At 39.6% G+C, this 558,221-nt stretch overlaps 13 protein-coding genes across 21 annotated transcripts; 3 read left to right on the forward strand and 10 right to left on the reverse strand.

Moving 5' to 3' along the window:
• The first annotated feature begins 4,629 nt into the window (after positions 1 to 4,629).
• ankrd34ba (ankyrin repeat domain 34Ba) lies at positions 4,630 to 6,234 on the forward strand. Its single transcript, XM_041811821.1, has one exon. It carries the CDS (start codon positions 4,630 to 4,632, stop codon positions 6,232 to 6,234), a length of 1,605 nt encoding a protein of 534 aa, XP_041667755.1.
• Positions 6,235 to 10,063: 3,829 nt separating this feature from the next.
• Positions 10,064 to 42,509, reverse strand: marveld2a (MARVEL domain containing 2a). The gene is made up of 17 exons (XM_041811094.1): positions 39,778 to 42,509; positions 35,964 to 39,643; positions 33,133 to 33,353; positions 32,773 to 32,808; positions 32,485 to 32,648; positions 32,079 to 32,250; positions 30,030 to 30,080; positions 29,644 to 29,761; positions 27,488 to 27,499; positions 22,478 to 22,529; positions 20,161 to 20,827; positions 19,907 to 20,074; positions 14,980 to 15,110; positions 12,816 to 12,998; positions 11,195 to 11,366; positions 10,870 to 10,911; positions 10,064 to 10,709 (listed from the first exon to the last, which is right to left on the reverse strand). The coding sequence occupies exons 2-17, from the start codon at positions 36,964 to 36,966 to the stop codon at positions 10,611 to 10,613; spliced, it is 3,291 nt and encodes a 1,096-aa protein (XP_041667028.1). The 5' UTR covers positions 36,967 to 39,643; positions 39,778 to 42,509; the 3' UTR covers positions 10,064 to 10,610.
• Positions 42,510 to 49,055: 6,546 nt separating this feature from the next.
• Positions 49,056 to 56,560, forward strand: hic2 (hypermethylated in cancer 2). Its single transcript, XM_041811381.1, has 5 exons — positions 49,056 to 49,119; positions 49,210 to 49,339; positions 49,683 to 49,866; positions 53,335 to 53,579; positions 54,946 to 56,560. Exons 4-5 carry the CDS (start codon positions 53,361 to 53,363, stop codon positions 56,125 to 56,127), a joined length of 1,401 nt encoding a protein of 466 aa, XP_041667315.1. The 5' UTR covers positions 49,056 to 49,119; positions 49,210 to 49,339; positions 49,683 to 49,866; positions 53,335 to 53,360; the 3' UTR covers positions 56,128 to 56,560.
• Positions 56,561 to 61,467: 4,907 nt separating this feature from the next.
• On the reverse strand, positions 61,468 to 95,892 carry pi4kaa (phosphatidylinositol 4-kinase, catalytic, alpha a). Of its 3 annotated transcripts, none has more exons than XM_041810715.1 (54): positions 95,722 to 95,892; positions 90,924 to 91,040; positions 90,744 to 90,837; positions 90,567 to 90,655; positions 88,804 to 88,876; positions 88,458 to 88,720; positions 88,304 to 88,370; positions 87,974 to 88,122; positions 87,807 to 87,872; positions 87,623 to 87,719; positions 87,355 to 87,546; positions 85,990 to 86,090; positions 85,051 to 85,180; positions 84,830 to 84,965; positions 84,567 to 84,662; positions 84,298 to 84,481; positions 84,125 to 84,225; positions 83,853 to 84,021; positions 83,585 to 83,635; positions 83,314 to 83,422; positions 81,307 to 81,443; positions 80,414 to 80,547; positions 79,918 to 80,000; positions 79,770 to 79,840; positions 79,471 to 79,595; positions 79,294 to 79,375; positions 79,122 to 79,205; positions 78,231 to 78,320; positions 78,009 to 78,128; positions 77,290 to 77,382; positions 76,984 to 77,140; positions 76,753 to 76,880; positions 76,207 to 76,365; positions 75,964 to 76,115; positions 75,754 to 75,861; positions 75,165 to 75,292; positions 72,339 to 72,494; positions 72,162 to 72,241; positions 71,874 to 72,073; positions 71,694 to 71,781; positions 71,429 to 71,596; positions 71,297 to 71,350; positions 71,084 to 71,204; positions 69,086 to 69,215; positions 68,935 to 69,005; positions 68,778 to 68,850; positions 68,509 to 68,689; positions 68,313 to 68,417; positions 67,561 to 67,686; positions 66,512 to 66,632; positions 66,268 to 66,427; positions 66,025 to 66,114; positions 65,683 to 65,766; positions 61,468 to 63,374 (listed from the first exon to the last, which is right to left on the reverse strand). In XM_041810715.1, exons 1-54 carry the CDS (start codon positions 95,818 to 95,820, stop codon positions 63,323 to 63,325), a joined length of 6,294 nt encoding a protein of 2,097 aa, XP_041666649.1. In that variant the 5' UTR covers positions 95,821 to 95,892; the 3' UTR covers positions 61,468 to 63,322. The 3 variants fall into 3 exon arrangements, with proteins under 3 accessions (XP_041666649.1, XP_041666648.1, XP_041666650.1); XM_041810714.1 differs by having other exon boundaries at positions 75,072 to 75,292; XM_041810716.1 differs by lacking the exons at positions 90,567 to 90,655; positions 90,744 to 90,837; positions 90,924 to 91,040; positions 95,722 to 95,892 and adding an exon at positions 88,976 to 89,069 and having other exon boundaries at positions 75,072 to 75,292.
• A 2,254-nt stretch (positions 95,893 to 98,146) lies between these two features.
• On the reverse strand, positions 98,147 to 122,375 carry slc25a1b (slc25a1 solute carrier family 25 member 1b). Its single transcript, XM_041811625.1, has 9 exons — positions 122,013 to 122,375; positions 110,258 to 110,365; positions 106,511 to 106,610; positions 105,467 to 105,605; positions 102,048 to 102,132; positions 101,387 to 101,491; positions 101,186 to 101,301; positions 101,026 to 101,099; positions 98,147 to 99,984 (listed from the first exon to the last, which is right to left on the reverse strand). Exons 1-9 carry the CDS (start codon positions 122,122 to 122,124, stop codon positions 99,870 to 99,872), a joined length of 954 nt encoding a protein of 317 aa, XP_041667559.1. The 5' UTR covers positions 122,125 to 122,375; the 3' UTR covers positions 98,147 to 99,869.
• Positions 122,376 to 124,721: 2,346 nt separating this feature from the next.
• On the forward strand, positions 124,722 to 148,566 carry zgc:56235 (uncharacterized protein LOC393186 homolog). Of its 5 annotated transcripts, none has more exons than XM_041810614.1 (12): positions 124,722 to 125,005; positions 126,893 to 127,000; positions 127,405 to 127,502; positions 131,793 to 131,863; positions 134,817 to 134,866; positions 135,193 to 135,195; positions 141,261 to 141,413; positions 141,518 to 141,570; positions 141,976 to 142,197; positions 143,322 to 143,472; positions 143,556 to 143,613; positions 147,399 to 148,566. In XM_041810614.1, the coding sequence occupies exons 4-12, from the start codon at positions 131,797 to 131,799 to the stop codon at positions 147,488 to 147,490; spliced, it is 849 nt and encodes a 282-aa protein (XP_041666548.1). In that variant the 5' UTR covers positions 124,722 to 125,005; positions 126,893 to 127,000; positions 127,405 to 127,502; positions 131,793 to 131,796; the 3' UTR covers positions 147,491 to 148,566. The 5 variants fall into 5 exon arrangements, with proteins under 5 accessions (XP_041666548.1, XP_041666549.1, XP_041666550.1 ...); XM_041810615.1 differs by having other exon boundaries at positions 124,722 to 124,917; XM_041810616.1 differs by lacking the exon at positions 135,193 to 135,195 and having other exon boundaries at positions 124,725 to 125,005.
• A 750-nt stretch (positions 148,567 to 149,316) lies between these two features.
• On the reverse strand, positions 149,317 to 163,831 carry tor4aa (torsin family 4, member Aa). The gene is made up of 3 exons (XM_041810264.1): positions 163,693 to 163,831; positions 156,138 to 156,602; positions 149,317 to 150,980 (listed from the first exon to the last, which is right to left on the reverse strand). Exons 2-3 carry the CDS (start codon positions 156,600 to 156,602, stop codon positions 150,138 to 150,140), a joined length of 1,308 nt encoding a protein of 435 aa, XP_041666198.1. The 5' UTR covers positions 163,693 to 163,831; the 3' UTR covers positions 149,317 to 150,137.
• Positions 163,832 to 168,790: 4,959 nt separating this feature from the next.
• Positions 168,791 to 188,758, reverse strand: LOC121524871 (BRCA1 associated protein). 2 transcript variants are annotated; one of them, XR_005993175.1, is made up of 14 exons: positions 188,377 to 188,758; positions 187,964 to 188,125; positions 186,435 to 186,666; positions 186,165 to 186,354; positions 184,104 to 184,217; positions 183,610 to 183,758; positions 178,537 to 178,612; positions 178,312 to 178,450; positions 177,834 to 177,943; positions 177,668 to 177,757; positions 177,475 to 177,578; positions 176,647 to 176,786; positions 172,189 to 172,551; positions 168,791 to 171,792 (listed from the first exon to the last, which is right to left on the reverse strand). XR_005993175.1 is itself a non-coding variant. In XM_041810412.1 (13 exons), exons 1-13 carry the CDS (start codon positions 188,453 to 188,455, stop codon positions 172,331 to 172,333), a joined length of 1,806 nt encoding a protein of 601 aa, XP_041666346.1. In that variant the 5' UTR covers positions 188,456 to 188,758; the 3' UTR covers positions 171,822 to 172,330. The 2 variants fall into 2 exon arrangements, 1 of the variants encoding a protein (XP_041666346.1); XM_041810412.1 differs by lacking the exon at positions 168,791 to 171,792 and having other exon boundaries at positions 171,822 to 172,551.
• Positions 188,759 to 190,317: 1,559 nt separating this feature from the next.
• On the reverse strand, positions 190,318 to 225,579 carry naa25 (N-alpha-acetyltransferase 25, NatB auxiliary subunit). Its single transcript, XM_041810411.1, has 24 exons — positions 225,492 to 225,579; positions 214,734 to 214,819; positions 213,607 to 213,745; positions 213,408 to 213,526; positions 213,211 to 213,285; positions 212,986 to 213,093; positions 209,499 to 209,577; positions 209,219 to 209,330; positions 209,041 to 209,130; positions 206,851 to 207,023; positions 206,644 to 206,756; positions 206,361 to 206,568; positions 202,547 to 202,636; positions 202,290 to 202,470; positions 199,679 to 199,778; positions 199,438 to 199,589; positions 199,216 to 199,341; positions 198,634 to 198,877; positions 197,056 to 197,179; positions 196,900 to 196,965; positions 196,723 to 196,820; positions 196,525 to 196,635; positions 196,291 to 196,431; positions 190,318 to 195,498 (listed from the first exon to the last, which is right to left on the reverse strand). The coding sequence occupies exons 1-24, from the start codon at positions 225,547 to 225,549 to the stop codon at positions 195,376 to 195,378; spliced, it is 2,916 nt and encodes a 971-aa protein (XP_041666345.1). The 5' UTR covers positions 225,550 to 225,579; the 3' UTR covers positions 190,318 to 195,375.
• Positions 225,580 to 229,544: 3,965 nt separating this feature from the next.
• pitpnb (phosphatidylinositol transfer protein, beta) lies at positions 229,545 to 266,093 on the reverse strand. Its single transcript, XM_041810731.1, has 12 exons — positions 266,047 to 266,093; positions 252,917 to 252,947; positions 251,761 to 251,906; positions 249,210 to 249,301; positions 247,500 to 247,507; positions 244,203 to 244,277; positions 243,663 to 243,746; positions 237,418 to 237,495; positions 237,226 to 237,330; positions 236,782 to 236,904; positions 236,371 to 236,457; positions 229,545 to 233,389 (listed from the first exon to the last, which is right to left on the reverse strand). The coding sequence occupies exons 1-11, from the start codon at positions 266,064 to 266,066 to the stop codon at positions 236,410 to 236,412; spliced, it is 810 nt and encodes a 269-aa protein (XP_041666665.1). The 5' UTR covers positions 266,067 to 266,093; the 3' UTR covers positions 229,545 to 233,389; positions 236,371 to 236,409.
• A 4,948-nt stretch (positions 266,094 to 271,041) lies between these two features.
• Positions 271,042 to 463,933, reverse strand: ttc28 (tetratricopeptide repeat domain 28). 2 transcript variants are annotated; one of them, XM_041810875.1, is made up of 34 exons: positions 463,651 to 463,933; positions 448,675 to 449,058; positions 351,237 to 351,384; positions 342,384 to 342,656; positions 342,180 to 342,310; positions 328,889 to 329,110; positions 326,369 to 326,557; positions 326,150 to 326,246; positions 311,984 to 312,180; positions 311,753 to 311,906; positions 311,491 to 311,662; positions 308,519 to 308,687; positions 308,273 to 308,433; positions 307,703 to 308,191; positions 304,145 to 304,337; positions 302,587 to 302,667; positions 302,053 to 302,305; positions 295,150 to 295,259; positions 290,750 to 290,879; positions 290,339 to 290,566; positions 287,228 to 287,402; positions 281,474 to 281,614; positions 281,243 to 281,387; positions 280,986 to 281,165; positions 279,333 to 279,895; positions 279,006 to 279,253; positions 278,679 to 278,803; positions 277,485 to 277,562; positions 277,235 to 277,394; positions 277,037 to 277,113; positions 275,762 to 275,891; positions 273,389 to 273,496; positions 272,661 to 273,306; positions 271,042 to 272,499 (listed from the first exon to the last, which is right to left on the reverse strand). In XM_041810875.1, the coding sequence occupies exons 1-34, from the start codon at positions 463,678 to 463,680 to the stop codon at positions 271,395 to 271,397; spliced, it is 7,692 nt and encodes a 2,563-aa protein (XP_041666809.1). In that variant the 5' UTR covers positions 463,681 to 463,933; the 3' UTR covers positions 271,042 to 271,394. The 2 variants fall into 2 exon arrangements, with proteins under 2 accessions (XP_041666809.1, XP_041666810.1); XM_041810876.1 differs by lacking the exons at positions 448,675 to 449,058; positions 463,651 to 463,933 and adding an exon at positions 400,227 to 400,522.
• A 5,057-nt stretch (positions 463,934 to 468,990) lies between these two features.
• On the reverse strand, positions 468,991 to 479,036 carry pla2g3 (phospholipase A2 group III). Its single transcript, XM_041810233.1, has 7 exons — positions 478,442 to 479,036; positions 476,169 to 476,301; positions 475,907 to 476,041; positions 475,386 to 475,717; positions 475,175 to 475,304; positions 472,193 to 472,303; positions 468,991 to 469,804 (listed from the first exon to the last, which is right to left on the reverse strand). Exons 1-7 carry the CDS (start codon positions 478,962 to 478,964, stop codon positions 469,591 to 469,593), a joined length of 1,578 nt encoding a protein of 525 aa, XP_041666167.1. The 5' UTR covers positions 478,965 to 479,036; the 3' UTR covers positions 468,991 to 469,590.
• An 8,816-nt stretch (positions 479,037 to 487,852) lies between these two features.
• On the reverse strand, positions 487,853 to 546,270 carry rph3aa (rabphilin 3A homolog (mouse), a). The gene is made up of 16 exons (XM_041811369.1): positions 546,112 to 546,270; positions 510,347 to 510,475; positions 510,109 to 510,238; positions 507,200 to 507,283; positions 502,298 to 502,457; positions 497,229 to 497,411; positions 496,896 to 497,120; positions 496,584 to 496,663; positions 493,994 to 494,068; positions 493,420 to 493,529; positions 493,102 to 493,228; positions 491,439 to 491,492; positions 490,711 to 490,862; positions 489,029 to 489,110; positions 488,820 to 488,916; positions 487,853 to 488,638 (listed from the first exon to the last, which is right to left on the reverse strand). Exons 2-16 carry the CDS (start codon positions 510,460 to 510,462, stop codon positions 488,505 to 488,507), a joined length of 1,809 nt encoding a protein of 602 aa, XP_041667303.1. The 5' UTR covers positions 510,463 to 510,475; positions 546,112 to 546,270; the 3' UTR covers positions 487,853 to 488,504.
• Positions 546,271 to 558,221: the final 11,951 nt, after the last annotated feature.

Here is a 558,221-nt window from a genome sequence, read left to right on the forward strand (position 1 = left end):
AGTTTATACCTGGGTCAGGCTGGACAATTTGTGCAAATATTGCACATGCTTTTGCAAGTGCATTGCAGTTGCAGTAAAAAAAACTGGTCTTCTCTCAAACCATATGTGGTATCATAAATTATACGTATCGTATCATTGAGGCTTGTGACTTACTTTGCCTTGCAGCATGTAAATCTGGCCCAAAATCAGGCTTAAAATCATGTAGAATGTAGACTGCTGCACCTTGAATTTTGACCCAAGAGCTTCAAAGTCTTTCTTTATGCAGAGTGGACATTTGTGCAAAATCTGCAGTCCCTCAAGTGTTATGGGGAAATTGCATTCACAAGCATCATGCTCAATGACCTTGACTTTTGACCTATTTCCTCCAAAGTCAACTCACTTCACCCTTCAGTGAGAGCAGATATTTGTGCTAAGTTGGAAGGAAACCCCTCAAAGCTTCCCAGAAATACACTTTACTGCCAAAAGTATTCACTCACCTGCCTTGACTCGTCACACACTGATGTTGGACGAGAAGGCTCTAATTCATCCCAAAGGTGTTCTTTCAGGTTGAGGTCAGGACTCTGTGCAGGCCAGTCAAGTTGATCCACACCAAACTCTCTCATCCATGTCTTTATGGACCTTGCTTTGTGCACTGGTGCACAGTCATGTTGGAACAGGAAGGGGCCATCCCCAAACTGTTCCCACGAAGTTGGGAGCATGGAATTGTCCAAAATCTCTTGGTATGCTGAAGCATTCAGAGTTCTTTTCACTGGAACTAAGGGGCCAAGCCCAGCTCCTGAATAACAACCCCATACCATAATCCCCCCTCCACCAAACTTTACACTTGGCACAATGCAGTCAGACAAGTACCGTTCTCCTGGCAACCGCCAAACCCAGACTCATCCATCAGATTGCCAAATGGAGAAGCACGATTGGTCACTCCAGAGAACGCGTCTCCACTGCTCTAGAGTCCAGTGGCGGCATGCTTTACACCACTGCATCCGACACTTTGCATTGCACTTGGTGATGCATGGCTTGGATGCAGCTGCTCGGCCATCAAAATCCATTCATGAAGCTCTCTACCACTGTTTTTGAGCTAATCTGAAGGCCACATGAAGTTTGGAGGTCTGTAGCGATTGACTCTGTGGAAAGTCGGCGACCTCTGCGCACTATGTGCCTCAGCATCCACTGACCCCGCTCCGTCATTTTACGTGGCCTACCACTTGGTGGCTGAGTTGCTGTCGTTCTTAATCGCTTCCACTTTGTTATAATGCCACTGACAGTTGACTGTGGAATATTTAGGAGCGAGGAAATTTCACCACTGGACTTGTTGCACAGGTGGCATCCTATCACAGTACCACGCTGGAATTCACTGAGCTCCTGAGAGCTCAGGAGCTCAGGAGTTTGGACCCATGCTTTCACAAATGTTTGTAGAAACAGTCTTCATGCCTAGGTGCTTGATTTTATACACCTGTGGCCATGGAAGTGATTGGAACAACTGATTTCAATTATTTGGATGGGTGAGTGAATACTTTTGGCAATATAGTGTATCAAGTTCACAATGTGGCCCATGCAGGCAGATGTACAGACATATTTATGTGCAGACTTGCAATCCAAAAGCATCACACCTGTGGTCTCTGTGAGGGGGAATAAAGTTCTAGAAAAGCAGAAGATACTTTATATTCTCTGTGCACACTGGAGTACAAAGCATGGCATTGATTTGTCACAAAGTGGAGCATTGCCAATAGCAACATGTTATAAAAACACGCTGGATTATGTAGGGCGCTGATCATTATATGGCTTCAATGCACTGCAGGACCTACCAACAGCATATGAGGCAGTTATGTAGACACGGTTTCAGCCACACCTGGATTATCTGTGCAATGCCTGATGTAAAAAGCATCAATTTAAACCCTAACCCATCATTATTTACATTAAAATGTATTTTTCTGTCTGTCTGCTTGTCATACCACTGACATGTATATGATGTTTTCCCCTCCTCCATGCATGTAAATCTGCCATTTTTCCAGCCTCACCGTGTGTGACTCATGCAGGAAAATGCTATGTTACAGTCTGAGACACTGCTAACTGCCACCTTATTTGGTCTAATAAAGAGAAGCAAGGACAAACAGTACAAAGGCTGATAGAAAGTGGCTGTCTGTGCTGGTGCTGCAGAGGACGAGTGCATGAAAAGGAACGACTGAATAGAGCTTCTATGCATGCAAAACTGACAACTTCTTTATACGTGCTGCATGTCTTTACATTTAAATTCTGGTTTAACACACAAGTAAGCCTACAGGTAGAAGAAATACGAAGATAAGAACATAAACAAACACAAAAAAGGACTTTAAAAGGGTATGAAAAGCCAAGCATGCATCTCCTTCACCATTCCAGCTGAGTTACAGGGAGTTACTCACTTATATTTTTGCCCCTTTTCACCAATTTTTCTGTCAGTTTTCACCCATTTAAGCTACCTTTTGTCATTAAATACCACTTTTTAGTTTTTGCCCGTTTTAGCCACTTCTTTTTGCCAGTTTTGTCCCATTTTGCCTTTTTTTTTTTGCCATTTTTCACCCATTTTTTCCATTAAAATACTTGTTTCATCTTCTTCACCCATTTTTGCCACTTCTTTTGCCACTTTTATCCCATTTTTCCCCTTTTCACCATTTGTTTTGCCACTTTTCACCCATTAAAGCTATCTTTTGCCATTACATACCACCCTTTCCTACTTTTTGCCCATTTTGACACTTTTTTGGGCCGCTTTTATCCCATTTTTGCCACTTTTCACCATTTTTTCATCATTTTTTTCACCCATGTCAGCTACCCTTTGCTACTAAATACCATTTGTTTCCTATTTTTTGCCCATTTTTGCCACTCTTGACTGATTTTCACCCATTTTGGTCACTTTTCACTCATATTTTTGCCACATTTGGACCATTTCATCTCACCTATAACTCATTTTTTGTCACTTCTCACCCATTTTTACTACTTTCTGCCACCTTTTACACTTTTCTTCCCCATTTTCACCCCTTTTCACCCATTTTTATTGCATCATGTAAGGAGAATGAGGTGGTAACCATGGATGGGGTTCAGTTATACTGGAAACCAGTAGCAATGGCTTCTGCCTCTGTATCATTTACCTCAGATGTAGCTACAGTATGGCGACAGTTTTACCTGAACCTGACCACATGACTTCACTACTGTGAGAGCAAAGAGCAGGACTGAAAGCTTTTCATGATGGGAAAGATATGTTTGCTCTTCTGCTGGCTGGCTTTACTGTGTGGGTTAGTTGCTGTGTGACCCAATGGCTGCAGCTTGTGTAGTGATTAGCTTTAGCATAGCAGCAGTTTTATCAGAAATGGACAACATTTATTTTGTGAAAACAAGAGCCACTCATCTTTAGCTTCCAGCTTTATGTTTCTGCCTTTGCAGGTGTTTGCAGAGATTTGAAGCAGAGTTTATATGGAGGTATTATGGTTGCAAAATTCATTGCAAATGCATTCAGAGATTTGAACACAAATCTGCAAACTGGTGAACAGATCTGCAAATGTGTGTTAACAACTGAAAATGCATGCAAAGATGTGCAAATCTGTATAACTATTGCAAATTTGAGCAAAGATCAACAAATGTGTGCACAAATCTGCAAATGTGTAACCTTGCAAAGCAGATGGATATGCCTGTTTCCTTGTTTCTCACTGGTGAATCCATCTTGCAAAGCTCCCATCTGAACTGTTTGGGCCCGGTTAGAAAGTGACAGGACCAATCAGCGATGAGGGGCAGTACTTTCAGGCACAGCAGAGTCGTGACGTAAACAAGCAGCAGCAAGAGCTGGTGCAGTTATGGAGGAAGAGATTAGCGTGGATGCTGCTAAAGCGCCAGTTTTATCAGAACTTGACGACATTTCTTCGTTAAAAGAAGAACAAAGAACAGCAGTGAGTTTTTTTCTTTTGCCATTACATACCACCTTTTCGACAAAAGTCGAGTACTTACATTTTACGAGTACTTACAGTTTACACTTTGTGTTCATATCTCCACACATCTAAAGATAGCCTTACATGGGCCGCTTCCCTTAAGTTGATAAATGTTTTATTGTCTACTCCAGCACCAGGTAAGACACATGCATGGAAGCTTGTAGGCAGTTAGCGTTGCATTGTTTAAAACACAAGGGTCTATTTTCGTACATAATAGTAGCATAAATGAGCCTTAACACTCCCTCTATTTCAGTTTGCAATCAACTTTCAGTTTTGTCTTCAACTCACCCTATATCATGTATTTTATGCCACCATTTCTTTCCTTTCCTGCAGAGATTTTCTGCATCATGATGTAAGGATGTAATTAACTGTTGTAGTGTCACTGAGTGCATTGAGGTTATTGAGTGCAAAGCCAACAAGTGAATCAGGACAAGAGGCTATTTATCAAGCATGAGGATGCATAAAACAAGAGGATAAACAGATCAGAGTACAAAGACTAAAAGAAAAGAAAAGAAAAATGAGGACCAGCTTGATCTGATATTCACCAGTCTGCGGTACTAAGTTGAGCTGAAACTTCGACATGATTGCATGCATGTTGCTACCCTTTCTTAAAGTGTTTTCTTCTCTCCACAGGATCCAGCCTCTTTCATCTCCAAACCACCAGACAGGACCACGAGGGATGGAGGGAGAAGGCTGTAATCCAGGGGTACCTTTGGACTCCGGTAACCCCTTACTAAAAGCTGTCTTTCTCCGCCGTTTGCGACTTACGCGTCTGCTCCTGGAGGGAGGCGCTTACATCAACGAGAGCGACAGCCAAGGCCTGACTCCTCTCATGGTGGCCTGCAGGACCCAGCATGCTGACGCCCAGAGCGCCAGCCGAGTCAAACTGGTCCAGTTTCTTCTGGAGAAGGGAGCCGACCCAAACATCCAGGATAAGGAAGGTCGCTCTGCGCTGATGCACGCCTGTCGGGAACACGCCGGTTCTGAAGTTGTGTCTCTGCTTCTGGGCAGTGGAGCCGACATTAGTCTGGAGGATCAGTCAGGGACGTCTGCTTTAGTCCACGCAGTCATGGCTGGAGACTGGAAGGTTCTGAAGCTGTTTCTCGATACCTGCAAGGCGAAAGGGAAGGAGGTGATCATCATCACGACTGACCAGTTCCCATGTGGAGAACTCAAAGCTAAGCAGTACCTCGGCATGCCTCCTCTTGATCCTGAGGATCAGACGGACAAAACAGCATCAGCAGCTCCTGCATCCCCATCAGACATTCAGCTCATCACCTCCTCCCAGAGCTCCTCTTCCTCCTTATGTCCTCCAAAGTCTGTCTTCTCCTTTAAAGAGTCCAAGTCCTTCGGCGTCAGCTCCCATCCGTGTTCTCCTTCACGCTATCAGAGGATTAATGCAGAGGTACCAAATGGACTGCAGCAGCCTCTCCTGAGGCTGAACTCTGAGCCGTGGCTGAAGATCCCAGCAGCTCTGCTCACCCATCAGCATCATAATGAAGGCAAAGATGAAGACCTCTCATTCAGAATCCCCAAACTGGACGAGGAAGGCAGCACCAACTCAACAACCCCCTTCAGCTGGTATGAAGAACAACTGGAGCGAGACAAAGGCGTAAAACCAGACGAGAAGGACGGATGTGCCAAAAAGAAGATGTCCTTACCCGGTCTCCTATCGTCCCACTCTGCCTCCCACCCAAACCTCCACTCTGGACACCTCGGGACTGACTCCATCAGATCATCGGCCTCATTTTCTGGTGGTAGAAACCTTAGCACCCAACTCAAAGACATGGCCTCGTCAAGCCTTTATAGCATCATCCAGAGGCGCAAGCTTGGGGCGGACATCTACAGCTCTGACCCCCAGCTCGCTCTAGACATCCAAAATGTTCCTGAAGAGTCCCAGCTGAAGGCGAAGGACCTCACAGAGACTAAAAGGATGGCACCCTTGCGCTGCTCCAGCACGCTGGGCTCCAGGGAGTCTCTGTCGACCTCTGGGAGGAAACTGCTCTCTGGGTTTGAGCGCAGAGGATCAGGAGCCTTCCTGTTTGACCACAGCTCCCAATCCAGGCCGAGATCTCTGCCACCTCTTGCTCTTAACTCCACCAGCAACCCCATCTTTAATGTTTATAACCTCAGCTCCAGCAGTGGGGGTGGTTTCTGTGAGAAAGAGTCTGGATTTAAACATTTCCTCCCCTCCGCTCCTCCAGGACATCCCAAAGAGCTGACCAGGAGGATGCTGCTGAGGAGACACTCCATTCAGACTGAGCAGTTCAAAACCACAGCTTAGAGTTCATGAATGTGTTTGAATGTAACATCTGTGAGGCCTGTAGCCAGGAGGGTTTAGAGGGTCTGAAAGAACCACCTTCAATGCCACACGTCCAGAATTTAAGTCAGCTTTTCCACCTTTGAGATAACAGCCAACAATTCTAAACTAAACCAATGGAGAAAAAATCAAAACCAAACAAAACCCAGGTAAGAGTGGCGGCTGAGCTTCTATGGGCACCTGGCATACTTCTCCAGGCCTGATCCAGCTCATCATAACCTGGGTGCTCTAGGCTTGGTGGGTTAGACCAGACCTACGGGGCCGCCGCATGCATTTCAGTGGTTTATCTGAGATGCAGAATAGCTCAGAATGGAAATGCTGTAATTTGCTGGTACAGCATATCTCCAGTTTTAGATTTAAAAAAAGAAATTCAGCTTTTTTGATGAACAAAGTCGAGCAGTTACAGTCATGAAATAAGCTCAGTGCAAACATTACAGACTAAGAAACATTCCTTAAATTAAAGAGAGAGGTATATCAGAGGTTTAATCTGGGATTAAATTATGTTTACATCTGTTTTAGAAGTAGTTACACAAATATTAGCTTGCTTTAGCTTCATTAGCTTCAACTCAAGCTAACATAGCTACTGTTCATTTAATATTACTACATAAGCCAATGTAGCTAAGTTAGCTTTGCCACATTGGCTTTAGCAAACGTAGCTTAAGCTAACATAGCTACGTAGATAACATATCTACTTTGTTTACATAGCTGCTTGTGAGCTTAGCTTTGGCTACATAGCTTTGTTAGCTATGTTTATTTAGCTTAGCAACATGAGCTTTAGCAAACAATGTTTAAGCTAATTTAGCTACACAAATTAACAAATTTATTAGACCACCTGTCATAAAAATGAGAAAAATTAAATCAAGAAATCAAGAAATTAATTAATCAAGAAATATTAATGTGCTTTACTATTTTTTCAGGTTTTTTTTTTGTACATCAGTAAATTTGAAAATTTGACGATAACAATAATAATGATATTTTAGCATTAAAAATATCATTTGGGTTAAAGAGCTTCTACATATTGCTGTATTAACCATTGCAGAAACATAAAAAATGATTTTGGTAAATACCAATGCTGTTATTTTGGGCAGCTGTGGCATAAACCTTACTTTAGTTAGGGTTAAGGTGGTCTAATAAATTTGTTAAGCACTGTATATTGAAAATTAAGGGGAGAATGTGCAAAAATGTCCATATTTTGAAGAAGAAAATCTCCATCTGGCTACAGGCCTGTGGTTTATGTGTTGTGTCTGTGCTGAAACACCAAGAAGGAAACAAAAACAGTCTAACCTATGAAATGTACAAAATGCAGGAACTTTCCTTCAGTGTATTGTGTGTCATCACAGTGCTTGTGACTTCAGTGTGCAGTTTTATGTGCCACATTGCAATCAGACTTTTGACCACTGGGGGCAGTAGAGCAAGCTTGATTTGTTGTTATAAAAGAAACTGAGCGTTGCAGCTTAAAAGTCACTTTTTGCACGATTTTAAGATTGGATTTTAGTGCCTACCTAGTGAAACAATTACAAAACACTGTTCAAGATAGCAACACATTGCCGAGATTAAGAAACTATGACAGCAGCATAATATCATGATTAAATGTTTCAATGCATCATGTTCCTTTTGATTTCTGACATGCATTTTTTAAAATCAACGATGGGATTGTCCGGTGTTCTCGTTGCATCTGTTTATGTATGTTTTTGGAATTGAGGGGAAGGGTTAAAAGCTATAAAAGGGATGGAGCCTTAAAGCTGCCTGATTGCGAGTTCACACTAACAGTTGTGCATTTCTGCATGTTTATACCTCATTGCTCCGTGCAAACAAATGCACTCACTCATAATGCCAACTACAGACCTGACCTGCACCTTCAGCGTTTTTTTTAGTTATTTTTACGGAGCCCTGGAGGTGACATGAACGTTTTTTGTTTTAATATACACATGTGATTCAGTATCTCGCGCGTGCATTTTATTCGTATCTCATACGTGCGATTCTCAGTATCTCGCACGCGAGATTTGTTATAAAACGCTCACGCAAGAAAAAAAAAAACGTGCATGTGAGATACTAAATTGCACGTGCATATTAAAAAAAAAAACGTTTATGTCACCTTCTGGGTGCCGTATATTTTTGCAGATCACAAGGGTTGATATTAAAACATCGTGTGAAATAACTAGTTGTTCTGATTCCGATTCTAGTATCAGAAACATGTCGATATGACCTATGGTATCTGCGAGTACACGAGTTAATGTTCTGATCCAATACCGTTTGGCTTAACTTTATATTTTGCTTTGTTTTGCCATGCTAAAGGTTAGCTCTATAAACCGGAAATGAATTCTTCTCCGCTGCCAGAAAACATGCACAAGCTACCGTTTTTAGGGCAGCAAAGAAGAACCAAAGACTTAGGCTGTTTTCGAATTGGCCTACTGCAATACTCCTGCCAAACGCAGTATGCAGAATGTATTGCGCACTGCGTACTGCATTCGACAGTAGTATGCAGTATGACTGCCAGTCAGACGTTATTGTGTAGTATGCTTGGCCCCGTTTAGCTGGTTTCCGGTATACAGAAGTACGTCATACCCTGGCCAATTGCAGACGACTCTACAGTGTTTTTCCATCCATTTACGTACAGAAAAAAATCTGGGAGGTGTTTTTATTTGATTTTTCGAGATTTTTATAGCCATTGTTCTTAGCATGTATAGTGCGGTTAAAGGACACACTTGACAGCACCTTTCCAGCTGTTACGAGCCATAACAGCAAAACAAAAACAACAGTGACCCTATTACAACTTATCTCGCCATAGAACATGTTAAAAAGGTAAAGAGAAAAGGTAATGACGCTTCTATTTGTAACCGTCAGCCGCGCTGGTGAAAGTTTCGCTGCTCTCTGCCATTACAAACTCTGACCCAGCACTTTGCATCGTGGGTAACAGTAGGCGAAGCAGACTGGTCTGATGCATACTGTGAAATTTTCCCCAGTCAGTACGTCATCTGGGTATTTTTGGCATACTGCAACTTTCACATTTGTTTGCATACTGCATACTACATTTTGGGCAAATCAGTACGCACTGCTGGTATAGTAGGCGAATTCGAAAACAGCCTTACTGCGGCAGCAAAGAATAGTGGCTGTGTGACAGTTTTTCTCTGAATGCCTTCCAGACCTGCGCTGTCGTACACAATAAAAAACAGTGACACGGTTTATCAAAAGTTAAATCACTTTTGAACCGTAAATCGTTGCCTCTTACTTGTTTTTCCTCTTGAGGCTAGCTGTTGTGCTATCCGATTCAAGCTATTGATGCCTTTGAAACCCTTGCAGCAGTAATTTCAGCGAGCCTGACACTTGTGTGACTTGTCAGGACTTTAATGATGAAATCCACACCAGTAAACCCGATATTTAACGTCTTTTGTGTCTATTTTAATCCAGTTACAACCATTTATTAATCGTGCATAATAGAGTGCCTGTGATGCAGCCTCCTGTACTACTGGTTTTTAATATTTAGCAGTAAAACACAAAAATCAGTAGAAAAACAACTTTAAGGGTCACAGAGATGCTGCACATTATGATTCTATTTGTTGAGACATGTTCTGAGTCAATATAGGTCTAAAATAATTTGCCAGTCAGTCCAGAAAGTTCCCACTGTTATTGGACCAGTACTTGGTATCAACAGATACCCACCACCTTGGTATCAGGAAGGAAAAACATTTCTACTCATAACCTTTAAAAAATGAACATACTCAGTTTTCAGTGTTTCATTTTGGTGTAAATGTGGCCTAAATATGTGTTTGTAAAAACCCACACGTTTATAATGTAAGAGCAACAAGAAAAATGTTTAATAAAAGATTTCATTATCAAAAAAATACAACAAAAACATTGTAAAAGTTCATCACTTTGCATTAAACAAGCATAAAAGTGTCTGTTTGTTCAATAATACATACAAAAAACACCATAATCACACACAAACGTCCAAGTGAAATCACAGTGTCCCAGAATATTTACAGGTTAATAAAAATGTTAATTAAAAGACTGAAGAGTTATTAAACAGCCTGGATTATGTTTCATTGTGTTAAATCGAGCAGTGGTGACCGCTTTAGGCAGAAAATAAATACAGCTAAGAGTCTATGGCAGCTGAAACTCATCATACAAACAGCGGTATAATACAAAACAAGATTTGTTGCAGAGCATTTAAAGTATTAACAAACGTTGTTATATTCCACCAGCTAACAGCTCAAACAGACTGTATGACTGTCGTAGCCTCTCTATCTCCTGTCTGCTCGCTGTCCTTAGAAATCCTCCCCAAACAGCGGTAGATTAAATTCAAGTCCGTTCTGCCCCGTCCTGGACAGGCGTCGTGTTGTTCAGCCTCTGCGGTCGAAGTCGCTGACCATCTTCTTGATGTGATTCAGTTTGCCCTTCAGATACTTACACCTGCGCTTCTTCATCTGGTAATCTGCAGACTGGACAACAAAAATGAGACATAATGAGGATCGGTTACACAAGCGACAGCTTGTAAATCACAAATAAACAACCAGGAGATGTTATGATTGTGTTGTGACAGAAGGGCCGAGCTAATTCAGGATTTTTCTCTCACTGCAGATCAACAAAAATCCCACGTACCCTCTTCAGGCTCTTTATCCTGTTGTACTCGTCCATGGCATCCTGATAAAAGAAAACAGTTCATCAGTGACAAAAGCTGACGTGCATGTGAGGGGAAACACTTTAAAATTACAGTTTGAGATTTGACAACAAGCTGCAGTCATTGTTCATCCGATAAAATCGTCTTTTCAAAATGGCCACACTTAAAACCCTTCAGAATAAATAGACAGAAGCGGGAATAGAGGACAGTGGCTGAAGTGGTTCTAGTTTAATAAAGGGAGACAAATCAATGAATAAATGAATATGAATTAGTGAATAACAGTCCCGTCTTCCTGTCAGCTCTCACCAGGTACTGCGGGCTTCCCTCCGGCAGCTCGTCCAGCTCTCGGTCCACGTCAGAAAGCCGCTTGTTGATGTCGTCCAGCTCGGCCTGCAAGTCTTTGTACTCCTGATGGTCCCGGTCAAACTCGCGCTTGTAGTCGTTTCTCTCCTGCTCGTTCATGATCGGAGGAAACTCCCTGGAAAGAAGACAAAGAACGTGAAAAGTTGAAGAAAAGAAACACCTCTTAGTGATATCAGAAAATCACAGTTTCAGGATATTTTTGCCACTTTTCTTCAGGTTTTACAGATCGTTAGCGGATGACGTCACACAGCAGCAGAGAACTCCTCTTTGGGGGGCAAAAAAAAAAAAAGATCTCTGCATAGAGAAACTCTACCTAAAGGCCATGTTAGAGCTGATTATGACTGCCAAGATAAGATCTTCCTTTATTAGAAATTCCAAATTTACAGCAGCAAGAGTGGTGTAAACAAAGCACACCATTAGAGACACAGAACAAACTAGAAAAGCACCTGAGAGCGCAGACCACCGCCATCAGCCCTGTCTCCCAATAGTGAAGAATCCTTTAAAAAAATTCCTGGATCCATCCCCACATACTCCCCACCATGGCATTCGCCAATTACTCCTTCCCCAGTGGAGTGGAAACACGGCAAAGCAAAGCATTGGCTTCGCTACGGGTGCCAACAGATGCATCCATGGTCTCAACGGATGACTGGAAGTCATGGCAGAGGGTGAATAATCCTCTATTCCTCCCAGCATTGTGAGTATTCTCGCTACAATTCACTGTCTTTCTCTCTGTTACACTCCGACTCATCTCCTCCAGCCATTAGCCCTATCTCCCAATAGCACAGAATCTTTTAAAAAATTCCTGGATCCAGACGGTGATCCGGATCACTCCCAAAATCTTATTAGTTCTTCCTCATGCCATTTCTGACAATTCCTGAAGATTTCATCAAAATCCGTCCACAACTTTTTGAGTTATGTTGCTAACAAACAAACAAACAAACAAACAAACCCACCTGATCACATAACCTCCTTGGCGGAGGTAAAAATAGAGTAAACAGGAGCAAGCAATCAGGACAGTGAATAAATCCTTAACTCACAAAACGAAATAAAGAAAAAAAGACGCACAAGAAACAGGAATGAAAGAGGCAAAACTCCTAAAAGTCTGCAGAGCTGCTGCTCATACGGTGTCACGCATTTTAAGTGAGAAAATAAAAGTATTCTTTATTTTTAAGCTACTTCTGTGTCCGTAAGTTCGTGAAATATTCAGGAAAAATAAAATGAAATTGCAGATGGCAGCAGGCAAGAATTACAAAAGCCTCCATCTAAAGCTTGGACAAGCAGTGTCGCACAATGCTTAAGAATCATCCATTTCCACTGTGAAATTGTGTAAAAAAAATCCCTTTTTCATAAAGTGTAGGTATTCTACACACAGAACTTTTCTGATGATAACTGCAGTTGAAAAAACTGCAGACCAGAGCACAAGTACTCATTTAAAATGCTGTCCGTGTATCACTGCATGAATTTAAGTTTGAATAAATTTTACTCAGCTGCAGGACGCACAGAGCCTTTTTTAACAGAAATGGTTTAGGTTGAGGTTCAAAGGGCATTTTTAGTCCATTTCTACCTGTCAAAGTCATCGTCGTCCAGCTCGTCTCCTGAGGAGTTGTAGTCGGTGTCGTAGTCCTGTCCGTCAGCGCGGCGAGGACGACCGGCCCGTCTCTTTTTGGGCCTCCCTGCTGAGCTGGGCACCTCTGAGTTACTGCTGTAAGGAGCTCCGTTCTGCAGAGGCACATCTTCTACTGCAAGCCTGAGAGACAAGGAACAGTGAGTAAATCTTAGATTTATTACAAATAACATAAGAAGGAAAAAAAACCCTCATAATTAAGTTTAAAACTGATGACCATATATGGACAATAAATTTGAGTCTGCAAAGGTCACTGATGTCTAATAGTGCTTAGTTTAAAGAGACATAGGAGGAAGTAAGCTGCAGCCGTTCTGAATTACGATGAAACAATTCTACTCTAATGAGTCATGACACAATGACTTCCTGATTCTCATGCATGCATGCACCTCTCCTTGTTATCAGCTCAGACACGTGTCACTTAGTTTCAGTGCTGACAGAAAACCTATCGTCATGAATCCCTCTGCTGAAACTGTAAACATCAAGTGTAGAAACTGCTGATTTCTGAAGAGGATCTTTTCTGACGCTACACTTTACAGGAAAAAAAACTAACTTTAAAAACTGCTGCAAATTTTCCAGCAAGAACAAGTTTGAGCAAGTTTTTCTGTCACCAGCAATCAGAGAAAAACCAATTTAAAGCAGTGCCATGAATCCATATCACACCCCAGCTCTGCACAGCATGTACCACACACTTTTACTCTCTAAGTACATTTTAAAATACTTCAGCTGAAGCTTTCTCAGTGCTGCCATCTGCAGAGCTCATTCACAAAGCAGATAAAAACAATCAGAGAGCACTCAGAGAGTATTCAGACCCCATTCACTTTTCAAAATTCTCTCGTCACAGCCTGATGGCACAGTCATTTAAATTCATTTTTATTCTTATTAATCCATGCTTAGTTCCTCTACATGACAAGGGAAACAGAATCGTAGATTTTTTTGCAAATGTATGAAAAACCCTGAAATATCACATTGACAAAAGTATTCAGAGCCTTTGCAACAAGACTGTAAATTTAGCTCAGGTTTCTCCCATTTCTATGATCTTTGCTGAGATGTTTCTACACCTTGATTGGAGTCTACCTGTGCTAAATTAAACTGATTGGACATGACTAAGAAAGGCCTACACCTCTCTATAGAACCAGGACTCTTTCAAGACTAAGTGATTGGGGGAGAAGGGCGTTAGTAAGAGAGGAGACCAAGAACCTGATGGTCACTCTGACTGAGTTCCAAAGATCCTGTGTGGAGACGGGACAAAGTTCCAGAAGGACAACCATCACTGCAGCCCTCCACTGATCTGGGCTTTATGGCAGAGTCGCTAGACAGAAGACTCTCCTCAGTGCAAAACACATGAAAGCCCAGACTGTGAGAAACAAGATTCTCTGGTTAAGATCGAAATGTTTAGCCTCACTTCTAAATGTTACATCTAGAGGGAACCAGGAAGCCCTAATCACCTGCCCAACACCATCCCAACAGTGAAGCATGGTGGTGGCAGCATCATGCTGTGGGGGTGTTTTTCAGCAGCAGGGACTGGGAGACGAGACTAGAGAGTTGAATGGAGCAAAGTACAGAGATATCCCCAATAAAAACCTGTTCCTCAGTGCTCAGGCCCTCAGGCTGGGGCACAGGTTCACCTTCCAACATGACAACATGACTTGGGGACGACTCTGTGAATGTCCTAGAGTGGCCCAGCCAGGAACCTGACATGAACTCTATCAAACATCTCTCTGGAGAGACCTGAAAATGGCTGTCCACTCATGGTCCCCATCCAACCTGACTGAGCTTGAGAGGATTTGCAAAGAATGGCAGAAAATCGGTGTGCAATTTAAAAAAAAAAGAAAGGTTGTATTTAAGGGGCTTCAACATCTCTGGAGAGACCTGAACATGTCTGCTCATCTTGAGAGGATTTGTAAAGAAGAACGGCAGAAAATTCAAAAAGCCTCGAGGCTGTAATTGCTGCCAAAAAATATGCAAAAATGTTATAAATTCTGTTTTCACATTGTCCTGATGGGGTGCTGAGTGTAGATTCATGAGAATAAGAATGCATTTAAACTGTAGCATCAGCTGCAACACGACAGACATGAATGTACTGTATTTTTTGCTCTGTACTCACGGTGGTGTGTAGCTGTGCGGGGGTTTGTCATAGTTGGTGCTCTCGTCATCCAGGTAACTCCTGGAGCCCCTCAGCTTCTCGGGGTAGTCGGACATCGGGAGCGGTTCAGGGTTGGCCGACACATTGTTCACCTTTAGAGGAAAAAAGCGTCATACATGTTAGTGACATGCATATGTAGAAATCATGTCTGCACAGATGAGCTGGTCTTTGCTCCTTTGCATAGTTACAAACAAATGCACTGGTTTCTCTTGGTCATTTTAGCTTCCAAACCTCTGACTGCACAAGATTTAACTGATTTTCATTGCTTATAAACTGTATGGATGTTTGAGCTGATATTTAAGCTCTTATGGTGTATGGTCATTATTTCTTTTTCTTGCATTTATTAATTTATCAGCTCAGCATCATTATATATGAAGACTTTAATGGCTTTAGAGTCTAATAGACACATTTTAGTGGTTTTAAAACATGTTAAAGCTGCAAGAATTTGCAAATAAACTGAGCAACTATTCTGGAAACCAAATAATTGTTTAGATCTTGTTTAAAGTAAAAAAAATATACAGAATTTGATGTTTTAAGTCTTAAGTGAAGGGATTTGATGTTGTCTTATTGCTGCAAGGCCTTTTCTTTTTTTAACTAGTGATATGAGAGATTTATAGCAGTGGTTCTCAACTGGTGGGGCGTGATGCAAAAGTGGGTCGTGAAGCCCCTTTCAGCGGGTCACAGATGTGTGTCTGGGAAAAAATATGTGCCAAATTGTCTATGAGGCATGCATGTTTTGTCCCTTTTCATTGTTTTGTTGCATCTTTTGTACTATTTTAGGCCCAAGCTCTACTTTTTTAAACCAAATGCATCTGACTGACCAGAAATATCTCTAAAATTTTGTGCCTCCATTTCCCTTAAGGAGTTGATGGTGGGTCCTGTGACTCAACCAGTTGAGAACCACTGATTTATAGGACATGCAGGAGGTATTTTTGCCACCTCTTAAATGCACAAAACAAAACAAATGCACAGCATTATTATGTGGTGCATTGATGGCTGAATGCACTTTTATTTGCATTTTTACAGCATGTATTTATCAGGTTATAAAAATATATTTTCATGTGTATTTTCTTTTGTTATGCATGAGTATGAAGTGAAATTTTTTACTAAATAAGCGGCAAACTTAATTTTTGATTCCGGGAAATGAATATGGTCATTTTAAAATATTTTCTCACATTTTTTAGACTAAACTTTATGTATCAGTTCAAACACTTTCTAGTCAAAGTTTTAAAGTTTGTAGAATCAGTTGTGCTACAACTCAAATGAGATCAAAATCAAACTTCAGCAAACAACTTGCAACTCATCAGTGTCTTCCACAGTAACGTTCTGATGGGTGTCTCCTCTGGATCTGTACCAGCTCTGGTATGACCGACCTGCACAGACCTGTCGTCTGAAAATATGTTGCATAATGGAGCTACACCCTGCAGCAAAGGTCCAAAATAACATGTATGTGCTGCAGGTTGCTGCAGCTGCCCTGCCTCAGCACTTTCAGACAATCTGCAGGGAAATAAAGTCCTCTGGTTCCCAGTGTCGAGTTTCTCTTTTGGTGTTTTGTGTCTAAAAGTATGTAGTGAACCTCAGAGCTCCAGTCCGACCTGTTCTTCCTCTCCAGCGCTCTGCTCTGAACTCAAACTCCGCCGTGCTGAATGTCAGCATGACTTCCAACTATCATCAAAATGACTCATGCACTCATCTCCACTCCTGAAGGGGGTCAAGTGTGAGAGTCGTTACGAAACACTCCTGAAAATAGCTTCAGAAGGGATGATTCACCGTCAAAGGTAAACACTGAATTTGAATATGTGACTGTAAAAAGTCAGCTTTGTGTCGTCCCTGCTGTACGCCATGATAGAAACTGTCATCAGGACACACCTTGAAACCAAAGGCAGCAGGTAGACGGAGCACCACACGTCCCCTCCCCCGTTGATAAACAAGTGACAGCCACCGAGCCGGTCCAACCACTTCAGCTCATACAGGCTACATCTGTGTGGCTGTTAGAGAACTTTTACTCACTTCACCTGAAATCAGCTGTGAGATTCTCTTAGATTTACCCTCTTAAAGTCTTATCTGCTGAAGCCTTAAGCACCCAAGTTATTTATCTCATATCCCAAGAGTTGGAAATTTTTATTGGCAGCATGGCATGACATAGCCTGACCTATCACATAGACAGTACATTTACATGCACAGTTAAGTCAAGCTATGCTTGTAGCTCCAGTAGACCATCTAATTGGACTACACTTGTTATGCCTGTGTACAGCAACGGCAACATCATGGAAAATTTTAAAGCTCTGTACATGTTATACATGCCCTATAATTTACTTTTCGTACAAATCCCTGCATGCTTTCCCTCTTACTTATGGTCTTATCCACAGTCAGGTAACAGAACCTCTGCTATGCTACTATCTATTTATGCTTGTTAATTTCTGGGTCAAAACCTAATGTGGAAATTCTGGAGCATGTGCGAAAAGCCAGGTCGAGTTTGGGTCTGATTGAGCTGCATTCATACAAGAGCGAATTGATCTTCAGCCTCATAAACAAACAGGAGGCTAGTCCAACTTTAAGAAATTTTGAATTACTATGATTTCAGTCAGACAAACTTGTTAACAAGCATTTAAAAAGCCCAGTTTTCGTCGGACTCATACAATAATTTGCCAATAAAATAACCTGTCATAATTTAAGAAATATCAAATAATGAAATACTGAGAAAACAAGCAGAGACCTCTGTATGAATGGAAAACTGGGTTAAAACAGTGTATGAGTGCATGTCTGCTTAGGGTTTCTGTAATTATCCCAAAGTCCATTTACATCAGAATGAATGTTTTATTTTTATTTTTTTATCTCAAGTCATTCAGGGCTACATACGGTTATTTTCTGAGGCAGCCACTACTACTGCATTAATTGCAATGCAATTAAGGTCCATAATTAATGCCTTAATTTTTTCAGTCTCATGCTTTTATGTCCTAGCACATTTTAATTAAGACTTTTTAATGCCTTCCTTCAAAATAAATCAACCACTGCCCCTTAAATGTCTTATTTCACTTTACAAAAACTCACAGAAAGCCTAGTGGACAACTCAAAAGGCATCTGCAGCTTGCAATATCAAACACTGAATTTTTTTACTGCCCTCTAATTTCTTTTCAACCCATAACAAGCTCCTTTTTCCATGTTAAAGTTGCTTACATTATTTTAAAATAAAAGCAGATCTGTATCCAAACAGGAAGTCTGTCATCCTTGGTTTACAACAGCACAAAAATCCAAAATGAAACCAAACTTTTTTAACTGCAAAGAAGTGGAATTTCAATAAATGAAATTGGAGGTTATTTTCATTAGTGAGGACAGCTGCTATTTTCAGCAGTCCTAAACTATCCACACATTTTCTACAACGCTTATCCCGTTGGGGGTCACGGGGGGGGGGGGGGGTTGGAGCCTATCCCTGCTATCATTGGGAAAGAGGCAGGGTACCCTGGACTGGTCGCCAGTCAATCACAGGGCAGTCCTACACTAGTTACTTTTTAAATGATTTTAGTGTTATCCAACCAACTGAAAAATAAAAGATAAAATAAAAGACTGAATGCACTGCAAAAAAAGCATGAAATTTTCATTAAGTTGAAGCAAATGTTAGGAATTTTCTTTAAAATTTTAAATGCTTAATCATGAAACTAGTAGTGAAGCAATCCTATCCTTCATCTCATTGATGAAATATTGGATGTTGCAAACTTCGAAACCATTTAAGCCATTCAGACATGAACAATGACAAATATTTCCTGTTATAAGCTTTAAAGGTATGACAACCTCACCTTTCCTACCTTACAACTTCCTGTTTTTGTGATACCAGTTATAGGGACACATTAAAAAGCAATATAATAACCATTAAAATGTAAAGAATCTATTTTATCACTCTCAATATAAAACAAGTAGCACAAACCTTCTTACATGGACTTTGCTTCCTTTTTCTTTGTAACATAATTTACTTTTTGTTGTTGGTCTATTAGAAAATGCCAGTTTGAGCTCCTTAGGAGCTAAAAACAACGTCACAACTTAAAATCTGATATGGTAATCGCCTTTATCACCTTCTCCTTTTAAAAACAAGTAACAAAAATAATTATTTAAGACTTTTGTGTCATTATATCTTCATATCTTTTTTTATTTTAAAAATGTTCATGAGGCTTTAAATACATTGAGGCCTATTTTTGCATATCTACCATCATTTTAAGCACTGGAAGGTTTGTTAGATTATCAGAGGAAATCAAATTCAGATGAATTAAAGGTGCAATAAATATAAACCTGTAAAGTGTCTAGAAGAAAAAACCCAGAACAGTTTTCAAATCCAAGGCTAGCCCTCAAATTTTCTGTTTTATCTTAACAATGGTTTCACCCAAATTCCCCCAGTGATTAGGAGGCAGTTTAGATACGCTTAAGGAGAATCAACTTTGGCCTCAGTGAAGCCCAGCGTTAGTTCATGCAGGACACAGAAGTCATACGTCCAGCTGTGATCAGCTTACGACCAGCTGATGCTAATTATCCCCAGCCAATCACCACTCCTTCTCTCAACACAGAGGTGTATTTAAATAGGGCATAAGTCTCTCTAATCCCTGCTGGCATTAATGCTGACACACCACATTGCTGCTGGCAAAGCTTAACCTCCTCCACCCCAGCTGCCTCCTTTATAGGATAAAGCTGGTTGCACCCTCCTTTTTAGATTCATGCTACTATGGATTTATTGCTTTTAAACCAATGTTATTGTATTCAGTATACATAGTCATAAATGTATTTATCTATATGGGGGTTTCTAACTCAAACATGCTGCTTGACTAACCAAGGGAGCATCTTTTGAGTAGAAGTGAAACTGTCACTTCTTATTAAACAACTTAATGTTTTAAGCTCTACTCACCCATGCCTCTACATCCTGGGGCGGCTCAAGCTCGTCCACAACCTTTACCTTCTTCCACAAAATGTTGCTCTTTCCAAAGTTCTGGATCTTCTGGCGAGTCTTCAGAGCGAACACAAGCATGATGATCAGAGCGATGGTGGCCAGGAAGCCGAACACCACAGCGATCGCCTGAAACGAGAGGATTGTTACAAACAAAAAACAGTTTTTTTTTTTTTTTTTTTACTAAATACATGAAAACTTTATAGCGTTTTCACCTCTTGTGGCTCAAAGACGCAGTAGTGGTAAAGATACTGGTTGACGAACACTCCTGAAGTTTGCGGTTGTTGGTACTGGGCACAAAGACCGGCGATCTGGTTCCCATAGACGGATCCAGACGACTGAGCCATGGGGTTCACCGCCACCAAGTAGACTATGGTGGCTATTAGCATTAGCAGGGCTAGGATAGCACAGATGATAATAACGGCCAAGTAGAACCGGCGACTCTCCGATAGACTCGAATGAGACACGAGGATGATGAATATGGCGAGGGCTGCGATGAAGGTGATGGCTGCCATGGCGATCATGAACCCTTTGCCTTTTCTGGGGTCATTGTAGTTCCCTCCAAGTCCACCATAGCCATAGTTGTTTCCCGGCCCGTACCCGGCGCCACCAAATGAGCCACCGTAGCCTCCACCACCGTAGCCTCCTCCGTAAGTGCCCCCAGCGTAGCCTCCTCCTCCGTACCCGATACCACCGAAGCTGCCCAGAGCTCCCTGAGTGTCCCAGGCGAGAGTGGAGGCGACACAAGCAAATATGGCCACGCAGAGCACGATGACAATGATGCCCATGATCTTGAGGATGCCCGGCGGAGACGCCCAGCGGTAGAAATGCTGGAACTCGTCATCGGGGTAGTAAGAGTACGCTGGCTGGGGAGGGATGTTACTGTGAAGAGGGAAAACAGAACATAAACGATGTAACTGCATATATATCACCAAATATACAACATCAAAATAGTTATTTTTTGTCCGTCTTTATGTACCCCATTGACTTAGTTTAAATGGGCCCCAGTTTGGCAAATATAGCAGCCCTTATCATCTGTTTTGAGGTATTTAATTTAGTATCTGTTTCCAATTCTGCACAAGGATTGTTTCTAAGGTACCCTTTTGTTGTTTTTAGGCACCCTTTTCCATCTCTTCCATAATTTCCTCTTGGCTTCTATAATTAGGTACAATTTTGCAATGTATTGTACTTAAGTGCCTTTTTGGGTACCTAACAGCATCTGTTTTAAGTCCCCCTTGGGCATCTGTTTCAAGGTACAGTACAATTGAGGGTCCATGTCAAAGTACCCCACTAGCATCAGTATGCCTTGGGTATTGGGTGCCTTTTTTATTGTCCATGTTATGATTCCCTTTTGGCATGTGTTGTTGGAGGAAGTATAAGTCATCTGCGTGCATGATAAACTATTTGGTTTAAATTTAAAGGTACAGTTCACTGAAAGTACATCTTAGGTTACCCTATAAGGATCAGTCTTTATGTACCCGTTAAGAGTCTATGTCATGGTATCTCTTGTTTTCAAGTTCTCGTTTAGTGATATCTTATAGGTGGTTATTTCATGGTGCTAGGTACCTTTTAAGTCTTCTTTGATTGTGTGTATTAAGGTACCCAATAAAACTTGTTTTAAAGCACAATTTAGGACTGATTTTGAGGTATTGTGCCTTCTAGTATTATACTACCATCTGTCACAAAGCAACTATTTTGAGCTTGTATTAAATGCATCTTTTTTGTTGATGTTGTAAGGTACCATTTCATCATCCGTTCCATAGAAGTCTGACTTTAGGGTCTGTTTAAAGACCCTGTAAAGTGAAAATAAATTTGTATTAAGGTTTGGAAGGTTTGTGGCTTGATCTGTTTTAAGATACCCTTTAGAATTTACATTAAGACATCTATTAGGAGGATGACTTTATGGCATTATGTTTCATGTTGTAATTTTAGCACCTCAGATAAGGTACCATTCCACCAACCTTTTATATTTTGTATTTGTTATGTGTTTGGAAAAAAAGTTTTAAGGCACCCTTGAGTCTTAATTTCAACGTATAGTGCCATCAGGATTCTGTTTTTAGGTACCATACCATCATCTGTTATAAGCAACCTTTATGAGTCCATTTGGTATTCATTAAAGGAATTTTTGCCTCCGTTTTAAGGTACCATTTTATCATCTGTCTTCAAGTAGTTAAACTTTCCTGTCCATTTTAAGATTTTTAGGTGTCTGTTTCATGTAACCCTGTTTAGTTTACTTTATCCCGGTTTCTCTTCCTTCTTCCTCCTTTAAGAGAGCGTGTCTAACATGTGGTTAAAGCTGTGAAACTGTCACTGTCTAGCAGTGTTTGCTAAAATAATGCTGACAACAGGATTTAATCCAAATAACCTTTAAGAACAAGCATGGCTAAATTTAAACATTTGTGGCCTTTTTCTGCCTCCGTATCAGGGGTGTTAATATGATCAGTCATTTGCTCCAGCTCTGTAAAAATTTAGAGCTAACACAACAAACCAAAAACAGGATTGTTTACTGTAAACTCATGAAGAGAGACTTACTATCCATCTGACTCATAGGGAGGCGGACTCCCGTTTGGCCTGGAGGACATTTCTGCTTAATCCACTCGGTGTTTGTCTGTGAAGAGAATCTGGAAGAAGATTTCTACAGTTAGGGCGTGTTTAAACACGGTTTAAAATAGCATACAAAGACACAAATAAGCTTCAACATATGCCAATGTTGTTATTTTTGGAAATAAATATTATTAATTAATATTTTTGGATTTTGGAAATAAAAACACAGGGAAATGCAAAAAAAGAATTTAGCATATAGTGAAGAACAAAAACTAGTGGGTTAATCATAGAGTGGCCCAAAGGAACAAATGCAAAAATAAATAAATAAATAAATCCACTGCCTTAAAAGAACTTTCCTGAATGAATAAAATGTCTCTCATATCACAAATAATAACTCAAGAAACAACAAACATTTAATCAAATTTTAAAAAGAGAGTAGAATACAAAGACAAAATTATGTAAAAATCTTTTAGGAATCGCAAAAAATCAGTCTCCAATAAAAAATTGGTGAAATGTGAAAGCCTTATTTTATGCATAATATTTTATAAATGTATTTTATATGAGATTGATGAAGCACAAAACAAACATTGCAAAAAAAGAAAAAAAAACTTAGAGAATCTTTTACTTTCTTTAAGTTTTTGGATTTGGAATACATTTTGGGGGGGCGTTTAGTTACACATTTATTGTTAAATGAATGCTAATGAATGTTAAAACATTCCACTAATAAATTAAAGAAAAAATACTGTCGCATTAAGTTTTTCTGAAAGCACAAAAATAATTAATGATACATGCATACATTTGATTTAATTAAAAAAAGAAAAGACACCATAGAAATAAAATATCCAAAAACAATTCATTGTTAAAAAAAATGTCCCCAAATAGAAATATCTGTTGAAACATAAAAGTTTTACTGAAGCATAAATATACTCTAAAATGCAACAAATATTTTACAGAATGGAAAAATACACATGCAACACAACACAAACTTTTTTCAATATTTTTCATTTTGCCTTTTTTATTTTTATTTTTCTATTTTTTTGCAATTCATGTAATCTTTTTTTCTTTTGTTTTAGTTAAACATTTTCAGGTTTATGTTTTTACATTTTAGGAGATTTTATTTGCATTTAAATGAATATTTTTCTGGTCGTGTAATATGTTTGCATTTCATTAAATAAAATAAAATAATTATTTTTTTTAAATTGGTGAAATGTTTGTATTTTACCTCCAGGGCCACCGTATAATAACGACATAAAACAAACAAAAAGAAGACTTTTGCTTACATTAACTGATCTGAGTAATTCCTTTTTTGGCATTATTGCCTTACAAACTATTTAACAGTACCAATAACATGAGCTTTTCTTTAGCGATCAACAAATCGATTATTAGTTTTATTTCGAAATCACACAATCATGACAGCTACTGAGAGATTTATAACAGCCATTAAAGCAACGCCTGACTTAGCAGCTGTGAAACTGAAACATTTCCTCTCTTCATTCACGTTAAAAAAAAAATAAATAAAATTACCACGATTGAAATGTTAAAAAATAAAGTAACCGTTAAAATATTCTAACAGTTTTAGCACTTTTAATTCATAACATGTTTAAACTTTCTGCTGAATTTGTTCCTGCTCTTTGCTCCACATCGTCAGCGATGGTATAAATGAGATAAGTGGCTCGTATCCAACCTCACCGCTGGTTTGTTGTAGCTACAGGTGAAGACTAATCCCTGATTTAAAATCAATAACTTAAACTTAACCTTAATCAATAAGCTCTGTTTAATGTTCAGTAGCTGACGTCGCCTCACTCACCTGTCTGTGTCTCTGCTCACTCCTCTCCTCTGAAATGTTTCAGCTGAAACTGCTCCAGATCATAAAAACAACCACACCTAGACAAACGAGCTCTGCTCTAGGCCCCTTTAGCCCCGCCTACTCCGCACAGGTGTCGCATTACGACACCGGAAGTCCTCATTCTCTTTATGGAAATACGTCGACATGCTCCAGTAAAGGTAAAGAACAGAGACAAAAGACTCACTCATAACGAGATGTTGTTTTATTTTGGTGAAAACATAGAAGAAGAGTTTTCATCCACCTCTAAGTTTCCTGAATATTTGAAACTTATAAAACAAGACAAGGACTATGTATTTATAGTGCAACAAAGTATTTAAAGTGATAGAAATACAAAATTTATTACAGTGTCATGAAAAAAATACATTAAAAGTCAAAATTAAAGACCAAAAGAGATAAAGATAAGGACATGAAGCAAAAATAAGAACCTAAAAATATATATACACTGTATTACAAATTATTATGCACATACTGTTTTTGTTCCTTTTTTCCTGAATAGTCTAAATAATAGGCAGTCAGTTGGATTTTTTACTTCTTAACATTAAATCTGTATTTTATTAGACAAAATTGCCAATGATGACAACAGCATTTTGTTACATACTAACTTAAAATGCAGTTTTCCAAATTATTATGCAAAACAGAGTTTTAAAACACTCAATAGTGTCTACAGGATTGATATCAGAAATCTGTTGTATATTTAGCATTAGGAGGAAATTTTTCTAAAATTAAACCAATTTAATCAAAACCATTTTTACAGAGCCGGTTCCATATTAACATAGGAGCCCTTCGCTGATATCACCTTAACAACTCTCTCATCCATTTATCTTTTAAGTCCATGTTTAGTTTCTGCTATTTGAGGATACCAGAATTGCCTCCCAGAGCTGCTGTTTTTGAGCTAAACTGCCCTCCGTCCAACCCTGATAGAGCTTTCTTTAAAACATGCTCCACAGGTTCTCAATAGGGTTAAAGGTCAGGGGATGATGGTGGCCACTCCAGGATTTTTTCTCCCTTTATGCTCATTGCAGCCAAAGGCCTCAGTGTGGTTTTTGCAACATTGGATGGTGTGTTGTCTTACCTGAAAAAGATTTTACTCCAAAAGGCACGGTTCGTCTTTTTGGACCATGGCAGGAAATCCACATTAGGCACTTAAAGGAGCCTACCAACTCACTTTCTATGATCCTAGCCCAAAACATTACTCCACCTCCCCATTGCTGACGTTGGGACACGGTGGCAATCCACGTACCACCCAGGACTCCATCCACCTGGACCACATGAGTCTTCATATATTACTGAGCCAATTGTTTCTCCTTGTGGGCACTGGTTAAGGGTGGCTGAAAACTTCGAAAAACTAAAAATCAAATGTTTAATTGGAATCATATTTGCACAGTAATTTGGAACACAGTGTGAGCAACGAAGAGAGTTAACACAGTGTAATGGTTAGATAGCACTGTTGCCTCACAGCAATAAAGTTCCTGGTAAAAAAAAATGTGTAAATAAAAGTCCCACAACTGACATAGCACACATATTACATGGTATCATTAATGTCACTCATGGGTTTGGTTCAGGGTTTTCTATACAAATGTCTTGGATTTTATGTGTGCATTTGAGCTTATTTGTTCATTTTTATATAGAAAGATTAATTGTACTTATTTCCAACCACAACTCAAATCCAGCATCCTTTTTCAACTTGTGAAAGCTCAAACCAGAGAGTTTCAGGAGTGTTTCACATCAACAATACAGATTCAGGTTGATTTTTGCCAAATATGCTTACTTTAGCTTTCATTTACCAAGTTTTGCTCATTGTGGCCTTTTGTCTTCCTTTTTCCAGTAAAAGAAACAATCTGTTTATGAATAAAAGAACAAGATTTTTAATGCAGAAGCAAAAGCACCAAACGATCACTTAAATTATGAAAGGATACGGACATTTACAGCAAAATATTTACACATACACTTGATATTATGAGACAAAGTTGGACGTTATTTCCATTCTTTCTCGAGGTCCAATGTGTTCAGTGGTATAAAGAAAATAAGTGTCTCTACGTATAAAATCTTTAATCTATGAAATGGTAGAACAGAGCGTTACATAACAAATAAAACATTTAAATCTTAACTATAAGACATGCTTAAAAAAGATAATGTGCAATTCAAACAATCCAAACAATCGTCACAGCACTTCAAGCAAACAGACAAACTTTGGATTGATCTGGATCAGGTCTGAATTCATGCAGACATTGAACAAAGATAAAGTTAATCTGTAGTGGAGATTAGGCAGAGGTAAATCTTTAGAAACATAATCCAGTATCACCTGTGAAGAGGAACTCTCCCAGTGATTTCAGGCAAACATTCACGACTGATCCCAGTGTTATTAATGAAATAAAGCAGGAGTTACAATCACAGTCACAGTATTACACGGCATTTAGACATATTTGCATATTAAGACCATTTTAAAAAGAAAATGACACAGTTTGGGAAATGCACTTGGCAGAAAGAAAACAAGAATATACCGCCCTCTCGGCTGCAGCCTGGCTTTATCCAAACTTAAGGCACCTAAATACACTTTAAAGCTCACTAATTAACACGTTTGATGTGGTTGGTTTGTTAGACTAGAAAATGAAATAACAAAAGGCTAAACCAAGCAACAGCAAAAACTGCAGTTCCTCTAGTGTCCACTAGAGGCTGGCTGCAGAAGTAGCAGAAGTTGTATTCACACCTATGTTAAAATGCTGATGTTTACAGCAGAAATAAAAATGTTTACAGCCTAGATAAAGGAACGATTCTGGTGGGAACAGTTCATCTCTTTAAGGGCACACTGCACAGGAGAGGTGTTTTTCAATAACTCATTGGTTTTGGTTTTAAGAAGGATGCAAGCTATGCAAATTTGGGGCATCGCTCAGCAGACTACAAGCCACCTCAGCTCTGCCTCTTTGCCTGTTTCAAAGATGACAGTAGGCTAGTTTGAAACAGTGTTTTCTGCCCCAGATTGGCTTCAAAACCTCTCCTTTAATAACCAAATTGCTGCCGTCACAGACTTCGTCAAATACTCTATGGCTCATTTATGCTCTAGTTTCAGAATGCATACATTTATGCCTATACATTGTGTTCTTTTCCTCTTTATTGCTGCATACTCTCTTGAAGATGAGCAAATAGTTCAGTACCACAGGTAACCACTGGGGTGGAAGAACACAGAGAAAGAGTTATTTGAAAACTTATGGGACTTTAACTTTCTGGGGAGAGAAAGAGACTACAAGTCTCTGTTAGCTCACTTAGGCATAGAGACATGCAACTACATGGTGCAGAATGGATGGAGCAGCAACCACAAAGTAGTAGAGGTCTATGTATGAGCTCTAGTGGGTTAATTTTCAAGATCCAAAGAACAAAGCAGAGTATGTGGGGGGTAATGGTTGTCTCATTTATAAGTTACAAATGTATTTTCACATGCACAGGAAGGATAAACAAGCCTTTAGAGCTTCACTCATATTTATATCTTCAACACAAGGTTCTTATTTAGCATAATTAGAAATAGGCATTAAGGGATGGATGATAAGTTGCATAGGATCAAATTCATGTAATGAAAATGTTGCAGTTTGGACCCTAGATGGAGCAAAACATGACTGAAGTAAAAGACGGCAAAATGCTGAGAGGACATGCATGCAAACTAGGCTGCAAATTCTGTTCTTATAATGCATATCTTGCTTGTTTTTATAAAGGCTCAGTGAAAAAGACATTATCATGGGACAGCCAGCTTCCTTGAGGATATTTCGACCAAAGATAACAGGATAGATCAATCAAAATCTCAGGAAGGCAACCAGAATGTACTCCTTGTCTGACAAAACCGAACCATAAAACAACATATATGGAGACTTCCATTCATCCTGGGTACTTTGCCTCATTTTTTCCAGGCTCAATTCAGCTTTGCAACCTACTTTTGGGTCAGTTGAGAACCGATGGCATAAAACGCAACAAGGTTTGCCATAATACTCGACGATTCTTTTCAGTTTCATGTTTTTTAAATTAATCCAAGTGCCAAAGTCAGAGATGAATCCATAAAGAACTACAAAAACAATCCTGTTCACGATTCAAAGAGGGCAAAAACATTAGCAATGTCTCCGTGCAGAGTTAAGAAAGACAGAAAATTGCCAAATGTGGGACGTCTAGCTGCCGTGGCATTGAGACAGGTAGGTATCTTTTGAGTTTCATAAGAATCGTACCAAGTTTAAACTTGTGCTACTACAGACTAACAGACTGTAAAATGAAACTGCAAAACTGAATGTGCCTTTAAGTGCTCTTGAACATTCCCTTTTTCTACACCATGAATATAAAAATGATGTAAAGAGGACAGGATGCTAGAAAAGATGTGCTGAAAATTAATCCTGGTGTCTCTGTGTGAATGCAACCAAAAGGTAACACCCCAAACCACATTACATGTTACATGTGAGCAGATAAGTGAGGTGCAACATTTAAATTAGTACTTTAACTTTAAGAGTTGATTTTTGGACTTTAAGGGGTGTTGACTTTAATTTTCATAAAGCTTAAGTCCCTTTTCCCTTTTTTTAAAAGACAAAAATATGTCAGGAATGTCTCGGTTTGTCATTTTTGGATCAAGAGTGAGGTGCTGCTACTGAAAGTTACCAGAAAACATGGAATGGTGTTAGAAAAGCAAATGTGGCAGCTTTTCAGGGCCATATCAGGACACAGTCAGGGCGTGAAAATGCATCACTATTCTGCAATCCAAAATCTGCATTTCTGCAAGAAAAGCTATGAATGCAAAGTCAAAAGTTCTCCTTTTCTATGGTTTAAAAAAATGCAATTATGTGCAAATATGTAGGTGTAGTAAGTTGGAAGAATTAGAGGGTCTATCATATTTAAATCAGCGAATAGTGTACATGTCTTGGTGGTAAAGGTTCTTTAAAGCTGGCTTTAAATCTCAAGCAGAGCTAGGATTGAAGATAAAACATCCTAGATGCTTTATCCCTTTAAGAGTGGTATGATTCTGTTCTCTTCCTCTGCACAAAGTAAACAAGTGCATTTCCTAAATGTAAATGTTTAAAAAATTCCACTCCTTAGTGTTTTTTTAAAGCTCACAGGCAGAAGCAGACAAACAACACAGCTAACATACGCTCCCTCATACAGACAAATGCTGCACAGATTCAAGAGAAAGGGTGGTTTTAAAATCCCAGTTGTGTTCCCGTGGTCCTGATTTTCACTGTCCAGTTAAAACGTCATTTTCACACTGGCAGTCCTCCTCTGTCTGTGATAGTTCTGTTATTTGTGGTCCCAGTGGTTCTCCAGTGTTTTAAGTCCTCAGACGCTCAGCTGTACCCGTCATTCCACTCCATGACTTTGTCGTATTCTTGGATTTTCTGTTTGATGTGTGACAGTTTGTTCTTCAGGTACTCACAGCGCTCCTTCTTCTCCAGGAAAGTCGGATCCTGATGGAACAGGGCAGGGACAAAAATGAGACAAAAATAAGCTCAAGTTGTTTAAATTTAATGCATTAATGACCAGTTTTAAAGGTTAACACCTTCACCAGGTAGATGATTGAATGAAAACAGATCAAAGTTCCTTAAGTATTGGTCTATGCGGACATAATTTTGATAATTTTATCAATGTTTGCAGATAAAATACTCTGACTACTTTGAGTCTTTGGAGCAGAAAAGACCCCACTTAGGTGATGTTTACACAAGACAACAAACTCACGTTTTTCTTCCTCTGGTACTCCTGAAGGATTCTGTTTATCCGATCCATCTCCTGCAGGATAAAAAGACATGGCATCAGTAAAATGCAACCATTTTCAATATGCAAAGTAGCTTTATTCATGCGGTAAAGCGGCTCTTTCAGAGAAGGAATTCGAGGGTGGAGGGGAAGTTCAGCAGGATCAAGAAGCACAAACAGAGGAAGTGACAACATGTGGGAAATGAAGCACATCTGAAAAACAAACAGACTGTGTGATACTCCAGATATGCAGTCAGTGTCTGTCATTAACTGGTGGAATAAACAGACATAGAAATGAAGAGATGATAACCCTTGAGTATCATAAAGACTGCAGCAAAGATGAGGAATCATTTTAATTTCTAATGCTGGATCAAAAAGCCTGATTTATTGTTCTTTTTCAGAGCTACGGTGTAGCATTGTAGGTCTGTGTACCCACCGTGCACCTCAATAAAAATGCAACTATACATCGAAATGATGCAGACTGAGACACTGATTGGGCCAAAAACTAAGGCTTAAATAAGGCGAAGATGCGTGAAGTAAGCCCGCCTGAGGAGCACTGACACAACCCTGGTTTTACTCTGGATGTCCTTACATTTCACCAGGGGCATAGGAAAATAATCTGTTGAGAAAATATCAAAGTCCAGACTGTTACGAAGGAGTTAAGGCTCTATGTACGCATGGGAATAGATCTGTGGATTCTGAACTGAAAAACAAACCCACTCCAGGTTGTCGTCTCCATTCGACCTACTTTGAAGCTGCTCAATTCGCCCCGTAGACCAAAGACAGAGCAGTCCGTTCTCTGCTCAGCTGTGCTCTTGTATCTGTCTATATGCATGGGTGAGCTAGTATTGACTTGTTTATATTTCCTAAAAAGTCACTCATTCGTTTATATTTCCTCAGAAAATTCGATTAAGTTCTTTAAAATGTGTCTTCTTCGCTGTTTGCTACTCTGGGTTGAACTGTTGGCTGCATTGCTCAACACCGCCCCCTACCTCCCCGACCGTCCATATCCATTTCAAATGTAGAGCATAAATGAGCCTTTTGGGGTAGATATGGCCGGTAAGAATGGCCAAGGATACCATCCAGGTGGGTAGGAGGGCTGCATGAGCCCATGGTTGTGCTTTGGATGTCCCAAGGGCCCACTGGAAAACTGCCCGGGGCTTTCAGGGTGAAAAGTCCCCGGACAAAAGAGATGTCATTAAGCTTGACTCTGCCCCCCTCCCCTCCTTTCCAGCCCCAGGTTGTGGCACATCGGGCCCAGTGATCCATCCTTAGCTCCCTAAATGTCTAAAACTGATGCACATGGCTGTATGTCTCTCCCAGTGTTCAAACAAGTGCAAAAAAATCCCCATCTGCCGTATTTTGCCTCCTCTCCTCTCTGCATCAAATTTAACTTCTGCTCAATATTTATCAGCTCTAACTCCAACTAAATACACTCTGTTTCAGCCATCATGATTTCCTGTACATAAACAAGCAAGAAACATAGCAGAAGGACCAGAAACTGGCATAAAAACTGCCCTGCCAAGTAGTGTTTGGGAGGAGTACTGCAGAGAAACAGCATCAAACCAACGTACAAGTATAGAAGCTGCAGTCTGTTTTTAATTCCAAAGGAAAAAAGGTTTAAATTGTCATCATGCATAACTTTCATTTTCACAACATGCAGTTTCTGTGCAGCAGCTATCTCTTTCAGTACCGTCATATTTGTGTTTTCGGTCAAACCAGCATTCCAAAATTATTTTTTACCGTGCAGAAAAGACCCTGCTTTACTCAAATGTCTAACAAGGGAGAAAAGCAGTCAAAAAGTGATGCCAAAACCTGTCGGTCTCATCATGAATTCCAGCACGCAGTTGTAATAGGTCAAATTGGTATGTAGGACGTAGCCAACTTAAATACAAAAGCAAGGATTTACAGTGCAACTTATGCAGCAGATTTTACAGTGTGGTGCTCACATAGGCCACTTTGGTAAAGCTATTTGACACAAAAGTATAAACCAGGGTTAACTCTGCATCTCTGTTATGTTTAATAAATAATCACCATCTGGCTGGATGGGTGCTGTGGCAGACTGCGCATCATGGCGTCCATCTCCTCAAACTTCTTCATCGTCGCCTGCACGTCTGCATGGATCTCTTTGTACTCTGCGTACTGGTCGTTGAACACGGCTCGGTACTGATCCCGCTGATCTACAGACCGGATCGTTGGGTATTTCCTGCAGGAGGGACGGTAGAAAGTACAAATGAACACTTTGATTTTAAAACACTGAAAGTGGCTCTTTAAACATACCATCATATTTTCTTCAAAGCTTCAGAGGCAACATTGCTACAGGTCTTCAATCAAAACAGGTCATAAAAATGACTGATTTGGCAAAAATTAAACATTTCTGGTACTTTTTTTAAGGTGTGTTGTCCGAGGAAGTATGCTAAATATTTTGATTAGCACGTACGTGATGTAGTCTGGTAGTATCACAGGTTTGGGGATGTGTCCTGATGGTATAGTTCCCTGCAGGACTTTTGGTGGAACATCTTTAGGAGCGGCATGGATGGGGACCACTGAGGAGCCCTGGACCTGTTCAGGAGCTCTGGGTGCATGATTTGAATCTGGAACCATCTGCATAGACATGAACGGCATGCAGCAACAACTAATCAAATGTTTTTTAATGGTTTTAGGGATAAAGCAACTACATTATGTACAATGGAATGATCTATATCATGATTTTAGAACGGATATTTACCAGGGTTCTTGCTGCTCTCATCTCAGAGGGATGCATCTGTGGAAACACAGCAGTTTAACTTATTATCAGATTATTACCAGATTGAGTTTTCTGCAGTTTCTCCTGACAGCACACAGGTAGGAAACACAGACCCTGCCCACTCACTACAGTCTGTTTGCAAATCATGCGGTTTGTTGTTGCACTGCACTCAAAGTGTGAAGACATGTTTGTAACAACAGCCTGTGTTTTAGTCATCACCGTGGTACAAGGTGATGGTGATCCTTTAATCTGAGGAGAAATCCCTGAATGATTTGGAGGAATTTCATAACCAAGCCCCAAAAACAAACAAAAGACAGAAAAAGTGAACCTGTGAGACCTCACCTCCTGGCCGTATCTCTCCCGGTATCTACGAGCAGATTCATGCCTCCACAGCTTAAGGCACACGATGGCTCCGATCAGATACACCACCATGGTGACAAACAGGAAGATGATGGCTGCAGTCTGGCCAGCCTCAGTCCTGCAGAACACCCCGTTGATGCCGTTGTTAAAGACCGGGTAGGAGCAGAGTCCTCCACGGGTCGTGTCCCGGACATAAACAATGCCTGGTTAACAAAAAGAAACAGTAAGATTATTATTAAAGTTTTGGTTTGGAAATATCCGGCACACAGGGAGGAGTTCATATAAAATACATTAAAGGGTTTGCCACATCTGAACACCTTTACCATATTTCAACATATCGCTGGATTTAAATGACTAATGAGCATTAAAGGTTTGGAATTTTAGTTGCTAAATCGAAACATGCAAGAAAGGCTGTGATATAATCCCTGCACGATTAATAAGCAATCATTCATTTTTTGGATTAGCTATCTGTTCTGGGCATCTAAATTTAGAAAACACATTACTGCACTTTAGTACACTATGCTTTAACAATATGTCTTCACCTACCCACCTCTCATTTATCATTTCTGTGGCTCAGTATCCCTACATGCCGTGTGCACTGAAGCTGCTGGTAAAAAGAATGAATGAGGGTGAATTAGCCACGAGCTAAGAGGCTAGCTGTGCCTCTTTAACAGCTTTTCTCCCTTCATAAACATGCTTTTAACGCTGATATACTTTTAACTAACAAACTGATCAAGTATGAGCATCCTGGAACATTGTGATATATTCATGATTGACTAATAATGTATAGATGCATCCGTTTAACACTGGTATCAACCATAACATAATAATAGAATTATGTGGCACTGTCACAACAACTTACTTTCTATAACTTTCCCTTAAAACTGACTTGAGGGGAAATGCACTAAGTGTATGTCCACTAGTACACTGGTTCCTGACCTGGGGTCTGGGCACCCCTAGGGGGAGCACCAAAGATCTCAGACCATGTCTGCTCTGACTGTTTGAATTAGATGTACAGGTACAGTGTTATTGAGCACAAAACACTTTTATCCAAAGCGACACACATCTGGGACAGATGTTCCTGGCGTTTATGATACTCATTGTGCCTGGAATAGGTTTAGAATAATCTCCTGTAGCAAAGTCACCACTGAGCTATCCAGCTGCTGGATGCACATCTGTATTTTTTAAAAACCATCATTAGAAACAGAATGTATTACAGCCAACCTAAAAGATGAACATTTGAGGAGAATCTGTTAATTCTTGTATTTAAAAAAAAAAAGTCAAGATTTTTAGGGAAAAAATGGCATTTTTTCAGATTATTCAGTATGTTTTTTTACAAGAAATCATACTCAGAATTTTAGACTTTAAAAAGGGGAATTTACAAGAAAAAAACGAAAATTTCTAAGTTTATAAAGTAGTGACATACGATATTGGATTTTTGCCTATATCTTATATGTTGATATTTACAGATTGATTCTAGCCGATATAAGCGTAAATAAAAGTTTTACATAACTAAAAGTTCAGTCCTTTGAACACAATTTAAGGTACGAGGATGAAAAAAGAAACAAACTTTTTTTCTCAAAACACACTTTAAAGTTTAAAGAATGAGGATGAATAAAGAAAAAGATCTCAACTTACACAGGTCTGTTGGTCCAGCCTAAAACTCCATTCATTTATTAAAATATATGTCCAAGTTTTACAGTTCATATATGCTGATATTTACGTCCAAAATATGGGATGTAAATATCAACAGAAATTTTGACATAAAAAGTGTTCAATTTGGACACAACAAACTTTAAAAAAGTTTTAAAAATTTTAGAATTACAACAGCATAGAGTAAAATAATTTACAGAAATCCAGACTGAAAGCAATAGTTAGGTTTTCAACTTTTTGACTTTATAATCTCAAAAATTCTATGTTTTGGTTCACATACATTTACAACTTTTAAAGTAAAAAAACAAACTTCTTTCTCATGAATTTAAAACTTTTTAATCTTTAGAATTTTGAGTTTTTTCTTGAGTAACAGATCCTCTTTATTAATGTTTGTTTCCTAGAGTGGCTCTAATACATACATACATAACAATGGATGGTTTATACACAGATCTTTTTCAAAACTAAGTGTCTGTAGACCTATTTTGTTGGTGTTTTGTCAATGACAACAATTAAAATTGATGTTTAATTTTCTTTTTAGGTGGGTCATGGAGGGGCTCAGCTTTTTCTTGGATGTGAGTAGGGGGGCCGTAAGGAAAAAAGGTTGCGAACAGCTGCACTAGAAGTTGGTGCTTTTCTCACAGACAGGCTCAGATTCTACTTAAGAGTGTTTACAACAAAACCCTAACCTTTTTTTCAAGATATACTTGTTTTTACAATTCAAACACAGATTAATTTCAAAATTCTACATATGATATATTTATAAAATACAGATCTTTAGTCAGAAGTCGACCAAAAGTTTTGCAAATGAGGAGCAGCAAATTTATAGGTTGGCAAACAATGAAATCCCGTCTTTTCTGGAGTAATTTTGTTTACTCATAAAGATGCAAAAGTTACACTTGTGTCTCTTATAAACAAACAGGAGCGAATATGGTTCAATCGTCAAAACTGCTCAAATACACTGGAAACATTCTAGCAGCCAAATGTTGCTGTTGCATTCAAGCAATTTGGACAGTTTTACAAAGTTTGTCTTAAATTTTCTATATCTGAAAAAAATAAATTACCCTAGGGCTTCCTTTGAAACAGCTATTAATATCATTCAAGTCTTTACTAAAATCTTATTAAAGTTTAGGTATCCTGTTTGGCACACAGCTGTTTCCTACCTGCCGCCATGTAGAGCACCGCCAGCGCCAGGTTTATTGTAAACTCCGTCAGCGGCCACCAGGAAGAGTCGAGCAGGATGGTGCGGTAGTACATGGTCATCCCCAGCACCAACACAATCACAGTCACCAACCAGGCGAGCCCCGCCACCACCAACACAAACGGCGTCTTTGGTCCCGTGTAGTACGTCCCTCCTGTTCCCGCTCCGTAGAACCCTCCCCCATATGCTCCTCCAGGAGACGAGTATCCGAACATGTTAAACCACTCATTATCTTTGTGGATGTACGCGCAGACGCAGGCGAACACGGCGGCTCCCAGCAGGAGCTCCACGCAGCCTAGAATCCTCAGCAGCCCCGCCCACGACTTCATGTAGCCGTAGCGCTGATGGTACTCCTCCACCCGCTCGGTGTACGTCAGACCAGTGCGATAAGTTTGTCCTGATACCGACTCGTGTGCGTCCGGTTGCTCCAGAAGCTCTTTTTGTGAGTTGTAGCTGCCGCCTGAGCCGCCATAAGGATCCCGGTACGATCCAGGGACAGACGGCGAGTGTGGCGGCGAGCAGCGGACCCCCTCGCTGGTACTGTTGTTGTTGTTGTACGAGGAGGCCGACATGGGCCAGGGCTTGTTGCTGCTGCGGTTGCTCCCTCTGAAGAAGTTCTTCCAGGAGTCTGGGATGAAGCGGTGCACGGGTTTGATGTCGAGGGCCGGGTCAGGTTCGGGGTCTGCGTCGGCGTTGGACTCGCTGCCGCTGGGGTCGAACTCGGGCCCCACAGGAGGCTGGTCGGGCAGGGGCGGGGGAGGTAAGGGGTCAGCGCTGTGGGCGAAGGGAGACGCTCTGTGCTCCCTCAGTGGCTGAAGGTTGTAGGAGTCCCGGGGTAGCGAGCCCTGAGGGACCTGGTCATAGTGCGGCGCCTGGCGGTCACGCTCAGTGCGTCCGTGAAAGCCTCCTCCATAGGACATGAGGATGGTGATGGTCCCTGAAAGAACAAACACAAATATAAACATATTAATTCATGGAGTATTTGGAAGAAATTACTTGTGCAGTTAAAATTTGAGATTGCTATTTTTATAATTTTTTAATCATTTACTACCATAACAGCTGCTAAAAATGAGGATTTGCTACTTTTTTCAGCACTTCTGCTTTTTTGTGTTTTAACTGAAGACTGCTGGATGGATAAATATCACATTTAAGTAACAAAGTGGCGCTGGCTTTGATTATTTAAGGTCAAAAGCAGAAAGCTCCCTCTGCTGGTTTAAAAAGTATTAAAATATATAAATTATTTTAGTCAAATCAATGTAAAATATCCTTTTTTTTGCATAGGATGGTATACTTATATCCCTGACTAGAACTGGGTGATATTCAGATGCCAATACCGCTAAACTTTCCTGTGCTAAATGGTCTCACTGCCACATGATTAAAAATAACATTACACAGGCAGCAGGTTGGACCAAGCACCAGCAGTGGTGCACAGCGCCTACACTCATTTCATTCAATCCTTTCACAAAATTCCTCTTTTAAGGAGTTTAAAAAACACAATAAAGACACTTGACGCTTACCAAAGTAACCAGTACTTCACTGGTTATCTGAGTTACACTATATGGACAAAAGTATTTGGCCACACCTGTTGATTATTGCATTCAGGTGTTTCAATCAGACCCATTCGGTCTCCATTTGCAAACGTTTGCAATATGGATATTCCACAGTCAACTGTTAGGGATATTATTAGAAAGTGGAAGCGTTTAGGAAATATGGCAACTTTGTAAAATCACAGAGCTTCATCAATGATTGCTATGGTGCACAAAAGTCACCAACACTGCTCATTCCATAGCTGGAGAGTTCTGAACTTCCACTGGCATTAATGTAAGCACAAAAACTGTGCAACAGGAGCTTCATTAATGGGTTTTCATGGCTGAGCAGCTGCAAGTTAACTTCACATCGCCAATGGAGTGGTGTAAAGCACACCAACACTGGAGTGTGGAGCAGTGGTAACCTGTTCTGTGGAGTGATGAAACACGGTTCTCTGTTTAGAAGTCACATGGACGAGTCTGGGTTTGGCAGATGCGAAGAGAACGTTGCCTGTCTGACTGCACTGTGCCAACTGTGGAGGTTGGTGGAAGAGAGGTAATGGTATGGGGCTGTTTATCAGAGTTTGGGCAAGGCCCCTTATCTCCAGTGAAGGTCGATTGGACATTTTGGACAATGCTAAGCTTCCAACTGTGTAGCAACAGTTTGGGGACGGCCCTTTTCTATTTCAACATGACTGTGCACAACATGACCAGTGCACAAATCAAGGACTAGAACGACATGGTTTGATGAGTTTGTTATGGACTTGTCCACACAGACCCCTGCCCTCGACCCCATCGAGCTCCTTTGGGATGAACTGGAACGGAAATTGTAAGCCAGGCCTTGTTGTCTAGGATCAGTGCCTGACCTTAAAAATGCGCTACAGAATGAATGGGCACATATTCCTACAGAAAGACTCCAGTCTTGTGGAAAGCCTTCCAAGTAGAGTGGAGGCTGTTAGAGCTGCAGAAGGGGGACAACTCCATATTAATGTATGTGTATTTGAATGCAATGTCATTACAGTCCCTGTTGGTGTAACGGTAAGAAGTCTCTCTTCTCTCCCGCCATGTGCACTTCCACAAATGTGCTCACCAGATCAGTTCTGATGATGTGAAGTTATGTTTTGTGGGCTTAAAATCATTACAGAATAGGGATGTTCCTTGGTAAATAGTTTCCATCCAATTAAAGGCCAATAATGAATGTATTTTGCAGACAAAAGTCAAGTAACTGCATTCTGCAAACCAATTTTTACCTCACCACACCACCTCAAAACAGTATTTGATTCATATAATTTTAAACGCTATTATGTTTTAGGCTTATTCATTGTATTTATTGCATGTTGAAGTCTTAAAAGTCTTGAAGTTTGAGAAATGCATGCTGTAAAATCATTAAGTAATAATCATGTTTAATAATCAGTATAAATTAAAATAATCATGATTAGGATTTTGCCATAATCAAGCGGCGCTAACCACCAAAGTTTTTGCAGAAAGCAAAGAAAATAAAAGCAGCAAATCCTCCAAAAGGACCACTAAATCTAGAGAGTTGCATTTTTACTCAAGAAATCAATCCGATTTTTTACAGAGTGATTCTGGAAATATTTTTTGAAATATCTTTCACATCATTAACAGAACTGAGTATGTAAAGTAATAGGAAATAAAAAACAGGAATAAGCCGTAATGAAGAGAAAATCCATAAAGATATTCCACAATATTCCACATGCAAACTCTACAGCCCAGCAGCAGTACCTGAAAACAAAGCAAACCCCAGCAGTACCCGAGATCCTCACAGAAAAAAGCCCTCATGAGTGCAGATGTTATCCTCCATGCAAGCCGAGTCAAGAATGCATTTTTGTGCTGCAACCAAACAAGAGGCGCAACTTCCCCCTCTTCTCCTTTACTGGTCCATGTTTAATAACTGAGAACTTACCAGGAGACAGCACAAAAATACAATCCCGACACCGAATCAGCCCTTTACAGCCCATCTGTGATCTTGAGAGGTTAAAGAATAAAATGAACTGGGCTTGAATACCTTTCACACGCAGTCACTCAACACGACTTACATTGGCTTGCAGGTCAGAATGCAAACCTGGTATGAACACGCAGCGAGCCGGGGAATCACCTGTCGACACAAATAAACATTAGAGAGGAGGTGATGGACGATATTTGGACAGCAGAGAAGGAGAATAAATAAAAACACAAAGTGACATGTTAATCTTCTCTTTAGCCTGACCCAGATAATCACAGAAAATATACCTGTGGGTGGAGCTGTTGGAGGTTTTACACTTAGGCCATGCTTAAGAGTTGACTGTAAACAAATCAGAGTTTATTGACATTTAGAGTTCTTTAAAAATAGTCATGTTCACCGTTTGCATACATGTTTGCTGAATCATTATTTTATGGTTGCAAGCTTAGGGCTGCACATTTTAGTGCATAAATGTCACCAAAAAAGGATCACCGCCAGCTTGAAACCGAGAGCAGGGGTGCACAATGACACCTGCGTGCTCATGCAAATGTATGATAACACCAACTAAAGCATGGTGACACCGCCGTGCAATTCTTTACCACATTTTTACAATTGATATCTATGTTAAACAGTTTTATTTACCTGCTTATTTCCTTTACAACTCATTGATTTGTGTATTTTTCCTAATTATGACTTCTGTTGTCAGCACAGCACTTTGTAACTTATTTTTTGTCAGTACTACACAAAACAAAGAGTGTTTTCTTTTATAAATCATGGCTCAAAAACGTTGCAAAGACAGAGAGAGTGCTGCAATACAAATAAAAAGGGCTGCAAACTCTGATGTTCAGCATCAGCTGTAGTTAAATAAAGATGCAAATGCCTGCGTCTCTTAGAAACAGCTGGCAAATCAATAAAGGAATCACACCGAGCAAAATATACAAATGCACTGGCAACTTTTGGGTACGTTTTTATAAAATGGGGAGTTTGTTTGCAGGTTTCGGTACCAATAAATAAGAAATAATCTGTTAATTGGTGCCTGGGACTTCTATTTTTCCCAAGGCGCCAAAACAGGCGTATTTATTGGTAGATCAGGACTGTTTAAAACTATCAGGGCAAGAATGGCAAAACTCTGAGCAATTAATCAAAAGTATTCAATTGCAATATGGCCTATGGCAATTTTCAGATTGCAGATAGTGCAATATTTCTTGAACCTGAAACATGCAAAAAAAACAATTTAAAACATTTTTGCAGCAGAGATGTTATGCAAACATAAAATTGCCACTGCTTTATATTACTTTGCAAAAAAGAAATCCTACTTTCCTCATGTTTTTTTTTTTAATTTACAAAGTGAGAACGGCATAAAAATAATCGTTCCTCCCAATACAACAATTCTTATTGCAATGAGTCAAAATAAGCACAGTTACATACTTTTTTATAGTCATTAGCCCTAGAAAATTGTTTCCAACCTGGGGTCCAGGACCCCCCCAGAGGGGGCACCAATGATCTCGGGGGGGACGAGGCTTTGTCTGCTCTGAGGCTGCCAAAATTAGATTTGCAGATATTGACTAAAACCATGATAAAGCAGTTGTTAACTTAAGTAGTTAATACAAAGGTCTTAAGATAAGAAATGCATGACTGTGCCTTTTTTAGGGTTTTATCAGTGAAACATTTAAAATCTATGCTGATTTTTTATGGCAGTGTGTCACTTTTTCTTCTCTCTTTGGTCCTGGGGGGGCTCCACTTTTCTTGGGTACAAGGAAAAATAGTTTGGAAACACTGCTTTAAGCGAAGAAGAATCCGATGTTGGGGAAGTTTCAGGACTGAGCGAGCAGTTTTTCATGATAATTGTGGATGTGATGGATCATCATCCACTAGTGAGCTATCTCTCTTTCTGTGGTTAATGTACTGTTCATTGTCTGTAGTTAAATTATAGCTCTTAATCAGTGCTATTACTGAAAACCAATGTACTCTAAAAATGAGTAAATTTTACCTGCTGGCTGTTTTAGGTATGTAGGGTGTATGTAGGGTATGTCTGGTGTTAAAAATAAGGGTAAACCAAAAAAATACTTCAGCTGGTGTAGGTCTGTTGGTCCTGGCTTAAAATTATCACTTATCTTCATACATATGGCCAATATTTACAGCCAACATGTAAATACTAGCAGAAATGTTAGTATCTGCCAAGCCGATTTCACACCAATAATACTGCATATCTAATCAGCAGAAAATAGCTCAAGAAGTTACTGTATTGGCAGCAAATGTCTGCTGATATTTACAGCTAAAGTATCAGCCATGCACATCAGCAGAAATGTGCAAAGGTTGCAAGTGCAAAGCAGAGCAAAGCAGAAACAATGGACCTACAACAGATGAGGTTTTTTCTTTATTTTCCTCATTCTTAAGGTGTTGTTTAGGACCTGAAATGTTAGGTCTGAACTACAGCTATTTTGACTTTTGCACTAGAGAAGAATGTGTTTTTTATTGTATTTTACAGATTTTCTTATGATATTCTTGGAGAACAACCCTGCAAACCAGCTATTTAATTAGAAAAAAAATTAATGCATGTCAATTTAAGCACAGTGATCTTTACTTTAAAAAATTAACACCAAATAGGCTGAAATGAATTTCATATAACAAGGATGTCTGCATAAATCCAGTATCATGCATCCTAGCTTCTATAGTTGGACGACAGAGATTTATTTATTGTCGTAAAGTTGAAAAATGTCAAACATTTGTCAACCTAAAACCCTAATGTTTGTCAAATATTGCAGAATTAGGACCTAACTGTGGATTAATTAGGTATTTGAGCTTATTTCAGACATCATTTATTAACTAGGACTTGATTATTGGCATGTGTTTTTTCTCCTGATGTCATAAATGTCTTGTTTCACCTTTCTAAAGCACTTTAAGCTTTCTTTCCTTTATTGTGGATAAATAGGATTTCATCATTTCAAGCTCAGCTTTGTCTTTAAGGAAAAGGAATTAGATTTGATCAAAAATCACGTCTAATATCCACACAAATGCTCTAAAATTAACAAAAAATGACCAAGAATTTTTGTTTAAAGACAACTGTGTCTGGAGAGTTCAGTTACTGGTTATTTAGTATTCCTGCTACCATTACACCATGAAGACAAAAGAACACTCCAAGCAAATCAGAGTAAAGGTTATTAAAAAGTACAAATGCTCTAAAATCAACAAAAAAATGACCTACAATTTCTGTGTGAAGTTCTTAAACAAATCTTTAAAAGTACCACAAAATTTCTTGATATATTTCTCAAATATTTCACAGCAACTTTATCATGAAGACTAAACTTTAATTCTGAAAAAATCCCCCAAAATTCCTTATCAAGTCCCTAAAAAAATCCCCAATATCTCAACACAAATTCCCCAAACTAGATTTTCCAAGATTCTATGAAAATGATGGAAAATACCCCAACATCACTGCAAATTCCCTGAAATTTTCATAAAATTCTAGGATTGCCTCCATATTCCCAAAATTCAGCGATAAATTCTCCTTGAGAATACCCAAAAATCTCACAGAAACGGTTACATAACATTTCCCAAAAATTACAAATACATTTCCCAAACTTACAAAAACACATGAGAATGTCCAAACAAAGTCCCCCTAATCATGAAAATAAATCCTTTCAAAATATAACAAATTTTGGGAAAAACTTCCAAGAAAACTAAAGACAAAATATCCCAAAATGGAAAGTCCTGAAAATCTTAATCTAGTTCAGTGGTTTTCAAACATTTTTGCCCAAGGCACACCTAAGGTTAAACCAAAATCTCAAGGCACACCATATTCATATCAATACAAAATAGACTTTTTAAATAATATAACAGCCAAGGTGGCCCATAAGGGGGGGTAAAGGGGCGAGGTTTCTGGGGCCCAGACAACTGAGGGTAGCAAAAGTGGGCAAAAGATGTCTGAAAGGTGGCAAAAAGTGTTTAAAGTGGTGATAAAAATTGGCAAAATTGGGTAAAAAGTGGCAAGACAAAGTCAAAAATGGTTAACAATTGGCATAAGGGGCCAAAGAATTAGTTAATAGTGGCAAAACCTGTTGAAAGTGTCAAAAAGGTGGCAAAATGGGTTACGAGTGGCCCAAAGGGCTAAATGTTGTAAAAAGGTGTTTAAAACGGTTAAAAAGTGATTAAAAAAGGGCCAAACAAAAGCAAAGTGAATGAAAAGTAGCAAGAAGGTGGCAAAAATGGGTTGAAAGTGTCAAAAAGGTGGCAAAATAGGTTACAAGTGGCAAAAAAGGGTTAAAGTTGCTAAAACATGGTAAAAAGTGATGAAAAAACGCAAAAATTGTCCAAATAATAACAAAAGTAGGCAAAAACCATCAAAAAGGTAGCAAAAATGGGTTAAATGTGGCAAAAAGTTCCACAAAAGTTGCAAAAACTGGGTCAAAAGTATTTTTAAAAAGTTGCAAAATTGCAAAAAAGCAGCAAAAATGGTTTAAGTTGACAAAATTAGTGGCAAAATGGGTATAAAAATTGGTTAACTTGGTTAAAAGTAGCATGAATAATGACATCAACAGCAATTTCTACTCAGTTATAGCTTGCCAAATGAGGTAACTGTTAGCCAGGATGCTAGCACCAATGCTACTGATCCAACACACATACTCATCAATAAAACACAACTGGGGAGGGCCCATGCTCTGGGGTTTTTCAGGGGTCCAGCCAGATTCCCAAGGCACACCTTGACTTGTCTCAAGACACACTAGTGTACCTTGCCGCACCATTTGAGAACCACTGTTCTAGTTTCTCCTATTTTTCAAATGATTGACTCAAACAAACGAGTAGAAATGATTACTATGTTGTTAGAAAGCCAGGATGTGCTGTCCTCATATGTGGATGCTGGGTCTTAGGATGTTAAATTACTGTATATAAGAATGGCACTAGATCAGGTTGCCTCTGCCCAGGACGTTCAATAAAGGGCTATTCCTCCTAATAAATTATGTTACATGAATATTTTAGCCCTTTCATTAAGTAACGGATCATCTTCCACTGCTGCTGTAAACTCTCTATATGATTTAATCATTAACAGGGCTCAGACAGACGCTTACAGTGTGTTTCTTTGATAAAACAGTCTTTTTTCTCCGCGTTAGTCAGAATAACATGCAGCTGTCTGAGTAACACCGATCCTCTGTAATAATAATAATGTGTGCAGTGGAGGAGGCCTGACCTAATAACGTTACCACAATCGTTCAGCTGGCACACAGCCACGGGGCTAGGTCAGGAGAAAACGTCAACTTTAACACTTTAGTACGGCTCCGTGTGAAGTTTTCAAATTGTTTAAAGTTATCTTATACATATAAAACGGTCTAATAGCTCAGAAAGCCGATCTATGAGGCCGTTTTTACTCCAGTTTAACCTGAAACCGCGAGGTAAACTTTGCACCAAGTGCACGTTAAAGCGAGCTCAACTTGTGTTAACGTCTCTTTTTTCGACATCTAGAGGCAAATTCTCCGTTAAAACTCATTTTTACCCATTAACACACAAACACACGGCTAAAAGGGTTTAATTATATGGATGTAAACAGAGTGAACAGCCCGCTGCTTACCTTCTTCGCTCTCCTTCCTCCTCTTCTTTTCTCTCTCATTCCAGTAACGCTAAACCACAGGTCTCCCTCTGACGCGACCACGTGACCTGCCCATCCCAGTGACGTCACCCACACAGAGGGGAAAATTTGGCCTAGCTACCTGTTAGTACTAAGAGCACACCTGAGATAGCGAAACAGATACTGTGAGTCATTTACTCAGGGGTCAGCATTGATGCAAAACTGATGAATTACCGCTGCAGTTACAGGCTATAATAAAAGATAGTGTAATTAGTGCTATCATCATTGTTATAGACTGTCAGAATCTACACTTTTTTATGATACTTTAAAAAACAAACAATATCCATGCATGTTTGATAACTTTGCAACAGGATTACAAACTTATAGCCCACATTACTGTGCAATTGTTTTTGGCCATCTGAAATTGCAGGCAAACCCTGTAGGCCAGGGGTCATCAAGTACATCTGCACAAGGACCAGATTTTAGTCTCAACAGAAACTCTGGGGGCCGGACTTTCAAATACACAAAAATTAAATAAGTATTTTGGTCTGACTGAAATATTATTGTAGTAGTATTTGTATTTTCTCTCAAAGCGCAGGACATTTTTAGGCATCACCAGTGAGATCTATTCCTATTATCTATAATGCAGCAGACCACAAGGACACAAGCCTGACAACAGGACTGGCTGGACCCCCCAGAAATCCCAGAGAATGGGCCCTCTACAGTTGGGATTTAGCACTGGTATTAACACATTTTTCACACTTTTAACCCCTTTTTGATAATTTTTTGCACCTTTTTGCCTCTTTAACCCAGATTTTTTGCATGATTTTAACCCCTTTTAAACCACTTGTCCTGCATATTTTATCCCCTTTGTGCCACTCCTATCCATTTTTGACACCTTTCTTCTATTTTTTTCACTTTTTAACCCCTTTTCATTACATTTTTTTTCAACAATTTTTGCAACTTAAAACCAATTTTTGCCCCTTTTAACCCATTTTTGATACTTGTTGCCTCTTTAAGCCAGTTTTTGCCCCTCTTTAACCCACTTAAACCACTTTTCCTGCATGTTTTATTCCCTTTGTGCTACTTTTATCCATTTTTGACTCTTTTCTTCTATTTTTGCCACTTCTTAACCCCTTTTCATTAATTTTTTTGCACTATTTTGGTCACTTGTAACCAATTGTTGACACCTTTCACCTCCCTTTTCCCCTTTTACCTTTTTTTGCTGCATTTTATCCTTTTTTCACAACTTTTTCTGCCAATTTCTGTCCCTTTGTGCCACAACCTATTTTGCCACTTATCGCCCATTTTTGCTTCTCTTTAACCTCTTTTCACCACTTTATCTGGTCATTTTTGCAGCACTTCTGCCAACCCTAACCCTTTTTAAATATCTACTAATTATGACAGTAAATTTCAGTAAAAACAGATCAAATGTTCAGTCATAAAACTATTTCAATGTTAATTGTCTGTGGGATGGATTTAACAGCTGCAGACATTTACAGCCAAAGGATACTCTTAAAACCACAGCATCTTTTTTTCCTCCTTTTCTGAGTTTAATGATCTTTCAGGGGCCGGACAGGAAGCTTTGGGGGGCCTGATATGGCCCCTTGGCCTCCAGTTGATGATGAGTGCTGTATGCTGTCTAAATTGCACTAAATTGACAACATTTCAAAACTTTTCCAATATATTTGTACAAAATTGACAGTGTTTAGGTGTTTCACTGCAGTTCTTTAGATGGATCTCTCTTCAACAGACCTATCTCAGGACATGAATGCAGTTTTGTTAATATTTTCTAACAGAGTCAAGATATCAGGTTCAAATTTCTGCAAAGCTACGATGACTGGCTGTTACTTCTCTTCACATTGAGATGATTAATATCATCTATTTATCAGATCTGCCTTTGTTAGAGTGATAGGACTATGGATGGAGTAGGTAAAGCCTTTGTGCAAGGAGTGCACATACAACCACCAAGCCACCAGTGCCCATTAATTTGTACAACCCCAATTCCAAAAAAAGTTGGGACGCTATGTAAAATGCATTAACAACAATGCAATGATTGTCAAATTTCATAAACCCACATTTTATTCACAACAGAACATAAACAACATATCAGATGTTGAAACTGAGACATTTTACCATTTCATGAAAAACATAAGCTCATTTTGAATTTAATGGTGGGGGGAAAAAGGCTGAAAAAGTAAACAAAAAACAGCTGGAGTAGCATTTTGCAACTATCTAGGTAAATTAGCAAAAGGCCAGTTACATGACTGGGTATAAAAGGAGCATTTTAGACAGACAGTCTCTCAGAAGTAAGTATGGGCAGAGGTTCACCAACCTGTGAAAAACTGCATCCAAAAATTTTGAAACTGTTTCAATAAAATGTTCCTCAATGTGAAATATCCCTCCATCTTAACTCCATAAGATCATCAAAAGATTCAGAGAATCTGGAGAAATCTCTGTGAGCAAGTGGCAAGGCTGAAGGTTAATATAAGGATCTTGGGGCCCTCAGGGGCCACTGCATTAAAGACAGACATAATTCTGGACTGGAAATCTGCATGGGCTCAGGAACACTTCCAGAAATCACTGTCTGTCAACACAGTTGGCTGTTCCATCCACAGATGTAAGTTAAAGCTCATGGAGAGAAGAAGCCAAATGTGAACAGGATCCAGAAATTCTGCCATCTTCTCTGGGATAAACATGGACTGAGGCAGCATGGAAAACTGTTCTGTGGTCAGATGAATCAAAATTTGAGATTCTTTTTGGAAACTAAGGACTTCACGTCCTGTGGACTAAAGAGGAGAGGGGCCATGCAGCTTGTTCTCCTGGCGCAGTTCTGCAGCCTGCATCTCTGATGGTATGGGGTTGCATTAGTGCCTATGGCGTGTGCAGCTCTGACATCTGGAAAGTAGAGAGAGGTTTAGAGCAACATATGCTCCCATCCAGATGTCTCTTATTTCAGCAAGACAATGCTAAACCACGTCCATCACAAAGAAGACCTGTTGAGCAGCTAGAATCCTACATCAGACAAGAATGGGACAACATTCCTCTCCCAGATTTCCATCAGCTGTTCTCCTCACTACCCAGACATTTACAGATTGTTGTTATAAGAAGAGGGGGTGCTACACAATGGTAGATATGTGTTAAAAAAAATCAAGTATGGGTTTATGAGATTTAACAATCACTGCATTCTGTTTTTATTTACATTTTGCACAGTGTCCCAATTTTTTCGGAACTAGGGTTACATTTTTAAAAGGAGGAAGTGTTGTGTCTTTAAAAGCAGCAGCTGGGTTCATTAGTGGCCCAGTTAAGATGTTAGACATGTGATTCATCCACCCGTTCACATTAAGACCCATCAGGATGAACCTCAGTGACCTCCTTCTTCTTAAATTACAGACAGGAATGTGCCTGAAGGCGACGCTATTTATCCTGCTGTTGACTCAGAGTTTACCTGTCTTACACCTTGTTTGTTTCCATACACCAGCTGATTTTCACTTAGTCTCATCTCTTTGTTGATGTTAGGCTTTTATTCACCCTTCTGACTGTTATAACCACTCTCAAATTGGCAAAATAACAAGTCTAAACAGCTGGAAACTTGATTTTGTGTTAAAAATCCTGTACATATGTATCATGTAGACAATTTTATATGAATTTGTTCACCTTTACTGAGTCTTTTCTTTCAATAACAGTGAATTTAAGGGCAAAATATTCACAGGGAAATCTTTTAATGGCACTTTGAGTAACTTTAGTTCATGCTATAACACTATTCAGTCCTATTTTTATACCCTACACGACTCTACTTTTACTAGGATTGGCATATTTTCATGTTCTGCTGCTATTTATAATTTTAAACAGCCTCAAACGTCATCTATCAGAGACAGTCTTTTAGTTTTTAGTCTGCTTGCCAAGCACTAGATGGCGCTCTGTCCTTCCAGTTTTAGTTTTGCTGACGTTTACAGCACAAAATCCAGAAAACACAGCGCCATCTAAATGTATGTGATCATACACCACAAATGCTTGCATGTGCAAGTATAATCGCATCATCAGGGAGAACTGAACACCTGCATTATAAACAGTGAGCATCATTTAATAATGCATGTGTTGTATTGTGTCTAAAGCTATGCTAAATGTGGTGAAGTTACCGTAATATCTTACTTTATCTCAGCTCTGCAGAAGCGTGATCTACCATCTCTTCATAGCCTGTATTTGTCCAGGGTCCTGAGGTCTGTAGGTCATAATGGGGGTCCATCCTTCTCAAGCTGGACCATCAGGAGTCAGCTAACATTGCATTAAAGGTATAGCACATAGAGTTTTCACACTGACATCTTTTAAAATGAGGATTTAGAAGTGTGTTTCTGCAGCTTTCTGTCGGCCACTTTGTCTGACCTCTGCCCCTCTGCAGAGGTGTCAGACATTAAGAATGCTAGCGTACAACTTGGCTTGGTATTTAAAGTCTTGTTTCCTACTGTAGCTCATTAAAAGCCTCACTTTTTTTTATTTCAGAATGCCTCATGACCTGCTGAAACTCTCCAAAGAGGCTTCAGAAGTTGTTTAGCGGGCAAAAGTTTGTGGTTTTATTATGAGCTGACAGTTATCAGTCACCATCTCTGCTTCATCTGCTCTCCTCTCCGTCTGCAGCCCTCACTTTCTGCACATCCGCTCCATGCAGCAGATGCTCGTTCCCCTCTGAGTTCTGTTAAAAGAAACTTCTAATAAGGCTGTAAATTATCCGTGAACATTTGATTCCTCTCAGCTGAGCAGAGGAAACGCCTGGGCTGCAGAACCGTGTGGAGGGAGCGCCATCAACACCTGTTGGAGCCTGGTAGGTTCATTTAAAGTCATCAGGTCATTTTTCTACAGAGCTGTGGCAGAGAAAGTATTCAGACAAACATAAGTACTAAAATTACACTTTAAAATACTCTGATACAAAAACAGACCTGCTCTGACTGTTTCTATGAGTTTGAGTTATTTAGAATTCTCCAAAGTACTGCACCTATCTTTATCATCCAGCTATATTCTTTTATATTTGTTGGTTTTAACAACAAATCCATGCTTCTGACTTCTTACACCCACCATTTAAACCATTCAGAACATCAAAAGTCAAAGCTGCATGCAGGTCTTCATGTCTGAGAGTGTCATATTAGCAATGCACAAAAATGACTAAGTAAATAAATAAGTTATAAATAAATTAAAAAAAATTAAAAAAAAGAAGCCATTATTTTTTTAGTTAAAAACAGTCACATTTTTGGGGAAAAAAACTAATTGGAAATTTTTGAGGATAAAAAGTTGCATATTTACAAGAAAACAAACTCATTTCAGAATTGAAATTATTAGAAATTGACAAGAAAAACTCTGTATGTCAGAGTTTACAAAGTCTTTTATTTTGAAATTCAGAACTAAGAAATTTCAAGTAAAAATCCTAAATTTACAACAAAAAAATTACAAAAAAGAAACTGAAATCAGCGGCTGGATTTTCAACTTAATTTAAAGTTTTGGTTTATATACAATGATGACTTTTAAAGTAAAAAAATTAACTTTTTTTCCAGAGTGGTCCTGATACGCTGTAGTAATCACGGGTCGTGTATGCACAGGTCTTTTGTCAGGATCGAGTGTATGTAGGCCAGTTGTGTTTGGGTTTTGTCAATGAAAACGACTGAAACTGATGAGTAAATTATTTTTCCAAGAGGGCTGTTGAAGGGGCTTAACTCTTCTTGGATGTGAGTTTAGGAGGCCATAAGTAAAAAAGGTCTGGAACCACTGCCCTGGGCTGTACTTAGCCCCCCAGGTAAGCTGCTTGGTGGTGTTTACAGGCAGCTTACCTGTCGCATCTCTGCCTCACTTCAGCCTCAGTTACCAGCCCAAATATGCATTTAAGTTCTACACAGTACTGTGTGTCCAGTAACAGTAAAAAGTGCCAAAAACATGCAGAAAAATGGCAAAAGACAGCTTAAATAGGCAACAAACATTGCAAATAGATGTTGAAGAAATTAAAAAAAAAAAAAGTGGCAAAAGGCCAAAAAAAAAGGAAAACACAGGCAAAAAAGGAATGGGATTGAAGTGGCGAAAATTGGCAAAAAAGTGGAAGAAAAACAGTTGCAAAAGAGGGGCGAAAAGTAGTTTGAAAAAGGGCAGAAAAATGTGCAAAAAACTGGCAAGAACTGGGTAAAAGGGGAAAAATGGGTGAAAAGCAGTTAAAAGTAGCAAAAAAAGAAAAAAATAACCAAAAACATGCAGAAAAATGGCAAAAGATAGCTTAGATAGGCAACAAACATTGCGAATAGATGTTGCAGAAATGGGCAAAAAAGGCTAAAAAAAAAATTGAAAATATGGGCAAAAAAAGGAATGGGATTAAAGTGGCAAAAAAGAGAGAGAGTAAAAAGGTTGCCGAAATTGGCAACAAAAAGGGGCAAAATGTAGTTCATGGAAGGGCGGAAAAATGTACAAAAAAATTGGCAAAAACTGGGTAAAAGGGGTAAAATGGGTGAAAAGCGGTTAAAAGTATCAAAAACAGAAAAAACGTGGCAAAAATAGATAGAAAATGCAAAGGTGGCTATAGTAGTTGCAAAAAAATGTTGCAGAATTCGGCAAAAAAATAGCATAAACAGGAAAAAAAATGCAAAAAAGCAGTAAAAAGGGGTAAAAATAGGCAAAAAGTTAAAAATTGCAAAAAGGGGCAAAATGTTGTTGAAAAAAAGGGCAGAAATATGTGCAAACAATTGGCAAGAACTGAGTCAAAGGGGGAAAATGAGTGCAAAGCAGTTAAAAGTGTCAAAAAACAGACAAAACATGGCAAAAATGGGTAGAAAATGGCTAAAGGCAGCTATAGAAGCCAAAAAATTGCAAAAAATGTAGCAGAAATGGGCAAAAAGAGCATAAACAGGATAAGAATAGCAAAGAAATTGAAAAAACAGGTGAAAACAGTAAGAAGTGGCAAATAAAGGCGAAAAACAGTCGGGCAAAAACTGGAAAAAAATGCAAAAGGCTGCTAAAGTAGGTTAAAAGTTGTAAATAGGCATTGTAGAAATGGACAGGAGGGGCCAATTAATAGCAAAAAAGATTAAAATTAGGGCAAACAGCTTTTAAAAAATGGCAGAAATGGGTGAAGAAGGGCAAAATTGCATAAAAATGGCAAAAAAAAATGAGATATAACATATTAGAAAAAATAGCTTTAAAAACTCAAATATTAAAAAAATTCCACAAGTACTAGCATAAAGTCCATTAAAGTGCAAAAGAGCTCATTAGGTCTCCAATAGCCAAAAAATGGTTGATGCAAAAATGGCCATGACCACTGGAACAGCAGAAATGCAGCGGCAAAAACAACGGAAAACCCCACAAATATCAGCATTGAAGAAAGGCATAAAGCCCCAAAAATATTCTCAAAAGTTTTAATTTTATGATGGATGAGGGTTAACAAAGTTATTCACTTTGGTAGTGAACAAATTCTAGTTTATTTCCTCCACTGAGATCATAAAAGGTGGTACATTTTTGTTTAAACACTTGTACTTGTGAATAAATCTAGCTCTGTTGAGTGTTTTTAATGTTGTATTTTAAATAAAGGACTTAGTCCCAGCTTCTTTCAGTAATTATTCATTGACTAGCCACCAGGACTGGATCGGCCTCTCTGATTCTTTCTAGGATTTTCTGGCTCAGAGCCAGTGAAGCGTGCAGCCATTTCTTCCTCTCCTCGTTCTAATTTAAGGCCTCTGCTGAGATAACAGTGTCGTGTATCTAAGTTTAGTCAGACAGATGTTGGCCATGGACTTATCAGCAGAAATATTCTAACTCTACCAGCGTTTAGTCGGGTCTGGTGAGATAACCTTAATCTGCTGGCAGACAGAGTTCATGCTCTACCGCCAACAATGAAAGAAACATTTAAACATTGAAAACTATAATAATCTATGATTAAAATAAAGATAGTTTCTTCTAATTAAAGATCTGGGTTTGATTAGTAGTCCTGGCTGTCTCTGTTCTCACAGTGGTGTTTGTGGATATTCACAGTGGCTGTGCCACATCAGATAAAAGTGTTCAGGGTGCGGCTCAGGCTCCTCTTGTCTATTTTTACCACCTTTTCCTGACTGATAGTGGACCGTTGGAGTATTTTTAGCTTTAATCAGGCCGGGTCTGAGGGATGGCAGACGATAACTTCACCTTGTCGTCTGAAATATAACAGCAATCACATGAAATTTAGTTCAGGACGATCAGTCCCACTGACTCTGACAGTTTATCTCTGATGTCTTCTGGTTTAACTATAATTCAGTTTTACATTAAAGGAAGTTCTCTCGTCTCCCAGGTGTGTTTAGCCGGACAGTCTCTAACATGGAGCCTCCAAACTACACCCAGCAGCTGCTACTGCAGCTGAACCAGCAGAGATCTAAAGGCTACCTGTGTGACATCATCATCGTGGTGGAAAACGCTCTCTTCAGGGCGCACAAGAACGTCCTGGCAGCCTGCAGCAGCTACTTTAAATACCTGGTTCTCCACGAGAACCTCATCACCCTCAACACAGAGATGGTGAACCCCTCCGTCTTCAACCAGGTGAGACACGATGAAATCTCTCTCGCTAAATAAGATGTTCTGGGGCGACTCAGAAAAGTAGGGACTGGGCTCTATTTACCATCATGTAGCATCCCCTCAATCAAGAGCAGTCATGTGTGGACAAGGCCGTGCAAAAGGGGGAAAAAGGGGAGAGCTTTCTGGGGCCCAGCAAAATGGAGGGCCCATGGAGATCAACAAAATCATGGTCCATTATAAAGTTAAGATGTGAAATCATAACCACTCTTATCAGTGAAACAAATCTCTGTTTTAAATCATGTGTGTAGTATATAGCCTTCTTAAAAATGTAAATAGATTTTGTAAAAAAAAAAAATGGGTCAAAAATGGAAAAAATGGTAGAAAAAGTGGAGAAATTGGATCTTAAAAGTAGCAGAAATGGGTTAGAAGTGGCAAAAAATATCCAAAAAAGGCAAAAATGTGCGTAAATAGTGGTAAAAGGGAATTAAAAAGTAGCTGAAAAGGCTTTAAATTGGCAAAAATGGTTGGAAATCTGGTGAAATGGGAAGAAAATCAAAATAAACTGGCACAATAATGCTAACTGGGAAAGAAAAAAAAAGGCAGATATTGGCAGAAATTGGTCAAACTGGCGAAAATGGGTTTATCAGATGGTGAAATGTGGTTAAAATGGGAAAAATTGGGCATTAAAGTGGTAAAATGGGGTCAATAGTGGAAATAATGGGTCAACACAGGCAACATTTGGCTTATGTGGCAAGAATTGGTTAAGAAATGGCAAAAACAGACAGAAATAATGGTGGAAAGGGTTTCAAATGGCAACAATGTGTTAAAATTTGTGGGGAAAAAACATGAAGAGTGGTTAAAATTTGGCAATGTTAGTGTAAAGTGGCAAAAGTAGAATTCTAAAAATATTCCTAGTTTTTTTTTAGGGGATCTGGCGACCCCCTCTTAGTGTCTCACAACCCCAAAGGGGGTTCTGACCCCAAAGTTGAGAACCCCTGAACTAAACAGTGATTTCTGGAAGTGTTCCTGAGCCCATGCAGTGATTTCCAGTCCAGGATCGCGCCTGTTCTTTACTGCAGCGTCCCGTGACGGCCCCAAAGATCATGAGTTGTATTGACCCTGGGCTTTGCCCCTTGCTCACTGAGATTTCTGCCGATTCTCTGAATCTTTTGATGATATTATGGACTGTAGATGGCAACTCTGCCTCTCTAAAATGCTCCTTTTATACCCAGTGATGTTACTGGTCTGTTGCATATTAACCTAATCAGTTTTAAATTGCCTCCTAATGAAACGTGTCCAACTGAATGATGCTGTACTTTGGTTGTAAGGATGCTTGATTTCTTCATATCTGCTCTGTTGGATTTATGTCCATGCTTTCCTTTTGTTTCAGGTCCTAGACTTCATCTACACGGGTCAGCTGCCTTCCTCCTCCCATTTCAGTGACCAGGTCGTGTCCGAGCTCCTCAGAGCGGCGTCCTACCTGCAGCTGTCAGACTTGGCCGCTGTCTGCCACTTGAAACTAAAAACCAGCGAGTCAAAGACCTGGACATCATCCACCACCTCTTCCTTCAGCACCAAACAACAACAACAAATCAGCAGAAACTACAACCACGAGTCCTTGGAGGATGGAAAGAGTCAGAGAAGGGGAGATGTGTCAGAGGAGGAGGTTTTCACTTCTATAGAGATCAGGAAGAGTGGTAGCACACCCAGCAGCTCCAGCTCTTCTTCTTCTGATGATTTACCTCTGAACTCCACTTCAGCTTTCAGTAACCCAACACTGGAGCAGTGGTACCCAATGATCGACTGGCAGACAGCCGCACAAAAGAGACCTGCACACAGTGGGGAGGATTGTTTGGAAGGAAGCGTGCAAACAAAGGGGAAGGAAGTCGAACACGAGGGGCTGATCCAAGCGGAGCTGGAAGACCGAGAAGAGGAAGGTTTGGTTCTGAAGAGAGAGCTGGAAAAGAGTGAAAGTGGAACTGAAGACGAGGAGGTGAAAGGGAACAAATACTCTGGCTACGTCTACCATCAGCAGCTTCAGTCTTCAGCCTATGACAGCTCTTATTTGTGCATCCCTTGTGGGAAAGGTTTCACCAGCTCAGAGCAGCTCATCGCTCATGTAGACTCACATAAAACCGAAGATCCAGAAGAGGAACAACTGCTCAGAATGCAAGATCAGTACTCAGAGAGTCTACCGTCGAGATCCTCTAAAGAGGAACCAAAAACAGAGTCTGGTTTCTCCTGTTCAGTCTGTGGTAAGATCTACGTGGACGCTGCAATGCTGAATCACCACAAGCGGAGCCACAGTCTGACCCGGTCGTTCTCCTGCGACGTCTGCGGGAAGCTCTTCACCCAGCGGGGAACCATGACCCGGCACATGCGGAGCCACCTTGGCATCAAACCGTTCGCCTGTGAGGAGTGCGGCATGCGCTTCACACGCCAGTACCGCAAGATGGAGCACATGAGGATCCACTCCAGAGAGAAACCGTACCAGTGTCAGCTGTGTGGGGTGAGGTTCACCCACCAGCGCAGCATCATCAGCCACCTGAAGATGCACGCCATGGTCTCCTGAGGATGACCCTGCATCATAAATCAGACCATTTTGATCAGTCATCTCACAATAAAAAACTGTTTTTTTGACTGCAGAATACTTGAAGTGTTGCCTGCAAAACAGTTTGTAAGATATGTGTGTGACCATAAATGTGACCATAAATCATGGAGGTTCTGTTGTGCATTATAAGCAGTAATTCAAGCCTGAGCAGCAAAACACGATGAAGAATATTTAAAAAATCATGGAAGTTTTAGAGGAGAGATTGTGAACTTGGCAAAGATCGGACAGGAACTAAATTCCAGTTGGATGGTGGCAAAGGAAAAGTGGAGGTCTGCGCCCTCCAGTGGTGATTTTAATGTCATGAATGAATCATTGCTGAGAGTCTTGGAGGATTTTGAATCCTATTATTTGATTATGTGTGAGGAAATAAAGCTCAGTGTTAAAGACTTTTGCCGTCCATTCTTTGTCACAAACATCTCACAATGATTGGATAACTGTCATGAAAATTGTCCCTTTTTTGCCACTTTTATCCCATTTGTGTCCTTTTTTTTTACCATTTTTTGCCACCTTTCATCCAAATAAGCTACCTTTTGCCAATTAAATACCACTTGTCTCCTTTTTTTCCCGAATTTTTGCCTCTTCTTCTTGCCATTTTTTTCCCCATTTTTCCACTTTTATCCCATTTTGCCCTTTTCCACCATTGTTTTGCCACTTTTTGCCTATTTAAGCTACCTTTTGCTATTAAATACCACTTTTGCTATTTTTTGCCCATTTTTTGCAACTTCTTTTTGACCTTTTTGCAATTTATTTCCACATTTCTTCCAAATAAGCTACCTTTTGCCATTAAATACCACTTTTCCTTTTTTCCCATATTCTTGCCTCTTTTCTTTGCCATTTTTTCCCCATTTTTGCACTTTTTCTCACTTTTTGCCACTTTTTGCCCATTTAAGCTTCCTTCTGTCATTACATACCACTTGTTTCCTTTTTTTTTTTGCCCTTTTTTTGACCATTTTTGTCACTTTTCATTCTTTTTTTTTTGTCACAGTCGCGCCACTTTTGGACCATTTTTTATGCCACCTGTGACTCAGTTATTAGCTCATTTTTCACCCATTATTGCTACTTTCTGACCATTTATCCACCTTTTCACTCCTTTCCACCTATTTTTCTACTTTTTGACCATTTTTGCCACCCCTAACTTATTTCTATTGCTACTTCAAGCTGTTTTTGCCACTTTTCACCACTCAGATTGTGGCTCTTGCAAAGGTATTTTTCAACATTGTGGCTCTTTGGTTGAGCAGGGTTGAGTAACACTGACTTAGAGGAGTCTTTCCACTCAGGAGCTGCTGCTTCTTTCAGTGTTGGTCTGTTGTGATTGTGGCCCCTGGGGCCCCGATCTTCTACAGCACAATGTGGGGGCTGGTTGCTCCTCTGTGGACACTCCCACCGCCGCCTTCTCCTTTGTGTTTCAGGCATCCATTTTCCTCTTTGACAGCTGGCTCTTGCAAAAGTTAAATAAAAGTGATCTAATTCTCCTATTTTCACCAGTGAACACAGTTCTAGACTTTAGACTGGATTTGTTGTTTAGTTTGCTCCAGGTTTGTCTACATTAAACTCAGTAATAAAATATAACAGATGTGTGATTTAAGGCCATGCTTTGTCAGAAGAGTCAGAAGTCAACCCAGCTGGCCGCCCTCTCTTCAGACTCCGCCCTCTTTGTCTCGGTGCCTGCCATCATGGAGGAGTTTCTAAGAGGAGCGGAGCTGCAGAGATGCTCTTTGTTTCTTCAAAATCTGGAGAAATCTGTGGACGGTCATCTTAAAGTTACAGCACTGAGACCTTTTCAGACATCATCTATCTGCATTCACCCCGGCACACTAATGTGGCCTTCAGCGAACGGTGAAATTATTGATTTGTTCCACTTTTTTGTCACTATTATTTGCCACTTTTTTAAAATCAATTTTGTGCAGTAGTCGCCCATTTTTGCAACATTAAGCCAAACACTGTCAAATTTAAACCCCTTTTCAACACTTTTTACAACCTGTTTTTTGGCACTTTTAAACCATTTTTGCTGGTTTTTACATCCTTTTTACCACCTTTTCTACCTTTTTCTGCCTATTTCTCCCTGTTGATGCCTCTGTTGACTCATTTTTTCCACTATTAACCCCTTTTATCACATTATAAGCCAATTTCTGCCCATTTAAACTTCATGTCACTGTTTGAGATGGCCATTTATGCAACTTTATGAGATGACTTTTGCCATTTCTAACCCTAATCTACTATTAAAATCCCATTCACCACCTTTTCTGTCCATTTTTTTCCATTTTTGACTAATTTTTCCGCCTCTGTTGACTCATTTTTGTTATTTCACAGTTTGACATATCTGTTTTTGCCGCTTTATACACCTTTCATCTTTTTTTCTTAGAGTTCTTTTCCAAATCTGCTACCACTACAATCCCATTTCACCACCTTTTCTGTCCATTTTTGCCACTTTCGATTATTTCTTTGTTTGATTTTAGTAGTAGCAGATATGGCTTACAAGTGGTAAAAATGGGCATATCAAACAGTGAAATGCATTTTTGCCCCTCCCCATATCTGCTCCTATTAAAATCCCATTTCACCGCAATTTTTGCCCATTTTTTTTTGCCAATTTTACCCCTTCTTATCACTCTATAAGCCAATTTCTGCCAGTTTTTACTGAGTGTGCATCATTTCACTGATGCACATTTTTTATACTTCTTCATCCCATTTTTGCCACTTTTGACTCATTCTTGCCACCTCCACCCACCATGCCTCTTAAGATATTTTTGCCACTATTAACTCCTTTTTATCATGTTATAAGCCAAATTTCACCACTTTAGCTACATTCCAGTTTGGTGTGCCCATTTTTGCCACTTCTACCCCATATGTGCTACTACTAAAATCCATTTTCACAACCTTTTCTAGCCATTTTTGCCACTTTTGACTAGTTTTTGCCATTATTACCCCTGCTTATCACATTATAAGCCAATTTTGCCCATTTTAACTGCATTTCACTGTTTAATATGCCCATTTTGCCACTTTTTCATCCCATTATACTGCATTTTCCAACTATTTCTGCCACTTTTGGCTAATTTTTGCCACTATTAACCCATTTTCATCACTTTAAAAGCCACTTTTTGCCAGTTTTAACTGCATCTCACCATTTAATATGCCAATTTTGGCCACTTTTGATTGTTTTACGCCACTATTACCACTTCTTATCACTTTATAAACCCATTTTTACCCATTTTAACTGCATTTCACTGTTTAATATGCCAATTTTTGCCACTTTTCATCCCATTATACTGCATTTTCCAACTATTTCTGCCACTTTTGGCTAATTTTTGCCACTTTTAACCCATTTTCATCACTTTATAAGCCAACTGTTGCCAGTTTTAATTGCATCTCTCTGTCTAATATGCCAATTTTTGCCACTTTTAACCTGTATCTACTGTTGTTAAAATCCTGTTTTAACAACAGCTGTTTTAAACCCAACCTTATTCTGTATTTAAGGGGTTTACATGTTTTAGAAGGTTATACACTACAGCAGAAATAAATGCTGAGCATATGTACAAAAGTATTTGGCCACTGCAGTTTTTTTCTGATAAATGAAAAACAAAAAACTCAGTCGTCTGGTATTCTGATGAAATGTACACACATTTAATCAGGAAATAAGACTTTGTCACACAGAAAAACAGACGTGATCTTAATCTGAACCGGCAACCAAGTCTCCACAAACAAACCGCAAAATACAGACAAAAAAAGTCACTCTCACACAGACGCACACTTTTATCACATATAATCCAACATTTGTGGTTTACAGACAACAATGGACTACATCATTCAAATAAAAGCAACTCAATAAAACCCACTACATTAAAAATGGCTTTTATCAAGAGTTGATCAAGTCTGCTTAAATCAGCCGTTAAAAACGATTAAATCACATCAGTAAATACTTGACCCCTCAGTGATTTAGAGACAGCAGCTGCAACATGAAAACACTTCTGACACACGCTCAGGCGTGTTTACATGGAAGGATTAACAGCAACGACACAAATACAGCATCAATATACAGGAATATATTGCATAAGGTTAGGGCTTTTTTAATCAAGTATTACTACAGCTGTGGTTCTACCGAGGGTAGGAGAAATGGCTTTTAGGTTCATCCTCTGCATCAAGTAACAGCACGATCATCCAAGCAAACCCAAACCTAACGGCTCCATACGACTCAAAGAGGAATGTTACACAGACTCTAAAGGGTGTGCAGACACGGAGAACACTTTTATTATAAGACACGACTGAAATGAAGTTTTATACTGCAGAAAGAGATTCTGGTTGACCCTGTACACTGGAAATGAGATCTGATGTTTGTTTTTCCACTACAGGAAGTTAAAAACAGACGATCAGATAGGTTCTGCTTTTATTTCAGCATTTTCTCCAGCATAAAGTGACATTTCTGCACAGCACAGGTGATGCATCATACCACAGCAGTGTCAGGTAAACGGATGAGTATTATTGCACTGCAGACAACACAGACTTCAGATTTCCTCCTGCATGATAAAGAATGAAACTTCGCTGTGCCACAGCCACCAAAACCCTGCCACAACCTGAGGGTCACAATAGACAAGATAATACTTTATTGATCCCAAAAGGAAAAATCCCCTCTTTTCTTACAAAGTAAAGAGGAAAAAATCCTTGCTTGTTCTCCTGTAGAAGGGTAAAAACACTGAATTTCTCAAATTTCACTCACAGAAATTGTTGTCTTTTTGTGTCTGCAATCCTCAGAGTGTTATCACAGCCAGGTTTAGGATAAAAATTGTAGTCAAAGGAGGAAAGTTGTTTGCTTTTTAAATCTTAAATCTGTTCTTAAAATGTGCAAAATCAGATTTTAGAGCATGTTTTTGTGCTTGGCCTCAAAAGTCCCCTTGTAAGAAAAGCTTGCATGTTAAAGGTCACATATTTTACCTGTTTAAGGCAAGTTTATATCGGTCTCAGAGGTCCCCAAAACATGCCTGTGAAATTTGTTGCTGAAAAAACACTCCTGTATTGGCCTTTTGTACGTCTAAAAAGCCCTCTGTTTCAGCCCTGCTCAGAATGAGCTGTTTCTGTGTCTGTGGCTTTAAATGTTAATGAGCTATCTGACCCCGCCCCTCTCAGGAAATGGAAGTGGCTCTCCTAATCCTCCTCTCAGCTGCTGAGTGGAGGATCAGAAAAGGAGGGTGGAACTTTCTTCCAAACGGGAGGGCCAACTGAACCTGGGGGCAGGGCTAACTCCCCACATGACATCATGAAGGGAAAATCTGAGAACGGCTTGTTTCAGCACACATTTTCTGAAAGGTGGAGAAAGAGCGGGAGGGAGGGAATGGATTTTTCTGATTCCTGGGGGGATTGTGGACAGGACATTGGGACATATTTTTGTTACCAAAGCCTGATAAAGTGATTTTTGTATAATATGTGACCTTTAAAGACTGTCCACTTTTATTTCAATGCTTACATCCAGTCTATATTAGACGTTTGTGTTTCTTATAGTTAATTGACGTGGTGTTTGCAGGGTGATTCACCAAATAGGCTTAAAAAACAGACTTCTATAGGAGTAAAGTCCATCCATTCATCCATTTTCTATACTGCTTATCCCATTGGGGGTCGCAGAGGGGCTGGAGTCGATCCAAGCTGTCACTGAGCGAGAGGCGGGGAGGTAGGAGTAAAGTATAAGAATAAAAAAGGAAGATGTGTCTGAAAAATGAGGCTCTAAAGGAGCCTCAAAACTTCAGTCTCATTGTAAAAATTGTTATTTTGCAATATTTCATGTTTTTAAATGATAAATTATTGTTTTATTATGATCTTTTATTGTATTAGTATTGAAAAGTACAAACACCTAAAAAACCTGCATATCTTCAGTCATTTTGAGCCAGCTGCTGACTGATTTGCACGAGTAGTTTTGAAATGTTTCGATGCTGACCAACATTGTTCTGCAGCTAAGATAGTGTGTAAGAGATTGGCCACACATTTTAGGAAATTAAAAACAAAAATAGCTAACTTTCTTTTGCCTAAGACTTAGATTTTTGTTGCAGCAGTGATGAAAAAGGCATCATGATTGTTGGATTTTCACTAGAATGCTATGGTCTTTTTCAACTCTAGTATGTGACAGCCCTAAACCCCAGGTTAAATATTTCCATATCAATCTAAGATCTCCAAATCTGGCTTCCTGTGAACCCACATGAGAAGAAGTTTCTAGTTCGTCTTTACTCTGAAAACTTCTGTAAACCCTTCAGCAAACATCATTAAAGGAAGCGATAAAAAATAAAACCAGTAATCCAGTATCTCATACTCGACACCTCACACACAACAAAATCTAGTTTAAAAAAAAGTAGCTGAAATAAAAGCAGAACCTTAACACCACTTTAGGTCTTCAGATTTCACATCCAGGTTTTTAAATGCATGTAGCGGAGAAAAATACCCTAAAATCCGTTTTAAAGTTGACATGAAGAGGTATGAAATGACTGTAAGCTTCAAAGCTTGGAGTTTCTGATAAATATGTTCTTCACATTTAACCCTATTATTCCTACATGAATCACAGAAACATCCTGTGATCTGAGCGAGTCTACAGTTAATATTGTACAATAAAAACTACAGCATGACTATGTTTGATACCTTTACATTCCTACAGACTACAGTTAGAGCAATGATTGATTCCTGCATTGATTTCTGATCTAAATCAAAAATACTGGTAGTTTATTGATTGAATTATTCAACTACAGATTATTTTTCTCTCTAAATGTCACGTATAATCTCTGTATAAGCTCTTCAGGTGAAGATAGTGAAATACTTTTCATCTATAAAGTGCATTAAAGTGGATAACAGCATAGTAACACAATGATGAAAACAGCTGCTCGACAAACTCTGGAATTATGGCTCCCTTCACGGCCGTCTTCAGCTCGGGGTTAGACAGCATCATGAAGGAAATACTTAAAGGGTGATTGAAATACCTCTCAGTTAATCTTCAAGTTAAACTAACGAAGCTGTACGGTATAAAATCACAACTTACAGAAAGCAGAATGAGATCAGAGCTAAAGGACCAAAGTGCCATGAGGATGTTTTTAGTGAAGTCTCTTGATTGAAATCAGCCAAAGTAGCGCGATGCATTGCTTGTGTAGAGTTGTTGATGTTCGGCGTACAGTGGAGGTCCAGCTGACGACTTCTAGTACGGGATTTGGTTCTGGTAATACTGTAGCATGTCGTACGTTTTACTCCTGTGAAAACAAGTTAGTGAAAATATATCAGAGAAAACACTGTATCAGCATTAAAACTATTTCTATCAGAGTTTTCTTAGAGGCAGAAGTTAAAAATAGGACAAAGAAACAACATTTTTGGAACTGCTCTGAGAGACTGCTTCCAAAAGGCAGCTTTTTAACTGGCTGTAAATGCTGCAATTTGAACAAAAATGTCTATTTTTGTCACTGATAGGCTCAGATTATCACTGCAAAGCCCAACACAGACCAAAGATCTGCAATGCAGTGACTGTTTTACAATGTTGCAGCTGCAGATAAGTCAGGCAAACTGATGCTGCCAGCGATTTTAGTTCACCTCTGCTCCTCTAACTATCCCAGGACAGAGGAAGTGGTACAGAGCACTCAGGGTGGTCAAACAGGAAGGAACCCTTTCTAAACTAAGATATTCCTTTACATACCATAAACAGCTGTGATAATGCGCCTTTACATCACCAGACTCCACCGCAAAAAGGCAGTAATTTTACTTTGGTGCACAGTTGAGTTACATGTCTGCCCCTACCTCTACAGTTTAGTTTAGAATATTTTGCTGTGTTAGACACAGTGCCTATAAAAATATTCAACTGCAGGTGGCCTAGTGGTTTAAGGCGCGCCCCACGTACGCAGATGGCCTGGGTTCGAATCCAGCCTGAGGCCCTTTACTGCATGTTTCTCCCCCGCTCTCGTCCCAGTTTCCGAGTATATCTACTGTCCTCCTCTATCAAATAAAGGCACAAAAATGCCCAAAATAAATCTTAGAAATACCCCCCCCCCCTTGGATTTTTTTACCCTTGTATTGAGTTTATAAATCAATATGATTTGGCTTTTATTACAAAGTCACTGGTTCATCAGTATCAGTTGTTTAAGGCATATTTGGTATTATCCAGGATTGTCTATCAACTGACGCGTTGTTTGCTGTGTCTTGAGTAGGAATGGTGATGTAGGGAGGAAAGTGTATGTATGTTTTACTTCATTTAATATTGTATGTACTATTTGTATGTAAACTATTTTATGTTCTGGACTCCAGGAAGAATAGCTGCAGCCATGTGCCAGTGCTAATGGGGATCCCAATAAACAATAAACAATAAACAATAAACAATCAGTATCCATGGCTACATTACACCATGAAGACAAAAGAACACTGCAAGCAACTCAGAGAAAAGGTTACTGAAAAGTCTAAGCCAGGAGATGGATGCAAAAACATTTCCAAGGCTCTGAACATCCCCCAGAGTTCAGTTAAATCCATCATCAAGAAATGAAGGAATATGTCACATGTGTAAATCTGCCTAGATCAGGCCGTCCTCTCAAACTGAGGCTAGTGAGAGAGGCCACCAAGACACCTATGACTACTCTGAAGGAGTTCCAAGCTTCAGCAGCTGAGATGGGAGAGACCCTGCAGACAACAACTGTTGGCTAGGTTCTTCACCAGTCAGAGCTTTATGGGAGAGTGGCAAAGAGAAAGACACTGTTGAAGAAAAATCAGATGCAATCTCGACTAGAGTTCACCAAAAGGCATGTGGGAGACTCCATGGTGAAGAAGAGGAAAGTTCTTTGGTCTGATGAGACCAGAATGGAGCTTTTCGGCCATCAGACAAGACATCACCACAAACACACCATCCCCAATGTGAAGCACAGTGGTGGCAGCATCATGCTGTGGGGATGCTTCTCACCAGGGCCCTGGAAGGCTCGTAAAGGTAGAGGGTCAAATGAAAGCAGTAAAATCCTGGAGGACAAGCTTATTCAGTTAGCAAGAGAGCTAGGGCTTGGAAGAAGATTTATTTTCCAGTAAGACAATGAGCTGAAGCATACAAAGAAAGCTATACAGAAATGGTTTAAAGACAACAAGGGGAATGTTCTGGAGTGGTCGAGTCAAAGCCAGACCAAGTCTGATTGAGACTTATCCACACAGACTCAGTGCTGTGACTGCAGCCAAGGGTGCATCTACTCAATACTGACTTGAAGGAGGTGAATATTTATGCAGTCACTTATTTTACATTACAGATTTTTGTTTAATTGACATTACTTTGAAGTAAGCTGTTTTCATTTTGACATTTAAGAGTTTTTTTGTAATTTTATTTGTCAAAAATACCTTTTAATGACACTGAATACACTAACCACTTAAAATAAGCATAGCACATAGATTTAAAACATATTGATGCATTAGCTGACACAAGAAATCCCAGGTTCTGCTAGGTAAAATTACTGCTTTTTGTTAATGGAGTTTGGTGTTGTTCAAAACTTGCGGTACTTTTTCCTTTTATTGTCATGTGAGAGGTTAACTGCAGACTCTTACCTGCTACTGAGGAAGCAGCTTTGGATGACTTTGATAATGAATGCTGCGGCTTCCTTCTCGCTCATTTGAGGATTAAACCGTCCTCTGGTTGAAAAACAAAACAAAAAATGAGTGAGTCAATTTCCATGATCTCTTTTCTGGCCACTTGGGGGAAGCAGAACTGGCTTCAAACACAAACGGACACAAAGGCAAGCACCATCTCTATTATATATTTACAATAGAGACAGAGAAATATTCATTTGCAGCAGAAAGCTCAAGGTAAACTGCAAAACTGAAAAATAAAATGTACAGTATTTGGACATAGATTGAGGTTATCCCATATTTTCAACCAGTGCCACTTACTTAAGGAGTTTGATGGTTTGTCCTCTGAAGCAGGGCAGTCCAGTATCCAGCATGAGAGTGACCAGAGAAACGACCGCATCCATGTACGGTCTTTATGTTCAGAGAAGAAGAAAACAATATCAGACAGAAGAATAACAACATATGCATGCTCAGTGTGCATAACTGGATGTTTCCCTTGGCTTTAAATCCTTTTCTAAGCTCATTTAATGCCTTTTGTTTTTTAATCTTCCTGCACTTTCTCACCGCACAGCCAGGTATCCTCTGACACACATCTCCATGAACCACTTGAACGGCGTGGCCTCCATCTTTCCTCCCATGATCATCACCATCTCATCCGTCAGCTTGATGTCCGGCTCCCAGCCCAGGTTTCCTCCAGGAGAGCTCTCGAACATGAAGCCAAAGTCTGCAGGAACCATAAGTTTCAGAAAATCTCCAGTATCCATACTAATAATTGCCCTTCTTTAACCTTTTTAAGGCTGTACCTCACCTATGTGTATGAGGTGTCCTTTGCTGTCCAGCATGATGTTTCCGTTGTGTCTATCTTTAATTTGCAGCAGGAAGAGCAGGAGGCTGTAGGCGGCCATGCTGCGGATGAAGTTATACCGAGCCTGGAGAGCAAAATTCAGTGAAACTGAAGTTTAATTGTTATTGCTCTACAGCAACTATGTAAGTACAGTATTAGGCTAAAAAAAAATATTTTTTTATGGAGCTATTATTGTTGCAAAAATCTTTGCAAACGCACACAGATATCTGAACACAATCTGCAAATGCATGAACAGACCTAAAAACCTGTTAAAAGATTTGCAAATTTGAACAAAGATCCACTAATGTGTGCACAAATCTGCAAATGTGTAGACCTATTTGTAACTGTGGACTTAGTTGATGTTGGTTCAGAAAACTCACTCTTTTGCTTTAAAATGTCAAAATACTCACAAGCCATTAGTTACAACTCAAGTCTAACTTTCAGTTGGCTGTCATACACACGCAGTTCTGCTGCACAAGGTCTGCAAATGTGTACGCATATCTGTCAGTGTAAGCATTGGGTTTTGTTGCCCTCAGTGCAGGCTCACAGGCAAAGCTGCTTTCCTCATAGCATAGGCATCACATGAAAAGCAACAGTTTAGACAGAATAAAAGCTCATCAACATGAAATGAGAAAGATTATTGTATTATACTGTTATTGTTCATATTTTCAGTGAAAGAGTGAAGAAAATAATGACTTAATTTTTCCATAATTGCACACATTTGCAGATCTGTACACACATTTACAGATCTCTGCATGCATTTGCAAAAGGTTTTCAACAATACTCGCTCCATATATTTTAATGTTTTTTTCTGTTTATCAATGCTCTTAATGCTAGGGATATTCTGTTTGTAATTCTTCAGAGCACCTTAACTTTACCTCGTCTTGCCTAAAAGAAAGACAAAAGGCCACTTGACTGTTAATTTCTACAAATTAAAATAAAAAAAATGTCCTAGCTTTAAAATGTGATAAAAATTTATTACTGGAAACCAAAATAGGGTAAAACTTCCTGACCTTCTGGAAGGCGAGGGTGGATTCGTCCCCGTACTGATTACGGAAATAATCGTACATCCCGAAGTCGGTCTGTCTGCCGAGCTGGTCTCTAGACTTACAGTCTGGGATGCACTCAATCACACCACACTGAAGAAAACAGCAACAATAAATAAACAAATAATCACGGAAATGATAAGCAATGCACACAGTCCTGTTTGAAAATCCATCAATCCTAATACTTCTACCTTTGTGATCTTTTTATATGAGAACATACAGACCTTAAACTAAATGAGGGAATATTTTATGAACATTATCCACATATTTTGATAAAAAAGACGTGTTAAAACTGTCTTAATAATCCACGTTTCGGTGTAAACATCCCCCATATTAAATGGGCATTGCATGACAGAAACTTCACATTTTTGCACATTTATGTTGGCTTGAAAACAAAAAATAATGACATTTCCAGAGACTGCAGGATATTGGAGTAAGAAAATGAATGTTTGGGTTGCTCTTTGTTTGGGATATGTGCAGAAAAACTCCTTATAACAATTTCAAACAATAAAAATTGCCTTTATTTTTCACAAAATGGTCATGTAGACCTAAAAGACAAAGGTCTACATGCAGGAAAAATAAGGGCATTTTAACCGTTGTTTTTCTTCTAATCAGCTGGATATGCCTGTCATTAAGATGTCATTAGCAGCAGTGCTAGGATTTTAAAAATCTCTATTATTTTTGAGTAAAAGGAGAAGTAAATGGACTTTTCCTCTTACCCCCGGTGCAGTTGCTACCACTCTGTAGGGGAAGACGAACAGATCGAGGCCAACCAGCTGGAAAATGTTCTTAAAGAGCCCGATGATCTGCAGAGCGAGCATATCCTGCAGACAGGGAGATGAGAAGGTTGAAGTTTCTCACCAGAAAATGTCTCAGTGAAGACTTCAGAGGACACTAAAACAGAAAAGTCTCTACCTGTCTGCAGTCGTCTCCAACTTTAAAGATGGCCGCCTGCCAGCAGACCCGGCGTGATCCATCTGGATTCTCCTCTCCATCCTCCAGAGAGTCTGAGGGGGCACGGAGACCCTCCCTCTCCAGCTCGCTCACTCCGCAACGCTTCACTTTAAACTTGGCGAGGTAGGGCGCCTTAGCAGCGCTGTAAGGACAGAGAATAAAGTCTCATCTATGAGCTGATGTTTCAGAGACAAACACAACATGAAGAATGGATTTAGATCCGTTTTTACCTCTGCATGGGCGTTCCAGACTTATAGTCAATGTCCAGCACGATGGCTTCAGGGTTACTCGGTAGGTAGCAGCCTGAAAAACACAGAAACAAAAAATAAAAATCACTCTGACAGCAGATTTTTGTGCCAGAGTGAAGAAGTTTCTCCCACACCTTACCTGACTGGACTTTGATATCTGACAGAGCTTTGAGACACGCCCGTTTCCTCTCCTCTCCCTTTGGAACCGGCCTGAAAAACACATAAAAATAGTTTGATCACACGTTTCCCTTGCTGTCTGATAACACCTACAGTTAAGCTAACGAGCTTACTTGATGATGGCAGACACGTTGGTGATCTTGTTGAAGAAGTCGAACTCTCTCTGGTAGAAATCTTTGGCCGGACCCGACAGAGAGCCGGTGATCTCCTCGACCATCTGCTCCAGCAGCTCGCCAATGTCAGCTGCACAAAGTGAGTTAATGAGGTTAATGAGGCAGAGATAAATGTTATTACATCAATTCAAATGGCTTAATTAGACCTGATAGGTCCCCTCAGAGAGACAGCATAATTACACATTAAAAGGTAGCACATTAACCTAACACAGAGGGGGCAGAAAAACACTGTGAGAGGGAAAGTATTTGATTCATTAAGTTAATATAGTTCTTTTAAATCAGAGAATAATGAGCAGAAAAAAATCAGTCAATGCTTTCAGAAACACATGTCAACAGAATATTTTAATAACAATAAATAGAGCAACTAAAATGACTAATAAGAGAGACAAGGCTTGTTTTTAATTCAGATTTACTCGAGGTGTTTTGATTTGCTCAATCAAGGATTAAAGGTTTTGGATTATTTTTTTAATATTGCTGGGTATGCATGTCTAAAGCTTGCTAAAATCCAAATTTGAGAATGTAAAACAAAGCAGAGCCTTTAAAAGTTATTTAATCAGTTAATGGGAAAGAACTAGAACCTCTGGAGGATGATTCAATGGACAGGTAAATCTAAAGAAGAAACTGGTGCATATGCACCACTTTTGGCAGTTTAATAAAGCTCAAAAGAGTAACGCTTGGATGTGCACTGCCTTTTCCCCAGAGTCAAAAAAGCTGGTTTGACTGAAATGAATCAAAACATTAGACCTAGATGTAAATATGCATGTGCAAACGTGGGTGTTTGTATTATATGTGATTTGCATTTATGTCAATAAAAATAAGAAACAAATAAATTGTTATTTGTGTTTCCTCCTCCAGTTGTGCTTCATCTAAGAATATAACTGCTATATTTAGTGTCATGGAATAAAAATCAATCATACACAGCCATCTTTTTCTGCATTGTTGAGGGAGCATGCTTAGATGAAGCTGCACTTGGAAAATAAGGCAACGCCTCCTCGCGCTGCACTCTCACTTGAGGAAAACCAGCCAGGGATGATGAGGAGGCTAGTACTCGCAGCCAATCACGGCTCAGGACAGAGGGAGCGTTCCTATTGGCCGCTGTAGGAGGTGCACTTTCGCCTCTCAGCTCAGTGGGAAGTTGATACAATCGCGGAGTTACCGGCGGTGTTCGGTCCTATGTAGAATTTGTTCATGCTGAGATGAAGTTTTTTCTTGCCTGTAATCCGGCCTTTGATTTCAGTTGAAAAGCAGAGCAAAATCACTCCACGAGAGCTTTGCCACTGTCAGTATTCGATTCAGTGGACGTGCTCATCCGAGAGGAGGTATGTGAGAAGAGGGGCGGAGCTACGGAGCTTACAAACGGAGAAGAACAGGAAGGGAGGGGGAGTAGAGTTGATTCTACACAGCTCTCATAGAATGTTATATACTCAAGCTTTAATAGTTTGTATGTTTTCTGAAACAAAGCCTACATCAAATGATGGAACTGAATCTGCAAAATCAATAATTTTTCAGATTTAAAGAGCCTCAACAAAAAGGCAATAAAACATGATAGACAACAATTGCATTCCTTTTTAAATAGGATTTGAGAATGAATGTTTGTTTCCGTAAGTGCATGCAAATCAAGTCCCTGCTGCTGTTTCACAGAGGAAATGTCATAAATATACACAGAAACAAATGCTTAACTAACTCATAAAGCATTAGACTGAGGCTAGCTTTGAGGTGGCAATAGAACATCCAAAGAAATCACGTTAAATGCCTTTACAGTGATAGCATTATGCAAACCTTTTATACACATCTATTTTGAAAGCCTGACGCTGTAACATTCTTCATATCTATCCTATGACTATGCAAACAATAAAAAAATGGAAAAGCATGCCTCAGTGAGTTGCTCTGTGATCAGTCTTAGCATTATGGTTTATATTATGTGACATGTCTACTCACGATCTTTGGTGTGTCCCTCCTCATCCATGAAGATGTTGGTCTTCATGTTCCAGATGAACTGGTGAGCGAGAAGCTGAGACTTCTGGGCCGCCCACAGGATGTACTCTCTCACATAACCCATCTGAGCGGGACAAAGTCAGAATAAATCACTACTGCTTCATAAATGACGATTAAACACATTAAGTCAAGGTATAAATTGTAATTTATGTGCACCTTATCATAACGGAGAGCCTGAACGATCTGAGGGATGTAGAACAAGATGGCATCCTATAATGAGAAAAAACAAATTTGTTAAGAGAGTTTTAACTTTGCAGAGATACAAACATTAATGCATGTGTGACTCACTGGAGGGAAGGAGCGCAGCACTTTGACCCCGTACTGAGCAGTGAGAGGATGAGGTGGGTACATGCTGCTGAAGTAGGACAGACCGGTGGGTGGGTCTGCTGGAGCCCAGCACAGGATATGACTCAGCTCAGGAGAGTCGGCGTCAATTGTGTGCCAGGTCACCAGGAACTGGGAGGTAAAAAACATGAAAGAAAAATGTTAAAAAACATGATTCACAAATATAAAATGACAGATTTCTATAGTTCACTGGCTGAGGTTATTTTACCTTGACGGCCTCAGGAACGTCACTGACAGCTCCGGGGTCTAATCTCACTAGTCGGGTCACTTCAGCCACAATGGCATCGTTTTTAAACCTGGAAACAAGGACATCAAACTTCCATTTTTGACATTTATGTTTGATTGTCTGTGTTTATTGGAAAAACTAGTCAAACTTGGAGATATGCACCTTGTAGGTAGCTGCATAGCCAGGTAGGGAGCGATGCCCCAGGCAAGGTTGACGTTATCCTTCCACTGTTTCTCAGTCAGGCTGATGTATTTGGACCTCCAGTTGGCGATGCTGGTCTCCACTGACTGCTCGGTGGAGATAGCCAGCTCCTGAGTGGACAGCGGGTTGTACCACGTTGTCAAACGTTCAATCTCACTGGCCTGGAGGATAAAAACGAGCACACAAAAGTATGAAGAACAGAAAATTTAATTTACAATAAAAAAAAGACATTTTATTCTCAGCACCCACCAGTAAGGCTAGCAGCAGAGTCCTTCGCTTCATGTAATATTTGTGGAGCTGCGTCCCTCTATTACTCTTCTTAGATTGTCCTAGGAGCAGGAAAAGTAACAAGTAACAAATAACAATGCCACTTGAGCCACTTTCACTATTTATGTATGGCTAATAAATGCTTAATGAACACCATACCTGATTTCTTAGATGCCGTGGACATGCCACTGGACAGTGGGTAAGTGTTGATCCATCCCTGACCGCTCTGCTGAGAGCGAGAGCTGGAGTCGATGCTGCTCCTAAGGTCCGCAGCGTTCATCACTGACAGACTGTTCAAGGATGGGTCCTGATTATCTGTTTAGATATGCACAGATTCAGCAGTTTCACAGAAAAGTCTTGCTAATAAACATAAAATCTGAATATTAGGACTTGTAAACAGTGAAAAACATTTATAAATGGTCAATGATGAGGGAGTTTCTTAGCGTGATGAGCGGTTTCAGTTAGTCCTCTGCTGTTCTGATGATCATGCATCTGAAAGCAAGAAAATCCAGCAGGATTTTTATGTGGGAAGAACCCGCCCTTAAAACCTGATTCTGGCTCAGATATCTAAAGTCGTGTTAGTGCACAAAAGGCTGAAGACGACTGATTCTGATCCAGGATCAGCAGTTAGAGGGCTTGTCTACCTGAATCGCCTCAATGTGTATGAGACTGAGACCGTGTTTTTTCTTTGGGTCTTTGGGATGAGGAGGAGAAGGCTTTCTGGGTTGTTTTTTGGTCTCTTCTTTGGATGCCATGTTGAGCGAGGAGAGGGGCAGATTGGTGGGCTGATGATGAAAAGTCATGCATCTTGACGCGACGGACAAATTTGCGCTTTTTCCTCACAGCTGCTGAACATGAAGGATATAAAACAGATTCTAAAAGCATAAAGAGATGCAAGAAAGAAAGGGGAGAAAGACATTTTTAAACCTTGGCCTTGTTTTTACATATTTTGGGATCTAAGCTTCAAAATTGCTGGAGTAGATCGCTTTAATGGCTTTAATGGCTGCAATGTAAAAAAGGGTTAAGTTCTCCTGATAGGTTGTTACTTAAAGCTAATGGAAATAATCCCTACAGGGGCAGGCATTTTTGTTAGGTAGTGAGATGCTTTTTTTGAGACCAGTCAAGAGTAACTAAACCCACAGACCGCCCTTATCAGACAAAAAAACCTGTTTGTGGGTACTTTGTGGGTTGTGCATCACCACTAACATCAAAATACAATGTGATACAATAGAATATGATAACATACATTACGATATAGTGTAGGATACAAAAAGATATTATATATGATACCATGCCATATGCAAAATCTGACAAGATAAGACTTCAATTTGAGAAGCCTTGAGATTAGACCATATTATGGAACCCTGCAACACAGCTAAAGGAAATAGGGCAGTGTGGGCAATTTGATTGCAGAGGAAATCCTGCAAAACCACAGGATTTCACAATATTATCAGCATATTGGTATCAGCAGATATTAGTTTTAGAAGTCAGCTGTAAATATTGGTGATAAAAAAATAAGTAAGCTTTAGGCTGAGGGGTGTAACGTTTTTGTATTCCCCCCGATCCATGACTGTTCAGTGCATGCAGTCCCAAGACAAACACGTAAGAATTAAAAAAAAAAAACAAGGGAAAAATAATACAAATATCACAGTATTTACTGCCAAACCATGTGGCAGTAGTGCCGCTTGGTGTTTGCTAAACTGCCAATGAAGAAGAGGAAGTAGCCGGCGTATGAAAACACACGAAGAAGAAAAGTCCGCTACAGCTCGGAGAGCTCCAATACAGCAAAAGCACCATGGTGTTTTGTTCCCTCAACTTTGCCTGGAAGGCAGCGGCTGCGAGACCCGCTGCCCCTTTGCTCCCTCTCTTTATCTGGCTTGAAGATATTACCGCCTCTTATATATATTAAAGACTATTCATAAACCTATAGAAGCAGAAAACACCGATTATAAATGTGTTTTTCTGTGCTCCGCTTTGATTTGTTGCAGTGTCCCTTCCTGTGATTACATGAGCTAGGCCTGCAATCCTTCATGAGTCAAAATTTTGTGAGTAACCACTAGACCAGGGTTTTTATAAAAAAACGGTGTGACAGCACACTTCATATATCAGCAGTATGATATATTACTCTAAAATGCACACATTTTCATTCCCCTTTTAATTTTTTTTTAAATCAGGAGATAATACAGTTGTTTTCTGTGTTGTTTTCAGTACTCTTTAAATCAGTCTCATTAAAGCAGTCTAACTCCACAGACAAAAATAGTTATTTAACCTTGCATAACATTAGAAAACTGGTGTACTGCTGCTCTGACTAACCTGTTTTTGTGCTATTGTGTGGCATTTATGTTTTAAATGGTTTGTTAAGATCTATTGCAAGATTTCTGAGACACACAATAACACAAAAAAACCTAAACCAAAGCAATAAAGACAGCAGATCAGCAACTCCTGTGATTTTTTATTTCTGGTTTCAAAACGGGAGTTTTACTCAAGAAATAGGGATTCATCTCCAATTAATTTGCAGCCATTAAATCCTATTTTACAGTTGAAGGAATCTACTGGAGCAACTCCAAAACGCTGCTCACATATTCTGATTTAGGCACCAAAATATGTATAAACACAACCCAGGCTTAAAAATCAAGCATATGCACTTTAGCAGGGGAAAAAAGGGAAAAGCATGAGAGGGACTGGAGGAAAAGAGGGCTACTCAAAGATGAAAAGCAGTATTTATCTATATATAGATACAGATCTATTCAAATGTAGATATATAGATCTATAGATAGATAGATTCCAGGATCTATCTGCAGCTCAGTGAGGACAAACAGCATCAAATTTGACCTGCGTGAAAAAGCATGCCCCTGCTGCAGTGCAGTCCGAGCTCCACCGCTTTAGGCTTACTTAATATCGATATTGGAGTAGTGCTGGACACGATAAGCGATCCAAATATCCCGGCAGAGAGCGTGCTCGGGGCTGGGGTTGTACCAAGCTCACCAGGTGGGACCAAGTGGCACGCTGCCAGGTACTTCTTGTCGGACAGGATGCTGGCGTAGAAGCGGATCATGATGCAGATGTCTTCGCGGAGATTCTTGTCGCCCTGGGTGGGAAACTTTGGAGCCACGCTGGTGACAAATACAATGGTTAGTTGGATTTTTCTTTTTTTCAATATGTTGAATAATTTTGTTTCCAGTGCATATCATCCATAGTAGCAGCACAGCTTGAAATTAGTAATTTTTGCAAGGAAGAATCGTGAACAATTTAAACTGGAGTTTGGAACTGAATACTGATTTCAGTGTGCTCACAACTGAATGCTCAACACATCAAACATTTGCCACATTTACCATTAAAGTTTTGCATTGTAATCTGCAAACGTTTGCATATTAGCACAACTAATATTTTTCTGTTATGTTGCCCTTGGGGTAAAAAAAATCTGCAGGAATCACGTCTTTTTCCTCAGTTATGTTGTGGAAAACATAATCATGCAATCAAATGGAAACAGGCAACACAATATAACCTTCACATGCATCAAATTTCTGTTGCACCCCTTGGTTTGGCTATGCCTGCATGCAGAGTTCAAAATTACCTGAAGTAATCAAATGCTGTAGAGTAGATCTTCTCTCGAAGCACATTTCTCACAGTTGCATTGGTGAGAACGTCTGAGTGAAGCAGAGCCAGACCCAGAGTCAGCAGCCTGAAACAAAGAGATATGAACACAGTAAATACGTCTGCATCAAAATCCTCCAGATATTCAAAGACAGCCAGCTTCCATGTTTTATCTCTGTGTTTTATTGACCTGAATCGAGGTCCAATTGCAGCCACATGTCTGTTGAGACTACTCTTAGCTCCACCGACGTTCAGGGAGAGCGAGCGTTGAAGCAAACTGCCAAAGATCTCCACCTGATCTGCACTGGAATACTTGGCTATCTCAAACCTCTGGACCAGGAACTAAAGAAATGGAAGACAACAGAGGCACTAGAAATGAAAGGATTTGTACAAACATAGAGTGATTATCAAAGCAGAGTGTTTAGAGTCTCACCTCGATCCATATTTGGTGTGGGGTAACGTCTGGAGGGCAGGGGACAGGCTGACTCTCCTCTGATGCAGCCAGAGGATCGGCCTCCACCTGAGCGTCTGAGAACAAGCCCATCTTCAGCTCCACGGTCATCTGCCATGCTCCCGCCATCTCCCGCATGAACTAGACAATCAAAGGGAAGGTTAACAACATGAAAACAGCAAAAACACACTGAAAAATAAGCAGATGATGGAATAAAAATAAAGCACTTTTGAAAAATAATAACAGGAAATAGAAGTGAGAATTAAAACAAATATCCATGAAATTTAAAGAACTGAAGAAATTCTCTACAGTAAACATTATCTGTTTTTTATTTCATGACATCTAAAAGATAGAAATTTAAATATAAATCTACTTTAGAGGAGAAATCTGATATTTTATAAATTCTGCAAATGCCACAAAACACAAATGCCCTTTAAAATTAAATACAAAGTAGAAGAAAACCAAGAGTTTAGAGCTTTCTGTAGACCTTTTCATTCCCTAATATGAGAAAAGTAAACATCCACATACCGGTACTTCAATCCCAACACGGGCTGCCAGCAGCCACTCCCAGCAGGCGATGGCGGTCTCCATGCCGTGAGCGGTGAACATCTTCAGAGGAGACCAGCAGAGGTGGTGCAGCAGCTGAGGATCACAGTCTGGAGTACAGGCAAGAGAAAGCATGCAAATATAAAAGTAAGACAACAGAGTAATAATGATGACTAGTAGCTGCAAAGAAAAGTACGGAGAAAAAGGGAAAACCTTTGGTGCTGATGAGCAGAGCGGCTAGTTTGAACATGGCCTCAGTGAAGGCTTCAGGCTGAGCAGAGTCAAGAGCTTCTCCCATCTGTTTGATCATCAGACGGCCAAGATCAGACTGTCCTCTGACTGCTTGGGCAAAGTTGATCATTCCTGACACCTGCAGACCAAAATAATTAAATAATATATCATAATTTATAAAATTGTGAATTCTTCTTTACTGAGACACATTTAAGACGATAACAAGGACCGACAGCGATGCATTCAGTAAATATTGGATGTATTGATATGTCTAATTTGTCAGTTTACCTCTCCAGCATATCTGTTCCTGAGGTTGAGAGAGGCCATGAAGTTAGAGTAATCCTTCTTCACACAGGCCGGCCGCTCAGTCAGCTGAGTGGACTAAAGGTGGAAGAATATGAAGTACACACACACACACACACAACACTTATTTTTATCTGGAAAGAACTTTAAAGCTCAGTTGATACTTTCTACTCTGCCACATCCTAAAAGCCTCCCAGTTCACACCGTTGCGAAAGGTAATAATGCAGCACAGGAGGGACCGTATTGCACTTTTCCCAGCATCTTATCATCCTGATAAAGCCAAACGTCAGGCTATATAATCATCACTAATTTAACTGTCATCAGCAGCATTGCAGCTAAATTTCCCAGCCCATATACACACAAAAATGCTTTGCTAGCTTAGTCTTGTCATAACAAGGATATCTTCTGTAAATAATCAATTTTCCACAGACAGATTTAGCTCATACACTGTTGAATTCTCATGTATTTGCTCACATAGCCACCTGCCACCTGCTTAAGTGTGCAGCTGATGGAGAGGACAGGAGTGTTTACAGGCTTCAATGTCTACCACCACCAAACACATGCTGCAATGTGAATCTACACAATGGGACACCAATATTCCTCTGCAGATGTACTGTGTATTAAGTACAAAGGCATTAGCATGGCAGGACTTTGTAATAGAGCTGCTGAGAACCCTATATCTTTAAACAGCTTCTGTGACCTACCCCCAGTGTGGTGCTCTGTCTGTTATAGCCAGCGAAGTGCAGGATGCTCTCTGTGGCCATGGCCAGACCCGTGTGCTGGGAGAGACCTGACACCCAGTTCTGATGTTTGTTTAAATACTCCTGAAAAAGGCGCCACAAAAAGCAGTTACATAAACTTTATTCATCGTGTTTACTCTTCATTTTATGATTCTAAAACTGATTTATTTAAATAAATCAGTTTACCTGCAGATGGGATTTGGTCACGGACGGTGCCCACTTCATCGCCTCTTTAAGAATCTCACCACAACGTGCTGCAAAATCCTTCACTATGCTCTGCAATAAGAGTCAGACTCAGATTCATAGGCAGGAAGTTTAAAAATAGAAAAATTGTATCTTTGTGTTTTATCAGGCATCAATAAAAATAATAATATCACAAAAACATGGAAAACAAGAAACTGGACATCTTTGTTTACATTCTTACATTTTTAACCCCCCTGATTGCTCTAAATTGGTGGCTCCCAATCGTGGAAATTTGGGGGGAAATATGAGATATTTTTGAGGTTATATAGTCTATCTATGAGAAAAAAAAACTCTGAATTTCAGGGTAAAAAAGTCATAAAATTACAGGAAATACTCAAATTATCAGAGTTTTTTAAAAAAATCGCAATTTTTGACATTAAATAAAAAGAATTTAAAGTTGAAAACAGCGGTTGAATTATTGACTTTTTAGTCTAAAAAATTCAAAGATGGGGTTGATTTACATTTAAGACTTTTGAATTGAAAAATCTTTAGTTTTTGTCTCTTAATTTATTGACTTTTAAACCTGGAAATTTGTGTTTTTCTTAGAAATGAACAGATCCTCTTTATTATTTCTTTTTCTAGAGCAACCCTAATACACTGTCATTATAATGGATTGTTTCTCTATAGATCTTTCTTCAAAAACAAGTGTCTTTGTGTGTCTGTTATGTTTGGATTTTGTCAATGAAAACTATTAAAACTGATGTTTACTTTTCTGGGTTGGTCCTGGGGGTGCTTAACTTTTCTTAGATGTGAGTAGGTGGGCCCTTAGGAAAAAGTTCGGTCTTCAAAAAACTAAAGGCAACCTAGAAAGACATACATATGTGTAAAAATTACCTCTCTGGCTTCATATGTATCTGGGACAGTGATTCTGTATGGCGTGTCTGGGATGTCGTAATAAGGCTGGTCTTTGTGAATGTCCTGGAACACATCACAACCATCACATCTATTAGAAATAAAGACAATCTGTATATTAAATACTGCACTGATGCATGTTTTCATCACTTACTGCACTGAGGGAGAGGGAGAGCGTCTGCAGGATGTCCAACATGGTCTTCAGCACTCGACCGCTCCACAGTAAGTGAGGGAAACTGAAGGGAAAGAGATTGTTTACACATCCAGCTTTTTAACAGTTTACATTAAAAGTCAGTGAAGTATATTGAATAAATGGGCCTGTGTTTCTCACGTTTCAGCTAAGCCGGACAGATATTTGTCAGCCACTCTGCGGATCCTCTTGTGGATGTGGTTGAAGTTGACCAAGAGGAACTGAGCATGCCGTTCCAGCTCCTCCTCGTGGGCTTTGGTTTTAGGCTGGAGACACAAAGTATTTTATAAATGTTGGCTCTGTAATGAATCATCTCCTTTACAACTGACAAAACACCACAGAGGAATGCAATAATTTCTTCTGCTCAGCAGAGTTGATGCAGACTTGCTCAAAACGATTTGAAACAGAAACCGAAAAAGAACACAACTTAGATTTCTCACTTTTTCAGCCATCATTTGCAGGAAGACCTCAAAAACTTTGTCGCTCACAGCAATCACACACTGCATCATGCCTGGAGAAAGAAAAAAAATGCATTGATTTATATCATGAGCAAGTAATAACAGATGTGTCTTTGTCCCTTTATCTCACCAGATTTGTCCTTCTGAATTGCTCTGTCTTCAAAGTACCGAAACATGACCTGGAAACGATCCGAGTCCAGAGAACGCAGCATCCTAAATGTAGACATGCCAAACAGAATATTAACCATCATATTAACTCACTATGATCAGGGATATAAGCTGATTTGTTCTACTCAGGCATGTTAGCATATTCCCCATTGGCTCAGTCAGTTAAGTAACTTGCTGGTAAGTCCCACAACCGGGAAGAAAATGAACTGCAGTTCAAATCTCACTACTTCCAAAAAATCCTTACAGGCATGTCAGCATACTCCCAATTGGCTCAGTCAGTTAAGCAACTGGCTGGTAAGTCCCTCAGCCGGGGAAGAAAATCAACTGTGGTTCAAATCTCACTATTACCAAGAAATCCTCAAAGACATGTTAGCATACTTCCAAATGACTCAGTCAGTTAAGAAACTGGCTGGTAACCGGGGAAGAAAATGAATCACATTTCAAATCTGACAACATACCTCATGTATTCCAGTCTGTAAACAGACAGTAAATATGTTGACATGGCAAAGTCAAGTTTGTTGATGAGAGCAGCGACTTCAGGGGGAGGGTCCAACAGGTTGATGATGGTGCTGCGGAGATCATTCAGCTCCGCCTGAAATACAACAATGAACTATTAACTAAGGCCGGAGATATATTTGCTGTTATTTATGCATTCATGCACACGTGATGGAAGCCATGCATCCTCTGAGTCTCTTTGTCCACTGTGCATTTCCTCAAACTTTAGTTTTTTTTCTAGCTCTTACCCCTACAACTTTAATTTCCAGTTACATGGGCTAGTGGTTAAATCTTGAGTTCCTAATACGTCATTGGTAATTGTGGACTACATTTATGTAAACAGACAGAACAACAACCCTGAACATTTCTATAACTACTTTAAAAATGCTTATAAAATCAGCAGGACCATAATACACTGACAAAATATTAAATTAGGACATTTGGCTTGCAAGGTTCTGGGAAATTTGTTTGGGAGTGTTCCTCTGAAAAAAGTCAATTTGAAGGGTTATGTACCCCTAGTACTTCACCCTACCCCTCCTTTCAAACAAGAAGACACCCACTCCTGGTTGTGAAAATGAAAAATGTAGGGGTAGGACCAAGTGCCTTTTTAAACTAGCCAGAAGTCAGGACAAACATTTTTGTTTTAGAAGTTGACTGAGATGCATGGAAAACTAAAATAGCAGCAAGATCTGTGACCTTTAGCTAAGAGCGTCTGTGTTTGCATTTGCAATTATTTTCTTTTTTATCATATCTGAGAAGTAGGCCATATTTTGGCATACTACGTTATATTAAACAAAGAATCATTTTGCAAAATACATCTCCGCTCTGGCATAATCATATGTACATGCTCACATACCGGGGTGACGGTGTCGTTCTTCAGAGCGGAGTTGTACTGCAGCTCTGAGCGTAAAGGTTCCCCACTGGGGAATGTAAGCAGCGGTGATTTGGTCGCAATCTCACAAACTCCCTCGTACCATTCCTCCGGCCACAAACCTGAAGATTTCAACAGAAAAATAAGAATTAATACTAAGGTAAAATACACAAGGTCACTATCAACAATGAAACAATGAAGTATTGAGGAACCAATTTCTTGTTTTCAGTGACCAACAACTGCAGGAAAACTCCTGCACGCTAATTTGTATGAAAACTGTGGCAATGCTTCATAACAATCATTGCTAATGTTTTTATGCAAGTCAGCAGACGTGCAGGAGTTTGACTGCAACTTCTGATAAGATTCCTTTGTCTTTTTTGCAACTGTGCTGTGAAATACTGCAGTTCTTTAAGTTTTGGGTACATTTTTATACTATAGATCATTAAAAAGCAAAAATAGTTCCTAAATAAGTTAATCCTAGAAGGACGACAGGAAATGGCAGAATTTCACACATTTTCCAAAACGACTGACTTCCTGTTGGAATTTCACCATGATGATATGAGACTTTTTTGTGCGTATTAAGAAGCTGAATATGTGTACCGAACTTCATTCCTGTAGGTGAAACAGTGTCTAGGGCAGGGGTCATCAAGCACATTTTAACAAGGCCAGATTTAGTCTTGACAGAAGACTTTGTGGGCCAGACTTTCAAATAAACCAAATTTTTAAAAATATATTGACCTAATTAACATATCATTGTATTAGAATTTGTATTTTCTTTCAAAATAAACAATTTTTGGCAATACAAGTGAGGTGCATCCCTATTATCTATAATGCAGAAGGCCTGCCTGCAGAATTGGCTGGACCCCTGAAATTCCCAGATAATGGGCCCTCCCCTGTTGTGATTTAGCACCAATATTAATTCATTTTTGACACTTTATATTCCCTTTTCACTACTTTGATCATTTTTGCAACCTTCAAACAAATTTTTGCTACTTTTCACCTATTTTGCCACTCTTTAACCCCTTTTCACTACTCTGCCGGGCTATTTTTGCAATATTTTTGCAAATTTTAACCTATTTTGGGTACTTCTTGCCCCTTTTTGCCTCATTAACCAAATGTTTACCATTCCTTTAACCCCTTTTTTATCAGTTTTCCTGCATGTTTTATCCCCTTTCTCCCACTTTATTATCAATTTTTGCCACTTTCCAAATATTTTGGCCAATTCTCATTACTTTTTTTTTTTTACATATTTTTTACATTTTTTTTTTAACTAATGATGGCTGACCAATCTTTTTTTGTAAAACAGATTAAATGTTAAGTAATTCTAGAACTATATATCAATATTGACTGTTTTTGGGATTAATTTAACAGCTGCAGACATTCAAAGCCAAAAGGTGTCCTCAAAACCACAACATTTTCTTTTCCTCCTTTCCTGAATGTAATGATCTTCTGGGGCTGGATAGGAAGCTTTGGAGGGGTCAGATTTGGCCCTTGGGCTGCCAGTTGATGATCAGTGATCTAGGGGCTGTATTTTTTTGTAAGTTTAGGGGGCGCTATTGAGCCAATTTCTCACACTCATAATGGGTAACCTATAAAATAACAAAATTTCCAGCAGGCCACATGTCCATACCAATTTTCATGGGTTTTCGTGCATGTTCAGACACGAAAAGTCCAGCCAAACATATAAATAATAATAATAATCCTAAAGATTTTAATAGATAAATACTTTATTAATCCCTCAGTGCTCAGGCCTTAAATACTGGTACTGAAGAAGTATCAAAGCAATAATCATGATAGGGACACAGTGTTTTTAAATTGCTTTAACAGCTTAAGAGAGAGTATCACATAGGGGTGGACCTTTTGTGCTTTGTATATCATAAACAGCTATATCACTATTTTTAGAGTTGCTGATCTACCGCTACCTCAACCAGTTGAATATGGCACGCAACAAAAAAAAAAAAAAAACACATTGTTCAACAGAACAGACTGTACCTGAGCCCTCCACTGCAAACCCCATGACAACAGAGTAGAGCCAAAAGTCTCTGAAGAGCTTCTGCAGACGTGGCTTCGCTTCCTTAATTGGTGGCAACCTTTTCGTTAACTAAGAGCAAAGGAAGCAGAGAGAAGATCCCTGAAGTCATTTAGGTTCAGCGATTTCAGCATTTAGAGAATGCCAGAGAGGATAGATGTAAATGAAGTGGACCAAATTGACCTTAAAACATAATGATGAAACTAAATGTGAATGAATAACTGTAATACTTACTACTGCAATAACAGGGATAAGGACACCAAGGTTTCCAGCACTGCTGGATGCCTGCAAAGACAGAAGAGCAGATTTAAATGTCAGAATGAGACTTTATAAACCTTTAACAGTGTCTAAATTCAGTTTTAATAGTCTCTTTCTGATGTAAGAATTGGGGACAAGCATCCTAAAAAATCCTGCCATGTGTATTTCACTCTCTGATCTGAACTTTCATACTTTTTTAAGGGCTTAAGGGCTGAGGTACAGGCTTAATGTATTTGTGTCTTACCTTCAGAGCTGGGCCTTTGTCTGACGCTCTCTCGCTGGCTCTCTTCCCCTCCAAGCCGAGCTGAACAAAAAGCTCTAGCAGGTTAACCAGAAGCTCGTCTACCATCTGCTCAGCCTGGAGGTTGGCAGCGATATTTCCCAGAGCGTTTATCACAGCCAAGGAGCAGTGTCTGCAAGGAGGAGAGGGAACATTTATTGACAAACTGAGGACAGCACGAGACGAGAAGAAGAGTCTCCTGCTTTAAGAATGGGGGTCAGAAATACGGCAGTCACCTGTATCCGTGGTCTTTGTAGTCCTTTGTGGAGTAGACCATGGAGCTGGCTTTGACGCTGATCTGCTGGAACAAATTCCACACCTCCTGGTAGATGTATTGCTGAGGAGAAAGAAGAAGAAAAGTTGTATTTTTGGATATCAACTAAAGCAGAGGTGGTGTTTAAATCCTTACATTTCCTGTGATGACCATGCAGCCGAGCTGGTCGATGATGAGCACGTCGAGCTGCGATGGAGGCTGACAGAACTTCTGCTGTAGGATCTGGAGGATGGGCTCCATCACTCTGGGGGTGTCCCGCAGAGCCACAGCGATGTGACCCAGTGCTCTGATGGTGTGGTCAGGGATCAAGTGAGCATCCCTGAGGGAGAAGAGTGGAAAAACGTGAATAAATACACACACAAAGAATATTTTCATTAAATTAGAAAATATGAAGCTCCTCTCACTTGTCATTCTCCTGATAGATGTAGAGACGGTTGGACAAACTGGCTAGAAAAGCTTCGACGATGACGTTATCCATGGTCAGTCCAGCTTTCAGACACCTGAGGATACAGATAAGAAAAGGATATGTCTACAACTCCTCTCTAGCTCCAACCTCACATTCAAAAACATCCCACTGCTCTATAAGAAAAGCCTTCATCCACTTCTTGGATTATTGGTTGACAGACGCCTGTGCAAGTGCTGTGCCACTGTATGTAGGTGAACCTACCTGCAGATGTTGTCTATAGAGATGTCCCTCAGCTGTTCGTACATGGATGGCTGGCTCTTCTTGCTTGCATTGGTGCTGAGAGTCGACTGGGAATGTTCATTGGTCACATGGATCTTTATCTCACCACCGCCTCCACCTTTAAGATTTAGTAAGAAACCATCTAAGTAGGTAAAAATAACACAGCAGCTAAATGGTGAAGCTCTAAAGTGTCCTGAAGTTACCTGGAGTGTACTGGCTGTGGTATTTGTACAGCTTCACCAGAACAGGAGAAGGAACCACTAAGAAGTCTCTGAGCGACATGGTGACGGAGTGAGCCACCACAGGGAAGCGCTCACACAGACGACCCAAACCCTGCAGATACAAACATGTATAGGTTGAAATGGATCCTTGCAACTGATTTACATGTTGATCAGCTATTTCTAAAGTTAAGTGTCTTTGGTTTAATATGGACACGGAAATTGCATTTGCATTGCATCAAACCTACAGTCAGCAAGGCAGATTTACAACTGCACATGTAAGGTTTTAATGTTGGAATTTAGGTTGAAATGGAGAAAAGACATGAAAAAAAGAAAAAGAAAATAATATGGCAGTAAAACAAAACATATACAGTTGAAAATGTACCAAAAATAATGTATACAGAAGAATTATGCAGTATGAGGTGTCCTAGATGATTAAACATCTTTATTAAATGCATATTATTTATGTTTACATAAAGCAACCTGATTTGACAAGTAAAGAATTAAACAAGCTGGTAATTAAGAACTAACAACAATCTTTTATACTGACAATTTCCTCCTTGCAAAAGCATGCACCATCACCGTTTTTGTTAAACCTAATAAGAATCGGGAATCATGGGATGGATTGCAATATAATCTAGTATCTATCGTCGCAGCTTGCATGTTCTTAGACTTTTCTTACAGAAACTTCAATAATCTTAACAAAAGATATGTTAGAGAAGCTGAAAAAAATCAGCCAAAACAAGAAATAACTAGATAAAAAATAACAACATATTGCATAGAAGAAACACACAGCAAACAGAAAAGCACAGCCTCTCTAAATCTGTCACTTTTCAGTTGACATTTCCAAGCAAACATAAGCTTTCTTCCCCTTCTTCTTTGTGTTTCCTAAAATAAGAGTAGGAGGAAGCAGCTCACTGATACCTGTAAACAGCAGATGAGGAGGGGCATGTGAGCGATGATTACTTTACTGGATGTCTTGGATTGAAGCCTCTCAGACAGTTTGGTGCAAAGATTTTCAGCTCCTGGTATAAAAAAAAAAAAGGATATTCATCTAAGTTTGAAGAAATAACTTTTTTTTCAATTTTCAATTTCAGTTTGCTTTATTGGCATGAACAGATCAGTTACTGCAAAAGCAGTGTAAAAAAATAAAACTGCATTAAATATTTACACATAATAGAAATTTGCATATGAAATAATTCCACAAATAATCAATGTATAATGAAATAAATCTGATTAATTAGATAAAACAATAAGACTAAAAAATAATAGAAATAAAAATAAAAAAAGGTTAAAATTATTTAAAATTTTCATTCATTTAAAGGTAAAATAAGTGCAACTGTTAGACTAAAATGCCACAATCAATTAAAAATGAATACTCCTTTATGCTATATTAACCCTTTGTAAACTTTCTTTTGGCAAAATAAACCACTCAGAAAATGTATACCATGCTCATGTTTGGTAAAATCTTTTTCAGCACTATCTCAACTTTAAAATAAAAAACTATCTATTTTTTAAAGTTTAATTTACTGTATTAGACATAGGGTCTCCAAAAACAACACAACATCCCACAAGAATTGATTATTTAAAACAATATATTGTCATTTAAAAAAGAAATTACAATATGCTAAAATTATGAAAAAATACCACTGCCAGTCCCATATAGCATGGTCCACTGTCCCCCATTAATTTTTATATCAAATTGATCATATTTTCTGTTTTATTTGGCCTATATATACATACTATATAAATACTGACATCAAACAAAAACTGCAAGAAAGCTTAGAGATCGTGCTTTCCAAATGAAGTAATTGCAATGCAAAATGTGGCTTTGTTTTCATACTGTTATGTGACAAAGTAGCGCATCATGAAATCTAAAGCTGAACGATTTAGGAAATTAATCTTTTTGCGATTTTTTTCCCCAATATTGCCATTGCAATTATTCCTATAATCCTCATCAGTTCTTCATCTTATGTATTTTCCAACAAACCTACCCTAAAAAAGGCCACTTTTGACAGCTTTTCTCCCTTATTATGTGAAAGACATCCATCAAACAGAAACAGTATATTGCTGTTAGTTAATAAACCTAACAGATACAAGTTTTCAATAAACAGAGTCCTGATTTTAAAAGAGAAGTACGCAACAGACGTAGGTGGAGCTGTTCAAAGTGTCTCTACTTGTCATCTTTTGTTTTCGTGTTGACTGAGAATTCCCTTGCTGTACAGTTTACATACTGTGCGTTTAAGACTGATAGCCTCTTGTTCTTTAAGAATAAATGAAGTGAATTACCCTGCTCTTCAGTCACCGCCCACACCATGAGGTCCACACAGGCAGCGCTGGCCTGACAGCGCAGTTTGAGCGGGCTCAGTTCACTCTGAAGATACTCGACGTCGTGCAGGATCCTCTGCAGCTCCGACTGACTGCTGCTGAACTGCTCCAGCACAAAGTCATGAACCTCCTTCACGTAGTCTGTCTGAAGGTCTGGGGAAAAAAGAAAGATATGGTTACTGCTTTAGCCATATGTGAGCTTTATAAAGATTTCTGTCTCATTGCTTACCTTTTAGATTGTACAGGGTGTCTCGTAGCATTTTGAAAATGGCCACATAGAGAGGATCACTGAAGGTTTTGTAGTACAGATGAAGACCAGGATTTGACTGCAAAGGAAAGAGAAGAAATAAGTCAATGAATCAGTAGTCAAAAAGCAGAGAAGATTAACTTTCTTAGCAATTTAAGAGTCTTACTTCTAAAAGTTCGGCCAAAGAATCATCCAGAGATTTTAAAAACGACACAGAGACAAACTGCTCAACCTGTTAAGAGAGAAAAAGTGGATTTAGGGTTCCATTTTCCACATCAAATATGCATCTTGGGAGAAATTCCATTAATAAAATGCATCTGTCATAATGCTGACCATGTGCAAAAGCTGTCTGAGCGTATCCAGAGGGACCTGGAACTCTCCAGAGCTGCTCCCAGTGAACAGAGGGGAGACAGAGAAGCTGGAGCTGATGGTGGAGAAGTAATAATCAGGGTCCACTGCACTGCCATCAGGGAGGTATGAACCTGACGAGGGGAAAGTGCAGACACTTAGAGTGCAACCACAATAGGCAGCATTAAAGTTAAACAGGACATGAACCAAGATTAAAATGCAGTACATAATCATCTAAATTAATAAAGGAGTTTTTTGCACCAGAGTTCATAGCAGTCAAAGAATCCCTTAATCTACTTCTGCTCTTGTACAAACCTTCAAAATACTGAGCAGAGGGGTCAGCAGGAGAGATGGGGGTCAGGCAGGCTCTCTCTGGACTGGCCTGGAAACCCAAAGCAGAGAAACGTGGGTAAGAAAAAGCCTTAACAAGTCTGCATTATTATCTTCTTCCGTCCTAAATGACCTGTACCTGCTGTGACACACTGGACAGAGAGGAGCCTTTACGTCTCAGCGTGTCTCCCTGACACACGGTGAGTAGCGAGCTCGGCAGGATGGAGCGGAAGTCATTGAAGGAGCGCCGGTGCACGACGTCGCTTTCTTCAGAAGAGGGCAGCACAGGAGCGACCGGTCGAGGGAACAGCTTGGACAGTAGCGGCTCATCTGTGTTGCTGTATCGTCCAAATGCTCGAGCAACGCCGAGCAGGGTGGGCACAGTGTACCTGCACAGGTATTCTGTAGAGGAAAAAATGTCCCAGAAGGTTAAAGGAGAGTAAACAGCATGTACAAAGAAGGCGTGAGGTTTGTTATGTTGGCACCTTTATCATGGGACTCCGGGTTCTTGCAGATATCCTGCAGGATCTGCATGATGTCCATAACCGTCTCCAGAATCTGTGGGAAATTTTACATTAATTAATACTTGACAAGATCAATTTTAGTGGGTTGGCTTCATAATTTGAATTCAGTTTTCAGTGCTGCAATTGTTCCTACTGTTTGTATGGAAACAAATCCAGAGAGAATGATGGAGGACAAAAAAATACAGTCTTTGTTTTGGGGAAAATGACCCCTGAAGCTCAGCTAGAACTAATGAAACTTTCAGGATGCCTGCATCTAATAAACTGGGAGGTTCATATTATCTTAGAGCACAGATCCTCTTTTGTGTTTCCTCTGACAGCGTGTCCTGGCTGGGCTGCAGGAAAGAGATACTGTCAGTGAATGAGGACATTTTCCAGTGAAAGACTGCATATTCAGGGCATTCCAGGAGACTGATGGTTAAGGAACAGACCTGCGATGTGTGCTGTTTAGTTTCAGTTACAGACTTCTGTTGCATAGTTGGTATGCAGATTATTATCGGCCTATCTTTTTTAGCAGGTAATAGCTAAAAAAAAGCATTGTTTCTTTTTGATGGCTCCAACTTTTTTCAATCTTTAGTCCTCTTAGACCCAGTTCAAACAAAAATTTGCCAACCAGTTCACACCACTGCAACTGGAGGAGACGATGCATCATTTCTAGAGCAACAACTCTTACAGCAACTCAGTTTAAAGCGATTCATTTCTGAAGTTACTGTACAATAAATCTATGTCTACAACAGGGACAGTACTGATGTTTCATGTGTTTTTGTCATCATGATAATGTGTGACAAACTATGTATGGGGGCACAAGAGTCTGCTATATCCCCATTGTTATCACAGCATGAATATGAATATTGTTCTTTGTACATATATGTGTTGGTGTTTTTTTAGCCTTTCAAAGCAAGACTTCCCTTTCCCATTTCACATGTATCTGCTTGTAACGCTCTACAACCAGCTGTCTACAACTTGTCGAAGTGAGTTCCAGGTAACATCATCAGACAGCCTGATTTGAGCAGCCATGACCCAGCTCGGACAGCTCAAATGTCGCCAGCAGCATTCTGAAATGCTTGTTGCGTTGCCAATCTTCATTCTGGAGTTGCCTTTAGTCTCAACTTATATAGCCTGGCTGCTGTGTTGCCCGGGTTCCTCCGATGTGTTATGATGATACAATTTATGATTTTAAACATGTGAAATTTCTCATTGTTTTATGGAAAGCATCCTGTGGCCCCCCTGAGGGTCCTGACCGCCACTTTGAGAACCACTATTGTAGCTTATACTTTCTATGTATTTTTTATTCTTTATTATTTGTAGATTTTTACACTTTTTGTAGAGTTGACTCTAGAAGCAATGTACAAAAATCCCAATGAACCTGTTCTGTACGTACCTGTGAAAATGGCAAGACATCTTTATTCTATTCTAAAATTGTGTTTAGAAATATTGGTAAATCTGCAGATATCAGAAAAATTATAGTGCAACCCCTGTCACCATACATAGCTATCATATCGCAACTATTTTACTGAAAGTTGCCCATAAGAAGCCTTAGTTTTACAGCCAGTACTTACATTTTTTAGGTGTTTCACAAGTACATATATCAAACTTTTACAACAGCTGTGAAGTCACACGATGACTCACAAATCTTTTGACATTTACAGACAAGAGAGAGGCCTTAGAGGCAGATACACCTCTAAGAATAATGATAAGTTGCAGCACCAACACATGCACCCACATACTTGTTGTCGTAGGGTTTCATCACGCTGGGCGACATCTGACAGCAGTGTGACAAGAGAAAAGCTGAAGTTCTCTGCAACAGGAAGAGTCTCTGGAAGAAGAAATTGGGCAACTATTTTAAAAAGCATTCAAAATTAGATCAGAACACAGTGATGTCTCAGTGTGAAGCGTGTATTTACCTCTTCCTTTACGTTCTGAGCTTTCTTCAATCCACTGAACTTTAGGGAGCCCTTTGAGCAGCCCGAGAAGGTAGGGGACGATTGCATCTTTGTGCTGCAACAGAAGTACGTCACAGCATGTTGTATCAACATCCTGTAATTTTGTGCTTTATAGATGAAGTGGAAAGGTGCTATATTTACCTGCAGCTCTGACTCTACTAGGAAGATGCCGAGTGCGATGACAGCATCTCTCCTCCTCTCGTCCAGCTGGAAGACGCCTCTGAAGTCCACGGGACACATGCATTGTAGTTTCTGGACCTGTGAAAGGACAGCACATGATTAAATCTGCCGCTTGTCTGATTAAAAAAATGAGCTCTGAGTATCACCTACGCAGTGGATAATAATGTCTATAAAAAGTGCAGACTTCACCTGCCCTCTGGGCTTACACAGACACATCAATCCTGTCTCGTTCCATTAGTGGTAATGATTTTTTGGCCTCTGTATGCGGCAGGAAGAGAGCCAAAGCTGCCTCTGGCATTAACAGGCTTCATAGTAAAGGAGCAGACTCAAACTGACAGACAGGAGATCATGAGTTTATATATGTTTTGCATTGTTATCAGTGCAGTATGTCTTCTGAACTGATTCTTCTGCAAAAAATGGCATAGGAGCACTGGGTTTCAAGGCATGAATCAACTTAAACATACAAGTCAGTGTCAGAAAAGTTGTAAAATTAAAACTAGATGTGTATTTGGAGCTGGATGTGTGCCAAAGTTCAACCTGCTGTGCTTGGACATCAGCTAATCCTCTTATTGAGGCAGGAAAAATGTGCTCATGGAAAATATTTCATAAAATAGCTGCAGTATATGCTCTTAAAGCCCAAGGCTCTTCTAACGCTCACTTAAAGGAGGGTATAGAACAAACAAAGAGTCAAGTGTGCATAACTGGAGTGTCCTGAAGCAAAGCCTGGGGGTTAGAAGTTTCTCAATAAGTCTGCTTCTTTAAAAGTTTGAGGCAAACAAAGAAAACATTTGAAGATTTCTGTTTTGGTTTGGCACATGTAATAACATTTTTTAGTTGTAAGCCATTTCTTGGATTCTGTGGGTTTTTTATGCCTCTGTATAGATGCAGCATCATGTTTTTTGGTTCCATTTTTGTGATATTTTAAACGGATTTTCGTCCAATTTTACTTAAATGTCACATCTGACTCAGGGATGAACTGATAAGATCTTAGACATTAAAGTTCAGGAGTCAAGGTATTTGAGCCTCATGTTCATCCTTTACTGTAAATACAATATCCCAAGAATGCTTTGAGGATTTTTCTTCATATTTGCACAAATGCACTCTGACTGAAGGACAAACCGACATATTTTGGAGTTAGAAGGTCAAGGTACCAGGTGAAAGTTTAGGTTGTTTTAATTTTTGGAGTTACTGACTGCATCCAACTACTCTGAATCTTACATTTTATTAATATAATTTGATTTTTTTGTTGTTGTGTCATAAATAAACAAATATGCCCAGCCTAAAGGGGCTTACCACAAAACATTTGTGATAGACACCAGAAAATAAAAGTAGACACCTGACAAAAGCATTACTGATGAATGAACCATCCGGAAATTTCATCCAGGCTTTTGCCTCCTGTCATCGTCAGTCCTCTAAAATACTTCAGAATTTCGTACATTTCATTCATCAGCTGTGCTCTCAACTCATCATAAAAGGGACAAGATTTTCATACATAATGAGTGTCATTCCTGACTTTCCCTGAATCACTAAGTTCACACCGTCTCTGTTCTGTGGGATGTTTTCAAATCTGCTGACTCCAAGAGCCAGGGGAAGGATTCCTGGTCGTATCAGAGAAACCACAGATCTCTGACATTTTTCTATGCTTGCTTGAAAATAACATTCAGTAACACAGCTATGCTTTAACTCAATATATGTTTGTAATTTGGGTTTTACAGTTAAACCCTTTTCTTTAAATGATTGTACTCCATGTCAAGTCATTTCAATTTTTTATCTGTGTCAGCTAGGGTATTTGCCAGGATACCAGAATGTCAAACTTTGCAACGACTTCAGTAAAAATCAATCAATAAAAATGACAAATATCAACAAAAATAAACAAACTGAGGAATAAAATTCCTTGAGGATAATTTCTGTATTTAATTACCAAAAACTGTGAGCAAACTCCTGCACAGTCAAAGTTGCACAAAACTTCAGCAGCGTATCAACATATGTGCGTAATTAAGGCAGTGCCCTGTCACTCGCTCTCACAGCAGCTTTTGGTTGAAATACGACTGCAGATATGAAGATTTATAGCTCTGGTACTTTTCAGTACTACCATCAATCAAGAAATGAATAGAGGTTTTACCATTTCATATCAAGAGTTGAAGTTTACAAGGAAAACAATTGAACTAGATTATGAAAACATCTTAAACGTAGAGTGAAAATGTAAAAAACAAAACAAAGAAAAAAAACCTAAAGTATCAGATGAGAACTGAATCTCCAGGACAGCGAGGATGACAAAGTAATAATAAACTGAAAGAGAAGAATTGTGGGCTTCTTTATGATTTAACTGTTATAAATCTTAATTGTATCCCATTAAATTAAAAGATTATCATTGAAAATTCTGAGCAGATGCATTATGATTTAAAGGATGCTTTGATGCTTTCAGCTTCTCTTCTTAAAGTAGGCTAACGCCCCTAAAAGACTATAAAGAAGCAGAAAAGACATGTATCTGGGCTAGCCGCTCCTTAGAGGCTCCACAAACTGACATAATCCACTTGCACAATAAAGCACCAAATGGGCTGACTGTTCATTATTGTAATATTGTTCTCCTAGCCCTTTCATCATTGGCTAACTTCCTGTTAGGGAGCATTTCCCTTCTTAAAATCTCAGTGGGTGGTTTGCACAATCAGTGTAAACTCGGCCATCTCTTCTTTAAAGTAGCTGAAAGACTGGAGCATGAATCCTAACCTATGGAGTAAATAGAATACTTCAGTCAACTCTGTTATTGAAATAATACAATGTGGTAACATTTGACACTGAATTTAATGTAACCGACATTTGATTTCCTTGACAGACCTGTTAGTTGCATATTCTTAGCATGCTGGTACCCATGCCTGCCATCACCTCTGCTTGCTTCATGATAAATAATACCCGTTTGAAGTTAATATGGAGATTACACTGTCTCCATGTTGAGGCCAGATCAAACAGCTCAGAGTCTGGTATTTCTAACTTCCCATAAAGCAGAGAACAATGTGTTCCCTTTTTATTCACAATAGGACATAAACAACATATCAGATGCTGAAACTGAGACATTTTCCCATTTAATGAAAAAAAATTAGCTTATTTCCCTGTTTTAACGTCTGATTTGTTCTTTACATTCTGTTGTGAATAAAAAATGTGGTTATGAGATTTACAAATTATTGGGGACTGGGAATTTTGAGATTTTCTGGGACTTCTGAGCCCCCGGGGTGGTGAGCTCTGTGTCTCACAGTTTAAACAGCTGTCATTTACTATTGATTACTGAGAGCAGTCAGCAACTCTTACTGGAAACTGCAGCAATCCTTCAATGATGCATTGATCAACTCATTACCACTGTGCAGTCAAAGTATTTAAGCACTTACGGCTTCAAGGCAGGATTATAGATCCTAGCAATTTTCTGAAAAGGCTTCAACTTCAACAAACAGTTTCTCTCACCAAGTAATAACAACAGTTAAAATTAGTGGGGGTTTGAGTTGTGTGCTACATGAAACATATATATATTTTTAAGAGATGCACAATATTGTCTGTATGGCAATGGCAGTTAGAGCTTAAAACTCCATTATCATATCAGCAGATATGAACATTTCTACAGCTGATTTTTCATCTGTATATATTAGATTTTACAAATAAGTGTTTGCAGTTCAAAGCATAACTGATGGCCAAACCTCGTCTTTGGTTTGCATCTTTTTTTCCATCCTTATTCCTGAAACTTCAAAGTCGATCTAAGGACTGAAATTTTAGGTCTTAACTACTGCTGTGCTTCACAATTTGGTTATAATGCACAATTATACCTCACAATATTGCAGTGTGAGTTTTTGATAATATCATACACATGTGGTATCATGAGTCAACTTGCTTGGTTATCAAGGAAAATGCAGAGAATCATGACAGTTTTGAAGTATTTCACACCTCAAAAATTCAAATATTAAGCAGAATAAAATTAATGTAAAAAAACAATAATAATAATTGCAGCCTTTTATGCAAATTTGTAATTGCACAGTCTGAAATCATGATGTGCACTTTGTCAGGATAGTCTTGGGGAATAACTTTGAAAACCTGCTATTTAAATAGGGGGATTAATTTCAATAACAGGTCAGTTCTACTACAGGATAGACTTGGTTGTCTTTGCAATAAAAAAGTCTTTAATAAGCCTATATACATCCCTGTATAGTCCTTTACCTCTACTAAACTCTATAAACATCAGAAATGTTAGCATTGGACTTGTAGGGCCACTGTATAATAAGTTAATTGTTTTTAGCATTAAATGTTACAAACATCCTGAGTTATGTAACTTGTAAAGAGAAAACAAGAGTAGCAGCTGTCACTGGCAGGTTAACTTCTATGAATGAATGACAGCCAATCAATAACGAGCTGCTACATAAAAAGCAGAGGAATTTTAATAGCACTGTCGTAAACATACGGCAGGTGAATGGAGCTTTCCCTTCTTTTATCTTTCACGATAATCTGAGAGATTAACTACAGGTTCAAAACAGCTCACGTTAGCTACCGTTAGCCACCTTTGATGTCACAACCAATGGACCCTGTCGCATTTAATCCCACTCTACAGGGCCATTAATTTATCTGAACGTTAACAGATATATTTATCGTATATTCAAACACAGTTCACAGACCACACAGGTAAAAAAAAGTGAAGTTAAAGACGGGCCTTAATGCCAAAGTCTCTGTGACAGGTATTAGCTTTTAGCTCTCATCACGTCATCACACCGAATTTAACGGTTACCTTTTCTATCGGCGCGTGCCGGTGAGCCGCCAACGAGCGAGCCAAAGACAGCACGGTGTTAAAATAAAATCCTCTGTGGCCGCCTCCATTCAGAGACATGTTTACAGACGTCTTAGCACTGCCACACCAACACAAACATCTTCTGTCATTTATCCTTAGGAGGAGCGGAAAGCGAAGTCCGCACTGACAACTACGGCAAGCGAGAGGCCCAAACACGGAAGAGCAAGGTCACAGAGGGAAAATTAATGAGATATTCAGTAATAACAGAGAAATATAGAGGTCACACTGGACAGAAAACGTCCAAATTATTTATAAATAAGTAAATAAAAGGATTTACCTTATCAATACTAGGGTTATAATAGAATACATAAAATAATACCGTAATATTTAACAATAAAAATGAAAAGAAGGGGCATTATGATATTATTAAAAAAAAAAAAAAACATTAAAAAGAATAAAATACAGTGTAAGAAGGTTTAAAATAGTGGGGAAGAAACAAATAGATTAATAAGTGTAAAATAGCAAGGTCAAAATATAAAAGTGTAATATTGAATAATAAGCTATGTTAATTTCCTCAACTAAACAGATTAATAAACATTTTTTTCTATAAGGGAAGCTACACCAAGACTAGCTAAAAATAGATAATTTATGATCGATTTATGATAAAAACAAAAGTAGGTTAAGTGTTAGACAAGTTCAAATTGTTAGTGCTGGGCTTTTTGACATTCAAAATTCATGGTATTTGTCCTCTGTGCAACAAAGGTGTGGCAGCATTTTCCTCAGAGTATTTAAAATCAGTGGTTCTCACCTGGTGGGTTGGGCTCCAAAAATGGGCCATGGAGCCCTTTGCAAGGGTCAGAAATTGGTTCCTGGAAACAAAATTGTGCCAAAGTCTATGTTACTCTTTAAAACATGCTTGTTTAGTTCTGCGTCTTTGATTTCTTAAATTTGTTGTGCTGCATGAGGTCCAGACTGTCCTAATTTTCACTGAATAAACCTAGATAGGTTGAAAATATCAGAAAAGGTTCAGCCAGGCAGGAACCACTGTTTTCAATCAAAGTACTTTTAGTGCATTTAACACTGAAACTGCCATCAGGTAGAATTTACCCAAGGCTGTTTTATAATCTTTTTAACTTTGTGAAGACAGAATTTTAGGGCCTGTCAGTCTGACTTTTCCTGAAAGTTTGTTTTGTAGCAGCTGGTGGCATAAAACATTGTTTTCCAAATTTTTTTCAATATCCATTTATACCCAGAACTGCCATGCAGGTTAAACTTACCTCACAAGAAGCCATCCATTCTCAACTGTTTTGTTTCACTGCAGTAAATTAACAATGATAACACCTTCTCTCAGCTGCTGCACTACCCAATGAGAAGTCAAAGATCAACCTTCAATACTGATACCACAAAAAAGAATTGATTATTGTGAAATGTCAATAGAAAAATCTGATGGGAGGTTTCAGGACTGAGCGATCAGTCCTAAGACAATACTTTATGTGACAGATCATCATCCAGCAGTGATCCAGGTCTCTTTTTGTTAATCAGCTGCTCACTGTCTGTGGTTAAACAATTGCTATTGATCAGTGCTATAAATGTAAATCAATGCACTCTAATAATGAGTAATTTTACCCACTGGCAGTTTCAGGTCTATAGATATCTACGTAGGTTTTAGAGTTGAAAGAGTGTTTACATTTATATTAGTTTAAAAATGTGGCTGATTTAATTGGTTCAAAGAGAATAAAAGATATAATAAATAATAAAGAGAATAAACTATGTGACTAAAATGTAAGCACTTTTTAATGGAAAAATGGACTGAAATGGTTTTGAGTTTTCATCCATTAAAACTAGACTAAAATATTAATGTTAAAAAAAGACTAAATGTGACTAAAATAAATATTTTAAATCTAAGAATTAATTTGAAATAATTAGTTGCCAAACACTGATAACAAAAATCAAAAACAGTGGGACTGTAACAAAGGTTCTTTTTTTTTTTAAACTGAAAAACGATTGAGAAACTCAGAAGTACCAACACATAAGCAAGAAAAACAACTGAATAAAGATTAAAAAAAAATTGCAATGACATAACTGAAGAAAAAATAGTTTAGAAAAGTTTGATCACACAATAATTAAAAGACAGAGCACAATTTCAAGAATTTTGTTAAAGGAAGAATTTCTAAAAATTGCTTGTTGATGAGAGGAAAACGTTAAAAGATTTAGATTAACTTAGTAGGCAAGGTCAAGTAGAAAATATCTAAAATGTCTTACATAATTTATTTAAAAAAGACTAATTTGTTGATTAAAAAGTTCATACAAAAAAGATGCTTTTCCAACTTTAAAAAAGGAACAAGATGCAAAGAGGAAAACCATTACTGAATAATAAGAAAATAAAAAAAACAAGACGTTAATGGTTGAAATGACCACGACAACATTAGCAGTCTGATCCCATGTTTATTTTTGAGTATACATGTTAGCTTTAATCCGACTGAAGGCACAATACTTGGTCTTAACTGCTGGAAGTTATCCGTGTTGACATGAAAAAATGCAAAGATATTTAAATAGTTATGACACACGTTAACGTTTACATGTCTGCAGGGTCAGGCTGCGGCTGAAGCAGAGAGAAGGCTCACTCATAGTAAACATTTGTCAAACAAATGACTGCATTGCATGTAAACATGCCAGACCCACGAGCTGCAAACTCCAGTCTGCTCTATCACACGGCATTATGAGCAGCAGTTGGCACATTGGGTCGTCAGTTGTCATAAACAGTAAGGGCAATTACTGTTAAAAGTTGAACACAGAGTCAGAAAATCTAAAATAAAAGCTAATCTAAACCATAAATTATCCATGGAATGAGATGGAAGGCACTGTTAAAGGCATTTCTCGAGCAGGCACGTCTATGCAATTAAGGCAATTTAAAATCAAGAATTAATAAAATAGTTAAAAACAAGAGAGGAAGATGAGAACAGCTCAGAAATACCCGCCTGGGAATAAACATCTGGCAACACTGCAGGGTGTGCAACTGAGTACAAAACTGAGAGCGTTTACATGGACGTGGGTATTCTGGTTTTGTTTTAAAGAGTTTTGTGATTTCATCTGCTGCCTTCAGCCAAAAAAAGTGGAAGAAAATGGATTCACTGAAAAGGCTCCAGGGTGGTGATTTCCCTAAAAGTACTATGGAAATAAGGTCACTTATGAAGACATTTCTAAGAGGCCAAACATCAGAACAAAAGTGCCATAAAAACTGGACTAGTATTTATCATACAAGCAGGGATACCAATGATCAGGTTTCTCTGTGTGCATGCAAACACCATCTCCTGAATTTGCTGGGATAACCAGGATACTCAAGCCCATGTAAACGCACTCCTTTAAAACAATCTGTAGTGACTAAGTACACAAAACATTCAATCACTCTTAATCTCAAAAGATCTCAAAATGAATCATACAATACATAGGCACTTCTTTATAGAATATATCTAGTCAGATCATGAATTAAAACATCTCTGAAAGCTCTTCACCTAAAACCTCTGCTCTGTGGAAATGTGCATCTCTAAATAAGCTGCAGAATATCTTCAAACCTGCACAGCCTCGATTATTATGACATTTAAGGCATTTAGTTGTTAATGTACCACTCGCCTCAGTTGCATGACATCTAAATATTTCATCAGCTAAGGAATGACATACTTAAAAGTCTCATAAAAAAAAAAAAAAAGGAATACTTGCATATAAAAGGGCTTTAAAATGTTTGTTCTCTGGTATAATTGCTCATTTCAAGTATAATTTTCGTCTACAGTGTCTAAATCACATTATAATGGGCAGGATTTACAAACAGAACTTGAAGCGCTACAGGCGAGTCACACTTTTCCTTTCTAATAATCCAATTTCTCTTTTTAATCAGATCTAAGTAAATGTTCTGTTCCTTTTCCCTGAGCTCTTAAGGAACTTCTGTAATTTAAGGAAAGACGCCAAGCCTAAGCTCTGACTCTAGAGCTTATGTCATGCAGGTAAGGCTTCGTTTGTGTTACAAATAAAATCAAGAGCATACCAAACCCTTCCCCTCTGTCTGAAAATCACTCAGAGGTAGATATTAGAACCTAGAAGCAGGGTTTGAGGAAGTCGTTATTTGGGAGTTGTGCCGCACTGCAGTATCCGTTTCAGTCCGTTTTCCAAACTATGTTCAAGACCTTCACGACTTCCTCGTAGATGATGAAGACTATGGCTACGTCCATGCACACTCGACCCAGCCGAGGAACAGTACCTTTGTAGAACCTGAATGGGACAAAAGAAAAGCCTGAGTTTGATTCAGACATGGACTGAAAATGCAACTAAAATGTTCAAATACACATCTTGTTAATAAAAAAGCATCCAAAAATTCTTAATCAAAGCAATCAGGACATATTTAAGGCAAAAGATCCCTAATACTAGTACATCCACTGGTAGTAATTGCATTTTTGAACCAATTCAGACCACAGAATCTCATATTAAGCACAAACCCACAACAAAAGCCATGTTTTGAGTGCTTTTGCATTAATTTATTAGACTTCAAAACATCTCTTTGAGTAATTTGATCAAGTGAAGGAAAAATCTGATTAACTCCAGGATGGATGGAAATTAAGCCTCTAATGCTTCTGTTTCTGCATTCTAGGAGTACGGTTGCAATACGCAACCTCATAAAGAGTAAGAATTCACAAACTTAGCTCACCTGCAATGATAACAGACTATTGAGTGAAACATTTCAACAAACAATTGAGATTATTTAAATGTCTTTATAAAAGTAAAGCTGGTAAATCATGTCAAAAAACAAGAAACATGCAGGAAGTGAACCTACAACATGAAGCAGGATAGGAAGGTTCCTTCTGCCACCTCTACAACCCAAGTATAGTATTAATCTGTGGAAACGCTGCTTTCTGTTAAAACCAAACTTTAAGATGTAGCAACCAAATAAATAGCATCCCAGTTCCTAAGAACGACAGATTCAGGTTCCCAGCCAGGCTAATGACATATTGCCCAGGCTAATGACTACTGTTTGCTACCTCTTCACTTGTCTACGTCCAAACTTAAAGTCTAAATATGGTTATTATTTGTTTTAGAAAAGCAAGGCAGCAATGCCAGAAATGTCAGACTTTAGGCTTCAAAATAAGCCAATAAAGATGCCATGCTGGCTTTTTCCATCACTTCTTATGCAGTGTATGAATGTGGGACCAATTCCAACGGTCAAAATTATTAGCAACTTATAAAAATTACCTATAAAACCAGCCTGCACAAAGTAGGTTAATTCTTTGTTCTGTTTATGAATGTCCATCAACTTACGCCATTGGTCCTTCATGCTTCATTATCTTGACAGCACAGTCCAACGTGCTTTTGTACTTGCTAGCTTCTAGACCCTGTTAAATAACAAACACACACGTCAGACACTCTGCATGGAGTTTAATCATTATATTCTCAGAGATAAACATGTTATTCCACCAACCTGCATTCTGGTTTTAATGACATCCAGAGGAGTGTTTCCAAACACACTAGCAGCACCAGCGACAGCTCCAAAACATCCAGTTATCAAGGGGTTAATAGCTTTGTTGGCATCATCACCTAAAAACAATGAGAACAGAGGATTCTTTAGCCACTGCTTTTTGGTTTTGGGTAGTGATAATGCAACAACATTTGAAGCACACACCTTTGTACCAGTTCCTCAGTGAAGTCATGACGTAGAAGCGGATGGCCTGGTTGGATCCTTGTTTTAGCACAGTGGCGGTGAGCCCTTGATAAGTCCCTTTAAGACCTGAAAGTAAAACAGTACAACCAAGACTAAGTTAAAGAAAACGTATCTCCTTTTAAATCATTTTTTGAAGACTTATTTTATCTCAAGGCCTTCTTACCTCATGCTTCATCTACATTGTTTTTATTCATTCATTGTCTTTGAAATTTCAATGCAAAATTTTACACATTGTACCTTTAATAGGAGATTTTCTGAGCATGCAAAAGCACACAGCAAAGTTTCTTGCAGTTTGCTGCAGTTGCTATGGCTTTTAAAAAAAGTCTTATTCTTGAAAGAAAGTAAGAAAAATAATAAAATGTTAAACAAAAAATCCTTTAGGAGACAAAGTTGGGATAAAAACATTAACATGCATAATTAAATTACGGAAACTCGGCTTTCATGAGGAAAAAGACGGCCTAACATTAGGTAAATCCCCCCATCCTACAGGTAAATTGCACTCAAACAGGTGCTGATTTTAATCTCAACACATGGAAAAGGACACACGGATCTGCCTGTTTTCTCCTGTGTGTAGTGGAGTTTGACCAGTAGGTGGCAGTAAAACGCAGCTCATCCTCCTTACCTTCTGTCCTGACGATCTCCCTCACCCCATGGAAAAATCCCCTGTACTTCGGGTTTGCTGACGTCTGATCATGGATGAATTTGACCTAAAAACACATAATTACAATGATTTATTAATAAATAAAAAATTCCAACGAGCACAAAGATGATCTTGACGAATGAGAAAGCATTTAAAATCTGGGGCATGTAGGGTTATATTCAGAACAGCATCAGAAATATGTGATTTTCATGAAAATACAGAGAATCTTTTCTCTTTTTAGAAGGACTGGATGACTGAAATGAAATCTTATGAAATAGAGCTGCTTGCATAACTAAGGGTGTCTGTTTCCTTGTCTGGTCTTTATTTTGTTGTATTCAGCAGTTTGAAGGGGGTAAAATCAATGTTTTTATTGTTTTATCTTAATGCATTTTGCATTTTAATGTCTCATTTTTACTGAAACATTTTTCAGTACTCTCTTGTGTAATTATGTAAAGCACAATGTGGCTGCATATTTAAAAAATCAGTCGAGGCGGGGCACGTATTCAGTATTTTTGATTGAATCCACAAAGAACCCTTTTAAGTTTGAACAGAGACACTGGTGCCTGATCCTGCTTGCCAGCGTCACTTGCGGTGATGGGAATCTGTCTCCTTTCAGAGATCCAGATCATGTGGCTCAGCTTAGTAATAACAGGGTTCCTACATACTACTAAAAAACAGATTTAAGACTTTTCTAGACCCATTTAAGACCTGATATGAGAAAAATTAACACTTCTTATGCAGCAAATGGTCAAAAATGAAGAAGATATCTTAGTACACCAGACCAGGACTACATTTTCTGATTTAATAAACTGTTTAATTAAAATGGAGCTCAGCAAAAGTCTCAGCTGATCATGGGCGTTCACTCAGCTAATCAGATTCTGCCACAACCCTGTTTGACCAATCATCTTCTACCTGTCATATTTTAAATCTGCCATTCTCTCTTTTACAGTTAGCCTTTCATTTCAGTGTGAATGCTGTCACCCTCCTCCACCCCAGCCACCTCCATTCCAGTTCATCAGCATCTAGTCCAGATCCTCACAGGTCTCCTGCTCATCTCATCCTGCATACCTCAGCCTCCTCCTCCAAGCCACCTCATTGGTTGCTGGTCCAGCTCTACTCCTCATCTGATCCTACATCCCTAATCAACAACACCAGTATCCAGACTCCATTGGGGGGGGGCATCCTATTCTTGCAGTTTCCCTCACTACCCCTTCAAGCACATGAAGTCATCACAATCAAATCTAGTCTCCAAAGACATTGCACATTTCTCTTTCATTAAAATTTGCAAAATAAATTACTGTTAACCTTGTATTAATTCTCTAAAAGTTTAAATATCAGATGCTGTGTGGCACAGAAGCTTTTTGGTCATAAGCATCCAATTTTAAAGATTGACTGTATCGTGGACAAGCAAAGATATATCTTAGCCAAGGTGCCATCTAAAATTTAAGACTAGCCACAAGCAAAACCAGACTTTTTAAGACTTTTATTGCTTTTTATTTCAAAAGCCCAATTTAAAACCTTTAAAGACTTTTCAAGGATCCACAGCTACCCTGAAAAAGTGCTGGTCTTTCAGTTCCCAAATGGCTCCTTATTTGGTACAAGTTTGACTTTTTCATCTATTAAGCAAAAACAAAAATGTGAAAAGGAAACTGGCTCTAAAACAGGAGCCAGCTCCTCTCTGTCATGTTAACGAGCCAGCTCTTAGAACCACACAATTCATAAACAACACATCACTATTCTCTCATAACTTGTCTTGAACTTAGTTCTCATTTCTATTCAACTCCTCCAGTGTGCATTTTCTAAATAGTGTATGGCATATCCTTTAAAGGCATGTTTGTGACAAAATTAGGAAGAAAAGATAAGTACAAAACATGGTGCATTTTGAATGTATTATCACTGTTGCATAGGAAGTTAAGATTCTTTCAGCTATTCAACAGGCTGCATAGAGTTGTACTCTAATTCCTAGGGTAGGAAATGTTTGCCTGGTAACCTAACATAATCGTGCAAAAACAGCAGGATGATATGGTTTGGTTATTTTGGTACCTTTCACAACTTTTGCCAGTGGAAAAAGAAACAAAAAGGCACTACCCTGAGGAGAACTGAATGAGACCGTTCTGTGGAAAAGCAGTTATAGTATCTTGTCTATATATAAATTTAAATATAAAGGTCTTTTTAATGAGAGTTCAGATGAAGACAGCAGCCATGCAAAACTTGCACATTTAATTTTCTGTGAAATTCTTTGAATTTAACTAAATTAAAAACTAAATGGTGTTGGTAATGGTGGTATTGAAAATTCTGTTGATTCATAGAGGGGGGAAAGTATAAAAATCCTTTACTTAAGTGACAGAAACTTCCCCTTATAGGTGAAATCTTGCATGCAAAATCCTTCCAGAGTAGAAGCATGTTAGCATTCCACGAAACTGTACTCATGTTACAAAAGCAAAAGTTCTTGTTTTACAGTAAAGTGCCCACTGGACTTGTATATAGTTCTTTATGACATAGTAAAATAGTTAATGCATTAATATTGATGTGCGGGTAGCATTTCCCTGCTGAGGCTGCTCAAGCTGAAGCTTAACCTTATGATATATCTGAGGGGTATGGAGATGATTAATATGACAGAGAAGATGATTTTAAGCTCTTTAAAGACGAATCTCTGCCCACAGCAGTAGCGATTTAACCACAGGCAGATCTGTTCCACATTTAAACCACTAAAAAGTCAGAAATGCTAACACACGGACCAATAGCTGTGCCTAATTTTCCCCTCTTAATACAGAATAGCATGTCACTGACTGATAAACAAGTGCTTACATGAACAAGATTTCCTTTAAGTGAAGTTTAGCTACATAAAAATAGGTTAATGTGCAACTTAAAAATGTAGACAGAAAAAAAATCACACTCTCTTTCAACACATGACTCTAATACATATTTAGACAGTGGACAGATGCAACCATGTGTCTTTGTTTGATTGTAACTGAGGTTTATTTAGAGGCAGAATAGGTCTAAAAGTAGATTTTAGGCCACTAATGTTGCATTTAAAGTATAAGACAAAGCAGTAAAATAGTTCTTAGCATATGTCAGCGGATTGTGTTGGTTTTACAGCCTGTAACTTACTGAATCATTGACTTTCATTTCTCTTATTAACCTTAGTGCCAACAGTAGAATTAGTGGTTTTAAGCACAAAATCTCTGAATAATAACGACTGAGAACTCAGCATGCAAAGTCAGCACCTAGCATGAAGACGGAGGATTCTCATCTGAGGAGGGGGCGGAGACTATAACATAGCTATGACTGGCAGCGCCAGCGTACATGTAAGCTCTACAAACTATACATCATTATTAGTGTTCCCAGCTTTTTATGTTGCCCTTTAGTGATACAAAACAATCACGCTATGCACATTTTACCTTAACTGTCTCCATAGGACAGACAACAACCACCGCTTCTGCCACTCCTGCCCCGAGCCCACAGAGGAATCCTCGTTTGCTGTCCAGCTTCCCCGATTCATCTCGCATCTTATTACTGAGGAACTCAAACACCCCGAATCTGTGGAAGTACACAAAGAAAAAATACAGATTATTAACTCAAATAAACTAAAATATTAGGCTTTCTTTTTTAAACCATTCAAAGGTTGCATGTAGCTGCAATTATCTGCAAAAAAACACATTTTAGGGTAGAAAAGTTGCAAAAAAAGATCCCCTAAATGTTTGTAGGAAATAATATTTTTATTAAAAGCTTATTAACAAGTCTGTATGCAAAATATTTGCAAAAGAGCTCTGAGCAATAATACCAGCACTCTAAATAAAAAGCACAAGCACATTTATAATCATGTGCAATGCATCACCACTATAGCACTTAACCATCTGTCTTCTGCTCTTTAACTGCAATGGTCAATGGTCTGGCATATTAACATGTCCATGTTCATTAACGTGCATCGTCCCCTCTAATAAATAGATAAATAAATAACATTTATAGCTGCAGGTTTGTTGGATTACATTCCCCTTACATTAGCAGGTGCAGAGATTCTTTGGCTTATTAGAGAGTGAGTTATTAATGGCAAAAGTCATGTTTTTAAAAGAAAATGAATTATTTTCAATAACATTTTTTGGGGATTCCTCTGTTTATATTTTCTCCTTATAAACATCAGAAATTAGTGCAAATATTTCTAAGATCCCAGGCTGATGTTAAAAAATAGAATTTTTGGTTGAATTAACAGTCTCAACCCAAAAATATTCAATTTCTAATCATAAAAAAATAGAAATGCTACAAAAATCCTCCTCATTTGATGCTGGAAGTGTGTCAAAGGATTGCAATTCATAAAAAGTCTCAGCGATAAAAAATAATGAATGCAGAATTTATTTCCAATCACCTCATCTGCTCGTAGTCACAGAGGTTAATAAAAGCTTTGTAAGTGTCTATTTGTGCATGCATATGCTGGACAGTTGCAGTACCTGACTGCTGCTTTAGGTATGGATCCGTACAGCAGAGAGCTGAGACCTCTATAAAGACCCCTCACCCCATGACCGTTCACCGTCTGCTTCACACAGTCGACTGAGAGGAGAGAAACAGGAGGAGAGAGGGAAGGAGAGGCAAAGTAAACATGTGAGGTGAAAAAGAGGGCAAGAAAAGCTTACATTATAATCGGCTGCTTTTAGAATAGATGGTATGGGATTAGAGTAAAATCTCTGATTCAATCACAACAAATTCAATTTACAATCATAAATGATTCCCTTTCAACTTAAAAAAAAAAATACAAATGAGAAAAGTTTTGGTTTTCTCTCTATTTTTGACACTTCTGTTTAAAAAATCTTTTTCAAAAGAAAAACGTCATCAACAACAAAAAAGCGTCATCACTGCAAGACGTTTATAAGTGTTCATTTTTCTGGTACAATCTGATTTCTGATTTAAACAGAGGGAACTTTTTAGCAGAGTCAAATTACATTTCATATCTGCTAGATTACGAGGCAGCTCACCAAGAATGTTTCTTAATTCATCAAATGTCCCTTTAATTTTAGGATACAAAAAATCTGACTTGAAACTTTTTCTAGACATTCTTTATAAATTTTACAACTCTATCGCATTTTCAATTTATAACCCGTTAAATTAACAGCAGTTTTGTAAATGTTTTTTTGCTGAAAGAAGGACAAAACTGTGTCAAAAAAATAAATAAAAATAAAATGCTGGAAGTATTTGTTATTACAATGTGCAAATTAGGCTTTTTGACAACTTTTAGACTATGAGAGAAAACCCTGATACCATAAGGTAGCTGACAATGGAAGGTCTAAGCTGCCTAAAAACAGCTGCACCACAATGTAGAAATACCTATTTATAAGGGTTGCATAGTAAAACAGCATACATTTACATTTTAACCACAAAATACAAAGTATATCTGCACATTTCAGGATACTTTCTTCAGATTTTAAAGCATTTTTAAGTCCACAACTTCTTTAGACTACTCTAAAAATTGAAAAACAACAAAATTCAAGACCTCTTACATGTAAGACATTTCAATATTTCTAAAAGCCTTAATTTTGGCTAAAATGACTTATCAACTTATAGTTTTTTAAGACCCCACAGGCACCCTGTACTTGTCTATCTTCTCTAATCTCAGAGTTTTTCCATCTCATGGAACTCTAATGATTTCTATCCAGTTATCTAACGCAGGGGTTCACAACCTTTTCAGCCTGCAACCCCCAAAATACAGGTGCCAGAGACCGGGGACCCCCACTGTACCTAAAGATGGTTGAACACAGCCATGAACATTCAAGAATAGTCATGTGCAGACAAGGCCGCCCATTAGGGGTGAAAATGGGAGAGCTTTCTGGGGCCCAGCCAAACTGGGGGCCAGCAAAACAACGGTCAATTGTAAAGTTAAACTGTGGTATTTTATATTTAACCTGAACAATAACCACTCTTATCAAAGAAAACAAATTTTAATTCATTTGTGTAGGAAGTAGCCCTCTTTTAAAAATGTAAATCCTTTTCTTAAAAACAGAATCAAAATACATTAAAAATAGCTTAAATGGGTTAAAATTGACAAGAAATGGTGGAAAAGGTGGTGAAATTGGATTCTAAAAGTAGCAGAAATGGCTTAGTAATGTCAAAAATTAGATAAAAGTAGAAAAATAACCCCCAAAAAGTGTCAAAAATGGGTTAAAGTGTCAAAAATGGGCATATTAAGTGGAAAATAGGAATTTCAAAAGGGGCTGAAATGGCGTTAAAGTGGCAAAAATAGGTAAAATTTGGTCAAATGGGATGAAAATTGATATAAACAGGCAAAAAGGGGTTAGCTGAGGCAGAAAAAGTCAGAAACTGGCAAAAAATGGCATATCAAATTGTGAAATGTGGCTTAAAAAGTGGTAAAAGGGGTTAATAGTGACAATAATGGATCAATAGAGCCAACAATAGGCAGAGAGTTACAAGACTGGGTTTAGAAGTGGCAAAACAGGCAGAAAAAAGTGGTACAAAGGGTTTAAAATGGACAAAAAAATCTGTTTAAGTTGCAAAAATTTATTAAAATTGATAAAATTGGTGGGGAAAAGTGATGAAAATGGGTTAAAATGTGGCAAAATTGCTGTAAGTGGCAACAGTGTAATTTAAAAAAATGTTCTTAGTGTTTTATAAGGCATCTGGAGACCCCCCCTCAGTGTCTCACGACCCCTAGTGGGGTCCCGACCCCAACGTTGAGAACCCACCATTTATCCACCATTTACCAGTGATTGTTTTTTTTGCTTGTTTGCTGCTACTGGAAATATTTTTCAAAGTTGCGTTAAAGTAGAAACTAACAAATTTCCAAAATCTGCTGCATGATTGTCAAGTTTTGCTTTTATGGATAACTGTAACTGCATGATGACTAACATAAGTGCTCTCTGTTTCTGGATCATTACAGATGCATTCATTTATGTCTATCTCAGAAAGTGAAGCATTATCTTACATTCTGCCAAAATATCTGATGATAAATGAGTTGTGAATATTAGCAGAGATGTTCATATCTTTCAGATCTGCCTATACAATAATGAGGTTTTTAAGCTTTTATCTGCCAGCGTTGATATCATAAAGAAAACATCCCATTATTAATTAATGTTAGGTCTTTGTAAATATTATGAATGAGTGTGGTCTAGACCAGCTCTTCCGTAAAATGCCTTGATATTTAATTTTTTATGAATTGGTGCTATAAAATGACAGATGCATGGACAGGATGGATGTATTGATTGTGAAGCACGCTGTATGGCCCTGTGTATGAAATGTGCAATATAAATACAGTTTCCCACCAGGGATTAAATGAATCTATCTTTGTTTTTAGGGTTAAAGTGAGGCTGAAAACTCATCTTTTAAAGAACCTTTTGTGGCTTCAAGGCAGGTTGTTTAAAGGCTTCCTTTTTGGATGATCTTTTCATAATGCTCATTAACTTCATCACGCTGTTGTTGTGTTTATCTCTGCAGGAAGTTCAAGACGGGAGGGTGTGAACTACAGACGCCCCAAGGGAGTGACAAAGGAAGTTCAGGAGAAAGTCTGGATTTTCATTTCAAAAATCACCCTGAACCAAAACTACTACAGTACTACTGCAATTTACCAATAAAATCCATGTATCTCTCCGCCTTTATTTGTGTAAATTATGTTTAACATGTCGTTTCATTAAAGAGGAGAACAGTCGAGTTTTGTGCTGCACGTGTGTCCTCTAGAGCCTGAAACAACAAACGTCACACTGAGAGACAAACATTTCAAAGTCTGTGCCAAAGTTCAGCTGCTCTGAGTGAACAGATAACAAAGATTAACTTACTACGCAAACTGTTCCTCCATGTTTATGCTCAAACCTGCAAAAACACCACGACTAAAGAAACACCTGATTGGTTCTAGAGCAAAAAGACAAAAGGAAATGTAATGTCTGTACTTATTTTTGAGACCGCTGCTTATATTAAATACAAATAATCCACCATGGAAAGGTACTTATGGATTAGTAGTCACCTTTTATAGTAAAATAAATAATTTTCCAATTGTTTTACTACACATTAAACCATGTATATCTACCCTTTAGGGCAACTACAGCGATGATATGTTTGATATGCTGTTTTAAATAAAGTTTTGTTTGATCATTTCATTTTGAGATATCTATTTACAACATCAACTTATGAACTTATTTAAGCTTGTTTAAATTTCCAGCTTATTTCAAGGATGCTACTTCACCAAAACCACTCACCGATGCCTCTGTATTTGGGAGGATTGGCCTTTTCATCGAGCTGCAGCTGTGTTTTTACGTACTCTGTGGGGAAGGTGATGCAGATCTCTATACCTCCAGCTATCCCTCCTGAAATAACATGAAGACACAGACGGGTTAATAACAGAAGGGACAATACACAGGGACAATCTTAAGATTAAGATTTAGGCTCAGAGAGGAAGATGCTTTCATTCTTAAACATGTCACAGCATAAATGATAATAAAACAACCAAATGATGACTAAAAATTTAACCTTTTTTTCCATAACAGTTCATTTTCCTATAATGTTTAACTCTGGCAGGTCATTTTAAAACATCTGTGACTATATCCTCACTGCTTCCCTGACAGAGACGTTGTCTGGATGGGAGCATCTGTTGCTCTAAAACCTCTTTCTACTTTTCAGCATTGATCGTTCCTTTCCGTTCCTGCCCACGCCATAGGCACTAATGCAACCCCATACCATCAGAGATGCAGGCTTTAGAACGGAGCCAGGATAACAAGCTGGATGGTCCCTCTCTTCTTTAGTCTGCAGGACACAGTGTTCAAAAAGAATGTCACGTTTTGATTCCTCTGACCACAGAACAGTTTTCCATTTTGGCTCAGTCCATTGAAATGAGCTTTGGCCCAAGACGGCAGCGATTCCTGTTCAAATATGTCTTCCTCTTTGCATGAATTTGTGGATGGCCCAGGCAACTGTGTTGACAGACAACGATTTATTGAAGTGTTCCTGAGCCCATGCGGGGATTTCCAGTCCAGAATCATGTCAGTTTTTAATGCAGTGGCCCCTAAGAGCCCAAAGATCACAAGCATCCTATACTGACCTTCAGTCTTGTCCTCTATGCACAGAGATTTCTCCAGATTCTCTGAATCTTTGATGATCTTATGGACTGGAGATGTTGGGATATTCAAACTCTTCATAATTTTATGTACGGGAACATTTTTCTGAAATTGTTACACAATCTTTAGATGTAGTTTCTTGCAGATTGGTGAAATCCAGGAGGCTCTGTCTCTCTAAAATGCTCCTTTTATACCCAATCGTGTTACTGACCTGTTGCCACTTAACCTCATTAGTTGCAAAACGCTCCTACAGCTGTTTTTAACTAGTACCACTTACTTTTCCAGCCTTTTGTTGCCCTGTCCTTACTTTTTTGAGATGTGTTGCTGCCATCAAATTGAAAAAAACTAGCTAATATTTTTCATAGAATGATAAAATGTCTCAGTTTCAACATCTGACATGTTGTTTATGTTCCATTGTGAATAAAAGATGGGTTTATGAGATTTTCAAATCATTGCATTCTGTATTTACATTTTACACAGCGTCCCAATTTTTCTGGAACTGGGGTTGTACCATTATAAAGTACACTGGGCTGCTTTTCTGCATGAAATGTAAGATACAAATTAAGCAAGCTTACCTTTCTTTGCCTTGCTCTACTTTTGTCACCCACATTTATGTGAATATATCACCACACTGCTCTAATAATGAGAGGCTGACGTGAGGCTTAGAATCAGCACTAACATGCATTTTTAAAACATACAAGAAAATGTATGACAATTTACAAAAAAACAGTTTGATTTACAATCAAAAAGGAGTTAAAAAAAACTGCAGTTAGTGAGAGTAAGTTTCACAGAAAAAGCAAGCTGGAGAAGATTAACCTACACGTTTTCTTTCAAAGTTGTAAGTTGCACATTAGTTATGACTAGAGGAAGTTTCAGTGGTATTTAAATGTCGTCTGCTGGTTTCACACTGAGCACACAGCTCCACCTTAACGCCCTGCCTGTCACACATCTGCCGTTGAACAGCGAACATGCAGCCTGCAGCTGATTGGCTGGTCCGATGTGGCCGTGAGTCTGCCTACAGATACTCCCTCTGGCATGACTCCAGCTGAAGGGGGTGTGTTAGCCTTCAGAGCACACACTGTTCACTGATTCACTGTACAATAACACTCATACAGGGTGGGAGCATGGCCTGACATCTCTGACGAGATGGCAAGTTTGCATAAAGTGCAAAGAAACTTGAGCTTTCTGTCATTAAAGGGGCACATTTCAGCCTGCAGATATGTGCTGTCGGAATAACTGTGCTGCATGATTTATGTGGGGGGCCTTCAAGTTCCAACAAACTTGGAGAATCTGCAAAAATTTCTTTACAAATCAAGAAGATGCCGAGCCTTGCAGAACCACAGAGGATGAAAATAACCTGTTTGGCTCATTGTGAGAGAATTTTTATTTATTTATGACTTGCACAGTTGTTGAGAACTCCTAAAAGTTTACGATTGTTGCTTGATGTCAGTGCACAGTGACATAGATTGCAGAAGTAGAGATTGCACTGCAGCTATTACAGCCTTTTTATGGCAACTGGCTGAAGCAAGCTAATGGAAAAATGTCTAAAGTCCTTATACTTTTAGTTGCACAGACCCCAAAATGTAAAGAACAGGGCTGTTATGTGGGTCTAAACCTTTAGATCGTCAATATACCTCTTTTTATGTGTCTCAGTTTGTGTTGTACCAGGTTTAAAATGTCTGAATTTCCCTTTAAAACTCATGCACATAGAGAAGTTGAAGGTGATATCTCAGTTTTACAAACTGGACCACCCATGATCATGCAAACGCAGCATTAGTCTACGTGTTAGACAAGTTATTCTGCAAACATCCGTTACTGCAACAGCCCTGCCAGTCAAAAGCTCATCTAAAAATCCTCCTTATGCAGCCTTTTGACACTGAAACGTTATAAAAACTGAAGCCTGAGTAAGAAAAAAAGTCCTGCTGTGAAGGGCAGATGGCATGGTTGAGATTTGTACAAGCTCAAATTCATCCTAAAACACAAAAGGGCCCTTTGTCGGTGCCTTTAACATGCGTTCTTCCTTCCAAAATGCCATGCAGAGAACTCACCAGCGGTTCAAGCCTGCACTCACTCACACCAGGTCGTTTGTGCACACGCAATCATAAGATTACAGTTCCACAAAACACTGCTGTTCACCAAAACAAAGTGCAAGTTACCAATTTAACGTGACACACCCAGGCATTCCTATGGTTAAAGCCAGGCTGGATCTCAACCTACAAATTAGACTCCATCCACAAACAATCCACATCGCCATTCTGCAAACAAACCTCCATGTAGTACCTGCATTCAGGCTCCATGTTCAAGCTGGAAAGAAATATAGAACCAGTTTATCAAGTCCAACATGTAAGGGCTACTTCAACTGGTATTTTAGCAATGAGTGGTAGGGGAAGTTGATTCATAACAAAATAAAACCACGCAGAGCCCTTCTACAAAGGAAATACAGCGTACAGCATGTCTACCTGCTAAAGAGCTGCATTAACCAGTCTTTTTAGCCTTAAGACACCACTGTAAATACTGTAACAATGTTACAAAAATTACCTCCTTCTGAAGCCCTGCTAATGCAGATAATTTGAATAAGAACCACTGATTTCTGACAATCTCTTCACAATAAAGTGCCTGTTTTTTTCTTACAATTAAGTGCTTTTATTGTGAAACAGCCATATCAGGAAATCGGGTGTTTCAGCAGGAGCAGCTTAACTTAAAAAATAAAGATTTTACTTCATTATATAGCCTCTTATTTGAAGACGTTATTATAATTATTTATGTCATTACATTATGCTGCCCGTTATAACAAAGTTACAAAAAAGTGACTGCTTGGCTTTTGAATCCACCAGCTCCGTGGCAGGTGGACAAAAATGTTGATTCCAAATGCTATCAAAGGTTTCCTATAATGTCTGGCATGTAACATCATGTCATGATGCACGGTATCTTATTGTACCTTACATGGTAATTGTTTTGTAGTCATCCGACTATTTAAAAACATTACACTACCCATTCTCACATTCATTCACTGATGGTTGCTATGAAAAATTGGCAATCCATATTAGCTAATCCCATCCGCATGCTTCCATACCCAGTAGCTTTGACGCTGTGTCCTGTGGCATTCTTGACTCTATTTAACCCTCTGCCGTTTTTCAGTGTAGCGACGTCTATGAAAGTGGGCTTAATTCAGATTTTTAGATTTTCTCTCCAAACACCAGCAAAGCTCCTCCTCACTGTTTGGTGAAAACCTCACGGTTCCAGGTCAGCAGCGAAGACAGACAACTTTTCAATGACAGCGATTTTCAGCTGGAGTCATCATCAAATCTCCTTACTTTGATAAAGTAGCAGGATTTTTACAAACTCTCCTCATTTCTGATGAATAGAAAGTCAAAGTCAGACTGTTAGTGTGCTTTATAAAATAAGGACGTTTATCTCTAATAAGACCTGGAGCATCACTAAACTACCACTGACCTTTCACTGAGTCTTGCCACCTTCATGATCATTGTACTTTACATTCATGAACAGTGACAACAGGCAGATCCGTAAAGAAGACCTAAAGGAAAATGCATCCAAACATCTTATTGTGGGAGCAATTTGGGGTTAAGTGCCCAAGGACACATCAACCTGTGTGACTGCAGGAGCTGGGAGTTGAACCTACAACCTTATGTTTGTGAAACGACCGACTCTGCCTACTGAGCCAGTCACCCCATCAGCCTGTGATATATCGTATCATGGTAGCCCATCACATAACACCGTAACATGGTATCCTGTCGTTTTTCGGTGCCGATACCGAGTATTAGAAGTAGCAACGGCACAGTAGCAGCAGGAAAACAGGCAGTGATGCCATAGTTGTGTCAGTATCACCCAGGCTGAAGTGTTGATTGGCTAAAACTCATGTGACATCTAGCCAATCAGACTGACTTTGGAGACTGAAAATAAAGCCAGAGGGAAAGACATAATTTGCAGTGGAAATAACTTGGCTCTCTTTTTCATTGATCAATTTTACAGATTATTGGTAAAATAAAACACAAATAGCAATAACTGGCCATCAATAATCAGCCAGGCTGATAATCTGTCCACCAATAAATCTGTGTTGTACTATAGTACCATGTCATGTTGTCATATCGTATCCTAACATGTGCCATAGTACCATACTGTAGTATTGTAAAGTAAAATAGGGTTTAGTGGTTTATTCATGCATTGGCATGTATTTATTCCCCTGTGACTCACTGAAATCTGCCTTTAAATAGATCAATAAAAGTCAGCTTGAGTCATTTTGTTTCTCTGATTATTGCTTGGTCTTACACGCCATGCTCGCCATACTTTATACCATCACAACTACGACTAAAACCGATAACACAGAGTACAGGAAATCATCTTTGCCTTTTTTGCGTAAGCTCCAGGGCAGAACCTTTGACAGTCATGAGTGAAGAGGCTGACAGAGCGATGTGCTTTGTCATCATGGCTCATGGTACACGGACACCCAGAGGGAGGAGGGGGGGGCCTCTGAGCACACAGCAGCAGGGGCAGCGGGTCAACAGAAAAACAGGTACCGAACTGCTGACAGGTGCAGAAAACTACATGAACCAACAAGCTCTTCTTCTGAACTTTTAGCCTTCAAACTTCATCAGAAGCACCGACTCAGATCCAGCTTGCCGTGACCTCTTTCTTAGATCTTTCTGATGAAGCAGTAAAACCAATAATGATTGCCTGAGCTCTGAGTGAAGTCTGAGCATCTGTCACTGATTGACTAACAAAACAAGGAGATAATCAGAGTTCATGCCTGGAAACATTTCTTTGTAGAGGATCGGCAGCTAAAGGTTAAAGGTTTCCAGACTACATACCAGTCTATCCAGGAGGAGATCTACTGTACATTAGTAGGATCAATATCCCTTTATTATGACACATTAAGTACATTTGAAGTGGTTTGTGCTCTAAATACTGTTCTAATGCATTGAAATCAACTTTGCACATCTGGTTACAGCTCTGCCATATTGTGCATATTGTAGCCTATGCCCTGAATTTTGCACTAATTGAGCAGTTCCCTCATTAAACACTGGCTTATAAGGCACATTTCTAAGGGGTGTGCGTTTGAAACAATGTTTAGCAAAGGTTAAAACATTAAATCCCTCTACCTACAGCAACTTAAGCCTTAAAAATGGTAAGTTTGAAGGAAAGAAAGTCTTCTCGATTTAAACCTCAATATCTTATCTAGTGAACATAATCTAATTTACAGGTTTATCTTACACTAGTGTGGCACATTTAGCAGCAGTGTCCAAGGGTGTATGCTCTAAGAAATGCTATTTCTGGGTCAGTATTTTGCTCTCAATGGAGCCTTTAGATTTAAATTTGCAGGACATAAAACTGTCTTGCATTCTAATATATAAATCTGCATCATTATTAATTCCTATCCAAGCTCAATATCCTCCTCCGCCTCTCTCTGGAAATGGATGTGGCTTAATGGATGTGGCTCTGTTGCTACCCAATTCATACTGCACATGTCCAAACACGCGTCTACATCTGCCCGTCAGCCTATCAAAGCATTTTACAGCAGTTACTGATCGGGCCAAAAATACCCAACTGCAGCCATGGGTACCGTACAAACCACAACTCCTACAAAACACGCTCCCTACAAAAAACGCACACTTGTGCTATTTGCTTAGTTTAAGGTAAACTTACATTAGTTTAGATAGGCCTTAATTAGCTTTAGGTTAGGTTTAGCATTTTAATTTCCACTGGTTAGATTTAGGGGTAGCTCAATGGGGTAGGTGTATATTTTAATTAATTAGCTTTCAGAGCAGATGTAGATGTGTGTTTGCACATGCGCAGTATTAATCGGGTATCTGGGACGGATCGGGTAGCGACAGCTCTCCTGATCAGGAGAGGAGGGTGTAACTTTCTTCCAAGCAAGGAGAGCCAACCAAACCTGGGGGCGGGGCTAACTCCCCACATGACATCAGCAGGGGAATATCTGAGAATGGCTTGTGTCAGCACATTTTCTGAATGGTATAGAGGGGATTGTGGACAGACCAGGGGCACATATTTTTGCTAGAAAATCCTGAAAAAGTGTTTTTTGCATATTACGTGACCTTCAAGCTTTCTAAAGATGCACTAATTGTAGCCTATGCCCTGAATTTAGCAGAAAATATACTTTCTTGACTACTAACGTTGATATCTACTGAATTGGTGAGACTTAAGCACTTTCTTGCTCCAATACTAACCATGATGACACATTTATAATATTCCATACAATGTTTTTAAAAAGGTCAGTGTGTTGAAATCACAAATCTACATCAGTATAAAGCATACAATGTAAAATTACTTCAATCTACTACCTTAAAGTAAGAAAAAAGAGCACTCTTCTTGATGCTAACATTGATATTTGTATCTGTTATTATCAGAACTGCTTGTATACATTTAATATGGCACATTGAGAAGAACTTCTAAAGGGATTTATGTTCTTCTTAGCAATAATCTGAGTCAGTATGTTAAAATCAACCACCTACGGCAGTTTACAGCCTACTGATGACGCACTCATCGCATCTGACACCCTAAATTATCAGGAAATATATTTCACTTGAATTTCAACACTGACATCTGGACCACTGTAAATTATTTCCTTCCTTAAGTTCACTATCTTCCTGATATCACACTTTAAAGAAATGTTTCAAAGAGTTTGCATTAGCAGTGAGTTTATGGGTCAGTGTGTTGACTGAACCGTGTTCAGTTCTTAAAGCGTACTGAAGTTGTTCTTATTGAAACTTTAACCCTTAGATGTGCAGGTGATTATGGCAATGGATGAATGTACAGGTCACAACTTGTCCACGAGAGCATTTTGGAGTTGTTGGATTGTGTATTTGATGAGTCTGATGAGGGAAAGCCGGAATGCTGTCTGCTTACATTGAGTTGGCACAGCAGGTCCGAACTCAGCAGCAGCCGATCTAAAAACAGCTTGCACCGACAACTGAAGGTAACGAACCTATTATTAAGACTATAGGGATTATGGCAATGGATGAATTTGCCAAAATGTTGAAGTATCCCTTTAACTGAGAAACTGTTGCAGTAAGAAGTAAATTCAACAGATCAACTTTCTCCAGATGTTAAGAAAGTTTCAGATGAGTTTATGTCCTTAGCAATGCTTTTCATTGGTCCATGTGTTAAAATCAGTCACAAGCAGATCTAACTCTCCAGTTCAGTACCTCGAAACTATAAGACTTTCAAGAAACCTTCAAAGTGGGTTAGATCTAAACAACGCTTTTGAATCAGTCATTATGGTGAAATCAAGCCCTTACAGCAGATTACAGCTTTATGATTACAACTCTTTCAAACCCATGGCCTTGAAATTGCAGACAAGAAAGTCTCCTTGACTTCAAACGTTGATATTTACACAGTCTCTGAATGGATTATAATTATACCACTGTGCTAGTGATAGCTGGGCTGGAGGGAGTCTTTTCTGGTTTCTGTCCAAGCCATGCTTATGACGGGGAAATCTCAAGAAAACGTGGAGAAATTTACTTTGAACTTTGCATGAATGTCCACTTTGACCTAAGGATAGACTAGTTAGATTTGTAAGGTAACAGGTGAAATGTCAAAGTCACTAAGCCTCATGGTCATCACTTTACTGTTAATGCTAAATCTCGAAGAGTGCTTTGAAGGATTTTTTATAACTTTTATCAAATGTCCACTCTGACTTAAAAAAAGGTTAAATTATGGAGGTCAAAGGTCACAGATTAAGGTCATAATCTTCAACTCTTTTTTTATTTTGATATCTAAAGAAGGCTTTGAGGGATTCTCTTCAAACGCTGCATAATATGTCTACTCTGACAAAAGTTTGAACTTTCTAGATTTGGAGCTCTAAGGTTAGAGATCGAGTTCATTGAGCCTCATGTTAATCCTATGCTTATCAATAAAATATCCTGAGAAAACTTAGAGAGATTTGCTTCAGGCTGTGCATAAATGTCCACGTTGACTCAAGAATACAGTAATTACATTTTGGAAGGAAAATACAAAAGGTCAAGTTCACTGGAACTCATAATTATCCCCAAATCCCTAAATTATTCCTGCTTGGAAGGATTCAAATACACTTTGAGTAAATGTCCACTCTGACTCAAAGATGAATTGGTCAGATTTTTTATGTTTGAGGTCAGAGATCGAGCTCAGTGGGCCTCATAGGCATAAATAACTGATTAGATTTAGGAGGTCAGAGGTCAAGAACACTGGGACTAGTATTTGTCCCTTGCTTGTTAATGTGATATCTTAAGACTGCCTTGAGCGATTCTCTTCAAACTTTGTATAAACGTCCACTCTGACTCAAGAAGCCTTGCTTGTGAGTGTGTTATCTCCAGAAGGCTTTCATTTACATACTATAGACTTTGCATAAATGTCCACTCTGACTCAAAGATGAACTGGTTAGATTTTTGAAGTTAGAGGTCAGAGGTCAAAGACTCAAGGACTTATGGGCAAAAATAAACTGACTAGATTTAGAGGTCACATGTAAAAGGTCGTGGACACTGGGCCAAATATTTGTCCCCTGGTTGTTATAGCGATATCTCAAGAACTCCTCGAGGGATTCCCTGCAAATTTTGAATAGATTTATATATTAGATTTGGAGCTCAAATGTATAAGGTTAAGGTCACTGGGCCTCATGTTCAATCCTTGCTTTGAACACAATGGCTCAATAACGCTGTGAAGGATATTCTCTTAATTTGCTAAAATGTCCACTCTGATTCCAGGATAAAGTAATTCAATTTCAGAGGTCAAACTCAAAAGTAAAGGTCACGGGGCCTCATGTTCATCCTTGCCTTTAAATACAATGGCTCAATAACTCTTTAAGGGATTTTCCCCTGATTTTGCACTAATGTCCACTCTGATTCCAGGATTAACTCGTTGCATTCTTGAAGAACAAGTTCAAAGATCTAAAAAACTTGTTGGTTGCCACGGTTGTCCTGGGTTTGAATCTGGCCTGTGGCCCTTTCCTGCATGTCTCTCAATACAATTCTATCTGCTGTCCTCTTCTGTCAATAAAGGCCTAAAAAAGACCCAAAAACATCAGTCTTTTAGAAAAACTTGTTGGTTTAATATTTCATGAATGCACTGAGGAATCTTTGTAAGATTTAGAGCAACCTTACACTTGGATTTGAGCCTGAACTGACATGCTTTAAGTACAGGTGTCAAACTCAAGGCTTGGGGCCCAAATCCTGCCCATAGAAAGATTATATCTGGCCCACAAGATCATATCATATTTGTATTATAACTGGCCCACCAGTAAGAGGTCTGCAGATTTCCTCTCGTATAATAATGTAAAGTTCAATTTGATTTTTAAAAAATCCTTTTTAAGCCATAAAAATCTGAAAAAGTAAAGAGTAATAAAAGTTTTCATAAAAGTCAAGAATGTTGGGAAAGAAATTAATGTGTGTTTTTGTTTCATATTTTCAATTCTGCATCTCAAGATTACGACTCAAACTTATGATTTTGACTTTTCATTTCATGCTTTGACCTTTTCAACTCATAATTTGGACTTTAGGTCACGTTTTTTATCTTTTAGATCCCCAATTTTAAATTTGAAGTCATATTTTTAAATGTTCAACTTCTTACTTTGGTTTTTAATCCCATATTTTGACTTTCAACTGTTTTTCTCATATTTTGACATTTCAAATGACTAATTTTACTTTTTATATCATATTTTGACCTTTAAACTCCAACTTTTGAATTTAAGTCATATTTGAAGTTCTTAAGTCATCATTTTGTATTCTAGCTCATATTTTTACATTTTCAACTCCTATTTTTTGGCTTTTTAATCACACATTTTGAACTGTCAGACTCACAATTTAAAATTCTAAGTCATAATTTGACTCCTAAACTAATGATTTCAAAATTTGTCTCATATTTTCACCTTTCAAACTTGTGATTCAACTTTCTCCTCATATATTTGCTCTTTAAAACATTTTTGTTCTGTTTTTCATATCGTGTTCTGATCTTTTAAAGTAATAAATTGGAATTTTTATTTCACATTTGAGCCTTTAAACTTATCATTTTTACTTTTATGAATTTCCAAATGATTTATCATCAGTGCTGTTTTTTCATATTTTATTGCTGGTGAAAATGAGGTTGACAGTTATGGTTAAATGTTGGCCCTGTTAGGCCCTCAGGTTAGACCTGAATCCCGAATCTGGCCCCTGCTGTGATTGAGTTTGACACCCCTGCTTTAAGGGGTCAAAGATCGTAGTTTTTTGAATCACCCTCACCTCTATATGCTAAACAAGCGCTCTAATTCCAAGTTTATTACAAAACATGAACATACATCACGAAAAAAAATAAGATTTCAGCAGGTCACAACAGCAAAGAATCCACTCAATCCCTCCTTCTGGATGCACTGCTGTCCTTTCACTGCACAACTGTCCACCTGACACAACATGCTCACCAGGTGGTAGTTCTACTTATACAACTGCCTTTTACACACTGATTGCCCCTGGTTGTTTTGCATTTTAGCTGCAAAGATACCTCCTCCCAGTGCCTTACAGTGTCACTGAATGTAGAACAAAAATGTGAACAATCTGCTGCCCCTTTGCCAAAAACCAATTGTTGCTGCAGTGTGGCCAGGCTGAGGTAATCTGTTCTGACAGGTTCTGTAGAAAGAAAGTTAATGAGTTTTTCCATGAATCCCTCATTGTTTCAGCTAACCGATGTTATTTTACTCTTAAATTAAGCCTGTGTCCCTTTAAGACAAGCATGCAGTCCTCCTCCCTACGGGGTACAATGCTTTCTTCCTGTGCATCAGTTTAAACACAGAGCTGCTGCCAAAACCTCTGAGTTCACATCTGCACGCTCAGCTACAACTTGTAAACAACTTTAATGGCAGCCTTTATGTGCACGAGGAGGAGGAGGAGGAGGAGCGCGTGCTGCCTCTAAACTTTCTTACCTGCCAGGATAGCCTTTCCAGGATGAGTGAGTTTGGCTTTCCCCGCCGGAGCCGCAGCAGCCAGACACTGCGGTCTGTGAAACGGGCTCACAAATCCCGGCTGTTCGGACATGACTCTGGCCTCCAAACTTTTTTCCCTTTCTGTCAGTAAAGACGAGCTGGACCAGCGCAAACAGCCTTCAAGCCCTCATGCAGACTGGGTGTTTAGTGCAGCAGGAGTCCGTGTGCAAACATGCAGAGGCCAGGCAGCAGCGGGGGTGAACATTGGACTCTGGCTGCTGGTCTGGACTTGATAAAGTCCGTGCTGGAGTTCACTCCGCGGCTCACACGGGCTGATAGCGTCGACTCAGTGCTCATTCAGGGCGGGGCAGCAGCACGATATTTCCCCTCCTCCCCAACACGGAAAAAAACGTCATGTTTGTCTCAGATATTTAAGGTGGACCGGGAGGATTTTCTGCACGGCAGAGCCTCTAGTCATCAAACTTCCGGACAAGTTTAATGACACCAATTCGCCTCAAGAGGGCGCTATTTCTCAACGCATCCCTGATGGCAAACTACTTTTGTGTTTCATCTCATATTTTCACTTTTTCATCTCACAATTATGACTTAAACTTATGATTTTGACTTTTTTTCTCATATTATAACCTTTAAGGTTCACAGCTTTAAATTCTAAGTCATATTTGGACTTTTAACTTATTATTTAGAATTTTATCTCAGGTTTTGACTTTTTGAACTCCCTAATTTGTTTTTAAATCCAACATTTTCAACTTTTATACTCACTGTTTTGAATTTGAGCTCATATTTTGACCTTTTAAACTCCCAATTTTGAGTTTTAGCTAACATTTTGACCTGTTCATGTGCTAACTTTGACTTTTAATCCCACAATTTCAAATTTTAGAATAATAATAATCTGAAATCATTACTCATATTTTGACCTTTTACATTTATTATTTTGAATTTTAGCTCATATTTTGAACTTTTAAACTCATTGTTTTAATTTTAGCTCATTTTTTTCCCTTTAAAACTCATTATTTTTCACCCATATTTTAACCATTAACACAAGACTGCAACTTTCTATTTTAAATATTTGCAATTTAAAAAACATTATTTTGATATTTAATTTTGTTTTGACTTTTGAACTAATATTTTTTAAATTTTATATCAGATTTTGACATTTTAGGTTCGTAGCTTTAAATTTTAAATCATACTTTGACTTTTAAACTGATTATTTTGAATTTTATCTCACAATTTGACCTTTTCAAAACCAAACTTTGACTTTTGAACCCACATGTTGACATTGATACTCCTTATTCAAAATTTCAACTCATATTTTGACCTTTTAAACTCATTATTTTGAATTTTAACTAAAATATTGACCTTTTATACTCATTATTTTGAATTTTATCTCATATTTTGACATTTTAAACTAATTTTGAATTTTAACTCATATTTTGACCTGTAAAACACGACTGCCACTTTTTATTTCAAATATTTCCCTTTTAATAGCATAATTTTGACATTTAATTTCATGTTTTTATCTTCTCAACTGATAAGTCTGGCTTTTAATCTCAGATCTTGAGCCTTAAAACTTCTCATTTTGACTTTTTCAAATTTCAAAATCTATTTATCTTCCATGCAAACTTCTCCCCATAATTACTTACTGGTGAAAATGAGGTTGACAGCGATATTGACCCTGTGTGACTTTCTGATTAAACCTAAATTAATATTATTTATTTGTTTTATTAATTTTGCATTGAATCTTTCAAATTTTGTCTTCTGATCCAGATAACATCAGCCCATTTCATCTACAAGTACTGATTTATGGTGTTAATTGAAATAATGATAATGATAATGATAAAACTGTATAGGGGGAAAAGAAATAAGGACAAATTGCTGTACTGAAAAGCAGTTTTGAATAGCTTCTTTTGTTGAATATTTATTGGCTTAATTTTTCAGTATATTTTAAATTCTAATGTCCTATTTTAACTTAATGCCATTCTTCAAGCTTACTCTCATATCCACTCCTTACTCCACCTTAAAGGTGTGGACTTTGTTCAGTGTTTTAACAGATTATTTTCCCATGCCCCTGGTTACATGCAAGGACATCCAGAGAACCACCGGGGCTGCGTAAATCCTCCCTGTTACCTGATGGTGCTCAGGCAGATTACTATCTATCTATCTATCTATCTATCTATCTATCTATCTATCTATCTATCTATCTATCTATCTATCTATCTATCATTTAGAGTCCTGGGTTGTAGCTTCTGGAAGCGTTGCTCTTTTCAGAGTTCAGTGGCCCTGAAAAGGACCTTTAGTTTGTGAAATAGTGTAGGGTTGGTGGCAACTCAATGCTTCCAGAAGCGCTCAGCAGCCTCAGAGTTGAAATACGAGGTGAACCTCTCCCTCTGCTGCATCAGTAACCTGGTGGACTTGTTGGATCCAAGACACCCAGCTTTTTCCACGGGGCCTGAGTTGCTTTCACACAGGCTTCTACATGTGGGGATGTTGCCCCGCAGCAGAGCTGAGTATGTGGGTTCCACCCATGAAAAATTTGCCAAATCTTCTCTTCCAATGCCAAACAGATTATTTTGCTGTTGTTATTGACTCTTGTTTTGAGCTTCTGGTACCCACAGGTGCTGCCAATCAGGCGCCTGATTGGCAGCACCTGTGAGCATGGGCCCTGCTACAGTGGTCAATAGGTGTGTGTTCCAAGAATCGGCATGCCACGTTTGACTGATCTGGATAGGTCCCGTGCAATAAGGCAATTCACTGTTGTGGCTGTGTATGGTTCTTCCACATGCTACTGAGGCTCCTGTTTGTTGAATACATAAATTGTTAAATTGCCAGTATGTCTTGTTTCTTCAAACTTCAATTATCCAATCCACCAAACACCTCACAAGATTCTGTAAGTATGGGTGATGAGCAGGGCCCAAGCTTACTTGGGGCCCTAAGCAAAGTTTGACTGGGGGCCCCCCAACCGCTGAAAAAATGAGGTAACAGAACTTGAGATTTTGTTCATTTTATTTCAAACCACATTATAGATATTGAGAGAAATTTAACATATAACGTTGCGTACATTACTTTAGTTAAATCTGATCTTTAGTTAAAATTTGTCGCAGTGTATTTTTAGAATGAGTTAAACTAGACTCGTGTATTCGACCATTGTGTATGAACTGTCTTTTTAGTCCACTGATGATCATCCCTGTACATAATGGTAGTGGCTATTAGATCCACACTTTTGGCCCACTGGCATGCATGCAGTAAGTTCAGCTGTGAGCTGGATTTTTGCGGATCTGGGAAGGACTGTGATTGTCTCTGGGAGATCAGGAAGTCCTCCACTCCTCTGTCTCTGCTGTGTGGAGTAATTTGGTAACAAACTTAAGAAAACCACGAGTTTAACAGGACTCCAGTTCATGTTTAGCAACTGTAGCACTGCTCCGATGCAGAGACACTGTTTTGACTGTTGTGTGGTGCGTTCAAGAACATTATGTTACATTCATTTTAATGAACAGACTTGAGAAACAGCCTAAAACAGCGTTATACAAATTCCCTGATGTAAAACATCGACTTAAACTATTGAATCTGAGTTGGGGCTCTGTTTCTTCCTGACTTTTACTCCCAGCATGTCATTCCCCTCCACAGCCTGGCTGATCTCACTATAGTTTGCTTCTGAACTGCCTGTGAACATTCACTTCCTCGCTCTTGGGGGCCCCCTGGTTGCGACGAGGCCCTAAGCAGCCGCTTATGTCGCTTATGCCTCAGGCCAGCCCTGGTGATGAGCGTAACAATCTGACATATTTTAATATTTTAATAGATGAATAATTGTCAAGAGTTGTCTAAAACAGCTTGTAAAAGCTAACTTGTCCTCAGCATCCTTCTATTTACAGCTAATTGGGTGAATACAGTGTATAGGAAGTGTTGAGTCATGTATCTCAAAGTACCCACATTTCCTGAAGTCACCAATTCATTGTGGTTTGCATGGCAAACTGTGGGCCTGGTGGCTGTTTGTTGGGGATATTATTCACACTTAGCAGGGTTTTCTAAGGCAGCTTGGTCCCAGGGAGGGTCCAGACTGAGAGCAATTCAGAAAACCATAAAGTGGCACATGGCAACCAAGGCACCTCACGTGAATGCCAAGCACCCTTTTAAAGCCAGAACTCTGCTGTGAGCCCTGGGCTTCTCCCTATGAAGGAGTAATATAGACCCACCACCACCCTGCTGTATGGGCATGGGGGTCCACGACTCTGTGATAAATTTACAGACCATGGCTTTGTTATATGATGCTCACATAATAAAACGAGATGTATTGTTTTCTAAATAAGATGGTTATACAGTTAGGTAGACCTCTTGTCAGAACAAGAATACTTCTTACATCTTTATAAATGGAGAATAACACTGATGCAGCAATATTTACAAGGGGAAGAGCAAACTGTAAAACAACCTGACAAAATTAACCCTTTAAGGCAGTGATTTTCAACTGTTTGGCCACCAGGACTCATCACCACCTCTTTATGAGAACCTGAGACCCAAATTTGGAAGGAAAATTCCAACCACAAAAATATGTTCAGTGAAAAATAATGCAGAATGGACCTTAGATGGAACAAGAAAAACGTCAAAACAAACATGTTTGAAAAGTACATCCTTTTAGAAAGGTGTGCATGCATTTTTTTTCTTACTCCATTTTTCTTAAATAGCATGAATATTTGTGATAATTTTCTGGATAAATTACCTCATTATCTTTGGAAAACCTGCTTTTATAAACCTTGTTCAAAAACTGAAATGCACTTATCACAGGAAAACTATGCAGAACAAAAAGTATAAATGGATATCTGCTTAGGGTTTTTCACATCAGACCCTTTGTGCTCCTCTTTTTGTTCCAGGCACACTGGAAACAGCCCTGTAACCCACCTCTTGGATCCTGACCCACCTCTTGGATCCTGACCCACCTCTTGGATCCTAACCCACCAGCTGAGAACCACTGCTTTAAGGTGCTCTGGCCCTCAGATTGGGAACTATTGCTCCTTCATGCTGAAGAACGGCCACACAAATAAAAGATTTATCTTTGCTTCTTTGCCAAAAGCCTGCCCTTCCTCAGGTCAGCTGCAAAGAATGGGGTGCAAAGGTTAAAGGTTACTGTGCACGGCCCTATAAAGGACCAGGGCTGTATTGGAAATGAAACAAAAAAACATATAATTAACATTTAAAATGTAATTTCATCAATTAAAATCAAAATACAGTCCATAAAACACTTCCCGGATGAATAAAACACACTGAAAAATGTTTTATCAGTTGGATTAATCTCTTGTTTTTTTATTGACTCTTTGTTCAGAGATAGCAGTGGCACCGCGCATGCGTCATATGTCTCCTTCATTGTGCCCTGTTCCCCTTATAGACGTCGCTAAGCTAAGCTAGCTGTCAATCCACACAGCAGCATCACGCCAGGGACGCTCTAGGCTTTGCAGGACCCCCTTCATAAACACTTTTGCAACGGTAAGGAGATGCCATATGAGTTTTAACACGGCACAGAGCTCTTATTCTGACGTTATTTATTACGCTGCTAATTGTTACCGCTCTGATAACGGTATCTTTCTCCCCAAGGTTAGCTAAATAACTAGCTAGCATGTTGAGCGATTTAGCTAACGGTAGATTTGTTATGTAATGATGTTTAGCCTTGTAATGCACAGTTTAATCCTGGCATGATAGTTGTGATAGTGCACAGATTTAGAAAGTTAACGTTTACTGCATATTTAGCGGCGTTATTAGCATTTTTTTGTGGCTAGCTAACGGCGAAAGGGGTGTGTATCTGCGTGTGGGTGTGTTAGGAGAGGACAGGGAGAGTAACGGTTCAGTGAAACCAAATTAAAACTGTTAGACTGGGATTATGTTTTATGCTTTTGCTTATTTTACATGTTAGCTTGCTTCATTATAACTACAGCTAGCACAGCAGCTAACTTAGCTAGCTGTCAAACCCCCACAGCTCTTTTCATGGCCCATCTGTTGTCTCTTTGTCCCAATAGGAGATGCAGCATGAAGCACTCACCATTAGCCCTTCAGCAGGGTTCATTTGGGAATTTATTTGAAAGCCAGCTGTTCTTACAAAAGGAAATTGATCTAGTATATATAGATGTATTATCCTTAAGTGCAGCATCTAAAGGATGAAGAGCAGGCCCACTTAGTACAACCTTAAGATGTAGAAATGTTGCACACATTCAGTTCATGACACAAATCATATCAGGGTTCAATATCTTTTATGGTTTTCTAATAATTATAAAGGCATCAAATTGAAGTGAAGTTATTTTCAAATATGATCCAGGACCCTCTTTTCTTTTTCCTTGATAATAACAAGTGTTCCCATTTAATTTTTAAGTTTTCTGCTCACTTGGGTCGTCACTCTATTAGAATTTTAAGTTTAAGAGAGGAGTAAAAATCAAACTATATTGATTATGCCAAAGCAAAATCGGTACACTGCTAGGCACCCTATATTGGGTAATGTCTTGTCTTCATTTAAACACAAGTAAGTTGATTTTTTTACATTCTCTAAACTGCAGTGCACGCTGGTAATGTGTCCATACTGAAATAGTGCCAATGTTTTAGTGCATTTAGCATTTGTGAGTGAGTTTCCCTGCAGATTTTGTATCAGGAAATGTTGCCAGTGTTTTTTATACGCTTTAGATAGCCTTGCTTGAAGTTTTTAAAGATCTTTTCCCCCCATAAATACACATATTTTGAAGTAGTTGCAGTTATTTTTAAGTTTTGTTACTTTTGATTTTAGTAACTTTTAACAAAACAGATTTAACTATTATTAAAACATGTGACATTGAAAAAGTATCAACAGTAGGGCTGTAACAGTCTCAAAATGTCACTGTATAATGAAACCACAAGAACAAGTCCACGGTATGATATTTATTGCAGTACCCAAAAAACTAGATAAAAAAAACAAACTGTGAATGCCTCCTTAAAGGTGTTTTGGCCTGGCAGGATTCTGCTCCTCGCATCTTTGGAAATCTTTTTGGGGTCATGATTTGCTAAGTGGCTCTTCATGTAACTCTCATTCCCCAACAAGTGTGTCGTCATAGTCTGGCAGTGTCTGCATATTGTTTTTTGTCAGTCCATCACCTTTTCTCATTTGTTGCTTCCAGACAACAGATTTAAAAATCACCGGAGCCTCCACACAATCTTTAAAACTATATCACTCAGTTCTCCCTCTCCACTCTTAGCATTCACCATTTTTCAAGCCATGAGATCAAGCCAGTGAGTGGAATGCAAAGCAATATGGCAGCTGTACTCCTCACTTCCCTTTGCTTTGCTCCACTTAAAAAAAAAAAAAAATCCACTTTTTTCCCTGAAGACCTCTGGTTGAAACCTCCACATGTCCACGATGACATTGAGAGGCTTCTGTCACTGCGATATTATATATAACTTATATATAATATCACAACTTAAATGTATACTACAGCTGGGCAATTAATCGCAAATGAGATTAAATCGCAGTATGGCCTGCTGTCATTGTCAAATCGCAGAAGGTGCAATATTTCTTCAACCTAAAATTTGTGACAAAATACCAGTTTAAAAGTTTTTTTGCAGCAGACACATCATGCATCATGCTATCATTTTAGTGGCATATTTTTAGAATGGTGTACAAAATTATCCTATTTTCCTCATTTTTGTATGTTTTTCTTGTTAAATATGAGAGTTATATTAAAATTATCATTCCCTTTAATACAACAGCTTATATCCAATTTGCAAAATGAGTCAAAATGATCACAATTAGATATTTTTCAAAATTGTCCAGCCCTGGTTTAATTTAATATTGTGTTGGTAATAGTATAAGATGAATTATTGCTTGTTTTTGTTGGAAAATACATAAGATGAGGAACTTAAGAAATAATTGCATATTAAATCGCAATTGCAATATTGGGCAAAAAAATCTCAATTAGATTATTTTCAAATCGTTCAGCCCTAATATACTAATAAAACAAAACATATTTTTCTTTATTTTAAAAAATGACCTTTTGTGGTCTTCTCAATTTGCTATTTCAAGGCTCCTTGTGATGTTTCCTTCCTTATGAACGCCACTGAGGCATAATGAAGGAACAAGTGATTCCAGTTTGTGCAGGCCTTACCTCCGAATTTCACATTGTCCGTCCATGTAGCATTCAGTCTCCACCGTGATTTTGTTGCTATTGACGGTGTGCTAACAACAATGTTGCTGTAAAGGGGTTGGCATCCCGTGCCTCCAGAGCCTCTGACTGCATCGCATGTAGACACCTATGATTTAAAGACCGGTGTAGGAGACTAATCCTGAAGCTGCAGCTGTTAGATGAGACCACTTCAATGACCACTTATCAGTGTTTCGACTCAACCTAAGTCAGTAAGTCCAAGTCAGTGCCTGGAACGTGACTTCTCTCTAGGAGGACTGTCGCATACCTGTGGTTAGCTAAGAAGATACCTGGAGAGATGGGGCTTAGGCCTGGTGCAAGCCTGGACGACAGCCATCAGCACTGACCTGGCATATGCTCTCATATCTGACCTAACTGTGTGCGCCCTCATCCTTGGGGTCTGGTCGTAAAGCTTAGCTCAGCTCAGCTCAGCTTAGGGCAGATAGATCACAAAATCACGCAGGATAAAGAGAAACTCCATGTTACATTTCCTGTTGGCCTGCTTTATGCCTTCTGTGTGTTTCCTCCTATGAGGGTTGAGGTGCTCTGTGTTGATTGGCACATGCTGGACACAGGCTCCACTGAGAGTAGCAATGCCACATATCTGCAACAGAGTAGAGCAGAGTGGTGCTTCTAGCTGAGACAGACTGTATTGCATGATGTGGAAACCAAAGGGGGCCATGTGCTCTGTAATGGCACAGTCTGAATACTTTGCATATGGACAGTTTAGAGGTAAGTGGGGGGCAAGCCAGGGTAGATAGAGTCAGCAGGGATGAGCAGCAAAGTCTGTATAAATGGGTGCCTGTGTGTACATGTCTGATTCTTTGTGAATATTTAGCATGGCATAAACACAATGTGAAACGATGCCAGTATTGTGCTGTTGTTGTGGAATTGATGATTGAAATGATTGAACAAAAGTCCAATGGCGCTGGAGCTTTGTTAAAGTGCTTCTGCAGAGTGCACTCACTGCTTACACCCAGCATGTCTGTTGGGTGATGTCAAATAAAGAGCCAAAAGCAGGTGGCTCCCTCTGTTGGGGAAAAAAGTATTGCAATATATATTTTGTACAAATGTATTTTTTGGACTAATCAATTGAAATTGTCCATATTTGTGTTGACTTTTTTTTATGGGAATTGCTGGTACATCTTTATTGTAATGTGATGAAAGCCTTCAGTTCAGCAGCTTGAACATGTGCCACGTACGTTTATCATGTACAGGATGTGTATCTATCCTTAAAGACAGAGTTTATTTTCCCTCTGCATGTCCATTTCCTTCCCGACTTCTAACCTGCCAACACCAGCTTCTGAATGAAGCCGGATATGGAGCACATTAATTGTTAGTTTCCCTGCTGCATCTAAAAGAACAGCTTGTTCTTTTCTGCTGGAGCAAACATGGAGACATGGTTGATGGATTATAGGACAGCCATTCAGATAATTAGGTATAGGAGGAAAACACTGTCTTAGAAATTAGTTAATGATTGATTTAGCTTTGCTAGTGAAGATCTCATATCTGCCCCTCCTTCTCCTCTAATGATGTTGATCAGAGCTTTAACTTAATGCTCCCAGACACTTTTTAAAATGTTTCATTTCAATGTGGCTTAAACTGGTGTTTTCTTTTGCAGCACAATGGCCGTCCCTCCTTCATACTCAGACTTGGGCAAGGCTGCCAAGGATATATTCAGCAAGGGCTATGGTGAGTACTCTGTTTTAGCCCAGAGAGTAAATTATTAACTGTTCCTGAAACAAATCTACAGTTTCAGTTGGTCTAGTTGTTAGATTTCTCTTTGCTGGAAAAAAAAGCAAACAAGTCTGCCTTCGAGCAACTTAAAGCAGCACACTAAGCACAGTCTAACTCCTGAATTTGACCTGTACAATACCCGATGTTTAGGGCTAGAACTCACACTTGTTTTCATTTGATCACTCTCTTGACAAGTTTGATAGATTTGGTCTTTTAAATAGGATCCAAAAACACAAAATTAAGTCTTCTGTTTCCTTGTTTTGTACCTAACACATCCATTTCAGTTTATTGTCAAAGAGTAGGAAAATGTCCACACTAATGACTCAGCCAACTATAACAGTTCTAACGTTTACAGCTAAAAATGCTAAAGTTTCTGTACCTCTTAGCCTCCTAATACCCAGCATACACAAATGAGGACGTTACATTTTGGCTTCTGCTGCCGTTAGAAATGTTGAAATAATTGTGCTGAATTTCAGCTGAAGTTTAATTAATTTGCTTGAAATGTTGGGATAATCTGCTGTTTGGGTATTTTGGAGAATTTGCTCGGAAGTTATCCAATATTTTCATACAAATTTATGAGATATATTTGTATATTTGGAGAGTTTTATTGGTGGATTTCGGGAAAGTGTTCTTTATTAATTTATTTATTGGCTTTTTTGTGGGAATTTGGACAATTTATGTGTCATTTATTTGGAAATTGGAATGAAAATTTGTGGGTATAGGTTGTCCTTTCATATGTTAAGGAATTTTCTTTAAAATTTCAGGGAATCTGTCTGGATGTTTCTGTCATTTTCATTAACTTTTGGAGAATGTATCTGTGTTCTTTTTAGCATTTGCAAAGAAATTTTAGGGGGAATTTGCCTAAAATGTTATAGAAGCTTGCATGGATTTGTGTGTGTGTGTGTGTGTGTGTGTGTGTGTGTGTGTGTGTTCTTATTCTAATATTTGGGCTTTATGATTAAGTTTCATTGAGGGATTTGAGGACAATTGGAAAGATAATTTTCACAGAAATATCTGTCAATTTCTTTGAAAATTTGAAATGATTCTTTGCGCTACTATATTCTATGTGCTACTATATTCAAACAGACATCTATCCATTCTTTATTTGTACCCCTTGTCCCATTTGGGGTTAAAGGGGTGAGAGGAGAGCTCAGCCATCATTGGGCAAGAGGCAGGGTTTACTTTGGACTGGTCACCAGTCAATCACAGGGCTGAAAGTATGCATAGGGAAGTGGAAGGCACTGTCGGAACAAGGAATCCTTCTTTAGTGAGGCAACAGCGCTCACCACTGCATCACTGTGTTACCTCTTAGAACAGAATGATCTTTTTAAAATATTTTACTGATTTTATGCCAACTGAATTTGTACAAGGCTAGGTTAAAGCCTAGTATATGGCTGACGGCAGCTATCTGGGACGCCTGTTGAAATTCCGGACAGGGGAGAGGAGTAGCTCCGCCTACTCCCCCAAACAAGGTATGCACAACCCTATAGTATGGCGTCACTGGAGTTCCACTATGCTCCATGACCAGTCATCAGATGTCACTACTCCTCCGCTGACGCAACTCTGTACAGTTCAGAAAATGTAGTCAGTCAGGCAGTCAGTCAGGCAGTCAGTTACATACAGATCCATGTGTAGGGTTGACCAGCTGGTAAGCCAGTAAAATATTGCAGTTTGTATGGAGTTAACACAGCAAGCATGTTCCTCAACTCTACCTCCTCTCTGTGTTTGAATACACAATCCCTCAACTCCCTGTGTCTGTTTCATTATACATGTATACAAACATTCCCAAATCCATAAGATCCATAACAACACTGGACAAAAATAATTTATTTTCAACAAGAAGTTTTTTTAGCCTGTCAGTAGAAAATGACAAAGTCTGCTATGTTTTCTTTCCAAATTTTCAAGGCTTTAAACTTCCTTTATGTTTCTAAAAACACGTTTTCTTGTGATGTTAATGAATCTGCAGACAGTAATATGTTCTCATATTAGGAAGCAAGAGGTGTAAATGCATGTTTAGGGTTATTGGAAAAGTAAACAAAGTTGTTAAGAGCAACACCCCCAGAACACCTGCCTGGACTCTAACAAGTTAATCCACCAGTTGAAACACCAGTTAATCTGGCACACCAGGGCACTGATAAATAAAACTTAAGCCCAAAACACACCAGCAGCACCGGTCAAACTCGCCACCAGCCACTACTGAGCCAGGCTCTTGTTGCCAGGAGCAAGACCCTGGGGCTGGCCTCCCCGCTTCACAAGGTAAGTGAATAAACAAAACAACAGGGCAGTGGTGGCAGCTGAGGCTTCCCACTTATTCTACACCTCGAATGAAAGATGGCACGAAATTTCTTCCCCTATGCACTTAAACAGAGCTGCTATTTGGTAGACGAGGTGTACAAAAAAGCTGTTCTCTCAGGAAAAGACTCTACCAGCCGCAGCCGGCCACACTGGGAATAGAGCAGTGGTTTAAAGTGCAGCAGCATGTCGCATCCAGATTCATCTAGCTGCCACTGGTGTGGGTTTAATCATAGGAAATAATGGAGGCAGTCGTTTGGATACGCAGCAGATGCCGTATGTGTGTTTTGGGCTTTAGTGTAAACATTACCTGGCCCTAATATTGATAAAGTATAAAGGGGTCTAAAAGACTAACTGATAAGGAACTTTATGTCTCTGTAAGTTATTCAGAACCAAGAACATTTAGAAATAGGTTCAAAACAGCATAAATCCTCTCCTTTTTTCTCAAGAGTATCAGAATATGCTCTTGGGTTTAATGTGTACAAAAACTGGAATGTGAAAGTTGCATTTGCTACCAAAATGAGTCTTATCTTTTGAGTCCTCTTGTGTTTGTTTCATTTGCTTTATTTTGCATGTGACTATGACTAACACGCATTTCTTTCTGTAAATCCATCAGGCTTCGGTTTGGTGAAGCTGGACCTCAAGACCAAATCACAAAGTGGAGTGGTAAGGCCTCATCTTTCTTTGTCTCTTTCTTTAATCTGTTGTTATTTGTCATGGTGCTTTCTGGCCCCATCCATCTCCCTGCTCTTTCTTCTAAATAACGACGACAAAGCTTTCACCTGCTGTGACCTGCAGCCTGAAGGTTTCTAGGTCATCATGCGACGCTGATGGCGGTGCTGCTGGCGGCCTGCTTGACAGAACTTGTTCTAGAGAAACACGACAAGCCTGAGTGTATTTATTTCGGCCTGTCTGTCTCTCTACATGCCTTTTTTCTAACCGCTGCTTTGTCTCCATGCTGCTGCCTCCTGGACGCTCATGCGCTAATGTAGATGGTAAGATCGGTGTCAGAGCTAACAGCTGTTCGTTCACATAACAACCATCATCGTGTTGTTGCTAACACCTTTTTTTCCATGCCATTTCTGTTTTCATGTCCAGAATGTTTTTTTCTTTGTGTTTTTGTCATAACCATCAATACAGCATATTTATAAATGTGTTTTTTAACTTTTATTTGCTGTTCATGTTTTGTCATATCACTGTCGATATGTGCCTTTTAATGTCATTGTTTTAGTCTAATTTCTTTGTCACTTCATGATTCATCTCTTTTATTTTTGTGTTATAAGCCTGTTAATCCAATAGCATCATCAGTCTAAGCTGTGATTTTTATAGGAGCTAATAAGCAAACGCTTGCTGCTAACTTGCTAAAACAGCACAGTAAACACAATAACATAACACCTGTTAAACATACACATGCTAGCATTTATACTGTAACGTTTCAGTTACAAAATGTCTTTGAAATATCCTCAAAACTGCAGTTAAAACTTTCTCATAAATGTAAAATCGAGGTTTATGTGTGTTAATAGTATCGAGACTATGAAATATTCGATTATCTGAGATCGATTCCTGCTGAAAGGAAGGTTTAATACTCTACTGAAAGGATGCATATTAATAGTATAAATCTATATGCATGTCTTTATTGCTTTGTGAGTGAGATTGAACAGGAAGAGAAAATGCAAAGTTCAGTTTTTCAGTTCAAATGAACCCCAAAGCCACTAGAGAGTCTCTAGATTTTGGTTTCCAGGATTCGAAACTTTCTTGCAGTGCTGATTTCATCAACGTAATGTGACCACAAGTGTTTGTTTACAACCTTTTTAAGTGAGAAAGACGAGGCTTCCGCTAGCAAGAAATTGATCTTTGATTGTACTTGAGAACCAACTTAAGAACTGGCAAAAAGTATTTTTAGTTTGTTTGTCAAGGAGACTGAACAAGACTAAAATGTCAGTGCCGGACTATATGGCATTAAAAACCATTGATATTTCTCCACTGTCTGTATAATCTGTCAAACCACAAGAAGGCATGAGCTTTTAGGTAGTTTAAACTTGTAGCTCTTGTAGCGGGGTTGTGTTTGCATCAACTAGGCCTGGGAGATACGACCTAAGATTTGTATCATGGTACTCATATGCCTGTTATGGTGACCTTATTATATCACAGTAAAGCAAAATTTAAAAAGATGAAACCTTTAATTCACAGTTTTATAAGTCTCTCTGTTCACTTCCTGTAACTCCACCTGTAGTTTTAAGTTTATTATCTTGCTCCTGCTGAGGTGTGTCAAGCACAAATTTCCTGATGGGGCCTTCACAATAAAAGCACTACAGAAAAGTAACAACGCCAGATTTTTATTGTAAATGACTTAACAGAAGTAGTAACCTGGCATGCCAGATGGATTTGTTTAACACATCCATCTGCAAAAATCTACCGAAGAATAAACTCCATAGAGAGCTGCATAACGTGAACCACGGCAATTGTTGACATGTCAGTACACAACTTTTGCTGTTTTTTAAAAGAAAACAACTCACTGCTGTTCTTTGTTCTTCTTTTAACGAAAAAATGTCAAGTTCTGATAAAACTGGCGCTTTAGCAGCATCCACGCTAATGTCTTCCGCCTTACGTCATGACTCTGCCGAGCCCAAAAGGACTGCCCCAGTCGCTGATTGGTACTGTCACTTTCTAACCGGGCCCTAACGGTTCAGATGGGAGCTTTGCAAGATGGATTTACCAGTGAGAAACAGGGAAACGGGCGTATCCTTCTGCTTTGCAAGGTTACAGAAGTAGCATGTTTATTATTAATTTAACTTCGCTTTAGCAGCAGTAACGGCAAAGTTACACAGCTGAAGAGTTAACAGCTGCTTCTCTGACTTTACCCCCCCAGCCTGCTTCTTTGACTCTTGATGAACTAAAAGCAAGAAAGTCATGAGTTAAGACACACCTTTAAATGGTTGTTTAAGCTCATGAGACCAATCGCTACAGCACTGGACAAAAATACAAACTGAGACAACCCAATGCAGCACACAATGTGACAAAGCTCCAGACAGGCTGATAGAGACACTGTGCAAAGTGAGCATACTCGCTGTATGTTGCTGTTATTACAGACATCAAACCTGGGGAGGACAGAACAGGTTTCACCTGTTTACAGTTTTGCAAGTCAAGTACAACGACACAGTTGGATGATGCTCAGTCAGTTACCTGGTTGCTTGTCACTGGACTCAGACTGAGCTGTTGTCTGTCACATATCACTCTGCTACGCTAGCGGAAGCATCAGTGAATGCCTCATGTGTGCACTGCAACACAACGTGTGCTTTTAAGCCTATGACGACGGGTTGCAATAATCCACTTCCTGGCAGAAATTAGACCAGTGACGGTGGTGACACCAGTTAACTGCCCACCACTCCCTCAAATAAAACCAGAATACATTACCTTGTTAAAACTCAGCTCTGCCATCTGCTGGCAGTAGAATTCAGACTCATGAGGCTGGCTACAGCCGTAGGAGAGCCTTCGTCATCAAAATATATATTTTTTATACTTTCTATTTATTCATTTTGAAAGGAAAATCATAAATTAGTGTTTTATCATAAGAATAAGTTTGAATACATTATATACAAAGAAAACGTGAAAAAAGGAAAAGAAAAGGAAAATAAAACGGAGTAAAACAAAAAACATTATTCATACTCCTGAGGATTTACATATTAATTCATATACATAAATACTTGTCCAAATTTATCCAGATGTAAGAAAAGAGAAAAGAAACCACACTTAAAAGTATACAGCAAATGTCAGAATATCTAGTTTAAATTCTTATCAGGTATTGATATCATCAGTAGGCGGTTTGAGGGGGAATGAGGGGGGATGGTGCCCCCTTTGTTAGCAAAATGACCTAAATGCGTCCCCTTTGTTAACCTGCCATCCCCTCTCTGTCATGGCAGAGCAGGGATGCTTAGTTGAGTATGTTCTGCCTGACTCATTGATCCTTTACAGGGTTTCCCAGTTATGTATTAAACTCCGGCGGATTGCCACTGTTTCATTAGCCCCCCCCTGTTTTCACGTCGGCATTCCCATCCAGCATAGCTTGTACTGTCCCATGGATACACAGCCTGTTCAATGCGCTGATGCTGCGCCGTTACCCTGCCTCCCTCCCTTTCTCCTCCTGGGTGTGTGGACAGTGGAGGGGGGAGGCGGAAGTACAACGGCACCGGGCACACGGGCATGCTAATAGCATCGCCAGAATTGCGTCCAAAAAAAAAAGGAGGACAGGTTGACCTTCATTTATTTTTCAAAAAGAAAAAGACAGGTGAGAAATCAGCTTGGAGTGTTTGCACATAATAACATTACTTCCTGTACAGTGAAGCTCGGAGGCTGTTTTCACATTAATCTGCTGGAAGTGGAAAGTTTCTCTGTGCTCATTAAAAACCAAAATATAAAGGGTGGGCCTACAGTGTGTGCAAGATTTGTGATATCACACATTGTTTGGAAGCCAGATTTGTCCAGTATTCAGCTTACATAACTGTGATTTGGAAACATGAAGTCTCCAGAGCACATACATTGAGAATGGACTTTAAGTAGGAGACGTCTTGTATCCAGCAGTCAGACTTGTGACATGAAATTAATAGATTATGGAATTAATGATTTTTAATGAGGTAGGTGTGGATGTGATTTTAACAATAGATTTATTTATTTTTTGTAGAAATATCGTATTAGACATAGTTTCAAAGTAGAGTGGGCCTAGCCTATGTAATATAGGCTTACATCTTAAAGCATATCTAAAGGAAAACTTTAGTAAACAAATAATTTTATACAGTCCACTAGCAGCATTATTTACACTGTAGCCCTGTTGGAAACAAAGCTTAAGGTTCATACTATTACTTCTGTGTAGAATGGACAAAGTCAGAGAACAGGGCCAGAAGGAAGAGGTGAGGGGGGGAAAAAGAGCAAGCAGTTACATAGTAGGATCAGTCAGAAAGAACACACATTTTTAAGTTAATCTTTGAGTTGAGTTTAACTAAGCATGTGGGCACAAAATCCACTGGTATTGTTCAGACAAGTGTTGTAGAAAATAAGTTATTTGTTGAGGTTCATGTCATTACTTTTGTAGAGAATGAACAAAGTCAGATAGCAGCAACAGGAGGAACACAAGGTGGAGGAGAGAGAGGTGCAGCAGGGCAACAAGATGAAGGAGAGAGAGGAGCAGCAGGCAAAACGAGGTGGAGGAGAGAGAGGAGCAGCAGGCAAAACGAGGTGGAGGAGAGAGAGGAGCAGCAGGGCAACAAGATGAAGGAGAGAGAGGAGCAGCAGGCAAAACGAGGTGGAGGAGAGAGAGGAGCAGCAGGGCAACGAGGTGGAGGAGAGAGAGGAGCAGCAGGGCAATGAGGTGGAGGAGAGAGAGATGCAGCAGGGCAACGAGGTGGAGGAGAGAGAGGAGCAGCAGGGCAACGAGGTGGAGGAGAGAGAGATGCAGCAGGGCAACGAGGTGGAGGAGAGAGTGGAGCAGCAGGGCAACGAGGTGGAGGAGAGAGAGGAGCAGCAGGGCAATGAGGTGGAGGAGAGAGAGATGCAGCAGGGCAACAAGGTGGAGGAGAGAGAGATGCAGCAGGGCAATGAGGTGGAGGAGAGAGAGGAGCAGCAGGGCAACGAGGTGGAGGAGAGAGAGGAGCAGCAGGGCAACAAGGTGAAGGACAGTGAGGAGCAGCTGGGCGATGAGGTGGATGAGAGAGAGGAGCAGATGGACGACAAGGTGGAGGAGAGAGAGGAGCAGCAGGAAAACAAGGTGAAGGAGAGAGAGGAGCAGCAGGGCAATGAGGTGGAGGAGAGAGAGGAGCAGCAGGGCAACGAGGTGGAGGAGAGAGAGAAGCAGCAGGGCAACGAGGTGGAGGAGAGAGAGAAGCAGCAGGGCAACAAGGTGGAGGAGAAGAGGAGCAGCAGGGCAACAAGGTTAGCATTTCTACAAAGGAAAATAACAAAAATATTAATTGTCCTGTTTTAAACAACCTGGCTATCATTCAAGTATAAGATAGATTTCTGACTTGCACTTGAAGGCACCATGACGTCTCACAGGCAAAGCTTTCTTATGAGATCCACCTGAGATAGCGCGACTGACCTCGATTGGTGGTGGTGCTGGGGTTAACAAGGTGCATCCCCCTTGTTTAAAAAAAGAAAACAAATTGCCTGGGGCGCAGGTGGCAGAATGGATAAGGCGAGTGCCCCATGTACACAGGCGGCCCGGGTTCGAATTCGGCCTGAGGCCCTTCCCTGTTTCTGACTCTATCCACTGTCCTCTCCTCTATCAAATAAAGGCACAAAATGCCCAAAAATAAACCTTTAAAAAAAAACAACAACAAAAAAAACCAAATCGCCTTCTGGATATTATTGATATTAGTATAAGTTAAAAAATATTTAAACTTACATAACACTAAGTTAACTAAAGGAGTTGACATGTTACGATGTGTTCAGAATGACTTTTAGAAGAAGGCAAATAAGATATCATGATGTGTTCAACAATGTAGTTTCAAGAAAAGAAAATCTGGGTTTGGGCAAAGGAACTTGAATGAATTTAACTGGTTCAAGAAAAGATGCACCTTCTTTCCCAGCTCTGTAAAACATAAAACAACTTCTCTTTCTCTTGTTTGTTTGCATCACATGCATTAATGTTGTCCTGCATGGTTTACTGTCCACAGTGTCATGTCTTTTGTATATTTTTAATTGCAGAATCATTTGTTTCATATTCTCCTTCTTAAATGTTTTTTTTATACTTTAAAGAATGTTTTTTTTCTTGAAATTACAAAAGGATGAGTAACAGAGCAACAGAATGTGTAAAAATATTGAATTTTACTACAGAAAGAAAAAAACTCTAAAAAAGAAGGAAAATTTATTTTGGGGAAAGTTTTGTATTTGAATTGTTTTTTGTATCCTGATTTTTTTGTTCACCCTAGTACTTTTTATATAGGGACACCCTATGGATTTTTACTGATTCTTACTAAGATTAAATATTCTCTAATAATCCATACTTAGACTCTCCGTCCGGTTAACTTTGGTGCATGTTAATGATTTCTCCCCCTGATGGTCCTCCCAGGAGTTCAACACATCTGGCTCCAGTAACACAGACACGGGGAAGGCCTCAGGGAGTCTGGAGACCAAATACAAGATGAAGGAGATCGGCCTGAGCGTCAACCAGAAGTGGAACACAGACAACACGCTGGGTACCGAGGTCACTGTGGAGGACCAGGTATGGGCACACCTCTCTGACCGATTAAATTACATTGTTTAAGTTTCACACAGGTATGTGGCTCTTTTAAAAAGGTGTTGACTCAAAGTTTTATCTCCACACAGCTGGCTCAAGGACTGAAGGTCGCCTTGGATACGTCTTTTGTACCGAACACGGGGTGAGAACACCTTAAAATAAAGGATCGCTGATACAGTGCATTGTGGGATTACCTAAAGTATTTCTAACTGTGGGTCAGACCTGGTATCATGGAGGGCCCAGAATCTGGAAATTTAGAATTTCTCGGGACAAATTCATTATTGAAAGCAGATTTTTTTCATTGCATTCAGAGTAGACTTGCTTTTATACATGAGAACAAGCCTGAGACATTTTGATGTCTTGCAGCCCAACAGTCACACGGCTTTGCCTTTGCCTTTTTATCTCCTCATATCTGCTTTGAGCCGTTGTTTAAAACAGCAGGCTGAAGACTCCATGACAGAGCTTAACGTGATATTCCTAAGATTTTGAATTCATTACCTTAGTATATGACCAACAAACAAAAAACTCTTAACCTGTCTTTCATCAGTAAGAAAAGCGGGAAGCTGAAGACGGGCTACAAGCGTGACTACGTGAACCTGGGCTGTGACGTGGACTTCGAGGGTCCCATCATCCACGCAGCCGCCGTGCTGGGCTACGAGGGCTGGCTGGCTGGATACCAGATGGCCTTTGACACGGCCAAGTCCAAACTGACCCAGAACAACTTCGCCCTCGGATACCGGGCTGGAGATTTCCAACTGCACACCAACGTGTGAGTACAGCACTGATACTTCAAGGTTAACTATCCTTAGCCGTGAGTTAGTTACTGTTTGTTTCGGCTCTGCAGATGACTTTGAGACAAGTGGGAAGGTAAACCTGTGGATTGTAGCAGAAAAAAAGCCTTTTAAAATTCTTGTCTTGAGGTTTAATTGTGGCAGTTTAATTGTTGTAATTGTTTAGTTGTGCTTAAAGTAGATTTTTGAATGCAGGATGACACCTCTACCTCACCTCCTCCTGCATTTCCATAAATTAAATCCTGACCATCTCGTCCCTTTGTGTTCTCACCCTCCCTTTCCACTCCCCTTACTCTTTTCTGTCCTTTCGCCTATCCAAACCCAAAAAGGGGTTTACTGTGCCTAGAAGCTATATGGATCCCCTAAGCTTCCCGAAAACTAATGTCAGCGAAACACTAAACATCTAGAGCTCCAGAATGAGCATCCAGTGCCATCAATAAATGATGCATCATGGGAAAGAATCCAAAATAGATTGAGTTTCAGGTAGGCTGCCCCTGCAGCCTGGAATGTACTGCAGGGAAATCTTTGTCTGAGGGAGCTGGTCTCTTAAATCTCTCAGGAGTAGATTACAGGTGTTGGCAGACAGTGCATCAGGCTGTAGATGATTTGACTGATGACTTTGTGCTCTGAGACTCAGGAGATGGTTGATCTGTGTTTGCAGGGATATTATATTTACTGCTTCATGTTTGTGATGTTGTTAAATGTGCTGCAGCCTTGTCTTCACTTGACTACTCTTAAATGTGAATGGCTGTGCTTGATCATCTTTGGGTACAGTGGGAATCCCCGGTCTCTGGCTCTTTTCTTTTGAGGGTCCCCCTGTGCTAGGGCGCGCTTTTAAATGAGATTCTTAATCTCAGTTGGGTTTTTCCTTGGTTAAATAAATAAATAGACCTTTATCCTGTAGCTTAGCCAAATTTCAGTGCTTTGTTGGTATTTTACACTGTTATATGAAACCATCAGTAATCACGGTATTGATTTGTGGGTCAATCTGCTCCTTGATTTAAGAAAATAATACTTTTATTCTACATGTAAAGGGTTTTTATATGTTTAACCTCTGATGATCTAGAACGGTAGAGAGTCTGACGATCTCTTTCTCTCTCAGTAACGATGGGACTGAGTTTGGCGGCTCGATCTATCAGAAGGTGAACGACGAGCTGGAGACGGCGGTCACTCTGGCCTGGACCGCTGGCAGTAACAACACTCGCTTTGGCATTGCCGCCAAATACAAGCTGGACAAAGATGCTTCTCTGTCTGTGAGTACAACTGCTCATTCATGGTGCATTTTTCTGGTTATCCTCTTCATATCTTACGTTGTGCTTCCCCGTGTTCTCTTTAGGCCAAAGTGAACAATGCCAGTCTGATCGGAGTCGGGTACACTCAGAGTCTTCGACCAGGTAGGATCTAAAACACAACAGTGTCATAACTGACAGGAAGTCTGTGCCAGTCATCTGATTCTAATATTTTCATCCCCCATCAAAATAGTCTGACTCCTCCAGACAGCTCACGTCACATTTCTGTTAGCTGTGTCAGTCAAAAACTTCCTTTAGCCTTATTTTTAGTTATAATTTTAATATGACTGATTATATTTACATTCAAGCTTTACATGCCAAGCAGCAGTCAGAGCATTGAGATGCAGTGTTTTTGAAGTGAAGGGAAACAAATGTTATGCTCAGCAAAATAACTGAATTGAAAATCCTTTATCTCAAAGATGGAAGAAAATATAATTGGTGAAATATCTCAGAGAGTTCCTACAAAAAGAAGCAGAAGCTTCGAACTGTTTTTCTGCTGCTGGAAATCACCAAAACTAAAACTGAAATCTCACTGTGGAGCGTTCATCCCAATCCAGTAAATCCAGCTCCAGTGTCCAGTTTGTGCCAGACACTCTGCTCTCCTCTAGTCTATTTCTGGGATGGCCTCCTAACAAAACGGGTCAATCCACATAGAGCAGTTCGATCCAAATAGGCATGAGAACTCACAAAGCATCCAGTCAGTTTTCAGAAATGACACGATGCACAGAATCTTGACGGTTAATCTCATCTTTGTATCAACATTGCATCAGAACCTGAGCTACAAGAGAGAGGTTATCAGTTGATTAGTGGGCTACAGAAGGAACGCAGCACCATAGAAGAAGAAAAGTTGACTTTTGAGGTGGAAAGCGACAGAAACTACACCACACATCCTTTGAGAATGAAAACCTTAAATTCAAATCCATTCAACATAATAGAAGTGGGGCGCTCAGATGGTCGAGTGGTTCAAGGTGCACCCCATGTACGCGGGTGGCCCGGGTACGAATCAGCCTGTGGCTCTTTGCTGCATGTCTTTCCCCACTCTTGTCTCTGTGTCCGAATCTATCCACTGTCCTCCTCTATCAAATAAGCGCACAAAATGCGCCCCCCCTCACAAAAAAAAAAAAAAAACATGATGGAAGCAGAAAAATCACAAAATAATACCAAAGAAAAGAGCAAATTAACCTCAGAAAGGCAAACTATGACATGCTACTTCCACGCTGGACTTTGTGATCTTGCAGTTCCCGTGTGAACTCGCCATCCTTGTGATCTCGTGGTCTCCAGCTGCTCAGGGGTGTGTTTTGCTGTGCAAACAGATCAACTGGTGCACAGCCTGTACTGTGGCTTGGAGCAAAACCTCTGTGCACATGTAACACTGCAGACACAGAGTATGTGGAACTAGAAGCAGGGGTGGATTACTGAAATTGAGCAGCTTTTTTGTTTACATTTATTGTAAGTATTGTATTTGAGAGAGCATCAGTTACTAAGAGAGTTATCAAAAACAGCTGTTCAATTCACTTTATCATAAAAGTGTTCCTTTACCTGAACAACCATGCTGGTGATCCATATTCTGATGTTATTGCACGGTAGAGAAAGATCGTGTCTTACTGTACAACCTCCTCTGGTGTCAAAAGTAGCTACTCAGAAGCTACAGAATATGTTTATTTTTACTGGAGTAGATTTATAGACCAGTACTTTTACTATTATTAAAGAACATTTCAACCAGAGTAACTGGACTTTTACTGGAGTACAGTACTTTCTACTTGCAGGCTAGACGAGCTTACTACAAAGCTAAGTAACAAAACAACATTAGTAGGTCTGATCTGAGGATTTCTGATGTTTAATCTTTTGGGACACAGACCTTTGTCAGCCACCAAGGACGGAAGTCTGACTATTGACAGAATCTCGTAAACAAGGTTTTCTCTAATAACCCATTACTGAAGCCATGTAAACACATCAAATGAGATAATTACCATGACCTGATTATTCCCAGTGATCTGGTTAATGTGATCATGTAAACGTACTCAGTGATGATGGACCACATTTGTGTCCTGAGGTGTTCTCACTCTTGTAGGTGATTTGCAGGTCTTGTAAAGTTAAGACATTTCTTTTTAAAATATCTTGGAGGGTGTTCAAAAATGGTTAACAGACTGGTGATATTCTTTTAATTATACTACAAACTGACCTATTTTACAATAAGGCTTTATACTGCTCTCATTAGATGCTGAATGAAGTAAGTTGTAAAAACTTGGAGACAGCTATCCAGCAGGTTCTTTGCAGATAACATTGTGTGACAGTAAAGCCTTCTAGATGGGGGGCAAGAGGTGATTTCTGCGTGGAGAAGTGCTCTTACAGTGCATAAGTTTTGTGCTGTTTGTGATGGTGCCGGCCATTCCCATAAAAAAAATAAACTTATCTCTTAGCTGAAAGTAGTGACACCTTAAGGGAAAAAATATTTAAAAGCTTAAGGAGAAATGATCGCAAGTACAGATTAAACGCCTTCGTCTAAAGCCTGGTTGAGTGGTGTCAAACCCCGTTCATCATAGTCTGCCATGTAAACCCTGATCTATCACGTGTTTCCACAGCCTATGTCAGCCCAGTTTTGCACATTGTCATGGAGTTTCGTCTCTTTAGGCATCTGGAGTCTACCTTTTAGCTCCCTTAATTGGTATCAATTCAACCTTTCTTTTTTCAAAGATGTAATTTCTGTATTTTCTGGCCTTTATTGAGGATGACAGTGGATAGAGTATGTGGTAAAGGAGCCACAGGCCAAATTTGAACCCGGGTCGCCCATATACTAACGGCGCGAAGGAAAGAAAACTACCAGCTCCTGTTAATCATATTAAAGAGCCGTCACATAGAACCGTATCATTTGGAAATGACCTTATTTCTTGTTTTTTTTACCCCATAAGGTTTATTTGCTTAATAGTATATCAGCGTTCCTGTTGAAAGCATTTTATGACTAAATAAGTGAGAAAAGCTGTTAAAGCAGCACAGCTAGTCTTAGTTCAGTTGAAGACTCTTGTCTCCCTCCATTTGGCTTGAGGTGTAGTTGGAGGTCTGCAGATCTAAGTAATGTAAGATATCGATTGCCTCCATACCAGGTAACTCAGTTAACTTGCAGGGAAAAAAACACTTTTTGGTAAAGTGTAGGGATCATAATTAATAACTGTTGTGTGCAGCTCCATTTGGAGCTTTAATGTACTCAAATATGGGGGGCAGATGGCCTAGGAGTTAGGTCGGCCTGTGGCATTTTTCCCATGTCCCTCCCCTCTCTCTCAAACCTTACTTTTGACTCTATCTGCTGTCCTGATGTATAAATAAGGGCATAAGAAGCCCAGAAAAGGGTGCCGGTTTAGCTCGGTGGGTAGAGCAGGCACCCGTAAGCAGAGGATATAGCATCAATGCACTTTAAATGCATCATAGTCTTGTGTCACATTTTATATTTGCATCTCTGGCTGCTCATTGTTTATCAAAAACCCTAGTATCTCTGCTGCTGCCTGTCTGAGCCCAGACACTCTTAGAGAAGACATTTTTAATCCCAGCATGCTTTTTTTCTGGGTTCACTAAAGGTTAAAAGCATGAATGTTGTTTCCAACAGCTAAAAGGCTAATCCTATTGTCTGAGGCTAGTGTGGATTATTCAAAAAACTTAACTACTTAGATTAAATTGATCCTTTTCTTAATTGACTACCTAAGGTCACTCAAATTAAATTAGTAGTATTGCTATAAATAATTTCAAAGAACAGCAGGAAAATACTGAAATAAGTGTCTGCCCTGTGGTCCCACACTCTTTGTATCATATTTTAGCTGGTTTGAGCATCATTCCAGTTTAATTTTTATTTAAACTTATAATAAAGATGCTTAAAAATGTTTTTTTCTCTTGTCTCGTAGGTGTTAAGGTGACCCTCTCAGCCCTGATCGATGGGAAGAACTTCAACGCCGGCGGACACAAAGTTGGGATGGGCTTCGAGCTGGAAGCATAGACGGGAAAAATCCGACATTCCGACAAGGAACAAAAAAGCCCTCGATCAACGCCACCACACACTCCTCTGCCCCGCCCCTTCCTTCACACAACACACCGCCTCATGTAGCCTCCTCACACACTTCATGAGCATTTCTGACAGAAAGAGTCGAGTCTCAGCATCGTGTTACAGAAACCCGAGAGGAGCCGTGAGGCCGAACCCTGAAAACTGATGGCGCATATTTAGGAATTATTCTGGTTTTTATTGATATTGAAGTATTTATTTCCCTGTAGGTCTTGAGAGAAGTAGTCGTTGTTGTAAATGTTTAGCTCTTCTGTCGTTCCTGCCTTCCTTAAAGCATGTGAGAAAGAAAACATGGCTGCAGAGCTGAAGGCGTTGGTTTAAAAATGGTGCTGAGTGTCTGTTTTTTGTTCATTTTGTGTTGGCTTGAACACGTTTTGCTGCAGTGTGGACTATTTAATCCACATAAAACACATTTCATGAAGGAGTTACCGTTGAAATGAAGGGTATATAAGCTTGCACTGCTTTCCAGGAACGCTTCGAGTCGCTGTAGATGCTCTGAAATGATCTTTTAATCCTTTGTGACTTGTTTTGGTAGGTGAAATCAATGTAGTGGAATCTTCTGGTAGCCTGTGTAGTTAGTTTGCATTTCTACGATGTTGTTTTCATCTATCCGTCTGTCTCAGCTCGGCGGTCGCAGAGAAATGGAGGATACGTCGCATCTGCTCGGACTGTGTCGTAGGTTCAGGCGTCTTTATTTGCCGTTTCCTAATGTTGCTCGGGGATTGCACTCGTTGCTGTCAGCGCTCTCGTCTTGGTAAAACAAACCTCCACTCCTCAGATCTGTACATAAAAACAGCTTGATTGTCCTCTGAGTCATCATAGGATTTTATTCCAGGTCGTCTCCCACTTGACTCTCCTGCTTTATTTATTTATGGTAATCATGACGATGTGTTTTTTTCCATCTTATTGTGTTATCATGATTACAACGCTCATTTTCTTTGTCACTTAGACACAGTACCTCATTTTTTCCAATGTCAATTAAGGGAATTATAATAATAAACATGAAAAACCTCTGAAAGTTGTAGTTCTCTTTTATTTCAAATATGGTCATGTTTGGCAGAGCGAGCAGTTTCCTCTTATTTACCAACTTTAATGCAGAGCTAAAACTCGCCTGGCATTTACAGTACAGATAAAAAGTCTTCACCCCCTTGAATGTTTTACCCTTTACTGATTTTATAAACCAATCATGGTTGGTATAATTTGGCTTTCTTGTTGTCTTTAAACCATTTCTGTGAAGGTTTCTCTGTATGCTTCAGCTCACTGTCTGACTGGAAATAAATCTCCCAAGCTGTACTTCTCTTGCAGAGTGAAGAAGATTGTCCCCAGGAATTTTCTACATTTTACTCTCTACCTTTTCAAGCTTTCCAGGGCCGGCTGCCGAGAAGCATCCCCACAGCATGGTGCTGCCCTCAAACATGGCGTCACACCAAAGAACTTTTTCCACTTGACCATGGAGTCTCCCACATACATTTTGGTCAACTCTAGCCTAGATTGAATCTGAGTTTTCTTCAACAGTGTCTTTCTCTTTGCCACTCTCCCATAAAGCTCTGACTAGTGAAGAACCTGGCCAACAGTTGTTGTCCGCAGTCCCTCCCATCTCAGCTGCTGAAGCTTGGAACTCCTTCAGAGTAGTCATAGGTGTCTTGGTGGCCTCTCTCACTAGTCTCCTTCTTGCATGCTCACTTTTAACTGAACTCTAGGGGGTTGTTAAGAGCCTTGGAAATGTTTTTGCATCCATCCCCTGACTTAGACTTGTCAATAACCTTTTCTCTGAGTTGCTTGGAGTGTTCTTTTCATGGTGTAATTGTAGCCATGGATACTGATCAACCAGTGACTGGACCCTCAACATTCACCACACCCAGGTGATCCCCATTTCACTATGATTTCACTTGATTTATAGAACCCAAAAAAGGATAAAACACCCAGCGGGGTAAATACTGATTATAGACGCTGTATGTTGATCAGGATTTTCATTGTATTCTGTATGCATTCACATTTTACACAAGTCCCAACATTTTCAGAATTGGGGTAGTACAGCTACAGGGATATGCGATAAAAAGTCAAGATCTGACAAAAACAACCAAAAATTATTCATAAAAAAATCAGAGTAAATAACTTGCATGTCTGTGTAGAGCCTCCATAGCAGACAAGGTAAAATTATAGCTTTTGTCAATGGAGTCTGAAGCTTGCATCTTTTAAAAAGGGATCTTACTTCAACAAAAAGCCTTTCTGTCAGAGTTTTTAATAAATATCTGAGCTTGCTGGTGGCAGAAATAAGCTCTTTCGCATCTGTACAGGCAGGAAAGACCCGCTGGAGCTGCTTTAAAACTTTTATTTCCCCAGTAAGAAAAGAAGATTCAGCTCCAGGGTAGAAGTTTTTGTAGTAAAAGGATGTGGACTTTGTCAAACTTCACAGGATATTCTCACCACAGCGTTCAGATTGTTTTTTGTTTAACGTTATTACATAACAGCTTATGAAAGCTTTGGCCCCCAGTTTTGTCATTCAAGTGTAGTAAGCATGTAAGCTCTCTAAGTCTTCTCTGTCTTTCTTCATGGTTCAGAGAATGTGAAACATCCAAACACTTCACAGCAGGTTGACCTTTGCCACCACTTGTTTGCAGCCAGTCTGGGAATATTCATGCTCCCCTACCGCGGGATAATATTCAATCTCCCCCGCGAGGCGCTCGATGTTGGTGTGATCCGGGTAGAAACCCTCTCGAGTTATTTCATCCAGGAAACACTCCATCACGTGGCTTTTCTCCAGGAGGCCCAGAGGTAAGATATCCGCCTCCGTCCACAGCTGGTGCAGCTTCTCCAGCGTGTTTCTGAGAATAGGAGTCAGCTCTTTGACTAAGCGGCTTTGTGCAGCCGTAGAAACGCTTGAAGAGTTGTGCAGCATGTGTTTGGTGATGTGCGTGTGCCCCAGGTTGCTCAGGAACAGGTAGACGGCGTTTAGGTACTCATTGGACTGTTTGGAGGCGACCAGCTGCCACAGAGCGTCCAGGATCTCATCATGCATGTGCTCGGCCTCGTCGAAGATGAAGAGCGGGATCTTCTCTTCCTCCTCGGCTCGCTCCACCATCTCCGAGATGACAGTGGAGAGGTCACGGGCGCACCTCGGCGCGTCAGCCTCCAGGGGGCAGTGATGCAGGACGTAGTACTGAAGCACAAGCGTCTCCCCGACCACGGAGCGGAAGTGTCCTGCCAGCAGTCGTCCCAGGTGGCTCTTTCCAACACCGCTGGGGCCGTGCAGGGATACCACTAGAGGTTTATTGTGGACATAAGTGGACAGGTAGTCCTTCAGGTGGGCTAGCAGACCCTCCACTGCCCCCTGCTGTCCAAACACCTCCCTCCTCAGAGTCTTCTCCAAACCCTCCAGGTCATACCGCAGAACGTGGTCGTCCAGGTTCTCTATGGCGTTATACACCTGCAAAGAGACAGCAGACAAACATTCAAGACTTAATGTGAAGCTTCCAGAGCCACAATTCAGACCAAAATTCCTCCTTATTTCACATTTCCTGTGCCCTGTTTCACCAGCAAGCATCACAGATTCTGAGATAATTTTAAGCAACCATACATCTTGTTTTTTCTGTTTTGTTGATTCTTTTCTTTGGTTTGGAAAGCCTATTGGCTCTTGATCACTGGCACTTTTGCACTCCTCCCTCACATGGCAGCAAAGCTAAAGGTTAAGGTCAACGCTCAGAAGGCAACCCTTACAGCGCCCAAGCATGTTTAAGCCCAGAAGTCCACCATGTTCGACTCGTGTGGGTGCTCCTTTTCCTTGCAGCCGCTATCATTGTTCACTATCGCTGGAGCCAGTTGGTGAATTAAACTCTTGTTGAAGCCTTTCAGGAGCAAAGCAAAAACATAATTTCTACCTAGAAAAGCTCTTCAGTGTGGTTCTATCTTATTTTTTGATAAAGAAATGAAAAATGCCACCATGGCTTCACCTGAACCAATTTAAAAGGGGGGTCTGGCTGCAGACTGTTCATTTCTGAGAGCTATTCTCAAAGATCGTTCATCTGAAAGGCCAACTCTTTCAGGACTGAAATGCAAGCTTAATCTTTCTAAATTAAATTGGATTAAACTTCAAATTAGTGTAAAGACTTAGGTAAGGTTTAGTGTACCAAAAGTTTAAACCTGATTGCAAATGGCTTACAGGAAAAAAACTCGTCCTCCATGAAAACATTTCAACACAGCAAGCATAGCTAATGCAGCTCCAATAGCTACATAAGCTAATGTAGCTACGTAGCTAACATGGCTCAAGATAAGCCCACAAAGCAGCTCCCTAAGCTCCATACCTAAAGCTAAGCTCACAAAGCAGCTACATAAGCTACACAGCTATGTTCTCCACATAGCTATGTTGGCTACATTTGCTAAAGCTCATGTTGCTAAATCTAACTGAGCTACATTGACTTATGAAGTAACATTAATTACATAGCTAGCATAGCTATGTCAGTTTTAGCTAAAGCTAACAAAAGCTAAAGCAAGCTACTGTACTTCTGACCTTTTTCTCTGTTTTATTTATGATATGAAAATTAATTTTGTTTCTTGTTTTTTTGAAGACCGGCACGGCGGCACAGGGGTTAGCGCTGTTGCCTCACAGCAAGAAAGTTACTGGTTCGCTTCCCGCTCAGGGCCAGGGCCTTTCTGTGTGGAGTTTGCATGTGCACACGTTGGTTCTCCCGTGGTACTCCGGCTTCCTCCCACCACCAAAAACATGCTCATTAGGTTAATTGGTGATTTTGAATTACCCACAGGTGTGAATGTAAGCGTGCCTGGTCAGCCCTGGGATTGACTGGCGACCAGTCCAGGGTGTACCCCGATGACAGGTGGGATAAGCTCCAGCCCCCCCGCGACCCAGAATGGATTAAGGGGTATAGAAGATGGAGGGATGGATTATTTATGAAATGTTGCTTACTCTGCAAGTGAATGTAACTGCCAGATTTGGTTCATGAATGAAGTTAAATTTAACAAAAAAAAAATCAAATACATTGTACCAGCAAATTACGGCACCTCGGTTCTGAAACAGACAGGGTCTAAGGAGAAGGGTTGTGAGAGTGGCTGTCAGAGATGTGCAATCTGCAGCCAGACTGTCTTGAACCAATCACCGGTCACCATTGTTGACAAGCTTGCAACAAAACCAGACCCTGCCCAAAGCTACCACCTCCTTCTCCTCAAATGACACTGATTGGTTCATCCATTCTCAGAAGGGGCACAAAAGTTTCAGACTGCAGCTTCGCAAGATGGATTTGCCTGATGACAGACATGAAATCTGGTCAATTCCATCAGCTTTGCAAAGTCAGTAGCCCTGCAGGCCCGCTTGGACCTGGAGCAAATTGAATGCATGCAGGTGGGGACTGGGGAGGGCAGACAATCATGCGTCAACACTTCTGCAATAGTTGCAATACCAGGTTTCCTCTTGCTAAAGACCAGCAACTCCAGAGTTCTGACTGTTTTTGTCAATAGAGTCTGAAGGCTTTAAGGAGGTGATATAACAAATACTTCTGGTTTCAAAACATAACACTGAACATTTTCTAGAAGCTGCTGCAGCTGTTTCACTAAATGTTACTACACTCCATGGTTTTGTTGTACTTTTCATTACAATAATAACGTGCATATGAGCAGTATAGTGGTTTTGCTTCATGCACACTTAACATTTTTCTGCTTTTCTAACTGCTTTTTCCAAATGCTAATGCTATTTTGGTTGCAATCATACAAATAAAGAATTTGGACAGTATTCTTATGAACAATCTACTTGTTAAAAACTGAAGTAACTAAAGTTACAGTTTAAAAAAGCAGTGGACTGATTAGTAAGAAGCCACAGAAAAATGCCAAGCCTGTTCTTGTTTACCCCTGCAAACCAGTTCTTATCTCTGCAGATGGCTTTTGTGGGAATGCAGGCTAAAGAAAACAGCTCATGTCTAGGTTGAAATCTGCTCAGCTGCTGCAACATGTGAACCACTAGTTTATGTTTAAATCTGCAAAATAAACCACTTTTAACACTGCCGGATCCTCGCCACAATAAAGCAGGCAGAGACAACTACGGTCATGGCTGGATGAGCTTACTGAGAGGCCCCCAGGCTGAAATGAAGTGTGGGAACGGCACCAGGAGTCTAACAGCTAAATAGATGATAAGTGATCCTCCTTTGGATCTGAATGAAATACACTTTGTATTTTTTTTATTATCAGCCTGAATGAAAACGAACATGACCGAGCATGTAGGCAGTTCAGCCTATATTTACACCTGCTGAGTCACAAAGGAGATCAAGGTGATGTACATTCCTGACACACATTTTTCAACCTCATGGAGGATGACAAAATGTTATAAGTGTCAGGAGTGTTGCTGTATAAATCCAAACTATTTAGTTCTGTTCTTGAACTTCAATAGGAGTAAAATGAAGTTAAATATTATCACACAGAATAGCCTCTCTCTTATTTCTCATTACTCCTGTGTTGTGTACAAACCTTACCTCTTAAACATTGTATTTGGTTCTCATAATCCTAAAAACAAAACCCAAGCACAGCAGCAGATATCAACAGTTTTGAGTGCTCTGATGTAAAAACTGCTGTCTTAAAAACACAAAATAAAGAAGTTACAGAAAAAGATCTGCTTGAAGTTAAATTCTGAGATAGCCCAACGCACCATGCTAACAAGAGCTTATCGCAAGCAAGGGCTCATAGGAAATGCTTTCGTTTTGTAGAAATTCCAGCATGAACCGAAATGAAGAAACTGATGCAAGATTAAGTTAGGGACAGTGAGAACCTTGTTTTTTTTCATCAAACCACATGTCTGTCCATCAAAAAGAGTACATTGGTATAATGAATAGAAAAACTGAACTGAAAAAATATGACAAGGAGGACACATCAGAGGAACAGAGAGAAGGTCAGCATCAATAGGAATGAAGATCTGGATCACAAATGTGCAAAAATAATTTCCACACATTTTCCTGCAGGAAGCATTAAATACAGGAAAAGTCAAGTGATGATCAATCATCAGGTGTTGTTACCAACAGTCCTACATTTCTATTGACACTGGGATTTTTCTTCTGGTTCATATTGCTTTTATTAAATGATTCTGCTGTGAAGCAGGGAAATCTATGCACCAGTGGAGTTCAAGACCAATAACATCATATCATATCATAATGTACCTATTGTATCTTATTAATCATATCGTATCGTATTGTTTTACATCCTGTCATATCAAATTGTATCTATAAAATTGTATCGTTTGTATCGTATCATATATCTACTGTTTTATATCTGTCTTGTCTATTGTACTGTATCATATCATAAGGTATCGTATGTCTTGTATCGTATTTATCATTTCATATCATATTGTGTCAAACTCTGACGTATCTATCACATCATATTGTATCTCATATCTATTGTATCATATCACATATATCTTTCATATCATATTTATCATATTGCATTTATCGTATCAATCATATCATATATACTATTGTAGCCATTATATTGTATTAAATACTGATGTATCATATTGTATCATATCATATTGTATCTATCATACTTTATCATAGCAACTTTTTTGTATTGTATAATTCAGTGTTAATTTTTGGCAGCTATTTTTAATTTTAGGCTTAGTCTTTCTAGTTTTAGTTGACGAAAACATTTTAGTCCACGAAAAGTCCTCACATTTTAGTCTTTATCTTTAGTTTGAGCATTAATTTTCTTGGATAAATCTGGTACATAGTCATAGTACTGTGTTCTCTGCACAGTCAAACCTGGGGTCCCTGCTTTCTACAGCTGTGAGGCAGAATAGATACAGATGCATTGTATTTTGACAGATTTACCCACAGTGGAGAATTATCATGGTTTTTGAATGTCCGACGAAAACTACGTTACATTTTAGTCTAGTTTTAGTCATCTTGACGAAAACTAAAGTTACTTTTTGTCAGTTTTAGTCATCACAGATCTATTTTTGTTTGTCTTGGTCTAGTTTTTGTCATGGAAGAAAAGGCTGTCGACGAACATTTTTAGTCATAGTTTTAGTCGACGAAATTAACACTGGTATCATAACTCTATCATATCATATTTATCATATTAGGTTCATCATATCTATCATATTGTACCATCTCATATATTTTGTATTGTATCTATAATATCATAGCATATCGTATCATATCTATCATATTGTATCTACCATAACATAGCTATAGTCTGTCATATTGCATCATATTGTATCTACTTTTGTATCCTATCTACCAACGATACAGGGTTGTTTAGTTTTAACATTGAAAAACTTGAGATTTAACTTGTTTTTAATCACTGATCAGTCAGGAATAAATGTGTTCTGTTCAAACCTTCTATGTCATTAATCAGGAGAAGTGTGCTGTCAGCATGGTGTTTAGCTTCCTGTTAACACTCACAGTAATCTTCAGTAATCTTCACCCATTTAACTCCTCTTTAGACAATGACTAACTTTACTATGAGAAAAACATCCTTATAGATTTTCTTTTATGGTGAATGTGGTTATAATAATCTGGTTAAAGTTCCTTAAATGCTTTTTTAAAAATGGAGTAATTCCTGTAAATGAAACAGCTGATATCTGGTGACCTACCTGTACAAAAACGATGGCAAACAGCAGGTAGAGGCAGTATTTGGCTCTGCTGCGCTCCTGCTTTGGTGGACTCCTGCACCCTCCTCTGTTAGGAAACAAAACCCTCTTCCTCCTCCTCTTCTTCTTCCTCTGAGGAGCTGAGGATGACAGGGAGGAGAAGGCTGCAGGGGTGACTCCGTCAAAGGTGAAGATTTTGGGGCTGGTTCTGACTGGAGCACCTGTAAACGTCCCGGCTCCGTTCAGAGCCAGAGTCATCTCCTGCCGTCTCTTCTTCATGGCCTGGTACTTCTGTTTGATCCGGATGACGGCGCGCAGAGACGAGGAGAAGCTGGACAGGCTCGGAGTCGGACTGCCTCTGTGTTTTTCATCCCTCTCTTCTTCTTTCTCCACCTCTCCGTTCGTCTCTTCATCCAACTCTCCCTCTGTCTGAGAGGAGGAGGAGCTGCTGCTGTCCTGGTCGCTCATCTGCAGAGAAACACAATGGCTTTACTCACAAATGAATACTTTTTTAATCAATGAGGGGTTACATGAAGACAGCTGGGATTCTGGGGATCACAAATCCATGGAGAAAAGAACCAGACTGAGCCGTTCCACTGAGCTATGTGGAACATTCAAGCTTCATTCAGCTCTTTGTTTTGGTTTTAGGTCTGCCAGTCCAGTTTCTTTACTCCAGTGAAACCCTCTCTGTGCCTGCCAACAAACATCAGACCAACACAGTCACACACTGAGTAGCAACAAGGCCAGATTCCTAATGACTTCCTCTGTCTGATGGTCACCTGAGTCAGCAAAATATCAGAAGAATCATCATAAAATATGTCCTGTTGTTATGAATATGCATGCCAAAAAGGATGTTTTACACCAACTTTCCACATAAAGATGCCTTTTAGGCAGCAGGATGCACAATCATTTAGTACTTCATCACTCTGTTGACTGCTTTTTTTCAAACTCATAAACTAACATTTGTGTGTTGCTACCATGGAGGTACAAGTACCAGCCAAATTCTCACATCACAAACAGATTAGGCAGCCCTTCTTTCACAATGCTTGTCTAGGGTAAAAATGTTTTTTCTTTTCAGCCAGTCAGCGGTGGACTGAAGCTCTGCATAAAAGATCTGACCACCATGGTTTCAACTTGGTGAACTTCCTGGTGTTTATTATCCTACAGCAGATTCTCTACATTCAAGAATCTCTGTTTCAACATTCATTCTCCTTTGAAAGGAGCCAGTGGTCCTTATATTTATTTACTCACTTTCTTTTATTCTATCCTTGCTTTTTCTCTTTGTCCGGCCTGCCCACAGAACAGGCTGGACCCCTGACAAACCAGAGAATGGCCCATCCCACTTCATTTATTTATTAATGATTTCATTGTATTTGGTTTTCGCCCATTTCTGCCACTTTTCCCAATTGTAGCTGCCTTGTGCCATTTTTTTGGCTATTTTCAGCTCCTTTTTTTTTTTCATTTACCCGATTTTTACAGCTTTTTGAAAATGTTTGCCAGTTCCCACTCCTCTTTTTAGACTACTTTAAAATTTTTTGCCACTTTTATCCCATTTGTGCCTTTTTTCACCCATTTCTGTCATTTTTTGAACAATTGTTTCCCCCTTTTTTTAACCATTTCCATAACATCTTTTTGTTTGCCATAACATCTTTTTGCCTACTTAAGCAGTTTTTGACCCTGTTTTGTCTATTTTCCCCAGTTTTGCTGCTTTTAAACTATTAATACAAAATTAGAAATATATCAACCCATTCTTGCCAATTTTCACCCATTTTTTCTCTTCAAATTACTAAATTATTCATTATATTTCAAAAAAGTTTCCTCACTTTTTTCTAATTCATTTTCTGACATCCTGACATTTGTGTACATCACAGCCTTGCTATAAATTCTAACCTTACTTTCCTAATAGTTTAGTGCGTCCATCTACATTGTTAACATTATGAATATAAAGGTAATTCAGTTTTAATAAAAGGGATTTACATTTTTAAAAAGATTGTACTCCAGCATAAATAAAGGAAAATTATTTGGGTAAGAGACAGCGTACACCCTGGACTGGCCACTGGTCCATCACAGTGCTGAAATACAAGGACAGCTCACACTCACACCTATGGGCAATTTAGAGTCCCTGGTTAAACTAACAAGCATGTCTTTGGTCTGTGGGAGGAAGCCAGAGTACCTGAGGAGATCCCACTCAGAACCCACTCCCGCTGAGCCAGCTTAGCTAAACCAGCACCATGATCATTTGATCAGGGCTGTCAAACACTCAACACTATTCTTCCTTTACTGGGCAGTGACTTTAATATTTTGAGTTTATTTTGCATTCAAACAGTTTTTTTTTTTCAGTTTGGATGCCTGTATTAAACTAAGGGTGTTTGACTTCCTGTTTTTATCTACACCTGATTTTATTTTGAAAGAAAAGGAGGAACTTTGTTTGGGTGGACTGTAGATTGTGACATTAAAAAGGAACAGAAAAACAAACTTGCTATGGATTGAAAAGGAAATAAAGGAACCAAAAAGAGTGAATATTTGATAACACAAGGTTCAGACAACTTTGACTTGTCCACTGAGCGGTCTGTGAGTTTTTTAAATGAGACATGAAGGAAGAGTAGTAGACTTATTTAATATATCTGTGACTGCAGGGAGACGCTGACGGGGCAATAATCACACCTGGTCTTGGTTGCATTTTTCAAAAGTTGGTAAATTTGAGTGTGGGGCTCACGAATGATGAGACAGTGCTCAGTGACTGTCCCGTTAAGATACGTTTAGGGGTGCTAGCTTAGCTTGGTTGGTGCAGAAGGGTTGGAGTCTGATCATTTCCTGATCACGCTCCCGTTGGGTGGATGTCATTCCCTACTTCCTCTCCCTGTCCTATCACAATAAAGGCAAAAATGTTAACAGAAGCTTTTAATTCTCACTCTCTTTTTATGGATTTATAGTGTAAATATGGTAATGACTAACGCACCAAAAAAAGTGCACCTCCTTCCTTCATCTTGAATATAAATGCGGGGAAAAGAAAAGGAACCAGAGTTTCAGCAGCTCAAACAGAGCTGTGTTTACACCGCCTATCAGACTTCCTCTCTGTTATCGAAACCATTTTCAACATCCACCCTAGCGGGGGAGGGCGGGCTGCTACTACAGACCACAAACTGATGAGGGATACATACAGCTTCATCATACAGCCACTTAATCTGCAATAAAATGTCCCGTACATTCAGAGCTATACTGGGACAAACATCTGCATTCAGTTTAAACGTGACTGCTGGGAAAGGACAGGGTGGGTCTGACAGTCAGAGAGGAGGGGTGTGTGAGAGAAATAGTTGAGCTAGAGGTGCCATAATACAGTCAGTCATTTCCTGTGAGTTGTAAAAGCAGAGTTAAATAACAGAAGTTCAAAGAGGGGCAGGATAAGATAGACTTAGTTCACTTTTATAACCGATGTTTGTGGTGGTCAAACTATGAAGATTGTTGAGTTTGGGTGGATTCTGAGTGTTGTTAGGATGAAGAATTTCTCACCAGAGAGCTGATAAGACCTCAGCTCACTCAGTGGTCAGCTCATGTCTCCTCTGATAGCAGCTATTATGTTAAATCTCGCTGCTTTATCAGCTCTAATTGAACTTTTTTGCTGTTTTCATGACACCCCCCCCCCCTTAATATAAATTCCTGCTACAGAGCTGTTGTTTTCTCTCTAACTCTGGATTCAAATCAAGTATTAGACTTTGGAAATGTTCCTGCAGAAAGAGGGAAGTGCAATCCCTCCAGGAACGTCCAACTGGCTGCTGCATGGTTATGATAACTCCATCTGCTTCAGTGCAAACCAGCCAGCTTTAGTATGTATGTTTAGTATGCATTATATACTTTGCAATTTATGCAAAAGCTGAACGTGCATGCGTTATGTCGGCTTTCTGATCAAGCTGTAGTTGCAAAATCACGCAATTCCTCAGGTTCACTTCACCACAACCTGATTATTAATGTTAAATTTCCAAGAAGTCATATCAGTAAGCAGAGGCTGAGATCCTCAGACCAAAATATGATGGCTGAACTATGTGATAAACAAAAACTAAACACAGCAGCTCTTATGGAGGAAGATTTTGAATTGATCTACCTCCTGAAACAGCCTGATCTGTTGGTTTTTTTTTTTCAAATAACTTTCTAAAATTCTTCTTTACAATTCATTTTCTGTGATTTTACGTAATGGTGTTATAAGGGCTGTTAAAAGATCAGATTTCATATGATGGCAGCAAAATAAGCAATCCTAAGCAGCCAATATTTCACAATTTCTTGTTTTTAATCACCCAAAGTTGCATGCAGAGACCTGTACATGGTCTAACATGCATAGGCATTAGAAACACTGCAAGATTTTGTGCAATTTCAGCAATTTCTGCAATTTCATAGGACTTTAATTTTTACTGCCATAGCACTGAGAATGCTTTTAGTATGATGACAGGGCTTTTGCTGTGCTGTTGTCTGTCAGATATCACTCTGCTATGCTAACCAGGGCCGGCCCAAGCTTACTTGGGGCCCTAAGCAAAGTTTGATTGGGGACCCCCTAACCGCTGAAAAAATGAGGTAACAGAACATGAGATTTTGTTCATTTTATTTCAAACCACATTATAGATGTTGGGAGAAATTTAACATATAACGTTGCGTACATTACTGTAGTTAAACCTGAAGTGATTTGTCTCAGTGTATTTTTTTAAATGGGTTAAACTAGACTCGTGTATTCGACCATTGTGTATGAACTGTCTTTTTAGTCCACTGATGATCATCCCTGTACATAATGGTAGTGGCTATTAGATCCACACTTTTGGCCCACTGGCATGCATGCAGTAAGTTCAGCTGTGAGCTGGATTTTTGTGGATCTGGGAAGGACTGTGATTGTCTCTGGGAGATCAGGAAGTCTTCCACTCCTCTGTCTCTGCTGTGTGGAGTAATTTGGTAACAAACTTAAGAAAACCACAAGTTTAACAGGACTCCAGTTCATGTTGAGCCACTGTAACACTGCTCCGATGCAGAGACACTGTTTTGACTGTTGCGTGGTCCGTTCAAGAACATGATGTTACATTCATTTTAATGAACAGACTTGAGAAACAGCCTAAAACAGCGTTATACAAATTCCCTGATGTAAAACATCGACTTAAACTATTGAATCTAAGGTGGGGCTCTGTTTCTTCCTGACTTTTACTCCCAGCACCCCATTCCCTTTCAGAGCCTGGCTGATCTCACTATAGTTTGCTTCTGAACTGCCTGTGAACATTCACTTCCTCGCCCTTGGGGGCCCCCTGGTTGCAACGGGGCCCTAAGCAGCCGCTTATGTCGCTTATGCTTCAAGCCTCTTGTGTGTATTTAAACATCAATGAGGGTGCTGAAGTAATCCAATCCATGGCAGAATTTTTTCTGGTGTCAGTAATTATATGGGATTACTGCTCACCATTAACTGTAAGCATTTTTGATTTAATTTTTCCAACTTTACACTGAATTTTAAAATCCTGGTATCATGACAAGCCTAGCTGCTTGCCTGCTTCCAAGAGCTGGTCACCTGGCCAAACTGAGCGATCAGGGGGGAGAAGGGCCTTAGTAAGAGAGGTCTTTGGAGGTTTTTTTTGCAAACTCCAAGCAGAATTTAAAGGGGACATATTATGCAAAAATCCCTCTCTACAGGATCTCTGTCGCTCAGTCAGAGTGACTGGCTACCTCTCTTACAAAGCCCCTTTGGTCCCATGATCGCTCATTATGGGCGACCAGCTCTTGGATGAGTCCTGGTTGTGCCAAACTTCTTCCGCTTTCAGTGCAGTAGAACTTTTTTGCCGCCTTCCCCAGATCTGTCCTGTCAACCATCCTGTCTCTGAGCTCTGCTGCAGCTCCTTTGACCTCATGGCTTGGTTTTTGCTCTGATATCATCGTCAGCTGTGAGGCCTTCTATAGAGAGGTGTGTGCCTTTCCAGATCTTGTCCAATCAATTTAATTTAGCACAGGTGGGCTCTGATCAAGGAGTAGAAACATCTCAGCAAAGATCAGAGGAATGGGAGGAACATCAGCTACATTAAAGTGTTTTTGCAAAGGGTCTGAGTACTTAAGGCAATGAGACATTTCAGTTTTTTATTTTTAATACATTTTTAAAATGTCTAAAATTATGTTTTCACTTTATCATGATGGGGCACTGAGTGTAGATTAATGAGAATAAAAATGATTTTTTTTTCTGTAGCATCAGGCTGCAACATGAAAATATGAAAAAGTGAAAGAGAAGAACGCTGTATTTTTAAATATCTAATAAATGTGAGAATGCACTTTTAACAAAGACCAATACTACTCCCTCATTTCACCACATCACCCCCATCCTACAGCAACTTCACTGGCTCAGATTCAGATTACAATTCAAAATCATTCTGCAGGCATTCATGCCATCCTCAATCTCACCCCCTTTATCTCTCTATCTCCTCCACATAGCCACCTCCTCCTGTTCCCTCAGATCCTCCTCCTCCATCCACCTCACCATGCCCTCTGTCCACCTCAGAACCACGGGGAGCAGAGCTGCTCCCCAACTCTGGAACTCACTCCCACCAGACATCCAGAACATTGACTCTCTCCCTTTTCCTCAAATCTAGACTCAAAACCCACCTGTTCAGGATAGCCTACTTAATCTGTTGTTTTATTGTACTTGTTTTTATCTGTAAAGTGACCTTGAGTGTTGAGAAAGGCGCTTATTCATAAAATATATTATTGTTATTGCTATAAAGGATATCTTAAACTGAATTTATGTTAAGAGCCTGTTTGCCTTGTTAAACAAGCCTGGATTTGTCTGCAAAAATGGTGCAATGAGCCTGCAAACTTTTCTGTGAAATCATGCTGGTCTTGGTTTATCGAGTTTTTTTTATTTTTAGCCATACAGAAAAGGAGGAACTATCAGTTACACCCAGATGAGGTCAGGCCATCAAACAAAAGTGTCACACAGATATTAACATAATCAAACTCGTGCCAATCATTGACAAGACTTGTGGGAAATGAAAGGAGGAAGAACATCCAGGTTACTAGGGAGGAAAACTAAGAGAATAGAGAGCTTTGTGTTGGTTATTAGTGTTGGCACTGACTCAGCATCGTCTCTGCTGAAGTTGTACTACTCGTGTGTCCAAGCCTTTTTTACATCAGCACATAAGAATTCAGCCCAGAGGAGAGTGTCAGTGTTTTATCTGTCTGTTCACATGCATGGACCTGAAGGGACTGGCTGCATACCAAACATTTTACAGGTCAGTGTGTGAGAAGTGTACATTTAGAACGTTTCTGTCCTCAAGTCTGCAGGTTTAGGTGCAAGAATGTGCAAATATTTAAAAGCTGAGAACATACAAAGAGAAAAAGGTTGTAGCTTTATGAAGGTGTGTCTTTTACGAGAGGGATTTCACCCTTTTTTAAATACAGATTAGAGCCAGATACTGAATTAATGCCTCCCATATAGCTGCTCTTACTCACTTCACCCTGCAGGCTTCTATGCAAAAAAGGAAAAGGGGGAAATAGTGCAAGAAAAAAATGAGGTGAAATAAAAACATGTAAAAAGCTACATTTCTCCTACCTTTAATGTGGCTCAGCTCTTCCCAAAGAGAAACCCTTCAGCGTTGAGGTTTTACTCCATATTCTGCGAGGAGGAGAAGCAGAGAAGAGTCTCAGTCACACACAGCTCAACTCAGGAAGAGACCTCCTATCTGTCTTACCTCCTGATCCTGTTCTAGACCATCTGCAGGCTCCGCCCCTTTTTATTTTCTCTCTCTCTGCTCTCTAGTTTCTGCTCTGACACCAAACACCACGCTGGCTTTATTTAACATCTGATAACACGTCTTTTTTTTTTTACAGCTCCAATACAGATGAGGAGCTTTCTTTGTCACTTTTTTTTATAAAGTTTCAATGAGGGGTCAAACTAGAAAATGCACTTCAGGAAGAAGCTGCACTGTTTGGCTGTGTGCAGAAAATGTTGATGCTTTTCTGCTAATGCTGCGTATGAAAAATATTCAATCACTTTAGTAAGCTTGGAATGAGAACCAGCTGGTGGTTATACACATCCACAAAACAAACTATGCTGGATGGTGAAAGTACAGTGGAGGGTCTAAGAGAAGGGCTGTGGTGGGGGGATAAAGGCGGGAGCTTCCAGGGGTCCAGTCAGATAGGGGGCCCATGGAGGTCAGCAAAAATATGATCCATTATAAAGTCAAGCTGTGCTAAACACATTTTATCCTTAACCTAAATGATAACCACTCTTATGAAAGACACAACAGATGAATTTAATTTCTCATGCAGGAGTACATTATATTTTTTCTTCAAAAAGAAAATCCTTTTTCTAAAACCAAAATTACCTTTTTTTTTGGGTAATGTTTATGATGAGAATGGGCACATTAAATAATCCACTTGGAAAGTAATGTCAGACTTCATAGCTAGGCCATGATGAGCACAAATGTCAGGATGCCAGAGAATAAAGTAGAAAGGACCGAGATAATATTAAGAGAAGAAATAATTGTAAAAGGGGCAAAAAAGTTAAAAATTGGCCAAATGGGTAATAAGTGGAAAAATGGGTTCAAAGAAACAAAAATGGGATAAAAGTAAGTGGCTAAAAAGGGTTGAGAAAGAAAAAAAGAGTAAAAAAAGGGGTGAAAAAAATGGCCAGAAAAATGGTGAAAAACAGTTAAAAAGTGTCAATCATAGGCAAAAATGGCTGCAAAGTGTAAAAATGGGTTCATAGAAACAAAAATGGGGCAAAAGTTAGTGGCTAAAAGGGGTTAAGAAAGTAAGAAATGGGTAGGAAAATGGCCAGAAAAATGGTGAAAAGCAGTGAAAAAGTGTCAATCAAGGGCAAAAGGTGTCAAAAATGGGTAAAAAGTGAAAAAAAAATGGTTATGAAATGAAAAAGGGTAAGAAAATGAGACGGAAAATGGTGGGAAACTGTTGAAAAGGGGAAAATGGATGCGGAAGTGGATGAAAAAAGGGAAAGTGGCAACAATGGAGTTAAAAAAGGATTAAACAAAGTAGTAAAAATATGTTAAGTTAGAAAAAATGGATGAAAGGTGGCAAAAGTGGGTTAATAAATGCAAAAAAATAATAATAATAATAAAATTTAAAAAAAAAATGGGCAGAAATGGGTTAACCATGTCAAAAACGGGTGAAATTGGCCACTGATGGCTACAGAGGATAAATAAGTTGAAAAGTGGCAAAAATTGGCAGTCAGTGTATTGAAAAGGACTTGAAAGTAGCAAAAATAGATGAAGAGTAGGAAAAATGGGTGGAAAAGAGGGAAAAAGGGGTTCAAAGAAGCAAAAATTGGTTCAGAAGTGCAAAAAAAGTAAAAAATTGGCAGAAAAAATGGAAAAAGCAGTTAAAATAATAAGTAGTGAAAAGGGGTTAAAAATAGCAAAAATAGGTCAAGTGGGGAAAAAGGGGCACATAAAGTAGTGAAAAAGCATTTTAAAAAGTTGGGGCGCTGCGTAAAATGTAAATAAAAACAGAATGCAATTATTGTCAAATCTCATAAAGCCATACTTTATTCACAACAGAACATAAACAACAAAGACAACATATCAGATGTTGAAACAGAGACGTTTTACCATTTCATAAAAATATCAGCTCATTTTGAATTTGATGAAAAAAAAAACAAATCAGAAAAGTAGGGACAGGGCCATGTTTACTACTGTGTAGCATTTCAGTCTGTAAACATCTGGGAAGCGAGGAGACCAGTTTCTGGAGTTTTGGAAGAGGAATGTTGTCCCATTCTTGTCTGATACAGGCGTCCAGCTGCTCAACAGTCCTGGTTCTTTCCTGATGTGCTTGGTGGGGTTGAGGTCAGAACTCATCAAACCATGTCTTTGTAGTCCTTGCTTTCACAGTCACGTTGGAATAGAAAAGGGCCGTCCTCAAACTGTTGCCACACAGTTGAAAGCATAGCATTGTCCAAAATGTCTTGGTACGCTGAAGCATTAAGACTGGTCTTCACTGGAGATGAGGGGGCTAGCCTAAACCCTGAAAATCAGCCCCATACCATTATCCCTCCTCCACCAAACTTCACAGTTGGCACAAAGCAGTCAGGCAGGTAATGTTCTCCCAATATCTGCCAAACCCAGACTTAACCATGTCACTGCCAGACAGAGAAGTATCACTCCACAGAAGACATTTCCACTGCTCCACATTCCAGTGTCGGTGTGCTTTACATCACTCCATCTGATACTTGCTGATGTGAGGCTTGCACGCAGTCGCTTGGCCGTGGAAACCCACTCATAAAGCTCCCGCCACAGTTTTAGTGTTAATGCCAGTGGAAGTTCACTTCCTAAAGCCAGAGGAATCCTTCACTTTAAAACTTAAATAAAGCAAGTCTTGTCTACCACGACTGACTTGTCCAGCGTATCATTTCTGCAGAAACACTGGATGTTATTAAGACCTGCCACACAAGGAAGCAGGGGATGCTACAGATGTATCTTATTTATGTTTTGTGTTGAACCATGAATATTCTTTTTCCATCAGCTGCAGCTTCTGTCGCCCAGAATCTCATTTGTTTCACTATGGTCCTTCGTTTGCTTTCGTCACAGGTGAGAGGGTGGATTCAAAGGAAATTATTCCCATGATTCCCATGGTGAGTATCAGAAGTTTCCAAAGAATGTTTGATGCTTTTAAGTTAATCCATAAAAACCACTTAAATCCACCACCTGCTGTTCTACATCATTGTTCTACCTTTCACTCGCTTTCTTTAGTCATGTGCTCTTTTCCTTTGGGTTTATGAAAGCAAACACTGATTTAGGTTTTGAGCTGTCAGGTGGAAAAACAAAGATAGTACACCGTCATCTTTAGTTCTGTAAAAACATGACCAGATTTTCCGCATGGTCACGTTGTGCAAACAAAAGGTTTTTATCAAAGGCAATTAATGACAGAGCTTTAATGTGTGGGTGTAGATTTGAAAGGCTTCACTGGAGACTGAAATATGAAACTTAGAGGCGTGGGAAGCTTTTACATTCTTATTTGTTTACTAATTAACCAGATAAAAGTCTTTACTCTCACTGGGGAGCAGTTTTGATGAAGTCCAACTCTGCATGAGCTTTTTTTACAATCTGATTTAATTGTTTTAAGGAGAGAAAACTTTAAATTTCAGTATTTGAAAACTTTAGTTACCTTCAAGAAACTAGGGCTGCAAACAGCCCTGAATAAGCGCTTACACCTCTGCACACGTCTGGGTTGGGTGCACATCAGGATCCTGGCAATGTTTTAAAAAGGGCTGCAGCACTGACCCCCATCAGACACAACAATGAACTGTTATGTCTTTTACGGAAATCATCAAGTGAGACCACATAATGTCAACACCAGGGTAAGCTACAGAATCAAGTCAGCAACACCCATTAAGTTGCATATGTCAGTCAAGCTGTGTTTTCAGTCTTATAAATAATATTTCTTTGTTTTGGATGCATTTTTTGGGAGTAGTTAATCCCAGAACAAGGCCTGGGAATGTCCATTGTTTTAACATTCTGGTGATACCTACCAACTCAACCCGTATGTTATGGTTTGAGCCCTTTAAAGCCCTTCAAAGCCCCTAAAGAAACTACTTCCTCTTTCATGGCTAATAATGGGCCACCATGGCAAACCTGTGAGCCTGGAAAGACAGAATGGGGACACTTCTCGAATGTCTCATGACAATTTAATAGCAGATTTGGTCAACATTACGAGACGTACCCCTGCTTATCTGAGAGAAAGACCATTTCTGTGCCGTTCGAGACATGAAAGTTAAACAAACCGTTAGGCCATGTCTTTGGAGTTTTTAGTAGCTTTGACTAACCGTTAATCCTAGAGGACTCTACTTACAGTACACCAAAGACAAAGTTTATCACATTGAAGTCCTTAGTGAAGATACTCCTAAAAAAACATTGTAAACTGCTACATTTTTTAACCTTTTTTTTTAAAACCAAAATTCAATATGGCCAACTTCCTGTGGATTTGGCGATATGGGTCCACTAGGCTTTCTTGCAGGCCTCGGCCTGATACACATGCCAACCAAATTTCAAAATCCTTGGTTGGAGGCGCAGATGGCCAAGCGGTTAGGTTGTGCCCCACGTACGATAAGACCCTGGTTCAAGTCTGGCTTGTGGCTCCTTTGCTGCATGTCTCTTCCACAATCTTTCACCCCTGTTTCTGACTCTATCCACTTCTCCTCTCTGAATAATAGCATGAAAAGCCCCAGAATATTAACCTGACACAGCAGATGACACATCCATCTGGAAAACCTTCCATATACAGCGTTTGGGAAAGGGCAGAGCCATTGAAAAAAAGAAAAAAAAAACTCGGAGGTCGATTGGATGAACACTCTGTCACATCTTTACAGGCCAATCAGATCAACAAAACATGTGAGGTCGTAGCCCAAAGCCAAGGTGCGTCGCTACGAACAAGTAAACTCCATAGATAGCTGCATAATGTGAACCATGGCGACTGTAGACATGTCAGTACACGACTTTTGTTGTTTTTAAAAAGAAGAACAACTCACTGCTGTTCTTTGTTCTTCTTTTAACGAAGAAATGTCATCAAGTTCTGATAAAACTGGCGCTTTAGCAGCATCCACGCTAATCTCTTCCGCCATAACTGCACCAGCCTCTTGTTGCTGCTTGCTTGCGTCACGACTCCGCTGCCCTTCGTCGCTGATTGGTCCTGTCATTTTCTAACCGGGCTCAAATGGTTCAGATGGGAGCGTCGCAAGATGGATTCACCAGTGAGAAACACAGAAACAGGCGTTTCCATCTATTTTGCAAGGTTACCAAAATCTGAAAACAAACTATCCTTGGTTGAGTGTGCAGCAATATAAAACAAAACTGCAGGGGGCACCATTTAGCCAATTAGCCCATCAAAGTCTATACCATTTTTGTTTTTACTGGGCATGTTTCTGCCAAGTTTCATGGCTGTCCAAGTATGTTAGGTACCTGAAAACCAACTTCCTGTTTCATGGCAAACAACAAAACACCTTAGCCAAGCCTTTTCAACAACTTTTGATTTGCCAAAATGTGCAAGGTCAGCGTCTTGTGACATGCCTCGGCAGATTTCAGCGTTTTGCCTCACTGGAGCCACACCCTTTGATGAAAAGTCACCAATTTTTGCACATCAACTTCTAAATTTTTACATCTGTTTAGGGAGCACTAGCGAGCCAGGCCTGATGCATATGCCAAGTGTCAAGGCCCTAAAGATAATAAAGCTATGATATATACAAATGCTGCAGTACATTAAGTCATCTACAGCAGCAGCAAAATAAAAGGAAGGGCTGCCACAATGTCAAACGCTCTACGCTGCATTGCATTATCATTTTAAATCAAAAGACTTCTAGTGTCACTCTAAAAGTGGCAGTTTTATTTAGTAAAATATTTGCCAATTTAAACTCTTTGCATGTAAAACTAAATATAAATCTGTTAACTATCCAAACGGACATCTTTGTATTTGGTACCATGAGAATGTCGCATTTATAAAATCTTCAACATCAGCCTGGTAGCTGATTGTGTTAGATCACTTGTGTGAAAAGGAAGCTCTTGGTATTTTTATAACTCGCTCTTAGCTCTGAGCTTCCGTCTGTGCAGCCTCTGTACACAGTTTACTCTAAAAGCAGCAGTGAGTAAACTGTTAATGTCTTAGTATGAAGGAAGAATTAGTCACACATGACAGCAGCAGGGGCAAAAAGTCAGACAGGCATTCACAGAAGGATTCTGATTATTAAAAAGCTGAACTTTGGCGCGACACATGACTACATGTTTGGTCATTTTAGCACAGTTCATGAAGTGTTGATGCAGGTTCTCATGGTGTAATCTGACATGGTAGTTTCATGTTGAAACACCCGAATTAACACCTCATTCTTATGAAAGTATTGTACTTAATTGATAATTCATCTCTCTTTCTGTCTCCCTCTGCTCTTTCAAATATATTACACATGACTAACGTGGTTAGATTTTAACTTTACTTAACATAAAGAATGGGAAAAGATGGAAACTGCTACCTCTGCTCTGTTCCAAACAGCATTTAGACCTGATGTCCCATTAATAAATGGACAGCATAAAATCATTAAACAACTTTTTTAATGGAGGTGAAAATGGCATTATTTACTGATCTTGTGTTGGAGAAACAAAGTAAATAAATTCTGACTGTAAACAGCTAATCAGCTAATGCTTAATCTTTGATTTTGGAGATTTTTCAGGATTTTAGGAGAGTTTTACCCAAGACCTTTAAAACCTAGAGAGTTCCTCCCTGGGTCAGAGTAAACATGTGTGCAAGGTTTGAAGGAAATCTCTCCAAGTTCACAAGAACAGCCCGAACAAATGGACACTGACGGCCTCGAGTTCATGGCGATCACCAACGCAGAAGTTTAAAAAACTCACAAAACTGTTAAATTATGGACTTTAAGGAGTTAAAATACGCTGTGGATCTCATAAACTAAAAGTAAATTTAAAAAGCAGAGGTAAGAGCAGCTCTTTGAGACTTGCATTTGTCTTGGGAAGTTTCGACCTTTTAAAGGTCACTCCATGTTTTCAAAATGTTGAATCCTGTGCACGAGTTTAAGCATACACCATAAACATGTAAATGTCAGAGAAAATGACCTGGATCTGGAGTTCATGACCTCTACAGCTGGGTTGTGGTTGATTTAAGCATTTAAAGATGACTTTGCTGAGAGAAAGTGGCAAAGACAAACTGTAAAAATACTTGAATTAAAGTCTGGCGCTTAAATTTTTATGTAAGAAAAGCAGCAAAATAAACTGAGCTTTGTAAAACTGATCTGCTGCTTTAAATGTTCTATATTAAAGATAATGTTGATTGTGTATTTCTAAAGTGTAGCTAGGGATTAAATGAAACTGATTCATCTGATGAGTTTCCAGAAAACTGTAATTACCTAGTAATACAACCTATTACTAGGTAATTAGGGCCCACTAAAACAAAGGTTTGTGTATTTCTCCACTGTGCTGACTCTGTGAAACAAAGCGTCTTGTAAACTGTGAGTGTCATATTATGATGTGCTGGCTTGTCTGGTTAGACTTAGAGCAATGCGAGTGCACTGGGGAATAAGGACCCTTCAGTACGACATGGACCGACCCTAGCGTGAGTGCACCCTTAAATCTCTTCAAAAAGGAAATCAAAATTGAAGTGCTGACACCCTGACCTAGTTGTAAACTTTAAGAAGTGGAAACTGAAGGACAAAGAAAACACTTTGATTCAAACAACAAACAAAGAGACTGTTTGAATTATTCTGTCAGTGACTTCAGGTTTTCAGGAAAGACTTGATCCGCCAGCCTGTCATAGCTGAAAATTATCTTTTAACATGGCTATAAATAAACTTTCGCCCCGCCTTGATTTGCAATCCAAATGCTGTGTTTATTTTCCTCCTCTGTGTAAATGTTTGGGTATATTTTTAACCAATTCATCACGTCTGTTTAGTGGTACACCCTGGCACATGCAGTGGTATTAACTGTGATCAAAGTATACTTGATTTATGATCACTGACCTAAAAGTTAAAGGGCAAACAAGCTTCCTGCTCCTCCCTACAGACTTCTCGTTCCTGGGTTTCTTTGGCTCCTCTCCCTCCACTCTCAAATATCAGAGAAACAACAACACGGCAGGTTAAGGCCTCTTCTTCTTCTTCTCTGTTTACCATCGTGAGCAGTTTTAGGGCGTAGGCTTTGAAAACCATCTAAGTGATGAAAAGACAGGAGTAAAAGATAAAAAAATGAGAACGCTTGGTCATAATTTTCCTTTAAATAAAAACATTCATGTACAAGCTTCATTTGCTGAGCTTTTACATGTAAAGGCAAAATAGTAAGATGTTTTAAACTTAAGAAATACAAACATATCAGACTGAACAGATGAGCTATTTTAACTGTAAATGGACATAATTGTGTTCAAATAAATACAATTATGACCAAAGTAGAAATTCTTTAAGGTTTAGAAACAGCAGAAGGATTTAAAGATGAATAACTGGACAGTTTGTGGTGTCTTTAATGGCTGAAAAATCCAACCATGTCTCTATTTGTTTCTTGTGGAGCTACATTAAGGTAAGGTGTGAAGTTGTGCAGGTAAATATAATCACTTTCTTCTTCCAGGAGTTTCTACATTCAGTCTTCCTCCTTCCTCAGTGCCTTTGATGATGCAGACGCGTTACCAGCTGTAAAAGTCCAAACTGAGAGGCAGCATGTTTCTAGCATGTTCCAGTGGATTTATCAACCCTCCGCCTACTTCCTCTTCCTGCCCCGGCCTCTCCTGCCCCTGACGGAGGAGGGGCCGGCTCCTGCCAAGCCGTCTGCTGGACTCGCTTCCATGTTGATCTGTCCCTCCTGGATTTCGCTGCGAGCCTCCGGAGGAAGATGTTCGATCTGCTGCTGCGCCTCCAGATAAAACATGACGTCTCTCAGCTGCTCCTGGAGCTCTGCTATCGTCGAGTCTTTACGGTCGCCTGCATGAAAACACCACACCATATAGGGACGTTATAAAGTGTATTCATTCTAAATAAATAACAACTATAATCAACTTTATCTATGTAGAACTTTTCTTAACAAGTTAACAAAATAAGAAGGCCATTAAAAAAGGGAAAGGATAGAAAAAATCAGTACAAAATTACTCATTTTACTCTGAGCACTCAATTGTGTGTAAGAGCACTCTTTAGTGCTCCACGATTTTGTTCTTAACAAAGAACAGAGAAAACTTGGATGAATGTCGCTGCGTTAGCAAGTTCTAAGAACAAATTTCTCTCTCGGAAGGTTTGGTGAATGAGGCCCAAAGACTGTGTTTCCTCTACTTTTACAGCAAACTCATACAGCAGAAATATTTGTTTGAACAATCCTCATCCTGTAAGCTAAACACTGGAGGAAAAATACTGGTATGTCAACTTTAAACCCAAAATTTCCACTGAAACTCTATCTTGGAGTTTAAGGTTTCCCTCAGGCGATGAAGGCATAAAGGTCAGAGTGTGTGCAGCTCACATGATGATCTCATTGTGAGTTAACTCTCTAATGCTTCAAGTCTCGACGTGTGGGCTCACTCCTATAAATATGTCCTTGGTTTCTCACTCCAAACATTCTTCACAGTGTTTGATTGTTGTCACTGAGAATTCTTCTTCTTTGGAAGAAGCTAACCCTGATCAACTGTGAGGATTTAACATATTTAAGCTGGATGCAACTTTTGCATGCCTTTCAGACCAGATAAGACCCTGGGGTGCTTTTCAATTTCAGCACATTATGAATGATCTTTGAATGAGTTTTTAAGACACTACACAGGAAAATCTGGGGAGTAATTTTTACAGAGTTAAAAAAAATATACTAAAAAACACTCAAAAATATAAAAATGTACTCTTTTGTTGAGTGTATTTATTACCAGAGCTGGAGTAAAAACACAGATGAAATTTACTTAAGTAAAACTTTAACCACACCCATTTAAGTTTAATTCAGCTCCATCACTCATGGGATGTGTCCTAAACCACTCACCCATTCCCTACTCCTGACTCCTGCAAAACATAAAAATGATTTGGGACACTAATCCAGAAGCAGGTAATGATGTCTTGCTGTCTCACAATTAAAACATTTAGCAACAACAGCTTGTAGATTTCCATGACAACGGCTGAGGATCGAAATCAACAGTAGAATTTTACTGAAAACTGATACCGAACATGTTTTCACAAAGAAATAAAAGTACTAATAGATTAAAAAAAAGATTTTGTGTCTTCAGGGTAAAATAGTGTACATTTTTGTGCATATTATCACTTATTTTTGCATAAAGACGATGGTCTCATGTCTTGTAATCCTCATAGGGATGAGGATGTCATATGCTCATCACAACTGGAAAGGCAGCAGAATTATCTATTAAGAGGAAAATGTAGCTTTATATAAAGAGGAACATCAATCTATTTAGAGTAAGATACTGCTCCACAAAAGTGCTACCCATTCTAAATGGAGAAGAGTTTGTTCTATGGTATGTAGGAAATATTTCTGAGTAAAAGCAACTGGTGTGTCGTTAAAACACACGATGGAAGGCTTAAAGGAGGAAACTATTTTGGTTTTAGCCTCTATTTGGCAAAATTGTTGCATAAAAGGTTTGACAAATAAAAATATTGACAAAAAAATGGCTGGCAATAAAGCAAAGAGAGCAAAGGGAAGGATGCTCAAATGGCCGCTCTTGAAGGATAAAGTCATCAACTTCCGTTGGAGGACTGTTCCAATCTCGAGGATCCTCAAATTTTTTCCAAGGACTGAGTCCTTCAAACAGAGAATTTCCAAGGACACACATGTGTATCCTCTTTACACAGGAATTACCCACAATCTATTGCATTCTTTTCCTTCTCTTAATAAATAAATAAATAGCGGAATATCATTTAGATTTTTGCCGCCGCCATGTACATGGGCATGACCCTTCCTATGACATAATCATGCACACTCGCTTGCCTGTTCCAAATGTGTGATCACATTTGTGGACTTTGAGACACAGCTAGAGGCTGAGAACAACAGTATTTTGGATGATGAAAGGAATAATGGTGAAGGACCCTGATTATCAGAATCAGAATCAGAATCAGAGTACTTTATTAATCCCCAGCGGGAGGAAATTCGGTTGTTACAGACTTACACTTGCTCTTGAAATTTGAAAGTACAAATACAAATACAATACAAATATTAATGGAAGGAGAATAGAATAGAAATAGGGATAAGAATAAATAAGAAATTGCAATGGTCAAGTAAAGTGCAGAATATTAGAAATAAGAAATAAAGCTATTTACAAAGTGCAGTGTTTAGGAAAAAACTATGTACAAGCATCAGTGTATAGAAAAACCAGTTATCATGCGAATCTGGACCTACTAGGTAAGACTCAGCAATGAAGGACATGGTTGTAGAGGATGTTGGTAACTTTGATTTGACTGACTGATGCTTTCAGAAAAATTTTAACAAACTTTAAGGAAAGACAAATATTTGCAATTATAGCTAAGGCTTTAAACTTCCAGTGCTTTTTGTTTCATGTCTCTTTCTGCAAATTTGCCAGGGCAAGATCTACAAGTTGGTTAAACTAGTTACCTATATTTTTTTTTATAAACATGGGCTTGAACCTGGTCTATAATGCTCTTTTAAACTGTTAAGAACCTCCCGCCACTAGAGGCCGCTCGATCTTGTCTGAGCTCTCTCCCAGCACTTCAGCAGATGTGAATATGAATAGCTTAGCAGTTAGCGTGTAGTAGGAACAGCCCAGTGTAACAGTTTTTTAATTAATAAAAGGAAATAAAGTGGTATGTAGGCTGTCAAGGGTTGAACTCATGTATAACTTCTAGACAAAGTGAAAAGAGGCCACATATCAAAGCCTGATATTAGTCTGCAAAGAGGGAAAGGGGCTGGCGAGGCTAGCTGCTAATGTTAGCAGATGTGATGTGAGCCTAATATACTCTGTACAGCGTGACTAACTCAGCGACTCTGACTGTTTTTTTTATGAACTATTTGATTCAATGCACTTTATGGGAAATTGTAAAAAAGGAAAATGAACATCCATAGTAAACACTGAAAATACATTGTAGTTTTTCAGAAAACCCTCTGGATTTTAGAGGTTGACTTTGCTTTTAGACAGTGTTTTTACGCAGCCTTGTATCATAAATGGTTAGAGAAAGGATCGAAAATATTCACCTTTTTAACCCTTTTTTCCACAAATAGTTTTACAGACAGTCTGAGAAAGATGTGAAATCAAAGAGACTCTTCCATCCATCTCTTGCACAAGCCTTTATATTTACAGCCCACAATGCAGTGGCGATTTGTTTATGATTTGCAAATATAACAGGCTAAAAAAGAGGAAGTTCGCTGTAGCTGCAGGCCAGAACAAAAATAGCTGTTTCGCTGCAAGCACGTGCCCTGTTTTTATCTGAAGTAAGAAAGAAGCCTTTAATAGACTCCTGTCTGAAATCCTAAACAAAAGTAAAACAGAAACATAGCAGTTGATTTGGAACTTTTAGTCTGACCTCAAACTTTTAAATACGGTGCTGATTTTTTTAAGCGTGGTGGAAAAACAGAACCTTACATGTCAGACATACTGGCCCACATATCCATATATTTCCATATATTTCACATCAATCTGGGCGACACCCCAGAGTCTGTGTTTGGGAGGGACAGAGACTTAGTAAATTTAAATAGCTGACTTTGTTTACAGGCTATCAGTTGCTTTAACTAAACCCTGTCCATAGTTATGACCTTTTGCTCAAAAAATGGTGCTGATTAGTCTGCTCATTTTCTGACTGGTCATGAATGTTTCAGTCAAGTAGCTGTTTAAAGAGCCTGAATACTTATATCAACGTGATATTTCAATTTTTTTAGTTTCATAAATTTGCAAACATTTCTTAAATTCTGTTTTTTCTTTGTCACAATGGAGTACTGAGCGGAGACGATGAGAATATTTTTTCCTACTGTAGCATCAGGCTAACACATAAAACTGAAAAATTATAAAGTTCTAACGATTGCCCAGAAACAAATAAATATTGATCGATTACTTCCAAATCTAAAAGGCCCTTAATCAGAACAACTCAACTCACCAGTCTCTTTTCCTTTGCGCTCCTCGTCTGCGAGCTGCGTCTGAAGCTGAGCCTGATTGGCTCTCAGACATCGATTCATCTCCTGCTCCTCTTTCAGCTCCTGACTCAACTTCACCACCCGGCTGCTCAGCTGAGTGCACCTGGACACACAGGGAGAAAGATTTATCATCTAAAACCAGATGTCCTTAAATCATTATCGTTTGTGATTCCTCCATGGAGTTCTTTAGGCGGTAATAAATCTAGGTTTTTTCTCTAATAAAAAACATTTACCGGCAGGATGTTTGACATGTCAGGACTTGGGAGGCAGAGATGAAACTAATTAAAGCTAATGATGTGAACAGCATGGATATGACACACCTGATAAACACTCTAATAATCCAAGCTTTCCCCGTTTTAATGAGTCATCACTTATCTGAGAAATAAAAGTTTACAGCTAGCATGTTTAATAATTCAGTCTGCATCAAATTGCTCTATTTCAACTCAGAAAACGTATGCTTTATAACAAAGAGAACTGCACTAGACTGCAGTCTTTAGGATGAAATACTGGGAGGCTGCATCCTGTTTTTTCAAGGAATTCTCAACTGAAAAAATCTCCAGAGAAAAATCTTGTGGGATCCAGTAAGAAAAGGGTACTTATGAATACTAAAGAAAATATGACAGATACAGAAATAAGCAGTAACCCTTCAAAAAGCAGTAGCTGCAGGGACAAAACAGGATCAGATTCTGACCTGCTGCAGCAGCTTCTCCACATAGTTTATTATGCTGGCATGAAGGTCTACAGTTCAGGTGTGAAATATAAAAAGGACTGATGTGTCACCTACTACTTACTTTTTCTCTAACCCCTGTTTCTCTTTATTTATATCTCCAAAGCGTCTCTCCAGGTTATCACAGCGCTCCAAAGTCTCCTTAAATTTAGACTTCATGTTGTTTATCTGAAAGCAAAACCAAACCAACAATCAGCAAGTGAACAAAAGAAGACTAATTATAGACTTGTGGCTTGTATTGTTTGCAGGGGTCGTACCTCCTCTGCCGTCTCCTTCTCCAGATGAACGATTTTATTCTCCCAGTAAATCCTCTGAGACTCCAGCTGGCTCGTCAGCAGGTACGAGTACTGCAGAAACAGCAGATTCATTCAGTCACTTCTGTGTCAGTTTGGCAGAAAAAGCAACAAAAGGAAGCCTTTTTACCTCCAGCTGAAGGGCGTCGATTTTCTCAGCATGGCAGGTGTCTCCCTCACATTCATACTGCACCATTTTCCCGTCAGTCTTACTGGCAACAAGCCGGTGAACATAGTTATCTATGAAAAACAGAGATTACCAATCAGTGCTACTACCATTTGAAATAGCCACAGTATCTCTTTATTTGCCTCTTAAGAGTGTGAGTTTGTTCAAGCAGCAGGACAACCACCTGTGTTTAAAGATGCTTGGAAAGTGATTACAGAACTCCTGTATATCATGCAGGTCTCATTTTTTCAAATAAAGCACACTTTGATTAAAAAAATGGCACCCTTTGAGGTTAATTCAAACTTCTGCCTCACATGATGGGCCGCCTCTTTGTTTGTTTTGGTTCTCTTCTGCACTCTAGTGGTGAAATTTGAGTAAAGCAACTTTCTTAGCAAGTAATCACTAAACTCCATGATTCATTCTTCCCACACAGATTCAGTACCTCCTGCGTAGTCCCAGACTCTGTGGTTGGTGAGCTGCATGGCATACGTGTGCTGTGTTTCCTCAAAGTGCTTGTAAGCATGCCGGCTGACGTAGCGACCACAGCCAATGTGACCACAGATCAAACAAATCCACAGGTTCTACAACATAAAGACAAAGTATTTAGCTAAAAACAGAAATGAATTAAAAGTCAGTCGAGTAGAAACAAAGATGTAGTTTCGGTTACCTCCTGTACGCCACACTCAAAGCACTTGTTCTCCTCCACTGGTTCTGGGGTTTGACAGTACCGACACACGGGACACCTGGAAACAGAGCACATGTTAGTCTGTGGTCATGTGTAGGGGGCTTTTGTGGAGCAGAAGAATACATGTAAAGAGGAGGACAAAAACAAAAAAGCAACAAAAAGCCTGCAGAAATAACCAGAGTAGGAATCAGGTGAGGGAGCATGTGACTCTGACGCTAGTGAGAAGGTTCCTGGTTTGCATGGTCGTAGTTCAGTCCTGTAGTTAAGTAGTTAACTTAACTTTAATACTGAGAAAAATTAAGGTTAACCGAGTGTTTATTCAACAATTCCTAATCACAAATATATTCACATTGAACTTGATTTCCTTCCTCAGTGTCTGCCCATCTTACTGGACCATCCTTATATGAAACATCCACTGCCATAACTACCAACTGTCAAACTAAAAGCGTTAATAAATACTCAACACTCTGTGAAACATGGTGGGAAGAGTATCATTCTTTGGGGCAATTTTTACTGTTTTTATTTTGTAGAACAGGGGATTGAGCTGAGGTGGAGGGAGTCATGGATAGTTTCAAACACCAGGAATTCTTAGCAGAAATCAAGTATCTGCTAGAAACAATTGAACTGTATTGTTTCATATCCTGCCCCATAGTGAGGGGGGCAAGACCAACAGGTTTATATAAGTTTGATTTTGAGAAGACATTAATAAAACAGATATCTAGAGAAGCAGGATTAGTGTTATGATGGAAATAATTAGCCCACCAATGTTTTAAAAATAAGACATTTGGAAACTGAAACTGTTATCTTTATAGCTTCAACAAGAAATGTGATCATTAAAAGCAACAATCATTTTTATGACTCTTTTCAGATAAAAGTTAGTTTTGCTTGCAAGAGATTAAAGACATATATAAGCTCAAATGGAATGCAACATCAATTAAATATTGTATGTAAACATTACAAAGGGAATAGATAAGCTATACAATGCAAATTATACCAAAATAAACCAAGAAATTAGGAGAGACTTGGAGAGATGGTCAGCTATTTGCTTGGACGTCAGTTAAAGGATAGAGATAATTAAGATGAATGTTCTACGAGACTTATATATCTGTTTCAATCTCTGCCAATGATAATTCCACAAAAACAGTTCATAGAATGGGATAAATGGATATCAAGATTTATATGGGGGGGAAACAGACCTAGGATCCAATACATAACCCTCCAGCTCCCTAAAGAAAAGGGCGGTCTGGCCTTGCCAAGCCCTAAAGAAGATTTTTATGCTGCACAAATCAGACCTTTGATATATTGGTGCAATGATGAGTTTGTTGCAGGATGGAAAAATATAGAACTTGGTGCGACAGACATGGAGGTACGAAACTTAATGGCACACAAAGGACTACTGAAAAAACTAGGTAGCCGGCTGGACACAATAACTAAAACCACAGTTAAAGTATGGAATACAGTAGTTGAAAGGTGTAAATTGGAGAAAGAGATAGGGATGCTTAATTGGTTTGCATTTGATTCTAGGTTTATACCAGGGACAATTGATAAAGGTTTTAAGCAATGGGCAAACAAGGGAATTACTGCAATATGCACAATGGTGGAACAGGGTGAGCTGCAGAGTTTTGAAAAGTTAAGGGACAAATTTGGATTAGATGAAAATGAACGATATCGTTACCTACAACTAAAGGATTATTTTAAGAAGGAGGTGAAAGCAGACACTAATAATGGAATTGTTGGGGTATTTCAGAGAGCCTCTGACAAGAAAAAGAGTAATCTAAATTTTATATAAAAGTTTGATGTCATCCAGGGATTGTTCTTCACTGTATATTAAAGAAAAATGGAAAAAAGAGATGAAAGAACAAATAACAGAAGAGGAATGGTTTCTCATGTGTAAATTGCAGTGCACGGCCACTAGCTCCAGAGTTTGGAGAGAGTTTAACTGGAAAAATATTGTCAGATTCTTTATCACACCAAAGATTAGGAATAAATTGGTATCTACACAACAACTGTGCTGGAGATCATGTGAATACGTTGATGCAGACCATACACACATATTCTGGTCATGCCCAAAATTAAAAGGGTACTGGGATGAAATATGGCAAAGTTTGCAAAAAATAATAGGATATCAGATACCCAAAACATTTAAGATATTGGATTTGGGAAATTTATCACATGATATAATACACAGAAAAGATGAGTACCTTGTTAAAATACTATTGACAGCAAGAAAGAAAGTAATCACCAGATTGTGGTTATAAAGCAGAACCACCGACTGGGGAGCAGTGGGTGTGCACTGTCGAGGAAATATTTTTAATGGAGAAGCTTACGCACAAATTAAGATTACAGGAAACACAATTTGTGGAAAAGTGGGAAAAATGGACTGATTTCAGGAAGACAGAAGAGGACACCACCACTTTCACTGGACAAAAAGGACATTGATATGAGAAGGATTGATGGATGAGGTGAACTTTACTATGCCCTGACAATGTAACTGCTAAAGAAAAAATACAATAAAAAATAAGTAAAAAAAAAAAAAAAAAAGTTAGTTTTGCTGAAAGACAGGTCTGTGGTAGTTTTTGGTGTGTTATCCTTGATAGTGACTTAATTACAGCCAATAACGGCATCTTTTATTTGCAGCTATCTCAGGCTAAATTAAAATTTGCAAAGACTTTGTATTTATTACCTCCGCCAAGGAGGTTATGTGATCGGCAGGGTTTGTTAGTTAGTTAGTTTGTTAGCAACATAACTAAAAAAGTTATGGACCGATTTTGATAAAATTTTCAGGACATGTCAGAAATGGCATAAGAAGGAACTGATTAGATTTTGGGAGTGATCCGGATCACCGTCTGGATCCAGGAATTTTTTAAAGGACTCTTCACTATTGGGAGATAGCGCTAATGGCAGAAGTCTGTGCTCTCCGAGTGCTTTTCTAGTTATTATTGTAATAATATGTTCAGTGAGTATCTTAGGGTGATGGTGGTTGGAGGGTAGTGTTGAGGGGCTTTTCTACTATGGCTATTGACTGCATATAGCCAAACCAAGCCGAGCTGATTTGCTTTTCTATCATCAGTTTGGCCACACCAGGCCACGCTCAAAGCAGGCCAGCCCCACCTCCAAGCGCGCCACGCTGACGTCAAAGCGCTTCGTGGGGTCTGATTTGCTGGGGGGATTTACCCCCTCTGCTACCGATAACTACTCCATGATAAATTTTCACCCTGCCTCTGCTTCAGCTGTCCATAACTCTGTTACACCAGTGTCAGCATTCACTGTATGACTTAAATATTTATGACGCAAGACCAGAACTTGAGATTTTTGTGAATACTACTGCTGGATAGTTGCGCACGGCTTCTCACACTGACGAGTGAGATCAGGAAGGACCAGGCGCAGATCCAGGAATACACCTTTTTCTGCACCTGCTAATAAAAGAAGTTTGACCCTTTCCCCTTCTTATAGACAAATAAATTTTAGACCTTTAAAAATAAAATGCCAGAGATGTTCGAAACATTACACCCATGATGGAAGTCTGTCTTTAGTTTATAAACTGGCGTTAGTAAGGCAGGCTGTTCTCACTGCCCAAACCAAAAATATGATTGTGTTTGTTTTCTGCTCTTTAGAGACTGACAAAACAATCATGAGAAGACTATTCTTTAACTTATATGCAGGAAAATCCTCTCCTTTTGGTAAGCATGAATTATTGTTTGTTTACTGATCGTGGATAGAGAGAGAGAGAGGGAGAGACAGACAGAGAGGGAGAGAAAGTAAACAGAGCAGCTTGCACCGCAGTCGGTCCACAGTTTGATCTTTGCTGTAACACAATGTAAAATCATTCAGATCACACAGTGTAGAGAAATTGAGGACGGCTCAAAACACTGCACCATCAGCTCTAGACGTGCCCTCAAACGGGTAGCTCGGTTGTGGTGGAAAAGCAAATCTCCTGCTGCGCTGGGCTGCCGTGCTGAGTCAAGCCGAGGCGCAACTATAATGGAAAAGTCTGCTTAGGGCCTCATTTTGGTCAGGGGCGGCCCTGGAATCGTATTACATTATGTTGCATCCTGTCTCATCCTGCCCCATAATATTATATTGCATGGTATCCCACACCATTGTATCATATCACACTGCATCATTTCATATTGTGTTATCGTATACTATCACATTGCACGGTATGGCACTCTGCCCCATCATATCCTATCTTATGGTGTTGTTAACCCACAGTAGTTTGACAGAAATTAGGTTTTAGGCATGTTCAGGCCGAAACAGAGGCTGAGGTAAGGGGTAGATTTGGTGAGTAAGCTGCCGGAGTAAACCATTGGGCAGGAGGGAGGATGCATACAACCCTAGTCGTGGGCCTGTTGCCCTTGCATATTACCAGGGGCATGAGAAAATCTGTTGACAAAATAAAAAGTCCACACCTTTAGGGCAGAGTAAGGGGTAGAAGTGACAATAAGCACCACCTAGGGTACTTTCCAGGTAGGTAGTAGGGCTGCCACAGGCCCCTGGTGGTCTTGTGGATGTCCAAAGGGCCCAAAAACCACTAGTGAAACACACACGTCACACACACGTCAAACTCCAACTGCCCTGCCTCTCCTCTCAAGCCCCGGATTTGGGTCCCCTGATGAATTTTTAGCACCTTACGTGCCTAAACTAATACACATGACTGTGAGTTGCAGAAAAGGTCAGATACAAGCTTTTCTCTAATGTAAGTGTGCTTCCGACATGTAGGAAAAACAGACTAAAAATCTCTTTAGTCCTGACCGCGATTATCGTTTTCAAGAGCTCACTGAGATTTTGATTTGTGATATTTATTCTGCCATCGTTCTTCCGTCTAATTTTGTATTTTATTTCCTTTTATTTCTATTTATTGTGAATGTTTTGTGTGGTACTGCTAGCTGTGAAGCAATTTGCCCTCAGGGGGACAATGAAGAAATCCTTGCTCCTCAACCAAATACATGAAGACCTATAAATGATTTTGGACAGAAGGAGCCACAGCTTTCACATAAGCTAAAACCTGCATTTTTGCAGAACCTGATTATTGAGTTATGCATCTAAATAACTCACGAGGCATCCTCCCAGCGCTGCAGACACTGGCTGTGAAAGCTGTGGTTACACAAAGTGGTGAGAATGCCGTTCACAGACTCGTCCATCCTCTCCAGGCACACGGTGCACTTTGGCAGCTCTGTCAGCTCCATCACCGGCAGACTGGCTCCCTGTGGGGGGAGGAGGAGAGGTTAGAGGCAGGAAACTGTGCGCTAAAATGCTGCAGAGGTGTTGGGTTACAACGGCCATCAGAGACAGAAACTGCAGAAAAGCACAGCAAACTAAAGAGCTGCAACTATGATTTAATTCAGGAATAGTATCCATTATTCTGCTTTAAAGAGCCATGAAACCTTAAAGAAGAAATTCATCACACAGTTTAAAAGTTTCCAAAGTGACATCTTTAAATCTTGGTTTTAATATTCAGCAGCAAACAAAAAACCTCAAATATATTCAGTTCACATTAGCATGCTAACACAACACTATTGAATCTACACAGCCCAGAAAGTTTGATTTACCTCCTCAGATTTTATGACCTCCGCTCGCTCCACGTAGACCAGCTGACAAACTGCTTCCTCTATGGAGTTGAACTGACGACCATTACAGGCTGTGTAGAAACTGTCTGCATCTGCCTGTACAGAAGACAAAGAGGGAAAAAAGCCCAAAGTCACTTAAAGTCAAATATTGACCTAAGTCCTGCAATATGCTCTACATACAGATTACAAAGACTCCAAAGTCTACAGCTGCTACCTGCAAACTAACAGAGAAACCAGACTGTGAGAGTAAAGCCATTAACACACAGACTAGGAAGTCTGTCTCCCTACAGAGCATTAGCAGAAGATTGTGGTTAGAGCGGAAACTGATGTGAGAGCTGCATACACATCAAGAACAAAACAACTGGACTGACAGCTGCAAAAAAAAATGACTGCTGTTAGGTGGAAATCATCCCACTCCCTCATTATCAGGCAATGGGTCCTGACGTTTTTGGATGTTATCTATCTGGAGTTATCTACAGCTCATTTAAATGGAGTTGGGAAGATCTGATCTGTGTAGTATACTTGCTATAACCTGGAATGCAGACATAAGTTGTCATGTCATTTCTACATTGCTACTTATCGATCATTGTACACATCAGGAACAGGTGTTTTTTTTGTTTTACTTAGTTTTTCTGGGGGGTTATTTTTGTCTCTTCATATGCTTTTATTTTCCTGTGTATTTATTACTGAGTATTATTTCTGTAAATATATTGTAAGTTTGTTAAAATCTAATAAAGATTTGATCACAAAAAAGAACAAAACAACTAACCTATTGTTAAAAAAGCGCTAAATAAATCAAATTCAGCCAGAATTTCTTTGCAAAAAACAGACAAATTGTATGCAAACTTGCAATAAGCATAATGTAAGAAATTGTGGTAATTTATGCTGCAAACTGCAGTCTGTAAGATTTTAATTTGGGTGCATATATCTGCATCAATTTTTAAAATTATCCTGACATTACTTATTATTATTATTATTACATCACTTGTCTGTGCAAAAGAATGTAACAAAATTTAAAGACACGTGTACATTTATGATCAAGATGACTAACACTTCTTGACTTTATCCTCCTTCCTGTTGTCTGTTTTAATACATATTCATACAAGGTTGGTAACAGTCTTTTATGTAAGTGACCCAATCCTATGTGACTACAAGCGACTGCAAACCTTCCCTGGCCATGACATGATTAAAAATAAGAAAACAATCAGCTGTTTGCATTCACACACGCAGCTCACCCTGAAATATCAGGGACATTTTCAAAAGGTTTGTACAAAAAGATGAATGCAGCTGACTATTATTTATCCCTGATTAACCTGTTGCCTTTATTTAGAGGACAGACAGACACAGTAAATAATGTGGGAAACTGGGGGAAAAGAGAGAAAGAGATGGGGAATGATAGGTAGAATAGAAGCCACTGGTTGGATTTAAACCTTGGTCCAGTGCTTTAAGGACAACAGTTTCTGTACATGGGGATTGCAGATATAACCACTAAGCTATTGCAATCCCAGTCTGCTCATATTTAAAAAGAAATGCATTTACAAAATCTAAGAGATGTCCAGCAAAGGGTTCTGGTTTTGTTCTTTTGCTGGACCAAGTAACCCATGAAAAGAGGCTAAAATCCTCATCTCACTGGTAGCAGGTCATCTCCCAACTCTCTCTACACATATTTCCTGTCTATCTTTAATTGTCTTGTTAAATAAAACCATAAAAGCCCCATGAATAACCATGAAAATCTTTTTAAAATATCAAGCACAATTTCCTATGCACATAATTACCTTTTCTATAGCTTCTTTCAGCCAATAAACAACCTAAATTCTTGATATTCTTCACATAAATGATTAAAAATAAACCAAACCCTCACATTTATGAAAATACAGCAATAAAATGCCTTAAGCTACGGCTGGAAAACATCACAAATAATAAGTAATTTTTTAAAACGCTGATTAATAATGTTTTTTTAAATCGGCATTTCACTGCTGTTTTGAAACATGCATTAGTCTGCATGGATAGAAATCAGTACCAGTGAAGGTGCTGACATCTTACCTGTGAACTAAACTTAATCAGAACCATGTACTGGTTTGGTGTGGAATCCCGTATGATCTTCATGTGCTCCATGACATCATTAAACGGTGCCATGAGCTTCATGAGGTCATGGCTGGTCATGGTGGCAGGGACAGTGAGGATACACACCATAGCACTGCGTCGTACATCCTCCTTCAGAGACGTCATTTTACTGCAACAAACACACACCAGTGTTAAGAAAAACACTGACTTCTGAAGCTGTAAATAATGCCTACGTCAGCCGTGACTCACTTGGTTTTGTAGAGGTGCATGATGCCATGGATAATCTCCACTGAGGGGTTCCCACTGAAGAAGGAGATCTGGTCTGGTAGCTGTTTTGATGGCGAGTCTGGAGTGGCTCCTGTCTTCTCACTGCTGTCCTTTGACTCCTCGGTGACCTCCACACTGTCTGCTTCAGTCTGTGCAATCTGAGTGTCACCGTTCTGATCTGAGGAGCCACCCGAGTCATCACCTCCGCCTGTATCTGCAGGGAATTACAAAGGTTGCATGTATGCAGATATTACTTGGCGTGTTTAAAGCACAAGTTCCCAAAACATTAGCACATAACCTTCATGTTTACAGTGCCAGAGAGTGGGGTCCCTCATGGCCCCAGGAGGTGGTTAATCTCTGCTGCATATTCCACAGTCAACTGTAGGTGATATTATTTGAAAGTGGAAGTGTTTAGAAAAAACAGCAACACAGGCATTGAGACCACATAAAATCACAGAGCCGGGTCAATGCAAATAGTGCACATGGTGCGTAAAAATCACCAATGCTCTGCTGATTCAGAAGAGTTCTGGACTTCCACTGGCACTAATGTAAACACAAAAACTGTAAGGCAGGAGCTTTGTGTAATGGCTTTCCATGGCCGAGCAGCCGCATGCAAGCCTCACATCCCCAAGTCCAATAACAAGCGTTGGATGGAGTGGCGTAAAACACACCAACACTGAACTGTGGAGCAGTGGAAATGTGTTCTGTGGAGTGACGAATCACACTTCTCTATTTGAGGCTCTGTTATCTCTTAATTTGAATTTTTCCAATTTTTTGGACACTTTTGTCCTGCTTTTTGCAATGTTTTGCCCCTTTTTTTTTGCCATTTTTCACCCATTTAAGCTGCCTTTTGCAATTAAATGCCACTTGTTTCCTATTTTTTGTCAATTTTTGCCTCCTCTTGACTGCTTTTCACCCATTTCAGACACTTTCCACTCATTTTTGCCTCGGTTTTGCCCCTTTTGGACCATTTTTGCTGCTTGTAAGTCATTTTTTTGCCACATCACCCATTTTTGCCTCTTCTCACCAATTTAGGCTGCCTTTTGCAGTCAAATTCCACTTAATTTCCATATTTCCACTTTATTCTGATTTTTTTGTCACTTTTCCCTCGTTTTTGCCACTTTAGGACCATTTCTGCCACCTGTAACTCATTTTTTTGCCACTTTTTCTCCCCATTTTCGCCTTCCAGGAAAAGCGGAGGTTGTTAGAGCTGCAAAAGTGGGGCAAACTCCATGTTAACATGCATTTATTTGAATACTGTGTCAACCCTGATGGTGTAATGATCAGGCAGCTGAATACTTTCGTCCATATAGTGTATCTGTGTGGGGTGTGGTTAGATGGGGAAGATGTTCGATGTAATGTATCTTGTATCTAAGCTGCTACTGGATGCATCTGTTTCTTTCTGGATCAAAACAGTGTCAGCCTGCATCTATTCTTCTTTCTACTTATTAAAACTTAACAACGGCATACAGGATAAAGATGGCTTATTTCTAGCATCAACGTGTACTCACCTGGGCTGGGCTCAAAAGTTTCTATAACCATGTCTCCCATCGCTCTGCTGCCAATGTGCTGGTGTAAAACAGCTGCTCTTTCTAGATCAGTCTTTCCACTCAGAGTGTGTTTGGCTAATCCCAGAGCTTTCTCCTGCAGCTCTTCCTCTGACATCCCCTCAACTGAAAACAGGAGGAACACAGAGAGAGGGGTTTCTGTGAGTTTTACCAAACTAACAACCAACATCCATGTACTAACGCCATTATATAGTATGATAATGCAATAATGCCTTCTTATGTGTCCACGTTACTCTATGGCAGTGGGTGTAGGAGTCTTCTCTCTCTGTTAGCTTTTACTTTTCACAGCTGGTTAGCTTCCAGGCTAACTCATCATAAAACAGAGACTTTTGTGGTTAAAAAACACATTAACTCACCAGCTGAGTACTCGAAACCTTGTGGAGAAGGAGACTGGTCGGCTAATTCCAGACGGATAACAACCAGAGACACACTCATGAGTTATTTGAGAAACAGACACTTTTAGAAACAACAAAACAAACCCGGTGACAGCTAGCTAAACGAGCTAGCTGGATGACTAGCAAGCTAAGTAGCTAACGGCTAAATGTAACCGTTAAGGCAGTACAATGCCCCGTTTGTTCCGGTTACGTCAAATATCGACCATAGAATAAGTCTGACCTTTTCCACCAAGCACTAACATAAAAAATACTTTTGTATTTTTTATGTTATAGTGAATACCAGTAGCTGTCAGACTCTCTAGCCAGCTACCTTGCCTGTGTATTTACAGCTGTTTCTAGCATGTAGCGCTTCTTCGTGGATTAAAAAAAAAAAAACAAGGCGTGGGTAACAAGTGTAGTACTGCTGCCACCTGCAGGTGTTATCCCGGAACTGCACGCTGGTGGTTTCCAACTACAATACAACACGAGGAAAAAGCCCCTTGTTTCCCTGTAGTTTATTTAATGAACTCCCATATTCTTATTCATTCATAACAAATAAGTTGAATACTTTTTCCTTGATCTTGATGACTAAAGCTCCCAGCAAAGATTCTAGGCTAAAATTGCTGCCAAAGTTGCTTCAACTAAGTACTGAGTAAAGGGTCTAAATCAGTGTTACACAACCCTGCTCAACCAAAGAGCCAAATGGTTGAAAAATACCTTTGCAAGAGCCACAATCTAAGAGGTGAAAAGTGGCAAAAAAAACGGTTTGAAGTAGCAACAAAAAAGCAGCAAAAAATGGATGAAAAAGGATGAAAATGGAGAGAAAAAGTGAAAAAAAAATAAGAGGCAAAAACGGGGAAAAAGGAAACGAGAGACATTCAATGGCAAAACGTAGCTTAAATGGGCGAAAAGTGGCAAAACAATTGTGAGAAAAGGCAAAAATTGGAAAAAAGTGGCAAATAAATTGGGGAAAATAGGCAAAAAGTCGTGGCAAAAATGGGCAAAAAGCAGCAAAAATTGATGAAAGATGGAAATGGGGAGAAAATGTGGAAAAAGAGTCAAAAAGTAGTAGAAATGCGTGAGAGGTTACAAAAAATGAGTTACAGGTGGCAAAAAATGGTCCAAAAGTGGCAAAAACATGGCCAAAAAGAGTGAAAAGTGTCTAAATTGGGCTAAAAGCAGTCAAGAGGAGGAAAATTGGGCAAAAAATAGGAAAAAAGTGATATTTAATGGCAGAAGGTAGCTTTATTGGGCAAAAAGTGGCAAAAAGAAGTTTCAAAAATGGGCAAAAAATGGGAAAAGGGGGTATTTAAAAGCAATAGGTATCTTAAATGGGTGAAAAGGGGCAAAAATGGGAAAAAAAAGTGGCAAAAAGAAGAGGCAAAAATTGGGAAAAAAGGAAATAAGTAATATTCAATGGCAAAACGTAGCTTAAATGGGCAAAAAGTGGCAAAACAATTGTGAGAAAAGACAAAAATTGGAAAAAAAGGGGCAAAAAATGGGGAAAAGTGGCAATAAGTAGTGGCAAAAATGGGCAAAAAGTAGGAAAAAATGTGGTATTTAATGACAAAAGTAGCTTAAATTGGTGAGAAGTGGCGAAAAATGGTAAAAAGGGGCAAAAATGTCTCCCTTTTTCAAGGTTTTCTGGGGAATAACACTTAAAATTAAGACATAAAAAAGCCACTCATTGAGTATCACTGGTCTAAATACTTCTGTCATTTTTTTTCTTTTAATAAAGTTGCAAAACATCTGTTTTCAGTTTGTCATGATGGGGTACTAAGTGTAGATTAAGATCTATTCTATTGTTTTGGTATAAATACCTTTAAAAGTAGCGCTGTTTTCTATCACATTTGTAGACAAAGGGCTCATTTTAGCTCAGAAAGTTTAAACAATAAAAACTTTAGACATTTAACAACCAAACTCTCACATTTACATTATTTTTTATTTAAAAAAGCTTTGACATTCCAGTGTTTCTGTTTTCCATTTTCTAACAAAAGAGGGTGGTGAGATGACGCTCCAGATTGTCAACCATTAATCTGAACCTCAACAACACAAACGTCTTCTCTGAGGGTCCATTCAAACAGATGGGGAAATGGAGTCTTCATAAACAAAAGAAAAGAAGAAGAAACGGCGTCGTTTATTACTAGTGGCAGATGTGCGACAGGATACAAGGCTAACAGGAAGGGAGGGGGATGCACTTTTATTCACATTTTCACATTTTGTTGCCAAATTAATAATAATAGCAAAAGAAACTGCACACAACCTGCAGGCGTCCATCAGTGCTCAGATTTGTCTGCTTTTACCTCAGATTATGAGCTTATTTATGCTGACTTCTCAAAAATTAACAATATAAAGAAGCTGGTGTCGTTAATGAGATAAGCTCTGGGTCGACATCTAAAGCAGAAATAAAAACAAAACCGAACACAGGACAGGTGTCATCGTATCTACAGCAGCTGCTTTAAAAACACACCAACTTCCTTTCACACTGTACTGCAAAAACGCTGCCTCAACTTTATTTACAGTTAGGTCCAAAGGTTGCTAAAAACAAAAAAAAGGAGGAGCTTCGTGTGCCAGGAGAGGCTGAAAACAACTGTACAATCAGGTCAAGAGCAGACGAGACAAAATCATGTAAAAGTTTCTGTCTATGGAGTATTTAACGCTGAAACATTCATTCTAGCATGTGGCAAGAGGTGGTCATTTTTGCATTTGTAGTTTTGTCTTCATATCTATTAAAAAGTAGCTGAGGCTGCATACGTCTACTTTCATTATCAAATATTAGATTCAAAGTCTTCATATTGCTTCATATGTCGAACCAAAAGACTCGTTTACAATCAAAGAAAAGCAGCACATCTTCACATTTAAGAAGCTGAAACTAGTAAACGTTTGGGATTTAAATTTCCTTTTGACCAGCTGATGGCTTGAGCTACTAATGGTTGCAGCTTTCTTACATGCAAGCACATTTTTACACTGCTTTAAAGACATTCAATGCCTTTTAGGGCCACAAAAATGATAAACTGTGAATGACTTCAGAAAGAAACTGATGTTTGTGGAATACCTTGATATTTAAAGGGGAATTTTTTAAAGCTGGACACTACTTTTGCACACCTTTTAAACAAACAAATCAGTAAATAAAGTTAAGGAACCGCTCCAGTAGATCGCCTCTGAGCAGCTGCAAAGTTGGTTGCAATGGTTTTCATGCAGTCTTTTAATGCACGTCCTCTAAAAGCGTTAATTCCTTCCACCAAATGGCTCAGATTATTCAAATTGTCTGACAGTGATACAGAAAAGATGCTCCAAATAACTGAAAAGTATACTGCACACCCCATTTTAACCAGCAGAGCACAGAAGCTTCATGTTATTATCAAACTAGGGTTGTCAGAATCTTAAATTCTTTGGTATTTTTTCACTGCCATGCATTTTAAAAAGGTATAATCTCAATATTATCAGAAAGAAGGGAAGCTTTAATAAACTATGCATGTTTTCAGTCATACTTTCAAAAAGCTGTTGCCTAAAGAAAGACAGAGAACTGTTAAGTTGCACAAAAAAGTTCTGTACTGAAATGCTGCTGATGCATTGTGTAATTTAGACTGTGTGCTGGAGTTTTCTTGCATTTTTGGAGAATTGCAAACAAGAAATTGCACAATTTCGGGTGCTTCAGACTTTTCATTTTTGGTTCTGAAACAGGCAGAACTGTGCAGTTTGGTTTAGCTAGAGTCAATGATGGTTTGAAATTCTGGAAGCGATACTTCTTTTACACGAGAAAAAAATATCGGGCTGTTACAGGAAAAAGTAGACAGATGACTCTCATACACTGCAAGGTACAATTTTGGTTTTTAAAGACAGACTATTGGGGCTTTTTTTCTTTTGAACAGGTCTTTTAGTTTTAGTCATATTTTGTCATTTTTCCCCCTTGGTTTTAGTCGACGAAAACTCAACATTTTAGTCTAGCTTTAGTCAATAAAAAGTCCTCAAATTTTAATCTTTATTTTTAGTCCAAGCACTTATTCTCTAGCCTAAATCTGGCATGGCAGTGTGTTCTTTGTATCCTACAAAACCTGGGGTCCCTGCTTCCGACTTCTAAGAGGCAGAATAGATACAGCTGCATTGTTTTTTGACAGATTTACCCACAGTGGAGAAATATCACGAGTTTTGAATGTCTGAAAAAACTGAACTACATTTTAGTCTAGTTTTAGCCATCTTGATGACATCTTGTAAGTTTTAGTCTAATTTCTGACGTGGAAATAAAGGCTGTCGAAGAACATTTTTAGTCGACAAACTTAACACTGGGCCATCTGTGCGCCATCATTTCAGATTTTGATATCAGGGTTTGGTGGCTTTGAAGAGAGTAATTTAGTAGCAGTTTCTGGCATCAAAATAGGATTTTGCTCTCATAAGGTGGTTGCATCTGGATCATTTCTGTAAAGTTGTTAAACACTTAAAAAAATGCTGAGCTCTGAGCTCCATCTTTCAGTGGATGTGCTTTTATCAGAGCCATCTTAAGCAAAGCAGATGCCAACTACTCAAGCAAGCACATTTTTTCCTCACTAGTCCAGTGGACACTAGCCATAATTTAGGACAAACATAATCTTGCTGAACTGAAGTAGTCATCTTCCTTGCAACTTTCAAGGTGCATGGAGGATGGAGAAAGTCTTGAAGGGCACAAGAGAGCTCCTGCAACACTTCAGCCAGGGTCATCCAGGATGACCTTGATGAAAGCTACAAGCTGAAATGCATCGATCTAATAAAGCTGTTCTTTAAAGTACAAGTCTTGCTGCAGCTTTCTGTGTCCTTCAAATTTAACTGGACATAATTTCATACAAAGAGTAAAATGATGTACATGTGACAGAGTATGCTCACTGTACCTATGCCTGAACTTTCCCTAATGCAACCTTAATACAAGGTCTAAGAATTCTGAATCCTTCTACCTCCCTGTCTTCTTATTCTGGTTTTAAATAATGGTAATGAAAGCATCAGTAACATCTGGAGTAACTTACGTAATTTGGCCTTTAGGATAAACTGGGGAACTGTGCATTAGTCAGTCAGTACGTTTACATGCATAGAAAGTCGAGCTGTCGATAGCTCAATGACTTGTTTAACTGGAGTAATGTCCACGCTCCAGTATGCTTACCACCATAGGCAGATGGCAAATGCTACTTCTGCTATGCCTAACATTTATGCTGCTTTATCTCTGGGAGAAATCCGGGCTTGGAAACTGTAGGCACGTGCAGAACGCCTCATCCAGACTGGGTCTGATTGAGGTGTGTACATGCAAGAGTCGATCTATCTTTAATTGCATTACCTACATGTGTTTGTCTGACTGCAAGAAATTCTTCTTTGGTATGATTTTAGATGGGTTAACATGATTGCATCTAGTTTTAGTTTTGTTAAAACAATAAGTCTGCTTTTTCTAGTTGCATGTAAACATACAGAGTGAGTGCGACAACAGCTACGACGATGCAATCTGAGCGTCCTCTTTTGCAGCCTGGATAACACAATCTACTAAAGTAATCCTTCATTTTAAACCATTTTGGTCTGTGTCCACAGCTGCCTTTTTGTTGGTGCTTTTGCCAGCGTTCATAGTGGCTAGGTTAACACTTCTGTTTTCCTCTGAAGCGTTCATAGCATTGATTTGAACAGCTCCATGCACTTAAATATTTTATTCTAAGAAATACCACCAAGAAAAGCAATGTTAATGAATCCTGTCCTTGCATTTGCAGAGTTGGAAACTTAACCTTGAAAAAGACAAATCAGGTTGATTTCTTCCACATAATTATTGCTGAAAAATTTGGTTTGTAAAGTCCTTCTCCTCCTTGATTTTGATTGGCCAAAACAGTTGCACCCGAAGGGGAGCTGAGCTCTGAAAATCAGCACCACTGCAAAAAAACAGCAGCTGTGGACACAACGCCTTAGTCATTTACGCTGAAAAATATGCAAAAATAGGACCAAACTTTAAAAATTAAAATTTCCCCTTCAACATGATCACAAACTGTCTTTTACATTAATATCTATCAGCCTGGTTTGATCTGGTTTTGTGCTGGAACAACCCGTTTCCACAACAGACATGCTTACAAGCACCACTTCTAATTGAACTTAAAGAAAAGAAGAAAAAAAACAAACATCAGCAGAAAATTCTGGTGTCTTTTTTAAAAAAACGTCCTGTTATTTTTTAAACTCATCCCACCACGTCTCTTTATAATACTGCAACTACAGAGGTGGCTCCACATTCAGTACCAAAGCAACACACGACAGACACAAAGCAAAAAAAAAGAAAAGGATGAAGAGAAGACGAAATAATCATGAGGAGAAACTTCAGTCTGCAGGTAGCCAGGCGTCCATACATCCATCACTTTGATGAAAATTGTGCCTGCTTGATTTGACGGAGAGAAACAGCTGGAAAAGATGCACATGGATCGATTTTTCCTCCTTAGTGTTAACAGTCCGAATGTCTGTGTGTGTGTGATTGTCCTCGGAGTCACAAGAAAAACAAAATCAAAGCAGAAACAGAAACAGAATAGTGGTATACTGTGTCTTATATTCTCATTTAGCTGAAGGAGTTGCTCTTTACTATGTACAATAATTTATTAGATTAGTTCATCTAAAACTGCGTATTCATTCTGCCTAATCTGCTCTAGTTATGTTTCTTTTTTAAAAAGAGGCGTGTCTTTTTTTCCCTCGTTTTGCGTATATCTGCTGTATAAATTCAGGAGTTTACTTACAAGCTTGTGTGCTATAAGAGTTGCAAATGTTCCAGAGGACATTGTTGAAGAAATAAAATTTAAAAAAAAAGAAAAACAGGCAGAGAGCTCACAAACGCTGAGTGATGCAGGAGAGGAAGGAGGTCAGAAACGACGGTGTGTCTGGGCTAGGGGGAGTCTGGGGGTTTAGCTGGTGTGCTGACAGACGGTGGAGCGGGGGCATTGGCGGGCTGATGAGGGGTGTGTAAGGGGGTATAGTCGTCTTTATTTTAGGGGGTGATGGTGATCAGATCTTGAGGTTCTTTATAGTCTCTGCTCTCTTCTTGAGCAGATCTCCCACCTCCTGTAGAGAGCGCAGGTAACTGCTCTGCACCTTGTCCATAGCAGCCTTCATAAACGACGCTTCATCCTGAAATACCAGAAAATATGGAGGAATTACGGCAAAGAATGTTGGAGAAAAACTGATATTCCAGTGTTTTTTCTTTTGCAATAAATACAGTTTGAAAAACATTTACCAGATGATTGCAGTATCTTTAAACTTAAAGTTTTTACTTTGGATCTTTCAGTCCTTATATTTTTATTTTTTAACCTTACTTGTAGCATAAATTATCAACTATTTCTAACATCTGCTTTGTTAATAGTCTATTTATGTGGCCACAGCATTAAGCAAGAAAATACTCATTTTACATCTTGGACGGAGTGTCTGCCTCAGGCATCTTGCTGATGTATCTGTGATGCAGCAGTGTTACCTGGAGTTTGGCTGTGGCACAATCTTAGGAGACAGTCACCTCTAAACCAGAAGGTAGGGGTTCAAACCCTCACGCATGCAGCTACGTGTTGTTGTGTCCTTGGGCAGGACAACCCCAAATTGCTCCCTCTGCATCAGTTGTGTATGAATAGTACTAGTTATAATGATGGCTACTCTATATAGCAACCTCCGCCATCAATGGGTGAGAAAACAGGAATACTAGCAGTTTTGGTTTTCATCAAACAAAAGAAGTAGTGGTACGACTGTCTTTGAGTCATGTGACTGTGACATTTTTGTCCTGCACACTGGAGGACATGCAGTTGCAATGGTAAACAATACATTGTTAGGCCCTCATATGCAATGCAATCAAAGATGAACTGAATTTATGTTTAATTTATTTAAATGTAAATCAGGACAAAAACGGAAGAAAGGATTTATTGTGTCTATACCAACCTGTGGGAATCCTTCCAAGCTTAAACTGGCCAGTTTAAGGGCCGTTATGCTCGTCTCCTGCCCCTTTATATGCTCCAGACTCTGAGTGAGCAGGTCCTGCAAGCTCCCCGTCAGCTCCTGGAACCCGCACACCACGGCCGGCTGCACGAGACACAAACCAGTGCGGAGTTACCATTAAAACTCTGAGGACAAATTAAGAACCCCCTGTGTACGACAGAAGAATTACAGCTGTACCATGGCTGTGTTTGCATCCTTTTTCTTCTTTTTCTTCTTCTGTAGACTCGTCTTCAGCGGTCGGAGGATCTTTGCACAGTTACTCGCCATCCACAAGGCTATGCACATCGTCTGAAAGACATTTTAATGATAAAACTTTAACGCATCACAGCCTCGGTGTAAAATATTTCTCTGATTGCTGAAGCAGCGATGTCTCACCTCGACAAAGAAGATTAGGTTTTCTAATAAGGAGGGCTGTGTTTTTAATTTGCTCTCGTTCATTTCCAATAAATCCCCTTTGCATTTATTCAGAATTTCTGCAGAGACAAAAAGACGGAAACATGAAGCTTAGCAGGAAAAATCCTTTAAGATGCAGAAAGGAAGCCAACAACTCACCTTGAAGCTGAACTACTAATGATTTGAAACCGTTACAGATCTGGTTTTGAAGCTCTGACGACTCGTCTGAGGGGATAAAAAAGGAAAGTTTTGATAGAATAAAAGCAAAAAGGTGGTGAATGTTTTCTCTGCTTAAGGTCACTGCAGTGTCCTCACCGAGCCCGGCTGTGTCGAGCTCCTGCAGGTGCACAGACAGCTGGAAAGCTGCAGCCTGACACTGACAGCTCCCGCTGGACAGAGCTGTGGCCAGGCGGGCTGAGGGGGGTCCCAGGAATGGATACTGCAGCACAACATATATTTAAAACAGGCAAGGAAACACAAGGTCTTTGTTTTTCCCGCAACAATCTATAAATCAGTGTCATTATACAGAGCAGTGTTACTCAACCCTTCGCAACCAAAGAGCCAAATCATTGAAAAATACCTTTGCAAGAGCCACAATCTAAGTGGAGAAAAGTGGCAAAAATGGATTAAAGTGGCAAAACATGTGTCAGAAAACAAATAAAAAGGGGCAAAGTAGGCTTAAGATGGCAAAAAAGAGCAAAATATGGCCAAAATAATAATATTAGTTACAGGTGGCAAAAATGGTCAGTAGGTGGCACAATTGTGGTAAAAAAAAAATGGGTGAAAAGTGACTAAAATGGGCAAAAAGCAGCAAAAAAATTGAGAGGGGTGGGAAAAAATTGGCAAAATTTGAGGCAAAAAGGTGAAATTACATGGTGAAAAGCAGCTTACATGGGCAAAAAGTGGTAAAAAAGGGCAAAAATGTGACAAAAGTGGCTAAATAATGGCAAAAATGGGCTTAAAGCAGCAAAATGGATTTAAAGTGGCAAAAAAGGAAAAAAGGCAAAGACTGCAAATAAGGGAAATGGAAATATACTGCCAAAAACAAATGTTGACAACTAATATTAACAATTAAAGTGTACTGTGTCAGTGTAGAGAAAAAAAATGACCTGCAATAGATAATTTCTGAAGTCAAAGTTCTCTTTTTTAAGGGAATTTTAGTTCAAATTAAGACAAAGTACCCACAATTCATCACAAATGAGTCACATGTGGCTCAAGAGCCACATGTGGAGTATCACTGTTATAGAGGAAATAGAGATAAATCATTTGTACAATTAGATAAGGGGTGTCATTTTTTTGCAACAAGCATTTCTCTTCTAGCATTTCTATTGATTTTTATCCAAAAATCTGAATGTTTCTGTACAATTTGATAATTATGATCTGCCATCTGAAGCGTCTTTTTGCTTGTGTATAATACAGATTAGTGCTGTTAGATTATCCTGTGAACGGTGTTAAAGATTAATTATAAATAAATATTATAAATTATAAATATAATTATAAAGATTAATGAATAAAACATGTTTGGATGGTGGCTGACCAACTGCAGCTGCAGCCGTGATTAAAAAAAGTCACCATTCATGTCAATATTCCTCCAGTTCTTACGCACAGGCAAGCAGACCAATGCAAGTGCGCCTTTGTAAGAGGACTTTTCTTATATTACCATTCCTAATTCCTCCATATATCGCTTATTCTAAAGTTTTACTCTATGGCAACGAACCTCCTTAAGTTTTTTTTTTTTCCTCAGCCAAAAAGTTTTACAAAACATTCAACCTTTATTGCCCTTGTTGCAGAATTAGACAAATCTATGGAGCGTTTCTGTTTTTCAGTTTCCTTTTTTGCTCTTTTTTATCACTGCTTAAACACCTTTACTGCATTTCTAAAATAAGCACACACCTGTATGTGTTTTTCCGCTAGCTGAGCAGCCGTCTGCAGCGTCTGGTTGAGCTGAGTGAGCAGGCTGCTGAGGATCGACGTCTTGTCTCCGACTCCGTTCTCGTTTGAAATCTCAGAGTTTTGTTGTGACGGTGTGTGACTGAGAGAGGCCAAAGAGGCGAGGAGGCGAAGTGTGAGAGAGCGTATCCTCAACCAGACCGACTCCTCTTCCAGAGACTGACGTCTGTGCTCCTCGGTTAACTGCCTATGAGGGAAAAGACACAAGAAGCACAAGAAAATTGTTTTTGAATAAAATATGGGTTTATGAGATTTGCAAATCAATGCATTCTGTTTTTATTCAAATTTTGCATAGTGTCCCAACTTATTTGGGTTTGGGGTTATGATAAAATGATCTACTGGTTGAAGTTCTGATGCCAGATGTAACCTTCCCTCTCTCTCAATCAGGACAGCTTTGTGTTGAAAATATGACTTTATATCTTTTTTTTTAGCCTCTTAAAAATAACATATTTTATCGTTTTAATCACATGTTGATGACTAAATGTGCCTTAAATTGTGCAAAAATATAATTTCAGCAATATAAACCTGTCTTTAGGGTCCCAGCAGGTAAAAACAGTCAGGTCTCTGTTGTCCCTCATGTTGTCCCAGGGGATGTCGTCCTCCTCTGCTGACAGAGACATCGCCTTCACGCTCTCCTCCAGGCTCAAAACACTGCAAGACCCACAGAAAAGTCCACATCTACATCAAGATTCAGTTCCACACATGAATTTCCCATCATCATGAGCATGTTTCCAAGTTTATTCTCACATATCGGCTTCGAGGAACAGATCCAGCAGCATCCTCTCAGTGCGGACCTGAGCAAAGTGCAGCGACTGGTTCAACCTGTTCCTGAGAGCAATGAACTCTGGGATTTTCTCAAACGCTCCATACTTGTACGCCTGGATGATGTACTCTGAGGTCTGTGAGAGGGACAGAGAACAGCATGTGAAAATGTTCAACTAGCTCTAAAAAGGTTTATAATGTAAAACTGAAAAGAGGAAACACTCACATCTTTCTGGTTGGAGTGGAAAAACCTGAGGGAGAAATTACAGGACTGGGAGGCTGCAGCAAACTGACCCAAAGACTCAGCGTAACGTGTTAACAGGAACCTGGAAATGGATTTAAAAAAATATTTAAACACCTTATTTTATCACTGGAGGTAAAACACTTTTGCATGTTTTACTGTTAGTTTTGTTTTCACTTTTGCAACATATTTTCCTGATATTCATGGACTATAATTGGGGGCGTGTCTGTCCATCTTGATTTGCACACCACACCCTTGCTCCAATTGTCCTTAATCCTCCTCAGAAGACTTCTTGCGTGTACTTTTTTTCATACTGAAGCCATAACAAAATCATAATTGTGTTCAGATTCTCAATAAAATCCAAAATTGTTGTGCCTTTCGCTTCGGTTTGCCCCGTCCCCATTCCCATCCCCGGCCCTCATTATGTCACTTCCCCATGTATAATATGCTCACAGAGCTGGAGGCCAACTGGACTTTGTTGAAACACGGCCATAGGGAAACAAAACTGGCACACCTGGATATGACGATACACCTGCTCCATGATCCCTGATTAAAGTAAGATCTCTTTAAAGCTCTTCCTCATGCTCAGATTAAACAGAATAATACAGGACATGTTACACACGTTGGTGTTGGAAAAAAAATGATTTGCTGTTATTTGTAGTTGGTGGTGCTGCAAACACAAGTTTGAATCTATTTCTTTCAATGTGCAACCAAACGGTGTGATGCACAATAAAGTGCCTGTACTTAAACATTTTAAATAAGTCAAAACACACAGCTTTAATGCTCCCCTTATTGTGCTGTTGGCCTTTCACTGCACATATGCACTGGCCGCAGAGACGCTGAGTCATTATGCTGTCATTTAGCGGGAAAAAACACCCTTTTCTATGCAAATTGCCCTTATTGCATTAAACATGTAATGACGAGGTTGGTAACAGCACTGTGTTAACAGAGTAAGGATAAGTCTGCTGTCTATGAGAGCTGATGGTGCTCCAGTTTTTATGACGCACAAACTTTTCAGAGATCAGGAAACAATTTTACCTCGGTATGACTTTGAAATAAATGATGATGAATGATGAATACTTTGCCATTGCTATGCCTAAGCCATAAGCAGGTATCAAAGCAGTCTGAGGCTCTCAGCCGCTTTTTTTTTTAATCCATGCGTGATATAATTTTGTATGACGAGGATGTGAGTGTTGTGGTTTAGACTTTTCCTTCATTCAGGGATGAAACTTCGTCAAGGTGATGCGCAATTGAACACATTAATATTACCATTCCTTTAATTCAACGCACTCTCTGTTATTCTGAAGTAGGGCTGGACAATTAGGCAGAAATCAAAATTACGATTAATTAGACTTTTTACCTCGATTACAGTCAATAAAGGATTATTCCACCCACAGCCTCCAGCTCTGTTTGTTCTGTGAATATTTGTATAATTTCAAAACCAATGACTGAAAGGAATATACACAGATTAAAAACTTATGACTATTTCTTGAAATCAAAACACACATCAGCTAAAATGAAAATGTTTTTGGAAAAAGTCAAATTTTCTAAGTAGAAAAAAAACAACTTGTATTTCTTGCTGAAAAATGATTTTTATTTTGTTGTATAAAAGCAGAAAATAACTTTGCTGCTCATGTTGCACAGTCTGCTCTGTGTTTGAATTCTAGAGGAATGGATGGGATGGTGTCACATGACCAGTAATTCTTCTTCTCTTGGGCTTCCAGCAGGGTACATGCCTTGCAACACCTGGCTGCCTATCACATGACTACACAGCCAGTAATTTGTTTTTAAGGGGGTGGTGCATTCGTAGAGAGAGAATTACAAGGGAAAAAACTTAGAAACAGCAGGTTTTTGTCAGTTAGAGGCTCTAAATATCAGTTTTGATTAATTGCCCAGTTCTATTCTGAATTTTTAACATGAATTGACAAAATCCGTGTGTGATCTGAGCAGCATTGGACAGCACACACTGCAAGAGTGGGCAGTAATGGTCATAAATCCAATGGGATTGCAATTAAGAAAAGCATCCTCTACAGCGCTCTAGCAACTATAAAAAGTATGTCACATTTGGTTTACTGTTTAGTAAACCTTTCTGATGTGCAGATTGGATATAAACAAGAAAAAAAAAAACTATAACTATAAAAATGAGTTTTGGGTGTCCTGGTGATCATTCTTGTCGTTGAATATTGAATAAGATATAAATCTATTTTTATTTTAGCTAGTATGGTGATGAAATTCTAAATTCTGGTATCGTAACAACTCTTTCCCTTATCTGAATTTCTTTTGTACTCATACTTCTTTAAAACTCCTATTTTCCCTGCAGCGTTGTGGTGTCACAGAGTTGGATAGCTCCAATTTCCCCCCGGCATAAATGAAATACTTTTGATTCTGATCTAGTTGTCTTGATTGTTTAGGGCAAGACAACTACATAATTTCATCATAGTTTATGTTAGCTTAGTAAACAGTGTCATAAAAAGGTCAAATGGTGCTGAAAATATCTTCTATAACTCTGATACCTGGACTCAGAGGGGTTTTTGTCCTTGTTTGGAACACGAGGTGCTAAATATAAACAGGGAAGTAATTGTCTTTCTGTACTGACCCTATGGTGTCGTGCTGTACATGCTTGGCGTCCAGGCTGGAGTAAAGGTCGACGACGGGCTCGAAGGCTCCCAGGTGACAGTAAAGGAGCAGCAGCAGCAGCTTGAACTGAGCGTTAGACGGGCTGTGAGAGAGACCCTCCTGCAGGACGCCCAGACACTGCCACACCATGTTCTCATCCCCTACAACAGGGCCACACATTTTAGAGACGGCACAGGAAAAACAGACAAATCTGCAACAAGAGGCAGAAATACTCACCGGTCTCCTTCCATAAGTCGATATAAACGTGAGCTGCCATGAGACAGTACATGTCGGAGAACTGCAGCTCTGTCTTCAGGGCCGTCTTCCCTGTTAGACACACGGATCAACAGGTCAGACTGGGTAAAACCGTTTTAAAATTATGTAAAGGAGAACAGAGTGATGAACTAAGTTTTTGAAATTATACAAGGCCCTGCCTTTCAACAAAGCCATTTCTGTCTTTAATTGAAATACAACCCCCAACTTCCAAAACACCTGATTTGCTGTCATGATGACGCTCAACAGTTTTATGAGAGTACATGACGTGACTGCGTGCTAACACAACACCACCAGGCAGAGTTTTAAAAGGGCATCTTTCTTCTTTAATGATCTATTTAAAACCTATCTGTTTTCTTATTGTGAATCATAATAATCCTAATCTCACAGGCTGTAAAACTAATCTGCCAATGGGTGAAAATAAAGTACACAAACTTTTTATTATGGAAAATTTTGTCATTAAAATCTGATTTTTGGCTTTGCACTTTCCTCAGTGTTTGGCCTTAAAAAACTCTTACATCAGCTCTTACGTCTCATGATTCTCCTTATTGGCGCTGTTTTTACTGGATAATTTCTGTGTGCCATCCTTTCCCCTCTTCATGCACTTGTTTTTGTATCTCTTATTTATCCATTTTCATCCTTTTTTCTTTGTTTCATTTTCTCTGGTATGATGTTCTCTTCTTATATGTGAAGATTTTACTACTTATGCCATTTGCATACCTGCCAACACTCCTGTTTTTTCTGGGTTTCTCACATATTTTTTGAGCAATCTCCTGCCCACCTCCTATTTTGTCATTTCTCCCTGGAAACTCCTGTGTTTTTTTTCATGGCTGTGCAATAATCAGACTAATCAATAAGCACAGAATCATACCTTTTGTACATTTGTCTGAAGCATAGACTGGTCTGAGGGTGCCAAAGTACTGTACTGAGTTCAAAATGTACTCACTAAACCAGTGGTTCTCAAATTGTGTGGAAGTCCTTTTTTACAAGCATGCATAATTACTGCAACTATTCAATATCTTAAGTTCAGATAGGACCACTTTGTCAAGAAACGTGTGATTTGCGGTCATAAATAGTTTGTCTTTATTAGCAGTTGTAAATTCGCACCTGTTGCTGTTGTTCATATGTGGCTGTTCTGGGAACAAGGAGCTGGGGTGGAGGATGGTTGTAAACAGTAGTTTCCAGAGAAAGCAGCAAGGCATAGCCAGGTAAGAGCAGTGTAAATATGGCAGCACAATTACCTGCAAGTAGCTGACGAGGGCAAGCCACTAAACACTACTTAATTACAATAATGTGAGTAAATGCAATTAGTTTATTTTAACCTCTGATATTAGGCGCTCTCCCTTCTTGGTAACAGCGTGTTAGTGTGTGATTAAAAACAACCACATACCAAAGAAAGTGACGGTTGTATTCACACTGTCAGGATTTCTTTTAGGTAGTGGAATTATTTAAACCATTTTCAGGGCTGCACAGCAGCACAGGGGTTAGTGCTGTTCCCTCACAGCAATAAGTCTCCTGGTTCGCTGCCCGGTCAGGGCACTTCTATGTGGAGTTTGCATGTCGTCCCTGTGCATGTGTGGTCTATCTCTGGGTGCTCTGGCTTGCTGTGCTCGTTAAGTGAACCGGTGACACTAAACTGGCCGTAGGTGTGAGTGTGCCTGGCTGTGTGCGATTGAGTGGTGACCAGTCCAGGGTGTACCCCGCCTCTCGCCAAATTGGCAGCTGGGATAGGCTCCAACCCTTTAACGGGATAAGCAGTGTAGAAAATGTATGGATGGATTTTCACCTTATATATGAACAGTTTTACAAAAAAAGAGGGAAGAACAAGGACTACAGTGTCATAATGAAAGAACTGGTAGGGGGCAAAAACATATTTTCAAGTTAACCCCCTATCATATTAAAATCCCGGTAATGAGAATGATTTTGCATAGGCATTATTAGACTGTGACTGACAACACTAGAGTTAAAAATGCATGTGGGCTGGGGAAAAGCAAACAAAGAAACAGAGTTGTTTTTTCTTCTTTTTCTACACAAAAGGAAACGATTTCATGATGAATAGGTCCAGAAAAATGCAGCTCAACACAGGAAATAAATAGTTAAATTTCAAAACTTTCTTGGAGAGGATGCCCAGACCCCTACTAAAGAAATATATGTGAAATGTATATAAAATATACATAATATACATATATAATCTAGGGGTGTCAAACTCAAGGCCTTGTGGTGGTTAAACCCAGCCCCGCCCGCCACTCCTGTATGGGGTCTGCAGATTTCCTACGCCTTTCAATTGTGCTGTCTTTTATGTTGATTTATCTGTCTGAAAAAAATAAAAATTGAAATTTAAACTAGAGACAGGTTTGATAAAACTTTCCTCTGAAAGGAATTAAAGAAAACGGGTCTGCAGATTTCCTCTAACATAACAATGTAAATTTAACTCTTTATTTAACCTAAATATACTTATAGTGATAAAAAAAGAAAAGATAAAAAGTAAAGACAGGAATGTAGAAAATAAATTAATTTGGGTTTTCTTACTATATTTACAATTTTGCATCTTACAATGATGATATGGACTTTTTTATCAAATGTTTTGCTGGTTGAAGTTATTAACTTTTAATTGCATGTCATATTTTGACCTTTCTGACTCATTATTTTGAATTTTATCTAATGTTTTGACCTTTTCAACTCCTAACCACGTCTTTTAATCCATACTTTGACATTTTTGACTGACAATTTTGGACCTAGGATTATGGTTTTGGACCATCCCATGCAAGTCTTACATCAAAAATGAGTCAGGTATTGAAACAGTTTCCCCTTCATTTTTTATGACTTAACAAGGATATTTAAGTAAAATGAAGGTTAAATTTACATTTTTGACCTGGAGGAAATCTGCAGACCTCTTACCTGTGGGAATTTAGATTTAAAATAAATGATCTTTTATCTCATATTTTTTCTTTAAAACATGATTGAAGTTGCTATTTCATATATTTGCCTTTTAAAAACATTATTTTGACTTTTAATTTTGTGCTTAGACCTTTTGAACTAAGAAGTTTGACTTTTAATCTCAGATTTTGAGCCTTTAGATTTATTATTTTGACTTTTTTTAATCTCTAATTTATTTATCATCAGTGCTGAGTTTTTCCCTCATAATTTATTACAGTTAAAAAATGATGCTGACAGTTTATGGTTAAACGTTGACCCCATTAGGCTCTGAGGTTAGACCTTAATTCAGAACCAGGCCCCTGCTGTTATTGAGTTCGACACCACTGTAATATATGAAGCTAAAGCTACACCTGTGTGACTCAACATATTCGCTGGAACATTGTGGCATCAAGAAACATCCCCTGGCTCCCCTTTGACCCCCAGACTCCCATATTTTGAAACCTAAATGTTGGCAGGTATTCATTCATTACTACTTTGTTTGCCTTCAAGATCTTCCGTCATTCCTACGCCTTTCAATTGTGCTGTCTTTTATGTTGATTTATCTGTCTGAAAAAAATAAAAATTGAAATTTAAACTAGAGACAGGTTTGATAAAACTTTCCTCTGAAAGGAATTAAAGAAAACGGATCTGCAGAGTTTTTCAAAATCATCATCATATTTTCCTGGTCACAGTTTAGTCACATTGTCTTGTCAGTCGGCTATAAATAAATTTAGAAGTATGTTCCGCTTGCAGGAGCTGACACCATAATTTTACGCCTCTGCGCTTGGCGTTCTGTCTAATCTGATTATCCTGAACAAATGTTAACACAAAATATTCTAGGAAGTTATGAAAGGCTTCTCACCAAACTTGAGTCCATGACGATAGCGAGCCTTGAGCTCTGTGATGAGCCGCAGCTTGCCGTCCACGTCGAGGGTGTGATGGAGGCCGAGCGCTCGGCTCAGCTGGCAAACACACAGATGTCTCTGGAGCGCTTTGGTGTCGTCTGGAAACGCGAAGCCGTCGTCCCCCTGCTCGCCTAGAGGAACCGCCTCACTCAGACGGTTTATGAACTAAAAAGAATAAAGTGTTAAAACAGCTAAATCTTCCCTTTTGTCAGATAAACATTAAAGCTTACTTAAACTCACCTGAACATGTTGATCAGGAGAGAGAAGGTGCAGGTATATTTTGAGGTCGGTTATGCAGCATGGTTTGTCTCCAAACTTCCCAAAGAACTGCACCATCAGGTCTAAAGGCTCACCTGTTTAAAGCCACATTAAGGACAAAAGGTAAAACAGCTAAATAGAGTAAAAAGGAAAGTTAAAAAGCAGGTGTTTTTGTACTTTTTTTTTTACCAAGCAGGTTTTCTTCCGGACATCCTCGTTCTCTCAGTCTGTGCATTAATTCAAGTTGAGCTAAAAATGGTCCTCTGAGTGAGCGAGACTCTTTGCCCTCCTCTCCTTTAATTCTCTCCTCCACAAACCTCACAACTTCAGCCACAGTGTGATGAACTGAGCCCTCCGAGCAGCTGCAGACAGAGAGAGACAAAGATGGATCAATGATGGATGAACTACAAGGGATATATCTTCTCTCTGCCCTTTAAAGTTTGTTTAAACACAAAGAACAGACGTCAGATATTCAAGTTTCAAGGGCGACTCAGCAGGTGTGACGTGATTTATACCTGCGCTGTCAGGGTGAAGGATGAGCTCTATATTAATAAGACACCCTGTTATATCAAGGCAGACAAGACGCTGTGTGCACAAAATAAAGGATTAAACAAACTCTTTGACAATGCTAAAGCCCACACAAGCTTAATGTTTGGTTCGCTGACTTTTTGCGTCTGCTGTTAAAATGTGTGGCAAAATACAGACACTGCAGCGGCTGTACGCACACATTAGAGCTGGATCAATATGTAAGTGGTAGACATTTTGGTGTCATTGCATGCAAACTGCAGCGAACAGCAGTTTGAGAGAATCAAGGCTGCAGCAGAGCATCTTGTTGGCTGAACAGCAGCCTGACTACACCCTAGATGATTTTAAGCTTGATAAGAGGCCACGTAAAAGCTAGTATTAAGTAAATATGGACACAGAGAGACAAAGATGGCTTTATTTTCGCTCTACAGTCTCACCAAATGTTCTGCATACAATCTGAATGGTTAGATGTCATGAGCACCAGCCAATCAACTCTTAAGCCTGGGCGCCACTAGCACAGTCAGCATAAGGAATCACTTACTGTTTTCCTGTTGCTACCATGTTGTTCATTTATTAATTTTTTATCATGCAATTTGACTTTTGTCGCATTTGGTACATTTTGCATGTCATAACAAATGAATACTGGTTCCAAATTTGGTTGCTAATAACCAGTATTAGCCCTAAACGACCTATATCAGTCCTCCTCTAAGTATAGCTGCCAGCCACAGATAATCAAGCCAGACTAAATAACTTGTAAGGAAAAATCTCTACCTACTCTTGAATATGTATTTTTTTTTAATAAATCCCCATTTTTAAGTAAAAACTGTAAATGCAACTTGCTAAAAAGAGTTTTAACTGCATGTTTGAAAGTGCAAACTCTAAAGACAGCAGGATTAATCACGGTACTCTTACAATGACACATTTGTTTATGACCAGCAAAATTCAGGTTTTCGCTTAAACATATTTCTCTTTTTTTACATATGCTAGCAGTGCAACCCTCTGGTCTTTCTTCTTCTCTTAAGCTACATTTGGATCTTTTTATGTCTTTATTATGGTAATAGGAAGATGATAGGGTCAGAAAAAGTAATGCGAGCACTAGGAATGACAAGTAGGATGGCACAACAGATCAACCTTGGATCAAAGTGTGCTTGAATTTAAATTCTGCAAGCTATATGCAAAGCATTCTGTGATCACTCACAGTGTAAACCGAGAAGATTTAGAATCAGCTTTATTGGCCAAGTATGCTTATTCACAAGGGATTTTACTCCAGGTAGCTTTGACCTCAGTGTACAGGAATTAAGCATTAAATACAAAAAAAAACTAGAAAAAGAGAAAAATAAATAAATAATTAAGATTTAAATATATACAAGCTGTTGTAGGGTTTGGGTATCGTTTGGGTTTTATCTAATAACAGTACTGAATTGATATTTTTAAGTGGGCTGTAGATCAATTGCTGTACTGTTTGTGATTTGCTAAAAAATCTTTATCTCTTCCTGGACTTGTTCTGTATGTCTTCCCTTGCTTTTTTCCCCCCATACTTTCTGTGAAATCATAATAAAGGCAAAAAAGCCCTTAAAATATTCAAATCAATAACAAAGGGACATCTTTTATGGATTTTTTTTGCATTAGAGAGGAACGAATCCATCAAAACTTGCACAAATACATTGGCCATGACACAGTACTGCAAAATTGCAAAACAGTGTGCAGGGTTTGGCTTCTGAAAACTACAAATTCCTACTACTGGGTCTACTAGATCTCCATTTCTACTATAAATCTTTAATGTATTTTTTCACCCTTCAAATAAAAAACAAACTCCCATCACTACCCACTTCAAATAAAAAACCTAACACCCACTGTTCTCCTTCTTCTGGCGGGCTCCACGACTGATCCATCAGGTGGAAGAGAGAGTCGAAGTAGGAGGGGTAGAACTGCCAGTCATCAGGACTGTAAACACAAACACAGGTTTGTAAAGTCTCCAATTATCTGCAGATCTTTTTACTTCCTCCTAGAGATTTAAAGATCCTCTACGCACTTTTTGAGCAGCAACTTGTGGGCTAAGGCGTTACACTCGGGCCAGCGTTGTAGTCTCTGGTAGAGCAGCATACATTTGCTTTCTCTGCTCTGCAGCTCACTGGTCAGCTTCTCTGTGGGATCATTCAGAATTATTGAAAAAATATAGAACATTTTTGTCAGAAACCAAAGAGATTCTATTTTGAAGACGGAAGAGATGTAGCAGATTACAAGCGTGGAGACTAACCTATGTTTGGTGATATTTCAGGCCTAAAGTTAGAGTAGCAGACATGTGTACATACCCCCAAGTGGGCCTCTGATCACTTCGAGAGCCTCGACACACTTCCCCAAACGCTCAAGAATCATAAAATAGAGCTGTACCTGCAGACACACAAGAAGACACAAAGAACTGTTAAGCAACAGAAACAGTTTCCGGTTTGTCTGGAGGCCAAAATAAAAGAATATCTACTGTTTAATCAGAAAATGTTCAGGAGGAGTTTGCATTGTGGTTGATGAATTTAAATGTAGGTTTTTAGCATAATTTATCATTTTGGATAGACAGCTGAGTGTTGCGTTATGAAGTTTTGTAACTGCATGTCAAATCAAAAGGCTAACAAGCTTCTTCAGTTGCATTTACAGCCTGTTTTACACTTTATCAGCAAGTTCTGCAGCATTTTAGAGAGGAAATAAATTCCTCATTAGTGAAAAGAGTTAAAATCCTCTCAATTATCTGCTTAAATAGACCTAATCATCAGGATGAGACGGCGAGAATTTCTGCTGTCAGAGATTCAGAGGAAGAGTCTGAAGAAGAAGTGAGTACTATTCAGACAGCTGCAGCTGCCTGAAAGGAAGGTATGAGGACATGTGATAACAGAGGGGGATTTCACATTTTGTAATAACTGAGGCACTTCATGTTTCACTTTTAACAGGTTTATTAAGTGAAGGCTCTCTGTACCTTCCCTCACACAGTTAAGACTTTTACTGCAGCTTTATGCCATGTCCCTTTCTTTGTGTCCAAATCTTTCTAAAACTTTGTCCTCCTGATCACACATATGGTAGCTTTGCCTATTAATCATTAAGTTTCCCATATATTTGCTGCATTTTCACAGTAATTTTAGCAGTTTTTTCATTCCTAAAGCAAGTTTCTAAAGACAGACTGCACTATTGGCTTGTGAAAATAAAATCTTGACAGGAAACAGAAGCATGCTGTCAATAAAACTAATATCAAACTTGTAAATAACGTCAAAATGCAGTTTTCATGGCTATTTAAGACTTGAAATACTTTTTTCCCAGGTTCTTTGTCAATGTCTAACGGAGTTTATAGCATTTTTAGCCACATGAAGCAATGCATGCATGTCCATCATTTCCTCAGCTCCAAACTGAATGGCTCGTTTCTGTCTTAGATCTAAATCTAGGATATGTTTTATTTGCATATAAGACACAGTTTTGGAGGGTCACCCAGAGGGAAAAGGTTTCAGCTCTCCTGCCGAATGATTTCCATTGTGTTATGCAAAGTGCACAACATGCAGATTCTGTGCAGCTGTGTCACTCTTAGGTACCATCTGTTTTACCTTTGACATGCAGGGTTGAAACTCTGCTGGATAACGGTACGGCAGGTTGATCCGCCCTGCTCTGATGTGTTGTCTTTAATTGAGGAGTCTTTTCAATTAAACCAGAACTCATAAGGTTTATTTACCCGACAGCACACTACTGTTTTATCTGAATGCAGGATAATGGTCTAATGAGGGTGAAAAGATGGTAAAAAGTGGGAACAGAGCCTGGTCCAAACTGCAAATGCTGTGTTTCCAGCAAGTGGCCTGACTCAGCCTGGCTCTATACGAAACAGTATTATTTGCATTTCTGCAGTCAAAAAATGTGAAAGGTGCCAAAATAACAGATGATTATCAATCTAAATTTTATATATACTTCTATTTAGGTATTCTGTATTCATATCTGATCCTATAAAGTGGAGCTAGGCTCACTGCAGGCGTAATAACACACAAACACAAAAGACGCCATGTTTTTTACTGAGCTGAAAGCTTTTCTGCCTCATCTTTCATAAACATGCTTTAAACCCTCAGGAGATCCTAGGAACATTCTGTGCTATTCAGTTTTTAATTTTTCTTCTAATTGTTGTCTCAGTTCCTTAAATTAACCTAAAATGGCAAAGCCACACAAAAACCAACACATTTGTTCTTTAGGACAAAAAAATGTCCCATTGAAAACCATTGAGAATGTCATTTTTGATCCCACATAAACTAATGCATCCCTTTACATTATGATTTCATTTTGGATTACTAGCTTTCAATTTTATATTTTTATATATGTCCACCAGATGGCGCTACTTTTTCCCATTCAAAGCATGCCGCAAAATTTCACACTTTTACCGTTTACTGCAAAGGTGCCTTGCCACTGAAATGATAAGTATGTGCCACTTTTTATGTTGGAAAATGTTGTGTGTGTAAAAAAAAGTGTGGGTACTTTATTTGAGTTCTTGTGATTTTGTTCTTATTAAAACAGTGGAGTTATTTAAACATACTGCCTGTAAAGGTTGAAAATCTGAAGAATATAATTTCGATTTCATATGTAAACACACGCTTAAGTAGTTGAAGAAGATCTACTTGTTTAAAGTAGAAAAAACTAATATGTATTTTTACAGCTTATTTTAGGAATTTGGCAGGTTTTTGTTGTTTGGACCACAAGTGTGAGTAAAAAAAAAAAAAACTTGACACTTCAAAAAAAAAAAATAAATAAAAAGTAATGCATTAAAATCAATGTCGCTGTTTATCATTGACCAATTTTAGGGCCTAATGATATTAATAATTATAATAGCAATAATAATAATAATAATAATAATAATAATAATAAACTTCTCAAAATGTATTTCATGGAAATTATAGTTTTTGTTTTATTTTTAGATAAAAAAATGGAACAATTATTGATATATACCACTTTTACAGCAGTTTTTGGGAAGCTGACAATTTTTATTGTTAGGACTTCATTTTTGAGGTGGGTTATTTTGTCTTTTATTATTTTGACACTGTAGAAAAAATAATGATGCATCAAAATCAATGTTTGTGCTGAAGTATTGACCCATCTCAAGGCCTGATAAAAATAATAATCAAAACTCCATGAAATTCATTTTATGGAAATTATTTTAGTTTTCGTTTTTGATTAAAAAAAAGGTCGAGTAATCAAACATACTGGTCTTTAAAGGGATAAAACCGCAAAAAATATAACTAATATTTGAAGTGTATATTTCAGGCTGAAGTAGTTTTGAAAGACTGACTAGTTTAAAGTGGAAAAAAAATATTTACATATTTTATTTTTACAGCCAATTTTGGGAATGGACATTTTTGTCCTTAGGGACAAATGTGTCGGTGCTTTTATGGGTCCAACAGATTGTTTCTGTTGTTTTTAAAGACACAAAAAAGCCAGAATGTTACAGATGAAGAGCAGCCAAAGAACAGCTCTTCTTACTGAGCTTAACCAAATCAGTTAGAGCATTAAAGCAGCTTCTTGCACTACAAAAATTGGCTGAGTTCTCAATCATGTCAGGTTGCGTGCAGCCAGTGATTTTAGCATCTGCACTAGTTAGATGTAGAAGTAGTTGTTAAAGTGTGGCTTATATACAGGATTTAAGGTCTGAAAAAAGTTAGCACCAACAACAGGTACTTCCACATGCTCCACATAACTTCCTAAATAAAAGGATCAAAACCTGTTTCTGATCCCTGAAAGTTCATGTAAAAGCAAATTAAATCCTTCAGAAACTAGAGACAACTCTCTCACCTCTGCTTCTGCTTCAATCTTCTCCTCTTTGACCATTTTCTCCACCATACGTTCAGCCAAAGGAAGGAACATTGTTTGAGCCAGTTTTTCATCTTGTGCGGAGATGGCCTGGACAAAAAAAACACAAGACAATTTCTGAATAATTACACATACACTATATATAATATATAATAAATAATATACACAGAATATCAAGTCTGAATGGTGAGAAAATCTAGCCTGTACCTGCATCACCAGACTCATGACAGACCAGAAGTAATACGGGTTCTTGGGGACGATTTTATACAACGCCATTCCAGCCTGAAACAGAGCATTCTTTTCGTTAGTCTCATGTTTTATTCATTTATACAGAGTAAAGCAGTAGCAGCTATTAGATTTGAGTTGGAATGTTTGTATAAATGAGAAGAGGTGTGCTTTCTCACCTGCTGCATCTTCTTGTACTCCCCGACGCGAGCGTACGCCATGAAGAGGTGAGAGTGATACTCCTCGCTGAGAGGAACCTTCTTCACTGCAGCCTCATAAAGCTTTGTAACCAATTCAGCTGCAAAAACAGACACAAAATGGTTTAAGATGCAGCGGTTTTAGTATTTTTGATCAGCCTTTGTATGCATGAGTACTCACGGCGGTGCATCTCTCTGTAAAGGATAGTCAGAGCCTGCAGCGAGTTGTCGTCAGTGGGCTCTAGAGTGGCCACCTCCTGTGCCAAAGTGAAAGCTTCATCCTGCTTCCCGGTCCTCTGAAGACCGATCGCTTTGAGGACCTGAGAAGAGGCAGAAAGCATGAATAAGGAGATACGGATGGAAACAGGAAAACCAAAGAGAGCAGCCTGATTTCTGAGAGGATGAACTTCACAGCGGTTGTACAGCCAAGCTGACGTCTGGAAGAGAAGATCTCACAGCTGAATCAGAGTGTGAATTTGGTTGATTTTACATCATGTAACACCCAATTATTTAAAGCATTTTTAATTATCATGTTCCTCTTTTCAAGTTGGGACAAAATCCTCATATTTCATGCTTTCTAACTTAATTTTTGAGCCGTACTGTTGAGCAGAATCTGAAACTGATTTCAGAAGTTTAAGTCAGATTTTCCCTCAATCAAATACAGCTTCGAGGAATATTTTCTGTCTTAGTTACGACCCTTTAAGGCTCTTTTTGCTCGAATAATATTATCCAAAGATCTTTTAAAACATTCTGCTTAAGAAGGAGTATTGCACCCTTGTCATCTTGTTGTACCTTGGCTGCTCAATTATGGCAAAAAAAACCCAATTATTCTGATTGAGGGCTGCATATTGACGCTGGGTTTAAAAAAATGTTGATGTTGACAATCTCTAATCAAAATGGCCCTGATTCTTCTAAGCAGATCAGGAAAGGAAACATCACTCCAACCAGACCTCACACCACAGGAAACTATCAAGATAATCTCTACAACCATCAGATAGCAGGGCCTTTGCTGACTGTTGCTGGAAGAGGAGAATGGGGCTGAAAATTGGCATGATTGTCATGTAGTGTGTGCCAGGCTTTAAACATCCATGCATGGTGTGATGTTACTAGTAAGATGGTGTGAGTGTAGTGCATGTGTTCAAGTGTGCTATAATGTAAGGCTGATGCAGGAGTAGAGAAGTTTTTCATAGAAAAAGAGCTATAACAGTGCACTTTAACTAATTTTGCATGAACCATTTCCAAAAAAAAAAAAAAAGTCCAACAACAAAGGAGGCTTCAAAAAAATCAACAGATCAGAGAGTCACCCACCTTGGCACAGTGCAGGTCCTTATGTTTCTTCAGCAGCTTGTCTGCCTGTTGTATCGCCATTTTATTGTTTCCATTGTCAAGGTAATCTGTGGAAACACAGGGGACAACATTAGTACATTAATGTGACATGACTTCATCAAAGATGACAGTACCCATTTCCACCAAACACTTCCCCCATGAGAATTAACCTCTTGGAAGAACTGAGTGTTTTTACCACAGGGAAGAAGGACTAACTTTGGCCTCATGAAAATTAACAGGCAGTACTTGGAATACTAAATGCTTACAAAAGCTCGACACTTGAGGATATTATCCTGGGACTTGAGAGGCAGAGACAAAAATCTGTCAAAGGTTTGCAATTTTTTCATACCACTTGTCTGAAGCTGGACAAAAAAACATCTTTGGTTAAACTTTATACAGAATCTGCAGCAAGCCAAAGGCAAAGCACTTTAGACCATGTGCAGGATGTTCTTGCAGTTTGGCAATAAAAAACAAGAACTTAACTGAGATGAAGTATTAAGAGCTTCTATTTAGTTGCAAAGGTTCAGAGACCGGTATCAATATTGTTTGATTTGTACGTGTATCATATGTTAAGATTAATATAAGAATAACCTTGCATCTGTCAATATGTTCTCAGTGCATGTTGTAAGCTCTGGAGACGGCACAATGACATAATTAATTAGTACACTAGCTCAAAAGGAGACTGTCATTCAATTATTTTATGTTTGATTGGGAAATCAGCTGCTTTATAGGATGATGTACTAGTCTTAACGGGAAATTCACTAGTTATGGTAGCTGGCTAGCTGCTTTCTCTTTAAAGGGGACATATTATGTTTTTCTAACAAAAATCCATGCCCCTGGCCTGTCCACAATCCCCTGAAATAGAAGGAAAATACCCTTCTCTCTCTTCAACTTTCAGAAAATGTTTGCTAAAACAAGCTGTTCTCAGATTTTCCCTTCATGATGTCATGTGGGGAGTTAGCCCCGCCCCCAGGTTCGGTTGGCCCTCCCCGCTTGGAAGAAAGTTCCACCCTCCTCTCCTGATCCTCCTCTCAGCTACCAGCTGAGGATAGCTCAGTGGGTTACCCTGCAGACTTCAGTCTGGGAGATTGATAGTTCAAATCTAGGATTGAACGATTTGGGAAAATTATTTAAATGCGATTTTTTCTTCCAATATTGCAACTGCGATATGATATGCGTTTTTTTCTTAAGATCCTGATCTTATATTTTTTTTGCAACAAACACAAGCAATACATGATTCTATATTACAACAAACAACTATGGCTGAACAATTTAGAAAAAATATCCAATTGCGAGGATTTGACTCAGACTGCAAATTGGATAAGAATTGTAGTATTGAAGTGATTCATAATTTTTATTTCGTCTCATATTAAGTAAGAAAAATGTAAAAAAAGGTAGGTCTTTTGTTGACTTTTCTAAAAAAAACTGCCACTTGGATGACTGCATGAGTAATTTATAACATCTCTGCAGCAAAAAAGTTTTGAAATTGGCATTTTAACACAAGTTTCGGCTGAAATATTGCACCTTCTGCAATTTGAAAATTGCAGCAGGCCATGTTGCGATTTAATCTAATTTTCGATTAATTGCCCAGCCCTATTCAAATTCCAGTCAGGTCCTTAACTTTGGATAAAAGTGTCTGTAACATGGTAACATCAGGAGTGCCACATACATATCCTGAAAGAAGGTCTGAAACAGAGGGGTTTGTAGACATGCAAAAATCCAATACCGGAGTGTTTTTCAGCAACAAACTTCACAGGCATGTTTTGGGGACCTCTGAGACCAACATGAACTTGTTTTAAAAGGCTAAAATATGTCTCTTTTAAGTAAATCTGACATCTGGCATGAGACAAAACACATGCTTTGTTCTACTGGATCAAAGTAGCTCTCCTTGAACAAAGAACTTCTCAGATAAACAGATAAAACAAAACACGACATGTGATGTTAGAGACATACGCTCTGCTATCAGGGTTTAAGGGAACATTCACACAAGGTCCAATCTCCCCATACCACGCTGAAGCACAATTTTCCCTCCTCCCAGTCTGACATGAGACCAATAACTAATATTTGGAACTGCTATGCATTTACAATGACAGACCATATATATTGTGACAAAAGGCAAATCCTCAAAAAAAAGCAGTGATTCACTAGATCTGTCACGAACAAATGGCACAAATCAGCACAGTAACAGCAGAAAAACAGGAAGTGATGCCATACACTCACTGTGTCATGGCACTTGGGCTTCAATGTTGATTGGCAGGTACTTATGTGATATCTAGCCAATCAGATGGTATTGTGGGCAGGGCATTAGGTGCGACTTTTAGAAAACATAAAGCGAGATGTGGAAAAACAGCACACAGCAGGACCAAAATAGAGAAACTTCTGATTAATCTATTTTCTCCATTACTAGTCAAATAAAACGCTGATACAGATACTCAGCCATGGCCTCAATAACTAGTCAGGCGGAAAATCAGTCGACCCCTATTGAGAGGAACAGTTGTATCAATTATATGTCTCGTACATGTAGTGCACTCATGTTCACAAGCATGCATGAGTGACCAAACTGTGCACACTTATTCCATCCATGCAAGGGCCAATGAAGAGCTCACTGATCAAACAAACTTGACTTTGGATGGGGGGTCAAACTTGGGCACGACACAGATTGCCTAGTGTGAGTGCACCCTAAATGTTTGTCACTTATAGGTGCAATCTAAATGCTGCAAATTTGTTTGGATACAGAGCAGGGCTGCCTCTGGCTAAAGTGGGCTCTAACAGGATTTGTAACAGAGTCCCAAGAAGTCATTTTAACTGTAAATATGCATTAAAAAGTATGAAACTTTACAGCCTAGGCCTGGGATAAATAAATATGAAAGCAATAACCCTGAGTCACAAAAGAGTCATAAATTAACACACGAAATACTACTTTAGAGCCTAGTGCAAGGGTCATCAAGTACATTTGCACAAGGGCCAGATTTAGCCTTGACAGTCTCTGGGGGCCGGACTTCCAAATAAAGAAAAATGAAAGCAATATTTTGTTCTGATTAACATTATTTTATTAGTATTTGTATTTTCTTTCAAAAGGCAGGACATGAGGCATTACCAATGAGATCTATCCCAATATACTACGCCATAAACCACAAGGAGACAGGCATGTCCACAGATTTGGCTGGGCTCCTGAAAATCCCAGAGAATTGGCCCTCAACAATTGTGATTTAGCACCAATATGAACTCCTGTTTAACACTTTTCACTACTTCACTACTTGATTCTGCCATCTCTGCAACATTTTGTGCCACTTTTTGCTTTTGTGTCACCCTTTAACCAACTTTCCCAATGGCTATTTTTGCACCATTTTGCCACTTTCAACCCACTTTCAATACTTTTTGCCCTTTTTTGCCTCTTTAACCCAATTTTTTGCCATTCTTTAACCCCCTTTAACCACTTTTCTTGTCTGTCTTATCCCTTATACTGTTTTCAATTTTTGCCCCTTTTCATAACTTTTTTCACCATTTTTGAAATAATTTTTGCCCCTTTTTTCCTTCTGTACGGATGGTTTGCCACATTTTAACCTCTTTTCACCACTTTTCCTGCAAGTGATTGTCCCTTTGTGCTACTCCACAAACCATTTGGATTTTATCACCCATTTTTGCCACTCTCTAACCCCTTTTCATCACATTATCTGGCCATTTTTGCCAGTTTTAACACATTTTTTAAATATTTACTAATAATGGTTGACAAGAGGCTTTCAGTAAAAATAATCAAATGTGAAGTCATTCTAAAACTATTAGAATAATAACCTTTTGGGGTGGATTTAACAGCTGTAGACATGTAAAGCCAAATGATACTCTTAAAACCACAACAATTTCTTGTCCTGCTTTTCTGAATTTAATGATCTTCTAGGGGCCAGACAGGAAGCTTTGGGGGGCCTGATTTAGCCCCCAGGCTGCCAGTTGATGATCAGTGGCCTCATGTCTTTCACAAATGTAATTTTAAGCTGAAATAAACAAACAAATCAAAAACTGGCTTAAAAATTACCATGCTTACTTACAGCTTACTTAGAGCAGCTGCAGAGTTGTCACATGTGCCAAATACTCAAAAAAAGTATGTTTTTTAAATAATAAGCTCTATTCATTCATTCCTTTGTTATCTACTTCATTGTCTCTTAAATCTGCTCTACTCGCCCCCCCTTCCAACACACAAACATCTCGCCACTTTTCACACACCAGCTCTACTGTCCTCTTTCTGTTTCCTCCTCTCTGTGTCTAAAGACGAGCACTTCGTTTCATTAGATCACCCTTGAGCAGAAGTCGAGTTTTAATCCACTTCCCCTGCAAACCCTATTTCCACACCAAGGTGCTCGACGAGGAAGATTCACGTTTATCACGGTGCATATCAGAACAATAAACCAAACTGAGCTAGCATCTGCACAAGTTAACATTAACCAGACAGGTCCAAAGTATGTCACAGGGAACAGGATCAGCAGGGACACAGAGAGCAGAGAGGGTTTTTACTAATTGATCGAGCATCCCATTTTAACCATCATGGAGTTTTGTTTTTCCTACAACACTAGTTCAGACTAGTTTTATACAGATGGAGGATGCTTGACTATAAAGCCCTATGAGAAACACTGGTAAAAGAATGAGCACGCAGTCACACACACTCTCTTCTGTTCAGTCTCTGCAGACAGCTGGGGGCCAAAATTAACTTTGCCAGACAGTACATTGTGGTTATGTCATGTCTATTCTCTCTGTTCAAACTGTTATCACAGATTAACCAAAAGTTGACCAACCACCACAGACAGTAGAGGGACAATTGATATAAAAATAAGATAAACCCAGTGGTTTAAAGCTCTGGTTCTAGCTGCTTAACCAAGCTGCTGTGATGCTACAATGATAGGAAATGAAAAGCATGTTAGCTCATTGTTTTATGATTTTAAAACTGTAACACCCAAGTTTTAGAAATGAAACTTTATTGTTGCTACTTCATTAAAGTAATCCTACCAAAACAATCCGTATATTCCTCTGTATATGCAAGTATAAAATAGTTAAAAATGATTTTATACCACAGGTCACACTGATATCACTCCACGTTCACACATCAATGGTAAAGGGTGTTATGAAGAGTGTATATTGTCAGCTGGCCTTGCAGTCAGGTTAATAAACTTTGTAATTACAATGATTTTTCTGTGGTGACTACAATTACTTGCCTTTTAATTATCTGTATACTGGCACGAATATTTTCTGTAGTGCAAATTTTTACAACAATTAAGTGTCTTTCTTCTGAGACATCCATTCATTTTTCTATACCGCTTATACTGTTGGGGGTCGCAGGGGGGCTGGAACATATCCCAGCTGTCATTGCGAGAGGCGGGGTACACCCTGGACTGGTCGCAGGGGCTGACATGTAGAGGCAGACAACAAGGCACGTTCGCACTCACACCTACGGCCAATTTAGAGTCACCAATTAGCCTAACGAGCATGTTTTTGGTGGTGGGAGGAAGTCAGAGAGCCTGGAGAGAAACCAGGCATGCACGAGGAGAACATGCAAACTCGGCACAGAAAGGCCCTGGCTAGGAAGCAAACCAGGGACCTTCTTGCTATGAGGCAACTGCCTTGTGCCACCATGCGGCCAGCACATGACACTAGGGCTGGACAATTAATCTAAAATGAGATTGAATCGCAATATGGCCTGCTGCAATTTTCAAATCGCAAAAGGTGCAATTTTTCTTTGACCTGAAATTTGTGTCAAACTCCCAGTTTCAAACTTTTTTTTGTAGCAGAGATGCTATGCATGACATATCATGAATGAAATCATTCAGGTGCTGTTTTTTTTTAGAATAGTCTACAAAAAGTCCTACCTTCTTCATTTTTGTACTTTTTGTCTTGTTACATATAAGAATGCCAAAAACCCTTCAATCCAATAATTCATACACAATTTGCAATACGAGTCAAAACCATCAGAGTTGAACACTTTTAAAGAATTGTTCAGCCCTTGTTTAGGAATAAAAGAAAGTTAAGGAACAATCACATATCAAATTGGTATTGCAACATTTGGGGAAAAAAAATCACAACTAGATTATTTTCCAAAATCGCTCAGCCTGACATGACACCTCTGATGTATTTTGACTGTCTATTACAGGCCTCAATGATACATAGATATTTAACTGTGATGGCGATGTGTGCACGTGCAACAGTCACATTTTAAGGACATACAATATTAGTCACGTGACCTGAGACACATCGTGCTGCCACTTCTGTGTTGTTGGATGTAAACCAAAACCACTAGTTCCCGCTTTTCTGTGACTATTTAAGTTTGACTGAAATCATCATTGGAAGCCTGAGAACTGATGATTGTGCAGACGGTGTCTGCATATCGTCCAGGCAATGGATGCTGCTGTCGTTGATAAGTTACAATGGCATGACAGTCAAGTTTGCAAGGCCGATCCTAGTTGAGAGGATTCCCCACTCGAAACCACGTCCAGGTGCTTGTTATTAAAGGGTCCATAGATGTGTTGATTGTAACAGCATTAAGGAGTGTGCTGTAGTGAGTGATGGTCACAGAGGCTCAGCACGGTGAGCTGTTCGTCTTTTCAAATGTAGCGCTCATGACATTTAAGGAACACAGTGACTTTTTCTAAAGTTCATGAATAAACGAGTTGCTCCATACCTACTCTCTCCTCTTTTCATCCTCTGTATATTTGTGTCAGAGCTGCTGTCAGAGGACTGCACAGCGTGGCATTCAAACTTGGAAAGGACATAAAGAGCCATAAAAGAAGAAATTTATCAGTCTTGCAAAATATATAGAAGAGAGAAAAACTATCACAATGTCTGTTTTTACCAGTATTGATCAGTTTTAGTTAGGGCTGGGCAATATGGTTAAAAAATTGAATTTCACATCAAGCTCAATTTACAATTCTTTGGTTTTCAAATGAATGAGAAATTACTCAAACAAGTTTCTTTTATTTTTATCCTTCATGGGTTAAAGTGTGAGCTGTAAACTTGTCTTTATTAGTGCACTATGGAGAGTTATTTACATGAAAACTCAGGCTCTGGGAGATTTTTTTATCTGCTTTAGAAAGACTGAAAGTAAAGCAAACATCTCTCTGGGATAAATGTGAATAAATAACACCATTGGAAGATTATTGCTTATTCCTGATTGCTTATCATCTCTGACAAAGAATCAGTGTCAGACAAAACGTTGGCAAGCAAATTAAAACTACTACTAATTTCAATTTCTGCTGAATGGATTCAGAGTGAACATGACTATTAAAACTGAGTAGGACGTTTTTCTTTGAGGGGGTGCTTTCCTTGAATTTGAGAACACTGGCTACACACGAGCAATATGTAAGAGAAAAATGTATTTTTTGTTTATAGGTTTGCCAGAAGCAACATAAAAATGAAGCTTCTAAAAGTAGCTTTAACTCTTGGTATTATTGCAGTAAGGTTTAACAGAAAATCTCAATTTTCCATTTTCTAAATCTCGATTTTCCAAAAACTAGGGATGCATGATACTGGATTTTTGCCGATCCAATATTTACAGGTTCATTTTAGCTGATACCAATATTTAAATATGTTTTACAATACTAAAAATTCAGTTCTTTGAACACAATTTAAGGTTTTAGAATGAGAAAAGAAACTAACTTTTTCCTACAACACACCTTAAAGAATAAGAATGAATTAAGAAAAAGATCTCTACTGACATAGGTCTGTTGGCCCAGCCTAAAACTGAACTAATTTATTAGTATATATGTCCAAATTTTACAGTTGATACATGCTGATATGAACAGCAAAAATATCGGTTGTAAATATCGGCAAAAATTTTGATATCTGCCGATAATATCATGCATCCCTACCAAAAACCCAATTTATCGATTTAATGCCCAGCCCTAGCTTTAACAGTCTATTATGTGCTCTTGAAGACCTGCTTGTGTAAGAACAAACAGACACATCCTTGTCTAATAAAGGGCTTTTATACAACATCAGAGTTCCTCTGATTGTCAGTGTTGGCTGCTATTTTTCAGCCACCTGGACGGTCATTTATTTATTTGCAGATATATTAGGATTCATCAGGTTTTATTTTTGATAAAGTCATACCACCCCATTAGGGCTTGTAGCGCCCCATTACGTAATAATGCCATATTATGTAATAATGTAATAAATTTTCAATTCATTATGTAATAATGCCGTATTTTGTAAGCCACTAAGCAGTTAGGGTTAGGGCAAGGTAGTAGGATATATCCTGGATAGTCCTAGGGTTAAGGTTAGGTGTTCAGTCTAGAGCCCTGAAGGGGGGTTAGGTTTAGGCATAAGTCACTAAGCGGTTAAAGTTAGGGCAGGGCAGTTGGGTAGGGCATACCTTGGAGCCCACACTAAGTCCTATGGTTAGGGTAGTCACATAATGTGGCGTTATTACATAATGTGGTGCTACAGGGCTGAACGATTTGGGAAAATAATCTAATTGTGATTATTTTTTCCAATATTGCGATAGCGATTTAATGTGCGATTATTTTTTCAATTCCAAATCTTATGTATTTTCCATGAAAACAAACAGTAAATATTTCTATATTTTAACCACTGCAACATTAAATAGATTAAACTAGGGCTGAATGATTTTGAAAAAATCTTTTATTGTAATTATTTTTAATCATATTGCAAATTTAGAATGAAGTGTTGCATTGAGAGGACTGATCATTTTCATGTCGTTCTTATTTTGATTTAGAAAATCTTAGAAAAATAAGGAAAGTAAGATTTTTTGCAAACTGTTCTAAAAAAAATGACAGATTGCATGATGGGTGGAACATATCGCTGCTGCATAAAAATTTTATCAAACTGGTATTTTAACACATTTTTCATTTCGAAGAAATATTGCAACTTTTGCAATTTGAAAATTGCAGTAGGACATATTGGGATTTAATCTAAATTTCTATTAATTGCCCAGCCCTACACCCCATCCTATTAGGTATCTTTATTCTTGGATTTTAGAATCTGGTAGCATTTTTAAGCACTTTTCTGTACTGATACACTGCCAAAAACAGTGCAATTTAGTCAGTGCTTTCTGAGTTTTTAAAGCCGTTTTGGGATTATGGCCAAAGATCTTTATTTTCTTCCAAGTATCTGTCCTTTTTGAACCATCCAACAGAGGTTGAATCATTTTAAAACACATGCTATCAAAAAACATTGAAGCATCAATGATTTAACAGTTTTATTACCAAAGTCCTTGGGATGCCCTCTTACCACATTTTCCCAGCCAAAGTATGAAAAAATGGATATAATACTCACCAGTACTACTAAATACAATACTTAATACCATAACTGATCTTGAAATTACTTTGTTACTAAGTTTTTTCTTTAAAACTCTCAGCAGATGTTCTTCATCCATCAATATTCAGTGCATCTCCTCTACTTTAGTCATCCTCATTTATGTTAAAATGTCAAACTGTAGACATAGCTCAAACTTTGACTACATACTCACATAATGAGAAGCTAACATCATGCTTTAAAATGATACTGAGTATTTTTAATGTTTTATGAGTATGAGCACTTAGGCCTGGTAAAGTATAAGTGCATCCAGACTAAGTCCTTAAGCTACCTGTGTGTGACATTACAGTAAACATGTACAGTACAAGATAAGCCGGGAAAGACAACATAAATGTAAATAACAGTCATAAGATCTTTGCCAGCAGATATTGTATTCCTCAAGTCTGTGAAAAGCTAGTAAGGCTAAGTATTTGTGTTATGATTTTAGCTAAAATCTGGTTTAAAGGGACACTGTATGATTGCAACTATAACCAGGATTAAAACTTTGATATGATACAAGAAAAAAAACATGTGATATCAATACCTACTTCAATGCCACAGCAACAAAATGTAATAGTCTTATGGAGGATTGTTTTTGGTCTTCAAAAATTGCAGGCAAACTCAAAAAGTTGCCGGTGTTTTAGTGCAATCTGGACAGAGAGCAGGAGTTTACCTGCATTGTAGATGGATTCATTCCTCTCTAACCCACCTATCTTATGAAAGAGATGTACTATCATCGCTAAAATAACACACTGTGTCCTTTTAAAACATGAGCTATCGATAAATATCGATCATTTTGACAAGCCCGGCAGCTATCTCGCTAGCTAGCTGCCTCTCATGTACAGAGGTTAGCATGAAGCATTGTCCTGACACTATTATGAACATGATGCTAACTGGGGGCTAACCGTGTTATATTCGCCTATCTAAAAGCAGCTCAAGATTGAAACCAGGCGGAGACAACTGTCCTACCCCGACCTTTCGACCCGAGACACACAGCAGCAGCAATTCAACAACTTTTCTTTAAAGCTTGCACTCAGCTGTAGCATGTCCATTGACTGACATGCTAACTGACGTGTTAGCATGCTAGCTAGCTGTCAAATATCGACCGTGAGCAGAGGAGAAAGCTTTCACACTTTCAGACTGAGCCACAAAAATGTCCGCAGCATTCACAGCCAAAACACCACCGAGGCTGAATAAAGGTTTAACACACCGTTTTATACAGACACTCCCTGGAGTCGTGTCGAACACTGGCTCGGTGTAAGCCCGGGTAAGGTGCACTGTCATTGGGCGCTGCAGGCAGCAGAGACCGTGGTTGAAGCTGGAGGGGCCGCATCGCTGCCCCCCGACCACCACATGAACTACTTCTAAAACATGCACCCCTATAAGTAACAGAGATGTTAACGAAACCTTCAGACAAGGTTTAACACTAAGCTTCCCATTGAGTCTTACCGTATATCGGTCTGAGTCTCCTGTCGTTGGGATCCTGCACATGGCCTCTCGCCGCCATGGTTCAGTTTACCTGCTGGGTAAATGTTCACGCATGCGCATTTCGAGCCGCTTCTCGGAGCGATTAAAGGATTTTTTTTGTCACTGTAAGCGCAGCAGGCTGTCATTATCCGTCCATGGGCTTTAAAGTGGGCTTCAGCATGTACTGTAGTCCAACAGAGAAGAAATATGAAGCTTTCAAACATTACACATTCTATTTTAACGTAAGAAAAAGTGTGATGTTTTTAAAAGTTCAACCACGAAAACAGAACGCAAGTAAAAAACGCATAAAATGCATTTTTAAATGATTAAAGGGGATAAAAAACCTCACAAACTTGCGCGACATATTTTAAAGAATAAAATAAAATATTTAGAAATAAATAAATAATTCTAAAACCCATAATACATTTAATTCGTGCAAAAATAATTCCCAAAAAATGCAAAAAATATTCAAGGAAACTGAAAAATATTTATGTCAATGCAAAATCTAAAATAAAAATGTGAATTCAATATATTTAACATCTCACTAAATGCGAATATAATAAAATAAACTACAATAATATTAACTGTAAAAAATACAAAATGTAAAATTATTTAAAGAAACAGTATATTTCTCAGAATGAAAAATACTTAAAAAATATTTCTGTGAATACAAAATACTTAGATAAACTAAAAAAAAAATCAGTGCATACAAAAATATTAAAAGAAAACAACTGAGTTAAAAATATATATTAAATAAAACCCAAAATGCAAAATTTGTAGATACAGAAATATTTCTGTAAATGCAAAAATATTTAGTAAAACCTAAAATATATTGCACAAACTGCAAAATATATATATATATTTAAAAATATTTCTGTGAATGCAAAAATATTTATAAAGCCCAAAATACATTTCATTAAAGGCAAAAATATTTCCAAAAATGAAAAAGTCTTAAAACACAAAAATATTCCTAAGTGTCGTATTTTACACACACACACAAAAAAAAAACATTTCACTGACCACAAAAAACTCTCAGAAAACAAAAAAAGGTCCTCTGTACAAAAATAATTTGTCACATGCCACAGATTTCAAAAAGACAACTTTATTCACCAAATGCATGCTGCAAAGAAAATCAAAACATTTGTGTTTCATCAGATATTTTATCAACCTTGCAAAGCAGATGGATTCCCCTGTGTCCATGTTTCTCACTGGCGAATCCATCTTGCAAAGCTTAGCGTAGATGCTGCTAAAGTGCCAGTTTTATCAGAACTTGACAACATTTCTTCATTAAAAGAACAAAGAACAGCAGTGAGTTGTTTTCAAAAACGACAAAAGTCGTGTACTGACATGTCTGCAGTCGCCGTGGTTCGCGTTATGCAGTTCTCTACAGCGTTGACTCCTCGGTTGTTGCTACGACGTCATGTGTTTTGTCGCTCTGATTGGCCAGTAAAGATGTGACAGAGCGTTCATCGAGATGGATGTGTGAAACAAATCCACCTGGTGTGTCAGGTTAATATTTCCTAAGATGCATGAAACATTTCTTTTTGTATTCAGTGAAATATCTTGGCTGTTGACCCTTCAGGGCCACCATAGAATATACAATATTTTTAAATAAAACTAGTTTTCTTTTGGAAAAATTCCCCCATGGAGAAAGTGGTGGAATATCACATATAGAAGGTCCTTATGTGATTTTTAATCCACTAAATGTATAGTAACTGTCTAATATATGTTATTTGTGTTTGTGCAGCTTGTACTATGTAAATTTCTCACTTGTATCCCAACACCCTTTTAGCAGGATTACTGAACTTATATTTTAAGTTTCTTTATTTCAATGGCAGTGATGTAGAGGGGACAAATTTACCACCAGGGTAAAACAACTTGTAAGGATGTATATATAAATTACTTTTACATTAACACCAGACATTCTCTAAAGAAAATAGGACACTGTGGGAAACTTTTCCCCCCATAATATAACTTTAATAGCATATGCTCTAAATTCATTACACATCCATATGAAATACTTCAAGCCTTTCCTTTGTTTTAGTGTTGATAATGATGGCCTACAGCACTTAAAAATTCAAAATCAATTCTCAAAATATAACAATAACACATAAGACCTAACAAAAACACTGCTTAAGATAGAGATGCTTATATCCATGATACATTTATTAACTTATTTTAGTTAAAAGCACATAAATATAGTTCAGACCTAAAACTCTAGCCCTTCAAACACACTTTAAAGTTTAATGAATAAGGATGAACAAAGATGAAGACTTCAGCTGACAAAGATCAGCTGGTCCAGCCTGAGACTCCACAAACTGACATACGGCTGATATTTACAGCAGATGCGGGTCAATCAGTTGTAAATATTGACAAAAACATTCCTATCTGCAAATGAAGACAAAAAAACTTAAGCAAATAAATCCTGATGCCTAAACCATGGAGGTAACATCATGCATCTCTAGTTTACAGTTTAGGACTGTCAACCTTGTGAAAAGTATGCTCATGTACTCAATACTTGGTCAGAGCTCTTACCCTTTCAACGTGGCATTAAGGCAATCAGTCCGTGGCACTGCTGAAGCCCAGGATGCTCAGTTAGCAGCTTTCAGCTTGTCTGTTTTGTTGGATCTTCTGTGTCTGATCTTCTGTCTTGAAAGCACTCCATCGATTTGTGATGGGCTTCAGCTCAGGCTGCCAAATCTTGCTCAGTGCCATCATGGTCGGCAAACCAGTGTCTGGTAGTTTTGGCTTCACTGTTGCAGGTGTCAAGTCCTCCATCAATGTAAAAAAGGGTCAGATAAAGGAACAATAATGCTCCAAATTCTCCTGGTAGACAGCTGTATTGAGGATATAGAGGACAATGGACCATCACCCTGAGGTCCAAAATCCTGTTTTTGGAAATGAAAGTAAATTTGGTTTTGCATTGGGAAAGCAAGCTGCTTGAAATCCAGTGTAAAGTTTCCACAGTCAGTGATGATTTGAGGCGCCATGTCAAGAGGAATGTGGTCATCCACTGCCAAAATATATCAAAGTATTTCAGAGTTTGCAGTTAAATTTTCAGGATCAATTTATGAGCGGAATCCATTTACATTCAAATAAAAAAATAAAGCCATTAATGCAAACAACCGGTCCTTTATCCCCTGCAGATCATGTTGACCATCTTAAGTGAGTGTTTTGATAGGGTTCGGAAAAACAGGTCAAATGTTCACTGTAGAGAGAAACAGTCAAACACACAACACGAATCAGCACATTGGTTCTCTTATTTGTTCAAATTTATTAGATATTCTGTTATGTTCCATTGTCTAGACCTTCTGTCACAGCGTGAAAGCCGTGAAAAGAAACCAAAAGAGGAACTAATTGTAATACATTCACTACTAATTCCCCTGAATGTTGCCTTATCAGAAAAGAGAAAATTGAATACACTGTGAATCTTTGTCTTTCAAAAACAACAAAAGAAAACATAAAAGAAAGAAACAGTAGATTTTGCAAGTGCTTATTCATGATTACAATAAAGAAAAAAAAAAAACAGTATTTTGGACTCCATCTGTTCCCTAAGCTTCTACCCCTCCCCTCACAGTCATCACTGGTAATGCTACAAAACCGAACATCACACAGTCTACTCTAGTCTACCGGCCGGCCGCTCGCCACCATCAAACTTAGACAGGCTTTTCACTCCTCGCCGCCGTGGACGCCGAGGTCAAGCTGAATTCAGTTTGATTTTGAGGAGGAGCCGCCGTTCAAAAGGAATTCCCTTCTTGTCTGATGCAGTTCAAGAATGTCTCAAAAAGCACCGATCAAACGGAGGAGAAAAAAAAATCAAGACAAAAGGAAAAGAAAAATAGAAAAGTGGTGAGCATGCAGATCAGGATTTTACAGAGACTGCTGGGACCAATCACAAGAAGAAAGGGGGAGTTATTTATCTGTATTTGAAGAATGAAGTTGAGCTTTTGGGTAGAATGACGACTAATCAGAAAAATGTTCTTTGTCTGAATTTAAGGGGCAATGTTTGACTTGATCTTTCAGTATCAGTGCTAGGCAAAAAAAAAAAAAAATAAAAAAAATAAATCAGAGGGAGAAGAATTCTTTTTTGTGAATTTTCCGCTTTATTTCTTTCTTCTTCCTCAATAATGGATCTGTTAGGCTTCCTAGGAAGCTTAACGATTAAGAATAATGTCAAGTATGGAGACATTTTTCAACATTTATTATAAATGTCAAAATTCTCTTTTTTCCTATGACCTTGCACAGGGACTAAAGTGTTGTATTTTAGTAGGATTTTCAACTTTAAAGCAATATTATGTAGTTTGGTGTGCTTTGGCATCCACTGAAGGTCTTTGAGAGCAACTACACTGGCATAAAATGCCTAGACCAATGGTCATCAACTGGAGGCCCGGGGGCCAGATCAGGCCCCCAGATTATAAATTCAGAAAATTTGAGAGGGCAGAAATATGGAATGCAATTGTTTAGATTTTTCACAGAATTTTAAATAAAACCATTAACCCAGCAGCTTATCGGACCAGAAGCACACTGGTATTTCTGTAATTTGTCATGATAAACACACACTTATCATTGTTATTTTGATTGAAGTTGCATTTTTTTGCATCAGTTTTCCACATAAGGCGCTGTGAGAGTGCAATTTCCCCTGAAACTTTGCAAAAGATCTGTTTCTTGCGTGTGTTTTTGGCCAATCAAGACACAGCATATTAGCATAAAACTCAGTGACAAACATCAAGAGGGCTCAAGAAATATGTAACTAAAATATCTCAATCGCCCCCTTGTGGCTGGCAGCAGTATAGGTGACAGGAACTGATATCACTGTTAAAGGCTTAAAGTTCCATTAATTTTGGAGAGTTATTAATGTTTCTACAAGAATATGTAATTAGACATAAATATTGATTTTATTTTAGTTTATTTCAATATCTGGCCCCTACAACGTTGGTCAAGAAAAAGCTGGCCTTATGAAAATGAAGTTGATGACCCAAGGCCTAGACCATTAGGTCCCAACCCATGGTCTTGGACCCCAGGAGGGGTGTGAGGCTTTGTCTGCTCCAAGGTTGTCAAAATTACATGTACACGCTTTTTAAAAATCATGATTAGACCCATAATGCAGTGGTCCCTAACCTTTCCTCTGAGCCTTCCTATTTGTATCTAAAAAGAGCTCAGGCACCCTGGGACGCAAGGTTTTATCGATAATACAGCCAAAATCAACGGGGATTTTCAACAGTAATGCGTCAGTTTTTTCCTATGGGTCCTTGTGGGGGCTCCAGTGAAAAATGATGGGAACTACCAATGTGCACTGATGACACAAAGAAACTGGCTACGATGCTGTGAGAAGCCACAGAACCACGTCGACAGACAAGGATGTTGAACAAATATGACTCTACTAGTGTCAATATTGTTGCTTTTTGTCCCGCTCCTTGCTTGGCCACTATTTTTCTCTTCTTAGCTTCATCTGCCCCTGCCCTCTTCCACCTCTTAGCCTCAGCAGTTCTATCAAACAGTCCTGAGACTAACTGGCTTTGTTTGAGCTGTGGGCTGGTTTATGAACTTATGCTATGAGAGAACCATGGCCCACTGCTAGTGTTAGAGTGCTGTGGTACATGATCAATGCCATTCTCCCTGCTGAATGTTTTCATACTTTTAGATCTACTTTAAAACTTTTATTCAAAGGTGTAAAAAGCTGCATATGTTGCTTTGGTAACATTTCCGCCATGTTATCATAATGCAAATAAATTTGCACTGGCAAATTCCAACTTCATTCTTCAAATACAAAACCAAAACTGTCCTTCCTTTTTGTTAATAACTGTCACTATAAAAGCTCGACTTTAACCTCCACATTCAGTTATTCTCTAAATGCAAAAATAAATCAAATATCTTCCTGCTTTTTCTCTTATTCTTGGCCCGTATCATCTCCTGTAAAATCCAGATGCGTTTAAATCTCTCCTCATGTACTGATGACTAACAGGCCCATGTCATGCTTGTACAGGTGTGAAACATGTCTGCACCGTCCTGCAAACCTCCACACATCTGTCTCTGCTCTGTACATTCATAAAGCATGGATGAGGTACAGTTGAACCGTGGTTTTAGTGACGACAGCACGTGGAAAGCTTGCTCCCATTGCTCACCGTCCACAGAGCTGACGTCTGAAAACTTCATAACTTACTTTAAGTTAGCGGTACAGTATGGATGAATGACCTGACGACGCCTTGTAGCGGTGAACATCCCCATTCAAGTCAGTGTTTGTATGTACAGTTTGTCCATTTCTAGAATGGGCCTATTATAAAGTACACTTATAACTCTCTTTAAACCACGCATAGATAGGTTACAACAAAACCTACGCACTCATTCATGACCATATAAACAAAGCTGTGTAAATGCACTAAGCTACGCCATGATCATAAAAAACACCACAAAATATTTTCACCTAAAGCCTGACAGAATCAAAATAAAGACGGCTGTGAGAGCGGACAAAAACAAAGGAAAACGCGGGGAAAAGATGCCACCAGGCTCAAACTACACCACCCAACACCAATCATGAGTCTATTTTTATCTTTACTAAAGCCATTTCATTCTAAAAAACAGTTGAGAAAAGCTCAGGCTGACTTATTTTATACTTTTTTATAGATGAAAACTTTAAAAAATACCTATAAATGGTGTAAATAAAGACTACACACCCAGAATGCTTGTTTACATCTGCCTGGACCGCTTTGCGCTGAGAGAAGCCGTAGTTTAAGAGTTATAAAAAAAACTACTTCATGCACGCAATGACGCACAGGCTCTCATCCTCATTTGTTTTACAAAAGAAAAAGCTTCCAGGTTAAGCCCTAGCAAAGGAGGAAAGACATGCAGCGGCAGCATGAGGCACGTTCGACTGGAAGCCTCTTTTCCGTCTCGGTCTCAAAAGTCCTTAAAAGAGCGAAGGCAGTTTGATCGCACAAACAAGCACACAGATGCACGCGCTAACACACAGGTGTATTGTACAGACTCTCCTAGAGGGCACCGAGGAGCACTCTTTCATCAATCCACTTGAGCAAAAGCTGCATTGCACTGACTGTACACATGCAATGACAGTTTAAAGTGAGGAGCTGTTGTTGTTCTCACATGCACTTGTGACGAAGGAGGGAGGGGGAGGAGGCCTGGTGTGCATGTTTGAAAATGTGAAACAATAGCAGAGAATTACCCATCATGCATTAAATTTGCGTCGACTTTGAAAAACAGGCATGGATCGCCTCGAAATGAAAGAAAAACATCCCGACCAACTGCCAGACAGAGGGGAGGGTGAGACAAAAGGGAAGGAGATCCAGACAAATTTACCAGGACGAGATTATAATGAGGGGAGAGACGAGGAATAAAGTAGAGACAGACAGTTATAATACAAGGAAAAGAGGGGAGATACATGGTCCAATACCTGCTAAAGTCTTACACCAATTTGAAAGGGAACCGGTTGGTCTAAAAACAACATTCTAATTATTTTAAAAGGCTTGACTTTCTGAGTCCCAGTTTACACAGCTGAATAAAAACAAAGCCCATTGTAATAATCAACTAACAATTACATATCAGGCAAGTTACGTTCTGTGCAAAGAGTTTTTTTTTCTTTTTATATGTATGCAAAACCATGTTTTTTTTTTCTTTTTTTTCTGAGTGAACGGGAGGCTTGTGATCGGGGTAAGGAGCTGTACAGTACTGTTAACCAATCGTGTCAAACCCCCCAATGAATCATGTGAGACAGACAGGAGAAGAGGGCGACGGCAGGGCCGCTTCCTCGTCATCAGCGTGGTGGTGGTGGGCGTGTCTCTGATGACATCATCATGACAGGGTTTGGTTGATTTGCCTCATTGCTCATGAGCAGCACTGGTGCCTCGAATCGGACCTGTTTTACGCAGCTGGGAGAGAAGGGAACATGGTTAGACGTGTCATCAAATAAAACGATGTCTAAATGTTCATGAGCTGGGTCAGGAGGAAGAGGTTAGTTGTCAGAAATGAGGAGGACAACAAAGCAGAGCATGCAGGATGCAACAGTAAAAAAAGTGAGATTCAGAAAGAAGGAAAATGAGTCAGACAGAACAGAATACAGACCTGTTCTTCATTTGTGGTTAACAGAGTTGCCTCGATTTGTTCAGTTTTTAAACATTATAAGACTTCCTCTCAAAAGCTGGAGTCCCCAGTGAGTATCAAATATCCTTTCTTCCTGATTTGCCAATCCCTAGTGCTTCCTTTAAGAGCAGTGAAGCCTTATTTCTAGGCTCATAAAACAGAAAATCTAAAAACAGAGGCATTACAGTTTCCAAGAAGTCACTCAATATGGACAAAAGTATTCCACCGCCTGACCATTTCACCACAATGGCCCTATTCAAATTATATACTTTAATATGGAATTGGCTCCCTTTTTGCAGCTGTAACAGCCTCCACTCATCTTGGAAATTCTTCCTTGTCAAACCACATCTTTATAGTCCTTGGTTTGTACATTGGGGCACAGAGTTGGAAAAGAACAGAGCCTTCCCCAAACTGTTGCCACACAGTTGGAAGTATAGCATTGTCCAAAAAGTCTTGGTATGCTGAAGCATTAAGACTGGCCTTCACTGGAGATAAAAGGCCTAAACCAAGCCACCACTTCATTCAAGGTTTGGCACTGAACTTGGTGATATGAGGCTTGCATGCAGCTGCACAGCCTTGGAAACCCGGTCCATGAAGCTCTCGCCACACCGTTTTAGTGTTTACATTAAAGACAGTGGAAGTTCAGAACTCTCCAGCTATGGAATCAGCAGAGCGTTGGTGACTTTGATGCACCATATGCTTCATGGCTGAGTTGCTGTTTTTCTAAACTCTTCCGCTTTCTAATAATATCACTCACAGCTGATTGTGGAATATGCAGCCGGGATGAAATTTCATAAACAGTCTTAGAGCAAAGGTGGCATCCTTTAAGTCACCGAGCTCTTCAGAACGACCCATGTTTATAAATAGAGACTGCTTTTATACACCTGTGGCAATGGGGCTGATTGAAACACCTGGATTCACTAATAAACAGGCGTGACCAAATACTTTTGTCCACATAGTGTATATAAGGATACCTTACCAGCACCTGGGCAGAGACCGACAACTATGAGCATGTGGAAAGTGAGGTATATGTGGTTTAAAACAGTGGTTATAAACTGGTCTAGCATCAGGTCCCTTAACAACAATCCACTACCCATTTTTAAAAAAAATTTCTATCATAACTAAATGTTTCTGATAAAAATGGGGCAGTTTAGATGTGAGATAGCACAAAAAATGTGGCAGAACACAGTAATAGAGACATATCCTTTTGAATAAAGCACATCATGTACTTTCTGATGTAGTTTTTTCAGGCAAACATCCACGACCTGCTGAAAGTGGCTTCACAACCCACTTTTTTGTCCTGACCCTTGGTTGAGAACCAAGGGTCTAAACAAGGGGAATCCAGACTTTTTCCATTGGGGGCCACATACACAAATATATAAGGATGGGGTTGGGGTGGGGGGCACTTTTATATTTCTGACCTTCACATTAAAGTAACTAAAACCAATCTAATGTTGGTTAAGATATGCTCAGTGATTGGGGATGCTTAAATGGCTAGTTGATGGCTGACAAGGCAAAAGTCCAATCAGTTTAAGGATTTTTGTGAGGCCAATCAGATTTCAGGGGGTCCTAGTCAGCGCTGACCCCGCCCCTGGAACATCACTGGTTCTGCTATTTGCTGCTGTAATCCCTTAGGGCATTATAAATGAAGATATCTTCAGTATTTTGGTTGTGAATATTTTTACTATTTATAGTGTTATTTCAATTTAGTCCTGAAAAAACAGCTGTAACTCCTTGTCAAAATGTTTGTTTACAGTAGTAGCATGGTAGCACTGCCTTGTTTCGAAACCAAGAAGAGTAAGACAGTGTTGCACAAGCTTCATACTCTACTCAGGGCTATATTTAAGTTATTTCAAAGAATTATTTGGGGGGGGGCAATCAACAATGGGCCGTGGGCCACACCTGGCTATAGTTTGGACACCCTCGGTCTACACACTGCTCTAAACACTGGTCTAGCTCTGATTGAAAATGCGCCCATAGAGTCCTTGATCAATAGATTGGGAATAGATTCATCATCCTAGTACTGTTTGGTACACATCTTCCCCTGCTAAAGCTCCCTATATTTCCCGTCTCTCTTTATCTGTCCTGTCATGGTAAAGGAAAAACAGCCGCCACCCAAAAAACGAACACACAAGGGTCTATTGTCATACATAGAGGGAGTATGAATGAGCCTTATGGACGTTGACCCAGCCAGCTCTCTCCCAAGCAACATTTTCCAGCTCCTCCTGGGGAATTCTGAGTCAATCCCAGGACAGAAGGTTTTATAATCCCTTTGGCTAGTTCTGGGTATGCCTCGGGGATCTACTCCCAGTTGGATGTGCCTAGAAGACTTCTGCACAGAGGCAACTTGGAGGCATCCTGATCAGATGCTTGACTCCTTTTGGTGCAAAGAAGCTAAATCCTTCATGGACTTACTGCAGGATAAACTGGATTATTAAACATCCATGGTTAAAATAAGCCAATAAGACAGCTGTGTCATCTCTGTGTAAATACTGACAGCTGTCTAATTTAAAGTCTTGGACCAAGGATGGACAATGAGTTATCTGCCTTCCTTTTAAAATTTTTCAAGCTGAGAGGCAGCTTTATAGCCCGAATCATTAACCCACATGTGAAGAACAGGAGCTAAAAATCCACAATGAATATGAAAAAGAAGAAGACGCCATGCAGGACAGAGCTGAAAACAAACAGATGAGTTAGAAAGCGTGAGGATGAAGAAGAGGATGGAGAATGATCCAGCAGCACCAGCTCTTCTCCTTCAGTTCAGACTTACTCAGCCTGCCTCTAGAGATTGACCTACAGTGGCCGGCCTCTACTCGTCTGTCGCAGACGTGCCTCGGACATCTCCCTTCTGACGCATCTGATGTGAAAGTCAGGGGTGAAAGGGTTAAATCATGGAGGATAAATGTGTTGAGTCGTCTCCAGCTGTTTGCTTAGGACGTGAAAAATATTGAAACTTTGTTTATCATATCTTAGTCATTATGAAATCAGTAAACATACAAAAGACGAGAAAAATACACGCCTTTATTACACCTTGTCACTTCTCAAGAAGCATGCATCATATTTCAAACGTAGAAATAACTATTGATTCACTTTTATTATAATTTAATTATTGTACAATTATAACTATAAGGAGCCTGAAGCTGGGACAGCTCAGTGCAAATCTGCCAGGATTGTTGCCTACCTCCTCAAGCTCTTTTTGGGTCTCCTCTTCCATCCGCCTGATGTCCTCCATGGTCAACCCCACCCATCTGTCGATCCAGCAGAACAGCTGGCGGTGGAAGTTGGTGAAAATACGCTTTTCTTGCTGTTAAGAGGAATAAGATCAAACAAAGATGTTACAGAAGACAGGAGAAAACATACATTTACAGCTTAAAACTTAAAGAATAATATTAATGCAAAGGCTAGTCGATTTTTTCCTTATCATGCTTTGTGTTGCTCTGTCTAATTTTCCCTCCTCTCAAATTTTAAGAACTGTTTCCCAGAGCTATGACGCCATCTGCTGTCCTAAACACAAACAACACTTTTGGCCACTGGGACTGTGAACATCCTGACAAAAAAAGCCCCTGTTTTAAGTCTAATGAGGTATAAATTACATGAATTATGGGTGTGTTTTTTGCTTAATTACCCTGTGGATGAAACCCTCCACTTTGGTCTGCAGACCCCACCATCTGAACTTGACAGTGACCAGTTTGTACGCACACATGTACGGACAGTCTGTCTTCAGCTCGTTCTGTGAAGGAGGAAAAAAAAGTCTTTAAGTCCAGGGGAAAATCAGAGCGTCTCTGCTCTGCTTTCTGCCTCTGTGCTGGTCTGTTACCTTCCATTCAGGGCTGAGAGGACCTCTGCCTGTCTTGTCTGAGTGGAAAAGAGCTGGATCTTCTTCTGACTTATAGTCCTGAAAGAGAAAAGAGCAACAAACACAAAGATCAGATGCAAAGCAAACTGCCCACAGATGCTTTTTTCGGGACTCTGTAGTCCCACAAGGCAACATCATAGAATGTCTAAAGGTAGAAGTCTACAGGACATCACACATCACTATATATCCCAAGAACCTAAGTCAGTCTCACACTTAATTTTTTGCTACTTTCACACTTGTCCCCATTCCTAAGATAGACACGGGGTAGATAAATGTCTGCATCCATAATAACTGGATAATTTCCCGGTGATCTAGAAAACAAACAGTCTGACAACAACATGCATCATACAGTTTAAAGAGTTACTAAAGCCCACAATAACTATCCTCAATGTTTGCTTGAATTGATGCACATTTAAAAGGAGCTTTAGTAGTTGGGTTCCTGTTTTGGCTGGGTACTCTATGATATCATATGATATCTTGATGTGTGGGTAATAATGTTGGTTGGGTTTACTATATAGGTTTGGTTTTTGTTTTGTTTAGGCTCTCTTAACCTCCTAAGACCCTGCATGCATATATGACGACATCAAATTGTGGCTCTTCTACAACAAAGTAATAATTTCTGCTACTATAATTTAATGAGATAAATGTCCAGAATATCCATTGAAGTTAAGATAATTTGCTTGAAATGTCTGAATAATTTGCTGTTTGGATTTTTTTTTTAGAGAATTCGAATGGAAATTGTCAAGTATTTTCATGGAAATTTCAGGGATATTTTTGTATAATTTGGAAATTTTCATTGGCTGTTTGGGGGAAATTATCTTTTTTGTTTGTTTGTTTTTTTGGGGCATTTTCGTGGGAATTTTATTTTTATTTTTTCTGGGATTACATAGGATCTTTGGGGGTAGGGAGTGCACTATTGGTTCCTTTTTTTAAGAATTTGCCATAATTCTTTTAGGAAAATTTGCATTGAAATTTTTGGTATTTCCTTTAAGATTTTCAGGAATTTACATGGATTTTTTTGGTTATAAGTACCCCAAATAAATTTTGGGATACTTTAAAAACATGTTTAAGAATTCACAGATATTTTAGGAAATTTCCATGAAATTTTTGGGATATTGTTTGTGTTTTGTCTAGGAAAATTTGCAAGAAATTCCATTCAAAGATAAGCCTTAGGCTAAGAGCTGGGCAATTAATCGAAAAATAATCAAAACCCACATTTGGAGCCTCTAATCAACTTAAACCTGCGGTGTAAATTATTTCAATTTTTCCTCTTTTCTTGGGAAATTTTGACTTCAAGAAAAATATTTTATTTTCAGCTGATGTGTGTTTTGATCTCAAATATTTCAATGAACAACAAGAAATTGTTAATCTGTGTCAGCTCCTTTCAGTTGTTTGTTCTAAAATTATACAAATATTTACAGAACAAACAGAGTCGGAGGTTGGGGGTGGAATAATCATTCATTAATCATAATCGAGGTAAAAACTTCAATTAATCATGATTTTTATCTTTGCCATAATCGCCAAGCCCTACTAAGGCTTACTACAAAGACTGAAATTTACTTGTCATCATTGGAAAAACTAAAACAGCTCTATTAATCTACTGTATATCCACTTTTGGCTGCCATACATATACATTTTTTCTAAACAGTTTTTTCTCTGGGTACACATTCATGACCCACTGTAAAGAGCTTCGCGACCCACTTTTGGGTCCCAATCCATCGGTTGAGAACCACTGACATAGGAGACACATATTTGAACATTTTAAACTTTCTTTGAGGAAAAACATAATTTATATGCGATTTGGTCAACAGCACTACAATACCCAAAATCCTTGAGTGTCACAGTGACGTCTCTGATTGGCTGATCCCACCTTTAACTGCAAAAACTGTGAATTTACTACTTTTGAATTCAACTTTTTTTTTTTTTTTAACCAAAAGACAATTTGACAATGAAAACAATGACAATGCAGAAGACGCCAGCTTTTATATTGTTGTCTTTGAGAAAAACATGGTTTATCCCTGATCTATCCTCAGCACTACATTACCCACAATCCTAGAGCATTACAGTGATGTCTATGATCAATGGCGCTGCTAATTTTGGCTGTCGGCTGCTACAAGAGAAGTTAATGGTGGTGGAAAAAGTGGGCACTACCTGTAAAGCTCTGTGGTGACGACAGATGTCACCACATCAGCCAGTAGATTTTTATAATTTAATTGCAGCTGATGGCTTTAACCTGTAGAGGGGCAGCTGCTTTGCCCACAAAATGGAGACTTTAAATACTTTGATCTTGCTAAGAAATAGCCATGTACAAATGTAAACATCTAAAAATAGTGATCTGGGGGTTAGTTACTCTTTAAGCCTATTTCAGTGTCTGCTTTGTGCTTTTGCATTACTGGAGATACAAGGCCAGTAAACCAAGATCAAGTGAAAAGCACGAAAAACTATCACAGTAAAACTGAGTAAATAAATTGTATTGATGCATGACCGCTTAAGGCTTCTGTACTTATTGTCACCTGTGAGGATAAGCCTTAAATGCAGGTGTGTTTCTGATCCTCCCTGGCAGAGGTCCACACATCTACGCCTCCCTCTCGTCCCCTAACCCCCCAAATCCACGCCCCCGGGCTCACGACTCTGTGTGCTGTTTTAATCCGTGGGGACTGATAGGAAAGAGTGGTGAATACCTGGAGCAGATGGACGTTCAGATTAAGCCCTGGCCTCAACACTGATCCACTTAAGTCATTACTGTGGACGAGCTAGTAGAGGAAATGTTGTTACAACTGTGACCTATCTGGATAGAAATGGCTTAATGGCTCTTGTAAGATGTTAAACCTTGACCAACATGATGGTTCAGGTATTACAGAGTGACAGCTGCCACCACACTCTGGTTTGAAAAATATCTCATAGTTTCATTCAACAGAGCTCTCTCGTACTTTTAACAAAGTATTTTAAGGAATACTTTTCACAAACACAGAACACCATCTCTTAAAAAAACATGAATGAATCCATGTTCCATTGACAGTGAATAATAGAGCAGCTGCTGGACAGGATGGTTGTAGTAAATGGGATTTTACTGACTCATTCACTGACTCAACATGCATGGGTAAATGTCATCTGTTGAGTCTTTGTGTTCTGATTTTCAGCTGAGGGAGACAGCTGTCTGAGTACACGAAAAGGCATCTTTTAATTTCTGTGACTGCACTGGAAGCAAATTCAATTAGACAGGAAGCATGTAGAGACTGTTTGAAGGGCACCTTGTGATGTAACGAACACGTGCAGATTCAAAAATGGACATTATGATTAAAGTCAGTACATTTACAAGCATCAAGTAAAAGTCAGCTTGCTTTGTCAGTCCAACTAAAGCTGGCCTTTTAAAATGTATGGAAACTTGGTAGTCTGACTGAAACAGCACTAAATCAATTCACTTGAAGCCAGACTACAGTTGAGGTTAGACTACACAATTACACTCCTTTCAACAAATAGGCATAATGTCAGATAAGGTGATCACAGAGCTATACATCTGTAGACATTACAGGCTACCCAGAGGAACACAATCAGTCACAGAGACCAATGTGATGACAATGGAAGGAAGATGGACTGTGCTAGACTACACCTGGAAAGACGCCTGCAAAAGAACGCTCTGTATTCATGGCACTAAACCCACACACTAGCTCGATGCTAATGCTAACAGCATTTACTCACTTGTCAACTCTCTGGCATGGTATTAGCTCCATGACTCATCATAAAGGCAGGGATGTTGATGTCAAAACTGGGACTTTTCTTCTGTCTCGTAGCTCTATCTTGCTGCACAAACATCTCTCTTCTTTCACTTTGCTAATTGGTTTGTTCACAATTGTGGCTGTTCTGCCTGCAAGCACTCTGTGCCATTATCAGCCAATGACACTGGCATTTTGGACCAAACGGTAGACCCTTTCATTCAGTATAAAAACGTTGCACAAGATCATTTAAGGGCCGACAGGTCCTGAAAACCTACAACTACTACATGAGTTGAGGCATAAAAATTTCTGCCAATTTTTATTATTTTTATTTTTTATTTTGCCTGTGTATTTCAGCATATATGGACTGTAAATTTTGTCCATATATACTAATAAATTACCGGAGTTTCAGGCTGAACCAACAAAACTATGTCAGTTAAGCTCTTTTTCTTTATTTATCCTCAGTCTTTAAACTTTTGAGTGTTTTTTAAGGACTAAAGTTTGTTACCTTGGTCATCCTCAAGCCTTAAAATGTGTCCAAAAGGACTGAAATTTCTTGTCTGAAAAGCATATTTAAGTATCGGTATCGGCTAAAATGAATCTGTAAATATGAGCATATCAGATATCGGAAAAATTCAATATTGTGCATCCCTAGCTGTAACTGTATATTTGTTTATCTTGTATGCATAGATATCAATTGGACTCAAACGTCTGAAACACTCATCAACTGGCGGCCCGGGGGCCACGTCAGGCCCCACAAAGCTTCCTGTCTGGCCCCCGAAAGATCGTTAAATTCAGAAAAGGAGGAAAAGAAGACTTTAGGAGTATATTTAAGCTTTAAATGTTTGTAGCTGTTAAATCCATCCCACAAAAAATAACATTAAAATAGTTTTAGAATGACTTAACATTTGATTTGTTTTTTTTCAGAGATTTACTGTCATAATTAGTAAGTATTTTAAAAAGGGTTAAGCTTGGCAGAAGTGCTGCAAAAATGACCAGATAAAGTTGTGAAAAGAGGTTAAATGTGGCAAAAAATGGTAATAGACAAAAAAGGCACAAAAGGTATCAAAAAATGGTTACAAATGACAAAAAAGTAGTGCAAGAAAGTAATGAAAAGGGGTTAAAAAGTGGAAAAATTGATAAAAGAGGGGCACAAAGGGGATAAAACATGGACCTTGGTTTAAAGGGAGTTAAAATCTTTCAAAAATTGTGTTAAAGGGGCAACAATGGGCAAAAAGTATCAACAATGGGTTAAAAGTGTCAAATTTGGTTAATATTGGTGCTAAATGACAACTGGGGAGGGCCCATTCTCTGTGATTTTTCAGGGGATTCTGTTGTCAGGCTTTTCTCCTTGTGGCCTGCTGTGTTATAGATAATAGGGACAGATCTCACTGGTAATGCCTAAAATAATAAAATAAAACATTTCTTTAATTTTTGTGTATCTGAAAGTCCGGCCCCCAGAGTTTCTGTTGAGACTAAATCCAGCCCTTGTGCAGATGTACTTGATGACCCCTGGTCTAAAACCACAGGCTAAATCCAATCCCAGGGGTTATCATATAGTGTTTTCAGACAGACACGGTTCTGGAGTCTCAGAACCTTGGAGCTTTCTGGCAAACCAGCCCAGTTTCAGCTATCTCTTTTGCAAGTTTGCCATATAACTTTCCCCTCCTTGTTCTACTCTCCAGCTTCACCTGGAATTCTGTAGATGCCCAGATCATAATCAAACATTTTGTCTCCCCAGCAGACGACTTCTTCTCCATTTCCTGTTCGTCTTCACAACCTAGAATGTGATACGCCCACTGATGATGCCACAGTACCCAAGAAAGAACCGACTTCTTTTGGCTCCAGCAGAGAATCAACTTTTCAGGTTCAGAACTATTTTTCTTTGGTCTGAACGAGGCAGCCGGTTCAAAATTAGGTTCAGGATCCTGAAGTAGCATGGGGCCCTGCCAGTCTGAAAGGTCTAATATATTACCAAAACTAGAGAGGAGGCTATGTATGTAATATACAGCGCTGTAAAGTTTGTCCACATTTTCCCTGCCTGACATACAATCGATTAGCTGCCTGATAAGTTGTTGGCAAGGTGAGCAGGAAGAAGGTCCATCGTAGTTTTCTGAAAAGGGGGCATACTGTAGTTGAGGTGGACATGCTACCTTCAATAAATCGATTCATCCACGGTGCATGTGAACTGAGACAGTAGATTTGGTTAAACTGACTAATCAACTATAACCCTAGCGTGACTTTGCTACATGCTGACAAAACATACTCAGTGACAATGTAGGTTACTTAAACAACAAGCCTCCTGTCGTAGCTCAACAGGAGCCTTGGTATTAATGATGTAAAATTATCTGAAAACAACAACATTTGAAGGCTAAGTTGAACATAAAAGACTGCCTGAGATGTGATAGTGGACGTCTCTCGTCTTCCTCTTCTGATACCCTGCAGAGACCACAGACACTTAGAGCACTTCACAGTGAGAATGCAACAACTCACCCCAGGTGCCACCTCTTCATTGTTTGCGATGTCTATGGGAACCACCTCCACAGTCCTCCACGTCTGCTCATCCAGGTCATGGACCTGATTCAGGAGAGAGAGGGCAGAAGTTAACCTCAGCTCAGATCAGCACACAGGCAGGACTCTGTTTACACTTTGTTTTCTTATTCAAATCTGTGTGGGGTGGAAATCAAATGCTATTCAAATGTAAAATCCACACAGGTGTGTCCTGAAACCTGGACTTTCACTTTGCATCCCCCAACCTATCCAGCCATGAGATAGTAGATATGGCTGTTTTTCCTTATTATAAAGACAGATGTTGAATGAAGAATATAAAGCCATATGGATGTCTTTAGAGGGAGTTTAAGGGCTTGCAGACTTCAAATTTTATTTAATCATTATGAACTAGGGCCTTCTTATAAAATAACAGAGTTACAGACATTACAGGCAATGTAGGACTTGGTATTTTGGGGGCAAAGGCACCAATACTAAGGTAGAAAAGTCCAGATATTTCCTTCTCTGCAGCTCCAGTGTACTCACATTTTCTATTGTTCCCATGTCTGGTTTGTGCCATGTCTCGATCTTTATCATAAAGTCGTCCTTCATGTACTCGTTCTGAAAAGCAGAGGGGAAAACAAAGGTTTAAAAAACAAGATAATCAACATCTCAGGCTAAATTTATAAGATCAGGTACAGCTGCTTTACTGAATACAAGCAGGTGTGACTGACCTCAGCCAGCACACACCACGCAGAGAATTCCATGAATGGAGTAAAGATGTACTTAAAGCCTCCGGCTAAATCCAATTAACCAATCAGACTTTTGGTCTGAAACAACACAAGTGATGCTGCACTGCTCAGCTCAAATCTATTTTCAACCCTCCCATCAGTAGCAGCACTCTTTATAGAGTCCTGACTCAAAGGCCAAGTCACACCAGCGCTGGAGACAGAAAATTATCCCAGAAACAGAATGCCTCCTTTCATTAGAAATTCTGTGATTTATCAGTTATGGGTGTGAAGATAGCCTGTGAAAAGTTTCCATGTTATATTCAGATTTGTTGTGCTTTAATTCTGAACAAAAAGAAGCTGTCATGAATTCCCTGAACTTTGAAGAGGAAGCTTTTGGTTAACCTCCTATGTGGGTTTAGAGCTGACGGCATAAAAAGTGGAACAAACACTTAGAAGCGAGTACTCAGAAGTATAAATAAGACCCTTGAAGATGTCTGATGAGAAATTCTTGGAGAGCTTTGACCCCTGTTCATGAACTCTTCACTAAACTAAATCGTGTGTGATCCAAACCAACACCACAGCTGTAAAAAAACAGCAAATCAGGAGCTGTTTTTTTTACAAACTAGCTACCAGATTTATGCTGGGCAGCCTTGTTAATCTGCTTTTCCTCAAAAAAAAACAAAAAAACCAATCTGTACTGGCCCCCTTAAAACTATTCTCACTTCAAGTCTTGATTTATTCTGTTTTCAAGGAAGAAAATAATCCTACATTTAGGTTAGTGTGTGAGATGTAGCCCTTAACAGCCAGCTAAGGCACTGGATCCCAACCTGGGGTCTGTCTGCTCTTCAAAATTAGATGTACATGTATATTTCAGTCAGTCATTTCATGCATAGTTTGGCGTCAGGCTCTGACTTCATCACTCCTCTACGATTTATCTTACATGCAGAATTGAGGAGTGATGAGATAACATCTTAAACCCCCAGTCGGAGCCAACAGGTGGATGCTGGGGTGGAGGTGGGATGAAGCGAGATCCAGGGAAGAGCGGGCACTTGCAGAGCAGAGGAAGAGACCGGAAATCTTGCAGCTTAAATAGACCACTAAATTAGGAGGATGTGAGTCACGTGATTTGATTGGATGCTTGTCAGGTGTGAATCACTGTGCTCCAAATTACTGAGCTGAACTACCTCACAAGGTTCAACACATTTTTTAAAACCATGATTAAAAATACATTATATATTAGGAGCAATTTAAAAGATAAAAAATTAAGAAAATCTCTTATTTTTTAGCCAAAAAAAAAAAAAATCCATAATTTATTACATTAATTCAAATATTTACAAGAAATCAAACTGAGAATTTCAGAGTCAATAAAGTCAGAAATTTACAAAAAACCCCTAAAATTTCCATTTTTAAAAAATCTTAAAATTTGACATTAGAAACTCACAAATGTCAAACATCAAAGGTTTTTAAAACTGTGAATTTAAAACAGTGTAAAATAAAAAATTTACAAGGAACCAAACTGAAAACAGTGGTTGGATTTATGATTTTATATTCTTAGAAATCCCACATTTTGGTTCACGTATATTTACAACTTTCAGTAAAAAAGGAAAAAAAAAACTTGTAATTAATGGCTTTTTAAACTTATGAATTTTAGAGTTTTTTTCTTGAAAATTAACGTCCTCTTCATTATTATTTTTCTATGGAGTAGCCCTAATACACCATCGTTAGATGGATAGATTATATATGGATCTTTTTGTCAAGTGCATGTAGGGTTATTATGTTGGAATTTTGTCAATAAAAACAATAACAATTGATGTTTAATTTTTGCAAGTGGGTCATGGACAAGGCTTAGCTCTTTCCAGATATAAATGGGGGGGCCATAAGGAAAAATGGTTGGGAACCACTGAGTAAAAGCACAGTATACTGAGGAGCACTGCGGTCAAGCGATATCACACTACCCATACAGACCAAAACATGGCAGCCTCTTGGCGAGTAAAATTTATTAAAAATACGGATATCTAGTGTTCAGTATACATATGAGAGATACAACTATGTAGCTAATAAGGTGAATTTTTCTGATCATGCAGGGTTCCTTTTAAAGAAGTGCATACAGCTTTACAGCACTAGTTCATACACCAGCCTTCAGCTTAAAGGAAGCCTGTTAATAAGTCTCAGTGCTGTTTGTCTCTTAACATCAGCTATAGTATCAGAGGAGGGTGACAGATGAAGAAGAGAAAAAGAGAGTGACTGAGCAAGAATGTGTACACTACCCTGTAAAGCCCTTCAGAATGGTGTAAGGCAATCCTCTTTGTCTTACCGTCATCTGGCTGTATAAATGGTCAACAGAAAAAAACAACAAAACAACTCTCCCATTTTAGCTTCCCTTCACTGACTTTCTGTGAGTTTAAGATTGATTTTAAGCTTTTATTATTAACTTATTAATCGTCAAATGAGCTTGTTCCAAACTTATCTCTCACATCTTCTAAAAGCTCATACTTTCCCAGGAAACTGGGAAAGCTCTACAGACCAGTTTCCTGTCCGGCTGTCCCAAGGTCAAATTTAAGCCAAAGGTTGTCTGAGCCTTTCCAGTCACAGCTCCTAAGCTTTGTAAAGCTCTGCCTCTGCATGTTTGGCTGTCCCCCACACCGCCTGTTTTTCAATCAGACCTCAAAATGCAGCAAATGCTACTCTTTGACTATTAGGTCAGCATGAAAGTTTTCTTTTCTTCAACCATTTTCCTTTCCCAATAAAGCTTTACAGTATTGAATGTCATGTTTCTAGATTAGTCTCAGTTCTTATTTTTTTTTTCATGTTTGAACTTTGGTGGTTTTAAATGGGACTGGATTGGATTAAAAGTTGGAAGGTTTGTGCTTCCAGTCCTTTGTCATGCATGATGTAAGGATTCTGCTGACCATTTAATGGGCTGCGATGGTTTAACCTCCACCTTTAAGTCCCCGGTCAGTGTGCTAAACACAGCTTTAGCTGGTAGATTGTGAGCCATCTCTGCCTTTAGAGATAAATACCTTAAGATTTGTACTTGAGTTACGCGGTGTCATTTTCTGATGTGACATGGTCTAATATGTTAAAATAAAGAAATAAAAAAATTTTAACTTACCGTCACAACTGCAGCAGGCAGAGAGAAAAGGAAAAAAAAGGGAAAAAAAAACCATAAGTGGCAAGAAGATCTACAAGATCTACACTCAAAAATGCTTTCAGAAAATCACATTAAGCCCCTTGATTTCAGTTTTAAGGCCCATTTATGATCTACAGATGAAGTGTTCTGTCTTCTATCGTATTCCTGCAAGTTTCCCAGATGCTAACAGACATGGCTCAGCTTTGAAATATCACTGTAAAAAAGGACACCGTGTTGAGTTGTGTAGTCAACAGTTTGAGTCAAATCAGCAAAACATAATCAGAGAATACTTTGGAAAATTTTGCAACTGTTTTAAGGAGAGATTGTGTGGGTCGTCTCAGAGCTATGAACATAATATACAGCACTGCTCAGAACTTTTAGGTGTGTTTGGGCCAAAAGTTGAGGCTGGAGTGAGGCAAGTAAGACATCTAAGGTCATCATCTGGCAGGGAGGAGGATTGACACAACCCCATTTGTGCTCTGGATGTCCATGCATTTTACCAGGGGCATGGGCAAAATAGTCTGTCATAAGAGTACTTAAGTGCACACCTTTAGGGTGGGGTAAGGTGGGATGAGGGGAGTAAGCACGGCCTATGGTACTCTTGGCAGGGCAGGGTTGTCACAAGCTCCTTGACATGCTGAAGGGAATGGTCTCTGGGTGTAGTACCAGGGGTGAAAAGGTCCTGGACAAAAGAGATGTTGTCAAGCTTGACCTTGGCTGTTGACGCGTGCCAACATGAATCAAGCTTGACTCTGCCACCCATCACGGAGTAACAGGTCTCGGCTTGACATGCCCCGCAGGATCTCTAGCGCCCTTCATCGATCTATCTAAACCATACGTGCATGACTGTGCAAGTCTCTGGGCTTAATACCAGGGGTCAAAAGGTCCCGGACAAAAGAGATGCCATCGAGCTTGACCTTGGCTGTGTGGGGCCTGTGTCCACATCCTGACGTTTTTTTACACTGGCGTTGCTCAGTTTCAACACAAAACCTACAGAAAACGGTGTTTTCAGAGCTCAGGGTCTGGAGCGTAAAAATGCCCTTGGTGTCAGCTGTTTTTCGTTGCTTCCGAGAGTGCTTTGATTTGATTTGATTTGATAATACTTTGTCAGTTGAAAAAGGTTTTACTTTTGAACCATCAAGCTTGTCATGCCACGTCTTTCTCACTGGCCAATCAAAATCAAGAATGAGCCAGACTTATGATAGCAGCTTTGCCCCACAGCAATCTCAGAGGAGAAACTGTTCCAATTGTCTTTTTCTAAGGGGGAAGTCTTCAGGTCCAGAGCTGCTGCAAACACCTGGAGAGGATTCTTTTGCATTTTTTCATGGGTCCTTTGTGATATTCCATTAAAAGAGAAAAACATTAAGTGCACTGAGCTATTAAAATATAACAGATTCTACAGCTGAAAGCAGAAGTCAGCTTTTGTAACCTCAAACTATAAACACTGGTGAGAAGCTCTGAAACTGAGGTTGTGGGCTCAGCAAGTGCAAGTAACAGTGTCTGTGCACACAGGCCTATACTGTTTAAAATGTATGCATCTATTTTCATATGTAAAGGAGCCATAAATGGGCCTTTGGGTCACTGTGGTTACATGCAGCTACTGCCTTGTATTTGCACTTTTTACCCCGTGCATGCACAGTAAAACAAACAGCATTAAAACATGTAGAAGGTTTGTGTTTAGTGGTGACTCACTTGTGCGACAGTATGGATAGGCGTTCCAAGCCTTTTCATGAAAAACTAAAGCTCCCTCTGGTGCGATCATCTTCACATACCCTGGGACTTTACTGCAGGGAGAGAAGGAAGAAAACAAATCAAACAATCCTTTTTCGACTCGCTTCAATAAAGAACTAAATTACAATCAGGAACCTCAGGGTTCCAATAAAACATTTTATTATTTCTATGATTCATTTTGTAATCAATTGTATTTTTTATTGCTCTTGGTGCTGATCCAAAGGATGAAAGCTTTTGAGCAAAACAGCCACCTATTTCCTGAAAATCAAAGAACCAGTCAGAAAATACACAGAGGGTGGACCAAACAAGAGGAAACACCTGATGGGGAAAGGAGGACCCTTTGTGCTCATTTCTCATTATTCTTTGGGTAAATAGTTAGAGTTTTAGTCATGTCTTTCTATTCTTGTTTCTGGGATTTGAAAGCCCTGACAATACTTCAAGAAAAATAATCTTAAAGCTTTTTTATTGTGTCTTTGGAGATGTCATGTTGATATATTGATAATCACCATGCAGGAGTGCTGTGTGTTCAGTAAGGTAAAGCTGGTTCAGTAAAATGGCGGCTGATTTTGGCAAGCAGAGAGTTCATCAACACCTAATGTCTCCCGTTAGATGCCTGCCAAAAACTCCACCAACAGATTTAACAGCTGGCACCAGGCTGTTAAAGTTTCCTGTGATACAAACAAACATGTCCTCTGCCAGCCCCACGTTTCTGTCCTTAACTCACTTCGGCTTCATGCTTGGTGTGCTGGCCAAAGCTGAGGACAATGACATAATAAATACTTGCTTTGGTTTGTAGAAGGGCATTGCTGGCAATGTTTATGTGTGAGAGATGGTGAGCTGTTTAAGAGTACATGCAGAAAATTTGAGACGTTTTTAAAAGACCTACTGCATCTTCAATTTCAAACCAGTTACATTAACCCTCTGAACCCTAGGATATTTCTTTAACTGTCTAATCTCGCCTTGACTTTTTGTCTTAAAAAGTTTTTAAAACATCCACCCTGTGGTGCATCCTTTTCTTCAGGGCAACCTGGGCTTTAAGAATAAGTATGCAGCAGTAATGTCACTTGAGTCTTAAAAAGGTTGTGGGACTATAAAAAACTGAACAGAAATAAAAACTCAAAGATTTTAATGTATTAAACAGCAAATATCTACAACTAAGGTTTGTTTTTTTTTCAACAAACTTGTTCTCCCATCTCTTTTGGATCAAAAGTTAAAAAAATAATCATTCTGTAACAAAAAGTCTTCAAAATGTTTACATTTTCACAAATAAGACCTTAAACTTTTGGGAATTTGAGTCATTATTCAAAGCAGTTCCTGTCTGCTGTGACAGAATTCACAGCCTCTGTGTCTGATTCTCTCTATTATGAGTCCTTTAGGCTGTCTTTTCTTAGTTTCAAAGTCTGTGCTCATGCACTGTTCAACAAAGCATGACATGATGATGGAGCAGCCTGCAATTGGTTGTCACAGCCCAGTTGCAATGCATTCTGGGATACAAACAAATGTGGCAGCCGCTAATCCTGCTGGCTGCCAGAATGATCAAGAAATGATTATAAATGGATGAAGAGACATTCAATATCTGAGTTACTGGTGTGGATTTAATCTTTAAAACCTTCTGAAAGACCCCCAAGTTCCAGGCTTTCTAGAAAATGTTCTGTAAGAGCTACGGAGGCGTGGATGGCGTCATTAAAACGGCACAACGGAGGGATTTTAGAGAAAAAAACAAATATGTGCTTATGATTTATGGTTCAAAAGTTTTTTCTTGTCCTTTACAACAACGCCACCCTCAGGGAGTTAATTTAGAAGCCTAAAGATAGTCTTCGTAAATAAACAAGATTCTATTTACAGGCACTGCCTTAGGTATTAAGAAAAAATAGCAAGGTATTTTTGCAAATTGTAGGAAACTTTTAATCTTTAAATCTGATGTAAAAGCAATGATGTATTAGTGAAAACTTAACTGTTGCAGCTATACCTCACAATAACTGAGTTGTATTCATTTCAGTAATTTATCTTTATAAGTCTGGGGAGATTTAAGGTCAGATCTGGCAGAGTTTCAAAAAAATCTCATGTGTGATTAAATCTAAATATAAAAAAAGAAATCAGAAAAACTGGCCTGAAACCTCTTTAGACGAATAGATTATAAAAACAGAATTAAAAAAAATACAAAATTTAAGACCTTATAGTCTTGCAAATAATACTTTTTAAAACTCTCCATTGTGTTTTGTTGCAGTTTTTTGCCATTTGAATCATAGAAATGAAACACTAGATCTGACTTTAACCTCTGTGTGAGACATTTCCATGGAAACTCCATTGACATTTGCAACAGTCCATCCAGACGTCATTCTTAAAGTGTAAGCACTCAACTCGTTAATTACTCATGACCATCGACCCCGTACGGTGCGAGCACATTAATTGTGCGTAATTCATCGTAAACGTTTCAGGCGCACAGTGTGAGCTGACATTCTAAAATCCCACAGTGTACACCCCCTTTACCTGTATTCATTCAAAGACTTGCCTCTTTAGATGGTAAATTTTATGTGTGTACTGTCCCTTCTCCCCATCCTTCTCATAAGGTTCGTTCTTCAGCACCTCGATGCCTTCTCCTCCTCCCGTCTCATTTTTGCTGGCCTCAGCCACAGAGAACAGCTGCCCTACTTGATACTGAGAGAGAGAGAAAGGACAGAGGAAAGGTGTTAAAACTTAACCTGCAGGGACAAGACCTGGGGTAAACTGCTGGAATAGGCAAAGAACGTGAGTGCATCCTTCCAGCACCTATTTCAGCTTCAAGATCTAAACAGACACTAAAAGCTGGACCGGAAAATGAATACATTGTCTTAAAGAAAATGTGAATTTGAGGCTTATAAAGACTTCAAATTGCCTATTATTTGTATGATTTTGCAGCTCAGTAGTCCCTTAGTGGTATATCTGGATGCATTTATATTATATGAGCCCTAAACTCAAACTAAATCTTTAAAACATCCTCTTATCAACCTGTGGTTGACCCCACAAAAGCTACATGTTTGTCTTTCTAAAGCCTACAAGAAAGTCACCCTAAATCCTTCACAAAATAAACTTTACACCCTGATTAGCTCTGTCAGTTTTGAAATGAGATAGAGAATATTACCAGGCTTTTCAGGGTTTTAAAACTAATGAAGTTATGCGAAGGATACAGAGTTTGGAAAAGCCTTATCCTGCAGGAAATCTTTCTTTTAAGCCAAAAACGCCCAGTTATCTCTCATGAAAGCTTTAAATCCCAGCCACAGCATTCTCCCCCTTGCAGAGAGTGCTGTGAATTAAGGCCAGTGTATGATGTCAGTGGATATCATGGTGGGGTCTGGGCTCACTGGACCGAATGTTTTTCAGGCTACATGGAGTGCGATTTCACAAAAAGAAAACAGAACACAAAAATGGGATTACAGTTTCAAGGGCTGAGCTCACATCCAGGGAAAGTTCTGCCTACAAACACCACAGCAAGTCTGTCCCACCAACAGCAGACAAACAAAGCCTTTTCTGTCCTCATATGTGTCCCAGATGATGGCTTCAGTGGAGGAGATATTTTACATGGAGCACACACACGTTTCTCACGCTAGGGGGTACAGTTATGCAGCTAAATGTAGGAGGAATGAATCTTAAGAGTTAAGCATTTGTGGTATGGATTTAATGGTACTCACCTCTTCCACAGAGACTGGCAACACTACACGGCTGTGAGAGGGAAAACAAGGGAGGGGTGGGGCAGGAAATGAAGAGAAAAAGAAAGAAGTTGAACAAATTTGTGTGTAAACAGAGGACAAAAATACTGGAGAAAAACACTGTGGATTTCAAACAGTTTATGTTGAGTCTGAGAAGAAGTTCAGGGTCTTATTACATGATCTTACATTTTAGAGACACTGAAAATGTTCTTGAGATTTTGCACTAAACATCAGCTATGCTGTGAAAATAAATACCCGTAAAATTTGTTTGCATCATATTGCTGAAAAAAACCCACATCATGCTTGTCAGCTCCTTAAGTGAACTACTCAACTTTATTTTTTCTGCTTAGAATACAGATTTCATAATAGCATTAATACTGTTAACCACAGGGGCCTGCTGTAAAGTTTAGGAGAGCTTTTCACAGCCGATCTGAGCAAATGAGGAGGATAACCATTTCCATTTTGCAGCAGCTGAAGACAGTAACCTGAGAGCAAGGTGACTATTAAAGGCAGTGCTGCACTATGTGGTAATAATGTGCAACTGCAATCAAACTGGACAATTTTGTAATTTGCAGTTGCAATTAAGATATAATACATAAACAGTTTCATGAGGATACTTCCTTGGTTATCAAGGAAAACGCAGAGAACAGAGATAGTTTAGAAGTGTGTATTTCCCAACTCAAAACATACAAATATTAGTAGCATGGAAACTTCACAACCAATCGTTTTTATAGAACTGCTTTCAAAGTAACTTCAAATTTTCAAAAAAAAAAACAAAAAAACAAAATTAAAACATTTAAAAAACATTTCATTTTTAAAAGCGAGGTACTTCTACAAAGTGCAAATGCAGTGCAACACTGTAAACTTAAATGCCTTTCTGCATAACCTTGCAAAGCAGATGGATTCGTCCTTTTCCTTGTTTCTCACTGGTGAATCAATCTTGCAAAGCTCCAGTCTGAACCGTTTTAGCCATTTAGAAAGTGGGGTGGGAATCACTAGTGGCCCTACGATACGATATTATTGTGATTTTAAACATTTTGCAATACAGTGAGTATTGCGATATCATATATTGCAAATTATTGCAATCTATACCATTTTTTCTTTTACTTTTTTGCTGATTTAGCATTAGTCTTGCCCTCATATATGTCGTATTTCCGCAGTATTTTATTTTCATGTAGCACTTCTTGCAAACCTGATATGTCATTTCCATCTTATTTGGCCCTGTTGCATTCCTAATGTCCTTCCCCTGGTGCTGCCATGTTTGTTGTACTAACTTTCTTATGCAGCTCTCTATGGAGTTTACTCCTCAGTAGAGGCTACGTCACGTGTTTTGTTGCTCTGATTGGCCCATAAAGATGTGACAGACAGAACGTTCATCCAATCACACTCCAAGTTTTTTTTTTTTTTTCAAAGGCTCTGCCCTTTCCCAAACACTGTCTATGGAAGGTTTACCAGATGGATGAGTGAAACAAATCCATCTCGCAGTCAGGTTACTTTCTGCAGGCATTTTTGCAAACCTTTCAAGTACTCCCGAATACAAAAATAACTGCAGCCTTTTGTACAATTGTCATTGCACAGCCTAATATTGCAAATGTGATTAGATTAACAGCGCAGCACTTGTTGAGGGTACCACATTTGCATGCAAGAACTGATGTTTATTTTTCTCCAGAGATATCATTAATGACTACACGTCACAGGACCCACAAGACTTGGCAGCTGTAATCTAAAAGGCTACTAATTTTTAGGCTTTGATGAATGCAGAATCCCTATGGAACCAGTTTTGATCCTGATTCCTGTGTGTAGCGATTTAAAACAGAAGTGCTCTAAAACTGAGGTTGTCACATAGATATGAGCAGGACTGTACTGTTTTTATTTACTTCTGAGAGGTTGAAATTTGTGTGTGCTGTTCAGTGATTTTTGGAGATCATGAAAGGGGAAAAAGTTATTTTTCTATTTTTATGCAACCTGCTTAAATGAATAACTGTAGCAGTTTGATGTAGTGGAGAGAGAACAGGATTACTTAGGCTTTAACATACCCAGTCAGTTTGGTTAAAGAATCCTTTATATAGGCACACAGTTGAAGTTTCTCTAGTAGTTTTCTGTACCTCCTCCTCTCACCATTCATACAGGTCTGCACCAAGACTGACATGCTGCACCCCACCTTCAACCAAAATACAAACTGATTGATTGAGCTTCCTGGTGGGGCCGAGCGAGGGGTTAAAATATGCAGACAGGCTAAAATTCAGGGCAGGACTCCTGAAGCAGAGGTCGATAATGTGAACAGCCATTGTGTATTTACTAGATGTGGGAGAAAAAAATCGATTCTTAGATGCATTGAGATGTTGAGGTGGAAGATTCTGAATCGATTTATATATGTCCAATAATCAATAATCGATAGTAATTTAAATATTCAATACTGTGGAATAGCAGGAACAAAAAGGTGGAGGTGTGACATGCAGCACGTAACAACAAGATTTATATTACCAGTTGTTCATCTGTGAAAAAAGGACATTTTTATGTTTGTAATTTCAGAAATGTTACAAAGAAAAGATGCTGCTACCTTTGGTTCAGTGCAGTTGTAAATTTCCAGTTTACACACATCTTTAGTTAGAGCAGTGGTTCTCAACCTTTCCAGCCTGTGGCCTCCAAAATAAAGGTGCCAGAGACCGGGGACCCCCGCTGTACCTGAAGGTGGTTGAACAGCCATGCACAATCAAGAACAGTCATGTGGAGACAAGGCTGCCCATAAGGGGGGATAAAGGGAGAGCTTTATGGGACCCAGCCAAACCTTGGGTCAGAAAAACCATGGTCCATTGTAAAGTTAAGCTGTGGTATTCATATTTCATATTTAACCTGAATGATAACCACTCTTATCAAAGAAACAAATATCCTTTTAAAATCATTTGTGTAGTAAAAAGCCTTCTTAAAAATGTAAAACCCTTTTGTTAAACAAAAAAGAATTGAAATGGTTTAAAAATTGCTACAATGGGTTAATAATGGCAAAAAAAAGGTGGAAAAGGTGGTGAAGTTGGATTTCAAAGTAGCAGAATGAGTTAGACGTGGCAAAAATGGGCATAAATAGTGATAAAAGGGAGTTCAAATGTGGCTGAAATGGCTCTAAATTTTCAAAAATGCGTGGAAATTTGGTGAAATGGGACGAAACATTCCTATAAACTGTCAAAAAGGGTTAAATGAGAAAGAAAAAATAGGCAGATATTGGCAGAAATTGGTAAACTACCAAAATTGGGCATATTATATGGTGAAATTTGGTTAAAATGGGAAAAAGTGGTAGAAAGGGGTTAATAGTGGCAATAATTGGTCAGCAGAGGCAACATTAAGCTTAGGTGGCAAGAATTGGTTTGGAAATGGCAAAAACAGGCAGAAAAAATTTGTGGAAAGAGTTTAAAACTGACAGAAATTTGTGTTAAATGGGATAAATGTGTTAAAATTGGTGGGAAAAAATCATGAAAAGGGATAATTTTGACGAAATTGGGGTAAATTGGCAACAGTGTAATTTAAAACTGTTTTGGGGGCATCTGGAGACCCCCTCTCAGTGTCTCGCCGGCCCAAAGGGGTCCCGACCCCAAGGTTGAGAACCACTGAATTAGAGGATGGTGGAAATGTAACTAATCTCTCTTTTTTTTAACACAAATTTAATGCTTCTATTGTTTTACACAGTGAGAACAGAAACATAAAAAACTAACTGCATCAAAATGCACCAATAATCGATTAAGAATTAAATTGCAGCCCTATGAATAGTAATTGAATTATGAGGTGCCAAACGATTCCCACCTCTTGTATTTACAGTAAGACAAATGGAGATTAACAACAGAAATGACAACAATATGATAGAGTGGAATAATCGTCATGACGACAACAATGCTAATTTCGTCAACTAAAAATGTGTTTGCTTGAGTATCTGCTTTGCTTTAGATGGCTCTGATAAAAAAGCACGTCCATTGAAAGATGGAGCCCAGATTGCATTTCTAAGTGTCTAACAACTTTACAGAAATGCTCCCTACAGATATGACCTCCTTATGAGAGCAAAATCCTTTTTTGAAGCCAGAAACTGCTACTAAATCTCTCTCTTCAAAGCCACCAAACCCTGATATCAAAATCTGAAATTGTGCAGATGGATTTGTAGTTTGAGGCAGTGTTAATTTCGTCAACTAAAACTATGACTAAAACTATTCATTGACAGCCTTTTATTCCATGACAAAAACTAGACTAAAACTAACAAAAATAGATCTGTGATGACTAACACTGACAAAAACTAAGTTTAGTTTTCATCAAGATGACTAAAATTAGACTAAAATGTAAATTGGTTTTCGTCAGACATTAAAAATCTGTGATATTTCTCCATCCATCCATCCATCTTCTTCCGCTTATCCGAGATCGAGTCACGGCGGGGGTAGCAGCCTAAGCAGGGAAGCCCAGACTGCCCTCTCTCCAGTCACTTCGTCCAGCTCTTCCCAGGGGATCCCAAGGCGTTCCCAGGCCAGCCGAGCGACATAGTCTCTCCAGCGTGTCCTGGGTCTTCCCCGGGGCCTCCTCCCAGCGGGACTTGCCCGGAACACCTCACCAGGTAGGTGTCCAGGAGGCATCCGGACCAGATGCTGAGCCACCTCATCAGGCTCCTCTCAACGTGGAGGAGCAGCGGCTCTACTCCGAGTCTCTCCCAGGTGGCCGAGCTTCTCACCCTATCTCTAAAGGAGAGCCCAGACACCCTGTGGAGGAAACTCATTTCAGCTGCCTGTATCTGCGATCTCGTTCTTTCAGTCACTACCCACCGCTCATGGCCATAGGTGAGGGTGGGAATGTAAATCGACCGGTAAATCGAGAGCTTCGCCTTTTGATTCAGCTCTTTCTCAGACCGATGCAGAGACCACATCACTGCTGACGCCGCACCGTGAGATTTCTCCACTGCTAGTAAATCTGTCTAAATACAATGCATCTGTATCTTTCTGCCTCTCAGCTGTAGAAAGCAGGGACACCAGGTTTGGAAGGGTGCAGAGAGCACACTACCATGATTTGGTCCCAGATTTAGGCAAGAAAAAGAGGACTTTAATGGACTAAAACATGACTAAAATGTTTTTTTTTTGTTTTCATTGACTAAAACTAGACTAAAACTAAAAAGGGTAGAAATGACTACAGTGTGCCTAAAACTAAAGTACATTTCATTTAAAGCCTGAACTAAGACTAAAATTAAAAATAGCTGCCAAAATTAACACTGGGCGACAACACTCAAAAACTTACTTTGCTTATTCGAAATAAATCTGTTCATCTTGTGAAGATGATAAATTCTCCTTAGTTTTCTAGTCTTTCAACATCTTTCTTCATCTGTACACTAAGGTAATGTACTGAACTACTGAACTGCTGGACTGCTGCTCAGCTTTCATCCTAAATATAATCCAAACGATCGTGGTACAAAAAAACATTCACCCCCCGTACAGCGGGCGCACAATAAGACACTAGCTAATGAGACATGTTTGGTGTTTTGAACCAGGCTGTAAATCAGTTTATTTCTAGTGTCAAAACCGGCTGTTTAACACGTGTCCAGACGGGACTTCCGATGTTCCTGCAGCCAGCCTCAAGTGGACACTTGCGGTATAGCAATTTTTTGCACTTCCGCATTGGCTTCATCTTTCAGGGACGGAGGTTGCCGCTTGATTTTGTGGCTTCTTTCCTCCTCAACAAACCAAACATTTTAGTAGGAAACAAAAGGTTATTTGAGGACACCGTCTTGGTTATTGTGAGGATTTAGTGATCATTTTTCTAGCTGAACAGTGAAGCTTTATAACCTAGAAAATATTCAACCGTTTATTCAACTGTAGAAGTCATGGTTCTCTTCAGTTCTTTTTTGTTTTATTAGACAGGACTATATTAAGATCAGCATCTTTTTGGCATTTTTAAACAATGATAACCGAAATATCCACACGTGGACATCACAGCTCCTGCATGTCATACACCTTGGTTTTTCTACAAAAACACAGACCTAAGCCTCTACTTGGATGTGCTCTTTAAGATACAAAGAAAATTCTACAATATAAATAAACATTACATGTCATACTAAATTAAACTTTCAGAGAGCCTTGCAGATTTTGGCACAGACAGAAGTGTAACTAAAGGAGTGATGTTGCACAACTGGAAAAACAAAAGGCTGAGCAGAGCTTGAGGTTCTGGCTTTGACAAAAATGTTCAAAAACAACAACTGTGTGAGATTATGAAGCGGATCACTCACACGCCGAGTTAACACATTAAACCAAAGGTGTTTTAATCTTGTCTGACACAGAGCTGCGAGTGATTTCTGCACACCAGTTAGTATACCTGAATGGCTTAGTTTAGCTTTCAGCATGTGGCATGAAATCAATCAGAAAGCCCCGGGTGTTTGCATTGTTCTACTGTGGTTTTAACTCTTAATCTTCATGAAAGCAATGCAGCATTAGATTGGATATTAAATATGAAAGAAAGCTTTATCTACTCATCTAGATCTCTCTTTTCCTTCTGCATGACATCAAAAATCACAGGCCAGAAAGTTGTCTTGCTAAAGGAACTGAAAAGATCCAGCTCTCTTCAACTGAGTGTTAATAATTTACAAGTTATTGATCACCTGCTGTGAAGACATTGATTGTGTCAAGAAGGAGATGCAGCTTAAATCTTAATGAAAAAGAGAGAAAATGATGCTGTCAGAGACAGACATCAACAGGCAGTTTGCATTCTTCATATTTAGAGTCATGCGTTCTCTACAACTCAAAATAGCCGTGTTTACACTCGCTTTGTGATGGAGATTTGCTACAGAGGCAGCGGAGAGGAGGCCTGCACTTTGTCGGATGATAAAGAGGAAAACTATTTGAACTAGAAGCCTGACCAGAAACAGATCCAGTGTTCTTGTAGTCCAGGAAACCTGCAGTTATGTAAGATTTACAGTGAGACCTCCGAGTGCTCGGCCTGTGACACAGACCCCTGCAGCCCAGGGACTGTGATATTCTGACAGTCAGACAGGGAATCAGCCTTTACAGACATTTACATATTTCCTGCTTCAGTTTAATTTGTTAAAAGAAGAAATCAATACCTTATTAACCAGCTAACTATTAACAAGATTTCTTCATTGATCAGGTCATTTTTCAGGAAAAAAGTAAAATATTCACTAATCAGAGCTACTCATAAACGATGATTTGTTCATTTTGTGACTATAAATTGTTATTTTGGGCCCAATTTATCTATCAACAACCAGGATTGGGCGATTTGAAGCTGACAATGACTGAATATTTGCCCAAATTATGGATTTGTGATCAGCCAGCCTACAAAGGAATACCAGTAATGACACATGCAAAATGCCAGCAGGCCAACACGTGTGAGGAGACCAAGAGGAGTCCCTAACTGGTCGTTTCACACATTTACACCTCGTAAACATGGCAGCAAACACAAACATGACTGAGCCCAGAGCCAAGTGGCTTTGCAAGATAGAAACAAATATACTGTCTTGTGAAGATGACCGGATCTAGGCTGACCATCAAACCCAATTAGGCCTGATTGGCCCTCCATCGATCAGGAGAGCCTGGCTGACTTGAGGCTTCAGCCTCTCCCACATAATTAGACTTCACTTGGCTAACAGGGGGTGGCAGAGGGGGTCATTTTTTGTGTTTCTGTCCATCGGATAGTATTCATCAGAGATGCAGCAATTGTGAAAATCAAACCCAATACCAATGTTTAAAATGAAAATTTAGCTGATTCAGAGCATAAGCAACGCATATGAAGATGCTCAAATATCATCACTCGCCTCTTAACCCTTTACCTACTAAGTCTAAGAAATTTTGTTATTGCTCATGAAGTTTGGATTTGACATTTGAAATGTGAACCTATACATGTTTAGAACAATCACCTGTCATTTTTGGAGTCTAGGGCTCTGGGTGTGCAAAACACAGTGCAAAAGATAGCTATATACATAGGCGACAATTAGTGCAAATAAAAGGTGGAAAAATGCATTCTCAACATTCTCAAGTAACATATTGTTATTGCACATGACAAACACGCACAAATGCCACTATCTAACACTATTTTCTGTAAACAAAACACCGCTCTCGCTCGCTCTCCTTTTACTCTCTTCCTTTACTCTCCTTTCTCACTCGTCTTCTGCCAAAGCTGCCGTTTTCGCGGTGCTGTTGGAAATTACCGTAATATATATGTACCACACATCATATACGGCTGGAAAGCACAGATTCTCAGCTCTCTGTCAGCGATGGAAGTTTTTAGATTGAGCAAACTTTTGAGGAGTTACAGTGTTGAGAATCCGTGTAGCGGTCTCACAATACTTTTGGTGTTTTGCTATTAAAGCCCATGTCTTACAGTTGTGAGTACCGTAATGAACCATATATGTGCGCATGCCCACAATTCTCAGCTTTCCAACACCGCTGGAATTTTTCTGATCGGACAAACTTTGAAAGAGTTATGGTAATAATATTCTGGACATATAAAACACAGCGCCGGTGCTGGGTCAGTAGGTAAAGGGTTAAAATGTTTCACACCATATTCCATAATCATAGCCATTTATCCGTGTGAATGAAAGCTTCTTGAAGGTGACATAGCATCATCCTAGAGTACAAGATAATACTGGCAGCAAGCAGCCAGATCAGGCTGCCTCTGATGGAACAGCCAATAAGAGCGAGCGGAGTGGGACCAACTAGTTACTGAATCAAGTGCACTATTGAAAACTTGGGGAGTTATTGCGACAACGAGTGCCTTCACAATGTCTCATGCAAGACGTGCTGCAACAGAGAAGACAATGTCAATCATCCAGAGTTATTTTGCACGTGAAGCCAAATTTAACATGAATTTCTGTGGAATCCCACACCCATGTTCTCTCCACTGCAGAAATGGCAGGTAGGGGATCTTGCACTAGTAGGAACTGTCTGTAAGTTGATGCTCTTCCACTTTATTAAAATCAGATTTAAAGTTAATCTAGTGTAGAGCCAGCCTAGTTTACAGAGCAATTCAGGCACTTAGAAATCATAATAAACTTCTATGAACTTTTTACACATTAAGAAACTACTCATGAAACAACCTGGAGGCTGAAAATGAATAAAAATATCACATTAAGGCTTAAAAACACAGGGAGGATCATGTAACTGCTAACATATAGAATGTTCCTTTGTCAATCATAACCACAGCTGGCTTTCACAATAGTGATAACAACCCTCCCTCACATTATTATGCAAGTGTTAGGTTTCACAGTACAGGGTAGTAGGTTAAGCACATTCTGTGAGATTGTAAAAGATCAAGGCTACAACTGCAAAAAAATGGCATATGATCTTAGAGTAGAGAATTATGGTGTATTATGGTAATATGTACCTATAGACAAGAAATCCTGTGACTGATTCTATCATCTGTGAGTCAGAAAGAAGCACTTAACCACTTAAATATGGTGTTAACTGGGTGGCTTTACATGTTATAGGGTTTAACGGCTCATAACATAATCAATGACTGCGCTGTCCTACATTTATTTTTGGTTTTTGCATGCGGCTCTGGGAAAATGAATTAGAAACACTTAAAGAAAATGAACTGTTCACCTCTTTGAGATTCAGTCATGTATTTTTACCTCAGCACAAGCATGTTTGAGGCTCAAAGTGTTATCTATTTACACTTTTTATGAGTCACATGATTTCAAACTACAGAGACAAAATGAATCTTCACGACCGTTTGCATATGGATCAAACGATAATGTACCTTATAATACAACTTTGGCGAACACATACTTCATCAGGTAATCTTAACATGTTACTACTAGGGCTGGGCAATTAATTGCAAATTAGATTAAATCACAATTTGGCATACTGCAATTTTCAAATCGCAGACAGTGCAATATTTCTTTAACCTGAAAAGTGTCAAAATAACCAGTTTGATACAATCTTTGTTCTTTTTTATACTTTACACATTATTCAAACATTCAAGTGTCTTTTTTAATGTATTTATTTTTCTTCATCAAAATGAGAATAATATGAGAAATGATCATTTCTTCAATATAGCAGTTGATATCAAATTGGCTATACGAGCCAAAATCACAATAAGATATCTTTTCCTAAATTGTTTAACTATAGTTTAACTTATCTAATACTGTGCTTGTTATAATGTAGAATGATTTCTTGCTTATGTTTGTTGAACAACACATAAAATGATGAACCTAAACAATCACATATCAAATCGCAATCCCAATATTGTGGGAAAAAAATTGCAATTCGAATATTTTGACAAATCGTTCAGCCCTAGTTACTACATAATAGAGGACTTATATTTCTCCTGACAGACATCTTATCTATGCCATTTACATGGTGTAATAAAACACTAGGAAACTAGGGGTGCACAATATTATTGGCATATTATCAGTATGGATAGATACATCAATTTCTGACAATAATTACAACTAATATCTCAGCTGCAATTATCGGCCTTTATTGGCTCAAATTATCAGCAATATGAATGAATAAGTTTGTTGAGTTTCAGGCATAACCGATAGACCTACAACAGCTGATGTCTTCCTTTTTCATCCTTATTCTATAAACTTTAAAGTGTGCTTAAATGACTGTAGTGTTTAGGTCTGGAATTTCAAACTGAATTCCCCTTTTTATACCCAAATTTGAGCCGGCTCACTGGGCTTCTCTGAGAAGTCAGAAATGAATCAAGCATAACATTCAGCCACCAAAACTCATTTTTCAGTTCAGGAATGCAAGTACATAACTAAAATTTGACATATTAATCAAGAAATAATAATGTGCTTTACTATTTTTTCAGTTTTTTGTAAATCAGTAAATTTGAAAATTCATGGATAACAATAATAATTATATCTTAGCATTAAAAATATCATTTGGGTTAAAGAGCTTCTACATATTGGTGTATTAACCATTGCAGAAACATAAAAAATGATTTTGGTAATTACTCATGCTGTTAATTTAGGTTAGCTGTTGCATAAACCTTACTTTGGGTGGTGGTCTAATGAATTTGTTAAGCACTGTATATGCTATGTCTGTTTAAAAGTAACTGCTATTAAAAGATATGTTTACATAAATCAGGTGTGCAGAAGAGGAAGGAATCCCTAAAAAATGCCAACTAATGCACATGGTCTTAATCATACAAAAACCTTGGAGTACACATGCAATTTGAAAAATTAAGGACAAATACCCATGTAATTTTGAGAGGCAGGACTATTATCATTTGTTGCTGAAACTGGTATGAATATTGTGTAGTTTTTACTTGTAAAATATCAAAGTTCTAATTCCCAGTTATCATGACAATCCTGAAATATCACGTTCCGTAAGACCTGATTACAACTGAATTTTGCTACAGAAACTCGGCTTGAGCTTTTAACTCACTTGTGGAAAATAATTTCTGAGCACAAAGATAATATCCATGTAATTAATATTTCTGCCATTGCTGTCTTTCATACTGTACTTTGCTAAAAATTTCAGAATTTTCAAGATTTTCATACAAACAATACAATCTCTGTTTTGCTTACTGACAATATCAAAAGTACCAAAACTAAATAATAAAACAACTAAATTTTGATGTAAAAGGACTGACTGTTCTTAATGTAATTTGGAAAAAAAATCAGGAGTTTGTCTGCAATGTTTGATCATTGAAAACAAGAAATTACCCAATATCGGCTGCCCATGAGTCTAATTCTAACAGGTACTGATATGATTTGGTTTTTACATGTATCTTATAAAAGTTCAGACTTATTACACTGCAATCCAATATAATACTGCTCCTTGAAATCAACAGAAATAAAAAAATAGTTTAAAAATTGCAAAAAACACCTGCACATGGCCTAAATCGCAACGTTTCATTTCAGCTGCTTTTCTGTTTTGTTTTGGGTTTTTTTGTGAAATTAATAATAAGATAATACTAGATACCTAGGACTTCTATTTTTGCAGCTTTGGCATTAAAATTGCTTTAGTATAATTGTATTTTCTAAATGTCAAATCAAAGTTCAAACTTCTGGTATTGTGACACCCTGTTATGATAACATGATATCACGAGTGGAATAAAAGGCTGCCTATAATACCAGAAAGCTATGGATAGAAATCTCAGCTAAAGAGAAACACTCCCACACCCTCAGAAAGCAGACTAACTTGTTTGCAAATGTTTACACCTGATTATAGCTGTGATTTGAGTCAGCACGAACGCTGAGTGTCCACAGATAGCACAGGGCTACAATAGCTACAACAGGTACCATTATAGAGAGGGACTGTGAGATAGCGTAGTGAAAGCTAGCTGTTCTGTGATGAAAAAGAGCACGTTGTTTTTCCCGTGCATGTTTGGTGGCAGCTTTGAAAAATGGTCAGCTTATGGTTGAATTAGCCGCCCAGTTAAAGAGCTAACTCCTCGATGCTAGCGCCAACAAAAGTAACAGCAAAGTAGTTAGTCCTCCCATAACCTCATGCTAGCCTGAAGGGTACGACCACCGTGTGGTTCTGGGGGGAAACATCGAGTGGTAATTCCTGTTTAACTCTTTGTTAACGCCCGGTTGATTCTGCTGCACCAGCTTTAACTTAGCAGCTAGCTTATAGAAAGTGTGCTATACGTGAAGACCGTTAACTGAAAATTGGCATGCTAACAGCTAGCCGGCTAACTTAGCCAGCTAGCATTAATGGTAAATCCGACGGAGGGGAACCTTAATCTGTCACTCACGGGACTAAAGCTTAACATTACGGCACTTTAGAGATACAACAGCCTGCTAACTGACTAGCCATGCTAACGCTGGGGAAGCTATTAAAGCCATGTTTACTTGATGAATATGAACTGTTTGAGTATAATCACAGCACCCTATTTATGTAACTCATTTCCATTAAGAGGCTAATTATCCCCTCTGCTGCTACTACTCAGAAGCTAACGCTAGCTTGTACTAGCAACGCCTAAAAAAGACCGGTGAGTACCGTTATCCACGTCCTGATCCACCCTTCTCAAAGCTGCCTTTTTCCGTGCTACACAGCTGTCTAGTCGGGCCAAGGCCAGCGCTGAACAATACACGCATGTTTACTCCTGTTATTAAGCCCTCAGATTGGTGAAATTGGCCCTTTAAATGCGCCAGAATAGATTTTTAAAAAACATTTAACACTCACTATTCCTTGATGAGCACCATCTTCGTCACCCGGGCTGCGCTTGCGCACTGGTGGTCGACACCAGATAGAATTATCAACAAGTTAGTCCCGCCCTCGTGAATGAACCTGATTGGCTGAGAGATCCACACCATTCATTACAGTGTCTCATGCATTCAGTGATCATACTCTGTATACAGTGCTGTACTTCATTGAATCCAGGGACGGACAGCTACAATCTTTCTACTTTCACTACTGGTGAAAGAAGATATAGGCTACTGTATTGCTGCAATTTGTAGAATATTCTTATTTAGGCAAAAATTTGTGATTAAAGAGAACCAAATTCATACCTGTGGTCTAAGCCGCCTGTTAGAGGGGATAAAGAGGAAAGCTTTCTTGGGCCCATGGAGGTCAGGGAAATCGTGATCCACTGTAAAGTTAATCTATTTTATATTCAACCTGAATAATCACCACTTCTATCAAAGCAACAAAAATGTATTTTATTTATTTATGCTGTAGGACAATAAAGCATTTTCAGAAATGTAAACCCATTTTCTTAAAAGTGAAATGCCATTTTATTTGCAATTGTAACAATGTACATGGGCACACTGATGAAACCATTTGGAAAGTAATGTTGGACTTAATGGCCAAGCCATGATGTCCACAAGTATGAGGATACCAGAAAACAAATGTAAAAACTTTGAGGGGAAAATAAGGAAATAATTGCAGAAAGGCAAAAATGAGCAAAAATGGGTAAAAAGTGGCAAAAAAAATTGGTTCTTTAAAATAAAACAGTATATACAGCTAAGGTTTATGAAAGTGTATGTTACATTTTCTTAAATGGTAGCAGTTGAACAGAAGAGACTGTGTCCACTCGCCCTGTGTGTAGGGGTTGTTGTCCTCAAGGTGGACAGCCTGGGTTCTGGTCTGGTCTGTGGCTCCTTATCCACATGCTCTCTCTCCCCCAGTGTCCAGCTCTACCCACTGTCCTGGTCTAAATGGAGGCAGAAATGCCCAAATAATATACATTATTATATTATTATAATTATTATTATTATATAAAATTCTAACAAAATCCATTTAAAGATACACAGGATATTTATACATCCCTTTTGAGCCTGATACTTCAAATAATAGCCAGAAAATTCTCTTTTTTTGGAACTTAGATGTTTGGAAAACCTTCCAAAAAATTCATAATAAGAAAAATTGCAATTACATTTAACACACATACCCCACACACACACACACACATATACATATATATATATATATATTTAGTATCACATTCGGTGCGTGAGACATTTTTGGTAAGTCATAATCAACCGGAGGGCATCTTTATCATTTATCAGATTATGTAAAAAGGTTTTTAGGAAGAAGTCTCAGAAAACTGCATATAGATAGATAGATAGATAGATAGATAGATAGATAGATAGATAGATAGATTAAAAAAAAGGTAAATGTTTGAAATCCCAAGCTGAGTATGATTCATGACTGATTTTTACATCACTGTGGCTGCAGGGATCCCAGAGGATTAACTAGAGCGGCTGAAAAGACAATAATTAGAAGAATTACACATTACATTAATCATGATTTCGGATTTTTATCATGATTGAGCAGTTCTACTACTCATTGCATTAAAATGTAAAATAAAATCTCTCTGTGATGTTTCAGTTTCCTGCAAAGTGTTGGTTATGTTATGTTGATAAACCAAATCACAGACAGTAGTGGTTCATCAGAGTCTATTTCCTTATGATAGAGAAGTGAAACAAACAGGTAGAAAATAAAGAAGGATGACTTTGCTAAAGACCTGGTAAATTGGTTAACATGTAATACAAAAACACACACATAGAAAACAAATTATAACATATAGAAAAAATAATCATCTACACAACAGGCTTGGTGTATGTGTAACACTTTTAGTAGGTGTGGTGGTATATTTATTTCTAAGGCACCTTATATAAAATATTTGATATTGGTAATGACATATGTTTGATTGGTCACCACTCTGATGTCTGTTTAATACTCATAAAATGTGTTTTGTAGATGTAGATTATAATTCTTCTCACCTTGAAAATCTTTATAAATATTGAAATTTATTCAAAGTTATTGAGCCAAAAGTGCAAAATTTCCCTCTGAAAAACAGACCTAAAGCTTACAGAAATACTGAAGTAAGATTAAAGTTCCTAAGGACTGATTTATGTTATAAAGAAAATTAAAATGGAGCACATTTATTTGGCACATCCGTCAGAATTGGTATATTAACCTCCTGAGACTTGAGCTTTTGTTTTAAATGCATTTTTAGTTTCTCCCACCTTTTTGGGATCAGCAGGACCTGATAAATTAAAACATTAGACTGGTCTTTGGATGGGAATTTCTTGAAAATGTCCCCAACCAAAATGTACACAAATTCCCTAAAATTTCAAGGAAATTACCTGAAATTTCTGTGGAAAATCCTCAACATATTTCTAAAGTATTCCATAAAAAGTACCTTAAAATGTCTTTGAAGTCCTTAGATGTTTCAGTATAGCTTTATCATAAAGCCTAAACATCCCAGTAAAAAAGTCCTAGAAAAAAGCCATGCAAGTTCCTGAAAATTGACAAAATTTCATAGCAAATTCCCCCTGGAATTTCATAGTAAATTCCATAAAAATTTCAAAAAATACTTCCATAAAAATCAATTATTATTAATCATTAAATATCCAAATTTCACAAAAGATTCAAACAAATTCTTTTATAAATTTTCATGGAAATTTGTAAACATTTCAAGGAAATATCCCCACCTAAAAATTCCCCCCAAAATGCAAATACATTTCCTAATGTCCATGAAAAGACTTGAAAATTTCCAAACAAATTTTCCTAAATATCCCCCAAATTTTACCATATTCCCATGAAAATGCAAAAAGAAAAATCTGAAGCTAATTCCCCCAAAACTTTCAAACAGATTTTCCAAAATATAAAACATTTTCCCTGAATTTCCATGAAAATGCTTGAAAATTTCCAAGCAAATTCCCTGAAATATCCAAACAGCATAGTCTCCCATTATTTTAAGTAAATTACTTGACCTTCGAAGGCAAGCTGGACAAATATCTCCATAAGTCTAACAGCAGAAATTATTGCCATGTTGTAGGAAAGACGAGAGTGCATGCAGGGTCTTAGGAGGTTAAACAGGAGTCTGGCACTGCTGCAAAATGCTGATAATCACACATCCAACCACATCCGTACAAAAATAACAAAGCGTTTTCTTCACTTGTTGTTGTGTTTAATCATCTTTATAAAATGTATAATAATGACTGGAAAACACAGTTAACTTTACAAAATAAATGACAACAATAGGCATTAATAACACAACACAATAAATCCAGATCGGGTCATATTCCACAAATATAGCGAGCATTTAGTCGACATAAAATCAGGCATACAGTCAGCAGACTGTGAGTACAGTACAAGGAGGCAGTGACACACATGCTCTCGAATCCAAATAAAATTAAAGCCAGAGATTTCTCTGAGAGTCATTTTGTCCTTCCAGGTTTCTCCACAAGAAGGCACAGTCATCACATTCAAAACATCAACACCCCTTCACAAAAAAATAAGATCGTAACATGTAAAATCACTGTCAGTAAGAAACAGTACTGGTTCTCTTTTCTTCAGCAGGTATTGCTAAAAATGCAGCTGACAAACAGCTTCTGTCAAAGTACAAATGACTAAAATGACACAGAAGATCGGCCTTCAGGCTCTGGGTTCAGCTCATAGACTTTGTATAGAAGAAGTGGAATCAGCCTGGAAGTGGGATGACAGTCAACAAGACTTTAATCTGTGTGCTCTGTAATGGCCAGCAGGGGGAGACTTCACTGACTAAAAAGAAGATTGATTGTGAATTCCTTGAAAAAGGATTTTAACACAGAAGCCTAATTTATAACATAACATTAGCAAGTGACTCAAGTCTAGTTTATCCTTCTGATTGGTCTGCTGAATGACATCAGGTTATCTCTGACTAATGTCTACAGGCATAAACCAGCTGGTCACTTCATTAGGTACACCTGAACAACTGCTCAACAATGCAAGTATCAAATCAGCCAATCACATGGCAGCAACCAGTGCATTCAGGCGTGCAGACATGGTCAGGACGGTGTGCTGAAGCTCAAACCGAGCATCAGAATGGGGAGGAAAGGTGATTGTAGTGGCTTAGACCAAGCCATACTCAGTTTACACCAATGTAAGATTGTTGCAGCAGAAATCAAGACTTATCAAACTGGGCAATGTTTTCCAATCATCCACTGTCGACCTTCAGTGAGTCCCAGTGAACTGTAGCCCCAGTTCGCTGTTCTCATCTGTTCTTATCCTCTGATCTGTTTGGTTTTCTGCTGCTGTAACCCAACTGCTTCAGGGTTTGTGTGTTGTGCATTCAGAGATGCTCTTCCTCAGTTATGATGGGTGATTATCTGAGTTGTTGCCTTTCAATCAGATTGAACCAGTTTGTTTTTCTCCTCTGATCTCGGCCACCAACTAGCATTTTAGAGAACTGGCGCTCACGGGATATTTCCTCCTTTTCCCTGAAAACTCTAGAGATGGTTGTGATGGCGTAAAAGATACCAGAACAGCAGTTTGTCAAATACACCCATAACCGATTAAATAAATCATTAAATTGTTATGCTCAGTTTGAATTTAAGCACATTATTTTCACCATGTCTACTTCCCTAAATGTATTGATTGCAGCCATGTGACTGGCTGGTAAACAACCCCAATTCCAAAAAAGTTGGGGTGCTGTGTAAAATGTAAATATATACAGAATGCAATGACTGTCAAATCTCATAAACTCATATTTTATCCACAATAGAACATAAACATTTCAGATGCTGAGACTTTGAACTCTATCCCCTTTTTCACCTTTTTAACTCATTATTTAGTTTTTTCTTCTATTTTTTTTTACCTTTTTAACTCCTAACTTTGATTTTTAATCCCAAATATTGACACATCCATTCAAAATTTAACATTTTATCTTATTTTTTGACCTTTTAAAGTCATGATTCTGAATATAATCTCATATTTTGACATTTAGAGCTCATGATTTTTCAATTTCATCTAGTATTTTAATTGTTAAAAGTCACGATTTTTTACATTTTGGACTTTTTTTTTAGTCTCAATATCAATTATCATCAATGTTAAGTCTTCTCCCTATAATTCCATACTGGTGAAGATGAGGTTGACAGTTTATGGGAAATGTTGACCCTGTTAGGCCCCCAGGTTAGACCCAAATTCAGAATCCAGCCCCTGCTGTGATTGAGTCTGTCACCCCGGCTCTAGTGGGTGACGTTATGGTAGCTGGAACCACTTCTTATATAAAGACTATGATTCTGCAGTAAATATCCACACTCTCAACATTTAGATGAAGGGAAAAAATGTCCAGGAGAGTGAAACTTGTAGCCGTTCCCAGAGGGAAGTTTAATACTTCCTTTGGAGTTTGTGGGTTTAGTAGAGGGAGGAGGCGGAGGAGGTTTAGCCTCCAGATTGTGGTGACCGTTCGCCTTCTCACCAGTGTTGTTCTCCTTCGATTCCTCCTCGTCTCTGCTGGCAGACTTGTGTCGAGGTGAGAGATTCAGCAAACCTAAAACATCTTTCTGAACTGTACTCATTTTTTTATTCTCACCTCGGAGTAAACTGGCGGGACAGGGCCCCTCGTGTTTCTGACTGGCGTTGGCCCAGAATGTCTTTAAGTTATGAACAGTCTGGACCTTACTATCCGGTTTGTTTTGGTTCAGTTCGGGGGTGTTTGCAGGGCTGGAGGAGGCAGAAACGGATCCTGCAGAGGAGTAGGAGAGGGCTGGGGAGGGGGCGGTGTCAGCAGGAGAGTGGGCGGTGAAAGGTGAAGGGGGTTGTTTTAGTTTGACTGAAGCGTGGGCGTGCACATCTGGGGAACCTGTGTAGAAAGGTGAATCCATTTTTCTCACAGAGACTGATAAAGACGGAGAGGAATGAGCCGGGCTCGTGTACCCGGAGCTGATTTTCTGTAGAGATGAGGAGCGGGATGGAGGTTTGGGTCGGGTGGGAGGAGGTGTTGAAACAGAAGGAGAGAGGGGTGAAAGATGTCCAGAGAGGGAGAGAGGGGAGGAGGAAGCCTTTAAACTCGCCCTGCTGGGAGGTCTACTGAAGGCGCTGGTCTCAGAGGGCTGAAACCCCCGCGCTCCTCCAGTGAGAGTCGGCGTTGTGGGGGTAGAAAGAGAAGTCTGCCTTGCCTGCGCCTCCTCTCTCTCGCCTCCTCTCTGTGTCGTCCCTCTGATGTTTGCTTTCTGAAGGCTCTCCACGGCGTGCATGTGGCTCTGCGTCTCCTCCAGGATCTTCTGGGCCAGCTCCTGTGGGTCCAGCTGTCCCACCGGCACCGTCCTCTCCTCCTGGGATTTCACCGTGCTGTCTGTCTCTGTGCTCGACTGGTCTGACTCCGAGCTGCTAACCTTCCCTTTCCCCGTCCTTGAAGGAGATGAGCTGGAGGAAAATCAAAGACAAAGTTTTTTTTAAACAATCACCAAAAAGTTTTATTTTCAAGTCAAGTAAACCCAGGAATTTTCATCCAGGGTGTGTTTTGCATCCATTGCATAACCACTTGAGGCTCTCATTTCTGACCAAACCAGTGATGCTAGACTCACATCTGCTGCCTGTCTCTGGGACTCGCAGGTTTTTGAGGCAGTGGAGGCGGAGCTTTTATTGGTGATGTAGGCGTGCTGACGCTCCCCTTGGATGACGTTGTAATAGGGTACCCATGACCCCCTGCAGCCCCTCTCCCAGCACCCCCTCTGCCCTGTCTGTGTCCTGCAGGCAGCGGCAGCGTGTCACAGTCCCTCCTTCCTCGTCCTAACGGCTCGCTGCTGATGATGGAGTAACCCTCGTACTCCTCATCCTCCCCTCCTCCTCCTCCTCCTCCTCCTCCTCCCTGACTGGTCAGCCGACCCCTCTGCAGACCTCCCGAGTTCCGATGTGAGGAGTACAGACCCCCTCCTCCTCGAGATCTGTCCAGGTCCTGTTGATGCGAGCGCTGGCTGATGATGTCACTTCCTGCGGGCTCGGGTCGGGACAGGAAGCTGAGGGAGGAGGCGAGGGAGCTGAGGCTGTAGACGGAGATGGCGTCACAGGAGAGGTTGTCGGGACAGACGGGGGGTAAGAAGGAGGGCTGAGGGGGGTAACCGCTGAAGGAGAGGGGTAAGGAGTGAGGCTGGGAGGTGGACTGGGAGGACGACAGAGACTCCAGGGACGACGAGCTGTCCATGCTCAGACGCTTAGGAAGCTCTGTGGAGTCTGAAACAGGCACAATGAGTGTTACAATGGAGTAATAAACAAGATTTTGATGTTTATCCTTAAAGTTCTGCTTTATTCTCACCAAAGAGAGCCAGAAGAGACTGAAGAGCAAAGTGCATGATGCGTCTGCTCGCCTGTTTTCCAGTTTTTAGTACGACTTCCTCCTGACCGACCTCACACAGGTCAAAACCTAAGAGAAGAAAGAGTATATTAAAAGTTACTCAAATGTTGGTCTTGTGAAAGAGTTTAAACTTCTTTATTTCCACTGTAGACTAGTTTTTAGCCCTTGCGCCTTGGTGCATGTCCAGTGTGCGACAGCTACAGCTGTGTGGGAATAAGTGGGTGATCCATGCAATGCTGGGACCATGTAGATCCTCCTTGGATGTGAATTCAATTCAATTTAATGACACATTGTACTTTGTATATGAGGTAGTATTCCCTTTCAGCAGCAGGTGGCATTATTACAAAGAAAGATGCTGATATGTAGAGGTGTCAAGACTCATATTTATTGTGTAAAATACAAAGAAAATGGGATGTATAATCTAAGAGGAACTACTAGCATCTTTTCATTCATTCAACCTTTATTTAAATCTCAAGGAATAACTGAGAGCATGCTCTCATTTTCAATGATGTCGAGGGTACAAAGTTATTCAAAGTTCAAGGTAAAAGACAGTCACACTTAAAGGCAGAATAATCTAAGATCATGGTTTTGAATTGACCCATGTGAATAAATGTTTGCTGTTTGAAATTTCATTGTTAAGTCTTCCATGTGAATACAGCAGAAAAGCTTAAAGTGGTTTTCCAAATGAAATGTTTGTCCTTGGGATTTTTAGCATCAGCCAGTCACTAGATTTTGTTGAGTACTGATTGTAAGATTGACTTAACAAAGATGTGAGGTATGATGGCAAATTGCAAATCAAGGCTTTACAGATAAATACAAAACAATGTCTATCACACCTTACAGTTTTGGGTGCCCTGCCCACTTTTTCATATAAAATGCAGTGATGAGTAGAGTAACTGTCACCAGTAATAAATCTGAGGGTTGAATGATAAATGGAATTTAGGGGGGCCAGAGCGGAGGCAGAGGCATTCCTGTCAAGTCTAGGACAGATAAAAAGACAGCTTAAATTATTTTTCAGCTGAGCATTGGGAAGTGAGATTTGTTTCTGCAGAGGAATCCAATTTACTGTAATAGTTTGTTGGCAAGTTTATAAATGTGGAATTTAAATTAGAATTTTTGGTCAAGCAAGACACCAAGTGGTGATATGAAAGTTATGGTTGTCAGGAATGGCCCTGTTTTTGAGAATAACATGAATTTGGATTTGTTTGGGTTAAGAACCAGTTTCAATTTACACAGAGTTTGTTTGATTAAAGTCTTGCTGAAGGATTTCAATGGCTGAATGTGTGGTGTAGTGAAGCAATACAATACTGTGTCGTTGGCATAAAGGTGAATGTTACAATTTGTAATAGCAGATGTAATGTTGTTGATATGTAATGTAAATAAAACAGGACCCAGTATTGAGCCTTGTGGAACTCCCTTTGACAATGGTAGAAACAAAGAGCCTTCTTGTCCTAAAGCAAAACACATTGTTGCCGCTGTGACAGATAGTCCAGGATTCAGAATCTTACAGAAAGTGGTGCTAAAGCAAAACCATAATTAAACCTTTACATGTGTACAGGACCTGATCCTGATCATACAAGTGGAGTTTTAAGCCAATCAGATGTTTCATATCAGAATTAGGCCAACTTCCTGTCAAACTGGTGAGATATCTAAATGCTCACCATAGTCAGTAGGGCATCCTTTAATAAGATTGGTCAGTGTTTTTGACAAATATCTAGGTTTTTCTATCAAGCTCTGAGTTAAATATATTCAAATTAGCAATAGAAATAAAGATATTGCTCTGTTCTGCCACTTCCTGTTGCCATGTAGCTCTTACCCAGTCCTTTATCTCACGTTTGGGCCTTGTGCAATGGAATTGTATGATTCCAACTAAATACGAACATTTCCATACGAACTGAGAATTTTCTGGAAGGTTTTTTGGACTTTTGATGCATGTTAAGACCTATAGATACAATAGGGTCCTCGCTCTGAGGTCAGTGTTAGGGCCCTACTAACAGGCATTTTATCCAAATCTATAGCAACACAATGATATCAGTCCAATTTCATTCATAATTTGGTGCCTAGCATGGCACAGCCTAGTGTTTTATGGTGCATTCCATGTACGTGGGCGACCTGGGTTCAAGTCGGGCCTATGGCCACGTTCTAGCATGTCTTTCCCCCACTCTCTCATCTCTGTTTCCAACTCTATCCACGTTCCTCTGTCAATAAAGGCATAAAAAGTGCAAAAAATGTATCATTTATTATGATTTGTAGTCTAATAATCCCTTGTTTAATTTGAACTGGTCTTTAGCAGAAAGTTACACCCTGAAAGCCAAAGCTTTGTCTGTTACTCACCAAGTGCAGCGAGGAACTCGTGGCAGCCTGGAAGTCTCCAGAGCTGAACGCTAATCGACACCTGAATGGGGGCCAGAGAAAAGTCCTGCTCCTTCTCGCTGGACTGTAACTGAACCAGGACCTGATGGAGCTTTGAAGAGAAGGAGGGTGATAAAGGTTCAGAGGAAGAAGAAAAAGAAGAGGGAATTTACTTTACATTTCTCATTTAAGAAAGACTGAGGAATCACCCACATCACAAAGCCTTTTCTTATAAAAACTTTGTGTTTTTAGCTTCTTGTGCACACTTTGACCGGTCGAGTTCAAATCAGAAAACGTCTTAGTTAAAAAACTTACCATTCCCACCATGCTTTTAACCGCCTTTGTGAGGTGGGTTTGAGAGGAAAGAAAAAGGATTTTAGTGTTGTGTTTCAGTGTTTTTTGTTTGAGTCACTGCACAAAGGCATGCATGAATGACGATAGCTGATGATGCTTGTTATGGAGGATCTTAGATGGTGTGTTAATTGTGAGTGATCCTAGCTCTGCAGGGTAACAGGCTGTATAAGATGAATAGCTGAGTTTGTTTTTAATGATTCTGAAGAATTCATTTCATGTCATTTGAGATGTTTTTGATGCATTAAGGAGATGTAGAGGGTAAGGTGTAACCACAGGTGATCATCTCGGAAACATGTCAGATTTGCACAGCAATCAAAGGGGAAAAAACACACATGCATCATTCAGATATAGAGATGCAATCATACACCCAGTGGTGAAAAGTACATACAGTATTTACTAGTGTAGTTTTATTAGTACAAGTCAAGTATAACTAACTGGTTGAACTTCATTTTTTATGCAACTTTATACTTCAGGTCTACACAATTACAGATAGAAAAACTGTGTTTTTACTCCTATAAATTTAATATGCAACTGCAGTTTATAATCACAGATGATTATTGTTTCATGTGCATTTCTATATCACAGTTTTGGAAAGTCCAGCAAAGCCAAATTCCTTGTACACATTTGTGGCTGATAAAACTGATCCTAATTACTTCAGAAGAGTTCAAATTTGTTGTAATAATATCTGAAATCTCCAAAAATGCCACTTTTAGCCCCATGTTATGTTTCCATTATGTATGAAACTTGGTGCTGTACTTTTACCTTTTAATTCAGGATCTTTAATTGGAATATTTGAGTATATTTACAGTTATGTGGAATTTTAAATCAAGTAATGCATCTGATTTCCTCCTCCACCACTGGCATAAATGACTGTCACCACAACACCACAGAACATGTCAGTACCTTATGGATGAGCTGCTCTCCTGCTTCAGACGCTGTGACCAGTTTACAGAGAGCCTGCAGAGCAGCTGGAGTCAGACCTGAAGGATAAGCAAGTTTTTTAGCTTAAAAAGGGGGGTAATATGTGATAAATAAAGTTGCATGACTGAGACCGAACAGGTTGTTCCTGTATCATTTTTAATAATGTAGGAGCTGTGGTACCAAGCAGAGACTGCAGAGTGGTGCTGCACTGTTGCAGACGATCACCGGGGTCTGACGTTGGGAAGAAAACCGCCGCTGGAAGACCGGCGCCGCTACCGGTGAAATCTAACCGGAAACCCACAGCAGACAAGAGAGCCTGCCACCCAGGCACCCCGCCGACCTTAAACCCAGAGAAGAAGAGGCATGGATGTGAGCAGAGAGGACACGGAGGATGACATTTAAAGGCAGAGAGAGATGCGAGCACACAGACCTTGTTCTCCACGCTTTGCTGTGACGTGTACATCGGGTTACACTGACCGCTCTGAATACGCTGCAAAGATTTCTCAACCTGCAGAGAGAAAAATAACTTTATATCCTTTAATATTTTTTTCAAAGGCCTCACTGAATCATACATAAAATGCAACCTGATGCTCCACCCACCTCCACAGGATTAATGTACTAAATCACACATGTTCTGGCACCTTTACTTTAATGTCACTAAGCACTGTGACATATTTCAGAATGCTTCATGGAAACCTCAAAGCAAAGACATGGTAGACAGCTTCACTGTTTTTAACAGCTTTTCTCACTAATTTTGCCATAATAGTCCACTAAAAAATATTTGTATTTTTCAGTGAATAAACCTTATAAGAGGCATGTTTTGGGGACCTCTGAGAACAATATACACTTGTCTTAAAGGGGTAAAATATGTGTCCTTTAATGCAGATTGCCCTATCCATGCATCCATCCATTTTCGATACCGCTTATCCCATTGGGAGTCGTGGGAGGGCCTGGGGCCTATCCCAGCTGTCATTGGGTGAGAGGCGGGATACACCCTGGACTGGTCACCAGTCAATCGCAGGGCTGACATATAGAGACAGACAGCCAGGCACGCTCACATTCACACCTACGGCCTATTTAGAATCACCAACTAATGTAATGAGTTTTTGGTGGTGTGAGGAAGCCAGAGTACCCGGAGAGAACCCATGCATGCACGGGGAGAACATGCAAACTCCGCCCAGAAAGCGAACCAGGAACGTTCTTGCTGTAAGGAAACAGCGCTAACCCCTGCACCACCATGCAGCCCTTGACACTTTTCCATTAATCCTTAATAAGTGTTACTGCAAAGTATGCTTTCCATACTAATACTGCTGATTATAATGTTCATAAGGCTCCAGATGCATGCTAAATTAATTCCAATTAAATTATAGGTCCACAAGCGTGCAGATAGCCCAGTGGTCTAAGGTGCAACCCATGTACACGGGCGGCCCAGGTTCAAATCTGGCCTGTGACCCTTTGCTGCACGTCTCTCCCCACTCTTGTCCCATTTCCAAGTCTTTCCACTGTCAAATAAAGGCATGAAAAGGCCCCCCAAAAAATGGGTCCACTCTCTGTAAAGATGACTCAAATAGCAGCTTGCAGCACTGACACTGTGAATAACTTTCTAGGTGTGCATGTGTCTCACCAGGTGTAGCAGCACTCTCAGGGCGTCTCTGGCTCTCTCTGGGTACTGAAGGATCTCTGACAGAGCCTGACCAACCAGAGACATGGGGCTGTTCAGCTTCACATCGCTGCCAATGAGCATGTAACCTGAAGGAAAACACGCTCCGAGATATTTAACACATTTAACATTTGATTACATCAGATCATCTTTCTCAATGCTTCATTAAACTTTCAGGAGAAACGCTGGACTCAGTTTGAACTCCTCTCTGCTGCAGGATTCTTTGTGAGAAGAGGTAAAAAGAAAGAAATATTAAAAATACTTGATATTTTAGGTTTAGGCTTCACTCACCGGCCCAGTTAGAGGGGTGTGAGAAGTGTTTGCTGCTCTGCAGCGTTTTCATGGCCTCAGTCAGAGCAACGCTGGCTTTAGTGCCGTTGAGCAGCGCCGTGTAGAAGGTGTGTGTGAACAGTTTGGAGGCAGCTATCGGCACAGGCCACAGAGAGACACAAACACAGTGGACCCCAGCAGCAAGGAAGGCTCGAGTCAGACCCACCACCCCATCAGCTGACACCTTACCGCTCGACTCTGGGTACAACCTGAGGGTGGGAGGAGTCACAGATCAGGTGGGCAAATCAAATCAGAGAGGGTTTTTTAAAATCGTGCACAGATTTGTACCTCAGAACCACCAGTTTGACGTTCAAGCAGAGGTCCAGGATGTCTGCAGCAGTGAGGAGGAAGTCATGAAGAGGAGGACTGTCACACACACTCTCAACGTCACACACACTCTCTCCATCGTCGCTGGTTTCGTCTGCTTCTCGGAGTCTCTCTGGGCTGCTGTGACTCTTTGAAAATGAACCTCTCATTTTCCCGTTTTGACCTCCAGCCTCTCCTGAATTCGACGCCCCACACGGTGACTTCTCTCTGCTTCTTCCTCCTCCCGCGTGCTCCTGGCTGGGTGCGAGGACCAAAGCGGCGAGTTTCCAGGAAATATGAGTGGCAAAGTGGACGCACTCGGCCTGACTCAGAGCGGCTAGAACGCGCTCTTTTGTGGCGTTTGCTCCAGTTAAAGGATGACACCCTAGCTGATCTCCCAGCCATAATGTTTCCTCCTGGGCTGAAGGTAAGGGACCCCAAAGCCAGCGGTCCATCACAGACGACGGCAGGCGAGGAGCTCCAATCACAGCAGCCACTGAACCTCCATCTGAGCAATGAAAAGGGCCACCACGGCGAGGATGAGGCTGTGGGGTCAACATGTATGAGATTACATTTCAAATGCAGATATTTACTGGAATTTTCAATGCATTTGTGGTTCAGAAATATTAAAAATACTTTTTTATGCATGCATTTGTGAAAAATTCTAGCTTTACAGACAGCGTGCTTCTAGAATTACTGTGTTTTTGCACCTATAATCTAAATCTGAGACCTGTATGTTGTGAATGCAAAATGACTGCTGCACAAGAAAAATACTGTCCATTGTAGGTTTCCTTCATTTTGAGCTACTATTTGTAGAATTTTTGCACAGAAATATCTACATGAGAGTGGAGAATGACCTCTGGTATCTTATATACAGTACCGTGCAGAACTTTAAGGCATGTTTCAGCCAAAAACTGAGGCTAAAGTAAGGCGTAGATATGGGCACAATCAGACAGGAAGGAGGATTGACACAACCCCTGTTACACTCTGAATGTATTTGCATTTCACCATGGACATGGGAAAATAGTCTGTTTAAAAAGTCCACACATTTAGCATGGAGTAAGGGGTGGATATGGTGAGTAAGCACAGCTTCTGCACTGTCCAGGTGGTTCGTAGGGTAGCCACAAGCCCCTGGTCTTGCTGTGGATGCCTCAAGGGCCCAAAAACCATCAGCAGTCTTAGGCGTACCACCAGGAGTGACAAGGCCTGGACAAAAGAGATTCCGTCAAGCTTGACCTTGGCTGTCAAGTGACACACATGTGTTGACATGTGCCAGTACACTAGCTGGATTCACCATTCTTGACAAAAACCACTTTGAGTGTACACACGGATTAGCAGCCATTACATCATGTTTAACTGCCAGCTGAAGTAACCTACAGTAGCATTTTCTCTAGCGCTTTACAGTTTTTTCTCTGTCTGATTTATAAATATGCAAAAAAAAAAAAAAAAACAGATTTAAAGGTCTCCAAACACTACCTACCAGAACCAGCACAACAAAAATAAAACACTATTAATAGGGAATGTTAGACAAGCTAAAAAGAGTATAAAATAATGCACAAATATCAATTATCAGTCATGAAACAGACTGGAAACAGTGTTTAAGATGACTAAAATCCAAGCATGCAACTTGCATACCTTGATTGTGGCCCCCAGGCTAGCTAAAGAAGGTACAGAGATGAGACTGAACCTCTCATAAAGGTATTCATTAGAAGAGCTGCCTTTGAGCAAGGCAAATGGGATCAGGTACAATTCTCCCTCAAGGACCAGGACAAGCTGTCTGTGTCTGCCCACCGGTCCGCTGCTGTGCATCAGACCCTGAGGAGAGGAAATAAGACAAGTTAAATAAGCTCAAAAAGAACATGTAAATACGCAGACTTCCCAGAAAAACATACCCCTTCCATTGGTGCAATGAGTAAGTCGTAAAGCGCTCGTAAAGGAGGTTTGCTGATGTTACTCGGTCGACAATGAGGAGAGGATAAGCCGTCCTTTGCCGGAGAGACTGTAGCGCTGTAGAGACTTGTCATGCTCTGGCAGCTTCTGTAGGAGGGAAACACAAACATGGCAGAGACGACAGAGCCAGCATCAATCTGTGAAAAATCAACCAAATAGAAAGGAAACGAGACCTGTTGAAGAGGTTGTTCCTGGACACCATGCGGAGGTATCCTGTGGGGTCTGTGGCTGACGTCAGTTTGTTGTTCAGCTCCTCGAACTGTTGTTCCAACAGATCTCCAGCTTCGCTCTCCGTCTCACTGCTGGAGCAAACTCTGCAGGATAGATGGTAGAAATATCAGATTACATTACTGCAGGCTATTATCAACGGGAAAATTTAACATGGATTATTTCTAACTGTAAATAGGGGACAACTTTAGCTGCTGTAAAAGGAAGTCAATGCAGAAGTGCAAAAACCTGCAGTTCTTTGAGCATCCAGTTGGTTTCAACCTTGAGGTCAATGGTGCAATGCACACAGTTTGCAAGGTGATAAAACTTTCTGTCATTATTTTTTGGAAACAAGTTTGATTTTGTGCTGTTTTGCATCTTTCCAGAAGGAAAAACATCACTGCAGCCCTCCACTGACCTGGGCAAAATTAAAGTACCAAAAGGACACTCAGACTGTGAGAAACAAGATTCCCTGGTCTCGTGAAACCGAGGTTGAACTGTTTGGCCTCAGTTCTAAAGATTATGTCAAGAGGAAACCAGGCACCCCTAATCACCTGACCAATATCATCCCAACAGTAAAGCATAGTGGTGGCAGCATCATGCTGTGGGGGTGTTTCTCAGCAACAGGGACTGGGAAACTGGTCAGGGTTGAGGGAAAGCTGAATGGAGCAAAGTACAGAGATATCCTCAATAAAAACCTGATCTGCAGTGCAGAGGACCTCAGACTGGGCTGCCTTCCAATGTGACAATGAGACAAAGACTACAGCCAAGAAAGCATCAGAGTGGCTTAGGGATAACTCTGTGAAAGTCCTAGAGTGGCCCAGCCAGAGAAGTGACTTGAACCCTATTGAAAATTCCCACATCCAGGTGCGCATCATATTCAAAAAGACTCAAGACTGTAATTTAGGGTCCACAACATCCCTGGAGAGACCTTAAATTGAGATTTACAGATGGTTACCATCCAACCTCACTGCAGCATAACAAGATTTGCAAAGAAGAATGGCAGAAAATTCCCCAATCCAGGTAAAGCTGCAAAGCTTGTTGCATCATATTCAAAGAGACTAAAGGCTGTAATTGAGGCTTCATCATCACTGCAAAGATCTGAAAGTGGCTCTCCTCCTTGAGAGGATTTGCAAGTAAGAATGGCAGAAAATTCTTCAATCCAGGTGTGCAAAGCTTGTCTCATCATATTCAAAAAGACTTCACGCTGTAATAAAAGACCTTCAACATCCCTGGAGAGACCTTAAATTGCTGTTTACAGACAGGTACCATCTAACCTCACTGGAGCATAACAAGATTTGCAAAGAAGAATGGCAGAAAATTCCCCAATCCAGGTGTGCAAAACTTGTTTCATCATATTCAAATAGACTGAAGGCTGTAATTAAGGGGCCTCAACATCTCTGGAGAGACCTTAAATTGCTGTCCACCGACGGTTCCCATCCAATCTGACTGGAAGCTCAAAGGAATTTGCAAAAAAGAATGGCAAAAACTTCCTGCATCCAGGTATGCAAAGCTTGTTGCATCATTTTCAACTAGACTCAAGGCTGTATTTAAGGGGCTACAACATCCCTGGAGAGACCAGAAAACTGCTCTCCTACTTGAGAGGATTTGCAAAGAAGAATGGCAGAAAATTCCCACATCCAGGTGTGCAAAGCTTGTTGGCCATATTCAAAAAGTCTCAAGGCTCTAATTAAGGGGATTCAACATCTCTGGAGAGATCTTAAATTGCTGTCCACAGACGGTTCCCATCCAACCTCACAGAAGCTTAAAGGGATTTGCAAAGAAGAATGGCAAAAATTCCCAAATCCAGGTGTGCAAAGCTTGTTGCATCATATTCAAAAAGACTCCAGGCTTTAATTAAGGGGCCTCAACATCTCTGGAAAGACCTGAAAATGGCTGTCCACCTTGACAGGATTTGTTAAGCAGAATGGCAAAAAACACCCCAATCCAGGCATGCAAAGCTTGTTGCATCATATTCAAAAAAGACTCGAGGCTGTACTTAAGGGGATTTAACATCTCTGGAGAGACCTGAAAATGGCTGTCCACAGACAACCCACATCCAACCTGGCTGAAGAATGGCTGAAAATCCCTTAATCCAGGTGTGCAAAGCTTGTAGGGTCATATTCAAAAAGCCTCAAGGCTTTAATTGGTGCCAAAGATGCTTCAACTTAGTACTTTAGGTAAACATTTTTAGCTCTGGGACTTAAAAAGGATGCAAAAAAGTCAAAGTTAAATGTAACAGGGGAGTCTACATCGTGTTCTGGTGGTGATTTATGAAATGAGAACTAAGAGTCATTTTAAGCCTTCTGCAGTCTTTAAGTACTGGACTGTTGCTGCTGAATTCATCATTATGAAAAACCATTACATTTTATGGCTTTTTATGGGATTCTCTGGCTGCAGTTTTCACAGCTCTGGGAGGTTTGATTTGTGTTTAAATAGCACTTTCCTCTGCCTAGATACATGCTGGAGGGCAGTAAAACTCTGCTGCTGGCTTGGAAAGAGTTTTAATGCTGCGTATGTGCGAATACTTTTCATGCTGTGGATGAGCAGGAGTCATAATTGTCACACATAAACGAGGGAGGCTCCAGGCTTTAACGCACACTCGCTCAGATACACAACCGCACCGCCAAAGGCTGCATTAACACCACTGCAGAGTGTTTTTTCACAGAAAGTTTGGACGCAGTTTGTGTGGGGGAACATTTGCTGACACCACACATGGTAGTGATTTACAAAGTCGTCCATGATGCCAGCCCAGGCCTGCAGTTGTGGGCAGGATAATTGAGAGTAAAGAAATATGGCAGGAGAGAGCGGTATAAAAGGAAGACTGATGACAGGCAGCATGTGGCTCCTCTTTCTTGTTTTATTCACTCTGCTCTGTTTTAATGAATAAAGATGAAGAGTTATCCCCTCTACTGCTAAGCAAGCTGCTTTGTGAGGTCGTTTGCATTGGAGCTCCTCTTCTGAAGGATTACATTTACACTACAGAAAAGTTTTTAAAAGAACTACTCTGCTATGATTAGCCTGGAAGTAAACTTTACATTTATCTGTAAGAGAAACACTCTTGCCCTTAAACATGACCACAGCCAGTGCTGAGATAACTGTTGAGTTTTTGTCTGGATCCATAGACTGACTTACAGTAGACATTGCTTTTGTATTACAGCAGTTGTGCATGCATTGTCGCTGATTTACAGCAGAGAGAAACACAGAGACCCAAACAAATCCCTGTTATAAAGAAAGATGTCTTATTGTGTTGAATAAAGAAACATGACCTTCATTTCTGCAGAAAATCTTGTCAAAGATGCTTTTGCAGCAAAACGCAGTAATTTAAGCTTGTATGTATAATTACTGCAGCAGTACTTCTGCAGATTTGCATGTTCCAATAATCTAAGAAATAAAAACAAAGAGTAAACATTAAAATTCAAGTGCATAACTGTCAGTATGTAGTTGTTTGACTTGTCTTTGATTGCCCATGTCTTGTATAGCTGTGCTTCAGGTTCTTGCTGCAATACGTCAGTAACTTTGTAAGCAGATGGGTCATCCAGATTCCATGTCTGTCACCAAACAGAATCATCTAGCAAAGCTTCAAGCTGAAACACTTTTCCCAGCTGAGAACGAACGGACCAATCAGCATTATTTGAGAAGAAGAAACAGGTGGTAGCTACAGGTGTGGTGTGGTTAATGCAACTGCAACCTTCAGTTTCTACATACGAGAGCTACACCGTGCACGATCCGCTGGAGAAATGCACTGAGGAGCAAAATGCTCCCTCTTGACAATCGGAGCAGTTCCTCTGCCAACGCTCCGGTTCAGCCCCATCCCAAAAGTGCCACTCTGCTCTTCCATGTTGGCAATATGCTGCAGATCTATTTTCGTTGCTGGCCTCTGCCAAACTGCATCAATCCACATAGAGCAGATCAATCCAACCAGCCATAACAATGAGTACAGTATTGCAATGCACAGTCTCCTGGCAGTAAATCATGACTATGCCAACATTATGTCTCATCCTGCTGCACAAGCAACAGATCATCAGGAGGTCGATAGGTCACCAAGCAACTATGGCGCCAGTGTTAATTTTGGCGGCTATTTCTAATTTTAGTTTTAGTCTTTGAACGAAATGTCTTTTAGTTTTAGTGCCATTTTAGTCATTTCTACCCTTTTTAGTTGTAGTCTACTTTTTGTTCTATAAAAAGTCCTTACATTTTGGTCTTTACTTTTAGTCCAAGTATTTATTCTCTTGCCTAAATCTGGTACCAAATCATGGTAGTGTGTTCTATGCACTCTGCCAAACCTGGGGTCTGTGCTTTCTACAGCTGGGAGGCAGAATAGATACAGATGCATTGTTTTATGACAGATTTACCCACAGTGGAGAAATATCACAGATTTTGAATGTCTGATGAAAACTACATTACATTTTAGTCTAGTTTTATTCATCTTGACATAAACTAAACTCACTTTTTGTCAGTTTCAGACATCACAGATCTATTGTTGATAGTCTTAGTCTAGTTTTTATCATGGAAAAAAAAGGCTGTGGACGAATATTTTTAGTCATAGTTTTAGCCGACAAAATTAACACTGTACCACAAAAAGTTAACTTTTGAGGTGAACAACCACAGTATTTTAAATAGAACCACACATCCTTTGAAGCAAACATTAACCTTTTAAATTCAAAACATTCTCACCCACTGCTGAAACAATAAAATCAACCCCAACAGGTGAAATAATCCACTTTTGACATACTATTCCTGTGAGAACTCGCAGTTTTCCAGTGATCTCTGCCCTCTTCTTTCAAGCAGATAGCAATAAACACACTATAGACATTCTTCCAGCATGCATGGTTGCTTGCCTTCGTTGGATCACAACTGTTGCAGTGCTGAGCATGGCACAGCCAGAGTATGTGCAAATTACAGGTAAGCATCATGGATGCAGCTTCAGCTGCAGTTTGATCAGAGCTGTGTGACATTTTCTTATTAACAGATGAGCAAAGAGCTGCACTGGAAACTTCTTTTGATGGAAAAAAAATATTTCTGTTTCTCTCCTGACCAGCTTCAGCAAGAGTTTGCTTTACCAACTCATTCCACTGATGGAGAACAATGCTGACGGATGTGTGTCTCTTTTATTAAGCTTGTGTTTTGTTTCTGATCGGCCCGTAATGAATGTGACAAATGCTGAATGACAGGATGTATGACTCGCCTTTCCTCCACCTTTTTGAGTGTTACAAGGTTGACCAAAAGTTAGGTTAAAAGGACATTTTCAACATGGCTACTGCCACTGATGGGTTTGGAAATGAGCAAACAAATTAGTAGATTCGCAGACTACAGCCGTGTTTTATAAATCCATTCTAAAGTTATATCTGGTGGGTTTTGGCCATAAACTACAAAACCAGACAAGTAGAAGTTATGGGCAGATGATGGAAATCAACAGAGTTCTGCAGAGGAGTGTGCATTTCTGAACCATAATTGCCAAACCATCTGATGATTGTTGAAATATTTGGCTAAAATTCACAATTATCATTCTCACTGAGGCCCTTAAAGGCAAGTCAGCTGATTCCCCAAATTTTTCATCCTTTTTTTTGTGCTGCATGTCCATTACCCATGGTAGACTAAATAATATTCTGTGCTGTATTATTTTCCTTTGAAATAAGTGCAAAATTAAAGATGCAAATGAAGAAATCAAATAAAAACACTTCACAGAGCTGACTGTATCTTTAAATAAAACTCCAAACCTGCTGTAGTGGCTGTCCACTCCTAGAGCCTCTCTGGCATTGCTGATGTACTGCTCCAGAGTCAGTGGACCTCCTCCTACTCCTCCTCCACTCTGAGGACTCCCTCCTCCATCCTGGAACTCTGACGTCTCCGCTCCGGCCTCTCCCAGGTAAACCTCATTAAACTTCACAATACCTGTAGGATTATTCAGGACGGCCGTCATTAAATCTGTTCACATCATGTGCTGGGTTTGTTTCTCTAAGATAACTGGAGAAACTGGGCTGAGGATTATAATGCTGTCCGTGAAGCCATACAAAACACAGTCTGCATACAAAATCACTCCAAACTCAGCGTGCAGGCCAGATTTTGGGGCGATATGTGAATTATTAACCAGGCTAAAAGTCTGCAGCCCTATTAGCTTAGAGATTTTTGTTTCAGCCCTTGATTCAGAGAGCGCTGGATGGTAAAAGAGGAAGTGAAGAGGCTACAAACATGAAGATCCCTCGAGCGTGGGCTTTGAAGGAAAGGCCATGAGGTCTTCAGGGTCAAAAGCTGGGTTAAATCCAAAGGTTTGCTCCCTTTTGTGCATAAATGTCTGTAAATGTCATGACAGTTAGATCATGAGAGGAAATATTATAGGGAGCTTAAAATAAACGGATTAATCTACTGAGAGGGCATCAGTGTGCTCGGTTAATGTCAAGGCGAAGATTTGTTTTAGGCCAAGTTTCACTGTTGACTCAGACTTTCAGGCCTCAGGGCAACTTAAATGGCGACAACATGCCTGAATGCATTGGATTCTGTGATTGGCTGGACAGGAAATATCTGTAGAAGTGCTGATGTACGAGAGATCAGGGATCTGTGCATGTGGATTAGGTGACATTACAGGAGGTAAATAAAGCAAGTTAAAGTCTTTTGTGGACATACACTAATGGGAAACCACTATTAAAAGCCTCGAGGTGTCAAAACTTGTTTACAATAACCAACGCAGCCTTTTTCATGATTTTTAATATTTAAAAGATGAAGGCAAAGTCTCAAAAACCCTAAAAACCCACCCCAAATTACCAAAATGCCAATATGCACAGGATTAGAACAACCTGTTGATGTTTTACCCCACCATGACAAAAATATCACACTGACAGAGGTATTCAGACCCTTTACTCAGTACTTAGTTGAAGCACCTTCAGCAGCAATTACAGCATAGAGTCTCTTTGAATATGACACATTTTCTGCCATTCTTCTTTGCAAATCCTCTCAACCTCAGTCAGGTTGGATGGGAGAAGTTTGGGTTTGGGTTCGAGTGAGAGCTCTGGCTGGGCCACTCTAGGACATTCCCAGAGTTGTCCCTATGCCACTCCTGTGTTGTCTTGACTGAGGTCTTAGGGTCATTGTCGTATTGGGAAGTGGACCTTCGGCCCAGTCTGAGGTCCTGAGTGCTGAAGAACAGGTTTTCATTGAGGATACATCTGTACTTTGCTCCATTCAGCTTTCCCTAGTCTAGTCTCTCAGTCCCTGTTGCTGAGCAACACCCCCACAGCATGATGCTGCCACCACCATGCTTCACTGTTGGGATGGTATTGGGCAGGTGATGCGCGATGCCTGGTTTCTTCCAGACATAATGTTTAAAACTGAGGCTGATCTAAGGCTGTCAAATGTACATTTTTTAGTCACAATTAATCTCAGGATTGCTATAGGTGCAATTAATCGCACCCTTTTTATTGCATTCTAAAATTCAACTTTTTGCATTTAATACTGTTTTTGTGTCATTTTGGATTTTCCCACAGTCTTAAACGAAGGATAACTAACTCTCAGTTTTGATACAGACCTGCTCTTTTAGGTAGACTGAAGATTTTAACATGAACCACAGTAAAAGGAACTCATGTACTGACGGGGTGTATGGACAAATGTGAACCATAAAAATGCAAATGTTTGATAACACATGGTTCAGGCAATTTTTGACACCAATAAGCTGTCCGTGATTTTTTTTTTAACTAAAATGGGACATGAAGCTGTGTGGCCGGACTTATTTTACATCACTGTGGCTGCAGAGAGTTGCTGCAGTGGCTCAACCAAAGCATGCAATAAATCGCAATTTAAAAGCAAAAATTAGTGCTCTAACTGTGGATCGTAGTTAATCGTGATTAATGCAATTAATCTTAACAGCACTAGGCCAAACAGTTCAATCTTGGTTTCATCAGAACAGAGAATCTTGTTTCTCACATCTTCAGGTTCTGTTTTTTTTTTTTTGCAAACTCCAAGCAGGTTTTTATGTGTTTTGCCCCGAGGAGAGTCTTCCATCTAGCCACTCTGACATAAAGCCCATATCAGTGGATGGCTGCAGTGCTGGTTATCCATCTGGAACTCTGTTCCATCTCCACACAGGATCTCTGGAGCTAAGCCAGAGTCACCATGAGGTTTTTGGTCACCTATCTCACGAATGCCCTTCTCCCCTGATTGCTCAGTTTGGCCGGGGGACCAGCTCTTGGAAGAGTCCTGGTTGTGCCAAACATCTTCCATCTGAGAATTCTGGAGGCCACTGAGCTCCTGAGAACCTTCAGCGCAGCAGAACATTTTTGCAGTCCTTCTCAGATCTGTGCCTTCAACAATCCTGTCTCTGAGCTCTGCTGCAGTTCCTTTGACCTCATGGCTTGGTTTTTGCTCTGATATTATTGTCAGCTGTGAGGCCTTCTATAGATAGGTGTGTGCCTTTCAAAATCATGTCCAATCAGTTTAATTTAGCATAGGTGGACTCCAATCAAGGTGCAGAAATATCTCAGCAAAGATCCAGAGACATGGGAGGAACCTGAGATAAATGTTAAGTGTTGTTGCAAAGGGTCTGAATACTTTATTCTTTTTTCTATTTTTCATAAATTTGCAAAAATTTCTAAAAAATCAGTTTTCACTTTGTCATGATGGGGTACAAGTTTTGCTGCAGAGAGGCTAAATAAAAACTGTGGATGCCTTTCAACATCCCCAGAAGACTCTAGCCTCTGTCTCTGCGTGCCAGCTCCACTAAACTGAGCTGAACCAAACCTGAAAAACTTTGATTCCCTTTTTTAGGTTTATTTTAAGACTGTGCATTGTGCTGAAGTTTGTGTGCATGAATGTGAAAATTTCCTAAAATGAGTGTGTACCTGTGCCAGGTGCTATCAGCCAGCTGTACAGGAAACCTCCAGCCAGGGAGTAATAAAGGACGACGGCTCTCTGACCGTTCACCGTCTCCAGGATGTTCTCCACGGTGACTGGGATGTATGGGTCGGCGCTCGCTGTCGGCTGACTTCCTTTTTGCCGTTCCACCAGCAGATCAGCGAAGGCTCGCGTCCGCCCTCGCTCTGCTATCGCCAAGGCCTCATCATGGCGGCCTGAGACGTGAAACAGAAGGTGAATTAGAGACGGAGACATGGGAGAAAAGAAGGACCAAAGTGGCTGCTTCAGTGAAGAAAAACACAAAGATAATGTTATGAAGAGAAAAGAGAGAGTCTAGAGAGACGCGAGAACAGATTCTAAAATAAAAAATAAAACACAGGAGTGTGAGGATGATTCACCCAGGCTGACGAGGACCCTCTGGAGAGCCTGGTACGAGCTTGTTTGCAGATCAAACAGAGAGAGCTTGTAATCTGTGCTGTGCTGCGTCTCATGACGGATCGTCTCAAATAACACCGACGCCCTGTACAACTAAAACACACAACAAACAAACATAAATCACATTTATAGTCAAACAGGAGCGATACTTCCTCAGATATACACCCCAGACTCTCAGAAATGTGACGTTTGGACAATATCTGCTGACTGTGAGGAAATCTGCATGCTTATAAAATAGCTCAGCATGTGCATTCATTACTTTTCTCCTCTCATGTCAAACCGAGTTTCCTTAAATCTGTCACCTGTACTTATTTACTGAGCTTATTATTTTACAGCAGACGGAGCTGAAAGAGCATGCAGTTCTCCTTTTTACCACTAGATGACACTGCTAATACACATCAGTCTGGAGAGTTTGGACGCTGTGTTCCTCCCTATCGAATTAGGATTGATTTTGATAAATGCTGTTTGCTGCAGAGGTATCCTACATAATGCAACCAGACATTTGCTTCTCCATCTTATTAGAAAGATCTGCTTCTGTTAAGCAACTTCTTTCTGGACACTGGTCGCTTAAAAAGCTTCCAAGCAATGCAGATTAATGTGGAAGTCCCACAATCAATCCTAATAACAGCTTTTAACTTACATTACATTAATCAAAAAGTGCAAACATAATACTCAATCCTTTTGCACATTGCATGTTTTGCTTGTAATGTGAACACTGGCAATTTTCCTTCTCTTTATGTCAAACCCTGTGCAGCATAACTTGCACTTTCTGAAACATTAAAGCTGCACATTAGTAGGAAAAAAATCTCCTGCTGAGAACTAAAACTCTGATAAATGGTTTAATGTTTGCTGATGTTTGTTGAAAACAACCCAAAACACAAAGTTCTTCCTATAAGCATGAAAATGGACAAAAGTAAAACTTTTTATCTCGATTTTACCAAGAAATTTCCAGCCTGTCTTCTAGTTCCGGTACCACTTACTCTGAAAGAAGTCAGGGTTAGAGGATGTATGTTGCTGCAGGTAATATTCAGGAAATTCAAACAAATGGGAATGTGCACAGATGATGATGCTGACGTGGTGCAATAGAAGAGAAAGTGGTACTTAATGAAGCTGCTCCAAACGCCTCTCTACCTGCAAATATGTTCTTCTTAGGTAGAATTTAAATTCTATAAAGTATCTTTAAAGTTTGCATCTTTGCATAGAAATTTAGCAAACATTAGCTTTGGCATTGGTACCTCTCATGTGGAGCCAGCTAAACAAAGATATGGACAGATATGGCCTCATGCTTACTGGAGACTGATGCAAAGTGTGCTAACTGCAGGGGTGAAAAGTAACTAATGAAATTTACTTAAATTAATGTAATCGAGTAGTTTTTTAGGTACTTTTTGAGTACATTTTGAAATCAGTTCTTCCACTTAAGGAAATTTTAAGCCAAGTAATTTTACTCTTACTTAAGTACTATACTCTTGTACTTTTTCCACTTCTGTTGACCACACAGTAGCACATAGCGAGAGAATGATTCCACAAAAACAGCAAAACTGTCTTGATATCCTGGTGTTAAACATTCCAGAGTTGATTTTCACTCCTAAAGTGTAATTTTAACTCCATTCTGAGTGAAATGATCGTTAATGTTGGAGTTAGTTGGCAGTGTTGATCCACCAGCGTTAGTTCAACCCTGCAGAGTAAGTTGATCTAAGATCGCCCACTACGTTTTCACATCTGGTGGTGTGGGCAGAGTTCCCATCACGCTCTTGAGCAGAGTGTTTAGATGTGCTTTATATGTTTTTTGTTGTGTTTGGATGTTGCTTGTTGTACAGTGATCCCTACTGGGGTTCTTTTGCTCATGTTTCAGGTAGACTGTTGTTGTTTTCGATGGGAGACACATTTGCACCCTGAGTGAAGTTATCCAGTAACTCAGAGTTACTGCCTGTGATTTTGGGTGTTCCTAGAACCCAGTGTATAATCTTTATAAGTATGAACTGCCTTACTATGAGGTTGACTCTGCTTTGTTCTTACTATTGTTATAGCAGTTCTGGATTTTTCTTTATCTTTTTTTCATTTTCACTTTCTCTGTTCAACTTCAGTTTAGTTTTAATCCATTTTACCTGCTGGTTTGTTAGTTTAGTTTAACTTTTATTCTGGAAAAAAAAGCTTTGTTTTAGTTTCGTTTTCATCAGTTTTAGTGTTCGTTTTTTTGGCTACATGTCAGGGCCCATACATTTTTAAAAACAGATGCAAATAGGCCACTCATCACTTATTGTTTATTTATCTAAAAATAATGTTTGAATACAACTCCAGACAAAAAGCTACCACTGAACTTTTAACCAATCAAATCAGGGCATTTTACATTCCCCAGGCTTGGATGTAGATGCCAGTCACTATGGTTATGTGAAAAACTAAAACTAAGGATATTTTGTCTGATATTTTTATTCTATTTTAGTTAGTTTTTAAGCACACTGTACAGTTTTAGTTAGTTGTCATTTTTGGCTAAGCTGTTTTTTAAAAATTAGTTTCAGTTATCTAAATGATTTTCACATTTTAGTTTTAGTTATATAGTTGGTTTTAGTTGACTATAATAACCTTGGTTCCTACCACAGGGCCCACCTTACCTTAGATTTTCCAGAGTTTTACCATAAAACATTTAACACTTTCAAAGTGCAGTTTAACTCTATGTAGTGTGGATCAGTGTGGATGCTCTAAAAGTGTTAAATTTAACTCTATGTGAGTTAAATTAACACGGTAAATTCTTCTGTGTATTTTACTTTATTACAGAGGAGTGACTTTACCGGAACAACCTGATTGGAGATCTGTTCTCATCTTGTTCTTCCCAATAAAATGATCATATTTTACTTTAAAGTTCTCAGTTGTTACTCTGCACTTCAAGTAAACTCTAAACCAAATTCTTTAAACTTTTACTTGAGTACATTAATAGAGCAGTATACTTTTACTTAAGTGAATATTAACCAAAGTAACTGTACTTTAACTACACTATAATAGTCATGTACTTTTCCCAACTCTGGTTAAAGGTCACATACTTTACCCCTTTAAGACAAATTTATATTGTTCTGAGAGGTCCCCAAAACATGCCTGTGAAGTTTGTTGCTAAAAAAAAACACTCCAGGGTTTGAGTTTTACATGTTTAAAAAAAAAACCTCGGTTTCAGAACGAGCTGTTTCTGTGTCTGTGGCTTTTAATGTTAATGAGTGGTCTGACTCCGCCCCTGACTCCTCCCCTCTCAGGAAATGGATGTGGCTTAATGGATGTGGCTCTCCTGATCCAGCTGAGAGGATCAGGAGAACAGGGCGGGGCTTTCTTTGTTTCAAGCAGGGAGAGCCAATCAAACCTGGGGGTGGGTTAGCTCCCCACATGACATCATGAGGGGAAAATCTGAGAACAGCTTGTTTCAGCACAGATTTTCTGAAAGTTGGAAATGAATTTTTCTGATTCTTAGGGGGATTGAGGACATGCCAGGGGCACATATTTTTGTTAGAAAAGCCTGAAAAAGAATATTTTGCATAATATGTGACCTTTAACTGAGCTGTTGATGTAACTGAATGTAATTTAAGATACTGCTTCTCAAAGTGTGGATACAAGATGATGTAAGTTGTTACTATATACTGTGTTTGATTGACTTGATGGAGACTGATTGATGGATTGTGTTTGTCTCCTCAGATGCTGTCTAAGCCAATCATGTGGTAGCCAACATAGTGAACTTTTTTGCCTATAAAAGTCAATCCTATCTCGGCCATTGTTGAATCAGATGTCTCTCTGTAACGACTGACAAAATATCATTTCTTTGAAATTCATATTAAACAACAGTTGACTCTATTATACAGTATCTTAATGAGATTCCACAATCAGGATACCTGCAACCAGTCATCTGTGAGTGAGACTGGCTGATCACTGTTATATGGCTGATCATGTTCTGTGTTTTAATGTAGAAGCTAATTTGGCGTCAGTTAGTCAACTTAGCTTTGAAGTTCACTGATATTTCCAACAGGGGGCAGTGTAACCTGACAAAAAGAGCTTTAAAGCCATCCATATTCAGTCAATGTCATGTCCCAACTTTCTTTGGGTTTCAACAAGGATTTCCATGCAGAATCAATATTGGATTACTATTTTTGTACTAAACAAAGTTTTTGGGAATTTAATACAGCTGATTGAAAGAGGACAGATCAGAAACAGGGGAAGCAACAGCGTGAACAGCAGTAGAAGCCAGGATTTTTCCCATTTAGAAAAAGCAAAAAAACAAACTTTGTATATTTGGTCCTATATGCTCAGCAGCAAATTTGTAACTTGTAAAGCCCTACTTTGAAATAAACCTAATAGTGATTTTTAACTCCGTACAAATAAATGAACATACCTGGTGCTGAGCCTCCTCCAGGTTTCCTCCAGCCCACAGCGACAGGCCAAGGCGATGGCGAATCTTAGCTTCATCTTCCCGCCGACCCAACTGCTCTGCCAAACGCAGACCTGAGGAAGAGAAGGAGAGACAGCAGAAGAAGAAGATCAGACGCCGGCTGCTTGAGGCTGATCTAAAAATCGTCTCTTTGAAAGTCCTGCTTCTTTGACACTCGTGACAACTGTTGCTGCGTTGAAGCAAACTGGCGCTGAGCCCTGGGCGCTCACATTTGCCATTCTTCTGCTCTCATTGTTCCTCTTGTCTTTCTGTCTTTTCATCTGGCTGACTCAAAGCTCTCATATTCTGTCTATTCTCCAGTTTGTCTCTGATATGTTTCGTCTCCCTGCTGAGAGCGAGCAGACAGTCGTGACAGGTTGTAATTAGTTCTCATTAGACTCTCAGATTGAGCTGAATCTCATCAAACATCAAGTTTGGATTCACGCTTCTCTCCGTGGTTCTGTCTTTCTGCTCCTGTGATGTTCTCCTTCTATGCTGCGTTTGGTTTTTAGGGAGGTTAATTGGAGGCACTAATATGGAAGTTTCTGTCCTCATCTAAACTCTGATTCAGATTCCTCGTTGCTTGTTGGATTAATGATCAATTAAAGTTGAGAAGATCTACAAGAAGCTGACAAACCGCGTCCGTGTCTGACAGGTGCTCATATGTGAGCCCAAATACCTCTCCAGTTTTTTATGTTCTCAGCCTGTTTTTCTGTTAAATCTTTGACTTCTGTAGTATAAATGAGACTGCCAGGGCAAATAATGGCAGCAAAGCTTCATATAATAAAAGGTTTGTATAAGTCAGCTGTAATTGACTCAAGTATTGAAACTGTGCCTTTAAAAAAACACAAAATTTGATTCCTTAATTAGTTTCTGCTGAATTAACACAAAATGTTATGACCAAAAACAAACCTTAACACAAAGACAACAAAGCTGTTGCCACAACAAAAAAGTTCTGGGAACTCTTTAAATCCTTAATCGTTTAACTCCTGAGCCTCTGGACACGTTCTTATTTTAACTATAAATGGCACAGAACACGTCTTATAAGTGCTTTTGCCCATTTTTCCACAATACTTAGAACTTTTAATATATGGCAGTTATTTACATATTACTGCATGTTAATTGTTTTAACAGTTTAAAATGAAGAAACACAAAAAACGGGGGAACTTTATGCTAGAATCTTAGTGGGAAAAGGGGAAATTACAGAAATAACCACATGCTGGCTATAAAGCACAGTTTCGTAGCTTTCAGAAACTGTTTGAATTTTTCCAATAGCACAAACGGTCATGCAATTATGGTCGTGTAAAGTGTGCTCCAACAGCGCGCGTAGTTGAAACTATGACTGCACCTTGTTACAATTAAAGTGGATAACTTAGAGACAGTTTTAGTATCGTAGGTTGTGCTCTTGCCATAACCTAATATAATCTAACATAACATAATGTAACTTAACTGACATAATGTAAATGACATGATGTAACTGAGGTGACTTAGCTAACATTACATAACTGATCTAATGTTGCTGATGTAACGTAACTGACAACGTAACATAACCTAAGCAATGTAACCTACGTTAATTTAACGTAACTGCCATGATGCAACATAAATGGACATAACAAACCTACTACAATGGAATCCAACATAATGTAACATAATTGAAACAATGTAACTGATGTAACGTAACTGACATATGTATTGTGTGTAATGTAGGGTAACATAACTGATGTGCCGCAACATAATGGGACATAACAAACCCATAGCAACATCATGTGATATACTGTAGCATAACTGACTAACTGACTTAATCTAACTGATGTTACATAACACAACATAATGTAAAAAACATACCTATCACATCAAAGTGTAAGACATTGTAATACCTTCAATGTATCTGATGTAAAGTAACTGACAATGTAATGTAACGTAAGTGACGTAATTAAACATAAAGCAACGTAAAATAACCCCATGCAACGTAACATATTGTAATGTAATTGATGTAATGTAACCGACATAATGTAACTGATGTAATGTACCTGACAACATAATGTAACGTAACCTAACTGGCATAATGTAATGTAACTGGTATAATGTAACGTTACGTGACTGACATAATGCAACATAATTTAATGTGATATGACCTAATGTAACCTAACACAGCACATTGTAAGATAACTGATGTCACATAATTGACATAATGTAACTGAAGTAACTTAACTGATGCAACTTTACTGACATAACACAACGTCAGGTAACTGATGTGATGTAACATAATGTAGCATAACTGGCATAATATAAAATGTAACTAATGTTGCATAATGTACTGTAATGTATCTAACATAATGTTATTTAACTGGCAGAATGTAATGTTATGTGACATAACCTGCTGCAGTATGACACAACATATTGTAACAAAATTGACACAATGTAACTGAAGTAACTTAACTGATGTAACTTAGCTGAAAATGCAACAGAGAGTAACTGGCATAATGTAAGATAACAGATGTGATGTAACGTAACATAACAACTGGCATAACATAACATGACTGATGATCCATTACATAATGTAACATAACCGAACGTAACTGACATAATGTAATGTAACTTACGTAAAGTAATGTAACGTGACTGACGTAATGCAACAAAATGTAATGTGACATAACCTAATGCAACGTAACACAACATACTGTAACATGACTGGCATGACATAACATAACACAATGTAACAAATGCAAGATAGGCGGTGCAAAGTATCAAAAGTTTCTGCAAGTTTTTGAAGTGAAATGAGATCAAGGAACAGTGATGGACTGAGTTTACATCACCATGGCAACAGGGAGATGTTGTTTAATGAATTGCAGCATAATATATTGCAACATAACATTCAGCAGAATAATAAACTGCAGCATTACATTTCATAAAGTTAAAAATCATTAAACAACTTATCACATGTATAACAATGTATCATGTTATGGTGCAAGACTACATATTGCTATGTAACAAATCATAATGTAACGTAACCAAGTATTGTATCACAAAGTTATCCATCCAAACATAAAACATCACAACACAACTTGCACACAATGCAAACACTACGCAATTCAGTTCTCCACACACTGCAGCAGAAGGCCACAGAATGCCTCATGCAACGCATCACACAACACAAGGCACTACGTACCTTAAAGTATCAGAATATATGATGCTGCGTAACATCCTGTGTAATTATTAAAGCATGTAATGCACTGCTCTGCAGTACACCAAAATGTAAAAACAATGTAATGAAAAGCTAAAGTATAATGCGGATTTCTGTGGATTATTACACTGCATCAAATACAACAAGCTAGCTTAATGAAATAACTGTATTATGGAGGCCTTTGGGAGAAGTGCTCTTAAGGGTCTGTACTTTGTAATAACAAATGAGAGAAAATAGAGAAAGTAAGTTGATCACTTTCAGTAAGAGAGCCATTTTAATGGAAGACAGTGTAAATGTATGTATGTTTTTAAGGAGTAGTCTAGTTCAGGGAAAGGTTCAATCAAACCGGATTATTGACAACAAGCAGCCTGAGGGAAAGGAACACTGCAGGATAAACGGCCCAGCGCTGATCTTCTATTAGCCGGCGTCAGACTCATGAATACCTTTCATGCTTCTGAAGGGTTTCAGAGACACAGCTCACAATATATTCAGGCCTAAACAGCTCTGACTTTAAAATAAGATGCCCACACGCAGATCAAAGTGTGTGTTAAGAGCCAGAGACTGACTAATCAAGTGTTTGTGGCTACAGGGGAAGGTGAGACTGTGACTAACTTTTCTGATTGCTTTTCATCAGAAGTTTGGAGTTAGTTGTCAAAAACAGGCTCCTTTTGAACTGGGAGGAGGCGTTTGAAATAAAGTATCTGATCAGACATGTGATGCTTTGATTCAGATGCATCACAGTCCAACAGTCTATTGTAGAGAGGAGGAAGAGGAGATAACACTTAGGAAAGAGAAGGAGAATGGAAACAAGGAACTATGTCTGCCAGATATTCAAGTCTGAGTCTTTTCTTATTCTGTAACTCTACACTGGACACTGAAAATAAAGTGTTGGGTGAGAAAAGTTTTAAGGTGATGTGATTCAAAGAAAATCTTATAGGAAACGATGAACATGAGGCCAAATCCAACCACTTCATCCTTGAGTCAGAGTGGATATTTGTATAAATGTTTGAGCTATTGCCTAAACAAGCAAGGGATGAACATCAGATCCAATAACCTGGATCTCTGCATGCTGAACTTCAAAATCCAACAAGTCATCCCTAAATTATCACTAACATTTGTTCAAACTTTACAGAAAACTCTTAAACATGTATCTTTTGCACAAGCAAAGAATGATCATTAGGCCCAACATGAGCTTTATCCTATGACTTTCAAGATCAAAAAAACTAATAAAGGAGTCAGATCTGACGCTTCAGCAAACCTCAAAAGCAATCCCTTAAAGCATTCTTGAGATATTGGGTTGACAAGCTAGGGATTAGCATGAGGCCCATTTTAACAAAACTTTAACATTTGACCTCCAAAATCTTACACATCATCCTTGAGTCAGCGTGGACTTTTATCCAAAGTTTGAATATGTGGAAGAAATATTGAGAGATCCCATTCAAAAGCAAACAATGAACATGACTTTTACCTTTCTATGAACTCTGAAATCAATTCCACTCCTCCCAGAGTCAAAGCAGACTTCTGAGCAAGGTTTGAAGAAAATACCTCAAAGCAATTGCAAGATATTTTGTTCACAGATAAGATAATACCTTGTTGATCCCCAGAGGGGAAATTCTGGACTCACAGCCTTCAGATTATGAGACTCAGCTCAACCAAAAAGCCAAATTGGTGAAAAATACCTTTGTAAGAGACACAATCTACGTGGTGAAAAGTTGTGAAAAAATTGGGTAAAAGTGGCGATAAATATAGGTTAAAGCTGGCAAAGAAGGTCAAAAAGTGGCAAAAACTGGGTAAAAAGTGACTAAAATGGAGAGAAAAATGTCAGAAATGGGTGAGAAGTGACAAAAAAATTGCTGGGAAAAAGGTGGCATTTAATGGCAAAAAGAAGCTTAAATGAGTGAAAAGTGGCAAAAAGGCAAAAAAGGGGGAAAAATTGCAAAAAGCAAGATAGAAGAGGCAAAGACCTGGTGAAAAGGGCAAAACCTGGATGACAGTGGCAAAAAGTGGTGGCAAAATTGTGTTAAAGCAGAAAAAAATGATTAAAAGTAGCAAAAGCAGCAAAAAATGAATGAAAAGTGGGGTAAAAGGGGGAAAATTGGCATAAAATGGCAAAAGCGGGGTGAAAAGTGTCTAAAAAGGGGAGAAAAAGTGGCAGAAATGGTTAGAAGTGCAAGAAAAAATGAGCTACAGGTGGCAAAAACAGTCAAAAAGCAGCAAAAACGTGGTAAAAAATGAGTAAAAAATGCCTAACATTGGCAAAAAGCAGCAAAAAGGTGGGAGAAAAGGGAAAATAGCAGCAAAGAGTGGCAAAAATGGGAAAAAGTGGCATTTAATTGCAATAGACAGCTTAAATGGCAAAAACGTGAAAAAAGGGGAAGAAACTGCAAATTACAAAGTAGAATACAAGAGGCAAAAACTGGAGTAAAAGGGGCAAAAACAGAATAACAGTGGCAAAAATTGACAGAAAGTGGCAAAAAGGGGTGTCAAAAATGGGCTAAAAGCAGAAAAAAATGGATTAAAAGTGGCAAAAGCTGCAGAAAATGGGTGGAAAGAGGTAAAATTGGCATAAAAAGGCAAAACCTGGGTAAAAAGTGACCAAAACTAGGAGAAAAAGTGGCAGAAATGGTTGAGAAGTGAAAGAAAAAATGAGTTACAGGTGGCAAAAATAGTCAAAAAGCAGCACAATGTAAAAAAATGAATCAAAAGTGACTAGAATAGGTAAAAGAAGCAAAGAGTGGCCAAAATGGTAAAAAGTGGCATTTAATTGCAAAAGGCAGACTAAATGGGCAGAAAGTGGCAAAAAGGGGAAAAAAATTGCAAATTGCAAAAATTAAGATAAAAAGGGCAAAAACTGGAGTGGCCAAAGTGGGCATATAGCAGTAAAAATGGATTAAAGTGACAAAAAAGGGAAAAAAGTGGCAAAAATGGTCAGTAAGGACAATGGAAATATACAGATAAAAACTAAAGGTTGACAATTAAATTTAACAATTAAAGCCTGCTGCATAAATGTGGAAAACAAAGTGATTAATGTGACTTTCAATGGATAATTTCTGAGATCAAGGTTTCCCTTTTTAAGGTTTTCTGGGGGAATAAAATTTCAAATGAAGACATAAAAGAGCCTCAAATCATCACAAAAGAGCCACATGTTGAGTATCACTGCTGTAACTGATTCATCCTTGTGTCTGATTGGACATTTGTGCCAAGTTTAAAGAATATTCTTAAAAGTTCCTTTGAGATATAATGTTCACATACATGGGATGAACATGAAGCCTGCCTATGACCTCCAACATCCAATCAATTCCTTAGGGTGCGTTGTTGATTATGATGCATATTTTTAATGAAATCCCTGACAATGTTTGAGAATTTACATTCTCAAGCAGAAGATGAACATGAGACCTAAAGATCTGGACACATGATCTTAAAAGTCATCTTAAATGACTTTGGAATTTGAGCATTTACCCCAAAAATCTAACCAGTTCATCTGGGAATTAGAGTGGACTCTTATTAGGAAATACTGAAAGTGTTCTTGGGATATTGCGTTCACTAGAAAGGCCTGAACAGACACACATAAAACATAAAACTTCTGGTGCAGCTTGGCAAAAAAAACCCCAAAAAACTGACATTGTAATATCTTTAAACCTTAAAATAATTTCCACTCCAGGTCTCAGTTAGCTGTTTCCTACCTTCCTGTAGGTACATCACAGCCTGTGCATAGTTTTGCAGTGCATGGTGTATCCTTCCCAGGCTCCCGTAGGCGAGCGTTTTAGCGATCAGATCGTTGGTTTGCGCTGCTATACTCAGGTGCTGTTCCTGGAAGACCACGGCCCGCTCGTAGTTCCCTAAAGCCTCGTAGGTCAGCCCCAGGTTTCCGTAGGCTCGGCCCTGGCTCCTCACACAGCCCGTCTGCTCTGCTATGTCCAAAGCCCTCTGGTGCCACTGGAACAGGATGGCTTGATTAATTTAAGAACTATATTTTTGTAGCTTTGAAAGTCTGACATCACAGATAGAAAATACTTCTTCTCCAAAGACATTCAACTTATTTATCTACTCTTGGAGGCAGTTATTCTAGATTTAGTGAGAGCCTGCAGCTTTAAATTCAGTGCAATATTGTCTTCTGACCCCAAGCAGGCGAGAAAATAAGTCCAAAATGCCAAACTAGTCCTTTAAATCACAGCTGGGAAACAGTGAGTGATGCTGCATTATGAATCTCTACACACCTGTAGCGCTGTCTCGTTGTCTGCCATCAGCTGATAAACACCCCCGAGTGCGTCGCTCGCTTCTGCTTCCAGGGATTTATCCTGACGGCGAGAGCAGGATTTACTACGTTTTTCTGTGTACAATGCACTCATAAAAAAAGATATTTTTCTTATTCACGCAGGCAAGAGAAGAAATCTTCATAAGAGCATTACAGCTAGGCATAAATAAAGAAAACTGAGGATGTTTTCTTTACATTTTGCTTCCTAAGAATGAAGTCACCATTACTGGAGTTAAGGAAAATGTGAAAAACAGATCAGAAATGTTATAAATGGAGAGTAAATAGAGGGAATAAAGTCCCTTTTTAAAGAATAAAGTTGAGCTTTAATTTGAAGTATTTTGCTGAACATATGGTGGGCAATTTTAGGCAGATTCTGACTTCATTTCTAAACTCACCCCAGACCTGATTGTGCATCATTATAGGTGCAGTGTATGGGGGCTGGACAGACAACACAGCCCAAGTCAGTTTTTGGCATGTTTAATGTTATTGTTGTTAGACTGAGCACGTTTGTAGAACCACAGGATGGTTCTCCAACTCCAGGGCTCTTCCTGCTGATTGCACCTGTGCAAAATGTTAATCTTGCAAGGCCGACTGATTGGCAGGGTTCATATCTGTCATCAGGTCTGTGCATTTTGCAAAGCTTCAAGCTGGTACACTTACTTCTTGTCACATCGTGTCCTAACTCAACACAATGCACGCATCAGCAACAAAATCAGCCTGATTGCATTGATCTTATTGTATAACAGCATGAAAGCACCCTCTTCCTGTCACTCTATTCACTGGGCAAAAAACGTGGAAAGAGAAGGAAAGAACAAGGAGTCAGGAGTGTCGAATAGGAATATTTTCTTGATTTTTTTACACTTTCCTCATGCACAGGGCCTGTTAGCTTGTTTTACAAAGTGGAGATAGCCGTGCATCAACAAAATCCATATCCATGTTTACTGTCGCCACGCTCTGATGCCAGTTTGGCTCCGTTAGTAGAACAGGTGCCCAAAAAAAGTCCCTACGCCACTCCTGGGTTGTCTTGGCTGTGTGCTTAGGGCCATTAGCTGGGTTTCCATTACAATCAAGGTGTAGAAACATCTCAGCAAAGATCAAGAGAAATGGGAGGAGCCTGAGCTAAATTAAATGACTGTAGCATCGGGCTGCAATTAACAACACAACTACAGAACACTTTCTGAATTTACTGTATGTTGAAAATCATATCTAAGGCTGCAGAAACCCTCAATAGATGGCTGTTTAACATGAGTCTGGCTCTGCTCAGGGTTTCTGACTGTTAGAAGGCAGGATTTCTTTGCACAGTGCACCTTTGCTTAATGTTGTGAGTGCTCTGCACATGCTGGGTTAATGCTGGGTCTGTGTAAATAACCTAACAAAGAGGACAGTCCTGTCCTGCTCTTTTTGTGAATGCATTCCGATAGAATTTGTTGGAATACAAATAAAGCCTTGCTAATTTTTTTTGCCTGGCCCTTGTATGTTTGAATCTGCTGGAAGAATCAACATTCTGCAGACGTTCTTACCCCGGCTGTCCGTGCGATGTTAAGCTGATGTTCCAGGCAGGACAGAGACTGCTCATAGTTCCCCAGCTGGCTGTGTAAGGTGCCCAGCTCCCAGTACGCCTGAGCCTTCCCTCCTCCTTCTCCACCCAGCTCATGAGCCACCACCAGTCGCTTCTCAAAGCACACCAGAGCCTGCTGGAGATTTCCCATAGACCTGAAGAGAGCGGAAAAACAAAGGCAGTTATTCCCTTTTTATGACCAAGGAAAGCACATACTGCTAAGTCTTCCACTATCAAAGCCTTCTTTCATCCACAGGGACTAATAGGGCAATTTAAGAAAGCAAACAAGACAGCAAATAGGTCTGTAATAAGAGCACATTTCGATTTTGCTGTGTGAAAAACAGTTTTTATCCTCAGAGAGGAGAAAGTAAAAGAAACATCCTCAAAGGCTTTGTTCATCGGGATAAATCTGCTCTCATTTCAATCGTCTTCACACACTCCAGAGAGCAGAAACAGAGTAAAACAGATGGAAAAAGGAAGCCCATCATTACGCCTCCTTCTTCTGTCATTGAAAATTACTCGCTTAGTTTCACAGGAGAGGAGAGGAGAAGGAAAAAGCTCAGCTCCCATCAACACTCATACTTTTTACTATTATGAGTTGCGATTTTCCCCCCCATCATTGTTATGAATCTAATTTAAAACGAGTCGAGTTTTCGCTCCAGGCGAGGAAAGCTCATTGGAGATTCTTGTGTGAGCGCGGACCGACACAAATACACATAAAATTAATATCAAATGTAAACAAAAGTACAGAGCTGCTGCTCTCCACAGTTTGGCAGCAATCGATTTTGATTGACTAAACATAAAAAGACTTCAACAGATGTGCTCAGACTGCACTTAAAACAAATCCAAAGCACATCTTTATACCTAAATTCTTCATCCCAGTCTGTGCTACAGTATAGCATCTTTTCTACACAATTAGCGCTCATTTAAAAAATCTGTTAAATTTACAAATCCTCTGGGTGTACAGCTTTAGAGAGTACATTTATCTGTTCCTGTTCTACAAGAAAGGCAACACAAGGTTTTTGTAGAAAAGCCAAAAATCAAAGCCTAATAAAATCACCAAGTATAGCCTGCAGAGAATAGATGTGCTTCGGTTAAATAAGGGGGAGGCTGTAGCTCAGTCCACTGAGACCGACAAAAATAAGTTTATTTTTCTACAAAGGGTTTGTGGTTTTATGTAAAATTCTGTGGTTTTCCAGCTCAAATTTTACATTTTCAACTAATAACCTGGTATAGAGATGATTTACTACCAGGGGTCCATGCTGTGTTGTTTTTTGACGTTTACCACATGCCATGTGTGCCACATCAGGCCCCCATATCTTCCCATCCTGCCCCAGAACATGATCAAATTCAGAGGAAAAATTCTAATGGAAAATTGTTGTGGTATTTTGGGATTTCTTTTTAAAATAATTTTTATTCAGTTTTTTTTAAATACACTCCCTACAGCTGTTAAAATGGCTAAATACAATAAAAAATTGAAACAATTTAATCAGGAATAACTTTATGTTTCAACCATTTTTAAAAATCCACCTGTTGGCCATTTTTAGCAAATATAATGCATGTTAAACACATATTTATCAGTTCATTCTTTACAAAAACTGCCACCTCTATGTAAACTTTCAGCTTCAGGTGTCTTGGGAGTGCAATTTTCCTGCTTGAGTTTTTCAATTATCACTGTGTAACATAGACAACATGACAGCCACAGAGATAATCAGTTAAAATATCTCAGTCGCCCCCTTGTGGCTGGCTGCCATATAGGGACTGATCTCACAGTTGGAAATTAAAAACCGCATACATTTGACAAAGAATAAAAATGTACGTATTCTATACAAAAAAAGTTAATTAGAGCATTTAAAAAAATACTTTAGTTTACTCGAAAGTTCGGACCCCAAAGTGCCTATTTGGCAAAAAGCTGGCCCTTTTACAAATGTAGTTGAAGACCCCTGGTATAGTGGAATTGCAAAGATTGGCAAAAAAGGGAGCAATCTGCTTTGTAGTGTGCCTCTGAAGTGCAGTGCTGTGCAGACAGAGTATGTGGAATTTGAGGGTTAAACAAGACTGCTCTATGACATGTAATGTACGGTGGATGGGAAGTCTCAACTAAAAGGAACGATGTTTGCATATTCAAATGACTTTGCATTAACAGAAAACATGAAAACAAAGAGCTAGTTCAATAGACATGCTATGATGTTGAGTGACATTCTGCTGTGTGAAGGCAAAAAGTGATAATTATGATACTCACAGTAAAATTCAGACAATTTTTCACTCACTCTCAACTGTTTTTGGAGTCTTTCCACAATAATCGCCCATTGGAAACATTTCCATTGGACTTACAGAGCCTATATAAAGGATTCACCCCCTTGGATGTTCCCATTTTATTGATTTCATAAATCAATCTTAGTCAATATAATTTGGCTTTTTTGACAAAAGTTTTTAGACAGATTTCTACAAAGCTATGTAAATTAAATCAAAATATGTAATGAAAAGTAAGTTGCTTTCTAAAAATCCCCATCTTTAACAAGACTGACCTAATTCAACAGAGTTCCTCACCAGTTGAAGCTATGGGAGAGTGTCAAAGAGAAAGTGAAAACTGAAGAAAACTATCCATTATTAAGACGGTGTATAATAGTGAGGATCTGTGAATTCTTCATAAGGAACTCAAAAATCTTAAGACTAAAATGTTGTTAATTACATGAAAAAATAGTTTTTTTTTACTTTAAAAGGTGTAAATGTACTCGAACCAAAACGCAGAATTTTTGAGACTATACCGTCAAAATTCCAACCATTGTTTTCAGTTTTGTTGTAATTCCTTTATTTGACAATATTGTAAATTTAAGATTTTAAACTTGGCATTTTTGAGTTTTAGTGGCAAAATTTCAGACTTTTAAAACTTGGAAATTTCATTTTTTCCTTGTTAATTCACGACTCTAAAAACCCTGAAACTCTGAATTTGATTCCTTGTAAAAATAGGACTTTATAACCTTTTTTTTCCTGAAAATGTTGATGTTTTTGCACAAAACTTAGTAGATTCTCTTCCTTTGTTCATCTTTGAGGTTGGCCCTAACAGGTTATGTTTCTGGTCATGGTTTAAAAATACATATTTACATCTTATTTTGACAACGCCAGAGCAGACAGGGTCCCCTGAGATCTTTAGCCGCCCCTCCTAGGGGTGCCCGGACCCCAGGTTGGGAACTACTGGCCTAGAGCACCAAAAGGCATGAGGGACACTCCATGGGCAAGCAGAAGAAAGTTCTTTGGCAATCAGACAAGATGCCAAACACTGCACATCACCACAAACACACCATCCCAACTGTGAAGAATGGTGGTGGCAGCATCATACTATTGGGGTGCTTCTAAGCAGTAATTTTTGTTCTGACTTTGACATTACAGAGGGTTTTTTGGTCATTTTTTATGAAAAAGGCAAATCATATTGGCCACAATTGATTTATAAAGTCAATAACAACCACAACAATCCTGCAGCCTTAGCTTAACTTATCTTTCTTAGCTTTATTTTACATACCTGTGAGCATTGCCGAGTCCTCTGTAGGCCTTCTCCTGGTCCTGGATATGGTTTAGACTCTGAGCCACTGTCAGGTACTTCTCATAATACTGTATCGCCTCCTCAAAGTCTCCCAGAGCGTCGTAGCAGTCGGCCAGGTTGCCGTAGGCCCTGCCTCTGTCCAGCATGCTCTCGGTGCCGCTCAGCTGCTGCAGCATGGCCAGCTGCTGCTCAAAATATCCAATCGCCTCCTCAAACACGCCCATGTTCATTTTAGTGATGCCCATGTTTCCGTGGACCTGCGCTTCCAAACGGGCATCCCTGAGTCCCTGAGCGAGGCCGAGCTGGGTCTCGTAACACTGGAAGGTCGTAGCGTAGTCTCCCAGGGCCATGTGTACTGCTGCCAGGTGGCCCAGGGCCCGGCACTCCCCCTGCTGGTCACCTAGATCTTTGCGGACGGTCAGTTCCTGGCTGTGGAAGGACAACGCTGTGTCTAACTGACGGAGCAGCCTGGAGGGAAGAGGAGGAAGTGAGACGTGAGAGAAGAATTAAGTAAATCTCAGAAATTCCCCCGCTTGCTGACTTTATCACCTGTGGACGGATCCGAGTGCTGAGTAGGCGTCGGCCTCCATCTTCTGGTCGTCGACCCTCTGAGCCAGATTTAACTGCTGCTGGTAGAACCTCACCGCTCCAGGAAGATCACCCCGACACACACAGATATCCCCAAGGTTCCCAAAGGCCCTGAAAACGGCCTGCAGACAAATATAACCCCATGATTAACAACCAGCGTGTGTGAAGGAGAGACTGTTACAGTTCATCACAGCAGCAGAAGGTGACCTGGGTGTTATCCAGGGCTTGTGCTATGGACAACAGGTATCTCTGACACTCCTCTGCTTTGTTGTACTCCCTCAGAGCTTTGTGGGCCAGACCCAGGTTGCAGTAGGCCTTCGCCTGGGCTAGTTTATCCTGGAGGTCTTTAGCCAAGGCCAGGTCCTGCTCGTAATACCTGGGATGTGGACAAAAATAAAACACAAAGCATGTCTTTGTTATTTAAACTTCACACTGAACAGTAGAAGGAAATACTCCTGCCAAATGTCAATACTTTGGAGAAGTAATTCTCAATGCGTGGCTCTTGAGACCTTTTATGTCTTCATTTGAAATTTTATTCTGTTGAAAACCTTAAAAAATGGAAACTCTGACCTCAGAAATTTTCCATTACAAGTCACATTAATCAGTTTGTTTTCCACTTACACAGTAGGCTTAATTTGTCAGATTTACTTGTCAACCTTTAGCTTTTGGGTGTATATTTCCATTGCCCTTATTTGCAATTGTTTTGCCTTTTTTTGTTTACCACTTTTTAAACAATTTTTGCTGCTTTAAGCCCATTTTTGCCTTTTTTTCCACAGGTTCTGCCTCTTTAATTCTGCTTCTTGCTAACCTGACACGCCAGATGGATTTGTTTCATACATCCATCTGGAAAAACACTTATACACAGTGTTTGGGAAAGGGCAGAGTCTTTGAAAAAAAAAAAAAAAAAAAAACTCGGTGTGGTTGGATGAACGTTCTGTCTGTCACATCTTTACGGGCCAATCAGAGCAACAAAACACGAGACGTTGTAGCTGCTACTGAGAGTGAACTCCATAGAGAACTGCATAACATGAACCATGGCGACTGTAGACATGTCAGTACACGACTTTTGTCGTTTTCTGAAAAGAAAACAACTCACTGCTTGTAATTTTGGATTTCAGTGTTCGTCTTGAGTGTTATGTGTGTATTGGTATACTAGTGTGTGTCCTTATAGGTATTTTCTTCTGTATGTAGTTTGTGTCACTCATGGAAATTGAAAAGACCCCAGGAAGAATAGCTGCTGCCTTGCAAAAGCTAATGGGGATCTAAATAAACAAACAAACAAACTGCTGTTCTTTGCTCTTCTTTTAACGAAGAAATGTCGTCAAGTTCTGATAAAACTGGCACTCTAGCAGCATCCACGCTGTCTTCTGCCATAATTGCACCGGCCTCTTGCTGCTGCTTGTTTATGCCACAACTCTGCCGTGCCCAAAAGTACTGCCCCTCATCTCTGATTGGTACTGTCACTTTCTAACTGGGCCCAATTGGTTCAGATGGGAGCTTTGCAAGATGGATTTGCCAGTGAAAAACACGGAAACAGGCAAATCCATCTGCTTCACTAGGTTAGCTTCTTGCAATTTTCAGTTTCCCCCCCTTTTTGTTACAATTCGTTGTCGCTTTTTGCCCATTTAAGCTAACTTTTGCGATTAAATGCCCCTTTTCCCCATTTCTTTCCAATTTTTCCACTCTGCTGCTTTTCGCAAATTTTTTGCCACCTGTAACTAATTTTCTGTCACTACTCACCCATTTCCGCACCTTTGTCTCCCAATTTTTGACACTTTTCACAGTTTCTGCCATTTTTTGGTGCTTTTTGACCCTTTTTTCTCCTTTTCACCACTTTAAGCCGTCTTTGCCAATATTAGCCCTTTTCACCAGTTTTTTGCATCTTTTATCCAGATTTTGACAATTTTTCCCCTTTTTGTCTTTTTTTTACCTCTTTTCAACCAGTTAAGCTGCCTTTTGCCATTAAAAGCCACCACCACCGCCCCTCCATTTTAGTCACTTTTCACTCATTTCTTTGCATGTTTTTGCCACTTTTTGACCATTTTTGCCAACTCTTTTCTCATTTCTTTGGCCACTTCTCATCCCTTTATGCCACTTTTGTCACCCTTTTTTTCTGCTCACCCAGTTTTTTGCCATTTTATGCCTTTTTCACCTCTTTTCACCCATTTTTTGCCTTTTTTTAGCTGCTTTTTGACCTTCTACTTTTACTTTCAGACAATTTTTGGCACTTTCATCCTGCTTTTTCCCCTTTTTCGCCAGTTTTGCCTCTTTCATCCTACTTCTTGTGATTTGCATTTTTTCCCTTTTTGCCTTTTTTGTCACTTCACACCCATTTTTATCACTTTTCACAGCTTTTTTGACCTTTTTGCCAGCTTTAACATATTTTTATTACCATTTTAATCCATCTTTTCACCACTTAGATTGTGGCTCTTGCAAAGGTATTTTTCAACAATTTTGGTTCTTTGGTTGAGCAGGGTTGAGTGACACTGCTTCAAACGGATATGTCAGGATTTTTGAAGTTTGGCTTTATGAGGTATTTAGCAGCAGGAGTGGCATCAGCCTCCAGTGATTTCAGCAAGCAGTGCTCCTTTAAGAAGGACTCGTGGGTCTTACCGGCCAGGAAGCTAGGCTATACAGCATAACAGATGGGTACAGTTTCTCGATGGAATTCAGCGAGTTCTTGGTAAAAATAGGCCACAAAACAATGTTGACTCAAACATACGCACTATTGAAACTTTTGAAGAATTTTATTTTTTACCCATGAAGCCTCTGTGTTCTTGTCACTATTTTGCAATGCTGGCTTTGGCTACTGGTTTCATGCACTTGCTTGGGTCCTCCATAGAGACATTTTAGATAACTTACAAAACTGATGATAACATTTAATTCACTCTTGGCCCTTTGTTTACATCTGTCGTACACATCTTACTCATTAAAAGTAATTTTAGACGTATATTTTCATTTAGATGCGCACTTTAAATGACTATAACCCAAAGCCTCTTGGAGTACGAGGCCCAGGACGATTGCCTACCTTTGCCTAATGCTAAAACTGCCTGTGATTGTATCATCACAACATCAGAACATTGTTTCATATCATATCGTATCGTCTAGGCTGTTACCATACTATAAACTCTTCCAGATCTTCCCACTTGTATAAAGTTTGGAATATATGAGTCTCGTACCTGACAGCATCTCTGTACTGTCCGAGGCAGTAGTGAGCGTAGCCCAGGTTGTGGCAAACCTTCCCCTCTCCCTCCATGTCCTGCAGGCCTGGAGCCAGATTTAAGTACTGTTGGTAGTACGGCAAGGCCTGAGCATATTCCCCTCTCCAGCTGTGGAAGTTCCCCAAGTTTGCTGCAAAACAAAGAACATCATCAGATCACTGTGAGGTTTTCAATCAGTTCTTTTCTCCTGTTTTGATCGATTTTCTCTGCCTGAACTTGCCTAGTGCTCTTGCTTCACTCTGAGTGTCTTGGAGCTCTCGTGCGATGCTCAGGTGGTGAAGGTAGTGCTGCAGAGCTCGGTCGTGAGCTCCCAGAGCCTGGTAGGCCACAGCCAGGTTTCCGTGTGTGGAGGCCTGGGATGGACGATCGTTCACCTGAAACACAAAGAAGTTTTCAAGTTCTGCTTTTGTACATGAGTGGACAAATGCTCATGGAGAGTCTAGTAATTCACCTCCAGTGAGATCTGAAGTTCTTGCCGGTGGTACCGCACAGCCTGGTCATAAATACCTAGTGCATGGTAGGCGTTTCCCATGTTACCGTACGCTCTCCCCTGTGCTGCATAATCACTCAGCTCCTGGGCGAAGGACAAGTGGGCTTTGTGGAGCTTCAGTGCCGTGTCATACTCCCCCTTCATCTGGTGGATGATACCTGAGAGTGAAAAGAAAAGACCAAATTTTTTTACTATAAAGTTTTACAGGTTTTTACAAAACACAGGTAACATGTTGAAACCAAATATGGTTTATCTGGGAGATTTTATGCCTTCATTTCTGGCTTGATTACTAGCACTGAATCTGGATTTTAGTATGTTAGTCTCACCGCAAGCTCTGACTTTTAACCTTTCTTTGTCAGGGCCAAAGACAAATATGTATGTTTTTTCTTTTTTTCCCAGATTCCTAGATTTGACTGCATTCATTTTACCCTCTACCTTAACAAGCCTTCCAGGGCTGGCTGCTGAGAAGCATCCCCACAGCATGATGCTGCCACCACTATGCTTCACAGTGGGGATGGTGTGTTTGTGGTGATGTGCAGTGTTTAGAGCAGTGATACTTAATGTGTGGCTCATTTGTGATGATTTGTGGCTCTTTTATGTCCTAATTTGAAATATTATTCCCCCAGAAAACCTTAAAAAGGGAAACTTTGACCTCAGAAATGATCCATTATTCAGTTTGTTTCCAACACTTACACAGATGATTTTAATCGTCAACCTTTAATTTTTGTCTATCCTTTTCCATTGCCCTTATTCGCAATTTTTTGTCCCCTTTTTCCCATATTTTTGCCACTTTAAATAAATTATTACTGCTTTTAGCCCACTTTTGCCATTGTCACACTTCTTTTAAACAGTTTTCTAGCTTTCTTCCTTTTTTATCCTTTTTCTATTTTTTCCCTTTTGTTGCCATTTGTTGCCACTCCCCCCATTTTTGCCACCCTTTACTGCTTTTTGCCCATTTTCCAACCTTTTTGATACTTTTTGCCTGTTTTAGTCACTTTTTGCTTAGTTTTTGCAACTTTTTGACCATTTTTGCCATCTGTAACTAATTTTTTGTCACATCTTACCTATTTTTGCCACCTTTTTGCTGCTTTTCACTCATTTTTGCTTCCTTTAACTTATTTTTCTTGCCACTTTAACCCATTTTTGACACTTTTCATTACCTAGATATAGCTTTTGAAAAGGTATTCTTAAACTCTTTTGGCTCTTTGGTTGAGCAGGGTTAAGTAACACTAGTTTAGAGTCTTATCTGATGGCCAAAAAGTACATCTTAGTCTCATCAGACCAAAGAATAAAAGTCTCCCACATTGGTGGACTCTAGTCCAGACTGAATGTGAGTTTTCTTCTTGTCTTGGTGTCCTCTCTCATTAGTCTCCTTCTTGCACGCTCTCTCAGTTTGTGAGGATGGTCTGATCTAGGCAGATTTACACATATGACATATTCCTTCATTTCTTCATGATGGATTTAACTGAACTCTGGGGGATGTTCAGAGCCTTGGAAGTGTTTTTGCGACCATCCCCTGACTTATACTTTACAATCAACTTTTCTCTGAGTTGCTTGGAGTGTTCTTTTGTCTTCATGGTGTAATGGTAGCCATAAATACTGATTAACTAGTGACTGGACCTTCCACATTCATTGCACTCAGGTGACTGCAAGCACCAGTTAGCTGGAGCTCTGTTGAATCAGGTCAGTCACTTTAAAGGGGGTGAGTATTTATGCAGCCAAATTCTATTGATCGTGATCAAATTTTAAAATCAACAAAAAGGTAAAACATCCATAGGGATGGACACTTTCTAGGCACTGTATCTTCTGATTGGCTCATTCCTCTGTGCACTGGTCTTATGAAATAGATATTCCTTTAAAAGCATTAGTGCTTTGCCAAACTGTCAGCCAGTCTCTTAGAGATTGCATCATTTAAAAGCGTGTGGTATTAAAAACTATTGAAGGGTCCACCATGTTGATCACCTTATATGGACGTTCAAGCTCTCATCTGGGAAAAGTCCAAGGAAAATCTAAAGTCCGATCAAGTCCAAAGTCAAGTTCAAGCAAGACTGATTTCATATGAAACACTTCCAATTAAGTTTAAATCAGGTCAGCAGAGCTTTTCTGAAAAATGTCAAAAAAAAATAGGGATTTTAAGGTCTTAAGAGAGTCGAGTTGAAAGCAAACCATACAAGTCCAAGTCCTCATGTTTGTGAGCTACCTCTGAGATGCATCCACATCTCAGCTGGTTGCTGCTGAAAATCCAGCAGAGCTTCCTTCACATGCAATGAAGCTGCAAACATGATAAATTCCCAAAATGAGGCACGGCCCCATAAATATGCAATGAGCAAATTAAGCTTGTGTGTGCATGTGAACATACGTGCACACGTGCTTCTCAGAACGTTGAAAAAGACGACGAGCACGGAGCATTAAATAATTTAAAGGCTACAGTGGGGAAATTCAACCAAACTAATAATAGCCTATGCGCTGCTGTGAAACTTCATTACTGCTGCAGAAATCCAAAGGAGAGTCACACACACTTCATCTATTCAGGGACAGGGAACTGGAAAACTTTGGTCCCAGTGGTCTTCACAACTTTTCAATGATGATGTTTCGTGTCTCCTTCTATCAACAAACCAGATTACAGAGGCAAAGAAGAGTTGGAAGAAGTTAAAGAAGAGAGTTGGGACAACAGACGAAGGCAGAAGAAAGTGAAGAACGAAACATTCAGAAATGCTGCAGTCTTGCTGCACAATCGACAGAGCAAATAACTCTTTGAAACCTATAAAGTACATGACTGTGTGCACAGAGAGCTCAGCGATTCCCTCATTCACCCTCTTTATTTGTAACCTAATGCACAAATGTGATTAACTTTAAGATTCAGGCAAAGCTTTAATAATTTGAAACTCATGTAAACACCTTAACTAGGTTATCTCTGTTCAATTAAGGTCCATACTTGAGAAAAATAACAAGATTATCAGGATTAAATTCCATTTAAATCTTTTTAAAATAAGGGAGGCAGGTATTCAGATACTGTGTTGAATGATCTGGGGATAAAACTGCAAAACTACAAAACAGGGATTGATGAAAGTTATGTATAAATAGATAGTACTGCAGTATTTTACTTCAATAAAATTTGCTGTTTCAAGGTATTAAGCCACTCAGCTAACTCAATGCTAAGCTAACAGAATGGTATAACAGCTACACCAGCAGACCTTTGCATGCTAGCAGGGGTCAATCTGGAACAAGTGGAGCAGACCTAACCCTCAAAAATTGTGGTCTTATATGAAATAATACGACCTTAACTCCAGCTTCCCAGTGCTTGTAAATGACAGTCCTATTCTGGCTGTAATGCTGGCTCAAACATCCATCTGTCTGTCCTCTTCCTCTTATCCAGGGCTGGGTCACGTTGGCAGCAGGCTGAGCAAGTCAACCCAGACATTCCTCTCCCCAGTGATCCTTTCCAGCTCTTCCTGTGGGATTCTGGGGCGTTCCCAGGCCAGATGAGATATAAAATCCCTCTGGTGATTGTTGGGTCTACCCCGGGGTCTCCTCCCAGTTGGGCACACCTTGAAGACCTCCATAGGAAGGCATCCAGAAGGCATACAAATCACATGAAACACCTCAACTGGTTCCATTAGATGCGAAGGAGCAGCAGCTCTACTCCAAGCTACTCTGAGCCAAAACACCCTCCTGAGGAATCTCATTTCGACCACTTGAACCACAGTCTCATTCTTTCAGTCATTACCCAAAGCTTGCGACCATAGTTGAGGGTTGGAATGAAGATCAATGGGTAAACTGAGAGCTTTGCCTTGCAGCTCAGCTCCCTCTTTACCACAGTACAGACGTCGCACCAATCAGCCCCTCAGTCTCACGGTCCACTCTCTTGTGAACAAGACCCCAAGACACTTGAACTCCTTCACTTGAGGCAGAGACTCTCTCCCCACCCAGGGGTTGCAATTCTATGTTTTTCGGTTCTTAGCCTCGGACTTTGAGGCGTGGACCCTCAGCTACAAACCGCTCCAGTGCCGGCCAGAGGTCCTCGGCAGAAGAAGCCAACAGAAGCCCACTGGTGTGCCTTGGATAATGAATCGTTCATTTTTTCGTTTATTTTTTCGTTCATTTTTTTCTGTTCGTTTTATCAATCATATTTTTGATTGTTTTTTTGTTGCTCCTTCATTTTTTTGGTAGTTTTTTAAAGTTCATTTTTTCATTGTTTTGTTAATTTTTTCGCTTGTTATTTTCTGTTCATTTTTTCATTGTTTTTTTCTGTTCATTTTTTGGATCATTTTTTTGTCACCTTTACGCCGTTTGTTTTTGGTCATTCGTTTTTCGATCGTTTTTTCACTCATTTTTTATAATCTTTTTTCAATCGCTTTTTTGTTCCTTCATTTTTTCTTTGTTTTTTTCGTTCATTTTTTCGTTTATTCTTCATTATATTTTTGAATTGTTTTTTTCATTTATTTTTTAGTCGTTTGTTTATTTCGTTCCCTTTTTCGATCGTTTTTTCGTTGTTCACTTTTTCTGTTCAAGGTCTCGAATACCAACATATACTTAAGAACACAAAAACCAATGCACCAAAATAATGCATTGCATTTTCAAAAAGCTATTGGGCTAGCTTATCATAGCTAAAGTCACTGTCCCTGGTTATCTCTTAATTTTTCAGACTAGTTTGTTTAAAGGAAAAGGCAGTAATGTGTTGCTAGCTTTGAAGGCGCTCACACAGCTTATGGTGTGATTTAAACTGAAGCCACAGTGACTGTCCAGTCTAAGCTGAAGAAAACTCCAAACCAGACGTCTTATATTTAACATATAAGAAAAAAAAATAATAGACGCAATGATAAAATTCTGTAATAGATGTAACTGCAGAAACCATATGTTTATAACAGACCTGCTGTTTCTACAGTAATGACTCAGACAGCTAGAATCGTTTTTATAAGAGAGGACAGAAGCATACGGAGGTGTCGAGACACCAGATGGAGGAGGTTCCATGTGGTTTCATGTCAGACTGTGAAAGGAATGGCTTTGGGCTTGGGTCGAAAACACAACGTGTAAACACTGGACTTCTACAAATTTGAGCTGATTTTCTGCTGCAAGAAAATACAAGGCTGTACTTCTGTTCTTCTTATCACACGGCTGACTGAAACAGCATAAACAGGTCCCTTTACACATAGACCAAAACATATCTTACTGGCACTACAGGGGGACATATCACAACCCCTGCTCCACCTTTAAACACAGTCCTCTGTGGTCTAAATGAAAGCCTGTGCAGGGGTGGGGTGTGCTGACACGAGTGCAGCTGCATGCTACTATAACTGTGGAGATCTATGGGTGGAGATCTATGGGTGGAGATCTATGGACATTATTATTATGACTCAAGCAGCAGAACACATTCTGAACAGGTTCACTGAAAATGCTGCCAAGAGGGATTTAAAGTCATCAATGGTAAGGCAAAACAGCTAGCTTCAAGAGGAAAACAAGCAAGAAGCAATGATTTATGGTTTAAAAGTTTACTTTTGATAACTCTGTCACTTCTTGTCGTGTACGACAGCGCCGGTGTGGAAGGCATTTTAACGATCACATTCAGAGAAAAACTGTCACCCAGCCTCCATTTTTTGCTGCTGCAGGGAGCGGGTATGGCTCCAGCTCAGAGACCTCTCAGATACAGACCTCTCCCGTACAGACCTCTTGCATCTGACCTTTTTGCATCATGTCATCTTAGGGCATGCGCGGGCATTCACAAAGGCAAGCCTACTGGGTCAGAAGTGATCTGGGACGATGTTTTGTGTACATGGGGAGGGGAGGGGAGGGCGGATGACCATCAATAAAAGACAGAAGAAGAAAAAAGAAAAGAAACGCTGGTTGACCTTTATATAATGAAGAATATGGTCCTATACTCCACTTAATTTAATTTTTTAAAATCTACATAAAAATAACATTCAAGACATGCTATCATTTTCTTTGAAAATTATAAGTATTTCCTCTTAATTTAAACTGAAATAAAAAATATAAAAAATAAATGATAATACGATGTGACCAGGTGTGACACTTTACTTTGAAAATTAGAAGTATCTCCGCCTCATTTCATATGAGTATAGATATAAACAAAATAGACATGAACAGACTTGATCTTTTATTTTGAAAAGTCAAAGTATTTCCTCTTCATTTAATATGAAAAAATAAATAAGAAGTACTTAGAATATAAGAGGTATTTCTTCTTCCTTTAATATCAAACATAAAAAGAAACAAAATAGACGTGACCAGATGTGATCTTTTATTTTGAAAATTCGAAGTATTTCCTCTTCATTTAATATGAAAAAATAAATAAGTACTTAGAATATTAGAGGTAATTCTTCTTCCTTTAATATCAAACATAAATAGAAACAAAATTGATGTGAACAGACGTGATCTTTTATTTTGAAAATTCGAGCACAGGGGCGGGGCATCCCTGTCGCCTACTGGATCTCTGTATGGCAGAGATCTGAATCTGAGAGGTCTCAGAGCTGTAGCCAGGCACTCTCAGCTGCAGTGGGTCCTTTGGTTCTTCTTTGCTGCTCTAAAAACAGTAGCTTGTGCATGCAGTGTTTTCCAGCAGCAAAGAAGAATTGATTTCAGATTTATAGCACTAAAATTTAGTATAACTTAACAGAGCAAAATATAAAGCTAAACCAAACAGCATTGGATTGGTGCTTCAACTTGTGTACTCACCTGTACCAATACCTGCATTTTTAGAAGTATTAGTGCTATTATAAAAACATAAAAATAACAACTGTGCACTTAATCCTTGAGCTCTGGGGCTTAATCTTTGTGAAATAACATGACTGCAGCATGTAAAAGCAGAAATATCCACCCACGCTTTATCCCAAACTTCAAGGTTAGCTCTAGAATGATCCTGTCTAATAAAACTCAGTCATTGTGAAGCTGTCTGCACATGCACATGCTTGATTTCCTGTAAAATATCAATGCAGACATCAACATCAGTCCTCAAGAACATCTAAGAAGTCATTCCTTTCAACACCGTTTCATATGTCATTACTTTTTATAGCAGCCACACTTGAAGTGGGTCAATATTTCATTACAAATCCATCATAAACAGCCATCATCTGAATAAATGATTCACTTTCTCACTCAGACTCAATAATTTAAATCAGCTTTGACAATAAAACCCAATGAAAGAAATAGAGAAGCATAAACAACTGAGAAATAAACTCCAAAGTCTATTACACAACATTAAAAAGCAGACAGAATCAAACAACAGTGAAGCACTCTGTGGACAATAGCAGTTGATTAAATTAAGTTAATGATTGTGTCTTAATTTTTCACATAAAGATGGGAATATAGCTGCAAAATCTCTTCCCAAAGAAACATGTTGCATATTTAATTATCCTTCCTAATACTGCAGATAAGACTCTCATATGCAAATAAGATGAAGTATGCATGAGGTGCACACATTTTCACAGCACATTTTCTATTTATACACACTGATTAACGTGTAAAACACGGTGTTTGCATGATTTTTCTGCATCTACATGAAGAAAACCTCACGTCTGGTTGAGACATCGACACATGGGGCTTTGACTTTAGAGTCATTTTAAAAATATAAGATGACTTTAGTCCTACACATAGTGTTTTGGGGCTATCTTGGATATATAGGAAGCAGAAAGGAGGAGGGTGCTGATAAGGAAAGGGAAACCTCGCTCTTTGGGGTCCCGTGCTAAGAGGATTACAGAGAAGCCTGCAGAGTTGGCTGGAAACGCTGGCTCCTGTTACACCTCTCCCCTTAAACTCTGCTTACACACAGCGTGAGCGTGAGCACGTGCACGCTTGCAGATACAGAATCCCCCTGGAGGTAAAACCCCCACACCTCTCTGAGGTGGAAACGGTGGCTGTGTATCTGCAGATATTCTGCAGGGTGGTGGGATATCCTGACGGGGAAGGGGCACGGTTAGAGCTGTTAGGATTAGAGGTTTGGTAAATGATGAGAGATTCGATGACGGGGTTCAGCTGAGGCAGCACAGAGGAGGGGACGGGTGAGCTACGGCTCTCTTTAACCACTGAATTAAAAAAATGCTGAGTCGTCAATGAAATGATCTGATTATAACGGCCAGCATGAGCTTTATCTGGGTTTTCCTCACAGATTTGGACGGTTATACTCTGGGATTAGATGCAAGATGTTGCTGTATCCATGCAGTCAATCTGTTGGTGCAAGAAACTGCAGTTCCTCAAGTGTCCACTAGAGGCTGTCTGCTGAAGCATCAGCGGTCACATATACACCCCATGTTAAAATTTCAGTTTTTACAGCAGAATTTAACATGTTTACAGCCCGGTACTACAACTGATCCTGGTTGGGATATTTTTCATCTTCATGATATTAATTCCAGAATAAAAAAGGGGGAACGGATTAAAGAAGCACCATAGAAAGAAGAGGAGATGACAAGTGGGACTGAGGTTAAAGATAAAAGGTAAAAATGGGAGGAACAAGATGATGGGGAATGAAGATGACAGACACAGGAAACCAAGGAGGTGAGGAGAGAAAGCTCCATAGAAGAGAATGAGAGGAGGAGGAAATAAAAAATTAAAGAGGAGGAGGAAAATAAAGCAGATAAGATAGAATGAAATTTAGATGGAAATGAGAGAGAAGGAAAAGAGGATGGCTGTAATAAAGAGAGGACGAGTGAGCGAAAGAAAAAGGACGAGGAATCAAAGCTAAGGAAATAAATGAAAAGTAGAAAAAAGGAGGATGGACAAACGAAGAGAGAGTGAAGGTGAGGAGATGAGAATACAGGATAGAAATAAATAAGGGGGGAAATGGAAAATCAAAGGCAGGGTAGAGAAGGTAAAGGGAATAAAAGACAAGAAGAATAAAAAGGAAAAGAAAGAACAGGAAAGGAAGGAAGGAAGGAAGGTAGGAAATAAATAAAGAAAGAAAGAAAAGGGAAAGGAAAGAAAGAAAGAAAGAAAGAAAGAAAGAAGGGAAAGGAAAGGAACGAAGGAAGGAAGGTAGGAGATAAATAAAGGAAGAAAGAGAGGAAAGGGAAAGGAAAGAAAAAAGGAAAGGAGAGGAAGGAAAGAAGGAAGGTAGGTAGGTAGGTAGGTAGGTAGGTAGGAAATAGATGAAGGAAGAAAAAAGGAAAGGGAGGGAAAAAGAGTGGAAGGAAGGAAATAAAAGAAGGAAAAGAAAGGAAAGCAAAGGAACAGAGAAGAAATAAGGAAAGGAAGTAAGAAAGGAAAGAAGGAAAGAAGAAAGGAAAGGATGGAAGGAAAGAAGGAAGGGAAAGGAAGGAGAGGAAGGAAGGAGGAAGGAAGCAAGGAAGGAAAGGAAATGAAGGGAAGGAAATGATGGAAATAAGGGAGGGAAAAAAGAAGTAAAGGAAGGAAAAAAGGGAAACAAAGGAAGGAAAAAAGGAAAGGAACAAAGGAAAGAAGGAAAGAAGAAAGACAAGGAAGGAAGGGAGGAAAGGAATGAAAGCAAGGGAAGGAAAGAAGGGGTGGAAGGGAAAAGAAGGGAAGAAAGGAAATGAAGGAAGCAAGGAAGGAAATAATGAAGGGAAAAAGGAAAAGAAAGGAAGGAAAGGGAAAGGAAGGAAGTAAAGAAAGGAAGGGAGAAGAAAAGGGAAGAATGGAAGAAAGGAAAGAAGGAAAGGAAGGCACTAAGGAAAGGAATAAGAAGGTATGAAAGGAAAGGAAGGGGGAAGAAAAGGAAAGAATGGAAGGAAGGAAAGAAGGAAAGGAATAAGAAGGTATGAAAGGAAAGGAAGGAAGGAAAGGAATAAGAAGAAATGAAAGGAAAGGAAGGAAGGAAGGAAGGAAGGGAAAGGAAAAGGAAAAAAAGGAACAGAGGAAAGGAAAAGGAACAGAAAAGGGAGGAAAGAAGGAAAGGAAAGGAACTAAGGAGACGAGCAGGGAAATCAACAGAATCCACAGAGGGAAACAAGAAGGAAAAGTCACAGCACTAAGGACAGGAAAGAAAACAGGAAGGGAAATGAAGGAAGGAAAGAAAGATGAGCAGGAAATGAACAGGAAAGAAAGATGAGGAGTTAGAAGTGAGAGAGATGAGAGGAAATGGAACGAAAAAGAAAAAAATAGAAGGGGGTGAGGAGAAGTTGTGAAGAGTAGAAAGATGACAAGGATAGAAGGAAGAAGGAAAGGAGAGGAGTAAAGAGTGCAACAGAGGAGCCAACAAGTGAGAGGAGAGCAGAGGAGCGATGTAGGAGAGGAGTAGGGAACAAATGAGGAGAGGAGGAGTTGTCGAGTCAGCAGTGAGCGTGAGAGAAAAGTTTCATCCATAAATGATGATGTGAATCATTGATCTGCAGCTCGTCTGTCAGCACACTGTCAGCCTCTTCACCTGCTAGTCACACATCAAAGATCCTCTCTGCACTGTGAGCTTATCTCGGCTACAAAACACAAAGACTTTTCTAGTGAGTGAACACAACACTCTGTGTTCAAAGTGGCTCTGCAGGGACGCCGAGGAGGAGGAGGAGGAAACAAGGAGGGAAACAAGGATGCTACATCTGTACTGGATGTGTCACAGTGACTAAAGCCGTCCTTAGATTACTTTATAAATGCTACACACACTCACAAACAGAGAGAGGAGTGCTGTCCACTCAGCAGAGGAGTCGAGTTCAGCAGCTCTCAGATATCACTGTGGCCGCAGAAACCAGACCCTCCTTAATAAAACATGATTGCTGATTGGTCAGGGAGGCTCTGCTGTAGTCACGTGATGTAATGCAGCCTCAGAAGGCAGATAAGGTGACGTCTGAGCTGGATACAATCTATGTGAAATAAACCTGAATAAAAACAAACTAAAGTTTTTAAATGATGATTTCATTTATTAAGGGGAAAGGACATCCAAACCTACCTGGTCCTATGTCAGAAAGTCACTGTCCTCCTGTTCAATCATAAATTAACTGTGATAAAACACATGTTTTTGTAAAGCTGGGTTCAGTTTGACTATCCACACCCAGATTTGATTACTGCCAGTCCTGTTGAATCCAGAAATATCTTAAATAGAACCTGTCTGACAAAGTGAAGAAGTATAAAAGATCTCAAAAAGCAAAGCAATTTAAAGAATCTCAAAAACAGATGAGAAACAAAGTCACTGACATCTATCAGTCTGGAAAAGGTTACAAAGCCAAATCTAAGGTTTGGGACTCAAATGAACCACTGTGAGAGCCATTACCCACAAATGGGGAAAACTTGGAACCATGGTGAACCTTCTCAGGATTTGCCAGCCATTTCTTTGGCTTAAGGGCTCCAGGGAACCACTGTGAGAGCCATTATCCACAAATGGGGAAAACTTGGAAAAGGAGTGGTGAACCCCCTATGGAGTGCCAAGCCTTTTCTAAGGCTTTGTGACTCAAGCAAACTACTGTGAGAGCCATTACCCACAAATGTGGAAAACTTGGGACAGTGGTGAACCTTCCCAGGAGTGGCCAGCCATTTCTAAGGCTATAGGGCTCCAGGGAACCACTGTAAGAGCCATTACATCCAAATGAGGAAAACTTGGAACCATGGTGAACCTTCCCTGGATTTGCCAGCCATTTCTTTGACTTAAGGGCTCCAGCGAATTACTGTGAGAGCCATTATCCACAAACTGAGAAAACTTGGAATAGTGGTCAACAGAGTTCATGATTTTATAATAGAAAGAGACTGAGCAAAAATGGCATCCACTGGAGAGTTCAAAGGCCAAAACCACTGCTGACCAAGAAGAACACAAAGGCTCATCTAACATTTGAGAAAAAACTTCTTGTGGATACCAAAAACTTTGGGAAAATATTCTGTGGACTGACAAGACAAAGTTCCCGTTATATCCGGAGTAAGACTAATCAGAAGAACATCATACCAACAGTCAAACATAGTGGTGGCAGTGTGATGGTCTGGGGCTGCTTTGCTGCTGATGGCTTTTTCCTCCTAATGAATAAAAAATATCAATTATCATCATTTATCTTTGTCTTTGATGTTAAAGGATTCTGTGACGACCAAGTGAGTCTGGTTCAGGATCTGAGTCCAGTGACTGTATTGAGTCCGTAAGGCGACAGCAGCGTCACATCGGGGCGCTGGTTAACAAAGAAACGGCCCAACATTTCCATCTTTGAGAAGATTAAAAGAGCAGGGTTTCTTTAATTTACTCAAGGAGAAACTGTGAAGTGTGTTTGTACTTTTATCTAAAATTGCATCACATCGTCTGCTTTTTCTTTAAAAATGAATTTCTCTCTGAACAAATCAAAGACTTCCGCGTGTTTTCTTTCAAGTCTGCAAAGGCCACATGATTGCTTTATGAAGAGAGGGATGAGACCAGTCTAAAGAAGAAGAAGTAAAAGCTATTTCCTACATTTAAAAGCATTTTATAATAGCTGGTTTTGAATATTTGTTTGATGTTTAATTCCAACACGGCCAGGATTAAAACAGGACAGCCTGAGTGCAACCTGCGAGACGAAATTCAGGGCAGAAACAAACAAGGCCGATCAGTCGCTCCCTGCTGGCTTTAAATCTGGTTCATGTGATCTCAGGCTAATAATTGAATAATTTTGGCAGGCTCAGATAAATAAACCAACTTTTTTTTTATCAACTTGCCTTCTTCTCATCTTTATTTTAGCAGACAGAGGAAAAAGCTTTAAAGACAGGAAATCAAGCTGAGAATGGAAAAGTTTCTTGTAAAAGTTTAAAATGCCTCCAAACTTCCCTCCTTTCTTAAAATAGATTTGTATATTTCTATAATAAACTTTAGGTGTGTACAGTTTGTGGTTTCCCATATGTGGAGTGTTAAAGTGACACTGTTGGTGGTTATTTCTGTCCTCATGCTGTGTTCTTATTAAACTGTTCGAACACTACTGTGAGCTCAGATTGTGGTTTGAACTGAATATGAACCTGTGATTTAAAGCCAGCGTGTGGTACACGCTCAAATCTCTCCTTTTCATCCGGCAGACCCTCTACCTTATTTTTTATGACGTGTGTCCTCCTCTGCAATGAAGAAAAACAAGAAGAGTGCCACAGTCCTCCCACTGGCTGTCACCTTCATACAGTGAAGGCTGAATTTATATACGTCATTGTTTTAAAGCTAATAATGTCCTCGAAAATATCCCTTAGACCCGTGATCATCAACATGAGGCCTGAGGACCACATCAGACCCCCCCATATCTTACCCATATAGACCCCATCTACATATCCAAGATACAGTAGATCCTCCAAAAATGGGCCAGACAAAATTTCAGTTATTTTTTTCCAAGGGTGTGCAACCAAATATTAAGTTGAGGGTGCCAATAATTTCGTCCGGCCCATTGTTTGAGTTTTGTGTAAAATTATGCCAATTTTGTCTTTTTTCTTCTGATGTTTTTTGTTGTTCCAATGCACATAAAGGAAATTAACATGTGTATACCAAAAACATTTGTAATTGCAACAATTTCTGGGAGAAATGGTGTATTTTCTGGAAAAATTCCAGGGGTGCCAATACTTTCGTCCATGACTGTATAAGCCATATGGGGCCTACAGGGAAATGCTGGCTGGGGAATAATAATGCAACAACTTGGTTTTGGGGAACACCAGCTTAAGGCTGTCCAATTCAAATCAGACAAATGTGGCATGCCAATACATGGAGCAGACACCTACCGACCACTGGAGCAGGACCCATTCTCACAGATGCTGACGATCAGGTGTCAGTAGCAACAGCAGAATCAGCCGTTTAGTTTTTCATGGGTTTAACCCACATACTCACCTCTGCTGCTCATCACACAAATGCATGCTTCTTGGCACCATTTGAAAGAGAAATAAACAGGCTTTCCAACAGCATTAGACTTACTGCCAAGAATAACTGCAGCTTTTAGCTGCACTGGTGGGAAGTTAACACTGAGGCTCAAGAAGCTGACCCCTACTGCTCAGACCCTAGCTTAGAGTTTAAAATATAAGTGCCCATCTCAAGAGGCTTTTAGTTTCACTTTGGAACAACAGGAGGGGGAAACAACAGGGTTGTTTCAAGTGAAGTTTTGGTAGTGGGTTTGTGATAAAATGAACTTGTTCCTATTTGGAAGTTTGATAATATGGCCTCCAAAACATAAAGTCTTCCCTTCCTTACAGTGACCATCCAACTGAACATCTCTGTCTCCAGTTCTGTATTCATGCAGAATCATATTACTTTAAAATGAAACATACCGAGGTTTGAAGAAGCTCGGCCCTGGGCAGCTCGGTCCTGCAGCTCCTGAGCGATCTCCAACTGGTGCTGGTGGTACTGACGTGCCCGATCCAGGTCCTGATGATCCCAGGAACAAAAACAAACATTAACCTTGTTTATTTCACTCAATACTGACAGCAAATAAAACCTACAGATCTTTAAAAAGACTTTGGTGTGCTTTTACAGCAACGCAGACTCACCTGCATGCATCGAGCAGCGTGTCCCAGCCCGGCGTACGCCCTCATCTCGATGGCTCGGTCTCCCTGCTCCTGAGCCAGCTCCAGCACTCGTGTGTGGTACGATATCGCCTTGTCAAAGTCCCGCTGAGAGTGGTACGCACTGCCCAGGTTGCTGTACGCCCGCGCCTCTTCTCGACGGTTCTCCAAAGTCTGCAAAAAGTCCAAAAAGTCTGCATTAGAAAGTAATCACTGTAGCTGGAATACCGCAGCTTGTGCAATCTGACAGTTCCTTAAAGAATCCAATATTAATAACAATTTTACTCCCTTCAAAGTCAATGTCTTTATCTGTAGGCACACAAAGATTCAAGGGCTGCAAATAAAATTAAGTTAAAGGCATCTTTTAGAGAAAATGAGGTTGAAAAAACTCAGAAAATGACACTTTTATTAGAAAAATGTTCTGCACTCCTACAAAGAACTGCAAGTTGAGAGCAAACAGAAGATTTCTGTGTTGAAGGACAAAACAGGAAGCTGATTAATTTCAACTAAGGTGATCTAGACTGACAGATAACACTCCCAAATGGCTTATTTGAGGATGTAACCTTCACTCTGGCACTGATCTTTTTGTCTACAGATGGATAATTTGTCTGTTTTTAAAGAGAGGAGTGAGATGTTTTTGGCTTCAGTGGTTTGATAGCTTGCTATTCCCGACTAAAAGACGCCATAAAAGAGAAATTAGCACAGATTATTGCCTTCAGTTGTTGTTTGTTCATCTAACATTTGCATGAAGAGCTGCTCTGTGGTGCTTCAAATATTTACAGGCTTAACAGCCAGCGTCCTGAATACACATGATGGCTTGTGGAAAAACAATAATTTTGTTATAAAAGACTCAGAGATGGATGAAGTATGAAACAAAAATATATTATGGGAATTAGACACTCAGAGATGTAGTGCTGCTGTTTCAATTTATCAGCCTGAAAGAGAAATAACACTTCTCTCCATAATTATCTTAAATTTAATCACTGGCTCTATCTGATGGCTTTTTATTTAATAAAAGCTTCTAGCTGGGGAATGTTCAACAGGTCTCCATTTTTAGAGAAATAACAACGGCAAATTCTGATGAATTTATGGTGGCTAAACTCCACTGGGAACAACGATCTGTGAACCTTTTCCCTCTTGCATGTAAAGCTTTAGCTCAAAATATGGATATTATTGGAAGAGTGAAGGCTTTGGAGAAAGAAACTGTCTTCTGTTGAACTTGTTAGGGTTAGGGATAGAAACACACTTACAAAGAGTGTTGGTAAGAGCACCCTGTTGTATCAGTATGCATCATTTTTCTGTCACAAGAATCGCTAATTTGGGGGCCGTAACGTGCTCAAAACTCACCAAACTTTACAGAAAATTGTCGCCCTGTGGAAATTTTTGTATTTTGTGAAATCATCAAGGAGATAAGGGAGTGGGTAAGAAAGAAACACCTCAATAACTGGCCACAACACAGATATAATTCATAGAAGGATGTCTCACTGGTGATAGCAGCATTTCAAAATCTCGCCAATTTCACAGGAAGTATGCGCAACTCTCATACCAAACATCTGAACGCCTTCAAATTTCACATGTAGGATCAAGATCTGCAGATCTAGCATGCCAATTGGCAACAGGAAGAGACACAACTGGGCCATTTCTTCACTGGCAAGCAATGTTTTGTCTTGCCATTTAACAGGAAGTCACTGGAACTTGTAGGTAAAACCTATGATTTGCATCAAATCTCACATGCATGATAAGAGTCTGCCCCTCAACATATCTAAATGTGTATTTAAATGTGTTTTACATGTTTTTGCTAACGCGCCACCTACTGCAAGAAAGCAGAAGCATCTCTTACATGTATTGTCCTTTTCCTCATTTGCATGATAACAGCCCTAAAATGATCGGCATGCTTTCTGTGATCATCTGCAGCACACAGCATGGGTAGCTTACACTAAATTATTCCCAAACTCCTGCAGTTGTGACACACCCATGTGCTGGGGTGCAAGGGCCCTTCAGTGCTGCTTGCAGCCCTAGTTTGAGTTTAAGATTCTATGAAAACTGCCCTCCATAAGGTTTGTTAACTTAACAGTAATCCACTACTTTGGTTTCATGAATACTATATAATGAGGGAGAAAAGCTGTTAAAAGTGCCCTTCCTGGTTTGTACTGCGGCCACACATAGCACATAATGGGATCCGTCCCAGCATTATATAATGATGTTTTTGTTAGATTCCTCAATTCAAAATAAAGATTAAGTAGCTGTGGTTGGCAGAACTGAGCTTCCAATCTCTACCTGTCCTCCTTTTGTTATTGTTTTGATTGAGAGCCTCTTGATGGCAGAATTTACGTACTGTGTCTTTAATGCCACTGGAAAAAGGAGCCAAGAAGAATAAAAAGCACTGCATTTTTGAGGTCTAATTCTGGGGTTACAAAAATCCTGAAATTAAGACGATAGCCATAAAACTCTAAGAAGATGCCAAGGTTTTCCTCCTATCATGATCATGATGCCATGGTCTGGTACCTTTGCGATGTCCAGGTGCTGCTCGTGGCACTGCACAGCATTGGTGAAGTCTCCCAGCGCGGTGTAAACGGCGCCCATGTTCCCCAGCTGGCGAGCTTCAGACAGCTGACACTGTGTTTGCCGAGCCAACAGCACACACTGTTTGTGACTGGCCAAAGCGTTGGGATAGTCTCCGATCGCCGTGTACACATGACCCAAACTGCTGAGAGCGTCCGACGCGGCCTGAAATCACACAAACACACAGCGGTTAGCGCTCAGAGCTCTGCAGAGAGAAACATCAACACAAAGTCTGTCTCTGATTAGAAAGACGAGAAACGCTCCCTCCATTCCTGCCCTCTCTTTGGTGATTTAAAACCAGACGACTCATTTGCTCTCTAATCTGAAGGTTATTGGTATTGATCGAGCTTCAATCAGAGGAGTCATGGGAAATATTTGCCAGGAAGTCTGTTTCAAATTAAGCAGAAAAATTGAGACAAGAGCACCGCGGTCTGTATTGACTTTTTTACCATTTATCACCGTGAGTGGAGACTTTAAAGGTGTGAAATAGATTTATAAGAGACACAACTTCAAGATTCAAAGATGTTTTCTAAGCATGCAAAAGAGATAGCATTAAAGATTTTACACAAATAAAATGCATGGAAATCAAACTCTGGTCAATAAAGCACATATGGGCTTTGTAAATGTAAAACAAAACACTGGTTGGATGTTTTCCCTCTCTGTCATCAGTGGTGGAATCCTGACAGACTTTACGCTTTCTCATGTTTCATTTTCTATTATATGAACTGACTCCATCCATATTTAAACATTTTTAAAGTTTCTTTTATTCCAACATATGTCGTGTGCTTAGAGATGAACATCATGTTTTCCTTTACATTAACTTTAAATGACTTCCTACCATTAGAAACTGGACATTATACACTTATTCATCCGCCTGATCAACAGGGAAAAATGGTACAGATGTGCAGGTTTATTGGTAAGTTTTTTTTATTAACTTCACCAATTCTTTGATATCAGTGTAGTTCTCACCAAATAACTATGTTTTTATATCACACTCAAGTAATTTCCTGCATATACTGTCATTTAAAATGGGTAAAATATACAATTTGAAATAATTCTTTTGTTTTTTAGAAGCCATCTGGTGACCCCTTCTCTGTGTCTCACGACCCCTGGGGATGTCCAGACCCCCACTGCCCTAAATCAGTGGTTCTTAACTGGTGGGTTGAGGTCCAAAAGAACGTCGCAGAGGAGTTTTCAGTGGGTCATGACAAGATGTCTGAAAAAAAAAAAAAAAAATGGTGGCAAAAGTCCTGAAGTCCTTACTGAACATGCATTGATACATTTAAGTCTACCCTGTTTTACAATGAAACTGGGTAAATTTAAATGTTTGGTCAATCTTTCAACTCATTTATCTTCTCTTCTTGCAATAAGTCCTCACTATTCCCATAATAATGAAGTAATTTCACAAGTTCTCTGGAAATGGCCAAAATTAAAAACACACAATGATGGGGAAAGAGGGCATAAAATGTGTCAGTTTTGTCCCTTTTCTTTTTTATATCAGGTTTTGGTCCAATCATGCTCCAAACTGCAACATATTCAATTAAATAAACATGCGTTGTTGAAAATTTTATGGAAACTTGGGTCGCGATCTGTCATAAGACAGACTGGTGGGTCCTGAGGCCAGACCAGTTGAGAACCACTGCTATACACCACTTCATCCAATGCTTGGCATTGGACTTGGTGATTTCAGAATCACAATAAGGTTTTATTGCTAAGTACATTTTCATATACGTGGTATTTGACATTATGTTTGGTGCAAGAACAAAAAACAGAGGAAGAATAAAAATGTCAAGAGGCTGATTGAAAATTTTAAGAGGCTAGAAACTAAATTTGATTGTTTAAAAAAAATAACGTGGCAAAGTGAAAATATAAAATACAATATAAACATTACAAAGGAAGGACAAATGAGCAACAAAAAAGAAAAGGGTACAGATGTGCAGGTTTATTGGTGAAATAAAGGTACGAGAGACCTGATGATGGTTGAGGCATAGTTGAATGCAGCAATGCACAGCCAGGAACAATCACATGCAGACTTACATTTTAAGTTTTTTTATTAACATTTCTTTGACTTCAGCATTGATCTCACCAAATTACCATGTTTTTATATTACATTTAAGTAATGTCCAGCATATATTATCATTTAAAATAGGTAAAATATACAATCTGAAATAATTTTAAACTATTTGCTGTTTTTTAGAAGCCATCTAGCGACCCCCTCTCTGTGTCTCGTGACCCCTGGCGGAGTTCCAATCTTCACTGCTCTAAAGAACAGCACACACAGTGTGCAGTTATAAACAGAGGAGAAGACTAGTGGGATTTGATGGAAAACATGGAGTCTGTTTAAACATGCATTGTTTTTGTCTGCTGGTTCTGGGGTTCAGTGAGAGTCTGTTGGGCGAGGGCAGGAGTACTGTTCATTAGACTGACAGCAGACAGGAGGAAACTGTTTTTGTGGTGTGAGGTTTTGGTTCTGATGGACCTCGGCCTCCTGCATGTGTCAGAGTCCCGGAGGCATACAGGTCATAGAAAGATAGTAGACTACAGCTGATCCCCCTTTCAGCATGAGAGGGACCTGGATGCAGCGGAGGACCTCCACTTCTCACTAGAAGTCGGACGAGCGCTGCCATATCTCATCTTCTAGTACCGGAAGTCACTTGAACTGAATGTCTTCTTTGTTGTTTTCTTCGTGTGTCATCGCCATATTAACAGAGGCAAGTCTGCCACATAAGGAAACACAAGTAGACGAAAAATATGTGAGTTTTCAGGTTAACAAGCATTGCAATAATATTACATTAATTTTAATCAATCAATTTATGATCCATATTCATGCATCTCTTTGCACAGACATAATATTCTACAGGAGATTGCCTGACGTTGACGTTGCCGCTTTTTCTGAATAAAAGTTTTTGAATAAAAAGCTCAAACGATAAGATTAACACATAAATATAAAAGTTAAAAATAAAATTATCTTTATAAATATGGAACTGTATTATATATAAAATTATTTTATTTTAAAACATGGAGTACATCTTTTCATTTAACTGAGAAAATACAAGAAAGCAGATTCTGCTTTTATGTTTCACTGTCAGTTATTATTTTAACATGGATCATTTGTTATAAATAATTCATTAAAATCCATGCAATCTTGTCCTTTGAGCTTTTTATTCTGAAAAACTTGCACAATCCCTGTCCACTGTATTGAATGACGTAGCAGACTTGCCTCTGGCAACATGATGCGACGTCAACGTTCGGCCAGCCAGCCAATTTCCCATCGCATATTATGTCTGTGCACAGTGATACTTGAATTTGGATCATAAATCAATTAGTTAAAATGAATCTAATGTTATTGCTGCGCTTGTTAATCTGAAAACTCGTGTATTTTTCGTCTACTTGTATTTCCTTATGTGGCAGACCTGCCTCTATTAATATGGTGGCGATACATGGAGAAGACAATGAAGAAGATGTTCAGTTCAAGTGACTTCTGGTGTTAGAAGGCAAGATATGGCGGCGATTTTCCGACTTCCAGTGTGAAGTGGAGGCCCTCGACTCCATCTAGGTACTCTTGCTCTGCAGAGCGGATGATATGCTGCAGCCTGATCCTGCACCTTGCTCTAGCTTTACCAGACCAGAGGCTTGCATGCAGCTGCTCAGCCATGGAAACCCATTCAATAAAGCTCCCGCTGCACAGTTTTGTGCTTAAATTCATGCTGGTGGAAGTTCAGATCTCTTGCATCAATGACTTTTATGCACCATGCACCTCGGCAGTAGTTGACCTGCTCTGTAATTCTCTGTGACTTGCTGTTGTTCCTAAACTCTTCCACTTTCTAGTAATATCACTAACAGCTGACTGTGGAATATCCAGCAGGGATGAAATATCCTGAACCATCTTATTGCAAAGGTGTCATCCATCAAAGTACCATGCTTGAAGTTGCTGAGCTTTTCAGAACGACCGGTTTAGGATCACAGATGTTTGTAAATGTAGACTGCATGGCTAGGTGGTCTGACTGAAGCAGCTGAACAGGATTTAAGACATGCAGAAACCTCACTCCTTTAAATCAGGGGCTTCATAAACGCTAAAAAGTGTCAGTGAAAACAGCCAGGATGACCTTTAGTGAGATTTACCTCCCCTAATTAACATCCAGAAAGCTCTTTCCATTCCCCTCCATGAGTGTCTGTGTGTTTGTGTTGGTGGTGGTAGACATCCAAGAAATCCCAATTCCCAGTAAAGTGATGAGTGCAAACACATAAAATCCAGTTGACACATCTCAGAGGCAGGAGAGGGAGATTTAATAAATGACGAGAAGGCGTCTGTGTGTACAGTCGACTGGCCAGACGACTGTTTGATTTCCCTCAAGGACACAATGTTTCTCCTGCACACCAGAAAAACACACAAAAAAAATCCAATCATGGTGTGTGAGCTGCTGCATGCTGTGTTTGTGTTTATTTCTGTTATATGAGAAAGATGGAGGGACTGACAACCCTTCTCATTTTGATATAACATCAAAGAATCTCAATATACGCCCCATCATTACGCTGTGTTTTTATATAGAGCTGAAGGAAAAATCTCATTAGGAGAGTGAAAAGAGAAAACCCTTGTAGGAGGTGGAGATGGATCTCTGAAATCTAATGAATGAAAATAGAAGAGGAGGGATGAATATAGACAGAGGGAGATTAACAGTGGCACTGCCACTTCTGCTCGATGAACCAGCCTGCAGAGAGATGCAGGAGGTTTTAAAAAGCGACGCTCAATCACCCAAAAAATACGAGCTTTTAACCCTCAGCGTGGGCCAGGGGAAGAAATGGGCTGTCCTGCTGTGACAGAGGAGAAATGACAGAGCACAGTTAACTTATTGGTCTGACTGAGCAAACAAAATCTGGAGTAAGAATGACAGAAAGTCAGGAGAAGACCCAAGATTTTAGGTTAATATCAAGCCTTTATAGAGCCATACCTACACTGAAATGTGATATCTGTCTATGTGAGTCAGCCATAGTTGGAGTGCTGAGAGGAGCCATTCTGTAGGACAAGTCCTTTTTCTTTGCCTTTTGGGAGTGAAGCTTTTAAACTTCAACCTTGGGTCTTAGACTACAGCCGAGTCACCATTTGGAGGGGGCAGCAGAGACACCAGCAGAGATGGGGCATGGCACAAGACTGGACGATGGCTACAGGAGGCCAGATCCGAACAGGACTAAGGTGGTCATGGTAAAGCGCCGGAGTGCAGACCAGAAAGCATCACCAACTAGACGTTGCATATAGCAGGGTTCTCAACATTGGGGTCGGAATCCCATTGGGGGTCGTGAGACACTGAGAGAGGGTCTCCAGATGCCTTGAAAAAACTAACATTTTTGAATGACACTGTTGCCACTTTACACCAATTTTGCCTCATTTTAACCAGTTTTTATCACTTTCCCCCCCCAAATTTTGCCAATTTTAACACATTTTTGCAATTTAAAACCCCTTTTTTCCATTTTAAACCCTATCCACCACTTTTTTTCTGCCTGTTCTTGCCACTTTTAAACCAAATCTTGCAACTCTCTGCCAATTGTTGGCTCTGTTGACACATTATTACCACTATTAACCCCTTTTACCACCTTTTACCATTTAATATGCCCATTTTTGCCATTCATTTTTTTGTCATTTTTTTGCCACCTTTATCTGATTTTTCAAACCCATTTCTGCTACTTTTAAAATCTAATTTCACCACCTTTCCCACCATTTTTTTGCCATAATTAACCCATTTGAACTATCTTTTTAAAATATTTAAGCATCGACCTACATTCATAAGTAAATACAACACAAGCAGAGTTTTAGACAAGAAGGAACTCTGCCACTCTTTACCCTTTTTGGCCCTTTTTTCTAACCCATGTTTTCCACTTCTTTTTGACAATTTTGCCACTATAAAACAATACTTCTTCCCAATTCTGGTCACTTCCTATGCAAGCTTTATTCCAATTTTTGCTGCTTTTGCCCATTATTGGCAATTTTTCTTATTTGTGCCACTTTTTCTGCCAATTTTAACCAATTTTTTCCACTTTTTTTTTTTTTTACTTTAACCCCATTTTTTTCTACTTTTTATACATTTTAGCCACTACTGTTCACAACCTTAATCACATTTTACCACTATAAAATCATTTTCGATGCTTCTTCCCAATTTTGGTCATTTGAGACACCGTTGGAAGCATAGTTCACAAGTTCAGAGTCACAGGAACAGTGGCCCCACTACCTTGACGGGGCAGAAAAAGGAAGCTATCAATGGCTGCATCCATATATCTCAGAAGGAAGGTTGTTAAAAACCCTGGAGTGACTGCAAAAGACCTCCAGCAAAACTTGGCGGCAGCAGGCACTGAGGTTTCAGTGGTGGCTCGGTGATGCTCTGGGGCTGCTTTGTATCCTCTGGCACTGGAAACCGTGTAGCGGCGCGGAAGGCAAGATGGATTCACGGAAGTTTCAGGAAATCCTAGGAGGAAATGTTGCAGCGTCTGTGAGAAAGCTTGGGCGTCACTGGACTTTCAAACAGGACATTGATCCCAAGCATACCTCAAATTCCATTAAGGCTTGGTTACAGAAGAAGTCCTGGAAGATTCTACAACGGCAATCACAGTCGTCTGACTGGTGGGATTTGAAGAAGGCGGATGCAGCATGCAGATCCAAGAACACTGAACTGGAGGCCGCTGCACATGAGGAATGGGCTAAGATTCCTCAGGAATGCTTCCTGTTATATTCGTTTATTGCAAAATGTAGGGAGTCTGTACATTTTCACAGTAAAGCTGATTTGCAATGGGGTTGAATAATTTTGAGTGCAACTATAATAGCTCAGAAACATGGTAGTTATACAGTGTATGGATGCAACTGTATCTTGAACCAATGGGAATACTTGAAAAAGCCATAATAGGGCTGACGACATTGATCATCCTTCAAGTTTGTTTTTCTTCAGAGGTCACGTCTTCTCATGGAAGTTTCTGCAAGATCTCGACTCTGCAAAATTGCTTCTACAAAGAGCAGATGTGTGATCTCGTGGTCTGGCTGGTCATCATCTAATGTGTGCATTCAAAGGCTTATAAAAGCCTCCATGAAAGCCCAAAATAAATCCAAACAAAGGGACTCAGAGGGACAAAGGTGAGTGGAAGTTTGCAGGAAGAAGACAAAATTGCAAACACATGAAGGCAGAAAAAGTGAGACTTATATGTGGGTTATGATAATGAGAAACTTTCTAAGCCTGAGCAGGAAACACTCCAAAATTAAACTCATTATTTGTTGCACAAGTTTTGTAACTTTGGGCAAAATAAATGTATTCATTTGTGTTTCCATCAGCTTCTAAAATTACTATATTTACAGCAGCCAAAGGAAAATTGCATCTGGAAGCAGTGACTCCTTCATTAGTGCTGGAGTTATTCTGCAGTGTCATACAGCTACTTTACTTGGAGAAACTGAGGAAACCTTCAATTTAGTGTGAATTTATTTTACAAGAAAAGAAAAATTTGTCTGATTTTAACATTTACAGCCTTTTGAAATCTTAAACTGTCATTAAAGCTCCTTCAATTTGTTTGAGCCTGATAAAATAATGTTGATGATGAGACAAATATAATATCTCCCTGTATTTTTATCATCGTCTCTCTCAGGTTGTGTTTATGTGGAAGCTAGAGAAAACAGCAGAGCAGAGCAAACATGTCAGGAGATATGGATTTGTGATGATGTCCATGTTTCAGTCTCCTGCAGGGCGCTCACCTGCCGAGGAGAAACTCAATAATCGTCTGTCAACAAACCAGACAGTCGACTCCGTGTGTGCGCGCGGTGCGTTTACTGCTCCCAGACAAACACGAAAAACAGACACACGAGAACCTCCTCTGTCTGGGTTCGATCCTGAAATCTGGGGTGAGCGGGATTCATGACAACTAGACGTGAGTGTGAAAAATTTATGTGATAGCAAAAAAAGACAGAAGTAAAAACAGGCAAAAAAGCACTGATATATAATATTCACCACCCTGAGTGTTTTACCCTGTTATTGATTTTATAAATCAATCGTGGTCAAATTAATTTATACATTTAGTGAACTGGGGATCACCTGAGTGCTGTGAATGTGTCTTAAGTGACTGTAGAATAAAGGCACCTGTGTCTAGAACACGGGTGTCAAACTCAAGGCCCGGGGGCCAGATGCGGCCCGCGGTGCAGTTTTACCCAGCCTGCAAGATCATATCTTAATTAGAACTGGCCTGCTGCTATGAGGTCTGCAGATTTCCTCCAGTATAAAAATGTAAATTCAACCTTGAAGATTAAAAAAAAAAAAAAAATCCTTGTTAAATTATAAAAGTCTGAAAAAGTAGAGAGTAGAAATAGTTATATGATAGTCAGGAATGAGGGAAAAAATTAATTTGTGTTTTCATTTCCCATCCCAAGATTATGACTGAAACTTGATTTTGACTTTTTTTTTCATATTTTGACCTTTAAAATTCATAATTTTGACCTTTTTTCTAATACTGTGACCTTTTAGATTCACAATTTTTCTTTTTAAATCAAATCTTGAACTTTTAAACTCCTAACTTTGACTTTTAATCCCATGTTTTCACTTTTTAAACTCCTGATCTAGAATTTTATCTTATATTTTGACCTTTTAGAGTAAAAATTTTGAATTTTTATCTTCTATTTTGACTTTTTAACCCTTTACCTACTGAGTCTTAAAATGGCGATTTGGACATATTTTGTTATTATGGCTGTAAAATAGTCAGGAAATGCCCTAAGTCTGAGAGCTTTGCTCCCTTTTCCCAGAGTACTTGAACTTGACTTTTCAACATCTGGTTAATGATTATTGCACATTATATGGAATTGTCAGCAGTTTAAAAGAAGAAAAACACAAAAACTGATTTGTTTTCATGGCTTTTATGAGAAGAAATGTTGTTATTGCTCATGAAGTTTTGATTTGACATTTGAAATGTGAACCTATACATGTTTAGAACAATCACCAGTCATTTATGGAGTCTAGGACTCTTGGTGTGCAAAACACAGTGCAAAAGATAACTATATACACAGGCGACAATTAGTGCAAATAAAGGTGGAAAAATGCATTCTCAACATTCTCAAGTAACATATTGTTATTGCACATGACAAACACGCACAAATGCCACTATCTAACACTATTTTTTGAAAACAAAACACCGCTCTCGCTCGCTCTCCTTTTACTCTCTTCCTTCACTCTCCTTTCTCACTCGTCTTCTGCCAAAGCTGCCGTTTTCGCAGTGCTTTTTGACCTTACCATAATATATATACCAAACATCATGTATTGCCGGAAAGCACAGATTCTCAGCTCTCTGTCAGCGTTAGAATTTTTTAGATTGAGCAAACTTTCAAGGAGTTACAGTGTTGAGAATCTGTGTAGCGGTCTCGCGACACTTATGGTGTTTTGCTATGAATGCCGACGTCTTATGGTTGTGAGTACCATAATGAACCATATATGTGCGCATGCCCACAATTCTCAGCTTTCCAACACTACTGGAATTTTTCAGATCAGACAAACTTTGACAGAGTTACGGTAAATAATACTCCTGACATATAAAACACAGCACCAGCGCTGGGTCAGTAGATAAAGAGTTAAATTCACGATTTTAACTCTCTATCTCATATATTTGCCTTTTTAAAACTTATTTCGACTTTTAATTTTGTATTTTGACCTTTAGGACTTAAAAAGTTGACTTTTTATCTCAGATTTATTGATGCTGTGATATTTAATCATGTTGACTTTTATTTTTAGAAATCATAAAATCGTTTATCATCACTGTTTAATTTTCCCTATAAGTGAAATGTGAAAACACAGTTGACAGTGTTCAGTTAAATCTTGACCCTGTTAGGCCCTCAGTTAGACCTGAATCCAGAATCTGGCCCCTGCTGTGATGGAGTTTGACACCCCTGGCCTAGAAGGTCCAATCACTGGTTAGTCAGTATCCCTGGCTACCATTGCACCCTAAAGATAAAAGAACATGCCGAGTAACTCAGAGAAAAGGTTATTAAAAAGTCTAAGTCAGGGATTGATAAAAAACATTTCCAAGGCTACACTGACCATGACTCATTTATAAAACCAATTAAAGGGTAAAACATTTAAGGGGCTGCATGCTTGTTAATGTAAAATAACTCAAACCCTCATTTGTCCAACTATTTGGGGAATTATGGTCTATCACAGCCACATTAAACTAAATAGTCAGTCTTTTGAGATATAATTAGATCTGTCATGACATCATGTTGTAAATTTACTCTGTGTCAATGCTGCTGAAGTTTTAACTCATCACACACACTTCTCTCACACACAGCCACATGTAGTAGTAATACACACTCAGACAGACAGCCCTGCTTTGTGCAGGGAGACATAAAGGGGCCAAAGTCTAATCTGCAGCAGCGATCTGATTAAAGACGCTTTTCACGACTGTCCAAAGAGTTTGGGAAGAAGGACGCTGAGTTTAGCTGCTGCTCGAGGCAACGAGAGAAAGTTGAAAGAAAAGTGTGAAAGAAAGAGAAGGAGCGGCAGTGAGAGGATCCAAACATGCTGTGATAATGCAGGGAGGCTCTTACATCACTGTTGTACCGTTTTATCTTTGATTATGTGGGCTTCTCTGTTTCTGTTTTAATGTTTTTAAGTTCTGAAACAGCCGCTGGAAAACCCCAGATGAAAATAAAGTGTTTGCAGAGTGTTGCTGATTATATTACACGATTCACAAGAGATTTACAGTCTTGGATAAACTGCTGATGGAGTTAAATTCACCATTTTGCTTTCAAAACAGCGTAGACTTCACAGATGGCTTTACTTCTAAATGGTTTTATTGTGTGGGATGCAGGAACATGCAGGATTTTTGCTTTTACCTAAGTCCCCGTAAACATGTAGGCACGACTGCTCATAAGGGGATAATGGGAGAGCTTTCTGGGGCCCAGTTAAACTGGGAGCCTATGGGGGTCAGCAAAATCACGGTCCATTGTGAAGTAAAGCTGTGGTAAACATGTTCTTTATATTCTTAACAAATAACAAATGAATTTTATTACTGTAGCACAATATAACACTTATCAATATGCAAAGACGTGTAGAAGTGGCAAAAGTGGTCAAAAAGGGGTTTAAGTCACAAACAGAGTAGGGAAAAAATGCATTAAAAATGTCCTAAAAGGGTAAAGACTAGTAAAAAAAAAATGTATTGAGAGTGGCAAAAGTGGGCAACAAGGGACTCAAAAAGGCAGCATAAATGGAAAAATGGGGCAAAAATGGGCAAAAGCAGCAAAAATTGGGCTAAAGGTTGCATAGGAAGTGACCATGATAGAAGATGCAGATGCATCTTACTGATTTAACAGTGGCAAAAAAAGCATAAAGAAGTGGCATCAATGGGCAAAAAGTGGCAAAAGAGGTTAAAGTGGAAAAAGTGGAAAAAAATGGCTTCAAAGTGGCCAAAAAAGCAACACGGCACAAATGGAAAAAATGTGGCAATTATGGACAAAAGCAGCAAAAATTGGGTAAAAGTTGTCAAGAAGTGACCAAAATTGTGAAGAAGCATCAAAAATGATTTAATAGTGACAAAAATGTGCAAAAGAAGTTGAAAAAGAAGTAGGAAAAATGAGCAAAAAGTAGGGGGAAAAAGGTCAAAAAAGGGTTTAAGTAAAATAAAACGGCTAAAATGAGTAAAAGTGGCAAAGCAGGGCTAACAGTAGCAGAAATTGATTCAAAGTGGTGATGAATTATGGTAAAAATGTGCAACAAGTGGTAAAAAAAGGCACAAATGGCAAAAGTGAGTTGAAACTGGTACAAAGAGGTGGCCAAAATTAGAAAGATGCATTAAATATGGTTTTATAATGGCATAATAGACAAAAAGGGGCAAAAACAATTAAAAATAGAAAAATGTGGTTAAAATGGGCTTTAAATGGCTAGAAAGAAGCAGAAAGTAGGTTAAAACAGCAAAAACTTGGTTAAAATTGGAAAAAATGTTTGAAAGTGGCAAAATGAAGTGACCAAGTTGTGGTAAAAATAGGCAACAAGTGGCCAAAAATGGCAAAAATTGTCAAAAGCAGGACTAAAAGTGGCATAGATAAGTGGCAAAAATTGGAGAGAAGCATCAAAAATAGTTTTCTATGGCAGAAAATGTAAAATATGTGAAAAAAAATAGTGGCAAAACATGGCTATTAATGGCTAGAAAGAAGCAAAATGTAGGTAGAAATGGGCTAAAAGTGGAAAAAAACATTTGAAAGTGACAAAATGAAGTGACAAAAATTGAAGAGAGGCATAGAAATAGATTTAAAGTGGCTGATAAGTTGTGGTAAAAATAGGCGACAAGTGGCAAAAAATGGCAAAAGTGTCATAAAAAGTGGTCAAAATTGGAGAAAAGCATCAAAAATGGTTTTAGTGGTAAAATGGGTAGAAATTAGATAAAAGTAGCAAAAACAAACAGTAAAAATGGGCCACAAATGGATTTAAGTAGCAAAAAGTAGGAGAAAAATGTGCAAAAAATGGGTTAAAAGTGGAAAAAATGTTTGAATGTCGCAAAATATAGTGGCAGAAGTGGAGAAAAGCATAAAAATTGTTTTAAAGTGGCAAAAATGGGTTAAAACTGACAGAAAGGAGAGCAGAATGAGTCAAAAATGTGGTGAGAGGGAGCATATCAGAACCAAATACTACTTTGACACACTTATTGTGGCTAAAATGTGAGCCAGGATGAATGCTAGCACCAACGCTACTGATCTAACACACACACACTGACAACATAAACCTTGGGAGACCCACTCTCTGGGTTTTTGAGGGGTCCGTGTAATTCTATGGACAGGCCTGTGTATGTAGGAGAGAACTTAGAAAACAGAGATTTTTTCTGTGTGTTTTGACTTTGGTGTTTTAGGCCATGGAAATACATATTTTGGAAAATTCTCTCCCTGCTTGTTGATGAACAGAGAGGCCTGAAAGGACTATGGGGGTCACTGCTGCTTCATACGACTCCCCAAAGACACAAACCCCACTGCTGATGTCTGCAGGTTTGGATGAGATACAGTTTGATGTTAAACTTTGTAAATGAAATGGTCATTGCAGAGGAACGCCCAGAAAATGTTCACGTCAAGGTCATCGTTGCTGTCTCTGATTGAACTGCCTCGCCCTCACAGTGAAGGACAGAATAGTTCAAACAGTCCAGAATGAAGGTTCTTAACACATCTGTGTGTGGTCACAAGGGTATTCAAAGGCAGACTCTTTAATCATCATTCTCACTAAAGCGCTCTAGCATACCAACGTACCTCCCTTTCCTTGAGCTTCATCGCCAGCACGAGCTGGTTTCTGTGATTGGCCAGAGCCTCTCTATAACTCCCTTTGGAAAAGTGGGCGGAGCCAAGGTTCCCATGAGCTCTGCATTCACCTGTCTGATCACCTGTGGATGAGACGTTCATTAGAAATGTGTGGATTCATCCCTGCAGGTCAAACTCTGTTTTCTCTATCCTTACCTAAAGTCTTGGTCACCTCCAGGTCCTGCTGCATGTACGCCATGCTCTTCTCTATGTTACCTAGAGACCAGTAGGCGGAGCTTAGGGCGGAGAAGACAGATCCACGCAGCTTTAAGGAGCACGTGCCGATTTTAAGCCCCGCCTCCAGCACGACGACAGAGGCGCCGTGGAAACCGTGAGTTAGCAGCTCCTGACCGATGACAGAGACGACCACGAAAGGGCTTTTATCCAGCTTCATCTTCTGGAGCTGCTGATAGGTCGGCTCCAGGGAATCTGAGGAGGGGAAACAGACAAAAAAAAGACACTCGTGAATTAAAATAAATATGTAGGTATGATGTTGAACTAACACTGGAACAAGGCTGTTTTACTGCCTGTGTTTATGCCAATGATGATGTTTTTTAGAAGATACATGCAGATTATTGAGATTAACAAACAAATTATGTATTTGGCTGTATTTAGTGGCTGATTTTCTGCATAAAAGAGAAATTACTTCATCATAGCAGAAAATCTTCTTGTCAGGGAAAATTAATCGATGACTGAGCGTTTTAATAATTAACTTTTCTGCTGAGATTCTCAAACACCGAAGAGGTGACAGATTCAGATTACTGCACAGAGGCTCGGCTTGTAGAGAACAGGGATTTTGGAGCAGCGAGGCGTCGTGAGCTCTGACACATTCAGATTGTTGTGAAACCCTCTGAAGACAGCAGCCAAACACGAGACGCAGCCGAACGTCGCCTGTACACATCAAACTGAGCTTATACACTGAGCGCGTGCCAGGTTTGTAGCATTAAAGAGTGTCTCATAGACAGGGAGAGCATATATTCTCAGATATTTAATGTCTCTGAGCATGCAGCGGTAATCAGACAGGAAACCGGAGACAGGAAGAGTGACTTAAATCCACAGAAGTTGACTCTGGAGGAGTTTGTGTGTCATTTAGAGGTCACAGCCGGCAGTGGTGGCTCATTTTTAGCCACACTAGCTCATTGAATGTCAAATACCTCAGTAATTCATGCCGCAAATAAGTTTCAGTAACCTAAAATCCCAACCACATTCATTAATATCTTTTTCTAATCTGTGAAAATTGTTTAAAGTAGTTTAATATCTGCTGACTGATGAGTCCAAGTCCTTTTGGTCTCCAGTAATTCCTGAGATCCATCATCTAAGGGGAAGTCCTTGGGTTGACTGTAGTGTAAAGACACCTGTGCTCTGAAGGTTCAGCCACTCATTGATCAGTATCCCTGGCTACCATTACACCATGGAGACAAAAGGACACTTCAATCAACTTAGAAAAAAGGTTTCCGAAAAGTATAAGTTGGGAGATGGATACAAAAACATCTCCAAGGCTCTGAACAACAACTGAACAATCTGAAGGAGTTCCAAGCTTCAGCAGCTGAGATGGGAGAGACTCAATAGACAACAACTATTGGCCAGGTTCTTCACCAGTCAAAGAGAAAGACTGTTGAAGAAAACCCAGATTCAATCTGGACTAGAGTTCGCCAAAAGGCATGTGGGACACTCCAGGGTCAAGAGGAAGAAAGTTCTTTGGTCTGATGAGACCAAAATGGAGCTTTTTGACCAAGACAAGACACTTAACACCACACATCACCACAGTAACACCATCAAAACTGTGAAGCACGGTGGTGGCAGCATCATGCTGTGGGGATGCTTCTCAGCAGCTGATCCCGCAGGGCTGCAAGAGAACTTCTTCAAGCCCCATGATCAGATTGAGGTTGGTGTAGCTGGCTTTAAGCAGCATGATGTCATCAATGCTCTGGACATGGATGCCATGATGAGTACGATCTACGCATGGTTGGATAACCTGGTGAAGTTTGAGAAATCTCATGCCGTTAATAACACCCTGGACACTGAGATCATCCCAAAGTCTGACACTACGGAGGAGGAGACTCACATCCTTATTGTGGAAGGCTTTCTGCTTTACACCTACGAACCTTTGATCGACATGCTGAACCAACGTTACTTTATTTCCATCTCGTATGAAGAAAACAAAAAGAGGAGGTGCTCTAGGAACTACACGGTGCCAGATCCACCCGGCCTGTTCGATGGCCACGTTGGGCCCATGTATTTGAATCACAAGAACATCTTGAGAGCTTGAGAGAAGATTTATTTTCTATCAAGACAGTGAGCTGACGCATTCACTGAAAGCTACATAGAAATGGTTTAAAGACAAGAGAGAGGAGAATGTTCTGGAGTGGCCGAGTCAAAGCCCAGACCTCGATCTAATAGAGGACTTGTGGCTGGACTTGAAAAGATCTGCTTAGAGCTTGAGCTGTTTTGAAAAGAAGAATACGGTATGTACATGTGTGTGTTCGTTTTTCTATTATTCACATTTTAATCTTTATACATGCGTTGCATTTTTTTTTTCCATAAACGGGCAAACATGTTTAAATGGTCACTTTGTTGACCTTGATTGTCACCATAAAAATGAATTAATGTAACTAAATGACAAAAGTAAAACAATCTTAGGATGTCTACCATTAATTTTTTAGGGTTTCAATTTTGAATGTCCAAGTATTTTCAAACCTGGAACACCAGATGGATTTGTTTCACCCATCCATCTGGTAAACCTCTCATAGACGGTGTTTGGGAAAGGGTAGAGCCTTTAAAAAAAAATCAGAGGGTGATTGGATGAACACTCTGTCTGTCACATCTGCACGGGCCAATCAGAGAAATAAAACACGTGATGTAGCCGAGGAGTAAACTCCATAGAGAATTGCATAATCGTGGCGTCTGTAGACATGTCAGTACACCACTTTTGTCGTTTTTGAAAAGAAAACAACCCACTGCTGTTCTTTGTTCTTCTTTTAATGAAGAAATGTCGTCAAGTTCTGATAAAACTGCACTCTAGCAGTTTCCACACTAAGCTCTTCTGCCATAATTGCACCGGCCTCTTGTCGCTGCTTGCTTATGTCACGACTCCGCCACGCCTCTTATCACTGATTGGTCCTCTCACTTTCTAACAGTGAGAAACACAGAAACGAGCATATCCATCTGCTTTGGAAGATTAAGTATTTCCTGTATTGCCCTATCAATAATCTCTTTACAACAGCGTTGGATTGGGGCGCAGGTGGTCTAGTGGTTTAAGGTGCACCCTATGTACGCGGTCCGCCTGGGTTTGGATCTGGCCTGTGGCGCTTTACCGCACTGTTTCCTATTCTGTTCACTGTCTTCCACTATCAATGGAGGCATAAAAAGCCCCAAAAAACACTGCTGGATTGGTGCTTTGCTCCCAAAGAAATTTTTCTGTTAAAGCCATAAAGTGAGGTTAACAGATGCATTATTCATATGAGAATCAGACAGAATTTGTTATTAAATAAACACTAAACAGAATTTCTGTATCTGAAACAGACTTCCTACTACCCCTTTGGTGGTAGACTGGTGATTGGTACCATATTTTCACCCAAATTACCTTTAAGATGATCACTGGTGCTAGCATATCTGTTTGTATTTCACTATAGTGAGCAACAGTGTACATGTGTGTTAACGTAGGATTTATTGATTTAGTCCCTTCTGAACAGTCGGCTGATTTGTGCGACAGAAGGCCACAGATCTGAAATTAAACAGCTCCTTACCGCCATCTGACCCTCTGCTGTGCTGCTGTCGCGTCCCGCTGACTTACAACCTGTCACATGTTAAAGTGTACTGGGATACAACCAGTCTACCCAGTCTGGACCAGAGAGTCACAGCAAGAAGGTCAGATCTGAACATTTTCAAGTCCGGTCTGTCCGTTTATTCAACTTTTAGCAGTGATGGTTATTCAAGGCTGGAGAGGAAGTGAAAAACATGCAGCATCTTTCATCTCCCCTTTAGCATACCATGATATTCTGGATGATATTCTGGCCTGTCATTGAGCTTGGATGGCCTGTCTGCAACTTGGACAGTCACTAAAAAAGCTGAACTGCAAAATTTGCATTGGTGCTGAGTGAATTTGAACCACAAAACCGCACAATTACATGTTTAAGACAGAAAAAACTTACTGTTGCATCTAAAAAGTTCAATGAAGGAGAAAAAAATGCAGCATTTCTACTTAAAACACCCTAATATTCTGCTGACTCAGCCTTATAAAGTCTAGTGTGGGTCATTTTAGCACAACAGGTTCACGTGGCAGAGAAGATTTAGGATAGACTCATGCGATCAAATGGTAACTTTAATTTCAGACATGGCCGGTAGGTAGAATCTGGGATTTTAGGGCGTGTTTAGTTGTGCATTATCAACAAAAATTCACCATAAATTTGAATGAACAGGAAGCTGGCTAAATTGTTATTTCAAACATCTGCATTGGTCCCAACTTTCAAGATCTCTATTTGAAGGTGAACAGCCTTAGAAGTGCTGCAATCAGCCTTTAAATACACACTTCATGGCCTACAGCCTCTTAACTGGGACTTTATGTCATGTCTAGCTGCACTTTATGCAAATGAGATGACCTCCAGCTGCTGTTTTCATCTAAAATACCACTCTAAATCAAGGTGATGTAAAATACTCACTTTTTTCAGGCAGCTCAGTAAACATCCCTCCGTAAAAAGTTGCTCGACCGCCTCTACTTTCTACCAACTTTCCAATCTGATGCCCTGCAGCATAAAAAGCCATAAAAAAGACATCAACAGACTCAACAGGAGTCCTGTACCCCAGAGGGGGCCGCCCTCCTTCATGCTGTTAACACTGCAGACCCTCTCTTCACTCCAACATGCAACCCCGTCCTCCTTAGTGAAGCATGAAGGCTCGCCAACACCTGATACTCGGCCTCTTCATTCTGAGGATTCCTGGCTTTGAAGATTACACGAGATCTGAGTTTTGGAGGCTGCAGCCCCGGGACGACCGAACAACCCCCCACAGAGCAGCAGATCTGCAGGATGGAGCCTTGATACATACGGTATCTGATCTTATTTGTTAAGAAATGCTCCTGTAACTACTTAAAACCAATCAGAGAGAGCTTTTTTCTTTTTATGCTGCTGCAGAAACTTGACTTGACATTTCACCTACACCTACATAATTCCAGCAAATAGACTTTATACAATAAAACAAAGCTGGCACTTTCCTATCTCAAGGATGCAGACTGTCCCTTAGCTAGTGGTTCTCAACAGGTGGGTCGTGACCCAAAAGAAGGTCACAAAGCTGTTTTCAGTGGGTCTAATGAGGGCTTTTGCTCTGCTGTGTACGTTTCTGACAGCAGAAAAGAAATAAAGATGGCTGTGAAATTTTTTTCCACTGAGTTAATCTGCAACTTTCATGCAGAATTTAACAGAACTTCTAAGAGTTTTTCTTCACGATTTTTTGAGTAGATGTAAGGGAATTTTCCCAAAAAGGTCAAGGAGTTTGTCTTTTAGTTTTTGGGGAGTTTTCCTTGCAGCATTCACCCCAAAACATTTGGTACTCTAACTATCAGGACTTTTCCCATGACCTCTTTGGTTTCTTTCTCAAGTAATATTTTTTTAATTTTCAACTGAAACATTAGGAAATTTTTAGGGATGCACGATATTACTGGCCTGATATCGGCAGAAATAAAAAATTTCTGCCAATATTAAAACCAATATAATGGCTGTGAACGTCAGCACATATCAACTGTACATTTTTGCCATTTGTACTAATAAGTTTGTAAAGTTTTAGACTTACTCTTTATGTTACATGTCTTATTTTCATCAGTCTTTTTGTCCTGTCAAATTTTGGACCATTTGCACATAAACCTTAGGCAATAACAGCAGAGTGCAGACAGTGTCCTATGTGTAAAAAGACACCAGCTGAATTAGTCTATTTAAGAAATTTACAGTGTAAATACCAAAGTGCAATCATGCAGGTGCACCTAGTGCTCAAAAACTAAAATAGTGGGGTGCTGATGGACTTGTGGCTAGGTCATTGTAAATGCAAATTCTGTACAGTAGGGTTATGGGCAATCATATCAGCACTTTACATAAACAGGCCACGGGCAAATATGCAGTCTTAGGCAAAGTCATGATCATGTGCAAAACATCACTACAGCACTATAATCTGACACATTTACATGTCCATGTTCATTAATGTGCATCTGTTCCTTCCAGTAAATAAATAAATGTCCAATATACAGCGGCCTCAGAGACTGTATTTGTTTTGGAATTTTCCTCCAAAAAGTCAAGGAGTAAACCTTGAAAGTTTTGGGGAGTTTTCTTCAGGGTTTTAGCCCCAAAATATTTGGTACTCATTTTTGGGACTTTTCCTATAAATCTAAATAAATAAATAAATCACTTGGTACATCGGACTTTTACCAGTAATTATCATGACTTTCTCCAGAACCTCTCAGTAGCCTTCTCCAGTTATATATTTTTTTAAATTTTCAATGGAAACATTGGGAAATTTGGTTAAATCTTCTTCGAAAGGAAACATTAAGAACTGTTCAGTGAAGCTGTCCAAATAATTTCTATTCACTGTCACATGCCGATTTTTCCTCAATATTTTTTCCTGTCAATATTTGTACTAATTGCATGTATATATCATGCAATAGCCACATATTGCATGTGGTGTCTTGTGTGTTCAGTGAGAAGAACACAGGAGCCAGCTGGACTTGACTCTATTTAAGAAAAGACTGAAACTTGCAGTGTAAATACCAATGTGCCAGCATGCAGATGCACCTAACTCTCAAAAACTAACACGGTGTGGTGCTGATATTCTTGTGGCTGGGTCATGCCTGATATACAGTGGCCTCTGGGGCTGTGTTCGTCTTAGAGTTTTCCCCAAACAGTCAAGGAGTTGCACTTGATATTTTGGCTAAGTTTTCTCCTGGCGTTTCCACCAAAAAGAGTTGGTACTCATTTGGTACTTTGGAGCTTTTCCTATAAATCTGAAAAAAAAAAACAAAAAAACAAACAAACCCCAAAAAACACCCAGTACAAAGGACATTCACCAGTAATTATCAGGACTTTCTCCAGAACCTCTCAGTCTTCTACACTAACATATTTTGAATTTTCAATCAAAGTATTTGGGTGAAATCTTTAAAAGAAAACATTATGTTAAGTGAAGCTGTCCTGTAATTTTTAATCTCTTGCATGCCAAATTGCCCTCAGTATTTTTCTTGTCAAATTTTATACTGTTTGCACATATATGTCATGCCATAACAACATACTGCATGCAGGGTCTTGTGTGTTCAGTGAAAAGAACGCAGGAGCCAGCTGGACTCTGCTCTATTTTAGAAAAAAAAAAAAAAGTTTGCAGCAGGCGCACCTAGCTCTTAAGAACTCACAGTGGGGAGCCGATGGCCTGGTGGCTCCGTCGCACCCCATGCACAGAGGCTGTAGTCCTCCAAGTTTGCAACCTGAGTTTAAATCTGATCTATCGTATTATTTCCCTGCTCTCTCTCCCCCGTTCCCCTCCTGTTTTACCCACTTTCTACTAATCTAACTTTACATAATAATTAGTTAAAATCTCTCTGATTATTTGAGATGAATTAACACTTTTTAAAGTTGATTTAGCAGCAATTACTAAACCCTTTTCCTGATAATAATCCAATTTTTGAGCTTATGTTTGTTCCAGGGTAAAGACAAGATCTCTGACTACATTCACTACTAATGTGAGCCCTGATTCTGAATCATTCCCATGTTAATGTGGAGAATAGTGAATTTTCTGGCTGAGTCTTTCTCCATGTTTATTAGCCTGAATTAGCTCCTGGTGGAGCTTGTGATGAAATATTTACCAGGTAGATTTTAGTGTGTCATTGATCTCTGCGCCCCACTCTTCACCGTACACTCTAATGTGCAGGTCTAAACAGCATTAGGAGATGAAGAAAGAGTGCATACAATCAGGGATGGTTTGCAGGCTGGAGTTGGCACTGGATTATGTTTCCTGCCCTTCAGCTGTATCAGAATGAGAGCAATGCAGCTTTTTGGGAATAGACATCTACTTGGCAGGCTGCAGAGAAAGCCTTCACGTGGAATTTTGCATCTGTTTTTTTTTTTTTTTTTTTTACACCGGAGGGCTTTGCTGGTTCAGTATTCACAATATTTCCCTTTGAGGTAGAGTATGTCGATGCAGGTGGGGTATAGTGAGGATGAGAGTGGAGCTATCTGACCTAATGAGTGCTGCTTTTGTTACTGAGCTGGAAAATAAGGAGGAAATAATCACAGGGTAGGGCTGTAAGTCCTTGGTGACAACACCGGTTCAATATAGTCTTTCACTTTGACTCACTGAATCAACACGAAGCCAAAAAACACCTCTGACACTCCTGAATCACTAAACGAGCTGGAAAACAAACCAACATGAGAGACAATGTATGGTGAGCACAGGCCTTATGACCAGCTAGAGTAGTATGTGCACTCTGAGGGTCCTTGAGGGTCTTTGAATAAAGAGGATTCCTTATCAGAGTCCCGGTGCGCTCTCAGAAATCAAACAGCTGTGGATGTGAGACGTGTCACTCAACATGTGGAAGACGATGACACCAGAAGTCCAACTCCATGACTCTACAGCGCTCAGTATTTTCATTTTCTTTGAGCTTCTTTGTTTTCCCTTCTGTTTCATCTGGCTTGCTTGTTTTATTTATTTTCTCCGTGCTTCTCTCATCTCCTCCTCTGTCACATGAAACATGAATCCATTTCTCTGTGAGATCTCAATCACCAGAGGCAGCTCTTTACGTTTTCAGATCTCGGTCCCTGGAGGAGCTTTCTGAATAAAACAGAATAAAAATTTAAGTATTAACTTGACAGTTTCCCCAAGCTGCTACATCTCGCTCTCCTTCAACTTTCAAACGCAAACTTTCTGAAGAGGACACAAACAAGCGTTGTTTGTGTTTGCATGAATCAACGTCTTGTTTTTACACAGAGTGTGAAGGGAGAGATGAAGAAGGAGGAAGACAAAGAGTGAACTCCACTAACATACCTCTGAGGGGCGACTTCATGGCGGCCTCCACCATGCCGACCAGCAGCTGGAGACTCTTGGGGTCCTGGGCCAGGCCGGAGGCGAACGCTGCCAGGGCGTCTGCATGGCGACCCAGGTACTGCAGGGCAACCCCCTGACGGAAGTAGGCCTGCAAGAAGACAGTTAAACATTTAGATGCTGAACGTCTTGACAGAGTCTTGTTGAGAATTAGTAAATCACTAATCCCAGTATAGTAGATGCACCCTACATGTTGGCTGTGCCTCCTAATGCTTTATAATCCCATCAGAAGATAACGAATGTTGGAGAGATGTCGAGGCCAGCTGTGCTGTAGATGTGCTCTTATTGTTCACTTTCCATGTTTGTCACAGACATTAAAGTTTTCCAGACTGCTGATTCTCAAAGGGTTCACCAGTAGCAGGTGGGCTTCAAGAGATCCTCTATAGCTTGTCTATATCAGTCTATATCTATGGACTGATGTCAAATACATCCCATGTCATGGAGATGTGAAACAGTCTATCTGGCATATCAGATTACTGATAGGTTGAAAGAGGCAAAAAAAGGATACACAGCAAATATGAGTTAAGAAAAGACAAGGTTGCACAAATGGGGGCTAAAATGGTGAAAAGTGGTTTAAATTGGCAAAATGACTGGTAAAATTGTGAAAAGTGGAGTAAAAGTAGTGAAAACTGGTCTAGTGGCTCAGTTTGGCTTAATATGGCAAAAAATGGCTAAGAGTGGATGAATAAGCAGAAAAAAGGTGAAAGCAGATAAAAAGTGGCAAAAAAGTTGGTAATAACTAGCAAAAATGGGTTTCAAGTGGCAAGAATTGTCAGAAATAAGTGGGAAAAATGAGTGGTAAAATGTTGAAGAGCTGTTAAAATGCGGCTAAAACCAGTGGTAAAAATGGTGAAAATCTGTTGAAAAGTGGCTAAAATGAGTGGTTAAAAATGGTGAAAAGTGGTGAAAAAGTGAGAATAATGGGTCTAAATTGGCAAAATTAGGCTAAACGTGGCAAAAAAATTGGTCAAGAATGACAAAAATTGTGAAAAGCTGTTAAAAAAAGCAAAAAAGTTGGTAATAAGTGGCAAAAATGGGTTAGAAGTGGCAAGAATTGTCAGAAATAAGTGCTGAAAATGGATGGTAAAGTGTTGAAAAGCTGTTAAAATCTGTCTAAAAAATGTAATTAAAAATAGGGAAAGTGATAAATAAAAATCACAAAAATGGGTCTAAAGTAGCAAAATTAGGCTGAAAGTGGCAAAAAAGTGTGAAAAGCTGTTAAACAGTGGCAAAAAAATGGGCTAAAAGTGGCTAGAATAGGCAGAAATAAGTGGTGAAAATGAGTAGTGCAATGGTGAAAAGCTTTTCAAAAGTGGCTCTAAAAAAAGCTACTAAAATGTGGCTAAAATTAGTGGTAAAAATGGTGAAAAGCTGTTGAAATGTGGCTAAAATGAGTGGTAAAAATGGTGAAAAGTGGTGAAAAAGTGAGAAAATGGGTCTAAAGTGGCAAAATTAGCCTAAAAGTGGCAAAATGGATAAAAGCAGTTAAAAAGTGGCAAAATGGATTTAAAGTGGCAAAAAATGGCTAAAAGTAGCTACAATGGGCAGTAAAAATGGTGAAAAGTGGTGAAAAAGTAGCAAAACTGAGTCTAAGGTGGCACAATTTGGCTTAGTGTGGCACAAAAAATGGCTAAGACTAGCAAAAATGGGTGGTGAAAAGGGTAAAAGCTGTTAAAAAGTGGCAAAATAAGTAGCAAAAATGGGTTAAAAGCAGCATGATTTGGCAGAAATAAATGGTGAAAATGAGTAGTGAAATGGTGAAAAGCTGTCAAAAAGTGGCTAAAATGAGTGGAAAAAATGTTAAAAAGCAGTTAAAATGTGGTAAAAATGAGCCAAAAGAGGCAAAAATGGGTAGATTAGGTAGTGACGGGTGTTGAAAAATAGCAAAATTTGTCTCAAAGTGTCAAACATGGGTTTAATGTTGAACCAAATGTTGCAAATTAGGCAGAAAGAGTGATGAAGAGGGGTTCAAAAGTGGCAGGAATAAATAATTTGAACCTCAGAACCTGATAACAGCTTCACACACGTTCAGCTCCAAATGAAGACTGTTAGCTAGGACGTTAGCATCAATGCTGACTTTTTTGTGTTTTTATTCAGTCATGTTCAGTTCCATCTAAGGTCCAAACTGCCACATTTTTCATTAATTAAACCTGAGTGGTTGAATAATTTCAGAAATGTGGGCCACATTTCCTCATTAAGGATGTGGCAGTGACTCCTGAGGTTAGATGAAAACTACTGACCCAGTAAAGACACACAATTATAAACCTGAGTAAATATACCTGCAGGGATGACCAGAGTCAGAGGGGTACATCGTTTAGGGATGATGAATTATTGTGCTAAATATAATGGAAATAAATCCAACAGTTCTGAGTAAACACCAAGGTTTCAAACTGACCGAGTACAGCGGACTGAAGCTGCCCTCCCTGGAGCCCAGACTGGCTTCATACTTAGCTGCATACAGTCCTAATAATGGGAACACATTTCTACATTCTCTACCACTTCCTCTGAATAAAAAGTATTTTATTTAGGTCAGACGGGTTAGAAACACCCCAGAGGTGTTCACATCTCTGAAATAATTAAAAGCCCATTGTGGCTGAGTGTGAGTCCAACCTGCAGAGCACAGATACAGCGTCGACTCTCTCTATCCTATAAACACACAGACAGCACACTTCATTAGGAGCCCTCGTGCATTTCACAGCAGCATTAGAGACAATGAATCATGACATCATATTCATGAGGAGACACACAAACACAACCGGAGCAGACTGTAACTTAATTGTCCTGTCTACCTCTCTCTCCACATTGCCGTTTTTCTCCCCCATTTATCATCCCGCCCTCCCTCCTCCCACTTAAACATAATCTGTCATGACACTGACTGAATGAAGACAAAGAGAGGAGGAATTAGATTACATGGCAGCTCCTGTCCCGCCTGACACTTCTTACGAGCGGCGCTGTCTTTGTCCCGTCGTCGTCTTCAGACGGCTTCATTGAAACGAATAGGGCCCGGGGTCACGTCTAATCTAATGCATTAAGACTTCAGAGTCGTGTGTTGGTGTTGGAGCAGAATGTGAGCGGGGCACGCTGTCATTTCAGTGTTGATTAACACAAAGTGGGATAAATGGTTGGTAATTACAGCTGGAACAATATCCTTTAAAACACTCAGCACTGATTGGACTAAAGCCCTAACAGCTACCATCATAATACAATTATCCAGATTTGTTCTCCTTCTGCCCTTTTCACCTACACTTCCACTTGAAAACTTCTACTGCAGGCCACAGCCCCTCTGTACAGCTGGATGAACCCAGAAATGCTAGGATGTTTTCTGCATTTCTGTTGTTTATGCACTTTCTTGGTACAAACCTAAATAAAAAGTCAGATTTAGCCTGGTATACACTGTGTGTCCTGGATGAAAGATGACCAATCATGGCGATATCTTTGGTCATGGCTCTAAAACAGCGGTCCTTTGTCTCACTGTGTGCCAGGTTGACAGACAGCCGTCCCCATGATCTTGCGACCAAAGATAGCCTGGGACGACCTACGTCAACTAACCCAGTGGTTCTCAAATTTTTCAGTCAAAGGTGCCAGGAACCAGGGACCCCTACTGTACCTGAGGGTTGAACAGCCATGCATATTCAAGAATAGTCATGTGCAGACAAGGCTGATCCTAAGGGGGAAAAGGGAGAAGTTTCTGGGGCCCAACTGGGGACCCATGAACTCAGCAAAATCATTGTCCATTGTAAATTTAAGCTGTGATAACCATATATTATATTTTCTTTTACCTGAATAATAACCACTCTTATCGAAGCAACAAGTATCTTGTTTAATTCATTTGTGCTGTATGCACAGCCTTCTTAAAAATGTAAATCCCTTGTCTTAAAAACAGAAGTAAAATGGATTAAAACGGCAAAAAATGGGTAGTTAAAAAGGGTCAAAAGCAGGTGAAGTGGCAAAAAAGTCTGTCATAAATGGCAAAAATGGGTTAAAAGTGGCAAGAATTGGCAGAAGTATGTGGCTAAAATGAGTGGTAAATGGTGAAAGGGGATCAAAAAGTGGCAAAACATGCATCTAAAGTAGCAAAAAACAAAACAAAACAGGTGAATAGTGCCAAAAATGGGTGGTAAAAATGATGAAAAGCAGTTAAAAAGTGGCAAAAAGTGAGTGGTAAAATAGTAAAAAATGGCAAAAATGGATTTAAAGTGGCAAAATTGGCTAAAAGTGTCAAAAAATCAGTGGTAAAATGCTGAAAAGCAGTTAAAGACTTAAGGATGTGGCAGTGACTCCTGAGGTTAGACGAAAACCACTGCAAGAAACACAGTTATAAACCTAAGTAAATATACACTATATTGCCAAAAGTATTCACTCACCCATCCAAATAATTGAAATCAGGTGTTCCAATCACTTCCATGGCCACAGATGTATAAAATCAAGCTAACATAAAAAATTCTAACGTGGGTTAGAAACTGGATTTTAAAAGGAGCAGAGATGGGTAAAAAGTGGCAAAAACTAGAGAAACAGGGCAAAAATTAAACAAAAGATGGCAAAAAATTGATATTGGTAGCAAAAATTGGGCTTAATAAATTGTAAAATGTGGTTAAAATGAATAAAAATGGGCATAAACGGTGTTAATAGTGGCAATAATGGGTCAACAGTGGAAACAATGGCAGGAATTGGTTTAGAAGTGGAAAAAACAGGCAGAAAAAGTCTAGTAATGGGTTTTAAATTGACAAAAATGGGTTTACAGCAGCAAAAAAGGGAGAAAAGTGTTGGAAGAAAGTGATGAAAATGGGTTAAAATTTGGCTAAATTGCTGTAAATAGTCAAAAGCAGGTAAAAAATAGTCAAAAATGGGTTTACGGTGGCAAAAATGTGTTAAAATGGGAAAAAATGTTGGAAAAAGTGATGAAAATGAGTTAAAATTTGGCAAAACTGCTGTAAATAGTCAAAAGCAGGAAAGAAAAAAGTCCAAATTGTGTAACATTGATAGAAACTGGCAAAATTGGGTGGGAAAAATAGTTTAAAAGTGGCACAACACTACTTTTACATTTATAACCTAAAAACAGTTTGACACACTTTTCAGGTCCAAAATAAAATCACTGTTATTCAAGATTCTAGCAGCAATGCTACTGACCCAACACACATGCACTGATACTGTCAATAAATCCCAGCTGGGCAGGGCCCATTCTCTGGGTTTGGCCAGGCCTGTGTGCAGACTTACCTTTTAGAGTTTTTTTTTAAACATCACTTTGATTTCCAGATAAATCTTGCTGAAAATGACCATGTTTTTATTCCCATGTAACTAATGTTTTGCATAATTTCATAAGAATGGGTCAAATATACAGTTGGAAATCATTTAAAAACATTTTTTAAGGTATCTGACGACCCCCTCTTAGTGTCTCACGGGGGTCCCGACCCCAACATCGAGAAACACTTGACTGACCAACCAATACGAATGCAGCAAGAAATGACAACAATAAACGCGACACTGGCGCTAACAAACAAATAACAAAGCATGATTTCAGATGTTTTTCTAGACAGTCAGAATGACTTTGATGTTGCTTTCTGAAGCGTTTCCTGACCAGTCAGGACATCCCAATCCCTCTAGTTTATGCTGGGCCTTTCCCAAGTCTTCTCCCAGCTGGGTGTGCTGGAAGACCACCTGGTAGTCAGTCCAGCTCCTCTCCTTCAAAGTTTGATTGTGGCACATTTTACAGGACAACTTGTTAAACTCTTGTTTTGTTGCCAGATATTTATTATTCATTTACTGTCATTGCCATGGCTGTGTTTGTTGTGCTTCCTCCTTCCCTCAGCTTGTTTTTGACTGGCTATTACTCAATTCAAAATAAAAATTCTACCTGTAACTGCAAATCTTTCCTCTGTGCTCACAACAAACAACAGGATTTATGATCATGGATTTTGAACATGATTAACCCTTCATGCTCTAAGCTATTTCATGCTATTTTTTTAAACCATGTTGTCTCTCCTGGACTTTTTGTCCTACAAAACTTGTAAAACATCAACCCTGTGGTGAACAGTCAAGCTGTGAACATCATTTTTTTAGGGACAACCTGGGCTTTAAATGTATGTGTGATGCATTAATATGCAACTTGAATGTTTTTTAAAGTCATGGGACTCTAAAATTAAAAGAAACAAACTCAAATATTTGCATGTGTGACACACAGTCAACAATAATGACTAAGACTTTTTGCAGACACACATTGTCCAATCTCTTTGGGGACCAAAAGGTAAAAAATTATGATTCTTTGACAAAATGCTTCAAAATGTTTACATATTTACAAAACAGCAAAACTTTGTATTAGCTCTATTTGTCCCATTATTCAAAGAAGTTCTTTTCTGCAGGGACAGAGGGCCACATTGTGGGCTCTCACAATCACACAGTCTGGGTGCAAACTACCAAGGGATTCGACTTTAACTGTTTATTCGGCTAATCTTGTGCATCCCTTCACAAAAACTCCCCACAAAAATCACAAAACGAGACAAAAACCTTCTATATGTCAGGAGGAAAACCATTTTATAGCAGCAGCAGGTGAATGAGTCATATTTTCCTCAAAATCAGGACAGCGTCTCCGCTTTAGCACCCGGCTCTGATGCCAAGAGAGCCTGCTGAGGAGAGAGAGACAGCAGGCTGGCCTCTGACCCTCATCCAGGCTGGAGAGAGGAGCAGCAGGGCTGGACCGAGATGAGGAGTCGGGCTGGTATGGAGGAGCATATGGACGCCCCACCTGTCTGCCTCCACCTCTACTTAGCACTGCCTCTCAAATCTGTCGCCTCCACACTGATTGGCTGCAGAGCTCCTAATTCAGGATGTTTTCTTGATTTTACTTTCCTTGACGGGGACGGGGAGGATAATTTCTGTCAGATAAGGATGATTACACCAAAGGAGAAGTTATAATCAAGGTGGCGATTATCTCTGCATGTCTGTGAGTGAACGTACAGAACAATGGAGGGAGAAGTGTCTGTGCGAGCTTTCTCCCTCCATCAGCGGAGTAAACATGCCAGATCCAGACAGAAAGTGACAGCAGGAAGAGTCTACCTCCATCACCTCGTCCTTCCTGCTGCTCACACACATCCTGCCTATTAGCTCAGTCTGGCTACACTGCCTGCTATGCTCATACGGGGGGGGGGGTACAGGTCCAGACAGCCTTTCTCCCCTCCTTGTTATTTTTTTCGTCTGTCTCTCAGCGGTGTTCTGGAGCATCTCTGAGAAATCTTGTCAGATTAGAGTCGCTTCACAAACACTGCTAGTTGTCTGAGAAGAGCGTGTGCTCACAGGTATTTCACACTGACTCCCAACTGGGTGTTTAGACAGCCTCTTCAATATCAGCCGACAGCTCTGAGTCAGTTACAGTGAAGGGATCAATAAGAGGGACAAGGCAAATACTGATGCGTCTGTGAGCGTATGAGCAACTACAGTACTTACATCTGTCTGCTCCAAGGCTTTGTGTCTCCTTTCTTTGTTAAAATAAAAGCGTCCTCAGAGCTACATCCATGTAGAAAACAATCTAAAACCTGGATTTACTAACTGACTATGATATGCCTCTGCAAAGTTTCATAAGCATCATATCATATCATACCACACTGGACTGAACAGACAGTATTGCATTGCATTGTGTCATACTGTGATGCAGATTTCACCCTGGCTGTAGGACAGTGGACCAGCTCTTTGCCTTTGCGGGGGGGGGGGTACTACAGGAATATGGAGTCCCAGGGCTTCTGTGGTGAGCCATCAGGTCCCTGTATAATCAAAGTGAGAGTTGTGTTGCATCCTAGGAACAAAGTTGAGCACGTACCTGGTGCGCATTGGCCTCTGCAAGGACTGCCCCATGTCTCCAATCCCGTTTGGAATTTTTATGGACAGGATCTCGAGGCACGGCCAGGGGGAGAAGGGTTTTTAGTTGGGTGACCTCAGAATTCCATCCCTGCTTTTCACAGATGATGTGGTTTTGTTGGCTTCTTCAGCCGGAGATCTCCAGCGGCTCTGGGGAGTTTTCTGGCTGAGTGCAAAGCAGTGGGGATGACGATTATCACCTTCAAGATGGACGATGGTGGGGAGGGTGTCTTTGGCTCAAGTGAAGGAGTTCAAGTATCTTGGGTTCTTGTTCACGAGTGAGGGTAGAATGGACAATGAGATCGACAGGTGGATTGGTGCAGCATCGACGATATAACAGACTTCGTGATGAAGAGGGAGCTGAGCTGGAAGGCAAACTCTCAACTTATTGGTCGATCTTCCTCCCAACCCTCACCTATGGTCATGAATTCTGGATAATGACTAAAAGCAGTTGGAATGAGATTCCTCAGGAGGGTGTCTGGGATAGGGCGAGGAGCTTGGTCATCTGGAGAGATCTCAAAGTAGAGCCGCTGCTCCTTTGCCTTGAAAGGAGCCAGCTGAGGTAGGTCAGGCATCTGATGTTCCTGGTAGACTCAGGACTTGTTGGAGGGATTATCTATCTCATCTGGCCTGGGAACACCTTGAAAATCCCCCAGATTGAGCTGGTAAATGTTACTGGGGACAGGGATGTCTGGGTCGACTTGCTGAGCCTGCTGCCACTGCAACCCAGCCCCAGATAAACGGAAAAAAATAAATGGATGGATGAATCATACTGTACGGCATTGTACTGTATCGATCATAAAATCCATCAAAGCATTCATGCGATCCTTGGATGCACAGATGTATAGATGGAGGACTTGAAAACATAATGGCTCCAGCCTCAGGTATTGCTGACACAGATGCATAAAAATTTAAGCTGAAAACTTCCATTTTATGTGATTCTTAAAAACAAGGGATGCACGATAAACTAATATTTCTAAACTCACTTTAGCCAATACCTATACTGATGTATACACACCTTTTCAGGGATGCACAATGTTATGGCATATACACTATATTGCCAAAAGTATTCACTCACCCATCAAAATAATTGAATTCAGGTGTTCCAATCACTTCCATGTTCCAGTGAAAGGAACTCTGAATGCTTCAGCATGCCAAGAGATTTTGGACAATTCCATGCTCCCAACTTTGTGGGAACAGTTTGGGGATGGCCCCGTCCTGTTCCAACATGACTGTGCACCAGTGCACAAAGCAAGGTCCATAAAGACATGGATGAGAGAGTTTGGTGTGGATCAACTTGACTGGCCTGCACAGAGTCCTGACCTCAACCCCATAGAACACCTTTGGGATGGATTAGAGCGAAGACTGAGAGCCAGGCCTTCTGGTCCAACATCAGTGTGTGACCTTACACATGCACTTCTGGAATTATGGTCAAAAGTTCCCATAAACACACTCCTAAACCTTGTGGAAAGCCTTCCCAGAAGAGTTGAAGCTGTTATAGCTGCAAAGGGTGGACCAACGTCATATTAAACCCTATGGGTTAAGAATGGGATGTAACTTAAGTTCATATACGAGTCAAGGCAGGTGAGTGAATACTTTTGGCAATATAGTGTATTAGCTTAAAAAGTGAATTATTGGTATCGGCATATACATTCAGCCAATGTTAAAAACCAACATTTTAGCTCTAGAAATACGCCTCTATACTCTTCAATTTATTTCTGTTTTAATTTTTTTCAGGAAATTCAGGTTTCACCTTTTTTAAAAATAGGAATATGGGTGAAATCCTGGCTAAGAATATTGTTCAGTGTTTATGTTCACTCACATGTTTGTGAGTTGTACAAGTAAACAAAATCCAGTTTTCAAGTCTGCCCTCTTTCACTGGCTATTGCAGTTCAAGTTAGGGATGAGACCGATCCGATCCAATATCGGTATCGGGTCCGATACGGATGTAATTAATAGATCGGATATCTGACTGACGGCGCCGATCCAAGCGACTGATCGAAATCCATCCTACAGTTTGCGATAGACCATGAACGCACCACAGTCTAACACGTGACAGTCTGTGAGCTAGTATTAGTCAGGTATGTTTTTAGTGGTATAGTTACCTAGTAGATTAAACGTAGATCTATATTTAGAATAGTCAAAACTAGCCTAAAGATGAGAGAACACAAACAAGAGTGGGTGTGACGTTAGCCTGATAACGGGCGGCACTAGCATTGAAAGCTAGCACCGCCTGCCTTGTAGCACCCTATAATGTAATAATTTCCTGATAATGTAATAAAATTTGCCCTTGACTCATTCGAAAATGTAATAAAACCCAATAATGTAATAACTTAACCAGTAATGTAATAAAATATCCTGACTGATATTGTAACAACATTTTTTTCAAACCTGATAATGTAATAATTGACAATGATATTTGGCCTCTTTTCACTTCGGGTGAGTAGTCATACGTGAGCTTAACCCTCGACAGCCAACATACCTCTTTAATTCCATTTACTTCTTTGGAAAACTGCCATACCGCTGTCTTCCTACTATACGCTAACAGGTTAGTCGTTAGCAACCGCCGTCCTTCTCATTGCTTATATCTGGTCAAAGGTCAGAGAGGAAGGCTGCGACCATTAACTGAAGCTACAGCGGTCTCTAGTGGCGGGGGGTTTATTAAAGAGCATTATAGACAGGGATTTATAACTTATACTCAGTTGTTGTTGTTTTTTGGATAATGCTGAAATTTATTTTTTAGTAGTTCAAATAAATTTGTATGGAATACATTTAAATTCAGTTCATTTTTGTTTTTTTTTTGCTTTTTAATAAGAGGAGCTGGGTGGTTTACTACAGCCTCATCTAACCTCACACATTATACCAATAACAACAATTTATCGGAATCAGAACTGAAAAAAAGTGGATCAGTGTATCCCTAGTCCAAGTTCAGGCTGATAACACTTAAAGAGAGTTTGGACAAAATCCCGTCCAACAAGGCTTGAACTGGGCTGCAAATCAGTCACAAAATCTGGCTTAGACTATCTAATACTCAGCCAACATTAAACTAAATGACCCATCACAGCAGCCCATGTGATTCTGCAGACATTGACACCATTATCCCATCAGGAGAGAATACTTTACGTAACTGGTTGTTGGATAAACAGTACTTGGCAGCTTAGTCAGAATCTTTACAATAGTGGAAGTAGGAATGAAATGGTAACTGCTGGTAAAATCCCCCCATGATTAGTAATACCACTCTACCTGAGCTTTAATATTGTAGTAGAAATTGTCCTGGGTCTGTCTTCCAAGGAGACTTAAAGATGCATCCTTAGGTACACTCAGGACATAAAGAAAACTTGTAGAGACAAGGAGACAGCACTGTTCCTCTGCTCTGCTCTATTATGCACCATAGCATTGCACTGTTTGTCGGAGCATGGGGCAGAGAGACACAAGAGGAAGTACTGAGCAGTTCTGCTGTCTCAAGGTTATTATGATTCCTGCAGAGACAGAGGCACCATCAAAATCAAATCTTGGAGAAACTTCCTATTCAAACTCACCAGTGTCAAACTGGTGAAGCAGAAAATCACCAAAGTCATAAGATTTCATCCGCTGGAGATAAGGATCATCATCCATAATTTTCAAGGCCATCCACCCCACACTTCCTGATAAAGTTCAGCCCGAACCAAAGCAATGGACCAAGCTAACAGCTATAAAATGGTTAGTGGAGTTCAGAAGGGACATCACGGCAAACAGACTGAAGGACAGAGAGAAATACAGCAGGAGAGGTAGTATATTTTGGAGTGTCAGAGCAAAGGATGCACACCGGATGAACAGATGCTTCAATTACTGCTCGTAACTCACATTAATCGAGAACAGATGGCGGCACAAGTGGCGGGAGAGAGAGAGAGGGGTGGCTACGAGCGAGAGAGAATCACATAAAGCAGACATGATAGAGATTGATGTCTCTGCAAATACCAGAATCTGCCTCAAAACACACAGACTAATCCTTTACGTGCATTTCAGTGGGACACAAAGAAGATAGAAGCTTAGTTTTTACCTGGGGTAGTGGGGAAGGAACAAATTTAGAAGTGTTAGAGGGTGTGGAGGAGAGAGAGAGATGTCACCTTGTGTAATTTATGGAGGAGGAGCTGCAGCAGGAGTCATGTCCAATCTTTCTCTAGGGACAAAAATCATATGGTACACAAAAATGACTGAAAAAGTATAATATCAGAGAGAAATAACATTAATCTACCTTCTTAATCTGTAGATTAGAGGTGTTACTAAAGGATTACACCAACTTTTCTAAGCTCTGGTTTTATTTTTTGGATTTTGGCTGCAAGATTGAGCTGACTTAGCAGAATAAATAAAATTGCCTTATAGATAATACTCTGTAATTAGGAAAGATTATACTAGTCAGATGAGCAGGAAGGCTGCACACAAGCCAGCAGTTTAGTTGGATAATCTAGACTTTTATTTGGAAGTCGCTCCAGAAAATGGGTGCCAAATTGTTGGCAGTAATTGAACAGGAACATGCTAAGAGTGTTAAGATAAGAGACCAACAGTTGAAACTTAAGTCTGGGTAGTAACATTTTTCTTAGCCTCTTTTTATGGTCTAAAAAATTGGCAACAAATTTGTTTTTTGTTTTTTTTGAGAAGTCCCACTAAACAGACAGTTGATGATGGTATTTTTTGCTGCCAGCAACTGTAATATGTTGTGACATTACAAAACTTTAAGGGATTTTGCATTCAAATGCATGTTAAAGTGTTACTGTAAAGAGCCTGTTTCCTGATATGGCTCTTTCATAATAAACAGGGATGTTCTGATTCCCAATACGATTCCCATACCAAGATGTTGGAAGTACTAACTGTGCAGAGTAGCAAATTATTTTAGACCTGTATTTGACTCAGAACATGGCTCAACAAATAGAATCATAATGTGCAGCATCTCTGTGACCCTAAAATTGTTTCTCTGCTGATTATTTAGGTCAGGAGTATTACTCCTAAATATTAAAATAACAGTAATACAGGGGGCTGAATCATAGGCTCTCTCTGTCTCTCAACATCGTGCTCTATCCGTGCAGCATGACGTGATTATAGAACTGCAACTGACTGACAGACCCTCACAATGAGTACACAATATGGTGGTTAGCATTCGAGCTAGCGGTGACAAACGATCGAAATTTGATTAAATGGATACAAAAGACGTTCAATGTTGCGTTCACTGGTGTGGATCTAATAATTAAGGTCCCCAAAAGTCACACGAGTTCCAGGCTCACTGAAAAAGCTGCCGCAAAGATTTCAAAGGCATTGTAGCGCCACATTATGTCACAGCGCCACATTATGTAACAACCCTAACCATAGGACTTAGTGTTGGCTCCAAGGTATGCCCTTCCCAACGACCTTGCCCTAACTCTAACCGCTTAGTGACTTATGCCTAAACCTAACCCCCCTTCAGGGCTCTAGACTGAACACCTAACCTTAACCCTAGGACTTAAGGTGGGCTCCAGGGTATACCCTACTACCTTGCCCTAACCCTAACCGCTTAGTGGCTTACAAAATGCGGCATTATTACATAATGAATTGATAATGTATTACATTGTTACATAATCCAGCGTTATTACATAATGTGGTGCTACAGTCATCAATAATGTCAATGGGAAAGCACAGCTTCAGCTTAAAGATAATTAACAAGTAAGAAGCAAAGATTTATGGTTCAAAAGTTATCTAACTTTTGATAAACTGTGTCACATCTTGTCTTGTACGGTCTGGATGACATTTTAACGATTACATTCAGAGAAAAACTGTCACACAGCCACCATTTTTGCTGCTGCAGTGTGTCCTTTGGTTCTTCTTCGCTCCAGTTTACAGCGCAAACATTTAGCATGGCTAAACGAAGCAAAAGATAAGGCTAAACCAAACAGCATGGGATCAGTGCATAAACTCATGTACCTGCCGATACCAATGCCTGCATTTTAAGCAGTATTTCCGATACTGGTACCCATATCGGAACAACCCTTATAATAAAAGCATCCAAATCAAAACATGCTTTTCGACCAAAAGTACCACAAAAAAAATGTAGTTCAAGAACTTTCCTTAACCCTCTGAGACCAACGTAGTTGTACATAACAAGAAGCGCTGTTTGCCAATGACATTATTCATACATTTATAGAACTTCTAGAGGTTTCTCTAGTGAGCCTGGAATTTGGGTGACTTTTTCGGGCAATTAAAGAATCAATCAACACCAGTAACTCCGGTGATGTCTCCGAGCATGTCTTTGGTGTTGGGAGGAAGCCGAAGTACCTGGAGAAATGCACTCGATCTCTGCACTGGAGAGCGAATCAGGAACCTTCTTTCAGTGAGGCAACAGTACTAACCCCTGCACTGCTGTGCATCTCTGTCTTTTTTCTAATCCATTTTAAAAATCCACATTCAACTGTTTCTGCTGCTAGCTCAGCGTTAGCCTTAACAACCAATGGCAGGCTGATCAATCGTAATGGAGAGAAAGGGGGTAATGGTACGAATAGAGTCAATACAAAGAAGTGCAAGGACTCTTTTGTAAATCTGTGAATATTTTGGACCTTTTTTGTCACAGAATGATAGTTTTTCACTTTTTGGTTACCTAGTGATGTAAGAAAGTTTGCGTAAAAAAAATCTCAGTCATTATTGTTTACTGTGTGTCACATAAAAATCTTCACACATCACATCAGGTTGTCAAAGTTCTAACAATAAGATTTGATGCCTCAAATGACCAAACTAAGATCCAGTTGTGCATTAATGAGCTGGATGAGTCCTACTACACCTTGACTATTCCGCTGTGGTCCTCAGAGTGTCTTTAATAAACAACAAGAGATGCTGATGTCATCCTGCCATGGCTGAGAAACAGCGCTCATTTTGCCAAGTCAATCCCCCACTTATCCCGCGGTAGGTGATATAACGACATGCTGTGTGAGTTGTGAGCTGTGTGCCGTAAAGCTCGCAGAGTGAGATCATTATTTAAGAGCTGAGAGGGTCTGAGGGAGTCATTAAAAACAGCAATCTGTATTGTTGGGATCCTGCCTCTTTGTGGAAGTGAAAGCACCTTATTATCAGGGTAAAGTATGATCAAACAGTGAATATAAACCAGCAGACCTCTGTAGCAGCACAATTACTCACTCTGAGAATTAACAGCCCTCTCATCTAACAGGGTGAAGTGATTCAGACCGGTACTTCTAATAGACAAGTCAGCTTTTAAAGCACACTGGTGGAGGAATAATGCTGCTGAGCAAGCATTTAATCCCATAACTGGAAACAAACAAGAAACAAAGGGCTGCAAAGGCCATTTGGCTGAAAAGAATCTCATTTATACCTGCAGAACCGAGTCAATATGAGGGGAGAAGAAGCTCATACAGGGGAATTAATGCAGAGAGATAGGCATTCTGGCATCAACTAAAAGTTTTAAAAAATAAAGACGCTAGTAATGGATAGATAATGTGATAACTGGAAAATTAAGAGGGTGGATTTATTGTAAAATGGATGGATGGGTGGATGGGTGGATGGATGGATGGGTGGATGGATGGATGGATGGATGATAGATGGGTGGATGGTTGGGTGGGTGGATGAATGGATGGATGGATGGATGGATGGATAGATGGATGGATAATTGGATGGATGGATGAATGGCTGGATAAATAGAAGGATGGATGGATGAATGATGGCTTGATGGATGGATGGATGAATGGCTGGATACATGATGGATGGATCAATGGATGATTGATGTATGGATGGAGGAATGGATGGAAGGATGGATGGTTGAGTGGATGGTTGGGTAGGTGGATGAATGGATGGGTGGTTGGGTGGATGGATGGATGGATGAATGGGTGGATAGAAAGATGGGTAGATGGATGATCGATGGGTGAGTACATAGATGACTGATTGGACTGGATGGTTGTGATCAGTTGGATGGGTGGATGGATGGATGATGAATGCATGGATGAGTTGATAAATGGCTAATTAGATTGAATAATTGAAATTCAGATTGATGGACAGATGGGTTGGTGAATGGATGGATGACATATGACAATGGATGGAAGGATGGATGAATGAATGGATGGATAGTTGGTTGGATGGATGATGGATGAGTACATAGATGGCTAATTGGGTTGGATGATTTAAATCAAATGGATGGATGGACAATGGATAGATGGGTGAGTAAACTGATAGATGACAGATGATGATAGATGGATGATGGATGATGGATGGATGATGATGGATGGATGATGGACAGATGGACTGATGATAGATGGATGGATGATGACGGATGGATGATAGATGGATGGATGGATAGATGGAGGATAGATGAATGGCTAAGTGTATGGGATGATAAATAATCAGATGGATCAAAGATGGTGGATGGATGAGATGATGGTGCTTTCAGTGGTGTTTCTAGGTAAGAAGAAATTAAAGTTAAGAAAACTTTGGTGAATGTCAGACTCTCCTTAAAACTAAGAGGTTTAAAGAACAAATTTCTTCTAAGGAATGGTTGGTAAACGAGGCTGACTGATGATGTAGAATAAACTTGACTTTGCATTGAGTATCTTCTGAATGTTTTGGTAAAGGTCACTTGTTTCTCTGTGAAGTCCTTGTACTCTACTAACTTCCACCACTCAGTATTTCTACAACCACTTCTATTCACTGGCATCCGCACACATAAACAGTCTCTCTACACACACTCACCAACTGTTCCTTGGTTAATCAGCATGAATATTTATCACTGTTTCACTGGGACACTAGCTAAGAAGCAATAATTGAGTTGGAGTGGCCATAACCATCGTTTCCACTGGGACCAATAAAGATGTTACGCGACCAGCTGTGGGCTCTCTCACACAGACCTGCAGAGAAAAACTAACGCATTCATCAAATCCTGTACTGCAGCATTTCACAAGGAAAACTGAAAGTTTAAAGGCCTTTACACTGATAAAAGTACATTTAACTGATATAAATCTTAAATCATCAAGGACAGGAGTGTGGCTGTCTCCTCTGAGTGTGCTTCTGCACTGATGTTAGCGTGTTTAAGTGCATGTAACATATGCAGGATCATCAGCGACGCCTCTCCCATCATATGTTTAGGGACTTTAAATCTATCTGGAGCCAACAGATTAGGCGCCACCGTCTGTCTGATGTTGCACGACCTCTCGCCTCATTTAATGTCACCTCTCCAGTGTCGACTACCAAAGAGAAGAGTCACATATATATAACCCAGCTTCAGTGCAGAACAGAACTCCCCCTTACATTACTAGAAAACACAGATCATTAGCTCAACATCCAGCTTAAATAACAGGGATAAAAGAAGAGATTAAGAAGAGGAGTGGATTAGTGAAGCTTGCTTTTTGAGGAAAATTCTAGATGTAACCTAATTTTGTTTACTGTTGATACTGTAAAAAACTTTTTCGGCCCAAATGAGGAAGGAAATATCATCCACAGAAGAGTAAGAAAATATACTGATAATGTTTGCAGAATAGTCACTCTTCAGAAATGGCAGAAATTTAACCAGTGACAGCACTGACACCAGTTTACCGCCCACCACTCCACCAGCAGAACCACGTCGTTGAGCTCTACGACTTTCTTATCCTCCATGGGGCATCATCTACCATTCAGATAGATCCTCCATCCTTTCCTGCTCCTTGATAACACTATATGGACAAAAGTATTTGGCCTCATCTGTTACTGAATTCAGGTGTTTCAGTCAGACCTGTTGCCACAGGTGTATAAAATTGAACACCTAGCCATGCAGTCTCCATCTACAAACATCTGTGATCATAAATGGGTTGTTCTGAAGATCTCAAACTCTGATCCATTATCCCAGATAGTCCAGTTTGTTTCAAGTAGTGTAAAAGCTCACATGAACTCTGGCGCAGGTCTCGGTTAGCTTCCAAACAAAACCCTGGTGTGGTTCATTTGAGGTTTGAAAGCAAAGCAGACCAACTTGTGAACCAAAGGTGGAATGAAGTGGCATAAAGAGTAATAATTTACATTTTTATATATGTGATATAATACACTCAAATACATGTCAGTGCCCCGCTCGGCATCTGTGTAGCCATCGCAATACGTCATAGTCTCTCACTCACATGTTGGCTCGCCTTTTTCTTCGATGCTGATTCATTCGTCTCAGCTCACAGCCTTACTGGCTGCTCGAAATGCCCCAATGCAAAAGCAGAAACCCCAACACAGCATAAAGTTAGTGTTTTTTCATCACCTCCGCCAAGGAGGTTATGTGATCAGGAGGGTTTGTTAGTTTGTTAGCAACATAACTCAAATATTTATGGACGGATTTTTCAGGAAATGGCAGAAATGGCATAAGGAAGAACTGACAAGATTTTGGGACTGATCCAGATCACCGTCTGGATCCAGGAATTTTTTAAAAGATTCTTTACTATTGGGAGATAGGGCTAATGGCAGAGGTCTGCGCTCTCCAAGGGCTTTCTACTGTTGTTACCACTTTACAACAGGAGATGGCAGACATGAGTAACTTCAATCCCAGCAGCATTTTTTTGGGTGTGTTTCTTTTCAAAGTTTTGGAGTTAATAGAGTTTGAAAGACGCACGCTCGGTCAAGGAGACGAGTTGGAGCATAACAGAGAGAAAGTTGTAGTGAGAATACTCACAATGCTGGGAGGAATAGAGGCATTTTCACCCTCTGCCATGACTTCCAGTCGTCCAGAGACCATGGGTGAGACTGTCAGTGCATCTGTTGGGACCGGCAGGCAATGAGTCTGCCATGACAGGCCACACGTAGCGAAACCAATGCTTTGCCTCACCATGCTTCCACCCCACCAGGTAGGGAGTAATTGACAAATGCCGTGGTGGGCTGCACATGGGGATGTGGTGGGGGTATCTTGGGGGGGTTCAAATCACTGCGAATAGTGACAGAGATCGGGAATGAAAAACACCGCTGAGGTCAACACGTGGCAGAAGCCATGGGAGAAAAAGCACAGCCAATGGGGATGAAGGCTGCCTGGTGATGTCAGATTATGCAAATTAGATGACTGAATTTAGTCCCATCACAAAGCTTGGGTCATACTGAAGACTTTTAAAGGATTCTTTACTATTGGGAGATAGGGCTAATGGGGGAGGTCTGCGCTCTCTAAGTGCTTTTCTAGTTGTTTATGCGGAAAAAAAGACTGGCAGAAGGAGATGGGGTTCTGGTTTCCATAGGAATGTGAACTGAGACATATTTGAACCATGTGTGAAGTTACCACTGAGTCAGAGTTCATGCCTTTAACTCTGGGTGCTCCTTAAGGACGTACAGTGTGTATTCTTCATCAGTATGCATTGCCTTGCTATGCGGCTGACTCTCTGCTTTGTTCTTTCCAGATTGCCACAGATTTTCAAGAGTTACTGCAGCTCTGTCACGTGAGAAAATTTTTTTTACGCTTTAGCCTATTCTCTTGATGTTCTCGCCCATATTCAATGCCTCAGTTTCTATTCTGTACTCAATTCTTAAAGTAAACTTTGAATTAAATGAGTTTTGCTTTTACTTGATTCGTTTTTTTAGACCAGTACTTTAACTTAACCAGAGTAACTTTTACTTGAGTACAAGAGTGATATACTTTTTCCACCTCTGCTCTGCTTCAGCATACTAAGACATTTTGGGCAATGCTTTGCTTCCAACTGTGTGGCAACAGTTTGGGGAAGGCCATTTTCTACTCCAACATGACTGTGTCCCAGTGCATAAAGAAGGACTATGAAGACATGGTTTGATGAGTTTGGCGTGAAGAACTTGACCAGCCCTCAACTCCAGCGTGCTCCTTTGGGATGAACTGGAATGGAGATTGCAAGCCAGGCCTTCTGGTCCAACATCAGTGCCTGACCTCATAAACGCTCTACAGAATGAATGGACACACGTTCCCACAAACACTCCAAAATCTTGGAAAGCCTTCCAAGAAGAGTGGAGGCTGTCAGAGCTGCAAAAGGGGTGCAACTAAAGGTTAAAGTGCATGTATGTGAATGCAAAGTCATTACAGTCCTTGTTGGTAAGGGCCAGGTGTGACAGCTTTACAAAGTAAGCATTGGTCTTTATGTGTTTTTGCAGACTAAATGTTGAGTAAAAATGAAATTCTGCCCATCATGGTTGTGACCTGGATCACAAATCTCGTCGGGGTTATAAAAGCAAGTCATTTTCTATTCTGGTCAGGGTCACAGGATCAAAGTTAGAGGGCTGATGATAGTTTCAAGTGAACGTCGACACGTGAAGCCGTACAGCAGGGAACATTTTCCATCCCCCTTTGAAACGTCAAGTCTGGAGGTCAGTGTGAAGAGCCAGCTGACACATCCTTCTCTTTTTATCCCATCCCACTTCACTGCAGCTGTTAAAACACCTTCACCTTCACTCTGGTAGAAACCGTTTCCTACTTGAGCGAAGTATTTTTTCTATCGTGCTGTACATTCATCATGCTGAGACTCTGTGTGGATAACCCGCGTAGGACGTCAGCTGAGAAATTTAACCTTGGCCTGTAGAGACTGAATTACTCCTGAACCCTGAGCTCTGAATTAAAGAAAGCATCTCTCCCGTCATACACATACACACCAGTAATCCTTGTTAACCTCACATACACGCTTTATTCCCAGGGTGACTAAAAGCAATTCCCCTTTCTTCTCTCTCTGCTCCACTTTATCTGCAGAAACAGAGCCGGGGTCACTACTTCGACCTTTCATATACACTACCAGCCGCCATCTGTGCAGTAATCTGCCTCTCTCTGTAGTGCAAACACACATAAACACCCCTGTACTTACAGGGAAAATATGCATAAAGGTGAAGAGGGGAGGGGAGGAGGATAAGTGGCCTTCTGATCCTGTTAACTGCTCAACAGAGAGGGGTTTTCCTCTCTTACAGCAGGTAATTAATCCGTCAGTCATCCGTATGCTGCGTCTGTGCGAGAGCACGTCTTGGTGTTGCAGGTCAGGTTGATCGTTTGATTGCCTGAGCGACCTTTGACCCGTAGGGAGCAAATATACCTGCTGAGAAAATGAGAAAGAGGTCAATTTGAAGATCTTAGATAGGTGGAGTGGAGCGAGGAGAGGAGAGAGAATCAGAGAAATATAGGTCACTATACACGGATTCTCTGTGTTCACTAGGGCTGCAAAACCACTAGATCTGACAGCGATTCTGTGAAGTTTTACTAGAGAGAAAATACAAGTGATTTTCACAAACAACCTCATCTTTTTCCTAAAGATGTATCTGTCAAAGAAAAGGGATAAATGTATGAAAATAGGGGCAGGATATTGATCTAATCTAGACGATAGAAGGGAACAATGCTGCGCAACATAAAGAAACAGAATCAAAGAAAACACAAAGACGAAAAGCTCCATAACAACTCTCTAAACTAACCGAAATACCAGTGGATCTGAGTCTACAGCTCTTCCAAACATCCTAGTTTTATTTTGGATGCTTACATTATTTTACTTTGCACACAGAAACAAAATGATTTCACAAAAACAAAAACTACCAGGGTCAAAATGATCAGCCCTCCTGGTGCTTATACTCAACAGAGTTTCCTTTTTCCTGGACAACAGCCTGCAGTCCTTTGTTGTAGTTTTCAACAAGTCTCTGACTCGTCTTCTGAGGAATCCCAGCCCATTCTTCTTTTCCAAATCTCTCAAGCTCTTCCAGATTTGATGGCCTTCTGGCATGGACCGTCGTCTACGGTTCACCCTGCAGATTTCCACTAAGTCAGGGCTTTGTGCAGGCCACTCAATAACGCTCACTTTGGTCTTCTGGAGGTAGTGCTTCACCTGGAGCGACATACACTATATTGCCATAAGTATTCATTTACCCATCCAAATAACTGAAATCAGGTGTTCCAATCACTTCCATGGCCACAGGTGTATAAAATCAAGCACCTAGGCATGCAGACTGTTTCTGCAAACATCTGTGAAAGAATGGGTCGCTCTAAGGAGCTCAGAGAATTCCAGCATGGTACTCTGATAGGATGTCACCTGTGCAACAAGTCCAGTCATGAAATTTCCTGGCTCCTAAATATTCCACAATCAACTGTCAGTGATATTATAACAAAGTGGAAGTGACTGGGAACAACAGCAACTCAGCCACCCAGTGGTAGGCCACGTAAAATGACGGAGCGGGGTCAATGGCTGCTGAGGGGCAGAGGTCGCCAACTTTCTGCAGAGTCAATCGCTACAGACCTCCAAACTTCATGTGGCCTTCAGATTAGCTCAAGAACAGTGGTAGAGAGCTTCATGAATGGGTTTCCATTCATGCAGCTGCATCCAAGCCATGCATCACCAAGTGCAATGCAAAGTGTCAGATGCAGTGGTGTAAAGCACTCCGCCACTGGACTCTAGAGCAGTGGAGAGGTGTTCTCTGGAGTGACAAATTGCACTTCTCCATCTGGCAATCTGATGGACATGTCTGGATTTGGCGGTTGCCAGGAGAACAGTACTTGTCTGACTGTACTGTACCAAGTGTAAAGTTTGGTGGAGGGGGGATTATGGTGTGGGCTTGCTTTTCAGGAGCTGGGCTTGGCCCCTTAGTTCCAGTGAAAGGAACTCTGAATGCTTCAGCATACCAAGAGATTTTGGACAATTCCATGCTCCCAACTTTGTGGGAACAGTTTGGGGATGGCCCCGTCCTGTTCCAACATGACTGTGCACCAGTGCACAAAGCAAGGTCCATAAAGACATGGATGAGAGAGTTTGGTGTGGATCAACTTGACTGGCCTGCACAGAGTCCTGACCTCAACCCCATAGAACACCTTTGGGATGAATTAGAGCGGCGACTGAAAGCCAGGCCTTCTCATCCAACATCAGTGTGTGACCTCACAAATGCATTTCTGGAAGAATGGTCAAAAATTCCCATAAACACACTCCTAAAACTTGTGGAAAGCCTTCCCAGAAGAGTTGAAGCTGTTAAAGCTGCAAAGGGTGGACTGACGTCATATTAAACCCTATGGATTAAGAATGGGATGTCACTGAAGTTCATATGCGAGTCAAGGCAGATGAGTGAATACTTTTGGCAATATAGTGTATGACCAGTATTTACAGCCAATATATCAGCTGTAAATATCATCTAATGATGGTGGAAAATATCAGAAGAATATTTTCTTCTTGTTTGGTCTGAACACAACTTCTGTTACAGTCATACTCCAGTCTGTAAGCATATTAAACATTTGCTTATTGACTGTAATCTTCTGCATAGACAGCAGCTGCTACTGATGGATTTGTCAATAATTTTTTTTTTTTTTTTTTTAAATTTATTTTTGGGCCTTTTCATGCCTTTATTGGATAGAGGAAGGACAGTGGATAGACTCGGAAACAGGGAAGAAGGCCATAGTTTGGCCTGTGTTGAAATGTTAAGAAACTTGACAGCATAAAGAAACAGATCAGCCAACCAATATTGTTCAAAAGCTCTGCAAAAATGCCATCTTCACAGCCAGTATGACAACAAAACAGGGCAAAGAGGCCCAGAGGGCTTTCTAATGGGCGTTACTGTGGATGCCAATCAAAAAAAAACCCTCATTTCCTATAAAGTAAAAAAAAAAGTTAAAGAAAAATGTCAGTATCCTAACCTCTCAGTCATCTATAGTTTGAAGACTAAAAAGGTTATAACGAGTAAATGACTGATTGTCTTTGGTTCCACTGCAGGAACTTAGTTTGGAGAGTGTTGATTTCTCACTCATTATCTGCCTGATTCAGCTTGGCGTCCTTCACAGTGCCAGCATGAAGACCATATAGACTGTGATACATAATTTTACATAATTTCATTCATCTTTCCTCAAGGTTTTCTCTCTCTCTCTCTCTGCTTTCACATCTCAGTGTCCTTCTGTTTCTCCACTTTTTTGCACCTCCAACACCTCGGCTGAAAGCAGGGTCAACACCCTCCTCCTCCTCTCCTGGCGCCGCGCCGTCTTAATTAGAGCCAAATCATCCGGGGAGAGACGGGGAGAGGTGGAGGACAGGAGGAGAGAGAGAGGGAGAGACGGCGCTGCACCCGAGACCCGTGATTACTCCGGGGGAGACGCTACGCACACCGTTCCCACTCACCGAATCAGGGCAAGGAGAGAACACAGTCCTAATGATTCTCTACAAAGCTAATTAGACCTTCTGTGTGTCTCCGCTCCACCCTCACAGGTTGAGATCATTCATAGAGGAGCAGAGAGGGAGCAGAGGCCATTCAGTCACTCATTTACAGCGCCTTTGGTCTCTCAGCATCCATGCTATGCTGGAGCATATTCCAATTCCCAAACGCCGCTCTCACCGTGACACAGATAAACAGATTTATTTCACTCTAGTCCCACTGAGAGCGTGTACATGCCTGTATTTCTCTACACTGTAATTGATTCATTGACAGTTCCTTTATTCAGCCTGACTAATCCTTTAAACGGATTATCAGTTTAAAAATAAGGCATGAGTTAGTGCAAATGAATCAAATGTACAGGGCTTTCATTCAGGAATACACACTTTTGAGTTCCAGTTGACCCTTCACTAACCCTTTTCCCTGAAAAGAAGCCAAATTTTTCATCAGGAGCTGCCATTTTTAAACTTTACATTCATAACAAACACTGAAGCCGTTTACAGGGAGCTTCGGATTTGAGGGGGTGGTGCATTTCTTGATGGCTGGTTTATTTGTTAGCTTGAACAACACTGAAAGGCACGAGCAGAACAGCATGTTCAACACTAGCTACAACCAGAGTTCCAAAAAAGCTGGGGCAGATATTAAAACTGAGATATTTCACTATTTCTTAAAAAAATATGAGCTCATTTTGAATTTGACAGCAGCAATGACAGCCATGTTTACCATCCTCAACAGTCTGTAAACATCTGGAGGAGGAGACCAGTTACAGGGGGAGGAATGTTGTCCCATTCTTATCTGATGTAGGATTCTATCTCCTCAATAGTTTATCATGAGCCAAATGTTTTCTATGTGTAAGGTCTGGAAAGCAGGCAGGCCAGTTCAGCACTCAGACTCTTTTCCTGTGAAGCCATGCTGTTGTGAAGGATGTGGTATGTGGTTTAGCATTGTCATGCTGAAATAGTCAAGGCCTTCCCTGACAGAGACGTTGTCTGGTGAGGGCCATGTTGCTCTAAAACCTCTCTCTACTTCTCAGCATTGATAGTTCCTTTCCAGATGTTAGAGCTGCCCACGCCATAGGCACTAATGCAACCCCGTACCATCAGAGATGCAGGCTGTAGAGCTGAGCCAGGAGAACAACCTCTCCTCTTTAGTCCACACAACATGGCATCTGTGGTTTCCAAAAAGAATTTCAAATTTTGATTCATGTGACCACAGAACAGTTTTCCATTTTGAGCTTTGGCCCAGAGAAGACTGTAGTTTTTCCAGAATCATGTTCAAGTATTGCTTCTTTTTTACATGATGCAGCTTTAACTTACATTTTTTTCCCTAAAATTGTTTCATATTGTAATCATAATTGTTGTTTGTCATAATAATTACTATAATGAGCTGTTGTTACTTTTTATCGCTTTTAAATTTGACTAATTTTCTTCTGCTTCTTTTATTTCTTTTAATGCTGTTTTCTGTAAAGCACTTTGGCTTAACTGTGTTGTGTGTAAAGTGCTATATAAATAAGAATGATTTGATTTGATTTGATTTGATTTGTGGATGGCACAGCCAACTGTGTTGACAGACAATGATTCCTGGAAGAGCTGCCCACTCTATAGGCACTAACAAACCCCCACACCATCGGAGGTGCAGGTTTTTCAGCTGTGTGCTGATAACAAGCTGGATGGTTCCTCTCCTCTTTAGTATGCAGGACACGATGTCCATGGTTTCAGATTATGATTTATGTGACCACAGAACAGTTTTCCATTTTCCCTCAGTCCATTTTAAATGAGCTTTGGTCCAGAGGAGAGAGTGTTGTTTCTGTATTTGTCTTCTTCTGTGCCTGATCCAGCTTTAGCTTGCATTTGTCAACCATGTCGGAGACAGGTTGCTGGAGTTTTGGGAGAGGAATGTTGTCCCATTTATCTTTGTCTTCCTGAAATATGCGAGGCCTTCCCTGAAAAAAAACTTTAGTCTAAAACCTCAACATATAATGATTAGGGTTGGACATCATTTGAGTTTTTTCTGATACTGGAGCTAAATCAGTACTTTTTATATGGTGTTGGTGCCTAAACTGTGCCTGAATCGATATTTTTGAGAGAAAAAAAGTGTGTTGAAAGTCAGAGGGAGAATAAAAGTTGTCTGGGCATCATAAATGACTCACAGGATATCTTTATAAGATGCCATACACACATGGGAAGAAAAAGAAAAAGAAACCAGCGTAACATTACACATAATTCACAAATTCAGTCATGTATTTCTTGCCTTTCACTTGGAGTAGTGGGGTGTCAAAATAAAATATTGACATCTGTGTTGTAATTCAGTCAGGTAGGTTTCAGAGGTGTCAGTACCTGATTTCATTACTCATCCCTAATGATGATAATGTGCCCTGCAGACGAAAGAGGAGATCCGGTTTGTTACCAGTGCAGATGCAGTTAAAAGGCCTGCATCTATGATGCATGGGGTGACATTAGTGCCTATGGCGTGGGCGGCTCTTCCAGAAGTCACTGTTTGTCAACACAGTTGGCCGTACCATCCACAAATGCAACTTACGGCTTCATTATGCAAGGAAGAAGCCATAAATGAACGTGATCCAGAAACACCACTGTCTTCTCTGGACCAAAGCGCATCTAAAATAGATTGAGGAAACATGGAAAACTGTTCTGTGGTCACATGAATCAAAATTTGAAATTCTGTTTGGAAACCACAGATGACATGTTGTGCGGACTAAAGAGGATAGGAAGAGGAGAGGAGGGCATCTCTGATGGTACGGGGTTGCATTAGTGCCTACGGCGTGAGCAGCTCTAACATCTGGAAAGGAACTATCAATGCTGAAATGTTGAGAGAGGTTTTAGAGATGTGTTGCTGCCATCAAATGAGAAAAGGAGCTAATATTTTTCATGAATAAAATATGGATTTATGAGGTTTGGCAATAATTGCATTCTGTTTTTATTTACACAGCACCCAAACTTCTTTGGAACTGTCAGAACATGTTGCTCTTGCAGAGGTTTTTCTTTTCTTGAATACCCCAGTAACCGATCGATTGATTGTTGCATGGACGAACCTTATTCCTTGGTTGACGGCAGGCTTAGGTGTTTTTATTTAATCATGGGTGTCATGAAAGATCACATAAACTTCCTAAAATACCCCAAACTTAATATTTAATCTTCTGTGATTACCATTTAAACTGCTTTCTGCTGAAGAGAGTGGAAAACCTGACAGGTGTGATGACAGGCTCCTTTGCAGTTTAATGAGAATGCGACACTTTATGGGTGTGAGGTCGAAATAGAGCCATTTATTTCAGGATTTAATGATTTTTAAAAAGGTGAGAATGACTGAGAGGTCAACACTGACAAAGCTGGAGTTAAAGTTAACCTCACTTTTTCTGAAAGTTGACTCCTCTTTTCTAACAGATCGTTCTGCTCTTCTGATGCGACTACAGAAAAGCCTTCTTATGTTCTGAATGTGGCGTATTCATTAGTTTTATTTCTTTTATTAAAAAATTTAAAATTTTATTTGTACTTTTATCCTTAAATTCATGTAAAAAGCCATGAACCAAAGTAAGCATTCATGCATTTACTTGTTGACCTTCAGTTTGCGTATTTTTATAAATGCCAAATATAAAAATGTTTGAATAAAGATGACTTAAGGAGCAGCCTATCATTCATCTAAGGTGAATAAATCATGCAAAATGTGTCACAAAAATATTAAGACTAAATCCATTAAAATCCCTAAATTAACAGTGTTATATACTGATTACAAAACTGGGAGTAATTAGGATTTAAAAAGTTTTAACTTTAGGACCTTTAAACAGATGTTTAGGCTGTGGATGAAGTCTGATTATTGACTCAAACCTTTAAAAATGACAGCAGTAAAATATAAAATATTCATTAATAAATCAGACATATTGTTTTAACAGTCTTTTCTCTCTTCTCATCAAACTGATCAGTACTTATTCAGAGCTTTAAAAAAGCCCAATGAGCCTGAAATATTGATCAGTGAATGAAAGTTTAAACAGGAAGTCAAATGAAGCTGACATCATGAAATCAGTCAGGTAATTTAACTGAGGAAAAGTCACTGAAGGGTCACGTGGGACTGAAAACTTCGCGTGATTAAATTTTGATGTGATACTAAATAATTTCAGAGGCAGAATCCCCGTTATAAATAATAATATCCAGATTTTAAAGAAATAAAACAGATTATTGAACCGTCATTTTCATATCTGCATTTCCTTCCAGTAAGTCTTCCCTCAAGCTTAAAGAAATATGATCAAAATAAATTCTTATTCTACATTTTTTAACCACATTGTGATTAATTATCATATAACACTGCTAACTTTAGATATGTGAGATATATCAACAGGTGTTACTACACCTGTTAGACTGATTTAAAGAGCTTTAAATCCATCAAACCTGTCTGAATCCAGGCTGGGTCTGATCCACATTTTAAAAAGTAGACAGGGAAATCTAAATATAACATTTGCCTTGTTGCATCCTGTTAGCCAGGCCGTCTTGTTGAACCAGCACCTTGAAAAACAGGGCAGGTGTAATGTCTGATCTTGTTGCAGGCCCTTTGTTTTGTTTTAATCAAGCCTGAAGCCTTTAACGCTGAGCATCTCTTCTGATGTTCTCCTCTGCACAGGCTTTATTATTAAAGACTTAACTGAGTTTTCTTTCTGTATTTTGCTCACTGTCCTCCTTGCATCAGTGTCGATAAGTTGTACAACATACATAAGTGTGATTTATCATGGAATTTATCAAAACTCGGCAGGAATTACCAAAAAATGGAACCGATTTCTCTTCTTCCATCTACTGGCATGTGGTTTGTCCCAGGTTGAAATTTTCTGTGCTCCAGGAGCTTCTGTCTCTAACTGGAGAGGAGCTCATTAGCATGTGAATTAGGGCTGTCACGATATCAGATTTTCACTTCACAATTATCGCGGGCAAAAAATTTCACGATAACGATATTATCACAATATCAATAAAAATGTAAATAATAATGAGATGATTAATCAAATTTGTCTTTAACTTTATTTATGTTGTGTTCCCTCTTTTGGCAGATGAATCACACTCAAAATACCTGTCTAAGGAGGTACTGCAGCTGTTGTGTCATTGCGGAGGGTCATATTTCTTAAAAAATGCAGAAATATTAATAGTAAGGTTTTCATTTATTCTGTAGCATGTGCGTTTAAGCTTTTCAAAGTAAAAAAAAAAACAAAAAAACATCTGATTTGGGTTTTTTCAGTTTGGCAACAAGAATGAAATTTCAATGTTGTGATCAGCAGGGTCAATCTGTTTATCAAAATCCAAGATATTTCTTTTTACATTTATTAGTAATCAGAGATAACGTACTTTCACCAAAGTTAAAGATTTAGGGCTTTGGAAAAAACATTGGGGGCGTAGACCCATTAAGCCCCCCCATGGCTCCACCTCTGACTGATAAACTTATCCACCACACAATGGATCATATCATAATGCCAAAACAGTGTCAGAAACGTAGGGTTATAAACACATTAGGAAATAATTAATTACAGACATATTTCAAGAGCACCTGCAGCAGTTTTTTTAATGAGACTTTTCCTGTTAGCTCTACTAAAAGAACTGAGTTAGAGGGCTGCGTTGGGATCAGGTCTGAATTTAATTTTTGCACTAAAACTGTTTAAGTTAGTAAACAGGGCACAATCTAATTTCTTTAAATGCGCACAGAAGCTTTAACGCTTCTTATAGCGCTGCAGACAGTATCAGCGTCTCCACTGCTCTGATGCGTCATGATGCACAGGAAGGGACGGCGCAGAGATACTGAGCCAACATTCTGTTATTTGAGGGGAAATTCCTTCTATCCATAAAAGTTGGCCTCTTTTCATAAAGCGTTTAATTTACGGACAAAGACAGGAACAGAGAGGCAAACTGTCATGATCCAGGTTTTGATTTATTATGTTTCTGAGTTTTCCTATGGTTATCCTTTGTGTATTCTGTGATTTCTAGTTGACTTTGTATTTGGTTTAGTTCTTAGATGTTATCTGTAGCCCTTGTGTTTCTTGTGTAGTACTCCATGTATTTCATGTCTAGTTTATTTCCCTGTTTCATGTTCAGTTTTTGCTCCTTGTGTTATGTTTAGTTATTCCCTGTTTCATGTTAAGGTTCCCTGTGCTTCTTGTTTTGTTTCATGTTTTAGTTTTACTCCCTGTGTTTGAGTTTCCCTCCTTGGTTCTTTGTATCCTCCTGTGTTTTCAGTATTTCTGTAGTTTAGCTTCTTGTGTCCAGTTTTCTGTCCTTGTGTGCTTCTTGTGTTAGGTTCCGTGTTTCCTGTTTTATTTTGTAGTTGCCTTCCCTTGTGTGTGATTCCAGTTTTGCTTCCTGCCTGAGTTTCCCTCCACTTTGATTATCCTTCACCAGTTTCACCTGTGTCTGATTGTCCACACCTGTCTGCCATTGTTGATCACTCCCTGTGTATTTAAGCTCTGTGTCTCCCTGTGTCTGTGTCGGTTCATTGCAAATGTCTTCCTCGTGTCAGCTCCTCGTGCTTCCTCGTGCTCCTTTGGATTTTGTTTTGTTTCTTTGATTTTGATTCCGGTGTTTTAAGTTGTAAGTAGTTCTTTTGTTTGTTTCATTAAATCAATCTTTTGTGTTATCTGCATTTGGGTCCTCCCTTTTGAGTTTTTTGCCTGAAATCCGTGACACAAACAGAGTAAAAACGAACTCTCAGAGAGAGCTGACGGAGCGCTGCGCTCTTTGGCACTCGCGAACAATGATCAGGAAAATAATCCTACCTACGGCTTAAAAAACAAAAGATGTAATCTGTAAATATCACCCTGATGTTACTCTTATCAATATTGCCCAGTTAATTAGCCCAGGCTGCCAGCTGCCGATGTTTTTGGAGCATTATAGCTGACGAGGATGTGAGACTTTTTTTTCGTGCTTCATTCATTGAGAAGACTTGGTTTAGAACAGTGAAAAAAACTTATTTGTCAAGGGCAGTGCTTAAGTGAACGCAGTATTATAATTTCTTAACCTGAACACAGCTTCTGTTATTCTGTGCATTACGTGGATGGTCAGACTTTAGGAGGAATTGGACTCGCATGTTGTGCGTTAAGGTGAGAGAGAGGGATGGCCCACACCGCACCAGCAGGTGTTAATGATCAGGAAATCAGGGGGAATGGGCAGGTAGGGTGTTAGCTGTCCGACGCAGGACTCTATCTCTACATCCTGTCCGTTAAGAGCTGTGTGAACGAGGAAAAAGAAACCTTGTTTCCTCTAAATGTCTTGCTGGGCTCACAGTGTGCGTATGCTGAGGGTGCGCATGGAGAGAGAAAGAGAGAGAGAAAGAGAGAGAGAGAGAGAGAGAGAGAGAGAGAGAGAGAGAGAGAGCACCAAAGTAAGGCTGGACGGTTTCAGAAGGAGGGGTGCAGAGGTTAGAGGAGAGCAGGAGTTGATGATCTGTTACATTGATGGGCTTATTTAAAATGTTCAGGGCTCGTGACGGCGCTGGAGTGGCACTGGATCATTTACACGATATTACCATATGCACATTTTTAACACGATATTGAAATTTTATTTTTTACTACCACGGTTATCGTCAATACCGATACACTGCAACAGCCCTAATGTGAATCCTACAACAGTCAATGGAAGGCCAGATCGGAGCACCCTGGACAGAAACACAGGGACCAGAAAGTTTTTTGTCGCCTCAATCAAATTTTAGCTACTTTTAACCCTTTTTGGCTGCTTTTAAAACCCAATTCCACCAACCTTTCCACCTTTGTTGCTATTTTTAACCCATTTTAGCTCATTTTAGTTTTGTTTTTAGAAAGAGGGATTTACATTTTTAAGATTTCTATTTACTATGGCACAAAAGAATAAAAAAATATTCATTTATTTGATAAGAGTGGTTGGAATATTGATATCACAGCTTGACTGGGCCACAGAAAACTCTCCTCTTTATCCCCCTTATGGCCTGCCTTGTCTGCACATGACTATTCTTGAATGCATGGCTGAGCTTAACCACCTTCAGGTACAGTGGGGGTCCCAGGTCTCTGGCACCTTTATTTTGGGGGTCGCAGGATGAATAGGTTGAGAACCCCTGGCCTAGGGTACTGTCCAGGTGGGGACTGGGTTGCCAAGAGCCCAAGGTCATGCTAAGAATGTCCCAAGGGCTCGAAAAACCACAGGCGGTCTCCTCCTGGCAGTGAAAAGGCCTGTCCACAACAGATGCTGTCGAGCTTGACCTTGACAAAGAAGCAGAGGATCACTATGATTCCCCATGACCCTCAATGTCATCTTTTTATTGCACTGAGAGCCCCAAGTGGCAGTATTTACTTACAGTGTATTTTATGGCTGACACCAAGATGCAAGAGAAAGAACGTCTCTGAAATACAACTTAGCATGACTGTACTCTAACAAAATCACATCAGTCTTCTCTTGCATATAAATTTGTTTAAAAGCCGTACAAATCCGGCGTAATTTATGCTTCCTTTACTGTACATGGGTTCGTGAAAATGATGCAAGCCTTGCCGGTGTGCAATCTGTCCTAGTAAAAATGCAGATGCAACCAAGAAAGACTCCAAAGAGGGAGACTATAACACTGTAAAAAGAGGAGCGGTACTCTGGTAATCAGAACATGATTCACATATATTCCCTCCAATAAAAGCTCCATCACTGCTCAGGAGATCACTCAGGTACAGCTGAAGGAGTAGACATTTTACTCCTTCTGTCACACACAATAATTATTAATGACTCCGGTCCCAAAGGGCAATTAATTTTCAGAGTAAGTACACCTCCCCTTCTCCCCTCTGCCTCCGCTCTTCCTATATGTGCTCTGCTCCCTGCTCCTTTATTCTTTCATTAACGCTCGGGGCTCGTCAGCGAGCGTGGCCCACTTTAGGCTCAATTTAGACGAGCTGCTTCTATATGAGCCAGCCGGTGAATCGTGATGTCACGCACATTGTCTGCCAATTACAATTCAATTTAGCAGAAGAAACGCTCGGGAATGTGATTATAAGGAATGGGTGATGTGTGGGAGAGGCTGAAGGAGGCAGGGATTCAGAGCGAGCACTTGTTGTATGAAGAGATTTGTGATGTTCCTGCCTTTCACTCAGCGTTTCATTATTGTGGGGTGGATTCCAGTTCTTCCATGATTCTCCGCTGTTTTCAGACCCTGTGACATTTGCTCCTCTGAGCTTTAGCAATGATTACAGCAGCAGAAATAACACACACAACATGCTGCACACACAACATGACACACACTGGCTGCAGGACTGGAGGAACATATTGGAGACCTGTCTGAGGATGGTGTGAATGTGTCATATTTTAACAGCTTTTAATCTGAATCATTTACAGCAAACATCACCACCGCCTCCGACCCTCTGTTTCTCAGTTCATCACAGTCATATAGAACCAAATCAGTCCATGAAAGACACAGACACGACAGACGACAGCTGAATTTTAAAGTAAACTACATGGACAAAAGTATTTGGATGCCGTAGTGATATTGTATTCAATACTTTAATTAGGAGTTGTCCCCCCTTCTGCAGCTCTTACAGCCTCCTCTCTTCTTGGACAGCTTTCTGAGATTTTGGAGTGTTTCTATGAGAATTTGTGCCCATTCATTCTGTAGAGCAGTGTTACTCAACTCTGCTCAACCAAAGAGCCAAACTGTTGAAAAATACCTTTGTAACAGCCACAATCTAAGTGGTGGAAAGTGGCAAAAACAACTTGAGGTAGAACTAAAAGTAAGTTAAGGGGGAATATATGGTCAAAAAGTGGCAAAACTCAGCAAAAAAAATGAGAGAATTGTGACGAAAATAGGCAAAAAGCAGTCAAGAGTGGCAAAATAGGACAAAGAAAGAGGAAACAAGTAGAATTTAATCAGCAAAAAGTAGCTTAAATGGGCAAAAAAAATGTGAAAAAATGGTGAAAAGGGGCAATATTAGGATAAAAATGGAAAAAATAGGAATAAAAGTGACTAAAAAAAGCTGCAGAAATGGACAAAAAACAAGTAACGAGTGGTAATTAATGGAAAAAGGTAGCTTAGATGGGCAAAAAATGTGAAAAAATGGTAAAAAGGGGCAAAAATGGGAAAAAAGTGACTAAAAGAAGTTGCAAAAATGGCATAAAAAGAAGAAATGAGTGGTATTTAATGGCAAAAGGTAGCTTAAATGGGCAAAAAATGTGAAAAAATTGTGAAAAAGGGGCAAAAAACAGGGATAGAAGTGGCAAAAATGGGAATAAAAGTGGCTAAAAGAGTTGCAAAAATGGGCTAAAAAAAGAAAACAAGTGGTATTTAATGGCAAAAGGTAGCTTAAATGTGAAAAAATGATGAAAAGGGGCAAAAATGGGAAAAATGTAGTAAAGAAGTCACAAAAATGGGCTAAAAAGAGGAAACAAGTGGTATTCAATGCCACAAGGTAGCTTACATGGGAAAAATTGTGAAAAAAATGGTGAAAAAGGGCAAAAATGGGATAAGTGTCAAAAATGGTGAAAAAAAGTGGCTAAAAGAAGTTTCAAAAATTGACAAAAAAAGAGGAAACAAGTGGTATTCAATGGCAAAAGGTAGCTTACATGGGAAAAATTGTGAAAAAATGAAGAAAAGGGGCAAAAATGGGATAAAAGGGAAGCGACCGGTTTCAGTTATTTTTTTCCAAGGGTGTCCAACCAAATATTAAGTTGAGGGTGCCAATAATTTTGTCCGGCCAATTTTTTGAGTTTTGTGTAAAATTGTGTCAATTTTGTCTTTTTTTCTAAGGATTTTTTGTGTTGTTCCAATGCACATAAAGGCAATAAACATGCGTATACCAAAAACAAAACATTTGTAATTGCAACAATTTCTGGGAGAAGTGGTGTATTTTCTGGAAAAATGCCAGGGGTGCCAATACTTTTGTCCATGATTGTATACGATCAAACACATGAATGTCAACCCAAAATCAGTGGTAAAATTCAAAAATCCCCCCACAGGATTTATGAAAGTTGATCAAGAGTTTGAAAAGGCAGCTTACTGTCGGCATGAAAAACCAAAACACAGTTGAATTTGTACCACACAAACCAGTGAAATATGGAAGTCCCAGCTGTGTTGGGTCAGATCCTCTGAGACTTGAAGCAGGTTTGATCCTCTTTCTAAAAATAGGTCCAGCTACCAACCACAAACACTCTCACACATTTATCCTGTTCTTTCTGTTATTCCTATCATGAGACCGTCTCCTCTGATATTTATTACTCCTGCTGGAAACTGTCTTTTCTCTTCCAGGCTTACCGAGGATCTCTGAACAACTGTTGAGGCTGATTAAAGCAGAATCAGGAGGAAGGGGATGCTAAAGTATAGTTAAAGTGTAAGAGGTGAAACAGAGGTAATTGGGTTTGTTTGAGAGGCAAAATATCAAGATTAAGGAAACAGGGACTACAGCAAAGAGGGGAAAAGTTAGTCTTAGAGGCGGCATGATTCTATAAACACTAAATGATAAGAGGAGTGAGGGGGAACACGCTCGAGGTGTTGCCAACTGAGGCAGGGACGGATTCATGTGGGTTGTAAATTGAGCGAGAAATGTGTGTTCATCTCCGGGGTTTTTTGACTGCGCAGCATGAACTTACAGAGGAGGGACAACTGGGAAGACTGGGGGGAAATTGTGTGAGAAATTGAGGTCTGGTTGGAGTTTGGGACCCATCTAAGTCTGAGTTTGTCACCCAGCAGATGCGTCACTAGCTGCCTTTAGCTAATGCTGGTAAATAGGTTGGTTATTTGGCCAAGCTGGCCAGATTCAAGTCCTCTTTAAAACAAAATCAATTCGCTCAGAATGCAAATGGTGAAAAGGCCAAACATCTCCCTTATATTGTGTTCATATGCTGGATTATTTCCTAATCTGGGCTAACTACAGTGTTGTGTCACTGTTGCTGGTTGGCATCTGGTCCACACAAATCTCTACAGGAGGAATAGTGGGCATGAATCTGACAACAGGTTGCCAAATCCTGTATTTCCCTCTACGATAAACGTCTACTCCCATTAATAATAGAGTGGGAGTTCAACAGGATACAAAAGGTAGTAAACAGCATGTGAACACAGAGCGCACACACTCTCACTCCATGGAAACTGTGAGCAGACGCTTGTTAATGCATTGCACCAACACAATAATGACTGCAGCTTATCTGTCACCCCAGCGCCACAAAGCTCATTTGAATGAAACATTCAGTCCTATGTGTTCTCAGTCTGCCTCCTATAGCCAAACAGGTTCAATCCCAGCTGTCTGCTGCACTAATAGATGTGAGTATTTCCACCTGATGCTGTTCAGGGACTACAGGATGCCAGCAGGAAAAGCACAATCACAAATACATTCAAACTTTAATGTGAAAGGATTACTTTCTACCTCAACTGCACCTGTTGAAAAATTTCATACAGTCTGGTGATGTCTCATTAAGTCTGGCATTCATTAATTTTATCTATCAATACATTTTATAGACTGGCAATGTGTCATCAGGACCGGCAATGTCTCATTTAGTCCAGCAGTGTCTCATTTATTCTGGTAACAACTCATTAAGTACTGACAATATCCCAAGCGTCTTATCCATTTTTCTTTTATCAGGTTATTTTACTTGCAGACTTACTGACAGGGTGTCTGATTCAGACTGGCAATGACTAACCCAGTTTAGCAATACCTAGTTTAATCAAGAGCAAGACATGGCAATGTCTTGTTGAATGAGGCAATTTCTCATACATTCTGGAAAAAGCTCACTTCCTTTTGCAGGATCCCAGTCAGACTAGAAATGTCTCATTCAGTCCAGCAATGTCTCATGTCTGGCAATAGCATTAGTCCAGTTTTACTGACTGAATATTTAGCATAGTCATGTGATACCTCATACTACCTGATATTACCCCAGGCTACTCTGAAAAATGTACCATTCTGCTCAGTGTTATGTTAATCAAATTAGCAATACCTCATTCAGTAAAGTTTGTCTCATTCCATATTCAAAAATTTCATTCACACAGGCAATGTCTCATGGATTCTTATTTATTCTGGAAATATCTAAAAGAGGCTGGAGAGCCTAATTAACCCACTGAGCCATTATTCAAAGCAGGTCCTGCCTGTAGTGACACAGAGGGACACATCCCGGCCTCCCTGTGTCTCTTTCTCCCTATTGAGGGTAAGGATCTTCATAAGTGTCTATTTCCGTATTCGGCTCAACGTTCATTTACGTTTCGTTTAACCAACTATTCTAAAGAGGAGAAACTCCTTAGAAAACAGTCAAATTCCTCACAGGGTAATAGTGTCAGTGGGTGTGACATTAGCCTGATACACTCTGTGCAGCAAGGCTAACATTACAAGCCAGTGCTGCCAGTCTTCATTCCTTTTTGCAGATTAATATCGTGCTTTGATGTGTGGCCTCTTTTCTCTTTAGGTGGAAGTTATACATGAGTTCAACCCTTGACAGCTTATTTCCATTTAATATTTATATATTTGATTTTTAGATATCAAATATGGTCACTGAGTTTATTTTCACTCAGCTTTGATAAATACATTTTCACTATCATATGTAACATTTCCAGAGGCTCTTCCTCCCCTAAAAAAGGCATAAAAACACACAGAGGAAAGGAGGTTATGTGACAGAGTGTAGTCCCACACAGCCCTCCTCTTGTCTATATTCAGCTTACATGAAAGCAAAACAGTTGTACTCGTGCTCCTCTTCTCCAGAGACGGCAGTAAAAAGATGAAGGGAGGAGCAGCTGAAAGGAGAAGAGTGGTAGAAGGGGAATAATATCATTTTTAGGACAGATTAGGGTTCAGTGAGAGACAGTATCTCTGTGAACAGACACAGTGATAAGCGTGAAATAAACGGAGAGCAGGGAGACAGAAAAGGAAAACATGTCCTGAGGATATTGGAGGCGAGCAGCTCTATCAACATGACAAGCTCCTGAGGGAGAGCCGTCCTCTCAGCCCGGAGATACACCGCTTTTCTGAGAGAGGGAGTCGAGCTTTGGTCAGCACTGAGGGAATTCCTTTATGCAGAACCCTTTTCTGCTGCTGGAATTCAGAGAAAGGAGGAGAGCAGGAGGCATAAGGACACTTCTTTGGATATTATTCAGCTCATCACAAACGCCTCATTTAAGCTTTACTCCTAGTCTCATCAAAGGTCCTTGTAGACCTCTGAAAAAGCTATTTCTAATGCTGCCGTGGGAAATAAACCAGTTTTAATATTGTCACTGGTACAAGGTTCAATCACAACACAGATTTAGCTCAACCTTTCAGCTTCAATGGCAGAAAAATAAACGTGGCATAACAGAGTGATATTTGACAGAAACAAGGTGCGATTGGAACAGTTCCTGGTATGCTTTTTCATAATAAAAGCATTTGAACAACATAACAAGTACTCCACTGTGATGAACTCTTGAGAAAAAAAACATGCTTCTAAGTGAATTTACCAGGCTTTGACAGTATTTATAGCCAGTTCTTTGGCCACAATTCTCAGCCACAGCCCACTTCTTTAATCCTCAAAACAAGTAAGCCATGCGTTGAAGCACACTTAAAGGGGCTATATGTAACTTTTAGGAAAAAAAACAATGTAGCTTTCCCCCTGCGCCGGTCAAGCTCTCGTTTAGCTTGATAAGCTTCAGCAGATAAAACTATGTTGTTTTTTTTGTTTACGTGTGTTACGTATGTTTTTATGTTTATGTTTGTGTGTATATTTGGGTTGCGCTAGCCTGTTTTTTACCCGCAGTAGCAGACATCTCCATTGCCGTTTCTATCCATTCTACACACCAAAGCCAGGTATAAACAGAGCAGAGGGGTGCGCGTACGTAGCACCCAACGTCACATCCATTGAGATTTTGCGGAAAATTTGTCCCGAGTTCTTCGCAGATGAATGACTCAACAGGCTTATACAAGCAAACAAAGAAGAAATAAAGAGCCTCGTTCTTCACAAAGGGATAAAGTGCGCACCAATACAAACTCAAAAATGGGAAAAAGTGTGAAAGCAGAAAAGTTGCATAAAGCCCCTTTAAACAGCTGCTTATATTCACTGTAGAAAATCCAACTTGATTTTTGCTGCGTAAAAAAATTATGAAGTATTCCCTTATGTAACTGAACCAAAAAGTACATTATGTTGAGTTTCTTCAGTTATCTTAGATATATCCAAAGTGAACATCTAGATTTAAGTTGAGTCAGCATTTTCTGGGGGCTAAGCCAAGCTAACCTTGCAAAGCAGAAGGCTACACCTGTTTCCTTGTTACTCACTGGTGAATCCATCTTGTAAAGCTCCCGTCTTAGCCGTTTGGGCCCGGTTAGAAAGTGACAGGACCAATCAGTGATGAGGGGCAGTACCTTTGGGCGTGGCGGAGTTGTGACGTAAGCAAGCAGCAACAAGAGGCCGGTGCAAGTATGGCGGAATAGCTTAGCATGGATGCTGCTAAAGCGTCAATTTTATCAGAACTTGATAACATTTCTTTGTTAAAAGAAGAGTAAAGAACAGCAGGGAGTTCTTTTTCTTTTCAAAAAACGACAAAAGTTGTGTACTGACATGTCTACAGTTGCCATGGTTCACATTACGCAGTTCTCTATGGTAGGGATGTAACGGTACAGAAAAATTTTGGTTCGGTACGTACCTTGGTTTTGAGTCTAGGTTTGGTACGTTTTCGGTACGGTAATTGAATGATGACGTCTACAGTTGCCATGGTTTGTGTTATTTCTTGATAGCTGTGCACATGCACCTCGATCGTAGCTACGTCACATGTTTCGTTGCTCTGATTGGCCCGTAAAGATGTGACAGACAGAACGTTCATCCAATCACCCTCTGACTTTTTTTCAAATCCTCTGCCCTTTCCCAAACACTTAATATTGAAGGTTTCCCAGATGGATGTGTTTCACACATCCATCTGGCGTGTCAGGTTACAGCCATTCAGCAACCTCCGGAAAAATGAAGCCAATGTGGAAGTGCAAAAAAATTGCAATCCAATCAGTGTCCACCTGAGGCTGGCTGTAGAAACACCAGAACTCACTTTCACAACACGTGTTAAAAAGCCAATTTTTACACAAGAAATAAAGTGGTTTACAGCCTGGTTCGAAAAACCAAACATTTCTCATTAGCTAACGTCTTCATGAGCACACAGACGCTATCTCTGTACAAGAAAGGCTAGCTTGCTCACTCTGCTTGTCAGTGCCCTTTTCTTTGCCTCTAGAAGTTCCAACCTGGAGTTGTTGTTTACGACAAGAAGCCAGGTGTTGCACAGTTGCTATCTTGTCTTCTTAGCCCTTATGGAAGCTCTTCTAATGACCCTGGAACTCAGATGACTTTTTGGGGCCTTTCGAGATTTAATCCACGCTGAAAGATCTGATACTGAACATCTTTTTATCCATTTCCCATTTTCGCATCCATTGTTTTGCAGCAAGCTTGAATGCTAATGGCCATATTGTTTACCCAGAATGCTTTGTGAGGGGCTGCCAACCAATGGCAGGCTGTTCCGTTGCTGCATGCTGTGCCAAATGTGTATGCCTAACTGGGCAGATCATGCAGGAGATAGCTTATAGCTCATAATAGAGAGAAAGAGACACAGAGAGCCTGTGACGTGTCCCTTCTGTTTCACTGCAGACAGGAACAAACACAAAAAAGCGCAAGTGTTTTGGGGAAAAATGTGAATATTTTTAAGAATTTTTGTCACACAATGATTACGTTTTCACTTTTAGTCCCCAAGAGATGGGGCAACATGTTTGTACAAAAAATTCTTGGCCAAGTTTCAATTTCCACTCAGTGTTTTCTTTTGTGTTAATAGTGCCATAATCTTTTTAAAAACTCAACTGACACTACTACAGCACACATATTCTTAAAGCCAAGGTTGTCCTGAAAAAAAAGGATGTTTGGAGCTTGACTGTGCACCAGTGGCTGATGCTTTACAAGCTTTTAAAGACGATTATAAAAGTCCCTAGTTATTAATTTAAGGAAATCTTTTTATGACGAAAGAGCCATATCAGGAAATGTAATTTTTGCCGCTCTGCATTAGAGACAAACCCTCACAGATTTGGTTTGGTCCCTGCTTGTTCAGTTCACAGACAGGTAGAGTATCATATCGCAGTCTTATTTAGGTAGGGTGGTGTTTTTTGTCAGCCCATGCTCACATAGACAAACTCTTTAAGAGGCAATAAAGGACTTTTGGCCAAAACTTCCCCTTTAAAAATGGAAACGGGATACTAAAACCCATCAACAACATTCTACATTTTTCTGCAGTATCCATAAACAGATTGAGCTGAAATCATAAAGTACCCAGAAATAGTGAAATGACATTCATATCCTCTTAGTTTACATCATCTTTGCAGCACATACTGGCTCTTAGACTGTGTCCTCAGCCTGCAGAGCATCTCTTACTTGGATTAAAGAAGAATGCGGTGATTATTTTGTGGACGTATTCAAACTATGTCAGACTGGGCCGTTGTGAAAAGAGGGGCTTTAGTTTTAGGGGCTAAGTCTTAAAGCAGAGGCAGGAGTGTAGCTTTAAGCAGCTTAGCAGCATTGTAAGTAAACACATCACACAAAGAGCATCACCAAGCCGACCGAGCAGAGTGGAATATGAAATGTTTCATGAACTCCTGCTGGGTAAAAAACAATGCCTCGGTGGGAGAGAGAAACTTTTCACTTATACACTGATAAAAATAACAAGTGGATATCAGCCGTGCTGCTCCACGGCTCCCCAAACTGCATGTAATGTTTCAGGGGAGTTGCACGTATTATTGTTTACAGCCTGGATAAACTCAAAGTGAAAGCCACACTCACAAACATAGTACAAGTCCCACATGTGGCAAAACACCCAAGCAACAGCATACAGTACTGTGGTTCATACATTATTGAAGTGCTGACACTGATTAAATAGGGATGTGGCATGATATTCAATTTTAAGAATAGTCATTAAATCACAAAAAAGAAAATCAAACACTTCATGCAACTTTATCACTCTTAAAACTATATAATTAGGTCCCAAGCACCGACTTCGGTTGGTGAGGATCCTATTGCATCTGAAGGCATTATTTTTCTATCACAAGAATCAATAATTTGGTGGCTCTAACATGCTCAAAAACTCACCAAACTTTACAAAAATTGTCCCCTAGTGGAATTCTTGGTGTTTTGGTGGAATTGTGAAGGTCCATCAAGCAGGGGCTCAAAAAAGCCCCAAATGTGAGACAGTGGACTAGGAGCTACATGAATAAAAATTGGCACACAAATGTATTGTGATTAGATGGGAAAAAAAGGCTCTTGGGGCCATCCTCTAAAACATACAGGAAGTGCACTACAAACATCTAAGTGTCAAATTTTGTCATTTTTGGGCGATTCACAAGTTCCTGTTTTAACAAACTAGTCCAAGGGGTTTTTACTGATTGACTCCAGAGTTTTTTGCTCATACTAGACAACCTGGAGATCTAAAGTTGTGCATACTGTGAGTTTTCACCATAGGACGGGACCGCGACTGGGTTCCAAACTTCAACAACTTTTTGTAAATTTTTTTGCAGTGAAAATACACTAATAATGACTTATAACTTTTCAGTGCTTATATCAATCATGACAAAACTTTACAGGGATGATCACACATTGATCCTGAATACATTCACACAATAATATCATTACATTGTCACAGCGCCCCCTACTGGACATTGCACATTTCCACATCTGATTTTTGAAATTTCCCCTTTAAATACTTAGGCCTCGCACATCATTCAGCCTAGGCTTATGATTTTTGGTCTGCATACAGGTCATCATAAGACCTTTTAAATATCCTCTTGAACCCATACCCAAATCCCAACAGGAAGTCCACCACCTTCATCTCAATTTCAAAATAAGGCACTTTTTAAGGTGCCAATTGACTTCAACCTGTTCTAATGCGAGTATAGAATATCTAGTGATCTTCTGCTCTTTCTTGCAACAGCAGAGATTTTTCTACATTTATAAATGACCTCAGAGCTTAATTCAGGACCCCCGTGCATGAAGTGGACATGTGCAGAGCTGCTCTGAAGCTTCTTAGTCTCCCTGGTGGGAAGTTCCTGCAGTTTAAGTGTGGCTTTAGCACTAAATACCCAAACAAAAACAGTAGATCCACATTGGGTTAAGACTATATAGGTCAAGGATGGATAAATAGTCATAAATCAGCTGGTAATGAGGACAAATGTGAGCATACATTAAATCTCTGCTTATTAGAGATGAAACTGCAGAGTTTATGAGGATTTAATAGAGGCTGTAAATTGCTGTAGCAGTGATTTTCAAACCATAGGCCTCACCGCTTTCACATGACTGGAGGATATGAAGTGAATTCATACCCTGGCTTTTCTTTTAGCTTAATGGTGGAACAAGAACTGAACCTTAAACTGAGTCCAGTTGCCCCTGTGGATCAAGCTTTGGATGTCAGCCTTGTATATGAATAAGTTAATGGAGTATTATGCAGGACCAACAGACCTAGGTCAGCTGAAGTGTTCATCCTCGTATATCCACATTCCTTAAACTTTAAAGTTTATTTGAATGACTGAAGTTCAAGCTCTGAGCCACATTTGTATCCTTTATTGTCACAATATCAGGAAAAAAAAATTTGCTATGATTCTAGTTAAAATCAAACCATACTGAAACCTGTTTGATAATGAAAATAGAGGTCTTAATGCTCGGTTATGCTTTCAACGTGGACAGAAAAACTGACGTGGAATCATGATGCTGAAAAGTCTGGTGCATTTATACCTAGAGCAAGCTTATTCCTGGTCACGAACCGATATTCTCCAAAAGCTAAGGGGGCAAAGGAGTCAAGCTTAAAATAGGCTTTACGCACCTGATGCTGGGAAACTTGTCATTCCTTTGACCAAAAGTAGCAAACAAACTCCTACAGACTGTCTAAACTGTGCAATAATAGCAGCTGCTACATTAGCAGCCGAGATGGACGCAACAGTAGTTCTTGGAGAAAACACTCCGACAGCAGTGGAAATAGAGCAGTGGCCTAGAGTGCCACCACCCGGTTTGTAGGGGTGGGAGAAAAAATCAACACAGTATAGTATTGCAATATTTTGTCTGGGGATATATCGTATCGTCTCACCCACCAAGTATCGATTTGTTGGAACTAATTGCTAAGGGAAAAATAAAATCAATTGTTTGTCCAGGAGCTTTGCAAGATGGATTTGCCCGATGACAGACATGGAAACTGGACAATCCATCTGCTTTGCAAGGCTACCTTACACCTTGCTACTGACTGGAACGGTTATGGACATGTGTAAAAAAATCTGTTTTCAGGGGGAGCTGAATATTTTTCACTCACCCAAAATGTCACTGGGATGTAAATGCACAGCCATAGGGTGACAAAAGGTTACTGATTTTTGTCTCATGTCATCATTGTGTACAAATGGCTTTGGTTTTTCTGTTATTCTCCCTCTTCTTCGTGGTTTATATTTCATTTGATTCATCAATTAAGATGACTCAGAAGCAAAAGCCCACACAAGTGTGTATAGAGCTGTTTTCATGGGTGTGCATCATTACGTGTGTATTTGTGTGCATGCATCAGCTCTCATTTGTGGAACACGGTGCCGAGCTGACAGTCTATATTGATTTTATGCCATCTTACATCATTAAACAAGAGTTTGATAAGAAGTAATACATCTCAGCTCATCTCACAGTGGCTGCCTGCATTCATTCTGCTCACAGCTGCATGAAGACATCACTGCTTCACTCTGAGCCTTTAAAAGATCTGAATCTGTCTTGACATGAGCTTTGGTAACCTCCATAACAACATGTGTTCAGAGGAAGTCGCCTACAGACTCAGTACAGTAGATCTGCAGCCATACAAACACTCACTTTAAGTCTTCCACTGTGTTTCAGAGGCTTTCGTCACCCTGCGAGCATCCTGGGGCTGTTGTTCATGTAAACCAGAGCCAGATCTCAGTACAGCATGGAGTCTTTGCTGAGAAAAACATCTTATATGAATAGTCAACACTGTCTGTGTGATCTCAGCAATTTGTTTTCTGTGTTGGGTTCCTGCACAATGTCAGCACCTTATCAATCTGGAGTCGTCAACCACCGAAACTCTTGACAGAAGTTGTGAAATTATTCCATGACTCATTTTCTCATGCTACTAGGCAGGTATGCTCCTGCTCAGAGAAACAGAGCTATTTTCTCTTTTCCAAACTTGGAAGAAAAAGCCAAACACCCAGAAGTCTAAGCCTTGGTTTTCCCTGGATGCTGCAGTATAGATGTGAGCTTCCTCTCCTCGTCTCATCATCACCATTAGCGCTGTAACAGCTGACAGTCTGGCCCGATCAGTTAACACCCCCCCGCCCCCCCGGGAGCTCCTCTGTTATAACAGCTTCATCTCTTCAGGATCAGGGCTCTCACTCCTTCAGAGGAAGTGTCGCTCTCTGTGATCTCAGAGCCAGAAACAAATATAGAGAGGCATCGAATCCCAAACCAGCTCCCACAGCCCACTCAATAAAAGGAGGAGGGTTTAAAAAATCAACAACTGACGATTCAGATGCAGTTTTCAGCACAGAGGAAAGAGGGATTCCTAGATTATACAGAATAAGAGACTACAGTTACATTCACAATAACAGAGCTTTAAGATAAAATGTGTTGTCTTGTTGTGATGTGCCCTATTAAACCATGTCTCCTACCTCACCCTGTGATATGAAGCATGTTGTGTTTACACTTCCATGCTATTTTCACATGGTCATGGCTAGGCTGCATTAAAGACTGATATCACCATCAGTGGTCTGAGAACTGCACATTTGGACATAAAAACTGTATCTGCCATCACAGATACACTGGAATGACACTGGAGGCAGACACTCAGTTATGCAGGTTGATCTTAGGAGAGTATTCCTGCTTTTAGCAAGACCTTTGTTCAGCACTTATGGATACGGACTGTTAGTGGCTCTATTGCACCAGTTGTTTGGTTTAGCGCTCTGATCATCAAATGGTGGCCTGAGGGCCAAATCAGGCCCCCCAAAGCTTCCTTTCTGGCCCCCAGAAGATCATAAAATTCAGTGATGGATGAAAAGATGTTATGGTTTTCAGAGTATCTTTTGGCTTTAAATGTCTGCAGTTGTTAAATCCACCCCCAAAAAAATTAATATTGAAAAAGTCGTAGAATGACTTATTTTTTCTGTTTTTACAGAAATTCACTTTCAGCCATTTTTAGAAAATATGTTTTTTTTAAATTGGGTTTAGACTAGCAGAAATGTTGCAAAAATGGCAATGGAAAGGGGTAAGTGAGTGGCAACAACGGGTGATAAGTGGCAAACTGGGGTGTGGAGTGGCACAAAGCGACAAAATTTAAAGGAAAAGTGGTGAAAAGAGGTTAAAATGTGGCAAAGATTAGTAAAAGAGGAAAAAAAGGGGCAAAAGTAGCAAAAAAATGGGATAAAAGTGATAAAAAATTGTGCAAAAAAGTAATGAAAGGGTTAAAATGTGGCAAAAACAGGTGAGAAGTGGCAAAAATGGAAAAAATAGTGGTAAAAAGAGGATAAAACATGCAGTAAAAGGGGTTTAAAAGGTGTTAAAGACTGGCAAAAAATGGGTTAAACAGGCAAAAGGTATCAAAAATGGGTTAAAAGTGGCAAAAATATAGCAGAAATAGCCTGACAAAGTAGTGAAGAGCAGTTAAAGAGTGGCACAAAGGAACAATAATTGGCAGGAAGGTTGCTAAAAGGGGTTAAAAACTGGCAAAAATTAGCAAAAATGGCCAGAGCACGTGGTAGAAAGGGGTTAGAGATTGGCAAAAATGGGTGATAAGTGGAAAAATGGGGTGTGGAGTGGCACAAAGAGACAACATTTAAAAGAGTGGTGAAAAGAGGTTAAATTGTGGCAATTGTGGCAATAGTAAAAGAGGAAAAAAGGGGCAAAAGTATCAAAAATTGGTTAAAGTGGCAAAAATGGTTCAAAAAAAGAAGAATGGGGTTAAAATGTGGCAAAAACAGATGAGAAGTGGCAAAAATGGGAACAACAGTGGCAGAAAGAGAATAAAATATGCAGGAAAAGAGGTTTAAAAGGTGTTAAAGAATGGCAAAAATTGGGTTAAATGGGCAAAAGGTATCAAAAATGGGTTAAAAGTGGCAAAAATATAGCAGAAATAGCATGGCAAAGTAGTGAAGAGCAGTTAAAGAGTGGCACAAAGGAACAATAATTGGCAGGAAAGTTGCAAAAAGGAGTTAAAGAGTGGCAAAATAGGCAAAAATTGTTTTAAAAGTGGCAAAAATTAGCAAAAAGGGGTTAAGAGTGGCAGCATTGTTGCAGAATGGCTGAATGAACAAGCGAAAAGGGGGTTAAAAGGTCAAAAATGACTTATTATTGGTACTAAATATCAATTGGGGAGGGCCTCTTCTCTGGCTTGTCTCCTTGGGGCCTGCTGCATCATATATAATAGGGATAGATCTCACTGCCAATGCCTAATCTATGGGTGATGATGATGTAGACCAAACGTCTGATTGGACGACAGCTTAAAAGTGGGCAGCGTCCAACCCTTGACAGTGGGCGATGCCAAACGCTCATTAAGCACCGCCCATTATTGCACATTGCATTGAGGGCTACTAGCCCAACCCTGAAAAATGCTCTGTCTAAACTGTAACACAGCCGTCCACCACTAGTAGCCGCTGTAGTTCTCCTTGATGACTACTGCTTTGCCCCCACAATGTTTTTAGTCTAATTTGCCTAGAAACATCACGGATCATGTAATGTTCAATTCTTTCATGTTAAAATACTTCACTGTTATTTGAAATGTGGCCAAAACTGTTTTTTTTTTTAAAATACTTTACCCTTACTCTTTATGGTTATTTCATTAACTTACTATTCAGTGTCGTAACCTAGCACTTGTACTAGGGTTGGACAAGATGGACCAAATGTCAAATCTTGGTATTTTTAATAGTTTTTATGTGAAATAATTGCAAAAACAAAGCTACATCCGAGTCAAATCCCAGTGGGTGAAATGCAGAATGCCACACATGTAACCGTCTCTATGTTGCTCTGCTGCTTTTACAGTATTCTAGCCAGGAGTCAGAGTGAATGGAGCACCTGGACTGGTTTATTCTGCAAAACAGGGGACAAGATATATAACCAGAGTTGTGCAGAAGTTGGTCAGAAGTATACAACTGTTTGCCCAAAATGCACCACATGTTGCATGACAGAATCTTAGGCTATAGAGTTTCAAAATAAAATACATATATTGGGCTGCAGCTCAACAGGAATTTCAGATCCCAAGCTGCACGTGGTTATTTTTATTAAGCTGCACATCAGCATCCACCATGCAACATCCACACTGCTTATCCCATCCTTGGTCACGTGGCACTGGAGCCAAACCCAGCTGTCATTGGACAAGAGGCGGGTACAACCTGGACTGGACGCCATTCACAAGGGCTGACGTAGAGAGAAAAACAACAAGCAAGCTCACAGTCACACATACGGGCAATTTAGAGCCGTCAAATAAGCATGATTTTGGATTGTGGGAGGAAGCCTGAGAGAACCACCATGCAACCCCATTATGTCAAGGTTAAGCCTCAAAATAAACCACCTGTTTGTGACAATATAGAATAATTGTAATTAACACAGCATATTAATGGTAAAGCATTAGGCCTGACATATCACGTGTTAAAAATAGACTGAAAAACAGGGTGTATTTCCCAGCCCTAACTCTATGCAACAGAAACAAAGTTTAATGGACAAAACGCCATCTTTCTTTACTTTGCACTCTCACTACTGCATTCTAGATTTTAAAACTGACTTCCGGATGTCTCCCTGGTACTATGAGGTTAATAAAGTATACTAGCATCCCTCTCAGTGACCTCTAAGGCCTGTTTAATTCTCCCTTGCATCGCTAGAATCAGCTACAGTTGGTTTAGAGAGTTCCTGGCGGTGAATGGTGAGCTTAAAGCCACTTTATTCAGCTTTATGGAATTTTTCATCTCCTGAATAATCCTCCTGTAATCCTACACGGACATGCTGCTGCAGTGTCTTTGTGAAACGCCGAGCTATTAACGGATTATCTTTAATAAAGTGTCCGTGACCGTGCGCTCGGAGACGGCTTAAATAGCTCCGGTGATCCCAAAGACATCCGGCACATTCCTGCACAACTTCACAGCTCACTCACCTTCTTCCGGGGCTGCCATTTCATCATATTTAAGATCCAGAAATGAGCTCCGTCAAAGTGTCACAACAGCTGGTGTGGAGCGGAGGGGACGCGGCGGAGGCAGAGGCATCTCAGAGCCGGGGAGAGAGCTGCCTCCGCCGGCTGCAGAGCACGAGGAGGCACCGGGGTGGAGGAGAAGGGAGGCAGCACGTCCAGTCAAGGAGTTAGAGAGTTATAATCCGGTTAAAATGACACAAAAAGTCTCCGAGGACACGCCGAGGAGAGAGTTCATGTTCTGGCATCCAGACTTCGGTGTGAGCAGAGCTTCAGTGACCGCTCAGCGCGCAGCTCCAGCGGATGTGTAGACCCATACTGAACCGGGGGAGAAATACTCCCTCTCCCCTTCTCTGTCTCTCTCTCTCTCTCTCTCCTCTTCCTCCCTTTCTCCCACTCCCTCTTACTGACTAACTAAACTGACCACATATACTGTATGTTGTTATAGCAAATGAACGGGGGCGGTTTTAGTTATTTGGTGGCCCAGGGTGAAGAGCATTAAAACATTTTCCTTTGTTTTTTTAAACCTTAAAACTCAAACCTAGTGAGTGGAGCAACTTATGTCTAAATAGGCAATTTTTTAATGAACAAAACCACAGAATTACTACTTCTGGGTGCATGGCGGCTGTGTAACACTTGCGTCACGACTTCATTTCTATTTCTGCGTGCATGCCAACAGACCCGCCCACAGATATGATTAGGCCCCCGAAAAACCCAGAGAATGGACCCTCCGCAGTTATGATTTATTAATGATATCACTGTTTATTGGACCAGTAGCATTGGTGCTAGCGTCCTGGCTTACAGTTCCCTCATTTTGGAGATAAAAAGAGACATTGGGTTCTGATGTTGGAATAATTTATTTTAATTTATCATTTTTTTTTGCCTTTTTTTGGACAATTTTTATATTTTTGCCCCTTTTCACACATTTCTACAGAGCCCCTTTAGGGACGTAGGAGAAAAAAAATTTCAGGGAGAAATTTTTTTACAGGACATTAAAAAAAAAAGAAAAAGAAAAAGTAGATAGCAAAAGTAGATTGAAATCATACCATAATATGTACGGTGACTGAGGGTTTTTGTAAATGTGATGATCCTCTGGTGAGTTATTATGGCAGAAAGGCAGAATTTGTCAATATCTTTATAACTTTACTGAAGTTCGAAATTGGCCAAAAGTTTAAAGAAATTAAATCCATGCTTAGTCTCAGGCATGCTTTTCGTCTCAGAGAAAGGCATTTGAAGGCATTTTGGGTGAAAGGGGACTCTCGTCGCAACACTCGGATCTGGTGGACCTGGTCGAATTCATCAGCAACCAGTTGTAATCCTTCGTACAGCTGCACGGTACGCCCTCTGTTGTTTTGGTTGGTTTGACCCGGAAGTAGTTACTGCTGCATCATTAAATCTACTTTTGCGAGATCTCGCAAACTAAAAAACAAACAAACAAACAAAAAAAACTCCCCTTTTTTTTCATGTCCCTTAAAAAAAAATTTTTTTCTCCCTTAAATTTTTTTTCTCCTATGTCCCTTAAGGGGCTCCGTACCTCTCTGTAATTTCTGCCACTCTTATAACCACTGTTAGCCCATATTTGCAATTTTATTTTCCTGTTTTTTTTTGGCATTTTTTGCCAAGTTTTACATCTTTTAGCAGCGCTGTGCTTTCTTAAGCCACCTTTTGACAGTTTTTGCAACTCTGTTTTAGCCACTTTATTTGAACCTTTGTCCAGTTTTTTCCCCTTTTCCACCCATTTTTTTAGGGCAAGTCACCACTTTTTCCCACTTCTTGGTCCATTTTTGCAACTTGTTGCCACAATTTTTTTCTGCATTTAAATAATTTTACTGCTTTTCACCAATGTTTGCCACTTTTTTCATATTTTTTTGCCATTTTTTTCGCCACATTTTATAACCCCTGTTTGCCTACTTCAGCCACCTTTTGCCATTTTTTAAAATTTATGTCGTCAATTTTTGTCTATTTTGCCATTTTTTGTCCCTTTCTATCACTTTTTTAAATTCTTTGACACATTTATTCTGTTTTTACCCATTTTCACACATTTCTTTCTCTTCTGCCACTTTTTATAACCACTTTTTCCCCATATTTGTAAATGTATTTGCCATTATTATTTTGCCATTTTTTGCCCATTTCTGCATCTTTTTACAATTTAATGCCTTCTTTAGCTGTCTTTGGACATTTTTGCAATTTTTGCCCTCTTGTCTATTTTTGCCATTTTATTTGAACTTTTTTCTAGAGTTTGCCCTTTTACACCAATTTTGGTCAGGTTTTCAACCTCTTTTCCCCTTTTTTCACCATTTTTGCCTCATCTTTTTGCAACTTTTGCCCCTTTTTGTCCATTTTTGCTGTATTTAAGCAATTTTTGCTACTTTTTGTCAATTTTTGACACTTTTCTGCATATTTCTTGCCACTTTTCACCCATTTCCTTCTCTTCTGCCACTTTTGAAAACCATTTTTTGCCCATATTTGAAAATTATTTGCCTGGTCTTTTGCCAGTTCTTCTGCATCTTCGTGTTACTTCATGCCTTCTTTAGCTGCCTTATAATTTTTTACAACTTTTGCCTTTTTTCCATTTCTGCAACATCTCTTTGCAACTTGTTGCCACTTTATGTCCATTTTTGCAACATTTAACTAATTTTTGCAGCTTTTAGCCATTTTTTCTGCTTCTTTGCATATTTTTATTTACTTTTTCTAAATTTTTGGCCACATTTTTGGTTATTTTGTCACTTCAAGGCCAATTTTTCCTATTAATGCCACTTTTTGCTGCTTTCTTGCAACTTCTATTTCATGTTTGCCTTTGTTTTTACTTTTTTTTTTTTACATATTTGCCTTGTTTTAGTGGAAATATAATGCATTCTATTTCATAGTGTAGCAACCTGATGTATGGTCTTAAAAAGGCATTTTTCTACATGTGAAATGGGAAAACTCTGAAGTTGACAGATGCAGAGAGATCATGACACCAGAATCCACAGAAAGAAAACAAAAAGCTCATTACAGTGTGATCAAATAAACGTCAAGAAACCGACTAATTAGCTCATGCACAGTAACGAATAAACGCACACTGGAGCTGCTCTTTTGTACCTCTGAATCAGCTCTAAAGACTTGTTTAGTGGGATATTTCTTCCAGGCTTTAATGAGAGCAGACTGAGGTCATATCCCAGACTTTAGATCCTCTCAGAAAGAGCAGAACACGCTCACGGACCGTTAGAACCCAACACCTCTCTGCTTGGCTGCTCTCAGGGTGGCAGCGGGGAGGGCTGGTTTGAAATCGGAGCTGAGGGTGATATTATTGAGGGATCAGGGAAGTCGAGAGGGCGGTCAAAGAAAAGCCTCCAGAATCATTTACCCTCCATAAACAAAGACCAGAGAACAGCAGAGTCCTGCAGAGTAAGGACGAGAGTATCAGGGAAACGATGGAACGTGTCTGCAGAGAGGAAGCTCCAATCAATGGAGGAGGGAACAGGTGTCTCAACAGGTAGTTTGTCTCTTTAGACTTCACCCTGCACTCTGCTTTAGCGCTCAGACACTTTATTTCCAACCCCAAGCCTTTGAAATCACTGCTACCTGATTAAACCTGGCATACTTTCCTCTGTGTTTGTTTAATGTAAGTATGAAAGACGACAAGCAGAGAAGATTCACAGCTACATGACAGCTGACGGTGTTTACAGGCACCTATAGGATTCAAGCAGAGCTGCTGGTAATGAATGTGCCGCCACCTGTCTCTGCCTCACTGTCAGAGGATCTGCAGAATGAACGAGACCACATACAGCCTAAAAACACACATAAGGCAGGGGTGTCAAACTCAAGGCCTGGGGGCCAAATCCGGCCCATGGTACAGCTCTACCCGGCCCACCGGATCATAGAACTTTTATTATAACCGGCCCAGCGGTCTGAGGTCTGCAGATTTACTCCAGTATCAAAATGTAAACTTAATCATCATGATTTAATATATCCTCGTTAAGTCAAAAACTTAAAAAAGTGTAAAAATAAATGGAAAAAGTCAGAAATGTGGGAAAAGAATATAATTTGTGTTTTCATTTCAAATTTTATATTTATATTTATATTTATATTTAAGTTTTATCTCATATTTTGACCTTTCAGATTCACATTTTAAAGTTTGTACTCATACTTTGACCTTTGAATTCAAGGCTTCAAGTTTTGTCTCATATTTTGAACTATAAAATTAATGATTGTGTATTTAGGCTCATATTTTGATCCTAAAAACTCATTATTTTGACTTTTATCTCATATTTTGGTCTTTAAAACCCATTATTTCACATTTTTCCCCTCATATTTTTTGCCTTAAAAATTAATGATTTCAACTTAGATCTCTTGTGCGGCCCTTTAAAAGTCACCATTTTGAATTCTATTTAAGATTTTGACATTTAAATACCCTTTCTTTTGTGTTTTATCTCATATTTTGACCTCTATAACTCATTATTTTAAGTTTTATTTCATATTTTGACCTTTTAAACTCATTATGTTGAATTTAATCTCATATTTTGACCTTTTTAATGTTTTATTTTGAATTTAATCACATATTTTGACCATTTCAACTCATTATTTTGTATTTAATCTCATATTTTGATCTTTTAAACTCATTATTTCAATTTTCATCTTATGTTTTGGCCTTTAAAACTCATTATTTCATATTATTTCCCCATATTTTTACCTGAAAAAGTCATAATTTCAACCTTTTTCCCATATTTTGACCTTTTAAACCCAAGATTTCAAATTTCATCTCTTATATTTGACCTTTCAAACTCATTATTTTGTATTTTAGCTCATATTATGATCTCTAAAACTTATGATTCCAACTTGAATTGCAAATTTCGACTGAAAAAATTCATTATATTGTCTTTTCTTGTCTTCCAGACAAACGAATTTCCCTTCGGGGATAAATGAAGTTATTGTATTTTATCTCATATTTTGACCTTCAATACTCACTGACTCACTGACTTTTTATAATCTCAAAATCATTTACCTGTGCCCCCCACACATACACAAACATTTTATTATGCAGACTAAGCATCTTAGATTTCTACATGTTTGCATAAGTACCAGCACAGACTAGAGGCTAGATTAAAGGCAGGTCCTTCATGCCATTAAAGGGTTAATATGAACAGCCACTGACTCTGTATTGAAATGTTTTTGAGCATGATCGTTACGGGTTCCTTGAGAAATACTGAAATGAAGTCCACTGTGTGACGGTGAGGATGAAGATCACTACGACTATATCCAATCATAACAGGAGCACACACACTATCACACACACACACACACACCCACACACACACACACACACACTAACACACACACGCTCTCTGAAGAGTGTGGTTGCGCTGCTGTCAGTCATTTAAAGAAGACTCTAATCAGAAATAAACATCCCTGGGTGAATCTCTACTTGAAGCTCAGTGATGGTTTTAATCAGCTGAGAGATAACACGCTCCATCACTGCCTCACATCTCAGCTGCTTCTCTTCAGTCTCATTACAATAAAACACAGAGCTACAGGATGAGACGACACCGTCTTCAGCTGCTGATGCCACCTGACGAGCTTTGAGCCTTAAAACCATAACAACTGTAGATTTACTCTGTAAAATCTGATAGAACTAGAAAAAAACATAACTTTAAATTCACTTAGGCATTAAAAGGGTTAATTTGAACTGACTACCATTATGTTTGTTGACTAGCATGATTATTTTTATAGGATTTTAGCATAAAGCTCGCTACACTTAAGCCAGGACAAACTAAGGCCATGGGATAGGGGGGTACTGGTAGCACCATGACCAGGCTCTGCAGGCAGTGGTAGGTACCGTCTGTACTGGCATCAGGTCCCGGTCCATCTACATCCACCTGGTCCATAGGAAGGCAGCTGAAGATATTAAAGTCATATACGCTCTCTACATGCTTAGCTCCACATGCATGCTCAGACAAAGTCTTGTGGTCTCTAGCAGGCTTTTATAATCAGTGATGGGGCGTCACGGTCAAAGATGACATCTTCTTCTTGATCCTCTTTTTCAGTTACACCCTCATTACATCACCACCAACAGCAGCGGCCCTTTTCTCCTGGACCTCTAGTGATCCTCTGCTCTTTAATACCAGACTACAACAAAGATGGACTCTTATTTATTTTAGCTCAATTAAGGGCTTAAATCCAGTTCAACAAGAGGAACTAGGAGGGTCTTTAGAGAGAACTCTGACTCTGTTCTTACAGGTCATGAACCCGTCAGCTGTCACTGGTGAACTTTTACAATCTCAGTTTTAGCTTAACATGGCTGTCATGATACGAGAAGTTCAATCTTTTATATGATAGTAGTGAAAAACAGATCATTTAGAGCCTGTTTGACTATTAAACAATGCATATACATATCAATATATATATCAATATATCAATATATTTATCAATGCAAATAGTATTTCATATATAATATAATAATGTATTTCAAATTTTCATCGTTTTCCCTTTTCAACTCATAATTTTGAGTTTTACCTCATATTTTGAACTTCTAGTTTCACAATTTAAAATCTGAATTCAAGGTTTTCAAGTTTTATCTCATATTTTGAACTATAAAACTAAGGATTTTGTATTTGAGCTAATATTTTGACCCTGAAAACTCAGAATTTTGACTTTTAACACATGTTTTGTTTTTTTAAACCCATTATTTCACATTTTCCCCTCATATTTTTGCCTAAATAAATAATGATTTGACTTTAGATCTCATATGTCAACCTTTGAATCTCAAGATTTCGAATTGTACCTCAGATTTTGCAATTTAAAACTCATTATTTTGACTATGATCTTATATTTTGACCTCTAAAACTCATTGTTTTGAGTTTTATCTGCTATTTTGACATTTTAAACTCATTATTTCGATTTATATCTCATATTTTGACCTTTTAAACTCATTATTTTGTATTTTAGCTCATATTTTTACCTAAAAAAATAATGATTTCAATTTAGATCTCATATTTTGACCTTCAAAACTCAAGATTTCTAATTTTATCTCAGATTTTGAATTTTGAAATTCATGATTTTGTATTTTATCTAATATTTTGACCTCTGTAATACATCATTTTTAATTTAAGTTAATATCTTGACATTTTAAATTCTTTAAATTTGATCTCATATTTTGATGTCTATAATTAATTATTCTGAATTTTATCTCATATTATGACCTTTTAATTTCATTATTTTGTATTTTAACTTATATTTTGATCTTTTAAACTCATTATTTTGTATTTTATCTTATATTTTTATGTATTTAACTATCTTTTAAAATTTTATCTCATATTTTGACCTCTAAAACCAGAATCTAGTACCTGTTTGACTATCACAGCAATGCAAATAGAAGTAAAACAAAACAAAACATAACAAAACAAAACAAAAAAACTGCCCTGAAAAAATATATTTGTTGAATTGACAAAGTATGCCAGATTTATCCCTCATCCCTTGGGTCACATCTTCAATCTCCTAACTATTTTAGACTGCAGAACAACCATGAGCCTCATTCTTACTCTGTATTTTTTCTGATAGCCTGTTTGAGTCTTGTAACCTGCTTTTGAAAATGTCCGATATTTTACAGGCTAAAAACTGAGAACTGGACCTTTAAATTGTCATTCTGAGGATGTGGTCCCACTGGTGTTAGTATTTAGCTCAGAGCAGCAGAGTTCAGCCTCACGGAGCGTCTAATGATGCCGTGGACTTGTTGATTTGTCTCAGGAGGAACTTGAGATGCAGGAGCAGCTCAGTGTGATGTCTCTGAAATATTAAAAAAAAAAAAAAAAGCTTCAAAAATACATGAGCATCAGTCTGATCAGATGGAGCGGACTGATGTGACCTTGGAGAGTCAGGATGTGCAAGAAGATGATAATAACCTACATGATGGCAGGAAAATATTAATGTTATTATTTTCCTTTTTGACAGGGATGATCCAATCAGGTTTCTTGCTGCCAATCACCAATTACCTCTGGGATAGATCGGCCGATCACCAATACAATACTGATCTGTTATTGTTTGTTTTTATATAGTGACTAGTTTAGTGGTTGCTTGGTCTACTTAGCTCTGTAGTGCACCGAGACCTCCTACAGGGGGCAGTGTAACCTGATTAAAGGAGCACTAAGTCATTCTGATTCAGTCAACAAGGAGCTTTTACTTATTTTATTAAGGAGCAATCAAACTAATATCCTACAATACAAAACTGGAACTGAATTACACAATGTGAAAAATAATAAATCAATATGGAATAATAAACCCCATTATTAAAAGCCAATTCAGTGGTCAACACACAATAAGGAGTCTGATGACTAAAAGGCAAAAAGTCCTCAAATTTTCCTCAACCGAACTACGCAAGAGACACAAAAATATAATACTGATGAACTCCTAACAATCCTATTTATCTTTTTCTTAAAGTTACATCATCAGTTCCAAAAAAGTTGGCAAGAATTTTGCAACTAATTAGTTTAATTGGTAACAGGTCAGTCCCATGACTGGGTGTAAAAGGAGCATTTTACCTCCAATTTCCACATCCAGCGACCGCACCGCCATCCACAGGCACATGGAGCACATCGCTCTCTCTCTCTAGTCTATCAGAGCACTTCCACAGCCGGCGCTCCAGACCGGCAGCGGCACGTGCCTGGGGCGCCACTTCACTCTGCTTCATTCAAGATACGCTGCAGGTCTATTTTCAGTGCCGCCCGCTGCCAAACCGCATCAAAACCTGTTGATCAGAAAGCTCCAGAAGAGGAAGTCACAAGCGTAGAATATCCGGTTCTTTCAAAATACAACACAATCATGGACTCCTGATCGTAAATCATCACTTTATCAACATTACGTCTCATCCTGCAGCGAGACCAAAGGGTCACCAAGAGGTCAGTGGGTCACAGAGCTACAACGGTGCCATTGATGAGGAAAAGTTATCTTTCAGGGATATTCAGCCAACAAAATTTTACATAAAACCAGTGTTAATTTAGACTGCACTTTTTAATTTAGTTTTAGTCATATTTAGTCATCTAAATTGTTTTAGTTTTAGTCTAGTTTTAGTTGACAGAACTTCCAAACATTTTAGTCGACGAAATTTACAGTAAATTTGGTCGACTGATTGGATCTCTCCCCAACTTATCCCGCCACCACGCAGCAAAAGCAGTTGTGATTGGATCTCCTTCGTATCTCATCCCACCTTTCAACACAGCCAAACTAGCTGTGATTGGATATATGCCTAACTTGCCCCTGCTTTCTACATGACGAAATTAGGTCTGATTGGATAAAGTCTTTGTCAAATATTTTTGTCTCGTTTTCATTTGTTGACTAAAATGTCAGTTAATTTAGTTTTAGTTTTTGTCCATGTGCGCTTGTTTTTATTAGTTACTGTCTCGTTTTCTTCAGTGGAAAAAAGGCTATTAACGAAAACTATAACTAAGATAATTAGTCAACAAAATTAACACTGCATAAAACCACAGATCCTTAAGCAAACATCAACCTTTTAACTTCCTAAAGTACTCACCCAAAGTTGGAAGTAAAAATGTAACAGACTTAAACCGGAATGGACGATAAACTAACCCCAAAAGGTAAAACAGACCGCTGTTGACATACTTTTCCTGCGTGAACTCGCAGTTCTCCCATGATCTCTGATCAGGGCTGTGTGCCGTGGCGCAGCGCTCTATTCTCACTTCCGGTGGGCGAGGTTGCTCGCCTTCAGTCGGACCAAACCCGCCGCACTTCGGTGCGAAGTTGTGGGTTAAAGAGGCAGAGTCTCTCAGAAGTAAAGATGGGCAGAGGTTCACCAATCCGTGAAAAACCCCGTCTAATAATTGTGCCAAAATTTCAGAAAAATGTTCCTCAACATAAAACTGCAAAGACATGAATCTCCCACCATCTTCAGTCCATAAGATCATCAAAAGATTCAGAGAGTCTGGAGAAATCTCTGTGAGCAATGGGCAAGGCTGAAGATCAGTGCTAGATGCTTGTGATCTTTGGGCTCTCAGGGGCCACTGCATTAAAAACAGGCATGGTTCTGTACTGGAAATCACTGCATGGGCTCAGGAACTCTTCCAGAAATCAACACAGTTAGCTGTGCCATCCAAAAATGAAAGTTAAAGCTGGATCGTGCAAATAAGAAGTCATATGTGAACAGGATCCAGAAACACCACCGTCTTCTCTGGACTGAGGCAAAGTTGAAAACTGTTCTGTGGTCAGAAAAATCAAAACTCGAAATTCTTTTAGGAAACCACAGATGCCGTATCCTGAAGACTAAAGAGGGGAGGGAGCATCCAGCTTGTTCTCCTGGCTCTGTTCTAAAGCCTGCATCTCTGATGGTATGGGGTTGCATTAGTGCCTATGGCGTGGACAGCTCTAACATCTGGAAAGGAACTATCAATGCTGAAAAGTAGAGGGGGGGTGGGGTTAACACAGCTGCTTCAGGTGCAGAAACAACAAGAAGCCAAAGTATTAGCCAGATGATCAGATTGAAGATTCCAAGCAATTTAAAACTGCATTTAATCCAATTTGAAATGAGTCACCTTGGAACCTCCACCTAAATAAATTCCCACATGTAAGCTATTACTGCTTTCTTTCTTTGCTGGTTCCGTCTCTCTTAACTCTCTGTGACCACAGGACCGTCTCTCTTTCACCTGCATCCTTCAGTTAAACACCCAGAGAGCCTCTAATGCAAACATTCCCTCTTAAATGCATGCAAATTCAGCCTCATGCAGCTCATCAACTCAGCCACAAACACGAGGCTGCATCAAAAGTCTGTAAGTACGGAAATGACTGAATAAAATATTTTGTCACGGATTTAAACTCAACTATTGTTCGCTATGCAAATGTGTTGACTGAGTCAATAAGACGTGTTCGACGCGGGTCTCTTGTGTGAGGTGAAAGCCTTCAGGGAGAGCTGTGACTCCTGCTGCGTCGATATGAACTTCAAAGACGAACACGCTGCTGCAGAATACTGAAAACATTCAGATTTGTCTTTAAGAAGATGAGTTTCAAAGAGCATGACACACTTCTGCTGCTGAGGAACAAACTCAGAGCCTGTGAAGGCTCACGCTGTTTGACTGGAATTTAAAACCATTTATTGATTATCAGTGAACAGGGTATGATGATATTCAGAAACATCTAGATTGTTTTTAAGGATAGCTGTATGTACAAGGTCAGACCAAGGTGGACGTGTAGCCTCTTATACTTGTGTGCAGACTGCCAAATACTCTCTTTGAAACATTTACACAGGAATTTCCCTGCTTGTGTGCATGTTTACACATGAAAAGGGACAGTTTTGTTCCAAATGTATGTGTTCAAATGCTATTTACTTTGCAAAGTGCATCCTGCTCTTTGCAGGCTTTCTAAGAGCATTTTTACACCTGTAGTTTGTTTCTCTGTTTCGCATTATGGGCCAGTTTGTTCCAAGTGAATCAAAATGCGTGATGCATGAGAGAAAGGCTCTCTGATTGGTCAGATTTCGATGCAAGAAGTGTCTTGGAGCGATCTAAATCCATCCAAGTTGTGTCTGAAGATCCTTCAGGTCTGCGTGTGCTTTTCCACACAGTTCAGCAATTAATAAAGAAAACCTGACACATCAAGTTTTTTACATAAACAGTCACAGATGAAAGCATTGAGATCCCTGAAATTTTTCCAGATAATACACCATTTCTCCCATAAATTGTTGCAATTACAAATGCTTTTCCCAAGGGTGTGCAACCAAATATTAAGTTGAGGGTGCCAACAGTTTCGTCTGGCCCAATTTTTGAGTTTTGTGTAACATTATGTGAATTTTGGCTTTTTTCTTCTGCTTTTTTGTGTTGTTCCAGTTCACATAAAGGAAATAAACGTGTATACCAAAACATTTGTAATTGCAACAATTTCTGAAATGGTGTATTTTCTGGAAAAATTCCAGGGGTGCCAATACTTTTGGCCATGACTGTACATGGCATGGGAACACATCCATTGGTGCAACAGCCCATATATGGTGTTCAAGGGGGCAGCAACTCACCTTTTACATCAAGTAAATCCCTCAGTGCGCTTCATTGCTCTAATTTTGAAAAATAAATATCGTCCAGTTCTATTCAAACTGCCACTATAGCTACATCCATGCCAGTTTCTTCACTGGCCACCGTTGTTGACAGGCTTGAAGTCACTCCAACTAAGGCCCTGTTCACACAGAGACAAAAACGATATATTGCCGTTTTGTTTTGAAAAAGTTTTCGGTAAAGAGGAAATATCCGTGCACGGAAACACTGAAAACTACTGAAAACGCTGCAGTGCATATGCCAAGCCTGTATGTGGCGCTGTATCGCTGCCACAGAAATGCACCAAAAGAGAGAAGAAGATCACAGAAAACCCTTCTGGTTGTTCTCCACGTTGAATTTAAGAACATATGGTGTGTGCGTTTCGCAGTGGTAGTAAAGGAGCATCCGATTTTGTTGTAAAAGCCAGAACAAGCACAGTAGCTTCTGCAGCATGAACACAACCCTGTAATCCACCATTGTTGTTTTGACCGGACCCGTGCAGGCGTCTTAAGAGAGCTTCGCTATGTGTGAGGTATCGTTTCAAGAAAGATGTGGTCGTCCATCTACAGGGAGATGGAACAGTAAGCATTTACGGATTTGTGCACTCTGGGACCTGGTTTCAGAGAGTATCATTTACAGTCACCCAAAACGCCATTTCTGTGTGGATGAAATGCCGATAGGACAAAAAAACTTTTGCGCATACTCTTGAATTCGTCTCCGTGTGGACGGGGCCTTAATCCTGCCTGTAGCTACAACCTCTTTCTCCTCAAATTATGCAAACTGATCTGGTCATTCTCTGACCAGGAACAAGTGTATCAGATAGAAGCTTTGGAGGATGGATTCACCTGAAGACAGACATGGAATCAGGACAAAAAACAATATAGTTTTTGGCTAATAGAAAACAAAAAACGACCCAGAACTGGCTCACTAAGACTAATGTTTTTGTTGCCATGGCATCAAATCAGGTAATGAAAGTGTCTGATTTTGAATGTTATCATATTAATGTGTAAATTTTAGTATATTATAGTTTATAGGTGAATTTGTGCTCAGCATCCACAGCTCATCACCTCCTCAAGCATCATCAATAATGCATCAGCTGCTTTTATTCCTGCGTTTGTGTGTATATATGTGTATGTGTGATTTGTTTATGCTCATGGCTGCCTCATTGTTTTTTCATGAAAACTGTAAACTGCATATTTACAACCTGTTACAAGGAGCAAACAAAGGAAACACAGACTCCAGAGGAATACAAATAGCAGCACAGTTTGAAGCTGGAATATAAACTTCAACTGCACGTTATTGTTTCAAAATTAAATGATGTCAAAGTGGAATATGTGAGTGTTTGAGGAACAATAGCAGGACGTCCAGCACGCCTGACACCCTCTCTGTGACGAGATAATAAAGCCACCTCCACCTCTGACTCCGCCGCCTTCCCTCAGGAGCCGGGAGACGAGGTTGTCAGACGAGAGCGGCTGCATATCTTTATCCAATCAACTATCGGTCTTCTTCATCTCTGTGACCGGCCTCATCGCTCCACGCACCCACAGACACAGGCGGGCTAATAAACACCCAGAAAAACACTCAGCGTACGCCAGGAGAGTCTGTTTGATGGAGCACTCTCTACAGCCAACATGGCGACTAAACAGACGGCGTGGCAGTGATGAATGTAGAGGCTCAGAGTAGGTGTGTGAGCGCTCTACCTGCTGACACAGATTTAGTGTGTGTGTGTTTATAGTCGTTCCTCTTCAGCTTTTAATGACACCTTTATGGCTGCTGCTAACACAGAGTAGGAGTTAGAATAAACCATGCCATGAGTAGAGTGATCTCTCTACAACCACTCGTCTCTCAGTAGTAGATTTACCAAATTCTTTATAATTTCTATTAGTTCTGGCAAAATAATCGGTTGAACTGCATTGTCTACCACCAGTAGCTCCGCCTACTATGCCTTTATGTGTGAAGAGAACAGCATTCAAACATTACATTGCTCGTCTGAGGTCGATTTGTTCATTTGCTTCCTGATTGGAGGTAATGTTGAATAAAAGATGAGAAAAACTACCAGCAGTCTGTACCTTGTGTTTTATTTTGAAAGGGATTGGATGCTCTGTGTGTTCCTGAATCTGACTTCCTGTTTGGGTCAATCTGCTCTTGACAGCTTGGCTTGTAGTTTCTAGCAGACAGAGCAGGGAAGGTGGAGCCTATCCCAGCTGTCACTGGGGTATACCCAGGACTGGGCACGAAAGGCCAATTTAGAGTCGAAGAGTACAATTTGGAGCAGTGGTTCTCGTAGTGGGGGTCTGGACCCCCTTGGGGGTCACGAGACACTAAGAGGGGGTCTCTAGATACCTTCAAAGAATATTCTTTTAAATTACATATTTACCACTTTGCTCCAACTTTGCCTTATTCGAACCCATTTCAAACCCTTTCCACCACTTTTTTCTGCCTGTTTTTTCAACTTCTAGACCAATTCTTGCCACTTTCCACTGGGGCTGGGCAATTAATTGCAAATTAGATTAAATTGCAACATGGCCTGCTGCAATTTTCAGATTGCAGAAGTAGCAATATTTCTTTTACTTGAAATGTGTCAAAATAGCAGTTTGATTAATCAATTTTTTTGCAGCAGCAGAGAATTTATGCACTTAACGCAAACATTGTCTTTTTTTTTATATTGGTTTACAAAAATCCTCCTTCTACTATTTTATGTATGTTTTTCTGAATCAAAATGAGAGACATAAAAATGATAATAGCCTTAAACAAAACAAATGGCATCACATTTGCAATACAAGCAAAAATAGTTAGCTCACTCTATCTAAAACTGATGAAGCCTAGCGTTACTTCACCAAAGTCATACCCCGGCTGTGATCAGTTGGTAGCCAGCCTCACCTCCTCCACCCCAGCCGTCTCCTTTAAGCTTAAAGCTTGTTGCACCCCCATATTCAGATTCATGCTACTATGGATTCATTGCTTCTGAATAATTTCATTGTTTTCAATACACATGGTCTTATTCATGGCATCATTCATTGCTTGAATTTGCCAAAAATACATAATATTAACCCAGAATAATCGCATATTTAACTGCAATCACAATATTTGGGGAAAAAAAATCGCAATTACATTATTTTTGCAAATCGTTCAGCCCTACTTCACACCTATTTCTGCCACTGCTGACCCATTATTGCCACTATCAATCATGTTTTACACCCATTTTTGCCCATTTTAACCACATTTCACTATTTCTTGTGTCCACTGTTGCCAGTTTAACCCATTTCTGCCAATTGTTGCCCATTTTTCTGCCTCAGTTAACCCATTTTTGCCAGTTTAAACAAATTTTTCATACCATTTCACCAATTTTTCCACCCATTTGTGCCACTGTAAAACAATTTTCGACACTTTTTAATCCCCTTTTACCACTTTAACACATTTTTTTGCCACTTTTATCAGCTTTTTGCTACTTCTAACCCATTTCTAATCTTGCAGAGCAGATGGATTCGCCGGCTTCCATGTTTCTCACTGGTGAATCTATCTTGCTAAGCTCCCTTCTGAACAGTTTAGGCCCGGTCAGAAAGTGACAGGACCAATCAGCATTGAGGGGCAGTACTTTCAGACTCGTGACATAAGTGAGCAGCGTGATGAGACCGGTGCAATTATGGCGGAAGAGCTTAGCTTGGATGCTGCTGAAGTGCCAGTTTTATCAGAACTTCACGACATTTCTTTGTTAAAGAAGAACAAGTTGAAGAAGAGTTGTTTTCTTTTCAGAAACGTCAAAAGTCGTGAACTGACATGTCTACAGTCGCCATGGTTCATGCTAGCAGTTCTCTATGGACTTTACTCCTTGGTTTGGTGCACACACGTCACGTGTTTTGTTGCTTTTATTGGCCCGTAAAGATGTGACAGGCAGAACATTCATCCAATCACCCTCTGAGTTTTTTTTTCAAAGGCTCTGCCCTTTCCCAAACACGTCTATGAGAGGTTTACCAGATGGATGTGTGAAATACATCCATCTGGCGTGCCAGGTTTACCCATTTCTGCTATTTTTAAAATCCCATTTCACCACCTTTTCCACCAACAGTTGCCATTTTCTGCCCATTTTGATTTTTTTTTAGAAAAGTGATTTACATTTTTTTGCTGCATAAAAGAATAAAAAACGAATTGTTTATTTGGTAAGAGTGGTTATAACTCAGGTTAAATATAAAATATGCATCTCACAGCTAACTTCACAATGGACCATGATTTTGCTGACCTCCATGGTCCCCCAGTTTTGCTGTGCCCCAGAAAGTTCTCCCATTTATCCACCCTTTATGGACCGCCTTGTCTGCACATGAGTATTCTTGAACATGCATGGCTGTGTTCAACCACCTTCAGGTACAGTGGGAGTCCTGGTTTCTGGCACCGTTATATTGGGAACCTTCTTGCTGTGATGCATCAGTGCTAACCCCTGCACCACCATGCAGCCCTGGACCATCCAGCACACTGTGGAAACACAAAGACTGACAGAAAGTTTGATTCAGTGTGCAGCATGGATGAGACATAGATGGACTATGTGGAACACGGGTAGTCTGAAAGACTTGCAAACCAACATAAGATCAAGCATTGCCACTGCTAAGTGCCACGCAACCAGTCAGAAACAACTGTTATCATTCATGATGATGTCTGTTATAGACATAAACAGCCTGATCCCTGATGCTATGCTATCCCCTGCAACACCCAGTAAATGAGGTACATACATTTACATCAAGTGTTTATAAGGTAATACTCAAAAACGGAGTTTAAGAGTTTCCCTAAAGACCTCATGAAATCACCTCTCTGTCTTAAACTTTTCATGCAAAATTGCAGACTATTTCCAAGATAAGCAGAGGCATCAATTGTCTCGGCAGTTGCCACGAAATGTTTGGAAAAGAGAGACCTGTAAGAGCTGAAGGGATTGTGAGTCTTCATGACGAGCTCAGGGGAAGTCAGAGGACATTATCATGGAGTCACAGCTTTGACTTTGCCACAGGAGACTGGAAAACACTGGCATCACTTCTGTATTCATTTTCAGGGTTTGTTGTGACAAAAATCACCAGTTCACTCAGTTACCTCACTTTTCTAAGAGGATTGCAATCATAAAAACACATGACAACAACGTCTCAGTTCATAAGGCTAAAGCTGTCCCCTGTTAGGTTCTCAGACTCAGTCTACAGTCTCTGTGTTGAAAATGTTTGGGTTTAAGACTTTTGACTGTTCCCATTCCTCTAAAACAAAGTGAAATGTTGTTGCTAACAAAACCCATGCGGACAGAGAGAATGTGTTTTGAGATTTATCAGCGTTTAGTGCGGACACGCTCTGACTGTGAGATAAAGTCTGCAGCGGCGTGGACACATCAGTCTGTGTGGCCTCCAGGCGCCCGCCACAAATGAGACCATTCATCTTTCTAACATCCACGGCCACTAACACTGTCTCCTCCTGTGTGTCTCTAACACACACTCACACTGCCGTCTAATCCGCTCATTCTCCTGCAGCCACAGCAGGTTTTTCACCTGCTGTTGTTTCCTTTTCCCCCCTCACGCTGCACCAACAGCCCTCTCAACAGCTCTCTGTCTCACTGAAACCTGTTAACTGCTCTGTCCTGCTTTTATTACACACCAAATGTTGCTGTTTTTCAAGCCAAGAGGGCAACCTTTTCTCCTCAAACCAGGCCTAAATATGATGAATCATCTTTGTAAGGTGTTTCTGTTGAAAACAGAGCATGTCCTTCAGTTTACGCACCAAAAATGTCTTCATTCATGCCCTGCAGGCTGCACAAATCCTACAAAAAACAAAGTTTAAACTATTGAAGTTTTTGCAGATGCCTAATCAAATATTGAACATATAGCGTTAGTTCAGGTAGGTTGTGCAGTCATGCTTGATCTCATGCAAGCCCTCATCAGCTGACAGCCAGCTGACTCGCTCCGAGCATGCTATTAGCTAATCGCACTCATCCTGTCATATCTAAACTGCTCTAGCCTGGTTATGCTTTAATGATCCCTCTGCTTTTCTGCAGCCCTCCTCCACCCCAGCTCCTCCAAACTCTTCTCCTGTGAAGCCATGCTGTTGTATGTGGTTAAGCATTGTTTTACCTTCTTTGAAAGAGACATCACTCTAAAACCTCTCTCTGCTTTTCAGCATTGATGGTTTCTTTCCAGATGTGTAAGCTGCCCATGCAATAGGCACTAATGCAACCCCATACCATCAGAGATGCAGGTTTTAGAACTGAGCCAGGAGTACAAGCTGGATGCTCCCTCTCCTCTTTAGTCCGCAGGCCACAGTATCTGTGGTTTCCAAAATATAATTCAAGTTTTGAGTCGACTGACCACAGAACAGTTTTCCATTTTGCTTCAATCCATGTTAAATGAGCTTTGGCTGCAGAGAACCTTCTGGATTGTGTTGCTTCTTCTTTCCATGATCCAGCTTTAACTGTAATTTCTGGATGGGACGGCCTAACTGTGTTGACAGACAATGATTTCTGGAGGTGGTCCTGAGCCCATGCACTGATTTTAAGTACAGATTAATGCCTGTTTTTAATGCAGTGGCCCCTGAGGGCCCTAAGATCATGAGTATCCAATATTGGCCTTCAGCCTTGCTCACAGAGATTTCTCCAGATTCTCTGAATCTTTTGTTGATATTATGGACCGTTGAGGAACATTTTTCTGAAACCGTTCCACAGTTATTAGACTTAGTTCTTCACAGATTAGTGAACCTCTGCCCATCTTACTTCTGAGAGACTCTGCCTCTCTAAAATGCTCCTTTTACACCCAGTCAAGTGACTGACTTGTTGCCAATTAAAATAATTAGTTGCTTAAATGCAGTTTTTTATTATCAACACTTACTTTTCCATCCTTGTGCTGACCCGTCCCTACTTTTTTGAGATGCTTTGTTGCCATGAAATTCAAAATGAGCTAATATTTGTCATGAAATGGTAAAATGACTCAGTTTAAACATCTAATATGTTGTTTATATTCTACTGTGAATAAAATTTGGGTTTGGGTGCCCCAACTTTCTCAGAATTGGTGATGTAACTTCAGGAAAGGAATTAATATGATTGTTAATATGACTGTTTGAACTAATTAGTTGGAAAAGGCTCGTCCAGCTGCTTTTTCATGCTGCTGTCACAGATACACCAGCATGACTCCTGAGGCAGCCACTCAATTTGAGACAGATCGGTCCATCGGAGTCAATACATCATATGTTTGATCAAAGGTCTAATCAAATCGATGGAAAGTCAAAACATTGATCTATAACTTTATATTCAATATGTGCCTTTATTTTGAAATTCGTCAAATGCGTCTCATCCTGAGTTTAAACCAGTGATTCTTAACTGGTCAAGCCAACCCAACACTTTCTTAACGGGACATCGAAACCCAAATATCTTGCATTTTTCAACCACTTAAATTTAAAAATTTGGACTTCAGAGAAGCAAAACAAAGAGACAGGACAGAACTTTGGGTGGACGTGCATGCAGACATTTTACTTCAATGTGTATTGTCATGATTAGACAGATTTTGGTTGTTGTTTTAAGATCCTGAGAAAGATAGCAGGATCAAATCTCAGGAAAAGCAGAATTTACTCCTCCAGTAGCATAACGGAGTATAAGAAAAAATATGGAAACACGTCTGGCATGAACTTCCATACATCCTAGATATTTTGCCCGTTTTTAAGGTACCAATCTGTGACCCAGTGAAAATCACTCTGTGACCCACTTTTGGGTCCCAACCCAAAGATTTTCCTCATTCTGAGGTGAAATAACAGAATCCAGATGTTACATGTACAGATAAATGGGCTGAAAACAGAGAATATGACACAAGGAAAGGCATGGTTCATTTACTAAGGAACTTTCCTTTGCTTTTTCTCTCTCTGCTAATTCCCATCCTCCTTTGGAATACATTCCAGAATTCCTTCACTTTCTCTGTGAGGATGAATTCTCATGTAAATCAAGTTATAGTCCAGAAGTTTCCACTGCATTTGTAAAAGTCAGTCACCGAGCAGAATAACAATCATTTGACCTTTCTGTGTAGTGGAGTGCAGGTGGAGTGAGGACCTCGTGAATCAGGGCAAATACACCAGAGCATCCATTAAATGTTATCCCAGCCCTCCATGAGGTAGCTCTGCTTGAATATCTGTTATAAATTACATCTCTCTTATGAGCAGAGAAGACGCTCTGTGATGAAAACCTTGATGAAGAGCTTCTCTCAATCAGAAATGAACTCGTTCAGCTGGATGGGGGAGGGGAGGAGAGCGGGAACGGAGCTGTGACTGTAAGGACTGTTGGTTTGATTTAAGGCAGCGTGGTGGCTGTTGACAGTTACTCAGTCTTATATGTGGATTTTTAGAAAAAAGGTTTGTGGTAGGCTTTCTTTGGATCCTCAAATAGATTTCATTGTTATCTTTTCCACCTTTAGAGAAAGAAAAAACATGTACAAAGCAGTGGAAACCATTTTTCCCAAGTGCATCCTCTACTTTTGAAATAGAGCTATAGCCTTATTGCAAAAACCTGCAGTTCGTCAAGTGTCCACTAGAGGCTGACTCCAAAGTGAGTCAATCTCAGTTTGCAAAATGCTCTTTTTATGCCATGCACTGTCCAAGAAAACTTTGATGGATTTTCTTCAAACTTTACACGAATGTCCACTCTGACCCAAGGATGATCTAATTAGATTTTGGAGGTCAGAGGTCAAGGCCACTGGGCCTCATCCCTTGTGTGTGAATGCAGTTACTTTAGAATGCTGTGAGCATTTTTTAAAGGCTAAGCAATTCAGAAGTATTTCATGCTTGTTCTATCAACAACTTTGATGACTACAAGCAATTTTAGCCAGGCATACACTGTGATTTCCAGCCAACTCAACAACATTCGTGTTGGAATAACAGCTCACCTTGTGCCCTAATTGTTAAAGAGTCATGGCCATCGTGCACGACTGATATGCTCACACTATATGGTCCGGAGCTCACATGAACTGAGACAAATGTCAGAGTTTCCTTCAAAAGTCTCACACATGGAAGTCGAAACAAGGTCTATTGTCTTGTTTTCATGCTTCAAATAGCTACAGTCAGGGATATATCCACTGTCATGCACACAAATAAACAGCATCCATCCATGCAGCTGGAGGTCTGTTCATTCATTTCCTTTATAACTGAGGCAGGCTATCAGAAAGGCTCTGCTTGTGGTTCTGCTTTCAGTGTGGGAGCGTGTGCAGTCATGCAACCAAAATATCAATCACCATCAGGTTAAAAGTCAGCACGATTTCCAGTTGAGTCAAAAGTTGTGTCTGAATCATCTGTAAAATGCACCGTTAATGCCCAGCTTTATGCACAGGTCATGTCTAGAGGGCTGGTGCTTTAACCACAAGTTTAAATAAAGGAAGACAGATGAAGCAAAACAATACAAAGCTGTCAACTATGTCAGCCCCATTGCACTTTAGTGCTTGTATTTCTAATGCATTACAGTGTACACCTCCAACTATAGTTAAGCTATCAGCTGCACATTCATGCCATTAGCTAACTTAATATGTTTGCACGTACTATGTGCACTAGGACAAGGAACTTTTTAGAGATGAATAGCACTCACGTCACTGTCTCAAATTGAGTGTCTGCCTCAGGAGTCATGCTGGTGTATCTGTGATAATAGCAGTGTTACCTGCAGTGTTCATTTTGGCATACATTTTTTAATTTCAGTCTTAGTCTTTAGATGAAATTTCTTTTAGTTTCAGTCACATTTTAGTCATTTCTACCCTTTTTAGTTTTAGTCTATTTTCTTATTCGACGAAAAGTCAAAACATTTTAGTCTAAATTTAGTCCATAAAAAGTCGTCACATTTTAGTCTTTACTTCTAGTCCAAGCATTTATTTTCCTGTCTAAATCTAGTACCAACTTATGGTAGTGTGTTCTCTGCACCCTGCAAAACCAGGGGTCCCTGCTTTCTACAGCTGAGAGGCAGAATAGATACAGATGCATTGTTTTTTGACAGATTTACCCACAGTGGAGAAATATCATGAATTTTGAATATCTGAGGACATCCAAATTGCATACATATCAGACCAGCCTTTAGTGCAGAAATGAGAAATCTTGCTGTTTTGGTTGCCATAAAGGTCAAATGAGTTGCTTCAGGTCACATGAGTAGTGTCTCACATGATGCATTGTTACGGTTTGGCATGTGCACATCCCAGTTCTAAGTGAAAAATGATATTATTGTTCAGCCCTTCTGCAAATAACTGGAGCTATGGCTATGCTGCACAGTGCTATAGGCCAGTGGTTCTCAAGTGGTCCAGCCTCAGGACCCACCATTATCTTTGAGGACAAAATCGCGACCAAAATTTCCCCTGAAAAATATCAACAATGCACGTTTAGTAATTACAAATGTTGCACTTAAGCTCTTGGAGGAACAAAATTTAGGATAAGAAAAATACACAGATCAAAACTGGCATGTTTTACACCTCTACCTCACTATTTTCCAGAGATCTTGAAAAATCACCTCGCTGTCTTCGTAAAAGCAACAGAAAAGGAGAAAATGAGTCTAAATGTTAATGAAACATTTACATTTACCTATTATCATCATAAAACAGATTTTTAAAAAAAGGTATGGATGCAATGCTCTTTGCCACCATTTTTTTCAGACACAGGGTTGCAATTTTTATCGTGACCCAGGAAAAAGTGCCCCCCGACTCACTTTTGGGTCCCGACCCACCACTTGAGAACCACTGCTATAGGCCAAAAGCTCGACTTAATTGCAACTGCAATGAAGGAAATGCTTTATTTGTTAATAAAATGCATGAGATTTAAGGGACAAAGCTAGCAACATGAATCTGCCATGCTGCTTTAGTGTCACTCACCAAGGATTCACTGTGACAGCAGAGGGCGAGTGATGATACTACATCTCACTTCATGTCTAGTCATCTAAACTTTCATTTCAAATATTTTTATTAAAGAAAATGGGATCTTCACATAGTATCCACAAAAACATTTTGCTTTAATCTTTACACAGACAGAAGCTGTCAAGGCCTGACATCAGAGTCATTGGTATCAGTAAGGCAAGTCATCTCATCCTTAGTAGCAGGCAAAAATGTCCTCCTATCTGATTACAAAATGAACAACAGAACAATAACAAACGGTTCTCATCCCGACCCCAACCTCAACCCACCCACGGAGTGTCACCTGAACCTGTATGCACAAAGGTAAATAGATTATTCAGCTCTGCAAAAAGGAGATTAATGGGTGCCAAATCTTCTCAAATTTATCCAATTTGTCTTTGAGAATGAATCTAATTCTTTCTAAATGAAGCGTTTCTGTCAGCTCAGTCAACCACAATTTGATAGTAGGCACTACTTTCTTTTTCCAAAATAAAAGAATGAGTTTCTTGGCAGCGATAAGAACATACGACAGAAGATTTTGTTGGGCAACTTGCAAACTCTTTGGTTCAGTGTTAATTTTTTCGTCGACTAAAACTATGACCAAAACCAATCGTCGACAGCCTTTTTTTCCATGACAAAAACTAGACTAAGACTAACAAAAATAGATCTGTGATGACTAAAACTAACAAAAAATAAGTTTAGTTTTAGTCAAAATGACTAAAACTAGACTAAAACCTACAAAAATAGATCTGTGATTACTAAAACTGACAAAAACTAAGTTTAGTTTTTGTCAAAATGACTAAAACTAGACTAAAATGTAATTTAGTTTTTGTCAGACATTCAAAATCTGTGATATTTATCCAATGTGGGTAAATCTGTCAAAAAACAATGCATCTGTAGCTCTTCTTCCTCTCAGCTGTAGAAAGCAGGGACCCCTGGTTTGGCAGAGTGCAGAGAACACACTGCCATGATTAGATTCCAGATTTAGACAGGAAAATAAATGCTTGGACTAAAAGTAAAGACTAAAATGTGAGGACTTTTCATGGACTAAAACTAGACTAAAATGTTTTGATTTTTTGTCAACTAAAACTTAAAAGGATAGAAATGACTAAAAAGGGACTAAAACTAAAATGCATTTCATTTAAAGACTTAAACTAAGACTATAATTAAAAATATTCCCACGATAATCAATATAGCGGATTGGGTTTAATGTAAAGATTCCAATCTAAAACTTCTGCAGACTGGGGCTCAGGGCATAGCTGTGTGTCAAAGTCGCTTCCGTTAGGTTGCATTTATCACAGTGTGGTGAAATGTCAGGAAATATTTTGTGTAGCTTCAACTTTGAGTAGTGCAGTCTGTGCAATATTTTAAATTGTATTAATTAGTCATCTCAATTTTCATAAAGATAGGGAAACCTGATGCGTGCTATTAAATTAAAACTAGTATCAGATTGGAAGAAGCAGAGGATTGGGTATCAGCATCAGCAGGAACCCAAAGCTGAGGTACTGGATCAGTATCAGAGCTTAGAAAGCTCCAATCAAGGTCAGCAGATTTTTCAAGATCTGAAACACAGAACACAGCAATGGTTGTCAAAGTAATGCATGAGTCCCCATCTTCCACATATAAGATCTGACTTCTAGTATCTTCTATCTTCAGAGACTAATGATCCTGCATTAATTTAAGATTGTAGCTTGGACTACAGCGGTTAAATACAGCAGATTTTGTTCAAATGTTGGTGCAAATATTCTCAAGAGAAACCAGCGATGCAAACACACCACACCTTTTCCTATTCCTGGCTGTGAGTCTCACGTGTGCAGGTCAGGAGTTCAAACGCTGGAGATCTCGGTCCCCTGAGGGTCTGTGAGGGTCAAAGTGAGGGCCAATCACATTGAGGTTTGTTTGGTTATCAGATCTGTCCAGCTGTGTGTGTGTAACGATGTGTGTGTTGCTGTTATCAGTTTGCTGTTAGAAAAAAAAAAATTATTGATTTTGTAACACGTCTGAAAGCTTTTCACACTGATCCGTCCCCCGGGTGAACTGGGTGAGAGCAGGAAGGATAGGGTGAGGGTCACACCTCTGTGCCTCTGACAGGATTGAACAGCGATGCGCTAATAAACCCTTTAGGTGATGGATTCAAGGTCCAGTGTGTTCTACAGCTCATCAGCACTGACTGCAGATCTCAGAAATCCATATTTTATTCACAATAGAGCAAAAACAACACATCAGATGTTTACCATTTCATGAAGCAACACATGTCAAAAAAGTCGGGACAGGGCCATGTTTACCACTGTGTAGCATCCCCTCTTCCTTTAACAATGATACAAACGTCTGGAGACCAGCTGCTGGAGTTTTGGAGAGGAATGTTGTCCCATTCTCGTTTGAGCTAGCAGCTCAACAGTCCTGGGTCTTTTTTGCTGGATTTTTCCTTCTCTAAAGCTCCAGATGTTTTCTTTAGGTGAAAGGTCTGGACTGCAGCTAGGCCAGTTCAGCACTCAGACTCCTCTCCTCTAGGAACTACATGGTACCAGATCCACCCGGCCTGTTCGATGGCCACGTCTGGCCCACGCATTTGAAACATAAGACCACTGGTCCCTCTCCTCTTTAGTCCACAAGACACGCCGTCTGTAGTTCCCAGGAGGAATTTCAAATTTGGATTTGTCTGACCACAGAACAGTTTTCCATTTTGCCTCAGTCTACTTTAAAAGGGCTCAGAGAAGACAGTGGTGTTTCTGGATCCTGTTCACACAGGGCTTCTTCTCTCCATGATCCAGCTTTAACTGTCATTTGTGGATGTCACAGATTTCTCCAGACTCTCTGAATCTCTCGATGATATTATGGACTGGAGATGGTGGGACATTCAAAGTCTTCACATTCTTGCATTGAAGAACATTTTACTGAATTTGTTCCACAATTTTAGACTTTGCCTCTCTGAAATGCTCTCTCTATACCCAGTGATGTTACAGTCCTTTCACTAATAAAACTGATTAGTTTGAAAATGCTCCTGAGGCAGACGCTCAATTTGAGACAGAATGGTAGAGAGGGTTTCCTGCATCCTGGTGCACATTTCTATAGGCCATTTGTAAACATATGGAGTCAGCTAATGCCACAGACATGCAGCTGACAGCTTACCACTTACTTTTCAAGCCTTTTGTTACTCTGTCCATACAATTTTGAGATGTGTTGTTGCCATTAAATTCAAAATGAGCTGATATATTTTAATGAAATGGTAAAATGTCTCAGTTTCAACATCTGATGTTATTTTCAATTGTAAATAAAACATGTGTTTATGAGATTTGAAAATGGTTGAATTGTGTTATTTACAGTTTGGCGTCCCAACATTTTCTGAATTGAAGTTGTATATTTCTGAGGCAATATCATAAAGAATACTTTCTTCTTTTAGGACAGTTTCTTTGTTTCATTTAGAATTTTTTTTAAAGTTTTGATAAAGTAAAGTCGACCAATTTTCTACCCTGAAAAATCATTCTGAACAAAAATGTCCACTTGGAAAAGAGCCAGAGAAAAATATCAATCAAAATGTTTTTAAGACCGAATCTTTGAACCAACTTCAGTGCTAATCAAAGCTAAAAAATATCAAAATATTTCTGTAATTTTAACCCTTTAAATGCCAGTTTCATTACATGATGCCATTGTCTATTTTATGGGAAAACAATCACAAAAAACATTTATTTTCTCAATAATAAATTACAGGAGTTGAGGGGATTTTGGCGGATATACTCCTGATAATATCAAAGACTAATGACTTGATGCATTCAAAATTTTTTGCAGTATCTAATTCAAAATGTATCACTCTATAACCACTCAGACATACTTGTCCACTTCAAAAAAATCCTAAAAAAAATATATAATAATAATTAATTATTATTAATTAAATTAATAATTTCCCACTGTTTTGTGTTAAACCTGTCAATTGACTTCAGTCCTGATCAAAACCACCAAATGTTTCATTATTTTAGGGATTTTACCCTTTAAAATGCCAGTTTGAATGCATGGCCTCAATGTTAAAACCAGAATAACACAAAAAGTGAATTTTTTCCTGTACATGATTTATGATTAAGGGGGTGGTTGTATCACGGTTTTTGATTCTAAATTGATTCTAATGCATCATTATTTTTTCCAGTCTCAGATTTGTATCTACCAGCCTACACAGACAGAAACGTCCCATTTACTCCCATTATAATCACATTTTTAGTCTCAGTGCCACAACAGAAAACAATCCTGCATGCTGTAATGTCAGAGATTCATTTAGGAGAAAAACCGTGCAAACAAAGAGGATGTTTTTGTCCTGAATGTTTTATTAGGGTAGTAAATTTGACAGTTAACTGAGTAATTCTGGAGTTTTCTATCAGAGCTTTGAAGAAAACCATTAATCACTGCCCAGGAATCCAGACTAGAAACAGACCCGGAGCAGAGAACAGATCTGATCCCTCTTCTTCTTGGAAGCTAAACTGAGAAACTTTGGGAAGTGTTGGGATGATTGTAGATTTTCTAGGTCAAGTTATAATTGGAAGTCTTTCTCATCTGTTTTCATGGAACAAAAACTATCTCGTACTCCGTGTTTTTTCCCTTCTTATTGGATTTTTCTCTTCATCCTCCGTGCTCATGTTTTAGGACTAAAATGAGATAAATCTGCTGTCAGAGCTCCAGTTAGAGTGGATGTGACTGTCACCATGAAAACAACGGATCAAATCATGGATTATCTGTTCTCTTTGGGATTGTTTTAAACTCAAAAGACTTTTGTGAACATGTCTGCTTAATTTATTTTACAACAAAAAGACTTGAGGAAACAGAACATGTGAAATCATGGATTGTGGGCTGAGTACGGTCCCAGGAGAGGTGGATCTTGTTTTGTTTTGCAGTAAAAATATCCAGTTTTCTTTCACTGAGTTGGGGAGCAGGAGAGACTGCTGCTGTTTTTGTCTTTCCTGTTGTTTTTCAGTCTAACTTTGTTTCTGTTTGCTCTGCAGGTTTATCAACTTGCTCAAAATACTGCAACTCCCATGAGCCTCAGCAGTAGGTCCTGTTTCCAGAGCTGGGCAGGGGTTCTTCCTTTACATGAACTTAAAGATCTACAGGGAAAAAACATCGTTAGTATGCTTATAGATGTATTTTTAAACTGATTTAGATCATGGCTACCGGTAACAAAAAAAGGTAATACTAATTACACAATTTAAAATTAAATATGTCTTTCAATCAGGGTTTCTAAACATGCACATAACATTTGACTCATTTAGTCATGCCAACTTTTACATCAACTTATACTTTAAATAAAGAACAATGTTTGCACAATATGAATTTATTTGATATCTAGATGTAGTAGATCAGGGGTGTCAAACTCAATCACAGCAGGGGTTTAAGCTGAAGGCCTAACAGGGTCAATATTTATCCAAAAACTATCAACCTGACTTTCATCAGAAATGAATTATGGGGGTAAAAATCCTGGCACTGATGATAAGTGATTTTGCGATTAAAAGGTGAACATGACAAGTTAAAAACTCAAAATCTGAGATAAAAAGTCGATTTTTAAGTGTAAAAGGAAAAAAAATTATATTTAAAGTCAAAATAAGATTTTTAAATAGCAAAATATGAGATAGAATATGGAAATCATGATATTTTAAGAGTAAAAAACTGAGATAAAATTCAAAATCATAATTTTTAACAGTCAAAATATGAGGTAAACTTTGAAATTATGAGTTTCAAATGTCAAAATATGAAATAAAATCAAAAATCATGAGTTTTTAAGCTAAAAAAATGAGATAAAAGTAAAGTTAGAAGTTGAAAAAGGTCAATATGTGGGATAAAAGTCAAAGTCATGATTTTAAAAGGTAAAAAACTGAGATAAAATTAAAAATCCTGCATTTTTAAGGTAAAAAAAATGAGATAAAAGTTAAAGTTAGGAGTTGAAAAAGGTCGAAACATGAGTTAAAAGCCAAAATCATGTTTTTAAAAGATCTAAAGATTTACAGATATAAAATTATTAATCTTAAAGGTAAAAGTCAAAAAGTCAAAGTTATAAGATGTAAAGTTTAAAATATGAACTAAAAAGTCAAAACCGTAATTTTTAGTCATAACTGTGAGATGCAAAATTGTAAATATAGAGAAAACACTCATTTCTTCCCCACGTTCCTGACTTTTATCTAAGTATTTTTACAGTTTACTTTTCTTTTATGACTCAACAAGGATGCTATAAATCATCAAGGAGGATATCAGACCTCATACTGGTGGGCCAGTTCTAATAAAGATGTCATATGATCTGATGGGCCGGGTATAACTGACCACGGGCCAGATTTGGCCCCTGGGCCTTGAGTTTGAAACTCGTGTAGATCAACAACCAGAGCTGATACACAGGTTGTAAAAAGGCAACACTGTAGAGCCCTGCACATTTTTGCACGCAGAATTTCTGACCATCACTGCACTTTTAAGCCAGGGGTTCTCAACGTAGGGGTCGCAAGACACTGACAGGGGTCTCCAGATGCCTAAAAGAAACTAACTTAACAGTGTTTGATTACACTTTGGTCACTTTACACCAATGTTACCAAATTAGATACAAGATACAATACTGGAGTGTTTTCTCAGCAACAGACTTCACAGGCATGTTTTGGGGACCTCTGAGACCAAAATAAACTTGTCTTAAAAGGGTAAAATATGTGACCTTTAATCTTGATGGTGCTTGAGTGAGCGTGTCAAGATTGCCTTCATTTAAACGCACTGTCTGTTATTCTGAAGATTTAACATGGAAGGTCAGGATCAGTGTGGGGATGTGGGCGGGATTTGACACACCTGTCTCAGGTGTGGGTGAGTGTGGACGGCTCACGCTGCAGGAGAGGGCAGTAATGGTGAGAAATCCAGCCGGAGGGGGAGAGACGCAGGGCTCTAGTCTCTATAATAAAGGCATAAAAAGTCCAAAAACCTCTTTAAAAAACTTAAAATGAACATCCCACAGCAAAATAACTGAACATCAGGAAACAAAGCTAAAAGAAAAGACTCCTTCTGCCTTTTAGAACTGATTAAAAAAGTAAAGGAACAAACACAAACCCTCCTCACTACAAAGTAAACCAGCGTATTTTCAAACAGTGTGAGATTTTCTTCGTTGTTAAAGCAGACACATTTACAGACTCGTGTGTTTGGCTCAGACCCGCTGACACGATGCCAGAGCGTCAGACCTGCCAGCTCCAGCAGACATATGTGCCTCCAACTGTCTGTCTGAGCTCCACAAACACTATCAATAACAACAAAAACCATCATCCGGCCTGCATTTGAATCCGTCTTCTTAATGAGTTGAGTGTTGAAGTGTGGCGCGCTCAAGCACGCAGGCGTGCCAGAATTAATGAAGCCAGCACTCAGCACTTTAGCATCAGATAGGGTTAATTCTCTCTGTATGTTCCTGCTTATCTTTAACCCACAAATCACATATTCGTGCTTATAAGTCAAAGTCTTCAAAAGCTGATTTTTAATTTTTTTAAAGTTAGATATGGCGTAACCATGGGGAGAACAATCTGACCGGAATAAGTCATCAAATATGCAGTTTTAATGTGTTCACGTCTGCAGAGACTGAGTTCAGCTCTTTCTCATCACATGCACTGATTACACAGAATACACCACATTACAGCTCCTGTATTTATTTAACATCAGCTTTACATGATATACATATCAAACTTGAATTTCATGACAACCCTAACATCATCATATGAAAGCTGTGAATCCCTGAAGTGTTACACAGAGACTTCATGCCTGGTTTCCTCATCGATCTCCTGTTAATTGCTCTAGAACAATCTGCTATCAAAGGTGTAAACGTCTCTGACACATTCTCACCTCTGTCTCACCTTTGTTACTGTTAAATCCACAGAAAAAAGAAGGCGAGGTGTGTTATGTTACACTGTATTAATATCACAATAGTAGAGCTAAACTGGAAACAACTGTGTGTAAAAAGTCATGGCCCCCTAAACCTACCTGGTACCCTTGGCGGCAACAGCTGCGAGCAAGCATTCGCCATGACTCTTCCACATCACTGTCATCACCACATTGGAGGGTTTTCCAGCATGTTTAAGGTCATGCCACAACATCTCAATCAGATTTGAGTCTGGACTTTGACTAGACCCATTTCTAAACCTTAATTTTGTTTATGAGCCATTCAGAGGTGGACTTGCTGGTGTGACTAGGATCATTGTCTTGCAGCATAACCCAAGTTTGCTTGACTTTAAGGTCATGAACTGATGACTGGACACTCTCCTTCAGGTCCCGTCCAGGTCCTGAAGCACAAAAGCAGTCCTAGACCATCACACTACCACCTCCCTTGTTTGACTGTTGCAATGTTCTTTTTGATGAAATGCTGTGCTAGTTATACTCCAGATGCAACAGGATGCACACCTTCCAAAAAGTTTAACTTTTGTCTGACCAGTCTACAGAATATTCTCCCAAAAGTCATGAGGATCATCAGGATGTTTTTTACAAATATGAGATGACCCTTTGTGTTCTTTTTGGTCTGGAGTGATTTTGGCTGGGCCTGAACGATATATCGTGTAAAGGGCTGCAGGTCTTTAGATGTTCTGGATTCTTTTGGGACCTCCTGGGGGAGTTGTCGATGCGCTCTTGGAGTAATTTTGGTAGGCTGGCCACTCCTGGAAAGGTTTATCATTTGTCCAAGTTTTCCCCATTTGTGGATAATGGCTCTCAAAGTGTTTTTGTTGGAGTCCCAAAGCATTTGAAATGGCTTGCCACGCATCAGAAGGTTCATGACTGCTCCAAGTCTTTCCCATTTGTGGATAACAGCTCTCACCATGGGTCACTGGAATCCCACAGCCTTTGAAATGGCTGGCCACTCCTGGGAAGGTTCAACAGTGTTCCAAGTTTTGTTTTATTTATGGCTAACAGCTCTCAAAGTGTTTTTGTTTGAGTCCCAAAGCCTTAAAGATGGCTAGCAATTCCTGGGAAGGTTCACCACTGTACCAAGTTTTCCCCATTTGTGCATAATGGCTCTCAAAGGGTTTTTGTTGGAGTCCAAAAGACTTAGACATGGCTGGCCATTCCTGGGAAGGTTTACCACTGTTACAAGTTTTCCCCATGTGTGGATAATGGCTCTCACCTTGGTTTGCTGGAGCCCTAAAGCCTTAGAAATGTCTCTGTAACCTTTTCCAGACTGATGGATGTCAGCGACTTTCTCATCTGTTCTGGACTTTCTTTAGATGGTGCCATGGTGTGATGCTGGTTGAGATCTTTCAGCCTGCATTACTTTCTCAGACAGGTTCTGTTTCATGGTTTAACAAGGGGGGCATTACTATTTTTGAAAGGGCCAGGTAGGTTTGGATGGCTTTTCCCCTTAACACATTAACTCATTATATAAAATCTTCATTTTGATTTTACTCAGGTTATCTTTGTTAATATTAAAATTTGTTTGATGATCTGAAAATTTGAAGTGTGAAAAATTTGCCCATGAATTATGATAATTATAAAGAGATACTTAAAAAGGACAAGGTGAACTAATCATTCTAGTAAAGAGCACATGTTATCAGCGACTAACTTAGACATTAACAATGCTTTTCCAAACACATTCCTCTGGTTAATCACGTCTGATGATCTCTTCATCAGTCTGAATGATCTCCGTCCTGATTAAAGTGTTGTTGTGAAGAACCGTCCTTCCTGAATCACATCTTTATTTCATCACAATGAGATAAAGGTTTTAGTTGATGACTAAGGAGCTGGTTGGACTGATCTGATTCATGCTGCTGTTTGATTATTTGAAGTGTTCCTCATAAAAAAGGAGGCCATCAGCCCGGATGTGAACCGTGCTCGTGTTACACACTAACATCTAATTCTCTTTGAAGCTCAAACTCGACCGTGCCCGCCTCCACAGACTTCACAGGAGCCCCAAATCTGTGATTGTTCATTAACCTCAACCTTTGGTCTGGAAATAGAAACCTACACCCCGTTATTAGTGAGTCACTCTCTCTGCTGTTTTTCTCTCCTCTCTGCTTTCTGTTTTTCTTTTTCTGCTCCATTAATCTGAAGCTGCTCGGGTACAAACACGAGAGGGAACCAGGAGAACCGAGAGGATGCTGACAGGAGGGTATGGAGTGACGGTCAGAGCAGTCAAGAGGGGCCAAAAGAGCCAAGAAAAGCACGGTTTAAGGGCGGTTTTCATATTCATTTCCATCTACCTGTTAATCACTGAATTAAGGTGTTTTGATCAGAGTCGTTACCACAGGTGTATAAAATCAAACACCTGGCCATGCAGGATCTATTTGCAAACATTTGTGATATTAAATGGGACATTCTGCAGAGCTCAGCACTGCAAGCATGGTACTGTGATGGATGCCACTTTTGCAATAAGGCTGTTTATGAAAAATCAACTTTAAGTGATAATATTAGAAAGTGGAAGCGTTTAGGAACAACAGCAACTCAGGCACATAGCGCAAAACCATGTAAAACTTAAAGAACGGGTCAATGGCTGCTAAGGTGCTAAAAGCCACCAACACTCCGCTGATTCCATAGCTGAAGAGTTCTGAACTGCCACTAGCATTGCATTGATTGTGGAGCAGTGGAAAGGTGTTCTGTGGAGTGGCCAATCACGCTACTCTGTTTGGCAATCACATGGGTGAGTCTAGGTTTTGTGGAGAACGTTACCTGCCTGACTGTGAAGTTTGGTGGAGGATGGATAAAGGTCTGGGGCTGTTTTTCAGGGTTTGGTTTAAGCCCTTATCTCTAGTGAAGGCCAATCTTAATGCTTCAGCATACCAAGACATTTTGGACAATGCTATGCTTCCAACTTTGTGGCAACATTTTAGGAAAGACCCTTTTCTATTCCAACATGACTGTACCCCAGTGCACAAAGCCAGGACTATAAAGACGTGGTTTGATGAGTGCAGTGTGGAGGAACTTGGTTGGCTGGCACAGAGCCCTGAAAACAAGAAAGCATAATGTCTCCAGTCCTGGATATCGCCAGCCCGGCCAGGTCAGGCCAGATATGGAAGCATATGCCAGTTCTGCACTTCATCACATCAACCATAGTCCTTTACTGCTGGGTCGTCCTCGTGGCCATCCTCCAAGCCCATGCCCCATCTCTCCAGGTACTGTCCAAGCTGCCCCCTGCATCTGGACCAGCCCATCTGTTCCTGAGCACCAAGTATGCGCTGAACTGGATCAGGTCTGGGGATGCCCTACAGGTGCCTGTAAAAGTGCAGCTGACCCTTCCCATTCTGGCTCTCCTGAGCACGAGTGCATTAGACACATGGTCTTGCCAATGATACCCAAAGATTCTCCGAAGAGAAGTTGTCACAAAGGGGTAGGGTTGGGTATTGTTTGGGTTTTTTCTGATACTGGTGCTAAATCAATACTTTTTATAAGGTGCCGGTAGTGTTGTACTCAAGACCACACTATCCGAGACCAAGACTTGCCCGAGACCAGAGTGCACTGAGATCGAGACAAGACCAAGTGTGAGACATGCCAAGACAGAAACAAGACCAAGACAATAAAAATCAATTAAAAAAAAAACATGATAACGTTGAACAGTTTCTAGTTTTGTTTTTAAAAAATTTGACGGATCAAAACAAGTTTTTTATCTGTTAAGGATTGTTGTTTTAGCAAGTGCTTCTCCTTATTATCACATTAATGAAGTCGAAGAATAGCAGATCATACTGGTCTCAACCAATCTTGATGGAAAATCCCAAGTCTGTCCAGTCTGAGACAGAGGCAAGACAGAGTAAAAATGCTCTCGAGTCCGAGACAAGACCAAGACATTCAAAATGTGGTCTTTAGACCGGTCTCAAGACCAAGACTATTCTTTAGTACTACAACAATAGGTGCTGGTGCCTAAAAGGTGCCCGAACTGATACTTTTGACAGTCAGCAGGAGAATCAAAGCTGTCTGGGACTCATAGATGATTTGCAGAAATATCTTGGTGCCAGTTGAACATGGGGTAAGAGAAGGAACCTGGAGTAACTTGCCACTTAATCACACAAATTCCATAACATATCTCTTACCTTTCATTAGGGTGGTAGGGTGTCAAAATTAAGTATCGATATCTGTGCTGTAATTTGGTCCGCTAGGTATCGGATGTGCTGGTACCGGTCCCTACAAAGGAGTACAGTGGTGACCTCTAGCCATCAGTCTGGCTTCTAGGCCTCACAATAGTATAGTAAGACCAGAAGGGCCTAAAGACTCTGACTGAAGTCCACATGCTCTAGGGCAGGGGTTCTCAACCTTTTCAGCTTGCAACCCCAAAAATAAAGGTGTCAGAGACCGAGGACCCCCACTGTACCTGAAGGTGGCTGAACACAGCCATGCACATTCAAGAATAATCATGTGGAGACAAGGCTGTGGCCCAGCCAAACTGGGGGGGTGCAAAATCATGGTCCATTGTAAAGTTAAGCTGTGGTATTTTATATTTAACCTGAATCATAACCACGCTTATCAAAGAAACAAATATGTGAGTAGCCCTTTTAAGATGTTAATCCTGTTGTTTTAATGTATTTTAACAGAATTAACAGAATTAAAATACATTAAAAATAGCTAAAATGGGTTCATGATGGCCAACAATGCTGGGAAAGGTAGGGAAATTGGAGTTTAAAAGTAGCAGAAATGGGTTAGAAATACCAGAAATTGGATGAAAGTGGCAAAAAATAACCAAAATTGTCAAAAATGGGTCAAAGTGGCAAAAACTGGCATATTAAGTGATAAAGGGGATTAAAAAGCAGCTGAAATGGTGTTAAAGTAGCAAAAATAGGTGGAAATTTGGTGAAATGGGATGAAAAATTGATATAAACTGGCAAAAATGGGCATATTAAATTGTAAAAGGTGGCATTAGAAGTGATAAAGAGGGGTTACTAGTGGCATAATGGGTCAACAGAGCCAGTCATCGGGAGAAAGTGGCAGGATTTGGTTTGGAAGTGGCAAAAACAGATAAAAATGTGGTGGAAAGGGTTTAAAACTGATAAAAAATTAATTTTAGGTGGCAAAAATGTGTCAAAGTTCGCAAAATTGGTGGGAAATTCGTGATGAGAATTAGTTGAAATCTGGCAAAACTGGTGTAAAGTGGCAACAATGTAAATTAAAATATATATATATATTTTAATGCACACTGAGACCCCCTCTCAGTGTTTCGCGACCCCCAGTGGGGTCCCGTCCCCAACGTTGAGAACCACCAATCTAGGGCATGATACCGGGACCACCACACTGTCTCGCTCAGTGAACCCATCGCCCGTGTGCAAGTCCAAGTCTGCGGGAGGGCTTAGCGTTGCAGTCAGCAGATCGATGGATTAAGCTGCCAAGGTAGGTGAACTGCCTTGAGTTTATACCTCCATGCATAAACACTGAAGTAGAAGGAAACTCCACAAGACATGTTGATATGCTTATTTCTTTCTTTTAGCACCCTGTCACTGTTCACACCCACAGATCACAGCACTGTATTAAAATAGCATTTTTCACACTCTTCTAGGATCAGTAATAGTTTATATCATATTTAGATATGACAGCCAAACGTTCAGAGTAAGAACGAGGTATTATCGAGGTGATGATAATGTTTTGGTCAGTTGCTGTGAATAGGAGGTTTGGTTTTAGACACATGGAGCTGAAACAAAAGTCTTTATGCACTGACATTCATTTTCCCACATCCAAACTCTGGAAAACAGTCACAGCACTCTTCCAGTCACCCTTTCATTATCTCCCTCCGCCGTTATCTCTCTCCCTCCTCTGCAATTCTCTTTGCACAGACAGCCGAGGCACCCGGCTGTGAGCGGCGAGATGAGCGCAGACGGAGGGAGCATAAAGAGCGAGTTAAAAAAAAAAAAAGATTCCAGCAGCTCCGGACGGCTGCTGAGACAGCAGAGTTTGAGCTGTGTCTGGCTGTGTGTGAGCTGATGTCTAACAGCATTATACAAACCATCCAGTTAGAGCGTATCTCCTCGATTAACAGCAGACGATTAGGCCCTGGTGCACTTCTAGACAAAATCAGAACTCATTACTCTCTGCAGGAGACGAGGAGTGGAAGACTGAGTGTGGGAGACAGAGCAGGCAGAAGGATATCACTGTTGATGTGCATGTCAGCAAACATGTTCACTTCATCTGCTGCTAAAAAGAAAGCACTTAAAGACTGATAGGTGGTGTTTAACTCCTTTTAAAACGCTAATTTCTGTCTCTGAAACAGTGGAAGGGCATATCATCCAGATTATGTTGGTTGTGCATGTGTGAAAGCTGCACAGCCTCATGTGGCGAGGGTTATAAGAGAGCTGCTGACAAGCTGGGACAGAAGGAAAGTTGTATTTAAGCGTCCTTTGAGTGGCCATGCACTTTCAGAACAGCAGTGGCACCCTCTAGTGGTGGCTGCAGGAATTTCACTTCATCATTTTACCCTTAGTGTCTGGGAAATTTGAATTAGTTAGGAATATTTTGCTCTAAGGTTTCCTGGACACAAGTATCTAGTATCAAGTTTTGCAGGAAAAATGAATCTGAATATTTGTTTTAACATTAAAGGCATTAACATAGGCGGTTTTACCATGAAGCAAAGGTAGGCAATAGCCTGGGGCCTTAAACTCCAAAGGGGCCTCTGATAGTCATTACAGATGTGCATCAGATATGAGGTATATGACTAACATTATTTTAATGTGCATTTAATGTAAAAAAAAAAAAAAAAAAGGAGCCAAGAGGGAAAAAAAGCGAGTACCTGTAGACCTTGATCATAGCAGCAAGGTCCAGGCCTCTCAAAAGTATGAAAAATGTCTTCATATTAAGTTAATTATAGCTAGATACTCATAAGCATCTTGAAGCAATGCATTGGTGGAGTACTGCGAAGTAAAATGGCTGCAATAAAAGAAGAGGTCTGACTTTGTGACAAAAGAATGAAAGGTGATCCAAAAACAAGCATATATTTTTATTTTTCTAAGTTCCTCCTACAGACATATGAAAACATAACAGTGTGCTGGGATAGTAACTGTTGACTGTTCACAGGCTTTTCCACAGACACATCTGTGGCCTCAGCAGGACACAGAGGAGACGATTTACCTCTGGTCCCTAATATCAGAGAAAATATGCAGTAGTGTGTGGCAACGGTTTACTTGCTTCATACTTGTCCTTACACAAATAAACATAACGTAAATAAATAAAATCTGGCAAAGTGCTCTTTGGGGGTCCACTGGGAGGCAACTGGACAGAACAAGATAAAGTGCCCTCTAGATTGCCCTTCCAGCTAACAGAACATGATAGTGCCCTCTAGATGGCCGTTCTAATGGATAAAACAAGACAAAGTACCCTCCTGAGTGTCGCTCTAGTATACAAAAGAAAATAAAATACCCTCTAGATTGCCCTTCCAATGGATAAAACGTAATAAAGTGCTCTCTAGACTGCCCTTCCAGTAGACACAATATGATAAAGTGCCCACTAGATTGCCCTTCAAATGGATAAAACAAGACAATGTGCCCTCTAGATTGCCCTTCCAGTGGACACAACATTAAGTGTCAAATAGGTTGCCCTTAAAATTGACAAAACATGATAAAGTGCCCTCTAGATGGCCATTTCAGTGGATAAAACGTGATAAAATGCCCTCTAGATTGCTTGATAAAATGCCCTCTAGATTGCCCTTCGAATGGATAAAACGTGATAAAGTGCTCTCTAGACTGCCCTTCCAGTAGACACAATATGATAAAGTGCCCGCTAGATTGCCCTTCAAATGGATCAGACAAGAAAAAGTGCCCTCTAGACTGACCTTACAATGGATAAAACGTGATGAAGTGCTCTCTAGATTGCCCTTCCAGTAGACACAATATGATAAAGTGCCCACTAGATTGCCCTTCAAATGGATAAAACAAGACAATCTGCCCTCTAGATTGCCCTTCCAGTGGACACAACATGAAGTGTCCACTAGGTTGCCCTTAAAATTGACAAAACATGATAAAGTGCCCTCTAGATTGCCCTTCTAATGGATCAAACAAGATAAAGTGCCCTCTAGGTGGCCATTTCAGTGGATAAAACGTGATAAAATGCCCTCTAGATTGCTGGATAAAATGCCCTCTAGATTGCCCTTCCAATGGATAAAACGTGATAAAGTGCTCTCTAGACTGCCCTTCCAGTAGACACAATATGATAAAGTGCCCGCTAGATTGCCCTTCAAATGGATCAGACAAGAAAAAGTGCCCTCTAGATTGACCTTCCAATGGATAAAACGTGATAAAGTGCCCTCTAGATTGCCGGATAAAATGCCCTCTAGATTGCCCTTCCAATGGATAAAACGTGATAAAGTGCTCTCTAGACTACCCTTCCAGTAGACACAATATGATAAAGTGCCCGCTAGATTGCCCTTCAAATGGACAAAACGTGATAAAGTGCTCTCTAGACTGCCCTTCCAGTAGACACAATATGATAAAGTGCCCGCTAGATTGCCCTTCAAATGGACAAAACGTGATAAAGTGCTCTCTAGACTGCCCTTCCAGTAGACACAATATGATAAAGTGCCCGCTAGATTGCCGGATAAAATGCCCTCTAGATTGCCCTTCCAATGGATAAAACGTGATAAAGTGCTCTCTAGGCTGCCCTTCCAGTAGACACAATATGATAAAGTGCCCGCTAGATTGCCCTTCAAATGGATCAGACAAGAAAAAGTGCTCTCTAGACTGACCTTCCTGTAGTCAAAACATGATAAAGGGCCCACTAGCTTGCTCTTCCAATAGACAAAACAAGATAAAGTGCCTTCTGAATTGCCCTTCCATTAGGCACAACATGATGAAGTGCCCTCTAGGGTCTCCTTCCAAGGGGCACAGTTTGGAAATGTGTTTCAAAGAATGCCCCTGCATGGGTCAAAACATCCCCAAAACATAGTTAAATGCTCTCTAGGATGCCCTTTCAATGAAAAAATAAGGGTACAGTGCCCTCTATGAGAAAAACCACGATAAAGGACTCTTTCAATGGATAAAGCATGGTAAAGAGGCATTTATTATGCCCTTATAGCAGAAAAAAAAGGTGGTGAAATGCCATGTAAGAGGACACGTGTTGATAAAGGGCCCTTTAGGGTGCTTTTCGAGTGGACAAAACCTAAAACACAACCATCAAATATCCAGAGTCCACCACTGCACAGATGTTTGGATCGGTAAGCCTGAGGGAGAAAGTAGCCAGCAATAAGGGTCTGAAAGTATCAAACTTTAAATTCATGTATTGTGACATCACTTGCAAAAAAAAGCAAAGATACTGTAAATGATGGCCAAAATGATTATCATTGAAAAAAAAAAGCTTTAAACATAATTAAAGGAAAGTTCTGTGTAAAAATAAATGTTGTTGAATTGTTTTAAAGCTGTGACAGAACATAGAAAGTTTTTATTCATTCCCATGTGTGGATGAGACCCATAATTTGCCTGAATCAAGTTAAATCAAACCCAAACTGTTAGTTTGAGCTCACACCTTTAAAGTAAGTCACGGAGCAGACTCTTTAGTGGACCAGGCTTTAAACCCTGTGGGTGTCAGTCAGCTTTCTAAACTCTTTCTGTGGAGTTTTCTGGAATCAGATCATCAGCGAGCGTTAAACTCGCTCTCTGCTCTGAAGTTCGTCCAACCAGATGGCAGCCAGCTCCGCCTGTTTACCCAGAAGCCCTCTGGGCCGGCCCCGCTCCGCTCAGGCTTCCCCTGTCATTAAGAAACTTCTCTCTAACCGCACGCTGCAAAAATATGACCGACATACGCTCAGAGGAAGCTCAGAGTGGTGTTAGTGTGAGAAGGGACCTTAAATAATCCTGCTCAGGAAGGTTTCCCCACATGACGGAGTTTAAAGGATATCAGAACCTGATCTGAGAGACGCTGAAGATTCAATTTCTGCTGTTCGGGGAGTTTAGAGTCGCGTGATGTGCTGCTCTTGGTGTGTTTGTCTGCATCTTAAACTCTGTCATGGAGACCAGAGTCTGGGTCAGAAGGGTAATCCAGGACCGGGTGCAGACCATGTGAGGAGAGGGATGGAGTCAGTCTGCAGGATGCAGGGAGCATGCTCCACTTTAGAAGCTTTATAGAGAAGAAGTTACTGTGTTTGTGTTAGCATGGTCATGTTACTAGAAGTCTGCAGCATGCAGGATGCAGGGAGCATGCTCCACTTTAGTCACTTTACAGAGAATTTAATGCTTCTGTATTAAGATCCTCTACTCTGAGTTTGAACTTTTACCCACCTGTAGGCGACACAAAGTCCCCAAATGCAAACTGTATCAGTTTAAAAAACTTGTTCGTGCCCCCCTTGATTAAAATTCTGAATAATCTTTCTTGAGGCTGGAGGGTTTGTGCAATATCTTAATGGTGTTTTCTCCTCTACCTTTAAATATTTTATCTTGGGGCGCAGGTGGTCGAGTGGTTTAAGGCGCGTCCCATGTACGCAGGCAGCCCAGATTCAAATCTGGCCTGTGGTCCTTTCCTGCACGTCTCTCCCCATCTCACTTGTCTCTGTTTCCAATTCTATCTACTGTCCACCTCTACCATTAAAAGCCCGAAAATACATCTTTAAAAAATATATAAATATTAACGATGTTACTCGATTAAAAAAATATATCAAGTTAATCACATCACTCTGCTGTGATTAATCATGATTGCGTTATTATTTTTTAACTCGTTAAGGTTTCAAGATTAATCACAAGCGTTAATGTGGTAATGTTAATAGCCCTAATAAATACGTATATATTTATATTTTTCCCTCATTGTGAGTTGACTTTACGGCATTACTGCTTTTTAAAATATATACAGTACATATTTCTATCCTATCTTGTGCAATAAGGGTACATGCTTCTTTGTTGGTATGAGCTAATCCATGTTCTTGTGGATCTTGTGTATATTGAGGGATTGTTGTGCCTTTTTGTTCTAATTTATTATCATGATTATTGTGATGGCAGCTAAATGAGTGCAGCACTTGGAGTCCAAGACAAATTCCCCTAATGGGACAATCAAATGTATCATATCGTATCATCATATCGCATTGTTGTATCATATTGTATCGAATTGTATCGTATTGTATCATATTGTATCCTATTGTATTGTATCAAATACTGTATCAAATCCTCCTATCATATCATCATATAGTATCGTATTGCAACATAGTATCGTTGTATCATATTATCTCGTATCATATCATCTCATCATATTGTATTATCTCGTAGCGCATCTTAACGTATCGTCTCATATCATTTTGTATCAGCTTATCATATCATACCGTATGGTTGTGTAGTATCCTATCATTAGTATCGTATCATTGCATTGTATTATCTTATATCATATCGTATCATCGAATCCTATTATATCAAATCGTATCGTCGTATCATAACTCATCAACGTATCATATCGTATCACATCGTCGTATTGCATCATATTGTATCATATGGTAAGGTCGTATTGTATTATATCGTATCATCATATCATATCGTTTAGACGTATCATATCCTATCGTATTGTACTGTACAATATCATATTGTTGTACTGTATCGTGTCATATGGTATCATCATATTGTATCGTATCATATCGTATTGTCATATCATATTGTATTGTCTAGTATCATATATCATACCATATTGTTGTATTGTATCGTATCATATCATTATATCGCATCGTATCATATGGAATCCCATGATATCACATGATATCGTCATATCGTATCATATCATATCATCATATCATTTTGTATTGTCTTGTATCATATCGTATTGTCGTATACATCACATCAACGTATTGTATTGTCGTATCATGTCATCATTTTATATCGCGTATCATATTGCAACACACTTCTGTAACTTTACTGAGAAGAAGTTATTGTGATCGGTTAGAACTGTTATCATACCATAAGTCTGCAGCATGCTGGGACTTTGCTACACTTTAGTCCTGCCCTCTCTAAATACCTATAATTACCTTTTAAACAAGGGCTGTCCAATAGTATGCAAGTATCCAGACTGTTGGTAGCTGTATTTTCTGCAAATCAAACCTCCAAATCTTAAAGGCTCTTCCAAGAAACTGTTTAATGCGGGGGCCTTTTTACTCTTCAACTGTTGCTATAACTCTGAAAATGAAATCTGCTTCGAAAGTTTAATGTTTAAGTTTAATTTTGGACTCTTGGGCGACCAAAAAAACAATCTTAAGATGAAAAGGTGCAGGAAAAGAGATGATAAAATAAATTAAAGATGGTTCAGGTGAATGAAAAAACGGTCATCTGACTGTCTCTCAATAGAATCCCCGTCTCGTTTGAGTTTATTTATCCTAAATTTGATTATCAGTGAAGGCAGACATCCTCCGTTTCTGGGACACGAGACAACCAAACACAAATCTTTATCTCTGAGAGCAAAAATCTACAGCAGCCTGTGAGGAGGAGCACAAGTTTCCCAGACCGCTATCACAAGCTGAATGATCTGAATACATGCACCTGTATGAGCGGCTTAAAGGCCTTTTATGACACCAAACAAGTTCACAAAAACACATGAGGTGCAACTGTGCAGCAAACATTCAAACACAAAACAGAGAGAGAAACACTCACAGTAAAAAGAAGTCGTCTTTACACTCCTGCTGCAGTTTACTTCACTGATGTGACTTCATTTGAATCACAAAGAGACAAAAGAGTTTCTCAAAGCTGACGACTGAATGCACAGAGGAGAAGAATGATAGAGCTGCGTGAAAACGACAAGAAAACAACATTAAAATGCAAAGAAGTTTTGTGATTCTGCACCGTGCTGTTATCCTGATAAGCACACAAACACGGGCGACTTTCTGACCAGCTACACCCTCTGTTCCCATGACTGAGTCGACTTTATTTGAGTGGGATACAGTGAGCGTCTGTGAGCCTGTTGAGCCAACAGAAAGGTGGACGGGGGGCCGACAGTGGGAGAAACTGCAGGAGGCGAAAACAGAGAAGAAGAAAAGACAAGGTGACGGCAGAAAGAGAGAAGTGAAGCAGAAGTAAATGTCGCGCCCAGAAAGACTCGCTCGTATTGGTACTTCATTAGTCCTGACCTTGTCTTTGACCCACAGCGAATGCAGCGGCGAGCCCTGTGCTATGACACCGCCACCGCACAAATACACACTTGTAAACGCACACACGAAGGAATGCAGCTTCTGTTATTGTCTTTAAGTGACAAACTCGAGCCAAGGCCTGGCCAGAGTCTGAAAAACAAAATAACAGCCGTGCAAAGCTCCCTCTCTCTCTCTGTCGCTTACACACACACAAACACACACATATAAATACACACCCAAACAGCACTTCCGTCCATTCTCTCGCACAGAGAGAGGAAGTGGAGTGGAGTCCAGACAGAGGCCGCCTGGCAGGCCCGGTCTGCTGCCTGCTTCCTCTGAACGCCTTTAAAAGACTCAGAGAGCTCCTCATCACTCACTTCATTCAGCGTTTGCTCTGTTTGGAGACTCAAAGAGCTGCTCTAAGGGTTCACAAGGACTTAATGAAGATTGAGCTTTTTGTTTCAGTGGTTAAAGTGCTGGACATGGGAAAAACACATTTGAATCCATGCATCACTTAAAATTCAATCTTAGAGGGTGTTAACTGTAAGAAAACAACCTTCACTAGCAGTAAGGGCTCAACTTTGACCCTTACCACTTCATTTGAGTGCCTTCTTGCCCCTTACAAGTGGGACAGCCCTTTACATTTCACCTGACACGTGAGCAGTGGCGGTCGGCAGTGTTTACATAACCAGAGGTGACGACAACACCAAAAATTTCTGAGTGATTTTAAAATGTTTGATCAAAATCGAAAGGACCACAATGCATCAAAACAACATTCAAGTATAGTATTGGACTGTTGGGGTGTAGTTCAAATTCTGCATGTTTGCAATGCATTCTGGGAGAGTTCCCATTACTCAGTCTGGAGTTACAGTCGCTTTAAAGGGCAATTTAGCCCAAATACTTCACCCTAACACTCCCCTCCAGCAACAGTCGGGACATCTTCCCTAGACGTGAACATGCAGGTAGGTAGGGCTAAGTGTTTGGGTTAAGCACTATTTGCACCAAGGTATACATATTAAAGGTGTGAGCATTAACATCCTGAGACCTGAGCTTTTGTCACCTCCGCCAAGGAGGTTATGTGATCGGGTGGGTTTGTTCATTTGTTCGTTTGTTAGTTTGTTAGCAACATAGCTCAAAAAGTTATGGACGGATTTTGATGAAATTTTCAGAAAAATGTCAGAAATGGCATAAGGAAGAACTGATTAGATTTTGGGACTGATCTGGATCACCGTCTGGGTACAGGAATTTTTTAAAGGATTCTTTACTACTGGGAGATAGGGCTAATGGCGGAGGTCTGCGCTGTTAGCACTTTACAATGTTACAATGTTACAATGTCATTTAGCAGACGCTTTTCTCCAAAGCGACGTACATTTGAGAGCAAGAACAACACAAGCAATGATCTAGACAAGAAGAAACAACATCAGTAAGTGCCATCAAGTGCTTCAGGTTCAATTGGACGCAAGTGCTGCCGTGTAGAGTTTAAGGCAGAGTACCTAAAATATACGTTGTTTATGTACTTTGTACTTTACACCAGGAGATGGCGGACATGAGTAACTTCAATCCCAGCAGCACTTTGGGTGTGTTTCTATTCAACGTTTTGGAGTTTATGGAGTTTGAAAGACGCACGCCCGGTCGAGGAGACGAGTGGAAGTGTAACAGAGGGAAAGACCGCAAATTGTAGCGAGAATACTCACAATGCTGGGAGGAATAGAGGAATATTCACCCTCTGCCATGACTTCCAGTCGTCCAGTGAGACCATGGTTGAGACTGTCAGTGCATCTGTTGGCAGGGGCAGGCAGTGCTTCCGCCATGACAGTCCACACATAGCGAAACCAATGCTTGCGGAGGGAGTAATTGCCGAAATAGATTTTGGGAGTGATCCGGATCACCGTCTGGATCCAGGAATGTTCATAAAGGATTCTTCACTATTGGGAGATAGGGCTAATGGCGAAGGTCTGCGCTCTCTGCTTTTCTAGTTTGAAATGCATTTTTAGTTTCTCCCACTTTTTTGGGGCGGATAATCTGGACCTAACGTTAAAAGCTCAGCCTTGTCTTTGAACTGGAATTAATTTTGATCCAAAATGAAGTTCAATATCAATAAAAAATCCCTAAAATTTCAAAGAAAGAGCCTAAAATTTATGTTAAAAATTCTTAGACATATTTTGAATTTTCTTTATAAAAAGGTCCTTCAAAAAATCTCCAAATGTTTTAATTAAACTTTTTCATGGAGCCTAAATAAAAAAAAAAAGACTGAATAAATTCTACTTAAGTTTTTTTAAGTTCCTCCACAAATGCCAACAAATTCCCTGAAAATCCCATTTAGTTCTAGAAATAACGCTGTCAAATTCCCAAAATTAAAGAAATAATTTCCCAAGTTTCTGTGAGCACACCTAAAAATTTTGAAGAGAATTTTCCCCAAAGAACTGAAACAAAAATTCCCCCAAATTACAAAACATTTCCCAAATTTAAAAAACAAACATAAAAACCCAAATACTTCCATTCCAATACTCATTGCAAAAGCACTTCCCATGAAACTCTCAGAAATACACAAACATCCCAAATTTTACATGAAAATACTTAAAACTCTGATAGCAAGTTCTCCCAGTATTTCTAGTGAATTAACTTTAACTTGAAGGGACAGTCCAAACAATTTTCTAAAAAAACTCTAAAGGTAGAAATTTTACCATTTAGTAGGAAAGACAGGATGTAATGTCATCACATGTGCTTACAGGGTCTTAGGAGGTTAACACATTAATTGCAATACATTAACCCTTCGAGCCCTAAGCAAGATTTTCCTATTTTTACGTCCCCCTGATTTTTTTTTTTTAAGATTTATTTTTGGGCCTTTTCACACCTTTATTTGATAGATGAAGGACAGTGGATAGACTCGGAAACAGGGAAGAGAGTGGGGAGAGACTTGGTAAAGGGCCTCAGGCCGGATTCGAACCCGGGCCGCCCACGTACATGGGTAGCGCTTTAAACCACTCGACAATCTGCGCTCCCCTCCTGAACTTTTTTTTAATCTAAAAATGCCCCAATACTTTTAGGCACAATCAAGTTACAAACATCTATTTTATTTGCTTACTGCCAGCACATGGGTCTGTATGTCCCAGACTCACTGACTGAGTGACTGAGTGGCGATACTTTCAGAGCTCATAGAGTTGCGCTATGGGTGGGGTTTAGTTGTACTCAAAGCCGTCGCTAATGGCTGCCTCCACTGATGTGATTAGCTAAAGTATAGCTTTAGCATTGTGTCCATTTTACTAGAACTGGACCACATTTCTGTACGGAATAAAAAAAAAAACAACAACCCTAAAGGCTTTTCATGATATAAAAGATGTTTTTGCTCTTCTGCTGACCTGCTTCAGCATGAGTGTGTGACAATTAAGGGGGAAGGGTTAGTTGAACTGTGAGTGGCTGTATACAACAAAGGCTAGTGGACTGATTAGCTCGGACTTAGCCGCAGCAGCAGTTCTGTCAGAACAGGACAATGTGCCTTTATTAAAACAAGGGCTTAGAGAAACACTGAAAGCTTTCTGTCACAGAAAAGATGATTTTGCTCTTCTCCCAGTCTGCTTTGGGATGGGTGTGCAATGGTTACGGGGGGATCTGCTGCCGTATTCAATGTCTGCTGCCACGGTAGCGGATAGCTGGGGGGTAGCTGTAGGAAAGCGGCAGTTTAATTGAAACTAGACCACATTTCTTTTTGGAACAAGAGCAAAGAGGCACACCGAACACTTGTCTTGGTATAGAAGATTTTTTTCCATTGATGCCAAGGCCCAGAGCGGCCTTGGCATCAATTTTATTCACTGAGAAGCTCCACCATTAACAATGTAAGGCAGCAAAAGCCTGTCAGCATGAGTAGAACATGCGAACAGCATCATTTGTTGCTCAGATTGGCCCGTCATAAATGTGACAAACAGAACGTTCCTCCTTTCGAGAATTTTTGGGAAAGTCCTGCCCTTCCCAAACGCTCCCTATGGGAGCATTCCCACATAAATGTGAAATTTATTCATGCAATGGAAAAATGAAATAGTCTATCCATCAGGATCGCTGCCCTGCAGACAGGGCTTTATGTTTCAAACTTTTGGGATCCTTCAATTCTCAACCCACAAATATTAGGGTCAGCACAACTACACACCCCAAAAACCCAACCACTCTGCCAGAACACACAATTCAGTCAGGCATTTCAACAGACATCCCAAATAGTTGCAGTCAGCCATAAACAAGGTTTAAGTCTTGTTTAAATTGAAATTAGACATTCAAAGGAGTAGTGATGTCCTTATTTTACATCACTGTGAGGGCAGAAAGGTACTACAGACTACTGTCCAGCTACTGCCTCACTATGGCAGCTTAACTATAGTGTTTCCAAAACAATAAAGAGCACTGTATTAATAGAATTTGAAAAATCTGATGCACCATTTTTGTGACATAAAGAAGAGAATACTTCAGCGGTTTTCCACCATACATCCTTCTAATCATCCCAAAAAGGACACATCCACCCTTGAGCCATATAAAACCCTTCATCACTCTTAACTGCAGCATCCTCATCATGCTCTCTATAGCAGTGTGTGATAAACTGGGGGGGAAATGGCAGGATCTCTTACCTTGGGCCATTTGGGGTTGATGAGTCGAGCCTTGATGGCGTCGTCCAGTGCCGTGCTGTACTGACCCAGCCTCAGGTAGGCTGCAGAGCGGTTGCTGTACAGGATGCAGTTCTGTGGGTCAGCGGTCAGAGCCTCGGTGTACAGACGTACCGCCAGAGCAAACTCCCCCTGCTGGCAGGCCTGGTTACTGCGACGCACGCGCTCCAGGAACTCCGCTTTACTCAGGACAGGTGGGCCGGGAGGGCTCGGGGGACGGACGGGGGGAGGGCGGTCAGGCTTCTTCAGTTTAGACGATCGAGACGGGATGACTGGAGAGGAAGAGGTGGAGGAGGAGGAGGGAGGAAGGGTGGTCCTGCTGGTGGAGCGAGAGCCAAACAGAGAAAACTGAGGAGAGGAAGAGGAGAGAGACAAGAAATCAGTCATCTGTTGACAGATACAGCTCAAACAAACATTGAATGGGCCATTTTAGAGAATTGTTAAACATTAGAGTAACATTTTCCTTCAAGATCTAAAGACTTAAAAGAGACATTTAAACACCTGGATGCTACAAGTCCACAGTTTCTTTTTACTTTCCATAGACAAAATTGTTGATTATATGTCTAAACAAAAATGAATGGGAGATTTTAATCACAAACGAAAACAGACAAAGGCTGCGGCCCCCTCTTGACCAAAATAATGACTGAAATCAAAATGGAAAATGAGCTTTTTTTAAAAAAATTCACATTTGTTTTACATAAACTTAAGTTAACTGTTTAATCTAAATGCACTGCTTGTTAACAAGCGAGGCAGGCAGCTGTTTGAGGCCCCAGGCCAATAAGGGACCTGAAGGACTGACAAACTTCCAAATTTAAGCAGGGGCTAATAATGTGCAAAATTTGCAATGCCAGAAGGAAACCCCCTTAAAGGGGCCCCATCTGACAGAATGCATTATCCTTGAAAAAAACCTTATTTCCTGTTTGTACAATGTGTTAACCGGGATTTTGATCGGTAGGATGCCTCATGGTAATCCTTCATGCTTTGTGTGGATGCGTCTCAGTGCATCCCTTTACCAGGATTCAATTGGTTTTCAACTGGTGGGTTGGGACCCAAAAGTGGTTTGTGGAGCAGTGGGTCACAAAAAAGTGTAAGCAAAAAGTGTAAGCGAGCTTTTCCATGACAATTTGTTCATTTTTTTTAGATCTCTGTAAAACAATGGAATGGACTTGAGCTTATAGCACCTTTCTGGTAGGGATGTGTGATACTGGATTGTTGCTGATATCAATAAGTTGATATTTTCAACTCATTTTAGCTGATACTGATACTGACACTGGTATAAGCACACCTTTTATTGTAAAAAATATCAAACAGATGGGGACTGTAATGACACTGTATTCAAATACATGTCAATTAAAATGGAGTGACCCTGCTTTTACAGCTAAAGCAGCCTCCTCTCTTCCTGGAAGGCTTTCCACAAGATTTTAGAGTGTTTTGTGGGAATCCGGCACTGATGTTGGACTAGAGGACCAGGCTTGCAATCTCCGTTCAAGTTCATCCGAAAGGTGCTCAATGCGGTTGAGATCATTCAAATTCTTCCACACTGAACTCATTGAACCTTTATCAAACCAAATCAAGTCTTTCTAGTCCTTCTTTGTGCACTGGGGCACAGTCATGTTAGAATTAAAAAGGGCCTTCCCCAAACTGTTGCCATAAGGTTGGGAGCATAGCATTGTCCAGAATGTCTGGAAGCATTAAGATTGGCCTTCACTGGAGAAAAGAGGTCTGGCCCAAACCCTGAACAACAGCCCCATACCATTACCCTCCACCATCAAACTTCACAGCTGGCACAATGCAGTCAGGCAGTTGCTCATCTGACTGCTAAACAGAGCATGAACATGTTTCCACTGCTCCACAATCCAGTGTCAGTGCTTAACATGACTCCATCAGATGCTTGGCATTGGACTTGGTGATGTGGGGATAACTCTTCGGCTATGGAATCAGCAGAGCTTTGGTGACTTTTAGGCACAATGCACCTTAGCAGTCGTTGACCCCGGTCTTCTGCTTTGTGGCTGAGTTGCTGTTGTTCCTAAATGCTTCGACTTTCGAATACCATCACTTACAGTTGACTGGAGAATATCGAGCAGGGATGTCCTGTTGACATGTGACTGTAGGATCAAACCGACTATCTTCTGATTGCAAGACAACCGACTCTACTCTTTCCTTTGTTTCTGAGAGAAATTAAATGTACGTATGCACGTCTTCCTATGTCCTTTGATTGTCTTGCCTCTTGGTTCAGTCATTGTTTTGCTCCACCTCAGGTCCAAACTAAAACATTTTCATAAAAAAGTCGATTTGAGGCAAATCAATGACCCTACACAAATATACTGAATGTTTTAATCAGAAATTTTACAGCTTAAAATGTGAATTTTAGAGTATTTTCTGCATGTTGCCTGCAAAGAGCGCTACAGTAAACGATGATCCAAATAAGAAGAGCCTTTAGCCCATAATGATGCAGTTGTTTAGCTGGAATAAAAAGAAGTTTCTGAAGACAAAAGGAAAAGTTCTTGTGGTCGCAGTTACATAAGCCAAAAACAAAACAAATCATTTGGAGCAGTATTTCGCCCAGTACGGCATCGAGAGCAGCAGCAGCCTCATTTGCATCCTGTGAAACCGTGTTTTCTGGCAAATGGGACACCAGACTGCTGAAGTTTTCTTTCTGCTCAGCTTGAATTCCTCTGAGACGCAGAGCGAACGGAGGAAAGTTAGACGAAGAACCAGTCAGTCGGATGAGGTTTCTGTTCTTCTCATTCTCTCCTGTCACGGCTGCCGTGTAAAACGTGTTCACTGAGGTTAAGTCTGCAGCTTCAACAGAGAAACGCCGCTCCCTCCCTGATCTGGTGTTTCCAAATTTGTCCTTTCACCAGAGCGAACACCAAGGCCGTCATTATCTCTCCCTCCGCTCCCTCTTTTCTCTCTCTGTTACATGCACAAACACACAAACACACGATTGTTCAAAAACACGCTTTAAATACGCAGACTAGAGGGATTCCTGAAACTCTGCAAATACATCACCCAGCAGATTTGAACGAGAGGCGAGGAAAGACACGAAGATGTTTGAAACCGCAGCGCTGATTCACTTAAACTACAAAGAAATACTAAGAGACTGCAAGACATTCTCTGTATTATTAGGTACAAATTATGGAGAAAATCACAGGATAACTCATAAAAACCTTCAAGACGCTTACGCCTGATTAACTGGAGAATAAATGTGCCTCAATACCTCTTACTATCTCTTAGAGGTACATAATGTAGATTTTTGCAGTAAAAGGTCTGCATTGATAGATATATCTACTCTTATGTTGTATATTTTTTAGTTGAGTTCTTGGCCAGACAAATCCTCAAATTTGAGAGCTGTAAAGACACATGTATTTACACTGTGTCCACCATTACAGAGTCAAAACTGGATGTTAAGCCCAGGAGAGTTAGATCTAGGGGAGCAGATGGACCAGGGATTAGGTCAGTCCCATGTACATGGATGACCCGGGTTCAAGTCTGGCTGGTGGCTTTTTGACAGCATGTCATTCCCCACTCTCTCATCCCCTATTCCGCCTCAACCCACTGTCCCATCCCTCTCTAATAAAGGCAAAAAAGCCCCCAGATACCCTCTGCCCCTCCCAAAAAAGTGAAATCTTGATCCTTTTATAGTAATCACCATACTTACAAGTCAGTTAAACTAATTTTTAACATTTCTGAAAAGTATTCAAGCCTAACCATAATGCACCTGCCTGCCACTAATAGCCATTGTACTTGTTCTGAATGACTACTGCTTTGCTGCTACAAGGCTCTTAATTCAGATGTAAACAACTGCTGCCTTACAGCAGTGGCTCTCAACGCTGGGGTCGGGACCCCCTTGGGGGTCGTGAGACACCGAGAGGGGGTTGCCAGTTTGACCAATTTCTGCCATTTTTTGCATATTGTTCTGCCTCAGTTAACTCATTTTTTGCCTATTGCCCATTTATTGCCTCAGTTAACTCATTTTTTGCCAGTTCCAACCAATTTTGAAATCATTTCATCAAATTTCCCACCTGTTTTTGCCACTTCAACCCATTCCTGCTACTTTTAAAATCCCATTCTACCACTTTTTACACCAATTTTGGCCGATTTTACCACACTTCTCTGTTTTTGATGTCCATTTTTGCCAGTTTGACCAATTTCTGCCAATTTTTGCCTATTTTTCTGCCTCAGTTAACCAATTTTTTGCCAGTTCCAACCACTTTTTTCCACTTTTGAATCCCATTTCGCCAATTTTTTTTTGTCACTTATAACGGTTTTGTGACTTCTAACCCATTTTCCTGCTACTTTTAAAATCCCATTTCACCACTTTTTCTGCCAATTTTGGCCATTTTTAACCCATTTTAGCCATTTTTAACCCACCTTAATTCTGTTTTTCAGAAAATGGGTTTACATTTTTAAGAGGGTTATATACTCAGGCACAAATGAATAAGAAGAGATATCTGTGATATCTGTTGCTTTGACAAGAGTGGTTATTAGTCAGGTTAAATGTAAGGATATCACAGCTTAACTTAAACATGGGCCCCAGTTTTGAATGGGTCCCAGAAAGCTACCCCCTTATGAGTGGCATTGCCTACACGTGACTATTCTTGAATGTACATGGCTGCGATCAAACACCTTCAGGTACAGTGGGGGGTCCCTGGTCTCTGGCACCTTTATTTTGGGGGTTGTGGGCTGAAAAGGTTGAGAACCCCTGCCTTATAGCACCAATTCCATCTTGTGGAATGGGGTGGTGTCGCACTATTTTGATCTAGGAAACGGGGATAGACTTGTGCATAGGCTGTCTAAGATTATCTCATTTAACTGAAGCATTGACAATATTCAGTTCAGGAACGTGGATGCTTACCTGCAGAAAGGATCCAACTTTGGTATTGCTAGTGCTGCTAAAATTAGCTACATTTTGCAAACCAACTTTGCAGAAGAAGACGTGGCTGTAGACCTCTATGGTAGGGCGACCTCCACCATATGTGGCAGGAAATTAAGTACAGTACAATACCCAAGCCAGAACCAGAATGACATACTGAATGATGTGTATTCTTTGCCCACCATCAGAGGTCAAGCTAAGTGGCTATTTTCACGACAGCAGAATTTTAGAAGTGCATTTACTGAGGGTGATACATTCAAATTTAACACAACAAACTAAGGACAACCCAAAGAGGATTAGGGTTAGGCACCAGAACCCTAAAGGTTCAGATTAGGTTAAGGGGGACGAGATAAAATTGAAAACAACACTCTGCACACTAAACCCAACAAGGGTTAGTACATTACTTCTCACACCATGGTCGAGGTCACTAACCTTGCAAAACAGATGGAATCGCACGTTTCCGTATTTTTCACTGGCGAATCCATCTAGCAAAACTCCCGTCTGAATCGTTTTGGCCCGGGTCGGAAGTGACCAGACCAATCAGCATCAAGGGGCAGTACTTTCGGGCACGGCGCAGTTTTGACATAAGCAAACAGCAACAAGAGGCCGGTGTGATTATGGCAGAAGAGATTAGCATGGATGCTACTAAAGCGCCAGTTTTTTCAGAACATGATGACATTTCTTTGTGAAAAGAAGAACAAAGAACAGCAGTGAGTTTTTTTCTTTTCAAAATCAACAAAAGTCGTGTACTGACATGTTTACAGTCACCATGGTTCGCGTTATGCAGTTCCCTATGGCTTTTACTCCTCTGTAGTGGCTACGTCACATGTTTTGTAGCTCTGATTGGCCCGTAAAGATGTGACGGACAGAAAGTTCATCCAATCACCCTCCGAGTTCTTTTTCAAAGGCTCTGCCCTTTCCCAAACGCTGTCTGTGGAAGGTTTTCCAGATTGCGTGTCAGGTTACAAGGTTGCCGCATTGTAGAGGTCAGCAGCCAGATCCTCTCACTTTGCATTGTTGATGTATACAGTTGGTTTACAGAAAGTATTTTTTGGCATTAGAATAGTTAGCTTAATGCTATAATAATTTCCCTTTAATTGGATCGGAAATTATCCACCTAGGAATATCCCTGGTTAAACTTGTTGATCAATGCCATAGTTACACAGTGGATCCGCTTTGTCTTGAACCCTACACAGGCACCAACACATGTAGCCAACATACATCAATAACAACGCAGGCTGCAAGCCCTGTGATTGGTCCATCGGGTAGCACTGGTGACTGAGTAATGTCTACAGGCAGACTGTGTGTACACTAGATAAATGGCTGCAGACAGCAGTAAAACCATTTAAAGCTGACTTCTGACATCAGACGTGCATTTCCTCATCCATGTTTCTCAGCAGCTAAATGAGAGAAAAATAAATTTTTGCAAAGTGTTCTGGAAAAAAAATTATGCTTTAATGTTTGCAAAATGTGCAGAGCATAACGCCTCTACTGCAAAAAAGTAATAAACTGGTATTTTGACATATATTGCAGGTTAAAGAAATACTGCATTTTGATCTAAATTTCGATTTATTGCCTAGCCTTAAATCAGAGTGAGCATGTTAGACATAGAGTTTGGGTCTGTATCAGGAGTTTGTGCACCACTGCCTTGCATGTTTTTGCATTCTGGTATTAATAATGAGGTTGATATCTGCACAAGCTTGTGCACCATGACACTGTGCTACTAAAGAGCCAGCTGGAGAGATAGAAAGCATCTTTTCGGGCAAATTCATGGCCTTAATCTATTCTGTTCTGCAGCTGAAATCAACACAATGAGCACAACAAGGTTTGTATGTTTGTGCAAATAAACATGCACTCTTGTATGGAGCACGGACCCAAAAATATACCTGCACAGGAGCCCAGTACAAGTGTGTTATGCTGCACCACTAACCCGACTATGCCTTCATAATTCATGTGTGCGCCGTTGTTATGAAACACTTGTTTGGAATATGAAAGATGTGACATAAAGCAGCGCTCGTTAGACACGTAACCAGGGCAGTGTTTGCAGAAATAAACAAAGACGTCCACATATAAGCATGGAGCTGAGGCCTTAATCTTTAAGCCTATTACTGCTGAACTGGAACATATTTAATACACCAGAAGAAGAAAAGCAGCGGCAGGTCAGTGGGGACTTATGCAATAATACAGTTTAGAAAACAGAGTAATCTGAAGTGTTACCTGGGCATAAAGAGCTCAGACAGCGAGTTAGTGGAAGCACTGCACTACGATCAGAAGTGACAGTGATTCTGTTTAGTCTTTCTATGTTGTTTCTGCTGCTTTTACAGTTTTGTTCCCGTTTTTTTTTCACCAGTTCCTGCACATCTGTTCCCTTTTTCCTCCTTATTTCTCCTGCAGAAACAGCAAAACATTCATTTAAGGAGAAAGGCTGTGTGTTAAACACTCTATTGTGTTCCACAGGTGCACTATGAGCGACACAAACTGTGGAGTAAAAACAGGAATCAGAGCAGAAAATGTTCAAACCTAAACAATGAGCCGAAGCACAATGTGAGGCTCCACGTAGCTGCAGGAATACTCTAGAGCTGGCTGATAATTCACTGTCACTTCATTTCATCAGTCAGAGTGGACGTTGGTGCAGAGTTTGAAAGAAATCTTTCAAAGAGGTCTGGTTCAGAAGAATGGCCCAGATGCGTGGAGAACCAAACCCCTGTCCTGTGACTATCCGGGGTGTAGAGGCATAAAAAGAGCTTGCATCATTTCCCTCCTCTTGATGGTGACCTCAGCAGGATGCTGTGACCTGCTGCGTGTGAAACCTGCTCCATCAGGATGTGATCTGCTGTGTCACCTGTCCGTGTGCTTTAGTTTGATGCTGCTGCAGCGGCTAAATAAAGGTGCTGCCAATTTGTTAGACACAGCAATAACGTGACCACACACGCTGCGACACGAGGGAACATTTCAAGCTGACAGCAGCCTGAAGTCACTCAGTGAGACATTTTTAGTAGAAGCTAGTTATTAGAAACATCAGAGCGGACAGATGGAGTAAAATCAGAGATACACTGCTGAATTAAACTGATTTTCTATTACAAAAAGACCCTCTGCTGATTGGGTCTTAACCTTGAACACACTATGGCCAAAATCAAATAGGGGGAACCTGCAGGACACAATCCCAAAGTTTGTCTGACTGGAGTGACTGCTCTGTAATATGCTCAGGCACGGTACACTTCTTTGGCCCTTGCCTGGCTGGAAATGGTGGTGATTCATTCAGTGTGATTCACTAGCTCATGCACAAGCACGAGTACACAAGTACACCAAATAGGGGGTACACAATCCATGCCCAAGCATGGATGACCCCGAAGTTTGTCTGACTGGTGTGGGTGCTCTGTAATATGCTCTAGCACTTCTTTTATTTTTGAAAAAGAGCTTTTTGTGTGGAAGGAAATGTCTCGCATCCATATGTGCAATCACCCACTGAAAGCTTCTGACAGTGCATGTGCAGTTTCAGGGTGAACTCGCCACAGTAACCATAAGTAGGTTGCTTACTAGTCCTGGAGCCAGTTGGTTTAAAGGGGACATATTTTACCCCTTTAAGACAAGTTTATATCAGTCTAAGAGGTCCCCAAAACATGCCTGTGAAGTTTGTTGCTGAAAAACACTCCTTATGGGTTTTTGCACGTCTAAAACACCCCTCTGCTTCAGCCCTGCTCAGAACGAGCTGTTTCTGTGTCTGTGGCTTTAAATGTTATTGGGCTGTCTGACTCCACCCCTCTCAGGAAATGGATGTGGCTTAATGGCTGTGGCTTTCCTGATCCTCCTCTCAGCTTGCAGCTAAGAGGAAGATCAGGAAATGGGGGTGGAACTTTCTTCTAAGCGGGGAGGACCAACTGAACCTGGGGGCGGGGCTAACTCCCCATGGCCTGGAGGCCAAATGTGGCCCACGGCTCATTTTTGATTGGTCTGCAGCAAATTCGAGAAATAACATGAAATATGGCCCACATTAAAACATGAAGCTTGTGCTCAGCTTTATTGTACTTTTTAGTTTCAGCACAAGGCAGCGCTACCACGTTTATTCTGTAAACAAACATTTTGACAAGAAGATATTTTGATTAATAACATCCTGATGGATTATCACAGCAAATAGCACCAGTAGCATTTCATGAGCCCAGCCAGTTATAGCCAGGGCCAAACAGGGCCCTTTGATACCTGATTGGCTCCCCAAAATCCTGAAAATTACCATCTATTTGCCCTGTCAGCCATTAACTAGCCATTTAGGCTTACTCAGTCACTAAACGTGTATTAACTTACATTGGGTTGGTCTTACTAACTTTAAAAATGAATACTAGATCAAACTTCTAATTTCAGCTGAAATTGCATGGGGGTGCTGAGAGCTGAATTGTGGAAGAACTGCTGAAAACAGCAAAAAGCACAAAAATAGCTGAAAATAGCATAAAAAGGCATAAAAGTAGCTGAAAATGGCATTCAATAGCTCAAAAAAGGATAAAAATAGCTGAAAGTAGCCTACAAAAAAGCTGAAAATAGCCTAAAAATAGCTGAAAGTAAAATGGTTGAAAATAGCCTTAAAATATTCGAAAGTAGCCTACAAAAAAGCTGAAAATAGCCTAAAAAGAGCTGAAAGTAAAATGGCTGAAAATGGCATAAAAATAACTGAAAGTAGCCTAAAAAAGCTGAAAATAGCCTAAAAACAGCTGAAAGTAAAATAGCTGAAAATAGCATAAACATTGCATAAGATTGCATAAAAGTAGCTGAAAATTGCATTCAATAACTCAAAAAAGATTTACAAAAAAGCTAAAAGTAGCCTAAATAAGAAGCTGAAAATAGCCTAAAAATAGCTGAAAGTAAAATAGCTGAAAATAGCATAAAAATAGCTGATTTTGGCCTGAAAATAGCTGAAAATTGCATTCAATGGCTGAAAAAGCATAGAAATAGCTGAAAATAGCATTAAAAATAGCCATATTTTAAACATTATAAAAGTTAGAAATGAGAAAAGTCATAGAAGCCAAATGATGAAGAAACTGAATTTTTTAAAGTTTAGACAGTGTTGATAGGAGAAAGTATGAAGGAGGAGATAGCCGGCGCGAAAGAATAATAATAAAATGGCCGACATGAATATCAATAGTGTGGATGCTCAGCAACCCACTAATGAAAGTGGCCCCACTAACCTGATGTATTTCTGCATGTGGCCCTCTGTGGAAAAAGTCTGGACACCCCTGGATTACATGGTGAGTAAGGTCATGATTTTTTTCTTCACTATTAGGATTATCATGTTCATAATGTAAAGATCTGATGAGCAACTTATGCATAGAAATAGTAAGGGCAGAGCACCATGGAAGCCTCATGAAAGGTACAAAAGGTAACCGTGCACAGGCCTGGAGCTCTGTGAGTGCCAGCTGATGGGGAACTGGGGAGGAGGGGTCAGTCATGCTTCAGCATGGTGCAGGGCAACTGAGAATAATGTGGGTGTAACTTATTCTATGATTTTCTACTGTTTTACAAAAGCAGGGCAAAACATAGGAATGGGCCTGTACCTGTGCAAAGGATGTGTAATCTACCATTTTACTACTTTTGCATAATTTATAAGATTTATAAACTATTTTGCCTCTGCATTTGAGGTTAACTTTCATAAAACAGTCCCTGGGCTACCATGAGAGTCTGCAGATAGATACTGATATCACTGCAGACGTCTTCAGTTCTCAAGAGACATCAAAACTTTTTTTAAACAGCATATGATGTAGAAAACAGAATCAGTAGAGGGTGAACAGGTGTTAGCACATTGTTATGCACGAGAGGATGCTCTGACTCCACAGTTAACAATCCGCTCAGTTCTGTCTGAAGCACAACAGAGCATCTGCCAAGCCCACACTGGTCCTGACTCACACTTCTGTCGCATTAAAAAATGTGTTTAAAAACAAGCTTTTTACATTTAGACTGGGACAAAATCCACTTAAATTTAAAAGCTAACCATGCAGACCTCTGAAACTCCAATCAGTGAATATTTCCTCCTAAATTCAGCATCAGAGTTTGTATTAAAAAGCTATCTGTTTGGTTCTGTGTCTCCCTTTTTGCACATATCTGCAGCTAGATCTGTACAAGAGCTATAAACCACGTGCAATAATATATTTAAAAACTAAAATCATACATAGTGCAATAAATATATATACATTAGCTATAACCCACAGTTTCTCTGCAGCGTATCATGTTCTATATAAAACCTTTGTTCAGCCTTTTGTGATTGGGTTAATGCAAATCCTCATACTGCAACAATGATGGCATTGCTATTTATTGTGCAGCCTTAGTGTTAACATTAAAATGAGTGCAAACTGGGAGTGTCCTGGGCACTTCAAATGGGTACAAGTCCCTGGTGTAGACTGAGAGCTCTCTGGAGGGGTTTTATATCTCGTCTGGCTCTGTAACACAGCGGGAGCTCCCAGGAGGAGCTGGAAGTGTTGCTGGGGGAGAGGCCCAAATATGAGTCAGAAAATGGACTAATGGATGTCCTGGAGCATGCACAAACAAATGGAATAATGTAGAAAGTCAAATATTCGTCTCCAGACTGCAGTGGAGTAGAAATGAAAAGCAGATAATAAATACTAACACAAAGCACTTTACAACTGTTGCAACACACATTTAGTAAACTTGCAAAAGTCTGCAGAAGAAATCAGATCAAGTTAGAGAAAGTTTACTCACACATGCATGCATGCAAAACCACAGAAACACAACATGAATATCCTGCTCCAGTCTCTCATGTTTATAAACAAACACAGACTCAGCTGTGGCTTCTTTCAGCTCAGGTCGACATTCCTGGAGAACAGAGACGAAGCTGGGGGTCTGAATGCCCGGAGGACAGGAAACTGTCACTGAACGCATTGTTTTGATTCTTGAATATAACTCACACCGCAGTGGATACAAGGAGGAAACACAATGTGACTCATCATATGGGTTTAAGTCTACAGTAAAAAAGATGTTTGCCACCAAGATATAGGGTTATTTAAAAAAAACACCTCACCATGTGGATGTGGATCATTGCTAATTATTTTTACCGCATTACTTGTATGTAAGGTTGCAAAAACAGAACATAGTCATGCACGCAGCTTTCACAGCTGTTAACATGGGACGTGAACTAAAAGTCTTGCTGCAGGTTTGAATGCATGCTAATAAAACCACCATGAAGTAAAAGGCGAGATTGTTTACATGGTAGATCCATTTGCAAAGATTTTTAGTATTTCTCAGAAGCTGCGGCTCTACCATAGCTACATCCGAGCTAACCGCCACACTGGAGGCAGCCTTTGCTAATGGCTCACAACACAACTAAACTTTGCACTTAGCTTTCACCTCGTTCTCTTCAAATGACGCTGATTGGTCAGAACTGTTTTCAGATTGGCACAAACGTTGTGGATTGGAGCTTTTCAAGATAGATTTGCCTGACGACAGTCTTGAAAATCCTTCTGCTTTGCGAGGTTAACCATGACTTCTTCATCCACATCACCAGTAGTTTGTTTTGATCAGAGGCATGCACTGCATCATGCATTCTAGCATCTGCTGCCATCTGCTGGTGCTCCAACAGATGGCAGCAAATGCCAGAAGCACCCCCCCCCATTCACATCTAAGAAAAGCTAAACCCGCCCATGACCTATGTGCAAAAAATTAAACATCGATTTTTATTGTTTTCATTGACAAAATCCCAAAATAAAAAAAACCTAAATACAGTTCTTTTAGACAAAAGATTCATGTATAAACTATCCATTTATCAACAGTGTATAAGGGCCACTCTAGAAAAATAATAACAATTGAAAGGATTTTAATTTTAAAGAAAAAACTCTAAAATTCTTGAGTTTTAAAAGTCATTATCATTTTTTTTACTTCAAAAGTTGTCAATGGATGTGAACCAAAACATAGTCACTGTTTTCAGTTTGTTTCCTTGTAAAGTTTTACAGATTTACAGATCTAAAAACTTTTGACATTTGTGACTTTCTAATATCAAATTTTAAGACTTTTTGAACTTGAAAATTTCAAGTTTTTTTTGATAAATTTCTGATTTTTTAAGTCTAAAATTCTATGTATGATTTCCTGTAAATATACTACATTATAATCCTAATTTTGTCCCCCAACATTTTGATTTTTTTGCACAAAAATTAACAGATTCTCTTAATATTTTCATCTTTAAGGTAGGCCATAATATAGAATGTTTTCTAATCATGGTTTTAAAAAAATATATGTACATCTAATTTTGACAACATCATTAGTTTTAATTTTTATTTTGTTTTTATATTTTACTTCAATTTTCAGTTTACTTTTAGTTTTTACTGCTGTTTTTTGGTTTTGTTTAGTTTTTATTTGGCCAAAATAATTTGTTGTAGTTCAGTTTTTAGTTTTAGTTTGGCTGCAGTGTGGGATACCTGTCAGGGGTGAGACCTAAAAGTTCTCATCACTTTTTACTTGAATTATTTAATTTTAATGTTTTTACACAACTCAAGGCCTAAAATTACCCTTGAGTGAGGTTGAAGTTAAATCAAATCAGGTGATTTTATTCTCTCTTCATGTCAGTCAGTATGCTAGTGTTAAAGACTAAAACTAAGGAGATTTTGTCCCTAACTCTATTTCACTTTAGCTCATTTTGTAAGCGTATGATACAGTTTTAGCTAGTTTTTGTTTAATATGTTCATAACTGAAATAATTTTAACATTTTAGTTTTAGTTAACTATGATAACTTTGGTCCTGAGGTCGCTGGCGCCCCCTAGGGCTGCCCGGACCCCAGGTTGGGAGCCTCTGCTGTAGGGGATGTGTACTTTAAACTGTCCTCATGCTGAGACATTTGACTTAATGTCCAAGTTTCTTCTTTTATTTGCAAGGAGCACATGACGATATATTACTGTACTGGTATTCTGAGTGCAGGTCTGAAGCAGACCAAGACATTTTAAGCTGTTTTGATATTCAAATAGACTCAATTCTGAATTTGAGGCTATGTTGTGATCACTTATTTAATTCTGAGTCTCATTTCAATGCCTCTGCTCAGCCAGAGGTGTTATGGTTTTAGGTTGCTGATCCATCAGTCCAGCCTGGTCTTTTGTGCACACTATCTCCAGAACTCTTTGAGTGATTTTCCCCAAACTTTGCACAAATCCCACTTTAAATCAAGGATGGAGTCGTTAGATTTTAAAGGTCAAATTTCCAGGTCATTAGGCCTCATGTCCATCCCATACTAAGGGAGTTCCTGCCTATTCCATTACCACAAAAACCACCGTCGCTCCTCTTCTTGACCCCGCCACTGTACTTTCACTGTCTGGCACTTGTGCACCTAGTGGAGGCATATAAACGCCAAGCTGTACTTCTAGTTTAAAGATCCAGCTACTTGTGGAAGATGGCTTTATTCTGGATAACAAACTATCACTTGTGGTTTTAGAAAAGAGCCCAAAGGGAGTCGGGTCATCATGGGAGGCCAGCTGCCAAGAGGTGCAAAGTTTATTCAACTACTGTACCTTTAAGTTACATCTAAATTAAACTTTACACCACTTTGCATATTAATTTCACTATATCTTTTAGGATGATATTGTGCTTTCTACTCCATTATAATAATGAGAATTAAAAGTGATATGCTGCCAGAACAGTTATATATTTTATGACTAAAACTTCAGTTAACAAGGACTAACCTTACTAATGCAAAGTTAGATTACATAGTAGACTTATATTACACTATCTCCTACATTAGTTAGCAGCCCCTTTAAGAGATGGGCACAAAAATGCATCAGAAAGTTGAAACGCTGGCTCAGAAATGTGCATTTTCGCCACACCTCTGTTAGCCTACCTTTGTGCTGTGAGAGCTTAAAGCATCAGTTTTACTTGTGTTACCTCTGCTTTGCTTAAATAAAAGTTCTAAGTCCTTCTCCCAGCCCTGTGCAGCCTGTTGGTCTTTAAAGTGTCACCGTTGGTGCCAGGGAGCTTTCTCCCCACTTTCTCCAGCCTCCTGAGGATCGATCTGACCCTGCAGCTGGTTCCCGTTTTTGCCTCCGCTCTAAATGAAACGTCTGCTTTTGTTTTCCGTTGTTTGGTCTTACCTTTTCTTTCCTGCTCCTGTGCTTTTCCATCCTGCTCTCTCGCTCTCTCTCTCTCTCTCTGCTAAATCCAGCGGCTCCAAACTTTCATCCCCCAGCAGCAGCAGCAGAGAAAACTCATCCAAAACAACAGCAGAGGAGCAAAGTAACGCAGGTTAGGCTAACTCTACGGCAGCTTCACTTATCGCTGAATATGTGCGAAGTTAGAGAGTTAAATAACGATGCTCCAGAGGTTTTCCTGAGGGAAGTTAATCCAGAGTAAGTGCGCCATGTTCCCACAGCTAACCTTCTCCCCATAGCGGAATTTTAGTCCAGAGAGAGGCGGGGATCCGGTCTGCTGCGAGCTGCTGCTTTCAGAGGTTCAATTACTTTACATGACATCAGAGAGGAGTTCAGTTACCTGACACATATTCATTACAGCACGAGCACTGGGTTTGAATAGAGTAGTACAGGAAAGTACGGTGGCCCTGAGGGGCAAAAGTAAAAGTCTGATGATGCAAAAATGTTTAATAAAACACTATACCTTAAAACTAACTTATTTAAATCATTTCATGAAATGAAAATACAGTGATTTAAAAAGGTCATAAAACTGAAAACATTTTAAAAAGTAAAAAATGTTTCATGAAATTCATCTACAAAAAGTTAAGATAATTGAAGACCTATTAAATGCATTTGACTTACTGCCAAATATTTCCCTTTCTGCAAAAAGGTTTCATCCTTAGCAAAATATTTCAACTTTTGCAAAAAAAAACTATTGAAAATAAAAATATGCAATATATGAAATAAAAATCTGCAATATATTTAAAACTGTCACACATATTTACCTTTTAATATATTTTAAATTCTTAAGAAAAAAGTAATAATTTGGCATTACATTAATATTTACATTTTTTTCCTTAAAGAAAAAAATATTGAACCTTCTGCAAAATATTTTAACCCCTGCAATAAATACTTAAGATATTCAAAATGTCAACTTATGCAAAAATATAATAAATATTACGCACTGCAAAAATATATTAACATGTAAAACATATTTCCCCTACAGCAGCGTTTAAACTTTTGCAATAAATGTTCCAAGTTATGCATTTTTTCAATTTAAACAAAAAAGTTTCAACTACAAGAAAATATTTCAACTTTAAAAAAAGATTTTGGCTTTTACAAGTAAAATCTGCAAAAATATTTCAACCTCTACCAGATATTTTGAATTTAAAAAATGACTTGAGCAAGAAATGGTTGACCCTCTAAAATATTCTAATATCTGAAAAATATTTCATCTTCAGTAAAATATTTCAACTTATGCAAAAAATCTTGAAAGTAGTTTAAAAATCCTCTGAAATATATTCAAGAAATGTCAAACATATTCACTTTCTGCAAAATTTTTCGAAGTCTCAATAAATTTTTCAACTTATGAATATATATTTCATCTTCTTCAAAACAATTCAATGATAGTAAAATAATAATAATAATAGTAATAATAGTAATAATTAATATTTAAACTTGTGCAATACACCTTAAAAACTGTAAAACATCATTTAGCTTCTTCAATATATTTAAAGTTCTTTAAAAAAATAAAATAAAAAATAAAATAAAAAAAATAAAATAAATTCTCACTGATGCAAATATTTTAAAAAGTATTATTTATAAATGAACTTTAGCATGAAAAATTTGACCAACTGCTTTTCAAGAGCTGAATAGAATATTTCACCCCTACTAAAAATACCTCAACCTCATTAAAAAGTAATTTAGCTTTTGAAGAAAATATTACTTATGCAAAAATATTCACTTTTGCAATCATTTCAATTTGTTCCAAAGATTTCTACCTGTGCAAATATTTAAATATCTGAAAAACATTCCACCTTCTGCAAAGTATTCGTCTGCAAAATATATCAACTTGTGCAACCAATAATTTAACTTTTATATTTTTTTTCCCAGCAAAAATACTTTTCACATTTTTTGAAAAATAAACCATGTTAAGAAATTTTAATGTGTATTTTTTCCTGTTTTCACAATAGGTCAAATAGTTTGCAGGTATTTTTTCATGAACACATTTCTTTTTTTTTTTTTTTTTTGCTAAGTTTCAGTTTTTCATTCTTCATCTTTAGTTTCTTTCTCTAAAATATTTTTTTTAGGTTTGATGAAATGTTTTTAATGTTTGGTGAAATGAATTTGCTTTGATGTTCTTGCAGTAGCCCCTCAGGGCTGCCATAGCAGACATGAAAATGATTATGCCTTTTATGCTTTCCTTGTTAAATAAATGAGCAGAGTTTGTCATGGTTAAAACATTTATTAGGGAAACAAAAACAACAAAACACTTTCAACACATGTAACATTTGCAGTTTTAAAGACAGAAGACAAGCTTTAGTAAACGTTTCATGAATAAATTCAACATTTCAGAGACTTTTTATTCACTTTCTCAGGTGGAAAATTATGAAATCTGAGTTTCAGCCAGGTTAGCTTAGCTTAGCATAAAGACTGCATTTCTATTATCGTGTATCTTTGTTGGAAATTAAATCTGTAAAAAGTGTAAAGGAATGTTTTCATGGATGTGTTATTATAAGCTTCCAGTATTAGGTCATAATGGGCTGGTTTGGCTCATTACAAAGTAAAAAAATAAAGTTCTGACTTCTTAAAACTCCCTGATCACTTATGACAACTATTACCTGTTTTTTCACCTGTTAATAGCTGGACTAGTTTCTTATCTGCAGTCTCAGTGCTCAGCTTCACAAACAAGCTTATCTTAAAGATATTTATTTGTTCAACCACATTTCCTTCTCACATCATTCATCAAATATTCCAACACATTTTCTATGTACAGATATTTACAACAATATTGCACAGTAATTTTCATTATTTTCTTTTGTCAATTATGCAGCACAGTACAAATATTTACATCTACTGAAACCTTACCACTGTACTATCAGTGTAAAGGTTCTGAACATCACCCAATCCTCTTTTTTTTAAGGTAGACCATGTAAAGTAGCAGCACAATGCTACGTTTAAATCCAGCTCATATGATCACAACGCTAACTAGCTCTAGAGAGAAGTAAATCAGAGGCGTGTGATGCTCTAGTTTGCAGATACTTTCTTTCAAATGAAATCGTTACCCTGAAAGTTTATTAGTTGACCCAGTAAAGGGATTTATGGGTAAATAAAGGGATCCAGAAGGCTGCTACACTTTAACCTGAGGGCAACATAAATATCTGACCTAAATTCATGAAATCTCTTAGATTATTTTTGAGTCTGGACCAAAGTGATACACCAGCAGACCCTAACTTCAAATAAAATAAAAGCATACATAGGCGTAGTTATTCACTTTAATGATGTCTGAGTGTATTTAAAGGTATTCAAGTAAGCCTGTATCCAAAATGCCTCACTTTAGAAAATCTGATCTTCATTATCTTGAATACCTCCACCAATGCTGTGTCTTTAAATAAGTTAAAACATCTGCTGTTTAAAGGGCTAGATTTACTACAGGAAAACATTTATATAAAAATAACTAATACCTTTGTTCTATTATTTGGTCACAACTGAGTTCCACAACATCCCTGATGTTTAATATGTTCATGTAACACTACAAAGTGTTCAGTATTAAATAACTAAGAGACTACAGGCCACTGATAGCCTAGCGGTTAGATCACACCACCAGTGATGGACTGGTCTTCTAGAGTTTGGTCCTCTCAGAATGGCTCATTATTCCACTGAAAAAGTGCTAATATTTATTTTCTCCTTACTGTTTTAATTTAAAACATTATTGATGAAGCCAAAAACTTTTGAAATCAGGCTAAGATTATGTGTTAATTACAACCCTAATTCCAAAAAAGTTGGGGCACTGTGTGAAATGTAATAGTGCCAAAAGCTCTAATGCAGGGGTGTCAAACTCAAGGCCCGGGGGCCAAATCTGGCCCGTTGTACGGTTATACCTGGCCCGCAAGATCATATCATATTTTTAATATAAGTGTCCCACTGAGGTCTGCAGATTTCCTCCAGTACAAAAATGTAAACTTAATCTTGATGATTTAAAAAAAAAATCCTCAAGTCACAGAAAAAAAAACAAAGGCTAAAAATAATTACATAAAAAGTCAGAATACAGTAAAGAAATTGGGTATTCATTTCCTTTTTTTCAATTTTGCCTCTCACAGTAATAACTGAGACTCATTATTTTCATGTAAGTTCTCATATTCTACCTTTTCAAATTTAAAGATTTGACCTATGCTATTTTTTTTTTACCTTTTAGGTCCCCATGTTAAATTTTAAGTGATATTATTATTTTTTTGACTCGTTATTTTTTTTTTATGTCATTATTTGATCTTTTCAACTCCTAACTTTGACTTTAATCCCATATTTTGGCATTTAAGCCTCACAATTTAAAAGTTAAAAAAACATAATTCTGACTTTTTTCATATATTTGCTTTTTAAAAAACATTATTTTGACACTTAAATGTGTTTTGACCATTTGAACTAATAAGTTTGACTATTTATGTCTGTTTTTGAGCGTTTAAACTGATCATTTTGACTTCTTTTAATCTCAAAATCCTTTATCATCTGTGCTTATTTTCCACCCATAATTCATTACTGTTGAAAATAAGGTGGACAGTTTATGGTTAAATGTTGACCCTGTCAGGCCCTCAGATTTGACCGACATTCAGAATCCGGCCCCTGCTGTGATCAAGTTTGACACCCCTGCTCTAATGCAACCCCCATACCGTCAGAGATGCAGGCTTTTGAGCTGGATGATCCCTTTACTCTTTAGTCCACAGGACACGGTGTCCGTGGTTTTCAAAAAAGAGTTTCAAATTTTGATCCATGTGACCACAGAACAGTTTTCCATTTTGCCACATTCCATCTTAAACGAGCTTTGGCTCAGAGAAGACAATGGCATTTCCGTTCACATACGCTTCTTCTTTGCATGATCCAGCTTTACATCACCACCACCACCCAGTGTTAATCTACAGCCTTGTCTCTTGCTTGAAGAGATTTCTCTGAATCCTTTAATGATATCATGAACTATAGATGGCAGGATAGTCTAAGTCTTTACTGTTTTATGTTCAACATTTATATGAAATTGTTCAACAACTTTTAGATGCAGTTTATTGAAGATTGGTTAACCTCTGCCCATCTTTACTTCTGAGAGACCCTGCCTCTCTAAAATACTCCTTTTATACCCAGTCATGTCACTGACCTGTTGCCAATTAACCTAATTAGTTGCAAAATGCTTCCTCAGCTGTTTTTCATTAGTACCACTTACTTTTCCATCCTTGTGTTGCCCCGTCCCAACTTTTTTGAGATGTGTTGCTGCCATCAAATTCAATACATGTCTCAGTTTCAACATCTGATATGTTCTTTAAGTTCTATTGTGAATAAAATATGGGTATGAGATTTGAAAATCATTGCATTCTGCTGTTACTTACATTTTAAATAGCGCCCCAACTTTTTTGAAATTTGGGCTGTTTTTTCACAGTGATCCCCTCATGGTAGTGAGGGTGAAAGGTCAAATGGAGTAAAATTGATTGTTACACAGCAACATTAGGCAATTAGGAGATGAACTAGAGTCCTAAAGAACTAAAGAGAAGGCCAAAGATGTTTTTTTCTGAAATAAAGTTCATTAATTGTGTGAAAAATTACTACAAAGAAAGGAGCCAAAGTTCTGATTTTAAATCAGCTTTGAGGACAACCACCTTTGAGGTGTGCAGATAAAACTCCTCGGCTACCAGTGCCCCTTTATCAGTGGTCCCCAACCTTTAGTCCACGGAGCCAAAAAAGCCCCCCGAGAAAAAGGATGTTTCAACATAAAAACAGACTTTGGAGGAAATAAAAGAAACTAAATGTGCTTGTTCCACAGTATGACTGGTATTAATTCTGTGTTAAATATTGCACCATGTCTTGTTCATGTAAGTAACACTGAGGACTCTGACTGTCAGTAATATTTAGTCGAGTCGTCTGTGCTTACTGCCTGCTGATGAGCATCCTGTATTTGGCTCGGACCATCTTCAGACACAGTTTGTACAGCCTGACTGCTCTGTCTTTCCTCTTGGCTCTGTGGTTGTTTGGCCTCCTGACCTTCTGTCTGATGGCCTGTAGATGGCGCTGTTCGTCCATGTCAGTACCGCCCCCATTCTCCAGCTGAGGAAGCTGAGCGCTCACCAGAGAGGCTGAGCAGCTGATAAACAGAGAAGAAAGATGCTGTCATTAACAAAAGACTCTTTCTCTAATATTACAGTTTAGAGTGATTTAAATATGTCCATTTTTCTCTGATCTACACCTCAGTTTATCTCAACTAAACAGAGGAGAATATTATGAAGGGCTCTGCTGCTTTTAAGAGCAATAGAAAGTTACACTGCAGATAAAAATTAGACTTTAAGTGTGTAAACATACACATTAAAACACAATTTTAATATTGTGTCAGTGTCTCTTGTTGTTTTTGACCTGCAAACGAAACATTAGTGCTGTAAGTTGTTCTTTTATTTAATTTAAACAACCTTTTCTGATTAAAAGAGGCCAAATTATTTGATATTTTAAAGGTTAAAATGAAAAAGGTGATACAATGAATGAAAATGCATGTAGCAGAGCTTTTCTTTCACCTCTGGCTAGGAGCAGTGGGCCCGCTGTTCTCCTCTATTATGCTGCTTTGTCAAAAAATACCACTGTAGTAAAAATCAATAGCAGAGGCTATCAATATCCTCTATCATAAAATGCCATGCAGTAACTTTAAATGCATTTTCAGAAGTTTTTGGTACTCTTTTGTTTAACTTTTAGGAGAAGAGTACGGACAAGTTGGTAGATTTGGATCTTCTGGACAAAACTTTAAATAAAAAAAGTTTAAATTAGCACTTGTACACCAACTCCTCCAGCCACAATTTTTACTTTCACTTTGATACTGATGATACCATTTGCTCATAATATTTTGTCATTTTACTTTCTTTTAGTTATATTTGGACTTCTAATAGATACATTTAACAAGGTTTCATTGGTTAAGTAAATTTACTTTCAAAAGTTTTTAGAAGTTTGCAGTCATGTGATCCAGATGACCCACAAATGTCAGGTAGGGTACAGGAAGTGAACAACACCGGTAGGAACCAATGGGAACGGAGGGAAGTTAGTAAATGGACCTGCATGCTGGAGTTGTCATTATAAGATTTCTACATACAGAACATTGGCTATGATCCCTACAGTTTCCCACGGGTTGACCGATTTTCCGTAAGTGGAGCTGATCAATATCATAAATGATTTAATCCTGCAGACGTCCTACTACACGTCTAGCCAGATGCAGTTAGACAACAGTCTTGAGTCTAGTACTGAGAGGCTAGCTGTGCACCTTTAACAGCTTTTCTCCCTCATTCTGTCATGCTTTTAATGGAACTGCTGATGTACTATTAAGTAAGTAAACCTAATGGGATAAGAGCTCAAATAATGATGTGTCAGTCATAAACAAGCATGGTTGTCTTCCATTATAAAAATGTACAGGATATAAATTCTGCCACCAGGGGGCTCTCAATCAAAACAATTACAACACACGAGACCAATGCTGCTCAGTTCGACTCAGGGGCGTAGCTAGGGGTCTTTGGCCCCTAGAAAAAATATTACATGGGCCCCCCTTAACAGGCTAGCCAAGCAACAAATGGTGCATCATTTTTACAAATATGTATGCATTTTAAAGTATTTTTGACCATAATTTCCCCATTTATGAGCACTATGTTAAAATAAAATTTACTTGCTTTATTTTGCGGGGCTGGACTACACCAATCGGACATTTTTAATGGAGGAACAGGGCCCCCCCAGTATTGTATTTTATTCTATTTGATACAAATTTCAGTCTGTTGACTGATTCATTTGGTCGCTTTTGATTCAATAATAACACTAATTACCAAGAAAAAAACCCACACTTTTCATTGCAGGCTTCTCAAGGGCCCCTCCCTACTCTGGGCCCGGGTAACCAGTACCCTTTTCCCCCCTGTGCGATGCCCATTGCTCGACTCATCTCCACGATTAACATCTCAATTTGAATGGAGGGCTCTATCCAACAAAAGTGTCAATCCATTAGGTGTATTTACTAAACAGTAAACCAATGTTTTGGTTTCATGGATGAGTTTTACATAACGATGGAGAAAAGCTGTTAAAAGTGCCATTCAAGGTCAATGCTGCATGCCAATTGCAATGGATTTTAGGATCACTTGCACTCAAAAATCACTGCATTGTCATCCATATAATTAAAATATTCCAGATACAGGTGAAGCAGGATCATTGCCTAGCCTACGTAGCATCCCGATCTATATACGGTTTAATCCCATCACGAATTTCTCCCGCCCCTCTCAGTCATGGTGCTGGGCCTGATGCCAGAATTAAATTGATTGTACTTAACAGATAAACATTAGCTTCTGATATCTGCTCTGTTATTTGCTGATGGTTGATGTTTGTCAGATATCAGCTGATGTTGATGTTAAACCAATGCATCGTTGCATGAAAGTGTTGTAAATATACAGAAGGCAGCTAAATCAAATAATGTTCCAGTGTTTTCTTAGAGCCACCCTGTCAGTGTTTGTATACTTACATGCCGTCTGCGGTGCAGTTGTGTGTCAGGAAGCAGGACTGCGATACATGTCCCAGAAGAAGGTTTTGTACTTCGTTCAGTTTCCTCTGTTTAGCCAAAGTCTGGAATAGTCTGGCAGGACAGACGGACACATAACAGACGCACGGACACGCCAAAAAAGAAGAAAAAACAAATACCAGAGATGAGCGAACCAGCCGAGTGAAAAGAAAAGCAGAAAGAGAGGCAGCCGGTGCAGACTAGAGATCATGACAGCGTCCAAGGCCGTGACATCATGTGTGTGCAGAGTCACAGAATCCTTATGTAAGCGTGTGACTGGAGATGTACAGTAAGTGTAGGCTGCTCACGGCCTACTTCACTGTTATGAAACAACGTCTGTGCTGTCTGGCAGACAGAAATAAAGGTGAGTGCACCATTATCACATGCTCTGTTGACACTCTGGATATAGGTTTGTTTACTTTTGGGGGTTGTGTAATCAAGGCACAGTGGGACGCGACAGTGAGCTCTTTAAACAGTCAGTGGGGCTATCTAGTAGCAGTCAAGTTTTATCAAGCACAAATCAAATTTACCAGAGTCAGAAAGGCAATGATACTACTTTGAATTTTAATCCACTCAAAGTTTAGACAATTAAACGCATTTTAGCACTGATTACTGACATGTAGACCAGTCAACACTGAGGAAAATATTTCTAAAATTCATAACAGCTCATTTAGAGCAGATTGCTTGAACCAAATCTCAACAGTTTGAAAAAAATCAGTGCAAGAGAAAAAGTAATCGCTTAATTCAGACACCTAAATCTGCACTACATTAGTCTAATATATCATAAAACCACCAAGGATATGGAGCTACAACTACCATGTTTATTTTGGCTATGTGCTCACATAGCTAAACGTATACGAACCCAAATTCCAAAAAAGTTGGACCACTGTAAAAAACAAATACTGGGGTTTTAAATCCTTTTTTTAAAGCAAATGTCCAATTCCACACCGTACAAGACAAAATTTTTGATATTCAAAGTGATGACGTTAATGTGTTTTTCTTTAAAATGCACATATTCTGAATTTGAGGCCTGCAGCACATTCCAAAAAAGTTGGGACAGGAGCAAGAAAAGACTGTTAGAGTTACAAAATGCTAAAAAAACCACTTGGAACATTCTACAGGTAAATAGTTAGTTGGTAACAGATGCTAGTGCCATGAATGTGTATAAAAAGAGCATTCCTGGAAGGATCAGTCACTTACAATCAACAATAGCATGAGGATCTTTACTTTGTGAAATGCAGCATGGGCGAGTAGTCCAATTGAACAGGGTTCTTTAACTTGCAACTGCAAGGCATTTAGAGATTTCCCTATCCACAGTCTACAATATCATCAAAAGATGCAGAGCATCTGGATGAATCTCTGCATATAAGGGACCTTTGACCCCTCAGGCAGCTCTGCATCAAAACAGTCACCATTTTGTGATGGATAAGAATTTAAGAGAAAACTCTAGCATGCAAAACAAAAGTTTTATATCAGCAACATCCAGAAGTCCCGTCCACTTCTCTGGGCCTGAGCTCAGCTGAGATGGACTGACCTACAGAGGAAACTTGTGCTGTGGTTTGACGAGTCCACATTGCCAACAAGTCTCCCAGACTAAAGAGGAAAAGGACCATACAGTTCTTATCAATGCAAAGTTCTAAATCCGGCATCTGTGATGGTGTGGGGGTGTATTAGTGCCCATGGCATAGGTCAGTTGCACGTAGGCAGCATTAACACTGAGAGCTATATATTGGTTATGGAATGACATACACTCCCATCTAAATAACATCTTTTTTAGGAGCATCCCTGCTTATTTCAACAAGGCAATACCAAACCATATTCTGCATGAGTTACAACAGCATGGCTTCACAGTGAAAGAGGGTGGGGCTAAGGCTGCCTTGCTTGCGGTCCAGACCTGCCCCCATGGTGGGAAATTAGCACCCACCACCAGTCAAATACATTTTTCAGCAGTTTGTGGAAAATTTGCAGAACCTACCAGCCAGGTAAATGACCTTTTTTTTTTTTTTTTGCTTGTTTTTACTAACTTTATCACCAGCAAACCAAACCACTCCTCCTTGCTGTGTCAGAGCTGCTGTCAAATGTTCTGCTGGGATGGTTTAACTCATTATCACATGAATAGTGCTGCAACTGGTCTACCTGCTGAAGGGGTCTTTAAACCAATGTTCTGCACATTTTAAGTCTAAGATAGATAAACAAAAATGGGTTAAAAGTAGCAAAATAGGTCAACAGAAGCAAAAAAATGGGTGGAAAGTGGCTTAAAAAGGGTCATATTTCCTTTTATCTCCTTTAATTAATCTGTCTGTTTGTAAAGCACTTTGTGCTTCATTGTCTTGTCATTGTCATGTGCTATATAAATAAAGTTTGAATGATTATTAGTGTCTTCCGTCCCAGACTCTTACTGAGTGTTGTTAGAAGAAAAGGAAATGGAACGCAGTGGTAAGCATGCTCCTGTCCCAACTTTTTTAGAATGTTTTGCATGCATCAAATTCAGAATATGTACAGTATATATAAAAAACAATATATTTTATGAGTTTAAACATGAAATATCTTCGCTGTTTGTATTGCAAATGACTCTTCTGATGTGATTCACATTTCAAATTAAGTCCCAACTTTTTTGGAATGGGTTTGTAATCCAAAAGTATTCTGACCTGCATAAATTTTCACTGAAATGTTCAGATCTAATAAAGGACAGTTCAAAAAGTTAACATAATCTTTAAATTAATAAAAATTAAAAATTGAAATTAAAATTTGATTCCCAGCCTCCTGCTCCAGAGAAACCATCCTCTGTATAGCGACTCCCCTTCCTGGCCATCACTGATTTAATATTAAAATTGCCTGTCATGGTGTCCTATCCAAGAGTCTTTACATTCTTGGTCATTCTGCAGATAAAGCATGCCAAAAGAAAGGAGGAATTCAACATGTTCTCTGTTGCTTCTGTAGCTTTACCTGCTGGTGCAGTTGCAGTGGTAGAGCGTCCTCATCTCCTGGTTGTGGAGTCCAAATCTTTTCTGCTGAGGAAGGATCTTGATTCTGCAGTCGTCCAGATCTCTGTAGACAGCACATGATGTCTGCTTCTCTGAGGAGGGAAATATCAGTGTGAATATGCAGCTGTGGTGTCACGATATGAGCAGATATGCAGCGGAGACGTGTTGAATACCTGTGAAATCAGCATCCAAGTGAGACCGCGTCCAGTTCTTGGTGGGTATTGTGTTCTCCAGATGGTCTGTCTCTGATGCTTTAGTGACCATTTCGGTGTTGTTGGTATCAGGTGTGATGGAGACAGAGGGGGAGCTTGTTGAAGGTTTAGGCATGGAGGCAGCGGCGGTGATGGAGTAGAGTTTGGGGTGTGAGGTGCTGCTCTCCATTAGATCTCTGGGTATGGAGGCGTTTATGACGGAGCTGTTCATGTCGACCGCAGACAGGTTTGAAGACTCGTAGAGAGTCGGGGGATGGACCTCTGCGTACAGGGCCAGTTTGGTTTCTTTACACCTGCAACATAAAACGGAGGTCATCCAAATATTCGTTTTTGCTTTTGGCTCAATTTCCTCTTCTCTGCTGGCAGTACAAGAAAAATCAATGGTGCAATGGCACATCTCTGAGGGAAATGCTCTAAAACTAGGACAAATAAATCCAATCTGTCTGAATGATGAATGATGACAGACAAAAACCTTAACTTACATGCCGAACCAGTTCCTCTGTGAACACTGGAGTCTGTGGGAGAACTGGAAGCAGTGCATCTTCAGCAGGTTAAAGAAGGTGTAACCCACCACGTCAGAAATACTGTCGTTGGCTTCTAGTAGGCATCTGCGAAACCTGGAACAGCACAAAATGAGCTTTAAGGTCCCAGAAAATCAAATAAAACAGATAACAGAATCCAGATAATCAGCTGGATTCAGCTGGATTCATGGACTACATGCTCTTTAGTAAATAGGGGAGTTACTTGTTGTCGCAGTCACAGTGAGACATGGTGAAGATGTTGCTGTTGAAAACGCCAAACTTGGAGTGAAAGGACAGGATGGTGTCTTTGCACTGGTCGTGTTCCCGGCAGCAGCTGTCTGTGTCTGAAAAAACACCTGAAAGAGGAAGAGAGGGTCAGACAAGGATGGAATGGGTCAGTGCTGCGCAGGATTTTTGAAGTGACAGCAGATGACGAGAATTAAAGGGGACATATTTTACCCCTTAAAGACAAGTTTATATTGGTCTTAGAGGTCCCCAAAACACAGCTGTGAAGTCTGTTGCTGAAAAAACACTCCAGTATTGGATTTTTTGCATGTCTAATAATCCCTCTGTTTCAGCCCTGCTCAGAACGAGCTGTTTCTGTGTCTGTAGCTTTAAATGTTACTGAGCTGACTCTCTATACAGTGCTTAACAAATGTATTAGACCACCTGTCATATTTGTCTCAGAGACCATCCAGCAATATGAAGTGCTTTAATGCGGACTCTTTCATTTTCAGTGAGCTCTCCACGTTTTACCATTTTGAACAGGAATGAGGAATTTCAAACTGAGTTCACCGAAAATTTGAGCCAGCTCACTGGGCTTCTCTGAGAAGTCAGAAATGAATCAAGCATAACATTCAACCACTAAAACTCATTTTTCTGTTCAGGAATGCAAGTAAATAACTATAATTTGACATATTAATCAAGAAATAATAATGTGCTTTACTATTTTTGCAGTCTTTTTGTAAATCAGTAAATTTGAAAATTCATGGAAAACAATAATAATGATATTTTAGCATTAAAAATATCATTTGGGTTAAACAGCTTCTGCATATTGTTGTATTAACCATTGCAGAAACATAAAAAATGATTTTGGTAATTACCAATGCTGTTAATTTAGGGCAGCTGTGGCATAAACCTTACTTTGGTTAGGGTTAGGGTGGTCTAATAAATTTGTTAAGCACTGTAAATATATATATAAATTACAAATATCACAATATATTGCCGAGCTCATAGTATTGCAATATATTGATACCCCTGTATCGCGATATGTATTGTATCGCCAGATTCTTGCCAATACACACCCCTAGTGTATGTTCGCCATGGTAGTAAAGGAGCATCAGATTTTGCTGTAAAAGCCACAATAAACTCAACAGCTTCTGCAGCACACAACCCTGTAATCCACCATTGTTGTTTGAGTTTGACATGAGCATGCCGCATAAGTGGGCTACGCTATGTGTGACGTAATCGTTTCAAGAAAAAGCGGTTGGCTGTCCACACAGAGACAAGCATTTACAGATTTGTTCACTCTGGGACCCAGTTTCATAAAGTAGCGTTTACAGGCTCCCAAAACCCTATTTCTGTGTGGATGAAACGCCGATACGACAACAAACTTTTGTGTATACCCCTGAATTCGTCTCCATGTGGACGTGGCCTTAGCCAATAAAGATATATAAATGTAGCTTAGGCCTAACACTTCAGTCGTTGAAACACACTGTAAAGTTTAAGGGATGAGAATGAACAACGTGAAAGACTCAGGCTGATGTAGGTCTGATGGTGCAGCCTTAAACTCCACAAACTAATTCGCACACATGGCTGATGTTTACAGCTGTTACACTGGCTAAAATATCAGCTGAAATGTTCATATCCGCGAATTTAGGTGTAAGATAAAAGGGAATCATTGCTTAAATTTGGGATGGATTTTGTCTTTGCTAACCTCCGTGGGCCCCTCCAGGACTTGAGGCCCGCGAAAGCATCACCCACATGGGCAGCCTGGTCCTACAACCGTGTAACAGATTCTGCAAGAAATTATGCGTGTTCAAGGTGTGACGCCTCAAAACCAGAGTGGTTCATCTACTTTCCTTTGCTCCTCACTTAAATATTAAGTGAGAGCTGTTTTGGTGGGAGGGGCAGAAGGGTGTACTCTATCACATTACAAAACCCATGGACAAAATTAGTACCAACCGACCTACGGCACAGTAATCCGTTAATCTAGATTGTCTTGTTTTCATGATCATGGGAGGATAAAATCCTACATGAAACTGAAACTTAATTAACTTCCCACGACTGCTGTAGATGTCATTATTTCTAATACATGTAGTCTGGTTTGTTTTTGCAGGCTTTAAAAAGCTATCAGCATGATTTTAAAAGTGTTTTATAACAAAACAAAAACTCCAGAGACGTTTTTCTGTGTCCTTTTTCCAGTTTTTACCAATATTTAACTGAAGAATTGCGTTTTTATAGGTCTAACTCAAACAAAAACATTAAAAAACTTACCGAGGTCTGCATAGGATGGCGCCTTGTTTCCAGATCCACACCACAGGGTCCCTGGAACGATGAATCCACGCTTTACGCGCAGATGGATCTCGACCTCCGACCTTTCAGCCGATGACGAACCACCCACGCTCCTCACTGACCTCTTCCCAGCGTGCCCCGCGGCATCTGTCGAATCCACAGACACGCACATGCCCTCTTCAGCCAACATGGAGTCCACATTCAAACCCTCCAGAGGATGATCGGCGAACTCGTGCGTGCGCTCCTGGCACAGGGAGAGATAGTTCTGGACCACGGCTGCGTGCTCGCTCCAGGCGCAGTTGAGCAGAGTGTCACCGGCCCAGGCGCTGTGGTAGAGCCGGGGAGGTGAGGAGGCCTGCAAGGGGTCCCTCCACACGAAGGTGTAGTGCACCTGCTCGTAGGGTAAGACTCTGGTCCAGGGGCAGAGGATGGAGGAATCTGCAGCCGTCCATCGCAGCAGAGATGAAGTGAAAAGGAGGGTAAGAAGTGGAGCGATGTGCGTCATGGTGGTGCGTCGGGAGCAGCCAATAGATGGAATAAAGATAACTACAGCAGCTTCAGTCTGAAGGTAGTTATTGCTCTGAAGACTTTGTGGCTGATTTGCAGGCTGCAGCTCGGCTTTAAATGAGAAAAAAGAGGCGGGGGTGTGTGTGGGGGTTTCCAGTAGAGCTAAAACAAACGCTACATCCAAATCAGTCATGTGACCTGTCAGTGTACTCACACATCCCTCCCTCCCTCTCTCTCTTTTTTTTTTCTCTTTGGCCTTCACACACAGAGCAGCAGTGACCATGAGCAATCGATTGACACACGAACCAAATAGGTTATCAATCTGGAAATGTGACTCATTAATTAGCCACAATGTAATGTCCACGTGACAAATCGATTTACGTTTTCACATTTTTGGACTGACCAGTGAAAGATGGAGACCACATTTGTTTTCAGGTCAAGTTCAACTGGTCAGGGAGTGAAGCAGTGTTCATTTTGGCAGCAATTTTTAATTTTAGTCTTAGTTTTAGTCTTTAAATGAAATGCATTTTAGTTTTAGTCGACAAAAACTCAAAACATTTCAGTCTTTACTTGTAGTCCAAGCATTTATCTTCTTGCCTAAATCTGGAACCAAATCATGGTAGTGTGTTCTCTGCACTCTGCCAAACCTGGGGTCCCTGCCCTCTGTGGAGAAAAATCACAGATTTTGAATGTCAGACGAAAACTACATTACATTTTAGTCTAGTTTTAGTCCTCTTGATGAAAACTAAACTTAGTTTTGTCAGTTTTAGTCATCACAGATCTATTTTTGTTACTTTTAGTCTAGTTTTTGTCATGAAAAAAGTCGATGAACACTTTTAGTCGTAGTTTTAGTTGACGAAATTAACACTGGAGTGAATATGGCACAGTTCATTCATAGTCTTGAATTAAAAAAAAAACAAACAAAACCTAACATTCATATTTCAGCACCAACCTCAGTTGGTGAGGACCCTTGTATGTCACAGGATGACTCTGGGTGTTTGTGTGGGTGTTGGTACTTCCTGGACCTTTTTTGGGGCTTAATAAACACAGGTTAGCTAATCACACACCTGGTGAAGCAGCAGGCGCTGAGTGGTGCGCTGAGCTCTGCAGTGTAAAAAAAAAACAACAACACAGGTGATAAAGGGTAAGGCTGTAGTCAACCAAAGAAATCTTGGTCGACTAAGATCGCACCATATCATCAGTTAATCGATTGGTCGTTGGACAGACCAAAAAAAAGAAAAAACCTTCATGTTATTTCTACATCAAACTTATCACTGACAGCGTAGTCAGTGCATTTAGGTGGTAATCAAAATTCAAAATGAACCCAAAATTAACTTAAAAATCGTACGATTTTTGCGGTGTAACCACCTTATGTCGTTATTAAATAATAATGCTTTTTAACAAAATGTTGCCACAATGCTGACTTTTTCAACAAGTAGTCAATTAACAGGAAACAGAGTATAAACGGGCTTCACGGGCTTTGGTGGGAGGGTCCTAGTGACGTTGTTTTGACTTTCTGGGTAGCTAATCTGTAATTAATTAAGGCTACATAAAGAGCACAGTGGCCGCCAGAATTCTCAAATGGAAGAAGTTTGGCATGAACAAGAGCTGGATGCCCGGCTGAACTGAGCAATCGGGGGAGACGGGCCTCAGTAAGGAGGTGACCACTTGGAGTTCTTCACAAACTCCTCGCAGTATCTCACGTTTTCTCTGAGGAGAGGCTTCCTTCATGCCTCTCTGCTGTAAGTCCAGATCAGTGGAGGGCTGCAGGGATGGTTGTCCTCCTGGAACTGTCCTATCTCCACACAGGATCTCTGGAGCTCAGTCAGAGTCAACATTGGGCTTTTAGTCTTCTCTCTTACTTTCTGTTATCAGAAAAAAATGCCTTTAGACCCATTAGAGGGAGGTAACTGTGCTTTTTTAAATGTGCTAAACAAAGACAAAAAGACATAACAGCACTATGCGTGACTCACGAGACCTTTGGTTGCTGCCAAAGTGCATCAAATCAAACCTTACATATTGTTATTTTAAACCTCAATGGAGTTTTTAAGTGTTTCACCTAAAATTTATTTAGAGTTTTTAGGACAGAGTTCTGGTTGTTCCGGAGTTACGAGAGTGGAGACCAAGATCAGATTTTACCACCACACTTTTTTCCCACTAGAGCATGAGTGTCAAACTCAATCACAGCAGGTTTAAAATTGACATTTAAAGACAAAATAATGTTTTAAAAAAGCAAATATAAGATAAAATATTGAAACCATGAATTTTAAAAGTCAAAAACTAAGATAAAATTCAAACTCATAATTTTTAACAGTCAAAATATGGGGTAAACATTGAAATAATATATGAAATAAAATTAGAAATCATGCGTTTTTAAGGTTAAAAAATGAGATAAAAGTTAAAGTTAGGAGTTAAAAGATGTCAGAAAATGAGATAAAAGTCAAAATCATGATTTTAAAAGGTTAAAAAACTGAGATAAAATTAAAAATCATGAGTTTTTAATGTCAAAAAAATGAGATAAAAGTTAAAGTTAGGAGTTCAAAATGTCAAAAAAATGAAATAAAAGTCAAAATCATGATTTTAAAGAGTAAAACAACAGATAAATTTAAAAAATCGTTGTTTTTAAGGTAAAAACAGAGTCAAAAGTTAAAGTTAGGAGTTGTAAAAAGGTCAAAACATGAGATAAAAGTCACAAGCATGATTTTAAAAGGTCTAAATAGGATTTAAATTTTCAAATTATTAATCTAAAAGGTAAAGATATGAGAAAAAAAGTCAAAGTTATGAGATGTAAAGGTTAAAATATGAACTAAAAAGTCAAAACCATAATTTTAGTCATAATTGTGAGATGCAAAATTGAAAATAAAGAGAAAACACTAATTTCTTCCCCACGCTGCTGACTTTTTATCAAAGTATTTTTACTGTTTACTTTTTCTGATTTTTATGACTCAACAAGGATGTTATAAATCATCAAGGAGGAAATCTGCAGCCCTCACTCTGGTGGGCCAGTTATAATAAAAATATCATACGGTCTGGTGGGCCGGATTTGGCCCCCGGGCCTTGAGTTTGACACCCGTGCTCTAGAGTGTTGTATTTCGTCCCCTTTCACTGCCAGTATAGGTAAACAAAATGTAAAGGTTAACAGTTAGTTAACGTGACTCCTCATTCATTCTTAACTCTTGACCTCTAACATTTATCTTGTGGTAAATATTTCAGGGTTAACTGAGGCTGTGACGACCACAAACAAGTCTAAATATGCAGAATATGTATGAAAAATCTTCAGTATTTAGTGTGAACTAGCTGGTTTTGTTGCATCACTGCTCTGGGACATATTCAGATGGACTCACTGACACTGGTAGAAAGATAAAACACTTTCTATTCCTCTTTTTTATTTCAGAATATTTTGTGACATCACCTTGTGAAACTGCTGTTTCCTCTGAGAGAAGCTGCTGCAGCTCTGGGGAAAAATGTCAGCTCTTATCATGTTAATTATCCTTTTTTCCGACATGTGGCCTTCATTGACAGCAGGGGTTGACAGTGGACTCGGGGGAGGAGAGAGGAATTGTGGGATGACAAGCCGTGAAGGTCGTTTATCAAATCTGAAGCCGGGAGGAATTTGGTCCTTTCAAAGAGGAACGCCACCATGTGAATATATTCATGCCTGTTTGCTGCAGATGTAGTTAAAAAGTTGTAGAAAGGCTGGGTGTCTTTAGAGAGATGAACAAGTCTGAAAAACAGCCCTGAGTGATGTCACACGAGGCAGTGCAGATGGAATTGAAGCATTTTGAGACCTAAAGCTTGAATATGCCAAGTACATTACATTGAGCATACCTCCATTTAATTCCCGCCTCTTAGACTTGAATAGAGGGGTGCTTGCTGCCAATGTTAACTTCCAAAAGGCCTTTGACTCAGTGAGTAGAGAGGCCCTCTGGAGGATTCTGGAGCTCTGCGGGATCCCATGTTCACTCATCCAGCTGATGTCTGCCTTATTCTGGCACAGAGAGTGCAGTGAAGTGTGATGGCTCCATCTGTGACTTCTTCCCAGTTGGTTCTGGGATGCGTCTTAGCCCCTACCCTCTTCAGCACCTACATGGACTAGATAATAGGGTGGGTGGCAGGGGCTGCAAACTTTGGCGATGTCCAGATCACTGATGTGGGCTTTGCTGATGATGCTGTGATCCCTGCAGAGACTGTAGACGTCCTTGTGAGGGCTCTTAACTTGCTGAGTGAGGAGGCTGAGATGTTGGGAATGCACGTCTCCCAGACCACAACAAAGATCCAGGCATTGGGGATGCCTTGGAGGCTGCCATCGAATCTGTCTGTGAATGGTGAGAGCGTGGAAGTTGTGGAGCAACTGGACGACAAGTCTTTCGGTCCTTGGTCCTCCTGGTCTCTCTATACTCTTGTGAGACTGTGTGTCTAAAGCTGACGTACTCAGGAGAGCAAGGATGGGAAGGGTCAGCTGCACTTTTACGGATACCTGGTGTGCTTTCCTGGGCCTGAACTAGCTCACCGCATACTGGGTGCCTAGGACCCTGTGATCTGTGTGCCGTTACTGCAGGACTTTCTTAAAATCTTTAGATTTTCCTCTTTCTAACAGTCTATATAACATGACCAAGTTTACTCCATTTTCACGTTTATCAGCTGTGGCAGGTCCTTAAAACTCGAGATGGTCAGATATGGCAAGTGTATGAGAAAGGGTTAAGTTGCATCTTTAGGGGGTCCTTAGTAGTCCAAGGCTCCAGGTAGTGGCCTACCTTTGCCAAATGGTAAAGTCTGCCTCTGATGTCCTGTAAGTAATTGTGATTAAAAACTAAAGCACTTATTATGGAACTCAAGCTACCATGATGAATGCAATAATGCTGACATACCTTGCTAATGCTAATGCTAATGGCCATGCTACATAGCAGATTTTATCATCAGTAAATGTGGAGTGAATGGCTTTGACCTCTGGTGTAAAAAGTGCTTTGAGTTGTCAGATGGCTGGAAAAGAGCTATTCAAACTCAAGTCCATTTATCATTTACCAAAAAGGCTCTTTTTAGAGCACCATCCAGGGGTCAGTGAGGAACCTATTATACCTGTAAGCGTCATTTATCTGTTGCTGATTTAGGGCTGTTAACATGCTCAAAAATTTACCAAACTTTACAGAAAATCTTCCCCCAGTGGAAATTTTTCACATTTTTGGGGAATCATGCAAGACAATCCAGCAGGGTCCCCAAATGTGAGATAGGAGACTTAATAAGAGCTACGTGCATGAAAATAAGTACACATATGTATCATGACAAAATGAACAAAAAAGTCTATTGGGGCCATCCTCTAAAATGTACAGGAAGTGCACTACAAACAGCTAAATGTCAAATTTTGGCGTTTTTGGGCAATTCACAAATGTCATATTTTAACAAACTAGTCAGAGGGATTTCATTTGATTGTCTCCAGATTTTTTTTGCTCATACTAGACAAGCTGGAGATCTAAAGTTGTGCATACTGTGAGTTTTTCACCAGAGGGTGGGGCTGTGACTGGAGCTCAAACTTAAACGACTTTATGAAGAATTTTTTTTTTTGCTGTGAAAATACACCAACAATGCTTTATAACTTTTAATGCTTATGCAATCATCACCAAACTTCCCAGGGATGATCACACATTGATCCTGAATCCAATCATACATCAATATCATTACTTTGTCACAGCGCCCCTTCTGGTAATTGAACACCTCCATATCGTATTTTTAAATTTTCCCTTTAAATATCCAGCCCCTTCACACCACTCAGCCTAGGCTTATGATTTTTGGTGTGCATATGGGTCATTATAAGGCGTACAAAAAAACCTCTTGGACCAATGCCCAAATCCAAACAGGAAGTTCATCAGCTTCATCTCAATGTCAAAATAAGGCATTTTGATGGTGCTAAATGACTTTAAGCTATTATAACTTGAGTACAAAATTCTGTGAGCTTCTGCTGTTTCTTGCAAGGCAAAGAGAACACGCCTACATGCAAATATCTCAACTTAGCGCCCCCTACTGGCGACAGGAAATAACACAAATGGGTCATCCCTTATTCCTCTTATTGTGCTTAACCTATTGAGCTGTAGTTTGAAAGAATGGCCTCAATAATTGGCCACAACACAGACATGATTCAGTGAAGGATGTCTCACTGCATTTCAATATCTCTCCAATTTGACAGGAAGTATGTGCAACTCTCATACCAAACATCTGACTGCCTATAAATTTCACATGTAGGATCGAGGTCAGGCCCTCTACATATTAAAAGTTTAATTTCACCATTTTGATGTGGCATACCTACTGGCAACTGAAAGTGACACAGTTGGGCCATTTCTTTATGGGTGAGCAATTCGTAATCACGCCATATCACAGGAAGTCAATGTAACTCTTATAAAAGTCTTCTGATTTACATCAAATCTTCCATGCATGATTAGGATCTGCCCCTCAACATATTTAGATGTGTATTACATGTTTTTGCTGATGCACCACCTACGTTAAGAAAGCAGAAGCATCTCTAACATATAACATCTTGTTTTTTTCTCTTTTTACATGGTAATTAACAGTCCTAGGAGGATCGGCATGCTTTCTGTGCTCTGCTGCTGCACACAGCATGGGTTGCTTACACCCAATTATTCTCACACTCATGCACCGGGGTGTGAGGGCCCTTCAGCGATGCTTGCAGCCCTGGTTTTTCTTGTTGATGGATGGAACATCTTCAGAACAACCACCACATCCCATTACAATCAATAAGAAGAATCCTCCGTGGAATAGTTTTGTTAAGAGTGTAACTTTATGCTGACATTCAAGTCAGTAAAGTATTGAGTTCCATGAAATTTCACACTTTTTTTGACTAAATGAGATGCAGAAATGACTTTTAAAGCCTCTGCAGCAGCAGATTTAAAGTAATTTCTTCTCTGCTGTCTGAAGGTCTCAGGGTGAAGTCAGATCAGCTGTATTGATTGTTCTTTTCTGTCAAGCATAATCCCTATCTTTACATTTATCCTCACATGAAACCTCGCTGCAGATGAGACAGCTAGATTATGTCTTTGCTCAGATTCAAGGACAGACTTTGCAGAGTGTAGAGAGTACACAAACTTTCACCTACTTGGACCAAATACGACGTTTTTATCAAGAGAAGTCAAAGTTCACAAATTTCTCCGCTGCGTGTCTGCCTCGTCTGATAGGTCCAAACCTCGCCTGATTCAAACAAAGTTTTCTGCCATGTCACAACATGCATGGAGTCAGCAGAGGAGCAAAGGAGGTGCCGTGATATCTTTATTTATTAGCCACATGTTTGCTACAGTATGACATGCATCAATATGAATACACATCAGGGAGCAAAATGGTCATCATTCAGCTGGAAACGTGTGCAAATCTGATCATTTAAATAAACCTCCAGAGGAATATTTGTGTTTAATGTTGCATTAAATACTCTTTTATAATAAAACATCATGCACAAGCATCGTGGGGCCTTTTCTGAGATGAACACATGCACGGGCAATAATGAGACCATCATGTTATCACATCATTTCTGTAACCGTATATGTCTTCACTGTTCCAAAATAAAATCAAATGTATGCATGATGCACATCATTTATGCACAATAACACAAGAATAAAGCTTGTTTTGGTGATGCAAGCACTCAAAAAGGTGGTCACAAAGATCAGCTGATAGCACATAACATGATCTCATATGACAAAGAGCACAGGTGGGGTCAGAAACAAGGTCAGAGACGTGGGAATTCCCTTCTTGGGTCTCAACGTGGCAGCACACGTCATTACATCATAACTGTCTTTATGATGATAATAATGTCTCCTCCATAAAATATTAATGCAACTGACCCTTTGTCGGCTCTCTGATCGGCTTATCCACCAATCAGAGAGCTCCCTCTCACAGTAACTGTTGCTGGGCTGCTTCTGGTCAGACAAACCTTTGCAGGTTTTTGCAGTGCTTGGAATGTGACCAAATCCAAGGATTATTTAACTGAAAATAATATTTCTGAAAAGAACTGTCTTGTGGACGACCACACTGGCAATCAAAACCATCAGCAATCACAGAGAATGCTTGCAAATGCTTGATGGTTAAAGAACATCAAACTGCAGGACCACTGCTTTTTTTCCCCTATGTAGAATTAGCAGCGTTAGCTCTCAGTGTTGTTAAAGTGCATTACAGCAGTGATTCTCAACGTGGGGGTCAGGACCACTTTGGGGGCCCCGAGACACTTAGAAGGGTTCTCCAGATGCCTTAAAAAAAAAGAAGAATATTTGATCAATTACACATTTGCCACTTTACACCAATTTTGCCAAATTTCTACCTGTTTTCATCACTTTTCCCACCAATTTTGCCACTTAAATCTCATTTTTGGCCATTTCAAACTCTTACCACCACTTTTTTCTGACTAGTTTTGCCACTCCTAAACCAACTCTTGCCACTTTCCACCTATTGTTGCCTCAGTTGACCCCTTATTGCTACTATAAACCACTTTTTACGCCCATTTTAACAACATTTTATAATTTATTTAAACCAGTTTTGCCAGTCTAACCAAGTTTTTCTTCCCATTTCACCAAATTTTCCTCCCATATTTGTCACTTTTAACCCATTTTGGCCACTTTAACTCCCCATTTGGTAATTTTTTTTGCCACTTTAAACCAAATGTGGTCTTTTTTTTTAAGATTAATTTTTGGGCTTTTTTGTGCCTTTATTAGATAGGGGAGGACAGTGGATAGAGTCAGAAACAGGGTCAAGAGTGGGGGTGAGACATGCGGTAAAGGATTTGAACCCGGGCCACCCGTGTACATGGGGAGCACCTTTAACCACTAGGCCACCTGCTCCCCAAAATGTGGTCATTTTTAAATCCCTTTTAAAACTTTTTATGCCCACTTTTGCCACTTTAAACCCATTTAGGCCACTTTTTAGTCCCCTTTTAATACTTTTTATGCCAATTTTCACCACTTTAAACAAAATTTGGTCACTTTTTTAAGTGACTATGGCTGTGTTCAACCACCTTCAGGTACAGTGGGAAAAAGTGATGATAATGGGTTCGAATTTGGCAAAATTAGGTAAAAAAAGAGGCAAAAATGCATCCAAATTGTGAAGAAATTGATGAAAAGTGGCAAATAATTGTGTGTTTTAAGGCATCTGGCCACCCCCTCAAAGTGTCTCGTGGCATCCATTGGGGTCCAAGTTGAGAACCACTGGTCTAAAAAAGCAACAGTAACTAGAAAGGCGAGGCTTGACAAAGGGTCAGTTACTTTGTTCAACATAACAGCATGTTAGGTAAGGTTTCATTAATATAATACATTTATGATACAATATCAGTGAAAATGTTACTTCCTGTTTTTGTTTGGTGGTCGCTCAAAGAGCTGTAAGGTCGACATCCATGTTGGTCACCTGAAAAGCGTTGGAAAATGGAGCTTGTACATTGATATAAAGGGAAATAAAACCTAGGGGGTATTACCCGTCTACCTGTGTTTACTGGGAGATAATAATCTACAGGGAGAACAGCAGAGAAAGAAAATACACAGGGGAGAGGAAGATGGTATTAATCCTCAAACTGGGCCGTGTTGTCGTTTAGTAGAACGTGCCAGCGTTCAATCTTCTTGTCCTTGTTCTTGAGGCATTCGTACCAGTGCTTCAGACACTCTCCTTTAGCCTGGATGCCCAGCTGACATCCACCTGGAGGGACAGGGAGAACATTCATCAATCAAATCTAGATTAAACCGAGAGCCAGACAATATTTCCACTCTAATGAACAGTACTGCTAATAATAAAACACAATGTAAAACATGACAATCATGTCAGCCAATCAGCATTGGTGCAAACAGGAGAACACTGTGATTGCAAGACCCCCGCTTACCAATGAAATCATTTGATTTCCCCATGTCATAATCCCAGACTGAGATGTCGAGGGTTTTCTTGGCGAGCTCTCCGTGCTTTATTTCATAACTGAATTCCTGAAACACAGTGAAGTAACAGTATATTTATTACAAAGAGAAATCTGGGTGAACAGACGTTGTTAAGTTAGGTACCGGGCAAATTCAGAGCAACAGTTCTGAAAGTACTGACCTCATTATACTCTGGATTTAGAGTCTTCTTTTTAATCTGTGTCTTGTTTTTGGCTTTCTTCCCCATATCCGGCTTCAGACATCTGCAACACAAAACAGCAACAAAGTTGTTAAACTGGTGAATCCAGCCTAACTGACATGTGACTTTGTAGTTTTGACAACAGATACAAAGTGTTTCCTTGTAGTACATTTGAAAAACCTGACTTTTGTTTAATGAGAAGACTGACGTCATAAATTAAACTACGTTTCATTTAAGTTATAAAAGCTGGCTTTTGTCTGGGAGGGAGTCTGTCCTAACTTGCATCACAAGTAAGCAGTATAAAACATGAATGAGGTACAGCAACAGAACGGCAGCTTCCACTGGAAGTCTGTGCTTCCCTGTAGCAGTCTTAGTGTGACATCTGCCATTTCCACAATAATGATAAACGTGTCATGGTGGAAAGCCATCAACAATGAAGTAAGCTGACAACAACTAGTAACGTAAGTTGAGCTAATTTTTTAAGTCATTGTCTGCATTTAAGTGTAAAAATTCTACATTCTAGCTATAAAATAAGGTTAAATCCAGAGGACTGTTAGCTTAGTTTAAAAAAAACACTTGTAATGGGGGGAGTACAAACTTCTTTTCTTGGATATAAAATGTCTTATGGCTTCTCAACTGGTAGGTTTGGACCTAAAAGTGGGTTGTGCTGCCATTTTCAGTTGGTCACAGATATTGACTGGGAGAAAGTATTGGGGCTTTTCTATTGCAAGGGGTGGCTCGGCTCTGCTTGGTTTGACTCAGCACTCTGTCAATGTTTCTGACATATCAAGAATTTTATTTTTCACATTGTTGCCACTGTTGCAAGCAGAGGCAGGGACGTCAGCGTCGGCTTGCGTGTCCAAACTGGTGATGGAAAAGTAAATCAGCACGGCTTGGATTGGCACAGCCAAAAGTCATAATATGTGCTTTTAATTTGAAGGATATGTTTCCATCTTTTTGTTCCATCTAATCTTTTGTTCCAGCTTAAGTCCAAACTGCCCCATTTTCTATCTAAAAAAATATGTTTGGTTATGATGGAAAAACGTAAGAAATGTGTGTCATGATTTGTCTTTTATGATGTGATGCTGGGTCCTGAGGCTGGACCAGTTGAGAACTACTATTCCAACAGTAGAAGTTTTTTAAAGGTCACACATTTAACCCTTTTAAGACAAGTTTATATTGGTCTCAGAGGTCCCCAAAACATGCCTTAGAAGTTTGTTTCTGAAAAATACTCTAGTATTGGATTTTTGCATGTCTAAAAATCTACATTTTTGCGCAGATTTTGGCTTTTAAAGGCTGTGGTCTTAATCCTTTGATCAGTTGCCTTATTTCAGTGTAACTGTTGTTTTCAATAAACTGCTTACTTAATTTTTATTTGTCTCACTTCCATTTCTTCTTTTTGCATTTTGAAGCTCTACTTAGAACCTTCTTAGGATCCAACAGTGCAAAATGTAAAGTTTTGCAATTTTTCAAGTGGTCTTGAAATTTTGATCAGGAGTGTGTAACTAGTTACTTTCCACCCCTGAGTACTACCTGTTTTCACCTGTTTCAAATCTTTGTGCTAAGCTAAGCTAAACTAAACCAACTGTCTTCTGGATGTCAGATATAGAGGAGAAGAGCAAATCTGAGTAGATCAGTCTGATAAAGGTTATAGAAAAACGTACACTTTTACAAACGGGTCTGAGTATCCGTTAGAGTCCATGGCAGCCAGGTGAGCACAGCGAACCACGCCCACGATGAGACGACCCTGCTGGCTGTTATACGTGAGTGATACGAGGATACGGCCCCTCTCCTCTGAGTCATCTCCTTCATTCAGCTGCACACAAACATAAAACAAAAAGCCACATTCACTATCATTTCATGGATCTTAATGCTCCTTTGCCCTGGAAACATATTTGCAGGGATTACACGGTGATTATCATAATATTTCCTGGTGGGGGATAATGTATGCGCTCAGTGAAAATCTTCACATATATTATTACGCAACAGGGTTAAAAAAATACATTGACATGTTTTGCCATGTGCAAATCCAATGTGAAATCCAAGGCCAATCCCAAACACAAAACCTTTACAATCTTTAGCAACATCAGGCTTTCAGTGAGGGTTTTGAGCCACAAGGGGTCAAAGTGTACCATTTAAAGGGGCGTCGTTTTACATCATGCAAAGATGTTGAGCTGCAAATGTTATAAACTGATGAAATCTGACCAACAAACACTTTTTCCCCTCTTGATCAGCAACTGAAAAGCCAATGGTAAAATGGTAAATTTTATAGTTCCATTCTTCCTTTACACTAGTTAATCCCAAACATACAAACATGTAGAGCTCTCCATAGAGTTCCTGTGTAAAAGCAGATAAAATATGCACTAGTATGAGATTCATAAGATGATCTTACATCGTCCTCATAGAGAGCCATGCCACGAGCCGGTCCTCCTACTGCTTTCTTCACCTGCAAAGAGGAAACAGAAAGACTGTTGTTTTAGATTTGCTAAGATAAACTTTTCATGTCAGGGTTAAATAATTCAATTCAATTCAGTTCAAGTTTATTTATATAGCACATTTAAAACCAAAGTGCTTCACATGAAGGAACAGCAAAAACCGTAAAATACAATACACACATAATATCATTCATAAAAGTAGACAAATAAGTATAAGTCATGAGTTCCAAGATATCCTGTCTAGCTGGTATGAAACGCCAGGGAGAATAGATGGGTTTTCAGTCTAGACTTAAACTGGATCAGAGACTCAGAGGATCTGACAGACAATGGGAGACTGTTCCACAGTCTGGGCGCTGCCACTGAAAAGGCTCTGTCACCTCTGGTCTTAAGCCTGGCTTTGGGCACAGCCAGCAGGAGCTGGTCAGCTGACCTCAAGGCTCTGGGGGGAGTATAGGGCTGCAGTAACTCCCTCAAATAAACTGGACCCATAAAGTGCTATAACTAAATAACTACAAAGTTACATGCAGGAGACAGTTAGCTTAGCATAGTTAGCATAAAGACAGGGAACAACAGGACGCTAGCCTAAGTGAACCTGATAAATATGCACCTTTATGTTCAAATATGCACTTTTGCCGGTGCCATTTTGGAGGGGTATAGCTGTGGCTCACTATCAGTTTAAGTCTATGACAGCTGGAGGATTATCCATGATTCAAATTTTCATAACTCGCTTAAATGTGAATCAGTTTTTGAGCTGTTAGACATAACTAAATGTTATATTTGTTTAAAATTTGCCCCCTTGTTTTAAAATTATTACAATCAGCTGATGAAATAGATAATATGAACCCTGATTCTAAAAAAGTTGGGACATTGTGTAAATGTCACATGACCACCTGAGGGGTCAAAGATCTGGGCATTCAATGTTGGCTTTCAGTTTTACCCCTTTCTTGCAGAGATTTCTCCAGATTTTCTGAATCTTTTGATGACAATATGGACTATGGATGGTCAAATCTCCAAATTTCTTGCAGTTGCATGTTGAGGAGAGATCAAAAGTATAGAGCCTCACGCCATTGTTGATTGTAAACAACTGAGCCTTTCAGAAGTTCTCGTTTCAAACACAACCATGATACTATAAGCTATCGCCAATTAACCCACTAACCTTTAAGTTTTTGGGCATTCTATAACTTTCCCAGTCTCTTCTTGCCTCTGTCCCAATTTTTTGGGAATGTGTTGCATGCCTCAAAGTCAGAATATGCAAACATACCCAAAAAACACTTAATTTTGTTGGTTTTAACATATTTTGTATTCAGTTAAATATGGCTTAAATATTGTTTGCAAATCACAGTAATCTACTTTCATTCACATTTCCTATGGTATCCCAACTTTTTTGGAATGGGGACATTTGCAGCCCCCTAGTGCACATCAAACTGGAATAGATCCTGCAATAAGAGGCCTTTTGCAACAGAAAGAGAACATATTCTCAAGCTGTTTGCATGAAAAATTGATTTTGGATCCAATCAAAACTGACTAAAATCACAGGTTATTAAAGTTTTACACCCCTAAAACTGTCTTCTGTTTCATTCTTTTAACACATGTGAACCTAGCATTCCTCCTCGGTCTTACCGGGATCACTCTCTCCAAGCAAACACTGAAGTTCTTCTTCTGGTCGAACTTGAGTTTCTTGAGGGCGACTCGCGTCTCTCCGATGAATTCATTGTGTCCAAACTTGTCTTCATCACTCACAGAAAGCCTGGAGACAGACAGACAGCCGAATATAACATATCCTTTCACTTTAATGCCTTCCTTGAGTGCTGCAGGGATTTTTTCAGGCTGATCTGGAGGTTAGAATCTCCTGGGTTCCCTCTCTAATCCTTCCAGGACTGATTCCTGCAGCTCCGTATTGGTTCTATTAAAGAAAAGGAACTCTGCGGCTGTTCTTACCGGAGGGTTTTGCGTGACATTTCATCAGCAGAAATTCCGTGGTACACCAGGGTCTCATTCCACACTGGGTTCAGAGTGTTTTTGAGTGTTTTGGTACGGAGCTTGTTAGACTGAGGAGCAAAAACATGAGACAAGACATCCAGGGTAAAAAAAGAAATGTAAGATGTGTTATTTAAAGAGCTGTGTCAGAAATAACTGACAAACTGGTGCTCATCAAGTCAAACTGTTTGGCCTGAAGCGAGCAAACTGCTTCATTTCATGGAGCGCGAGACGCTCAGTCAAGAGAATAACACAATATGACACATCATAAATCATTCTCCTATATTTGATGTCATGAGAGTACTGTTGATGGGTTTTTTTGTAGAGAAAGCCAAACTGAATAAACGCACTCCTACACGCTGTTAACACGCTGTTATGAGATCACTGAACACATTTCTCTGCTGGGTATCGGCCTACAGCTTCAGAAAATAAGAATTAAACTGACAACAGAGTTTTAAACCCAACAAAACAAGTCAATCTAAAGTTAACAGCTTCTAAAATCTACATTTTGACATTACAGTTAGGAGGACTGTACCTTACTGGCTCCAGGTAGAAGATGCAGCTTCACATACGGGTCAGCGAGTCCATTTGAGTCCATCGGCTTCAAACCCTGACACACAAAGATAAATGATGTTAAGATACGTTGCAAATATTTCTATTAAACACATTTAAACTCACTGTACAGTCCTCATCCATCTGGCCTAGATTTATCAATTTCCCATCAATTTTCTATACTGCTTATTCCGTTGGGGGTCGCGGGGGGCAGGAGCCTATCCCAGCTGTCACTGGGTGAGAGGCTGGTTACATCCTGGACTGGTTGCCAGTCAATCACAGGGCTGATTTACCAACTTTTCCAGTCTTAATTTGTCTTGTCTGCCATCGTCTTTAGATATCTTGTCTTGTCGTCTCTTGACTTATCCTGTATTAACGGATCTTGCTCTGTCTCCACTGGCCTTGTCCCATCATTTCATGTTTTTTTCACATCCCATCTCGGTTTGACCAGTGACTTCAGGATTCTTTTAGATATATGGTCCTATCTTTTGTCATAATCTGTCTAGTTTTTTTCCTGTCTTGTCTTGACCTCCTTTTTATCCATCCCGTTCTATTTTAACTAAAACAACAATTTAATATTTTATAAAACCTTTTCCCATCTTGTTATATCTTTTGCTAACTCCTGCAACTTTGTCTTATAAACTCCCATCCTCCCTCAACTTCTGTTGTCCTCCAATACGGCGTTTTCTTTTCTGTGTTCTGTTTTTGATTGCATGGGCTGCATGGTGGTGCAGCAGCTTTCCTGATTCAGATCCTGGTTGGATGGGGTCTTCCTGACTGGATTTTTCCCCATGCATGCTTGGGGTCTCTCTAGGTACTCTGGCTTCCGCAAACAGTCCAAAAACATGCTCTGTGACTCTAATGGGGCTTTTCCATTGCATGACGCGGCTTGACTCAGCGCAGCAGGGGATTTGCTTTTCCACCACAGCCAAGCCACCTGTTTGAGGGCGCGTCTAGAGCTGATGACGCGGTGTTTTGAGCCCTCCTCGATCTCTCTACACTGTCTGGTCTGAATGACTTCAAATCGTTTAAAAGCAAAATCAAACTGTAGACGGACAGCGCTGCAAATTGCTCTTTTAACATTCTCTCTCCCTCTCTATCTGCGATCAGTAAACAAACAACAATTCACGCTTATCATCAAAACGAGAGATTTTTCCTGCATATAAGTTAAAGAACGGTCTCCGTATTACTGATTTGTGGGTCTTTAAAGAGCAGAAAATGAACACAATCATATTTTTGGTTTGGGCTGTGAGAGCTGCATGCTTTACTAGCGCCAGAATAAATCAAAGACGGACTTCGTCATGGGCGAAATGTTATGAACATCTCCAGCATTTTATTTTTTAAAAAGTCTAGAATTTATTTGTATATAAGAATGGGAAAGGGTAAAAAATTTGTTATTAGTAGGTGCAGAAAAAGGTGTATTCCTGGATCTGCGTGGTACTTGGTACTACGGCCAAACTGGTGATGGAAATGCAAATCAGCATGGCTTGGTTTGACTTGGTGCTGCCAAAAGCAGTAGTGGAAAAGCCCTGTAAATTGCCCATAGATGCGACTGTCCCCTTGTGTCAGCCGACAAGTCCAGGGTGTATCCTGTCCAGTCGAATTGGGACTGGCTCCAGTCTCTGGCAGCCCTGAATGGTATAACTGGTGAAGATAATAAACAGGTGGATATTTCTATTTTTTTGGTCTATTCTTTCCTTTTATCCTTGTTTCTCCTATGCTTTTACATCTTGTTGTGAACCATCTGGAGTTTCCATGTCCAATCTTACTTTGTCCCTTCTTAAGTTGTCTTTTTTTTGTCAAACTTTTAAACATTCTTTAGAACTCTGTGTTTTTGTTAGTGTTTTGTCACTTTAAGGCTGCAGATATACTTGTTGTTTACTACACAAACATGTACACCTGATAGCTGCCATGCATCCCCTGCATTGGATCAGTGTGTCGGGCAGACATTTTGGCGAACTTTGTGTACACATTACCTGCAACCCCTGGGTTAAGCCCACCTCTGGTTTTCAATCCTAGTGATATCACTGCACAGAGCTACAATGTAGCAAAGAAAAGTTAACTTTTGAGGTGGAAAACCACAGAGCTGTACATGAAACCAGACATCCTTTGTAGAAACCGTAAACTATATAACTTCCTAATGTACTCACACAAGGTAGAGCAAAAAAAAAATGAACGGCAAATCATCCCTCAGAAAGGTAAAATAATCTGTCGTTTACATGCTTCCCATGATCTTGTGATCCTGAGACTCCAGCTGCTCCATGCCCTGCTGCGCTCAAGGAACATTTACAGTGGGCAATGATGCATGCAGTCAAATGGAGCAAAGTGCTGCATGCCTGGAATGCAGTGTCAGCAGAGTATGTGGAATTTGAGGGTTAAGAAATATTAAGCAAATTGACAACTCGGCTCGGCTACAGCCTCTTGTGACCCCCAAATTTGACAAGGGGTATAGATAGTAGAGGAGTAGAATTGGATTGGCTCAGTATCCATAAATAAATGCATCCTAGCTTGCTTTTCTTTCTCATCCAGCCCTCTTTTATTTAACTGTTTTGTCCCGTGTTAGCATGATTTACCTTGGCTTTAATAATACAGCAGTGCAGGGTGTGGTTCTCCTGTTCATAGAGGAGGCTAAACTCCAGAGATCCCAGGGTTGCTGCAAAAATAAAAACAAAGGAACACATCAGATGGAATCTGAACTTTTATGAGCTCTGTAAGAGAAAGCAATTCTCCACTGAAACAGATAAACATTGATTTGTTTCTCTTCATCGCTCCTTTGGGGATTTCTTCACAACTTTAGACACACGAGAGGGATTTTTCTCTCCCTCAAACGGAGTCAGATCAGACAAAGTAAACATCTCTGGCTGGTAGTTTAAAATCAGTCTTACTGGCGTCGTCTGAGTCGTAGTCGTCGTTGTCTTCCTCTTTTTTTTCTGGTGGGGGTTTTGTGGGAGGGGGGTTGTTCACAGGCGGATTCACAGGTTGGATTATTCTGCCTGTAGGAATATTTGATGAAATGGAGCTAGAGACAACAGGTCTTCTCTCCTCCACAACCGGAGGAGGAACAGTCTCTGTCTTCTCTGGGAGCTTGTTCTCCACATCTGCAGGAGGAGCTGGAGACAGAACAGGCTTTAAAATATATATATTTCATATGTTGTTATTGATGTTTAATCAGCCCCACAGCTTTGGGGTTATTCTTGGAAAGAGCAGTGTGACTTTACCTGGGGTGGGGGCAGCTGGCTGGGCGTTTGCCCGCGGCGGTTTGGAGGCTAACACTTGTCTCTCAGTCTTCATTACAGCCGGTGGACAAGTCTGACTCTCATTATAGCTGTCAGCTGTTGTTCTTGCTGTCTGCTCCCATTGTTCTGACCCAGAGGACTGCTGCGGAGGGTCTGCAGCGGGCTCTGAAGGGACAAAAGACGAACATCACTGACACCGAAAACAGCTGCTGGTGGTGATACTGCAGCAGCCACAACTCCTGGCTGTGTACCATCGTCACTATGTGGTAGGACTGAAGCAGACATTTCAACTTATAGCAGTAATAATGCTGTTTAAAGAGGAAAATAATGCTCAAAATACACAAGTAATTGTTTCAAAATGTGCTTTCAGCACCAAGTAGGCCTGCAGTACCAGTCTTGATACTCTGACTTGGATCCATCTTGCAAAATGTCTGAAAATGTCATATAAAACCCCATTTTCAAAAAAGTTGGGACACATTGTAAATGTAAATAAAACCTCAGCAATGATTGTCAGATCTTATAAACCCATATTTTACTCACAATAGAACATAAACAACATATCATATGTTGAAAGTGAGACATTTTACAGTTTCATTAGAAATATTAGCAGCAACACATCTCAAAAAAGTAGGGACGGGACATCAGAAGGCTGGAAAAGTAAGTGGTACTCGTGAAAAACACACGGAGGGGGATTATGCAACTAATTAGGATAACTGGCAACAGGTCAGTAACATGACTGAGTATAAAAGAAGAATTTTAGAGAGGCAGAGTCTTTCAGAGGTAAAGATGGGCAGAGGTTCACAAATCTGTGAAAAACTGTCTAAAATCAGGAACACTTCCAGTCTGTCATCAACTGCAAATTAACACTGGATTGGGACAAAATGGAAAACTATTCTGTGGTCAGATGAATCAAAATTTGAAATTCTTTTTGGAAACCACTGACGCCGTGTTGGAATTAGTGCCTATGGAATGGGCAGCTTACACATCTGGAAAGGAACTATCAGTGCTGAGAAGCAGAGAGAGGTTTTAAAGCAACATCTGCGCCCATCCAGACAACGTCTCTGTCAGGGAAGGCCTTGACTATTTCAGCAAGACAATGCTAAACCACATACCACATCCATCACAACAGCCTAGAAGAGTCCGGGTGCTGAACTGGCCTCCCTGCAGTCCAGACCTTTCACCAATAGAAAACATTTGGAGCATCATGAAAGGAAAAATCCAGCAAAGAAGGGCAAAACTCTAGCAACTGGTCTCCTCACTTCCCAGAATGCTGTTAAAAGAAGAAAGGATGCTACACAATGGTAAACATGTCCCTGTATATGGTTTTTTGAGATGTGTTTGTTACATCAAATTCAAGATGTGAAACTGTAAAATGTCTTAGATCCAACTTTTCATCTGTTATTTATGTTCTATTGTGAATAAAATATGAGTTTGTGAGATTTTATTCTGTTTTTTATTTACATTTTGGTGAGCGCCCCAACTTTTTTGGAATGGGGGTTGCACATTATGGTTGCAAAAATTAAAGGGACAACTTCTTCTAATGCTTCCTTATTTCTAAAGATAACAGTTTTATTCAACGTTTCCTAAAGCCTTCTCAAGTATCCCAACAAACATCAACATCAATTTATTCATGAGTATTTTTTTTTCAACTGAAGTATTTGCAAAAAAAAGAACACATAAATGATGAAAATCAAATATAAGAAACATCTAGAAAGACTTTACTTAAAATGTTAATGTCATCAACAATGTTATAAGTAGGGACAGGTGCACGCTGAATTCTTAAGTACTGGATGTGGTGGTCGTTATTTGAGTTTAAGGTTTTAATATTTTGACTGGTTTAACTTTACAAAATTTCCAGGTTGGTCTAACTGAATATACTTGGTAAAAATTGATAAAAAGTTTTAAAATAATAAACACAGAGGTTTAACTTCTGCAGCTCTGGTTCAGACTTTATTAGCACATCGGTTTGGGTTAGAACATCTGCCTAGCAACAGCTACGGTAACACTCCAGAGACTCCTGACTTAAAGCAAACAGACAATTATCTCTGTTAGCTCCAGTGAGCACACGTTAAGGTGACAGCAAAGCAGAGAAGATCAGCCAGCTAACGATGAATTTGGGACTTGAAATATGAAACTGGGGGCTTGAAATTTTCTCACATGAAGTTCAGTGGAAGGAGAAGACTTCTGGGAGCTGACTGTGTTAGTTTAGCTGGAGTAATAGCCACCATCATGGCTAACAGAGCAGCATGTTTTGGTGTGTGGATGAGTCTAAGGATCATTTCTTTCAAACTACGCTGCTCCATGTTGATTTTTTCTTTATATTAATACAGAGTAATTACCCTCAGTAACTTTATTATCTCTTGATATTTCTTATAGAGCTGGGATTTGAAGCTCTGTTGAGCAGGCCTCCAGCGGGTCAGTCGGTCTTTTTCATGCAGTCAGCCAGTTCTCATCCCAAAGGTCAAAGGTAAAATCCTATCCTTATTTATAAATGTATTTTCATCATTTCCTCCCTTTCTCTCTAAGCTTTTAGCGACCTCCTGAGCGCCCCCTGTGGGGGTCAGGACCCCTGCTTCGATTAATACTGCATCAGCATGTTTATCATTTTCATGTTAGAGCTGCTAAAGTTGGAGGTTATTTTACATACTTGCATAGTTTTGTGTGAAAATAGAAAAAAAAAAAAAAATGGAAGAGTTTCATAATATTTAGTGGAAAATAATTTTGACTGCTTGATGATTAAAACAAACAAAATTACACTTTCTACCAAAAATGTAGTAAAGATGTCAAAAGTAGCATCAATTTCAAAATTTAAACACTAAAAATAGTTTAAATATGTCAGAATTGTACTTAAGGTTAGTATGCGCATAGATATAGAATTAAAAGTAAAGTTTAAATGTTAAATATTAGGGTTTTTTGGTGAAAATTTTGCAAAAAAAGAGTAAAATACAGCTATTTTTGCAGGACTCATCTCTCCAAAATAAATGTATAAAACCCATATAAGAAGAAATAAATTTTATATACTCTATTTTCATGTGGTAATAAATGCAATTGAAGTAATTTTCTAGGGATCTCAACTTTTTTCCCCAAGAACACAGCTTGATTCCTCACAATAATGGGATGTTATTTATAGTGAAACTATCGGCCACTGTGGTAGACCAGACTGTGACATGCCATTCTGCCATTACCCAGACTAATGAGGCTTCTCAGACTATCTCTATGTTTATGTTATCTTTTGTGACTCAGAGGGTGTGAGATAAATAAGCCATGTTTTTGAATAAATGACTTAGAAGTCCCTGTTGTTGCTGGAAAATGGAGTAGAATGAATGGTGTTATATCCACTGGGGGTTTCTGTGATGCTGTAAAAAGAGTGGTTCTTAACCTTTTTTCAGTATTTTATCAAGCAAGTATCCCTAAACAGTGCAGACCAACACTGCTGTGACATTAGTGTCTGATCTATTAAACTTTGTAACTGATAAACACTTTCAAATTTCAAACATTTGAAATAATGTTGGGATATAGGGTAATGAAATTGAATAACCTACTTAATATAAAATTCACTTTATTAACTTACACTTATATTTTTTTGGAATATCTCTGTTATTTCAAAGGATTTTTGCATGGATACTATTTTTCAAATATTCTAAAATCTCATGCACCCCCTGAAATGCCTACACCAGGGGTCATCGAGTACATTTGCTCAAGGGCAGATTTAGTCTTGACAGATACTTTGGGGGCCAGACTTTCAAATAACAAAAATGAAAGAAATATTTTGGTCTGATTAAAATATAATTGCATTATTATTTGTATTTTCTTTCAAATTCCAGAGAATGGGCCCTCCTTAGTTGTGATTTAACACCAATATTAATGTATTTTCGACACTTTTTAACCCCTTTTCACCACTTCATTCAGTCATTTCTGCACAATCTTTTGCCACTCTTTATCCATTATGACCATTTTTGCCATTTTAAACCAGGTTTTGCCACTTTCACCCATTTTGCCACTCTTTAACCCCTTTTAACCACTTTCCTGCCAATAATTTCCCGTGTGCCACTCTTCAACCCCTTTTCACTACATTGCAGTTTTTTTTGCCACTCTTAACTCATTTTTGATACTTTTTGCCCCCTTTTGCCTCTCTAAGCCAATTTTTGACATTCTTTAATCTTTTTTTACCACTTTTCCTTCATGTTTTATCCCTTTTGTACCACTCTTTTATCAATTATTGCCACTTTAAATCTATGTTGCCATTTCTAACCCCTTTTCATTACTTTTTTGCAACATTTTTGCAAATTTTAAAAAATTATGATACTTCTTGCCACTTTTTTAAAAATATTTTACCAATTTTTAATGCATTTTAACCTCTTTCAACAAAATTTTCCACCAATTGTTGTCCCTTTGTGCCAATCCGCTTTTTGCCACTCTCTAACCCCTTTTCACCACTTTATTTGGACATTTTTGCAACATTTCTGAAAGTTTTAAACTATTTCAAAAATATATATTTTTGAAATATTTACCAATAATTGCTGTCAAGTGAAATTTTGCAAAAAAGCTTATAATTAAAGTCATTCTAGCTGTTTCAATATTAATTGTGATTAGGATGGGTTTAAAAGCTGCAGATGTTTATCTTCTTTTCCTCTTTTTCTGATTTTAATGATCTTCTGGGGTCCAGATAAGAAGCCCCGGGGGGCCTGATATGGCCCTCGGGCCGCCAGTTGATGATCAGTGGCCTACATGTACCCTCAGGCGCACGCGTACCCCTATTTGAGAACCACTGCTGTTAAAGAATAAAAAGTAAGAAAATGTAACTTCAGCACCAGAACAGAAGATTAAGCCGGTGTGTTTTTTAAAGTTGTTGTCTTTCTTGCAACGCTTTAGTTTTTATGTTTAGATGTGGTGTCTTAAATGTGCCTTTAGCGACTGACAAGACCAAAAAAGTGTCTTATCTCTCTAAATATCTCCTAAAGTTTGAGCTGAAGCTTGGTGTGTTTATGTCAGTCATGTGATCTTTATCCTGACGTGTTTGCACTTCCTACTGTCTTCAGCTGACACCGTACCGTATCTCTGATGTTGCGTTGGTTCCTGAGCTCCGTTCTGGCCCATCGAAGCAGAACTGTTGTCGATGCTCGACTGTCGAGGTCTGGACAGAGGAAGGGGGGCAGGCAGACTCTGCTGGTCTCTTCCTTTGAAGAACCATGCTCCTGAACGCTTCTGGACCTGCAGGAATATAAAATTGATTGTGATTAAAAACCAACATGTGCGTTCTTTTTTTTAAATGTAAATACTAAAACTTGCCTTATAATGACTGTTGAACTGGTTGTTTATTTTAAATGTTTAACCCAGAGAAAAGCCTATGCCGTGGTTTGATCAGAAATCAATGTTTGATAGTCTGTTTGAATATCTGGGAACAGAGGTGAAATTTGATTGAATTTACTGGTGAAGCTAGCATGACTTTCAGGCAAGATTTCCTTTTCTGTATGCCTGCAGTGTAAAGGTCACTCAGAGGTATTGCTTTCATGTGGAAGTTACAAAACTGCAACTCTGAACGGAGCAATAAAATGTTTTTTAGTCATTCTTGGATTCTGTGGGATAAATGTAAAGTGCACAGTGAGGAAAGGCAGGGTTTAATATGTAGAGTGGCTCACATTAGAGTCTACTTAGGGTGCTCCGGGCCCCGGCCCACTTGCGTTTGTACTCAGTCTGATACAGCAGGTGTCGGTATGACACCAGCTGGTTTACAAACCCACCAAGGAGGAGAAAGAAGGAGCTGGCATGGCAACCACTCGGGTCATGACCTGAGCAAAGACTATTTTTGTTTTTCACCTGGCAAAAAAAGCCAGTCCTGTCACCATGGATGTTTTTAAAATCACTTTCAAAGATGTATCTACACATGTACGTGCAGCTCAGAGGGTTAAATGGAGTCACGCTTCACAGATACGATGGTTTTTGTTCAGGATGTTGCTAAGCGTCTATTTCCTAAATCGGCTAAACAGTAATTTAAATTTTGTTAAACCGACTAGTCCAGTGGTGTGTGAGGTGGGCCTCTCCAGGGGGCACCACAGGGTTTTGGGGGGGCGCAGAACCATAAAACACAAAATGGGATTTGCTTTGCTTACATCTGCTCTGCATGGGGAAAACTGGACAGAAATATAATTAATGTCCTGCATTGGTCCTGCTTATGCTCAGTGGCCACAGTGTTAAATTAGCAAAGATGCACAAGCTAACGACAGAATAAGGCTGCTTAAGCCTTGGGGTCACATTGAGACAAAAGCACTAAGTCTAATGACCAAACCAGGGGGATTATTTGACAATATAACTACTAAACCAAACAGAAAAGGCCATATAACAACGTACGATATTAATCTGCAGAGGAACTAAGGCTGGTGCAGCTAGCTGCTAATGTTAGCGGGTGAGATGTGAGCCTGATAAACTCTGTTTATGTCATGAATTCGACTGTTTTCTGAGTGTTTTCTTCTCTTTAGCCTAGTCGGTTAAATACGGTTTAAATTGGCGTTTAGCCGATTTGGGAAATAGACTCATACCTACATCTCTACCAAAAACTGCTGTAACTGAGAAGCACAAGTCCTTTTAATCCACTGAGCTGCACATGGATGTGTAGACACGTAGAGCGACGATGCTGGCATCTTAAAAAGTGATTTTAAAATCATCCATGGTGGCAGGATGGACTTTTTGTCCTGGGTTAAAACATAAACAGTCATTGCTCAGGTCATGACCCAAGTGGTTACCATGGTAACTTCTTCTTTCTCCTCATTGGTGGGTTTGATTCACCTGGTGAAATTAAGTGAAACACTGTGAAAAATATATAAACACTTTGTAAAATGACCATTCAGACTCACTACAACTTACTCCTGCATGATCAGCTGTGTCAACGTTCAGAAAAGGGAAGTCCCTTTAGTGACAGAATATGACACCACTATCGGATGATGAATATTTTTGCAGCTTCACTGGAAACAGACACTTCCTCCTCCAATTTAAAGGTTGTTTTTTCTGGGAAAAACATTTAAAATAAACAGCGGGTTCAACAGTCATTGTCCCAGGAAAAATGACTGTGAAACACAGGTCTAACCATCTCGTAAATCTCACGCCAGCAGATCTGATAAGTAAATTTAACTGTGCACATCCCTAGATTTGAGGTGACAGAAATCACTTATTGCCTTTGCATCTGTAATATATCCAACCTGTACATAACAGTTTCTAAATACTATTTATAATTTATAAGTTAACATTTTTATATTCCAGAGTTTTGTATTTATTAATGCTCTGTGTGCACTACTTTTATTGTCCTCTATTTCTAGTGTGTTATTGTCGCCACTGGCCTGCTGTGTCTAAGACACTTTTTGCTGCTGTAAATTGAATTTCCTCTTGTGGGACTAATAAAGGAATATCTGATCTTATCTCATCTCACTGACTACAACTTTCGTTAATCCATAAGGTGAGTCCTAACAGGCAGTTGGTGACTTGATTCTAGAGCTGGGCAATTAATCAAAAAATTATCAAAACTGGCATTTAGAGCCTCTTACTGTTAATTATTTAAATTACTTCCCCTTGTAATTCTCTCTCTACTTATGTACCACCCCCTCAAAAACAAACTACTGGCTGTGTAGTCCCGTGAGAGGAAGCCAGGTGTCGCAGGACACCTGCCGGAAACCCAAGAGAAGAAGTTCTAGTCATGTGACACCATCCCATTCGGTCTGCTAAAACTCAAACATGGAGTCAAGTGTGCAGCGTGAGCAACAAAGTTATTTTCTACTTTTTATACAACAGTAGAAGAATAATTTATGTTGTTAGCAAGATGGTATATTCCTTTCAATTATTTGTTTTTAAATTATACAGATATTTACAGAAAGTTGGGGGGGGTCGTTAATCAATCGTTAATCGAGGTAAAAAGTTCAATTAATCATGATTTTCATTTTTGCCATACTCGTCCAGCCCTGCTTGATTCTTATAGTTTCTGCCTTTTATTGAGGAAAAATGTGAACAAACTGCTGCGTATCTCTGTCCCGTATCCAAAGGCGGTGGCATTCACACTTCATCTGAACTGTGCTAGTTCAGGAGAATCTCACCTGAAACCACCTCCTCAAGTATCGTAAAACACCAAATAATAGCCGGGGCGTTTATTTGTCTCAATCACTGAGCAGACCAGGCATTTAATTCCTTTCTCACAAAAATCTTGCTTAGCAAGAAATGGAAAAATACGGTCAGTTTAATCAAACTATTTATTTACACCAGTATGAATATCACCTTTACATTTTTAAGACAAGATTACAGTACCATAGTTATACTAGTTATACTCCCAAGGGTTCTTCAGCATATTTGATGACAGTTTTAAGCTAATGTCGTAGTTTTTCGCTGCACTGGGTCCATGGTGCTGCTATCTCACTTGAGAAAACCAGCAAGGGACGGGGGTGCCCCAGCCAATGAGGAGGCTAGTACTCGCAGCCAATCAGGCCCAGGTCAGAGGGAACGTTCCTATTGGCTGCTGTAGCTTCCGTATCTCAGCTCAGTGAGAAGTTGATCCAATGGCGGAATCACGGCGGTGTTCAGTCCTGTGTAGAATTTGTTCATTATGAGATTAAGTGTTTTCTTGGCTTTGATTTCAGTGGAAAAGCAGAGCAAAATCACTCCATGAGCACTTTGCCACCGTCAGTATTCAATTCAGCGGACATTCTCATCCGCGAGGAGGTATGTAAGGAGGGGGGGCGGAGCTACAGAGCTCAAACAGTCAAACCATGAGTCAAACACAGAGAAGAACAGGAATGGAGGGGGAGTTGAGAGTTTATTCTGTACGGTTCTCATTGAAAGTCACATACCCAAACTTTAAATAAATTACACCCAGTGTTATTTGGAACAGGCGGGTATTTATCAAAATGTACTGCTACACCCGGCGGTTGATTGGGACCCGGCGATTAAAGAGACCCCGGCTATTATTTGGTATTTTACAGTATGCCTGGGCACGGTCTGTTTGCATCCACACTGACCAAAACAAACCGGGCTTTGAGCTCAAGTGTGCTCAGATCTGGGACCGGGCCCCTCGTCTGAAAGCCATCCTAGAGCCTCACATTGACTCTAAGCAGGTATAACCAAGAAAAACTGGAAATCTGCCTCAGCTAAATGAATTGGAAAGAGTGCACCTCTATCTCAAGTACCACAAGAGTACTAAATCCTACAAAGATAAACATTTCCCATGGATCTAGCCTCTTTATTTAGCTATAGATGTGCAAAAAATGATGCATTTACCTTTAAAATGCACATATTTTTCTCCAAGGCCACACCCCCAAAAGCCTAAGGCTGTTAAATCCCCCCACCACAGTCTCATTAAATTACAGGGGAAACACTCTAACAGAGATTATATAATTTCAAACATGTGCTATTAATAAGCAGTAATTTATGGAACATTTTAACAACCTTACTCTGGCTTTTTAAAACATTTTCTTCCCTGATGAAAGTTATATATTTTCACATTTCGATTTATTATAAGATTTACAGACTCTGATTAATTTCTGTAGATAAAACCATGATTCCTCATGTGTTTACGTCACAGAGCAGATACATGACGATGTATTTTCAGCTTTACTCTGAAGATATTGCGTGTTTGACTGACAGCAGGGAGCATTTATTTAAAGAGTCTGATCCTCCTGAGGCAATGACCACAGCATCGTATAACTGCATGCTTTATGTTTCTTATTAATCCATTTACAATCCATGGATTTATTATTAAATAGCGTTGAAATAAATCACTGCCTATTACTCATTTTTCTATATTGAGGAGGTATCAATGGAGGCTAATTTTCCAGGTCAGTGGGCAGTGAAATGCAGTTCAGAGCGAGTGTAAAAGGCAGAAAATGCTTCAGATCCTAAGAAAAGCTGCAGGAAAAAAAGCATAATGGCATCATTTAGCTGTTATGAATCTATCAAACCTGCTCTTTTCTTTAACTCACCTCTAGGTGCTCGTTGCAGATTCTGCACAGCCACATGGGACTCGACCTGCTGTTGCTGAAAATCCCACATTTGCTGCACATGTGCTGCAAAAAAACACACCCACACACACATCAAATGCACACAGAAGGATGTATAATCCTACATAGATGTCCTGATGGCAGGTGCACATAGGGGTTTTACAGTTCAGATAGCATTAACCTCTGTGTGTGGAGTTACAGGGAGCAGGAAGAAGCAGAATGTGATGAAAAGAGCAGGAAGAGCAGCGTGGACGTCACAACACGTTAACATACGAGCCACTGAGCGCTCATCGCCCAAGGAAACCACTTAACAGTACGGAGAATATACTGTAAACACAAATCTGCCCCTGCTGAGAGGAGCAGACCTCCGGAGGAGGATTAGAGCCAGGCTCTTAAAGAATAATGCAACATGAAAATAAGGAGATTTCAAAAATACCTAACCTCTGATTCATTTTTGTTCTCATTTGACTGGTAGTACACTCTAATTTTGACTTTATTGTAAAATTCTTCAGGTTTATTGCCTCCACACCAACAACAGTGAACAGTTAGAGGCAGGGCTGTCCATAAGGGGGGAAAGGGGCTAATAGGGGCCCATGACCACCAGCAATAAAACTGTTAATTCTAAATAAAAGCAATGCTAAAATATATACTGTTCTGTTGAATTACAATGGACACTGAAAGGTGATATAAATTCTGTTAATTTTTGCTTCAGTTGAAAAAAGCCAGTGCCCTCTTTTATACGTACATAATCTTAACAAATGTAAGAACAGCTTCATGAGCTTGCACCTGTGACCTTAACTACCTGATTACGTATGTGGTAAAAAAATCCTGTAAAAACCAACTAGCACATGACTACCCGTAACTAAATAGCCAGATGTGTATTTGCCAATGTAGAAGGGAGCACTTTTAAAAACAAGATGTACAATAATAAGAATAGAAAGAAAGAGCTTTACACTTCCAGGTAATGTGAATAAATGGCATGAAATGAGAATAATTTTGTGGCACATTTGATGGCACAGTCTATTTAAATAAGGACCGTGATTTTCTGAATACATTTTGCAGCTTCATTAAAATATTTCCAACAAAAAAGTCTGCAGAAACATGTTTTCTCTCTCAGTGGGCAACAGAGTAACATCTCAAAGTTATGTAAGTATGCAGAAAAATTTTCATACATGTGCAGAAAAATATAATACACGCGCAGAGTTGTTTTACGCAAGTTGTGTGCATGCAAAGAAAGTTTTGTATGTGTGCAGAGAAAGTATTCCCTGTGTACCAGAGATTTTAAGCTTGCAAGAAAAAGATTTTTTTGCGCAGAGAAAAAGTTTGAGCATTTGCACAGAAATTTTGAGCATGTGCAGAAAAAGTTGCATATGTTCCAAAAGCGCATGAAGAAAATTTGAGTATGTGCTGGGAACGTTTCATACTTGTATTGAGACAGTTTTGTACATCTACATAGATACTTTTGAACGGATAAAATTTGTGGGCGTGCAGAGAAAATTTCGAGTGTACTGGGAAAATTAAGTTTTGTACACCTACAGAGAAAGTATTGTATGTACACAGAGAAGATTTAACCTGGAAAACCTCCCATAGACAGTATTTGGGGAAGGGCAGAGCTTTAAAAAAAAAAATAACTCGGAGTGTGATTGGATGATGTTCTGTCTGTCACATCTTTACGGGTCAATCAAAGCAACAAAACACGTGACTGTAGACATGTCAGTACACAACTTTTGTCATTTTTGAAAAGAAAACAACTCACTGCTGTTCTTTGTTCTTCTTTTAATGAAGAAATGTTGTCAAGTTCTGATAAAACTGGCGCTTTAGCAGCATCCACGCCAATGTCTTCCACCATAACTGCACTGGCCTCTTGTTGCTGCTTGCTGATGTCATGACTCCACCACACCCAAAAGTACTGCCCCTCAACGCTGATTGGTCCTGTCACTTTCTTACCGGGCCAAAACGGTTCAGATGGGAGCTTTGCAAGATGTATTCGCCAGTGAGAAACATGGCAATAGACGATTCCATCTGCTTTGCAAGGTTAGATAAAGTTTGAGCAGGGAAAGTTTCATACGTGTGCAGATAAAATTCTGTAAGTGCACAGATTAAGTTTCATATGCATGTAGATAAAGTTTCGTACGAGTGCAGTTAAGGTTTTGTAAGGAAGCACAAAATGCTTGAAGTGAAGTTCAAACATGTGCAGGGAAGGTTTTGTAAGTGTTTGTAAGTGTGCTCAGAAAATTTCATACCATGTACAGAGAATTTCATATTTATGCAGAGAAGGTTTTGGACATGCAAAGAGGAAGTGTTGTAAGGAAGCAGAGAAAGTTTTGCATGCATATGGTGAAAGTTTCCTACGTGTGCAGGGAAAATTTCGAATGCATACAGAGAAAGTTTTGTACACTTTCAGGAAGTTTTCTTTGCATGCTGAGAAAGCTTTGTACGTGTGCAGGGAAATTTTTGTACGAGTGCAGAGTTTCTTATGTGCACACGGAGAAAAATCCGAGTGCACTTTCAAAAGCTAGTAGAAGCAACCTGAATGAGAGGAGAATGGTTTGTGCACGAGTGCGTCGCATTTGAGCAAGCAGCTAAAGATTTGAGAGCAAGCAGATTTTGAATGCAGACAGAAGGAAGTATTTTAGCACAAAGACAGTTTTTAAGGGAAAGTTTGAAGAAAAATCTGAGCCAAAATCAATAAGTTATGCTCTCAAAAAGTTAACGTATTCTTCAGTTTTGCAACAATAATGACCCCATACACATGATCCAGGTCTGTAAAAGAACCAGAATTCAACTGTACTGAACCAAACTGCACCCTTTGGTGGAAATCAACCATTGCATTCTCTAAAAAATAAATGTTTTCTATCTTTTCAGAATAAGGACTGACAACAGGCACCTACTTTTTTGCACTGCACACAGAGAACAGCTGTGACCCCCTGCGGTCCAAAAGCGGCTCCACAGAGCAGGCACTGTGTCTGTCCATCTCCACACGCCGTCTTCTTGATGTTATCCAGGCGACTGGAGAGACGTCTGTGAACGTGAGCATAGACACGCTCAGCACAGGTTTAACACCACAAACATCATCCAGCTCAGTGAACATGGGTATGTTGGACTACTGGGACAACAGATTCCTCTCACTCGATCCTCTGCTGCTCCATGTTCTCCATCATGGCCGCCCGAGCCAGCACACTGTTGATGATCTCCTTCTCCTCATCCGTGAGATCGTCCCCCGGGGGCCCGCCAGACATGTTCATCGTCCACCTAATCCTAGACCCAAACATTCACACACAAACACACAAAAATAGACACACAAAGAATAAGTGGCGTGCAAAATAAAAATGCAGCTCGGACAAAAGGCTACTAACTCCAAAAAGTGCATAAGTAAGGAGGGAGAGACGCTAAAATCTGCAGACAGGAGCAAAACTGGAAACATTTTAGACTTTAAGCAACAATGAGCAACTACAGGAAGTGTCACACACTATCACACACTAGTGGGTAACATGATGACTAAACTTAATAAGGAAAATCTGAGCTTCAACCAGGGGTGGACTCAAGATGTTAGAGGGGAGGGGGCCCAAATGATAAGCAGGGCACCTCGTGGGAAAAGGTGTCATTGATTTATAGTAAAACAGTTTGGCATACTATTTAGATTAAATGTTTTTAATTGTTAGTTAAATGAAGTTCATGGGCAATTGAGGAATTTCCAGGAATTCCAGGACACTAAAGAGGTGACTTTGTCAAGTCTTGCTAACTTCCAGGACACCCAAGAGGGGACTTTGTCAAGTTTTGCCCCCTTCCAGGACACCAAAGAGGTAACTTTGTCATGTTTTGCACACTTGAAGGGCTACTTAGTGGGCCTTTGTTGATTTTTGCCAATCTACAGGACTTCAAAGAGTATCTTTTCAAATTCGACCCATTCACAGGTGACTGAAAAGGGCCTTTTTTAAGAAGGCAAAGAATTGAAAAAAAAAAAAGAGCAATAGATCAGAACTTGTCAAATTCTTGCCACTTCGTGGGTACCAAAGAGGATGTTTTGTCAAATTTTTTCCACTTAGAGGGCACCTTAGAGGGCACTTTTTCAAATCCCACCTGGATGGTAGGCACCAAAGAAGACACACTTCATTTTTGTCTACATACAGGAATCCTGTAACCTTGTAAAGCAGATGGATTCCCCCTTTTTCGTGTTTATCACTTGCGAATCCATCTTGCAAAGCTGAACAGTTTTGGCCCTTTTAGAAAGCGGTCATAGTGGAGTTGTGGTGGAAGAGATTTGCATGGATGCTGCTAAAGCGCCAGTTTTATCAGAACTTGACGACATTTCTTTGTTAAAAGAAGAACAAAGAACAGCAGTGAGGTTTTTTTCTTTTCAGCAATTACAAAAGTCTACAGCTGTGGTTCACATTTTGCAGTTCTCTTTGGAGTTTAATCCTTGGTAGCGGCTATGTCACGTGTTTTGTTGCTCTGATTGGCCCGTAAAGATGTGACAGACAGAACGTTCATCCAATCACCCTCCGAGTTTTTTTTTTTCAAAGGCTCTGCCCTTTCCCAAACACTGTCTATGGGAGGTTTTCCAGCTGTCAGATTAGGAATCTCTCGAGAGCTGCCAAAATTTGCCCATGTAAAGGACTACCAAGAGGCCCCACCAAGGGGAACTGTTGTCAAATTTTGCCCGCTTGGAGGAAACAAAAGAGGCCCTTTTTTCAAACTTTGCCCACTAACGGGACACTGTAAATTTGCCACATGGTGGGCACCAACGACAGAACTTTGTCAAAATCCCTCCGCTTGTTGAACACTACAGAGGCGACTTTGTCAAAATTTGCCTACTTGGTTTGCACTCTAGAGGACAGATGTCTGTTTTGACCCACTAACAGTTCACCAAGGAGATCACTTCATAAATTTAGCTGAATTACAGGAAACCAGAAACTGTCTAGTCAAATTTTAGCTGAATTACAGGAAACTAAAAAATTATCTTGTCAAATTTTAGCCGAATTACAGGAAACCAAAAAATTGACGTCAGATTTTAGCCAGATACAGGAAACCAAAGCTGTCTTCTCAATTTTCAGCTCACTTGCAGGTCATTGAAGAGGACAGTTAACTATTTCCCAAATTACATGTTGACTAAAGTGCAAAGTTTTCCAGATTTTACCCACTCACAGGGCAACCCTGCGGCCATTTTTAAATGTCGCCCACTCACAGGACACCAAAAAGGCTCTTCATCAAGGTGTGTAGATGTACAGGTCACCAAAGAGGCCTTTTTCTCAAATTCTACCTACTTGGAGGAAACCATGGAGTGCACTTTGTCAAATGGTGTCCACTTTGGGTTCACCAAAGGGAGTTCTTTATCATTTTATCCACCATAGAGGCACCCAAGAGGGAACTTTGTGGCATTTCCAAAGTTTACGCCACTTAGGGGTCATCACCACACCTCGAATCCACCACAGACTTCAACCAAGGTATCATACGAAGCATATATGAGCAATTTTTGTTACTTTGTCCTAAACTACTACTGTAAAACAGACATTTAAACTTAGAACACATCTGGCTCTCAGCTGCTCTTTATTTCTCATAAATTTACCACTTCTTCCTCTGACATGCAGATTCTTCAGTCATGTGAGGAAACCCCTTCATAGAGGTCACACTTCTATTAAAAGCTTTCGCCATAGATGGAAAATAAACAGACTTGACTGTGGGCTTTCCTCTGCTGCATGGGGTCAAGCTTTGATGTGCAGGTAGATAAATCCTGAAACTATCTTGCGGCAGCAGTGCAGCATTTTAATCTGCATGTGTAGCCTTCAGGGATGTTACTCATTATTATGCATGCAACAAATATAGCTGCTTTGATCCAATCTTGCATGACTTTAGATTAAAAATAGGTACACAGGCTTATTTGCTCTGTTTCTGAATACATCAAAAACACGACTCTGGCTTATTATGCAGCAGAATAATAAAGGGCTGTGCTGATTATGATGGAGCAGAATTGTTGCTGCATTGTTTAGAGAAAAAGTTAATTCAGCCAAACGAGAAACTTGTTTCTTAAAAAAAACTTTAATCCCAGCAGAAAGGAGCATTGTGGCTGCATCATTGTGTGGATTTTAGCATCATAATGGGGGAATATTAAACTTCCTGTCAGCTTATAATGTGAGTCTATGTTTGACTTGAACTGGCACGAAATTCCTCCTCTGCTCTGCCAGCTGGACACGAGTGATTTTAAAGCTAAAAGGCAGCTCCTGGGAGCGCTCCAGCACCAGGGGGTTGGGTTTAGACAGAACAATTTTACAACAAAAACACAAAGTTTCTACACTTTCATTTTAAAGCGTTTTTGTTGTTGTTGTTGTTGTTTTTAGATTTTGTATTTTTGGGCTTTTTATGCTTTTATTGACAGAGGAGGACGGACAGTGGACAGAATCAGAAACAGGGACAAGAGAGCTGGGGAGAAACATACGGGAAAGCGCCACAGGCTGGATTCAAACCTGGTCGACTTCAAACCATCAGGCCATTCGCGCCCCTAATTTAAAGGTTTTTGATTGTATTGTTAAGTACGGCGCTAGAGAGCAACGGAAGGGAGGAAGTCTTATGGACGTAGCCTCAGGTTGGCACACTGTTCGGCTCATAACAGTTGATTTTATTCAAACATGACAACATTTCAATCTTTCTCAGGCCTGAAATTATATTAAAAAAATAATGAAAACTGTTCAACATTAAATTTCGTCGTGCACCATTGAAGATAACCAACAATTTCCAACTTTACAGACAACTTAAACTGCACCCGGCAGTTAAAAGCCTGCAAAACGTGTACAGTTATAATGATGGGAAAGATGAAAAAAAAAAAAACATAAGTGAAATTAGAACTTTGTTGCAGAATAATGACTAAGACTTTTTTGAACAAACTTGTTTTCCCATCTCTTGGGGACCAAACACTTCTTTTAGGTCAGACTCCTGTCTGCAGTGACACGGGGGCCACGTCACGGCCTCCCTATGTCTCCTTCTCTCCATTATGAGCTATTCAAGCTCTTTCCTCCAGTTTCTAAATGTTTGCATAAGTGCTGCTTAGCCAAGCATGATGTTACGAAAGACCACCCTGCCATTGGTTGTCACAGCCCCTCACAATGCATTGTGGGAGATTGCTATGGGGGCTAATTCTAAAACTTGCGATAAGGAATGATCTGAAAATTGATTATAGCAGTGATACTCAACTTGTGGCTCTTTTGTGATGATTTGTGGCTCTTTTATCTCCTAATTTGAAATATTTTTCCCCAGAAAACCTTATAAATGGAAACTATGACCTCAGAATTTACCCATTAATCGACACATAAATCAGTCTGTTTCCCACACTTATACAGTTGGTTTTAATGGTCAAACTTAATTGTTACTTTTATTTTTTCTCTGTCTGTTTCAATTGCCCATATTTGCAATGATTTGTCTCTTTTTTTACTAATTTTTTGCCACTTTTAATCCATTTCTGCTGCTTTTAGCTCATTTTTACCACCTTTTATTGCAACTTTTCGACCTTTATTGTCACTTTTATCCCATTTTTCCCATTTTTCACCAGTTTTAGCCACTTTTATCCTGCTTCTTTGCATTTATTTGCCCATTTAAGCTGCCTTTGGCCATTAAATCCAAATTTTCCCCATTTTCCCCACCTTTTTACAGCTTTTTGGCCCATTTTAGTCACTATTCACCCCTTTTTTGCAGCTTTTTGACCACCTTTAACTCAGTTTTTTGTGACTTTGCACCCATTTTTGACACTTTTTACCCAGTTTTCTTCATTGTATGCCTATTTGCCCCTTTTACCCTTATTTTTTGCCACCTTTCACTTATTTTTATGGCCACTTTAACCCATTTTTGCCACTTTTCACAACTTAGATTGTGGCTGTTGCAAGGGTATTTTTCAACAATTTGGCTCTTTGGTTGAGCAGGGTTGAGTAACACTGGATAATAAGATTGAGAAAAAAAAATGTTTAAATCGGAGATACTCGACTCCAGTAAGTCACCACAGTTTGAGCTTGCAAGAAAATCTTCTGTGAGAGATACCAAGGCCTGGATAGCATCATTAGAACGGCACAACAGAGGGCTTCCAGAGGAAAAAAGGAAAGCGACTAGGATTTATATTTGAAAAGTTATTTAACTTTGAATAACCTGTGCCTCTACTTGTTTTAAATGACAATGGCAGAATCAGGGCATTAATGGCATCATTGCATGTCAAAACTTGTGGATTGCAGAGTTAAATGGTCAAATTGATGCACAAATAATGACCTTTGACCTCTAAAATCTCCTTGAAGTCCATGTGTAGATTGATGCCACTTTGACATAAATCCCTCACTGCATTGTTGAAGTAGAACCATCAGCCCAGGGAGACGGTGGCTCAGTGGATTAGACAGGAATGCTTTTACAACAAAAACACAGGAAGTTTCTACACTCGCCGCCTTTCATTTTAAAGTTTTTTTTTTCTTTTATATTTTTTGGGGGGGCTTTTTATGCCTTTATTGACAGGGGAGGACAGTGGACAGAATCGGAAGGGACGAGAGAGCAGGGAGAAACATGCGGGAAAGCACCACAGGCTGGATTCGAACCCAGGCCGACTGCGCACACAAGGCGTGCCTCAAGCTATCCGGCACCACAGTTCTGAGCTTACAAGAAAAGCTTCTGTGAGAGATACCAAGGCATGGATAGCATCATTAGAACGGCACAACAGAGGGCTTCCAGAGGGAAAAAAAGGTAAGCGACTATGGTTTATGTTTGAAAAGGTATTTCACTTTGAATAACCTGTGTCTTTTCTTGTTGTATACTACAAAGTTGGTCTCAGGGCGTTAATGGCATCATGGCATGTCAAAACCTTTGGATCCCTCAATCTCTCACTGCATTGCTGAACTAGAAATACCACCCCAGAAAGACTGTGGCTCAGTAGGTTGAGTCAGTCGGCCTTTAACTGGACCATTGTGGGTTTGATCCCCAGCTCCTGTAGTCACATGTCGATGTTTTCTAGGGCAAGACACTTAACCCTAATTTCCTCCGACTGCTTCGTTGGTGGTGTGTAAATGTGTTTGGAAGGATTTGAATAGGATTAGTGAATAATAATGCCCAATGGTAGGTGTGACCTGCAGTGTAAAAGCGCTTTGAGTCGTCAGATGACTAGAAAAGCGCCGTACAGGCTCAAGTCCATTTACCTTTTACCTTGCAGATGCAGGCCTCTATTCAGTTTCCCATCCTCAGACAGTAGAATTACAGTGGTGGGACTAAAGAAGGGCTGGGATAGTTTCTGTGGTACTTACACTGAATTCAGAAGGTATTTAGATTCCCTCCCTTTTTTATTTTTTTTTAACTAAACCACGCCTTTGGCGGCTGCCTCTCTCTTCTAAAATGATGCTGATTGGTCCAGCCTTTTTCCATGCAGGAACAAGCATGCAAAGTTTCAGCTTGAAACTTTGCAAGATGGATCCCCTTGATGACAGATGTGGAATCTGGCCAACCCACTGGGTTTGCAGAATCAACGTAACTTAATGATGCTGTTTCCCACAGAATTAGATTCGATCTGTGGTGGTAGCTGAGTGGATTTGATTCATTTTCTTTAGTAAACAGGCTAAGAAAGCTCACTGCTTGCTCGACAAAATCTCTAATGTGCAGGCCACCAAATCAATGACGGTCAATAGATGAGTTTAGAAGCCAAGAATGTCTGTCACAGAGACCGGTCCCTGCTCTACTAATGATAACATGAAGATTACATGATTATCCTCTCCTCCTTCGGTTTACTAGGCTGTAAATGTGTTAATGGAAGTATCTGAAACAGGGGTGTCAAACTCAATCACAGCAGGGGCCAGATTAAGGATTTAGGTCTAACCTGGGAGCCTAACAGGGTCAACATTCAACCATAAACTGTAAACCTCATTTTCAACTTTAGGGAGTTATGGTGGAGGGAGTCATATCACTGATGATAAATTATTTTGAGATTAAAAACGTCAAAATGCTAAGTTTAAAGACTCAAAATGTAAAAAAAAAGAAAAAAGGTTTTATTTTTGTTTTTAAACTGAAATAAAGAATTCATTCATTCATTCAAAATCTGAGAAAAAGTCAAAATTATTAGTGCAAAAGGTTAAATCATAAAATTAAAAGTCAAAATCATCTTTTTAAAAGGCAAATATATCAAATAGAAATTCACAATCATGTTGTAAAGGTCAACATATGAGACACAATTTTAGATGTCAATCTTAAAGGTCAAAATAAGGGATTAAAGCCAGAATCAGAGGTTGAAAAGGTCAAAAATATAAAACAAAATTCAAAGTTAGAAGGTAAAAAAAAATGAAATAAAAAAGTATACTAGACAGTCTCTATTATATTTTAAAGATCAAAGTATAAAGAACAATTTTGAGTTTGAAATGTCAATTAAGGGATAAAAAACTTAATTATGGTTTGAAAAGGCCAAAATACTAGATAAAATTCAAACTAATGAGTCAAAAATGTCAAAATATGGGATTAAAGGTCAAAATTATTTGTTCAAAAGGCCAAAACACCAAATCAAATGCCAAAATAATGTTTTATAAATGCAAATATATCAAATAGAAAGTCGCAGTCATGTTGTCAGGGACAAATATTAGTAAAAAGGTCAAATATTTTAGTTAAAATTCAGAACTGTGAGTCCAAAGTTTCAAAATATGGCATGAAAGGTCAAAATTATGAATTGAAAAGGTAAAAATACGAAATAAAATTCCCAATTAAAAGTTCAAAAGGTCAAAACACAAAATTCTAGTGAAAGAAATAAAAAAGCAAATATATCAAACCGAAAGCTGCAATCATGTTTTCAAGGTCAAAATATGAGAAACAATTTTAAAAATTAAAAAATATGGGATTGAAAGTCATAGTTAGGAGTTAAAAGGTCAAAATTTCAGATTATATTTGAAAACGTGAGATTAAAAGGTAAAAATATGGGATACAAACTCAAATTGTAAATTGAGAAGGTCAAAACATGAGTAGAAATTCAAAATAATGAGTTACAAAGGTCAAAATGTGAGTTAATTACTCAAAATGATGAATTGAAAAGGTTAGAATATGAAAAAAAATCTAAATCATAAGTTTAAGTCATAAATGTGAGATGCAAATTTGAAAACCAAACCGCAAATGAATTTCATTTCCACATTCCTGAATTTTTATCTAATTATTTTTTACTTTTTATAATTATTATGATATAACAGATATTTTAAATCATCAAGGTTAAGTTTACATTTTTATACAGGAGGAAATCTGCAGACCTAGTACTGCTGGGCCTGTTATAATTAAATGTGATTTTGCAGGCCGGGTGTAACTGAACCATGGACCGGATTTGGTCCCCGGGCCTTGAGTTTGACACCCCTGCTCTATCAGGTTTAACTGTGGACTGTGAGAGTAAATCTTGAAGCATGGCTTTCTGTTTGGACTTTTTGAGTAAAAAGACTCCTAATGAGGGCTGTGTTGTATTTATGCTGGATAAATAGAAAATAAGCGTGAAGTTTTTGCAGGATAGAACAGGATAGCTCAGAATCAGACGGTGGCTGACTCACGAACAGCTCAGTGCATCATTCTGTTAATAAGACAGGCATGCTGCTGCAGAGATTTCACCATCCATTCAACTGTCAGAGAGCCATGTCTGCAGCATCTCTCCTTTTAAAAGGTCTGAGAGGAGCTAATGTGATTAGTCATGATTTATTTCAGCTGTGCCACACCTACTGCTGCTGCTGCCTCGGGTGGTCAGATTCCCAAACATCTGCTGGTCGCACAGACACGCCGTGCAGATGCTTGGAAACGTGGCGTTAATTGAGGCCGACTGCTGACTGTGGAGAGTGAACTCTTCTCTGTAATGTGTTATTGAAGTGCGGTCTGCAATGAGCGAGCCTGAAGACATTTTTCACGGCGGAGAAGCTCGCTCATTATCTTTTCACAAGAACATCGTTAAGAGGAGAGCACGACCTCGACTTCTCCCCTCCGGTCTGACCCCGCCGCTCAAAAAAAATGACACCTCGCTGAATGACTGATGCAGCGAAAATGTGAGGACAAAGAGGTGGAAAACTTGCACTTTTTGAATAATACATTCAAGATTTGCTCTCCTTTGTCAGCACATTTAAGTCTTTATGAAATGAAGAGTTCTTAAAGGTGGAAAATGAGTGGAATCAGACTTTAACTTGCATGTATAGGCTCAGTAATCTGCAGTGTAGGAGTGTCCGAGCATTAAACATCACAGGAGCTCAGGCTGTGTGCTGAGTAAGAATATCTTAATGCCTCGCTCACTAAACGGCTCAGCCGGCGTCATCTTCCTCCTCTTCCTCCCTGAAAAACGTCCCGTCTGTAACGCATGGAAATGTCACGAGGTTGTTATCACTGTGGACGAAGTGACAAGCCGACAGATTGATGCCTGATGATGTCAGCGTGTATGAGCCTCCGAGGGTTCAGAAAGGTGGGGTCAGAAAGGAAATGTTCTGAAACGGCAGACACGTTCAGCCCATGAGTCAACAAATAACACACACAAACACAGGATGACACATATCCACGCACTCACACACACTGTCAGCGTGCATCAGATCATTTCAGTTTCATCCTACACCATGGGAGGATTACAAATTAGAAGAATGTAAAAAACAGCACACAATCCTGCTCTTTCTGTGCCTACAAGGAGAGCCTGATGCAAGAGAAGCAGTAAACCCAGAGCAGATCAGGCACAGCAGAATTACACTGATTAATAGCATAGAGGAGGAGCTGGGGTGGAGGAGGGCTGCAAAAACACCTTGGAAAGGGAGCAGCAAGGCATAGCATGGTTAGAGCAGTTTAGATATGGCAGCATGAGTGAAATTGGCCAATAGCAGGCTTAGAGACAATCAGCTGGCCATCAGCTGATGATCAGCTGATCTCTATACGTATATGGCGGAGCTCGACTCTGTGGCCTGCCTAAACTAATGCAATAAGCTCGAGTCCGGTTAGAACACAGGTGTCAAACTCAAGGCCAGAGGGCCAAATCTGGCCCATGGAATGATTATATCTGGCCCGCGAGATCATATCATATTTGTATTATAACTGGCCCACCAGTATGAGGTCTGCAGATTTCATATTTTTTATTTTGCATCTCAAGATTACAGCTCAATTTTATGATTTAAATTTTTTATTTCATGCTTTGACCTTTTCAACTCATAGTTTGGACTTTATATGTCACATTTTTATCTTTTAATCCCATATTTTGACTTTTAAACACATGATTCTAAAATTTTCTCATATTTTGAAATTTTAAATTAATATTTTCTACTTTTTATATGATATTTTGACCTTTTACACTCCCAGTTTTTGAATTTAAATCATATTCTTAACTTATTAAGTCATCATTTTTAATTCTAGCTTATATTTTGACATTTTCAACTCCTAATTTTGACTTTTAAATCCCAAATTTTGAACTATCAGACACAAAATTTAGAATTTTAAGTCATATTTTGAGTCTTAAACTCATTATTTCAATTTTGATCTCATATTTTGACCTTTCAAACTTGTGATTTATCTTTCTCCTTGTATATTTGCTCTTTAAAAACATTTTTTTCCTATTTTTAATATTGTGTTCTGACCTTTTGAACTATAAAATTGGAATTTTTATCTCAGATTTGAGCCTTTAAACTTATAATTTTTTACTTTTTTTTTAATTCCAAATGATTTATCATCAGTGCTGTTTTTTTTTTAAAATATTTTATTACTAGTGAAAATGAGGTTGACAGTTATAGTTAAATGTTGATCCTGTTAGGCTCTCAGGTCAGACCAAAATCCAGAATCCAGCCCCTGCTGTGATTGAGTTTGACACCCCTGGGTTAGAACCACTTTGTCATGATACACAAATGATTTGCAGTTTTAAGTTTCTCTCTTTATAAGCACTTTTTAATTTGCTCTTATGCTGTTATTTGTATTCGGTGGTGTGGCTGTTTTGGGATTCCCCTGCCCTTCCATGAAACTACAGTATGTGGTAAGCATCAAGTAGGAACAGCACATATTCCTGCTCTTCCTGTGCCTACAAAGAAAGCCTAAGGTAAGGAGAGAGGCAGCAGTAAACCCAGAGCAGAGCAGGCATCAGTGACCACAGAACTGCACTGATTAATAGCATAGAGGAGGAGCTGTCAGACACTCCTGGTGCCTTGTCATCTTCCTCTTTCCTTGTAAACACATGCGATGGAGAGGAAAATAGATACAAGGTGATGGCGTAAAAACGGCCTCCCCAGTAGGCAACTGATGTGGTGCATGCTGTCAGGAAACAGTAGTACGTCAACATCCTTCTTGTTAAATGAACTTCTAAAAATTCCAACACGCTCAGATAACCTCAGCTGTAAAACATCAACTAAAGGTCAGCACATACGGTGTGCTCCTACACTATAATTGATGAGTCATATTAGCCGGGAATTAGAGTCAGGGTCACCGATTCCTCTGCCTTGCTGTCACATGCACACCCACACAGACACATGCGGCATGAATCGACTATTGATCGGAGCAGTCGTTGCCTTACAGTAGATCAATGAGCTCTGCAGCAGCGGGACATGACACTTCTCTGCTTCCCAATGTCATCCAGTGAAGAGGATGCAAACTGCTTACACATGACAGTACATCAATAGTAGCCCCCTCTTCACCCCATGACCCTTCAATGTGCCTCATGTGCAGTGCTCGTGTGCCGCGGTACGGCTCGGCGGGGAGGCGACAGTTTTACCCGACAGCAAAGCTCGTTAAAGGGCAAATCTGAGGGACATAAAAAACGACAGCTGCAGAGATGAAGTCAAGAAAATGAAAGAGCTGACCTGCAGGAAGTGAAACTTTTCCCCTCATAGAAAACCAACCTGTTGGTGAGCTTCATGTTCCTGGGAATTTAAAGCTACTCTATGTAGGCTATGACAGAAAACAGCATGTATCTGGTACCAAATATAATAAAAAATTACTAGAAAGAAGAGCACAGAAAAAGAGGAAACCACTACACTACCCCTACTCAACACAGTCAGATACGTCATGCACACGTCCATGTCATTCTTGTGATCTTACCAACGCTTTGAAGGATTTCAGTCAAACTTTGCACAAACATCAAGTCTGATTAAAGATTGCGCTGATTCAATTTTGAAGGTCATAGAACAAAGGTCAAGATCATTAGGCCTCATCTCCATCCTTTGCTTGCAGGAGTATAAAGTTCAGAGGTCACAGTTTGGCCATGGTTTTGGAGTCATGGTCAAGTTCAAAAGGAAAAGGGGAAGAAGACCCAGATGCATATTTCAAGTTGTCTCTTATTGTTAAATTGAGCTGGCTTCTATCATTGGTGAATGCATTAGAAAGTTAAAACAATTATCATCTTTAGACAAGAAAATAATATCAGGTTACATGCAAAATTCTGCAGTTTTCCTCTTAAAGGTTAACTTTTCCTAATCAGTGATGCCATATTACCTCTGTGACTCCTTGACCATCGGTGACCTGTTTCTTGTACAACAGGATGTGACACAATGGTGATAATTTGGTGCCAGAGTCCGTGCATTGTGTTGTATTTAGTTCATGGGATGTTTGCATGTTATTCCTGCTCTTGGTGGACTGACGTGTTTTGGCAGACAAAAAAAAAAAGCTGCTTGCTTGCACATGCCTGAATTGACTGGAGAACGTGCGATGGAACTGCAAAGATTGACTGGAAAGAGAGATATTTGCTCTGCAGAATACTTTGTGTGCAAAGCACTATGCAGACAGAGTATGTGGAAATTAAGGGTAACATCCCTTCTTGCTTTTATATGGGATATCTCAAGAACGCTGATAGGAATTGTCTTTAAACTTTACACAAATATCCGCTCCGACTAAAGAAAATCTGTAAATATTTCAGGGTGAACAAAGTCAAGGTCCAAAACCAGCCCAGCCCCTCTTCTTGACCCATCACTGCCTGGTAATTGTGTACCTTGCAGAAGCATAGCAACCACACAGCGGTAGTCTAGTTTTCAGTTACTAGTCAAGTAAAGCTTTGATTATTATTTGATTATTATCATGTTCCTCCCTGTAATCAAACTATTTTATTGTTAGTACAAGGAAGACATGACATTAAAAGAATCCTGCATAAACAACTTGAATATTTACATCATATCCAACATGTCTGACCAGGTGACAGACTCTGACGCTATGGTGACTGTTAATGCATCACACATCAGCTGACAATGAGTGAGATTTTACAAAGAAATAGGAGGCAAAGTCTGGATGAGGTCAAGGGGGAAAATCCGGTTATTTTTGGAGCTCTCCCTGAATAATTCAGGAGATTTCTAGTAGATGTATGTGTAAATAGTTTCTTTGCAGATGATGTCACACAGCTGCAGAGAACTCTCCTCCGGGATCAAGATAAGAGATTTCTGCTTTGAGAAATGTGACCAAAAATGTCATGTTTTGAGCTTTTACAACTATGCCAAGCATTCAAAGTGCAAAAATATAAACATTTCTAATTTTTAAGCTACATCTGTGTCCCAAAAGTAGAGAATAAATCAGGCAAGAGGATATTCAACATTTACAAAACTTGTGGTGAAACAGCAGCAGACAGGTATTCAAAAAGCCTAAAGCCTTGATTAGTGGTGTCACACAGCGCTGGTGTGCGGGCCACAAAGCAGTCCAGTTTGGTTCAGGTCAGTGTTGTCATGGTTTAGCTCGTTAAACTCTGATCTTGCTAACGTTTCCTCTGCCAGTGTCTGTCTAGTCTCTCTTGTTGTGATGGGAATTTCTCTTTTCAGGGATCCAGATCATTGGGCTCAGCTCAGTAGAACTGGTTATTTGGCTCCCAAACAGCTCTTCATTTGGTATCAGTTTGGCTTTTTTAATGTGGATTAAATAATGGCAAAGGAGGGAGAAAACGGAAACTGACACTCAAACGGGAGCTAGCTGTGGCAAACATGAAAGAGCCGTTTAGTAGAACAGACTTACTCATGAATGGCTCGTCATCCCTTTCTCTTAACCCACAAGGTTAATTCAGTTGATACCTGTTTCAATTAAATGCATGTCTGTCACAAAACAAGGATCATTTTTTTTATATTTTAAAGGGGCTGAGCTACAAGAGTACAAGACTCCCCAAACATTGTCTTCTGTCATCTGACTAATGCTAGGATTGAGTAATTTGTGATATTGATTGCCTCCATGCCAGGTAAATATGTTCAACTGTGGTAAAAATCACTTTTTGGTCAAATGTAGGGATCATAGTCAATGCATGTAGACATTTTCTGGTGATAATTGCAGCACACAGGTTTATTTAGAGCTGTTAAGTACTAACTTTCCTTCATTCCTATTCATTTCTAATGACTATCCCCCACTTCCTGACCCCCAACGGACATTCTGGATCACGTGATGGCAAACAGCCTATTAGCAAAGCCAGGCACACACTGAGCAGCTGTATGAATGTGGAGGTGAAATGTCTTTCCCTCACAGCATTTGCCATGAATTGTTTAAAAAGACAAAGTTAATGGAAAAATTGTTGAGATGCTATTATGACAAACCGGCATACTTGGTCTTACTACAGGCCGACCAAGCTCCATCCTTATTTTCTGTCCCAGTGCTGTGCTATGGGTCTTTCAGAATTTGCAAGTTAGCACCAGCAAAATCAAGAAAAAAGCTCTGAAGTTTGGGAATTTATTCATGGCTCTGTTTTCACTGTGCAATCATGCAACCAAAATACATATGTGTGCCAAAAACAGCCTGGATTCGAAAACTGGCCAGCCTAAGAGGTGCAGGACAACAGAATTGCCTCTCAGTAAAGTGCATTGTAAGACAAAATCTATAATAGGTTTGGAATTATCAATGAAAAGGAAGTAGAGTTTTACATTTTTGGCATATTTATGGTTCAGTATAGAGGAATTTATGTCAGAGCTGTTTGAGATCGAATTACATTGTTTAGGCGTACCTAATAAAATGGTCAGTGAGGGTTTAGGACAGTTAAACACCCTGGTTTTGCTGTCTGTTAAATCTTGTCCCATCTCCTGCTGGGCCATGATGTCAGGGTGATGAGGTTCTCCATAAGCTCTGAATGAGAAGGCCACTCCAAGGACACGTGTCGTCACATGAAGCTCGCCTGATTTAAACACGCTTTATAGCTCCGCTCTGCTGAGGGCCGGAACGACCTCCGGGGAGAAGCGGTACTTACATGTTAGTGTGTGTTAGTGTGTGCGCGTCCATTTGGGATTATGGGTCGTAACTTGTGGGGTGAACCGCGTGTTAACGACCAAACGATGACAAGCAATTTCCATCCATGCAGCCACAGTTGTTCTCACATAAATTACAGATGGGTTTAATTTGTACTAACATCCATGCTGCCAACAAAAAATCCATTTGGGAGAAATTGCATTAGAGATAAATAATCTTATGTTAGTGTTTGAGCGTGCAGATACACAAGGAAAGCTGTGGTTTGGTTTCTAGATAAACACAGATGGTAAATGGCTGCTTATCAGTTTAGTCTGTTGCTTTGGTCCTGATTGAAATATCTGGATTTATACTGCATGGATTGGCATGAAATTTGGTGCAAATACTCAAAGGTGCAAGGAGATAAATCTGAATGACTTTGGAGTGTTTCTGTCTTTTCTTTTTGCTCAAACATCAGAGAGACAGTTGAGTTTTTTGGACTGAGTGACATGTCCACAATGTCAAATTATCCTCTAAAACTTTTCAGTTTAAACTTTTGGTTTATCATAAAAGTGTTGAAAACCAGCGCTCGAGTCAGCCACAGTATCACAGCTATCACCCTAAACTCACTCTCAGGACCAGTCAGCAACCATCCATCTTCTATCGCTGTCTGAAAGATGACACACGTCTCTGGGAATGGATGTTTATTTCTCACTCATTCTCATGTAACCAACAGTTTGTTTCACAGCTTCTAGCCAAGAGTTTAGAGTCAAAGCTTGTCGAAACAGATTATTTGTCCAATTAATCCTCGAGTATTTGGTGTCAGTAGGATTATTTTGTAGCTCTTGTCTACTCAAGAATCTAGCTAATGGAGTTATGGCAACGACAGGAGCACATTTTTAGCTTTCCAGTGAGTGGTCCGGTTCAGTTTGATACAAATTCAAATGTTTTCATTATTAAAGTTGGAAATTTCTGACTCCTACAGTCCTGTCAATCTGGGGCCCTTCTGCAGGGGTGCCAAGCTTACCTATCGGTCCCTAAATGGTGGAGCTACTCACACAGTAGACCCACTGCTGATTGATCAACACAAAACTGTGTTTAATCATCCTGTCGATTTTGAAAGAGGAATATTATCAGGACAGCACGTAATACCACCACCTAGATGACCACAGAGGGGCAGACCTTCCTGGCGAGTGACTGCACTCTACAGGTTTAAATCACCTACTCCAGCTGAATTTGATTTGATTTGGTGCCAAGTGGCGTGCGTGATGCCACCAGAGCTCAACCGTAACCTCTCACTTTTACCTTGATTGTTATCTTCGCTCTTGGCTTCACCAATCAAAAATTTGCTAGGATTGTGGGGAATGTTGCCTGAGATCACAAATAAACCATGTTTTTCTTAAAAGACAACTTATTATGTACTTGCTTGTCTGATCATACCTTGTGTGTCCTCATTTAAACTGCCTTTGTTGCAAGATTAGCAATTAGAAACATCACTGTGACTCTCTAGGATTGTGGGAAATTTAATGCTGTTGACCCCAATTGTAAATGGCCCATGTTTTTCCTAGAATTAAGTTGATAATGTGCACAACCCCCAAAATAAAGATACCAGAGACCAGAGACCCCACTGTACCTGAAGGTGTCTGAACACAGCCATGCACAATTTAAAACAGTCATGTGCAGACAAGACGGGTCATAAGGGGGGAAACAGGGGAGAACTTTCTGGGACCCAGCCAAACTGGGGGCCCATGGAGGTCAGAAAAATCATGGTCCATTGTAAAATTATGCTATAATATTCACATTTTGTTCCATCCTGAATAATAACCACTCTTATAAAAGCAACACAATATCATTTTTTATTCATGTGTGCCGTAGTATGTTGCCACCTTGAAAAAAAGTAAATTCCTTTTATTAAAACAGAATTAAAATGGGTTAAAACTTGATAGAATGGGATAAAAATGTAAACTTGCAAGGCAGATGGATTCGCCCATTTCTGTGTTTCTCACTGGCGAATCCATCTTTTAAAGCTCCCATCTGAACCGTTTGGGCCCGGTTAGAAAGTGACAGGATTAATCGGCGATGAGGGGCAGAGTCGTGATGTAAGCAAGCAGCAACAAGAGGCCGGTGCAATTATGGCAGAATAGATTAGCGTGGATGCTGTTCAAGCGTCAGTTTTATCAGAACTTGACGACATTTCTTCATAAAAGAAGAACAAACAACAGCAGTGAGTTGTTTTCTTTTCAAAAACGACACATCCCACATGGATGTGGGAAACAAATCCATCTAGCATGTCAGGTTGACAAAAATTGCAAAAACTGGAGGAAAAGGTGGTGAATTGGATTATAAAAGTAGCAGAAATGGGTTAGAAGTGGCAATAAAATAGGAAATAATGGCAAGAATGGGTTAAAGTGGCAAAAACTAGCATACACACATGACAAAAGGGGAATAAAAGGGGCAGAAATGGGTGGGAAATTCTGTGAAATGAGATGAAAAAGTGATTTTAATGGGCAAATATGGGTTAACCTTGGCAGAGTAAAGGGCAGGAATTGGCAGAAACTGGTTAAACTGGCAACAATAGGCATGCCAAATAGTGAAATGTGGTTTAGAAGGGAAAAATAGCATAAAATGGGTTGATTGTGGCAATAATGGGTTAACAGAGGCATGAACTGGCAGAAAGTGGAAACATTTGGTGTAAAAGTAACAAAAATTTCTTAAAAGTTGAAGAAATGGGCAGAAGAAGTGGTGAAATTTGATTTAAGTGTCAAAAATGGTGGGAAAAAGTGAGAGAAACAGGTTAAATGTGTAATGGTGTAAAGTGGCAAAAATGATTGGGCGGGAAAAGCAGTTAAAAAGTGGCACAAATACATACTTTCAACATCGGAACCCAGTTATGGTTTGACACACTTTTCAGCTCCAAAATGAGGGAAATCAAAGGAGCCAGGACGTTCAACAGAACATGTACCCACTGCTCCACAGGCTGGTGTTGGTGGGCTTTACTCCACTCCGTCCAACGCCTGGCTTTGGATTTGGTGATGGACGGCTTTCATAAGCCCCTTGGCCATGCAAACCCATCCCATGGAGACTGCATGGATGTTTGATTCATACACCTGCGGCAATGGCTGAATTGAATAATTTACAGGTGCGGCCAAATACATTTGTCTGTACAGTGTATCTCATAACTTCCTTACCCCATTTAAACCATCTTTTGCTGAAAAACAGCTGTCACTTTGAGATCAGCCAATCAGAGGCGATGCTGGCCAAGATCAGGTAAAAACATATATAAACAAATCTAAAGGAGGCAGACATGCATTGTGTTTTATTCTTGCACTATTCCATCCACGTTTCCGTCTTTCTCTGGTTATTTTTAGGAGAATTTCAAAAACTGTTGTGTTATATTGTTTTCTCGTTGTGCCCATCCTGTCTCTTCTTCCTGTCTCTCTGTTTGTCCGCGTGTCTCTCCTCCTCACTCCGCCTGTCTGTTTCTGGGCTGCAGGGGAGTGTGGTAAAGTAGGTCTTCTGTTGTGGTGACCTTAAACAAACTGGCTTTAACATTAGTACAAAATGACATGAAAAAAAAAAAAAAGAAGCGCTCATACGCACTCTCGGCCCTCCCAACGAGAAAGAGAGGAGCTGTCACAAACGCTCAGCGGTCCGGAGAGAAACATCACAAACCGACGTGAAGTAAAAGGAAACTATGGCGTTTTTTAGCTCCATGAGACTGTGTGGGCTGACTAAGAGCTGCAGGGCCACACACACTCACTCCAGCACACACACATTGTGTAAGAGTGTAAGCGCTTTAGGGAGGAAGACTCTGACAGATTGCGTCATCCTCCTGTGTTTCCTGTGACGCCGAGAGGCCTCCGTACTTCAGACTGGTCTGACTTTTTTTCCAACATTTCATATTCATGTTTGGGGAGTACAAGGAAAATGTGCTTACGCTTCATAAAATAAGCATCAGTCAGCCTTACAGAGCATACAGCGGATTAACAAATCCAGCCATCCATTATCTGGGGCTGGTTCGCTGAGGAACAGGCAAACAAGGACATCCTCGCCCTCCACCAGGCTCTTCCTGTGGTTCTCCCCGAGGTGCTCCCAAGACAGATGAGATCTCTCCAGGCTTTTCTCTCATCATCCCAGGGTCTCCCTCCAATCAATATACACTGGACTACTTCCTTCCTTTGGTCTACTTCATTTCTTCCTCTCCAACCAGAACCAGCAATCCACCACAGCAATCCTTAGCCTATCCAACATCCATCCAAACAGTTTCAAAATGAACTGAAAATGACCCCCTATAGTCCTGGAGCTCTCCGTCTGATGAAGCTAACAGTCCCAGACCTCCAGCCGTGCCGTCAGATCCTGTCCATGATGATCAGGGATAAGATTGGTGACAAAAGGGAACACTGGCCAAATGTTTGGGGGTTTGTTTAAAGCTGTCTTTATTCGACTAATCTCACACTAAATGTCCTCCTGCAAGGTTACAACTTGCAAATACTGTCTGATGCAATTGACAAGCCATGATGTGTAAAAATGGAGGCCCTGTCGCTCCAGTTCATTGACTAACCTGATAAATTCCATCAAACAAGACATGTTCCTTCTCAGTAATGCCAGCACAGGCAGAGAGGAATCAACATTTCTGAAACTGTATGAAAGTAAGAAAAAAATAGGGGTGTAAGCCAGATAAAAACAAGATATTATGTTAGAGATGCTTCTTCTGTCTTGTAGTAGGTGGTGCATAAGCAAAAACATTTGATATGCATTTAAATACTCATTTAAACATGTAGAGGGGCAGACCCTAATCATACATGTGAGATTTGATGCGAATCAGAAGTCTCATATAGGAATACAGTGACTTCCTGTGAAATGGCGTGATAACGAATTGCTTACCCACAGAGAAATGGGCCAGTTATGTCACTTCCTGTTGCCAGCAGGGGTGTTACATAAAAATGATGAAATTGATAGTAGAGATGCAGACCTGGATCTTACATTTGAAATCTGAAGGTAATCAGATGCTTGGTATGAGAGTTGCACATACTTCCTGTCAATTGGCGAGATACTGAAATGCTTGCCATCACCAAGGAGACATCCTTCAATGAAACATGTCTGTGTTGTGGCCAAATATTAAGGCCTTTCTTTTGAAATCAGAGTTCATAGGTAAGCACATTAAGAGGAATGTAAATATGACCCATTTATGTCCAGTATTCCTGGCTACCATTACACCATGAAGACAAAAGAACACTCCAAGCAACTCAGAAAAAAGGTTATTGAAAAGTTTAAGTCAGAGATGGATATAAGAAATTTTCCAAGGCACTGAACATCCCCCAGAAGTTCAGTTCAACACATCATCAAGAAATGGAAGGAATATGTCACATGTGTAAAACTGCCTATATCAGACCGTCCTCACAAACTGAGGGAGCGTGAAAGAAGGAGACTAGTGAGAGAGGCCACCAAGACACCTCTGACTACTCTGAAGGAGTTCCAAGCTTCAGCAGCTGAGATGGGAGAGACTCTGCAGACAAAAACTGTTGGCCAGGTTCTTATCCAGTCAAAGCTTTATGGGTGAGTGGCAAAGAGAAAGACGCTGTTGGAGAAAACTCAGATTCAATCTGGACTAGAGTTCACCAGAAGACATGTGGGAGACTCCACGGTCAAGTGGAAGATGGGACCAAAATGGTGCTTTTTAGCCACCAGACAAGATGTGCATCATCACAAAAATACCATCCCCACTGTGAAGCATGGTGATGGCAGCATCATGCTGTGGGGATGCTTCTCAGCTGCCCTGGAAGGCTTGCAAAGGTAGAGGGTAAAATGAATGTAAAATGAATGAATGTAAGAGTTTTTTGTAGTTGTTTTTGGAGGAGGGTTGTTAGAAATCACACCAAATAGTTCCTAAGGCATCAGAGTGTAAAGCAAAGCATCCCTGTTTGAGCTGTCTGGAGTGAGAACAGGCTGAAGAGGATCTAACTATTCATATGAAATTCCATCCTGGGTTTTAAATAACAGCAGCTCTAAGTCCTTGAACAACAGGAGTACAGTATGTCCTTAAAGCCACTGCGTCTCCGCATTTCCATGTTTCCTGGTCCAGCCACTTCAGCAGACCAGCCTCAGTCATTTCCAGACAACTTTGACGTAAAAGCTTTCAGCCGCCCGTGCTGGGATTGAACACCAGATTACTCTTACATATATGCTCTGCTCTCCCCTGGAGTCATCAGAGAGGGGGGCTTCAGGGTGTTAATGTAAGGGTTAACATCCCCCGAGAGTCATCAGACAGCGGATAAACGAGGTGGTGATGCGTCTTTGCAGAACTAAGCTCCATAAGCTGCTTCCTCACTCTGACAAGCCTGAGCAGAAGAGAGTATGGAGAGGGAGAGAGGACATGAATGGGTGGATGGATGATGATGATGGAGGATTGACCAGAAGAGTGACAGCTGTGGGGGGTTGGTAGTGGGCTGGACGAGAGTGTTGAATAGATGACAGTGTGATTGTGTTTGAAATGTTCCAGACTTATTCACCGGGGAGAGTTTGGACTCCTTGGGGAATGTTCTGTGTACCGTGAATAACTGTAGTCTGAGATGAACCTGGTTTGCTGAGATGACTAACCTCATTTAAAGTCCAACCAATGATCCTGTACCCTCTAGCAACATTTGTTCTGTCCCACATTTTCTGTCACTGCACTTTGAAAGCAGAATTCAGATTCATCAAAATTTACATCAGAAATAAAAACAGTTTGGCTGTACCTAATGAAGTGGATTGTGAGGGGAACTGAATTTGCATTCAGTCTGATGCCTCAGCTCTTCAGTCCTTTTCCTAATTTGAAGAGTAAAGGGCCCATTTGTCAGAGTTTCACCGTAGGCTTATTTTGTTGGGGTTGTGCATCCGTCCAGGCCTTTCTTCTGAACACGATGTCTCAAGAATAACCTCGCAAAGCTGATGGAACTGGCGCTAAACTGGTGCTTTAGCAGCATCCACGCTAATCTCTTCCACCATAAGTGCACCGGCCCCTTGTTGCTGTTTGCTTACATTATGACTCTGCCGCACCTGAAAGTACTGCCCCTCAATGCTGATTGGTCCTGTCACTTTCTAACCATGCCCAAACAGTTCAGACAGGAGCTTTGCAAGATGGTTTCGCCAGTGAGAAACACAGAAATGGGCGAAGGTTTGCAAGGTTAGGTATCACGGAATATCATCATATTGCAGTACTACTTCAGTATCAGAAGTGTTTAAATCCCATCACCAACACATGACTGTTTCAAATGGTATGTCTTCAGGACAGAAAGTGTACTTTTTTAGTGAAGCAGAGCTTCACTAAAAAAGCAGACGTGGAAACTACAATTGCCATTGGGTCTTGCGTACCCACCATGCTTTGCGCTCCAATTGCTTGCTCGATTGTACAGTGCAAAAACGGTGGATCCATGGAGTATCGAGGGAGAGACGAGTGACGTTTTTTAGACTGCGGAGGCTCCAATGACTTCTAAATGACGTGTGGAAACATTTTAGTTTCCTGTTGTCAAGAAATGAGGAAGGAGAAAAAGTGACGGACAAACAAAAGACACTGCCAGACCGCAGTGACACACTTCATGGGGAATACCAGTAAAATGAGGAGCCGCTTGATAAATCTACTTCCTGAGAAGATTTGTGGAAATCCAAGGAGTAAAATCTGGCCAGGCCAAAAGACTTTTAAGGAAGCGTTCAAAGCCCAACTTCCCTACGACAGCGTGAGGACTCAACAGGAGTATAGGTGAATATATCGCCAAAGACCTACGACCATTTAGTAGCTGGGTTTCCATTTCAGTTTTTTCGCAAAATAAAAGCGATATTTCTTAAATTTCGCCTAAGTACAATTGCGCTTTGAATGCGCTTCCATTGAAGGGAGTTTTGGACATGGGCCTTGCAATTCTCGTAAAATCTCATCTCACGTGAATCCGCTGCAGGGAAGTTTGACGCTCAAAATCTGTTTCGTGTTGATACGTTTTTGGTTACATCTATGGCGGGTGACTTGATAATTTTGAACAAAAGACGAAGGCGACGGATAATAGTTCAGAGGTAAAGTTCGTGTGTATGGCAAAAGTCACTTATAAGGATGTAAGTATGATGTTATGAAGTCTTCTGTCCACATGTACTGCGCCATGTTGTCTCGGAGTGACTGGTCATGTGACACCATACGTCTGTCCCGTGACGTGTAAATGCAGAAAAAGTGTTTCCATTCCACTATTGTGATATATTTCTATATCGAAACGCCTGAGAAACCTCCTCATAAAAGCGTAACTACTTTTTAGCGATATTTTAGAGGTTTTTTTCAAAATTCAGATGTTTCCATCACCATTTTTTTATCGCGCTATTTAGATTTTGCGCATTTCCAAGTGTAATGGAAACCCAGTAAGTGGTGGGCGAAGATTGTTCTGAGATTTTTTTTTTTAAACTACAATAAATACCATACCGTGGACTTGTCACCAAGGTAAATACTGTACTGTGAGATTTTAATACTGTTAAATTCCTAGTAAAAATGTCAGTATTTTGAAGACAATCAAGAGGTTTCCCATACCAAACAGGACTGAATCAAAGTGGACCATCTGGTGGAAGCTCACTCCGCTGCATGTAAAGCATGTAACTCCTCCGCAGTAAATCTCTGAAATCAGCTTGAGTCTGTATTGGTGGCCTTGATGTTAAAATCTGACCATGACCATGAAATCCTCCATTGCGCTTTTCCTCATACATACTAACATCTCCCCACATCACAAGGTGAAAAAATAAAGATTGCACGGTTCTTTGCCACATTTCACACAAAGTATAGAACCATAAAACATGGAAAGACAGGACAATACAGTGCAACATAATTAGACTGCTGTCCTTGCCGGTGTCAATGGCATAGAAACAAGAAGCTTTTGAACTTTTACTCTCAGAATGTAATCCTGCAGTCAGAGTGAGCCTCACTGCAAAGTTAGAAGAACATAACTGAAAATGTTCCTGAGATATCACATTCACAAGAACAGCCCAAACACACAATGCCACCAGCCTCCAGCTATAGCAGCACAGGGACATAAAATCTAAACTTAAACCACACAGAAAGACATGAGAAAATACAATACTGCATGACTGCAAGGTCTTTAAAATTGCACACAGCTATGTAGACAAAAAGCACCACAGTGAGAGCTGTAGCTGAGCTGTCGTCTCAGTGAGGAGAGGGAGCGTTGTAAAACGAGCTTTTGGACATCTGTGCGTTTGTGTGCGAATGACTCCAGCGCTCTCAAACATGAGAACAAACACACATATGGTAAATGTAGTGAGAGGAAAGCTCCGACTCTCTATGCATGTGTGAATTCACCAGGGGCAGCGCTGAACTGCCGACGCTGAAGAGAACAAAAACGCAAACCTTGGGCTGATTGTCTCGCTTTCTTCTCTTTCTGTCTACTGTATCCATCTCTGTTTGTCTCTCCTCTCAGTGAGGAAACAGAGGTGGGATAATGAGGTCAAAGACTTCAGTCAGCATTCAATCCTGCAGAGCCACTGTCAACATTAGGAGCGTCTATGACCGTGTCATGGCCACGGCAGACGTTCCAGCGCTGAGAGAAACAATAAAAAGTGTCTAATGAGGGGATGTGATGATCTCTTTGTCCTTTAGGGTGGTCGCTGTGTCACTTTAGGTGATTATACAGTCATAAATTCAGGCGCTGACACGGCAAGAGACATGACAGATGACATCTCAGCCCCCTAGCCAATCAAAGCTCCCCGTCTCTCACGACCTGCAGGATGCCATGTAACCGTGGAGCGTGATTAAGTACATTTAGACGAGTACAGTATGTACTTCAGAGAAATGTGAGCGTCCTGTCCTCTTCTTACCTCTGAAACATCAGACTTTTATTGGCACACTTAGCCGTATGGTCGATTGTACCAGCAGTCTGCAGTGACATTTTTCCTACAGGAAAACGTCTTATATGTCTTATTTCTTACTCTGCATTTACACACGTTAAAACCCCAGTCCAGCTTTGGCAGACGGCTCTTCCACATAAGTCTGGTTCTGCTCTGTTTTCCTCTCCACTGTAACCTTGCTGAATGTTTCTCAGAGCTGAGCTCATGCTGGTTTAATGTTGGGTCTTTATAGATGATATGACAGAGAGTACAGTCTAGACCTACCCTCATTGTAAAGTGTATAGAGATAACATTGGCTATGAATTGGCGCCATACAAATCAGGATTGATTGACTGATATGGCTGCACTGGTTGTACTTCCTTCATCCGTTAGCTTGTTTCCTGATCAGCACTGAGGGTAAAACATTAGAAAATAACGCATTAGAGCAGTGTTACTCAACCCTGCTCTACCAAAAAGCCAAATTATTAAAAAAAAACCTTTGTAAGAGCCACAATCTAAGAGGTGAAAAGTGGCGAAAATGGGTTAAAGTGGCGATAAAAATAAGTCAAAGTGGTAAAATGGTCCAAAAGAGGCAAAGAAGTGGCAAAATGTGTGAAAGTTGGCAAAAATGATGAGAAAAAGGGGCAAACTTGAATTAAAATAATGAGTTGAAGGTGGTAAAAATGGTCAAAAAATGATACAATATGGCAAAAAATCAGTAAAGCAAAAGCAGGATAAAAGAGGCAAAAACTGGTGGAAAATGGCAGAAATAGGAAGAAAAGCAGCAGAATTGATTTAAATATGAGTTACTGGTGGTAAAAATGGTCAAAAAAGGTAAAAACGTGGCAAAATATGAGTAACTCAAATGGGCAAAAATGGAAAAAGGCAACTTAAATATGCAAGAAGGGGCAAAAATTTGGCAAAAAAATGAGTGAAAAGAGGCTAAATGGGCAAAACTATCAAAAATGGCAAAAAAGTGGCAAAAAATGGGGAAAATGGGCAATCATTGGAGAAAAAATTGGAAAATTGATTAAAAAATAAGTTAAAGGTGGTATTAATGGTGGATAAAGGGTAAAAGTCTGGCCAAAAATGAGTGAAAAGAGACTAAAACGGGAAAAAGTGGCAAAACTGGCAACAACTGGTAAAAAAGTGGCAAAATATGGGTGAAAATTTGCAAAAATGGGGAGAAAAAGTGGCAAAAATGATCAAAAAATTAATTAAAGGTGGTATTAATGGTGGAAAAAGGTTAAAAATGTGGCAAAAAAATGAGTACAAAGAGAGTAAAAAGGGCAAAAATAGGGAAAAAGTGGCTTTCAATGGAAAAGGGCAGCTTAAATAGGTGAGAAGGGGCAAAACATGGCAAAAAATAGTAAAAAGCAGGACAAAAAACGGCAAAAACTGGTGAAAAGGGCTAAAAGAAGTGGCAAACTTGGGCTTTAAAAGCTGTAATAGTAGATTAAAAGTGGTAAAAAAGGAGGGAAAAATTAAGTTGCAGTGGAAATATACAAACAAAAAATAAAGGTTGACAATTTCATCCAACTGTAGAAGAGCGGGAAACAAACGGATTAATGCATCATTCTGAGGTTAAAGTTGACCTTCTTTAAGGTTTTCTGGGGGAAAAGTATTTTAAATAAAGTCGTTAAAGAGCCACACGTTGGGTATCACTGCGTGAGAGGATTCAGATTCACATGTTAGTGAATGTGCCATCAACCATATGAAGGAGTCAAATCAGCTCCAATAACTCTGTAAATGATTGATCAGCATCTTCAGACTTCCTGACCCTGGGGTCTTTCTAACATTCTGTCATCTACAGCAGCATCTTCAGTTCCAGCTGTGCTACCGTGACTCATAAACACACATCTGTCTCATCTCTCCCCTCACTGAGAATGATCCGAGTGCACTCATGATACCCAGCTAATCACACACCGTGGGCTCTCAGTGGGTTTGTGGCACACATCTGCTGTTCCCGCTGCGCTCAGAGAACCCCTGCACACTGAAAACCAGACCGCCTCAGCTGCAGATCCGAGGAAAGGGAGGAGGAAGAGGAAGGGAGCCAATTACTGTACGTCTGCACGGCCAGACGAGCTCATGTGGAACGGCCCTCCCCGGGAAAAAATGAGAAAGTCATGAATTTCAATTGATTGCTTAAATGGATTGGATCTGGATAGACTTGACCTCAACGTGGACTCGGTTTTATGATGGAAAAGGCAATTTCAGCCACTTAAACCGGACGTCCCGCCCATCGATAACGCAGAGCCATTTACTTACCATTACCATTATTGAGGAAATTTTTTTTATCACAATTCAAGGAGTCAAAAAGTCAAGGAATTCAAAAACCATGGCAAAGGAGGGTGAATAATCCTCTCTAATAGTCCTTTAAATGGATGCATTTAGAAAGTGCTCTGCTCAGGCTCTGTTCCATTGCCGAGCCTGTATTTACATGAGTGAGTATGGGGTCCTTCATGATGGACAAGGCAGCCCATAAGGGGGGATAAAGGGGAGAGATTTCTGGGACCCAGCCCATTTTCTCAACGAAGAAACAGAAAATCTTTATTGTTAACAATATGCACGGGCCAGTTAACTGAAAACTTAAAAACTTAAAAGTAGAAGGAACTGAAATAACTTTAAGAGAAAATAATGAAATAATTGGGGTGAAATGGGTTAAAAAAGGGAAAAACTGGTCAAGAAATAAAAAAGGATAGGAAAATAATGTGAAGTTGCAAAAATTGGTGGACACAAGATACAAGAATGGGTCAAAAAAGGCCAAAAGGGGCAAAAATGGTGGTTAAAAAGTGGAAAAATGGGTCAAGAAAGGCAAGTACTGGAGAATATGAACTGGAGAATGATGGGAAATTGTTAAAAAGTGGACAAAATGAGATAAAAATGGGAATAAATGGGTCAAGAATGGCAAAAATGGATGGTAAAATGGTGGAAAGTGGTTAAAATGGGCTTGAAAAGGCAAAAGGGAGGGCGCGCAGATGGTCCAGTGGTTTAAGGCGCTTCCGTTGTACTGGGCGGCCCTTTACCACATGTCTCTCCCAACTCTCTTCCCTGTTTCCGAGTCTCTCCACTGTTTTTTTCTATCCAATAAAGGCATAAAAAGGGCCCAAAAATAAATCTAAAAAAAAAAAAGAAAGAAAAGGCGAAAGGAGGCTAAAAATTGGTGTGAAAATGGTAAAACAAACAAAAAAAAAAGTGGCAAAAATGGGTCAAAAAAAGAAAACAGCAAAAAAAAAAAAAAAAAAATGGACAGGAAAATAATGAAAGTGGCAAAAATGAGTAACAAGACAAAAAATAGGGCAAGAAAAGTAAAAAGGGGCTAAAATGGGTGGGAAATGATGGAAAGTGGTTAAAAAATGGAAAAAAAATAGATAAAAATGGGCCAAGAAAGGCAAAAAAGGTTGGGAAAATGGTGGAAGGGGTTAAAATGGGTTAGAAGCAGGGCTAAAAAATAGATTCCCACAGAAACACTCCAAAATCCTGGAAAGTCTTCCAGGAAGAGTGGAGACTGTTATTGCTGCAGAAGGGGTTAAACTCCATATAGAAGTGCATGTATTTAAATGCATGCATTGGTGTAATGATCAGGCGGGTGAATACGATGGCGTTTTCTAACCGGTCCCACCGTTTTTTGCTCTAAGTCAAAGGTTAATGACAGACTGTGGTTTTCAGGAACATGTTCAGCTTAAAGGAGACAGAGTGAGGAGTGACAGCGGCAGTACTGACACCAATAATGCTTAGTCATGTTTAGCATATTGATACTCGGATCAATAGTATTGATGACAAAGAGGATTAGGTTGTTGGAGCATGTTCTTTGTCATGCATTCGATATTTTCTTCCCTGCAGCTCCTGTGCATAAACAGCTGATCGGTTATTTTTAACAATAAACACACATGGTCGTTTTCAGTTGTAGCTTTTTTTTAAAAAAAAACTATCGTTTTCAACAATTAATAGATTTAAATAAGATTATTGCAGAGTAATGTATCTGGTATCATTCTGGCTCTGGTTGGTGACCTGATGAGTGGTAGGAACAGATTTTTTTGGTGATATTGACGACATGATTAGAGTTCTCTAAGGCTAAAACACTCTTCAAAGGTTTTAGAAAGGATTCATTAAGATATTGATTAAAGCTCAATGACAGGATGTAAAACCCTTTAGCTCTCCTGTATGAACATCCTGACCTCCAAACAAACACTGTACCTCTTTCCTCTTCCTCTCTTTGGTAGATAATACAGACAAATGTGGAGCACTTTCTGTTTTAGCCCAAGGATGAGCAGATGTGCCAGATTTTGGTTCTCAAAAAGCTGTAACAATCTCTCTACAGATATCTGAGATATTCTTAATTCCTTACAATTTCTCAACTCACTCCCACTAAATCTGTGCTGCAGTTCTCCAATGCAATGATCAAGTTTAAATACTCAAGACGAGCGGCGCTCAGACTCAAAGCAAATAATAGGAAACAGAAACACCCGTCGTCACATGTGGTAGACAGATGTGAGGGAATAATGCCCTCTAAATTGTTGCGGCGCTGTCCATGGTGCTGATCATGTGACCCTTGAGATTTCATGGAGTGACTGACTTAATCATACACTACATCCTGACTGAGGCCTCACACTCTTTGTGTATGTTTTGGGGGTGTGTCGTCATGTTGTGTTATAAATATTTAAAGGCAGTTAAAGCTGTGATGGACGCCCCAGTCGTGGGCACATGCTGTTTTCATAGCGAGAACATGCAGAAGACAGGGTACAATGTAAAGTAATGGAGAGGACTAACTGTGTGGTTTCTCTTGGTTTGTCCACAGTAGGCCCAGCTTAGTGGTAAAAGTATTGATACTAAAGTATTGATATATTAATACTTAAAAAGTACTCTTTGATCTAATTACTCTAACAAAGTATCAGCCAAACCAAATGAGTACTTTAAAACACTGGTTCTCAACTGGTCCAGCCTCAGGACCCACCACTCTGTCTTACAACAAATCAAGATCCAAGTTTCCAGACAAACCCTCAACAACACATGCTTAGTTAATAGAAAAATGGGAAATAGTGAAAAGTGGCATAAAAGGGTTAAATGACACAAGAATGGACCATAAAGAAAAAGCAAAAAGGGGCAAAAATGGATGGGAAATGATGGAAGGTGGTAAAAAAGTTGGTAAAATGGGATAAAAGTGGGGAAAATTAGTCAAGAAAGGCAAATATTGCAGAAAATTGATGAAAGAAGGATGGAAAATGGTTAAAGAGTGGAAAAAAATTAAATAAAAAATGGGAAAAAATGGGTGAAGAACGGCAAAAATGGGAGGAAAGGTGGAAAGTGGTTAAAATAGGTTAGATAAGGCAAAAGGAGGCTAAAAATTGATGTGAAAATGGTAAAAAGTAGCAAAAATTGGTCAAAAAATGCAAAAAGTCACCAAAAAATTTACAGAAAAATGGTAAAAGGAGCAAAAATGGGCAAAGATATACAAAAATGGGGCAAGAAAAGCAGAAAGGAGCTAAAATTGGATGGGACAATGATTTAAAATTGGCAAAAATTGGATAAAAGTGGAAAAAAAGGGGCAAAAAACTTGAGGGTAAATGGTGAAAGGCGGTTAAAAATGGGTTAGAAGAGTCAAAAAGATGAAAAAAATGTTGCCGCTTTGAGCATGATTTGACAAAACTGACAAGTTTATGCGCTTTTTCCTCATAATTATGTGTACATTTTTCCAATTTTCCGGAGATCGTTTGATATCTTTTCATTACAATAAAAGGAGATGAATTAGTTAAATGATAATGAGCTGTTTGACTCCGCCCCTGACTCCGCCCCTCTCAGGAAATGGATGTGGCTGTCCTGATCTTATCAGCTGCTAGCTGAGAGGAGGATCAGGAGAGGAGGTTGGAACTTTCCTCATAGCAGGGAGGGCCAACTGAACCTGGGGGCGGGGCTAACTCCCCATATGACATCATGAGGGAAAAATCTGAGAACAGCTTGTTTCAGCACACATTTTCTCCCACAATCTTGGGAGGACTGTGGACAAACCAGAGGCACAGAGTTTTGCTAGGAAAGCCTGAAAAAGTGATTTTTGCATCATATGTGACCTTTAAAATATAGATCAAGCATTTAAGTTTTCCCAATTTCATAGTAAAACAGGGTAAAACAAAAGGTATCGATGCATGTCCACTAAGGACCTCACGACTTTTTGCCACCATTTTTTTTACACCTAGTCAAGACCCACTGAAAACTGCTCTGCGACCCCCTTTTGGCCCCGACCCAACAGTTGAGAACTACTGCTTTAAACTGTCTTCTTACGAGTGCTTTCCTGTCTCTCTCCTTCAGACTGTGCTGCCTTCACTGCTTGTCCAGGTCACATGACTTTGGAGACCAATCAGATGCAAGTAACCAATCCCAGCAGCTCCACTGTGTTGTCTATTTTGGCCTCAGCCAAAAACAGACCTGGTATTTCCAGCAGAGTGGAGTGGCGCTTCTGGTACCTGCTTGAGACGGACCAGAGCATATCCAGTGGAACTGCACAGAGTGACCAGACAGGGAGCGATTATTATTTTAAAGGCTGCAAGCATAAGTGGTGTGCTTTAGTACTGCTGAGGAGCACATAATCGTTGCTCCGTGTCGATGATTTCTTCATATTTAGATGGTAAAGGAACGACTAACATCTCTCGATTACACTGTCCCCACCACTCCATATCATTTAAGGGTAAAACTACAAGGAAATGCAAGTTCTTAGGTGCTGAATTACTGTCATTTTCCATCTTACCACCTACCAGGACCATGCAGCATTTGCTCCAGGAAATTTCCTCTTAAATGACATACTATGTTTGAATAATGCATGGCAGAAAGTAAATGCAGACTGGCTTAAATGAGACATAGAGTGCAGAAGAAGCAGTATGATGGCGTGCAAAATAAGCCTGTTATTGTAGGAGTGAGCTGTCCGTACCTTTGTGTGCTTTTATGTGCAGCCCTTCCTCCCTCAGAAGTGCTCTTGAAATTAGTGTGAAATGTCCCTTTAACAGGCGAGCTACAAACTGCAGCCCTCAGGATAATAAAGTGTTTAGTGAGAAGGTCTGAGAAAGCCCAGAGTGGAGAGAAAAAGCTCTACAGTAGGAGGTATTTCCCCTGAGTTCAGCAGCAGGGCGGTGGGGTGGGCTGTAGCGGCGGCGTGAAGCGTTTCTGTTTGAGCACATTAGCCACATCAGTCAGCACCTGAGCGCTCAGTATAATCCACCACCCACCTCACACAGAGCGCAGTCGATACAGCTGATCGAGGGTCAAAAGGGCCATTCAACCGGGATTACAGAGAGCATGGGAAAGGAGAGGGAGGGCTCGATAATCTGGCTGAAGATGACAGACTACATTATAAAATGAGTGCTGTAGCTTTACAAATCAATCCCACACACATACTCTACACACCCAGGCTTCCTTTCTTCCTCTTCCCTCCTCATCCTGTCCTCCTCAGCTTTGGATAAACTGCTGCCGTGACACACTGGGTAGAGAACGGCGTGCTCCCTCACCCACTGGGCTGGTGGTTTATCCTGAGCCTACCAAGGACATTAAGACAGAACGCCTCCTCATCCTCTAAACTCTCTCCTCTAACTGACGGCTTTTGAGGATTTCTAAAGTGCTCCTTGTTTTACTAAATTTCAGTTCGCGAGAGCATTGACCCTGTTTACATATTTGACATGAAGCCACCACCAGGAGAAGCATGGTTTACCTTGAGCTGGGCGTAAACTGGTGATTTTCAGATTCAGACAGGAATTTAGAGTTGCACAACTCACTTGGAAGTTGCGCCAACTTTCAGGAGATCGTGCAGCCATGACCCTGAACTAACCAAACTTTGGAGAGGGGTCTGGCTGCAGACTCCCACAGGCCGTTCATCTATTTCAGAAAGGAAGTACCATCATTTGCTGGACAGACTAAGAAATGTTTCATAAATAAAACAGAACAAGATCAGCGGTCTACGTCTTTAGAAGTAGTTAAATGAATGCTAGCTAACTTTAGCTTCGCTGGCATTAGCTGAAGCTAACATCATTATGCTAACTATGTCGTTAAAGTTACCACATAAGCCAATGTTGCTTAAGCAAATGTAGCTAAAGCTGAGGTAGCTATGTAGCAAAATATGACATTAAGGAGCGGTGGATGACTTATTCATCACTGTGACTGCAGGGAGAGTCTGCAGTGGCTTCATAGAATTCCAGGTAAAAATGAGTCAATAAAGACTGCAGGTATACCCGGGGAGAACAAGCACAGACAAGGTGTCTTTAGAAAGCTAACACTCTGAAGTTTCTCCACAAACTGTCAGACTCTGTAGCTGCTACTGGGATACACTCATACAACAGCACTTTATTTTTTCTGTCTGACCAATGCATGAAGCCTTAAGGCCCATTTATGCTCAACGTTAAATACGGATACGGACGGAGCCTTCTGTCCGTGCTCTGCGTTCATTTCGTCCGTATTTCTGCACGTTTTCATAAAGCTTACGGATACGGGCTAAACAGAGCAGTACCACCGGAAACCGTGGGGACAGTGTTTACCCGATATGTAGCTCTAGTGAGACACGAAGAAGAAATAACAACGGCAGAACTTTCTGAGGAAAAGTTGTGCGAGTTGGTTAGAAACGCTGCCTCTGTTTTTGTCTTTTATGCAAGAGGTACATTATCAGTACCTCCTCCACAGTCACCATGTTTGTTTTTTGAGTTTGTTGTTGTCATAAACTTTTGACTCTGGGCTGCCCCCCCCCCCGGTGGATGTATTGGTTAACAACCATGCCAACGTAAAGGAAGCATGGAAGTATGTGAGCAGTGATGGTAACATGTTTGAAAAGGACGTATATATTTTCGTATGTAAAGGGAGTATAAATGGGCCTTTAGGCCCCGACCACACGGAGAGGAATTCAGGATTATACGCAAAAGTTTTTTGTCATATTGGTGTTTCATCCACACGGCAATGGCGTTTTAGGTAACTTTAAATGATATTTTTTGAAAACGGGTCCTAGAGTGCACAAATCTGTAAACGACTACTGTTTCATCTCCACGTGGACGGCCAACCACATCTTTCTTAGAACTTTACGTCACATGTAGCGTAGCTCTCTTAAGACGCCTGTGCGGGTCCGGCCAAAACATCAATGGCAGATTACAGGGCTGTGTTCGTGCTGCAGAAGCTACTGAGCTTGTCATGGCTTTTACATCTGATGCTCCTTTACCACCAAGGTGAAACGCACACACCACATGTTCTTAAATCCAATGCGGAGAACAACCAGAAGGGCAACTAGAAGAAAGTTTGTCTCAGTTTTCTGTGATCTTCTTCTCTGCTTTGGTGCATTTCCGTGGCAGCAATACAGCGCCACGTACAGGCTTGGCACATGCAACACAGTGTTTTCAGTCGTTTTCAGTGGTTCTGTGCTTAGACTGATATTTCCTGAAACCATCCCGTCTTTATGGAAAACTTTTTCAAAACGTAACAGCAATATATCATTTTTGTCTCCGTGTGGACGGGGTCATAGCTAGTTCAGCCTCAAAGTTGTTAATACTAGAACAGAAAATGAGGATTTTACAGCTGTTTTTATGAGGAAAAGTCCAGGCATTTTCAAACTGGAGACTCCAAAAAGAGTCGAGGTAAGCAGACATTTTTCTATTTAACATTGCTAATAATAAACAAAACAAGCCCAGTGGATTATTATGGATGTAGTCCTGTTTTTGGATTTAGATTGTGGGAACTCTTTCTGCAGCAGGACTGATTGTAATGGACTATTATGACCAGGAGAGCTTCAGTGATAAGCTATAACACATTTATTATTGTTTTTTATTTGTAGTCTACATCAACTGTGGCTGCTGTGGTGGTTTTTATCCTGATACGGTTCACATGGTCAGACTCCTGAGAATCAGAGCCTCTGATGATGTGCTATGGTATTGACAGTCATTTTCTAAATAACTGAACAGTTAAAAGTTCTTCCCACCCACTTGGGATTAACCACAGTTTGCAGAAAGAGACAATTAAGCATGTGATAAGAAAAATGCACTAATCGCATGCCCTTATTAATCATAATTAATGCATCAAAGCAGAGATCCCTTATAATATTAGGAAAATTATTATTTTTCTAAATGCACCTTTTTAAACTTTTCTTTCCTTCTTTTCATGCTCTTTGTTTCTGGGTTTATAAATCTTTGATCTACCCAAAGTTCCTTCAGCCCTTTCAAAATAAAAGCCAAACAGGAAGGCAATCATCCTAAAAGAAAACCCAAACATACAAAATGAATTAAAACAGTTTTTAATGCAAAAATGCAAAAATCTGAAATTAAAAAAGGTTTATTGCAACTAACTCCAACATTTTTGGAATTAATTGCAATTAAAAAATCTCAAATGTTTAACAGCCTTTGTGTCTAAACATATAACCCCTACCAGAAGGAATGAGAAATTATCAAAGAAATTTGATAATTATTTAAAAATTATTTAAAATGTAAAAAAAAATAACTTAATTGATTTATAATGAAGCAAAGTCAAATCTTTGCTATTTAAAATCCTGCATCACTAGTCTTCTATTCCTTTGAAGGGGCAAATTTTCCTTAATATGGACATAAGTCTTCTGCTTGTGCATGAATCATATCATTTAGTTTAAATGACATCAGCTGTCATAATATTAGAAATAAATCTGGACATATTTACCAAATAAAGATACATTTTTTAAAATCTGTTTCTGAGTCTAATATTATGTCAAAGTTACTCAAACATTCAGGTTTTTAAAATTATTTATATTGTAAAAGAAGAAAAAAGCCATGTAAGGAAATATAAGGATTATTTTCCTGTGTTTTATCTCACTTTGACATAATTTTCCATTTTTTCCTCCACTATAACCAAAATAATTTAAAGTATCATCAAACCAACATGAAATCAAAACCTTCAAAATAAAAGCCACAGAGGTGTTTCCACATAAAAGATAATCAAGCATCATTATAAAAAATAAACGTCTGTGAGGGATGGATTTCTTGTCTTACCTGAGGCTTCCTGACAGATGTGTTGTTGTTGTTTTTGTTGATGATGATGTTGTATCTCTTCTTCTCCTCTCTCTTTCCCCTCCGTCAGTGTTGCATCGACTTCAGCGTGACAGAAAGTGAACCACCAGCAGCTCCGTCTCAGCATCCAGCATCCTCTCAGCTCTCCTCCTCCTCACTGCCGACCTCCTCGACTCTCACATACACTGGAGTAAGAGCCTCGCTCCGCCCCCCTCCCCCCTCTCTCTCTCTCTCTCTCCCTCCCCCCCTTCTCTCGCTCTCTCTTTAACTAAATCTGTCCGCTCTTATCTCATCAGCAGAGACAAAATGGTGATGCCACTATTGCTGGCAAAGTCAGCTCTAATTAAAAAAAACAGCTTAAATCGCAATCACTGCAGCTCCTCTACGGCTGCAAATAAACTTCATTCAGTCATCCTTTCTCAGGAATGTGCGGTTTTAGACCAGCGTACAAAGCAAACAACAAGTCAGTATTAGATATTTTCTCTATCTGTGTGAATGCTTCAAAATATTGAAATTAATAAACACTTAAATTACACAAAGTACTGGCAGCTTCTTGCAGTATAAGTTACTATTAAACATCTCAGATGTCGCACAGTAATATTGTGTCTCAGGGCTCTGCTGATCACTGAAATCAATCTCAGACACCTGTGATAATTAGTTTGCCAGGTGAGCCCAATTTAGGAAAACGACTTGAGAAGGACGTTCCACATTATTAAGCGGGCCACAGGTTTCAGCAATATGGGAAAGAAAAAGGATCTCTCCGCTGCCAAAAAGGTTTCTGACAGACAAAGAGCAGATGCTAAAATGCCATTACAAAGCAGCAAACAGGTTTATGAAGCTGCTGGTGCCACTGGATTCCCACCAACCTCAAGGTGTAGGATCCTCCAGAGGCTTGCAGTCGGGCATAAACCTACTATTCAGCCACCCCCTAACCAGTGCTCACAAGCAGAAATGGTTGCAGTGGGCCCAGAAATACATGAAGACTCATTTTCAAACTGTCTTGTTTACTGATGAGTGCCATGCAACCCTGGATGGTCCAGATGGAGGAGTGGTGGATGGTTGGTGGATGGATACCATGTCCCAACAAGGCTGTGATGTCAGCAAGGAGGGGGCGGAGTCATGTTTTGGGCTGGAATCATTGGGAGAAAGCTGGGAGGCCCCTTTAGGGTCCCTGAAGGTGTCAAAATGACCTCGGCAAAGTATATAAAGTGTCTGACTGACCACTTTCTTCCATGGTACAAAAAGAAGAACCGTGCCTTCTGTAGCAAAATGATCTTCATGCATGACAATGCTCCATCTCATGCTGCAAAGAATCCCTCTGTGTCATTGGCTGCTATGGGCATAAAAGGAGAGAAACTCATGGTGTGGCCCCCATCCTCCCCTGACCTAACTCTACTGAGAACCTTTGGAGCATCCTCAAGCTAAAGATCTATGAGGGTGTGAGGCAGTTCACATCAGAACAGCAGCTCTGGGAGGATATTCTGACATCCTGCAAAGAAATTCAAGCAGAAACTCTCCAAAAACTCACAAGTTCAATGGATGCAAGAATAGTGAAGGTGATATCAAAGAAGGGCTCCTATGTTAACATGGAACTTGGCCTGTTAAGATGGTTTTGATTGAAATAGCTTTGATTTCAGTAAATATGACCTCCTAATGCTGCAAATTCCATAAATGACCATTTTCAGTTCTTAACAACCAAAAAAATGTGTTGAAACTCTTTTGTGCTCAATAATGAGGAACAGTGCATTGTTCTAATTGGGAAGTTTGTTCAATAAAATTTGATTATGCTCTATGGCTTGAAATTATACTGACTGTCATTTGCACCGACTGTTTAGGAAAATCAGAGAAAAATATTTGCGTAACAATTTGAAATGCAGTGTAATTTACCGTCGCATAAAGTAACATCACAGTGAGTGAAATTGCATAAGGTAACATTTCAAAATGTAAGTAACACTGCATTAAGTTACACTGCATAATGTAACATCGCACAACATTATATAATGTCATGTTATTGTTTTGTATCACTTTGTATCTTGATTTTCTTATCACATTTTATCAACCACGTAATTTTGTGTCCAAGCGTATTAATTTGTAACATAAAATGACATAAAGTAAAATAATGTAACATTACGTGTAGTAACGTAACATAACGTAATGTCAAGTAACATGAGGAACATAACATAATAATGTAACATCACAGAGTGTTATTTGATGTGACCAGGTGTAACGTGATGCAACATGACCTAACATGACATCATGTAATGGAACATGACTTGAGGTGACATACTGAATCAAAAGGCATTGTTACTACCTTACAAATTCTGCATTCCCAACAAAATTAAAGTCAAAATTTTGCCCATCATATATCCCACCAATATCTATCTTTCCAAATATACAGATAACAAATGCACCTTTTGTGGTGATGATATTCACTCTGTGACAAACTTATTTTACTACCGTACACATTATAGTAATTTCTGGAACTATTGATGGAATACATGTTGAGTAAATCTAAATTTAAAATAGTTATTGACTGTAAAAGTATCGCCATATATTACAAACATGACAAATGTAACATTAGACTTACTGTATGCTTATTGTTACTGTATGAGAAATTCCATATTCACAAATGCAGAATAAGGAAATGTACCCCTAACTGCCTCTGTTTCCTGAAAGAACTGAAATGGTACATTAAGACTTTAAAATACATAAACTGCAAAAAACAAAACAAAAAAAAAAACAAGAAAGAAAGATTTTTAAGGGTTGTTATTATCATTATTCTTTTATTTTTTGTTCGGCACATTTAAGTGCTGATCTGAGCCCTCATACAGTGTCACTCACATAGTGTATAGACATATTTTTAGTATGTTGTATTGTAACATAATGTTATGTAATGTTTTGTACTATACAGTTTAAATGTAATGCAATCTGAATAAAAGTGTGCAACATGTGTGATTGTATTCTATTATTTTATTACACGACATATAAAATGTAAAAAGTAATTAATTCTAATTTAGCATAGCATGATGTAATGCTACATAATTTTATGTTTTGTATTAAGTTGTTTTTATTGTGAGATAATGTATCAGCATATTTAACCTAATATAACAGTTTAGATCATGTTTTATTGAATAATTTATTGAAATAACATTACTTAATCTGACCTCAGATAATCTCAATGTAATGTCAAGTTACGTAACGCTACGTAATGCTACGTATCGCTACGTATCACTACGTAACGCTACGTAACGCTACTTTACACTACGTAATACTGTGTTTCAAACTTATATGATATGAAACATAGCGTTACGTAGTGTTACATAGTGCTACGTAACTCTATGTAACTCTACGTATCGCTACATAACCCTGCATAACGCTACGTAACACTACGTAACACTACGTAATGCTATGTAATGCTGTGTTTCTTATCATATCAGTTTGTATTTTAAAGTAACATTATTTTTATATGATTTGAGTTTGTATTAACAAATTATGTTTTTGATTATAAATAAAATCTTGACAAGTCAAGTATGCATGTAAAACACTATAATATAATGCAGACATCAGTTTGTATTGTACCTCATCTATTATATCTTATGGATTCACATCTCCTACTATGGAGAGAGATATTTCTCTCCATACAGAGATATTAATATGTTTGTTTGGAGCCGTAGGTATTACATGTCAACCAGAAACTTTATTTTTTGGACCACAAGATGAAAAAGATCTCAAGAAAACCACAAAAAAATAATTCTAGTAAATTTATTAATGAAAGTAAAGTTTCTTAATTCCTCTTTTAACTCTGCAGTCTTCCATATTAACCACATAAATGATCAAATGGCCTTTTCTTCATCAGTTTATTATGTTTATTGTCTTCCTCGTGTTTAACCCGCCTCTCTGAGTGTATACATGTGCTCCAAAAGGGCTCGCATTCATGCACCATATGGGAATACTCTAATAGATCTATTTTTGGTCCTTTATTTCCCCTGAAGCTAAACAGCTGCACTTATTATGTGCAATACAATACAAATCCAATAGGGCTGCTGCACTGTGCAATTAGAGGCCATGGTGATTATGTAATTCTGTTATTCAGAAAACCAACGGTTAACCTTAAGCCATTCAACAAGAGCGGTCAGTGGAGCAACAAACGCCATGTCACAGCGTGTCACACATGTCACACACATGTTTCTCTGACATGTGGAGTGATAACTGATTGCTCATGTCAGCGTCGTGCAGCATCTTTGGTTTTACTCTGCTCTTTCCTGAGTCCCACAGGAGCCGTTCATGTCTGCTAAAAGCTTCAGCAAAATTAAAAAAGAGAGAACTGCCTGTCTTCTGATGAGCGCAGCAGAGCCTGGCCATCTGTCGCCCTCTAGTGGCTCATTAAGCTGATTCGCTGCAGTGAACATTAAATTGTCAAAACATTTATTGTCTCTCATGATTTGCACTGAATTAAAGATGACTCAGACCTGAAATCAGCTCCTGGTGAGTCTACAGATATGGAGACAGAATCATTTGATGTGACAAAACCATAAAATATTGTTGAAAAAACTGCTTTTTTTACAGGTCTTTAGGATTTTTCTTAACCTGCCCCTCTCAAAATATCTTAAAGATATTTTTAAAGCATATACTGCAAATAAAGCTGGTAAATTATTTTACTTGACAAGCAAATTGAAGATGGCAGATGTTAAAAACATGCTTGTGTTGTTGAATAAAGTGTAAAAATATTCTTTTAAAATTAAAGTTATATCTGTTGGTGGTCAGTCAGTATGAATTTGTGACCCTTTTATCAAAACTTTTGGACATTCAATACATTAAACCTTTCAACTATTTATTGAAAAATATAAAAGACTGATGTATAGAAAAGTGCAGACCAAATTTTCAAATTGTATTAATGACATATTTTATATTGTGTCTCATTGTATTGTATCAAATTATTTCATCACCTTTCTTATTATATTGTATTTGGTCATTTTGTTTCATACTGAATTAAATCACATCACACTGCAAAGCAAAGTATCTAACATTGCATCATGTAGCATCCTATCATATCATACTGTACTGTACTGTATCTTATCATATTGTAATAGTTTGTATCAAATCATATCGTGTTGTGACGAATCCTATCATACCCTATCCTGTCTCATCATATCGCACCACACTGAATGGATCGCACCGAATCACTCTCCTTTCGTCCCGTATCCCATCATATCGTATCACATCGCATCACATTTATTTTATTTTATCTATTTAGCATTTATTTGACATGGACATACAGTAATGTTGATGCTGTGATGTTTAATCATCCCCAGGTCCCAGATGCACTGCTTTAAGTGTTTATAGCAAAGTGCTAATTTTCAACACCTGTCCATGGGAGGCTTTTAAAGATTAGAGTTGTAAAAAAATAAAAAAATAAATAAAAAAGGGAAATATTAAGAAATAGCAGAGATACCTAAAACACAGTACATTAGCAAATACATCAGTTAAAATATACAAGACAGATAAAATACAAGTCCAATAATAACAAAGAAAAAATAAAAGCTGTATGAGAGACGGTTCCTTCAGATAAACATCACATCTTACTGAACCCCACTGCATCAAATGAAGTAGCATCGGATTGCAATGTATCGCATTGCATCCCATCCCATTAAAATAATCACATCCAATTGTGTCACATTGCATTGTATTACATTGTATCCCATCAGTTGTATCACATTGTATAAGATTGCATCATTCAGATTGCATTGTTTCACATTCCATAACGATGGAATCGTATCGGATTCCACTGTATCACATGGCATCTCATTGCATCGTATGACATTCCATTGTACCGCATCACATTGTATCGTATTGTATTGAATATGTAGAATCACATCGCGTGTAATATGATGCATTGCATCATATTGCATCATGTCAGATTGCATTGTATCACAATGCAGTGAATTGTGTCGTATAGCATTCCTCTGTACCACATTACTTTGCATTACATTCCATCACATGCTATCACATCCCATTGCATCACATCGCATTGTATTGTATCATATCATATGGCATGGCATCCTATCATATCGCATTGAATCATATTGCATCTTACCACATCATACTGTACTACATTGCATTGTATTGTATTGCATTGCATTGCATCGTATCCCCTTGCATTATATTGCATCACATCACATCATATTGCATGGCAACATAGTGCATCACATTGCATTGTATCATATCACATCAAATCATTTGGTATGCTATGATACCGCACTGATGTACCATACTGAGCCATACCAAATCATTTCCTATCTTACTGTACTGTATGGTACCTTATCATATTGCATTGCATGGATAGCATCACATTGAATCATAATGTATAACATCATATCTAATTTATCCCATCATGTTACTTTGTATGTTTATTTTAGCATGTTTCATGTTGCAGTAAATCATCTACTGTCATATGGGATCATACTGTCTTATTGTTTCATATAGTATCACACTGTTTTGAATCATGTCTTGTCACACTCTATCAGATCGATTTAAGTCATGTGGTATGGTTTGATATGTTTTGGTATTTTAAGGTATTGTCTATATATTTATTAGACATGAAGGTTTTTTCCATTTGTTTTTCCAAACTGTTCTACGTCACCTCACACTGAATTTGTGTGTGAACTCAATCTGCCACTTCAGAGAAGACTGACCTGTGTTAGAGTGTGTTAATTAAAGTCAAAGTTTTAGCTGGAGGTGTGTAAAGTCTGGTCCTCTCCTCACATTTTTACATAATTAAACAGGGGTTATGTAAACACATCATTAATTACATAATGTGAGGCAGAAAACCAGCGAGGAGTACCTCAGCACCGCCTGTCTGTCTCTGTTAGCTCCAACACGATGTATTACACAGTAGGAAGAGTCTGCTGGTTACGTGATGTGATGGAAGCAGATCTGCAAATGGTGCAGAAGTGCTTCAGGGAAAAGGCCCGAGCTGTGTTTGTACAGTAGTTAGGGGAGAGGATGGCTGAAGGGCTGCTGGAGAGATCCCAAACAACAGTAACAAGCTGTAAGAGTGTAATTATAGAGATGAACGGAGCCGCCTGTTCATGAGGCGGAATTAGGTTTGAACAAGCCTGAAGATTTATCTTAATCAACGTTTAAACAAGAAGAGACATAAGGAAGACTTCAGGCTTTATTAAACAACCTCCAATTACAAGTGGGAGCTGTAGAAGCCTCTGTCTTTACAGAATAAAAGGTATTTTTCCTGGGTTTGAATCAGACGAGAGCCCTTTTAGAAAGGGCACACAGCAGGAGAACGCCAGTGCCGGATAAAATCTCACTTATTCTAAGTATTCTGTTTGGTTTAGGCCATGGGTGGTGCTCAGGTAACGCATGTAGGAGAGGGAGGCGGTGGTTTTTACTACAGACTGGCTCTAGAGAAGGACTAAAGCAGAGGAGACAGAGAGCAGGGGGCAGACAGGGAGGCACAGCATGCCTGCTGAGAGCTTAAGGTCACTGATGTGCAGATATTGTGCATCTGTGTGTGACTGTCTGCACGCCCTACATGCACACACACACACACACAACATCTGTGTGCAGTAATGTCATTTACCACCCTGGGTATGAAGGCCTTCACAGAAACTCTGTGTGCACAAATGCCTGGAAGTTGACATTGGTTTGGCTGCCACAGAGACGTCATAACCAATACCTTACAGCTTCTTCAGATCAAATTACCTAAAGGTTGAACCAGCAGCATAAAAAGATAATAAAATACAAAGTTTAATGATGAAAATGTTCAATCAAGAATACAAATGATGAAAAATGAATGCAGAGAACAGAAAGAGGCTTTAGACCAAATGTAAATAAGGGTGCATTTAAAAATCTAGAGCATGCATGAAGTTGTGAGGAAAATGGCTTCATGTGATCGAATACATGCTTCATGAACTGTGCAGTGGATGTTATTAGGTCACAACCTTTATTACCAACCTGTAAATGTTCACAGATTCAATCTGGAATATAAAATGCATCACTGGTTTTACTCTGCAGCATGCCTGTCTCTATAGAACAGGGGTCATCGAGTACATCTGCACAAGGGCCAGATTTAGTCTCAACAAACTCTGGGGGCCGGACTTTCAAATACACAAAAATTAAAGAAATGTTTGATATTATTTTAGGCATTAGCAGTGAGATCTATCCCTATTATCTATAACGCAGCAGGCCACAAGGAGAAAGACCTGACAACAGAATAGGCCGGACCCCTGAAAATCACCGAGAATGGGCCCTCCCCAGTTATCATTTAGCACCAATATTAACCCATTTTCGACACTTTAACCCTTTTTTGGTACTTTTTGCCCCCGTTTGCCTCTTTAACATAATTTTTGAAAGATTTTAACCCCATTTAAACCACTTTTCATAAATGTTTTATCCCCTTTGTGACACTCTTATCAATTTTTTCCACTTTTCTATTTTTTTCCACTTTTTAAACCCCTTTTTACTCTTTTCAACATTTTTTGCAACTTTTAAACCAATTTTTACCACTTTTAAACCATTGTTAATACTTTTTGCCCATTTTTGTCTCTAACACAATTTTTGGAAGATTGTAACCCCCTTTAAACCACTTTTCCTGCATGTTTTTTCCCCTTTGTGCCACTCTTTTATCAATTTTTCCACTTTTTAACCCCTTTTCATTACTTTTTTCATTTTTCGCAACTTTTAAACCAATTTCTTTTCACTTTTAACCCATTGTTAATACTTTTGCCCCTTGTTGCCTCTTTTAAATAATTTTTGAAAGATTTTAACCCAATTTAAACCACTTTTCCTGCATGTTTTATCCCCTTTGGGCCACTCTTTTATCAATTTTTCCACTTTTAAACCCCTTTTCATTACTTTCTTGCACTACTTTTTTGTCATTTGTAACCAATTTTTGATACCTTTTGTGCCTTTTTTCCTCTTTTACCATTTTTTTTTTGCCACATTTAACCTCTTTTCACCACTATATCTGGTCATTTTTGCAGCACTTCTGCCAACCTTAACCCTTTTTAAAATACTTACTAATTATGACAGTAAATCTCTGAAAAAACAGATCAAATATTCAGTCATTCTGAAACTATTTCGATGTTATTTTTTTGTGGGATGGATTTAACAGCTGCAGACATTTAAAGCCAAAGGATACTCTAAAAATCTTCTTTTCTGAATTTAACGATCTTTCGGGGACCGGACAGGAAATTTTGGGGGGCCTGACGTGGCCCCCAGGCCACCAGTTGAAGATCAGTGCTATAGAAGATCCTCTGTCCAACACTGGTGCACAGAATAGAGAGCTGCCAGGATTCTCCAAGGGCTCCCTTTAGCTTTAACTTGTTAATACTTTACCTTTATTCTGTTTTACCAGACTCAGACAACAGAATGCACATTTATATGCATTCAAAGTCCAGTCCAGCTTTGTGGTTTCATATGGCCTTCCACTTTATGGCTGTTGTTCCTAAACTCTTCTACTTTCTAAAACTAGAAAAGCACTCGGAGAGCGCAGCTCTGTGTGGTTGAGCAGAACAACATTAACAATCATCTCATCTAAAGGCCTCTGGCTCTGAAGCACACGAGAAACACTTCCTGTAATATTACAGCTCTTAACTTTATGACTGGACCAATCATGGAAGACGATCTCAGCCTGATGGGAAATGTGCAGAAGGATCAGGAGGAGAGAGAAACTGTGTCCATCATGTTTAACACAGCAAGACGGAGACAAAAAGGTCTGACTCTATAAGAATACAGAGGAAAAATGTTATCTGTGGTCCAAAATGGTGTTATTCCTCAGGTTTCTCCTGCTCCTTCCTTTCTTCTCTAAATCCAGTTATCCTCATTAGGGACCATCAGCTGTCAGCTTCATTCTCCCAGCAGACAAACAGGTTTAGGATTAACTGATAGTGATCCCTGTGCAGAGCCTAAAGGTCTCAGGTGATGTTTGATTTAATCAGGACCAAAAAGAAAACAGAAAAACAACATTTTGTTGGGGGTGTCACATTTAAACATTTAGAATTGATTCCATCTGATAGGGGTGATGCAGTTTATCCTGGTTATAGCACACATGCTAAAATAGCCTTATGATGAAGATATAGACATTTATCCAGAATGTACTTTTAAGTTGCAGCCTGATGCCACAGTAAAAAAAACATTTATAGTTTCATTAATCTACACTCAGTATCCCACCATTACCAAGTGAAAACAGGATTTTAGAAAACTAAAAAACCTCCCAATGATATGTTTTTCAAAAATAAAAAAACTCCAAATGCACTGTTCCACATTATTAAGCACAACAGAAATTCAAAACATTTTATAGATTGTAAAGAAGTGAAAATGGTCGTGTTGAATTTGCAGCATTAGGAGGTCACATTTCTTTGAAGGATGTCAGAATATCCTCCCAGAGCTGCTGTTTTGATGTGAACTGCCTCCCACCCTCATAGATCTTTAGCTTGAGGATGCTCCAAAGGTTCTCAGTAGGGTTAAAGGTCAGGGGAGGATGGGGGCCACACCATGAGTTTGTCTCCTTTTATGCCCATAGCAGCCAATGACACAGAGGGATTCTTTACAGCATGAGATGGAGCATTGTCATGCATGAAGGTAATTTTGCTACAGAAGACACTGTTCTTCTTTTTGTACCATGGTCAGCCAGAAACTCTGTATCAGTGTTCCTCAATCCTGCTCAACCAAAGAGCCAAATTGGTAAAAAAAAATACCTTTGCAAGAGCCACAATCTAGATGGTGAAAAGTGGCAAAAAAAACAACTTTAAGTAGCAATAAAAATAATTTAAATATGGCAAAAATGGTTAAAAAGTAACAGAAATTGGTAAAAAAAAAAAAAAAATGGGCAAAAAAGTGGAAAAAAAGAAAGTAGCAAAAATGGGTGAGAGGTGAAATAAAAAATGAGTTACAGGTGGCAAAAAATGGTCCAAACATGGCAAAAAAAAATTAGTGAAAAGTGACTAAAATGGGCAAAAAGCAGTCAAGAGTGGCAAAAATGGGGGGAAAAATATGAAACAATTGGAATTTAAAGGCAAAAGGTAGCTTATTTGGATGAAAAATGGCAAAAAATGGTTAAAAAAAGGACACAAATGGGATAAAAGTGGCAGAAATGGGGAAAAGGTGTCAAAAAGACGTTGCAAAAAATGGAGGAAAAAAGGGTATTCAATGGCAAATGGTAGCTAAAATAGGCAAAAAGTGGCAAAAACTATAAAAAGGGCAAAAATGGGATAAAAGTGGAAAAATAGGGGATAAGTTGCAAAAAGAAGTTGCAAAATGGAAAAAATTGGAAACAATTGGTATTTAATGGCAAAAGGTGGCTTAAATTGGTGAAAAGTGGCAAAAATTGTGAAAATGCCATAAAAAATGAGTTACGGTGGCAAAAGATGGTTTAAACGTGGCAAAAAAAAAATTAGTGAAAAGTGACTGAAATGGGCAAAAAGCAGTCAAGAGTGGCAAAAATGGGGAAAAAATAGGAAATAATTGGAATTTAATGGCAAAGGTAGCTTATTTGGATGAAAAATGGCAAAAAATGGTTGAAAAAAGGACACAAATGGGATAAAAGTGGCAGAAATGGGGAAAAGGTGTCAAAAAGAAGTTGCAAAAAATGGAGGAAAAAAGAGTATTCAATGGCAAATGGTAGCTAAAATAGGCAAAAAGTGGCAAAAAATATAAAGAGGGCAAAAATGGGATAAAAGTGGAAAAAATGGGGGAGAAGTGGCAACAAGAAGTTGCATAATGGCCAAAAAAAAACCCCATAGGAAACAATTGGTATTTAATGGCAAAAGGAGGCTTTAATAGACAAAAAGTGGCAAAAATAGCAAAAATGGCAAAACGTTTCCCTTTTATAAGGTTTTCTGGGGGAATAATATTTAAAATTAAGACATAAAAGAGTCTCAAATAACCACAAAAAGGCTACACGCTGAGTATCACTGCTCTATATACTTTGCAGAGATCATTTTCACACCTTCAGGAACCCTGAAGGGGCCTACCAGCTCTCTCCCCATGATTCCAGCCCAAAACATAACTCCGCCCCCTCCTTGCTGATGTCACACCCTTGTTGGGACATGGCGGCCATTCACCAACCATCCACCACT

Source organism: Cheilinus undulatus, linkage group 17 (genome assembly GCF_018320785.1).
Source record: "Cheilinus undulatus linkage group 17, ASM1832078v1, whole genome shotgun sequence".
Taxonomy (NCBI): Eukaryota; Metazoa; Chordata; class Actinopteri; order Labriformes; family Labridae; genus Cheilinus; species Cheilinus undulatus.

What these genes read in the sequence shown, in the direction of transcription:
- ankrd34ba (XM_041811821.1), top strand. Translation starts at nt 4,630, where the DNA reads ATGGAGGGAGAAGGCTGTAATCCAGGGGTACCTTTGGACTCCGGTAAC.
- marveld2a (XM_041811094.1), bottom strand. Translation starts at nt 36,966, where the DNA reads ATGTTTATATTTGTGTTTGTTCTTTCAGGGACCATCACCATCCTCATG. An exon ending in GGTGCTCTACATGGCGGCAG is followed by an intron (nt 33,354 to 35,963) that starts GTAGGAAACAGC and finishes TTTGTTAACCAG; the next exon opens with GCATTGTTTATGTCCGGGAC. An exon ending in CCCTATGAGTCAGATGGATA is followed by an intron (nt 20,828 to 22,477) that starts GTAAGTCTCTCT and finishes CCCTCTTCACAG; the next exon opens with TAACATCCCTCCCCAGCCAG.
- hic2 (XM_041811381.1), top strand. Translation starts at nt 53,361, where the DNA reads ATGGAGCCTCCAAACTACACCCAGCAGCTGCTACTGCAGCTGAACCAG. An exon ending in ACCCCTCCGTCTTCAACCAG is followed by an intron (nt 53,580 to 54,945) that starts GTGAGACACGAT and finishes CTTTTGTTTCAG; the next exon opens with GTCCTAGACTTCATCTACAC.
- pi4kaa (XM_041810714.1), bottom strand. Translation starts at nt 95,820, where the DNA reads ATGTCTCTGAATGGAGGCGGCCACAGAGGATTTTATTTTAACACCGTG. An exon ending in TCAGACAGCTTTTGCACATG is followed by an intron (nt 87,873 to 87,973) that starts GTCAGCATTATG and finishes CTCTCTTAACAG; the next exon opens with GTTGAGCAGTTTGTCTCTGT. An exon ending in GGAACAGATATGCTGGAGAG is followed by an intron (nt 77,141 to 77,289) that starts GTAAACTGACAA and finishes TTTGGTCTGCAG; the next exon opens with GTGTCAGGAATGATCAACTT.
- slc25a1b (XM_041811625.1), bottom strand. Translation starts at nt 122,124, where the DNA reads ATGTCCGAACAGCCGGGATTTGTGAGCCCGTTTCACAGACCGCAGTGT. An exon ending in TCCCAAATACAGAGGCATCG is followed by an intron (nt 106,611 to 110,257) that starts GTGAGTGGTTTT and finishes CTCTCCTCTCAG; the next exon opens with TCGACTGTGTGAAGCAGACG. An exon ending in GGAGATCGTCAGGACAGAAG is followed by an intron (nt 101,492 to 102,047) that starts GTAAGGAGGATG and finishes TTTTACTTTCAG; the next exon opens with GTCTTAAAGGGACTTATCAA.
- zgc:56235 (XM_041810611.1), top strand. Translation starts at nt 131,563, where the DNA reads ATGGAGACATGGTTGATGGATTATAGGACAGCCATTCAGATAATTAG. An exon ending in TCTTTTGTACCGAACACGGG is followed by an intron (nt 141,571 to 141,975) that starts GTGAGAACACCT and finishes GTCTTTCATCAG; the next exon opens with TAAGAAAAGCGGGAAGCTGA. An exon ending in ACAAAGATGCTTCTCTGTCT is followed by an intron (nt 143,473 to 143,555) that starts GTGAGTACAACT and finishes TGTTCTCTTTAG; the next exon opens with GCCAAAGTGAACAATGCCAG.
- tor4aa (XM_041810264.1), bottom strand. Translation starts at nt 156,602, where the DNA reads ATGAGCGACCAGGACAGCAGCAGCTCCTCCTCCTCTCAGACAGAGGGA. An exon ending in TTGCCATCGTTTTTGTACAG is followed by an intron (nt 150,981 to 156,137) that starts GTAGGTCACCAG and finishes GTCTCTTTGCAG; the next exon opens with GTGTATAACGCCATAGAGAA.
- LOC121524871 (XM_041810412.1), bottom strand. Translation starts at nt 188,455, where the DNA reads ATGAGTGTGTCTCTGGTTGTTATCCGTCTGGAATTAGCCGACCAGTCT. An exon ending in TGATTAAGTTTAGTTCACAG is followed by an intron (nt 184,218 to 186,164) that starts GTAAGATGTCAG and finishes TCTTCTGTACAG; the next exon opens with GCAGATGCAGACAGTTTCTA. An exon ending in AGTCTGGGACTACGCAGGAG is followed by an intron (nt 177,944 to 178,311) that starts GTACTGAATCTG and finishes TGTTTTTCATAG; the next exon opens with ATAACTATGTTCACCGGCTT.
- naa25 (XM_041810411.1), bottom strand. Translation starts at nt 225,549, where the DNA reads ATGGCGGCGAGAGGCCATGTGCAGGATCCCAACGACAGGAGACTCAGA. An exon ending in TTACAGAGAGATGCACCGCC is followed by an intron (nt 213,527 to 213,606) that starts GTGAGTACTCAT and finishes CTGTTTTTGCAG; the next exon opens with CTGAATTGGTTACAAAGCTT. An exon ending in TCGTCATGGACTCAAGTTTG is followed by an intron (nt 202,637 to 206,360) that starts GTGAGAAGCCTT and finishes TGTGTCTAACAG; the next exon opens with GGAAGACGGCCCTGAAGACA.
- pitpnb (XM_041810731.1), bottom strand. Translation starts at nt 266,066, where the DNA reads ATGGTGCTCATCAAGGAATA. An exon ending in ACATGGGAACAATAGAAAAT is followed by an intron (nt 243,747 to 244,202) that starts GTGAGTACACTG and finishes CTCCTGAATCAG; the next exon opens with GTCCATGACCTGGATGAGCA. An exon ending in CTCTCAGCCCTGAATGGAAG is followed by an intron (nt 237,331 to 237,417) that starts GTAACAGACCAG and finishes CCTCCTTCACAG; the next exon opens with AACGAGCTGAAGACAGACTG.
- ttc28 (XM_041810875.1), bottom strand. Translation starts at nt 463,680, where the DNA reads ATGGAAAAGCACAGGAGCAGGAAAGAAAAG. An exon ending in CCGAGCTTCTTCAAACCTCG is followed by an intron (nt 312,181 to 326,149) that starts GTATGTTTCATT and finishes TTTCACTCTCAG; the next exon opens with GTATCATCCACCAGATGAAG. An exon ending in GCACTCGGATCCGTCCACAG is followed by an intron (nt 308,192 to 308,272) that starts GTGATAAAGTCA and finishes TCTTCCCTCCAG; the next exon opens with GCTGCTCCGTCAGTTAGACA.
- pla2g3 (XM_041810233.1), bottom strand. Translation starts at nt 478,964, where the DNA reads ATGACGCACATCGCTCCACTTCTTACCCTCCTTTTCACTTCATCTCTG. An exon ending in CACTGTGACTGCGACAACAA is followed by an intron (nt 476,042 to 476,168) that starts GTAACTCCCCTA and finishes GTGCTGTTCCAG; the next exon opens with GTTTCGCAGATGCCTACTAG. An exon ending in AACTGCACCGCAGACGGCAT is followed by an intron (nt 469,805 to 472,192) that starts GTAAGTATACAA and finishes TCTGTTTATCAG; the next exon opens with CTGCTCAGCCTCTCTGGTGA.
- rph3aa (XM_041811369.1), bottom strand. Translation starts at nt 510,462, where the DNA reads ATGAACATGTCTGGCGGGCCCCCGGGGGACGATCTCACGGATGAGGAG. An exon ending in ATGGAGCAGCAGAGGATCGA is followed by an intron (nt 510,239 to 510,346) that starts GTGAGAGGAATC and finishes TCACGTTCACAG; the next exon opens with ACGTCTCTCCAGTCGCCTGG. An exon ending in TTCTACCTGGAGCCAGTAAG is followed by an intron (nt 493,530 to 493,993) that starts GTACAGTCCTCC and finishes TTTGCTCCTCAG; the next exon opens with TCTAACAAGCTCCGTACCAA.